At 40.3% G+C, this 566,149-nt stretch overlaps 4 protein-coding genes, 1 non-coding gene and 1 pseudogene across 9 annotated transcripts in view; 2 read left to right on the forward strand and 4 right to left on the reverse strand.

Moving 5' to 3' along the window:
- PDE4D (phosphodiesterase 4D) overlaps window positions 1-66,484 on the forward strand; it is an 801,730-nt gene extending 735,246 nt beyond the window's left edge. For 3 of the 4 annotated variants that reach the window (XM_061129751.1, XM_061129753.1, XM_061129752.1), the window contains exons 6-15: window positions 8,622-8,734; window positions 47,728-47,821; window positions 49,193-49,365; window positions 50,269-50,367; window positions 51,252-51,416; window positions 52,631-52,730; window positions 58,686-58,840; window positions 60,043-60,165; window positions 60,645-60,827; window positions 61,543-66,484. In XM_061129751.1, the coding sequence (XP_060985734.1) occupies window positions 8,622-8,734; window positions 47,728-47,821; window positions 49,193-49,365; window positions 50,269-50,367; window positions 51,252-51,416; window positions 52,631-52,730; window positions 58,686-58,840; window positions 60,043-60,165; window positions 60,645-60,827; window positions 61,543-61,959 (1,622 nt within the window). In that variant the 3' untranslated portion in view covers window positions 61,960-66,484. Of the gene's footprint in view, window positions 1-8,115; window positions 8,536-8,621; window positions 8,735-47,727; window positions 47,822-49,192; window positions 49,366-50,268; window positions 50,368-51,251; window positions 51,417-52,630; window positions 52,731-58,685; window positions 58,841-60,042; window positions 60,166-60,644; window positions 60,828-61,542 lie in introns of those variants that run through there. The other variant, XM_061129754.1, reaches the window with a different exon arrangement.
- A 106,923-nt stretch (window positions 66,485-173,407) lies between these two features.
- On the reverse strand, window positions 173,408-464,247 carry RAB3C (RAB3C, member RAS oncogene family). Of its 2 annotated transcripts, none has more exons than XM_061129756.1 (5): window positions 463,985-464,247; window positions 439,067-439,294; window positions 324,258-324,376; window positions 211,008-211,132; window positions 173,408-181,406 (listed from the first exon to the last, which is right to left on the reverse strand). In XM_061129756.1, the coding sequence occupies exons 1-5, from the start codon at window positions 464,000-464,002 to the stop codon at window positions 181,219-181,221; spliced, it is 678 nt and encodes a 225-aa protein (XP_060985739.1). In that variant the 5' UTR covers window positions 464,003-464,247; the 3' UTR covers window positions 173,408-181,218. The 2 variants fall into 2 exon arrangements, with proteins under 2 accessions (XP_060985739.1, XP_060985738.1); XM_061129755.1 differs by lacking the exon at window positions 463,985-464,247 and adding an exon at window positions 463,146-463,282.
- TRNAS-GGA (transfer RNA serine (anticodon GGA)) lies at window positions 269,010-269,081 on the forward strand. The gene has a single exon. It is a non-coding gene; the product is annotated as a tRNA-Ser (tRNA).
- On the reverse strand, window positions 273,387-273,875 carry LOC133046572 (MICOS complex subunit MIC10-like). Its single transcript, XM_061129449.1, has one exon. It carries the CDS (start codon window positions 273,840-273,842, stop codon window positions 273,606-273,608), a length of 237 nt encoding a protein of 78 aa, XP_060985432.1. The 5' UTR covers window positions 273,843-273,875; the 3' UTR covers window positions 273,387-273,605.
- A 24,550-nt stretch (window positions 464,248-488,797) lies between the features above and the next one.
- On the reverse strand, window positions 488,798-490,011 carry LOC133046573 (dnaJ homolog subfamily A member 2-like; annotated as a pseudogene).
- Window positions 490,012-529,368: 39,357 nt separating this feature from the next.
- On the reverse strand, window positions 529,369-534,391 carry GAPT (GRB2 binding adaptor protein, transmembrane). The gene is made up of 2 exons (XM_061129757.1): window positions 534,277-534,391; window positions 529,369-531,081 (listed from the first exon to the last, which is right to left on the reverse strand). Exon 2 carries the CDS (start codon window positions 530,793-530,795, stop codon window positions 530,313-530,315), a length of 483 nt encoding a protein of 160 aa, XP_060985740.1. The 5' UTR covers window positions 530,796-531,081; window positions 534,277-534,391; the 3' UTR covers window positions 529,369-530,312.
- Between the last annotated feature and the right edge of the window lie 31,758 nt (window positions 534,392-566,149).

Here is a 566,149-nt window from a genome sequence, read left to right on the forward strand (position 1 = left end):
AAGATTTTCTATTTATCAATAGCTTTATTTCTCAAAATATCTTAGTATCAAACAGAAAACATCCATACCTGGTGTTCATTGAATCTAAACTCATAGAGTTCCAGAATCATGGTATTGGATATGACCTTTGAAGACATCTGGTGAATTCTGAAATGCCCTCTAAAGTATAATACCTGACCCACCCAGGTTAATCAGTCATGAACAACCTAAAAACTGACACCCCACCCAAATAAAATAGTGTCAGAAGTTATAAAGTAAATAAATATTAGAGCTGGGTAGGCAGAAGAGATCACCTAAACAAATCCCTACTTGCTGTAAGGAATGCTTTGTGTAGGAACTGACAGAGATAAAGATTCAAAGACTGTGTTATCCCTGAAGATTGACTGTAGGTTAGGGAAACACAGATATCTCCTATAGGCCCTCTCCCCAAGAGAATCAAAATGATTCCTAAGGTTGTAACAGGAATGCTCTCTCATCATTGGACTGTGAGCTTCTTGAAACCCAGAGTTATTTCTTTCCATTTGGTGTACTCAGCACCACCAGGTATTCTCAGCACAGCCAGGCATACTCAGCATAGCAGGTATTCAATATATGTTTATTCAAATGCAAATAAAATACGTAGTTCTAATAGTTTTTTTTTTTTCAGCCTTTTGGCAAAATACTTATTATTATTTTTTTTTAATTATTTTTTTTTTCCAGTGGGTTTTGTCATACATTGATATGAATCAGCCATGGATTTACATGTATTCCCAATCCCGATCCCCCCTCCCACCTCCCTCTCCACCCGATTCCTCTGGGTCTTCCCAGTGCACCAGGCCGGAGCACTTGTCTCATGCATCCCACCTGGGCTGGTGATCTGTTTCACCACAGATAGTATACATGCTGTTCTTTTGAAATATCCCACCCTCACATTCTCCCACAAAGTTCAAAAGTCTGTTCTGTATTTCTGTGTCTCTTTTTCTGTTTTGCATATAGGGTTATCGTTATCACCTTTCTAAATTCCATATATATGTGTTAGTATGCTGTAATGTTCTTTATTACTTATTGTTATTTTATTGAAACAAATCCAAAGACAAAAGCTTCCTCACTAGCATTTCTAGTCTTTGTTGTTGAAATGTGAATTAAGAATGAAAATCATCTTACCCCAAACCTATGGATGTGTTTGGTCTGTTTTGAATGTCAATGGTCATGCCTTGATGCTCTCCTTGGAAATTCTACTTTTGCTTTGCTCTCGAGAGTTTCTCTCCCTACCTTCCCCGCAGTTCCCATCCCATCCTGGGCCTCCTAACTGGTCTTGTCTTTGTCCAGCCCTCCTTTCATGCTATCCCCAGAGTAATCTTTCTGAGAAACAGATCTGACCCCGGCACATCCTCACTTAGATTTTTAATGGCTCCTTCAGAAAAAAAAAAAAACTAAAAATTCTCAGAATAGTACACGAAATCCCCCATGAATACTTGTCCACCTATACCTTTGCCTGTTGCTGGACCCAAACTTTGCATCCGTATCTGCCTCTACCAACTCGAATGGCCTGTATTCGCCAGTTGGCAATGGCACAGGGTTATCTCAGATGTCACCTCCCATTCTTCACTTGGTTAGTTCTTCAATTCATCCCTGAAGACTCAGGGCTGAATGCCCTCTTTCAGAAAACCCTCCCAGAACTTTCCTAGGCAGTGGTAGGTGGCACCTGCCCTGACCCCTTCTGTGCCCCATGCTGACACTGCACCTGTGCATACTGCCTGGTTTGGTGGAAACTTATATCATCGCCTTCGTCATCGGACTATGAGCTTCTTGAAACCCAAAATTACTTCTTTCCACTTGGTGTACCCAGCACCTGGCACATAGCAGCTATTCAATATATGTTTATTCAAATGAAAAGAAAATTACTATATTAGTACCATGTAGACTCTCTGAGAGTACACAGGAACTTTGAGCTGCCTTGTCCATTGCTGCATCCCCATCGTTCAGCACAGTGCCTGGAAAAGAATCTAGTAGGTCAGCAACACAAGGGTATTTAACTCACGGTCTCTCACTTAAACTAAAATAATCTACAGGCTTCTGGTTATTATCTCCAATCCTCAGGTGAGGAAATTAAGGTCCAAGAAAGATTAGGTGATATGCCAGGGGTTATGGCTTGTGTGTAGTGGAATGGAGATGAGAACCACCTCCTACTTTTCAGTTTCCATCAAGGAGTGATATTACTTACAGTGGTACATGTAGCACATAAAGTCCCTAATCCAGATTCTGATTAAACTTGGTTTTAACTCTAGTTTCTTGGACAAAATTTCTTCCTGCTCTTACACAGAATCCCAAAAGCTTCCTCTTCTTTTTCTGTCTCTTCTCTCCGGTGTCAGCTCAGGCTGACATTTCAGTTTGAGCAAATCTGGCTTCTAAGCTCAGATTAAACAAAACAAAACAAAACAAGAAGACTCTTTATCTCAGCATTTTGTAACTTCAGTAACTTTATTAAAGTTTCAGGGGAGTGGAAGATTTATAGTGTGAAATTATCCTGTAGACCAAGCTGACTCCTTTCAGTTACACACACACACACACACACACACACACACACACACACACTCACTCACTCACTCACTCCCAAGGGAGCATATTCTCCCCCTTTCCTATGTGGAAGAGACCACATAGGAAATATATCTATGGAAGAGACCACAGATTAGTTCCACCCAAACCAGTGCATCTTAAAGTCTCATCTTCTATAATATCTTCTGCAACCTTGTCAAACATTATTTTGCACTCTCCTTGAAAGAAATTCTGGATACAGTTATGATGAATACAGTATGATGATGATTCCAGAAGACTAGTTTTTAAGAGCGAAAAGTCTACTCCCTCACAAGTCCCATTAGGCAATTCTTCCATTCATGCCCGCCATATCATGAGAGCACATGCTTCTGTCAAATTTTAATACTGAGATTGTCTTAGATAAGAACAACCATCAGAGAAGCAAATAGTCTGTAAGTTATTAATTTTATTTCTACTAGTAACATGGCTGAAGATCATGGTCTGATTGACTTCAGCCTAGCCTCTCTGAATCCCATTTATTGCAGAGTCCTAGAATTTTCCATCTCAATAAAATCAGATCCCCTATCACACAGTACTCTGAATCACTCAGTGGCTCCTCCTTTTGAAAATTCCACCCAAAGCCCCTACCTACACATGCCTGACAAGACTTGCACGACCCGTATCTGTGGATTTCTGCAAGGCCCTACTTATGGGAGCTTCTTTTGCTACATACACATACTCACACATCTTTTGAACTCAGGCCCATAATGTTTTCCCTTAAAAATTCTTCCCACCCCCTTCACTTACCGCCTGTTTCATTCTTTAGGACCCAGCCTTCTCCCACTCCACTCTGATTTAAACTGCCTTCTGTTATTCTCCCATCGCCTACATGCTTCCCTCTTTCAGAATGCTTTTTACAATATAGTATGCCAAAACATCTCTACCCCTGGACTTTAAGCTTTCCTGGAATAAGGGGCACATTCTTTTATTCATCGCACTTTTGCAGACTCTAATAAAGTGTGTGACACATATTTGGTGCTAAATAAATGTTTGTTGAATTACTGATGCTACTGTGATGGTACTCAGTCATGTCCGACTCTTTGCAGCCCCATGGACTGGAGCCTGCCAGGCTCTTCGGTCCATGGGATTTTCCAGTGGAGCGGGTTGCCATTTCCTACTCCAGGGGATCTTCCTGACTCAGGGATCGAACTCACGTCTCTTGGTCTCCTGCATTGGCAGGTGGATTCTTGACCATCAGCGCCATTGTACTAGAAGTCAACAAAACCCAATCTTATATTTATTTCATTAAAAAAAATTCTACTGCAGCCTTAGGCAGACCAAGGAAAAAAAATCACAGATAGTGGGAAGATAGGGAAAAGAACTCACAAAATTATGTATACCTTTTCCTTAGAGGTTTTTTTTGAAGTACTAAGTGAAATTTTATATTTTTCATAAGATTTCAAAAGCAAGAACTTGATGCCAGAAATACACTTGGAAATGAGAACAGCTTGCCACTGGCAAGCTCTGCTTAAACCTGTTACATGTACACATTGAAAGTGAATCCAACTCCTTCATGTATTTCCCATCAGATAAAATGTATAGACAGAAAAAAGAAATCAGCAAAAGTTAGCGCTAAACTGAACCAGTCTTTTACTGTATCAAATTCAGGGAGTGACTAGCTTGGAGTAATACGTGGTGAAATGGAAATCATATTTCTCTAGTTCTACCTACTTTAGACCCTATCAACTCCATCCTTAGGAACAAAGAGGGAATTTGGGTGGGAATTAAGAAAGAGGAAGCTGGAATTGTTTTAAAAGTTATGTATTTAATTATTAATATTTGTTCTTCAGAGCTGTTTAGTGAAGGGCTTTTTTTTTTAAACTTTAAGAAAAATATGAATCAGCTGTTACAGTTTATATTTATTTTTTTAATTAAGGGTAAGCAAATGGTGTCCAAAGTAACTGACTTTTTTTTTTTTTTTGACTTGTTCTCTTCATTTACACCAATAAGCCTGTCTAGGAGTTATGACAAATTTATACAGACCTTTAATCAGTCAAGAGTTGGCAAAGAAACTGACATCCGCAGAGTCACACATTACGTAGAATGGATCCTTTTACCTCAGTGGTCAATATCCCTGTAACTTGTGGGTAAAAGTAAGCGACTGAACATTTCACAAGAAAACGACCTCAACCTCCAGCTCACCGCTGTGGCTCTGAGGCGATTACTTTTTTTTTTTTTTACCCTTTTCAAAAGGAAGCTGCTGCTTCAGCATCTTCTCCTGGAGCTCCTGGCACTGGTTCAGGCTGTGTGTCAGGGGAACCCTTGATCGCATCACAGTGACGGAAGCCAAGTGCTGGCCTGCAAGAATTGAGGACGGTTTGTTCACAGAAGATCCCGAACAGAAACACGGGTGTCACATAGTTCAAGGGGGCCTTGAAGGAAACCGATGCTGCTGTAGGAGGGGACTTCCAAAGGCTCAAGTTATTTCTCAGTTGCTGTTCCAGAGCCCTCGCCCGGCTGTTATGGAATCTGGCCAAGAGTTGTTGCTTAGGCAGTTTCTCCCTGTAGTTCCTTCACTTAGTTAGACTTTAGACAGGGAAATAAAAGAGTTTTCATATATTTTCAAGTAGTGCCACGGTGATGGCTACTCTCTGGGGAGAAAAGTATTTTATTAATGAATGCAGTGTGTGTTCTTGGTAAAACCCCAAATTAAACTAGCTCACATTGTTTTCATCCTGCGAGCTGTTGGTGACATTTAGGTGTGTTGTTTGGTGACTCAGTTTCCTGGAGGATAGCAGGAAACTCCACATTGAGGCTTTTTTAGTGGGGATGAGAAGGTCAGTTACTCAATGTCTTAAAAACATTTGGGGTTAAAATTCCTAAAAGTTCAGCTCTAACACTGATCCTGAACAACTGTGGCTAGCCATATTGCCTATCAACCTAGGAATTTGGGAAAAGTAGTATTCTCAGCTCTATGCTAATATCAGCAGTAATTCTTCTTGTTTTAACAGTAATTTTTTATTTGAGCAACAATTTTATTTAACTGTTTTTTGTTGTTAGTAATTATTTTCTTAATTGGTATGTAGATGTGCTCTGGTCATTTGTTTTCTTTTTTCATTCTCCAATTTATACAGTGCATGCAAAGGTAGTTAGAACCTAAAATACGTACACAGACCACATTTTTATTGTGCTCAAATGCTGATTGTCAGAGGGGCTAATCTATGATTGGGACATAAAATAGATCTTCTGAAACAAGCTGTCCCTCTTATCACTGTACTGCCTTCTTAAGAGCAGGTCTGGTATTTGAGGGCATATTGTCTTGACACATTGAAACTTTGCTGAATTACTTTTCTACTCTTAGGATTAAAAATTAAACACTAAAGTGTAACAGGTGGAGCCACATCCTGCTAGGTCCAAGGCCTATATTTCTGAAAAGCTTTGAGAAGTTGGGGATGATGGGAAGGGAGATGGGGAGGTCCCCTGGGGCTCAGACTTTGGAAAAATTGGAAAACAGGGGAGAGAAACACAACATGAAGTCTTTGAGGTGGGGAGAGGGGATTCCTGGCTTCCGGATATAATCAGTGACTGGAAAGATGGCAGTGAACAAATCCTAGACACAATGGTTATGCATCTTTAACCCACTTGGATGTGCTAACTGTGGACGGCCCAAATCAACTGAAATAAGTTAATTTCCTCTTAAAATTCCTACATCCTTATTTTATAACTTACAGGAAAGAAAAGTCCAAAATAAAACCACATAGTGCATGTACTACCATCACAACTAGGTTATGCTATAGTTACATGTGGAAGATATTAAGTAAAATGAAAATGTGTTATGGTCATAGGTTTAATGATTACTTGTGATCTTTAGGGTATGGGATTACAAGGAACTTTCTGCATTCCATCTTTGTTTCAGATTTTATAACAAACATGTTACATTTTTATATACTTAATCAGGGAAAGGCTGTACAGATAAACTATACTTGTGATTTAAGATTATCTGTAAGGTTTTTCCTTTTGGCGGGGGGGGGGAAGCTCCAATCTTACACTTTAATTCACCTGGCAAGGTTAGGTAGGTGTTGGTTCACCTAAAGAAATATTTACAGAGATTGGTGCAGAAAAAAAAAAAAGTGGAATAAAAGAGGCAGTTTTTAACCTAGAGTTCTCAAAGTGAATAGCAAACAGTTCAAGAATCCTTGATAACAGCCACATGGCCCATGTAACAAATACTTTGAAAGTTATTTTAACTTTTATAAATTTTATATAAAAACCCATCTGGAAAACCTAAGAGCCTGAGATTCAGTCCATGAAATTTTTTGTTGTGCCACTGACCAAATTTCAAGGCAAATGGAGTCCAAATTTCAAGGGCAGAATTTCTTCTCCTCCGATACCTGTAGATTTGAAGACCAAGAAAAATGATCACACCAACTTCATGTAAGCTTTTCAGATTATGCTTTCTAACTGACAATAACAGAAGTTTCATAAGATGGACTCTTCTTGGGAGTTTGGACGTTTTCCTGCTCTGAAAGGTTTGCTTATCTGCAGGCTAATAGAGTGAAGTTCTCTGCAATTGATCCCTTACGGTAGAGCTCCCCCAGGGTCAGTTTTTGTGAACAGAACCTGCCAAACGATGTCTTTGAATGTAGTCTTTTCTCAAGTTTGTACTTTATTCTGTGCATGGTAGGTAGAAACACTCTTTCAGACTCTTTCCCTTAGCATCGCAATACCACCCTCCTCCCTGATTTGCAGTTCCTCTGACGAAGGAAGCAACATAGGCATAAATTGCAAATTGCCCATAAGGCGTGGTGCATTCACACTGCCGTTGAAGATAACTCAGACAATTCTGAATGTGAAAATATAGCATATTGTCAAATCTGTGAATTCTAAGGAGTGCTGGCTCACAACATTATATGTTTTTGTTTATGTCCACCCCAAAATTTAGACGTCGGGGCTGGGTTGGGTACTCAGCCTGGTCTTAATACAAATACTTTTAATTCCCACAACCACCCGGTCCTCTTCAAGTAGGTAAATCCTAAACCCTCAGAAACCCTAAAATCCAAACCCACGGAAACTGATTGCGCTAAATAACCCAGTTTGTGCGACCTGTCGGGCTCTCCAGGGAAAGCTCGCAGGGTGATGGAGACGCGGAGGTTCGGGGCGACCGGGACTGGCTGGGCGTGCGGGGTCCCCGCGGGCCAGGTGCGCGGCCGCGCGCGCGCGCGCGCGCGTGCGTGTGGGGTCCCGCCTGAGCCCCGCGGCGGGCGCGACCCAGGACGGCGGGCGAGCTGGCGGCGGGTTCTCCACGCCGGGTTTTCCGCCGCTCCCCTCGCACGGGTCCCTGGCAGCCCCACGGAAACACACGCTCGCGCCCGCTCCTCGGAGCGAGCAGCGCGGGACCGCGCGGGGTGATGCGGCGGCGAAGTGGCGGGGCGACAAGGGGGCCGGGCGGGCCGTGGCCCCGGGCTATCTAGGCGTGAAGGAGTCGTGCAGGGGCCGGGCGGCGCCGAGGGCCGTGCGGGGCGCGAGGGGGGAGTGTTCCCGGAAAGCCGCGGCGATGGAGCCGCGCTGCGCCCGCCGCCGGGGGAGTTGAGAAAGAAAACAGGAAACGTGGTGGCCGCGCAGCCGGCTGCGGCTGATTCATTCGCTTTGAGTGAGGGCTCGGCAGGAGGGGCGGGCGTGGGGCCGCGGCTCGGGCCGGTCGCCGCGCAGATCGCGCCGAGGACCAGACGCTCCCTCCGCGGGGCGGGCTCCTGGGCGCGCGCGCCACCCCCCTTCGCCATCCTCCGGCACCAGGACTTCTTCAAAGTCGCATCGTGGGGGTTCTGGTCCGTGGCAAAGTTGGCTTGGCGCACTTGGCGCGCCCTCCCTGGACGCCGAACGGAGACGCCAAGCTGGAGACGGCGTGCGTTCCCGAGGCCGGCCGCCCCGCTAGCAGAGCCCCGGCCCCCCTCGCGGTGCCCGGCTCGGCAATATGAAGAAGCAGCCCTCATGTGCGGGCGCCGGGCATCCGAGCATGGCGGGGTACGGCAGGATGGCTCCCTTTGAACTCGCCGGCGGCCCCGTGAAGCGCTTGAGAACTGAGTCCCCCTTTCCCTATCTCTTCGCAGAGGAGGCCTACCAGAAACTGGCCAGCGAGACCCTGGAGGAGCTGGACTGGTGTCTGGACCAGCTAGAGACCCTGCAGACCAGGCACTCCGTCAGTGAGATGGCCTCCAATAAGGTAAGCCCCGGCTCGGTTCTCACCGAGGCCCCTAGGCTGCTGATTCCCACGCTGGTGAAGCCACCAGTCCCCGTGGACCCGGGGAATAGAGGTTTGTCACACACACTGCATTTTGGCTCCCTTGGAAGATGATTTCTGGTGCTGTCTGTGCCCTCCCTCTCTCATCCATTCACTCTGGAGAAATTAAACATTTTACAAAAGCAACTTTGACATAGTTTTGATTGCAATACCCGCAAGACAGTGTGCGTGCGTGCGTGCGTGTGTGTGTGTGTGTGTGTGTGTGTGTGTGTGTATGTTTGGAGGGGTACTTCTAGGTGACACTTTGCCCTTGCAGCAGAAACGAAATCCTGTCTACTGGCAATCCATGTTTTAGGGTATTCTTCGGATTCTCAGTGGGAAGTAAGAGTTGCTAGAGGTCAATGCACTACCTTGAGTGTCACCACCTACTGCACTCACACTCAGAAGAGTTCAGTGAACTTGGAACCTTAACCCACATTTATCTTAGTGTCAGGGTCAGGGTACCCTCTAAGAACTGAGCCTTTGTAGTTTCGCTTGGCCATATGTGTCCACAGAGGACGTCAAAGTTAAGGTTATGGTCACTGCCTTTGTTACTGTAGATCTTGGAGGGAGAGTCCAGTTTTCTGAGGTTATTTACAGTGATGATTCAATGGGGGCATTTGTGCCATATATGCCAAGATGCTGGTCTTGGTGGATAGTGGAGTTCAGTGGCTGAGAAGCAACCTTCCACCTGGCACATTAAAGCAAGGTACAGTGTTGTCCGTTTTGGTGTATTTTTTTTTGGAGTTCCTATTATTTTTTTTAATCTTTAGTTATGTAAGGAAATAATTGGGATTATCTATGTTTTTAATGATTGTTTGATTCAGGGGCTGGGAGGCATGGGCATGTTGGATGCAGATGCCTGAAGTATTTAGCCTGTAAGGACTACTAACTTCATGTGGCAATTAATAACAGTTGCTCCTTAAAAATATTTAAATATTTTGGCCCACCTATTTACAAGGTCAGGAAGGTTATGCTATTTTACTGCTTATCTGCATGCACATATTTTTCAAAGAGCTATGCTTTTTTTTTTTTTTTTTTTTTAGTTTACTATAGTTCTCATCCCACCTGTTTTTCTCTCATGCAGTTTTAAAAACTAAAGCGTATCAGCTACTTGATTGTCTTATCTCTTGACAGCGCTTACATAGACAGCAGGATTTTTAACTGAAAATTTAGCTTCAGATAAACAAAAAGGACTTCCCAGTCACTGTGTGCAGCACTAACCTACCCATAAGCACACTGACCTACCCGTATGCTCACCAATGATCAAATCTGTATCTTTTTTTTTTTTTTTTTTGTCATTTAAGCCTCATTTCTAAATTTGGTGTGATTGCTCATCAAAATGACAGGTTATTACTCTTACTCTCTGCCTTGGCATCAGGTGCCATTGTTCTCATCTAGCTAATAAATTCTTAGTTCATTGATTCATTTTATAATACATAGGTTGTTCTTTCATAATTTGGTTCATAATGGCAGTTGACATATGCTAAGGATCTCCAGTGTCCTGAAGGCTGAACGGGACCATTCTGTAATGGGCCTGAGTTCTTGTTCTCTTGCCTGGTTAATTCTGTGTAGTGAAAGGAGAAACCAGAAGACACCAAAAGATGCGCAAGCCTTTGCTTATATTTTCAAGATGATTTGACAGTACTTTTTCAGCACAATGAACCTCAGCAGCTGTAATTACTTTTCCCCCAAATCTATACTCTTAATGATGAGACCTGTTTGAATTTAAAAATGAACGTGAAATCTAATCATGTAAGTGACTTCAGTTGTCAAGCAGTTAATTTATCTGTACTTTAAAATGAAAAAGTAAAATTTGAGGTCACAATGATTAGTCAAAATGATTTTTTTTTTCTTTTAAAGGCACCAAGTAAGGCAAGGATTTTTTTCTTTTCCTTTTTTCTTTTTTATTGTGATGGCCCCTCAAGTAGACTTTGAGTTAATTTACAGATTTAATGTAGGAGGTGAGCTTATTTCAAAATGCAGTCATTCTAGCTCTGTTTAAGTCTTGTATTGACATGATCCTTATTTTTAACATTAAAAAAATTCAACTCAGCTGAGGCTGTTGATTAAACTTCTCTTGTCTAAGCCATTCATTTCTTTTTTTTTTTTTTTTCCTTAACTCATTCATTTCTAAATAAGTGCTAAGCTCCTGTGACTTTTTATAGATGAAAACGGATTAGCATAGAAAGAAAAAGCTCTTGGTAAAGGTTGTAAAGTTACCCTTCAGCCTGGTAACAAGGGCACGAATAAGTCACATCCACATGAGCTGTAAACTGAGTTGGAGCAGCTGATCTAAAGGTCCCCAGGAGTGATACCAAGTCTAAGTCTGAACTGGAAATGTGACAACTTGCGTCACACGTCCACTAGGTTGTCGAGTATCTCGAGTGTGAATGAAGAAGTCTGAAACATTGCTTTTGGTTACTAGTCTTATTACCATCCTTTCTTTCTACATGTACTTATTTGAACCAACCAGTGTTGGTTGTTTTCTTTGTTTTGAAGTTTTTGTTTTAATATTTTTCTTTGTTTTCTTCTCTTTTTGAGGCTTCAAAAAAAGTCCCCTAATTGATTAAAATAACACAATAAAATACTAGTAAGAAATCACGATTTTTAAGTGATTATTTGGAGAAAATATTTGCTATGAAAGTGGATTTGGGTGTGAGGAAGGAGGAAATTGATTCATCAGACTCATTTAACAAATTGGGTTAATGGATTCTTCATATTTTAAAAAATCTGAACAGAAGGAATCTTAACTATTAGCAGTTTTTAAGGGATGCTTTAGAAGCAACTAGATACATTTCCTGATTGGGATTGTAATGTGTGTAATGCTTATCAATAGTATTGAGACAGGAAAATTGTGGAGTTCTTGGCCAATGCCAGTGTTGGCTATAATACGTGTAGGATGCTTGTACCAAGTAGGGGTGAGATACTCCAGGTGGCATTTAATTTGAGTGGTTAAATCGACAGCGTTTACTCTCATAAGCACATTAATCTGCCTGAGATTTGTACAGATTTCCTTGAGTTAAGAGAGGTTTTGGTGATGTCTCAAAGCGTTGGTGGCAGACAGATCTGGAAGTTGAATCACAGTTTTATTTCTTACTAGCTGAGTTACATTAGAGAAATGACAAATTTTTTTAGCTGGTTTCCTTAGCATAAGATGAGCACAATGATACTTGTTTTGAAAGGTCAGAGTTTGAAAGAATATGTATAAAATAGCTAGCTAATAATGTCTGACGTGCATTATGTGTATCATTAGTATTATTGGAGGTTTAGGTTCAACTTGATTTATTGCTTACTTGGCTAAATTTTTTTTTTTTAACCATTCAGTTGTAATCTATGCTTGGTATTTTAAGTTTCACAGATTTTTATAATCCAGTTCTTAATTTTTATAATACAGTTCTGTCTATAGGACACATTTCTATATTACAAAAAGTGTTTATACTTTCTTAAGCATAATATAGGCATAAACATTTTGAAGTTCTAATTAAAAGCTTAATCTTTTCTTAAATTTCAGCTACAGAATTCCAAACAGAAGAGCTAAATATTTTTCCTGTTTTATTTTAAAAATGAAAATACAGCACTTATTAATTTTTAGAAAATACTAAACATAATGTGGGATTGGTAGGTATATTTCCATCCTTTGTAAAAATTTTGCAAAGCTAAAGTAACTTTTAAGACTATTTTAAAGGCCAAATAGTTTCACAGTATTTTTGGTTACCTTTTTCTCATGAAAAGTAAATTGAGGCTGTGAGGAGAGTAGGCCAGGAATCTAAGCATCAAAGTTTATGCTACAGAACTGTATCCTCTTGTGACCTAACAATGCACATTTCACCAGACCTTCAATGCAAGTGTGGCGATATTTGAAGGGGAAAATAAAATCATCTTAACCAACTCCCCACCACCACCAAATATATCACTATAAAAATGAGTTGGTCTTCTTTAAATTGGGGGCAGTTCTGAGGCTTGGCATTACTGGAACCTACTTGAAGCCCTTATACTTCAAGCGGCTTCCCTGGTGGCTCAGTGGTAGAGAATCCACCTGCTAAATGCAGGAGATGTGGATTCCATCCCTGGGTGGAGAACATCCCCTGGAGTAAGAAGTGGCAACCCACTCCAGTATTTGTGCCTGGAAAATTCCATAGACAGAGGAGCCTGGCAGATTATAGTCCATGGGGTCGCAAAGAGTCAGAAAGAGAAACACACACACACACACACACACAATGCTTCAAACTGAAAGTCTGTCTGGAAGTTAAGATTCAGGTGTCCTTCTAAAAGACTTAAGGTTTTTTGGTTGTTGTTTTCATTTCAGGCATATGTAGGCCAGCTTTGCAAATGTGGATATGACTTCTTTATGGAATTTATTTTGTCTGGTTTTAACAAAGATCTCTATCATGTTTCTGTTGCCTGCAAATTAAATTGCTTTTCTGGGATGCTTTTTCCTAGTATTTTTGCTGTCTACTCCCCCTGCTGATTTTTAATAGTCAATGCATATGTAACATCTACTATAGCTTTCTGTGATTGCTGATGTATTTTCTTCTGGCAAAAGTGGTGCTGGAATGAATACTACAGAATGTGCATAAGAAATGGCTTACTCTTAACATTTTTCAGCATTACATGAGTATAAGATGGCTCAGTAAAGATATAAATGCTTAGTTTTGCTGAGAAGAAAGCAAAAAGTTGGAAAAGGCATTTTAATTTTGTGAAGAGCAAATAACAGTAATTTTCTTTAAAATATTAAAACTTATTGACATAGTCATGTAAGAGTTGTTAAGAGTTAATCAACATACTTAAAGGAAAACTCTAAATTTTTAGAAAAGAAAATACTTTCATAAATATAGAAACTCAACATACTGATGCTTTAAGTTTGCTCTCTGCTTTTTCATCTACTTTATAAAAGTAGATTTGGCCAAGATTTATGTAGTGTACCTATAGAGCCTTAAAGTTAACATGAAGAATTGGAAGTGGTTGTTTTATGATCACTGTTTAAAAAAATACTTTATTTGCTTTTAAGTAATAATAGAAAGAAGGGAAGCACTTTTTAACAGATATGTTTATGTTTAATTAAATAGTAAAGCCTTTAATTTTAACCCCTTAACTTTAACTTTAAAGCAGTAAGGATTACAGTATATCTTAATTTATCTCTTTTGTCATCAACTTGGTTCCTATATTGGTATTTAATGGCAGTAAGCTTAATATCCTTAAGATAGTTAATTATCAAAAACTTTTAATTTTGTGACTCAGTAAAGTAGTTGTTCCTTGAGAATTGCTTTCAGTTATTATATTTTGATTTAATTATAGGATAGTGGTAACTTCTGTCTCAGTGTTATGAACGATGTCTTTTTTTTTTTTTTAATTTCAAAATGTAAGGCTTGGCCAAAATAAAATAGTGCTTTTCCCAATATATGAATAGATTAAGCACATTGAAGAAGGTTGCATGCTCAGTTGTGTCCAACTCTTTGCAACCCCACGCCCGCCAGTCTCCCCCGTCCATGGGATTTCCCAGGGAAGAATACTGAAGTGGGTTGCCGTTTCCTCCTCCAAGGGATCTTCCCAACACAGGGATCAAACCCACATCTCTCGTGCCACCAGATTAAGCACATTTCCCCCTAAATAGCAAGGATAATAATGATTTTACTCAATTTTGAAAGATTCCTCTGATATTGACAGGAATAGCTGTCTCTGTGACTGTGTGATAGTCACAGATTGTAGCTGTTCCTTCAGATACACATCATTATGGCAGATATGAAACACTGGTAATGATTTCCACTAAATCCATAAAATATTATGTAAAATATGATTTCCTCTTTTTCCAGAAAGAGATCAATCCTTTGAAACTGCAAATAGCTAGGCTTTATTTTGTGACAGCATAGCTTTCCCTACCCGGGTGTAATGTTGTGCCTGACTAGCGGTGCCAGTTGAGTTGACACTTTAGCCTGAGATCTTTCTGGGAAGTAGAGAGAGGGGTAGCCTTGCTTGCATTTTGATACTCACATTAGTTTTAAAAGACATTTTAAAAAGGCATTTTCTTTTGTTTACTCTAACAAGGGTTGAGATGAGGAGTAGTGAGCCTTCGTATTTGCTTAAACAACAAACATTTCTGCTTTGTTCATTGTGAAATTAGTTAAGTTGGATTACCAACTGCAACGGTGTTAACTTTATTATCCTTTACACTTAAGAAAATACTTTATCTTTAGTGAAGGTTTTGTTGTTGTTGTTGTTAATGTCCTGGGCTTTTTGTTCTTGTTTTGCTGTACTTTGTGTGTGATGAGGATAAAGGGCATTTACATTTCTCCTGAGAAATGCTTATGGCATCTTTATGGAATAGAAAGGACAGGCAGGCTTGGTTTCAGATTCCAGCTCTGCTGCTTCCTAACTAGTATTTTGAGCAAACATGCCTCACTTCTCTGAATTTCAGTTTCTTCATTTCTAAATGGAGATAATAAAAGGGGAAAATAAAATTGAAAGTTTGTTAAGACCATTACATATATAGAAAGTTCAATTTGGTGAATAGTGTATGTTGGGTGCTCAATAAATTGCGTGTAATTTATTCTATCCCTCAACTGTATTGGAAAGGAGAGATTAAGAAAAACTATATGTCAGATACTCCTTCTAATATAAGAGCATAATATTTCTTAGAAGAAAAATGTGACTTTTGTTCTGTAATAGACTTGGAGTTAGGGTTGTCAAACTTCCTGTGTACATTCATAACTGCTGTAATGTTATTTTTATTTAAAGCATTTATTTTTAAAAGGTAAGTGTCCACAAGAGTGCGTCATCTTAAGCAAAGAATTACATACAATCATGGATTTTATGTTCTAGTTATAATTGTTTTTAATTACGTTGAAATTAATTTGTAACAAAATGAGAAAGTTTTCATCCACACTGCATTACAGACAACAGGCATACTTTTGGTTATAGTAGTCTAAATTGGAAGTAAGAACCATTTGGGGACTCCTTGTTGGTTAGAAAGATATGTCTGTTTTAAACAACCTTGGTTTTTCTTCTCTGCCATTAATGAGATCTCCCCACTAGAGGAGAAAATGCCAGATTTCAGACAGAATGGTCTATGGATTTAGAGCACTGTCCCGTAGTCAGATTGCCATGGTTGGATTCAGTCTCTGTCTTTCACTAAATTTAAATGGGACAATTTACCTTTTATGATTCAGTTTCCTCATCTGTTAAATAGTTGCTGTGATGATTCCATGAATTAAAAGATGAGAGTCATCTAGACAAGAGTCAGGAACATAGTGGGTGCTCAGTGATGCTGAGTCCTTTATGTCCTTCTATAAAGGAATGTCGTCTTTCTTTTGCGGGGTAAGGGTTAGAGAAGGCGTTTATTTGCCATCCTGATACTTATGCTTCCAGTGAGCTTTTGAGAGAGAATGGTGGGCTAATGATGTTGTGAACCACATAGGACTATTGGAATGTTTCATTTGCTCTTCTATCAATGACTTTTCAGCGGAGTTTACCTTTTGTTTCTTTGTGTAATTTTATAGTATAGCCCATCAAAACGGCCTGAGGTTTTATCAAAATATCTAAAACTCTCTAAGCTATTTTCTAGCAGAAATACCTAAAACAGTGGATAATAGTCCAGTGATTTTTTTTTTTTCGTAAATGGATGTACCCTGTCATTCCTCTGAATGAGACTGAAAGTAACCCGGTCATAGAATCTCTTATTTTAATATTTAATGTCAAGAATAATATATTCAGGACATAGCTTTCTAGGGTCCTCTTAGCAACTTAACTGTCTAGTGTATGCAAACATTTCCTTGCTCTGTCAGCTGAGAAAGCCTAAAGCAGTGGCACCCCAGGGGCAGTGAACACATCTAGCACCCTCGTCTTGGTTTCTGATACCCGTCTCCAACAAAAGGTAGCAGGACTCTGCGGAGAAGTAACTGATTCTAGAACTGGCGCAGGAAGTGGGGCTGGAGCATGTGTAGAGCCGGAAGAGAAGGAGGTCCCCAAAGAAGAGTTGATGGGAACACAGCGAAGGGACAGAGGAGCAAGCTGAAAAAGCTCCCAGTTCCCAGCTGGAATTACTTGATTGAGAAAATAAACTAGGACTATAACCCAGGGTGTAAAACAAATACCCATGAGTTCCCACTGATACAATTTATTGAATAAATAATTAAATGAGGGAGAAGAGACAAATCCCCCGTGCTGACGAATTCCAAATAATTTATGTGGATACTCTGCTCTCAAGGAGAAAAAGCATAACTCCTCACTGCTTAAGTGTGGGCTGGGCATACTGACCTCCTTCCAAAAAAGCACAATGTGGAAAAAGGGAACAGTACCTCTACTGTAGAAAAACCTGATAAACACACACCTCACCCAGTGATCAAAGCTGACAGCAGTTCTGATAAGTCCGGTTGTAGTCGATGCCCTTGATATGATTTGATGAAAATGCTACTAACACTGATGTTTCCTACAAAAAACATATAACCCCACTCTAAACATGAGAAGAACATCAGCCAGTTCTTAGTTGAGGGACGTTCTACAAAATACCTGACCAGTAACTTCTCAAGACTATGAAGGTCATCAAAGACAAGGAAAATCTGAGAAACTGTCACAGCCAAAAGGAGCTGAAGGAGACATAATGACTAAATGTAATGTATCCTGTATGGAACCCTGGAACAGAAAGGAATATTCAGTGAAAATGATGGAAATCTGTGTGCCCTTTTGTTAATAATAATGTATCAGTATTGGTTTAGTAATTAGTACAAATGTGCCCTATACTCAGATATTAGTAATTGGAGAAACTGGGTGTGGGGCATATGGGAACTCTCTATTTATCTTCACAGTGTTTCTGTAAAAAAAAAAACCTTTGCTAAAAATAAAAGGGTTATCAATCAAACCATCATGTAGGGTCTATCTGGAATGTTAACCTCCTCTATGAAGTCCTTTCTGTCCTGTCTTTCCCCATATCTCCCATCCTGGGGGAAAAAAAAAAAAAGTGTTAGTTGATTAGTTTTGTCCTCCTCTTTGCAACCCCATGGACTGTATGTAGCCCGTCAGACTCCTGTCCATGGGATTCTCTAGGCAAGAATACTAGGGTGGGTTGCCATTCCCTTCTCCAGGGGATCTTCACAACCCAAGGGTTGAGCCTGGGTTTTCTGTATTGCAGGAAGATTCTTTACCATCTGAACCACCAAGGAAGCCTGTCTCCCATCCTAGCCACTCCTAATTGGGTAAAATGTCTTTTCCCTTTGATCTTCTGTGGGACTTTATTTGTAGTTCTGTTAACTCTCTATACAATATTTTTTCTTTGTTTTATTCCCATCACATGGTACATTAGGTTGTTACTCTTACTCATTTTCCAGCCCCCATTACATGGGACACAAAGCTGTGCTAGACAGAAGCTCAGTAAACATTGGGTGAATTGTATGAATGGTATTGTGATGGTGATTCTTGAAAACCACCATTTTGGTTTTGGTTCTCAGTGCTGTAGGAATCATCACTGATCAATCTCAAGGACTAAGTTTATTTTTACTCATCTACGCCCTAAGACTTTAGAAGATAAAAATTCTTCCTTTATTTAGCTTCAGTTTTACTGGTTGTCACAGTCTTTGCAAGAGAGTTACTGAACACTTACTCAGATAATTGAAGAAATTTATCATTTTTCTAATTATCATTTGAATGGAATTAATAGAAATTAATAAAATGAAAAAATACTTTGTTTCTGCCTTCCACTTAGTTTTTCGGTAGTTTTGGTAGTATTTAGCATGGTCAGTATTTCAAAGCATCATAGTTAGTATTATTCATCTCAGACTCAAGCCTTATGTGTTAGAACTAAAAGAGGCAGAAGTAGGGACTTCCCTGGTGGTCCAGTGTCTAGGACTCTGCTCTCCTGGTGCGAGGGGCTGGGGTTTGATTCCTGGTCTGGAAACTGGATCCTGCATGCTGCAACTGAGACCCAGCACAACCAAATAAATATAAAAAATAAATAAGGAGGTGAAAGTGATCATTTTTCTGACTTATTTAATATCAGTTGGAAAATGAGACCCAAAACTCATCCACATCTACCTGGGTAGTTAGAATTTCTTGACTTCTTATGTAGTTCACTGTTATTTGCAGTTTTGTATGCAGTCTTTATCTCAGTTTGTTTTCATAAATTGTAGGAGGGAGGTACACTTTTTCTTTTCCTATGAGTGTGTTAGTAGAATACAAGCCATGTTTCTGATAAGCATATGGATTCAGTAACTCTTCAAGTATATAACCAATGAGTTTTCTACCCAGCCACTAGGAGTACTGATGAGTTCTGTATGGCTTTTAGCCCAAACCTAGCGAATGTCAATGTATTATTTTGTAGTTGGTCATATAAATTCGTTCTGTATGTGCGGCATTGGCTGATGTAAGTGGCCATTCTCCACTTTGGATTACAGCCTTAGAGTCTGTACATGATAGTTGATGCCTTTGTAGGAAAGTGGTTTTTCTGTTATTGACAGAGTCCTGATCATTGCCCATATAAAAATCTCAGTCCATCATGCTCATCAGAAATTATAGCATAGTTTATAGTGAGTTTAGTCTCATCTCATTTAAATTAAAAGTTTGTATTAATACTATATAGGTAAAAGCCATACGAGTCATAGTGATGGCCTTAAGCTATTCTCTCTTCTCTGTACCTGTTGTAGCAATAACATTCTTATTATAGGTTTGTTCCCAGTAAAAATGACATATCTGGCTTTGAATATTAGGCTTCCCAGATGGTACTAGTGGTAAAGAACCTGCCTGCCAATGCAGGAGATGTGAGAGATGTGGGTTCAGTCCCTAGGTGGGGAAGATCCCCTGGAGGAGAAAATGGCAACCCACTCCAGTATCCTTGCCTGGAGAATCCCATGCACAGAGAAGTCTGATGAGCTACAGTCCATGGGATTGCAAAGAGTCAGACACGACTGAAGTGACTTAGCATGCACGCACATCTGAATACTCTCCCTGCTAGCCTGGGAAGAAAGGGTGTGCTTGTTGGGTTTTTGCCTGGTGGGGAGTATGCTGTGCAGATTTACCCAGGCAGCTGGGAGCCCAGGCTGTTGGGTTCCCGGCAGCATCTCTGGTCTGCTGCACTGTAATCCCCATGGTGGCAGCCTCTGGTGTTTATTGCTGGCAAGCAGTGTGCTTGCAGACATAGGCACCATAATAGGAAACTTCTCAGCCTGTCATAAACAGGCCTGGAGAGTAGCAGGCACAGGCCTGACAGGGATGTGTCCATAGCAACCAGGCAGAAATGAGGCTGATGTCGTGGAGTAAGTCCAGGCTGATGTCTGTCTTCTTCATTTCAAAAAATAACTGGCTGATTTTTAAAGCTGCTTTCCATTGTTGGCATAGCAGTGTTTTGGTCTCTTTGTCTTTGTTTTAGAGCAAAATATGAATAAACACGTCTTAAATAATGCTCTCCAAAATATTTTGAGAGGATATATCAAAGTATTTTCCTTTTGCTAAGTGTGCTAATTCTACCTGATCATTCCAGTCCATACCCATTAGGAAGAAAGAACAGCTATTTCATTACAGTGGAAAATTATTTTTTTATAAAGAATCATATACAAATAAAATTATCATGTGTATATCTAAAAAATTATAAATTATACTGAATTACACAGAATTACAAAGAAAAGAGCATTTCTTAGTAAGGCGACTTTTCGTTGTTTATGCCTTTACATCAGGTTCAAGTTTTAGAAAAAGAGTACATTCTTTGACCAAAAAAGATTCTATTCTATATTTGCTAGGTTTCTTTTTCAAGCTTCAGAAAAATAATGAACTGCAACTTTAACTACGATGACTTTGTCACAAGAATTTAGGAATGGGCTTTAGTAGTTTTTAATAAGGAGGTGGAAATGCTTTCATGGGTGCTTTAAATATTTATGTGTCATTTCCCTTTTTGTAAGGAACCCTTGTTTAATAAAAGAGGTTCAAGATCGCAAAGGGTGAAAAAAGCTGTAAACTTGTTGAGTATATAAGAATTTAGATAGACTTAGGAGAAAGTCTTTATTTATTTATTTAAGATTAGGTATTGGATAGAAATATGCCAGCTTGTCCCTTCCCTTTATTTTTTTTTCCAGTTATCACTGGTCGTCTTACACTTTGTTTTGAATATTTAAAATCAGTTTCAATAATACACTCTGATAAGAGCGAAACTAATGAAAATTATCTTTGATATACATGTTGAATTTCTGCTCTTTGTTTTCTTAATCTTACATTCTCACTATGGTTTCTTAGATCTCCATAAGGGTAAGTGATAGTTGGGCTTCATGAAATTTTTTTAACTAGAGGTATTTTTAATACACATCAGGAAGGATTAGTGTACTTTCTCCTGGAAGATACTGTTCAGGCTTGTGTCTTAATTTTCACATGCTAGCAAGGTAGGTAATGCTGAAAATCCTTCAAGCTAGGCTTCAACAGTATGTGAACCAAGAACTTCCAGATGTACAAGCTGGATTTAGCAAAGGCAGAGGAACCAGAGATCAAATTGGAATGTCTGTTGAGTCAGAAAAAGCATGGGAATTCCAGAAAAACATCTACTTGCGTCATTGACTACGCTAAAGCCTTTGACTGTGTGGATCACAGCAAACTGTGGAAAAGTCTTAAAGAGATGGAAATACCAGACTACCTTATCTGCCTCCTGCGAAACCTGTATGCAGGACAAGAAGCAACAGTTAGAGCCAGACATGGAACAACAGACCTGTTCAAAATTGGGAAAGGAGTACATCAAGGCTATGTACAGTCACCCTGATTATTTAACTTAAATGCAGAGTACATCATGTGAAATGTTGGGCTGGATGAAGCACAAGCTGGAATCAAGATTGCCGGGAGAAATATCAATAACCTCAGATATGCAGATGACACTACCCTTATGGCAGAAAGTGAAGAGGAACTAAACAGCCTCTTGATGAAGGTGAAAGAGGAAAGTGAAAAAACTGGCTTAAAACTTAACATTCAGAAAACTAAAATCATGGCATCCGGTCCCATCACTTCATAGCAAATAGATGGGGAAAAAGTGGAAACAGTGACAGATTTTATTATCTTGGGCTCCAAGGTTACTGAGGACAGTGATTGCAGCCACAAAATTAAGATACTTGCTCCTTGAAAGAAAAGCTATAACAAACCTAGACAGCATATTAAAAAACAGAAACATCACTTTTGCTGACAAAGGTCCATTTAATCAAGTCTGTGGTTTTTCCAGTCGCCATGTACAGATGTGACAGTTGGATCATAAAGAAGGCTGAGTGCCGAAGAATTGTTGCTTTTGACCTGCGGTGTTGGAGAAGACTCGTGAGAGTCCCTTAGACTGCAGGGAGATCAAACTAGTCAATCCTAAAGAAGTCAACCCTGAAGAGTTATTGGAAGGACTGATGCTGAAGCTGAAGCTCCAGTACTTTGGCCACCAGATGCAAAGAGCCGACTCATTGGAAAAAATGCTGATGCTGGGAAAGATTAAGGGCAGGAAGAGAAGGGGACGACAGGATGAGATGGTTGGATGGCTTCACCGACTCAACAGACATGAATTTGAGCAAACTCAAGGAGATAGTGAAGGACAGGGAAGCCTGGCGTGCTGCAGTCCAGGGGGTCTCGAAGAGTCAGACGTGACTTAGCTACTGAAGAACAGCAACAATTTAATTTTTCTCGATGTGTTGAAGAGCAGTAAAGTGATAAAGGGTACATAGTTGAAGAGCCAAAAAGGAAGCATCATTACATCATTACAGACTGAATATTCAGTCCCTAAAGGAGAGGAATTTGTTCTCTCCAAAGAAGAATTCATGGAAAAATTACTTTAGCTTTATTTTCAAACATTTTGATATTATCCATTTGATATGTTTGGTACATGTAAATAGTCTTTGATTACACTGATCAGAAAACATCAGTATGTGCCTTATTACCTGATGTAAGATATGATCCTGATGTTGACTTGTCCCTTAAACCTTACAGTCCTAACTTAGTCGCAGAAATAGTACCCTATATGTCAAAATAATTTGTCCCATTTTTAAAGATGAAAATCTGATGCTCAGTTAAACTTGTCCAAAATCCATATGCTTCTTAATAGATGTAAAGATATTCTTTTCTCAGAATATAACATCTAGGGAAAAGGCTGGGAGATAGGAAAACAATGTTTGTTCTCAGGCTGCCTTTTCAAATTATGTACTAATAACTTCACTTATTTAGTGAGCACTCGATTCCAAAACAGCAAGAGCCATTTTTGCAAAATACCGTCCCCAGAGGGGAATGCTGATTCCCGTTTCCTTTTTCTCTGAGTCCTGTTGGGGCAGGTGTGGAGAGGACCTTCCTAGCTCCTGTCCTAAGAAGAGTATGATGGTGGGATGGCTGGTTTTTAGGCTAGGAGTCAGCTGCAGGCAGATGTAAGCTGAAGGATACGAGGGTCCGTGGATGAGGAGACTAAGAGACCGAAGCAGATCTGACATTCTGAGTTGGCAGGTGATTTGGGGGAGATAGAATTGGATGGGACGGTTATAGTAAGGAGCGTGGCAGCCGATAGAGAAGGTAAAGAATGAATTCTGGGAAGGAGTGAGCAGGTGTCAGGACTTTTTTTTTTTTTTTTAATAACCTGTGTCTATGGCATTGCCTCGGAGGTTTGTTTTCTTATTGGAGCAAAATGAGAAGGGAAGCTGGGCTCTTGGATAGAGTGAAGATTGGAGGAAAGAAAAGTGGAAAGACATGTTAGACAATGAGAGGTGAAAGGGGATGGGTGGTAGGAGTGCTCTGACTGGGCTGACCTAGGAGCAGGGCTGTCCTTGGCTTCATGTTCGTGCCCCCTTCCCACCTCAGGGCTCATATGCTGAAATCTGGTTGGAATAAACCATTGGGACAGCCTTGGAGGGAAAAAGACATCCCAGGGGATGACCAGCATGCAGTGTGAGTGTTTTAAGAGAGGACAGTCAGCTGTGGGGACGGGGGAGGAGGGGAGGGCTGGCTGGAGAGGGGAGATTTATAGACGTAGTGTATTTCAGGAGGCGCAAGTCTCTTTTAGCACCAGTAGCTGGCGTCATCTTCACCTGTTGCCTCCTCGAGTCTTGGCCCAGTAGCAGCATGGGTGGGTTGTCACATCCAAGCGCTGGGCCATCCCCTGAGGAGCCTGGGAGTGAGGGGGGGGGAAGCCAAAGGACAAGCTGGGACTGGGTGAGGAGAGAGTGGGGTTGATGCACTGCTATAGTGCTGATGACAAATGTGAACCTTTATGTTGATTTGGCTTTAAAGCTCCCACATTCCAGTGAGCTTAGCAATCGCTCTTCAGGATATGAATGCACCCCACACTAGAGTGGTGACCTCAGATGCTTAAACTGCTTCTACTTCTCTGAGCCTCTGCTTTCTCTGTAAATTGGGATTCACAAAAAATCTTATCTCCCAGGATGGTGATGGGAATTTAAATGCCAACTTATGTCAAGTGCAGAATATAGGGCACACCCATAATAGGTACTGTGACCTATCTTTAGTTGGAATGGGAACTATTTTTAAACTTAAAAGGTGAACTTTATATGCTGCCATATAGGTAACCCAATGCAGCTGGAGCTGGAATCAACAGGCCTGGGCAGAGGAGCTCCGAGTGTGCCTTTGAAATCTTGATCCCCATCCTGGTGATTTATGGGCCTCACCAGCTTGCATATGGGATGGCCCACTGCAGTTGTTTACTTTAGTTTTAGCTCGTTACCTAGCATTTGTGGGTAGCATACTTTTATTTATGCTCTCGCTGACCACTTAACCACCATGACTTTAAAATCATAGGTATGAAGGCAGCCACAAAAGAAACATTTATTAGTGTGGTGAGGGTCTCACATGGCTCTTGTACCCACTTTGTCTACAAATTGTCTAAGAATTAGACTTTGCTTTTTCCCGAACCCTGGATGACCTCAAAGACCCCTCTCAGGTGCTTTTTCTGGAAATACTGTATTGTGGAAATACTGAGATTTTGACTATTAATGAAAGTGTCAAATATCAATCAATATCAGGTGACTAGATGTCTCTTCTTGGGGAACCAGAAGAAACATAATCCCAAAATAGAACCCTGTAATCATTGCACAGATTTAAATCTACAGTCAAGCTGAGAAACACAGGAATGGATGAAATGACCTTGAATGTAGTTCCAGCCCAGATGGGCTAGTTCCAGTCTGAGTCATGGGTCTGACACTAGCTGTCGCCAGAGGGAGAAGAAATTCCCCAGCTGGGTAGTTGTAAGAGTTGAAAATGAGTCACTGACTAGGTGATTGATCCCTTTCCATTTTCCACTTGTCGTTAGCCACTTTGCAGAGAAACTTTGATATATTTAATCAAAAAAGTTTCTTTTCTTTTTTAATTCCAACAATCCTTAGAGAGGAAAGAGCTTTGTCAGATCAACCTGTTCACTTCCTTCATTACAGACAAGTTATAAAGGCACAGGAAAGTTAAAGTGACATGGAACAAGATGATCCAGTCTTACTTTGGGGAAGACTTCTGTCTTGTGGCAAGTAAAAATTTTTTATTGCTAGACAAGACCCGGATTTCAGTCTTTATTGATATTATCACTTTCGAATGAAATTTTTAGTTTGATATATTTTTTTGTATTTGGTCCTTGACTTTTCTCTAGGCCAGATATGCTTTTCGTGTGAGAATAAATCAGTCTTTTATTGTCATTGTTTTGTACCTTTTGACTTCAGGTAACTTCAACCCAGTAAGTAGACTTTCACTAAGGAAATTTTGTATTTGCCTGGTTACTGTAGGCCACCGACCTGCTCCGAAGGCTTTGATAGGTGAAATGAGACTTTTATATATGTGCGTTTGTATTCAAATACATAATATAGAAAACATGCATGCATACATACATACATACATACAAAGCATTGGACGTACATATTGAAAATATAGCTAGCCATGTAAATGAGCATATTGTATGTTAATGAATGATAGAGTAATTCATGGTGTTCTGGTCCTGTAGAGGAGTTCAGAATGTGTTCAGTACTAAGGACCAGAATGATTGGGAAGCATCCCAGAGAAAGTGCTACTTAGGCTGGATCTTGAACCCTAAAGAGTTCCTATAGATTGCCAGTGAGAGGAGAGATGACACTCCAGGGCCTGGTTAAGGCAGGGTAGGGTGGGACACTTGTGCATTTACCTTATTGTCGGTGGGGGTAGGAGTGAATGTTTTGGATGAGTGAGCCTTTCTCAAAGAGAAAATCTGATTAGAGGAACAGAGGCAGGTGTGAGAAATGTAGATTGGGGTCCTGCAATGTAAAGCGCCTTAAGTGTCAGAGTTTGCACATTGCCCTGTAAGCCCTGAAGAGCCCTTGCATTTTATTATCAGGAAGGTATTACAAGGAAAATAACAAAATGATTTTAGAAAGATAAATCTAATGGTGGTATGCAGGATGGATCATATTGAGGAGAAATAGTTAAAGCAAAAAGAATCCATTAGGAAATTAGGCATATAAGTGATGAAAGACTGAAATGGGATGGGAAGGGAAAGAAAGAAATGGTTAGGAGGAAGATTATAGGAGAGGTGACAGGATATATCAGACTTTAGGGGAGGCACTGCGGCCAGAGGAAAGGATGAAATTCTCAACCCAGGTAATAACAGAAAGAATAATAGTTGGAAAACCAGGAAGAGAAGATGATTTGAAGAGAGTGGGGTAAAAGGTACAGCAGCTAAATTTTTAGACTTGAAATTGGAGTGAAATTACATATCTCAGTGGAAATGTCCTATAGGCCTTCAGTTGCCAGGACTGGATTTCTGGTGAAAAGACAGGCAACCTGGGAGTTTTCTGTACAGACTTCATGGTTAAGACCTTAAGGCTCATCTGTAAAATGGGAATAATAAAAGTACTCATTGGATTGGTATTAGAAGTAAATGAGATAATACCAGGTAAGTATTCAACAATATTCTAGCACAAGCATGTGTGTTCAGGTACTCATAGACAATAAATAAATATTCATCAATATCAATTGCTAAATATTAGCTGTTATTATTGTTTACTATGAATTTTAGGGAAAGACAGTTTTTTGAATTATTAGAACTGTTATTATGGAAGTCACCTGTTATTATTAACGTCACCTGTTTGGTATGTTTTCTTAATACCCCAAATGTTCTGATTCACATGCTTGCTCTCCTACCTGTTAAGGGAAAGTGACAGTTGAAACTATAATTGCTCAAGTTTAACTGTTGATCACTGTTTGTAAGACCTGGAGTGTTCTTGTTATTTATGTGAATAGTTAAGGAGGTGAACTACTCTTCTGTTTATTGCAACTTCTGTAATAAAATGCCTGCGCCATATTTTGTCTTCGCTTGCTGTGTCCAGAGTTAAATCAGTTTTGATGGCTTTATAAAGAGCTTGAGAAGCATGGTATTCATTCAGTGGAAGTAAATGATCATTAGCTCAGTGTTTTAAAACTGCATTCACTCATAGTAGAAGGGACTTACACAAGAGTGGAAGAAATCCAGAGAGGTGGACCCTGAATTATGGTGAACTATAGAACTCCTGTCTGGGTGGAAGGTTGGACTTGCTATCTTCAAGGGAGGTTTCCAGCATGGATGACTCCTGCAGAATCCAGGCACTGTCATGGGTTTGGTGAGCCCACTGCGTCTCTTGTGTGATGGACTTCTTGTCTCATAGGGCAGTAGACTTGCATTTGGAAGATCAAGAAAAACAGGCTTTGTTGTCTGTTTCTAGTTGTAGTAGTTTATTTTGCTTTCCCCTATTATATTTATTCCTATAGGCAAAAATATTTTACGTTCTTCCCTCTTAAGGCTATAAATATAGAAAGGTATTTTAGACAAATAATGGTCAAGGTGGTTAATGCCAATTTTTATTGATGTGTGAATAAAAATGAGTTAAATTATTTTTTAAACTACTTCTGCAGGTCTTAGTTCTTTCTTAGAAGGAGCATACAGGTTCATCTTACTTTATCAGCAATTAGAAAATCCTAATTTGTTTTTCGTATATTTTAGTGTGAGTAATTTAGTCTTAAGATATAAGAATAATCATACTTAATTAAAAATGATTAAAGCAATTAAAAGTGTTTAAAGCAATATCTTGAATAAAAAATGATAGCTGTAGTATTAGTGACATTTATCTAGCTTTATGCTATATTTTATAGTAAAATACAGTGCACTTAAAATATGGTAAGACTTCCCAGCAAAATGGCAACACATTCCTAATTTGAATTCCGGAGGAGAATAGAGAGAATGGGGAAGAGGACATATTCTAGAAGTCCAGTGAATTCCAAGCAGGAAATGTTTGTAGAAGAAACCCACATCCAGATATTTCCCAGAGAAATCACAGAAACAAATAGATCTCAAGACAGCCAGAGAGAAGGGGCAGATTATCTACAAAGAAATAGCAGTCAGATTGACAGCTAATTTGTGGGAAGAAGCACAAGGGTTCTTCTGATTAGAAGAAGTAAATCCATATCTGACCCTCTAGCTATAAGGGCATCTAGGATGTGAATTTTTCCTGTATCCAGCCTCTGGAAGACATATAAAAGGAAGGTGGGATCAGGACTGTGCACGCTTGTTTGACTTCTGTCTCTCACACACTAATAGGTAAGCTCTTCAGAGCAGACCTGTTTGCTGCCTGACCTTTGCTGACTGTTCCTGGAATGGGTAACTAACGCATAGCTGGTGCTAATTAAATATTTGCTGATTTAAAGGATTAGCTTCTTATCCTCATTGGTACTGGGCTTGATCTCCCTGTTCGCATGGCACCTATATAGTTGTACCTATATTTTCCTTTGGAGACTGGAATTTGGTCCTGAAGCCCAAAGGATTATCTTTACATTGGTCAAGTCAGTGCATTCTGAGAAAATTATCCCCTTTTGTTTGGTATCTCCAAAGCATTTTCTGCTCGTGTCAATGGTTTTAGTAGTTTGCAGGCAGACTATTGATTGCATAAACAATTGGGTAGATATTATTGTAGGAATATTCATGTAGCTTTTTCAACCAGATTTTTCCTTATGTTTCTGGTCCAGTATAAACTTATTGAGCTCTTGACATCTGCTTAATACACTGTGCTAGATTACCTTCATTAACTCCAACTCTCCACACAGCCCAGAGACCTTAAATATCTTGCTGTACATTATTGTGCTAATAAGAGGTAGGGTCAAGATTTGAACGCAGGTGAAGCCAGCTGGAGAAAGCAATGCCCTGTACTACCATACATTTCATCATTTTCATGGTCTACTCTTCTGTCACTGTTGCCAATGGAAAAAAAAAAATCCCATTATTGCACCATTTTAAATTGTGTTTGTGATTGCCTGTAGTAAAGCCTTCCTAAAACACCTAAATAAGACATATTACTGTAATAAACGTATTGCCAGCTGTGACCGCTAGATTCTATTTTGGTTTTGTTGTTTTACCTTTCTTAGGCTTTCACATTAATAATTTGCTATGAAGAGGGAATTTTCATCTATTGATGCCCTTTGTATTGAGCTATTCTAAAAACATGTTAAAAGAGTTAGATGAAAGTGGTCTATCCTAACGTAATACCTTTAGAGACTGTGAAAGTAACTAGACATTCAGTACTCTTCCATCTGGCAGCCTTCCTTATCCAACCTGTGAAGAACTGGAAGGAAGAGGTTGGGGGTTACTGTCCCTCAACAGTAAAGAAAAAAGTTCATTTCATGGACTTAAATTTTCTTGCACTTAATTCATAGGACTGTCTTTCTCCTTATTTATCCTTCTCCAAATCTGCCCCTCACCTGTACTTTACCATCTCCACAAATGGCACAAATATCCTTTCAAAGCAGGGAGTCTAGAAGCTGATTCTTATTTCTTCACTTCCAACAGTTCAAGTCTTACAACTCTTCCTCAAGTGCTTCTTCCTCTTCTATCTGCTTTTGCTTCTCTATGTACCCTCCTCTACAGAGACAGTTTTTAAAAATGTCAATCACTTCGTGTCACTCCCTGTGCCGAACCTTCTGGCGGTACCCCACACCCTCCGGGAGGCTTGCAGGGACCCGCGTGATCTTGCCCTGACCCACCTCCCATTTCATCCCACATACCTATCCTGTCATGCTGGCTGTTTGCTTCCAGCCCTTGCTCAGAATACTTTGCTTCAAATGTTTTGTTTTTTTCTAGTCATGAGTTTCTCATCTCAGATATTTCCTTCCTGACTATTTAATGGTCTACCAGCATGGCATCATATTACTCCCTTTTCTTTCATCCAGCAAGTTCGTCACTCTTTTTTTTTTTTGTCTGCTTGTTTTTTGTCTTTTGGCCGCAAGAGTCCAAGACTTCCATGAACAGAGAACTCTCTGTCTCATTCATTACTATATCCCTCAGGTGGCTCAGCAGGTAAGGAATCTGCCTGTCAGCATAGGAGACACTGGAGGCATGGGTTTGATCCCTGGGTCGGGAAGATCCCCTGGAGGAGGGCACGGCAACCCACTCCAGTATTCTTGCCTGGAGAATCCCATGGACAGAGGAGCCTGGTGGGTTACAGTCTGTGGGGTCACAAAGAATCAGCCACAACTGAGCATGTACGCAGCAGCTCCTGAATATGTTTTGACAGATTACACAATATGGAAAACTACCATCATAATCTAGATATAAAATGTTTCCATTGCCCAAAAGTTTTCTCTTCTTTGTGGTCATCCCCCTCCCACTGCTCTCAGTAGCTGTCAACCAGTGACCTGACTGTCCCTGCCTATAGTTTTGCCTTGCCAGAATGTCATGAATGAAATCACACAGTGTATGTATGTATATAACCTTCTGTTAACGGCTTCTTTCACTTTACATAATGCTTTTGAGATTCAACCATTAACTTGTTGCAGATTTTTTTTATTGCTTTCCATTTTATGATGTTCCGCAGTTGGTTTATTCACTCACCAGTTGATTGATATCTGGGCTCTTTGTAGGTTTCCACTATTATCAATAGAATTTCTAGAAACATTCATATATAGATCTTTGTGTGGACATATGTTTTTTATTTCTCTTGGGTAAATAAATAGAAATGGGATTGTTGGATTATATAGTCAGTGTTCTTATTGACTTTATAAAGACGTGCCAAACTGTTTTCCAAAAAGTTGCTATACTGTTTGCATTCCCACCACTGATGTGTAAGAGTTTTTCCATTTTCCCTGCATCCTGGCCAGCATTTTGTGTTATTTGTATTTTTTTCATTTTAGTCATTCTAGTATGTGTGTAGTGGCACCACAGTTTGGTTTTAATTTTTATTTTCTTAATGACTAATGATGTTACACATCTTCATGTGCTGATTGACCCTCTTGAGTTCTAAGAGTTTCTTATAAATTCCATGTACAAGTCTTTATCAAATGTGTTTTGAACATATTTTCTTCCCTGTCTGTGGCTTGTCCTTACATATTCTCTTCAGCTTCTTTTAAAGATAATTTTACTGAAGTCTAGTTTATCATTTTCTTCTTTTATGCTTCATTTTTTTTGTGTTCTGAGAAATGTTTGACTAGTCCAAGATCACAAATACTTTCCTCTAGAAGTTTTATAGTTTTATATTTTACACTTGGTTCTGTGATTCATTTTGAGTAGATGTTAGCATATCGCGCGAGGCAAAGGTGAAGTTCAATGCTTTGTGAATGAATGTCCAGTTGTTTAAGTCCTATTTGTTAAAAGAAATACCTTTTCTCCTTTGACGTATAACCCAGATTTTATGAATTAAATTACTTTAAGATTCAAGCATACAAGTATAAAATATGTAAAAGATTGACTATGTATTTACAGAATTATGCTTATTTGCATTTTTATTATTGCTTTAGAAGACTGATGTTTTCTGTTTATGTTGTTTCACAAAGCATGCCACAACGTAGAGAGGGGATATCATTAAGTATTTTGTGGTGATTATAATAGTCACCGTAAACCCAGAAGATTGGTATTGTGACCATTTAATATAAGTGAATTTTCTCCGTAAGTAGGAAGTTCTCTTTCATACAAGATTATTTTTGTAGAAGCTTCATTTATATGAGGTTTGTGCACACATTGATTGCCTTAATTGTTCTTCAGTGAAACAAAAGTCCTTGGTTAGTATGATGATAATGGTGGTGGCGGTGGTGGCTTCAGCTGGATTTACTACTTAGTTGTGAACATAGAAAACTCTGTGTCTACTCTATATAATTCAAGCTGTATTGACAATGATAGGATACTATGCTAACATTTTAATGAGATAATGTGTAAGAGAAATTTAAATAAAGATATCATCATATCAGTGTCCTGTTATTTCATCTTCAAAGAAGCTTTCAACAAAAATTAAGTTTCTTACATTAGAATTTCTTTCTCAATAAACGTTAGGTTTTTCCTGTTTTAAATAAAACTAGTGTTTGGTGAAAACTTTCAAACCAGGTTAAAGAGTGATTCTTAGCTTTTCAGATAATTTTTGGTTTTAAAAAAATCAACCTGAAAAAAACTAAACCCCAGATCAACCAGGAGTTCCTGTTAATCTCAAGTCTCCAAAATATCCATAAGGTATGTTTTTGTGTTCTGAAATGTGATGGCTCTTCAAGAGCAGAGCTGTTCTTTAAATCACATTTGGCTCCACTATCACTAGAGGGCAGTAAATACAAACAAATTTGGTATATTTACTTGTGTCATGGTTGTTTTTGCACTATTAAGCAAAGAAAATGTAGTTTTAATAATATAAAAAATAGATAATAAAATTCTGTTATTTGAAATACAGGTTGTCAATTAATTCCAGATCATTGTTTGCCTCCAGAACTATTTTTAAGACATACGAAAGCAAAAGACCACTTAGTGATTTTACTGACAGTGGTATGCAGTTGTCATTGTATTCAGTACCTGAAGTTTAATCTTGCCTCAGAATTCTTTCTTTATAGCAATTAGATTTGCACATCTTAAGCCGAGCATTACTGAGTGGGTGAGCCTACTCTATATAGATTTGTGTCTTGATTAAAACTCCCAGAACTTCAATCCTAAGTAGAAAGGTGTAAAATAAATATAACTGATTATAGGATAAACTATTTTAAGATGTACATCTTAGCAAAAACAGTGCTGTTGCCAGGAATGTCCCTTGGTTAGGAGAAATCTAGGAGTCAATAACACTAATTTAAATAATTTGTAAATATTTCAAGTGTAATAATAGTTGCGATCCCATGGACTATAGCCCAGCAGGCTCCTCTGTCCATGGGATTCTCCAGGCAAGAATACTAGAGTGGGTAGCCATTCTTTTCTCCAGAGATCTTCTCGACCCAGGGTTTGAACTCAAGTCTCCTGCATTTACCATTTGAGCCATCAGGGAAGCCCCTTAGAATTAATCTTAGAATTAATTATGTTAATAGATATTGCTTATATACTCCAGGGTAAATATGGATTAATGCCTGAAATACTTTTTCTTTTTTTTTTTGGCAATTTGGAGTACTCTGAAGCCAGACAGCCTGGGTTCAAATTCCATCCCTGCTCTTTGGCTTTGTGACCTTGGCTAAGACACTGGAACTTCTGAGCCTCAGTTTCCTCACAGTTTGGTTTGTTTTTCTTTTTCCCTGTTCAAAAATGTCTTACCTTTGTTGACCTCTATTGCAAAGGCAGTGGTACCAGCATGTGTTAGTATATCGAAGACTTCAACTCCATGAGCAGAGTTTTAAATATCCTGAAATAGTCCACAAATGTTGATTGCTTGGGGTATCGCTTGAGGACCAAGAAAGTATGGAATAAAATAGAAGTGGCCATTAGAGATTCTGAGGATTATTATTAGAAAAAGAAAACTGAATGCTGAAGGAAATTATGTTTTTTTTTTCTACTCTGGTACACACACACACACACACACACACACACACACACATACAGACACGCACTTGTTCATATATAAAATGATTTGGATGTTTGAGAGGAGCAAATTACTAATCAGGAAACCTGAAGTCTCCCTATGTATGCAAGCATCTGTGTCTTGTTCACATAGCACTTGCACATATAAGTAGGTCTCACCATCAGATGAGGCTGCCAGTCTCTCTTTGGGCACCAGCTTCCTCACTAGTTAGTAGGTGGAGTCAGCACAAGAATTAAGACTAAATGAGTCCACTCCTAAATTCATACCATTTATCATAGTTTGGATCAGCCTAATTATATGGCAAGATATTCATCCACCATGAAGAGCAAAGACTAAAGAGACCTAGACTTGTGTCTCAGCCCCTCCACGTCCAGGGCAAGTTACTGATGATTTAAGAGTGTCTGTCTTTTCACCTTAAAATGAGAATAATATCTATCTTCTCAGGATGTTGCAAAGATTAGAGATAAGAGATAAATAAAGCTCTTGGTACATAGTAGGTGCCTAGTAAATACTGTAACATACTGGTTACAATTTCCTCATTAGAATGATCAGAAACCAAGCTTCAGCTATAAACCTGTATCTCTCTGGTTTCATCCATATTTCCCTCTGGGTTGTTTAGATTTCTTTTTGCAGGCTTTACTACTGTGGCAATCGGAAGGAGCATTTAGTCTGTTTTTCATAATGGGAAAAATGAAATGAATTTTAATTTAGCTCGGAGATTAAAAGATTTCTTATTCCCTAGAAATATGGAAACCTTCCTAAGTACTTTTTACTTGACATTATTATTGTTACTGCTACTACTACGTACTATTACCATTATGTCCCCTACTACAGCAGGTCAGAGATCTACAGTTGAATCTTTTTATGCCTGTGGTTCATTAACTACTTTGGAAATATAAAGAAAAAATAACATATCTTTTTTGCTTTAAGTGTCCTCCACCCTGGTTGAGGAGCCAAAGTTCAAAGCAGTTGACACAATTAGAAAAGTCATTCTTAACACTAGGAACATTGAAGAAATTTCAGGTACACTGATGGCAGAATACTCCTGGCATTTCATGGACAGGAGCTGGGGAGTAACTAGCCCCTGGGATAGTCCTTCATCAGGGACTGTTTCTCTATGTCCCAGAAACTATTCACAAAGGTAAAAAATTCACTTATGACTGTCTGAGCCTAGAACACAACTACTTTTTACATATAAATGCAAAATGTTTTTTGCATAGTGCTAATCCACAGTACATTTTTGAGTAATGCAATTGCAGTGTAATTTGAGGGGAAAATGCACTTTGTTACATTTGAAAACCTTTCCAAGAGCCACTCACCATTTTGGAAAAAGATCATCCCTCCAATATTCATTAAAGAATAAAATAGATTGATTGCTGTTGTTGCTCAGTCACTAAGTCAGGTCCAGTGCTTTTCAACCCCATGGACTGCAGCCTGCCGGGCTTCCCTGTCTGCCAGTATCTCCTGGTTTTTGCTCAGATTTGTGTCCATTGAGTTGGTGATGCTATCTAACCATCTCATCCTTTCCCGCCCCCTTCTCCTTTTGCCTTCAATCTTTCCCAGCAACAAATAGGTTAATAGATGGAAACAAAAAACGGGCAGTAAGTCCAATAAAGCCAAGAACCGCCCCCCGCCCCCCGCCCCCTGCCTCAAGGCCTTTGCTCTCGCAAATCCATCGCTTGACTCCCTCTAACCCCAGAAATCCACGTGACTTGCTCCCTCTCCTTCAGGTCTCTGAGCATGTGTCATCTCATCAGAGGCTTTCTTTGATCATCATAGAAGAGAGGAACCTTTATCCCTGATACCTCTTACACTCCTTATCATTTCTTTTTCTCTATTACACCTACCATTGCTGACATATGTATTTACGGACTTAATTGTCAAATGTAAGCTCCGGGTGAAAAACCTTTGTTCACAGTGCTATGCCCCCATATCTAGGAGAGTGTCTGGAATATAGAGTAATAAGTAATCTTTAAAGAGTGGGTATAGAATAGTTAGAATTTGGTGAAGGGCTGAAATATTTGGTTTTGAGGTGCATTTTGAATGATTTAAATTTGACTTCGAAAAACCAGCTTGAAGTAGATAGAATAAAAGACGGGAGGGTACTGATAGTTTCCTGACAGCCTAGTGGTTAGGATTCCAGGCTTTCACCACCATGGCCTGGATTCAGTCCCTGGTTGAGGGAACTACTGAGATTCCACAAGCCACAGGATGTGGCCAAAAAAAAAAAAAAAGGAGGGCTTCATCATAGGGATGGGTGGAAAAGTAGCCTGTTGGGAAGAGAGGAATGGTGGAAAGAGCTTAAAGTCAGGGATTAAGGCCAGTGTCAGGCCGGAGCTTCCAGAGGAGTCCAGATATGTTGAAGCAGGTGACATTGTCAGCCACTGGCTTTGGAGTGGCAGACTGAGTCTGAATTTGAGGAACATTGGCCTGGCAGTTGAGATCAGTGTGTAAGGGGGTGGAAGGAGAAACACCAAAGGACATGAGTAAGGAAGCAAGTACAGTGTTTTGAGTCTAACGCATGAAATGAAATGATGCAGTTGGAAGGAAACGTATGTATACATGTTATCCTTTAAAAAGGATAAGCCAGGAGTTTACAAATATAGGCATCTTCTACTGTATAGCACATGAAACTCTGATCAATGTTATGTGGCAGCCTGGATGGGAGGGGGATTTAGGGAGAATGGATACATGTATATGTATGGCTGTGGCCACATATGGAAAAGGACAATTTTCAGGACTGGAAAAGGTCAGGTCAGCCACAGGACTGCAAAAGGTCAGTTTTTGTTCGAGTCCCAAAGAAAGGCAATGCCAAAGAATGTACAAACTACCACACAATTGCACTCATCTCATACACTAGCAAAATAATGCTCAAAATTCTCCAAGCAAGGCTTCAGCAGTACATGAACCAAGAACTTCCAGATGTTCAAGCTGGATTTAGAAAAGGCAGAGGAACCAGAGATCAAACTGCCAACATGTGTTGGATCGTTGAAAAAGCAAGAGAGTTCCAGAAAAACATAGGCTTTATTGACTACACCAAAGCCTTTGACTGTGTGGATCACAACAAACTGTGGAATATTCTTCAAGAGATGGGAATACCAGACCACCTTACCTGCCCCCTGAGAAATCTGTAAGCAGGTCAAGAAGCAGCAGTCAGAACTAGACATGGAAAAACAGACTGGTTCCAAATAGGAAAAGGAGTATGTCAAGGCTGTATATTGTCACCCTGCTTATTTAACTTATATGCAGAGTACATCATAAGAAATGCTGGGCTGGATGAAGCAAAAGTTGGAATCAAGATTGCCAGGAGAAATATCAATACCCTCAGATAGGCAGATGATACCACCTTTATGCAGAAAGCAAGGAGAAATTAAAGAGCCTCTTGAAAGTGAAAGAGGAGAGTGAAAAAGCTGGCCTAAAACTCAACATTCAAAAAATAAAGATCATGGCATTGGGTTCCATCACTTCATGGCAAATAGATGGGGAAACAATGGAAACAGTGACAGACTTTCTTTTCTTGGGCTCCAAAATCACTGCAGATGGTGACTGCAGCCATGAAGTTAAAAGACGCTTGCTCCTTGGAAGAAAAGCTGGGATTAACCTAGACAGCATATTAAGAAAGCAGAGATGTTACTTTGCCAACAAAGGTCCATCTAGTCCAAGCTATGGTGTTTCTAGTAGTCATGTCTGGATGTGAGAGTTGGACTATAAAGAAAGCTGAGCACTGAAGAATTGATGCTTTTGAAGTGTGGTGTTGGATAAGATTCTTGAGAGTCCCTTGGACTGCAAGGAGATCAAAGTAGTCAATCCTAAAGGAAATCAGTTCTGAATATTCACTGAAGGACTGATGCTGAAGCTGAAACTCCAGTATTTTGGCCACCTGATGCAAAGAACTGGCTCATTGGAAAAGACCCTGATGCTGGGAAAGATTGAAGGCGAGAGGAGAAGGGGACAACAGAGGATGAGATGGTTGGATGCCATCACCAATTCGATGGACATGAGTTTGAGCAAGCTCCAGAAGTTGGGACAGGGAAGCCTGGCGTGCTGCAGTCCACGGGGTCGCAAAGAGTCGGACATGCCTGTGTGACTGAACTGAACTGATGTGTATGCCTGAGTCCCTTTGCTGTCCACTTGAAACTATCACAACATTGTTAATCAGCTATACCCCCGATACAAAATAAAAAGTTAAAAAAAAATAGGCACAGTAATGGAATATTTATCATGATCATCAGTGTTATCATCATCGCCTAATATCTATTTATCACTATGTATCAGATGTTTTCAGTGCTTTGCATATAAAGTGAAAGTGAGGTCACTCAGTCATGTCCAATTCTGTGGCAATCCCATGGACTGTAGCTGGCAAGGCACCTCTGTCCATGGGATTTTCCAGGCAAGAACACTGGAGTGGGTTGCCATTTCCTTCTCCAGGGGATCTTCCCGACCCAGGGATCGAACCCAGGTTTCCCACACTGCAGGCAGTCTCTTTACTATCTGAGTCACCCAGGAAGCCTAAGCTTTGCATATAACATTTCATTTAATCCTCATAATAATTGTCCTGGCTATTTATTGCTATAACATATCACTTCAAACTTTGTGGTTTAGAATATCTATTTTTAAATTATTTTTCATTGTTTTATGGGTTAGTTGGGCTTGGCTCGACATTCTCACGTAAGAATCCATCATGTGCTTGCAGTCAGATATTGATGAGGGGTGGAGTCATCTGCAGGGGCAATTGCCTGGATGGCTAAGATAGATTCTTCACTTTCAGGTCTGGCTTGGGGCTGGCACCGCTGATAGGGCTGGAGATAGCTGGGTATGCCTATGTGCTTGCTCATTTTCTTTTTTCTCCCATCTTCTCTCCGCCCCCTCCCCCCCACCACCATTTCTTTCTCTGGGTCCCTATCCCAGAAACCTCTCCATAAAGTTAGCATGGGCTTCCTCCTAACATGGCAGTCTCAGAATATTCACACTTTCTTACAAGGTGGCTCAGAGATCCCAAGAGCACATTCATGGAGACCAAGGTAAGAGCTGCCAGGCTTCCTGTGACAGGCTCCACAGATAGGCATAATCCTTCATTGGTTACCCAAGCCAGCTCAGATTCAGTGTCGGGTCACGCGGCTCGTCAGGAGGCATCTTTGGAGACCAGTTAGCACAGTAACCAATTTTACAAATGAGGAAACTGACACACTCAGAAGTGAGAGCCTTCCTTGTGGGTTATACACTAAAGGATTTCAGCTCAGAGTCTGTTCTTAGTACTTGAATGAACTTGGGAAAAGCACTGTCTCTTTAGGTATTACTTTATGTGAATATTAGAAGTTTGGAGGAGATGATATTGAAAGTCCTCTCCACTTCTTTCACCCTTTAAAGCCTTTGGATTTAGATGATGGGAGTGGGAACGGAAAGGAACACAAGAGTAAGTGAAAAAGCCTTCTGTAGAAGACAGAACTTTGTAACAGCATGGAGGGAAGGTACGTGGTAGACTGGGAATATACCAGGGTCACTCAAGGATTCAGTTGGATTATTACATTAAACATCTAACAGTGGTCAACTCACGTGGAATACCTATTGAATAGCAGGAAGGAGTCATAGATTTCAGTTTGAGACACTGGAATATGGGCCCACTGAGTGAAATGGGAGTAGTCATAGTAAGAGCTGCTTTAAATAGAAAAAGGACCTACCAATTTTGAAAAAGCCTGAGGTGCTTGGTAGAGTCAGGAATAGTATCCTTTAGTCATTTGTAAATAAGGTACTAAAATTCACATTAGGGCATTAGAGAGTGTTTGCCCCAGGAGAGAGTCTTTGTGTGTATCCTAGATTAGAGGATGAATTGAAGGCAACAAAGGTCAGAGAAGTGGGAGGAAAAACTTCATCAGGAAGCTGCAGGTCCTGGGAGTGAGAGAGAGATCAGACTGTTGAACACTTCAGAGAAGTTGAGGAGAATGAGAGAATAGTGGAAGGGGAGGACCTTTGCATTCTTCTGGGAGCAGTTTTAGTGAAGTATGGGAGTTTCACATTGTTTTTTGTGGAAGATTTTGGGACTTTGGGAATGAACACATTGGGTGGGAACTGCAGCTGAAGATTTTGGCAGCAAAGGACCAATAGAAGCTCAAAGAGGCGGGGGTTACCTGTTTCTGATGAGGGTGTGCTGTCTGAGACTGATAAACCTGATGTACGAAGACTGAGCAGTCACCACTCCGACAAGTCATTGAAACACAGAGAAGTGGGTACAAATTGAGATGGAGGACAGGTAGGCTGGACAGAACGTCATGCTAAAATAGAGCAAAACTGCTTTCCCCTTATTATTCAACCACTATTCAGGAGAGTGGTTGCATTCTGTTGCATTCTGAAGTTTTACAAATGGCATGTATTCAATGGGAAACCGACTTATCTGTAAGACCTCTTTAGTATAAAAGTTACTGAATAATGCTATCCCAAACCAAATAGAAAAATTTTTTCCCCGAAGGAATTTAGATTTCTTATTTACTTCTTGTAAAAGACCTGATTACTTTTGAGCTCAAGTCTGTATTCTTAAGAGTCACTCTTATACCTATACACAATCATAAAAATGCTCTCTTCTGATCAAAATACAGATCCTGAAATCGGTCTACAGAGATCTGCATTCTTTAACCATATACAGTGCATTGGCTTTCAGGTTTCTGCCCCTCCTCCCAATCAGATTTCTAATAAATCATCCCCACCCTTAGATTTTTTTAAGGCTGTGGAGCTCAACCCCATATAACAATAGAAACAAAAGGCGCTAAGAATAGCAATGCCACACAGGTGAGGAAGTGTATCACTTCCATTTATGAATTCTGGACATTATTTGTATTTTATAATTACACTATACTATTATGTTGGACTGAGGAAGAACTTCAGTTGTATCTGTGTCACCGGGGAAACCACTTGTTTTAGTTTGACAAAGGGAGACAATTAAAATGTCTGATTGCCATTTTTAGAGCAGCTTTTATTTATTTAAATTTTTTAGAGCAACTTTTATTTTGAAGACAAGTTAGAGAATATTAAAATTCATAGAAATGACTCTGAAAGGATTGGCAATTCTTATTTAAGAATGAACTATGAATTTTGCAGTTTTATGGTGGTTATTCATCACTATGAGAGGGAAAGCCCATTCATCTTTTCGTGCGGCAGCCTCAGCTGTAGGGATACCATTATTAAACGGCGTTTACCAGAGGTGAGGAGAAAAACCTCCTCCCCAGAGGTTCGCCCTTGCCAACCAATCACAGAGCAGCTTGGGCGTAGTCCACGCCCCCTGCCTTGATAGACCCAGGAACGCAATGTGATTGGTGCATAGTTGGGGTTTTATGGGAGGGGTTTCTTGTCACTCTTTCTGGCTTCCCTGCAGTTCCTTATTTGGTAGCTTTTGACAGAACTAGTCTTTCTTGCAGCTAAGCATCTTGACATACATTATTCATTAAGCCCTAGAGCTCAGGGAGAGAAAGATGCAGACCCTTAGATCTTTAGATGTTTCTTTATCACATGAATTGTCTTTATTCAGAATAGTGGTTGAATTCTGTTGCATTCTGGAGTTTTACAAATGGCATGTATTCAATGGGAAACCGACTGGATGGGATCTAATGCGAGGCTTTCTTATGTGTACTTAATTACCAAAAATCTTTAAAAATCTACATACTCCGTGCTTGTGGAGATTGCTAAGTATCAAGGTTTTGAAGATATACTTATTTTAGAACTTACTGTCTATATAATCAATCAAAAATGCCTGAAGCAAACTATTTACTGTCAGTATCTTGGGGCTACATAAAGGTAAGATTTATTTAGCCTTTGTAAACTCCTGATTACTCTGATTACATAACTAATAATTTTAATAAATTACAATGGAGTAAAGCTTTCTAAGCAATCTTTTACTTTTCTTTAGACATGAGCTACAGAAAACTTGTGTTTTTAGTGGTCAAGATAAGAAGAAATTGTATAACTTTAATTAGTTGTAATTTGCATGTTAAAATAACTTTAATTTCCAGCATTTCTTCTGTTTTATCTTGTATAGATTTGAGTTTTTTTTTAAGTGTCAAGGTAATTAAATCCATTGGAGATAAATAATTGGGCTAAATTATAATTGGTACATGGGCTCTAGTTAGTATGTAGCATTTAAAGTTTATAAAAATTAATTTATGGCTCTTTCTAAAAAGCTGTACTACTTTTACCTGATGAGGAGGGGGTTTTTTGGTTTTTTTCCAACCTTTGGATATAGCTGACATTAAAATTGACATTATTTAATTTTTAGGTGATATGTAAATTTAGATTTTATACAAATGAACACTTGATCTCTTTATAAAACTGAAAGATGTAAATATATATGATACTGCTATATTTGTTAATCTCAAAAAATGAATTAGTACACTGCATTTCATAAGGTTATGTTCCTGCTTGGCAAGCTTCTTGCATGCCCTGTGGTAATGCTAACCTGGCAATCCTAACTGTTTAATATAGACATGAGGTAGAAAAACCTTTTTCAGTCCTAAATGAGGCATCACTTCAGAAATTGGTGTTTATTCTTGAATGCTTGAGCAAATCACAATACACATTTTTAGAGAGTCCTTTTCCATTACTTTAAGCACTCTCAGATTGAAATATTTTTCATTTTCTTTGTTTCTTTTTAAAGCAAAATTTCCTCTTTCTTGTGAGATTTACTTGCATTCTAAGAAAACTTATTTCAGTTTTAGTTGTCCAAATAGTCATGATTTTCCACCTTCCTTAAAATCTAGATTCCAGATTTTTGTAATTTTCATTATTTGAATTTTGCTAGCCATTTCTTGGTTTATTATTTTTTTTAAATAGAGAAAAGTGTACAGAGTAATAAAGAAGCATACCCCCCTAGTCTCTCTGGAATTCATTTCTTAGCTTCTGGACAGCTCATATTTGATACTTTTTGAAGGGCTTCACATTCATGTTATAATTATGGATAATACCTTCGAGAATCTACAGAATTTTAATGCTTTTTGCAAAAATTTTTGCAGCTTTATGTTTTTAATATTATATTGCTAAAAACACTTAGGAAGGACAGATATACATGTATTTAGTCTTATGTATTTTGAAAGATTTGTTTTTATATGGCTAATACAGTGTTTATTTTAGCTTTTAATGCTGGCATCCACCAAGCTTGTAGTGTATCACAGTGCAGCATATTCAAATGATTTTTAGCAGAATGTTGTGGGGAAAAATAAGCATTTACTTAATGTTTGACCTTTACCACTGTCTTAATTATATCCTAGAAGATATATAATGCACTAAGTAGCGCATTGGCATGAGGGGAAGTACAGGGATTAAATTTGGGAATACTTTAATTTTGTTTTATTATTTAATTTTGCTTCCTTGACAGTCTTAAATAAACATAAATTGGATAGCTGGAGTTTAAAAAGCAATATTCAGTATTCAGTTCAACTGCATTTTCACTTTCCTTTATGCTTTATATTTGCTGCATACAGACATTCTGATGCATAATGAGAACAAAGGATTTGAAAGCATTCACTTAGAGATCTTCCTCTTTATTCTTTGTCGCAACAATAACTACATATCATTTCAGACTGCTTAGACCAGAAATAATCAGAATAATTCATCAGTCTGAAATATTTAGAGGTTCCCTTTTAAAGATATCTAAATGCTCAATTAAATTGTTCTACATTTTGCAACCAGTTCTTTTTGAAAAGCAGTTCTATTATTTTGTCTTTTCTAAATCTATGAATTGAGAACCTAGAAAGCATTCTAGGAAAAATAGATTTTATTACCTTTTCTAATCATTTCCCCCCTCATGACAATTTTACAGTTACATTAATAAGTGGTATGTAGTTATCTTAAAATGAGAGAAATTCCACTTGGATTTAAAAATGATTGTTGAGTGATTTAGTTTATTGTATGTTAGCACATCCAGCTATACACTCCAAAACCAAATTGTAAGAAGAACTACCAGTTAAGGAAGCACTGATGGTAATTTTGGGGTTTATTAATTTAGCTTCCCTTGGACTATATGTCTTATATCAGTATCAAAAACAAAAAATGAAACAATTTTGATTCCTTTTAGGAAAGCTCTTTGTGCTGTAATTTAATTGACTCTCTGAAAATTGTTTTTAGGAAATCTCCTATACTTTTGGGAAGAAAGAGGTCTCCTTAAAATATTGTGTTATCTAATTAGGTTAAAAGGAAATGTTGACTTCCGTGGAGCACCTCCCACATCTTGGCAGGGAGATAGATGTGCGATGAAGGGTTTTTCTTCACCCATGCTTTGGGGTTTTGAACAAAGGGAGAAGGATAGTCTGGGAATATATGTACATGATGCAAGAATAATCAGTAGAATATAATGTGTCATTATAATGTGTCATTTATCAGTCTGTACAACAGAATTCTTTCACTGGCATTTTTTGCTTTAGTTATCTGTACCAACTGGCTATTTTGATGAGTTGTATAATCAAACTGCCAAGAAAATTACACTTCATTTTTCACGCTCTTCCAGTCAAATACAGTAATTTGTGTGGCATATCTGCAGATACCATGCAGTTTTTCTTCTTGGGCATATGGCAATATGTTCCTTATACCAAATTGCTTACACATTAGAAGGAAGTTCTGTAGAAAAACTGAGTTCCTATCTGACTGAGTTGCACCAACTGCCCCACACCAAGGCTGCAACATTTTTTTAGTTACATTGAAAGAAATGCATGGAAGGCAGGTGGATAGTGGTTCCTGTATAACAGACTATAGAAAGGCTGGGCTAGTGGCTGAAAACCTTACTTGTTCCCCTAAGTTTTAAGAAAGGATTTTGTCATGACCAGGCAGTTCTTACTGGCCACTTCTATCTCATAGCATGGACCATTTCGGGTCAAAGAGATATTTCATCAAATATATGTTTTAGAGGTTTAGCAGACTCTCTTGAATATATTTTGCCTAAGTAGTGGATTTTTTTCCAGGAGAAAATTTCATTCATTGAACAGATATTTACTTACCTTTGGGCCGTATGCATGGTACAAGTTCTAAGTCACTTCAGTTGTATCCAACTCTTTGTGACCCTGTGGACTGTAACCCACCAGGCTCTTCTGTCCATTGGATTCTCCAGGCAAGAATGCTGGAGTGGGTTGTCATGCCCTCCTCCAGGATCTTCCTGACCCAGGGATCTTCTGCATTGGCAGGCGGGTTCTTTACCACTAGCACCACCTGGGAAGTCCCTTATGCATGGTTTTTTGTTTTTGTTCAGCCGCTCAGTTGTGTCTGCCTCTTTGCAACCCCATGGACTACAGCACACCAAGGTTCCCTGTCCTTCACCATCTCCTAGAGCTTGCCCAAACTCATGTCTGTTGAGTCGGTGATGGCATCCAACCACTTGTCCTCTGTTGTCCCCTTCTCCTCCTGCCTTCAATCTTTCCCAGCATCAGAGTCTTTTCTAATGAATCAGCCCTTTGCATCAGGTGGCCCCAAAGTATTGGAGTTTCAACTTCAGCATCAGTCCTTCAATGAATATTCAGGACTGATTTCCTTTAGGATTGACTGGTTTGATCTCCTTGCTGCCCAAGGAACTCTCGAGAGTCTTCTCCAACATCACAGTTCAATAGCATCAATTCTTTGGTGCTCACCTTTCTTTATGGTCCAACTCTCACATTCATACGTGACTACTGGAAAAACCATAGCTTTGACTAATCTGACCTTTGTCGGCAAAGTAGTGTCTCTGATTTTTAATAGAGTGACCATTTTCTATATGAATAATACCCTAAATTATTTTTTGGTATTGGTAGGGGAGCTAGATATTTAGGTATATATTTTATGTGGGTTTAAATACAGTTAGATCTTCCATCCATTCCTGCAATGATGAAAATAAACTATCACTATAAAAGGCCTAGGAAACCAGGAAATAGAATTCAAATAATATTGAGCATCTACTATATGCCAGTGTGTGTTAAATGATCTAACACATTCATAAATGATAGCCTGTGAATTGCTTAAGAAAGTATAACTGTATAAAAAAGGGACAGAAAATGTTTTGAACACTTAGTAATATCTTTATGAACTTTCTTGAAAGGTTCCAAATTTTATTTTTTCCCCAGTAGATCATAAAATATAAAGCTCAGTGACAATAAGCAAAATGTATGTATATTTTAAAATTGGTATTGTGCAGTCTACAAAGCAATGACCATGCCAATTTTAAAATATAAAATATACATATATTTGGTGACTTATTTATCTTATAACTGGTTGTTTGCGCCTCTTAATCCCCTTCTATTTTACCCATCCATTATTCCCCAAGTCTGGCAGCCACTGGTTTTTCTGTATCTGTGAGCCTGTTTCTGTTCTATTCATTCATTTTTTGATTCCACATATAAGTGGTAACATATGGTATTTGTCTTTAGCTTGTTTCACTAGCACACTGCCCTCCAGGTCCATCCATGTTGTCACAAATGGCAAGATTCCATTCTCCTTTTTTATGGCTGAGTAATATTCCACTGTGTGTGTGTGTACATGCATGTGCTTGCACGCATGTGTGTATGTACACACATCATGAAATATACAGCACAGAGAATACAATCAATAATATTATGATAACTTTGTTTGGTACAGAATCTATTAATGTTAAAATACCAAATCACTATGTTGTATACCAGAAACTCATGATATTGTCAACTGTATTTCAACAAATATACGCAAAGGAAAAAGGCATAGCTAATTATATACTGTTATTAGCAGTGAGACAGTGAGGATATACATGAGTTCTACATGCATTTTTTAATCAGAGCAAGATAAATAAAAATATACAGCAGAAGTGAACTTTGTGTTTCTGAGTTTGAGAATGAGCATCATCAGTCTGTAAATTAACAACCAGAGGTATCTCTGTTGGTTATAGCCAGTTCTTCAGTTTTGCCTACAGAAAATGCTAATATGCATTTCTTATATCCAACAGTATACTGGAATTTTTTATTGATCTCAGTACTTTACAGTGATCAATTCTGATACCTAATTTAGATGATCAATAAGATTAACTCTGGAAGCGATTTGCCAAATTATCTTGAATTATATATAACACCTTGGTATGAATTGTGCAGAGTCAAAATTTTTTAAAAATTTTAATAAACTAATTAAATACTGAGTTAAAAATACATTTCAGACATTACTAAATGATGAACTCACTACTCTCTTTACGCCAGACTTAATTGAGGATTTATGATGAAATTCACAATTTTAAAGGTTTTTGGGGGATGAAGTATTTAGTTGTTGCTCTATGTAGATAAAATATATTGTTTAGTACATTAAAAGAAATATTAAGGTATATTAAAAGGTGTATTTGAGTTATTTGGGAAGTCAAAGGAAGATACATTGAGAAGCAACAATGGCTAGGAAAGCGTAACATCATTGAGAATTCTGGTTTTGATAATGCCATGTGCTGGTGATAGATAAATTCCAGATGGTAGATAAGTTTCTTTGGATAAAATGGGCACCAGGAAACCAGTAAAATAAACTGTGAAGCAATGAAGTTTCAGCTGAACAGGTCCATTTTCAATTGTATTTATGGGACTTATGGCAATAAATTGGTAAATTCTGTGGATGCTGAAAACCAGTAAATCCCTACTTAAAAAACTTTAAAAAGGAAACTTTATGTATTACCTATTCAAATATTTTCTCTATAGTATGGGAGAGTACTCAAATCTATTCAGTTCTGCTTTGGGGGAAAAGACTACATTTTAATCTCTGATCAGTATACGTATTCATTTCTGCTAATGATAAATTAATCGATAAAAAAATACCATGTTTCATTGTGTGGCAGCCCTTTTGTGTGTTTATAAATTAGTTTTTTTTCCTCTCTAAATGCTAATAATTCATGCTATTTTTATGCATTCTCCCCCCAATGTCCTCCTGGAATATCTAAATGTGTGCTGTCCATTTATGGTAGCCCCTAGCTTCACGTGACTTTGCAGTTTAAATTCATTAAAATTAAATAAAATCCAGAATTCAGCTCCTCCTTTATACTAGCCATATTTAAAGGGCTTGATAGCCACATGTAGCTATTGGTTCCTAGCCACTAATCTCTGGAGAGTGGAGAGTATAGAATTTTTTCATCATTGTAGAAAGTTCTATTGGATGACACTGACCTAAAGAGTCAGGATGTGTTAAAGATTCTTTGGCATATTTTCTGTATCTTAGCATATGCTCATGTTATTTCACTTAAACTTTCCTCTTCTGTTATTTCATTTTATCTTTCTGTTTTTTCAGTTTAAAAGGATGCTTAATCGAGAGCTCACCCATCTCTCTGAAATGAGTCGGTCTGGAAATCAAGTGTCAGAGTATATATCAAATACATTTTTAGGTGAGAATAACAATTTAAAATTTCTCTTTTTTATTGTTTGGTTGTCTTTAGAGGTGGATTGGGGTGCAAACTTGTTTTGGAACTCACTAAGAGTTAGGAATTCCATTTGTTTTCAGTCATCATATCAGTGGGCCTCTAAGCTTTAGAACCTAAGGTGACAAAGTACATTTTTTTTTATCTTTTAGTTTCATTCAAGAGTTTAGGGATTCTCTGATTTAAAGTTGTATATTTCCCATTTTCCAAAGTAATCAACTGTAAAATGTATTTTTTAGAAAAATCTATTCATGCATTCAACAAATTCTTGTTAAATGCCAGCCATTGCTGGACAGTAGGTATTTAATAATCAGTTAAAAATAGTCCCTAAAGTCAATGAGTTGATAGTCCAATGGAAATCGTGCCTGGTAGGCTGGAGAGGCAGAGAGATGTAACACAATTGCTGAGGAAAAGCTTGTTGAGAGTAGCTGAGAGTGTGGTGCACTGGGACACCACCACGCCATCCTCCATCCACAGAAAGAAAACGCAGGAAGGACAAGTCAGTAACTGGAACATACCCTTGATCCATCAAAACAAAACTGCTGTAATAGCTAACTAGCACATTCACTAAACAGACATTTCTTGGACACACGCTCTGTGTAAGGAAAAGTTGAAGGAGTCATTGCCTTGAAATAGTGAATGAGTGTATTGGTAACACCTGATGTCCTAGTTGAAAACAACAGTTAGTTCTTGTGAATATGATATTTACTTATCAGATAATATTGGAGATTCTCTGTGCTCCCTATATAACCTTGTTATACTATATATCCCCCACATCACTACCCTACAGAAAATGTAAGGTAGCAGAAGCAGTCTGACTCCTTCAGATAGACGGTGTCTGCGCCCACAGAATAGCCCATTAGGTTCATACACTGCTGTTTGCAGTTTGTGCACGAAGTTTCTGCCATTTCAAAGTAGGTGGTTGAAACTGGAGTTCTTACTTGGCAAAAGCAGCTTTCCTACCAGTAAGTGAATTTTAGACAGGAATGGAATTGATGAGCAGTGGAAATAACCAATATATTTTGCCTTTTCCAACTCGGCGATTGTAAGATTTTTTTTTTTTTTTTTTAAGTATTAGAACCTTCAAAGATGTGATCACTGAATATATTTGATGTTAATTATTATGCAGTGGAATTTATTTGCTTAATTTTGTGTTTCAGAGTATCAAATTAAGTCCACATCAAACTGTAAATATTCAACTTCCTTAAGAGGAGTTTTACTTGGAAATATTTCCTAGAATGTATAATGATCAATTAAAATCTGTCTAGTTATGCATGTTATGAAAAAAAAACTAGTCAGAATTAATAGTAAGTGTAGAATATTTTTAAAATTTTTAAGATAAGCAACATGAAGTGGAAATTCCTTCTCCGACTCAGAAGGAAAAGGAGAAAAAGAAAAGGCCAATGTCTCAGATCAGTGGGGTCAAGAAATTGATGCACAGCTCCAGTTTGACCAATTCAAGCATCCCAAGGTTTGGGGTCAAAACTGAACAAGAAGACGTCCTTGCCAAGGTAAGATGATTTCAAGTACCATGATCAGAAATATGCAGTGAACTTTGATTCCTTCTGTTTTAAATAAATGAAAGAGCTTATTATTAATAATTTATGGGGGTTTTTCTGGTAGATGGGAAAGCACTTTATAAAGCTCTTGCTAAATCGCTTGAATAGCATTGAAACATATACATTACCATATGTAAAATTAGATAGCCAGTGGGCAGCTCTCTTGACAACCTAAGGGGTGGGATGGGGTGGAGTTGGGAGGGAGGGTCAGGAGGGAGGGGACATATGTATACCTATGGCCGATTCATGCTAATGTATGGCAGAAACCAACACAATATTGTAAAGTAAGTATCCTCCAATTAAAAGTAAATAAATTTTAAGAAAGAATAAGGTAGATGAACATGAGCTTTTAGAGAAAGATCTCCAAAATAAACCATCAAGAGAAAAAATAAATCACTTGTGTTTAGTTAATATATAGAGACAGGAGGCTTGATGGTATTTATTTTTGCATCTACATTTGATTGTTTGAATAGTTAAAGTTAAGGTTTGTGAGACTATGTTTTAACTAGTTAAACTTAAGGTTAACTAGTTTAACTAGTTACCTTTAGTTAACTAGCTAAGGTTTTGAGAATATGTTGTAGCTCCTGGAGGAATACTTTGAGATCAGTATTTCAAGTGTGTAACTATGTTGTTTTCTCAGAGACATGAGACCATTCAGTCTCTAGCTTGTGTTTTAAGCAGATTCACCTAAAGTCTGCTGCTTCGTACATGGTGCATCCATTACATTCAAAATGAATTTTTTTTAAAAAGTCTAACAATCTCTTCATTAAAGTCAGTAATTTTTAAATGACTGTGTTCATTGTTTCATGTTCTACTTCTGCATCCAAACTTGTTCTTATCTTTCCTTAACCCCAGGAACTAGAAGATGTGAACAAATGGGGTCTTCATGTTTTCAGAATAGCAGAGTTGTCTGGGAACCGACCTTTGACTGTTATCATGCACACCATTTTTCAGGTAACGTGGTTAAGTTCTATCACCTCTTTTATTTGGTGACATGATGTCCAGTCTGTGAATTGTGCATGGATTTATCTTCTTCACTGCTTACCCTCTTTTACTTATTTTGATACTTTTTTATTTGCCAAAATATATATAAGGGATATATATTTGCCCCTTATATACCAAGGGGCAAGTAAGGATACAAGAAGATTGGAGTGTGGGTAAAACAGAAATCAATTATATTATTTTTCCCATTGAAGAAAAAGATAAGATGTGGGCAGATTGAAGCAATTCATTAAACTAATAGTTTTAAAATCATCCACGTGACCCTCCCTTCCCTAGAGAATGGAGTGGAGTGTCAACTTTACAAATTGAATAAGCCCTTTGCTGACTAACCTTAGTATGTAATTTCTTCCATCACTGTCTTGTGGACTGCTCTCTTCTTCAGATCAGTTTCTCATTCCTGTCAAGTTTTTGCCCCAGTTCAGGGTTAGGATTTACATGAGAATTTGGGGCTGGAGGTCTCAAGCCCTCAAGAGAATGCTGTGTCTCACTTGCTTTGATCCAGTGGCCGAGTCAGTGGTCGTGGACGGAAGCTACCTTCAGGATCCCAGGACACAGACATTTGATAGTGGGCAGCTCATTCCTGACACCACATATTTTGGGCAGAGCTTTGCTGGGCTCCAGAAGGACAGCTGGACTCTGGTTTTGTCCCTGAAGTTCCTGGATCCCCCCATGGGTTTTCATTGTCCTCACTAGACATTGAGAGAGTGCTTCTCTCTCTCATGTCTGGGTTATCCATAGGCAACACAGGGGGTGATTTCTGTTGCCGCTGTTAACACACTGTATGGAAAATCTTTTCTATAAAATACAAAATGCTAAGAGGATTTCTTTTCTTACAGGAACGGGATTTATTAAAAACATTTAAAATTCCAGTAGACACTTTAATTACATACCTAATGACCCTGGAAGATCATTACCACGCTGATGTGGCCTACCACAATAATATTCACGCTGCAGATGTCGTCCAGTCAACGCATGTGCTGTTGTCCACACCTGCTTTAGAGGTACACTTGGTTTCTAAACCTTCAAGGACATTAACTTGCCACTCAAAATGGTTCTTCAACTTTCATACTAAAGGGCATGCAGGGCCAACAATAATTGGCTTCCTGGAAATATTATTAAGTTGGGAGGGGGATGTCATTGTGGTAATTAAACAGCTGAGTCTTTGATGAGTTTTGTCTTTGATAATAATCAAAGACTTAGGGATTCATCTGTTTATGATATTGTCTCTTTGAAATGATCTAGTGAACATTCCATAAAGCACACCTGGATTACTCAGTTTTGATTAGTTTGGGGCTTCTTGGGAATTTAGTCTGATGACTTTTTTGTTTATAGTCCAAAGATGATTATTTTTATAAAATAGAAGCTATGCATTGATACTTTTCATAGAACTTATTAGAAAGAAACATATCTTTAATGTCACTAAATCCTATGAAGTTGTTCCATTAAATGTTTATTAAAACAATTTGATTTCCTTAATCGTTTGGGAGAGTGACTATCTTTTGCTAATGTACTTTATAGTTCAGATTGTTTTGTTATAAACTGGGTTAATACCTTATTGATTGAGTGAGAGGCTCTCAACTGGGGGTGATTTTCCCGTTACTCCTACTCCTCACCCTCCCAGGGACATCCGGCAATACTGGAGAAATTTTTAGCTGTCACAGTTTGGGGGTACATTCTACTGGCATCTCATTGGTAGAGGCCAGGGGCCCTGCTAAACATCTCGTAACACACAGCATAGCCTCCCAGAGCAAAGACTTATCTGCACAGCAAAGACTTATCTGACTGCAGATGTTGGTGTCTCTGAGATTGAGAGTCCCTGTTTTGAATGGAAGAAAATAATTGCTCATGTCATTAATTTTATGTACGTTTTCAGAATATCCTTGAACATCTTAAATACTTTTAAAATAAGTTATTATTTTCTATAAAACATTGGCAGATATCCTTTTTAAATATTTTTTAAATATAACCATGGAAAAGGTGTGATCTTGAATTATAATAAAATCAGATAAAATATTTCCTCCAAGAATACATTTAAAAAACCCATGAGGAGCTCATTCTCTGAAAGTCTCCCATCCTGAAACATGATAATAATGTATTTTGAAGCTTCATTTTGTTTTCCATCAGAGTCTGGGAAGGAATTTCCCATGCCTGTGTACCTTCCATTTACATTACTATAGAATAGTAATGTTATCTAATATTGTTTGGATTCTTTCAGGCTGTGTTTACAGATTTGGAGATTCTTGCAGCAATTTTTGCCAGTGCAATCCATGATGTTGATCATCCTGGTGTGTCCAATCAGTTTCTGATCAATACGAGTAAGTGAAGTAAAATGTCTTCATTTTTGCAAAATAAAATTTTCCTTTTGACATTTTAGAGTGACTGAGGGTTTTTTATAAGTTTGGGGTATTTCCAGAGTCATGTTCTTTTGAGATGTGTATATATGCATTTCAGTGACTGCACATTAATGTTATATAGCTCTAAAAATTATTGTTCTATCCCATGAGGCATATGACGTTTGCAAAACATGCATTCCAGTACTCCTTTTGAAATACTGTATTACTATTAATATATTGCTATTACTATATTACTATCGTTACTACTATATTAGTAGACAGAGCAATCGAAAGTGAAAGTTTGCAGAAAGATTTAGGTATATTGCTCCTAAAGTTTTGTTTTTTTTTTTTTTCGTTGCTGGGTCTTTGTTGCAGCTCACAAGCTTTCTCTAGTTGTGGCATGTGGTCTCTCTAGTTGTGGTATGCAAGTTTAGTTGCCCTGTGGCATGTGTGATCTTAGTTCGCTGGCCAGGGATTGAACCCATGTCCCTTGCATTGGTAGGTGGATTTTTAACCACTGGACCACCAGGGAAATGCTACCCTCAGAGTTTTAAATAAAAGAAGTTATCAGAATAAATGTTAAATTCCTCATTTTTTGTAGGTTGTCATGTAATCCTCTTCAGAGGCTGTAACTCGTCTCCCCCTCCACCATGTTCTTTCCCCTTCTTCCCTTTTTAAATCTCATGCTGAGGGCAGTATGAGGTTCTGTTTTGACATACTGTTTCTTTTCTTTTAATATTTTTTTAACCATTAATTTTCTTCTCACTGGTGACGTTTTGTAAACTAAGTCATCAATGGATTTGGAAAGAACGCACAGAAGTGACTGTTTGCAACTAACACAGTTGCACTGCAAGCCTCTGTAGGGAGTATTAGTAGCGTTTGAGTGAGGCTTTTGGCAGAGAGATTGTTTTACAGAAATTCTGTTCTTTCTGTGCTCTTAGTCACTCAGTCGTGTCTGACTCTTTGTGACCCCAAGGACTGAGACCTGCCAGGCTCCTCTATCCATGGGGATTCTCCAGCCTAACCCAGGAATCGAACCAGGGTCTCCTGTACTGCAGGTGGTTTCTTTACCAGCTGAACTACCAGGGAAGCCCATTCTTTCTGTACTTGAAGTTAATTGGTAAATAATTTAAATGTACCATTATATAATTCCCTCCCAGCATGGTAGATTCATGTTATAAAAGTCACTTTTGTATGTGAAAAAAATAAAAAAGCTCTTATTTTTTCCTATCTGTTAAGAATCTATCTTTGCCTTTTACTGTGAGTTGTGGATAACAGCCTTCTCCTGCCCCATAGCAGTCTAGCTCCTGTAGCGTCTGTTCTTCCACCATTTATTCCCAACACTTTGCTGCAGATTTAAAGGGTAAGCTTAAATATAGCCTTACTTTGAGAGATTCAGATCTTTTGAGTTATTTATGATATTTGTATATTTTTAATAGCCTCTGGACTCCCCTATAACAAAATGCACTTTGGTGACTCACTCATTTGTAGGAGAATTGGGGAAGTCTTAGGTTTTCAAAAATGGGTGGATAGTCAGTGCATTTCATGTCTTAGCTACCTTTTGAGAACCTATAATAGGGTGCTTTCAGGGGTCAACAAAACATTACTATATATCGACACATGAGTTTACATTGTCTCCTAGGTTAGGGTTGATTGTGTCCTTTCTGTTAGAACAGGGAAGGTCTTATAGTAAAATGTACACTGGCAATTTTTTATTATCCTGGATTGACTCATTATTTTGCTTCTTAGGTATATCTTGATATTTTTAACAAATACATAAAAATTTTGTCTTAACTCTTGCCATTAAGAAAGGTAGGCTTTTTTCTTTAAATAATAACACCAATATTCAGACTTGTGTTTTATTTGCATCCTATTATACTTAATATAATATCTTCCCATATTATAATATTCAGTTCAGTTCAGTCGCTCAGGCATGTCTGACTCTTTGTGATCCCATGAATCGCAGCACAGCAGGCCTCCCTGTCCATCCCCCGGAGTCTGCCCAAACCCATGTCCATCGAGTCGGTGATGCCATCCAGCCATCTCATCCTCTGTCATCCCCTTCTCCTCCTGTCCCCAGTCCTTCCCAGCATTAGGGTCTTTTCCAATGAGTCAACTCTTCGCATGAGGTGGCCAAAGTATTGGAGTTTCAGCTTCAGCGTCAGTCCCTCCAATGAACACCCAGGACTGATCTCCTTAAGGATGGACTGGTTGGATCTCCTTGAAGTCCAAGGGACTCTCAAGAGTCTTCTCCAACACCACAGTTCAAAAGCATCAGTTCTTCGGTGCTCAGCTTTCTTCACCATCCAATTCTCACATCCATACATGACTACTGGAAAAACCATAGCCTTGACTCGATGGACCTTTGTTGGCAAAGTAATGTCTCTGCTTTTAAATATGCTATCTAGGTTAGTCATCACTTTCCTTCCAAGGAGTAAGCGTCTTTTAATTTCATGGCTGCAGTCACCATCTGCAGTGATTTTGGAGCCCAAAATAATAAAGTCTGACACTGTTTCCACTGTTTCCCCATCTATTTCCCATGAAGTGATGGGACCAGATGCGATGATCTTAGTTTTCTGAATGTTGAGCTTTAAGCCAACTTTTTCACTCTCCTCTTTCACTTTCATCAAGAGGCTTTTTAGTTCCTCTTTATTTTCTGCCATAAGGGTGGTGTCATCTGCATATCTGAGGTTATTGATATTTCTCCCGGCAACCTTGATTCCAGCTTGTGCTTCTTCCAGCCCAGCGTTTCTCATGATGTACTCTGCATATAAGTTAAATAAGCAGGGTGACAATATACAGCCTTGACGTATTCCTTTTCCTATTTGGAACCAGTCTGTTGTTCCATGTCCAGTTCTTACTGTTGCTTCCTGACCTGCATACAGGTTTCTCAAGAGGCAGGTCAGGTGGTCTAGTATTCCCATCTCTTTCAGAATTTTCCACAGTTTATTGTGATCCACACAAAGGCTTCGGCATAGTCAATAAAGCAGAAATAGATGTTTTTCTGGAACTCTCTTGCCTTTTCGATGATCCAGCAGATGTTGGCAATTTGATCTCTGGTTCCTCTGCCCTTTTTCTAAAACCAGTTTGAACATATGGAAGTTCACAGTTCACGTATTATAGAATTAAGTATTGAGAACAAATTAAAACAACTGATGATAAAGTCACTGTCTTCCAAGTATTCTATTAAATTTTTCAGGAAAAATGAGGACCAACTCTGTTATTCTTTATTATGGACCCTCTAAGGGCAGATGGGCCTAGGCTGGCAGCAGGGTACCTGTGGAGTCTGCAGTTTAAGCTAGCAAAGCCTCAGTCCACAGATGAATCTCATGCCCTTTAAAGTTTGAGACAACTGAGAATAAATAATGGAGACATGTAGGGGGTAATTATACACACAGGACGGTGGCCAGGAGTGTCTGTTTAGTGTTGTTTTACTGATGAGCTGCCTGAGGTAAAACGATTATAGACTGCGCTTCTGGAGGCACTTTGTCAGTCAGTGATGTTGTGCACATCTCCTTTCTGTGGGGTCTCAGCCACACAGGGCAGTCAGCAGTTCCCAGGCTAGCTTTGGATTGCTGATATTTTCTAGGGTGGGGTGAGATAGGGCTGTGTTATGCCTGAGAGATGAATCAGCATCATCACCTGGTAGATGAAAGTTATCCCAGGGTTGATCAGAGCCCCATGGCATTATGAGAATTATTGCCTTAGTTAGCTTTTAATTGGGCTTCCCTGGTGGCTCAGACGTTGAAGAATCTGCCAGCGATACAGGAGACCCAGGTTCTTTTCGATCCCTGGGTCAGGAAGATCAAGCCAGAAAGCATTTTATTTCAGAACTCAGAAGAGGCTTAGTAACCTCTAACACAAGTTTAGTTTTCGCTTTCACAACATGCTTTAGAGGAGTCCCACTAATAACTGCAAACTTGTAATAAACAGTTGTATGACATACTCTATCAGAATTATGTGACTATTTTTAGTTTGGAGTAAACTCTTTTTATAGACATTAAATTTGTGTTTTCTCTTTCTTTTGTGGGTGGATTGAGTGGCTCAAACTAGCACACTCTCAGCTCCTAGCCTGGAGCTGGGGCTGCCATCTTGCACAAAGCTAAAGGTTGAACCATTGTTTCTTATAATAATGACTTCCAATCATCAGATCAGACCTCCCATAGATGGGAGGTCACCTGTCCAATTTTAAGGAGACTGCATGACTCGCCATGGTGGAAGGGCACTTGGACTCACCTGGCTGACTCCCAGGCCAGATACCCCTCTGCTTCTCAGTTGTGATAGTTTTCATTAACCATTTCAGTTGTGTTAGTTTTAGGTGCCAAGTGATTTGATATTAATGATACATACACTCCATGTAAACATGCTGAAGGTTGTGAAAACAGAGCAATCATTTCTACCTGGCAGAGGTGTTAAGCTTTTATAAATGATTTAGGGGAGTGGGGGATTCTGAATAGGATGTAAGGAAGTTGAAATTCCAGGTGAGAAGCTGCATAAATCTTTTTTAAGGACAATACTATGTAAATAAATCCATAAAATGTAAATAGCATCATAAGGTGTTGAATAGAGCACATTAGAGGATATTTATCTTTAAAAAGATACATATTTTTAAAGCATTATTTTCGGAAACAATAAAGCAGTGTCAGAATATATATAGCATTAAATTTTACTTGGAAAACAAGTAAAATTTCTGTTTCTAGCAAAGACGCCTAGGTGGGGGGAGAAAGGTCTCCTCACACATTTGAACACATTAGTCATCTACTCAAAGCATATGACTTTTGAGGTTCAAGAGCAGAGGCATTTAACTGTATGAAGGTAGAGCTGGACCTGGTGATAGTACACACTCTTTATTTCACTGATCTCACAGATAATATAAGCTTTCCATCACTACATTTGTAGCTTACATATAGAGTATTATTTTTCTGTATAAATGTAAAATCAGAGGATCTCAGTCAAAGTGTGTCTTGAGTCTCACTTCTTCCTGGCTTCTTTAAAATAGTCATTGAGCAGTATTGAGTATTTCTTTCTTAGAAAATAATATACATTTTCCACGTAAGTCAGAAGAAAGAGCTAATACATGTTTTCGTTTTTACAGTGACTTAAGTGGAAATAAGATAAAGCACCATTTTTTTTTTTAATGACTACCTTAATAGATCTGAGTCTGCTATTTACAGGAACTAGGAAAGAGGTAGGATTTCTCATTGCCTAAAAAACAGAGGTCCAGGACAGTCATGGGGCAGCAGCCAAGTCTTCACCTTGGAGTTACGTAGACAGCTTAAAACCCGGCTCCGTGTGGAAACTCTCAGTGTGCAGCTGGGATGTGCAACATACATGTCTATAGTGACTGCTGAGACACTTGCACAAGGAAATGGGAGAATGAACAAAGCTATCCTGTGAACAAAACAAGTACAAGCATGAACAGACCCTGATGTTGTTCGTATGTTCCAAGCTGGTCTTGTACCCTCTTGGAGTACAAATTACCCTAAGGCACATGATCTTTACATTACATAAAAGATTGGGTAGATGGTCCACCTTTATCAGGAATACAACATCTTCTGTTCTGGAGGTGTTACAGATGTTAGGAATGATGTTTTCTACTGCTGAGCTTATGGAGCTGCCTCTAGCAGATCTGGAGAGGAGGTTCAGGATAATCTCACCTAACTCTTCTTTCCCTTTAGAACAGCAGAAGCTGAAGCCTCTGCGGTAACTGACTTATCATGTGCCAAAAGCGTTGAGTCCATTCTCAAGATTCTAGGGCTCTTCCGTGGTTATGCTAACTCATAGACTCTCTTCTAGGTATTGTCATGTCATGGGAATGCAAGCAGAAACATTTAGGAGAAGTTGCTTCCTAAAACCCAAGATATCTCAGAATATGAAAAATAAGATAAACGTAGCATAAATGGCTCTGCTGACCTTCTACCTCGTCTTTCTTTCAAGACTCTGAACTTGCCTTGATGTACAACGATTCCTCTGTCCTGGAGAACCATCATTTGGCCGTGGGCTTTAAGTTGCTTCAGGAAGAAAACTGTGACATTTTCCAGAATTTGACCAAAAAGCAAAGACAGTCATTAAGGAAGATGGTCATTGACATTGTGAGTAACTGATAAAAAGCAAAAAAGAGAACTGTGATCTGTGATTTTTTTTTTCCATTTATTTTTATTAGTTGGAGGCTAATTACTTTACAGTATTGTAGTGGTTTTTGTCATACATTGACATGAATCAGCCATGGATTTACATGTATTCCCCATCCTGATCCCCCCTCCCACCTCCCTCTCCACCCGATCCCTCTGGGTCTTCTCAGTGCACCAGGCCCGAGCACTTGTCTCATGCATCCAACCTGGGGTGGTGATCTGTTTCACCCTAGATAATATTCATGTTTTGATGCTGTTCTCTCTAAACATCCCACCCTTGCCTTCTCCCACAAAGTCCAAAAGTCTGTTCTGTACATCTGTGTCTCTTTTTCTGTTTTGCATATAGGGTTATCGTTACCATCTTTCTAAATTCCATATATATGTGTTAGTATACTGTATTGGTCTTTATCTTTCTGGCTTACTTCACTCTGTATAATGGGCTCCAGTTTCATCCATCTCATTAGAACTGAAGAAAGAGATGACGATCAAATAAAAGTTTCTTGTACATTTCAAGATATTGCTGGCCTTTCTGTGCCAGAGGCTGGCCTTGCTGCTGGCAATCATGCTGTGCTGCTGACAGTCTGGAGTGAAGAATAATGAAAAAACCTCTCTCAGCAGAAGTGCCGTGCAGAAACATCCGTGACATTCGTCTTTTCTGTATGCGTTTGTCATGAGACTCAGGGAAGTCTCTGGTTATCAGAAACTTAATCTGTTCAGCTTTGTACATACAAAGACATGGAGACATTTTATGACTTAGATAAGCAGAAAATTAACCAGAATATTGTTCCTAAAGTATTCTGTGAGCAATCTGTGAATCACTCCATTGTAGTCCAGTAACCACTTTCTAGTCCAAGGAATAAAAAAACTTCACAATGTGATGGTGTCTTATCCAGAGAAATAGCCCTTTTTATCAGCATGAAAATGACTGCTAGTGATTAATGTTTCTGTATATTGTACACATTTATCTGAGCTTCCAGGAAACTTGACAGCAAAGAGGAGTAGATTCTGGCCCAAGAAGCAGTAAAAGATTCCTGCACAGGGCTATTAGGTGACAGAATTGTTCTCCATTTCTTCTCATGTTCTCCATGATATTTTCATGTGCAACTTATGACTTTTTTCCTCTGGGCATTTTTTACTTATTAAAACACTCTTTGTCTTTTAAGGTACTTGCCACAGACATGTCAAAGCACATGAATCTACTGGCCGATTTGAAAACTATGGTTGAAACTAAGAAAGTGACGAGTTCTGGAGTTCTTCTTCTTGATAATTATTCTGATAGGATCCAGGTAAAGCATTTGACTTTGTTCTGTGTCTGCGGGTGTGTGTACACATTCGTGTCTGTGTGTCTAGCTTAGATAAGATTTATGTCTCCTTTCTCCCAGCTTATAATTTTGGTAGTTATAAGCAGGGTTTTTATCCAGATTCTTCATCTTGAGAATTAACCAGACAAAATCCTATTGGCCTTTGTAAGTGGAAGTGCACTAAAAAAAAATAATATCCCACAAAACCAAGCACTTAAGCAGATCTGAATTTAATGAACTGAGCACGTAAACAGTTTCTCTCATGATAGTTAGATGTGGTAGAAGTGGCATACTTTGGGACTATTAATACAAGTGTGAACCACACACAGACACATCATGGTCGAGCTGTCTGGAACGACTCTTACACAGCATGTATTTTTAAGTGTCACAGTCACCTGATGTGAATTTCTAGTTAAAAAAAAAAGGAGCGGGTGCTAAACAGAGCATGCACTGGTTTGTTCTAGGTCCTTCAGAACATGGTGCACTGTGCTGACCTGAGCAACCCGACCAAGCCTCTCCAGCTGTACCGCCAGTGGACGGACCGCATCATGGAGGAGTTCTTCCGCCAAGGGGACCGAGAGAGGGAGCGGGGCATGGAGATAAGCCCCATGTGTGACAAGCACAACGCATCTGTGGAAAAATCACAGGTGATGCCTTACGCTTTCAGAGAGAGAACACAGCTACATAGAACATTTGGTTACTTCGTTTGCACCTCGTTCAGTCTTTTATTGGGTGATCTTAATTACTTTCCTTTTGATAAGCTCAATTCCCACTTCATGTTTGCAAGCCTCAAAATTCTTTGATTCTTAGGATGTATATCCGTATGGTCATATATCTATTCATAGGACAGTATATTTATTCATCGTCACTTGATTCATATAGTATATTCATATGTGTAGAATTATTTCAGCTATCTCTTCTCATTAGTGAATAAAGTTCTTTGAATCCACATGGAGTACAGGCATTATTTCAGTTTATCTGGATCCACCGGTAAATGGGCTGTTCTAAAATCAGGTCCAAGCCTCAAGCCAAGCAAGGTAAACAAGCAGAGATTTTTTTACATCACAAACCTGCTCTTGGACTCAGAATTCTAAAAGCTATTAAATAGTTTTCTGCAGCTCGTAACAACATTTTCATACAGTCTGCTACCTAAAATAGTGACTATTTTACCAGAGTAAGGTTAATAGTCTTTGGTTCAGTGTTATATTTGCAAAGCATATTACATTTACATATTTTATGTAAATTCCATATATCATGTATGTAAATCTAATTCAGTATATAAATTGAATACATTTGGGTCTCTTTAACCTTTTCCATTGTTTCTTAATCCTGTACTCACATTGGATATATTTTTTTAACCAGGTGGGCTTCATAGACTATATCGTTCATCCTCTCTGGGAGACGTGGGCAGACCTGGTCCATCCTGATGCCCAGGACATTTTGGACACTTTGGAGGACAATCGTGAGTGGTACCAGAGCACAATTCCTCAGAGCCCTTCCCCGGCACCCGATGACCAGGAGGAGGGCAGGCAGGGTCAGACGGAGAAGTTCCAGTTTGAACTGACTTTAGAGGAAGATGGCGAGTCAGACACGGAGAAGGACAGCGGGAGTCAAGTCGAAGAAGACACTAGCTGCAGCGACTCCAAGACGCTGTGCACTCAAGACTCGGAGTCCACCGAAATCCCCCTGGATGAGCAGGTCGAAGAGGAGGCAGTGGCGGAGGAGGAGGAGAGCCAGCCCGAGGCCTGTGTCATCGGGGACCCCTCCCCAGATACGTAACAGGGCCCAGACTTCCATGCCTTTCATTTGTGTTTTGTGTTTTTTTTTTTTAAGTAGAAACGTTGTTTCCAAAGTGCATGTCACATGCCACAACCACGGTCACACCTCACTGTCATCTGCCAGGATGTTTGTGGAACAAAACTGACCTTGACGACTCAGTCTGGCGCTCAGGAATATTGTCACCAGTTTTTTCACCTCCATGTCATCAGAACGAGAGGGACATCTTCATGGACAGCATTGTCACAGGACTGCGGCTCCGTTGAACTGAAGAAGCCGAGAAAATCAACTAGTGTTTTCTAGGGAGTGTGGCTCATTGGGCAGCCCCAAAGTTAAGATGATTTGGGGTTTTTTTTTCTTTTTGTTTGCAATATTTTCAGCAGAAAGAAGGCATTATTACATGGATGCAGTGAACAGATGGGTGAAGCAACGAATGGGTCAGGAACAGGACAAAGTGTGAAGCTGTTACCAGGATAAAGATGAGCCACAGAAATTGCATAATTTTCTAATTTCAAGTCTTCCTGATACCTGACTGAATAGTGTGGTTCGGTGAGCTGCACTGACCTCTACATTTTGTATGATATGTAAAACAGATTTTTTGTAGAGCTTACTTTTATTATTAAATGTATTGAGGTATTATATTTAAAAAACTACGTTCAGAACTTCATCTGCCACTGGTTATTTTTTTCTAAGGAGTAACTTGCAAGTTTTCAGTACAAATCTGTGCTACACTGGATAAACCTAATTTACAAATTTTACTTGCACCTTAGACTTCATAGCAATTAACTGATTTGTAGTGACCCATTGTTTTATATACCAATGACTTCCATATTTTAAAAACAAAAATTGACTTTATGTTGCAGGAAACCCTTTTTGTAGGTCTTCATTTACTGGCTTTTCATTTTGGTCTATTCAGACACGCAGAGTTGCTCCCCACTGACATTTTTCTTCACCGTGTGCAAAGTGAACACGTGTTCCATAATACTCTGATGTGTGTTCTGTCTAATGTATCTCAAGCCTCATGGACACTCAGTCATCAGTTGGTATTATCTGAAGCAAGTGAAAGATATATAAATACCCAGTAGCTAAAATGGTCAGTCTTTTTTAGATATTTTCCTACTTCGTGTCTTCTGATAATCTTTTGCTGTGGTGGTAGACCCTCATTTCACAAATGCATGTCTGTAATAACCCACACATTTCATGCTCATTTTTATTGTTTTCACAGTCAGTTATAGTACGAAAACCTTTTTCCCCTCGTGCTGCTTCATTATTCAGTGTGTGTTTGAACCTCTGTCCACATTTACTACGTGGGGTCTTATCAAATATATCACCACCATTCTGATGGATGCAAAGAACAGGTCAAGTTAGACTTAGCATTCTTTTCTGCCATGAGGTCGTATATAATGACTAGCTTTTACTTTTGATTTACAAAGAAAAGTTAATGGCTAGCTAGGTAATTTTTAACAATATTAGTAGAATATATTAATGAACACCAGTACAATGAATGCTCTTTTGTTTCTATGATTTCACCATGGGATTAAGAACTGTATGAGGAATATTCCTGAGAAGTGATTTTAAGTGTAGCAATGACTCTTCCTTAAAGGACAGCCACATAACACATCGTAGCATTTCTTGCTTTATCAGTTATCACTGATCCAGAAGTATGTCTAGTGGAGGAGAACTTTAAATACGCTGATAGAAAGCAGTTGGTGGTGCCCCTAGCACCAGAGGTTTGGTGATATGATGTCGTTTTAAATTACTCAGTTGGGTAAGAAGATATTGACTAAATCAAACATTAGAGATCACTTTTGGCAGAATTTAGCATCAAGAATTGTATTGGAATTTTAGAAGTTGATTCCCAGCATTTACCTTTAATTGGCATCGTGGAGCATTTATTTAGTCTGGACTTTCTTCCCATTTCAGCTCTTAAAAAATGGTTACCTTCTCTGTGAAGAGTTTGGAGCCCAAATAATCATTTTTCACAGTGATATCCAAGAAGTCAAGTAGAGGCTAAAGGAATATCTGACCAAACAGAACATAGAACAGTAAATGAAATTGTAATCCTGAAAAATGTTTATACTGGGGATGTCTCAAGGAGCCTTCTGGGGACTAATCACTAAATCATCAGCCAGGGAAATGACCCAGCTGAAGATACTATTTTAGTCCCCTGAGAGCCACTGATGCTTAGAAACATTGATAGAAAAATTAGGTAGCTGTGAACTTCGACATGGAGCACAGGATAGGAATTGACCAATTAATTATCAGATTTCTACCTCCCTTCCCCTGTAAAATTCAGACAGTAATCTTTCAAATAAAGTCTTATGTTTGGCAAGTGGTTTCACAAGAATAATTGGAAACTTGTTTCCGTTTTAATTTTGTCCCTGATGGAGGTCTAGAAGAAAAGGCAAAGAATCTAAGGTTTATTCCTTTCTCCCAAATACTCTCCACCCCTCCCTTCCCTCAGGCTTGGTATTTCCCCCACAGAGTGCCTAGAACTTAAGAATGAAAAAAAAATTAAAACAGCAATATGTCACATATCCGGACCTGAAAAGGTATATATCAGCACTAAAAAAGGGAGACTTTTTATTTCATCAGTTTGTTGGTTTTAATGGTCACATGTGTGAAGATACCCACTGATGGACAATCAAATTGTAGGAAAAAAGTGATATCTAAAAGACAGGGACTAGTGCTGTACAATCTGCTTCTCCTCTCCCTTCTTTCTCCTCTGCTCTCGCCAAAGTGTGCTTCAGAGTTATACACTGCTTTAAAAAGAATACCCTTTTATAAGTGGCTTTACATTTCCTAAAATATTGTAAGAAAATACAGTATCTGGGTACTGTATGGGGAAGAAAATGTCCAAGTTTGCATAAAACCAGTATATTTCAGCTTGCAAGTTACTAAACACAATAATGCTGTTTTAATTTTCTTTTCTTTTACATCACTTAAAATTCACAAGAAAATAATGTAGATAGAACAAATTGTAGACAAGGAAAAAAAAAAAACTTGAATGAAGTGGATTTTACCGAAAGCTTTATGATACTTTTTGAATGCATTATTTATTTTTTTGTGCCATGCATTTTTTTCTCACCAAATGACCTTACCTGTAATACAGTCTTGTTTGTCTGTTTACAACCATGTATTTATTGTAATGTACATACTGTAATGTTAATTGTAAATTATCAGTTCTTATTAAAACATCATCCCGAATTGGGATGGTGTTGATATATTTGGAAACTCTTGGTGAGAGAATGAATGGTGTGTATACATACTCCTTGTACATTTTCTTTTCTTCTATAAAATAGTCTTGTCACCTTAGAGCTTGTTTATGGAAGATTCAAGAAAACTATAAAATACATAAAGGTATATAAAATATAAAAAACATAGCTGCAGGTCTTTGGTCCCAGGGCTGTGCCTTAACTTTAACCAATATTTTCTTCTGTTTTGCTGCATTTGAAAGTAAGGTAATGGTGGGGTTAGGGCTGGGCATTTTACATCTGAGCTTTGAATCAATTGGATTTCTGGCAACAGCTGGATTGTACAGAACCACGGTTAACCTCTGGAGCATTCTGAGACTCTTTTGAGAGACAACCCCTTAAATGCTTTTTGCCACGAAGCACCATAGCATATATGATGGTGGCTTTTCCTATAAGATACTAACTGAGCTGCTTCAGTTAGTTACATTTGATTTTTTTTTAAATTTTCAAACACTACTGGGAAAAGATATTCTTGTCCAATAATTATAAAAAGTCTTTTTGACTTCTTGAGCACATGGACAAATGAACTTGATTTGAAACTAGAGCCATAGGTCATGCATGTTAGTACTTTATTATTTGGCTTCCTGCCATGTTATAACAGAAAATATAAAATATGAAAAAGGTCATTTTTGTTAAACAGAGTTTTTCTTCAACTAAGATGAATCAAATTTCCTTATGTATGTAAATTCATATATTAAACACAAAGTTTTATATGACACCAATTCACATAACATAATGGAGTCACCATTCTCTAGAATGTGTGTTTCTGTGAAACTTAACTTGCTTTAGAATTTTTAAATTTAACCTTGCACAGAGGCCAGCTCCTGAAAGCTATGAAAAATTCCCAGTGGCTGATGTGGGAACTTCTTTCCACTGCTGCCCAGCCCTCAGAATGTGCAACTTAGTGAAGGGAGAGAATCTTTTTCTAGGAAAAATGAGCCTCCTTTTATTTTATTTCATTTTCTTTTTTGACACAAACTGTAGATTTTAGCAGCCCTGGCCCAAAGGAATTTGATTACTTTTGTTTTAAACAGTACAATGGGGACACTATAATTACAAAAAGAAAAAAATCCTTACTTATTTTAGTTGTTTTAAATTTGATTTCTTTGGATATGTTTTCAGAGTGGTCAATTGTGTGTGAGCATTACAAATGATGATTCTTTTAGTGGTTTCTTAGCCTCTCTTACAGCCCATGGGGATAGTACTGTACATCAATACCTTCATATGAAATTTTTATATGCAATGGAAATAAAAGCATGGGTTGATTCTGCCTATTTATGACTCGATCATTTACAAATAAGAGTATTCATTTTAACTTGTAGTTCAGTCAGCACTTGTTTCCAAGAGCCATGAGGATTGTTAAGGTGAAATAAAGGATAGTGACATCATACATTACTACATATTTGTAGTCCAATAAAGCCAAATTATGTAGATTAATCTTGCTATAGAGTAAAAAGGCAAAATTATGTAGATGGCCTATAAGACTAAGCACAGTAGAAGACTTGGGAAGGGAACTTCTCTGACTGAGTGTTCTGGCATACTGAAAGTTATTCAGATACTCAACAGTTATTTGCTGGGTCCCTCTGCAAACTCCAAGACTGTAAGGATTCATCGGTGAACAGACATAATTCAGCTTTTGTGAGTTTAAGGTCTACAGGGGACAAAGGCACTGAACAGTTCCCTACGCAGCATCGTGAGTGTCCTCAGTACAGCAAAGAAGCTGAGGTGCTGTGACTGAGCAGGAACCTGACCTTGGTCTCTTCCAGAGGGCCAGGGCCAGAGAAGCCTTCTCTGGCAGTGATGTGGGGCTGAGCTCTGAAGGAACTCAAAAGGTAACTTGGCAAAAAGGAAGAGCAGGGTCCAGACAGAAAACTTCATTTGCAGAAGTCCTGAGGTACACATGAGCTCCAAACCTCGGGAGAAATGGAAGAAAAGCACTCCTGCTCCCTTGATCTTTACCCTCTGACCCTGCTTTCTTCCCTTTATAACCCCACAAATTGACATGTGACCTCCCTGGTAGCTCAGACAGGAAAGCATCTGCCTACAATGCGGGAGACCCAGGTTCGATCCCTGGGTCGGGACCATCCCCTGGAGAAGGAAATGGCACCCCACTCCAGTACTCTTGCCCGGAAAATCCCATGGAGGGAGGAGCCTGGTGGGCTACAGTCCATGGGGTCGCAAGGAGTCGGACACGACTGAGCGATTTCACTTTCTATTTGTTGTTTATTGTCTCTTTCCCACCAGAACAGAACTTCAGAAGAGTCGAGTCTTTGCTCACCAGTGTATTCCTCACAACTCAAATGGATCCCTGGTACACAGTAGGTGTTTAATACTAGTTGAATATCACTTACCAAATTGATATTGGATATAATTCAATCTGGTGATCAAGACATTTAGGATTGATACCATAAAATTAGCCTGGTTGTTTAGATAGAGAGTTCACAGTTTTCTATCCGGTTGCTAACCAAAGACTCTGCCTCTTCCTCACAAATTCTTTTTTCTTTTTTCCTGAATGGCAGAAAATCAGTTTTCGTGATCAGTCAGCACAAGTGTAAGCCCTGAATCTTAACTAGTAGAATAAGGTTAAATAGAATAAGCTGTGCTCCGCCTCCTCATCATTTCCTCCCACCACCACAGGCAACCACGGCAACTATAGCCCCCAAAAGGCCCAAATCATCCCTTCCAGGAATGCTTGACCTAAACGCAGGTTCCTTCCTCAGTCTACCACCCCTAAGTGAGATTATGCAACAAAAGAAAAGCTGCCCTTCTTTTCCCTGTATTCCCCCAGGCTGACTGAGGCCAATTTGGGTGTGCTGAGTCTACCTGGGTTTAGGTCTTTGATCTGGAAACGTCTCACACACAGCTTTGAGCCTACAAGAGCAAAACATTCCGTGTTACCAGACAGCACCACCCCTAACAGGGATGAACCCACACACACAGCCTTATTTTATTGGAATTCCACCTGTGCTTCCCGTTTGCAGATTTGGAGGCTGTTTCTGTCGCAGTTATTCTTGTATTTCCAAATGCTCAATGTCAAACTCGGTGCAATGGGTGTAAAGCTTAGCCCACAAACTCAAGCCTGTAAGATACACTGCTTGCTTTATTTATATCATTTAACATGGGCTCTGTGTCCTCATCTACTAATCTTAAGAATTGCTATATCTGTCCTTTACTACTACATCCCCTCTCCCTTACAATATAAAAGTTCTCTCCTCTCCAGCCCAGTATAAGCACACCTTGGTGTTGTCCAGGCAGTGGTGGTTCCTTACAGTTTCTGGACTCTTTGCTTCCTTGTCAGGCATGTTGTATCCGCCGAGGCCAGGAATCCCGGTTTGGGGGGGGGGGGGGGGGTCCTACATCCTTCCGCCACCATGGATGAAAAGGATACCACCCTCCCAAGATCCACAGCCACTCCCAAAGACAATTCAAAGAAAGACCTAGACAGTTCCTCCAAGCTGGCCATACTCAGTAAAACTCTAGCCACAAACGAAGTGCAACCCTTTTCCTGTCCCGCTCTATCTGAGCGGCAAACAGAGTGAGCCTACGTTTCTGTCCGGCCGTATTTTTGGACCTCCCACCCCCGACCCCAGCCGGATGATTAAGCTGCATGCACACGTAAGAACTGACGACCTGCGTGCCTCGGGCAAGCAGAAAGCCGCGCCATGTTGACACGACACAAATGAAACAAACAAGGAGGCCCCGGCTGTTCCTGGGCGAGAAAGGGCCCCCAGTCAAGGACCGAGGCTTTGGAAAGGAAGGGAAAACTTGAAATGTTACCTTTTTCAACGGGTCACTGCAGAGATTGGGGAGAACAGACACTGGTAAGAATTTTCACCCTTTCTTGGTTCTGCTGTTCATCCTCGGAGCCCATGTGCAGCCTCCAGATGAATGTCGTCTTGTGTCTGCAAGAATTTGACAAGATTTTTCATTAATTTTAATGTAAGCTTCCCCTGGGCTGTTGAGGAAATAACCAGTTCGAGTTGCTATGGAATGATTTGACAAAACTTTTTACCCCGTATCCTGAGTGAATGCAAATGAGAGAACGTCTGGGCCTGTGTTTCCATGGGGCCTTTCCCAGTGACTCAGTGATAAAGCATTCGCCTGCAGTGCAGGAGACCAGGGTTCAATCCCTGGACTGGGAAGATCCCCTGGAGAAGGGAATGGCTACCCACTCCAGTATGTTTGTATGGAGAAGTCCATGGACAGAGGAGCCTGGCCGGCTGCCTTCCATCCAGTCACAAGTAGTCAGACTCTACTGTCTGAGGGAGCATGGAGCATTTTGACCATGGACCCCAGGAAGGTGCAACAAGGGGGAGCGTTCTAGGTTTCTGGTTTTAAAACTATTTAGTGGACTTTATTTATGGTCTTCTGGTCTCTTCAGAGTGGAAAAGCAATTCATTGGAAGCTTAGTGAGTACTCACATAACAGAGGATAGAGGCAGGTGGTAGGTATCACCTTAGTCTTTCAATGATTTGTTTTAGACAGGTCTTTAATTTTTCATTCGCCTTTTATAATGAAGCGTTCAATGAAGCTTTGGGGCAGCCTTGTTGTTTGGAGGCTTTGGCATGTCAATTAAAATAGATATCCCATTCTCTGTTGATTTGGGAAAAACTCTCCGGTGCACTTCTTAAATGAACGATAATTGTCTCTTTGGAAAGTTCCCCATGGTGGTCATGGTAATTCTAGTTTGTCTTAGTAGGATTTTGCTTATTTTTGTAGATATTTACACCTCCTGGGCCACAGTTCTTAGATATAAAATAAGCAGGTATACTGGAAGATAGCACTCAGTTCTTTGAAACTAGAAGATCTTGTTACTTTAGCTGAGCAGATTAATGCCTAAGGTGGATGTGCTGCTGGGTTGTGGCTTTTGGGGTGTTTTACAAAAACTTTTACAAAACAGTTTTGTTACCAAAAAACTGTTTAAAAATGATGAAAGAAGTCAATTCGGGTGGTACTAACAAACTTCAATGAAATGGAAAATCTCCTTTTGGAGAACTGCCAAAGAGGGCAGAAAGCAAGAAGCTTTTATGGGATAAAGAATAAAGAGCAAGGAAGAGACAAATAGAAAATATCTGCTTGACTGGGGACAAATAGTCAACCTTGTTTGGGGTGAGAAGCCAGAGTTGGGTTGGTTTGGGGGGATTGGCTGACGGGATATGCTGCATATCTGCTCAGGAGGAGCATTTATAGGAACATGAAAGTTGCAGTATTTCAGTTTGTTGATGCAGCATCTCAGGCAGAAGCCACTCCATCTTGGGCCTAGAAATATATTTCATCAGTATTTTGTACATATCCCTTGGTTAGATATGTACATGGCCACCCTAGGTGGTATCTTTTGAAGAAAACATACTTCTTTTGGCCCGGCTAGTAGGCGTGCTTCAATCCATGGGGTTACAAAGAGTTGGACGTGACTGAACAAAAACAGTAAAGATTTAAGTCAAGATGTTAATATTTGCCTATTCTATCTTGGTTAACACTGGCACTCCTCAAAATGTGGTCCTTTAACTGATCAGAACCAACTGGGTTCTTGTTAGAAATGCCGGTTATCAAGTCCCAACTGAGATTTCTAGAGTAAGAATCTCTAGGGGTGGGCCCCAGAATCTGTCTTTTAACAAGTCATGCTGTTATTCTTCTGCACCATAAAGTTTGAGAAACACTGTTCAAGACCTCTTGGAGTTGTTTTTTCCTCTTTTGACTTTGCAAAAAAGGAGAAGTAATAATCTTAACCCCCTTTCTAATTCATTGCGTTTACTCAAAGGGATGCATGTTACTACAGGAGTTTCAGCAGTTGACATGGTATAGCTAATGGCAGTTGGAGAAACAGTAGAAACATGTGTTTAACAAGCCAGTTTCCATCCACAAGACTCAGTATTATTAATGAGACACCCACCTTCACCCCTCCGTCCCTGCCTCCTCCATTTTGGAGGCCTGTGGCAAGCTCAGGTTGTCACCTGCACTTCTGACCTACAAGTTATAGATTGGAGTTCCAGAGACATCCCTGTCTTGAAGTCCATTAATTTGCTTGAGTGGCTCAGAGAAGCATTTTACTTACGAGGTCACTGGTTTATGAGAAGGAGACATCACTCAGGAAAGCCAGATGGAAGAGATACATTCAGCAAGGTATGGGGAAAAGGCAGAAGTTTCCATGCCCTCTCAAAGCACACCACTCTCCTCAAATCTACAGTGTTCACCAACCTGGAATCTCTTCAAACCCCATTTTTTTCCCCTTTAATGGAGGTTTCATTGCATAAGTATGAGGTAGTAAATCATTGACCATAGGAGATTAAGTCAATATCGAGCTCCTCTCCCTGGAAGTCATGGGTGGGATTGAAATTGGTCCCTCTGACCCCATCCTTAAGTGTTTTCCAAGCCACTATTAATATAGTAAAAGACAATTTAATCACTCTTTAACACTTAGGAAATTCCAAGGGTGCTAGGAGTTTTATACCCAAAACTGGGAAGAAGCCCAAATATATGTTTTTATGGTAAGTTACAGTATTATGTGTCACAAGTTGGCATGGGCTAAAGGATATACGATTAAAACGACATTCAAAGGAGAGAAGATACCGTCCACACTCACCCTGCAGGACCATTAGTGTAACAGGTGAGGACTGAGCACCCGTACCCGGGCTTCAGTTGCCCCACCCCAGCTCTCAGTCATGCAGTGAGTGCCCCTCTGCTTTTGTAGTTGGCCGAAACTGCACAACACAAGGCTTGGAATCAGGCATCACATGGGACCACCAAAGGGGCCAAATGACACACTCAGAAAGTCAGGGGGTTAACTCTGACCATTGGGAATCCAGAGATGGAAGGGAACCAGGCCGGTTAACTTCTTCTCTGTCCATGGGCTGCTCTGAGGCACGGCTTCCCCTTGAAGCCTTTGAGACAACCCCTGTATTCTTATCAGTGAGAGCACCTCCCAGGCTGTCTACAGTGTCTTTTGGCGGCGTCTTGTGAGGCAGTAGCCAGTGCCAAAACATCACAACACACTGCTTCCCATCTTTCCTGCTTCCCTTTCTTTCCCTTTTCTTCCTTCCTTGCTTGTTTTAGCCTGAATCCTTTTTTTCTCACTCCACTGCCCAAGGGTTTGCACCTCCCAAGTGAACTCCCATCACTCTGATCTCTGCCTCCAGCTCTGTTGCCTAGAGACTTTGAGCTCCATGCCATCCTTTGCATTCAGATGCCAAATTTGAGTTTGTATATTTGTATATACTGAAGAAGGAAATGGCAACCCACTGCAGTATTCTTGCCTGGAGAATTCCATGGACAGAGGAGCCTGGCAGGCTACAGTCCATGGGGTCCCAAAGAATCAGACACAACTGAGTGACTAACACTGTTACTACTATGTGTGTATATGTGTATGTGCCACTGTGTTTAAATAAGGCCCCTGGATATTATAGGCAGAGACTGCCCCTTCATCTTTGTTTTCCTATAGCTTAGTTCAGCGTCCGTCTGTCATATAGCAGGTATTCATTAAACAGGAAAAGAATGACAGGTGGATAATTGCCTGAAAGAAAGAGGTTAATGATGAAGAACAGACAGGGAGAATATGAACTGGCCTAGAGTGGATTAGAGATTGGGTAAACAGGGGTTAGGGGCAGGAGGAGAAGGGGACGACAGAAGATGAGATGGCTGGATGGCATCACCAACTCGATAGGCATGAGTTTGAGTAAACTCCGGGAGTTTATGATGGACAGGGAGGCCTGGCGTGCTGCGATTCATGGGGTCGCAAAGAGTTGGACACAACTGAGTGACTGAACTGAACTGAAACAGGAGTGACACAGTTAAGGGGCCAGAGGTAGCTAGAGGAAACACCCCAAGTAGACGTTGAAGGGATTGGTTCATCAAACCGGGAAGAGTAAGAGAGATGCTGTGGCACCCATCACCTAGAAAGTTTTATCTGTACCCACTGTGAAAGGACACTGTCGCTTGCCTACTCTGTCATTACCAGCCTCCATTCCATGTGCGACCTGGGGAATGGAAGTTGGAATGCGTTTGACTCTTGTGAAGCCAAGGAATTCTGGGGGGATTTGGTCTCTTCTTGGTCCTGCAGGCTGATTCTGAGCCTTTTAAGGAATTCCTCCATCCTTTCCAGTGTTTAGATTAGGACTGGCTTGCAGGGCTGCCTTTCTAGACAGTGAAACATAGACAACTCCTGGGAAAGTCTTCCTCACTCTTAAAGAAGGAGAAAAGGAAGGAGTTGAGCTTTGGAAACGGTTCCTTAGGCTGCCATGGTTGGACTGTTATCTTAAGACCATGAGAGGAATTATCTGAAAACAGAGAGAACATACTGAGGATGACAGAGCTGAAGACAGCTTGAGTCTTTGAAGATGTTTTTCAAGCTGCTAATCAACTTGACTTCTAAGCTAATTATTTAAGATAAGGACCAGTTTTTATAATGGATGCCATTCCAATCGGACCTTCTGTTACTTGCCCCTGAAAGAATCCTGACTAACACCTCCAGGATCTGTTCCAACAATGTGCCAGGGAGTCTGGGTGGGGGGTGGCGTGCCTGGCATGGTGAAAAGATTGGGACTTTGGCCCCCATTAGCTGAGTGACTACAGGCATGTTAATTAATCTCTGAATCGTACTTTTTCTCATTTTAAATATGGGAATTGTGATATTAGAAGCTACTGTAATTTTTCACAGTGTTGTGAAAGTAAATGAATTAATAAATGCTAATCTCACTGTAGACATTAGACAGTACTTTTCACCTGCAGCCATTAATGGATTGTGAAATCAAAAGATAGTTGCATTGAGGACTAAAAATTAAAAGCACTAAAATGGAACAGAAAATACTGCTGTTACCACACACAGTAAGTTTAGTCTTCTAAAATTATTGTTTCATTCACATGTGTAGTTGTACATGCATGCTTGTGTATATGTGCATAGCTGTCAGGTTAAATATATTTCTTGCTTTAGGTCATACACAAAAATGTTTGAAAAGCATGGATTTAGAGTAAAATGAATACCTGAGGCCAGTCAAATAAGAGTGAACAGAAAATGATCTTCAGGTGAATTGTGGTGATGTGCATTGTCTCCTGGGAAAAGATGGAAAACAATGGAATATACCCAGATCCCAGAGGATGCCCAACACCTTATTGGAAAGTTGGCTGCTTTGGAGGACAGGTTGCTTTGATGTGTTTCGTAAACACAGAGTACCTGCTTAATTTTATACTCCCTTTTCACCAACATACATCCTAGAGAGCCATGGCTAGAGAAAAGAGAAGAGTGAATTTAGCAATTCTTCTTATAGCCTAAACACAAACAGGAGACACCTGCACAGAGGTGTGGCTTGCCTACCATCACCTTTAATCACCATGGAGTTCAAGTATGTGCACAAGGCAAGAAAAGCAAGAATTACTCCAGTACAAAGGAAAGAATAGCATCGAATCCTTTCAAAATGCAGGTTTTGCCCTGGATTGTTTTTCTTCTTTTAATGAGCAAGGGGAGAAGATTAGAAAAAATTATTTAGATCATTCACACATATCTGGGAGAGGTCTAGTGCCTTCAGCCATGCAGAGAGAAAGGCAAATTCAAAATCAACTGAGTGATAATTGCTCCTCTCTATGGACCACTGTCTTAGTTGCTTTAAAGGACTGGTGCTTGACTTTTGCTTTTGAGGAGCTTTCTGTTTGGTCGGAAAAGGATGGAGTAAAAGGTAGGAATCAGAGAGAAGTATAGTGAGCCTTGGGGCTGCCCGGGTGGCACTAGTGGCAAAGATCCTGTCTGCCATTGTAGGAGACATAAGAAACACGGATTCGATCCCTGGGTCGGAAAGATCCCCTGGAGGAGGGGATGGCAACCCACTCCAGTATTCTTGTCTGGAGAATCCCATGAGCAGAGGAGCCTGGCGGGCCACAGTCCATAGGGCCACAGAGTCAGACACAACTGAAGCGACTTAGCACACACACATGCAAAGTGAGCACTGAGACTTCGTCACACTTGGAGCTTTCTCATTTCAAGTTGACACAAACCCAATATTCCCTCTGTTTTACAGAGAAGTCAAAGGAGGCTGAAAAAGATGAGGTCACTCATTCAAAATGTCAGAGCTGATATTTAAACATAAGCCCGTTTGTCTCTTAAGTCATCTGTATTCCCTGGAGAGGAGAATCTTTACCCTGATTGTTGCTTAAGTTTTTTTTACTTCTTTTGCTTAAGTTCCTTACCTTATCAGCTGTAAGTATTCAAGTTATTATTTAGGGGATGTATTTTTTATCTCAAATCTCCATTTTCTTCAATAGTTACTATTGTTAAAGTAGTTAACATGTTGGGAATGTGGATATTTTGCTCTGCAGTGAGCGGATACTTAACATACATTATTACCAGATCTCACTGCAAAAGTTGGTGGTCACCTCCTTCCCCTCTCTCTTCCTCTTCTCATTTTAGAAATGAGAAATACAGAAAAGTAAAAAACAAACTGACAACCGTGTGTCCTCAGTATATGGCTGCTGCTGCTGCTGCTAAGTCACTTCAGTCGTGTCCAACTCTGTGCAACCCCGTAGACGGCAGCCCATCAGGCTCTCCCATCTCTGGGATTCTCCAGGCAAGAACACTGGAGTGGGTTGCCATTTCCTTCTCCACAGTATATGGCAGAGCAGGGTTTCTAACCTGTGCTCACTGACTTTTCACTAAACCTCTAACATGTACGTGGGGCTTCCTTTGTGGCTCAGCTGGTGAAGAATCCACCTGTGATGTGGGGGACCTGGGTTCAATCCCTGAGTTGGTAAGATCTCCTGGAGAAGGGAAAGACTACCCACTCCAGTATTCTGGCCTGGAGAATTCCATGGACTGTATAGACCATGGGGTCACAAAGAGTTGAACACAATCGAGCGACTTTCACTTCACTTACATGTGCACATATATGTATGTGTTTGTGCTTAAAACATTTTTATTCTCATGTTTGAAGCCAGTCAGATAAGTGTGAACACAGAAAATCCTAGCAATTCATTCTCTATATTCCCAGCCCTTCCCAATGCTCTACAGATGCCTCTTTGTAGCAGCCAATCTTATCCATTTTCTTTAAGTTGATGAAGATCTCTGTGTTCAGTGCTCATGCAACAATTCTGACAATGATGAGTATTTTTTTTTTTTTTTTTAAACAAGAGTTGAATTGTGGCGTGGTGGAATATACTGCCATGTTTGCCAACTCTGGAACCTAGAAAGAGGAAGAAGATCATAAGTTTTGGTTCCTGCCATCATCCTCCATTTTTCTCTGATTTACACATATGCTAACAAGCAGCTGGGCTCAAAACACAGACTCACCTTGCCAGGAAGGTTGTCTGAGACTCAGCCCTGCTTCTGGGACCTCCTATTCACCCTGCATAGCCTTGGGGAGAGAGGGGAAGTTCTCCAAGAGTGTTTTGTAATTTCATCCCTTCTCTTGTTTTGACACAGATTCATAGCATTGTGACCTATGTGAACTCTTCTTTAATTAAAGAAATAAAAGTATTTCTTCCTTTAATGCAGACCTTAAGAAAACTTCTGGGTTCAGGTCCCCTGGTAAAAGGACCACGTCCTTCTGCCAGAATTACTCCCAGGCATGCTGATGAGTTGGGCAATGGTATTCAAAAGGATGCTGATGAGAAGATTTGAAGAGCTGACATTCTTTACTGTCCATCACCAACCTGCAGAGCTTTGTAACCAAGAAGATAGCCACATGGTGATAGTAGCCTAAGAAAAAAGGATGCAAAGGGTGTTTTCCTCCTGGGCAGTCCAGGATATTGCTGTGAGCAGTCAGGGTCCAGTGCTGCCAACTCAAGGGGGCTGAGGCCTCTGTGGGCCTCTGGGACCCTGGAATATACATGGAACTCTCAGGACCCAGGGTGAGACACACCTGGTTTTAGATGCATCACCCTGTACACATTTTCAACTAATCTGACCTCTAACTTTCATTCTTATGGGAGCTATTTCAACATAGGTATTATGTTAATTATTTTTCATAATTTTATAGAAGTAATATTGGTACATTATTTAAAAAGTCCAATATTTACATGACTCATTACCATATATTAGTCTCCTTGGGCTGCCATAACACAGTGTCACAGACTGGGTGGCTTAAAAAGCAGAAATTTAATTTTTTCAGTTCTGGAGGCCATAAGCCCTAGATCAGTGTGTAGCAGATCTGATGTCTCCTGAGGGCCTCTCTCCTTGGCTTGCAGACAGCTGCCGTTTCCCTGTGTCCTCACATGGTCTTCCCTCTCTGGGCACATCCCTGGTGTCTCTGGGGTCCAAGTTTCTTCCCATGAGGACACCAGTCAGATAGGAATAGGTCCAGCCATATGACCTCCTTTGATCGTAATCACTTCTTTAAATGCCTTGCCTCCAAATACAGTCACATTCTGAGGTGTTGGAGGCTTAGGGCTTTAACCCGTAGAGTTGAGAGGGACACTCTTCAGCCCATAACAACCAACAGAGAGAAATCCTGTACCTAGCCCTGCATGCCCTAGTTCCACTTCCTGAGAGCCTACCCTCCTTTTCCTTACTATATTTACTGCCATATTTATAAATGACTTATTTGTACTGCAGTTTCTTGTTCCTCTGATTTTAGCTATAATCTCTGACTTTTGTTTTCAGAAATGAGGATATATATACCCTCAGTTCCCATCCCCACATGCTTATTTGAAGTCTTCTAGAATTGTATTTTTTGGTTAGATTATTATTAAAAGTTTGCATTGTTATATTTATGTAAAAAATATTTACTGCCAGTCCATGAAGTTTGTTATAATTACATTTGTATTTTCTGGTAGGGTCTTTCCAGGAGATGATAAGTATTTCCATTTTTATTAGTTTTCAATATCCTTATCACTGTCCATCCTATATTCTCCACTGAAGGGAATCTCCTTTCATTATTGTGAACACATCCAGGAGTCCTGGCTTTCATTGGTTCACCTGCTTCATCTGAAATAGTCATTTTCCCAGGTTGTGGCTTTGAGATCTTGTCTTTACTACTGTTCTTGGATTTTCGTTCAGCATCCTCCTAGAGAGTCCCTTCCCTTCTTGCCATACTGGATCTTCTGTTTCTTGGATCTTAGTATTTTTAGTTGTCTTAGCTTATCTCGAATTTTGCTTACCTCAGTGTAGCTCATGCACTAGTAGCTTCCTGAGAAAGAATGTCTAGAAGGTAAATGTGAAAAGATTTTGAATATGAGAATCCTTTATTTCACTCTGTTATTTGCATGATAGTCAAACGGAGAATTTGGTTGGATTGGAAGTACATGTCCTCCCAGATCTTTGCTGACGTTAATATCCTGAGTTGGCATTGAGGAATCTACTGACTTTCTGATCCTTAACTTTTGTACATCATTAGTTTTTCCTTTGCTGTTGTTATTCTTTATTTTGTTGATGCTTTTAAGATCTTTTCTTTGTCCCATTTCCAATCAGTGTTCCTGTTTTCAGAACCCACCTGCACTCCCGTTTCCACAGATCCCTGGATTCTTCAGTTTCTGAGCCTTTCTGGGATTCTGAGAGCAGATTGCTCACTGATGGTCTTCCCTTGCTCTGTACTGAGGGTTTTGCTAATTCTGCTCCTGTTCCCTTTCCATCTGCTTCCAGCTTCTACAGTGTGGTTGTATAGGTATAGGTAAATATTCAAAATACAGTCACGTTCTGAGTCACATTTCCATTCTGTTAGTCTTTTGTGTGTTTTTGCTTTTAAGGAAAATCCTTTTACTGCCATCTTTGTGGAAAAAAATACAAATATGAGGGCTTCCCTGATAGCACACTTGGTAAAGAATCCTCCTGCAATGCAGAGACCCTGGTTTGATTCCTGGGTCAGGAAGTTCCCCTAGAGAAGGGATAGGCTGCCTTCTCCAGTATTCTTGGGCTTCCCTGGTGGTTCAGATGGCAAAGAATCCACCTGCAATGTGAGAGACTTGAGTTTGATCCCTGGGTTGGGAAGATCCCCTGAAGGAGGGCATGGAAACCCACTCTAGAGTTCTTGCCTGGAGAATCCCATGGACAGAGGAGCCTGGTGGGCTACAGTTCATAGGGTTGCAAAGAGTTGGGCACAACTGAGCAACTAAGCGCAGCACAGCACATACAAATAATATGAATATTCAATGCCCCCCCCATTTAAGTGGAAGTTCCTCATAGAATTATCATAGAATTTGAAATTTTGTGTGTGTGTGTGTGTGTGTGTGTATATATATATATATATATATATATATATATATATATATATATTTAAAACCACTTATCTATAGAACCTGTTACATAGCAGGCACTGAAAATATCATATTTATGTGTATATGTGTGTAGCATGGGGCTAACACTCTGAGGGTCATATGATGGCCTGGAAGCAATCTTTTGCATGAAGACTTTGTTGTTGTTTAGTTGCAAAGTTGTGTCCCACTCTTTGTGACCCCATGGACTGTAGCTCTCCAGGCTCCTCTGTCCATGGTATATCCCAGACAAGAATACTGGAGTGGGTTACCATTTTTTTTCTCCAGAGGATCTTCCCATCCCAGGAATCAAACCCATGACTTCTGCACTGGCAGGCAGATTCTTTACCACTGAGCCACCAGGGATGCCCTTGTGAAGACTTAACAAACATCTTAAAAAAAAAAAAAAGACTTCTGACATGTCTGAGTAAACCTATAGTCAAGGAGAGAAGTACTTCTGAACACAGGATGGTATTTTTTGTTGCTAGACTCTGCCTTTCTCAGCCTCATGGATTCATGCCTATGCCCTTAATAGAGAAAAAGGGTCTAAAAAGAAATGCAGGAGGCTTTAGTTTTAGTTCAGTATTTGGCCATAACCTACTCTTCTGCTTTCAGCCTTCAGAAAGTGCGCTTCATTATTTCTGGCATCCATGCATCAGTGATGATGTAGTTACAAATGTTATCAGTGTAACAGCATCAGAGACATGAAGGAGGCATGTAATTAAAGGTGTTATTAATATGTCTATACTGTCTTTAAAATCCAGCTTTAGAGATGAAATATACAGTATGTGAGAGGGGAGTTACCCTCAGTGAAGGCTATAGAAAGAGTTTGAATATTTACCTATAACTTGCTGAAAGGACACTCAGAGAAGGCCCTGCAGGAGTTTGAAGGCACTGGGTTAGAGCTAGACAAATCAGTTTGCCACTCACATTCATCAGAGTTGATAATTAAAACTATGAAAGTTCTGTGATATCAGGAGCTGCTGCACTGAAAGTAAAGAATTAAGGGGGAAAATACCAACAGATAAAGAGAAAAGAATCAGCAAAGGGATTTTCAATTAATCAACCTAGAACATTTCTTGAGCATACTTTCTTGTCAGGATTTTAAAGAAGTGGTCAGAGAGACTAGGAGGAAAGACAAAAAGATCCTACATCACTTGGTTAATGAGGTAGTATTTTATACATTACACATCTGGGCAGAAACCAAGAAGAACAACAGTGAGGATATGGGATGTGAATTTGGTCATGGTCGGAGATGTGGGTAAATTCAGTGATTTTGAAATGTAATCAGGTGGGAAAGATGCCCCCCAAATCTAGCTGTTGGAAAATGTACAAACACATGATTAACAACAAGCATGCTTAAAAGCCAATGGCAGAAATTGACAGTGCTGGTACCTGAGGGTCACAGATGAACTGGGTTTCCTGGATAGCTGGGCAAGCAGGCTGTGCTGGGGCAAAGCACCAGACAGTTGTAAGAGGAGGGATGCTCCTTTTTCATTCTCCCAAGAGACTGCACCCTGGAAAATGATGGAATCATTGATGCCGTTTTGGAAGGCAAAGCCAAAAGATCCTTTTCGGTTGTAATGACCTTGAACTTGTATCCAGATGTGGCCAGCCTATTGCAGAGAGCTTATTTACCTGATCATTTCCCCTCAGATTTTGAGCCCGACCCCCACCCCCCACCCCCCACCAACCAGCTCCAGCTCCTTTCAAATGCCAGCTGAAAGCATTTATTTTTCTCTGTTACCCCTACCCCTTAATTTGCAGCGTCACTGGCTTTTGCTTAGTATTAGTAATCCTTGATGATTGTTTCCTTGTTGGCAATTGTCTGAAGTGTTTGGTGATATTGCTGTTTGGGGGAAACTGGGGGAGTGGGGGAAATGCTATCGTCAGAACTGCATGGCCTTTAAATCCAGTTTGGTGCCAGTACACTGGGGGATTCTCTGGCCCTCGTGGGAGTATTTCATTCTTACACACTAAGGATGTCCCAAGGGATCCACCCCAGTGCACCATTCATGATAGGGTTTGACTTTTAAATAGCTTTTCATTTGGTTGAAAAGAACAGATTCCCACACAGTTTTTGGAATGCATGGAAAACCCCTGTCATTTTCCGGTCTCAACACCCTCTTCACATGCAGCCCACACAGTTCTTTGCTTTACAAGAGAGAGAGGGATAGAGGGAGGGAGAAGGAGAGAGGTCACCCATGACGCTCAGGGCTCAGCGATGACCTTTCCTTCTTAGCTGTTCTGGGTAAGGTATATTCCTTCACTAGGCAGCATGCAGAAATAATGAGTGGGCAGGGGCTTTATTCTACGCTGGTGTCGCCACCCCCACCACCCACATGGCCTCATGACTACATTACACAGTTGCTTCCTTTTGTTCCCATGAAACACTTCTGACTATGAAAAGACTTATAAAAGGAGTATGTGCTCATTGTTGAAAACTTGGATGGAGCCAAAAAGCATACAAGGGCAGAATAACAAAGAAATGACAAGAAAGAAGCCTCAGAATACCACTCCCAGAGCGAGCTACTCAAAACTTTGTGGTATTACAGATCAAGAATTTGTTTAATAATTTATTAAATATTTATTGAGTGCTTATTGTCTACAAGGCATTATGCTAGTTACATACAGAGGCAAATACAGAGGCAAATGATGAGATCCTTACTCTTGTGAAAATGTGCCTGTGTTAATGCAGGTCCTGTCTGAGATGTTTTGTGACCTTTTGTCTCCTGCATGATGTGTTTCTGCAGTCATAAAAGGCTCACTTCCTAGGGTGTCTGTAGTCTGGGTTAGCTGATCCCTCTCCTGTCTTCATACAAGAATGATGCTGCTGTTAAGTCGCTTCAGTCGTGTCCGACTCTGTGCAGCCCCATAGATGGCAGCCCACCAGGCGCCCCTGTCCCTGGGATTCTCCAGGCAAGAACACCGGAGTGGGTTGCCATTTCCTTCTCCAATGCATGAAGGTGAAAAGTGAAAGTGAAGTCGCTCAGTTGTGTCTGACACTTCACGACCCCATGGAGGGCAGCCCACCAGGCTCCTCTGTCCGTGGGACTTTCCAGGCAAGAGTACTGAAGTGGGTTGCCATTGCCTTCTCAAGAATGATATCCTGCCCATTTTCACAGCCATCGCCAGGCACACAGCCGCTGTCTGTGAACTCACGAAGTTAGAGTGTCCCAGTGGCAATGATCTCTACCATATGACCCAGCAGTCCCTCTGCTGGGCATATACCCTGAGGAAACCAGAACTGAAAAAGACACATGTGCCCCAGTGCTCATTGCAGCACTATTTACAATGGCTAGGACATGGGAGCAAATTAGCTGTCCATCAACAGATGAATGGGTAAAGAAGCTGTGGTACGTATATACAATGGAATATTATTCAGCATAAAGAGGAACACATTTGAGTTAATTCTAATGAGGTGGATGAACCTAGAGCCTATTATATGGAGTGAAGTAAGTCAGAGAAAAATATGGTATATCAACACATATATGTAGAATCTAGAAAGATGATCTAGAAATACTGATGAGCATATTTGCAGGGCAGCAGTGGAGACAAGACATAGAGAACAGACCTGTGGACTCCGTGGGTGAAGCCGAGGGGTGGGACAGATTTAGAAACTAACATGGAAACATACGCATTACCATATGTAAAACAAATAGTCAGTGGAAATTTGCTGAATGACGTAGGGAGCTCAAGCCCCATGGTCTGTGACAACCTAGAGGGGTGAGATGGGGTGGGAGACAGGTTCATGGGGAAAGGAACATATGTATATCTGTGGCTGATTCATATTGATATATGGCAGAAACTAACAATATTGTAAAGCAACTATCCTCTAATTAAAAATGAATTTTAAAAGAATGGTTTCCTTGATAGAAACGACAGTGGGTTAGGGAGGGTATGGAGGTGAGGGGAAAGGAATAGCCCTGGCAGGTTGCTGTGCTGTTGATCTGGGAGATGGGGAGGGGGAGAGGCAGTACACAGGCCAGAGGAGAACTTAGTGTTGGGTGGGGCTGACTTTATTATGACACAGGATTGAGGAAAAATCAAGTAGAGAAGGAAAGGTTGAAGATTGAAAATAAAGGACTAACTGATGAAAAGACTGACTGAAGAGAGATCCAGAATACAGACTGGTCCATCCATACCAGGTGGTGGCGCTGCCAGGAGGCACCTTGGAACCGTGTGGGTTATCAGGGTGATTTGGGGCTGTTAAGGCATCGAACGGGCAGAGTCCAGAGATTGGCGTGTCCTGCACTGGGTGATATGGTGAAGAAAGCGTCCACATTCCAAGCAGCTTTCAAATGAGCTGCTAGTCAGGAAGATGAAAACTCTATTTAGAATTATCTGAGCCTGGAACCTAGCACTGTTTTTCAGTGACAGAAAGTAATTTTTACATAGTTTTAATGTAGATTAAATTTCCCAAAGATTCAACCACAGTGTAAATCAAGGGAAGATTTCACTGGGAAATCTTTATATATATAAAATGCTTTATAAAGCATTACTTATCATTTTGAAATGTCATTTTTACTGCTACTGAAAGTCAAAGTGTTAGTCACTCAGTCTCATCTGCTCTTTGTGACCCCATGGACTGTAGCCCGCCAGGTTCCTCTGTCTATGAAATTCTCCAGGCAAAAGTACTGGAGTGGGTGGCCATTTCTTTCTCCAGGGGATCTTCCCAACCCAGGGATCAAACCCGAGTCTCGGGCATTGCAGGAAGATTATTTACCATCTGAGCCCCAGGGAAGCCCATGAGTTCTAAGATTAAGAACCTGAATCTGTCTACACATTCATAATTACCACACAGTAATTCTACATTGAGGTATAAGGATTACTCTACCTTATTGTGTGTTCAGTATAATAGTACCTGAGCCTTTACATATTGAAAAGCGTATTACTTTCCTTTTATTTTGTAATTTTGTCATTAAATCAATTAAAATGTAATTATGTATTTAGGTATGTTATATTCATTTCTCAATATTAAAGGGGAAGAGAGTTACAAAATAATTTTTAATAAAAAGAGGGCATTGGATCTGATTCAGCTAAGAATCACCAGCAAAAATAGAAACACTTAGCAGGAGAAGCTTTTAAACACTGTGCTAGAGAAGGCAGTAAGGATGGATGAGGCACACAGAAGTCGAAGGAAGGGGGGCATGGGGTTGAGGAAATCATCCTGTCTTCTATCCTCTGTCAAGTAAGAGTTTAAGATGTGTTTAGAGTGAAGGAGGGAGTGAAGTTGAAGGTGACGTAAAAGAGAGAAAGAGGAAAGCCAGTTGTGGATGAGTGTTGTCTGAGACTATGGGAAGATTGCTTCTGCTGCTGCTAAGTCACTTCAGTCGTGTCTGACTCTGTGCGACCCCATAGACGGCAGCCCACCAGGCGCCCCTGTCCCTGGGATTCTCCAGGCAAGAACACTGGAGTGGGTTGCCATTTCCTTCTCCAATTCATGAAAGTGAAAAGTGAAAGTAAAGTTGCTCAGTTGTGTCCAACTCTTAGCGACCCCATGGACTGCAGCCCACCAGGCTCCTCCGCCCATGGGATTTGCCAGGCAAGAGTACTGGAGTGGGGTGCCATTGTTAAAAGCCCAGTTGAGGTTGGAGAACTTAAATTTGTCAAGAGCCTCATTTAGCACAGGTGTGGTCTTTGCCAGAAGAGCCCCATAGGAGTGCTTCTCCCAGGGAGCAGGGAGGGCTGGCTGGATTCATCCAGGGTTGGCATTTCCCTAAGCAGGAGTAGCAGAAGAGTGAAAAGTCAGGTCCTGAAGAACACTGACTACCAGCGTCAGCAGCTTAGCAGTGAACTATAATTAGGGCCAGAAGTGACACCTAGGAGACTGTTACATTATAAAGGCCCCTGGTCAACCCCAGGGGCCCCCAATGATAGCACGTTCTTCCTCTTTCTATTTCAAGAATGCAGCCAGCTTTATTCCCTACCTGGTATATTAGGTGGTGAAGTTCCATTAAGAGATCTTCCTCTATTTTGCTGCACTGACTTACACGGACTGCCATTCTCCCAGGACTCTGTAAGAAAAGTGCAGCTTCCTGGCCTCTTGATGTAAATGGAGGCAAATTTTGCTAAGGTGAAGGGGAGTGTTCCCAAATCCCGAGGGAGGCAGGGCTTTTAAAGGAGAAAGTCAGTACACACTAAGCTGTAAATAAGAGGTTTAGCCAGTGGAAGCCTCTTGGCTTAAAAGAAAAGGAAAGCTCTGTAAATTCCCACATTTCTCCTGAGGAGTCAGACATTTTAGAATCAGGCCCGACCTTACAAATTTCTCATCTAAACTTCTGTACAAGGTTCCATTTTGATTGTTGGAATCTTGAGTGGTAGCTTCTGACTGTGCAATCCAGACCTCATCCTGCTGCCCTCTTCTTAACTGAAGTGGACGCAAGGAGGCATCAGGAAAAGAAGAGAGTCACTGTCTGATGGCGCATTCAGATTTGGGGACTAAAGTATAGAGAGAAAGGAAGGGAGGGGTGAGCTGGTTCACCAGTGGAGTTGCTGGGGGCTGAGCACACTCGGCAGCTCCAAGACACTGGGAATCTCAAGGGCATGCCTGGGCTTGGAGCAGGTGTGCACACTCATATGGGAATTGGATATGGATTACAGACCTAATAGAGAAAGGGATATAAAATGCTATGAGGTCTTAACGAATAAGGTGCTGAGAATATCTTCCTTGAAAGATCATGAATAGAAATGACTAAAACCAACACAAATTCATATCAAGAATATGTAGAAAGAAAGAAAAGGGTATGATGAAGGGCAAATCCAAATGGCTAACAAGTATATGAACAATTGTATAAACACTAATAATCATAGAACTGCAAGTCAAAATGGGGCACTTCACTGTGTATAATAATCTGAAGGTTCATCCACATCACTATAAATGACCCAGTTTCACTTCTTTTTATGGCTGAGTTATATTCCATTGAATATATATATCATATCCGGTCATACAGAGTGAAGTAAGTCAGAAAGAGAAAAGCAAATAAAGTATATTAAGGCATATGTATGGAATCTAGGAAATGGTAATGATGAACCTATTTGCAGGGCAGGAGTAGAGACATGGATGTAGAGAAGGCACATGTGGACATGATGGGGAAGGAGAGGGTGGGAAGAATTGAGAGAGCAGCCCTGACACATATACACTGTCACGTGTAAAATAGATAGCCAGAGGGAAGCTGCTGCGTAGCACAGGGAGTTCAGCTCAGTGCTCTGGAATGACTTTGAGGGGTAGCATGGGGGGAGGGGAGGAGGGAGGCTCAAGATGGAAGGGACATATGTACACTTACAGCTGATTCATGTTGTGGTACAGCAGAAACTAACACAATGTTGTAAATCAATTATATTCCGATTTTTAAAAACGGGGCACTTGAGATTGGAAAAAAAAAAAATGGAAACTTGAATAATGAAGTATTGGCAAAGTTGTAGAGAAAAGGAGTCCTCAAGCATTGTTGATGGAGATGCAGACTGTTAGAGCCATTCTGGAAAGCGATTTGGCAGCACTGAATGGAATTAAACATGAGAATACTCTGTGACCAGCCATCTTTCTTGTCTACTTATACCCAACAGAAATTCTTTCAAAGGTTCCTAAGGAACGCCACAGGGCTATCATGGTGGTTTTGTGGGGGTGAGAAGTTGGAAGTAATCTTTACCAGTAGGGGAGTACACAGGAGAAGTACAGGAGAGGGACACCGTGGTCCTCTCTGCAGCACCTAGAAGCAAGAACTAGATGTACTCCTTACTCCTCTGTCCATGGAATTCTCCAGGCAAGAATACTGGAGTGGGTAGCCATTCCCTTGTCCAGGTAGCAAGGATAGATTTTTTAAAATAGTGCCAAGTGAAAAACCTAAGAAGCAGAATAATACCATTTAAAATGGGAACCACATGCAGACATATTAAATGCCCTACACACTTTGCAAAGATGCAGTATTTTTTCAGGAAATTGGATAAATGGCTGTAACAGAAGCCCTCAAAATAATAATGGATTAAGTCCAATAGATTTTTTTTCTCCTGTTAAAATTCAGGTAGGCAATCCGGAGGGGGTTTGACATCATCAGGGACCTGTTTCTGTCATTTTATTTTGACACCTTCAGTTCATGACTCTTATCTCAGAGTCCTGTGTGGCTACTTGATCTCCTAGCACACAGTCAGACTCTACCCAGTATGAAGAGGGAGAGGAAAAGGGAAAGAAAAGATACATTTCTGCTTACAGGGCAACCCAGAAGTTCACACATCACTTTTGCTCTTATCCCATTGGCTAACATTAAATGGTGTAGTCATGCCTAGCAACCAGCTATGACTTCGTTAGGATGTTAGGAGGATGAGGAGCAGTGTACATGTGCAAATGACACAAATTAACACATTAGGATGGGAGCCTGAGGAGGAAGGAATGGGGATCAGAATGAAAAGGGAAAAATGACATTTATACAAAATAAGAAAGAGTCCTTGTGTGGATTCATGATAAGAGTGTATCATAAACTGAGACCTGTGATCATGGCACTCTTCTGTACCTGAGGTTCATGAAAGGAAGGAAAGAAGGAAGGAAATGAACAGAACAGTAATTACCTAGCAGAGTCACTCAGGATGCTATAGGAAACATAAAGTGTCTGCAGTGCCTGTTACAGAGGTGTCCAGCAAATGTTAGCCAGATCCACTAAATATCAGAATAGATCTTTTCCCCATATTATTTTTAGTTGGTTCTTTGGCTAATGCAGAAGTTCACAATATTTCTAGCTCGTAAGTGCATGTGAAGAGAAAGTGAGAGCATTAACATTGCCTAACATATTTACATGTAAAATTCTCATCTTTTGATTTGGGCTTCCCCGTGGCTCAGTGATAAAGAATCTGCCTTCGATGCAAGAGCTGCAGGAAATTTGGGTTCAGTCCCTGGGTTGGGAAGATCCCCTGGAGAAGGGCATGGCAACCCACTCTAATATTCTTGCCTGGAGAATTCCATGGACAGAGGAGCCTGGCGGGCTCCAGTCCATGGGGTCGTAAAGAGTCGGACACGACTGAAGCGACTTAGCACACGGTTGATTTACAGTGTGCTAATTTCTACTGTACAGCAAAGTGGCTCAGTTATACATATATGTACATTCCTTTTCATATTCTTTTCTATTATGATTTATCACAAGACATTGAATATAATTCCCTTTGTTATACAGAGGAGGGCTTCCCTGGTGGCTCAGCAGTAAAAAATCTGCCTACCATGCAGTAGACTGCCTGCAGTGCAGGAGATGCGGGTTCGATCCTTGGGTTGGGAAGATCCCCTGGAGAAGGAAACTGCAACCCACTCCAGTATTCTTGCCTGGGAAAGCCCGTGGACGGAGAAGTCTGGCAGGCCACAGTCCAGGGGTCTCAAGAGTTGGACACGACTTAGTGATAAACCAGCACCACTATACAGAGGAGTTGTTGTCTGTCTATTCTGCATATAATAGCTTTGCATCTCCTAACCTCAAGCTCCCAGTCCTTCCCGACCCCGCCCCCCCTCACTTCCTTGGCAACCAAAAGTCTCTTCTCTCTGTGAGTCTGTTTGTGTTTTGTAGATAAGTTCTGTGCTCTGCTATGCTTAGTTGTTCAGTTGTGTCTGACTCTTTGTGACCCCATGGACTGCAGCCCACCAGGTTCCTCTCTCTGTCCATGGGATTCTCAAGGCAAGAATACTGGAGTGGGTTGCCATGCCCTCCTCTAGGGGATCTTCCCAACCCAGGGATCAAACCCAGGTTTCCCACATTGCCAGCAGATTCTTTATCATCTGGGCCACCATGGTTTGTGTCATAGTTTAGATAACACATGTAAGTGATATCATGTGCTATTTGTCTTTCTCCTTCCGACTTATCTCTTGGTATAATAATCTCGGGGTTCATCCATTTGCTGCAAATAGCAGCAAATTACTTCATTCTTTTCTTTATAACTGAGCAGTATTCCATTGTATAAATGTACCACATCTTTATCTAATCGTTTCTCGATGGACGTTTAGGTTGTCTCCATGTCTTGGGTATTGTAAATAGTGCTGCTATAAAATAGGGGTGCATATATTTTAAAAATTATAGTTTAGTCTAGATATACACCCAGAAGTGGGATTGCTGGATCATATGGCAACTCTCTTTTTAGTGTTTTGATGAACTTGCATACTGTTCTCCATAGTGGCTGTACCAACTTAAATTGCTACCAACAGTATAGGAAGTTTCCCTTTGCTCCACACCTTCTCCAGCATTTGTTATTTGTAGACTTTTTAATGATGGCCATTCTGACCCGTGTGAGGTGTTACCTCTTTGTAGTTTTTATTTGCATAAATTATCATCTTTAATGTTGTTAATCCTTTTGGATCTACAGATCAGAGATTTTCCCTCCTGAAACACTTGATTCTGAGACAGGTATTCCACAGAAACCATGGTGGGGACACATGAGACCGAGTGACATGATAAGAGGGCTTTCTTTTGACCAGGAATGGGGCAATATTCACATCTTCGGTTATGACATTAAAAAAAGAAATGCCACGAAGAACTTTTGAAACTGCTGAAGGAAAAACAGTCAGTGGAACAAAGTCTTGAACTTAGAGAAACCTTAGCTGTCCAAGAGAACAGTCCTGCTGTTTTCTGGGAAAACACACAAAAGTAGAATCAAGGGCTGCATGCCAATTCCTTCAGCATCCAGCTTTGCACTAAGGGAGAGCCAGAATTGAGCCTCACCTGCTTAAGGACCAAATTAATCACCACAGAGCTTGGCTTTCAAACACACTGATGGAGAAATGAGTAATTTTCAGTGAATGCCTTTCAGCATATACTTATATCCTAAACTAAAGAAATCTAATAATAGCAAGGAGACTCCTCCACAAACTGGGGTTTTCATGAGATAATTACACCCCTGGAGGACTAAAGTTATCATCTTTGTTTCTTGCGGTATAAAGACAATGATATGATTGTCTTTTAGTTACCACCCACTGCTGTGTCTCTTGCTCCAAGACTTGACAGTAGGTAAGGGAGAATATATCTGTGTGTAAAATCATGGCTTGCCATCACATACTTTGTATTTCTTAAGGGTAGCCTGATAATTGTAGAAATCAGAAAATCCATTTGCAGACTTTAAACTGAACCTCATTTGAGCCCAACAAGTTGGAAGAAATTATACATGGCCCCTACCACACATGTACACATATACATACAAACACACATGCAGTCACACACTTGCACCCCTAAAGGAGGATATATATAGTCATCATATATGTCCATCATATTCCTCAAGAAGAATCTTTGTAGATTAATGGGATAAAAACTTCTTTCTAGCTCACTTTCAGAAAATAGTATATCTTTAGACTAGTTTGTATGTGTATGCAATGAAATTATACTAGATTATTTCTCTTTTCACCTTAGCTTTTTTTTTTTTTCCCCTGGGATGCAGACAATATCTCTGGTTGCATGTGTGGCCCAGTTCTTCGTGTACCTTGCTCTGGGGACCACAGAGTTTGCACTGTTGGGAGTGATGGCTGTGGACCGGTACATGGCTATCTGTAACCCTTTGAGATGCAATACCATTATGAAAAGCCACACCTGTATCTCACTGTTCACCTTAGCTTTTAATTGCAGCAGTTCCTTTTTGCAGGTGCCTTGGAGCATCTAGTCCTTTATCTCTTTTCTAGAATCTCTGTTTGGTTCTTAATCCTTAATTGTCCTATTTTACATAATGTTTAATTTTATGAGATGCCTGGAATATGAGATTTTTTTTAATGAGATTTCTGGAAACCTAGATGTTTTTAAAATCAGTTGCATAAACCCTCCTTTCCCTGAATGGAAGGAGCTAAATTCCCTTAAATATTCCCTTGCCAGATTCAGAATTCTGCCACAGTCTTCAGAAGCGCTCTTGTTCTCCTTGTGTTCAAGTTTCTTCTTTCTCTGTAAACTATTCTGTCCCCTTAACCTTCACCATCCTGTCCTGGCTTAAAAGCAGGTTTATCATGCCTAGATTACACAGTCTCCACCCTACCACCCTCTCCAGCCAGTTTTCCCCTCCATTTAATCCCCAAAGTGATGCCAAGTCAGCCTGGTTTATAGACAGCTCAGGGTCTCCTAGGCCACTCACTGCTGTGGCTAAAAGCTAAGGTTATGTTCATCCAGCCCCAAACCTTGTCAGTGAGTGTCTAAGGCCCAAGGAGAGTGATCAGCTTCCTAGACCCTTATGTTTGACCAGGCAACTAGATTGTTTTCTTCTGGAATGATTAGGATTTCCCCTCTTGAGATCAGATAGAGATAATGGATTTTTTACTCCTAAGGATTATTTTCTTGTCCCACAAGTCTGAATCCCAGGGCAAAGGCTCGAGGAGTTAGCATGTTTATTATTGGACAGGGTGCCAACTTTGGATGATTCTGGTCTGTTTGGCATGAAACAAGGATCACAGACTCCCCCAAGGACCAATGAAGGAGAAGCGTCTTCAGCTAGAAAACAACAGAAGCATTTCTCTGTAGTACAGGCTCTTCACCTGGTGCTCCTGGTGGGAGGTTCCCCGGGGTCTGTGCTGGCTCACCTCTTCTCACTGGCATGATCGTCACGCCCGTTCTGTTTGGTGTGCTCATTTTACAGGGCTGCTGTAACTAAGTACCCAGAACTAGGCGGCTTCAAAGGACACACATGTATTCTCACAGAGTTCCAGAGTCTAGAAATCTGAAATTAAAGTATTGGCAGGGCTCTCTGGGGCTTCAGAGAGTTCTTCCTAGCCTCTTTCTAGCTTCTGGCGATTCTCAGCCATCTGTGGCATTCCTTGGTTTCCAGACGCATCCCTCCAGTCTCTGCTGTTGTCCATCACGCAGCCATCTTCTCCCTGTGTGCCTCTGTCTCCACATTGTAGTCTTCTAAGGACACCAGTCAGACTAGATTAAGGGTCCACTCTACTCTAATACAACTTTATCTTAACTGCAGTAATTCCCTACTGTAAAACAACTGTATCTTAACTACAATAATTTCACCTGCAATGACATATTTCTGAATAAAAGGTCACATTCTGTAGAACTTTGGTTAGAACTTTGGTTAGGACTTTGGTATATCTTTTGAGGAGACATGATTTAACATGTAACATTTGGGATCAGTTTGACTTAATGCAGAAAATCACTTATCCTTCAGATGGAGGCTGCACAGTTAGGGTGAGTGTCGGAGAAAGCACACATCCTCACCCCTCCAGTGCTCAGAAAGAAGAAACAACCCTTTGCCCTTCTTCTGAGTCCCTCCATGTCTGTCTGCCAGTTGACACACACTGTCACCAGTGACAAAGGTTCCGTCTGCCTTTGTAGAGTGAGCAGTCAGAGCTACATCTGTGCTATGAGAATGCTCACAGATCTGCCAGGAACATGAATAACAGGCATTTTCCACAACAGCTCCTCGTCCTCAGTAAAGCCAGAAACTCTTTTCTGATAGCACTGCAGAAGCAGTGAGTGTCCTAGTTGTATATATCATTGTAGGGAGCTGGATCAAGTGCCAACTTCCCCTGTCCAAGTTTCCTCTGTCCTAGCCTGTTGCGGGCCTTAAGGGAGAAGCTGGGAATGTGCCTCTGCCTGGGGACCACAGGCAAGGTCATCCTTGGGACACTGACGGGGGATGGGGAGGAAGTGAAGGACACCATGGAGGCCTCAGGCTTCCTAATGAGCAGCTAGTGGGCTGAGAGGGTGGGCGGGCGAGAAGGTTGGCAGCCGCTGGAGCAGTTGGACTCCCGCCCAGACCCCCAGCTGCCGCAGCTCCACTCCCTGGTGGCAGCTGCCTGGGTACTTCTTTGACGCAGCAAGGGCACATGGAAGGCCAGAAACATGGGACTCCGTGGAGCTAGCCTAGGGCAGAGCTGTGAGAGGCAAAGCCTATCAGGGGTGTCTTGCCACTTGCACTCCTTCCAGCACCTCAGCCCATTCCATGCCTCTGCCCATCTCAGCAAAGCTTGGGCCTCACTTGACTGGCCCAAGCCCTTAATGCTAAGATGCAGACAGGCCCAAAATCAATCTAGACCTTTTTGCTCCATCTTTAACAACTATCTCAAAAGAAATAAACACCTAGCAAGGAAGCCTTGAAAAACACTGTCTCTTCAACACTGAAATCATGAGTAAGGTAGCAAAACGGGTAGCAGGAAATATTTTGGCATAAAACAACAAAATACTGAAAATCTGATCATAAAGATTCTCCTCCCACATGATTGCCCCATGCTCTTTCTTCTCTCTCTCCGCCTCCAGCTTTCTAGTCCAGTGTTTCCTCACATGTAAAGTAATCTTTTTGGCTCTGCCTTTTATAATTCTGCTTCTGCACCTTTTGCCTTTTTTTTTTTTTTAATCATCTAAGCAAAGACAACAAAGCACTGTGATCAAAAGATCTCCCCTTAGAAGGTGAGTGGGAGAAATACTGAACCAGTAAGGATTTCAATCCATGTTACACTCTTCCCAAAACTTGAAAATCTTTTATTCCTTAATACACTGAAAAGTGAATCTTTAGTTGGCATACTAGGTACTAAGTAGGGTGGAGGGAGATGGTGGGAGGAGGAGGGGGGCAAGTGGAGGGATTGGTGGAGAAAAGTGTGCCCGTCTCCTCCTAGGATAGCTGTGGTACCTCATGATGGCTCCACTCTCTGAAAGTTTCTGGTCAAAGCCCTAACTCCCTACTTCTCTACATATTGGGCACAGGGCTGATTCAAAGCAGCCAGTTTCAGGCTGGCTTATATGCCTCAAAAGATCCAAATTGGTGTTGCCTGTAGCTGCAGGCATGGTGCTACCTGACTGGGCTGTAACCGTGGATCATCATCTCCCCCAAAATAGCCCATTTTAATTGTATTTAGTTTCGTCTTCAGGCAATGCAAATGAATCATTGAAAAATTATGCTTCTCGCTCTTTCTTACAGCCCCAAAGAGGTAAATCCCCTAAAGTGAATTTTTTTTCTTCCATACTTAAGCCAAATTTACCTCAGAGTTCAAGACCGTCTCACTCCTACACATCCTGCCACGAGTTTGTAAAATCCTCAAATTATTTAAAAGATAATGGAATGGTCCGGGGGAGTGGTGAGGGGGAAGTGGGAGAGATGGGGCAGGGCTTGAGTGGGTGGAGATGATGGGAGAAGATTGTAGTCATGAGCACACCCTGTCACCAGCCCTCAAACTCACCTCAACACTGTGAAGTCTCAACACAAAACTGAAAGTGCTCACACCTACAATACTGAGACTGTTCTCTGAGACAGTCTTATGAATTCATACTTGACTAGCAAGTTTGAGAAGGGAAGTTAGGCCTTCCAGTGAGAGTATGGGGTAGGGGGAAGGGGTTGTAAATTGGGGCAAAGCATGCAGTTTGCTGGTGTTTTTTCCCATTTGCCGCAGTTATTTCTGTTTTGGGCCATTTTCCTTTTATCATAACTCTGTAGATCTTGTTTTTCCTGTCTCAGTCATGAGACACCTCAGGAGGATCTTATCCTAAGTTATTGATAATTGATATATATTAGCACCCATAACCTCTAGCCTCCTTCATTTATCTAAGAAAGATTTAATTGAAAGAAGATGTTGATATTGAGGTGAGCTAGCTAGTAGCTTGTTAAAAGACTTTTTATACCCACAAGGGCTGGTAAGCAAGGGAAGAACTGGACAAGCAGTTCCTGGAGTTCAGAAGCAGCTATAGGTACAGATCTCTCCAGGTTGCTGGAACCACAGATGACATCTCCTGGGCAGTCCTCCAGACACACAGCAAAGCTACCCCGGCTATACTGCCTGGCTTCCCGGAGACTCATGCCATGTGTCCACCCACATCATGGCTTTGTAAGAGCGCTGTGGTGGGTCTACTAGCTGTGGTGGGTCTACTATTCTTAAGACCAGTCAGTGCAGATCTAACCCTCATTGGATATACTCATGACCCACACTTGGAATACCAGTAACTTTGAAGACAGAGAACAGAGTATGATTGAAAACAAAAACCTTCTGCTCCAAATGTACCTTTCTTAAATTGTGTTTTTTTGTTTTTTTTGTAACTGGTAAGACTGCCCATATGGTTCCTTTTGCAGCATGTCTAAAATATTCTTTTTCTAAAAAGATTGAAGGGAATGCAGACAACACGATCCCATAAAATTGCGCTACCTTCGTTCAAAATAATCTAGCTGGTCAATTTCATATCAAATAAGAGAAACTGAAGCATGACGTTTGCAAGGTCAGCTCTAAAAGTAAGGACGAGATGGCCAAATAGGAGAAAATCTCTGCATCAGTTAGATCACTGTCTAATTATGCCAGGCTTGCAAACAAAATCTCCTCTAGACTTCCCAGCTTCACTCTATTCTGTAGCTAGATTGTACCCCAGTATAAGCAAGTTATCCCACTAACTGCTGGTCAGAAAGGGAGCAAACAACAAAATGTGGGGAGTTCAGCCAGCACATCCTCATGACTGTTTAGACAGGATCAACTGAGGAAGGACTAGGGGAGTCATCTCTGAATGGCAGTGGCATGTCTGGAACAGTGCACTTGTGCATATAAAATATGTGTCTATGTTTCACACACATAGTTAGGTCAGTTTCAGCTTTAACTAGTACATTATGAGCCTGTGGTGGAGTCATCACCCAATTTTCTCTCATGGGCATGGCACTTCACACACTATTCATTTAATATAAGACACTTAAAGAAGAAAAAAAAAACTTTGCTGATGTCTGACTCAGAGAAAAAGAATGGAAAGTTAAAAACAAGACATGATTCCAACTGAAATAAATTTGAATACTCACCATGTTCTTCATTCTCAATCCTCATGTCTTAAAACAGGCTGAAAACTCTCAATTTTCAGTGAACCGAGTAATACCAATGACTGCAATTGCTGTCCAGATGACATGAGTTCACAGGATAAAGATAAAAACATTTAATTTAATGTTCCAGGAAAATAAAAGTGCTCATTTGGTTGAGAGGGGAGGACACAATTACATTCTAGAAAATTCTATGGCTGTTAACATCTGTCTGTGATTTTTTAAAAAACTTGTTTAACCTGGTGAAGGATTTTTTAAAATTTTATAGTATTCTACAGTTTTCAAAGGTTTCATGCAGATGATTTCATATAATACCATAATAACCCTCCTTTTCCCTAGTACTCTTATATTGTGCCTCCCTCCTTCCCTCTCCCTACTGATAACTGCTAATTTGTTTCCTATATCTATGAGTTTGTTCTATGTTTTATTTACTAGTTTGTTGTATTTTTTCGATTTCACATATATGTAATACCATACAGTGTTTTTCTTTCTCCGTTCAATTTATTTAACTTAGCATAATGCCCCCAAGTTCGTCTGTGTTGCTTCAGATGGCAGAATTTCATTCCTTTTTATGGCTGAGTATTATCTGTATACATTTAGGTGTGTGTGTATGTGTGTGTGCATGTATGACATCTTTTTAATCCATTCACCTGTTGATGTACATTTGGATTGCTTCCATACATTGACAATTATAAATAAAGTAATTCTGAACATTGGGGAGCATGTATCTTTGGGTTTTTTGGATACATACCCAGGAGTGGAATTGCTGGGTTATATGATAATCCTATTTTTAGTTTTTTGAGAAACCTCCATATTGCTCCTCTGGTGGCCCAGATGGTAAAGAATCCGCCTGCAATGTGGGAGACCTGGATTCGATCCCTGGGTTGGGAAGATCCCCTGGAGGAGAGTAGGCAACCCACTCCAGTATTCTTGCCTGGAGAATCCCTGTGGATGGAGGAGCCTGGTGAGCTGCAGTCCATGTGGTCGCAAAAAATCAAACATGACTGAGTGACTAAGACTAGCACAGCACATACTGTTTTCCATAGTGGCTGCACAAATTTACATTTCCACCAACAGTACAGGTGGATTCCCTTTACTCCACATCCTTGCCTACTGTTATTTGTGTTCTTTTTGATGATAGCCATTCTGACTAGTGTGAGGTGATACCTGGAGATGAAAAAGAAGCTACAAAGAAAAAAAAGAAGCTACAACTGACACCACAGAAATACAAAGGATTATAAGGGACTACTATGAACAACTATACACCAATAAATAACAACCTAGAAGAAATGGACAAATTCTTCAGAAGATACAATCTACCTAGACTGAACCAGGAAGAAATAGAAAATATGAACAGACTAATTACTAACAATGAAATTTAATCAGTAATTTAAGAAATCCCAATGAACAAAAGCTGAGGACAAGATGGCTTCCCAGGTGAAATCTTCCAAACATTTAGAGAAGAGTCAGTAACTCTTCCAACAACACAAGAGAAGTCTCTACACATGGACATCACCAGATGGTCAATACTGAAATCAGATTGATTATATTCTTTGCAGCCAAAGATGGAGAAGCTCTATACAGTCAGCAAAAAGAAGACCAAGAGTCCTGGCTCATGATCTGAGCCAGGAGTCTGACTGTGGCTCAGATCATGAACTCCTTATTGCCAAATTCAGACTTCAATTGAAGAAAGTAGGAAAACCACTAGACAATTCAGGTATGACCTAAGTCAAATCCCTTACAATTATACAGTGGAAGTGACAAATAGATTCAAGGGTTTAGATCTGATAGACTGCCTAAAGAACTATGGATGGAGGTTCATGACATTGTGCAGGAGACAGGGATCATGACCATACCCAAGAAAAAGAAATGCAAAAAACAAAATGGCTGGCTGAGGAGGCCTTACAAATAGCTGAGAAAAGAAGAGAAGTGAAAAGCAAAGGAGAAAAGGAAAGATAAACCATTTGAATGAAGAGTTCCAAAGAAGAGCTAGGAGAAATAAGAAAGCCTTTCTCTGTGATCAGTGCAAAGAAATAGAGAACAACAGAATGGGAAAGACTAGACATCTCTTCAAGAAAATTAGAGATACCAAGGGAATATTTCAGGAAAAGATGGACATTAAAGGACAGAAATGGTATGGACCTAACAGAAGCAGAAGATATTAAGGAGAGGTGGCAAGAATACACAGAAGAACTATACAAAAGAGATCTTCATGACCCAGATAATCACAGTGGTATGATCACTCACTTAGAGCCAGACATCCTGGAATGCGAAGTCAAGTGGGCCTTAGGAAGCATCACTACAAACAAAGCTAGTGGAGGTGATGGAATTCCTAAATTTGAAATTTTAGGATTTCAAATCCTAAAAGATGATGCTGGGAAAGTGCTGCACTCAATATGCCAGCAAATTCAGAAAACTCAGCAGTGGCCACAGGAATGGAAAAGGTCAGTTTTCACTCCCAAAGAAGGGTAATGCCAAAGATTGTTCAAACTACCACACAATTGCACTCATCTCACACACTAGCCAGGCTTCAACAATATGTTAACCTTGAACTTCCAGATGTTCAAGCTGAATTTAGAAAAGGCAGAGGAACCAGAGATCAAATTGCCAACATCTGGAGGGTCATTGAAAAAGTGAGAAAGTTCCAGAAAAATATCTACTTCTGCTTTATGACTATGTCAAAGCCTTTGACTGTGTAGATCACAACCAACTGTGAAAATTCTTCAAGAGATGGGAATACCAGATCACCTTACCTGCCTCTTAAAAAATCTGTATGCAAGTCAGGAAGCAACAGTTAGAACTGGACATGGAACAACAGACTGGTTCCAAATTGGGAAAGGAGTACATCAAGGCTATATATTGTCACCCTGCTTATTTAACTTATATGGAGAGTACGTCATGAGATGAAGCACAAGCTGGAATCAAGATTGCCGGGAGAAATAGCAATAACCTCAGATATACAGATGACACCACTCTTGTGGCAGAAAGTGGAGAACTAAAGAGCCTCTTGATGAAAGTGAAAGAGAAGAGTGAAAAAGTTGACTTAAAACTCAACATTCAGAAAACTAAGATCATGGCATTTGGTCCCATCACTTCATGGCAAATAGATAGGGAAACAATGGAAGCAGTGGCAGACTTTGTTTTTTGGGGCTCCAAAATCAGATGGTGACTACAGCCATGAAATTCAAAGACTCTTACTCTTTGGAAGAAAAGTTATGACCAACCTAGGCAGCTTTTTAAAAAGCAGAGATGTTATTTTGCCAACAAAGGTCCGTCTAGTCAAAGCTGTCGTGTTTCCAGTGGTCATGTATGGATGTGAGAATTGGACTATAAAGAAAACTGAGTGCTGAAGAATTGATGCTTTTGAACTGTGGTGTTGGAGAAGACTCTTGACAGTCCCTTGGACTACAAGGAGATCCAACCAGTCCATCCTAAAGGAAATCAGTCCTGAATATTCATTGGAAGGACTGATATTGAAGTTGAAACTCCAGTACTTTGCCACCTGATGTGAAGAACTAACTCATTTGAAAAGACCCTGAGGCTGGGAAAGATTGAAGGTGGGAGGAGAAGAGGACAACAGAGGATGAGATGGTTGGATGGCATCAGCGACTCAATGGACATGAGTTTGAGTAGACTCTTGGAGTTGGTGATGGACAGGGAGGCCTGGCATGCTGCAGTCCATGGGGTTGTAAAGAGTCATACACAACTGAGTGATTGAACTGAACTAGCTTCTTTTAGCATCTAGCCTTCTAAAACTATTCAAAAAAATTGAGGAAGAAGAAACACTCCCAAACTCATTCAGCGAGATCAGAATCACCCTGTTACTGAAACCAAACAGGCGTATCACACAAAAAAAGAAAATGACAGGCTGTTACCACTGATAAACATAGATGAAAAATCAACAAAATATTAGCAATCTAAATCCAAAAATACATTAAAAGGATCATAAACAATGATCAAGTGAAATTTATTCCAGGGATACAAGGATTTTTCAATATCTTCAAATCAATCAGTATAATATTCCACATTAACAAGTTGAAGAATAAAACTGTATGGTCATCTCAGTAGATGCAAAAAAGAAGCTTTTGATGAAGTTGAACATTTATTTATGATCAAAACTATCCAGAAAGTGGGCATAGAGGAACTTGCCTCAACATAATAAAGACCATATATAACAAACCCACAGCTAACAACATACTCAAAGGTGAAAAGCTGAAAGCATTTCCTCTAAGACCAGAAACAAGACAATGATGTCCATTCTCACCACTTTTTATTCAACATAGTTTGGAACCCCCAGCTATAACAATCAGAGAAGAAAAAGAAATTAAAAGAATCTAAATTGAAAAGGAAGAAGTAAAGCTGTCATTATTTGTAGATGACATGATACTGTAAATAAAAAATCCTAAGATGCCACCAGAAAACTACTAGAGCTCATCAGTTAATTTGGAAAAGTTGCTGGATACAAAATTAACATACATAAACCAGTTGCATTTCTGTATATTAACAAGGAACTGTCAGTAAGAGAAACCCAGGAAACAATCTCACTTACCATCACATCAAAAAGAATAAAATACTTAGGAATAAACCTACCTGAGTAGGAACAACCTGTACTTGGAAAGCTATAAGATGCTGATGAAAAACTTGAAAATGACACAAACACATGGAAAAGATAAACCAGAATCAATGCTGTTAAAATGGCCATGCTGCCCAAGGCAACCTACAGGCTACAGAAAAATGCTAATGGCATTTTTCACAGCAGTAGAACAAATAAGTTTAAAATTTGTATGTAGAACACAAGACTCAGAATAGCCAAAGCTATTTTGAGAAAGAAGAACAGGAGGAATCACGCTCTCTGACCTCACGCTATACTACAAAGCTACAGTAATCAGAAGAGTATGTACTGGCACAAAAACAGATACAAAGATCAATGGAACAGAATAGAGACCCCAGAAACAAATTCACACTTTTGGTCGATTAATCTATGACAGAGGAGGCAAGAATATACAGTAGAGAAAAGAGAGTTCTGTCAGTAAGTTGTGCTGGGAAAAACTGGACAGCTCCATGTACAAGAATGAAATTGGAACATTTTCTAATATCATTACAAAAATAAGCTCAAAATGGATTAAAGACTTAAACCTAAGACCAGATATTGTAGCACTCCAAAGGAAAACATAGGCAGAACCCTCTTTGACATAAATTCCAGGAATATTTTATGGGATCCGTCTCTTAAAGCAAAGGGAAAAAGACAAAAATAAATAAACGGGACCTAATTAAACTTATAATTTTTTGCATAGCAAAGGAAACCATCAATAGAATGAAAAGACAACCTACTGAATGGGAGAAGTTATTTGCAAATAACATGACTGATAAGGCATTAATATTCACCATATATAAACAACTCACACAACTCAGCATCAAGCTACCATGTGATCCTGCAATCCCACTCTTGGGCGTATACCTGGAAAGAAACATTGCCTGAAAGATTACATGCACCCCAGTGTTCACAGAAGCACTGTGTGCAATAGCCAAGACATGGAAACAGCATAAATGTCCATCGACAGAAGAATGGGTAAAGAAGATACGGTACATGTACAATGGAATATTACTCAACTGTTAAAAGGAACAAACACCATGGGTGAAACTAGAGATTGTCATATTGAGTGAAGTATAACAGAGAACGAGAAATATCATGTGATCTCCCTTATTTGTGGAATCTAAAAAAAGTGATACTAATGAACTTATTTACGAAACAGAAACTCACAGACTTAGAGAACAAACTTATGGTTACCAGACAAGAAAGACTGTGGCAGTGGGGAGGGATAGTTAGGGAGTTTAGGATGACATGTACACACTGCTACATTTATCTCTGTATTTATTTATAATATTTATCTGTCTCCACCGGGTCTTAATTGCGACAAATGGATAACTGACAAGGACCTACTGTATAACACAGGAAACTCTACTCAGTATTCTGTAACAATCTAACTGGGAAAAGAATTTGAAAAAGAATAGGTACATGTATATGTATAACTGAATCACTTTGCTGTACCCTTGAAAGTAATACAGCATTGTTAATCAGCTGTACTTCACTACCAAATAAAAAGTTTAAAAAAATGGGCAGAAGGACTGAGGAGACATTTTTTTTTTCCCAAAGAAGACATACAGATGGCCAGTAGTCATATGAAAAGATGGTCAACATTGCTAATCTTCAGGAAAATGTCCATGATTTGTCACTGAACTCTGCCTAAGAAAATGTGCCAGGGAGTTGCCATCCATCTTCATCAGGCCTGGCCCAGGGCCTCTGCCTGAACCCACAGCCAGCCTGCATCTGGATCGTGGGCCAGTTGTTCACTGGCAGAGTTGCCTGCATGGAAGGTGTCAACCCGAGCCCAATAGGCAAAAACATGGTTTCCAGCATTTACTCTCGGTGCTTCCTGGATCAGAACTTCAGACTCTCTTTCAGCCTTATTAATAAAGAAGAGGAAAAGAGGCTCTTCTGTCATGAAGGCGGTTGATGCTGATGAGTTTTATTTTTACACTTCAGGATTTCTCTTTCCTTCGTCATTCAGGAAATCTGTTAGATAACTAAATGATGTCAGTGCAGACCTCCTCCCTATCTCCTGACACTAGATATGGGCAGTTTGAAGTAGGCTTCAAGGGATCAGCTCAGAGCAGGGAGCCAAGTTTCCATCCATAACCGTGTGGTGACCGGGTGACGCACAGAGGGGAGGAAGAGGGCTGTGTGCCCGCTGCAGGGGAGCGGGCGTTGGGAGCTGCAGCTCCAACCCCCACTGGAGCTGTGGCTGAGGAGCTCCTCGGCTCACAGGTCTGTGACACAAAACACCGAAAAAAAAAAAAGAAAAGAAACCCATCTCTCCCTAAGGCAGACCCCTTACCACATCAGTTCAACTAGTCTAGATTCTGGGGTTCAAAACCTTGTGATTTTGTAGAGCAAATGTCGCTTAAAGTCAGTGTAGGAAACTGCACATTGGGAAGTCGGTGAAAACCAGAGGGTAAAAGCCTCTGGCATTTAAAAATTCTTTGATAAGATTGGCTGAAATATCCCAGTGACCAAAACAGGCTATTTTTAACACCCGGCACCTTGTCAGCATACACAGGACACTCACCTTAATCGGAGATGGGGGGATTTTAACATTTTCTTTCTGAAGAAGGTCAGAGTGTCCAGAGGGTGTGTGGGTGATGTCTGTATCAGGACTGTTATATGAGGTTTTGTTACTGGCCCATGTTTAGCATAGCCAGAACCACAACTGTTTCTTAATGACATTTAGCTGCTGTATAAAGACATATAACAAGGAAACTCTCTTATACTGTAGTTTTTATTTTCCTATCCAGGACCACTGAAGGTACCCTCTCTTAGGTCACACCCTGGTGACGGGATCTGAACTCCAGAGCACTGGGCTTCACCTCAAACCAGTGACCTATGTAGTGCGCCCTCAGGGGTCCAGGTTCCTATAGGTGGCAGGTCCTGTTTCAGCATCTCTCAGTGGGACCACTGTTGGCGTTGTTGGGGAGCAGGAGCTCTGGGGTTGGGCGTGGGCACTTTATAGTATAGGGCTGCCTCTTGCAATGAGGAATGAGTAGCATGTCTGCTCCCCTCCCCTACAATCAGTGCCAGAAAATCTGTTTCCTAATGCACATTTTCAAATGTCCCCATGAGAAAGAGAAACATGGTTAAGAAACTCCGTAGGCAGAAGTGAATAATAAAACTTCAAGCCTCTTGCCCAGCTGAGTATGAAGAGTTTGGACATCATGTGGCCAGTCTGAATGGAGGCATCTTCTAAGGAAGCATTATTCTGAGCCTAAGAGACTTGTACTGCATAGTTTCCCATGGGTGATCTTATCTGTAGCCTCAGAGAAAGAAGAAACTCAAGTAGATGAGCAGACAGAGGTGGAGATGAGAAAACGTTCGGACCAGAGACTGATGCGTGTCCTTGTTTCTGAACTCTGTGCCAGTCCCTGGCTCCCCAAGCATCTCATAAGACCTGCTGGACTTTCCACTCTTAGATTCCATGGGATCATCCACAGCCTTAAAATCAATCTCCTCCCCCCTTTAAAATAAATCTCCCTCTCCCTTTGTTTTTGGCTTAAGCTAGTTTAAGGTGTTTCAGTTAGTTTTAACTAGAAAAACGTGACTCAGAACTTATACTTGAAAGGATAATTTTTTAATGCCTGATACTCATAAAACAAGCCATAAACATAGCAAGATCATGGAGTAAGTGTAGTACATGTGGTGACTAGGTTTTCCTGGAATTTATGGTTTACACAATTGCCCACTTTCAGTCCAGTGTTCGAGTTTCACAGTAAATTACATGGTCACCCTTTCCAGAGGATCCAAAGTGGACAACCTAGTCTTTATGAAGAAAGTTTATCTGAACAAAGGAAGGATTTCAGATAAAAGGAAGAGGAAATTTTTTGCCTCAGAGTCTCTTTTAGCTGTAGATGTACCTGGGCATGGTTTAGGATGAAATATAGGTGGCTCCCAAGCAGTCAGGCTATGTTGTTGTTACTGTTCAGTCGAGAAGTTGTGTCCAGCTCTCTGCAACCCCATGGACTGCATGCAGCACACCAGGCTTCCCTGTCCTTCACTACCTCCCAGAGTTTGCTCTCAAATTCACGTCCATTGAGTAAGTGATGCCATCCAACAATCTCATCCTCTGTCGCCCCCTTCTCCTCCTGCCCTCAATCCTTCCCAGCATCAGGGTGTTTTCCAGTGAGTCGGCTCTTCGAATCAGGTGGCCAAAGAATTGGGAGTTTCAACTTCAGCATCAGTCCTTCCAATGACTATTCAGGGTTGATTTCTTTTAGGATTGACTCATTTGATCTCCTTGCAGTCCAAGCAATCAGGCTATGTTGTGGTGGTTCATTTGTTAAGTTGTGTCTGACTCTTTGTGACCCCATGGACTGTAGTCCACTAGGCTCTTCTGTCCATGGGATTCTCCAGGCAAGAATACTGGAGTAGGTTGTCATGCCCTCCTCCAGGGCATCTTCCTGACTCAGGGGTTGAACCCTCGTCTTTAACATCCTGCTTTGGCAGGCAGGTTATTTACCACTTGCACCACCTGGGATCAGGCTATGAATAAATAAGAGGAGAGAGTAAGAGTACCCTATTCTGTTTATTTTCACTGAGAAACTCCTATTTTAAAATCTGTTACTGTGACCCATGGAAGTAACTAATTCTGGTTGGGTAGAGAGAAGTGTTTCAGGTTTACAATCTATTAAGAGGAATATTATCTAAAGTTCTTAGATGACCCTGTCTAATTGGAGTCCTTTCTTACAGGAAGAGGAGCAAAGCAACAAAGGGATTCTCTCCTTTATGAGAGCAATGGGGATTTCCAAGGTTAAGGGACACATGAAGAGCAGAATTCGGTGAAATTCTAGAGGTCACACTGAAGCAGCACTTAGCAAAAGCCACTGAACCTCTGGCCCCAGTCCATGGGTTGTTTCACATTTGGGGTTCCTATGCTGGGTTAATGGCACTCTGATATAGAGTCCAAAGTCAGAAACTGTTCTTCTTTTCTTTATTTGCTTTTGCTTTTTGATCTTATTTCATTAATTTTGAATATGTGGATAGTATTTGGCACACAGTGTCTGATCCTTTTTCTTATAGCAATTCATTTATCGGACTTTTATCTAGTTAGTCATGTGGCTGTACTCATCACTGGGGCCAAGTTGCTCTGATCATAGAGGTTCAATCCTATAAGCCCCAGAGAGCTGACATTAGTAACAGGCAAACATAGTTGTTCCATAAGGACTACTTAATTTAAATCTTCAACCATCACATTATGTGTCACAGGATAACAATTTTCACTCCCACAAAGAGATACATTATTTTGAATTTTCAGACTACAGGGTTTTGTTTTGTTGCTTTATTTAGCACCTTCTCTGTTGCCTTTATCCATTTTATTCCCTTTCTCCCATCCAATCCCATTTACCCTTTAGGCTCTGCTATATTCACAGATCCAATGTATTGTAATGTATTTTATAGAAGGCTCTGAAGTAGATCAGTACATTCATTAAATCCAAGGTCACTCTCCACCCAGGCTGGAATTCACATGCTCTCCTATCTCCCACTCTGTTGAATCTGTCTTCTTTCTCCATCACGGCCTCAAATGACCCACTAAGAAAGTAAATGGAAACATTGATATCAAAAGCATAAAACAAGTCTGACACTAAGGCCCTGACAATGTGGACATAGCCCAAATTTGAATACACATTTCCCTTTAATGAGTTGAAAATTTTAAGTCCAAAATTTTTAAGTCAGTGTCCAGAAACCAACGTCAAAGTTTCTTATCCTTTTCAATTTTGTCAGAACTCCAGTGATTTCCAAGTGATGGAGAAAAAACAGAGGAAGATATTTTGATTTGTCTCATTAGGCTGTTGGTCAGTCACCGCTAGTCATCCAGAACTCATGACCTCTAAATTTAAATGCACACAGGAGATATATGTTTAGCATTAGACATTGCTCTGTGTTAGAAAATTTGTCTGTGTATACAGACACTCTCTGAAAGTGGCTTTTGAGATGTTGCTGTCTTCTTTCAGAGTTTAGAAATATGCAGTGGCAGCAGCTGTAGTCACCACTTCTCATTTGACTTGCCCTTCTTCCCTATCCTGCAGAATCTCTTCACTTTCATTTCTTCTTTGAGCTCCATGTTCTGTCTCCACTCTGATCCTCCAACTCCCATGCTGTGGTGAATGAAGGTGAGGCTGCTGCTAGTTTTCTGACCTTTACTATCTCTTCTAGAAAAGGCATTTTCTATTCTTTGCTCAAGGCAGTTGGTGTTTCCTATCCATGGGTTCTGCATCTGCAGATTCAACCATCCACAGGTCAGATTTGCAGTTGGCTGAATCTGCAGGGTTTGAACTCACAGATACAGGATCCACTAAATGACTTGAACATGCACGAATTTTGGTATCCATATAAGTTTCTGAAACCAATCTCCTGTAGATATCAAGGGAAGACTCTATCTTGAGTCCATGCCTTCTTGCTGGGAAATCACTTAGGTCTAAAAACCTACCTTCTGGCAGAGGTACTCCCTTCTCCTCATATTTTTGTCTTTGGAGAATCATGTCAAACAGATTCATGAACAAAGCTGCTGTTGATGCTTCTGAAGCGTATGTCCCTGGGGCTTAGAGACCGGCAGTGCCTCTGCTGAGGGCACCTTCAGATGAAGTCCTTCTCTGCTCTTAGATATTCAAACCTTAAGCAGCATTTTCTCCTGTGAGTTCTTTTGCTGAAGCTCTGGCTTTGCCTCTAGTATATTAGCTTCCCCTTCCCTGACACTCCTCTTTTTGGGGGAAGGTTCCACTGACTTCTAACAGATCATTATGTTTCTCAAGCTGGTCTCCTGCTTTCCCAAGTTGTTTGCTGGAATTAAAAGCCTGTCTTCCTTTCACATTTTCTTTGACTTCTGGTGCAAACATTTGTTCTCAATTGCCCTCCTCCGGTGTTGTGGGATGTCCCATAATGAAAAATATCAAATGAACAGATGAATGGATAAACATTCATTTAACTGCTCAGCAAAAACAAGTAAGGAACTGTTCAGTTCAGTTGCTCACTCATGTATCACTCTTTGCAACCCCACGGACTGCACCACTCCAGGCCTCCCTGTCCATCACCAACTTCGGGAGCTTACTCAAAGTCATGTCCATTGAGTCAGTGATGCTATCCAGCCATCTCATCCTGTTGTCCCCTGCTCCTCCCATCTTCAATCTTTCCCAGAATCACGGTTTTTTCAAAGGAGTCAGTTCTTTGCATCAGGTGGCAAAGTATTGGAGTTTCAGCTTCAGCATCAGTCCTTCTAATGAATATTCAGGACTGATTTCCTTTAGGATGGACTGATTGGATCTCCTTGCAGTCCAAGGGACTCTCAAGAGTCTTCTCCAACACCACAGCTCAAAAGCACCAAATCTTTGGTGCTCAGTTTTCTTTATAGTCCAACTCTCACTTTCATACATGACTACTGGAAAAACCACAGCTTTGACTAGATGGAACTTTGGTGGCAAAGTAATGTCTCTGCTTTTTAATATGTTGTCTAGGTTGGTCATAACTTTCCTTCCAAGGAGCAAGCTTAATTTCATGGCTGTAGTCACCATCTGTAGTGATCTTGGAGTCCCCAAAATTAAGTCTGTCACTGTTTCCATTGTTTCCCTATCTATTTGCCGTGAAGTGATGAGACCAGATGCCATGATCTTAGTTTTTTGAATGTTGAGTTTTAAGTCAACTTTTTCACTCTTCTCTTTCACTTTCATCAAGAGGCTCTTTAGTTCTTCACTTTCTGCCATAAGGATGGTGTCGTCTGCATATCTGAGGTTATTGATATTTCTCCCGGCAATCTTGATTCCAGCTTGTGCTTCATCTCATGATGTACTCTGCATATAAGTTAAATAAGCAGGGTGACAGTATACAGCCTTGATGTACTCCTTTCCCAATTTGGAACCAGTCTGTTGTTCCATGTCCAGTTCTAACTGTTGCTTCCTGACTTGCATATAGATTTCTCAAGAGGCAGGTAAGGTGATCTGGTATTCCCACTTCTTGAAGAATTTTCCACAGTCTCTTGTGATCCACACAGTCAAAGGCTTTGACATAGTCAATAAAGCAGAAGTAGATGTTTTTCTGGAACTCTCATTTTTTTGATGAACCAATGGATGTTGGCGATTTGATCTCTGGTTCCTCTTCCTTTTCTAAATCCAGCTTGAACATCTGGAAGTTCAAGGTTAACGTACTGTTGAAGCCTTAGAAAGGCTTAGAAGGCTTAGAAGGCTTAGAAAATTTTGAGCATTATTTTGCTAGTGTCCAAGATGAGTGCAATTGTGTAGTAGTCTGAACATTCTTTGGCATTGCCTTTGTTTGGGATTGGAATGAAAAGCGATCTTTTCCATTCCTGTGGCCACTGCTGAGTTTTCCAAATTTGCTGGCATATTGAGTGCAGCACTTTCCCAGCATCATCTTTTAGGATTTGAAATCCTAAAATTTCAAATTTAGGAATTCCATCACCTCCACTAGCTTTGTTCGTAGTGATGCTTCCTAAGGCCCACTTGACTTCGCATTCCAGGATGTCTGGCTCTAGGTGAGGGATCACAACATCATGATTATCTTGGTCATGAAGATCTTTTTTGTATAGTTCTTTGTATTTTTGCCACTTCTTCTTAATATCTTCTGCTTCTCTTAGGCCCATACCCTTTCTATCCTTTATTGTGGGCATCTTTTCCTGAAATATTCCCTTGGTATCTCTAATTTTCTTGAAGAGATCTCTAGTCTTTTTCATTCTGTTGTTTTCCTCTTTTTCTTTACATTGCTCACTGAGGAAGGCTTTCTTATCTCTCCTAGCTCTTCTTTTGAACTCTGCATTCATATGGGTATATCTTTCCTTTTCTCCTTTGCATTTTGCTTCTCTTCTTTTCACAGCTACTTGTAGCTCCTCAGACAACCATTTTCCCTTTTTGCATTTCTTTTTCTTGGGCATGGTCTTGATTACTGCCTCCTGTACAATGTCATGAACATCTGTCCATAGTTCTTCAGACACTTTGTCTATCACATCTAATCCCTTGAATCTATTTGTCACTTCCACTGTATAATCATAAGGGATTTGATTTAGGTCATATCTGAATGGTCTAGTGGTTTTCCCTACTTTCTTCAATTTAAGTCTGAGTTTGGCAATAAGGAGTTCATGGTCTGAGCCACATCAGCTTCCCATCAGCTTCCCATCTTGTTTTTGCTGTCTGTATAGAGCTTCTCCATCTTTGGCTGCAAAGAATATAAATCAATTTGATTTCGGTATTGACCATCTCGTAGTGTCCATGGGTAGAGTCTTCTCTTGTGTTTTTGGAAGAGGGTGTTTGCTATGACCAGTGTGTTCTCTTGGCAAAACTTTATTAGCCTTGCCCCACTTAATTCTGTACTCCAAGGTCAAATTTACCTGTTACTCCAGGTATTTCTTGACTTCCTACTTTTGCATTCCAGTCCCCTATAATGAAAAGGACATCTTTTTTGGGTGTTAGTTCTAAAAGGTCTCGTAGGTCTTTATAGAATTGTTCAACTTCAACTTCCTCAGCATTACTCGTCAGGGCATTGAGTTGGATTACTGTGATAGTGAATGGTTTGCCTTGGAAACAAAGATGATTCTGTTGTTTTTGAGGCTGCATCCAAGTACTGTATTTCGGATTCTTTTGTTGACTCTGATGGCTACTCCATTTCTTCTAAGTATCCTTGCCCACAGTAGTAGATATAATGGTCATCTGAGTTAAATTCACCCATCCCAGTCCATTTTAGTTTGCTGATTCCTAAAATGTCAATGTTCACTCTTGTCATCTGCTGTTTGATCACTTCTAATTTGCCTTGATTCGTGGACCTAACATTCTAGGTTCCTATGCAATATTACTCTTTATAGCATCAGACTTTACTTCCATCATCAGTCACATCCACAGTTGGGTGTTGTTTTTGCTTTGGCTTCATCTTGTCATTCTTTCTGGAGTTATTTCTCCACTGATCTCCAATAGCATATTGGGCACCTACCAACCTGGGGAGTTCATCTTTCAGTGTCTTATCCTTTTGCCCTTCATACTACTAATGGGGTTCTCAAATACTGAAGTGGTTTGCTATTCCCTTCTCCAGTGGAACCACGTTTTGTCAGAACTCTCCACCTTGACCTGCCCATCTTGGGTGGCCCTACACAGCATGGCTTATAGTTTCATTGAATTAGGCACTGGAACAGTGGCTGTGTGGTGCTGGGGAGACTATGAGGAGATACCCCATGTCCAATGGCAGAGAAGCCCCAGCAAGACAGTAGAAGGGGAGAAATTGCGTGTAGAATCAAACCCCATGCCCACCAGAGATGCTCAGAGGGCTCAAACAAACCTTGTGTGCCCAAGGAACTGTTGACTCATCCTAACCAGACTCAGAAGGCCATTCTCTGTGCTAAACCAGACTCTGAAGGTGACATACTATATGATTCCATTTATATGGAAATCTAGAGAATCATTGTATGGGCATTCTGAAACTGTCAGAAACATCCCTTATTTTTGAAAAAATCTTGTCCAGTTTCTCCTGCGGGAGAGAGGTAATCCCTCCTGGGAGATAGTCTCCCATCAGAACAGAATGTAGCTCAGTCCTGGTCTCAGTGTGTACTTACCCTTCCTGGTTCTCCCTTCATCTTTGAAATGCTTTCTTTTAGAATTTTAATTCTACAGATTTCTTGATCATGCTCTCTTGACCTGTAGGCGGTGCTCCAAGGACTGTAACGTTTTAATCAATTAAGTTATGCTTTGAGTGTTTTATGTGACTTTTTTCAGCTTTCCCTCTAAAATCTGTCCAGAAACTATTGAATAGAGTTTTCAAATCTTTAAGGAGCTGTCTTACCATGAATTTTCATCTTAAAGCAGCCTCATAGGAACACTCTGAACAATATTTGAATCTTTGAGTATCCATGGACCAGTCAAGTTGGCACATAAAATTAGTCATCATCATTGTCTGATACTGTGGAATCAGACAGTGGTGATGGTTGCATACAATTTGAATATACTAAAAACCACTGAATTGTACACGTTAAAATTTGGTTAAAATTGTGAATTTTTATTATGTAATTTTAATCTCAATTTTAAAAAGTTAAAACCACAGGAAATACCACTACATACACACACACACGCACACACCTTAAGACTCAGGTATTCCACTCCTAGGTAATTACCCAGGAGAAATGCAGACATTCACATTAAAACTGTATGTGAATGTTGACATCTGCCTTATTTTACCCTCTCTGCCTCCTAAATGGAAACAATGCACCGTACTTAGTGGGTGAATGGATAAACAGTCTGGGTCGTGCTGGGCAGTAGCAAGGCAGGAACATTTTTTTTTTTTACTGTTCTTTTTATTTTTTGTTTTTATTTTTTTTTAATTTTATTTTTTTCCATTTATTTTGATTAGTTGGAGGCTAATTACTTTACAATATTGTAGTGGTTTTTGTCATACATTGACATGAATCAGCCATGGATTTACATGTGTTCCCCATCCCGATCCCACTATTGACACACCCCAAACAGAAGGATGTCAGATGCACTGTGACAAATGCAAGAAGCCAGGTTCAAAAGGCAACATACTGTATGGTTCCACTTATACGGAAATCTCGAGGATTATCATGTGGACATTCTGGAAAAGGCGAAACTGTAGAGACAGAAAATAGATCAGTGGTTTCCCAGTTCTGAGGGTAAGGATAGGGGATGCCTAAACAAGAGGTGACAAGGGATTTGAGGGCTGATGAAACTGTTCTGTATCTTCACTGGGGTAATAGTTACACAACATACATATTTGTCAAAACTCCTAGAACTACATGGTTAAAAAAAGTCTAAATTTTATTATACAAAATTATCTTAATTTATAAAAATGGGGGAAATACATGTACGTGTCCATGGCCTATGCATGCATGCTCAATCACTTAGTCGTGTCTGACCCTTTGCAACCCCAGGGGCTGTAGCCCACCAGGCTCCTCTGTCTATGGGTTCTCCAGGCAAGAATACTGGAGTGGGTTGCCATTTCCTCCTGCAGGGGATCTTCCCAACCCAGGGATCGAACCGTATCTCTTGTGGCTCCTTTGGCAGGCAAATTCTTTACCACTGAGTCACACACCATCTGACATAATCAGGTAGTCAGTAAATGTTGAACATAACCTTTTTTAAAAAAAGGTTAAATGATACAGATACCTAAACTTTATTTTGTTGTAAGTTATTGAAACTTTTTCTGTCAGCCCTATCAAGATAATAAGAAATCCCTGAGGGTATTAGAAAAATTAAGTTGTGAATAGTTGAATTAAAGTTTCCATGACCTTTGTGGAGAAGGCAACGGCAGCCCACTCTACTCTTGCCTGGAAAATCCCATGAACAGAGGAGGCTGGTGGGCTGCAGTCCATGGGGTCGCACAGAGTCAGACACAACTGAAGCGACTTAGCAGCAGCAGCATGACCTTTGTACGTTGTTAATTTGGGGCAGCTATTTCATTTGCCCTAGATTTATGAAGTGCCAGAGAGAGCCCAGCTCTCTTCAATTTGAATGGAAAGAAGGATGCTTAAAGAGGCTCGAGTCTCAAATTGTGGCTGACAGAACACTTAAGAGTCCCGATGTGAGGTAAAATGAAAAAGGTGAGCAGAAAGTAATGCGTGGTCCTTAAAACTAAGTCTATTCAACTTATAAGACTGCCCTTTATTCTGACATCATGTACTTTCTTCTTTTTGGGGGGACTCAGATAGCTCTATTTTATTCTATTTATAAAATGGCTTTTATTTATGAAGAATCTGTCTGGTAATACCAGTTAACATCCAAGCTGAGGGTGTTGTGTGCAGGGTCATGAACCTGGCTATGCCAGCTAGCCCACCCATGGTTGTAGTTTCCACTCTTCATCATTTCATCTCTGTCCAGGATTTTGCACTCAGCTGACCTCAGCAAAGGCAGCAGCCTAATGCATCTCAGAAATGTTTTGAAAATTCAGGAGGCATTTTCTAAGTTCCAAGGACTTACTCAGAAGTTTTGGATTGAAATGATCAAAATCTAGGCTTTGAAGGTCACATGTTCCACCCACCCCAAAGGGTGGAATTCATACCTCTTCAGATGCTTTGCTGTTTCACCCTGTGTGCCTGGGGAACAAACAGAATAGCCCTGGTTCCATCTTGGCTCTGTTTGGATCATGCCTTTCACCCTGTACTCAAACAGGATGCCACCATGGCCACAAAGTCACACAGGTACTGCATCTGTAGCCTCACCTGGCAGGGAAAGGTCCTTCCATAGGCCTGTAAGCACATGCCTTCTAAAGACATTCTCTGAGCTGAGTATGAAGTCACTACTACTCTGCTGACAGCCATGTTTATTTTTGCAGCCACACAAAAACTAGGCTGCTATGATGTGCAACAGGCTCTGGGAGCTCAGAGCCCAAACTGCCTGCTGTTGGCCAGCACTTTAGGATTAATCTAAATTTGTCTTGACAAATTATCAGTTTCATTCAGTCGCTCAGTCATGTCTGACTGTTTGTGACCCCATGGACTATAGCACTCCGGGCTTCCCTGTCCTTCACTATCTCCCAGAGTTTGTTCAGACTCATCTTCATTGAAGCAGTGATGTCATCCAACCATCTCATCCTCTGTCGCTCCCTTCTCCTCTTGCCATCAATCTTTCCCAGCATCAGGGTCTTTTTTAATGAGCCGGCTCTTCACATCAGGTGGCCAAAGTATTGGAGCTTCAACTTCAGCAGCAGTCCTTCCAGTGAATATTCAGGGTTGATTTCCTTCAGGATTGACTGGTTTGATCTCCTTGCAGTCCAAGGGACTCTCAAGAGTCTTCTCTAGCACAGCAATTCAAAAGCATCAAGCGATCAGCCTTCTATATAGTCCAACTCACATCCATACCTGACTACTGAAAAAAACATAGCTTTGACAGTATAGGCTTTTGTCTGCAAAGTGATGTTTCTGTTTTGTAATATGCTCTCTAGATTTGCCATAACTTTTATTCCAAGAAGCAAGCGTCTTTTAATTTCATGGCTGCAGTCACCATCTGCAGTGATTTTGGAGCCCCCCAAAATAAAGTCTGTCACTGTTTCCATTGTTTCCCCTTTCTGTTTGCTATGAAGTGATGGTACCGGATGCCATGATCTTCATTTTTTGAATGTTGAGTTTTAAGCCAACTGTTTCATTCTCCTCTTTCAGAAATGTTCATCAAGCAGCTCTTTAGTTACTCTTTGCTTTCTGCCATTAGGGTGGTATCATCTGCCTATCTGAGGTTGTTGATATTTCTACTGGCAATCTTGAATCCAGCTTGAGATTCATCCAGCCCCACCTTTTGCATGATGTACTCTGTATACAAGTTAAATAAGCAGGGTGATAATTAATATACAGCCTGGTGTACTCCTTTCCCAATTTGGAACCAGTCCATTGTTCCAGGTAAGGTGGTCTGGTATTCCCATCTCTTTAAGAATTTTCCAGTTTGTTGTGATCCACACAGTCAAAGGCTTTAGCGTAGTCAGTGAATTAAAAGTATATGTTTTTTCTGAAATTCCCTTGCTTTTTCTATGACCCAATGACATGGTCAAGCAAGAGATGGCAAGAGTCAGCATCGACATCTTAGGAATCAGTGAACTAAAATGGATGGGAATGGGTGAATTTAATTCAGATGAATTTAATTCAGTAGTATCTACTACCATGGGCAAGAATCCCTTAGAAGAAATGGGGTAGCCCTTATAGTTAACAAAAGAGTCTGAAATACAGTCCTTGGACGCAATCTCAAAAACAACAGAATGATCTTGGTTCATTTCCAAGGCAAATCATTCAATATCACAGTAATCCAAGTCTGTGTCCCATCCACTGATGCTAAAGAAGTGATTCTATGAAGACCTACAAGACCTTCTAGAACTAACACCAAAAAAGAGGTCTTTTACAACATAGGGGATTGGAATATAAAAGTAGGAAGTCAAGAAATAGCTGAAATAAGATGCAAGTTTGGCCTTGGAGTACAAAATGAAGCAGGGCAAAGGCTAACAGAGTTTTGCCAAGAGAACATACTTGTCATAGCAAACACCCTCTTCCAACACAAGAGAAGACTACACGTGGGCATCACCATATGGTTAATACCACAATAAGATTGATTGTGTTCTTTGCTACTAAAAATGGAGAAGCTCTAAACAGTCAGCAAAAACAAGACCCAGAGCTGACTGTGGCTCAGATCATCAGCTCCTTTTTGCAAAATTAAGACTTAAAGAAAATAGGGAAAACTACTAGGCTATTCAGGTATGACCTAAATCAAATCCCTTATAATTATACAGTGGAAGTGACAGATAGATTCAAGGGATTAGATCTGATACACGAAGCCTGAAGAACTATGGATGGAGGTTTATAACACTGTACATGAGGCAGTAACCAAAACCATCTCAAAGAAAAAGAAAAGCAAGAAGGCAAAATTGTTGTCTCAGGAGGCCTTGCAAATAGCAGAGAAAAGAAGAGAAGTGAAAGGCAAAGGAGAAAGGGAAAGATACCTAACTGAATGCAGAGTTACAGAGAATAGCAAGGAGAGACAAGAAGGCTTTCTTAAGTGAACAGTGCAAAAAAAAAAAAAAAAATTAGAGAAAAACAATAGAATGAAAAGACTAGAGATCTCTCTGAGAAAATTGGAGATACCCGGGGAACATTTCATGCAAAGGTGGGCACAATAAAGGACAGAAATGGCAAAGACCTAACAGAAGCAAAAAAGATTAAGAAGAGGTGACAAAAATACACAGAAGAACTGTACAAGAAAAGTCTTTATGACCCAGATAACCAGGATGGTGTGACATCCTGGAGTGTGAAGTCAAGTGGGCCTTTGGAAACGTTACTATGAACAAAGCTAGTGGAGGTGATGGACTTCCAGCTGAGCTATTTTAAATCCTTAAAGATGATGCTATTAAAGTGCTGCACTCAATATGCTAGCAAATCTGGAAAACTCAGCAGTGGCCACAGGAATGGAAACGATCAGTTTCCATTCCAATCCCAAACAAGGGCACTGCAAAGAATGTTCAGACCTTCTATACAATTGTGCTCATTTCACATGCTAGAAAGGTAAAGCTCAAAACCCTTCAAGCTAGGCTTCAGTAGTATGTAAGCTGAGAACTTCCAAATGTACAGGCTGGATTTAGAAAAGCAAAGGAACCGGAGATCAAATTGCCAACATCAATTGGATCTTAGGAAAAGCAAGGGAATTCCAGAAAATACTGTATAATAGTTACACTCATTAATTGTTTATACGATTCTGTGTATATGCAGTTTTCCTTACAGATATTTTTGTCAATCATTCCTTTTAACAAGCCCAGAACCAAACCTACAATATCAATTGTTCTTTGCCTTGCAGACTGTAATTTCTCTCCCTTCTCCCATCTTCTTGTCTCTCAATCTTGGAGTGATGGTGTAAGATAAAAGACTGACCCACTTGCCTTAAGGTGGGATTAACTTTATATTGCAAAGTCTGTATGGGGTCAGACTGAAGTCAGTCTCTGGCTGAAACCATATTTGACTCTTATTTTTTTGCCCCTGACTATTCTACCTTTTGGGCTTCTCAGGTGGCTTAGTGGGTTAAGAACCCTCCTGCCAATGCATGAGATTCAGGAGACTTGGGTTTGATCTCTGGTTCAGGAAGATTCCCTGAAGGAGGATGTGGCAACTCACTCCAGTATTCTTGCCTGGAGAATCCCATGGACAGAGGAGCCTACAGTCAGTCCATAGGGTCGCAAAGAGTTGGACACGACTAAAGGAACTGAGCATTCACACGCGTTCTGTTTCTTTCTGTCACCTCCCCCTGTTATCCTCACAGCATCCCCCAAACAGTTATTTGAACAAGAATCTCTGTCTCAGGCTCTGCTTCTAGGGAACTCAGTCAAGACTGGCATGACCTCATAGTTGCCACAAATGGTACAAATATGGAACAGTCCAGCTGCCTTTGAGAAAATTTGTCAAGAGCACTTCTCACTAGGGATAGTCCGGAATATGTGGCAATAAACCAACCCAGCCTCATCTTTTCATGGGGGAGAAAGTGAGCTTCTGCATTTCAGGTTATTTTCCTGAAAAACAGGAGGAGCATTGTTAGTATTCAGTTAAGCATATGATACATCATAATGGTGGAGAGTCTGGGACACAAAGGTACAAAATGTACTGAGGGGTGTATAAATGTCTTGTGGCTACTGGAACAAACTCCCACAAACTTAATAGCATAAAATAAATTTATTCGCTCATAGTTTTGAAGTCCAGGTGTCCAAAACCAGTATCAGTAGGTTGAAATCAAGCCTATCAGCAGTAGGGCCACGCTCCGTCTGGAGACTCCAGGGAAAATTTGTTCCTTAGTTCTCCCAGCTTCTGGTTACAGCCAGCACGCCTTGGTCTCTGGCTGCATGACTCTTATCTCTGCCTCTGTGGGCACAGTGCCTACTCTTCCATCTGTTCTGTATCTCCTTCTGCCTCCTGTTTATAAGAATACACCGCGTTTAGGGCCCACCCTGTAGACCAGGATTCTTTCCTCATTTCAGGACCCTAACCTTCATCTCATTTAGAATGATCTTATTTCCATATGAAGTACCATTCACAGGTTCCAAGAATTAGAATATGGTAAATGTCCATTAACAGAGGAATGAATAAAGAAGATGTGGTCCACACATACAATGAAATATTACTCTGCTCTAAAAGAGAACAAAATAATGCATGCAGCAACACGGATTGTCCTAGGGATTGTCATACTGAGTGAAGTAAGTCAGACCCACAGGAAGACAAATATCATATGGTGTCCCTTATACATGGAATCTTAAAAAGAAGGGTAAAGGGACTTCTGTGGTGACCCAGTGGTTAAGAATCCACCTCGCAATGCAGGAAACTTGGGTTCAGTCCCTGATTGGGGAACTAAGATCCCACACGCCGTGGAGCACCTAGAGCACGTACCACAGACTGCCGAGCCCACGCCAGAGCCACAGCTGGAGTCCGTGCACTGCGAGGAAAGATGCCACGTGATGCAGCCACACTGCCTGCTACACCCGAGAGCCAGAGCAGCTGAAGAAATAATTTTTGCTAAAAGATTGGCAAAGTGAATTTTTTAAGAAAAAGGGTACAAATGAACTTAATTACAAAACAGAAGTAGAATCACAAAAGTGGAAAACAGTCTTATAGCTAACAGGGGGTTGGGGGAGTGATAAATTGGGAGATCGGGACTGACACATACACATGACTGGATAAAATAGATGCCTGGTAAGAACCCGCTGTAAAGGACAGGTTATACTCAGTGCTTTACAATGGCCTGTATATATGGGAATCGGATCCTAAAAAGAGTGGATATATGTGTGTGATTCACTTTGCTGTACCCCTGAGACTAACACAGCACTGTAAATTGACTGTACTCCGATAAATTAAAAAAATGTATCTGGTATCTTCTAGGAGTTAGAATATGGTATCTTTGGGGGGACCACTTTTCTGCCTGATGCACAGAGATAGTTGCAGGGCTGCTCTGCATTCCTGTGTTCCTTCATGATTAACTTCTATCAACAAAGGGGAACCAAAAGCGTTTGCTTTACTTGTTTTATGTGTTGTCCTTCAGTTGCCAAGTTGTGTCCAACTCTTTGTGACATCATGGATTGTAGCATGCTAGGCTCCTCTGTCCTCCGCTATCTCCCGAAGTTGGCTCATATTCACGTCCATTGAGTTGGTGATTCTCTCTAACCATCTCATCCTCTACTGCCTCCTTCTCCTTTTGCCTTCAATTTTTCCCAGCATCCGAGTCTTTTCCAGTGAGTTGACTCTTTGCTTCAGGAGGCCAGAGTAGTGGAGCTTCAGGAACAGACCTTCCAAGAATATTTAGGTTTGATTTACTTAAGGATTGATTGATGTCATCTCATTGCAGTCTCAAGAGTCTTCTCCAGCACCCCAATTCGAAAACATTAATTCTTTAGCACTCAGCCTTCTTTATGGTCCAAGTCTCACATCTGTACACCACTACTGGAAAAACCATAGCTTTGACTATACAGCCCTTTGTTGGCAAAATGATGTCTCTGCTTTTTAATATGCTGCGTAAGTTTGTCATAGCTTTCCTTCCAAGGAGCAAACACCTTTTAATTTCATGGCTGTGGTCACCATATGCAGTGATTTTGGAGCCCAAGAAAATAAAGTCTGTTTGGATGGCATCACCAATTCAATGGACATGAATTTGAACAAGCTCTGGGAGTTGGTGATGGACAGGGAAGCCTAGTGTGCTACAGTCCATGGGGTAGCAAAGAGTGGGACACAACTTAGCAACTGAACTGATATATACTATGGAGGATACAGAGAAGTGAAGTCACAGCCTTGGTGTCAAATATCTTGCCATCTATTTCAGGAGAAGTACCCCATAATAAGGGGCTTCCCAGCTGGCTCAGTGGTAAAGAATCCACTTGCCAATGCAGGAGATGCAGGAGTTGTGGTTTTGATCCCTGAGTCGAAAAGATGCCCTGGTGGAGAGTATCACAACCCACTCTAGTATTCTTGCCTGGGAAATCCCGTGGCCAGAGGAGTGTGGTGGGCTACAGTCCATGAAGTTGCAAAAGAGTGGGACACGACTTAACGACTGGACACACACACATGCATCCCATGCTCAAAATAATGTAATTTACTACAACTAACACTGAATTTTATAGGCCTAACATACCAAGAAGAGAAAAAGCCAGTAAACTGGAGTGGTGAAGGGAAACTTTAGAGAGAGGTAAGACTTGAACCAGTCCTTGACATTTTGTCGAATTTGGCCAAGCAGAGAAGAGAGTTGTCTTCATTCTTTAGGGCTGTATGACAAAATACCACAGACTGGGTGGCTTATAAGCACAAAAATTTCCTTCTCACTGTTCTGGAGGCTTGGAAGTGCAGGCTCGTGGCACCAGCGTGGTTGGGTGGAGATTATCTTTCAGACTTCTCATTATATCTTCACATGATAGAGGGATGTGAAGGGCTCCCTTCACTAGGGAGCCCTGTGAAGTCTCTTTGTTAAAGCTGGGATCCCATTCATGAGGCCTCCACCCTCATGAACATCTCACCACTACATTAGGACTCTAACATGTGAATTTCGGGAAGACACAAACATTCAGACCATAACAAGAGTTCAGTTTATTTCCTCATTTGATTTTTACAATCACTCTTTAGGGTTATGTCTTTTAAACATTTTTGGCCCAACTCATATTAAGAAATATATTTGATATCATGACAGTTTATTTAATGAACTTATGAATAAAAGTTTTGTAGGACAATATTTATTTTTAACACACATCCAGTTTTGATTTTTTTAAAAATTCTATTCTGTTCTATTTCATTCCATACTATTTCATTAAAAAAATGCTGGTTGAGGCTCTCTAGCTCACTAAATTAAATCATAACCACTAGCATGGATTAAGATACAGTTATTTGAAAAATACCACTTCAGTACAAATACTCTCTATCACGATTTCTGACCATACTGGTCATTAGAATCTATTGCTGCACATAACAAATTATTCCCAAACTTATTGGGTTAAAACAGTACCCATTTATATCTCTGAGTTTCTGAGGGTTGGGGATCTAGGCATTGTTTAGCCCGGTGCTCTTGCCTCTAGGTTCTCTCACAAGGCTGCAATCAAAGTGTTGGTCAGAGCTGTAGTCTCATCTGAAGACTTGACTGGAGAGCAAAAAGATTTACTTCCATGTTTGTTCATCTGCTTGTTAGGATGTCTTAATTTGGCATTCGATGAAAATGAGGTGTGAGGATTGACTGGCTCATGTGGACTTTCAGGGTCTCGATTATTTGTTAGCTGGAGGCTTCGCTCAGTTCAATTCCATGTGGACCTCTCCACAGAGTACATAGCAACATGATAGCTGGCTTTATCAGAATAACAGCGGGAACAAGAAGGAATGAGCAAGGCCTAGTAACAATCTTTTCATAACACAGTCTCAGGAGTGATTAGTGAGTCAGGCCCTCAGTCATGTCTGACCCTTTGTGACCCCATGGACTGTAGCCTGCCAGGCTCCTCTGTCCATGGAATTCCCCAGGCAAGAATACTGGAGTGGGTGGCCATCCCCTTCTCCAGGGGATCTTCCCAACCCAGGGATCGAACCCAGGTCTCCCACTCCGCAGACAGATTCTTTACTGTCTGGGCCACCAGGGACCACTTTTGCTTTATTCTCTTTGTCAGAAAAGAGTCACTGGGGCCCAACCCACACCTAAAGGGAGAGTTATGTAATGGATGGGAAATCACTGGGGATCATCTTATTGGCTGCCTGCCACACTGGAAAATCTGGTATCAGCAAGGGAAGGCATTAGTGGCACCTGGGGGAGTTGACAATAACATGATGTCTAACTTGCTTAATCTGTAGTGAGCCATCTTGATCCATGATACTATACCTAGGGTTTGACTGCTGTCTACAGGTAGGACATTGAGGAACAAAATTCAAGGAGCAGTTTAAAGGCAAATAAGGAAGCAAGAGTATCGTCTTAATTTGACATTTGGTGAAAACGAAATGTGAGGATTGACTGGCTCATGCTCATATTGTGAATTATTGATAATTCTAATTACCAGCCAGTTCACCTGGCTAGAAAGATTAGTAACTTGACCAGGGTTGCCCAGTGCTTCTGACTTGGTAAGTTATTAACTTGTCCATGACTACACAGTTAGATGTTAACACAATACTATACTTTCTTATACCAGGCTAGCAGGTTGAATAAGAGGAACTGATGCTCTCTTTTGTGTTAAATTAGCCAGTTTAGGGGTGTTTTACTTTCTCTGTGGCAGAGGAGAGTATAACTCTTATGGAGGAAGCAAACCCTTTTAATTTTTTCAGATTGTTATCTGAGGAAGTAGGCATTCTTTTCTTTCACCTAACCACAGTCTGTTCGTTACTGAGAACCAGAAATTCTAGCAGTCTTAAGAAATTTGGTAATGATTAAAGAAAAATATTGAGGAATCTTAAGATGTTTTATCATGCAAAATTAAGGACATGCTACTTAATTAAGGCATGAAAATTAAGGCATGAAACTAAATGAGTATTTCTTTCTTTTCTTGTGTTTCTCAAAACCAGAGAGGATAAGAAAGGAAAGATGAAGGTAGTGTTGTTTATTTATCTGAGGAATTAAAATATTGACATTGGGAGATATATTTCAAGTTCTTAGAGTCTTCTTTCCCCTAGGGCTCCAATTTAGGCCTATATAATGTTTTAGGAGTAGCCAATGAGTCACTAATAGTTGGTCCTCTGTATCCATGAATTCTGCATTCACAGATTCAACCAACCAGAGGCTGAACTCTTTACATAGAATTTACATTGTATTTACAACTATTTACACAGCATTTGTATTGTATTAAGCCAGAGATGACTTAAACTATATAGGAGGATAAGCATAGGTCATATGCAAATACTATGCCATTTATATAAGTGATTGGAGCATCTGTGGATTTTGGTATCTACAGGGGTCCTGGTACCATTCCCCTACAGACTAAGGGATGACTGTATCTGTTTTATATGTAGAATTTTCTGGTTTGTTGAATGCAGTCTAAACACTAGCAGGGAGAGGGTGATTTCCAATAGCAAGAGGGGGTGAGAGGTCCAGCAGGATGTAGAAGAGGATCAGTTTGAGAGCTCAAGGTCCTTTCTGTAGCATCATCCCAGGCGGGAACAATAACCCTGTTCTTCTTTACATTGTTCTTGTTGCTATGGTGATCTGTCCACTCACAGCAGCCTGAGACAATTGTGTTGAGACTCATCTCCTCCAAGATCCTCTCCTTGTGATAAACCACTAGAGAGATTTCACTGACAATCGTCACTCATGATGTAGGCTGCATTCAGATGATGGCATTAAAGGCTTTGAATGACAGGAGGAGCTGTTATGGAGTGACCCCCACAAAAAAGGAATTTTATAAAGAACTTTTTTTTTCTAAACTAGCAATAAGCCTGGGGCTTGAGAGAGCTTTCTATCCTTTCTTTCTGTCTTCACTGTAGTCGTATCTCTGAGGTTTTGAAAAAAGTCTGCCTCTTTGGGGATGGTTTGAGTAGAGAAGAGGGTTGAGGCATGAAACTAAATGAGTATTTCTTTCTTTTTCTGTTTCTCAAAACCAGAGAGGATAAAAAAGGAAAGATGAAGGTGGTGTTTTTTATCTGAGAGATTCTTCCTTCTTTCTGAATATTAAAACATAGCAAAATGAGTAAAATTGATCTGTGAGTTTAAAGAAGGGAAACTGAGAAGGCTAAAGAATGATTTTGGATACCTTGAAACTAATGATGAAAATTATATAAAATATGATAAAAATATTTTGGAATGATTTAAAAAGCTAATAATATGCCCATATCTTTTTACTCTTGGTTTTCAGTAGCTACTGTTCATTTTTAGTGAGAGGTCTCTGGAATGAAAGGGTCTTGCCTGACAGAGATGTTGGTAGGACTTCTACTCGTGAACAAATTACAGAAACTACTCAAATTTTCCTTTCAAGGCCTACATTCCTGTCTGTTTTCTATCTTCTCTCTCTCCAGTTTCCTGTCTTTCTAAGTACTAATTGGTTAAGCATTTGGTCTCTTTGGTTACCATGGATTGGGGTGGTGACTCATGTGCTGCCAATGGGAACCTCAGCTGATAGCTGGGTCTTACGGAAACTCAGTAAGAATCGACTCATCAGTGTCCACAGAGAGAGCAAGGGGCTGGAAAGCCTGGCCTCACAAAGCCCAGGAGAGGTCGGGATGGCTGTAACCCTCTCACACACACCTCCAAGCACCCCAGCGGTGGGACCCGAGGTCTCTTCTCCCAGCGCTCTGCCTTTCTGCGGCTCTGCTGGTCTTAGCTTCTGCTTGTCTTCGTGTCTTCTCAATATTTCCTCACTGCTGATTCACTCCACATTTTCCACTCCCAATTCCGAGGAAAGGTCTGGCTGGCCACCCAATTATCATCTCTCTATTCATAGAGCTCTTTGTGCAAAGTCACATCACAGGTCCCAGGCCCGCTTGCGAATTGGTAGCTTTCATGCTGTAACAGGTTATGTGACTTGGACATTGCTAACCCTACTGGAATTACTGCTTTGAGGGCCCCTTTTCCTCAGTAGGGCAGTTTTTCTCCCACATTGTGTGGGACTGGAAGGTCTCACACAATGACAGCTGTGAACACTCTTTTCCACTGAAACACCCGTGTCTTGTCCCACATGTTTTAATCTGACATAAGAATGATTGTTCATTTACTTTGTGATAGTCCTTTGAAGGGAGTATTCAGGTGGGCTAGGTAAGATCTTTTCTTTATTCACAAAGGAATGCCATTACAGGAGGAGAATGCCAATGGCATTTTAGAAAGTGTAGGTGAAACCTCGTCTACTCTTTCTTTTGATTTCTGGTTGCATTTTGCTCCTTGGTGTGTGAGTGGATATTGAACGGGAGACTGGCTGGAGCTTATGCCTGGGCACTGCCACCGTCTGTCCATTCCATCAGATCAGCCAAGCCATCCATCTAAAATGGATTAAAAGATAATGACCTCAAGCTGTGAATGAATTTGTTTCCTTACTGGTATTTCTCATCTCAGGTCAAGTGGACCCCACTTTCCTCACACCTCAGTGTTAACTCGGGAGAGACAGGCACGGGAGGCGGGGCAGTGCAGAGGTGAGGCGTGCGAGGCTGACTTGGCCTTTGTTTCTCTCTCTCTCCATACCTGTCTGCTTACATATCTTGTTTTGGTCTGGAAAGGATACCACTTGGGAATACATACTTTCCTTTTGAAAATGACTGATATGAGGAATTGTAACGTTTGAAAAGTCAGCCCTTTCAGGGGGTTTACCAGAGTTTCCTCCTTGACCTAGTTTCCGGGTTCTCTGCCCTGTTTCCTATTTCAGCCGTTGAGGTTTAGGTTGCTATGAAATGCCTTCAGTTTGCTCCAGAGGCCAGCGCCCCAGCATCTGGTCCACAGCAAGTGACCGAAACTGCTAAAGTTGCTCACTAAATTGCTCAAGTTGCTCTCATTGTAACAGTAATCCAACTCCTACTAACGCGACCAGCTTGCAGCCCTTGTTCTAAATCTGAGCTCATCCTTACACAGTGAGAGAATGAATTTCTGTGAACTTGTGTTCTACACCTCTATTTATACATCCACATGTTTTCTGCTTCCCTTTAAGATAACAAAAATGCGCAGCTGAAACCACACATTGCGTAAATGACCTCGTTTAATCTGCTTTCTTCTTCCTCTTCTTCAAGGTTGTATTTAAAGAGTTAAAAAAAATGGGACAGGATGATATGCAGGTGGAAATTTCAGGTTTGCGGTTGAAAATGCAAAACAGTGAAAAAGTATCTGGGCAGAGAGTCGACTGGGAATAACAAATGATGGCAAAATGCCTGAGGATGTCTTATGAATCATTTTATATCGACTCATGGTTTTGAGTTCTGGTTTAAAAGTCACTGTCATCGTCCTACGTGGGAGCTTCTTACAGTGCAGAATCTCAGGGGTTTCAGCCCAAATCTGCATTTTCACAAGTTCCCCAGGTGATTTTTAGGCACTTTAAAGTTGGAGAAGCACTGGCCTAAATACTTTGTTGGTTGTTGTCATGACAACCCGGTCACTTCCATTCCAGTTGAATTGTTTTATTTTTAATCCAGTCCAGCTGCTCCTTGCTCAGTAGTCTGCAAGTCTTTCTGTCACCTGGCAAACTGAACCCAAATTTTGGAGGGGTGGGCCATAAAGACTGGGCGCAGTACCTTCAACCTGTGTTTCCAGCCTCACTTCTATTTATCCCCGCCCCACCCCCTCATCAAACTAAGATGCCTCACTCATGTGAAGATGTGTGACTTGCCTGTTCTTCGGTTGTTCTTCCTTTCTGACGCGCCCTCTTTTCCTTTCCTCCCTGCATACTGACATCCTGTCAAATCCATAAGGACCGTATCAAATGGCCTATCCTTTGTGAAGCCTTTCCACAGATGGACAGGACTCCTCTGTCTTTGAATTCCTGTGGCACTTGCTGTATAGCTCTCTCATGGTTTTCTTCTGTGAACCATTTGCTTTACCCCAGAGTGCTCATCTGAGCTTTTCCTACCTCTCCAGACCCTGCACCATATTGTAAGCTCTTTGAAACAGTGGCCACATCTTAACTCATAATTGTCCTTCCTGACAATGGCCTCAGTACTTTCTACATAGTGGACAGTCAATAAATTAAATGGTCAGGTAATATAATTGGGTTAATATAAAATAATCATATGCTAGGATTCACATATAAGATAATACTCTGTATGTCATGAGCAGGATTTTTAGTGGATGAAGAACATACACTTGCTCAGTTCTCTTTTTGAGCACTCACAAAGGATAAGCATGAACTCTTTGGCTTAGAACATTGTGACGCTAAGTGGTCCCAAGATGCGTTGAATTTGTGATTTGCCAGCTTTGCTCTGGGGTGCCTACCAGGGCAGGCCCAATGTGGGAATCTTTGTCCTTTGACTTCCTAGATTTATCCTCTTGAGGAAGCAATTTAAGCTCTCTCAGCTTCAATTTTTCACATAATTAAATGGGACACACAATGTTTATCATGGTGTCTGGCACTCAGAAGGCACTTAATACAGAAACTGTTTTGATAGTTTCAAAGATAATGAGAATTGTGATTAAATTAATATGACCATTTATTTTATTATTCTAAGAAAATATACAAACCACTAGATCCTAAGATGATATCTAACCTAGAGTGTTCAATGTTGTCTTCTATGGCAAACAGCAGTGGACACATCAGAGTCTATAGGAGACACTTCTCATTTGTCATTGGGTAGTATTTTCCTTTCACACCATTTAAAAATTTCTCTGCATAATTTATCATTTTAAATCAAATCCTACACAGATTAGCACCTGTTCAGTTCAGTTCAGTCTCTCAGTCATGTCCAACTCTTTGCGACCCCGTGAATTGCAGCACGCCAGGCCTCCCTTTCCATCTCCAACTCCCGGAGTCCACCCAAACCCAGGTCCATATTGAGTCGATGATGCCATCCAACCATCTCATCCTCTGTCATCCCCTTCTCTTCCTGCCCTCAAGTTTCTAGCTAAATTAAACTAAAAATAATCCATGTGGAATAAAGTAAATGAAGAAAATTTGTTATCATCCTGAACATTGACAAATAATGAAGGTAGAGAGGGAAAAACAGTTAGACTGCAACATCATCAACATCCCCATTTTCCACTTGTGATATTGTCACAGTGATGGAGGAACAAGTTAGCAGAGAAAAATCTTTTCCTTCCTTGTTTGGATTATTTTGTCATCTGTCATGTTGGGGAAAGTAACATATTGATAGTTCAGCAGTTTTAACATAGAAATCTTGATTAAGTTGATGGATTTCTGCTTTCCTGAAGCATCCATCATGGACTAGCTCTTCCTTCTCTGACATTGCAATTTTCACAATAATTTTCCTTTCCTTTCTATCCTCCGACCTTGCTTATTCTCTTTGGCCTAAGGTTTTTATTAAATGAAATCATCTTCTCATCTTCCATGCTTGTTACTTTCTTATTAAATTTCCAACTATTTCAGTGCATTATTTAATAGTTCCCATGACATCAGTGATTCCACTGCCCTTTGGACTTTTTTCAGTTTGTTTCTTATGTTAAAGTACGCGGCACTGAAAAGAGGATTTCAGACATTTTGCTGGCAGTTCTCATTAAGAAGGCTCTCAGATTATCACTGTCATTGGAGGGGCCTAGAAATTTGTAGGAAAAAATGAAACCAGTGTGATCTTAGTCAAGTAGAAAGGGTTAGAAAATTCTGTGGGCTCTAGAAACCTGTTTTTTCCCCTGCCATCCCATTCTTCCTTTTGTAGCAGCATCTTATTTTCCTTTAGTGGGTATTCTTTTCCGACTCTTAGACCATGTGATGAGGTGGGGCTGACCTCATCCCCTCTCTAGAGACTAGCCAATGAGGTCCCTGGCCAGAAAGTTCTCTGGATCCAAGGTGAAGGGCATTTTTCCTGCTAAGGTGGTGAAGGAGGTAAGCTGTAAGCTGGAGGTGTTATTGTCTGTCCTTGTCACCACAGCAGAGCTTACCTTTGGGTGAAGCCATAGAGAGAGAAGCAAAGCTGAGACGGAGTGAGAGTAACTAAGGCCTTATGACCCACTAGTCTCAAAATAAGTGCTTTTTGTTACGTGAGCTATTGAACTTCCTAGCTGGGTTGTGTTTCTATTGCAGTGAGCTGAATCAGTCTGATACAGGTAGCCTTGATTCATTCTTAGCTCTCCATGGCATGAAATGCTAAGGAGAAAATAGGGTCTTTCTGAATTTCCCATGTGGGTTTTATCATGTTAGAACCCAGGAGAGTCTGACTGTACCCTGCTTCTATAGACTTGGAGGCGGTTGCGCACAGTGCTAAGAGCACAAGCTTTTGGAACAAAAAGTACCTGGTGTCAAATTCAACGTTTGCAGCTGTGTATCCTTGGGCACATTACTTAACATCTTTGACCCCCAGTAGAATAGCATGTGGACAAGCCTGGGTGCTCAGGTAACATTGGGAGACTGTGGGAGGAAACTCAGAGTTTCCTGGTGGGACGCATATGCAGTCTCCCAGGACAGGCGCAGCCGTGGTGGCAACCTCACCACGGAGTCCTGTGTGCAACCCCAGGGCTCATCAGCAGAACGCTCCATAAAAACCCGTGACTCCCACAGCCAAACACCTGAATCCAGCCATGTCATTCCCCTTTAAAAAACTCCTCAGTAGCTACTCATTGTTCAGACTTCTAAACTTATAAATAAAGCTCTTCCCAGTCTGACCCACAAAGCCCACTGATGGCTCCTGAAAGCCACATGGCACTTGGTGCAAATTGTATGAAGGTCCTTGGGGGAGAGGTTGAGTTACAAAAAGGCCCTTTCCTGGGGGGATGCAGGAACTTTACACAGTGTGCAAACAACACCACCTTCTACTGGAGGGACTACCTCACCTCCACCCGGCACTCCTGCCTCTTCTCTTAGGAAGGGTCCCAGCATTCTCCCTTCTGGCCATAGTGGATTTCTCCCACGTCTTCAAAGGCCTAGCCACTTTCCTTCCTCTGACCCTGTGATGAAAATCTGTTTTCTCATACTGGAAGTTCTCTTGCTTCCTTGATAACCTGGAGAACATCTACCTGTGAGGCAGGTGTGAACAGTACTAGACCACATCTAGGCTAAGAGCATTCTTAGCATCCCATACTTAGCTCTTCCATGACACTTGTCAGACATTATTTTTATTATGATTGCTTATTGAATTGTCTGACTTCATCTCCAGGCCACTAGGTCTTAGTACTTGTAGGGATTACAGTCCCTTAGTGATCCCATTGAAGTGTAAAATATAGGGGATCCAGTCCCAGAGATTCTCCTCCAGTTACTCTTTTAAAGGTAGGTTTAGGGTATGAGTTTACTGGAGAAGGGAATGGCAAACCACAGCAATATTCTTGTCTTGAGAACCCCATGAATAGTATGAAAAGGCAAAGAAATATGACACTGAAAGATGAACTTCCAGGTGAGTAGGTGCCCAATATGCTACTGGATAAAAGTGGAGAAATAACACCAGAAAGAATGAAGAGATGGAGCCAAAGTGAAAACAATGCCCAGTTGTGGATGTGACTGGTGACGGAAGTAAAATCCAATGCCGTAAAGAGCAATATTGCATAGGAACCTGGAATGTTAGGTCCATGAATCAAGGTAAATTAGAAGTGGTCAAAAAGGAGCTGGCAAGAGTGAACATCGACATTTTAGGAATCAGTGAACTAAAATGGACCGGAATGGGTGAATTTAACGCAGATGACCATTGTATCTACTACCGTAGGCAAAAATTCCTTAGAAGTAATGGAGTAGCCCTCATAATCAACAAAAGAATCCAAAATGCAGTACCTGGGTGCAGTATCAAAAATGACAATGATCTCTGTTTTCCAAGGCAAACCATTCAATGTCACAGTAATCCAAGTCTGTGCCCCAACCAGCAATGCTGAAGAAGCTGAAATTGAACAGTTCTGTGAAGACCTACAAGACCTTCTAGGACTAACACCCAAAAAAGTTGTCCTTTTCATCATAGGGGACTTGAATACAAAAGTAGGGATTCAAGAGATACCTGGAGTAACATGCAAATTTGGCCTTGGAGTACAAAATGAAGCAGGGCAAAGGCTAACAGAGATTTGCCAAGAGAATGCACTGGCCATAGCAAACACCCTCTTCCAACAACACAAGAGAAGACTCTACACATGGACATCACCAGATGGTCAATACCAAAATCAGATTGATTATATTCTTTGCAGCCATGCTATACAGTCTATACAGCATGCTATACATAGAAATGCTATACAGTCACAAAAAACAAGACCAGGAGCTGACTGTGGCTCAGCTCATGAACTCCTTATTGCCAAATTCAGATTTAAATTGAAGAAAGTAGAGCAAACCACTAGGCCATTCAAGTATGACCTAAATCAAATCCCTTGTGATTATACAGTTGAAGTGACAAATAGATTCAAGGGATTAGATAGACAGAGTGCCTGAAAAACTATAGATGGGAGTTTTGAGACATTGTACAGGAGGCAGTGATCAAGACCATGCCCAAGAAAAAGAAGTGCAAAAAGTCAAAATGGTTGTCTGAGGAGGGCTTTTTATAGCTGAGTAAAGAGGAAAAGCAAAAGGCAAAGGAGAAAAGGAAAGATACCCATTTGAACACAAAGTTCCAAAGAAGTACGAGGAGAGATAAGAAAGCTTTCGTCAGTGGTCAATGCAAAGAAATAGAGGAAAACAATAGAATGGGAAAGACTAGAGATCTCTTCAAGAAAATTAGAGATACCAAGGGAACATTTCATGCAAAGATGGGCTCAATAAAGGACAGAAATGGTATGGACCTAACAGAAGCAGAAGATATTAAGAAGAAGTGGCAAAAATACAAAGAACTATACAAAAACTATCTTCATGACCAAGATAATCATGATGGCATGATCCCTCACCTAGAGCCAGACATCCTGGAATGTGAAGTCAAATGGGCCTTAGGAAGCATCACTATGAGCAAAGCTAGTGGAGGTGATGGAATTCTAGCTGAGCTATTTCAAATCCTAAAAGATGATGCTGTGAATGTGCTGCACTCAATATGCCAGCAAATTTGGAAAACTTAGCAGTGACCACAGGAATGGAAAAGGTCAGTTTTCATTCCAATCCCAAAGAAAGGCAATCCCAAAGAATGCTCAAACTACCGCACAATTGCACTCATCTCACACACTAGCAAAGTAATGCTCAAAATTCTCCCAGCCAGGCTTCAATAGTATGTTAACCTTGAACTTTCAGATGTTCAAGCTGCATTTAGAGAAGGCAGAGGAACCAGAGATCAAATTGCCAACATTCACTGGATCATAGAAAAAGCAAGAGAATTCCAAAAAAAATATCTACTTCTGCTTTACTGACTACGCCAAAGCCACTGACTGTGCAGATCACAGCAACCTGTGGAAAATTCTTCAAGAGATGGGAATACCAGACCACCTGACCTGCCTCCTGAGAAATCTGTATGCAGGTCAAGAAGCAATGGTTAGAACTGGACATGGAACAACAGACAGCTCCCAAATTGGGAAAGGAATACGTCAAGGTTGTATATTGTCACTCTGCTTATTTAGCTTATATGCAGAGTACATCATGCAAAATGCTGGGCTGGATGATGCACAAGCTGGAATCAAGATTGCTGGGAGAAATATCAATAACCTCAGATATGCAGATGACACCATCCTTATGGCAGAAAGTGACGAGGAACTAAAGAGGCTCTTGATGAAAGTGAAAGAGGTGAGTGAAAAAGCTGGTTTAAAACTCAAGATTCATAAAACTAAGATCATGGCATCTGGTCCCATCACTTCATGGGAAATAGATGGAGAAACAGTGGAAACAGTGACAGACATTTTTTTCTTGGGCTCCACAATCACTGCAGATGGTGACTGCAGCCATGAAATTAAAAGACTCTTGCTTCTGGGAAGAAAAGCTGTGACTAACCTAGATAGCATATTAAAAAGCAGAGACATTACTTTGTCAACAAAGGTCCGTCTAGTCAAGGCTATGGTTTTTCCAGTGGTCATGTATGGATGTGAGAGTTGGACTATAAAGAAAGCTGAGTGCTGAAGAATTGATGCTTTTGAACTGTGGTGTTGGAGAAGACTCTTTGAGAGTCCCTTGGACTGCAAGGAGATCCAACCAGTCCATCCTAAAGGTCAGTCCTGGGTGTTCATTGGTAGGACTGATGTTGAAGCTGAAACTCCAATACTTTGGCCATCTGATGCAAAGAGCTGACTCATTTGAAAAGACCCTGATGCTGGGAAAGATTGAGGGCAGGAGGAGAAGGGGAGGACAGAGGATGAGATGGTTGGATGGCATCACTGACTCAATGGACATGGATTTGGGTGGACAGTCAGAGTTGGTGATGGACAGGGAGCCCTGGCGTGCTGCAGTTCATGGGGTTGCAAAGAGTCGGACACGACTGAGCGACTGAACTGAACTGATGCAAAGAACTGACTTGTTGGAAAAGACTCTGATGCTGGGAAAGATTGAAGGCAGGAGGAGAAGGGGATGACAGAGGATGAGATAGTTGGATGGCATCACCGTCTCAATGGACATGAGTTTGAGCAAGTTCCGGGAATTGGTGATGGACAGGGAAGCCTGGCGTGCTGCAGTCCATGGGCTTCCAAGGAGTTGGAGACAACTAAGCGACTTACACTTTCTTTCACTTTAGCATGTGAGTACTGAGCCCAGACTTCAAGATTTAAATCATGGCCCTGTTTTCCCTAATGATGTGACCTTGGACAAGGCAGTTCAGTTTTTTTGGTCTTAGTTTTCTAATCTGCAAAATGGGGACAATAATAATAGGTCAAATATAGTGTTGGTATGAGAATGAAATCGCAGCCCATGTGAAGCACTTATTTTAGTGACTGGCATGTACCATATCCTTAATATATGGTAGCTGTTGTTACTAGTGATGATTCTGATGCAAATGGTCGTCAGACCACACTTTGAGAGGCACGGAATTAGATGATAAGCATTCCAAGGTCAGCAATCAGGTCTGTCTTGCTCACTTGAGTCCCCAGAACCAAGCCCTGTGTCTGACACATAGTAGTCACTCAAACAACCATCAGTCTGCCTTTTTGGCATAGTTAGTATCTACACGACTCATTTGGTCCCTTTCCTTATATTAGTGTGTGTTATATATCACTCACTGTTTTGTGGTCTAGCCTCATCTAACATCCAAGTCAGAAGTATCACCAGGGCAGAGAATGTGACAAGCCTTGTATCTCCACCCAGCAGGACTTTCCAGCTGCTTCTTCGTGGAAACACAGCTGAGCTCATCACTCTGCCTGAAGTCACCAAACATCTGACTCTTCTGGAGAACAGAAGCTTGTAGCACCCAGCATGGTTCCCCCAAATACTGCAGAACACTGAATTCTCTATTTTTTTCCACTCCCACATGTCAGGAGGCAGATATAATATGTCATCCTTAGGAACATGAACAGTTACTGTAGTGATCTTCCAAGGTGGGTGGAGGCAGGGGTGCACTGATAAATATTTTAAAACAACCTCTCTGGAGTCAGAGATGAGGAGAGCCCTGATTAATGGTGGGTATCAATTTCCATGCTATAAATATTTCCACCATGTCTGATCTCAAGCTCCCAGTGAGATGCTGCTGCGTGTAGATTCAGCAAGAGGTGTGTGCAAACCTGCTCCATCGAGCCAGTCAGATGTGTGATGACTCCAATCACATCATTAGTCACTGGGTAAGTAGGTATTTCTGGTGTGTGTGTGGGAACCTATATAGTATACAATCGAAAGGCTCTCCACAAGATTCTGAAAAGTTCCTTTAAGGGGAACACTACCCTCCTTTTCTGCCAGCCAGAGTTACATTTATAGGCAATCAATAAATGCAGGAAGCTGCTGGGATTTGGAGGAGGGGCATAAGGAACATGAATGCTGATTTTTCAAGTTTTGTCCAGGTACTTTGGGTCAGGGGATGGCAATATAAGCTAGGTTATTAAGAGGGGCTCAAGTGTTAGAATATAGATTTATTTTAACGCTCCTAATGATGTTAATTGCAACCATTGTAGCAAGTGTTCCAACTCCCATTGCTGGTGCAGAGAATTTCTTTCCCAGATGAGTTTTCAGAAATTAGAGAGTTTCATTGTTAGATGGTTTTTCACATTTTAATCTATGTTTATTGATGAATGCATGAATCAGACTCCACATTTATTTTCTACTGTCTCCTAAGGTGAACGCTTCATTGTACTTAGTCTGGGATTTTCATTATTTTCCAAAGCCCATGCTCACTGTTGTTTCTGTACCTTCATGCTTTTCTGTTAAGTCATGGCTCTTGGTGGCATGACTCTCCCACAGTGGAGCCTAGGACATGAAAGGTGAGGAAAAGAACTGGACTCCCTTCTCGGCTGGATTAGAGTTAGGAAGAACTCTGTATATGCATGAGGTAGGGGAGCAGGTGAGTTTGTGGTGTTTATAGTCTGTTATGTAATAATGGCCAAGGATCCTTGAGTCTTTACTACATACCAGGTACAATGAAAATGCATTAGTTCATTTACTTCTTAGAACAGCCATGTAAGGTAGGTACTGCTATTAGCCCTTTTATAGAGGAGGAAATGGAGGCATAGGAAGGAAGAGCAAATGGCTAAAATCACAGTTGGATGCAGATTGGCTGAAGGGAGAGCTGGGATTGAACCCTGACCCCTGCTAGATGCACTGGGCTGTGAAGGGCTCCACTCAGCTGTCACCCCAGGCTGTGGATCGGGTGGCGGTTGGGTGGGTGCAGTGTGGTGGTGTAAGATTACCTTGCATTCTTCCATCTACCTTTACCTAATCCCACAGGATGGGTCCATGAACCCCAGTAACTATGATGTCTTCTAAGACAGCATTGGCTGTGACTTGACCCACACTCCAGAGAAAACCCCCTTGGTCAGCCTCATCCAGTGAGGCAGCAGCAGTCTTGCCCTGAGAACTTCCCCCGCAGCCTAATCACAGAGGGGCACCCTGTGTGTGGCACAGATGGCTGGCTCCCCTCCGGTATTCTTTCCTTCTTACATGGAGACAGAGGTTCTAGCTGGGCCAATGGCCAGTGAAGGCCATACTTCCCAGCTTCCCTTATGGCTTTTTCTTTTAAAAATATTTATTTGGCTGTGCTGAGTTCTAGTTGTGGCATGTGGGACCTTCAATCTTCATTGCAGCATGCAGGATCTTTAGTTGTGGTCTGTGAACTCTTAGCTGTGGCATGTGGGATCTAGTTCCCGACCAGGGATCAATCCTGGGCCCCCTGCATTGGGAGCATGGAGTCTTAGCCACTGAACCACCAGGGAAGTCCCTCCCATGCAGCTTGATGTGGCCAGGTAACTACTTTCTCGCCCACTGGATATGAGAGAAAGTGAAGCATGCAACGCTTCGGCTACCCTCCTAAAGGCAGGAGTGCACTCTACCTTCTCATTGCCTTCTTCTCAGACAAGACGGTGATGGCTGTGAATGGAAGCCATGCATGGATGCCTGGACTCCTGACACTTTGAGGAACAGAGCTTTACCATCAGCTTGGATTTTTATGGGAAAGACAGAAACCGTGAAACATTTAAACCACTTTTGTTTTGGTTCTCTTGTTATATCACCTCATCTACAGCATCCGAATATATTCAGCTTCTGTAAATCACAGCAGTTACCTCCCCTTACTTATGAAACTCTTGTTTTCTGCTTACATGGGCTCTTTCATGCTCCTGTCACCAGGGAGCACTCAGGGCCTACGTCCCCATGTGAATGTCTTCTTCCAGTTCTCCATCTCGTCCGCTTCGCAGAGTACCACTCCTCAGAGCACCACTGTCATGCTGAGACTGAACGCACATGTATGAAGGAGATGAAGAGTGAGCTGGGATTCAGGCAAAGTCTGGGGATCATGCTGAGAGCAAGACAAGGAATAGGATAAAAGCCAACTGTCAAGTGAGGCAACGAATCTAGTATCTGCTTGTGGGGAGGAGCCAGAGATTAGGAAGGAATGGAGGCTAATACGAAATGAGTTCAGAAGGTAGGCAGGTGAGTAAGACCAGAGGACAAAGAAGAATCCAGAGTGACTGAAGGATGCAGCCATGCATGAAAGTTTTATGTGCATTTGGGAGAAGAAAAATAGACACATCTTTAAAAAAAAAAAAAATGCAAGGGCTTTGGAAGTTAGGTGAACTTGCCTCAGATAAAAAGGCTCTTAGAACTCACCTGCTGTAACAGACACTCAGGGCTGACTCAGGCTGAGGTCCGCTGGGATCCTGGGGTAGCAGCCCACAGGTCCTGATGGGCATCCCGGCCTTGTTCACATGAGCACAAGGCGTGGGGGAGCCTTTCTCATCCCAGGGATGCTGTGGTGGCCTGGCGCACCCTGCGGGCTGGCTCAGTCAACAGCCCTTCCAACCTCTTATCCTTTCTCCACATTAGAGTTAGGAGAGTTGAGGTGTCCTTGAAACCTGACTAGGGGTGCAGTCTTGGTTCTGCTGAGCAGAAGCAGCCCCATGCTGCTGGGAAGGAGGGTGTGATCCTGTGGCCGAGGTGGGCTCCCCGGGCCTCTCTGGGAGGGTCTGTGCTCTCTGGGCCCTCGTGTCGTTGGCGCTGAGGAGCAGACGGGTATACCATGGATTTCCACCAGAACAGTCCTGGGGTGGTTGATTATTTTCTCTGGTTGCTGTTTCACCTTTAATCCTGTCTTACTTACTGGTCCTAAAAGAGACTCTATAAGCCACCTAATAAATTCATTTTTGTTTAAAATAATATGAGTGAGTTGTTTACAAACCAGATGTGTTGGCGGCTACATGCATACTGTTTTACATGGTCTTTAGTTCTTTTATATCTATTGCTATATCTTGCCTCCACAGCTATAGCGTAAGCCACTTCTAGATAGAGAACATGTTTTATTCCCCACCCCCACCCCCACTTTTTTTTTTGTAATTTCAGTTTTGGTTGTGCTGGGTTCTTTGTTGCCGCATGCAGGCTTTCTCTAGTTGGGGCGATCAGGGAGGGGGGCTACTCTCTAGTTTTGGGGCCTGAGTTTCTCATTGTGATGGCTTCTCTTGTTGTGGAGTACAGGCTCTAGGGCGCCCAGGCTTCACTAGTTGCAGCCCGCAGCCTCTAGAGCACAGGTTCAGTAGCTGTGCACGGGCTTAGTTGTTCTGAGGCATGTGGAATCTTCCTGGACCAGGGATCAAACCTGTCTTGCCTGCATCGACAGGCAGATTCTTTACCACTGGACCTCCAGGGACATCCTCATTCCTTTTTTGAATCATTCTTTGTTCCTTCTGTAATGCTGAGTACATAGTAGAAGCTCAAAAAGTACTTTTTAAATTGAAATGTGGTTCTTTTGGAGGAAAGAAATATAAACTACATCAGTGATCCCTCTGGGAAGTGCATAAAATGATCCATTGTTGTGCAAGAAGAAAGTACTAGAATAGAAACTAAATTTTATCTGAACACAATTTTTATTGTTTTACTGGTATTTAACTTAGATAGTAGTACATTTATACCGACAGACAAATGTTGGTGTGAACTATTGAGAAGTTATTACATATATGGGTGAGAAATTTTTAAAAATGTTGGAAGGCCATTGGGCTGAGTGACCTCTCAAGATGCTTTCCAGTGATTTTTTTTTAACCAATCAGATTTCTCATCAAAGCCAAGAAATAGGCAGAGAGCTTAGTAGAGTGCCATCTGGTGGTGAGTCCTTCAACATGCAGTGTCGATTCCATTGTTCCTCCGGCAAGTCATCTGTTAGCACCACTGCAGGCCTTCCCTGCTGGCAGAGGGGACAGTTCCAAGGAAGGGAGAGTGAAACTCATCTGGCACAAAGGAAATGGAAGGGCAGGTGGGTACAGAGAGAGGCGAAAATAAAAATCTGTACTTAAAAGACACAGTGTGATTAGGACAGAAACACACTGCAGAGAGGGTCCTGCTGTCTGGGTTCAGCTTATCCACGTTCATCATAAAAAATCAGAAGGCCAGAATGGAGGGTGCTTGAGCCCTCCTCTCTCCCAGGGGCCAGGTGTCAGCACAGAACAAAGACTTTTTGGGCTAAACTTTACCTCCCTGAGAAAGAATTTATCTTTCAGAAACAAACACTTGCAATCTCACCACAGACAGCAGAGCCTGAAATTCTCTTCTCTACCAGATGAATGACTCGATGTTTCTGCTCTGGATCCTCCTTCTCCTTGACTGACCGCCCCCCTGGGGGAGTTCTGGTCATAAGAACGTTAGAACAGACACTGCGTTTTCCTTGGGCATCGCAAGGTCATGGCTGTAACGTCAGAGGAGGCTGCTTCTTGGGAAAATAGAACCAAACAATGACAATTATGCTTCCCAACAGATGCCCGTGTCCTTAATCTGCCCGCTGTGGCGAGAAACAGCAGAGGCGACATTTGAATCGTCCCTTGATGATGTGTCAGGACGGTCCAGTTTTGACAAGGAGGCACTGGGGAACAGGGAGCTGATGACTTCTCTGTACAAGTGTCCCCTCCCTTTTATGCACAGAGAGGTAAATTAAGAGGAGCAGGCAAAGGACTGCAAGCAGAGGAAAGAGGGAAGTGATGCCTGAGAGGGGGAGAACGGTGGGAGGGGAGGGAGGGAAGCACACAGCAGGAATTCCCTGTTCTCCCTGGCAGAGAATTTAATCAGAATAGCAAGTAGGGGTGGGGGTGGGAGGAGAGGGCAGGGAGGAGGGCCTAGCAGCAACAGTCACCTTCAGAAAAAAGAACAAAGATCTTAGGAACTCAGGCTTCTGCGACAGCGACAGCACTGTGGGAATTTGCAGGAGAGCAGAGGCGGTGGGTTGGCAGTTTGGTCTAAAAAAGAAGGAGCTGGTCAAGAGCAAATGGTGGGGGTTTCCTACCAGGAGTGTCACAGGGAGGATTCTTCAGTGACTCACCTCATGGGAGTCACTGATGGAGTTGGGTTAAAGCTGGGTCAGATTTGCGGAAGAGCCTCCAATGTGCCACATGGCGGGGTAAGGGTCACTGACTCGGCTGAGTGAGGACGGGAGGCAGGACAGGGTCAAGGTGACCTCAGGGGGCCGCTTGCTAAGGTTTACTGTGGTCATTGTCAATGGGAGACAGTGGTGTGGAGGCAGGTGGCCAGGATCTGGGTTTGGGGGACCACTTCACTTCTCATTAGGCTCGTAACCCTGTGCTTGTCTAATGTCTTCTTTGGTCTTATTTCTTTATCTGCAAAATGGGTATACTCCTCCTTATTTAATCATTCATTCATTTCTAATAGATGTATTGCTGCTGCTGCTGCTAAGTCACTTCAGTTGTGTCCAACTCTGTGCGACCCCGTAGACGGCAGCCTACCAGGCTCCCCCATCCCTGGGATTCTCCAGGCAAGAACACTGGAGTGGGTTGCCATTTCCTTCTCCAATGCATGAAAGTGAAAAGTGAAAGTGAAGTCGCTCAGTCATGTCTGACTCCTAGTGACCCCATGGACTGCAGCCCACCAGGCTTCTCCGCCCATGGGATTTGCCAGGCAAGAGTACTGGAGTGGGGTGCCGCTGCCTTCTCCGGATAGATATATTGAGCAGCAACCAAATGCCTATCACTCTGCTCCATTCTAGGACTGAAAAGTTAATCAGCCTTTCCTGTATCCAGTGCTCATCCAGCATCAGGCACTTTATTTATTTTTACATGAAGCTTTTATCTTTATTTATTTTTTGTTGTTGTTGAAGTTTAGTTGATTTATAATGTTGTGTTATTTTCAGGTATACAGAAAAGTGATTCAGTTATGTATGTGTGTGTGTATACAGACACACGCATGAGGTTCCCCAGCTGGTGCTAGTGGTGAAGACCCCACCTGGCAGTGCAGGAGACATAAGAGACATGAGTTCAATCTCTGAGTCAGGAAGATTCCCTGGAGGATGGTGCGGCAGACCACTCCAGTATTCTTACCTGGAGAATCCCATGGGCAGAGGAGCCTGGTGGGTCGCAAAGAGTCAGACATGACTGAAGTGACTTAGCACACATGCTTATACACACACACACACACACACACATTCCTTTTTAGATCCTTTTCCTTATAGGTTATTACAAAGTATTGAGTACAGTTTCCTGTGCTATACAGTAGATCCTCGTTGGGTATCTATTTTAAATATAGCAGTGTGTGATTGTTAAATCCAAACTCCTAATGTATCCCTTCCCCACTTTCCCCTTTTGTAGTCAGAAATGTGTTTTCTATATTTGTGAGTCTATTTCTGTTTTGTATATAAGTTCATTTGTATCATTGTTTTTAGAGTCTACATAAAAGCAATATCATATAACATTTGTCTCTGTCTGGCTTACTTCACTTAGTGTGAGAATCTCTGCATCCATCCATGTTGCTGCAGATGGCATTATTTCAGGCTTTTTTATGACTGAGTCATATTCCATTGTGTATATGTACCACATCTTTATCCATTTCTCTGTAGATGGATACTTAAGTTGCTTCTGTATCTTGACTATTGTAAATAGTGCTGCAATGAGCATTGGGGTGCATGCATCTCTTTGAATTGTGGTTTTCTCCAGATATGTGCCCAGTAGTGAGATTGCTGGATCATTTGGTAGCTCTGTTTTTAGCTGCATAAGTAACAACTCATTACCTTAACTGTATCAACTTACTGCCACAGTCCTCAGAGGGCAATGCTATCATTAAGTCCTTGTATCAGTGAAGAAGCTGAGCACAGATTAAGTACTGTGCCAAGGGTGTGCAGCAGCCAGGAATTGGAACTGCTGAATTTGAACCCAGGCAGCCAGCACCAGAGGCCAAGTCCCTGCCCTCTGCTTGTCGATTTCATCTGGAAGGTGGAGGAGGTCGACCATATACTCTCCGAGGTTGCTTTCAGGCCAGGGTTTAAGGAGTCCCGTCATGCAGTATCTCAGGGTTCGGATGAACTGCCTGCATCTGGGCTTACCCCATGCACCCCTAATCCCACATGGAATGTGGGAGCAGACACCCTTCCCAGTTCCTCATGACTCCCCAGGCTCTTGGCCCTTCCACGATGTCATGGCCAGAAGTGGACCATGCCACACAAATGGCATCTATTTGAGCATAGACTTGAGTCACCGTAACTTTTCTGAGAAGAAAAGAGGGAACACTGGGTGTTAGGGCTGCTTAGGAGAATAGCTCATGCTTTTTTTTTCTTTTTAACAGGCTTGATTTTATCTCTTTTACTAAAATTGTGGTCAACAGGCTGACAAAATTATATATTCTGGATGCCCTGAAATTCATGACAATGATCTACTATCTGAGGCAAAAATGATAAGAGTCTCACTTTTCTCAGTGTTTATATTTTTCTGTTTTTCGGAGCTAGTTAAACCAGTGTAAAACCCAGTGTGTACATCCCAGCAGAGCCAGGAATGAGGTCAGATTTGAGGGTGGGTAACAGAGAGGTTTTCAGATAAATGAAATAAAAGCCAGGGCTGGCTGATCTCTGCGGTGGGGGCATACCCAAGACGGCAGGGCCTGCTGATATTCTGAGGCGGGTAAAGTGACGTGTGGTTGAAAGCAACCAACCAACGGCATCCTCACCTCAAGTAGCAATTGTAGGTTCCGTAGTTTTGAAACGTTAAGGACAGATGATCAGGACCTCTGAGGGCAAGAGAATGGTTCCCTCCTCCACCTGTTTCTCCTCCACACTCTTCCACACGTTTCTACTATAAATCCCCACAGAGGGGTGTGAGGAGGGGGCTTTGTGACTGGGAAATGGGCACCCTAATCAGGACTTGGGGGAAATTCCTGTCAGGACGTTATTGGGCTGTTTAAAAACTGATTTTTCTGAGGCAAAAACTGATTTTTCTGAGGCAAGACTGATTTTTCTACCCACTGATAGGCCTGTGGGTCCAGCAAGAGGAGCTAGGGGTCACTCAGCGTCTGAGGCCAGGGTAAACGGGAAGGAGACAGAAGGCGCACAGGGAGGGTCAGCCCAAAGGACCTGGGCCAAGTTGAGGAGGCTGGTGGCCATCCAGGCAGTGTTTGAACCCAAAAGTCAAAGAACTTGAACGTGAGTCCAGCAGGGAAATGATTCAACCGCTTCACAAAATGGAAGTCTCCCCTGGGATAAGAGGACAGAAACCCCATTCAGCCGGAGGGTAATGCTTCACCCCCTCCAACCCCAGCAAGGACTGGGCAGAGGAAGATGGCAGCAGGTGGGCTCTGTCAGAGGTTGCTGAGTGCTCGGAGCCTGACTGGGAACCTGTGAGCTCTCACGGCCCCCACCCTTGATTCAGAAGGGCCTGCTACCAGGATTAAACCAGCTGAGGACAGGAAGGCAGCGACTGGATGTGCGGAGAACAGGATATCAGAGGGATGGTCTTCAGTGAAGAAACACCCCAATAGTTTTGCCCTTGGAAGCCCACAGAAGCAATGAACAGGAGCCTTGCCTGGGAGGAACCTTTCATCTGATGGAGAGGGCCGTTCCGGATTTGGGCAGCACTAGAGACTACCTTAAGATGCTGGGAGTCGGGACAGAAGGAAGATAGGAGAAGAAGGTGTTTTAGGTCAAAAATTACAGCTGAGTTAAAACACAGATGCTTCTGAAGGAGCTAATGATGTCCTGAAATCAAGCTGAGGAGTAGAAGAATCTTCCCCAGCACTGAGGGGATTGGGGAAGGGGAGGAGACAGACTACAAAACCAGAGGCTGTGCCTGAGAGGGGTTTTGGGGACGGACCGTGGCAGAGGGGGGCGGAGGACACAGGCCAGGACCACAGGGAACACCGCCTCCAGTCTTGACCCGGGGTGTCTAGCTCACCTCACCCTCGAGACCACACACATTCTTCCTAAATTGACCCTGCGCAGGCTGCAGACCTGGCTTTTCTGAGGTGCTGTGCCATTTGGAAATGGGCACCGCTCTCACGGCCCCAGCCCTGGGCCCTGAACTTCCAGAGCACCACAGGGGAAGTTCCTGTGAGCCTACGTGCTTCCAGAGATGCCCTCCTTTTCTGCGGCGCTTAGAGAGCAGAGTTGTGCTGACACTAAAAAGTGGTAACTATGCCTGGAGTGTGCTCTCTGAGAGCAGACACACACATGCACAATGTCCTTCATATTCAGCTGTCTCAGGATATCACTACTGTGTGTAACACTTCACCACTGTGTCCTCAACAGTAAAGAACTACAACTTCCGGCGACTTGTAAAGGAGAGACAGTTCAGTGATCAGCCCAGCCGCCCTCCCACAGAAGCCTCAGCTCAACAAGGCTGTCTGATTTATAAGTCCCATGGGCCTCAGCCTTAGGGTTTGGTCATCTCTGAGCCACATATTTTGGTGGTCCCAAGTGAGAACGTTACAGGCCATCAGTCTCCAATATTCCAGTCTGACCGGAGAGCTCCCTCTTGTGGCTATCCAATTTAAAGCAGGTTCTTTAAATTTCCAATCCCACCAGTTTTCGTTGTTTTCAGTAAGTAGCTAAGCGGTGCCTGACTCTGCCATCCCATAGACTGTAGCATGCCAAGCTCTTCTGTCCTCCATGATCTCCCAGAATTTGCTCAAATTCATGTCCATTGAGTCAGTGATGTTATTAATCATCTCGTCCTCTGCCACCCACTTCTCCTTTTGCCCTCAATCTTTCCCAGCATTAGGGTCTTTTCCAATGAGTTGACTCTTTGCATCAAGTGGCCAAAGTATTGGAGGTTCAGCACCAGTCCTTCCAATAAATATTCAGGACTGATTTCCTTTAGGAGTGACTGATTTGATCTCCTTGCAGTCCAAGAGATGCTCAAGAGTCTTCTCCAGCACCACAATTTGAAAGCATAAATTCTTCAGCACTCTGCCTTCTATATTGTCCAACTGTCACATCTGTACATGACTACTGGGAAAACCATAGCTTTGACTGTACAGACCTTTATCAGCAAAGTGATGTCTCTGTTTTTAAATATGCTGTATAGATTTGTCATAGCTTTCCTTCCAAGGAGCAAGCATCTTTTAATTTCATGGCTGCAGTCACCATCTGCAGTGACTTTGGAGCCCAAGAAAATGAAATCTGTCACTGCTTCCACTTTTTCCCTTCTATTTGCCGTGAAGTGATGGGATTGGATGCCGTGAAGTGATGGGACTGGATGTCATGATCTTAGTTTTTTTCATGTTCAGTTTCAAACCAGTCTTTTCACTGTCTTCTTTCACCCTCATCAGGAGGTTTTTCAGTTCCTCTTCACTTTCTGCCTTTAGAGTGGTATCATCTGCATATCTGAGGTTGTTGATATTTTTCCCAGCAACCTTGATTCCAGCCTGTGGTTCATCCAGCCCAGCATTTCACATGTACTCTGCATATGAGTTAAATAAATAGGCAGGATGCTGGGTTGCTATGCTCCCCTCCAGGGGATCTTTCCAACCCAGGGATTGAACCCTCGTCTCTTATGTCTCCTTCACTGGCAGGAGGGTTCTTTACCACTACTGCCAAGTTTTCCTCTGTTTATTGGCATTGTTCATTTAAGAAGGCCTTCTTTTCTCTCCTGGCTCTTCTCTGGAACTCTGCATTCAGTTCAGAGTCTCTTTCCCTCCGGCTCTTGTTTTTCGCTTCTCTTCTTTCCTTAGCTATTTGTGAAGCCTGCTCAGACAACTTCTTTGCCTTCTTGCATTTTTTCATGGGGATAGTTTGAGTCATTGCCTCCTGTACAAAGTTTTGTACCTCTGTCTATAGTTCTTCAGGCAATCTGTCTACTAGATCTATTAGTAATACCTTGAATCTATGTGTCACCTCCACCATTTAATCATGAGGGATTTGATTTAGGTCATACCTGAATGGCCTAGTGGTTTTCCCTCCTCTCTTCAATTTAACTCTGAATTTAAGCTAATGATCTGAGTCACTTCAGCTCCAAGTCTTGCTTTTGATGACTGCATAGAGCTTCTCCATGTTCGGCTGCAAAAAACATAATCAGTATGATTTTGGTATTGACAATCTTGTGATGTCTGTGTGTAGAGTCTTCTCTTGTGTTGTTGGAAGAGGGCGTTTGCTATGACCAGTGTGTTTTCTTGACAAAACTCTGTTAGTCTTTGCTCTGCTTCATTTTATACTCCAAGACCAAACTTGCCTCTTATTTCAGTATCTCTTAACTTCCTATTTTTGCATCCCAATCCCCTCTGATGAAAAGGACATCTTTTTTTGGTATAAGTTCTAGAAGGTCTTGTTCTTCATAAAACTGGTCAACTGCAGCTTCTTTGGCCTCAGTTGAGGTGTGTGTGTGTGTGTGTGTGTGCGTGCGCTCAGCTGGGTCCAACTCCTTGCAGCTCCATGGACTGTAGCCCACCAGGCTCCTCTGTCCATAGAATTTTCCAGGCAAGAACACTGGAGCGGGTACTCATTTCCTCCTCTAGGGGATCTTCCCCCTGGCATCGAACCTGCATATCCTGCTTCTTCTGTATTGGCAAGTGGATTCTTTACCGCTAGCGTCACCTGGTGGATGGGGTATAGACTTGTATCACTGTGATGTTGAATGGCTTGCTTTGGAAACAAACTAAGATCATTCTGTTGTTTTTGAGACTGCACCCAAGTACTGCATTTCAGACTCTTTTGCTAACTGTGAGGGCTAGTCCATTTCTTCTAAGGGATTGTTGCCCATAGTAGTAGATATAATGGTCATCTGAATTAAATTCACCCATTCCTGTCCATTTTAATTTACTGATTCCTAAGATGTCAATGTTAGCTCCTGCCATCTCCTTCTTGACCACATCCAAAATATCTTGATTCATAGGCCTAACATTCCAGGCTCCTATGCAATATTGTTCTTTGCAGCACTGGACTTCACTTTCACCACCAGACACATCCACAACTGAGTGTTGTTTCTACTTTGGTCCAGCTGCTTCTTTCTTTCTGGAATTATTAGTAATTGCCCTCTGCTCTTCCCCAGTAGCACACTGGACACCTTCTAACAAGAGGGGCTCATCTTCTGGTGTCATATCTTCTTTCCTTTTGATACTGTTCTTGGGATTCTTGCGGCAAGAGTGCTGGAGTGTGTTGCCATTTCCTCCTCCAGTGGACCATGTTTTGTCAGCACTCTTCACTATGACCCATCTGTCTTGGGTGGCCCTGCATGGCATGGCTTATAGCTTCATTGACTATTCATATTGTCATGTCATACTGAAAATATGGCCCCAGAAATTAGGATGATAAGTGCCATATGAGTGGTACCCAGGAAGGTGCTATGGGAATCTAGAAGAGATTGAAGCTGGGAGAGACAAGGAGAGCTGCAGGTTGAATTCCAAACCGAGAAGGTGGAATCAACCTGGACCAAGAATGGGCAGGATGTTGACAGATACGTTATTTTAAAGATGATATAGGAGAGGCAGCTGGTTATATGTAGTAAAATTGAAAATTAAATGTAGTCAACAATCGTTAATTCCACCTACAATTGTACACCTTAAAGGAAATGTGACTTGTACATATAAGGGTACACACACAAGAAAATGTAATGAGTAAAACTGAAATCTCTAAATGTCCATCTACAAGAGAATTGATAAAACACAGTGTTTCATGCAGTAGAACTCTATATACCTGTTAAATGAATTAGTGCTATCTGGTATATCATAAAGATATTAATAGTAAGAGAAAAGAGTATATTTGCCAGAATGCCTTTAGAAAATATGTTATTCTGATGTTTGATGGACTTTAACTGAAGATAATTCAACGAAGGGACTCTATTCAGAGGTGTAGATGGGTAAATGGAATCAGAGGGTTGGTATAATACTTGGGAACTAGTAACAAAGGGAAGTTTTCACCACTTCTAGTCTTGAAGTCCTAAGGGGAGGGATTGGGTTTACTGGAGCCTGGTTAGAGATGAAGCCATAGAAGAGAAGCTGCTGGAAGGGAGTTATTGTCAAAAATGAAGCCACTAACAGGTATGCGGCTAGACAGAGAGATAGCAGAGAGGATAACCATCACTGTCTTACATGGAGGAGATTTCTATATCTGCTGTAACAAAGTACCAGAAACTTAATGGCTTAAAACTTAAAGTTTATATGTTAATGATTCTGGAGTTCAGAAGTCCAAATTGGATTTTACCTGGCTAACCTCAAGACATCAGCAGGGCTGCATGCTTTCTAGAGGACACTGTTCTCTTGCCTTTTCTCAGCTTCTGTAAGCTGCCTGCATTTCTTGACTTGTGATCCTTGCATTTTCAAAGCCAGAAGTGTTGCTGTCTTCCAGTCTCTCTCTAAAACACCTGCCTTCCTCATATAAGGACCCTTGTAGTTACATTACCCTCATCTGGAGAATCCAAGATAACCTTCCCTTATCAAGATCCTTAACTAATCAATCTGTCCTTCTTGCTATATATAAGTAGTGTATTCTCAGGGCCTGAGGAAGAGCACATGGATGCCTTTGGGGATCACTATTCTCCCCATCATTTCATACTTTCTCTTCTGGCACCCTACAGTTTCCTGTTGTTGCTTTGCAATAGACAAATTCAACCAGCAGCAGAGAGCAAGGAAGCCTGAAGGTGCTATCCTTGGAGGTCACTTTTGGGGGCACAGTTCAGAGAAGGAGAGAGACTGGAATTGGGGTGGTGCATTGGTGACTAACCACTTTAAAAAGTCAGTCATGTAGTGAAACACATAGTACGGTATCATTTATACAAAGGGAAAACCTATAGAATATTCAGACAATGCTGCATGTTGTCATTGCTTATGCCTTGTTGTTTAGTCCCTCAGTCATGTCTGACTTTTTGCAACCCCATGGACTGTAGCCCACCAGGCTCCTCTGTCCCTGGGATTTCCCAGGCAAGAGTACTGGAACAGGTTGCCATTTTCTCCTCCAGGGGATCTTCCCCACCCAGGGATCACACCCATGCCTTCTGCTTTGGCAGCCAGATTCTCTACTGCTGGCCACCAGGGAAGCTCGTCAGTAGTCATACATGAGTGGCAATAATATATTTTGAGATGATCTTTTTATGGTAGAATAAATTTAGATTTATAAAAAAAATTATGAGAACAATACAGCTAGTTCCCATATACCTATACCCAGTTTCCTCTATAATTAATGGCTGAATAATGAATGGCTGAAGTGAAAGTCAGCTTAGTCATGTCCAGCTCTTTGCAACCACATGGACTGTAGCCCACCAGGTTCCTCTGTCCGTGGGATTTCCCAGGCAAGAATACTGGAGTAGGTTGCTATTCCCTTCTCCAGGAGATCTTCCAGACCCGGAGACTGAACCCAGTCTCATGCATTGCAGGCGACTTTACTGTCTGAGCCACCAGAGAAGTCTCTAATGAATGTCTGTGTACGCTTTATTATTAACTAAAGTCCATGGTCTGCTGAGATTTCTTTGTTACTCCCTAATGTACTTTTTCTGCTTCAGAATTATCTCAGATATCACATTACATTTAGTCATGTCTCCTTAGGCTCTTCTTTGTTGTGACAGTATCTCAGACTTTTCTTATTCTTGATCAATAATAGTGTTTTAAAAGTGCAAGAAAATCACAAGTACCAGATCCAGGATATGATATCTGTTACTTCTGGGAAGATTGTGAGGGCCATAGGGTCAGGACCGGGTACATGGGCCTTCAGATACATCCATAATGTTTGATCTCTTTAAAGAGATGTGGAGTGGCTGTGACAAAATATTTATAATTGATAGCATTGGGTGGAGGATAAGTGTATTATTCTATTTTCCATTTGTTTGAAATATATCAGAGTTGAAGGATTTGAGCAGTTGAGAAGAAAAGTACCAGGTGGAGGGAGAAGTGTGAGGAGAGAAGGGGCCCGAAGTCTACAGAGGAATAGGCTGTGGTTAGAGGGTCTGCAAATGCTGTTTCAAGGTCGTGTGGCTGGAAGTGCAGGCTCTGGGCCTATTGTGGATGCTGCTGATGGAGGATGAATCAAACGTCATCATCTGAGGGCCACTGACAACTGCGGAGCAGTGAGGTGGGATGAGCAGGGCTCCTCTTTGAAATGTGTGGACGGGGCATTGGAGAAGGGAGGCAAGTCAGCTGGGAGGACCGTACGGAGGTACAGGCGTGCAGTGACGAGGCCTGCATTTAAAAGGCAGCAGATGCTTATCGTTGACTCTTCTAGTGCTCTATGTGTTACCGGATTTCACTCTCACAACCACCCGTTGAGGTGAGTAGTAGTGTTACTGACTATCTTTTTGCAGATGAGGAAACTGAGCCACAGAGAAGTTAAAAAACTTCCCTGAGGTCAGAAACCTGGGGACGCGGGGCACTGGCGGGGCACTGCTGCGGCCAGGCTGGCTCCAGCACACATGTGCCCCATGTCCCTGCTCTGTCTCCACCCGAAACTGGTGGCACTGGGAGAAGTAAGGGGACCCAGGCGTTGGGGATGAGGACGTGAGCATAGGGGGATTAATGGCTTCAAGCCTGGGTAACCAGAAGCTGTCGTTACCCCAGAGAGAAGCTTTAAACATCAGGAGGAGGAGCTGGACTGAGGATTTGGCTAAAGAAACGTTGTGTTTGCGGAGCAGAAAGAAGGTGGAGCTGGCAGCTGTAGAAAGGGGAGCCAGTTGTTCTGGGGAATGAGAGAGAAGCTGTGGGAGGGAGCCAGAGCACTTTCTTTAAAGGCGGAGAGGAAGCGAGAAAAGTGAAAGGCAGGAAGCAATCAAAACTGTAAAGATAGAAACGGTTTTATAAACTTGGTTCATTAAATATTTAGTAGACTTTTTACTTAAGTATGCTATTTCCTTCCACCTCAGTTTTGGGCAAGCATGAGTGAGAGGTAGTTTGTCCTTCCTTTCTTTTTTACAACTTCTTCCGCTCATGGAATGGGTTCTTGGCTTGGTGTGGTTTCTAGAAGGGTGAATTAGCATCCCTTTGCCCCAGTTTACTTTCATATTATTTATATTATTCTTTCCAGTTTGGCCTAGCACTTTTCACTTTCATTTAAAGAGAATAATGTTCCTTTTTCTTCCAACATTCTTAGTTTATGCACACTATAGCTCAAGGAAAGATAACAAATAGGAGTTGAAGTAAACAACTTAAAAAATGTGTTGTGGGAAGAACATGGTTGACTTTTTAAAAATCCATCTTTGATGTCACAATGAAATTAAGATTTTGTGTGCTTTTTTCCTTCTGTCGCCACAAGGAGGTAGAGGGGAAGGGACTTGGCAGCACTTTCCCTGTCCTGCAGTGCTTCAGAGTTGAGTGCTGCTGAGACACAATCTAAAACACACCAGAGGGCTTCCCAGGGGGCACAGTGGTGAGGAATCCAGGTGAGGAATCCTGCCAGTGCAGGAGACATCGGTTTGATCCCTGAGTCAGGAAGATCCCCTGGAGTAGGAAATGGCAACCCACTCCAGTATTCTTGCCTAGAAAATTCCATAGACAGAGGAGCCTGGCAGGGTACAATCCATGGGGTCACAAAGAGTCAGACATGACTGAGTGACTGAGCATGCACACACACACAAAGGAATGAATACCTTTCAAAATGTTTGACTGCAAATTGGTAAATCTATGCATTCATAAAAACATCACATTATTGTAAGACACGAGCTACCTGCTGAAGCATGTTGTTAAAATATGCATTTATTGCAAAGCTGCTTTAGGCAGCTGTAAAATATTAATACAAGTCAGAATCAGGTAGGAGTCTTTTCCCTTCAGGCATTTCTAAAGAAATCTAAAAAGAGTTGGGGGAGGAAAGTGTTTATATAAATTTGACCTTTGTTGTTCTCATAGGAAGATTTGTAGAATGCTCTTTAGTAGTCAGATCTCTTATATATACTATATAGAACTGCATGGAATAAACAAGAGTGAAAGCCAGGAGTGGGACAAATGTTAAAGCAAGAGTCAGGAGACTTGGTACCATGCCTAGGTTACTGTCGTCCTAGACAAACCAGAATCATCTGCTCCCATGCTCAGAGATCCCATTGTCATTGGTCTGGGGTGAAGTCTAAGCTTGGTGTGGTTATAAAAGTATTAATACTTCCCAGGTAACTCCACTGTGCACCCAAAGTTGAGAACCATTGCCTATAGCAGTAGTTTGGTGCTGTCCACTGCTCTTTGGAGAGGAGAGGTGGGACAGTCAGAGCTTATTTTAGGAGAAATTAAAGCAGAGTTGGAGGGAAACATAGCAGACATTTGACTGACTCTCAGTATCCATCTCACTGAGATGCTTAGCCTAAGCCACCTAGGGGACCTCATTCTCTTGGCCTGTGATGGATTCAAGGTGGAAAACATGACCCAGTCTGGTTGATGAGACATAAGAAGTCTGCTGCTGCTGGTTGCGGGTCAGGGGTGCCATTCTGGGAAAGGTCTCTCACCTGAGAGAAAGTCCCAGAAGGAGATATTCTCTCTTCTTCCTCATGACATTTTGTCTGGATGTTATGCTTGGTTCCATTAGAGCTATCTGGTTACCCGCTTATGGAGGGAGTAAACATCAAAGCTCAGAACACCCTAGGTCTTTTTTTTTTTTAAATAATTAATTACTTAATTTTTGGCTGCGCTGGGTCTTCAGGGTTGTACGTGGACTTCCTCTAGTTGCAGTGAGCAGGGCTTCTCTTGTTGCAGAGCATGGCCTTAGTTGTCTTGCAGCATGTGGGGTCTTCCCTGACGAGGGATTGAACCTGTGTCCCCTGCATTGGCAGGTGGATTCTTAACTACTGGACCACCAGGGAAGTCCCAACCTTGGGTCTTCATGACATGTAAGCCACTTTATCAACTTGCCCAGAACCCACCCTACCTTTGAGATGCTATAAAATAGATATTGAAAGCCACTTTGATTAAGATTTTATTGTGTAGGCAAACATACTCTAAATGATATAGTGAAAGATAGTTCATTCCTGACATAAAAACAAAGGAGAGTTTTCTGATGTGGCCCTCTCTGGAATTGTGCCAGTCTTTGTTGAGGCTTTGGTTAAGGTCAAGTCTGGGTCCTGGAATCTCATAGAGTGATAGATATAGACAGTTATATTATTTGAACTCTTTATTTTTGCTGAGTAGACAAGAACCAGAAAAGTAATATGACCTTTCTAAGGTCATATAGCAAATTTGTTATGTGGTTATGTCTAGAAACCCAGAACATATTGTCTTATTAGACTCAGTTGGAAAGGCCATCCTTCTAATATACAACTAGCTCTTTTATATTAATACCTCCCATGTTTACGGTGATGCCAAGAATGTTTCTCACCAAACTTAGAAAGTGTAAAACATGGTATTCGGGCTTTCAAATTAGTATGGGGGTCTTGCTTCATCAAAAAGGTTTCATTCTGAACAGTACAGATTTGCCAATCAAGAGAAATTAGGTAACTGACCAGATTCCTTTAGTTCTGTATCATAAGCCACCAGACCTGGTTGAACCTGTGCTTTACCCTGGAGCAAAGTGGATGTCAGCTTCCTTCACATGGCTTGTCAGAAATGTGAACAATTCACTTTCCCTTCCTTGCCTTCCTGGCACAGACATTACACTCTGAACTTAGAGATTCCCTCCGTCTGCCTACAGTGCTATATGAAATTAAAATGAAAATAGTGCTGGGAGGGGTAATAATCAAATCCATGCTTCTTATATGAGAGTAAGGGGATCCCTGTGCAGGCTCCCCGAGGGAATAATGCATACCTTCCTGGAAAACAGACCTAACCTGATGGTAAAAAAGAAAAGGGTACAGGAGAAATCCAGTTTCAGGGGATATCTATTCACTTATTTCCTCCTGGGGATCTTTGGGTGGAACAGTTTATAAGTACTGATAAGTTGCTTTGTCTCAAAGCAGTGAATGAAGTTTTGGGTGATTTTTTTTTTTTTCTCTAGAACATTCACTGAATGTAACTGAGCCTAAAAAGGGAGTGGGCTATGGTCAGAGTTCCACTTACCATGATTGTGTATAGCTCATCGTATCAGAACCTAGTGGTGCCGAACAACGAACTGTTAGAATGAAACTGTGGGACAGGAATTCAGACAGGGTACAGCAAGTCTAGGGTCTTATCTAGAAAGCTCTCTTATCTTGAAGACTGGAAGCTTTGTTCCCTTACATTTCTGGAGGTGAAAGCTGGCTGCTGGCTGTAGCATCAGCCCTCTCTACATGGACTAACTTGGGCTTCCTCACCGTGTCCACACAAGTGTCCTAAAAGACAGAGCCAGGCAGAAGCTGTATCCTTTTTTTTTTTTTTTTTTCAGTACTTATTTATTTTAGGCTGTACTGGGTCTTTGTTGCTACACATGGGCTTTCTCTAGTTGCGGCAAGCAGGGGCTACTCTTTCTTGTGGTTCATGGACTTCTCATTGCAGTGGTTTCTCTTGTTGGGGAGCACAGACTCTGGGCATGTGGGCTTCAGTAGTTGCAGCAATAGGGCTCAGTAATTGTGGCTCTTGAACCCTAAAGCAGACAGGGTTCAACACCCGTGGCACGTGGGCTGGGTAGTTATAGCACACAGGCTTGTGGGATCTCCTGGACTAGGGATCGAACCCATGTTCCCTGCATTGGCAGGTAGATTTCTATCTACTGTGCCACCAGGCAAGTCCAGAAGCTGTATCCTTTTTTGTTGACCCAATCTTGGAAGCCACTTAGCATCACTTATGCCATATTCTATTGATCAAAATCTTGCCCAGGAAAAGGGGAAATCTTGCCCACCCAAGGGAGATCTTTTGGATGAGTAACAAGATCCTGGGAAAGCAAGTGGGACTGGAAACACTTCTGGGGCTTTTCGAGAAAATAAAAAGTTAGAACCAGACATGGAACAATGGACTGGTTCCAAATTGGGGAAGGAGTACGTCAAGGCTGTATATTGTCACCCTGATTATTTAACTTATATGCAGAGTATATCAGGAGTAATGCCAGGTTGGGTGCAGCACAAACTGGAATCAAGATTGCCAGGAGAAATATCAGTAATCTCAGATTTGCAGATGATACCACCCTTATGGCTGAGAGCAAAGAGGAACTGAAGAGTCTCTTGATGAAGGTGAAAGAGGAGAGTGAAAATGCTGGCTTAAAGCTCAACATTCAAAAAACTAAGATCATGGTATCCAGTCCCATCACTTCATGGCAATTAGATGGGGAAACAATGGAAACAGCGACAGACTTTATTTTCTTGGGCTCCAAAATCACTGCAGGTAGTGACTGCAGCCATGAAATTAAAAGATGCTTGCTCCTTGTAAGTAAAGATATGATAAACTTAGTGTATTAAAAAGCAGAGACATCACTTTGCTGACAAAGGTCCATATAGTCAAAACTATGGTTTTTCCCCCAAGGAGATCCAACCAGTCCATCCTCAAGGAGATCAGTCCTGGGTGTTCATTGGAAGGACTGATGCTGAAGCTGAAACTCCAGTACTTTGGCCACCTCATGCGACGAGTTGACTCATTGGAAAAGACCCTGATGCTGGGACGGATTGGGGGCAGGAGGAGAAGGGGACGACAGAGGATGAGATGGTTGAATGGCATCACTGACTTGATGGACATGGGTTTGAGTAAACTCCGGGAGTTGGTGATGGACAGGGAGGCCTGGCGTGCTACGATTCATGGGGTCGCAAAGAGTCGGACACGACTGAGTGACTGAACTGACTGACTGATGGTTTTTCCAGTAGTCATGTATGGATGTGAGAGGTGGACCATAAAGAAGGCTGAGTGCTGAAGAATTGATACTTTTGAACTGTGGTGTTAGAGAAGACTCTTGAGAATCCCTTGGACTGCAAAGGATTGGGACTGCAGTCAATCCCAAAGGAAATCTTCAGCCCTGAATATTCATTGGAAGGACTGATGCTGAAGCTCCAATACTTTGGCCACCTGCTTCGAAGAGCCGACTCATTTGAAAAGACACCGATGCTGGGAAAGATCTAAGGCAGGAGGAGAAGGGGACGACAGAGGATGAGATGGTCGGATGGCATCACCGACTCAATGGATGTGAGTTTGAGCAAATTTCAAGAGATGGTGAAGGACAGGGAAGCCTGGCGTGTGGCAGTCCATGGGGGTCACAAAGAGTTGAATACGACTGAGCAACTGTATGCCAACAGCAGTCACTCACCAAGTCACTCACGGGGACTTCATTTTCTTTTGTATCTGCCTTCCATGGCTATAGAGAAACCTCTCACTTTGTCCATATCTCATTCAGCTGAAAAGTTGTTCTAATAAAAATCTGTGAAGAGTATGAGTGGATCAGTCTAAACCTGTCTACAGTACTTGAAAAGTAATTCCAGGTGTAGGTATGTCCTTCAGAAACATCTCTACAGACAGGGAAAAGTACATTAAATCTGCCTCTAAAGAATATTGTTGTCAAGGTAATTAAGCAGCAGGTACTCAGAAATGAGCTGGATCTCGATGTTGTCTTAGACCTTCTGTTTTTAAATTTCCCCCCTCTGAAAGGTAAGGTCTGGCTCTGTCCACCTTAGAAATCTGTAAGACAGTGCTGTGTGATGGAAGGATTGGGACTAAGAGGGTTTGGAGTCAAAGCTTCAATCACTGCCCAGATCTGGTCGTGAACAGCTAATCTTTCTTTCTTTCTTTTTTTTTTTTAATGTTTGGCTGTGCTGGGTCTTCACTGCTTCAAGGGCTTTTCTTTAGTTGTGGTGAGCGGGGGCTCCTCTTCGTTACAGGGCAGGTGCACGGACTTCTTACTGTGGTGGCTTCTTGTTGCGGAGCACAGGTTCTAGAGCACACGGGCCCGGTAGCTGCAGCTCTAGAGCTGTAGGCTCTAACGCGCAGGTCAGTGGTTGTGGCGTGTAGACTCAGTAGTTGTGGCGCACACGCTTAGTTTCTCTTAGGTATGTGGGGTCTTCTCAGACCAGGGATGAACCCGTGTCCCCTGCATTGGCAGGCGGATTCTTATCCACTCAGCCACCAGAGAAGTCCAGCCAATTATTTCTTTAAGCCTTTGTACCCCATCTAGAGTCTAGAATAAGGACACTAATAGAATCTACCTCCTGGAGGATACAAGAGAATGCTTATAATACAAGTAGGCTCCTAATGTTATAGTTACCTTGTGGGGCCAGCTGTGATGAGGTTCAATGGCAAAATGAAGGTTAAGTCATTTTACATACTGTAAAACCCTGTGGCTAATTTGGTATTATTGTTATTATACTCAACTTTCTAACTCTCCCCTAGCTGAGAAGTTCTGAAATCTGGTGCTGATGAGATTTATCCAATAAAATAATTTAAAATATGGATTTTTGATAACGAGTTTGGGAGATTTTACTCAGTGAGTCTGAAGTTGAATTGGGGAAACTTATAGTTTAACCTGCCCCTGGCTCAGTGGTAAAGGATCTGCCCGCCATTGCAGAAGACGCAGGTTTGACCCCTGGGTCGGGAAGATCCCCCCGAGAAGGGAATGGCAACCCACTCCAGTATTCTTGCCTGGGAAATCCGTGGACAGAGGAGTCTGGTGGGCTGCAGCCCATGGGGTCACAAAGGAGTCGTGTCTGATACCCCACCCCAGGTGACACTGATGCATCAGATGCATTCAAGGTAGCCCTTTGGGATCTGCTAAGAAGATCCCTAGGAAACCTGAGCCCTTGGACAGTAAAGTCCAGAGACTAGAGTTCTGCCTCACAGCAGGCTGTTCAGGGGGCTCCCACTGCAACGTCTGCAGACATCAGAGGGTGTCAGAATGTTTACACACCTAAGAGGGGAACTGGGAGGGGAGAGCTGAGACCACCCAAGGGAAGGTCTGTCTCCATGGGAGTCCATTAGCCTCATCATTGTCTTGGGTTTTGTGGCTGTGAGGGTTTGTCTATCGACTAGGGAAAGAGGTTTTTAGCTAATAAAGTAGGAAAATTACCCAGGATTTAATTTTTGTTTGAAAGATCAAATGATTAAGGAGCAAAACACACATTGCAGAAGACCAATTTACATGTCAAGAATCATTAAAATAAGCTGCTGGACTTCCCTGGTGGTCCAGTGATTAATAAGAATCCACCTGCCAGTGCAGGGGATGTGGATTTGATCCCTGGTCTGGGAAGATTTCACATATGAGGGGCAGGAAGGTGTGTAACTAAGCGCATGCGCCACAGCTACTGAGCCTCTCATTCTAGAGCCTGTGAGCCTAGAATCTGTGCTCTGCAACAAGAAGCCACCTCAATGAGAAGCCCAGATACCACAAGAAAGAATAGTCCCCTTTTGCCAAAACTAGAGCAAGCCCATGTGCATCATCGAAGATCCAGCAAAGCCAAAAGAGAAGACAGCTAATGGTATGACTCGACACAAACCAGGGCTCTGTAACAACCTAGATGTCAGGAAGCATTTAACAAGAGGCTTCCTGTGTGCTGTTTTGGATCTGTCAGGAACCCTCTGACCCTTATTGATTCCTGAATACTCAGGAATTAAGAGGAGAGGCACGCCTTTGCCGGGGCTGAGGAATCCAGGCATTTCTCATTACAGTGATAAGTACCCTCTTCCTTTTTATGAGCCATAGGGTAAAAGGTGATCGTTTGCAACTCTCTCTTTGATAGGGATCATCTTATGTTTTGTAAGTCTGGAATTTTAATCTTTGTCTTTGCTGAGAATAACCACCTTGTAAGACAGTATATATACCCACGCCATGTTGATTAAAACACCTTTGCTCCATCAGAGCTTTGGTCCCCGTGTCTTTCTTTCTTTCTTTCCTTCTTTCTTTCTATTCCTTCTCTCTTTCTCTCTCTATATTTCTGGCTAATTCCTTGGAGCGCGGAGGCCCGCTGAGCTCACTTTCTTGCCCGGGCTTCTAAGACCCTCTCGAGAAGGCGCACTGTGCCTTCACCCACCCGAGAGGGCGCCTGGTGCCCACATGCAGCAGCGCGAACCCTAAGAACAGGGCTCTATTGGCTTTCCGCGTAAACCAGGGGACACCAGCCTCTCTCTCTCTTCCTCTCGGAACCACCAGGTTCCGGTCCATTAAAGTACCAACAAGCGCTATCAGCCTCTTTCTCTCTCTTACTTTCTTATCGTCGACTCCGGACCGCCAGGTTCCGGTCCATTAAAGGACCGACACCTAGAGGGGTGAGAAAGGGTGGGAGGTGGCAGGGAGGTTCAAGAGGGAGGGGACATGCGCACACCTGTGGTTAATTCATGTTGATGTATGGCAGAAATCAAACCAATATTGTAAAGCAATTATCCTTCAATTAAAAATGAATAATTTTTTTAAAAAAGCTGCTGAGTCCTTTACAATTGGCTGCTATTTCTTCTGCTCAACAATGGATGTGATATTTCTGAAGGAGACCTGCAACTGTCAGGACCTCTGACCCATAGTCCACTCTGCCTTTCTAGAGGAAGTGGAGGCATCAAAGTCGAGGAGTTGCCGCTGAGTGTGACACTGATGAGAAGTTAGAAGTGATTTATCTTACTTTCTTTAGGAAGCATATTCCAAGGCAGTCTTGAAGAACTCAGGAATGGCTGTACTGAAGGAATCATTTTCAATCTGTAACACAGTTTTGCCTGCCTCCATCCCTCCGGCATACTCTTACTTCTGTGATTTTTAAAATGTTAACATTTTTTGGTAAAACATTTGCCCCTTCTCTGTTTAACAGAAGAAACTGCATCTATTATATAACTTTTCAAATCCCCATTTCTTCCTTTTACCCATACATCATAGTCTAGAATAATTTTAAGGAAGTTGCTGATGACATTTCCAACTTCAAAAAAATCCTCATAATTACTTTATATTTGTCCTCGCTACCAAAATTTTTTGCTTCAATAGTATTCATGTAATTGAATACATATGAAATGTATTGAATATGAATGCATACTGAACTTATGGAATGTAAAAGAATATTCAGTTTATTATTCTTCATGTAATTTTAAATATTTGTGTTTCTTTTTAAGTCTATTATGGCCTCCTGTCAGGATTTGAGGATTAGTAAATGATATTTAAATTATGCACTCTAGTTTCCCTTACCAGAATCAACATAGAAAATGACACAATACAGTTCTTACTCTGCCCTCTGGTGGAGGCAACTGAGTATGCATTTTCTTTCTAGCCTTGTCTACTCTAGCATATAAATAATCATACCTAACACATATTAGGGGCTTCCCAGGTGGCTCAGAGGTAAAGAACCTGTCTGTTGACACAAGAGACACAGGTTTGATCTCTGTATCTAGAAGATCCCGTGGAATAGGAAATGGCAACCCACTCTAGTATTCTTGCCTGGAAAATTCCATGGACAGAGCCTGGTGGGCTACAGTCCATGGGGGTCACAGTCTGACATGACTTTGCGTACACACACACAACACATATTAAGCATTACATTGAACATTGTGGCAGGCATTGCATGCATCATTTACATCTCACAACAGTTTAAGGAATAAGGAAGTTGATGATCACAGAAGTCAGAAACTAGCATATGGAGGAAAGATTTGAATCCAAGAATGTCCAAATCCAAAGCCTATACTCATATTATTATGGCATGCTGCCTCCCATCCAGTATCTTCAGAGAAGAAGATAGCCTAACAAAACTATGCTTTGGGTCTCTGAGAGCTTCATGCAGGTTAGACCTGTCTTTAAGATCCATCCCTACTAATTTCTGTCTGTTTTACCTTGGTCATATTATGTAACATAGTTAAACCTCTGTATTCTCATCTTTGATTCTCAATGAGAATCTTTGTGGCCACATTTCAGAGGTCTTTGGTGAGAATTAAACAAAATAACCCATAAACACACAAAGTAAGTACCAATGCATTGTTGGTCTGATGACCATAATCTTGTTGAAAAATATTGTTTGCCCCAAACTCAAGTTTGTTGGACACATTTACTCTTGGTTCTTTTTTTTTTTTTAAATTATTTATTTACTTTTGGCTGCACTGGGTTTTTGTTGCTGTGTGTGGGCTTTCTTTAGTTGTGGTGAGAGGCTACCTCCTAGTTGTGGTGGGCAGGCTTCTTATTGTGATGGCTTCTTTTGCTGCAAAGTACAGGCTCTAGGGTGCACAGGTGTAGTTGCTACATGTGGGCTCAGTAGTTGCATTGTGTGGGCTCTAGAAAGCGGACTCAGTAGATGTGGTATACAGGCCTCAGCCACCCCACCACATATGCAGTCTTCCCAGACCAGAGATTGAACCGGTTGGTGTCCCCAGTATTGGCAGGCAGATCCTTAACCACTGGATCACCAGGGAAGCCCCTCAGTTCTTGTCTTTTACATGGCTTCCCCATAAATTTTAAATGCAATTTTCCTGGTAAAAAGAGACCTTCAGTTTTTTGTCATTGCAACTGAATGTTTCCCCTCTGTGAGTTTAGTGTATGATAGAGTTGCCTTTGTTGTCCTGTGTGTGCTTATGTGTTTAGTCGCTCAGTCGTGTCCGACTCTGTGCCACCCCGTGGACTGCAGCCCGCCAGACTCCTCTGTCCATGGGGATTCTCCAGGCAAGAGTACTGGAGTGGGTTGCGATGCCCTCCTCCAGGGGTTCTTCCCAACCCAGGGATTGAACCCAGGTCTCCCACATTGCAGGCAGATTCTCAACCATCTGAGCCACCAGGGAAGCCCTGTTTTCCTAGGAAGCAGCAAATGAGAATATGATATGGTCCCTGGACCTTTGTTCCTTGTCTATCATTCTATTCAAAGCCATTTGGGAATTCATCTCTTAATAAGAAAGCTGTATGAATTTATTAATGATTTATGTATGGTTTGGTTACAAATTTAAGATTTTTTTAAAAAATTTTAAATTTTCTCATTTATTTTTGGCTGCTCTGGATCTTTGTTGCTGTGCATGGGCTTTCTCTAGCTGTGGCAAGCGGGTCTACTCTCTAGTTGCAGTATGCGGGCTTCTCATTACAGTGACTTGTCTTAACTGTGGAGCACGGGCTCTAGGGCACACAGGCTTCAGGAGCTGTGGTGGGAGGACTCTAGTGCATGCGAACTTCAGCAGTCGTGGCACGCAGCCTCAGTAGTTGTGGCACACGGGCTTAGCCGCCCTACAGCATGTGAAATCTTCCCGGGCCAGGAGTCAAAGCCCCTAGCCCCTGCATTGGCAGGTGTATAACTACTGGACCACCAGGGTGGTCCCACTAGTTTCTTTCTGGGTCCAAATCTTGCTGACCAAAGGGCCTCACCAAGCTCGAAAAAGAAGTCATCATCCAATGAAAATTTTTTCAGTGAAGGAAACAGATGGTGTGATGGTGTACGGATCATAAAGTTCTTTTTAAATGCCTCAGAAACTCATGAAAAATAAATGGTGCACTTTTAAAAAAAATCCACACTTCTTGCAAGATTGTGGTGAGCAGGAATTTTTACATTATGTTAGTGAGTATGTAAATTGGCATGGTGGTTTTGAACAATAATTTGGTATTTTGTAGTAATAGCTTTAAAGATGTTCATTTCACTTTCAGAAATCTGCCCTTAAGAAAAAACAAGCAAAGCTTTAGCTAAACAGATGCTCATTATAGCATTATTGATGACCAGAAAGTTAGAAATGACCAATGTGTGAATAGTAGAGGATTGTTTATATAAATGCTTGTACTTATAGTAAGATTAACTACAGTATATTCATTAAAACTATTGGTTTAAGAGATGATTTGGGAAAATATAATACAATGATAGGTAGAAAAAGAAAACCAAAATACCGAACTATCCATACTATAATCTGTCTGTCTATCTGCAAATTATATATATATATATAAAAATACGCTATTTTCTTCCTATTTCATATTCTGTCTTCATATTCTAACAGAATTTTCTGCAACACTCCTGAGCTATTTCTTGCCTCCAGTAGGTCATATAATCAAGAATGGTTTGCACTTAACCAAAGCATTTCCACTACTGTTAGAATTTGTCATGTTCACATTTTCATTTTAGCCTATCATGGGGTATCAGTCTGAATATGGAAAAAAACCTAGACAACAAACAGGGTATGGATTCAGAAATTATGGTTGGCTATTTATTTCTAATATGTAGAAATAACATCATTATTTTCTAGATTCTTTTTCAGCCTGTTTTACCAAAAAGGGAGTTCTATACCTGACCTTAATCTACACATTGATCATTTTAAAAAGAGCCACATATTCCTTCAATAATAAAATTTTAATTCTGTTATTTATCTTTCGTATTTTCAGCTTCAGTGAGTTGTAACTGACAAGTAATAAACTGCATATTCTTAAGTATATAATTTGATAAACTTTGACGTATGTGTGCATGCCTGTGGCATTAGTTATCTATTGTTATGTTACAGATTACCTCCCAAATTAAGGACTTAAAACAATAGGCATTTGTTATCCTACAGATATTTCTGTGGGTCAGGAATTTGGGAGTGGTGTAGCTGGGTGGCTCAGGCTCAGGATATCTCATGTAGCTCCAGTCAAGATGTTTGAAGGGCTGCAGATGGTAAAGAACCTGCCTGCCAATGCAGGAGACACGAGATGTGGGTTCGATCCCTGGGTCGGGAAGATCCCCTGGAAAAGGAAATGGCAACCCACTCCAGTATTCTTGCCTAGAGAATTCTATGGACAGAGGATCCTGGTGGGCTACAGTCCGCAGGGTCGCAAAGAGTCAGACACGACTAAGTGACTAACACACACACACATACACACACACACACAGACATCTGAAGATTTGACTGAGGCCAGATAATCTGCTTCCAAGATGGCGCACACTCGTGGCTGTTGGCAGGAATCCTCAGGTTTTTGCTTGCTCTTGACAGGATGCCTTAGATTACACCTGGGGGAAATCTCTCCACGGTGGCCGGTTACTCTTCATAGAGTGAGTGAGCCAGAGGTGAGCAAACAAGAGAGAACTGCAGTGTTTCCTGACCAGGCTCCGAGACTGTCATCACCCCTCTTTATTCTACTTGTTAGATGTAAGTCACTAAGTGCAGCCCACACTCGAGGCAGGAAGATTAGGCTCTGCTCCTGGAAGGGAGGAGTATCGGAGAATCTGTGAGTGTATTTGAAAACCCACACATGCATGAAGTTAGCAACACAATCAAGATAATGAACATACACCATGTTAATTCAGATTCTAAGCCAAATGAAATGTTAATGTGCTTAATAGTATTTCAACTTTGATGGTAAAGTTTTTAAATTACACAAAGTATTTTCCCAAATACCACTGTTACCTTGTGTTCACAGAGGACCTTTCAGATTGAATTATTTTCAGAATGTTTTCAAAATTGTTCTTAGAGCAGTCAGCACATCTTTTATGCATGAGGCTGGTAAACATCCAGCAATTTTGGGCCAGAAATACAAAAATTCCTTATTTGGGAGATAAAGGGGAAAGGATGCAGCAGAGGATAAATAAGAATATGTCCATAAATTATGTTTCTTTATGTCAGGCCTCTGACTCCCTCATGACCTTATCAGAAAACATTATTTGGAACATCTAAAGAAAGATGTTTTTCTGACAAATACTGAAAATGTGATCTTACTTCTAGTATGCCAGCACCTCTACAGCAAGCACCCAGAGAGCACATTTTCTATCTCCTGAGTTTTTCTGAGAGCAAAGGGTTTCCTCTGTCATTGCTGCTCTCACAGCACCTGTGTGATGACCACAGCATCACAAACAACATCGCCGCCCTCCATGTAGTATGCACTTTGTATATATATCAGGCACTAAGCTGTCTCTTGAAAACATATTAGCTCATCTCTTTCTTATAAATCCCTGTAAGAGAGGAGTACTACCCTCATTTTAATTTTTTTTTTTTCTGTTAAGAATGTTGGTGAAATTAAGACAACCCATGGTCATTCATTCAATCATTTGTGCACCCTTCATTCAACAACTGAGTACTAGCTCCGTGCCTGGTACTGTTTAGGTGCTGGGGGTTTTGAAGGAACAAAACCGCTGAAATTCTCTACCTTCAGAATTACATGAAGGAAGTGACATTTAAATACAGACTGTTCAAAGTCTGGATTCCTAACCACCATATCAGTGGTTCTCAAACTTTTATGGGAGTAAACATTACCTGAGAAGCTTCGTAATAAAATATCGGGTGGCTGAAGTATTGGAGCTTCACCTTAAGCATCACTCCTTCCAATGAATATTCAGGGTTGATTTCCTTTAGGAGTGACTGGTTTGATCTCCTTGCTGTCCAAGGGATTCTCAAGAGTCTTCTCCAACACCACAGTTCAAAAGCATCAATTCTTTGGAATATTCAGGGTTGATTTCCTTTAGGAGTGACTGGTTTGATCTCCTTGCCGTCCAAGGGATTCTCAAGAGTCTTTTCCAACACCACAGTTCAAAAGCATCAATTCTTTGATGCTCAGCCTTCTTTGGCCACTTTATGCAAAGAGCCAACTCAGTGGAAAAAAACCCTGATGCTGGGAAAGGCAGGAGGAGAAGGGTATGACAGAGGATGAGATGGTTGGATGGCATCAGCAATTCAATGGACATGAGTTTGAGCAAACTCCAGGAGATAGTGAAACACAGGGAAACCTGGTGTGCTGCAGTTCATGGGGTCAAAAAGAGTTGGACATGACTGAGTGACTGAATAAGAACAACAACCTTCTTTATGGTCCAAATCTCACATCCATACATGACTACTGGAAAACCATGACTTTGACTATAGGGACCTTTGTTGGCAAGGTAATGTCTCTGCTTTTTAATATGCTGTCTAGCTTTGTCATAGCTTTTCTTCTAAGGAGCAAGCGTCTTAATTTCATGGCTGCAGTCACCATCCACAGTGATTTTGGAGCCCAAGAAAATAAAATAAGTCATTGTTTCCACTTTTCCCCCTTCTACTTGCCTTGAAGTGATGGGATTGGATGCCATGATCTTAGTTTTTTGAATGTTGAGTTTTAAGCCAGCTTTTTCACTCACCTCTTTCACCCTCATCAAAAGGCTCTTTAGTTCCTCTTTGCTTTTGGCCATTAGATTGGTTTTCATTGGCATTTCTGAGGCTGTTGATATTTCTCCCGGCAGTCTTGATGCCAGCTTGTGATTCATCCAGCCCGGCGTTCTGCATGCTGCACTCTGCATGTGAGCTAAGTAAGCTGGGTGACAATGTACAGCCTGATCATACTCCTTTCTCAGTTTGGAACCAGTCCGTTGTTCCATCACCAGTTCTAACTGTTCCTCTTGGCCTACATGCTTTTGAATAGCTGGATAACCCATGATGGCAAAGAAAGCGCTATTTTGCTCTATATTGGGGGTAGCTGTCCAAATTGGATAAAGCTGTATGAAACTGTGTTATCTGTTGAGTTGTGATAACTCAACAGTTATATATGTGATATCTGATAACTGTGTTATCTGTTGTTATCTGTTAAACTGTTGACTTGTTTGTTTGTTTTTGTGCTTCACAAAACTGGACCACATGAAAATCACCTGAGAACCTTTAAAAAATACTTGACCTTGGGTCTCAGCATCAGACAAATCTGATTAAATTAGTCAATATGGAGCTAATGAACCAAGTTGAAAAGCCCTTCTCTGGGCTCTTTCCTTCAGAATTGGTTCTGGTTGTACCATTCTTGTCACAACAGGGACCAAGCTGTCTACCAGCCAACTTGCTGTTCCCGTGCTAAAAAATCTCAGGATAATAAGAAATTCAACTCACGTGCCTGATGCATAAAGACTTAAAAAAAAAAAAAATAACACTTGTTGCAAGCAGGCATAGATGAATAAAATAATACACCCTGCCTCATAATATTGACCATAAAGATTGAAAATGATGTCAGTTTTAATGATCAGATCATGAAGTGACTTGAGGGTGGTCTTAATATTAAATAATTAAACTCCAAGTGTTCTTTCAGATTAAATCATTGTATTTATGAGGATGGCCTGGAGGTCAAATGGAAATGATTTAAAAAAAAATTCCAAAAGGCTATTATGCTCTTCAATATCATAATGCCTTTGGAAGAATTTTTTTTCTTTTCTACTGAGAACTCAAGGAAAATCTTCTAGGTCTTTACCATTTAAGAGCAGACAGATAGTAAGAGATATATTGAAATGTCTTTTATAGAGAGTCACAGTAACCTCAGGGGATTGTTAAGGAGAGCACCAGCAATTGTGTAGTATGTGTTAATAGTAACTGTATTTTAAGTTACAGAAAGGGAAAAAGATTTTTCTGCATGTCATCTTAAGGTCTCATTGAGTTTTTGATAATATATAAAAATCTTGAGTATTTTTGTGAAAGCTCTGTTTTCATCTGTAGGACTATGGCACCCGGGAATCTAATATATTTTTCAAGACCCTTTTTTCTTTAACCAGCTTTTGATTTCTTGCTCCTACTATCAAATCTCCGTAAGAAATTTTCCCTTCCCTTCTGCTTCCCACTGCAAAACCTGACTGCACTTCAGCTCAAGTATTAACAAATGGTCTTTTGTGAATGCCATCTTTTTCCTTGCTAAGCCCATGTTAATGTGTCAGTTTCTAGAATTTCCATAACCAACACCACTCCTTCCAGAGTTCTATTTTTAAACGTCCTTTCACTTTTGACTTGTTCTCCATTAGCCTACCCTGGTCTTTTGCCTTTTCTAGTCTATGAATAGAGGCAAGGGCAAAAAGATGCCGATGGATATGTTCATTTATACTTGACCTGAAGTGTTGTCAACCACAGGGAGTGCATCACACCTGGTGTATCCCAGTGAGAAAGTACAAAGGAGCAGCTGCCAACTTTTCAGAAATACAATTGCCTGCCCTTCTCTTGCAAATGGCTTCGTGATTTGGTGGAAGCACAGCAATTGAAAACCTTAGCTCAGTTGGGCTTGTCACCCACTTAAACAAAAGACTGCTGGCCGCTTTGACATGAACAATGTAGTCATCACTGCTAAGATGAGGTTGTGCTTTTCTTGGTTAATTTGAAAATTATTAAAAAAGAAAACTTCAAGCGTCTGTTTCAGTATGGAACTTAAAAAGATAGCTTTTGTTCATTTCATCATAAGTAGTTGTTGGATGCTCTGTGCCCTACAGGTTAGTAAAAATATTAGCAAAGGACAAGAGCAACTCATTTGAGATTGTTGTGCAGAAAGTAAAGCACATAGAGATGGAGCAGAAGAGATAGAAACAGGAGTACAAATGGGAGAATGAGACTTGGATGGAAAGAGTATCAATTTTTTTGCTTATATTTTCTAATTCAGTTCTCTTTAACACAGAATGATATGTAAGCCTCTTGAAATAAGGCAAAATAAAACCCTTTTTAGACTGTCCTTAATAGCCTTTTCTTGTATTTACAAAGTACCTGAAAGAATAGTATCTTCACCATTACTGTTTGGTTCTCTGCCCAGTGCAAACTTTCTCCTCCATTGCTATTCTAAACCTGTCCCTGCCAAGGTGACTGGTAATCCTGAGTTTTCTCCACGTTATCTGAAAATGTGGACCACTTCTATGTCAAAACTCGCTCCTCTCATAGTTTCTTGTCTCCCACCCTTGTCCCGTTCTCCATTTATCTCTTTTTTTTTTTTTTTTTAAATTGAAGAATAGTTGATTTACAATGCTGTTAATTACTGCTGTACAGAAAAATGACAGTTATTCATGCACATTCTTTTTCATATTTTTTCCAGTGTGACTTATCACAGGACGCTGAATATACTGTGCTATACTGTAGGACCTTGTTGTTTATTCATTCTATATATACCAGTTTGCATGTGCTCATCTTGAACTCTGGATCCAACTATCTCTCACTTGCCACCCATATGGCAACCACCAATCTATTCTCTATGTCCCTGATATGTTTCTGTTTCATAGATAGGTTCATTTGGGTCATATTTTAGACTTCACTTATAAGTGCTATCATATGGCGTTTGTCTTTCTGACTTCATTTAATATGATAATCTCTAGTTGCAACCATGTTACTGCAAATGGCATTTTGTTCTTTTCAATGGCTGAGTAGTATTCCATTGTATATATGTATCACATCTTCTTTATCCATTCTCTGTTGATAGATATTTAGGCTTTTCCATGTCTTGGCTATTGTGAACAGTGCTGCTATGAACATAAGGATGCATGTATCTCTTTGAATTATAGTTTTGTCTGGATGTATGTCCAGGAGTAGAATTGCTGGATCATATGTTGATTCTATTTTTAATTTTTTGAGGAACCTCCATACTGTTTTCCACAGCGGCTGTACCAATTTACATCCCCACCAACAATGCAGAAGGGTTCCTTTTTCTCTACATCCTCTCAGGCATTTGTTGTTTGTAGACTTTTAAATGTCCATCCATCTCTTTAGCAGCTCATTTTTTAAGTTGTCTTTGTGAGTTTGTCTTCCTTGGTTGCCTATAGATGTACTGTACCTTACTTCCCCATCTACTCTTCTGATTTGATACATTCTCCTGAACTTTGTTTTATCTACTCCCTAGAGTTTTAATCATTACCTCTGTTTTTTAATTGAGTATATTTGACATGCAGCCTTGCGTATAGCATGTTACTTCAGTACTTAACATGCATGCCTTGCTCAGTCGCTCATTGCATATTTGCACCCTTAAACAGCATCAGTCATATCCCCTACCCTATTCCCTGGTAACCATCATTTTACTGTCTTTTATGAGTTTGACTTTTTTATATTTCACACAGGTGTTATTATATGGTACTTGACTTTCTCCATCTGTCTTATCTCACTTAGCATAATGTACTCAAGGTGTATCCATGTTGTTGCAAATGGCAGGATGTCCTTTCTCATGGGTGAATAATATTCTACATATTTTTTATCCATTCATGAGTATTTAGGTAGTTTCTATGTCTTGGCTTTGAGAACAATACTGCAGTAAGCATGGGAGTGCATATGGCTCTTCAAAGTCCTTTTTTTATTTCCTTTGGCAATGTTATAGAATAACTCAGTTTTCCTCCTTCCACTGTAGGAAAAATCTCAGTTCTTCCCTACTATGAGTTCTTCCCTGTGAATCTCCTATTACTTCTCATAAAAGATACTTCACTCTGGTCACCAGATGTGTGGAAGTTTTTCCCCACACCAAGTACTTTTCTGACAGAAGCTAGATGTCTTATGTGCTTAGTCACTCAGTTGTGTCCAACTCTTTGTGACCTCATGGACTGTAGCCCGCCAGATTCTCCAGGTCAGAATACTAGAGTGGGTTGTCATGCTCTTCTCCAGGGGATCTTCCCAACCCAGGGATCGAACCCAGTCTTCCACATTGCAGGTGGATTCTTTACCAGCTGAGCTACCAGGGAAGCCCAGATTTGCAACTAGTGTCTAGATAACTACCTGGATAGTATCAAGTCCCGTAGGTTAAGGGCTCAGTCCCACAAGACCCCTCTCCCCCCTACTTTAGACACTAGTTGCAAACTCAGGTTGTCACCTGGGCTCTTGGCAAAATGGCTGTCGATTGGAAGTTGCAATGACCCCTTTCTCTTGTTTAATTAATTTGCTGGAGAGGCTTGGAAATGTTTTACTTTTTTACCAGGATATGTTGAAGGATGTGGTTGAACATCCAGATGGAAGACATGAGCAGGGCAATGTCTGTGGGAAGGAATACAGAGCTTCATGCCCTCTCTGGGCATGCCACTCTCCTAGCACCTCCACGTGTTCACCAGTCTGGAAGATTTCCAAACTCTGTACTTGTGGGGTTTTATGAAAGCTTCCCCACATATGCCTGAGTAATTGTTAACTACATTTCTATCACCCCTCCCCTCTCTGGAGGATGAGGAGTGGGGCTGAAAATGCCAAACTTCTAATCCTGGCTTGGTCTTTCTGGTGACCAACATCCATCCAGAAGCCCACTCAGGCTCATCTCAGTATAACAAATAAGAGCACTAAGGGTATTATCACTTAAGAAATTACAAGAGTTGGGGAGACTGTGCAAGATAATGGAGTAGAAAGACCCTGAGATCACCTCCACTCATAGGCACCCCCAAATCACAACTATTTGCAGAACAACCATTGATGAAGAATACCAGAGCCTATAACAAAAGATCTTCTACAAATAAGATGAGGAGGGACAGAATTGTGGTATAGTCAAATCCCATATCCCCAGGGTAGAAGGTTTCACAAACAGGAGAATAATTACAATTGCAGAGGTTCTCCCAAATGAGTCAGAGGTCTGAACCCCACATCAGGCTCTCCACTCTGGAGGTCCTGCATTAGGAAGAGAGCCCTTAGAGCATTTGGCTTTGAAGGCCAGAGGGGTTTACTTATGGACACGGGCTTCCCTGACAGCTCAGTTGGTAAAGAATCTGCCTGCAATGAAGGAGACCCCGGCTTGATTCCTGGGTCGGGAAGATTCCCTGGAGAAGGGAATGGCCACCCACTCCAGTTTTCTGGCCTGGATAATTTCATGGACTGTATAGTCCATGAGGTCTCAAAGAGTTGGACATGACTGAGTGACTTTCACTTTCACTTTAGGGCTTCCCAGGTGGTACTAGTGGTAAAGAACCCACCTGCCAATGCTTGAGACCTAAGAGATGCTGGTTCGATCCCTGGGTTGGGAAGATCCCCTGGAGGAGGGCATGGCAACCTATTTCAGTATTCCTGCCTGGAGAATCCCCATGGACAGAGGAGCCTAGCGGGTTGCAAAGAGTCGGACATGAGTGAGTGACTAAGTACAGCACAGCAAGTTTTTAACAACTTAAGTTCAAATGTATCTAAAGCTCTACATTTTAATCTATCCCACTTCATTTTATGTTCTTGATGTCATATTTTACATTTTATTTTGTATCATTGTTGTTGTTCACTCGCTAAGTTGTGTCCAACTCTTTGAGACCCCATGAAGCATGCCAGAAGCATGCCAGGCTTCCCTGTCCTTCACTATCTCCTGGAATTTGCTCAAACTCATGTCCATTGAGTCAGTGATGCTGTCCAACCTCAGTTGCCCTCTTCTCCTGCCCTTTATCTTTCCCAGCATCAGGATCTTTTTCCCAGTGAATTGGCTCTTTGCATCAGGTGGCCAAGGTATTGGAGATTCAACATCAGTCCTTCTAATGAATATTCAGGGTTGATCTCCTTTAGGATTGACTGGTTTGATTTCCTTGCAGTCCAAGGGACTCTCAAGAGTCTTCTCCAGCACCACATTTTGAAAGCATTAGTTCTTCAGCACTCCGCCGCCTTCATGGTCCAAATCTCACATCCATACATGACTACTGGAAAAACCAAGCTTTGACTGTACAGAAGCCTGTTGGAAGTCAGATCCTTAGGCAGCAACTTTTAAAATACACAAATGGATTGTCTTATGTGACTGTACATATAACTCACTGGCCACAGAGCTATGCAATAAAGGCATCTTGTGGGTAGCAATTGCAGAGATTGGGACTCCAGAGATGGAGTCCAGTGGCTTCTGTCCTTGGAAAGCCCCTCCGTCAGGCCTTAGACATGCAACCAACTAGAAGCCTGTTCCCCAGGCTGAAGCTCCAGAAGAAGCAAAAAGACCTCTGTGACATAAAGACTGGAGGGGTGTTTCAGTCTGCTGTCTGCACAGTGCCTCGGGGAGTGGAAGCTTGCCAAGAACGGTTGCTCTGTTTATCACCAGCCCATGGAACTCAGGGAAGCAAGTCCTGCTGGTTTGATTGCTAGGCAATCAAGGGGCTTTCCCTGGTGGCAACCACAAAAACCAAGGCCCTAGACATAAAACCTGGGCATCAGACACATGAAAGAGCCCTCCTCTTGGGGTGTGGCAGAGGGAGAGCACAAAGATGGTGCCTGTCTTCTGAGGTTCCTGGAGATTTCATGGAGCTCTCAGCTGTTGGTTTAGTTAGAAACCTGCCCCGCAGGCTGCAGCCCTGAAGATAAGCTAGTTGACGGCTTTCACAGAAATGCCGGGTTCCTTGGTCTGTTGCCTCTTGCTGTGCTCTGGGAGCGGCAGCCATGTAAGAACTCTTTCTCCATTATGTTTCAGGACCCTCAAACTCGAGCTCCAGTGGCCACCAGGGCCAGGTGCTTTGGAGGTGTTACCTGGGCAGCAGTGATGCAAAGCAGGGTGCCAGAGAAGGGTAGAAGTTCCTTTCTAAGAGATAAAGGTGAGCTGGAGAACGGGAGAGAGCGAGCACAGAGATGGTGCCTGCCAGCCTGTCCCCAGGGAGTACCCTGTCAGGCCCCCTGATGTGTGTTAAACTAGATGCCTGCCCCTCAGGCTAACACTTCATGTGAAGAGGCTTATCTGCTTGTCTTAAAGCGGGGGTTCCTCTCAGTTGATTGCCTCCCTGCTGGTCTCTGAGGCAAGTGAGTCAGAGCCCAGAAAGTCTTTATGAGTTGTTTCCCGATTGCTATGCACTTTGGGTCTCATGGATGTGATCCCCGTTGACTTTAAAAGCTAGGTGTTTGGGGATTTATCTCAGATGCATATTTCATGAGTTGGGGTGCCTGATGTGCTCCACAGGGAGAAGCCCTGGGTTTTGAGTTCCCTCCTGATTGTGGACATCACATCCATGATGGAGTTTATGGTGAGATTGTGTCTCAGCTTCTCTTACCTGCTTTGCTTTTTTGTTTTTTAATTTGCTCAATGTGTAAGGGTTGCTCAGGTAGTTTTTATGCTTTTTCCAGAGGAAGTTTTTCGATATGTAGCTGCAGATTCAGTATGTTCATGGGATGAAGTAAGTTCAGGATCTGCTATGCCACCATCTTGAACCAGAACCTATACTTTGTCTTTTAGTTAATGGAACTAATATGTACTTAATCAGCTGATGAATATGCACTTAGTCAACTAATATGTACTTACTCAGCTGAGCCAGGAAGGTCAGCGTCAGTCAGGTTCTAGGCCTCACTCTTCAAACGTTACTGGTCACCATTACCCACCTTCTAAATTGTGTGTCCTGTACTCATCACCACCACTGAGCCACTTTTATGTAAGCTGTGCTGGTCTTTGTTGGGCTTTATGCTGTGGTGCACGGGCTTCTCTAGTTGTAGAGCATGGGCTCCAGAGCGTGTGGGCTTCATTGTCCCTCGGCAAGTGGGACCTTAGTTTCCCGACCAGGGATTGAACTCACAACCTGATAAAGATACATTCACTTTGTCTCTAGTTCAAGCTCAGTACTGTACTTAGGACTGCAGAAGAGGAGGGGACCAAACTGGAAATAAGCATCCTAGGACCAAAAATAATACAAACTGAAGGGAGATGAAAAAAGTTCTCAGACCAAGACTGAGAAATTCAGGAATATAGTCTCTTAGATATTTATTGTAATCTCCAAAAAATAAAACAAGATTAACCCAAAGAACAAAAACCACTTTCTATACAGAATTCACATACAAACTTAATACCTAATAGAGCACATACAGTTCTTACACAATTAATTTCAATAAAGAGAATTAAAACTTCACAATGTGAATACACTTTATAGCTTTAAACCCAGACAAAAGCTCCTGTGGACACATGAAGAGTCACAATAATTGCTGTGCAGCGGTAGTTTTCAGATAAAATCACAATCACTATATGAAAGCATTAAGCTGTTACTCAATTTTTTCTCAAGAAGAGCTCCACAGTGCAGTCACTGAGGAGGAGCCAAAAGTGCCTGGTTACAAAGGAAGGTCTTCATCTATGTACTTCCCCAACGCTCTTTACGGGAAACATGGAACCACAGAAAAATCTCTGGGCACACATCTGCCTGGTTGATGTTGGCCTCGACAGTGTCTTGTGGTTTGGTGCATGGGCAAAATGTCTAAATCAGTGGTTCTAATGAGCTTCAAATCAGTCTGTGTTTTGGAACGAGTCTGGGGCTGCTCAGCAGCACTGAGGAATATGATGATGCTACAGTTCATCTTCCTCAGGGGGACAAAAACACAGCCAAACTGGGGCAGTTGGTGGGGTTTCTGAGGGCCAGTCTGGTTCTCTGGAGAAAAACAAAGATCTCTAGCTGCCAGCTCTTCACCCTTCCAATAAGGGAGCAAACTGTGACCTTCCCCATTCGTTTGCCTGGCACAGTCTCCTCTAATTCTTTCTCTTGTCATGTCTCACCTCTTCGGTGGAGTCATTCTTGATTCCTCCTGTTTTTATAGGTCTCCCATTCTTTGTGTCCCTATATCCTGACATAATGTAGCATTTAGATTATATTCTGGCATTTTGTTCCTTGTGCTTCAGTCAGTAAACTTATTAGGGGCCAGAGCCATACCTCTTCCATGTTTGATTCCCCCAGCACTGAGCACGTGCTATTTGGTAACTGTTGATAACTAAACATTTAAATACACCCTTAAATTATCATTCTCATGTTGGCTACCTGCTTACATTTTCTTTTTTTTAATTTGGCACAAAGTCATCTCTAATCTCCCTGTTCCACTCACCTCTATTTTGTCAGTGGGTGTGAAAGATGAGTACAAAATTTTATCTATCACATGTAAAACAGGGCCACATACCACTGGTGGCGGCCCAAAGCCATTTTTTGTGATTGGCACATCTTCACATGTCAATTTCAGGCAACTGTCATAGAGAGAACTGAAGGCTTTCTATGATGTACTGAGGGTCATGGTCATCTAAAACCAACTGCCCTTCGTCATTTTTAGTGAAAAACATAACTTTTCTTCCCAAGGGTATTATGATTGACTCTAACTAAATGAAAAAGCAAACCACAATATTAAAATGAGTGCTTTGCCTTAAAAATTGAAATGGCAAATAGGAGTTTAAGATAGTTGTCCTACTTGAAACTTCATATTTATAAACACAGTTTTTGGTAATCCACAACCAGGCCTAACTTCTTGATTTTCCATCTCAGTGAAGTTGTAGACCACAAATTATGAGACTAATCAAGGGGGTTTGACGATGAATATATGAGTTTATGATGATATACCAAAATGATTTAAGGGTTTGACTTGTTTCTCTTATATTATCAGTGTGGACAATTGAGAATTGAAAGCGAATATAACAACAACATAAAAAGAAATCAATATCTTAGAGTTCCCAGGACTGACAGGGATTTTGCAAACAAAATACAGGGTTAACAAAATATACGCACAAATATGAGTGAAAATTCTTAGTAGACAGAACATGGGATCAACATTTCAGAGAAAAATAAAAATGACTTATGTGCATATTTTTTCTTAGGTTTCTAAATTAAGCTTGTATAAAAGGCTTCGGGAGAAAAAAAGCTTCAGGAGAATTTGTAACTAAAGAAGGGAACACTTATTTAAAATAAACTAACAGCCACTCTGTCTTGAAAATAAAACTCACAATTCTAAAAGGCAAAATTGACATATATTTGCAGATACTAAATGTTTGGTCTTAATTAGGAATAAAACATACTTTGAAGTAGGCACAGAAGAGTTTCACATGACACCAATAAGGTATTTACTGTATAAATTGCACCACTAGACAAATACAGCTACAAGAAATAATTTGAGCAAGTCAAACAGCCATCAAAGCATCTCACACATTCATTATAATTCACTCTTTCATACTAGTTTATATACACTGAGTAAGTCATTAAATATTGCACTTATTGGCCCATGAACCCTCAATTCTGAGGTGTTGAAAAATAGAAAACAAATCTATTTTTTACAACATATTTCATGCAACATTTAAGACATTTCAGTTCCACGAACACCATTAAATAGTTGTACATTTGGACAGGTCAACGGTAGCACATCACGTCTGACATTAACAATATATTAACAGGAATTAACAGGAAGTTTTCATTCAGCACATATCCTAGGGATGGTGAGAAAATGCATGGAAAACCATCATACCAAGACAGCAAACAACCCCCAGACTTCACTTGTATGAGGAGTATGGAACCACTAGAAAGATGAAAGCTCGCTCGTGTCCCTGAAAGGCCAGGTGTCTGCGGCTCACGTACCGTCTGCGTCTTTAAGAACAGCGTTCATGAACCTAAGCAACCTTTAGTGCCAAACAACATAAACATGGAAATATTTCCATTAAGAAAGAAAGCCACAGCCAACTCTCAGTTGTCCACAATGAAGGAAAGTATGAACACAGGTGAACAAAACACACAGGTAACCCCCTCCCATGCCCCAACCTCATTTCAGCAAGTGATGACTGGTTACAGTTACAGTAAATATATCAATGGGAGGTAAATGGTGAAACTTAAGTTTCATTTCCCGTTCTTGGTCCTGTCATTCTGTGGGGGTAGTGCTTGAAAAAATTAAAATGATAAAAAAATCAGGAACTAGTAAAGAGAACTGTAAATAGAAAGCTCAATTTGCCCACTGTCTTGATGGTCTGATTTTAATACTCAAACTCTGACAGAGACTTTGCAATAATTTCTTTTCCCTAGAACGTTTGCAAACTATATCCTCTCTATTCTCTCCTTTTAATGGAAATTAGGTCTATGCACAGACATACGAATCTAGTCAGTGTGAAGAATCTATTTTGTAGACCTTTTTAAGGAAAACGCCAGTTCCAGCTGGAGCATAGTAAAGCTTCCTTTTCCCTGGCACTGAGAAAGCACCACAGGTGGAACCTCTCCTTCATAGAAAAGTGTGTTTGAGTGTGTATGTTCTGGGAGGGGCAACACTCTTGAGGCCCAAATGTAAATAGCTTAATCCATTTAAGGGAAATATTTGATTAGCATGTCAAGAATTCCTGTAAAGGTTTTTAAGAAACCAAAAATATTTATTTATGAAGTAACAATAGGTGGATATATTTAAAATAAATTCTCCAGACGTGTTTTTGCCCCCCTAGGGGATACTGTGTTTTTGGAAAATCTGGAACCCTGTAGGTGCACTGTAGAGATAATCAATACTTTTTTTTTTCCTGGTTATAAGCTTCATTTTTTATCCATGTTTTCCCAGTTTGTTTCAGAATATAAAACAGGTTTATATCTTTGATTGGCTTTGACCAAAAACTACCTAAAATATAAAGGACTCTAAAAAGCTGACCCTAATGGTTCAACTCATCAGAAAGATTTCACCACTTTACTGGCAGACCCCTAAAGCACAGGTAGTTTACTCAAACAGGCAAAGCCAAGCAGAGCTGGAGAGGCTGCACTTCCAAGGGGTGATCAGAAAGGCCACACAGGTCTGGTTGCTCATGCGGCACCCTGACACAGCACGCTGAGTAAGTACACACTTAAAGGATCAAAGAATTCTAGCTTCCAGTCATGCACATTATCATTTATAAAGGCAGGTTTCTTCAGGTAGAAAGACAGACCACCTCCTAAGTATACCCCACCAAAACTTCCTGATGGAGCATTCCAATAGCATATGAAAATGATTAAACACTTTTTGGCTTGGAAGGGTTTTAGTTATGACTTTAAGACTTAGATTAGTTTTCCATATGCAGCTGCTACCTCTGCCTTGGTCTAGCTTGGGAGAGTCTGGCTACATTTTCAATATAGTCCCACCAATGCCACATGGTTGACTGAAGAATGGCATAGCGCATCCTTGCCAAGCACGAAGATGCACATCAGATAAAACACATCACAGTGAGGCCTGATTACCAACTACCGTGCTCTGAAATTAATGTTTCATGGAAGTTCAGTTAACAGCAGACTGTGTTTTACTTAAAAAAACAAAAAAACATTTCATCCCTGAAAGTATTGTCAGCATAAACATAGTTAAAATTGGAAATTTAAGTTGGTTCCTGAAAGATAACCACTGTGCTGAACTAAAGACCTATAATTAATCTGGGTAAGAGTTAAATAGCTGAAATAGATATTTGTTTGTGGCAAATATAGATGGCTTGTATAATTGGGGTTGTACTTTAATAGAATTTATAGTTCGCATTTAATGTAACACTGCTGCAGCTTTCTCTGTAGCCAAAGGCATCATCATGGTTCCCTTTCCAAATAAAAATCTTAGCCCTTATTTATTAGGCAGCAGGGGATAATGATTTTAAGTGAACCTAAGGAGGAGATTAGAAGTTCAAGGCAGTGGAAGCTGTTCCGGGAGGGCAGTGACAATGAATGAATTCACTGACTTAAAGCAGTTCTTCTTAGGAGCCCGGACACACAATGCTAACTCGTAAACTGTCGTCTCAGGACTCAAGTTCCATGTACCTTCTATGTCTACTCACATCCCCAAAAGCTGAAATGCAGATCCACTCCATGAATGACCATGTAGAGGAAATAATTTACAGTCCAATTTTTCATTTCCATTTAGAAAAGAAAGGAAATCCCCAAACCAAAGCTCTTGGGAATATCTGCTCAAAACAATCAAGGTTTGCTTATAAAAAGTAATCAGAGAGATGGGGTGATGAGATGAGTGGCAGAGGAAGACAAATACTTCCGTACTTGAAACACTAATTGAACTGCATTGAGGCTAAAAGATGGTTGTCTACAATTTACACCCTAACATTTTGTAAGGTGTCTTTGTGCTTTTGAATACAGATTTAGTTAGGCAATTTGTAAAAAATGATCTGTGGTTATTCAGGCTGTTGGCAGATGGAGAGAATATGGGAGGTACTGTATGCAGGTGTATGTTTATATACATTCATGTGCATGATGGCCAGAAGGCTGAAAAACCTTGGAACTATAGTGTTATAAGTAATATAGCTTGATGCCAAGAAGTTTACTTAGTTAATCCTGGACTGGTTCTTTTTTTTTTGCCAAATTTGATTTTAAAGCCAAGATCTCTTGATGAGATTAGGAATAGAGGATTTTTCTCCCTTTCCATGTGGTTTATATAGCAGGAGCATTGGTGCTCAATTCATTGAGCTCTGTGACAATCCTTTCTGGAAGCTTCTGGCTTGGTGAAATTCAAACAGGGTGAGTGCTTCAGACTGACTCTCAAATCAATTAGGAAGGCCCTGCTTCCACTGAGGTCTGGAAAATAGAAATTGCTGAATGTTCCTTGGCATTGACACCTAGCCCAGTTGTTGTGTTAAGCTCCCCTGACTGGCCTCAAGTAGCACAACTTTGGTAGGTTTGACATTGTGTATGTGGGTACTTGGGTTAGGTCTTCTGGTTCTAGGGCCAATTAATTCCAGTAGAAATTAGCTTTTTGGGAAAAGTGTTTGCAAGAGGGTAAAACTCAACTTTCTTTCCAATTTTCTACCCTCTGATTTTGCTTTCCATTTTACAGTATTACACATATCAAGGGCCTTCTGAAGAAGCCATCTGAAACATCCTGTTTAGTATATTTAGGTCGTTGACATCTGTATGTATGTATGTGAGGTCAGGGCTAAGAGGGGATGGGAAGGTGTTCCTGGTTCTATTGCTTCATGTTAAACTGGAAAAGTCAGCTTAACAACTGTATTATTTAACATGGCCATTTCCTAATCTAGGTTATAGAAATATTACAATATCATGCAAACAGGCTTCTGTTACAAACAAATCTGCTTTGATGGCCCCCACTTTCACTTGCTTCCCTTCAGTTTAATTTCTCTGATTTTTGAAGCTGGTTTGCCCTATTAAAATCTAATAAAGCATTAATGTCCTGTCTTCACTAAGGCCTACCCTGCAGAGTGCCAAAGTGAAAACTTACTGCCAATTAGCAGATTTTAAGCTAAGAAGATGAGACATAATAAAAATGTGGATATGCTTAAGAGATCCCAAATGCTTTCTCCTGTAATTTTCATCTTCTAACTTACTAGTAATATATGTGATCTACTTCCCTGACTTGCAGTTATTTATTCTCCAGAGACCTCTTTATCTTTCTCTATCAATATCTTGGCTTAAAAATCTTGCACTCAGCATTTTATGGGAAGTTTCTCTACTTTTAAAAAGAGAAAACAATGTTTAACATGATCACCAAAAGAGAGGAACGTTCACCTAATGGAACTGTCCTTACAAATATGCCATTGTGTGCCTTCTTAAAGTCCTAGCTGTGAACAATGCTGGATAGTGATACAGATGCTATATCTCTTTTTTGCTCATTTAGACTCACCGGTGGGATTGGTTTGCTGTTCACTGTATAAGGTCCTTGAGAAATTTAGGAGAAAGAATCTGGGTATTCAAATGATTTCCTTTCTCTTCTCAATTTGCTTATGGCATCCTAAGATATTTCTGTAATCCTCAGCTCCAAATAGTGGTCTCTGATTCCCTTAAGCGTGGATAAAGGCTTACAGAATGGGGATATACCTTAAAAGTATAAATACTTGGATTTAAAAAGATTAGAGATGATAGTTGCTTGTCTTCAACCTGAGAACCATGGAGATACTACTTAAATGACTTCTAACCAGGTTAAAAAACCTGGGGAGGTGTGAGCAGAAGGCAGTGGTTTGGGAAGCAAGTCTACATCCTGTGAGAAGAGAGACTCTAACAAGCTTCAACTTAACCTCTGTTTCAGGGGTTGATGATGGTTCCAGAAAGTTGTGGTGATATATGCCATGGGGGAAACTCAGGCCCTGGAATCCTACATTTGTCATTCTGGATTAAGATGCTTGATATATAACACATTCAGCAGATACTTCAGTCTGTCAGTGCCCTCAAATATTTAGAATGTTGGGTGGAGCAGTCCTGGGTTAGGAATTCCTTTTTTAAACATCCAAACTAAGACTACTGTTGATATCTAGTTCCAGTCAGGTCAATATTCATCTCTTAGGAAATTTTCAAGGGCCTTAAACAATATTTTTGTTTCTTTATAGTCAGTGATCTTCTCAATTATTAATAACATTGAAAGATAGATACTTGAACCATAAACCAACCAGACTCACAACAGTCTTCCTAATCATGAGTAATATTTCCACTGGATTTTTCAATTGAGAGTAAAGCAAATAAGGTCTCCTAAGATCACCCCCAGCCCATACCACGCACACAACCAAATTCTCGGTTATCATACCTACAAGTGAATCTCATAATTTGAACCCATGGCACAAAAGTCAGTTGTATGAAATTATAATCAGAAGTCCCAGCAGTAGCTTAATCTAAGAAATCTGAAACAAAAAGAGCCTAGAAGACAAATAACAAATCACATGCAAATACCAGATGTTTATAGATGGATAGTCCTTACAAAGTTAAGATCACATATTTGCCACATATTAACACAGGGAATCTCCCCAGAATTGAATGCATGTTCGAGCCACTGACATCAAAGATTTCCCTCAAATAGTTATTAGGCAGTATAAGTGAAGGCTAATCAATCATTTATAAATGCTGTTTTTAGCAACCAACCCCTCTGGAGCTGCCTGTATGGGGGACACTAACAGCCGCAGTTGGGCTGTGGTGGAGGAGGGGTCTCCTTGAGTCTTGTGTTCTGCTTTGCGGCAGTGATGGCTGGATCTGTCTCCAGGCTCTCGGACATCTTGTCACAGATGATATCCACAAGGCGCTCAAATGTCTGCTTGACGTTAATGTTATCCTTGGCACTTGTTTCAAAAAATTCAAATCCTGGAAGAAACACACAGAAACACAGTTTGATCATTTCCTATGTGTGCTGAAATTAAATGGGACATGCATGGGAGGCGGGCAGTGACGGGTGGATGTGGTTTAGGTGAGAGATAGGTGAGCAATATATTCATGTGAACATATTGCTATCCGTGAACCAGGAACAACAGGACAAAGTGGAATTAGTGATAGTTGCATGTTATTCTTCTCTAGACAAAAAAAATACCTTGGCAAGAGCTGGTAATAGTAACATGAAGACTCCTCAGCGTTGAGTCCGTGTTATCTCTTCCCCCCAACCCCTAGATCACCATGTAGCTGCTTCTAATCTTTTCTAAGACTGGGGTTATTTGGCTTTTTTTCTTTCCTCACTTCGGATTCTACCAAAGTTATTTTCATTTTTTCATTAACTTGAGGCTTAGACGTCTTCATGTTCATATTCTGCTGTGAAAGGGACTCCCAAACTCCAACACAGTGCAGCCCTAACTTTTTCCATGTCTGTCCTAGTGAAGCACCTGAGGGTAAGCTTTTGGTAAATTTCCAGTATTTCACTGGACACAAGATGGCACTAAAGAATCACTGGATTTACCTTAAGTGTACTTCAACCTCCTTTAGGAAATTTGAGTGGTGTTAACCTAACAGCACTCCAGGGCTTTGTATACCACTGCATCTAGCTACTGATGCTGATTTTCCAGAGCTTCTGTTATCTGTCAGCAGCAGTGTTTTTATCAACAGCTGGGAAAGGACACGATAAATTCAAATGAGCTGCCAGAAGTGCGAGATGGCACAAAAATGCAGTGAGAGTTTTACGCTTCTACTGATGCATCACTACCTGGGCAGAAGCAGCCTCAGTCCTCGGCTCTGTGCGCAATCTTATCGCTCCATTGTTTGCAGTCACATTCCACTGGCTGAGCTTGCCAGTCAGTTGCCATGACAACCTCCCTACTAGGTCAGCCAGAGATTGCTCTGGTCCATTCAGGGGATGTTGATTTAGGATATATTGGGCTGAACACAGAAATGCTTTCCTAATCCATTCTGAATTTTACACCCTATAAATCCTTCTGGTTACATCTGGCCCTATCTCCGAGGAGCCACATGGATTCAGAATGATTAAATCATGTGATTTCATCCCAGCTCCTGAGGCCAAATGAGAAAAGGCAGATTAATATTTTGCATCTGTGTCAAAACTGCTCTTATAACCTAGAAATAATTATTTTCTTAAGCACTATTGAAGATACACAACAACAAGCAATTTTTGTGAAAATTTCTGATTTGGTTAAGATCGATGACTATGTCTGAACGAATTTCTTTAGTTACTGTGTAGTCTATTGTTAAAATGTGAGTGAGTAACCACAGGATTTGAGCTGAAGGAACAGCATGAGTTAAAACAGGTTTTATAAAATAGCAGTGAATATTTCAAGCCTTCTTTGGCTTTTATTTCCCTTTCATTTGTCTCTCCAGATAGTGTTTATGTAGCTCTCTTAAATTCTGCATTTCTTTACAGAAAATGCTATCTGGCTTAACAAGAATTCTCTTCTCTAACATTTGCAGTCTATTGGGCTAGCTCATTCACCTTTCAACAATGTGATCCAGATTTTGGAAAAAAGCAATTGCTTAGGTCCTCAACTTGCCTAGATGTCAGAACTATTTGCATCTTTGTGGGGATTCTCTCAGTTTTAACAGGAGGATAATTTGTACCAAAGTACAGAATTTCTTTTCTCCAAAGGTTTTAATTTTCTCTTCTCTCTTCCATGACATGTCTTTTATTTATTAGCACGATTGGGAGAAGGCACTGAAATTGAAGGGTATCATAAAAGATGTTGCCATTGTAAAAACAAACAGTCATCCACGCAAACCTCTGACAACTGTGATTCTTTCAATCTGGGTTTTGAGACACACACCGCTGCTGCTGTGCAGCTTGAGGTGAGTAACGTGATCCTCGATCCCAGCAGCCAGAGTGCTCTCAGTGTCGTGACTGTTGCCTGGAGCCCCACGAACAGACCGCCACATTATAACAGTCCTCCATTTACACAGCATGGCTGGAGAAGGAGGTACCGTCCTATGGTGAGAGGGATGATTTGGCCACAGGAGCAATATTTACTGGCTTTATGATAATGAGAAAGTCATGTTTTTATTCTTATGATCCTTATTTATGATATTTGTCTCTCATTAAGCTCAAATGAGAAAATATATGTAAAAGTGCCAAGAAAACCAGAAAATGCTATAATTATATAATAATTACGTAATTAAAGAATACTCTCATTAAAACAACAGTAAGAGTAACAAACTAACATTTGGATAGTTACTGTAGAACAGGTAGTATTTAAAGCACTTTATACATTTTATCTATGAGGTAGGTGCCAGTATTTTCTCCAAATTATCAGTAAGGAAATAGCCCAACTTTGCTCAGACACTTACTTGACCAGCCAGTCATGGCACAGCTGACATTTAAACTAAACATGCACATTCGCCAGCGCCTTCAGATACTCTGCAGAGGCTACCACTTGGTTCCAGTAGAACTGGAAGTTCTATGCTGAGATAACAGACTTTCATCAGTTTAGAGAGTTAGATTTAACACTCCCAGTGAACCAAGTGAAACATCTTTTCTTAATGATCCCAAAGATACTCTAGTATTTTATGCTGTCTGAGGTCCATCAGGGTAGCCATCAGGACCAGCTGTATGTCTACAGAGAAATATGTGAAAGGTTCTCGAAATTAGGCCCCCTCTCACTGACCACATGAGCTGTTTGTCGTAAAATGAGATATTCAGGATAAAAATAAACATCATTAATTCAACATATAGTTATGTGGATTCAGGGCAAAGCAGTTTTGTTGTTTAGTTGCTAGGTCATGTCTGACTCTTGCGCCTCCATGGATGTAACCTGCCAGGATCCTCTATCGGAGTTTTTTGGCAAGAATATTGGAGTGGGCTGCCATTTCCTTCTCCAGGGGATCTTCCTGATGCAGGGATTGAGCCCACATTTCTTGTATCTTCTGCATTGGCAGGCAGATTCTTTACCACTGTGCCACCTGGGAACAAAGCAAGTTTACTGTGCAATAAATAATTTTCCCTCCAGGGGAATCAGTATCTTCATCCAGGCAACTTTGTGTTAGACTACACCCCACACCTATGTATGTCCATGGTGTTGAAACCTCGTGGACTAAATCCTTAACATTTCAGCCTTTATTTTTCCATTGAATCCTTGTTAGATTTTTCTGGCCATTACCTCTCAATGTATCATACTAACTTCAACTATGGTGGTTCTCGGTAAGGAATCTGCCTGCAATGCAGGACACTCGTTTGATCCCTGGGTCAGGAAGATCCCCTGGAGAAGGGAATGGCTACTCATTCCAGTAATCTTGCCTGTAGAATTCCAGGGACAGAGGAGCCTAGCAGCTACAGTCCATGGAGTTGCAAAGAATCAGACACGACTGAGCAACTAACACTTCCACTTTTCAACTTCAGCAATAGCAACATGCCCTTGTCCTTAGAAATAGTTAACCTCCCATCCACACATTGGAGAGCCAGCACTTCAGCCAGTGATCCTTAGGAAATAGTCTTTTTCATAAAACTTTGGAGATCATTTCCAGTTTATTAAGTAGGACAGTGGTTCAGCAGATCAAATAAGTAGCCCAAGGTCACACTGCAAGCTGATTATGAAGGGTGACAGAGATCTCCCAATAAATAAGTTACTGGTTAAACCTACAGCTTTGGACATCTGTCCCTCAGACTACATCATTCAGTATTAATAATTGCAGCACATATGTTTTCATCAGCAAATCAGTGAACACTTTCAGTTAACCACAGATACTAGTCATCCATTCTGATTCCTCTCTGACACAGACAGCACTGTTCTCAAGTTGGATGAGCCTTGCACTGTGGTTCAGTATATATATTTTTAATTTTATTAGAGTGTAGTTGATTTACATTGTATTAGTTTCAGGTGCATAGCAAAGTGATTCAGTTATATATACACAAATATTTATTCTTTTTCAAATTCTTTTCCCGTATAGGTTAGTACAGGATATTGAGCTGTATAAAATCAGCAGATAACCTTACAGCAATTTCCTTGTGTGTCATTTGTTGCTTTTTCCATGTTGCTTGTATATTTTCTCTTTGTATTTAATTTTTGTCAATTTGATTAATATGTGTCTCACTGTGTTCCTCCTTGGGTTTATCTTGTATGGGACTCTTTGTACTTCCTGGACTTGAGTGACTTTCCTTTTCCTTGTTTCCTTTCCCTTATTAGGGAAGTTTTCAGCCATAATCTTTTTGAATATTTTCTCAGGCCCTTTCTCTCTCTGCTTCTTCTGGGACCTCTATAATGCAAGTGTTGGGTGCATTTAATGTTGTCCCCAGGCAAGGAAGCAGAGAGAGGTGATACAAACCAGCTTTCACTCTACTGTCCAAAAGATGTTATCCTGATTTCATACCACTAGAGGTCTACCTACAATAGAATCACCTGAGGTACTTAAAAACTTTTAAACTTCACCTCAGACATACTAAACTGGAGTTGTAAGGAGAAGGACCTTAAACACGCATTTTAAAAGGCTTCTTAGGTGGTTTCTTATGCACATGAAAGGTTAAGATTCACTAGCCTCTCTACACCTATGTTCATTATAGCATCATTTACAGTAGCCAAAAGGTGGTAGCTAACCCAGGTATTTATCAGCTGATGAATGAGTAAACAAAATGTGGTATATATATACTCTGGACTAATGTATAAGTCTTAAATTCTGACACATGCTACAACATGTATGAATCTTGAAATTATGCTATGTATAATAAACTAGTCACAAAAAAATACAAAGTACAGATTCAGAGGGCCTGAAAGTGAAGGACCAGGGGCTGGAGGAGGGAAAAACAGATGTCACATAACAGGTATAGAGTTTCACTTTTGCAAAATGAACTAAACTCTGGCAATTTGTGGCACAAGAAAGTGGATACATGCTAAACTGTACACTTTAACATAAAGCTCACCATGTTTTACCAAAATTAAAAAAAGTCTTAGCAATAAGTGTCTAAGAATCTAAGAATACAAGAAGAATCATATTCTTAATAGCTCAGGAAACTAAAAAAAGAAAGAACGAACAAATCCCAAAGTTAGCAGAAGGAAAGACTTGACAAAGATCAGAGTGGAAATAAATCAAATAGAAACAAAAAAGTAAGAGCTGATTCTTGGAAAAGATAAGCAAAAATGACAAACCTGTAGCTAGACTCTCCAAGAAAAAAAGAGAGGACTCAAGGCAGAAATGAAAGAGAAGACATTAGCAGAGAAACACAAAGGATCATAAGAGACTGCCATGAACAATTATAGGCCAACAAATTGGACAACCTAGAGGAAATGAATAAATTCCTAGAAACATACAATCTCCCAGGACTCAATCATGAATAAACAGTCTGAACAGAACAAATACTAGTAAGGAAATTGAATAAGTCATCAAAAACCTCTCAACAAACAAAAGCTCAGATGGCTTCACTGGTGAGTTCTATCAAATGCTTAAAGAAGAATTAATACTGACATTTCTAATGCTTCATTTTATGAGGTCAGTATTACCCAGATACCAAAATCAGACAAGGATACAACAAGAAAATTATAGGCCAGTATCTCTAAAGAACATAGATGTAAAACATCCTCAACAAAATATTAGCAAACCAAATTCAATACATTGCAAGAATTATATACCATGATCAAGTGGGATATATTCCAGGGATGCAAGGATGATTCAGCGTCTGTTATCAGTCAACAGGATATACATATGAACAAAATGAAGGATAAAAATCATCATCATCTTAATAAGTACAGAAAAAGCATTTAACATAATTCAACATCCATTTATGATAAAACTCACAAAGTGGATATAGAAGGACTGTACTTCAACATAATAAAGGCCATATATGCCCACCCCACAGCTAACATCATACTCAGTGGTAAAAAGCTGAAAGTTTTCCCTCAAGATCAGGAACAAGACAGAAATACCATCTCTTGCCACTTTGATTCAGCATGGTAGTGGAAGTTTTAGTCAGAGAAATCAGGAAGGAAAAGGAAATAAAAGACATCCAAATTGGGAAAGGAAGGAGTAAAACTGTAACTACTTGCAGATGACACACTAAATACGGAAAACCTTAAAGACTCTATCACAAAACTGGAGAATAAACAAATGCAGTAAAGTTGTAGGATACAAAATCAGTATATAAAAATCTGTTTTGTTTTCTATTCATTAATAACATTATCAGAAAAAAAATAAAATCCCAGTTACAGTTACATTAAAAAAGAATAAAATACCTAGGAATAAATTCAACCAAGATGGTGAAAGATAAGTATACTTATCTGCAAAACACCAACTGTAAGACACCAATGGGAAAAAGCTGAAGATACAAATAAATGGAAAGATCTTCATAGATTGAAAGAATATTGTTACAATGTCCATACTACCCAAAGGAATCTACAGATCTGGTGAAAATCCCTATCAAAATTCCAATGGCACTTTTCACAGAAATAGAAAAAGCAATCCTAAATTTTATATAAAATTACAAAACATTCCTCGAAATAGTCAAAACAGTCTTAAGCAAGAACAAAGCAAGGCAACATACTACCTGATTTCAAACTAGTAATATATTACAAAGCTATAGTAATCAAAGGGGGCTTTCCTGACAGCTTAGTGGTAAAGAATCTGCCTGCAATGCAGGAGACCCGGGTTCAGTCCCTAGGTTGGGAAGATCACCTGGAGAAGGAAATGGCAACCCATTCAAGTATTCTTGCCTGAAAAATTCCATGGGCAGAGGAGCTACAGCCCTTTAGGGTCACAAAGAGTTAGACATGACTGAGCAACTAAGCATGTATAGTAATCAAAACACTATTTTGTGAGATAAAAATAGATACACAGATCAGTGGAAAAGAAAGTTCAGGAATAAAGCCATGTATATGTGGTTGACTAATTTACAAGAAAGAAGCCAAAAATATATAATGAGGAAAAGAAAGTCTGTTTAATAAGTGGTACTGAAAAAACTGGACAATCACATGAAAGACACAATTAACTCAAATGGGATAAAAGATTTGAATGTAAGACCTAAAAATATAAAACCCCTAGAAGAAAATATGAGCTGTAAACTCCTTGATATTAATCTTTGTGGTGATATTTTACATATGACTCTAAAAGCAGAGGCAGCAAAAGCAAAAATAAACAAGTGGGACTGCATCAAACTAAAAAGCTTCTAGGAAACCAACAAGATGAAAAGGCAACCTATACATTATTGATAGCAAAAAAAAAAAAAAAGCTCAGCATCACTAAATATCAGGGAAGTGAGAATCAAAACCACAATGAGACATCACCTCACACCTGTCAGGATGGTTGTTATCAAAAACACAAGAAATAATACATGTTGGCGAGAACGTGGAAAAAAGGGAATGCTAGTACACTGTTGATGGGAGTAAGTTGCTGTAGCCACTGTGGAAAACAGAATGGAGCTCCTCAAACAATTGAAAATAGAAGTTCTGTATGATCCAGCAATTCCACTTTAGGTTATTTACCTGAAGAAAACAAACAATAACTGGAAAATACATGTGCACCCTCATGTTTATCACAGCATTATTTATAATAGCTAAGACATGGAAGATTGCCAGGAGAAATATCAATAACCTCAGATATGAAGATGACACCACCCTTATGGCAGAAAGAGAAGAAGAACTAAAGAGCCTCTTGATGAAAGTGAAAGAGGACAGTGAAAAAGTTGGCTGAAAGCTCAACATTCAGAAACCTAAGATCCTGGCATCTGGTCTCATCACTTCATGGCAAATAGATGGGGAAACAGTGGCAGACTTTATTTTTGGGGGCTCCAAAATCACTGCAGATGGTGATTGCAGCCATGAAATTAAAAGATGCTTACTCCTTGGAAGAAAAGTTATGACCAACCTAGACAGCATATTAAAAAGCAAAGACATTACTTTGCTGACAAAGGTCTGTCTAGTCAAAGCTATGGTTTTTCCAGTAGTCATGTATGGATGTGAGAGTTGGACTATAAAGAAAGCTGAGTGCTGAAGAATTGATGCTTTTGAACTGTGGTGTTGAAGAAGACTCTTGAGAGTCCCTTGGACTGCAAGGAGATCCAAGCAGTCCATCCTAAAGGAAATTAGTCCTGAATATTCATTGGAAGGACTGATGTTGAAGCTGAAACTCCAGTACTTTGGCCAAGTGATGCAAAGAACTGACTCATTGGAAAAGACCCTGATGCTGGGAAAGATTGAGGGCGGGAGGAGATGGGGAAGACAGAGGATGAGATGGTTGGATGGCATTACTGGCTTGATGGACATGAGTTTGGGTAAACTCCAGGAGTTGGTGATGGACAGGGAGGCCTGGCGTGCTGCAGTCCATGGGGTCGTGAAGAGTTGGACACGACTGAGCAACTGAACTGAAGACATGGAAATAGCCTAAGAGTACACAGACTGGGTGAATTTTTAAAATGTGTATGTGTGTATATGTATATGCAAATACATAGAATATTATTCAGTTCTATAAAAATGAAATCTTGCAATTTGTAACAACATGGATAGACTTTGAAGGCATTATGCTAAGTGAGATAAGTCAAACAGGGAAAGACAAATACTGTAGGACCTAATTTATATGTAGAATAAGAAAAGGTTAAGCTCAAAGATACAGAGAACAGATTAGTGGTTGCCAGAGGCAGAGTTGGGGAATAGTCAAAATGGGGGTCATAGAGTACGAATTTGTTATAAATTTTTTTATAATTTATATATATTTATATATATTTATGTATATATAAATATATGTATATATTTATATAATGTCACTATCTTTATACACCATTGATGAGAGTATAAAATGATGCAGCCTCTTTGGAAAACATTCTGGCAGTTTCTCAAATGGTTCAACATACTTACTGTATAACCTACAATTCCACTACTAGGTACATTAGCATGAGAAGTGAAAACATGTCCACAGAAATTTTGCACAGAAGTATTTAGAATAGCAATAGTTATAATAAAAAAGTGGAAACAGCCTGAGTGTCCATCAACTGATGAGTGGATAAATAAAATGTGGAAAATGCATATAATGGAATACCTTTCAGCCATAAAATGTACTGATACAGGCTAAAATGTAGATAAACCTTGAAAACATGATGCTAAGTGAAATAAGTCAGACAAAAGCACTACATATTATATGATTCCATTTATATGAAATGTCCAAAAGAGGCAAAACTATAGAGTCAACTATATGGTTGACTCTTTGCAACCATATGGACTGTAGCCCACCAGGCTCCTCTGTCCATGGGATTCTCCAGGCAAGAATACTGGAGTGGGTAGCCATTCTCTTCTACAAGGGATCTTCCCGACCCAGGATCAAACCCAGGTCTCCTGCACTATAGGCAGTTTCTTTTACTGTCTGAGCCACTAGGGAAGTGGTGACCTAAATGGGGAGGAAATCCAAAAAAGAGAGTATATATGTATACATATGGTGAAGAATCACTGTTTTAAATGAATGAGAATGTTTTCCATGAGAGATTGCTCCAGAAGGAATCTCCAGGCCCTACTGGGGAAACCATCCCACTCATAGAGAAGGATTCTGTCAGAAAATATCACCTCATACTCAACACAAACCTTTCAAACAGGTATTTGTCATTGCTTTTGCCCTAGCCTCAGTGGAGATGACAGAGCTTATGGTAGAGGACGTCTGAATACATTCTGGTGAACATGAGGTACATGAAGCACGCTCAGCTTGGCTGCTGGCACTGCTCTGCCTGGCTCCCTTAAGGTCACGTGAGTGCCAGGTTCCAGGGAAGGTCTGGTACTGATAACCCACACAAGGCAGATTTAGGCTGAAAGCCCACAGCTCATCAAAGTAGTGGGTTCCAGGCAGGCTCCCCGTTGGCACCTAGAGTACTGAAATGTCCCAGCACCTCCAAGAGACTTGTTCCCCTTGTAATTATTAGTGGTAATAATCACAATTCAAATATTCAAATATTGAGAACTTAACTACCATCTTCTCAGCCTTCAGTATTTAAAATACTCTTATAGGCAATGACTTATTCCCATGCATCAACGGCTATGCCATGTTGTGAAATACCATTTGTTTCCATAAGATATTCTGGGGAATTGTTTTCTTTTTTCACCTCTAGGAAAATCCTCAACACCATTTGGGGCACTATGACTATTTCCAACTTCAGTTTGAGAGAAAAAAAAATTGCAACTGTTCTTTTATTCCATAAAAGTCATAGGGTGGTAAATCCTTTTCATCTCTGTTAAAAATCTGTGATCTGTCCTTAGGTTTCTATTTCCAAACTCCTAAATGAGAAGACTTTCTGCTTCCAGATTCTGGTTGCAGTTTCAGTGTCTTCCCCTTCCTGTGGAATTGAATGAGCCAGAGCAGCAGGGGGAGGTCATTCTGTCGCCAGGTGGGTGACGTTTGGGCCAGAACTTGAGCCTGCTGAGCAGCAGGCCAAGCTACGATATCAGCTCATTCCCTGCTGGGCCCCAGCCTGGAGACAGACTTTAGAGGAACTGATAAGGATTTTGACCCACTTACCTGAAGAAGGCGCCACAGAAAGCAGACCAAAGCTGGAGAATTTCAGTCAAAGGTTTGTTTTGCGAAAATAAAATGTCAAGTATGCTAGTCTTTGACTCCTTGCCCTTAGCCAGGCCTAACTGGATGTTAGCTTTTCTCCTGTTTTATTAGTATGCTGAAACTATGCAAGGATCATTCTGTGCCTTTGACAAATCCTGCTCAATGCAGAGGTTCCCTCCTGGTCCTTCTCTCTCCAGACATAAGCTTAACACACTTCATATGTGGGAGAGGCTCAGCACAACAGCAGAGAGGGAAAGAAGTATCTGAGTTTGCTGATGTAGCAGCTTCCCATGCTGTGGTTCATCATTCTCGGCCAAAACACCCCCAGCACCCTGCACTCAGCCCAGCTTGCTGGAAGAGACCCCATCTGCTGAAGAGACTCAACATAAGCCCTTTGCAGTTTTGACCGTGTGAGTTATCTCCTTGAGTCACTGTCCCTCATCCTTTCCCTCTTTCCAATCCAACCTACTCTTCAAGACAGAGACTTCTGTATGTGGTATCTGGTGTGTAGACTTTTAACATTTTATTTTGAGCTGACCTTCAAAAATCTAGATTTCTGGATCACCAAGATGATGACATAGGTCATTCCTGACTTCATTCCTTCACAAGGAGAGCAACTGACAACTAGCCATATGACAAACCACCACGGAGGCAATCCTAGGACATGTGGGAGGCTGAAGCACCCCGCACCCCAGAGAGCCAGCACAGGCTGCATTAGCAGGGTAAGAAGAGCTCTCCACGCCAACTGTGCGGCTCCCCTCCAGGCTGATGCAGCACCACACCCACAGCCTGCTCTTCCTCCAGGGGGAACAGAGAGCCTGGGGTAAATGTACAGCTTCCCCCATATGTGGACTGCTTCTCAGGGGCCTCCATTCCAGACTCATCCCACAAGGGACGGTGAGGACGTCTGTGAGGCTTGACCTCCGGGAATCTGATGGTGATGGAGAAGCAGGGGGAGGCTCACAGCAACAAGCACTTGGATCTTGACAGACCGAGTTCCTACCTGAAGCACCCAAGTAGCAGTCCCAGCCAGTGGCTTTGCTCATCTGTGGAGCCAAGACGGTGGTGCAGTCTGACCGAGGAATGGTTCTGCCTGATGCAGGTCTTCAAAGAGCCTTCTTACCCTGTAACCTGGCCTTTCCCCACCCAGGCACGAGAGCTGGGTCACAGCCTGGCTCACTCCTGATTGTAGCTCCCAGTACTGCCAAGTCAAAAAGGCTGGCCGGAATACCCAGAAGCTGTATAGCCCAACAACACCTGAGTAGAGAGTATGCAGCAGAATTGATTTCCCCAGAGCAAAGCCAGTCACAGTCCTGTATAGCTTGGGAAATTGGGATGTGGGTTGGCTTGAGATAAGACCAGACTTGGATCCAATTCTCCTTTTTTATCAGGGGAGGGAAACTAATTCACAGCCCCATCCATTGCTGAATATTGCCTTCAGCCCACCTGACCAGGGTACCTAACCAGAGCATAGGGAAGCTGTGTAGCCTATCTAAAAGTCCTGCTTACAGTGGCACTTAAACAGAGCACATAGCCCGTAGACAGGCTTTTCCTGTCTTCAGAGAGTAAAATCAAGTGGCCCCATTAGGCCAGGGAATTCAGTGTACAGTCTGGACAGACTCAGGTTTCTAAACAATAAGCTGTACCACCCCTGGGGTATGTCCTGCTGCCCTACCGTGCCAGGGAAGTTAATTCATAGCACCATCCACTGCTGAGCATAGTACCCAAGACAACTGTGTAATAAGCATGGTCAGAGAACCCAGGGAAATACAGAGTGCATGCTACAGTCCTGCTTGGGCAGGGAAGCAAGCCAGCAGTCCAGTCTGACTATCCTCAGCCTGCGGCACACACCCAGCCCCCAACCTCGGAGCGTGGGCAGAGGCTTCACACCAACGGTGCTGCCAACAGACGTCCAGAAACCCAAACTGAGCTGACTGGTGAACTCTTCTGCCAAAGTGAACCTATAAATTTTGCATGAGGAAACTGTTCACTCAAATGTGCAGATAGTGACATAAAGAATTAAGAATCATGAAAAATCAGGTACATACAATACCACCAAAGGAAATTTGGTAAGCCCCAAATAACTGACACTAAAGAAATGTAAATCTATGAACTGTCAGACAGAACAGTCTTCTTAAAGAAGTTTGGTGAACTACAGGAACAAACAGCTAAACAAAATTCAGAAAACAATGCATGAACGAAATGTGAAGTTCAACAAAAATTATAAACCTCAAAAAACATATCCTAGAAAAGATCAATATCATGAACTAAAGAATTCAATAAAGACTCAAAAGCAAACTTAATCACACAAAAGGAAGAGTCAATAGTGTAGAATTCAGAACATTTACAATTATCCAGATAGAGGAGCAAAAGGGAAAAATAATGAAAAAGAGCAAAGGAAGGCTGTGGGACTTAACAGGATACAAAAGAAACAATATCCACATTATGGAAAGAGAAAGGAGGAGAAAATATATTTAAAGCAATAATGACAGAAAACTTCCCAAATCTGGGGAGAGAAATGGACATCCAGATTCATGAATCCTATTGTACCCTTAGTAGATAAGCCCCAAAAGGGCTATATCAGACACATTTTAATTAAATTGTCAAATGTCACAGATAAAGAATTCTGAAAGCAGAAAGGGAAAAGGAGGAAGTGACAAAGGAATACCCGTAAAACCATTGGTGGATTCTCAACAGAAACTTGTCAGTCCAGGAGTCAATTTGATGATATATTCAAAATACAACAAGAAAAAAAAAACTGTCCACCAAGAATTCCACACTCACAAAATGTTTATGGCATATAATATTATAGTCATACTCATGATACAGTACTGGAAATATTGTTACTCTTTTAAAATCCTACTTAGCTTCTCCACTTATGAGAGAGAGTGGCATACTGTGTGGTTATGTAATACTTTAAAGCAAAGTTATAAACAGGAAGAAAACAAAGACATTATTAATCTTATATTAAATATCATCCTATGCCTATGTTGGTTTTCCCTAGTGGCTCAGACAGTAAAGAATCTGCCTGGAATTCAGGAGACCAGGGTTTGATCCCTGGGTTGGGCAGATCCCTTGGAGAAGGAAATGACAACCCACTCCATATTCATGCCTAGAGAATCCCATGGACAGAGGAGCCTGGTGGGCTACAGTCCATGGGGTCACAAAGAGTCAGACACAACTGAGCAACTAACACACACACATGTGCTTATGTAATGATAGACTAGTATTTACATATATTTTATGCATTTATGACATAACTGACTTAAAAAGATATTTTTTCAATATTTCTAGGCTATGTGGTTTGTCCATGAGTTTTTTCACATTACTGAAATTCTCCAAAAAAATTTTCAACATATTTATTTAAACAATTCACATATAAACGGACTGATGCAGTTTATGTCATTCATGGGTCAACTGTATACTTTCTTTTCAAGTGTACATGGAATATGTTATAGGATCAACCATATGATGGGCCACAAAATAAATCTTAGAAAATTCAAGATTAAAATTATACTAAGTATGTCCTTGGACCACAATGGTATAGGAAACTAGAAATCAACAAGAGGAAAGATGGAAAATTCATGCATGCATGGAAATTAAATACTACTTCAACAATAAATGAATCAAAGAAGAAAATTAAAGGGGAAATAAAACATCTTGAGACAAATTTAAAGGGAAACACTACTTACCAAAACTTATGGGATGCAGCAAAAATAGTTCTAAAGAAGGAAGTTCATAGAAATAAATACTTACTTACATGAAAGGAACATTAAGAAACAAAAAACCATATCTCTATACCTTAAAAAACTAGAAAATGAAGAACAAATCAGTTAAAGTTAGCAGAAGGAAAGAAGTAACAGATTAGAGAAGAAATGAAATTAGAGAACAGGAAAACAACAGAAAAAATTAACTTAGTTTTAATGAGACAACAGATAATCCAGCAATAAACCTATGTATATTTGGTTAGTTAGTTTACAATAAAGGAGCCAAGAATATATTGTGAGCAAAGAACAGTCCTTTCAATAAATCACACTGGAAGCCACATGCAAAAGAATAAAACTGGAAACTTCTTTCACACTTTACATAAAAATTAACTCACAATGGATTAAAGACCTGAAACCATAAAACTTCTAGAAGAAAACAGGCAGTAAGCTCCTTGACATTGGTCTTGGTGATGATTTTTTGGATCTAACTCCAAAAGCTCAGGCAATGAAAGCAAAATGAAACAAATGAGACTACATCAAACAAAAGCTTCTGTACAACAAAGGAAACCATTAACAAAATGAAAAGGCAACAGTTTTACTTCTGAATATACAGTTTTCCAAAGAAGACATACAGATGGCCAACATGTGCATGAAACAAAGCCCAGCATTACTAACCAGGGAAATGCAAATCAAAACCATAATGAGACACTGTCTCACACCTGTTAGAATGGCTATTGTTAAAAAAAAAAAATCATGAAATAACAAGTGACGGCAAAAATGTAGCGCAAAGGGAACCCTTGCACATTATCAGTAGGAATGCAAATTTTGCAGCCACTATAAAAAAGTTTGGAGGTTCCTCAAAAAATTAAAAATAGAACTGCCACATGATCCAACAACTCCACTTCTGGGTATTTATAAGAAGAAAATGAAAAAAAAAATGGAAACACTAATTTTAAAACATTAATGAATGTCTGTGTTAATAGTATCATTATTATTTACAACAACCAAGATATGGAAACATAAATACACAACATTGGATGAATGTACAAAGAAGATGTGGTACATATTTATACAACGGACTACTATTCAACCATAATAAAGAATGAAACCTTGCCATTTGCAACAACGTGGATGAACTTGGAAGGCATTATGCTAAGTGAAGTAAGTCAAACAAAGATAAATAGCATATGATCTCACATGTAGAATTTCAAACAAAAAAATAGCAACCACCCACCCCTCCTCTGCAAAAAACCCCCAAAATAAAACTTGGCTCATAGATACAGAGAACAGATTGGTGGTGATCAGAGGTGGGGGCTTGGAGGGGGCAGGCAAAATGGATGAAAGGGGTCAAAGGGTACTAACGTCCAGTTACAGAATAAATCATGGAGATGTAATGTATAGCATGGTGGTTGTTCAGTTGCCCAGTCATGTCTGGTTCTTCACAACCCCATGAACTGTTGCTCTGTAGTTAATAATATTCTATTGTATATTTGAAAGTTGCTAAGAAATAAATCTTTAAGTTCTCATCACAAGAAAAAATTGTCATTATATGTGGTGATGGGTATTAGACATATTGTGGTGAACATTTTTCAATAGGCAAATACTGACTCATTATATTATATACTTGGAGTAACATTATATGTCAGTTTACTTCAATAAAAATTTTTAAACCATACTGTTGACTGGGTCCCATCAGAGAGATCCCAATTTAATTGGCCTGATGTGTGGCTTGCACACTGGTGTTTTTGAGAAGCCCTTCTCTAGATTCAATCTTCCCTCTAGTTTTTTCTCCTCTCCTTGCCTTGGTCCTGCCTGATTTGAATTTTCTGAGAAAGAAGTGAGACCCCTTCAATGTTTCGAAGCCTGCCTGCGACTTGAGTTAATTCATCTGTTATTCCTAGTCTCAGAGCAGGCTAATGTGGCTCTCTCAGTGCAACAAAGAAGACAGCATGCTCTATAATACCTTAGTCTTCCATTATTTAGAAGGGAAATACCTTAAGTAGTCCTTCTTACAGATTCCCTAAAATGATCCTCTAAAAATACTAAGAAGTTGATGTGTGGCTTAGTGGTAATTGTCTCAGTGTAATTTTTAAGACCCATACAATGAGTCATCAAGAATTTCCAGAGGTTTCTTATAAAGTACAGAACGAGTAGTTAAGGAGGTTTCAGTTTATTGGTTGGAGGACGTTCCATAAAGCTGGAAAAGAGACATTATGTATCAATACTTGGGTAAGACTGTATTTGAAAGAATTTCTCCTTTAACAACAATCTAGTCATTTTCTGGCATCTTTCACTGTATTGCTGGAAGACTATGGGGTTCATGAACAGTGTTTAAATAGGATTACCAGTTAAATAGACCCAGATTTCCTCCTGGATTGTAAAATAGAAAAATAAATTCAGTTAAGACCTTATCTGTATCTTCATATTGTTCCAAGAATACGACTCAGGTGGAGCTTAGCGGTCAGGAAGGTGTGATGCTGCTATTATAATTCTCTTCAATGGAAAATGCATAAAGAGAATCTGGCTGCTTAGGGTCAGACTGCATGGGTTCAAAGTTCAGTGAAGTTACTGCCTTGTTCTCTCTTACCTGGGCTGGCAATGAAAGCCAAGAGTGCATGCGTATGTGCTAAGTTGCTTCAATCATGTCCAACTCTTTGTGACCCCATGGACTATACAGCTCTCCAAGGTCCTTTCTCCATGGGATTTTCCAAGCAAGAATACTGGAATGGGTTTCTGTGCCCTTCTCCAGGGGATCTTCCCGACCCAGGGATTGAACCTGAATCTCCCATGTCCTCTGCAATGGCAGGCGGCGTCTTTACCACTAGCTCCACCTAGGAAGTCCAAAAGACTCTAAACAGGAACCAATTGGAGAATCCTAAAATCAGAGTTCCTAAATTAGGTAATGCTGAAGTCATTCAGTCTCAGCAGAAATCAGCATCATGGGCATTAAAATCTCAGGAGGTGGATTTTCTTGGCTTGGTTACAGTGATGTTCCATCCACCTTAGTTTTTTTTGTTTTTTTTTTTTTAATTGGAGGCTAATTACTTTACAATATTGTAGTGGTTTTTGCCATACATTGACAGATGAATCAGTCATGGGTGTACATGACTGTACATGTCTACAGTCCCCCATCAAAAACATGTGTACATGTGTCCCCCATGAAAAACCCTCCTCCCCCCTCCCTTCCCCATCTCCTCCCTCCCCATCCCCTCCTTCAGGGTTGTCCCCGTGCTCTGGCTTTGAGTGCCCTGTTTTATGCATTGAACTTGCACTGGTGATCTGTTTCACATATGGTAATATACATGTTTCACTGCTATTCTCCCAAATCATCCCACCCTCGCCTTCTCCCACAGAGTCCAAAAGTCTGTTCTTTATATCCTTGTCTCTTTTGCTGTCTCTCATATAGGGTCATCATTACCATCTTTCTAAATTCCACATATATGTGTTAATATACTATATTGGTGTCTTTCTTTCTGACTTACTTTATTCTGTATAATAGACTCTAGTTTCATCCACCTCATTAGAACTGATTCAAATGCATTCTTTTTAATAGCTGAGTAATATTCCATTGTGTATGTGTACCACAGCTTTCTTATCTATTCGTCTGCCAGTGGACATCTAGGTTGCTTCCTTCCACGTCCTAGCTATCGTAAACAGTGCTGTGATGAACATCGGGGTACATGTGTCTCTTTCAATTCTAGTTTCCTTGGTGTGTATGCCCAGCAGTGGGATTGTTGGGTCACATGGCAGTTCTATTTCCAGTTTTTTAAGGAATCTCCACACTGCTCTCCATAATAGCTATACTAGTTTGCATTCCCACCAACAGTGTAAGAGGATTCCCTTTTCTCCACACCCTCTCCAGCATTTATTGTTTGTACTTTTTGATAGCAGCCATTCTGACCGGCATGAGATGGTACCTCATTGTGGTTTTGATTTGCATTTCTCTGATGAGTGATGTTGAGCATCTTTTCATGTGTTTGTTAATCATTTGTATGTCTTCTTTGGAGAAATGTCTGTTTAGTTCTTTGGCCAGTTTTTTGATTGGGTTGTTTATTTTTCTGGTATTGAGCTGCATGAACTGCTTATATATTTTTGAGATTAATTATTTGTCAGTGGCTTTGTTTGCTATTATTTTCTCCCATTCTGAAGGCTGTTTTTTCACTTTGCTTATAGTTTCCTTCATTGTGCAAAAGCTTTTAAATTTAATTAGGCCTCATTTGTTTATTTTTGCTTTTATTTCCATTACGCTGGGAGGTGGGTCATAGAGGATCCTGCTGTGGTTTATGTCGGAGAGTGTTTTGCCTATGTTTTCCTCTAGGAGTTTTATAGTTTCTAGTCTTACATTTAGATCTTTAATCCATTTTGAGTTTATTCTTGTGTATGGTGTTAGAAAGTGTTCTAGTTTCATTCTTTTGCAAGGTGGTTGACCAGGTTTCCCAGCACCTCTTGTTAAAGAGATCGTCTTTTCTCCATTGTATATTCTTGCCTCCTTTGTCAAAGATAAGGTGTCCATAGGTGCGTGTATTTATCTCTGGGCTTTCTATTTTGTTCCATTGATCTATATTTCTGTCTTTGTGCAAGCACCATACTGACTTGATGAATGTACCTTTGTAGTATAGTCTAAAGTCAGACAGGTTGAGTCTTCCAGTTCTGTTCTTCTTTCTCAAGATTGTTTTGGCTATTCAAGGTTTTTTTTGTTTGTTTGTTTGTTTTGTTTTGTTTTTTTTATTTCCATACAAACTGTGAAATTATTTGTTCTAATTCTGTGAAAAATACCATTGGTAGCTTGACAGGGATTGCATTGAATCTATAGATCGCTTTGGGTAGTATACTCATTTTCATTATATTGATTCTTCCGATACATGAACAAGGTATATTCCTCCATCTATTTGTGTCCTCTTTGATTTCTTTCATCAGTTCTATAGTTTTCTATATATAGGTCTTTTGTTTCTTTAGGTAGATTTATTCCCAAGTATTTTAGTTTTTTCATTACAGTGGTGAATGGAATTGTTTCCTTAATATCTCTTTCTGTTTTCTCATTGTTAGTGTATAGGAATGCAAGGCATATTAGTGTGTTAATTTTATATCTTGCAACTTTACTATATTCATTGATTAGCTCTAGTAATTTTCTGGTGGTGTCTTTAGGGTTTTCTATGTAGAGGATCATGTCATCTGCAAAAAGTGCAAGTTTTACTTTTTTCCAACCTGGATTCCCTTATTTCTTTTTCTTCTCTGATTGCTGTGGCTAAAACTTCCAAAACGATGTTGAATAGTAGTGGTGAGAGTGGGCACCCTTGTCCTGTTCCTGACTTTAGGAGGAATATTTTCAATTTTTCTCCATTGAGGATAATGTTTGCTGTGGGTTTATCATATATGGCTTTTATTATGTTGAGGTATGGTCCTTCTGTGCCTGCTTTCTGGAAGGTTTTATCATAAATGGATGTTGAATTTTGTCAGATGCTTTCTCTGCATCTATTGAGATAATCATATGGTTTTTATCTTTCAATTTGTTACTGAGGTGTATCACATTGATTGATTTGCAAATATTGAAGAATCCTTGCATCCCTGGGATAAAGCCCACTTGGTCATGATGTATGACCTTTTTAATATGTTTTTGATTCAGTCTGCTATAATTCTGTTGAGGATTTTTGCATCTATGTTCATCAGTGATATTGGCCTATAGTTTTCTTTTGTTGTGGTATCTTTGTCAGGTTTTGGTATTAGGGTGATGGTGGCCTCATAGAATGCGTTTGGAAGTTTACCTTCCTCTGCAATTTTCTGGAAGAGTTTGAGTAGGATAGGTGTTAGCTTTTCTTTAAATTTTTGGCAGAATTTACCTGTGAAGCCATCTGGTCCTGGGCTTTTGTTTGTCAGAAGATTTTTGACTATGGTTTCGATTTCCATGCTTGTGATGGGTCTGTTAAGATTTTCTATTTCTTCCTGGTTCAGTTTGGGAAAGTTATACTTTTCTAGGAATTTGTCCATTTCTTCCAAGCTGTCCATTTTATTGGCATACAGTTGCTAATATGATCCTTTGTATTTCTGTGTTGTCTGTTGTGATTTCTCCACTTTTATTTCTAATTTTGTTGATTTGATTCTTCTCCCTTTTTTTCTTGATGAATTTGGCTAATGGCTTGTCTATTTTATTTATTTTCTGAGAACCAGCTTTTAGTTTTGTTGACATTTGCTATAGTCTCCTTTGTTTCTTTTTCATTTATTTCTGCCCTAATTTGTATGATTTCTTTCTTTCTACAAACCTGTGGTTCTTCATTTCTTCTTTTTTTAGTTGCTTTTGGTATAAAGTTAGGTTATCTATTTGATTTTTCTCTTGTTTCTTGAGGTAAGTTTGTATTGCTATGAACCTTCCCCTTAGCACTCCTTTTACTGAATCCCATAGGTTTTGGGTTGTCATGTTTTCATTTTCATTTGTTTCTATGCATATTTTGATTTCTTTTTTGATTTCTTCTGTGATTTGTCAGTTATTCAGACACGTGTTGTTTAGCCTCCATATACTTGTATTTTTAATAGTCTTTTTCCTGTAGTTGACATTTAATCTTACCACATTGTGATCGGAAAAGTTGTTTGAAATTATTACAATTTTTTTGAATCAACCAAGGCTAGATTTGTGGCCGAGGATGTGATCTATCCTGGAGATGGTTCTGTGTGCACTTGAGAAAAAGGTGGAATTCATTGTTTTTGGGAGAAATGCCCAATAGATATCAATTAGGTCTAACTGGTATATTGTATCATTTAAAGTTTGTGTTTCCTTGCTAATTTTCTGTTTAGTTGATCTATCCATAGGTGTGAATGGGGTATTAAAGTCTCCCACTATTACTGTGTTACTGTTAATTTCCCCTTTCATACTTGTTAGCATTTGCCTTACATATTGCGGTGCTCCTATGTCGGGTGCATATATATTTATAATTGTTATTTCTTCTTCTTGGATTGATCTTGGATCATTATGTAATGTCCTTCTTTGTCTCTCTTCACGGCCTTTATTTCAAAGTCTATTTTATATGATATGAGTATTGCTACTCCTGCTTTCTTTTGGTCTCCATTTGCATGAAATATCTTTTTCCAGCCCTTCAGTTTCAGTCTGTATGTGTCCCTTGGTTTGAGTTGGGTCTCTTGTAGACAGCATATATAGGGGTCTTGTTTTTGTATCCATTCAGCTAGTCTTTGTCTTTTGGTTGGGGCATTCAACCCATTTACATTTAAGGTAATTATTGATAAGTATGATCCCACTGCAATTTACTTTGTTGTTTTGGTTTCAAGTTGATAAACCTTTTCTGTATTTTCTGTCTAGAGAAGATCCTTTAGCATTTGTTGAAGATCTGGTTTGCATCCACCCTAGTTTTAACATGTCTCTTAAAGTGATATCAAGTCATATGGAGCCTCATAGCCAACATGTCCAAGCTCTTATTCTTGACAGGACAGAAATGTCCCCAAAAGAATTCAAACTCTATTAGCTGTGGTACATCTGCCTTACTTGATTTATCTAGACTTTTGGGAAAGCAACTCTATATCCTGTCTGTACCACCTCCCTCCTCCAGATACAATCAGTTCTTTTAATATATTCCTTGTTAAGTGAAGGAATCCTTTCCAATTTGTCTTTAATTTACCTTTTTCTACTTCAAGAGATTATTCCCTTGGAGAATTGCTTAACTAAGCCAGTCTTTATTGAATCAATGTTTCAGAGTTTATAGACATAAGAATGTGCCTTTTTGGGAGTCTTCATATTCCTAAAACAGAAGGAACTATTTACTTGTATTATAGATCTGCATGTCCCTTCTTCATCCTTCAAGTTATGCTCATTTTAATGTTTTCCAGCCCTGTTTAATTTGCATATTCATGATACTTTATTATATTTTTGATATGCTGACCACACATTAAGCTCCACAAGGAGGAAGATATATCATGACTCTTTGATATCATTATAGGTGTTTAATAAACATTTGAAGATGAATAATCAAAATAAAAACTAATTAGAGGTGAAAAGAAGGGGAAGCACATTTTACAGGCTGGAAAGATGGCAAAGTATGAGAATATTTTATAGTTGTTAGAGATCCTCACAGGGTCCCTGTGCTGAACAAGGGGGAAGGATGGAGAAGATGGGGGTTGGAATTTAGTAATATAGGCACATGATATCATGACAATTATTTGAATGGAGAGTAATAGGATATATATATATATATATATATATATATTATTTCCTTTAGGAAGAAGTATGAATGTAAATTAAAAACACAAAATTGTATCCTTACAAATTAGTTATTTAAAAAATCACTTCTCTCCAAAAGCAATTAGTTTGTTTGCAGTTTTTGTTTCTCTGACTACATTTTTTAGAAGACCTCAGAGTTTCTGCACTTTCTGCCCATTCAGAACTTGTAAAAATGTGTCAAGTATTCTTCTAAAATTTCAAGGCAATAAAAATCCATTCTCCTCCCAAAATTTCTTTGTTCTCACTCCCAGTTATATCTGGTCCCATCACTTCATGGCAAATAGATGGGGAAACAATGGAAATAGTGAGCAACTTTATTTTGGGGGGCTCCAAAATCACTGCAGGTAGTTACTGAAGCCATGAAATTAAAAGATGCTTGGTCCTTGGAAGAAAAACTATGACCAACCTAGATCACATATTAAAAAGCAGAGACATTACTTTACCAACAAGGTCAATGCCTTTGAACTGTGGTGTTGGAGAAGACTCTTGAGAGTCCCTTGGGGCTGCAAGGAGATCCAACCAGTCCATCCTAAAGGAAATCTGTCCTGAGTATTCATTGGAAGAACTAATGCTGAAGCTGACACTCCAATACTTTCACCACCTGATGTGAAGAACTGACTCCTTGGAAAAGATCCTGATGCTGGGAAAGATTGAAGGTGGGAGGAGAAGGGAACAGCAGAGGATGAGATGGTTGGATGGCAACACCAAACTGATGGACATGAGTTTGAGTAAACTCCAGGAGATGGTGATAGACAGGGAAGCCTGGCATCCTGCAGTCCATGGGGTCACAAAGAGTCAGACACGACTGAGTGACTGAACTGATACAGATATCCTTAATTATTTCTCCTATCCTTTCTAATTCAACATTTTTACACTTAAATTATGAGATTGTATATGTTAATATATAGAGATTATTGCTTTACTGTAAATTTGTATTTGGATAAAAATAAAAATCTAAAACATTCCTATATACTGTTATAGATACATGCACCTATAGGAGATGTCAAAAACACATATGGGAAGAATGATACTAGCTATAGGATAATATTCAGCTCTGGGGCAATTCCGTGCATTCTTCAGACATTCCCAGCCATTTAAGCCAGTGTTCTAAAAATTTAGGGTCATAGAAAAGTCAGAAGGGTGTGTTTTAAACATGAAGATTCCTAGGCTTCAGAAACTTTGATGCAGCATACCTGGGTTACAGTTGACAAATATGCACTTGAAAAAGAATCCCACAGGATGCAGTTGCAAGTGATACAGAGGACCATCCTAAACTGGAAGTACTGAACATGTGAAGCTGGCAGGTAGGTAGAGGAGATGGAAGCTCAGGTGAAAGGGTCAGGGCTAAGGCAGGATTGGCTGTCGTTAGTTTATAGACAGAGTTCACGCCTCGGAAGTGGTTGGGAGTATCTAAGGGAGGGTGCAGAGAGAAGAGTGGTGGTCCAAGGATAGAAAGACAAAGTGCAAGAGAGAGAAAGAGAAGAAATCTCCCAAGGAACAGCCAAGATACGGCCGGAGAGAGAGCACCATGATATTGAAGTGAAGATGGCAGAGTTCAACAAGGAGGGCATGCCCAGCAGGCCAAATGAAACAAAACCGGGAAAGGGAAGACCTAAAAAATGTTCATTGTCTGTATAGTCTAACTGAGGCACTACAATGGTTGTTCTTGAAAGGTAGTGTTATCAGTGTATTTCTAGGCATCTGATGTATTGTAAATATTTGGTAAACTGAACTGAATAATCAAGGGAGGCTGCCATATGAGTATTTTAAAGACCTCAACTATAGCTCAGTTCCATTAAGTAACTTCATTAGGAGAAACAAATGTTATATGGATGTAACCATCCACAATGGAGAGTTAATTGTAACTAGGTCAATAAAACTCTTGTTTTTGTTTTGTTTTGAGCCATCTGCTAAGATGTGGTAATGACATTTAAAAAACAGTACCCAACCTTTGTTTGTGTGTGATGCTATTATGGACAAGGTAATTTTACTAGTAATTTTACAAAATAAAGCTAAGACCTTTAAAATCTTTAAGCTGAGGTTTTTTCCCTTATAAATGATCTTTCAAGCTCATTTATAGAAGTGTATGTAGTCATGAGAAGGAAAAAACCACATTAAAGAAGGTAAATGACTCTAGAAATGCCCAAGTGCTGGTTGCTAAGACAACTGCTGGGGTTTATTGAATACAGAGCAAAAAAATCAATCAGAAATCACTGGAAGGCCTTGCACGGGTACGTAAAACATTTCTGCCTCATAATTGCAGGAAACTTCCTACATCTGTGTACCACATGAAAAGGGTTTCTGTTTGTGTCAGTCGGTGGAATTCCAAGGAAAGTCACCTTCTTGATGTGTTCTCACCATTTTAATTCCCTTCCATAACATGACCTTCTCAACACTCAAGTAATTTATTATTATTACAGTGGTTAAAAAAAAAAAATATAGCCCGTTACCTGCCTCTTTTGTACCCATGTCACTTAATTCTTGGCTCCCAAGAATGGCTCCCATTCTTGGTTTCTTTGAATTAAACAGTTTTCAGGTTTATATATAGAAATCATTTACATCTGTGTAGCAGTTTCTTCCCCCGATGTGGTATATGCTTGACTCATCAAGAAAACACAAGGAGGGAGAGATGGTCTTAGGGAGCTACCCTGCCAACCTCTCCCAGATTTCCTTTCTCTCTCTCTTGGGGAATCTATTATTCTCTATTCCTAGCTTCCTGAGGTACTAAGACGACTAAGAAAAGATTGCCAAGTTTTTCAGACTTTTAGTGGAAAACATTGTTAAGTTGATGGAATAGAGCAAAGCCCTATGGATGAAATAAAAGATCAAGCGTAGCCACGTGCAGCCAGACATCAGCTGTTATGACCTTCTCATGGCAGCTTCAAGAACTGAGTAGGAGGGTTCTTATGGTCATTGGGTGATAGCCTTTAGTCTAATGAGCTCACTAATCACATAAGGAAATGGTCAGCCTCTCAGACTGGACTGTGCATAGTTCATTTATGAGATGACCAAGTAACAGTAACCAAGTAACAGATGACATATTGAGATCTCTGCTTCTCTAATCTGTGCTACACACGCCCCACAGATTAATCCCAAAGTGCCTCCTTCAGAACAGGGTTTTTCAAATTTTAGTGGGTTGAGGCACATTAGTGGATCTTAGCATATATTTAGTGAGTTGAAAACTTGAAAAGAAAAATGATGAAAAATAATAGAAAAGAGGATAGCATCAGAACAAATCTCATCTAATAAGGGTAAATGTATATTGTGAAACTTCCATTTCATTCTCTTTCTATGTAGGTATGCACTGGCTTGCTAGACTGGATACATTTCATACATTTCTGGTCCTGACCAGAAAGATTAGAAAGCCAGACTCATCCCTGCTAAGAATTCCTCAGTGATCTCTCTTGTATACAAAAGAAAAGAAAAGAAACAATTCCAACTCCTTTACTCAAAGGCTGGAATTGTCCCCCAAATCCACTCTACTTCCATAACATTATGCTGGGTTCCAACTTTTTCACTCATTGTCCTCCCAGTGTTCTTCTCAGGATCCTTATTCCACTGTGCCCTTTATTCATAATGTTTCTTCTCAATGTTTCTTCTTAAAGGTTTTCATATTCTACTCTCCTTTTTGGGACCATTCAAAACTTACCTTGTCATTTAACCATACAATTGCTAGTTCCTCTCATCACTCACCTCTTCCTAGCTGTTCTGCTCATTTCCATATATTCTCTCTCTGTTCCCTCTGCATTGCTCTTTATCCATCTCCCATTCCACTTCATTCCCAAACCTCCTGGCGACAACCTGTGTCTGCCTCATTCCCTCTGTTGCTTTCCTCTTAGCATGCACCTCCAGCTTACCATATCCTCATTATCCTATTTTCTTGTTGTTTTATAATTCCTGCTCTCTTGTGTATATCTCTGGTATCCCCACTTGACTGAAAGCAACTTTAGCCTAGGAACTGTGGATCATAGTTTTTTGGTATCCCTTATAATGTCTGGCACAGTGCAGGATATATAGCACATGCTCAGTAAAAAAAGAAAAAACAAAAAACCTCGAATCAATAAATCAGTCATGGCCATTGCAGCCTCTCCTCTTACGCAGTGGCCCCTGCCATGCATAAGTCACCCCCATGACCTCCTCCACATCCCCTCCCCACCCCATGAGGTGGGCTTGTATGCTGTGGGCCAGACTCAGGAGCAGATGCCTATATGTGGTTCCCATACACACAGCTGCGCCCCAAGAGCCATGCAACTAAGAAAGAAGAGATGAAATCTTTGCTCATACCTACACAAACAATGGATTTACAGCCCAGCAACTGGCTTTGTACACTCAGCACCTGCAGAATGTCTGAATGGACAATGAATGTTCCTGCAGCTGAGACAGGTCTAGCTTCAGCAGCTGTGGACTTTGTAGGCACGTACATATTGGATGTTGGACCAGGCCAAAGTCTGAGCTGCCCCGTTAGCACCCATAGTGGGTCCAGATCTATGATTACTGCAGTCCTGGGACTGACCTCAGGGGATCTGTGCTGGTGGCTTGGTGAAAACAATGCTCAGGAAATATCCAGGTGGTTCAGTGGGTAAAGAATCCGCTTGCAGTGCAAGAGACACAGGTTTGATCCCTGGATTGGGAAGATCCCCTGGAGAAGGACGTTGCAACCCACTACAGTTATTCTTGCCTGGAGAATCCCATGGACAGAGGAGACTGGTGGGCTACAGTCAAGGGGTTGCAAAGAGTTGGACATGACTGAAGTGACTTAGCACGCACGCAAGAAACACCAGGGCAAACTGCCAGCATACAGATAGTTACGGTGGGAATGAGAGCACTGTCAGTAACAGTATAATCTGAGATCCTGCACAACAGATCAAAGGTGACACAGCAGAGCACACCTACATGTGAGTAGCTCAAGAGAAGGAGTACTCCATGGCTTCTGCCCCAGGAGGAGTGCTCCAATCTCACCTAACTCACATCACAGATCAGAAACACAGCTAAGAAACAGATCTGGGAGCTGCTACTCCAAGAACTAGGGAGTGGACCCTGCCCCTGACAGGGCAGTGACAACCACAGAACAAAAGGAAGGCCCTGCTCAATATCCAGTGCAGACTCTGGTCACCACAACATCCATCATACCTCCCATCAAGGGGATAACGGACCAGCATACACTGAAGGAAGAGGTGGCAGACATCTATACTAAAAGCTGCAAAAAAAAAAAAAAAACAACCCACACAGGCTACACAGAAATGTCCCTACATAAAAACAGCCCCCCAAGACACAATCTGAGGGTCTGCCATTTGAAAGAAGAACCCCCAGAGCATTTAACCTTGAAGACGAGCAGAGGTTGAGTGCGGGAGCTCCACAGGGCTGAGGAAAACAGAGTCCACTCTTAGAGGGTACACACAAGGTCTCATATGCACTGGGACCAGAAAAAGAAGTACATACATAGGAACCTGGGTTAGACCTACTTAGGGGTCTTGGAGGATCTCCTGGGAGGTGAGGGTCGGTTGTAGCTCACTGTGGGGGCAAGGAGACTGGTACTAGAGACCCCAGGGAATGCTGGCCAGTGTGAGCTCTCTAGGAGGTCCCAGTTTTGGCACCAAGACCCAGTCCAACCCAGCAACCTACAGCCTCCAGTGCTGGAAAGCCTCAAGCCAAACAACAAAGTAGATAGGAATATAGTGTCACCCATTAGGAGACAGGCTGCCTAAAATTGCACTGAGCTCACAGCCACCTCAAATCACACCCCCTGACACTCCCTTGCCCACCAGAGGAACAAGACCCAGCTCCACTCACCAGGGGGCAGATGCCAGTCCCTCCCACCAGGACACCTACCTCACCCCAGGACCAGCCCCTCATCCACCAGAGGCCAGACACCAGAAGCAAGAGGAATTGTGATCCTGCAGTCTGTGGAAAGGAGACCACAAACACAGAAAGACAAAATGAGAAAACAAGAGAAATGTGTGCAGATGAAGCAACAAAATTAAAACCCAAAATAACAACCAAAGGAAAAGAAGAAGATAGGCAATCTACCAGAAAAATAATTCAGAGTAATAATGGTAAATATGATTCAAAATCTCAGAAAAAGAATGGAGGCATAGACCAAGAAGACACCAGAAATGTTTTAAAAAGAGAAGATTTAAAGAACAAACAGAGGTGAACAACATAATACCTTAAAAAATACACTAGAAAGAATCAATAGAATAACTGAGGCAGAAGAACGGATAAGTGAGGTGGAAGATAGAATGTGGAAATCACTGCCACAGAACAGAATGGAGACAAAAGAATGAAAAGAAATGAGGACAGTTACAGAGACCTCTAGGGAGGGTGAGTGTGATGTGCGTGTAACTGACTCACTTTGCTATACACCTGAAACTAACACATTGTAAATCAACTATACTGCAATAAAAATTATTATTGTAAAGATCAGTCCTGATCCCCTCCTTTGTACCAAAATTCTACCCTATTGACGCCAACATTTTTTCCCTAGATAGAATCTTTTACATTTGAATTGGCTTTTCCACTTCTCAAGTTTTTTCATATCTCTCATCTCAGTTGCTTTTATCTACAAAGACTTAATAAAGTAGGCATGAGTCATGATACTCATTCTTAAAAGATGAGGAGATTGAGTCTCAAAGAGGTTTGTAACTGTAACACACATTGCCACCAGTCTACTTAGAACCAAAATCTAATGCAACCTATTCTGTGCCTATTATCCACCCTCTTCCAATGAAAACTTGAAAGCAGTAAGCACATAGAATAATAATGTGCTCTCAGTGTAAAGTGTTGTATACAGAAGAAAAGCCCCCAAGAAATAGCAAACGAGGCATATCCTGTCTGTTTTATGCAATGAGAATCGGAACACCGTGTTCTAGGTCCAAATGCTGGCTGTCTATTTTGCTTCTGTAATTGTGCTTGTATTCTAAGGATGCCACAGAAACGGCGAGAAAATCCATGTACTGCTAGTGGGTAATGTGTTGGCTTCCACTGTCGGGTTGACAATCTTTTCATTTAATTCATCTTAGCAATTAGCTGGGACTCTGTTCTGTGTTACAAGTAATTAACATGTTCTTTTTCTTGTTAATTTGATAATTTGTTTCTTACCAAGCTGTTCTCCTAAATGTTGGCCCCTCTCGGTTGAGATGACTCGCTCATCTTCCATGTCACATTTGTTCCCAACCAGGATAACCTGGGCATTATCCCATGAGTATGTTTTGATTTGAGTTGACCTAAAAAGAAAAAAGGAAAAAAAAAGGCAAAAAACTGATCAGAGGAAAGTACAACAGCATAAAATGAAGGAGAAGAAATATATCCCACAGAGAGATGATGGTAACAGCAAAAAATGAAGCCCAGATGCCTGACATTTAGAATTAATTAGTTCAGTGCAAGTCTACCCTTCAGATACTCATTTGGGATCACATGAGTCAAAAATCAGGGGAACTGTGGTGTTGTATTTAGAATTCCTCTGTATTTGATGAGATTAATATTACTGCTGCTTCTTTCTTCTCTTCTACTCCACATTCCACAGTACTTTTATAACTGGAATGAGTGGCCAGTCATCCCAGTTTGCCCAAGATGTTCCCAGTTTTAGCAGTAAAAGTCCTTTGTCTCAAGAAACCCCTTAGTTCCAAGAAACCTGAGGTGGCTGGTCACTATTTACAGTCCATCACAGGAAAACCTCATTTTACCATGTTACAATCACAACTTAAAGAGCTAAGACAATTGGGTTAGGAAACATGGGGGCAATTATAATGTTAAAAAAACAGATTATAATAATATTCTCATGCTTACATTATTCAGAGAAAAATGCCAGGTTTGTTAATATCACAATTACAATGCAATGAGCTGGTGTTTTAAGTTTCAGAATAAGCTTCCAGTACAGATCATAAGGCTCATAACCAACTTTTGATTTCAATACTTAGATGGTAATTATAATAGTTAATATTTACAGGTACTGTTTTAAACTCTTTATGTATGTATGTTAACTTAATCCTTAGAGTAACTCAAAGGAGATACCATTATGATCTCCATTTTATAGTCAAGGAAAATGAGGCATAGAGAGGTTAAAAAATTTGCTCAAGACAACTCAGCTAGTAAAGCAGTAAATCTGGAAATCAAACCAAGGCAGCATAGTTCTTAAACACATGTCAGTACTACTCATTAAAAGTTTGAGAAGTTAAGTTCTAGTGTATTTGCTGTCATTTCAGAAAAGAAGCTGAAAGGAAGCCATGTTCTTTAATCCTCCCTTTTTATTGGCCACGTTCTTACTTGATAACAATTCAAGATAGGTGGGAAAGACACATCACCCAGTGGGTGGTCAAGAGAGAAATTGAAAACCTAAAAAAATGTTGAAAGTTTAATGAAGGGATTTGTAAAGTGTCAAAAAGAGAAGCTTGGTATGTTCTTACTAGCAACTGTCAAATCCTTCAGGATTTTTAAATAGAAAATGGTGGTGAACTGTTCTCAACTTGAAGAGAGAATGAAAGCCAATAGCTTTAAACTGCAGCAGGAGAGCTTTCAATGAGATGTCATCACTATTTCTCCCTTCCAAGAAGAAAGGAGAGAGCTAAGAGGCAGACATGGTCTGATTTCAGAGTACTTCCCCAAACCAAGTACAAGTTTTCAAATAAGATTAAAATATCTGGTGAAAGATACCTCTGGTTCCATGTGAGCATCTCAAGGTGCAACATATTTTATCAGAAAAAGCCAGGGATAGGACCTTTCTAATTCTGACACCTAAGTTAGTAATATATTCCTCTAGCAACAGTGACATTCACTGGGAAAATAAAGGCAGACATTCAAAACCTAAACTTTTTCACTTACCTCATCTTAAAGTGTGGAGTATACAAAAAATGAAGAATTAAGAGTAAATTAAGGTGTAAAAAATATTTTATACCTGGACACATCTTAAACCTCAAGTGGTAACATAACTCTACAAAGAAATTTCAAAGGTTCTTTGAAAGGAACTCTAATCACATTTCCTTAGGTAATTAAAAAAGAAAAATTATCCCTTTGCTCGTATCATTCTTATTGGCCAAGGCTTGGCCTATGCCTAGAAAGGGCCTAGGTTGAGAGCCCCTCTGTTAATGGGAAAAGTTCTTATCTTGGCACACAGCTAGAAATAAAATATGCAGAATGAGGTTAAGGAAAGCAGTCTCAGGAGAATGTCCTACTTGCATAAGGGGTTGGGGCTGGTGTGTAAATGGCATGGCTTGCTGAATTTACCAAGGACAAATGCTTGCCTGAAAAAATTCAGCCCAGGATAGGGGTGCACTTTTGTGAAGGTTAAAAAAACAAAACAAAAAACACAAGCTGATTTTTACTGTTTAATCAGGTTAAAAAAACAAAACAAAAATCTTCCCTGGTGGCTCAGATGGTAAAAGTGTCCCCCTCCAATGCGGGAGACCCGGGTTTGATCCCTGGGTCGGGAAGATCCCCTGGAGAAGGAAATGGCAACCCACTCCAGTATTCTTGCCTGAAAAATCCCATGGACAGAGGAGCCTGTTGGGCTACAGTCCATGGGGTTGCAAAGAGTCGCACCTGACTGAGCAACTTCACTTTCTTTCACTTAACCAAGTTAATGGAACGCTTGCTTTTCCCATTAAATATGTCTCTCAGTTCTGCTAACATAATAACTCATGGAGGTCTTAGGATGCCATAGTGATAGATTATGCATCTATTCATACACAATATTCCCTGTTTATACTATATATATAGTATATATATGTGTGTATAATTTGGGGAGGCTATGATTACATCAAACATACCCCTTCCTGTTTGTTCTTATATAAGAAATACTTTACTGTAACCTCTGCAATGTCTTAAATTGCCAAGGAAATAATTTAAAATGAACATTTTCTATAATTACCAAGGAGTTCTACAGAACCATTATCTTAAAAGCTTAAAGAGCCATTGGAGATCATTTCTTTTTTTAATCAAGTGATAATTATGGTCTGGGCACTCTGTGCTGAGGTAAACAAAACATTAATTTGCCATCAGAGCTGGTTAATCGAGTAAGATTTGTTTTTGACTAGCTTGGACTTCCTGACAATGTGCACCATCAACAGGGTTCAGTTCAGTTCAGTTGCTCAGTGTCCGACTCTTTGCGACCGCGTGGACTGCAGCACACCAGGCCTGCCTGTCCATCACCAACTCCCGGAGCCCACCCAAATTCATGTCCATCCAGTTGGTGATGCCATCCAGCCATCTCATCCTCTGTTGTCCCCTTCTCCTCCTGCCTTCAATCTTGCCCAGCATCAGGGTCTTTTCAAATGAATCAGTTCGCCGAATGAGGTGGCCAAAGTATTGGAGTTTCAGCTTCAACATCAATTCTTCCAACGAACACCCAGGACTGATCTCCTTTAGGATGGACTGGCTGGATCTCCTTGCAGTCCAAGGGACTCTCAAGAGTCTTCTCCAACACCACAGTTCAAAAGCATCAATTCTTCAGCACTCAGCTTTCTTTAGAGTCCAACTCTCACATGCATACATGACTACTGGAAAAACCATAGCCTTGACTAGATGGACCTTTGTTGGCAAAGTAATGTCTCTGCTTTTAAATATGTTGTCTAGGTTGGTCATAACTTTCCTTCCAAGGAGTAAGCATCTTTTAATTTCATGGCTGCAGTCACCATCTGCAGTGATTTTGGAGCCCAGAAAAATAAAGTCAGCCACTGTTTCCACTGTTTCCCCATCTATTTCCCATGAAGTGATGAGACCAGATGCCATGATCTTAGTTTTCTGAATGTTGAGTTTTAAGCCAACTTTTTCACTCTCCTCTTTCACTTTCATCAAGAGGCTTTTTAGTTCTTCTTTGTTTTCTGCCATAAGGGTGCTGTCAATCTGCATATCTGAGGTTACTGATATTTCTCCCAGCAATCTTGATTCCAGCTTGTGCTTCATCCAGCCCACAGGGTTGCTTTAGGCAAAGTCCAGTCACCAGCTACAGGGGATCAGAACCATATTGACTGATTCATAAACTACCACATATCATAGAATCTAAGCAACATGGATTGTAAGATAAAAATTAATGAATGGCCCAGAACAAAAAGAAGCAGCCAATGAAATTATGATACAATGCTTTAATAATAGCCCTGCTAGACAAACTTGTCACTCACATTAGCTTCTTGTTACTTTGAAAGTTTTTCATGTATTCTGAGAGATTTAGTAAATTTTTCTATCTTTAGTTGCTTTGTTCATGATACTTTGAATATGAGAGATGACCATTCCATGACTGTCTCAATAAGAAAGGTCAACATACCCTTCTGCTCGTGGGTATCTTCCCTTAAGACCTGTAGAGCACTAGGTTGTTGCCTTACAGGAAAATATGAAATGATAGTCATTACTCCAAAATGAGTATTCACATCCCTATTATAAAACTGATACCCCTTCTTGCATACACAATAACTTTATACCCATGCCTTAATAATTCCACCACTCAGTTGACAATATACACAACCATGACCAAGTTAGCACATGTGTAGGCAGTGGAATCTATTTTTCATAAAGCATCAGCAATTATAATAAGCCATTATTTACAAGACACATCCCAATTTCAGATATGTTACAATATGAATAATTCTGCATCTTAGATTTTGTAAAACACTATTGTTTTCTTGGTATTTCTTTTATACATGAAGACCTAGGTTGAAATAAGAGCTTGTATCATTCCTTTAGCTCAGGAAAACTTGGAGATGAGAAAATATAAACCCCATGAGCTGAGAAAGCCCCAGAGCTGTATTTCATCTAGAGTATAATATTAATTAAAGTCAGAAGAATGTGGGGATGATAATCCAGTCCCCATGCTTTCCAACTCAGAATCCTAACAGTTTATTCAGTTCATTTAAAAGAAAGCACTAATACTAAGTGGGTATAGGAAAGTCACACTGCATTCTTTAGCTTCAGCATCTTCATCTATAAAACGAGGCTGCCACATTTTGCATTTAATCTCTGGGGCTGTTATAAGACAAATGTGGTTTGAGGTAGGATCATGCTCTACTTTCTAAGTCACAGACATCTTTTTACAAATATTAAACACTGTTAGTCCCAGCTTGGGCAGCCAGCTGTTTCTCTTTCTAAATCCAGCTCAACTCATCCCTTGTAATTTCTATCATCTAAATAATACTTTGTCTTTTCTTAATTGAAGAAAAGTTGTCTTGTCTTTCCTTGTCTCAAATCTCGTCTCCATTTCGTTTCTTGAGGCTGAGGTCCTAGACAAATACATTTCTAACTGGGAGTAAACGGTCTTTTTTGGTACGTTTATTAGGAGCATGACACATGTCTATTTAGTAAATTCTTCTTTCATGTGACATTTCTGTGTATCTACTTTTTCAGTCATTTACTGTATTTTGCAAAATTTCTTATTTGGGAATGGGTTTCTATCACCTCACTAGGGACTCTCTTATTTCCTTGTCTGTTAGATATTTTTAAAGAAAGTAGCTGTCACCAAATAGCATACATGTGAAAAGATGATTTATTTCTGAATCGCTGCAAAAGATCCTTTGGGGTTTACTGTTAATCTCAGCAAGATTAATGGACTCAAAAGCAATATGCTGGTCACCATGGTTACCTGACAAGTGGCAATTAACTCAGACCTTACCAGTAACCAGATGATGGTTACTAAAAAAAAAAAAAAACAATCTGTTATTTGTCTTTTAGTTAAAAACAAAAATAAAACAATAACCCCTCTCTATATATATTCTTCTTTTTATATGTTTTCTCTATAAATATATATGTAGAGAAAGGAGTTTTTTTTCATTTTGTTTTATATTATCAGGCAGAGGGAGATGAGATTTTCATATTTTACACATAAATGACTGAACACTGCACAGAATAAAATAATTTAGGAGAGCTATAAACAGAAAAACCAAATTCCTGTAATCTGTCTATTTCTTCTTCTTTGTTCTGGGTATATAAATAATTTCCTATGAGTTCAGTCTGTTTTCATAAAGAATAGACTCTTATTAGTCATAATGTTCTGAGAAACCGTCCACAGAATGTGCCTCAGTAATCCAAAAAGCAGTTATCGCGTAGGGTCTGATCTGGGATATACATGGGGAAAATGCGGTATCAGAGAGAACATGTTCAGCTCTTTCCTCACAGTGAATCTCAGCCAGATCTTAACAGCAGCCCTGTCCTTCATTCTGGAAGCTCAAAGTTCCCCTCAGCATTCATTTCCCTTATTCTCCTCAACGTTCGGGAGCCTCTGCCTTTCACATCTCAGCAGACTTCAAATTGTTATGGAATTTCCCAATCTCCTACTGCTCATCACATAGAATTGTCCCTTCTGTCACATTCCCACTAACTTAATCACTTATTTATCCAATTATTCTCAACCTTGGAGAGCTGTTAAAAATTACTTCAACCTAGAACAAAATAAATCAGAACCTTTAGGGACATTGTCATAGGCATTTAAAAAATAATCTCTCCAGGTGATTTCTGTGTATGAATGTATGGCTCTCTCTCCCATACCTGCTTTAGTTTTTAAAATAATCTGTTTCTTTACTTCCCATCTAATACCCAAAGTGTTTGCAGGTGTTTTATAGAGGTACATATAGCAATACAAGGTATACACAAAATAAATTTTAAAATGAATGAGTGGCAGTAAGGAAACAGAAACAGGAACATAATAAAACTTAATGATTTATATATGCTGTAAAAGTTAAGAGGTAGTTTAAGAAGTTAAGACATGTTTTGCATATGTACATTAACTCCTTTAATTAATGAGTTATAAAAGTAAATGCTAAAAAAGCACCTTCAAATAAATTTTCTCCAATGTTAATATTTTTATTAAAGAAATGGGTTTATAGTTTTTGATAAGATTGCTATATTCTCATTAAATATTCTAATAAGAGAAAAAGCTAAAGCAAAAAAAAAAAATTATCAGAAATCTCACTACCCCCAGATAACCACCACTAACATCTTGGTGAAATCCTAGAGTAGACTGTAGTACTGAACTCACCGAGTCATACCTCCTTCCTTGGAGGTGGGTTCTATTTCCCTGCACCTTCCTGGCTTTGGACTGGGCCAAGCACATTGCTTTGGTCAGTGAAATATGAGATTTTATGTGAGCCACTGGTGAGCAAGAGGCACAGAGGCCTTTGAGTTTCATCAGTCCTTTTGTATTCTTGCTCTTCATTGTGGCAGGAACCCTTCCCAGGAAGGGGGCTGCTCTGCCAGCCTGTCACAGGAGGGAGAAGCCTGGAGCGGCCCAGCTGAGTTCCACAGAGATCAGTGTATTTCAGCCAAACCTAGAAGAGCCCATCAATCCTTTCCAACTCCATCTTTTGCTCCCCACCTTCCTCCCAACTTTGATACAGCATTATTAATTTCTTTGGATCTTTCAAACATGCTGTAGTTTCCAACAAGTAGGAGCTATCACTATTGATGGCTCTAGGTTTTGTAAGGCCTAAAACTAATAAAAATGTGAGGGTCCAATTTAAGGGGGAAAATGCAAATGAGAAATACAGATGGTCAGAATGACCATCTTTAAAAAGTCTGTAAATAGCAAATGCTAGAGAGAGTGTGGAGAAAAGGAAAACTGTTCACATTGTTGGTGGGAATGTAAATTGACACAGCCACTATGGAGAATAGTATGGATATTCCTCAAAAAACTAAAAATAGACTTGCCATATGATCCAGCAATACCCAGATAAAACTGTTAACTCGAAAAAATACATGCATCATTATGTTCACAGCAGCACTGTTTACAATAGCCAAAACATGGAAATACCTAAATGTCCATTGTCAGATGAATGGCCATGGTACATATATACAATGGAATACTACTCAGCCATAAAAGGGACAAAACAACGCCATCTGTGGCCACATGGATGGACCTAGAGATTATCATACTAAGAGAAGCCAGAAAGAGAAAGACAGTACCTTATGATATCGTTTATATGTAGAATCTAAAATGTTACACAAATGAAATTATTTATGAAACAGAAACAGACTCACAGATATAAAGAACAGACTTAAGGTTGCCATGAGGGACTGAGTGGGGGGAAGGGAAGGACTGGGAGTTTGGGATTAGCAGATACAAACTATTGCATGTAGAATGGACAGACAACAGGTCCTACTGTGGAGCACATGGAACTATATTCAATATTCTGTGAATATGTGTAAGCCATAATGGAAAAGAAAAAGCAGGAATTACAGATTTAGGTACAGGGCAATCTGTAGCAGATGCTATTGGTGCTCTGCCCATTGTCTCTCAGGTCTTGCCACTTCTTTGCTGGCTAGCTCACTTTCAACTGCCAGTGTCTGCAGTTCTTTGCTTTAAAATCTTCTCTGAAGCAAGGGAAGACCACTCTGCCCATCAAGGAAAGTTAAATGTAAGAGAAAGTGTATAGCCCAGGATCAGACCTCAGCCAGTGACAGACAGGAACTGGTGTCTACCTACAGCCCGTCCCTTGCTCCTCATGCTGCCGCCACACCAATCCCTAGATTTTCAAGCATAATGGTATAAACACCCTTTGCTGTTGGCCTTCCCATCCCCAGCTCAATCTCCCACTAAGGAAGTACTGTTTCTTGCACTTTCTGAGTAAAAAAACTACTTGTATACAAATTCCCCTCTCCAAGCCTACTTAGGAGGAGCCTCAACTAAGACACTTGGAAGAGGCTTGTCCAGGTAAGGGGCCAAAGCTTCTGGCAAAGTTCTGGAGTTGGCAGTACTGGCTTGAAAGTGCTGATTATCAAATATCAAGAACTTTGGTGGGTTGGTTTTTAAACCTTACCTGTGACAATGACTATGATGGGTGCATTTATATCATGGAAATTGGTGAATTAAATCAGAAGTTTTTCTTATTTTTTGCTTTTATTTTTTTCAAAGAATCTGTTTACTGGCACACCATAGAGTTTAAGCTTCCTTATTTTTGCAAGAAATCCACCGGTTGCTATCACGTGCCGCTGTCTAAAACACATTTACAGCCTCTGTGTCAGGCTTTGTCATCCTCTTCCATCTTGTCTCAGCACACAGCCTCCCCTGGATTAGCCTCCCCATCACATGGGGACCCCACACCCTGTTTCTCACTCACTAGGACCTTCTCCTTGTCTGTATCCATCCTAGACTACAACGGGCAAGGCCCCTGACTGTTCTGTTCACCACTGAGCATTCAGGAGAATGTGTGGCACGTAGAAAGGTCTCAGACAGTAACTGTAAATTCGTGGTCAGATGAATGAGTGAATGATAGACCGAATGTGGCACAAATGCCTAAGAAATCCAGTGAGTTCAGAATATCAGCATAGAATAAAAACAGCGCAGGAGGAGAGTCACCACTCTGTGATGCCAGTGCCCCCGCCCCCATCCCTTCCAGGACTCAGAGCTGGCAGAGTACTTCCTGGTCTGTGCCGTCCTGACTATGGAAGGGAAAGTACGTGTTGGCCCCTCCACGGTCATCTGTGTGATCGCTGTTCATTCCAGCCTGCAGAAATCATGGTTTCTGCTCCAGCACCAGGAGTCAGGACGAGGATGCCCAGGGAGGAACTTGGCACTTCAGCACCATGGACTGGTTGCCTTGGAGGGCCCTCGTCCAGCTCCTTCAGTGGATATATGACAAGGCTGAGACTTGAGATGTGGAGTGACATCCTAGTGGATATGAAGCAGTGACGAGGGGGCTGATGAGAGCCTGCATCCCAGGACTCTCCCTGCCGCCTCTTCTACCACATGCTGTCCACTTCCACAGGGAAAAGCAGTGACTGCGTTCTACTGATTAGGAAGAGGCTCATGGGCTAAACACTTGGCTGCTTCTAAAAAGAAGAAATAATGTGTCTCCCAAGGAACCAAAATACTTCAAAGGAGTATATCATATGTTACCATTCGTATGTGGACTGTAATTTAAAAAAATGATACAAATGAACTTATTTCAAAACAGAAATAGACACACAGATATAGAAGGAAAACTATGGGTGCCAAAGGCAAATTGTGGGGGTGAGGGATGAATCAGGAATTTGGGATTAACATACACATGCTACTATATATAAAATAGATAACCAACGAGGACCTACTGCATAGCACAGCAAACTCAACTCAATATTCTGTAATAACCTATATGAGGAAAAAAGTCTGAAAAGGAATGAATATATGTATAACTGAATCACTTTCCTGTACACTCGAAACTAAGAACATTGTACATCAACTATACTATAACTAAAAAAATAAGTTTCAGACACAACAAACACACAAGTGCATTCCAACCTTTTTCCTGGTACATATAAAAACAATAACATTTGTATGAAACAGTAGGGGAATATGGAGAAGTATAAGACTTGGCAAAACATCCCTTACAGGTTCTCTATGCTTAATAATTATGAGATAAATGAAATCACAGGATAGAGGAATATATTAAACAAATAAAAGGTTAACCACGACAACTTATCAACTGATGGAAGGAAGGCGTGTGTTTGGAATGATTAGCAACCTCTACTTGAGAACAGGAATCACCATGGTGACTGCAGTAGACACTCAAGCATCCTGATGGGTTATTAGGTTTAGGGACCGCAGGAATCAGCAGGGGACCCAAGGGAGGGCCATCAGCAGTGAGAAACATTCCCAGTTTGTAAGTCAGACCAAATGCCTTAAATGTTGCCTTAAGTTAGCAAGTAACACCCTCTGGGATGGGGAAGACCCTGGCCCTTGCTATCCCACAAGTGAAGTACTGGTCACTCTGCTGGTATAATAAAAAAATAATACAAATAATATGTAAACATAAAACAATTCATTAATATAACCATATCAGGCAGTGTGCTAAATGTTTCACATTTATTATTTAATACTTATAACACTGCAAGGCAGATAGTATTTTTTTTCTCATTTTGCAGATGAAGAAATTGTAAAATGAACACCTGTTAAGGCTAAGTTACCAAAACCCTCAGCTAATATTAACACAATTGAACCGCAAACCTTTTCCACTGGAGTAGGAGCTCAAAGTCCTGGGCTCTCTTTTTGTATTTAATTCAGAGAACCAAGAACTAATCTGTCAGCTTTCTGCTGAGAGGGCAGAACAAAGCCTACTAATGCTTTCTCTAAATTTTCAAGAAGATCAGTGAGAAAATGTCCTGAAGGAGTCTTGAAAACCACAGAGTGCTATATCAATGGAAGGTATTATTATCACCAGCAAAAAAGTATTTACTATCTACATGGCATCGATGTGTTATCTCAAACTCATTCTCTAAACAAGCCTCACTGTAATTTTCTTTGCTGTTTTGTAACCTTTTAAAAGGTTAAAATGGGAGACACTGTCAGGCATTCCTTGAGATGCTGAGGACACAGCAATACAGACAGACCTGGGCTCTGCTCTCAGGAAGCTGTGGTGTGACCCCACACTGTGATCTTGCAAATATTCCCCAGTTACAGGTGTTTACTCGACAAATACCATACACAAGATACTAGTGTCTACAACACAGGGTGTCGCCTTTTGAACCTGAGCAGGCATCAGAATCACCTGGAAGCCTTGCGATCACCTTCTGAGTTCTACCCCGATATTCTAATTTAGAAGGGCTGAGGCCGGACCTGAGACTCTGCGTTTCTGACACGCACTCAGGGCGCGCTGATCCTGTGGGTTTTCTGACCACACCTTGAGCAGCACTGCAGTGAGGGAGAGAAAGAAGCAGGACTTGGTCCCTGGCCTCAGGCTGCTCCGTTCACGAGAGAGAAAAGTCTGGTTTGAAAAGTTAATGATCAAACGGGCAGGGTAAGTGGGGGCCCTTCCAGATCTCCCAAATCTCTGGTGATTATTCCAGCAGCATGCCGGATGATGGAATGGGGAGGCAGTGGGGAGCAGAGGCTGGGGCTCTGGGAAGTAGAGGGCATGTGGCAGGTGCAGGATAAGAGTGAGCACACAGGCCCTTTCAAGAATTATCATGGATCGCTAAGTATTCCTCAGATTTAATCTCTACGTCAGAGAAATTCCTGGACTGAAGCAGAGAATCACGGTACTAGAATGGGGTTGGGGTCTCTGGGATGAAGAGCGGGAGGAGGCTTTCAGAGGGGCCCGAGGAGCTAAGGCTGGGTGGGTGGGTGGGTGGGGGGGGTGTTCCCATGTGGGCAGTGGTGGTGAGGAGGCACGGGGCAGTGAGGGGAGGGTGATCTGGGGAGTGGCCCTTGGACCTGACATCAGCAGTTCACTCATATGAGTTCAGTTCAGACTACCTTACTGTCCATGAGAGACTGCAGGGGGTGTGGGGAAGGGCCATCCCAGAGAGCTTCCTGTCCTGGGGAGAGGGAAAGGCAGTGAGGAGGAAAAGAAAATGATAGAACTGAACAAAGAAAGATCATCCACAAGGCCAAGGAATGGACTTAACTGGGGGTTTTGTTGCCCTCCCGAGGCCTTGCCTGCTCCTGCTCAATTGCGTCTGACTCTTTGTGACCCCATGGACTGTAGCCTGTGAGGCTCCTCTGTCGTGGGATTCTTTAGGCAAGAACACTGGAGTGGGTTGCCTTTTTTCCTCCTCCAGGGGATCTTCCCAACCCAAGGACTGAACCCATATCTCCTGTGTCTCCTGCACTGCAGGAAAATTCTTTACCCACTGAGCCATTCGGGAAGCCCTCCCTAGGCCTTGGGTTCTCGTAAAACAGAAAGCCAGGAACTGTCTACACTTGAACCCATCTGCCTTTTACTCTCTCCCATTCAACATTTCTGAAGCATTGTTCTATTGTTTGCCATAAAAATCACGATAAAATCACCTCTTTTTCTTTCTTACCTTTGAAATGACAGTGTTTTTCAGATGAACCAGAGCAAAGAGGTTTTACCATTGGTGAGTACTCTGGCCTCAGGAAACCAGAAAATATGAAAAGGCCAAGCCCCGCAGTCATCATCTGCCCTGGGCTACAGGGAGTAATTGCTGTTCAGTCTTTCAGATGCCACTTCAAACAAGGCAGAGTCCAGCTGCAGGCTGTGCCTACAAATCACAGCCCTTCTCTAGCAGAAGGCATTCTGGCATAAAGAACAGTCCAGTGGTATAGTTCACAGAACCTGTGCTCAGCTCAGATGCAGTCCCTGGTCTCATTGTGCCTTTGTAGGATCAGAATAATCCATGACCACACCACGGCCCATGGAGGCATTAGTTTCATGGGGGCAAATTCTAGAAGTAAACCATCCAGGCAAGTGAGAAGGACAAGCTCAACTGATGTAAGAGCAATACATCAACTAAAAGAAGATGCAGCATGTGCATAGTAGCCTGTGTTCCTGAACTAGACAGCTGCCCTCTACGCTTGCTCTAGAGGAAATTGCCCAGTGTCACCAGACTTCTGGAGAAGAACTTATTAGGCAGTAATCATCATATCTCAAATGCAAACCAAACAACAAATTAATACACACAGAGAGGAAGAACAACAAAGAGGACTTTTGTACCAACAGAAGCACTTTATTTTTCTCGTCCAGTACGTTCTATGGACAGAGGAGCCTGGTGGGCTACAGTCCACAGGGTCACAAAGAGTCAGATACAACTTAGCGACTAAACAGCAACAAATGCATCTGCCATTTTCCAGATGCATCAGTCCTTTGCCTGTTTGTTCTCTACTCTGTCTCCCGCCCTTCCCACGCTGTGTTCTGCGTGTGGCCCCCATGAAACCCTGGAGTCTCCCATGGGTGACGTGGACAGGAGCCTGGAGAGGGAGGAGAGCAGAGCTCAGGCTCCGAATCTTCTCTCTGAGCAGCCTTATTAAAAGAGGCGGCGGCTCTAGCTCTTGGAGAGTTCTAGCTCTTGGTAGGTGGTGCCCCCAGTTCGTGGGCTTTAGAAACACCCCCTCAAAACCCAGTGGTTGACAATCTCTGCATAGCCTCATTGCCCCGAGTTACCTGGGATGAGATTTTCCCTATTGACTGACCTGGCCAACATCTGTTTTCTGGGCTGGATCCTCACCGACACACTATGTTAATATTTAACAGTTTTTCATTCAGGAAACAAAACAGGAAACTATTTTGTAGCTCAAAAGTCGAGGCTACTTTATTTCTCCAACTATTGTGGAGGCTTCCTTCCACACACACTTCGGAAAGGAAGAACAGCAAATAATAAAGTATAAATGAGGTTCTCCCATCGTAATTGATCAACTCCTGAAAGGTCAAATTGGGTTTAATGGATATATGCTGTCTGTTGTGAGAATCCTGAAGGCTCCATGCTAGGCTGTAGTTAGTACGCAGTGGCCTTGATTCAGTAAAATGAAAAAGAAGAGAAAAATAAAATTATCTATAAGAAGAAATAATAGTAAATGTAGGAAAATACAGGCTACATATATGTTAAAAAAAAAAACATTCTGTCAAAATTCTAAAACCCTAGTGTTCACTGAGCTATTTGGAATAAATTTGGCTGGCTTCTGGGGAAAAAAATTGTAAAATAAAAAAACATGATATGGTATATCTTGAGAATTTGACATCCCAGTGCACAGAGGAAAGCTGCTGAAAGAAAAAATATTCTTGCCTGACTCCATATGAGGAAAGAAAAAAAGAAAAAAGCTGAAAGGTGAAATTAAAGACAAGAAAATTGGATCTTTGTCTCAGGAAATAAAGCTAACACTTTCAATCAGTTGACTGAAGTACTCCTCTCCTCTCTCCTCATTATTTTAGGTTGATCTAATAAGTAAACCCATGAGGCAAATTTTATGCTGATAGGTGGCAGAGTAAGTGGCCAGAAAGTTCTTTTTGAGTTTTAATTTGACTTGTAATGCAATTAAGCAATTTACAGTGAAATGAATAATGAAATTACTTTGAAGAGTTTCTGTTCATATTTAATTTGTATTTGATTCAGACTTAAACCTAATGTTTTAAAAAGCATGTTGCTCACTGAATTATTTTTTGCTTTATGATGGACTCTCTATTTGTTCATGCTTGTGGTCTGCTTTTATTTGGACTATGAAGATGTTTTAAAATATCATAGCCATATGCTAGCCATAACCATAGAGGGTAATAGAGTTTCCTTTAGTATTGGCAATATCATTAATTCTTCTGCTTTCTGGACTCAGCATCCCAGCAGTCAGGTTCATAAAAATTCTATCTGCAAGAGCAAATATCTGCAATTCCAGGTACCATATTTAGTGGTCATGACTTCCCTCTATCCTTCATGCACTTGCTTTTCTATGAGAAAATAATGTTGCCAAGTTCTCTGGCAAAAGGCATTCTGGCGTAAAGAATAGTAAGGGCAGAAGTCCAGCAAAATGAAAGTATGTGGTGACTTATGTGCTAAGTCACTTTAGCCCTGTCTGACTCTTTGCGACCCCATGGACTGTAGCCCGCCAGATTCCTCTGTCCATGGGATTCTCCAGACAAGAATCTGGAGTGGGTTGCCATGCCCTCCTCCAGGGGATCTTCCCAACCCAGGGATCAAACCCTCATCTCTTAAGTCTCTGCATTGGCAGGTGGGTTCTTTACCACTAGCGCCACATGGAAGCCCCATGTGATGTACCTAGGGAACATTCATAACTCAGAGTCACTGGAACATGGTGTATGAATGGAAGGGAATATTAAATTCCACTGGGTGGAATGATTTTGGTTGCGTTTGAAACTATTTAACTTGAACCCCAAATTGTTTTTTTTCAGATAAGAAAAGAACGATATCCCTTGAGAACTATGTCTCTCCCTGAAAAAGGAACTTCTGACTTTAAAATATCACTGAAGAATTTGTGCTTGAACTGTCCTTAGAGACAGAATCTTGATAAAAGGAAGAGAAGTTTCTAGTTTTTGAAGATCTTTTTATCAGAAAAAAAGAGCTTAGGAGACACACAAATTTAAATGTTAGAAATACTGACTTGGCCAAAAAGTTCATTCGAGTTTCTGAGTAACAGTTTATAGAAAAACCAGAACAAACTTTTTGGCCTACCCAATATATGACCCTTGAATCTTAGCATTTTTCAAAATTAGTGATAGAGATGAACAATATAAGAATCCCAGATGCTATAGAAAACTCCCCCAATTCATATTTGCCCCAAACTGAATTGAAATTTGAAAGTGAGTGCCAAGTATGTGGCTGTGAGCTCTCTAGAAGGAGACAGGTCACTAGCAGAAGCCTTGCTTCTCAACTGCAGGACCATCCAGACAAACCTTCTGGCCTGACATGCTGCCTTCCAAAGCCTATCATGCCAGAGAAAGCGAGAAGCAGAACACATCTGGTAGATTCATGGTCCTGTTACCCAGGAAAATTTGAGATAAAAATCAAAGTAATCCTTCTAAAAGTGTCTAACAGCTAGTACTTTATTTTCCCATTCGGCATGAAGAAGGTGATAACATCACTACTAGGCCCTTCTGCTTAGTTGGCAGATGCTATTAATACTATTTGGATCTTGTACTTTGGCCACCTCATGTGAAGAGTTGACTCGTTGGAAAAGACCCTGATGCTGGGAGGGGTTGGGGGCAGGAGGAGAGGTGGGTGACAGAGGATGAGATGGCTGGATGGCATCACTGATTCGATGGGCATGAGTTTGAGTAAACTCCAGGAGTTGGTGATGGACAGGGAGGCCTGGCATGCTGCGATTCATGGGGTCGCAAAGAGTCAGACACGACTGAGAGACTGAACTGAACTGAACTGAAGCCATCTATGTATCTGTAATTCCTTTGTCTCTGTTGCTGCCTCTTCAACCCACCACCCACCAGCCACTGAAGTGGTTAATTTCTTCCCAGTGAATCCACTGAGATGAAAGCCTTGGTTTGAATGGACACGAGCCAAAGGTATTCTGGCCACTCTCTCCTGTTTGCGAAACACAAGCAATGGGTTTCCATACAATGAGTCTAACAGTGCTTCTCGACTAGGGGTGATTTTGTCCCCTCAGTGATGTTCAGCACCGCCTGGGCACATTCTTTTATTGTCATGACTGGAGGAAGGAAGTGCTACTGGTATCTAGTGAACAGAGGCCAGAGACATTGCTGAATATCCTGTGGTGCACAGAACATCAGCCCCCTTCTCTAACAGAATTACCCAGCACAAACTGTCAACAGCGTCATGGTGGAGAAACCCTGCTTTAATAGTCCACGTGATTTACTTTCTTAAATAATCACTTATCTCGGGAACTTGTGTTTTATGAAGTCAGAAGAGTCAAGTGGATTCAAGCTATTAATACTTAGGTTGCTCTGAAGAAGCACAAGCAAGCAACACCTGGATGCTTATAGCTCTTGCTTTATTGGAAAAGTGGAAAAAAAAAAAAAAAAACAACAACCAGAGAGAGTAGTCTTTCTAAGTAGAATGAGTCTTTTCAGGGGCAGGTGGCCTTTTTCATGTTCAACAACATATGCTAGCCCTCTGTTTTCATGGGACCACAAGATTCTATGACTAGTTAGAATAGGTTTAAGCATTCAGTCTCCTCCTGTGGTTGACCAGAGTTTTCAGTATCCTTTCATCACTAAACATATCCAAGACAATCGGATTCACACTCAAATCTTTTCATCCTCTTCCTCCTCTAAAACCAAGGCAATGGTTTCCTGTGTTTTCTTTCTACAATCACAGTAGCTAGCATTTATTGAGTACTTACAATGTGCTGGGAGTTTTTAAGAGGATTTTACATATTCCATCCCATTTAATACCTAAAACAACCCCATGAGATGGGACTGGTGTTATCGCCATTTTACAGATGAGTAAAATGACGCAGGAGGGTTTGCAGGTTGTTGCCTAGAACTGCGTAGCTAGTAAATGGAGGTGTGGGGAAACAAGCCTAGGGGGTTAGGCTCCAGACTTGGCATCCTTCACTTCTAGACTGACATTTAGAGCAGAAGATTAGATATTTCCTCTCTCCCCCCAGATACATTTTCCTTCTTCCCATTATACTATGTTAGTTATGGATTCATAACTAACCTCCACCTCCACCATAACTCACCTCCACCTCCACCCTCACCATACCCTCTTCTACATTCTCGCATGGTAGAATCGTTCTAGGGGGTGATGGGCTTTGCAGCACTCCAGGTCTGCCCTCCACACCTTTGCCTATCCAGGCTGAACACTCACAAATCTTTCTAGGAATATTTCTTGCTACTTCTCTGTTCTCATGAGTTACCCATACTTCTTCAAACAAACCCAACTCATCATCTAAGCACATTTTTCTACATTCTCTGCCTAGAATCACCTGCCTGCCTTGCAGGAGACCCTGATTTGATTCCTGGGTTGGGAAGATCTGCTGGAGAAAGGACACGCTACCCTCTCCAGTATTCTTGGGCTTCCCTGGTGGCTCAAGCGGGTAAAGAATCTGCCTGCAATGTGGGAGACCTGGGTTCAATCCCTGGGTTGGTAAGATCCCCTGGAGAAGGGAAAGGCTACCCACTCCGCTATTCTGGCCTGGAGAATTCCATGGACAGAGGAGCCTGGTGGGCTACAGTCTATGGGGTCTCAAAGAGTTGAACATGACTGAGCAACTTTCACTGCCTAAAATACCACCTCTTTCCTTTCAATATACTCAAAGTCTGTCCATGTTTCAACTCCAGGACAAATTCTACCTTCAAGCTATTTTTCCTATTTTCTTGGTCATTATAGTACTTGCTATTTATACTGCTCATTTGGCTCTTAATTCCATATGATATTATTTTATGTTGCTGTGAAAGCATTATACATGGGTATTTATCTTCTGAGTTATGAGGCGGGATTCTTGAAAATAGAACTACAGACTGCTTTGTATTCTCCAATGTATAGAACAGTGCCCAATATAAACTTAGTAAATGATTAAATCAATGATTGCAGTTTGGAGAAAATGGACCACTCTAGTTCTGAAACTGAATCTCAGTATCTAGATAAATCGTAAACAAATTAAAGCATACCTTTGTCCCTCCTCAATGTTGGCTTTTATTATTACAGTCTCTGGGATATAAAAATCATATAAAATATCCAGTGCAGTCCATGGATGTTCTCAATGAAAATAGAGAAATGACAAAACCACTATCTTTAGGACTTTATGAGCACCAAGATAGGTTTTTATCTTAATGGAAAATCTTTTAGTAGGGAAGTCATAGCTTACATATGGTAGGCAGGTGTTCTTTTTAGTATCTTCTGCAAGAAAGGGATGCTGGTTTAACTGAGTGTTTTTGTGTGAACACTGCTCTGAAGAATCAGTGCTAGCACTTTTCTGGTATATGCAACATATGCACACACACACGCACACCACTGTGTACAGTGGTTTTATTTTTTTCCTCCTGTGGCATTTGGGCCAAACCAGCTTTAGAATAATGTTCTATCCTAAATTTGTCTTTATTGCAAATCAAGTGCTAAAGATGTGCTAGCAATGGTGCTAAATAAGACAGATGCCTCTTTGGGGAGAAGAGAGCAACTGCGAAGCCACATGATTTGCATGCAGCCCTGAATCCCTTGCTCATACCCTTTCCCTAGTTGGGAGTTTGCCTGAGGAGGAAGAAATCTGGATGGAAAAGAAGCAATTCCTGAGGGCTCTGTGAGATCAGAGGCCTGGGGGAGGAACGGAGTATAAAAAGCACACAAGAAAGGAAAAATTCTGATTAAAAACTCCAGTTAAAATCCATGGAGCTCTTAGTACTTTAGTGCAGAGGAAAACAAGAAAATGGCAGGTCAATTGCTTTTTCCCCAGCCTTCTGAAAAATGGAAGGAAAAAAATGTTGGTTGTGTTAAGACTTGTCACAAATAATTTCTATTGAAGAAATTCACTGTCAGATAACTGGATTTAGAGAAAGAACAATTAACTAAAGATCCCCAAAGTTTATACAAATCTCATGTCTTTACAAAGCCCAGAGAACAGACTGAGTTTCTTTAAAGCTTATTATTATGAACACCTTTTTTATCTTCTTGGTCTGTCTTCTCCAGAGGATTTATGTCTTTAATCTGCATAATACATCACCCCAGCTGAGACTGTGCTGCAGAGAGTTCTGGATCATTTGCAGAAGGCCAGCTGGCCATGAGAAAATGGGCTGACATAGATGATCAGAATCTGTCCTTATTTTGGGGGGCTTCCCAGGTGGCACTAGTGGTAAAGAACCCACACCTGTCAGTGCAGGAGACATAAGAGATGCAAGTTCAATTCTTGGGTCAGGAAGATCCCCTGGAGGAGGGCATGGTAACCCACTCTGGTATTCTTGCCTGGAGAATCCCATGGACAGAGGAGCCTGGCAGGCTATAGTCCATAGGGTCGCAAAGAATTGGACATGACTGAAGCAACTTAGCACACATGTACAAAGTTGCTTTTGTAAGACAATGAATTTGCTTCTGCCGGTGAACTGCAAAGGTTTATCTAGTAAGTCTTGTGCACCTCAGTGGCAGGACACTGATTCTAGGAGACCAAAAGTCACCTTTGACTTGTGACAGCCTTTGAAATAGAAAGGCATACATGACCTCAGAGAAACCAAAGACCTAAACCTTCAGCCTAGTCAGGGAACCTGTCTTTCATTTACAACTTTTCCCAGAAATGGAGCTCTCCTGCTTAATGCTTCTGATACTAGAGGCCCAACCCAATTCTAAGAGGTGGAGGGCAACAAAGGCGCCAACTTGGTGACTGGTCTGAGCAGGCAGCTAATCCCAGGAAACTGTATATGAAAGAGTTGACACTTCAACATGGTAATAAGACTTTATTGTCACAGCACTCTATTAAGTTGACAAAAATCTATTTGATTTTTTTCCTCAGATATCTCACTTATGTATTAACACCATCCTCTCAGAAACAAGGCTTGGTTATGGAGGATAACAACCTTAACAGTGAGAAGTGCTAGTCAGGCAGTAAATTGCTATTTGTCACTTCTGAATCAGTTTCCTTTTGGGAATAGGGATATCTGCTGGAGACATTATCTGCCAGCCTCCTTATAGTTAGCTATGGCTATACAACTGTGATGGTCAATTTTATGAGGCAACTTGACTGGACCAAAGGATGCCCAACAGCTGGTTAGACATTATTTTTGGGTGTTTCTAGGAGAGATTTGCATTTGAGTCAGTGGACTGAGTAAAGCACAGGGCCTTCGCCAACGCTGGTGGGCATCAGCCAATACAGTGAGGGCATGATCAGAACAAAAGGGCAGAGGAAGGTTGGATTTATTGTCTGCTTGACTGCAAGCTGCGACATTGAGCTTCTCTTGCCCTCAGCACTTCTGGTTTCCAACCTTCAAACCCAAGCTGAACTCTTCACCATCCACTCCATGTCTTTCGGGCTTCTAAACTACACCACTGACTTTCCCGTCTCCAGCTTGCAGGGTGCATCACTGGACTTCATCTCCACGTTTGTATAAGCTGGTTCCCTTTAATGTGTCTATGTGCTGTGCGTGCTAAGTCACTTCAGTCGTGTCCCACTCTTTGTGACCCTGTGGACTGTAGCCCACCAGGCCCCTCTGTCCATGGGATTCTCCAGACAAGAATACTGGAGTGGGGTGCCATTCCCTCCTTCAGGGGATCTTCCTGACCCAAGGATTCAACCTGTGTCTCTGAAGTCTCCTGCATTGTCAGGCAGGCTCTTTACCACTGGCGCCATCTTGGAAGCCTATTTTTCAGTTGCTCAGGCATGTTCGACTCTTTGCAACCCCATGGACTGCAGCACACCAGGCTTCCCTGTCCTTCACCATCTCCTGGAGTTTGCTCAAACTTATGTCCATTGAGTCAGTGATGCCATCCAACCATCTTGTCCTTGGTGATTTGATGTAAGCTAATTTATACATTTACTTCATTGAAGTGACAATTAAAAATTGTATATATTTAGGGCATACAACTTGGTAATTTGATATATGTATCAAAGCTAATTAATATATCCATCACCTCACATAGTTACTATTTTCAGTTTTTCTTTTTTGATATGAGAATTTAAGATTAATCCTCTTATCAAATTTCTAGTAAGCAATATTGTTAACTATAGTTACATTGTTGTACAGTGGATCTCTAGAAATCATTCACGTTGTATAACTGAAACTTTGTATACCTTGACCAACATCTCTCCCATCCCTCCTGCCCCCAGGAACAATCTGTCCTTTATTTCTATCAGTTGGACTATTAAGATTCTAGACGTAGATAAGTTCATACCAGATTTGGCTTTCTGTATATGGCTTATTCGACTTACATAATGTCCTCCAAGTTCATCCATGTCACAAATGGCAGAATTGCCTTCTTTTATGAATAATATTCTATGGTATATGTGCATAAGATACATGTAGATATATCACATTTTATTTATCCTTTCATCCATCAATGGACTTTTACATTGTTTCCATAACTTGACTATTGTGAATAATGCTATAATAAACATGGGCTTGTAGATCTCTCCTTAAGAGAGTGTTTTCATTTCCTTTGCATATATGACCAGGAGAGAGACAGCTGGATCATATAGTAGTTCTATTTTTCATTTTTTGTAGAACCTCCATAATATTTTTCATAATGGCCATATCAACTTTTATGCCCACCAACAGTATCTGAGGGTTCCCTTTCCTCCTCATTCTTGCCAACATTTGTTATCTTTCACCTTTCTGATAACTGACTCTCTAACAAGTCTGAGGCAAGATCTCATTATTTTTATTTTTTTTTTTTTTGACTATTAGTATTTTTATTGGCATTATAACATTAAATTTTAAATTTACATAGGAAGAATTTATATCTTTATGGTATTGAGTCTTCTTGATCTAGAACATTAATACATCTTTCTTTTTGGTATCCTTTGACCAAGTTTTACAGCTATTTTTATTTTTATTTTTTTTGTCATACATTGATATGAATCAGCCATAGATTTACACGTATTCCCCATCCCGATCCCCCCTCCCACCTCCCTCTCCACCCGATTCCTCTGGGTCTTCCCAGTGCACCAGGCCCGAGCACTTGTCTCATGCATCCCACCTGGGCTGGTGATCTGTTTCACCATAGATAGTATACATGCTGTTCTTTTGAAACATCCCACCCTCACCTTCTCCCACAGAGTTCAAAAGTCTGTTCTGTATTTCTGTGTCTCTTTTTCTGTTTTGCATATAGGGTTATCGTTACCATCTTTCTAAATTCCATATATATGTGTTAGTATGCTGTAATGTTCTTTATCTTTCTGGCTTACTTCACTCTGTATAATGGGCTCCAGTTTCATCCATCTCATTAGGACTGATTCAAATGAATTCTTTTTAATGGCTGAGTAATATTCCATGGTGTATATGTACCACAGCTTCCTTATCCATTCATCTGCTAATGGGCATCTAGGTTGCTTCCATGTCCTGGCTATTATAAACAGTGCTGCGATGAACATTGGGGTGCACATGTCTCTTTCAGATCTGGTTTCCTCAGTGTGTATGCCCAGAAGTGGGATTGCTGGGTCATATGGCAGTTCTATTTCCAGTTTTTTAAGAAATCTCCACACTGTTTTCCATAGTGGCTGTACTAGTTTGCATTCCCACCAACAGTGTAAGAGGGTTCCCTTTTCTCCACACCCTCTCCAGCATTTATTGCTTGTAAACTTTTGGATAGCAGCCATCCTGACTGGTGTGTAATGGTACCTCATTGTGGTTTTGATTTGCATTTCTCTAATAATGAGTGATGTTGAGCATCTTTTCATGTGTTTGTTAGCCATCTGTAAGTGTTCTTTGGAGAAATGTCTGTTTAGTTCTTTGGCCCATTTTTTGATTGGGTCATTTATTTTTCTGGAATTGAGCTGCAGGAGTTGCTTGTATATTTTTGAGATTAATCCTTTGTCTGTTTCTTCATTTGCTATTATTTTCTCCCAATCTGAGGGCTGTCTTTTCACCTTATTTATAGTGTCCTTTGTAGTGCAAAAGCTTTTAAGTTTCATTAGGTCCCATTTGTTTAGTTTTGCTTTTATGTCCAATATTCTGGGAGGTGGGTCATAGAGGATCTTGCTGTGATTTATGTCGGAGAGTGTTTTGCCTATGTTCTCCTCTAGGAGTTTTATAGTTTCTGGTCTTACATTTAGATCTTTAATCCATTTTGAGTTTATTTTTGTGTATGGTGTTAGAAAGTGTTCTAGTTTCATTCTTTTACAAGTGGTTGGCCAGTTTTCCCAGCACCACTTGTTAAAGAGGTTGTCTTTTTTCCATTGTATATCCTTGCCTCCTTTGTCAAAGATAAGGTGTCCATAGGTTCGTGGATTTATCTCTGGGCTTTCTATTCTGTTCCATTGATCTATATTTCTGTCTTTGTGCCAGTACCATACTGTCTTGATGACTGTGGCTTTGTAGTAGAGTCTGAAGTCAGGCAGGTTGATTCCTCCAGTTCCATTCTTCTTTCTCAAGATTACTTTGGCTATTCGAGGTTTTTTGTATTTCCATACAAATTGTGAAATTCTTTGGTCTAGTTCTGTGAAAAATACCGTTGGTAGCTTGATAGGGATTGCATTGAATCTATAGATTGCTTTGGGTAGAATAGCCATTTTGACAATATTGATTCTTCCAATCCATGAACACGGTATGTTTCTCCATCTGTTTGTGTCCTCTTTGATTTCTTTCATCAGTGTTTTATAGTTTTCCATGTACAGGTCTTTTGTTTCTTTAGGTAGATATACTCCTAAGTATTTTATTCTTTTTGTTGCAATGGTGAATGGTATTGTTTCATTAATTTCTCTTTCTGTTTTTTCATTGTTAGTATATAGGAATGCAAGGGATTTCTGTGTGTTAATTTTATATCCTGCAACTTTACTATATTCATTGATTAGCTCTAGTAATAGGTAGAGTCTGGTAGCGTCTTTAGGGTTTTCTATGTAGAGGATCATGTCATCTGCAAACAGTGAGAGTTTCACTTCTTCTTTTCCTATCTGGATTCCTTTTACTTCTTTTTCTGCTCTGATTGCTGTGGCCAAAACTTCCAACACTATGTTGAATAGTAGTGGTGAGAGTGGGCAGCCTTGTCTTGTTCCTGATTTCACGGGAAATGCTTTCAATTTTTCACCATTGAGGGTGATGCTTGCTGTGGGTTTGTCATATATAGCTTTTATTATGTTGAGGTATGTTCCTTCTATTCCTGCTTTCTGGAGAGTTTTAACCATAAATGAGTGTTGAATTTTGTCAAAGGCTTTCTCTGTATCTATTGAGATAATCATATGGTTTTTATCTTTCAATTTGTTAATGTGGTGTATTACATTGATTGATTTGCAGATATTAAAGAATCCTTGCATTCCTGGGATAAAGCCCACTTGGTCATGGTGTATGATTTTTTTTAATATGTTGTTGGATTCTGTTTGCTAGAATTTTGTTAAGGATTTTTGCATCTATGTTCATCAGTGATATTGGCCTGTAGTTTTCTTTTTTTGTGGCATCTTTGTCTGGTTTTGGAATTAGGGTGATGGTGGCCTCATAGAATGAGTTTGGAAGCTTACCTTCCTCTGCAATTTTCTGGAAGAGTTTGAGTAAGATAGGTGTTAGCTCTTCTCTAAATTTTTGGTAGAATTCAGCTGTGAAGCCATCTGGTCCTGGGCTTTTGTTTGCTGGAAGATTTTTGATGACAGTTTCGATTTCCTTGCTTGTGATGGGTCTGTTAAGATCTTCTATTTCTTCCTGGTTCAGTTTTGGAAAGTTATACTTTTCTAAGAATTTGTCCATTTCATCCAAGTTGTCCATTTTATTGGCATAGAGCTGCTGGTAGTAGTCTCATGATCCTTTGTATTTCAGTGTTGTCTGTTGTGATCTCTCCATTTTCATTTCTAATTTTGTTAATTTGGTTCTTCTCTCTGTTTCTTAATGAGTCTTGCTAATGGTTTGTCAATTTTGTTTATTTTTTCAAAAAACCAGCTTTTAGCTTTGTTGATTTTTGCTATGGTCTCTTTAGTTTCTATTGCATTTATTTCTGCCCTGATTTTTAAGATTTCTTTCCTTCTGCTAACCCTGGGGTTCTTCATTTCTTCCTTCTCTAATTGCTTTAGGTGTAGAGTTAGGTTATTTATTTGGCTTTTTTCTTGTTTCTTGATGTAAGCCTGTAATGCTATGAACCTTCCCCTTAGCACTGTTTTTACAGTGTCCCATAGGTTTTGGGTTGTTGTGTTTTCATTTTCATTCATTTCTATACATATTTTGATTTCTTTTTTGATTTCTTCTATGATTTGTTGGTTATTCAGAAGCGTGTTATTTAGCCTCCATATGTTTGAAGTTTTAACAATTTTTTCCCTGTAATTGAGATCTAATCTTACTGCACTGTGGTCAGAAAAGATGACTGGAATGATTTCAATTTTTTTGAATTTTCCAAGACCAGATTTATGGCCCAAGATGTGATCTATTCTGGAGAAGGTTCCATGTGCACTTGAGAAAAAGGTGAAGTTGATTGTTTTGGGGTGAAATGTCCTATAGATATCAATTAGGTCTAGCTGGTCCATTGTGTCGTTTAAGGTTTGTGTTTCCTTGTTAATTTTCTGTTTAGTTGATCTATCCATAGTTGTGAGTGGGGTATTAAAGTCTCCCACTATTACTGTGTTACTATTAATTTCCTCTTTCATACTCGTTAGCGTTTGCCGTACATATTGCGGTGCTCCTATGTTGGGTGCATATATATTTATAATTTTTATATCTTCTTCTTGGATTGATCCTTTGATCATTATGTAGTGTCCTTCTTTGTCTCTTTTCACATCCTTTATTTGAAAGTCTACTTTATCTGATATGAGTATTGCGACTCCTGCTTTCTTTTGGTCTCCGTTTGCGTGAAATATTTTTTTCCAGCCCTTCACTTTTAGTCTGTATGTGTTTCTTGTTTTGAGGTGGGTCTCTTGTAGATAGCATATATAGGGGTCTTGTTTTTGTATCCATTCAGCCAATCTTTGTCTTTTGGTTGGGGCATTCAACCCATTTACATTTAAGGTAATTATTGATAGGTGTGGTCCCGTTGCCATTTACTTTGTTGTTTTGGGTTCACGTTTATACAACCTTTCTGCATTTCCTGTCTAGAGAATATCCTTTAGCATTTGTTGAAGAGCTGGTTTGGTGGTGCTGAATTCTCTCAGCTTTTGCTTATCTGTAAAGCTTTTGAATTCTCCTTCATATCTGAATGAGAAGATCTCATTGTTTTTATTTGCATTTCTCTTATAATTAGTGAAGTTGAGCACCTTTTCATATACCTGTTGGCTAATTACATGTCTTCTTTTCAGAAGTGTCCATATATTTTTCCCATTTTTAAAAATTGGGTCATGTTATGAGTGAAAGGAGGTTTTGAGTGTGGATAAGTCAGATTGATTTATTGTAACTAAATGCAATTTTTACTTTCAAAACCAAGTTTTTTTCATACCTCAGATTTTAAAAAAATCTTTCAAATTTATATTTCTCCTAGTTTCTAATGATTTATAGAGAAACACTGTGTCTAATGCTTCACTCAAAAGGTAAATTTCCAAACATCCCTTATTAATGCATGGTTTTATAGAGGACAGAAAAGAATGCAGCTCCATATTTTCTTTGTTGTTGCAAGACTCCGATAATCATCACTAACGATGTGACAGCTAGAGAGCTAAGAGAGCACAAAGGCCATTCAACTTTTCAGGTTTCGGTAAGGAGCGGATTAAGGAGCGGATTTTCTACGGTGTGTGCGAAGTTGCTTCAGTGTCCAGCTCTTTGCGATGTTATGGACTGCAGCCCACCAGGCTCCTCTGTCCATGGGATTCTCCAGGCAAGAATACTGGAGTAGGTTGCCATTTCCTTCTTCAGGACATCTTCCTGACCCAGGGATCAAACCTGCATCTCTTACGTCTCCTGCATTGGTAGGGGGGTTCTTTACCACTAGTGCCACCTGAGGTTTAATCCCTAGCCAGTTTTTGCAGACTCCCATGAAGTGGTCCACATATTACAACAAGTTGTCATATCATACCATTTAAAAAGTCAACTTTGTGCAAAGCACTGGAAATCCCAGGATCTGCTGGTCTCATTACATATCCAGAGGGTTGCCCTCTGTCCAGAAAGAGAGATGATCCCAGAAAGGTTCTTGGACTGAGATATTAATTTAAAATTTTTTAACTTGCATAATTATCTCTGCTAAGAGATGATGCTATGCTGTAGCCCAATGAGAAAGAACGTCAGGAGTTTTGTATGCCAAACTTGGAGAAATTCAGTCTTTAATGCTTGCCTGTATCTGAAGGATCTGAATTTTAACCTAGCTTCTGACACTCACATGTTCTTGGCTCCCATTGGCTGTTGTGTCAGATGGGAACCACATAGGCTACTCTCTCATGCAGCATCACCAGTTTCCTAGATTCCATCATGATCGAATTCTTCATGTTGCTCTGATTTTTTACCCTTTTCACCATTTCATGCAATCTCGACCTTGCCCAGATCTGTAGAACTGATCCTTGCAACTCTAATTGAGACATGTGGTCTTACTCCTGCTGCTTATTTCAAACATGGGCTTGTATATTTCTTTGCTAGAAACCCTTTAGAGTCCAAGAGAGGAAAAGTATCCCAGTGTGAGTAGGGAATCCTGTGGCCAAGAGACATACAACCACATTCCTAAAGGGGCTGCCATAGTCCCAAGCCTCTGCAGGGGCTTCTGCAGCCCGGTTGATATTCCTTTATCTACCTGGACCCTCAGGTATGTACCCACCTCAAGTGTGTGTGTGAGAGTCACTCAATCGTGTCCAACTCTTTGTGACCCCATGGACTGTAGTCTGCTAGTCTCTTCTGTCCATGGAATTCTCCAGGCAGGAATACTGGAGTGGGTTGCCATTTCCTTCTCCAGGGGATCTTAGAAACCCAAGGATCAAACCTGGGTCTCTGGCAATGCAGGCAGATTCTTTACCGTCTGAGCCACCAGGGACCCTCAGGAATGTACCCACGGTGGATGTATTTAGGCTGTTAAATACATTGACTGTGACAAAAATGGCCGTTATTCCAGGTGGGAGGGAAGTAACTCTGAATTCATGTGGTAAAGCCATATTTTCACTAGAAATGACTAGAGACAGCCTGAAAAATTATTTAGTGGCATTGAGTTACACAGGAGTATGAAAGGCTTGATCAAAAGTCTCTCAGAGCTACTAAGCTAGTACTTAAGGATCCAGTCTCCCACATTCTCTTTATTGTTTTTTCCCTCAAACTTACTAAAAAATTCCATTCAAAAACTGTGAAAGGTCCCCTACAAAATGTGATTTCCCCTGCTCTTCCCCTCCATGTGTGGCAGCTGAAACACACTGCACGCTGTACTCTGACTCATTCCCCACAGGAGGCAGCGAAGCACAGCTCTTTCATTTCACAAAGACACTGCAGGGATTTATTTAAACATTAAAAAACACCCATTTTTAGGAGCAGAGAAAATAAGCATTTCCTAGTGAGAGGGAAGTGCCAGCCTATATAGAATAGCTTCAAACCCTTGGATTATATTTTCCTGCTCTTAAAGAACAAAATTGCTAATGATACCACTAACCTACTGTGAGCTTTTCCCTCCTCTCTGCACAGCACACTCTCCAAAAAAAGATCTGGCTCCTGTCAGCAATTCATAACATCCAAAAGCTAGATGTAGGATAAAACCCACATAAGGGAGAAGTGGGGCTACTGCCCACAAGCCACCGAAGAATGAGCTTCCTTTGTACCTAGTTATATTAACTGAAGACATTTAATCAGGACTTATTTACCTACTATAAAAATACATTATCAAAGAGCAACATAAGGTATTAAAAGAAAATTTTAACTTCCAAACACCATCCACCACAGAGCCTGAGCCGGTTTATCTAAATTCATGAACATGAAGCAGACATTACCAGAGAAGGATATTTTCAAATTCAGTTGAATACATTATTGCGTGATTAATCACCTCACACACACCAGATAGAGCAGGTCATAGTTTTCATAAATAGTTGATAAATTCTTTGAAGAAGGAGGCCAATGGATTTGAAGAAATGCCCTCTCCTGCACCGTTCCTTTGTTCAGATGTCATCAGTGGAAAATAAGTCCACAAGACCCGGGTATTATGTTGACCTCTTTAGAGCTGTCTTCTGCTGTCGACTAGGTTTTGTGTTCCGAGATGATGAAAAGTCAGAGTTAATTTAGTCTCAGCATTCCACAAGGGTTTGCACTGGGCCTTAATAACTGATGTCAAGTGAATCCAAAAGCACTGTGTGTAAAATTTGTAGGAAAAGGAAAAGCCTGCCTCTTTCATAAGGGGCTGGGGAAGGAGGGCAGCAGCAAACTTGTACACCAAACCAGGTCCTCAGCTCTCAGGAGAGACCCCTATCTCTTCTGGTCTGATAAACTGAGGGAAATACATGACATTCTTTTTCAAAACCATCTCACACTGACTGTGGTCACACTGACTATCCCAGAGCCAAAATATCCTCCTGAAGAGCCTGTAGAGTCAGAAAGACCTGGGTTTGAATATAAGCTCTAGCACGTACTAGCTGGGTGACCTCAACCTAAGTTTCCATTCTTGAGAAAGTAGGATCAATAGTATTGTGTGTTCTCCCAATTCTGTTTTAAAAAGTTCAAGCTTACAGACTGTTTGAAGCTATCATATGTCTCACTTTCACAAAAGTTCATGAATTCTTGACATTCTGCCACATTCGCTTTCGCTCCGTGTAACACTTTAGTTGTTTTTGAACTGTTCAAAGGTAAATTGCAAACTTGATGGTACTTAAATACTTCACAGATTTCTAAGACTAGAAAACAGTTTCCTCCCTAACCACAGCTCCATCAAGTCAACCAAGGAATCTGACCCAATGTTATCGTTGTTATCTAAAATGCAGACTACCTTCAAATTTCCCCAGTTATTCCAGCAATAACTTTGTACCTGATTTTTATCCATCCAGGATACCCAAAGACCACACATTACATTTAGCTGCCATCTCTGTAGTCTGTTTTAGTTTAGATCACTTTCCTTTGTTTTTTCATGGCATTGATAGTTTTGAAGAATTCAGGCCGTTTGTGGCCACTTGTAAAATGTCCTTAAATCTGAATTTGTCTGTTTCCTCATGACTATATTCAGGTTAAATGTTTCAGTGAGAACACGTCCCATTGCAAACCAACACAAGGCACATAATATCAGTTTGTCCCATTACTGGTGATGTTAACTTTGTTCATGTGGTTCATGCATCACTAGGTTTTACTATTGTAAGGGTATCTTTTAGCTTCCTGTAATTAATAACTAATGGGGGCATGATGCTTTGAGACTGTGCATATTCTATCCACTTTATCTTTTAGCATTCATTGATGACTTGCTTCAATCAGTTATTCCATTCATGGTTAAAAAATAGTGATTTTCCAATCCTGTTTTTTGTTGTGTTTAACTGACATTGTTCTATTAAGAGCTCCCCCCTCCAGCTTTTTGAGTATCATTAGAGATTATTTTATTTGTTTAGTTTTTGGTCATGCCAGAGGGCTTGTGGGATCTGAGTTCCCCAATAAGGAATCGAACTCAGATCCCCAGTCATAAAAGTGCCAAGTCCTAGCTACTGGATGACCAGGGAATTCCCCATAGGGATTTTTTTTTTCAATTTAACATGTTCAGTTCAGTTCAGTCACTCAGTCGTGTCCAACTCTGTGACCCCATGGACTGCAGGATGCCAGGCTTTCCTGTCAATCACCAACTCCCAGAGTTTACCCAAACTCATGTCCATTGAGTCGGTGATGCCATCCAACCATCTCATCCTCTGTCATCCCCTTTTCTCTCACCTTCAATCTTTCCCAGCATCAGGGTCTTTTCCAGTGAGTCAGTTCTTCCCATCAAGTGGCCAAAGCATTTGGAGTTTCAACTTCAGCATCAGTCCTCCCAATGAATATTCAGAACTGATTTCCTTTAGGATTGACTGGTTGGATCTCCTTGCAGTCCAAGGGACTCTCAAGAGTCTTCTCCAACACCACAGTTCAAGAGCATCAATTCTTTGGTGCTTAGCTTTCTTTATAGTCCAGCTCTCACATCCATACATGACTACTGGAAAAACCACAGCTTTGACTAGACAGACCTTTGTTGACAAAGTAATGTCTTTGCTTTTTAATATGCTGTCTAGGTTGGTCATATCTTTCCTTCCAAGGAGCAAGTGTCTTTTAATTTCATGGCTGCAGTCACCATCTGCAGTGATTTTAGAGCCCAAGAAAATAAAGTCTCTCACTGTTTCCCCATTGTTTCCCCATTGTTTTCCCATCTATTTGCCATGAAGTGATGGGACCGGATGCCATGATCTTTGTTTTCTGAATGTTGAATTTTAAGCCAACTTTTTCAGTCTCCTCTTTCACTTTCATCAAGAGGCTCTTCAGTTCTTCACTTTCTGCCATAAGGGTGGTGTCATCGCATATCTGAGGTTATTGATATTTCTCCTGGCAATCTTGATTCCAGTTTGTGCTTCATCCAGTTCAGTGTTTCTCATGATGTACTCTGCATATAAGTTAAATAAGCAGGGTGACAATATATAGCATTGACGTACTCCTTTCCCTATTTGGAACCAGTCTGTTGTTCCATGTCCAGTTCTAACTGTTGCTTCCTGACCTCCATACAGATTTCTCAAGAGGCAGGTGAGGTGGTCTAGTATTCCCACCTCTTTAAGACTTTTCCACAGTTTGTTGTGGAATGACTTAACATGACTTAGAGTTGCCTTTGTCTGATTTGTGCTTGTGATCCATAGAATTTTCCAGTTTCTTGTGATCTACACAGTCAAAGGCTTTGGCCTAATCAATAAACCAGAAGTAGGTATTTTTCTGGTATTCTCTTGCTTTTTTGATGATCCAGCAGGTGTTCGCAATTTGATCTCTGGTTCCTCTGCTTTTTCTAAATCCAGCTTGAACATCTGGAAGTTCATGGTTCATGTACTTTGAAGCATGGCTTGGAGAATTTTGAGCATTACTTTGCTAGCATGTGAGATGAGTATAGTTGTGTGGTAGTTTGAACATTCTTTGGCATTGGCTTTCTTTGGGATTGGAATGAAAACTGACCTTTTCCAGTTCTGTGGCCACTGCTGAGTTTTCCAAATTTGCTGGCATATTGAGTGCAGCACTTTCACACTATCATCTTTTAGGATTTGAAATAGCTCAACTGGAATTCCATCTCCACTAGCTTTGTTCGTGGTGATGCTTCCTAAGGTCTACTTGACTTCACATTTCAGGATGTCTGGCTCTAGGTGAGTGATCACACTATCCTGATTATCTGGGTTGTGAAGATCTTTTTTGTATAGTTCTTCTGTGTATTCTTGCCACCTCTTAAAATCTTCTGCTTCTGTTAGGTCCATACCATTTCTGTTTTTTATTGAACCCATCTTCGCATGAAATGTATCCTTGGTATCTCTAATTTTCTTGAAGAGATCTCTAGTCTTTCCCATTCTATTTTTTCCCTGTATTTCTTTGCATTGATCACTGAAGAAGGCATTCTTTTCTCTCCTTGGTAGTCTCTGGAACTCTGCATTCAAATGCGTATATCCTTCCTTTTGTCCTTTGCCTTTAGCTTCTCATCTTTTCTCAGGTATTTGTAAGGTCTCCTCAGACAACCATTTTGCCTTTTTAACATTTAACATGTTACAATCTAATAAAGAGTTGTGATGGTTAGAACAAAAGTATCAAACTTTTGTTTGGTCTGGACCACAGTGGGCCTCTGACAAGAGGTGAGACAGACCTGAGACCTGGCACCCTTTGCTGCACGGCTGTGTTGCTTACACCTGGACACCCAGAAAGTTTTTAATTACATAGATGAGGAGTTGCCTTAAGGTATTTATGCTACTTGGAGCGAACACTAAGAACTAACAGGGAAGGCTCTGGGGTTCCTGGATTTTGTTGAACTTACATTTCTTTCCTTGTAATCATCTCAGATTCACAGGAAGGGCCGTCTGCTGGGCAAACACATTACATAAGTGAACCTTACCAGTGGAGATACAGATCTGAGGGGCATGATTTTACTGGAGCTAGTCATCTGCAGTTGTCCTAGGAATTGTAAAGAGAAGGCAGTCAAACACTCGGAGGAGTGAACTGATGTACTGATATGCTTAACTGTGGTTTGTTATGTTATAAGATCCTCCCGTCTTCATAGTCTTCCTCTTTTTTTTTTTTTTTTTCTCTCCTTGCTTTTTTCTTCCCTTACATCTTATACCCTCATTTCGAGTCTACCTTCTTGCTTGCTTTTTCTTGTAGTCCCAAGGCTGCCTCAGTCCCTGATGAGGGTGCGGTTCTCTGATGACAACCCCCAGCAGCAGGGAATGGAAGCTTCACGAGCTGGAAAAGACAGCACCCATCTTCTCTCCTCTGAATCTTTTCCTCTTAACTCTCACTTTCCTCAATCATTTGACAAGGTTTTCTGTTCATTTACCTTAAATAATGTTGAACATATATTTTTCAGGCTTCCCAGGTAGCTCAGCAGTAAAGAATCTGCCTGCCAGTGTAGGAGATGCAAGTTCAATCCCTGGGTCAGGAAGATCTCCAGGAGAAGGAAATGGCAACCCACTCCAGTATTCTTGCCTGGGAAATCCCACGGACAGAGGAGCCTAGTAGGCTGCAGTCCATGGGGTTGCAAAGAGTTGAACACCCCTAAGCAGCCTAACATGATGTGGTTTTTAAGATGTCATAGTTAAAAAAAATTTCTGGTTGACCAATAGCCAGCAGACCAGTGTGGATAGGTTGGGGTGTTGCCAGAGCTCTGAAGGGAGAAAGTCCAGGGGATGCACAGAGCAAGGATTAGGGAGCTCTGTCATTCAGCTCTGATATTCGGCTCTGTCAGATATGTCAGATATTCAGCTCTGTCTGACAGATATTCAGCTCTGTCATTTACTAGATAAACAATTTGAGAAAATGACTAAACTTCTCTGAGCCTCGCCCCCCTCATCTGGGGAGAATATCCCTTTCACAGGAGATTTATAAAAATTGATGCATTATTTAGTTCGGTCTGGAATACTTTATCAATGCTTGTTTATATCAACTAATTAAAACTGATGATTCACTTATAAAAAACTGAATTGATCAGTTAATATTCACATTGATGGGCATTCAACATAAAGTCACAGGCAAAAGAATTTTTAAAAGCATAAACAATAAGACAGCCTGAGCAATAAGTTATTTCATGCTCTTCAGTTGAGAAACCATTGGAAGTCACTGCTTCTAATGTTGGTTTTTTTCCGTTTCATATAATACTATAAGTATAAAAACCCAGGAATAAGTTACCATGCTTCTCAGAAGCTTCTGTGTTTTGTTGTATTTGCCAATTTTTTTTTCTTCCTTTGGCAATTGTGAATTTTATCTGAAGGACCAAAAAAGAAAAAACCTCGGTATTAAGTAGAAAAAATAATTTTATACATTTTTGAGGAGACTCGAGTAATATATTACCTGTGGGGGTATGAAAAGCATTGTGCTTTTCACTGTGTTTCATGGGATGAAGTTCTTTACTGATCTACTCTTAAGAACAAAGGTCATACATTTTAATATACGTCCTGCTGAGAAACTTGAAGCTGATTTATGACCCTTCAAACCTGCACCTTTGCATTCTGCATGCATAATTGTAAGAGCTCATGGTTTCAGTGAAGGAGAAAAAGCAAAGATTTCTTCCATTTTTTAATAATTAAATTCCTTTTCTATATTGAGATGATCTCTAAGATGAAATAAGGAGATAGACAATAAAATGGCAAAACAGAAATGGAAAATCAGGACCATAGGGAACTGTAGAATATTATGAACACATAAAAATACAAATCCAGTCACCGGTAAGGGATTCCCTCACAGAGTGACCACCAAAAACACATGGGATGCTTTGAAGATCTGTAGTTCCGGGGCCTCACCCCAGACATACTGATTCAGCCTCTCCAGAGGTAAGGCCTGGAAACTGGACTTTTAAAATCTCCTCACATTTGGGAATAACTGATGTATACTTCTGGAGAAGGAAATGGCAACCCACTCCAGTGTTCTTGCCTAGAGAATCCCAGGGACAGAGGAGCCTGGTGGGCTGCCGTCTATGGGGTCGCACAGAGTCGGACATGACCGAAGCGACTTAGCAGCAGCAGCAGATGTATACTTTCGTGTTACACATGTGTGTATATGTGAGAGAAAGAGGGGACGGTGTTAGGGAGAAGGGGCGGGGAGGACAGAGAGGCCAAGGGCAGAGAGGCTGGGCCGGTAGTAGAGCAGTAAAGGCACATTAGTACAGTTATTCTGAATTCTGTCTGCCCAAGCAAAACATGACAAAGATGAAGTCAGTAATTCTCATAAGTATTTATAGTAGAAAACACAAGAGAAAACTTTCCTATAACTGAACTCTAAAAGCAGTCTCTTTTGGTGCTGTACCAGCAGGGTTCTGAGGGTTTAAGACAATGCATTGACTGTGGGTCTGAGAACAGGGTAATGGATCTGCTCTGGTGTCAAATATACTAGGTATGTTGCTGCTTCCCTCCACATCCTTTCTTACCAAAATAAAAAATGTACACCACTACTATCTTACAGGTAGTATCATTTACAGGTAGTAAATTTACAGGTAGTATCATTTACAGCAATTTTACTTGCTGTTTACAAAGCAATTTCATTTACTTATTCCATCTGATGTTTAAAACAATCTTATGACCAGCTATTATTACGACCAGCCAATATCATTTCCGTTTCAGAAATAAGTCACTTGAATGGCTCACCTCAAGTTTACACAGAAGGCCCTTGGCAGAAAGGAAAAGTTTCTTCTGACATCATACTGCTTCTATGTATCACTGCCAATCTTTTCATTATATGGAGATTAAAGCAGTCAATCATAAAGGAAATCAACACTGAATATTCATTGGAAGGATGGATGCTGAAGCTGAAACTCTAATACTTTGGCCACCTAATGCAAAGAGCCGACTTACTAGAAAAGACCCTGATGCTGGGAAGGATTGAAGGCAGAAGGAGGAGGGGATGACAGAGGATGAGATGGTTGAATGGCATCACTGACTTGATGGACGTGAATTTGAGCAAACTCTGGGAGATGGTGAAGGACAGGAAGCCTGGTGTGCTGCAGTCCATGGGGTCACAGAGAGGCAGACATGACTGAGCGACTGAACTACAACAACAAAATAGCACCATAGGTCTAGCTCTTTGGTAAACAGAATGTAGTGAATATTTATTTTCACTCTGATTTTATAATTAGAGAAAGATACAAAAGAATTCACAGGACCAGGATGGTCTCTGTGCTGGAAAAGTAGCTCACCCATTTTATATAGTTTAAGCCTAGTGAGTCCTCACTCTTTATAGTTTCATAAAAGTATTTGTCTCCTGTAAAGAAAGGCCTTCAAATTTAGGAGGTTCTCACTTTAAAAGACTACATAGTAACTTCTGAGTACCTGAATGACATGGTCTTTTTTCTTATAAACAAAATCTTTAAGGAGTCTAAACATTTGATTTAAACAGATGATTAAGTGACTTCTTAGACTCACAATACTGGAGGGGGATATTGAGGAACATGAATTGTCTCAATAAAACTATTATCATTGACAGTACTTCAGATTTCTTTTATATCTCTATATCTCTTCCTACTCTGCCCTTCTTCCCAGATTTATCCCCTATTATACCTTCTCTTTCAACTTCCTTCTTTCTCCCATATAAATAAAATGTCTTTTTGCTCCTGCAGAGTCTGTGTTGGGGATTTCTATGTCCAGCCCAACTTCTGAAGCCTCTTCTTTTAACAGGACCCACTTTTTCCCCTGGGGATCCACCCCTCTTCCACTGTGCGGCCCAAGTGGTTTGAGTGGACCAAGTCTCCCTTGATTCCAGGGTGAAAGAAAAGAAAGTGAAGTCACTCAGTCGTGTCTGACTCTTTGCGACCCCATGGACTGTAGCCCACCAGGCTTCTCCATCCATGGAATTTTCTAGGCAAGAGTACTGAAGTGGGTTGCCATTTCCTTCTCCAGGGGATCTTCCCGACCCAGGGATCAAACCCGGGTCTCCTGCATTGCGGGCAGACGCAATGCGTCAGAGCCACCAGGGAATTCCAACCTTTGATTCCAGGGTGAGCCCATGGTAAAAGCCTAGCTGACCAAATCCCCCTGGCCACTTGAAATTTGAGAGGTGACTCTTTCTTACAGACAATAAAACCCTTGGGTTTGTTGCAGTTAACTTTGATGTAAAACATTTAGTGCATTACTCTTCAGCATTCAGGAGGGAACTATGACAACTCCAGCAGTCAGGGCTTGAATTTGCTGACTTTTAAATTCCATGGAAGCACTATAAATTTATGTAGCAGCCAATCACTGGTCTGCCATGTCTATTATCTCAGGATTATTTTTACCTAAAGATAGGAGTCACTCTCTCTAATCAGAATCTCTAGGAGTGGGAACCAGGCATCAGTATTTATAAAGCTCTCCAGGTTAGTACAGTGTATAACCAACAATGGGAAACAATGCCTCTGTGTGTCTGGCTAATATTTCAATCCATTTGAGCCACTGGAAAATTCAGGCAACAAATACAAAAACACTTGTAGATTTAATTATATAGACTTAAGGTGTAGTTCTAATTTTCCCAAGAAAATGGTTTTATTTGTAGATCCCTCTTCCCACTTACTATTTTCTGTACCATTTGGAAATTAAATGGAGAGGCTGCATCAAACAGCAAAGAACATGAACTCTCCCTGGTTAGTTGATTTGATCCAAATTCTACTTTCTCCACTTGTTAGTCTGCTGGCCCTGACTGAGACACTTCACTGCCTTGAGCCTTAATTTTTCTTACTTGTAATTAGTAACTTTCAGAATCCCGTAGGTAACCAATGGGAATTCAAAAATGAGACCAAACAAAAGGCCAGCTGTTTGATAGACTGATAACAGCTGAAGGAAGGTGCAGAGTTCATTTGCACAATGACAGGAGCGGATTTCTGTTGTTCTGCAGGTCACAGTCTTAAGCGCATCTGGTTTGAGGTCTGCAGCCATCCTTCCTGTCTACTCACCGTTATCTCAAGCCCTTGTCATTCACTGTCAGGGCTATGTAATAGGTTCACCTTGGTTAATGTTGTGAGAACAGATCCTAAATGAGGCAGCTGGTGCTCAGAGCAGAGCTGTGGTGATAAGGCCTGACCAAGTAATACAGTGGTTCCTTGCTTGTCTCCCTCTACCGAGGCCTGGCTCGTCACTAAATTTCATTTTCCCTCCACCCCAGTTTTGTATTTATACTGCACATTTTCTCTCATGCCTTTTTTTTACTATTTGTTCCCTCAGACCACACTTATATACCCCACCCCACCCTCCGTGCCTGCACTCCTGGTCCTCAGCAAAGGTTCCTAAAGCGAGCCTTGATTTTTTTTTTTAATCTCCCAACTCTCCCCCTCACACTGGTGGCATCATCTGGTTTTGCAGATATTTCACAAATCTGACAGTCATTAAACCATGGAAACCACTCAGGGAAATGGGAATAGGACACATTTACATGCCATTATCCCCAAATGTGAGACTTCTATAGCAAATATTACTTATTTGGGATAATACCAAAATGCAACCATCTATTTACTCTCTTGGCACATTTCAATACAATTCTAACGACACACAGATTTTCATAATATTTAGAGGAGAACATTAAGTAGGAAAAAATATCCCTCCTTTGCCTACTACGCACTGTCCAACCCCAGGTACCTTATTAATACATTTAGAATGCACATTTCACTGAAAAGATGCTTAAAACTTTGATCAAATCTGTCGTAAGACACTAAAGCCAAGTCCAGCAACATTTTCACAACCAGGCAATTATAGACACACACATGCATTTGTTCCTGATACAATCTGATCAGCAAGCAAAATTAAAACATTTCCTTTCCATTCATTCACCTCAAAAAGACCGAAACGCTAGAATTCAGCATTTGCACGAGAAACAGAAGTGGACCGCAGAGGACCTACCTGGCAGGCGAGACGGTGGCAGTGCACGAGCTTGTCGGCCCGCGGCACATGCATCAAGCACAAAGCCATCTTTGGCTGCCATTCAAGACAGAGGCAGGGGTGCTGCAGAAAGCGCCCGGGAATGCCTTATATGGCGAGGAGCCAGCCCGGAGCAGCACAGAGAGTGGCTGAATTAAATGTGCAGATTAAATGAACAGCTTGCTTTATGTACATCAGTGAAGTTCAAAGCTTTCCGGCCGACTGCTAAAGGCAGGCCGGATGAAGAAGTAAACAGTGACCTGGGTGGCGTGCGGCCTGGCAGAAGGCAGGTGAGAGGGGCTCTCGCCCTCTGGCTCTCTCCTCCCTGACCTGCATTGCCCTTGCCTTCTTCTCTTTACCTGGAGATTTATCTACACCACCTTTTCTTGTTCAGAAAGAAAAAGGCTTGATCCCTATATGGCCTGGAGTCCCTGACTGACCACCGCCAAGGGGAGCGTTTAGCATCCTAGCAAAGGGTTTGCACAATGAGAACTTGCTCCCACAGGCTCTGATCGTCCTCATCACAGCAAGGGCGCCACCTCCACCCGGCCACCAACAGAACCCTTGGCCATCTTCAGATGCAAGTGGGGTCATCATATCGATCATAATCTGAAACACATTAGATTATAATGTGTATATCACATTATAGGCACTGAGGGCAGTCTCTGAGGGCAGTGCTAGTCCCAGCCCAGTGAGAGTGGCAGATGCCCCCTGGGAGTCCTAGATTCGGGGAAATAGTTTTTCCTGAACTGTCATCCCTGCAGTCTATCACACTCTCCTCCTTAGGAGGGTAGGTCTGCCCCTGGGGAATCAAGATTTACCGAAAGGCACCAGCTTATTCAGCATCAGAGTGGTGGCAGGTCCCACCCACTCGGCCTGGGTCACGTCTGTCCTTGTGAAAGGCTTTACTGTTTCCATAGGCGCAGGTGGAAAATCAGGGAGCTGCCTCTAGGGAGGAAGGGGGAGATGCAGGGCTTGAGGCTCTTAACGGTGTGGCTGGGGGTAAGGCCCCTAGAAAACCCTCTCTAGGCTTTTCACCACCTACCCTCACAGGCCCTTCCAGAGTGCGACCACCTACGTGGCCTCTTTCTCTATCCGGCACCCTGCCTCCCCAGTCCTCTGGGGACTGTGGGCAATGGGGGGAGGAGCTCGAGGGATCGTCAGCAACCCCATTCCTGTCCACCCCACCTGCTGTGAACTGTTCTTCCCCACCACAGAGGCTTCCCCATCCCCCTACCAAGGGCCTCTACTCTCCAGAGCCACCCTAACTTTTTCCTTGCTTAGTCAAATCTAATTAGTTCAGTTTTTTTTTCCCCCCCATATGGATACAGAGAAGGCAATGGCAACCCACTCCAGTACTCTTGCCTGGAAAATCCCATGGACAGAGGAGCCTGGTGGGCTGCAGTCCATGGGGTTGCTAGGAGTTGGACATGACTGAGCGACTTCACTTTCGCTTTTCATTTTCATGCATTGGAGAAGGAAATGGCAACCCACTCCAGTATTCTTGCCTGGAGAATCCCAGGGATGGGGGAGCCTGGTGGGCTGCCGTCTATGGCGTCGCACAGAGTCGGACACAACTGAAGCGACTTAGCAGCAGCATATGGATACAAGTGAAAGTCACTCAGTTGTGTCCGACTCTTTGCGACCCCAAGGACAGTATAGTCCATGGAATTCTCCAGGCCAGAATACTGCAGTGGGTAGCTGTTCCCTTCCCCAGGGGATCTTCCCAACTCAGGGATCGAACCCAGGTCTCCCACATTGCAGGCGGATTCTTTACCAGCTGAGTCACAAGGGAAGCCCTATGGATACAAAGGGACACGTATCAACTGGTCAACACCCTTGGCTTTGCATTCAGGTCTCTGTTTGCAATTTACATCAACAGAAAGCTAGTGACTTCCAGACAGGGGCAAGTCCAAGGTCAGAGCCACAATGGAGGGTATCAAGACACCATTGTCTCATTCTTCAGGAGGTTCACAGACAGTAGGATGTGAGAGGGCCACACTCTTCCAGGGCTCACTCAGGAGCCCCCAGCCCTACCACACACCCCACCTGCCTCATAGTGGTCCTGGCCCCACCACTGGAGCATGAGCAGGTCACCCATGCAGCCTTTGCTGCTTCTCAACACTTCCCTCCACCAGCCAAGGAGTTTGAACTCTCCAGAATGCTGCTTAATTAAAAAAAAAAAAGCACACACACAAAACCCAAAAAGTTTATTTTAATAAGTTATACTAAACATTCCTCCAGGAAATACAGATAAACATAGAAGAAAAAAAACCAAATTACTCTAAATTGTACTCCCAAATTAATCACCATTATCATTTTTTTTCCGTCCTTTTTTCTCAAGGGATTTTGAGGCAATCCCCAGGTCTCAGTCTCCTGATAAAACTGGATTTTATTATAACCTTCTTGTTTATCATCTACAGAGGCACTGTAATAACTTAAATCTGTACAGAAAACACTGGCAATTTAAATAGAGGCTTTTTCTTTGCCGTGGAAACTGTAAAGAACTCAAGTTGTAAAGTTCAGAAATGATACCCACCAGCCTGACTGCTATGCACGGGGGAAGGTTTTTAACTCTGAGTCCCAAGGCTTTCCTGTAGGGCAGGGGTGGGGACACCCATGGGCCTAGAGAGCTCAGGTCCACTCCAGACGCATGCTGGGGGTGAGTGGGCTGCCAGTAGTGGCGATTCATGTCACCCCTGAGAGCTTGGAACCCTGGATCTTGAAAGGATGCATGGACCTTTCTGGTGCTTGTTGCTTTATCTCCAAGCTGACCTCCTGCCCCTTGGGTTTCTTAACTTCCTCTCAGCTGGCCTCTAACACCCTCAGAACGCCCCCATTCTTTCCCACCTCTGTCCGTGTTTGGCAGATGTCACAAGTTTACAGCTGTGAGGGTCTTTCCTCTGCTGGGGAGAGGGGAAGGGAACCAGACAATACTCCTCACTCTGTTTTTGTCTCACACACAAGTAGATGGTTAATATTTTCACACATGAACTCATGTTCTTTTCTTCCTGGCTGGGCTCAGTCCCCTGTGCCCTGAGCCAGCTGGGCCGCAGAGCCCCAGGGGAGACCCCATGTGGTCTTGCAGAAACTAGAAATAACCTGCTCAGTTTTTTTCTGAACTCTTATTTTACCAAAGCCCAAACCTCTGGGAAAATGAGGGACTTCACAGAGATACATAGGGGGCTTCCCTGGTGGCTCAGGAGTAAAGAATCAACCCGCCAAGCAGGAGACACAGGTTCGATTCCTGGGTCGGGAAGACCCCCTGGAGAAGGAAATGGCAACCCACGCCAGTATTCTTGCCTGGGAAATCCTATGGACGGAGGAGCCTGGCGGGCTACAGTCCGTGAGGCCGCAAAGGGTCGGACATGACTTAGCAACTAAACTACAACAAGAGATACAGAGAGTACCTTGAAGAAGCGTGGAGGGAGAAAAGCTGAGATTCTCCAGGGCTGCAGGTGAGGCACCTCTGGGGGATGCCCGACCCAGAGAACCTGTGCTCAAGTGCTGCTCCTGGATGGGCCGCCACAGGCCGTCCTGCCAAGACTCCACCTGCCAATGGGCCGTTGGGGAAAAGAAGGACCGGCCAGCTTGCTTCTCCCAACACAGCTCTAAACTCTGGACTCCAGAACTTTGGTCAAACCCGAGGGCGGGGGTGGCGAGACTGAAAACCCCAGGGAGAGCTGAGGCTCAGGGCTGGGAGAAAAGGGCCGCAGAGTCAGAAACTGTCTTAATAAAAAATATAACTGATTATTTCCCTGGTTGCAGGTTAATGTCACACTTGCCATGCTTTCAATGGCTGCCGAAACAAATTACAAGAGGCTTAAAAGAAACGAGCTCATTATCTTACAGTTCTGGGGTCAGAAGTTGGCCTCAAGCCTCAGTGGGCTGAAATGAGCACGTCATCCTCAGGGGCGAGCTCTTTTCTGGAGGCTCCCAGGCTCTCTGTCTCTCTGCCCTTTTCCCAGCACCTGGAAGCTCCCTCTTGACTTGGCGCAGAGCCTCCTTTCAACATTCAAAGCCAGCAGTGGCCGATCCAGCCTTTCTCCCATCACAGCTCCTCAACACTGACCCTTCTCCTACAGTCTTCTCCCCCTTTCAACAATGCTTGTGATTAATTGGGTCCACCTGGATAATCACGGGTAACTCTCCCTATCTTGAAGTCAGTTGATTATTCATCTTAATACCATCTGCAGCCTTCTCCATACAGTATAACATGCTCACAGGTCCCAGGGGTTAGGCTGTGGACATCTCAGAGGTGGGGGCATTATTCCAGCCACCACATACCCAAATGTATATACCTGAGTTTCGACTCATGGTAGCCACCTTTTGGATATATCCATCCCTTCCTGCTTCCCTTAGTAACAAGCACCTTAATGACTTCCATTAATCTTCACAGGCAAGAAAGTTATTTGGAGTAATTCTTCCCCCCGTTGATGTTCCGTATCCTGCCTATGAAAAGCGTGACTGGCGGACCAGCAGCGTCAGCACCACCTGGGAGCTCGTTAGAAATGCACTCTCCAGCCTCTTGTCCTACCTACTGAATCAGAATCTGCCCTTCGTCAGGATCCCCAGTGATTCCTATGCACTGGCTCAGAACATTCCAAATTGTGGAAGTTTGAGTATTACTGTAAAAGTAATGATGCAAAAAAGTAGGGCAAGTTTTTACCGCAAGAAAAACTGAAGCTCAGAGAGGTCGAATGATTTGGCAAAATCATTTAGTGCAGGAGCTTCCAAACTGACCTAATGTGTTAGAATCACTGGAGCTTTAGGAAAACCCAGAGGTCAGGCTGCATCCCAGACCAAAGAAAACCTATTCTCTGGGGGCAGGATACCAACGCCAGTGGCTTTGACATCTCAGATGTTTCCAGTATGCAGCCAGCTTCGAGCATCTGGGCCTTAGAAAACTCTCAAGAGAGAAAGTCTAAATTGACTTAGACTATTTAAAGTCTAAGTCTCTAGAAGAGAGTCTAAATTGTGGTTTTTCAGGATGAACTATGTCCCAGTTTGCCCAGCACTGTTGTGGTTTTTAAACAGAAAGTCTTGTGTCCCAAGAGACCAGGACTTATGGGAATTCCTGGGACACGAGACTTTCGTTTAAAAACCAAAAGAGTCCTGGGCAAACTGGACATCGGCCATCCTTGTCTACAGATATAAAATCCAGCCCAACTCAGGCCGCTGCAGAAAGAATTGGGTCTAGTTTTTCACCTTGACTTTTTCCCCTGATTTCCACAGGGAGGCACTCCTTGAATGTGTGGGTGAGACCAATAAACTGCTCTCCTTGAGAACTGAGATACATTCTTAATATGTTCCTCCGCATCCCATGCAGCCTCTGGAAGCTTCCTAATGGTCCTTAAAGGCCCATTGACTCTTCTCCATCATGCTAATGAGGTTGGGGGAAGAAGGGCAAAGGCAGGTGGTCTCTTCTTTACACTCAGCCTTTATTCTTTTTGACTCCCTCACTGCCAGCGTTCTCTACTTAAGGAACATATTTACAATATCTGGTAATAATATTAAGGTCATTTATTAGTTGGTTTTGTAACAAATGTTTTTTCTTTACTGAAAAGCAGCCATACATGTAAAGCCAGTCTCTCTAAAGTAAAAATACAATTATATATCGTATTCCTCATATATGAGTTGGGAGAGGCCTTCTCACCCATTAATTTTGCAAATGGTTTTTCAAACAAGAGAGGGAAAGGCAGACCTTTACCCAATCAAGAACGGCCTGCCTGTCCTTCTGGACCCTGCACATCCCTCAACTTGTGATGAGAACCAGGCTCATCCCAGGGGTGCTGATAAAGTGATAAAGTGCTTAAAGTGATGAAGTGCTGCCTCACATGTTCGCCCACAGACTGTTCACTCACAGCAGAATCAAGTTCCCATTTCCAGTCTCTCAGGTGACACACAGGTGCTCTACTTACTGTGAAAGGATTGAACTCAGCCAGAATTTAAGTCCAAAACAATAACTTCTCCAGGTTCCTGTTCTGTTGTGGCAGCTTGCAGGAAATTATTGTTAGAGGGAAGAGGGAGGAGAGAAGAAAGGGACATTTTGCAACATCGACTCCCCCAGGTCACTTCCAGGGTGTGTCTGGCCTCTTGCCCAAACAGAGCCACAGGACAGTACCTTCAAGTGAACAAGCCGACTCACTAAAGCACTTTAAAAGTGTTTCATCCAATGCAAGTGTCTTGTGGGAAACACTTTATCTCTGCTTTCCCAGTACTTGTGGGAGAACTACTTAAAATACAAACAATGGTTTCCTATAAGTTTCAGTAAAAACAAAAAATTACTTTTCTGAAATATCCTAATACAAAGATTATGCGTCTGGTAGGAAATACAAAAGTTCATTTTGGAGAAATGGGCACTGGAAGAAGTAATTTTCTTCTAAATGATTTACACATGTTGTCTTTACTCCTGCATTTCAGATATTCTTTATTCTGAAAGAGTGAAGTGTCAATTTGAATTTTTTCACCATACAAACTAATTTATTTTTTACACTGCCAGGTTGGAGGCAAAGATACTTTATAACTTTTAATCAGAGAAAAGGTCTCCTGATGAGCATGTCATATGGCAATTTCTTAAAAAATCTTATTTCTATTGCAGGTACACTTTGGGGGATATTTGTGTTTACATATCTGCATGTGCATTGGGCTCTTAAAAAATTAGTTTCCAGGGATTTCTCTGGTGGTCCAGTGGCTGAGAATCTGACTTCCAATGCAAGGGATGCGGGTTCGATCCCTGGTTAGGGAACTAAGATCCCACCTGCCATGGGGCACTAAGTACCACAACTAAGATCCACCACAGCCAAAAATAAAAATCAATACATTATGAAAACTAAAAGAAGAGGCTGCCTGTGCAGGGATGCACCAGGAGCCCAGGCCAAAAGAAAAAAAAAAAATATTCGTTTCCGTAAAAGAGAGGATGGATTAACTGTCAGAACTTAAACTCTGACAATGCCAGCCCTATACTGATGACAAAGCAACTTCCTGAAGCAAGAAAGAATAGCTATAGATATGTAGCATTATGGAAATCAAGAGGAATTGCCTGGTAGTCTCCTACCAGGAAGCAAGTTAAACAACTGAAGCAAGTAACAATATAGGGTATGATACATCAAAGACTGCTGTAAAACAAAACAAAAACAAAAAAATCCCTTCACACTGTAAACTTGAAAGGCGAAAAGGCAAGTGTGGTCTTAGCCTGGCCTCTGGAGAAATAATTCTTATCCTTCTACATTCTGTGAAGGTGCTGAAGGCCATGAACGCCTTCTAGGTATAACACAGATAGAGCTAGTAAAGTTCTGACACATACATACCATGACATGACTTACGTTCCAACAGTACATTAGAATTCTCAGATAGAACATTCTTCAGAAATGCAAATTTTAAAAGTTTTTATTATTGTTGAGATGATTTCTGAGCAAGAAAAAAAGCTTAGTTTTCATATTTGGGGCTGATTTCAGATAAAGTAATAGGTAGCAGTCACTACAAAGGAACAGATTATGTTTAAAGTGTTAGTTGCGTCTGACTCTTAGTGACCCCATGGAGTGTAGCCCTCCAGGCTCCTCTGTCCATGGAATTCTCCAGGCAAGAATACTGAAGTGAGTAACCATTCTCTTCTCTAGGGGATCTTCCTGACCTAGGGACTGAACCTGTGTCTACCCATATCTCCTGCATCACAGACAGATTCTATACTATATGAGCAAAGTACTCCCAGCAAAGTACTTCCATTCCCATTCATTCACTCATATTTTACTGAAGCTTTATGGACATTATACCTCTTAGTCATGAGCATAAGGGGTGAAAAGAGGATGCAGTGTTCCTCCCTTGGGAAGCGTTCAGGCCAAAGGGGTTGACAGGAGAGGCGCTCAAAGAAAAGATGGACAGTAGTGAGTGCCACAAAATAAAAAAGTAAAATCTGGTAGAGATCATCCAAAAGTGACAGGAAAGGTTTCACGTAGAAGGTAACATCTGAGCTTGGCCTTGAAAAGTAAATGGGGACATACAAAGAGGGAAGGCAGAGACTGAGTAGGCATGGAGGGAAACACTGGAAGAGAACTTCCTGGCGTGGCCCAGCATGGGTTGAAAAACTGGAGCGATGATAGTGGTCAGGCTAAAGCCTTACTGTAGGCTGGGTCCTGATTATAGGAGGCTCTACTTGCTAAAGGATTCAAACCTCATTTTGTAGTTCTAGAGAGTCACTGAAAGATTCTGAGAAGGGTGATGACATGAACAGAAGAGTGATTTTTAAGATTAACCTATTGAGAGTTTCCACTCCCCTCTTTGGCAATTGAACTGAGCTGTGATGTCTTAAAAGTACGTATGTGTGTGTGTATGTGTGTTAGTTGCTCAGTAGTGTCTGACTCCTTGCAACCCCTGGACTGTAGCCCACCAGGCTCCTCTATAGTATGTAACAAATTAAGTTCTTCCCTGTGTATTTAGAATGGTACTAGTTAAGAGCCATGGTTGGGAGAACTGAGAAAATAGTTTCTCAAATCATACTCCAATTAAGAACCCTGGTTAAGAAAGGAAGTGACTAGAAATACAGAGATCAAATTAGGCAACTCTTAACAACTTCAGGAGAAAGAAATAAACTAAGATACTTAAGTATTCATTTTAAGCAAATCATTTTAGCTACCCAGTAGAGGACCATTCTCCTGTCCAATAGGATATATGTTAACAGTAAATACTAGAAGGTCACACTTTTGTGGGTTTGAGTGTGAATTTGATGAGTAACTATGAGTACTCTTGCCTGGAGATTTTAGAAATATTCCTATGACTGATTGATTTTTAGAGAGGTTTCTCTTTGACTGGAGAAAGGATAGTTTTAGTTACTGTTCAAAGTAAGGCTAGAGTGTAATTCAGAAAAAAAAATACATCTGAATTCTAGGGGTAAATGAATATCTGAATTAAATTATAGTCAGCAAATAGTTGAAAGCTATAAGATAGATAATTAATAATAAAACATTAAATATATCACATCAGTCACATGTCCTTGGATTAAGTACCTATTTTCAGCCCTTTTATTAAACAACAGATAATTCTACCTTTCAAAGAAGTGTTTTAAAAGCTCGACCTAAGACCCCCAGGAGATTCCAGAACACTGATTACACCAGCTCCAACTGGCCACCAGAGACACCTGAAACAGACACAGCCTGGATCTGTCTCAGGAGGCAGAGAGCTGCAGCATCACACAGACACTGTCTGCATTCTGCTGATTACATTGGAAGGATGCAAAGATTTCACTGAAAATCAACTGACAATTACAGTTCATAAAGGAAATGCTCTGAGCAAGCATATAGGCAAAGAGCAAAAGCTAGTTACTAACTACCCTGGAGTAAGAAACAAGATATCCAGATTTAAGATAATTTGAAGACACAGACTATCTGTAAGTTCCAAGAAGGATGCAGACCAGACCAACATTATTTTCCTAGAGAAAAGGACTTGGAGACAAACTGGTACCCCAGGTGCATTCACAATAATTTGCCCTACTTCAATACATAGACCCAGGTCTCTCAGTTCAGTGAGAATAAATATATCACCTTTCCTAATATCAGTGCTTTGAGTCTCTGGAAACCAAGTTTGGAAGCTCCCTCCAAGTTATTCAGTCTCCCTCTAGGAGAGGTGGGCTGTCTCATTTGATCAGAGCTGCCACCTCCAGATCCACATTCCCATCTGTTTGGAATCCACAGGCCTTCCCGTCACTTCACTGTCTGACCAGCATTGCCCCACTGCCCCCAGTTTACTGCCAGGAGTATGTCCGTGACACTGCAGACCTCCTCTGTTCCCACCCTTCAGAGCTCTCCTGCCTTAGACCAGTAAGAAATACCTTTCCAAGGTTCACGACCACCTCTTTGAGAGGAGGTTCCCACACCAGCGCTTCTGGGTCCCTGGAGTTGTCCTCCTTTCCCCACAGGTTCTCACTTCCTCTGTGCAAATGTCACCAGTGAGGCATCTCTCTAGATCTGATCCTGACGGTGGGCCAGGCTCAAGTCATTTTCCGCATGGCCTGTTGGTACTATGCACTTTTAAGAAATGTGGATAAGCAACTATTTGAAATTTCCTAAATATTCCACACCATTCAACTCTACAAAATTCATTGTAATGATTAGGAAGCTGGATGGCCCAGCACACATAATCTACCAGTGATTCATTTCCAGCTCCTTGAAAATACCCTTTTAAATTTGTATAACTATCCTTCTAACAATCTGTCATGGGTCCATTTCTGACAAATCAACAAGTTCATTTTTTGTAGTTGTTGACGTCACAAAATTCTGAGTAAAACAGCACCCTCCTGGTTTTGTCATATAAAATACTTGGGCCTGATATTCCAGACGTTCAGAGATTAAGCGCCAGAGCGAGGACCTGGATGTGGTCAGTCTGCCTTTGTGACTCTGCTGTTAGCAGTGGCTTGTTCTCTTCCTTTTGAGAATGACATTATGAGTGCTCAGCTCTGGGCTGCCTATATTCAAAAATAGAAGAACAGAATGACATTTTATCATAATGGTTGAGCAGAGACAGAATGAATGTGGTTTAAGAAACGACTGTTGATGAAATGCATGAGTCCTCAAAAATGACCTTGTGTTCTCAATCCTGTCTGCCTGGGAGAATGACAATATTGTTAATTGAGCAAGAGATGATAGGACCTGCAGTAGGTCTATGGGGTGGGTGGGTGATTAATTCAGTTTTTGACGTGTTGAATTAAAGTCTCCTGGGTCATCTGAGTAGAAATGCCCAGAGTCAGTCAGATCCAGGGAATTTGGAGGAGACATCTAAACTCAAGATATACATTTGGGAGTCATTCACGTAGATGTGATAGATGAGGCCAAGGGTGTGAATAATTTTGATACACTACCTTGACATTCAGCTTGGGTATGAGAGGCAGAGATGTGGGCAAGCAAGTTAGTGTTCTCTGCATGTCTCATTTAATAATGAGGCTCTCTCCTTATCACTCACTCCTACTTATTCATGATAAATAGGATAAAAAAGGCAAGGCAATCTGAAATTACTAGGTAGTATCAAAGCCCATTGTATTCTTTATCCAAGCTTTAAAGTCAGGTAGCACTGGATTAATTGAGATTTCCACCTTTGCCCTGCCTGTACTCACTTTCTTATTGGAAATGACTCTAAGTAAGTAGAAGTGGAAGAAATAACCAGCTCTCAGAAAGCCATCAAATGTCTGTTCTCCTTTACCTACTCTTTAATGAGTCTAGGATTTGCAATTTGTAAAACTAGTTAGATGAAGAGGGTAAAATCCAGAAGGTCCTACCTCTTGCTGAGATGTAACCAAAATTTTTTCTGTCCTCAGAGGAAAATGTGCTAACTTAGCTGGTGAAGGATGCTACTTTTTCTAAATTTTCATCCACAATCCTATGAGATTTAGATAGCTAATAACTCCTAGAGCGTTGTCTTGCTGTTCACACAGTTCATACTGTCGCACTGTCCCCTGAACCCAGAGTAGGCGAGCTAAGAGGCTGGACAGAGACTCAAGGAGCCCTAGGAACTGCAGACACGTTTATTCTCCCTGGCTGGCACAGCGGCCATAACACAGCCTTGCTCCTGGCTGACGTGGCAGCCGAAGCAGCAGGCACAACATAACCATAACGTCGCCGTTACAGAACCTCATACAACATACCCATGATGCTGCTTCCGTGTAGCCCCAACACAGCAACAGCCAGGGCTTAAGTGGCAAAGGTCATATAGGTATACCACACACCACCACCAGGGCTTTCCAGGTGAAGTTTATATAACAAAAGTAGCCCATGTCCAGATGAATACCTCGAGACATGCACGCACAGCACTATAAGTGATCTCAGCTGTTACATGGCCATTATTTACAAAACATGGGGCAAGGGCAAGACACTGTGGGGCGAGAGAGCCTGACCACACCATCTTGGCTAATTTTCCCTTTCCCTACAAGAATACATAGCAAAACTCTGAAATGAAGGAAAATACTAGATTGGATTAGTCTAAAAATGTAGAGTTCTAATTTGCATTATGGTATAATTACCAAAAAATTCATTTATTCACCAAGCATCAGCTGAGCATTTGCGTGTACCAGTTTTAAATAATATTTAGGGCTGACAAATAGAGCCAAAGGAATTATACATAAAACACAGTCCTCCTCAAGAAATCCCCAATCTTATGGGAGCAGAGACACACAAAAACATTTATAAGTAAATGTGCTAAAATGCTATACTGTAATAGGAATTGTTTTGGATGCACAGACAAATTATTTCTGACTGTGGGGTTTGGGAAGGTTTCTAAGAAAAAGTGATGTTTGAGATGGGTTTTGAGGCTCAAAGAAGATTTTTGAGGTGGTGAAGGCAGGGCTAGATATTCTAGAACAAAGGAATACCCCTGGCACACACACGCACACCAACTCTGGGCAGCTATTTGAAGAAAAAAGTAAGGAATTCTGGTGCAGGGCATTGAGGGAGTTGCAGAAAGGACTGAAGGAGGAAACTAAGAAGGTAGATTGAAGTCAGCTAGAGCAGGATTGGTTTTTCTCCTGGGGGCAGCAATGGTACGCCAGTGAAGGACAAGGGCCGTGTCAAAGGCTCCAGTGAGAAGTGATGAGGTTGAGGATTAAAAAGAGCAGAAGGGGTGAGAATTTTCTGAGGTAGAACCACTAAGATTCAACCCACAAAATGGAGGTTTATTCTCCCATTTCTCTCTTGGAGGCCTGTGTAGCCTGACTGAGAACCCCAGCAATGCGCCATGTTCTTCCGTCTCCTCTTCTTCCAGGGCACACAGCTAAGTTCGCTGTCTAGGCCTTCTGCAATTAGTCAGGAGTAAATATCTGCACAGTGCAGTGTGGGCAGATGTGATGCACATCCCATTTCCGGATCTGTGCATTCTCTCTCTTCTCCATCTGCAGTAACCTTCCAGGCAAGGTATTGAAGATGCCACATCACAGGACGAAAGGAGGCTGGCCCTGAACAGTGCTTGGAGCAGGACTTCCTCACCACCCCACCCCTGCAGGGCTGCAGCGGACAGTGACCCCCACTGGGCTGCTGCTGCTAAGTCACTTCAGTCGTGTCCGACTCTGTGCGACCCCATAGACGGCAGCCCACCAGGCGCCCCCGTCCCTGGGATTCCCCAGGCAAGAACACTGGAGTGGGTTGCCATTTCCTTCTCCAATGAATGAAAGTGAAAGGTGAAAGCGAAGCCACTCAGTCGTGTCCAACTCTTCGTGACCCCAGGGACTGCAGCCCACCAGGCTCCTCCATCCATGGGATTTTCCAGGCAAGAGTACTGGAGGGGGGTGCCATTGCCTTCTCTGACACTGGGCTGAGGAGCAAGCAATCCAATCTTACTGTGGCAAGGTGTTAAGATTTGTGGTTTATCTCTTTCAGCGGTTAGTGTTACTACATTGAGGAACACAAAGGAAAGAAAGGAGGAATGGTGTGAGTAAGCTAGAATATTGAGAGGAACACAGTGGCCTTAAGTTTCACCTTAGTTGAATTTGAGAAGTTCAGGGGCACCCAAGTGTTCAAGTGTTCAAGATCAGGAGAAGAATGGTTTTAAAGCTTAAGAAAGAGGCTCAGGTTAGCCTTGTTAAATTTGGAAACCACTGGCATACAGATATTCTTAGAAATCAAAGAAGTATAAAGAAGCAGTCTTGATGCATATAGTTTGAGATGCAGAAAGAAGACTCTGGGGGCAACATGAGTGTGGAAAGGAGCAGAGCGCTCATCAGAAGAGTCTGGGAAAAGAGTGGTGGGGTGGAGAGAGGAAGGAAGAGGCATTTTTTGTTTGTTTGTTTCCTGAACTATAGCTTATTAGGTTTCTAAAAAAAAAAAAATCCTCTAAGAGGCAAACTGGTGCCTGACTGGTTGCATATGACTTATAGATACATTTTGTTTGGTTCATAAAATGTTTTTCAAAATTTAAGTTCATTACCAACATTTAAAAATGCTGACAATTGACACAAAACTTCAGATGTGGGGATTCTTAGGAAAACTGAGAAGGTGTGTGGCAGCCCTGAACCACCTGCCTATGTGACACCCATTCTGGGGAGGTGAGAAGTCTGCCGTCTTGTGGGGGGGTGGGGGTGGGGGTCCTTTCTGTTCCCATTACCTGTCAGCCTTCACAGGATTCTGGTCTGCAAACAATGCTCTAAGTTAGATGGGGAAGACAGAGTCAGGCCTCAAGGGCGGTCGTGATTCCCCTGCCCTGCACAGGAGGGGTCTTCTGCCTGGGCAGGACTTGTGACAGGTAAGGGCACAGGTGGGCTTCTTCTGGCCCTGAGGCTTCATAAAGGAGCACAGACATGCAGCAGAAGCTCCAGGGCCTGGCATCTGTCACTTATCTGTGACCTTAGCCAAGGGCATTTTCAGAAGGGCAATGGAAACCTAAAGCAGAGAGGAGTGAATGAAGATGGGACAGGATGGTGGGTCTGGGTGAACCTCATCACGCTTCCTGTTTCTACTTCTGCCCCTTTAATTTGCAACACCGCAGCCAGAGGGATCCTTTAAATATGTCAACTCCTGTCATCCCTCTATTTGAAACCTTCCCATGAGCTTCCCAGTTTACCCAGGGTAAAAGGCAGAGTCCAGGCCCTCAGTGCCCCCGCAAGGCCCTGCGGACCTGGTCCCCCTGACCTCCCATCCTGTTCCTGTCCCCTCCCCACGCTGCTGCAGCCACCATCTTCTCAGTCACTCCTGATTTACATTAAGGACACACCCGCCCTGCCGCTGGTCCTTCGCTGGGCATGCCCTCTGTTTCGAATGCAGATTTTCCACATGGCTTACTCCTTCACCGCCTTCAGATCTTAGCTCGGTGTCCCCCGTTACTGATGGCTCCATTTAAAGGAACATCTCCATTCCTGCCCTAGTACTCTCTGCCCATTCCTGCATATTTTTCCCCTAAGGCGTTTGTACACATCTATTTATAACTTGTTTCCTCCATTAGGATGTGATCTGCCTTCCCTGCATTAAAGGGCAGGAGATTTTTTTTGTTTTCTTGCCCACCAATCTCTCCCTAGTGCTAAGGGCAGTGCCTTACATGCGATAGGCACTCAGCACGTAGCTGCTGGATGACACTGAGCCAGAGCCTTCAGTACATGTATGGGGGCTGAAGTGTAGAGGATGGAAAGAGATACAGACAGTGGGGGACATCAGCAATGCGGCTGAATCCTGGGAGGGATGGGGGCAGACAGAACTGGGAGCCTCACTGGAGGGATTGGCCTTAAAAAAAGCAGACAGAGAATTTTCTCTAAGAAGGCATGAAGGAAGCAAGAATAGGTCCTGATACACAGCTAGGAAGGAAGAGAAACTGACATGTACCAATTATCATTCATCATAAATTCATTCATTCATTTATTACACCCCTACTATGTTTGGGGGCTTTCCTGGTGGCTTAGATGGTAAAGAACCAGCCTGCAATGCAGGAGAATCTGGTTTTGATCCCTGGGTCGGGAAGATCCCCTGGAGGAGGGCATGGCACCCCACTCCAGTACTCTTGCTTGGAGAATCCCCATGGACAGAAGAGCCTGGTAGGTTACAGTCCATGGGGTCACAAAGAGTCAGACACAACTGAGTGACTCACTCACACACACACACACACACACACTGTGTTTGGGGTACTATGTTACAGACTAGGGAAGTGGAGATGATGCCCTCTATTTTCTTTGTGAGGTAGAAGCAGGGTCAGTAGCTGAGAATGAGGAAAGGGAAGAGAAATAGGGATTTTGAGGAAAATAAAAGGCTTTGGAACAGCTGCTTCAGGCACTGTAAATAGTAAGTATTTAGGACACGTGAAAGGATTGCTGAGTAGTATGGAGGGCCCAGCTGAGGTTGTCCTGGTGCCAACTGGCACAGGTATCTGATTTCTCCGGCATCATTTGCAGCCTGGGAGCAGAAGCGGAGAAAAGCAGATGGTTGGAAGAAATTGGTCCTGGGGATTGCTAGGAGGGGGTGTCGTGGGAGGACCCAGTCAGTCTGTAACCCTGATGTCCCACTGCCTCTTCTGTCACCCCGGGGCTGCTCACCTGATTTGGAAGAAAGGCACTCATTGACACCTGGCCTTCTTCCCCCCAGGAATCAGCACTGGTCTCAGTCAAGTTACCCAGCATGGGTTACTCCACACTCTGTGAGTGACAAAACCGCTGATGAATATTCCTGGGGGCTCTTTTCTCCTCACTCCCCATGACCTATCCAAAAGGGATATCTGGCTTCCGTACTATGATGCTCTGACAGACACTTCTGGCCCACTCTGGTTAGTCCTCACTTATTCAGCTTCTGAAATAGGCAGCTTCAGTCTTTTGAGGCAGATGACTCTCATCTGATTCCAAGTCCACGTAGGAAAGTCTCCTATGTGAGTTCCCAAGGTTATGCTTCTATTGGGTTGGCCAAAATTGCATTTGGATTTTTCCATAAGATCTTACAGGAAAACCTGAACTAATTTTTTCGGCCAACCCAATACTCCAACATCTTCCTGAAGACAAGCCTCCGTGTGCTGTAATTGTGGCCACTAATTAGGACCAGTATGTACCCTGTTCTAGGCCACACCTATAGCTAGTCAGTCTCCTGGTTCCAGGTACACCTTGCCTTCACCTCTCCACTTTGACTGTTTACAAAATTCTGTTCACCTTGAGGAGGATGGCTCATCCCACTGTTGGCCTGTCCCTCTTAGGACTTTATCTGAAATCTTTATGATGACGCACTTTCCCAGATACACAGTATGAATCTGCTGCTCTCCTGGGAGGACCTCTTTATGGAAGTCAGGTGGTGCATACAAAGCATCCAATACTTTCTTCTGCTGGCTGCTCCTCCTTCCTACCTGGATCTTGACACACTCACTCTTGGCTTCAATGGTCATGTGAATGCATCATCATTTTACTGTCATTTAAAAATATTTTACTTCTTTACTGTGTTCTTATGGCTTTCTATACACTATTAACTATGACTTCCTTACCTTATTTGTAAAGTTTGAGCAATTTAGGATTTTTGAGCTGTGAATTCTGAAAATCATGAGAATGCAAATTTAGATCATTATGTTGGAAGTGAGCCATCCAGATTAGTTAGAAATTTCTGGAGTCCTTGGAATGAGTTGGAGTGTTCTTTCATGGGATGTTAGGAAAGGAGATAAAACCAAAAGATAAATACCATGAGCTTGCCTTGTTGCTGTCTTTTGTTCTCATGAGGATGAATGGATCCTGGAGAACATTCTGGAGGGACTTGGCTAGAGCTGTCCACCTCTGCCCCTAGTGGTTAGAGAAAGCTACTGCATCACCATGGTGCCTTAGTCCCTTCTTGCGTCCTTTATTAAGAAATAGAAATCTCAGCATTGATTGTCTGCTCTTCTATTCTAATGCAGAGGCCAACTTAGAGAATGATAATCTTTCAAGTGTTCTCTCTACCCTGATCACCAACCAAGCTTCTCCCTGTGACTCTAGTTTACACACCACAATGAAATCAGATTCTTGAAGCACTGCTTTGAATCTGTCAACCCTTTTGTTTAAAAACCTTCACTAATTCCCTTTTGTTAAATAAAAACTGTGAGTTTTCCTGATCCTGCCATTCAAAGCTGCACTTACCAAACCTCAGCTCACATCATGCTTACTAATGTTCTGTTACCCAGCATGGTCAACATGGCCAAATGTAGAATCAGTGTGAGGGAACCATATAAGGGTGTGAATATCAGGGTGTGAATTCCAGGAGGTGCTGTTTATTAGGTGTTACCAAAGTCCATCACATATCTCTGCTATTTACATAGTATTCCATGATTGCTAGTTCCTTATTATAAATTTGAGTTTCTTAAAGCTTCCCTTTTCTCTTAATGCTAACAAATAAGATTTCAGTGCTTAGCCTTGAGAGACCAATTCCTCCATTAACATCTTCTAGTGAAAAAAATGTCAGGAAACAGAGATGCTTCCATTCCCCTTGCCAACACAGATATTTAGACACTATCTTGCTTAATAAAAAAGAATTTGTTCAAAAATAAACTTTCAGTTTTCAAAGGGGAAAGTTGGGGAGGAGGGATAAATTAGGAGTTGGGATTAACATACACACAATACTACATATAGAATAGATAATCAACAAGGACCTAATGTATAATGCAGGGAACTCTATTCAGTATTTTCTAACAATTTTATGGGAAAAGAATCTGCAAAAGAATGGGTATATGCGTATGAATAACTGGGTCACTCTGTTGTACACCTGAAACTAATACAGTATTATAAATCAATTATACTCCAATATATAATAAAAATTAAAGTAAAAAAAAAAAAGAATTCTGAACTTGAGAACACCCACAAGAGTATCAGTCTTAAACTCTGGCTCACTGTGGAGACTTACGTAACTACACCATTCTTTTCTGATTTCTGCTACTTGAAAACCTGTCCTTGAAAATGTTATTTATAAAAATAGTTACTGAGGACACCTCAACTCCAAAGATGGTCACTAGGTCTTGACAGTTTTAACTGTTAACTTCTGAAACGCTGAATGTCTAATTGTTTCCTTGTCTATAAAGTTGTTGCTAAATAAATGTTTTTTAAAGGGGCTTCCCTGGTGTCTCAGATGGTACAGAATCTGCCTGGAATGCAGGAGGCCCAGGTTCGATCCCTGGGTTGGGAAGATCCCCCAGAGGAGGGAATGGCAACCTACTCTAGTATTTTTGCCTGGAGAATTTCATGGACAGAGGAGCCTGGTGAGCTACAGTCCATGGGATCACCAAGAGTCAGATACAACTGAGCAACTAACACACACACACACACACAATGTTTTTAAAAGATATAAATATTTGTACATTTTTTAGCAACCAAAAGAAGGAGCTTTTTGTACTTTTCACTTCTCCTTACATTTATTAAAGAATAATAAGCCTATGATTCTGACAGATTATGTAATAAAACCAAGAGTTTTGAGAGATTTATCTCATTTAAATCACTAGTATGTAGTTAAATATTTATTTCTCCCTTGACAAATTGGAATCTCTTTTAAAGCAGGACCAATTACATATGTATATTTACATTTATATAAATTATTAAATATATATTCATACTTCAGCATAATTACTTAGCCAGTACCTAACATTATGCTTTTTTCCAACAAGCAAGTGCTGAGTGATTTTTTTTTAGTAGCTTACCCATGATCTTGGTCCTTATGAAGACATGTGCACGTTGCCTAATTATTCCTGTTGCAGCAGGAGTTGTTCATACCAAACTTGGGAGTTTGGCCCCTATATGGTCAGATCCTATAATAGCGAAACATTTTCATTGCTATAGAGGCCAGATTACATATGCAGCAAAACATTTTTAGTGTTTTATAAAGCACTTGGAGTATTTATTAAATATTTGGGATCATTCTTTAATTAAAAATGTGGATGTGTTAATTATCCTGAGACACGTATGCTTTTGTGTGTTTGAGCACACGTGAGTGTGTGTCTTTCAGAATCGAATCTATTCCCAAACTTTAACCATCTCATATTAATTTTACATAAATCACAGAAAGGTAAAAAAACTATTATGATTAATCATAACAAATATTAGTTATAAACCTACGTTTGGGGTAGGCTGTGGAGTAGGATAAAATTTGTCGTAGCTTTTCTAATTTTACTTCTTCCTGCTAAAGGTTTGAAAAGATCCATGGTCTTTAAAGAAGGAAAACTGTAATACTGGTAAAATGCTTTTTACTAAAGACTTCTTATGATAGGTTTGGGGAACTTTATCTTTTAGAAACATTCAAAAATATGAAACATCTGAGGCAAAGAAGTAGGCCACTTTCAAGAAAATGTGAACTGGATTCAGCCTTGCATCAAGCCCTAAAGATTTTTTTTCCTCTTTGTATTTTGTCAGTCGTCCAGAACGAACACTATTCCAAGCTGTTCTGCTGATTATTCAGCTTCTTTGCCAATATAATTTCTGGGTTACAGACAGTGACTTTTTTTTCCACTCTGGTTGAGAAAATGATTTGAATAATCCATTAGCAGGGGAGAACACCTAACCGCCTGCTATATTGCACACATCTTATCAATGAGTCATCCATAAGGTAACAGAGAGGGTGGTTCATTAATTAAACATCCTACTCTCACCCCAGGGCAGAACGTATTAATAATTACCATCTTTATTCTTTAATAATATTATTCTGTGTTGGAGTGAATAATTAAATTACATAGAAACAACCTAGCAGAGATAATTACAATTATCATTACATAATGAATAGCAGCATTGTTGTCCATACATTATACTTTTCTAAAAGCTAGATGTGCCTATTCTTGTTTTCACAGAATGTGATTTTAAGGTATAAGCACATTTTATGTGTGATTTAGCTACTGTTTTTCATTAACACCCTTCAGAGTTTCTTATTTTATAAGAAATAATCTGACCAAAATGCTTTATATTACTAGTATTCCTTGGTGGAGAACATTAACTGTAAATTCATATCTTGAAGAATCATGCAGATGATTAAGTTTCTTTCAAAGAAACATGCATAAACTATTTCACCTCTTGGCAGAAGTTATATAGGGGGATCCTCAGCTACATCCTCATATGACTGAAGAGTAAGTTCATAAAAGCAGAAAGAAATAAAAGGTCCACATCTAATAAAATTATGCACTGGAAGATTAGGTCAGAATTTCAGAAGCTTTCTCAAATCAAATCGAACTCTGACAATGCCTCTTTTTTGTTGTTGTTGAAGATGTGGCTGTCTGGATTCTCTTTATTCATTTATTATTATTTTTTAAATTTGCTAATATTTTATTTTTAATTAATTAATTAAACTTTACAATATTGTATTGGTTTTGCCATACACTGACATGAATCCACCATGGGTGTACATGTGTTCCCCATCCTGAACCCCCTCCCCCCACCACCTCCCTCCCCATCCCAGCCCTCTAGGTTTTTAACATTTTTAAAATGTGAACCATTTTTAAAGTCTTCATTGAATTTCTTACAATGTTGCATCTGTTGTTTATGTTCTGGTTTTTTGGCCCGTGAGGCATGTCGGATCTTGGCTTCCCCACCAGGGATTGAACCTGCACTCCCTGTGTTGAAAGGCACAGTCCTAACCCCTGGACCACCAAGAAGTCCCTTGGATTCTCTTTATCTTTTAAAGCAGATATAGTTTCCCAATGTCATTTACTCTCCCAGAGACGAGCATGAGGAAGAGAGCAGCATGTGTTCAGCATCCTCTCTGAGTCTGTGCTAGGAAGGACCCGTGTGCACACGCTTCAAGGTTTTAATGCTGGTGACCCCTTGCATGCATCTCTAACCCTGACCTCTCTCCTAAGCCCCACATCAAATATCTAACTGCCAATTCAACACTGCTTGCTTGGATGTCTGGTGGAAATTGCAAATATGAGCAATCGAAAATATATCCCATACACTGCTACCTCAACCCTCTTCTGATTCCCAGTGCTGCCCAAAGCCGACCTCTCGCAGTCTTCCCCCAACTTACTGCCACCATCATCTGCCCTGGAGCTCAGGATGCAAACTCAGGAGCCACTCATGGTTCCTCCTGCTCTGTTCTGTCACCGTGATGTCCTGCCTGGCTTCCTTTCAGAATCTGTTCTGAATCTGCCCACTGTCCCTTCCCCCAGGACCACTGCTTGGCCCATGTGGACATCACATCTTACACAGACTGTGGTCCCAGCCTCTTCATGGGTCTCTGGGTTTCCTTTCTTGGATTCCCACACTCTAAGCTCTACATAGCAGTGGGAGGGATCTTTTCAAAATGCAAGCATTAGGACACTACCTTGGCCTCAAGTAACACAGAAGAGCCATGGCCTGAGGAGCCCTCTGAACCAGATGCTGTACCTCTAACACTCTTGCCCTTGCCCTCTGGGCCCCAGCCACCCAGGCCCTCTAGTCCCTTCTGGACTCAGCAAGCTCCTGGCTGCAGTTCTCCCACTTGCTGTTCCCTCCTTTGCCTGGAATGCTCCTCCAGCCCTAGACAGTCTTCACATGGTCAGCCTCTTCTTGTCATTCACATCTCCCCTCGACTGCTACTTCTCCACCTAGCAGGCTCTTATCAATTTTATGTGAAATGAATGACTAGATCCTAATGTATGAAAATGCAGCAAATGCATCCCTAAAATCAGGTTCTGACAAAATGGAATTTAAACCCTCCTCAGTGGTGCCATCAATGTAACAGGGTAAGAAGTACCCAGATCAAGAATCTTCCTACTTTTTTTTTCTTTTTTGAGCACCTAGGTAACTGGACGTGCTGCCTGCTCAGTCCATAGCTCCACCCCAAATGTCCTACAGGCTTCAAAGTCATGTGCATGACCGGCCCCTGCCTCCACAATGACCTCTCACCCTGCACCCTGCCCCTTGACCCCTCTACGCCAGTCACAGCCTCTTCTTGCTGTTCCTACAGGCTTACTGCACACATTTCAGGCTTGGAGCTTTTGCACTAATGGGTCTGGAATTCTCTGTCTCAGGGGATGGCTCCTTCTTTCCATTCAGAGTTCAGCTTCAAAATCAGTTCCTCAAAGAGGCATGCATGACCACTGAGGCTAAAGCAGCCTCTCACATTATTATAATTTAATTCTCTGCATAGCCCTTATCACTGGTATTTTTCTTGTTTATTTTCTTCCCTCACCACCAGGCCATAAATTCTAGTGTCTCTCTTCTTTCTACTGTATCCCCAGGGCCTGGAATAATGCCTGGCAAATAGTAGGTGATTAATAACTATTTGGTGAGTATGGATATGACCCTAACTAATTTGGTGCCTTGAAGCCACTGAGTTCATAAGAAGCACTATTTGAAATATTAGCCAAATGCTTCTCTCTCCCACCCAAATCTCCAACTGATTAGTAAAGTGATAATAGTCTTTTTTTTTTTTTTGCATAAAAATATTCCTCTTTCAACCCAAACTTCTCTATAGACTCTCTCTCACAGTTGTAGTATATTTTCTCTTTTTCTTTTTTTTTTTTTTGCCGATTTTAGTTTAATTTATTTAAGACCACCTCCTTGCAATTTCCAGAGAGAAAATACAAAACAAGAAACAGACTTGGTTTCAAAGACGTACACAGTGTGCTGAGCTGAAAGCATTACTGGTGACGGGTTACGGAGAGTGCCGGCTCACTCCGGGGCACTTCAGTATTCCTGAGGGATGAACGTGGTTTCTCCTGCCCTCCCAGGGGGTGCTCTCAGGCGTAAGTCACTGCTCCTGCTCTTTGACATATTTTCCATGTAGAAGGTACAGAGCCTGGAAATCATGCTGACAATTGGAGTAGGCCATTCCCAATCCCATTCCAGAGCCAAAGGCTAATGGCCACATTCTTCTTTTAAATAGGGTAAGTGAGAAAACAAGTCCTAATCCAAAGCCAGTACCTATCTTCACGACGGCGTCCGCCAAACACCGGTCCCACTTCCGGCTGAGCTCTGACTCCGACATGTTCCCCCGCCAGCAGCAGCCGCTCCAGCTTTCCGGACCCCTCTTTTTCTTTGAAATGAGCAATGGCTATGTTTTATTTATCTGTTTGCAGCACAGAGCAGAGTGTCTGACACACAGCAGGTGCTCAATAAATATTTATTGAAAGAATGAATGAATGAAAAAAAAAAAAGCATCTAGAATAAAGCTAAGGATCTGCTGGCTGGGTGCCCACTGGAACTGTAGAATGAGATAAAGCTAGATGGCTTGGCAAAGGCTCAGCCCACCTTTCTTTCTAGCTGAGAATTATCAAGTGAGTTACTTTGGCCTGATTTCTGAGATCTGGCTGCCTGCATCCCTTCAATTCACTAGAAAACTGCATACCTTTTTTTACAAACTGTTGGTCTGTTGTGAAGATGTCACAGATAATGTGGCTTTCTCTTCAACTAGCAGCATCAGCAGAATTTAGCTTTCTCTGAAATCCAGAGCACTTGTTGGATTTCCAGGCCAAGGTTCTGAAATTTCCTGTCCTGTGTCTCCTCCCAGGTTTTGTGGTCCTAAGTTCATGCATCAGATTCAGAGATGCTGTCCTCAGTCCCCTGAAGTCCACTCCCTACCTCTTCCTCACACCCTGTGGAAGCTGGGCCCCTCACCTGGATGTTGGGAATCAGCTCCTGCCTGTGTCTCCTGGCTGGATATCAGCTTGTACATCACAGCCTGTACTAGCGTGTACGGCCTAACAGGTATGTCTTATTGCCTTTGTACCTTGGCACTAAGCCATTACCTAGTCTGGTTCATAGAGGAGCTCTGGCATCATGTTCATAATAATAACAACCCCTTCTTCTAACAGTGCCAGAACATCTGGATATCCATCTCCTCAGTTGATCATTTGCTGCCTTGGATTTGGCATTAATCTTCTCATAGTTCCATCTGGCACTATTGGATAGCTTTGTCTCTGGATTCTCGCCTTGGACCTACAGTCTTATTTATGCACTTTTTTTCAGTTTTATCTTTTGCTATCATGTTCATCTGTAAGTGGCTGATTAGATCAATGCCAGATGATGTATCACAGAGTGAAATATTGTATGACCATGAAAAGGATGACATCAATTATGAAAAAGACTGGCGTGGAAAGATCGCCACAGTCCATTTTTGAATAATAATAATATCAGGTTGCAAAATAATATGTTCAGTATCATTCCATTCACATTAAATTATACAGCTCTCTAAAGAGAAGCATGGAATTTTTTTCAAGAAATATCAATGGAGGTAAGATTACAAGCATCTGTGCTTTCTTCTTTATCCATGATGATGCATTATTTACATTTTCTAAAATGAGTACGTGCTCTCTTTCTAAATAGACAATCCAACTAAAAAGAGAAAAGAAAGATAAACCTTATGGCAGGGACCTTTTACACAACCATTTCTTCTCTGATCTGCAGTAGAGCAAGTAGAAGGAAAATGTTAGCTGAGGGAGGTGGAGATGGAAAAGCCAGGGCTAGTCTAATAGTCCAGGCCTCCAAAGGCAGGCTGGATCTCTGCACCTGATCCCACTGTAGGAGCAGAAGGTGCTGTCTGTGAATGCATTTACTGTGCCTAGAAAGTTAGGGGTCTGTTCACTATTAACTTTACTTCCCCCAAACAGTACATAATCTGTCATTTTTAAAAACAGAGTATCTTTTTTTTCACTTTTAAAAGTTGGTTTTCTTGACAGTTTTGAAGAAGGTCAATTGAATTTTGGAATACAGTATTTTAAAAGTATATTTTATCAAAAAAGTTAGTGCTTGAAAATAGTAACTATGATATGCATTGCAAAAAGAAACTCTTAAGGCCAGTTGTTAAGTGTTAACTCCTCAACACTTCCTTCTATTAGGATAAAGGTCATAACAGATACTAGGAAGTGTTGAAAAGAGAAATAGTTGATAAAACCACTCCATGGAAATATTCACCCTGAAAGCCCCCAACATAAGTACACAGCGGCTGCTTTCTAAATGTCAAGGCCCGGCTGCACATACCACCCTGCATTCTGACCTACAGACCTTGACCATGGCCACAAGGGATGGAGGTTAGATCCAGAGACATCTTCAGAAAGCTAGGCCTTTGTTAATTTACACAGAGGGGAGATTCCTGGTCCTCAGGCTGAAGGAGAAACTGAAGGAGACTTTCCTCTTTTCTGAAGTTTGACACTCCTTTTCTATATCCATACAGTACACATTTAGGGCTTTCCTAGTGGCTCAGATGATAAAAAGAAATCTGCCTGCAATGCAGGAGAAGCTGGTTCAATCCCTGGGTTGGGAAGATCCCCTGGAGAAGGAAACGGCAACCCATTCCAGTATCCATGCTTGGAGAATCCCATGGACAGAGGAGCCTGGCAGGCTGCAGTCCACGGGATCGCAGAGTCAGACACGACTGAACAACTGAGGATGTACGTACTATGTTACACATTTATGAGTTGGGTTCTACCAAGGGATCTAAAAGTTTGATGCATGCCAAAAAAAAAAAAATGCTGGTTTATTTTAATATTGTCCAATGCTACTTTTTCTTACTTTTAAAATAATTAATTAAAAATAAAAGCTTATCCAATTAGAGGAACATGACCACACCTGGGGTAAGCTTGGCGAGGCTCCCTGAGGATGAGTAAAATTAGCAGAGCTGGATGCAGCCCCTGCGGCTCCTGACTTCCCCTCCCGTGTTCTTCTGCTCTGTCATCCTGTCCCACAAGGAATTTCCCGACACTCGCATATGTCCAGTTAGGATGCCACCAGGCATTTCTCTCTGCATTGGCATATTCGTTCTGCTGTATTTCTTTTTCTGCTTGCAAGGCAAAAGAAAATGGCTTTCTTCTCTAAATCATTGGGCTTCCATTTCTAAATCATAGGAACGCAAATTTTTATTCAAGGTCTATCTTATGAACTTGAGAGGTGGGAAGTTCTTCAGTGAAAGCTGAAATGGAGTGATAAGCCCGCAGAATGTGCAAAGAGCTTGGTCATCTGTTCCTTTGCGACAACAGTGTGCAAACTCTCATCACACGGGTTGGATGACACCACCAGGAGGGCCGGGGGCTGCTTGGAAAGACCCAAACCTACTTATCTAGTGCTGGAAGGCTGGTTTCAGCCTGGGGCCAGATCCTGTTTCCCATTGTTTTAATACCTATGGGGGAGGTGCTTTGGTGGAAATGCACTTTTGGAGATCTTCCTTTCAAAGAATCATACTGCTGGAGGTGGTTAACAAGCATCTAATATCACTCCGTGATTCATCGAAGAGAAAAATGAAGCATAATCTTTCAGACTTTGCCTAAGTTTACAATAAAGCAGAACTGGGGCTTGATGCCAAGGTAGCCTTAAATGGATTATCAGATTCAAAGGCATAAGTACAGATACATTTTAGTCATAATATTTATAATGTGGGTTCTCTGGGCCTACAATTTTATCTGTTTTTCCCTTGTTATTCCCCATCCCACCCCCACCTCCCACCAACTCTAGTTTCTTAACACAAGTTGTTCCAAATATGGAGGAAGCCAACCTCAGCTTGGTTAAAATATCAACCTTTTATCCATTATGATAAAAAGTTTTATAGAAGCAGATGGTAAACCTAGAGACAAGAGGAGGTAATGAGCCAATTTAATTTTTAAAAAGTATCCTAGTTTCCATAACTAGTTGCAAAGAGTCTGACATGACTTAGCCACTGAACAACAAATAGCAAATTAGATGTAGATATACAAACTTTTAATGTGCTTCAAACTTTAAGTAAGAATGATTGAATAAATATAATTTAATGAGAACAGACATAAAATGTAGTTAATGCTGATAGACTGTTGTCACTGGAGATATATTCTGTATATTCATGATATGTTATAACCACATTTTAGCAACATATAGTCAACAGAAGTACTGGGTTGGCCAAAATGTTCATTTCTGTAACATGTTACAGAAAAACCCGGATGAATTTTTTGGCCAACCCAATAATATATCAAGATTTACTAATTTGATTTGTAAAAACCATTTTGTGTTTTAATGGATAACTCTGCATTATCTACAGTATACCCTTTTGGGTTATCAGATTCTAGTTCTACTCAATGTCTTTGAGCTAATTTGCAACTCTTTGTAAATGATAAGTATCTAACTGAGTGAGCTCAGTCCTACCTGGTAGTGACTTAACTGACTTCTTCCCTCTTGTGGGACAAACAGCTATGTTCCCTTTTGCGACTCATCTCACGATTGTTTACCTCCATATAAATTCATGCTTTTCTGACTTTTCCTTTGAAACAGTTATAACACCTGCTTACTTCGCTCATATGCATAAAGTAACTTTTTCAGAATGCATTCACTTTACATCTGTCTAAAAGTCAAGACTATACCTTTTGCTGAAAATCATTTAGCAGATACTAAATAAGAAGTATTTATATTGTAGTTTCCTTAGAAGGCTAGTTATTGGGGGGGAAAATCCATCACAAGGATAAATGAATAGTGATGAAAAGTAAAAATAAAATATTTTCCATTAAGGAAGACAATTTGACATATTTATGAGCTAAATTTTAGGAAGGAAAGAAACCTTACAAAATATCTTGTATCTTTAAATCTTCCAAGAATAAAATGATAACAGCATGTTTAAGAAAGTAACAACCACTGCCTCGATCTCAGCTGTTTGATATGGCAGCCTTCAGCCACAAAGGCGACTGCGGTTTGTTGTTGCCAAACTGAGATGTGCTGTACATGTAAAATGAACACTGGATTTTGAAGATATCATACAAAAAAGTGTAAAATATCTCAATCATAATCTTGATATTGTTTACATGTTGAAATGATAATATCTTAGATAACTTGCATTAAATAAAATACTTTAAAAATTAATTTTACATATTTCTTTTTGCTATTAAAATGGGACTGATAGGGAATTAAAAATTAGTTATATGGCTACTGGATAGTTCTGGTAAAGTGAATTAAACCATAAATTCAATATTTTACTAGATATTATTGCCATATTCTTGGGTTACAATATCTATGCAGGAGAAAAGGAAGAAAGGTCATAAATTTAAGAACAGTTACCTGGGAATTCATACAAAATTAATACGCTTCTTCTGTGAACAATCACATAACATTTGGCTGTCATTGTTTATGATATATAAAGACAGAAAAGATCATGAAACAGCTGCCTGCTGTAAACAGTTCAAAGACCAATAAGCATATATTTAGTTTTGTTGTACCTTTTGTAATTGATGGAAAGCAAGTAAAATGTGAAGTTGTGTGTGTGTCTATGTGTGTGTGTGGGTAGTGGGTCAAAGTTTCAGGTTTCCATGAGGAAATGAAAAGAGCTGAGCATTCAAAATGAAGAAGGAGGTACAAACTTGACTAATCTTTCTAGAGATATGATTGGTTATCTTGGAAAGAGTTTAAATTCTTTATCAAACAAGATACTGAATTTTTTTTTTAGCACAAGTAGTAGATGGATTTAAGCTGTTTATCATTCTAAAATGACAAATAATGTTTGTGAGTATTGCAAATACATACATTAATGAACTGCATAATTTTCATTTGTAATGGAAGAACAAGTTGTATGACTATCAAGTTAAAATCATGACTGTGAGAGATAAACTTTTTCAGGGACTTAACTTTGATATATTTTTACTAAAAGAAAATATTACACTGGTTTTTCCAATTACAAATAATAAACATATATTATAAAAAGTATTCAATCAACATATAAGAAATAAAAAAAGCAGAATGTAATCTCTGCTCTCAGACCCACTCCCTTTGTCAGAGATGTTCACAGTTAGCAGTTTGGTATGTATCCTTCTAAATGTGTTCGTGCTCTGTGTGTGTGTGCATATGTGTGAAAGAGAGAGAGGAGAGGGGGAGAATGGGATCATATAACTCATATTGTTATATAAACTGCTTTGTAAATGCATATATAATGTCTTTCTTTGCAAAATTAAGATATATAAGTAATACTCATATTTCTCAAGACTTTTCACTGACAGTCTCCACTGCCTATAGTACTAAGTACTGGGCCTGTTGTACTGGCGGTGTTAGACATGTGTCCTTGCCATGTCTCTGGTAACTAAATTGCAAGCTCCTTGAGGGCAGAATCAAGCTGTATTTAGATGAACCATGGCCTCTAGCATAGAGCTAGGTCCACGATGAGCTCTCAAGTATATTTTCTCAATAACAGATTATTTCCCGTGAATATTAACCAATTATACAATATCCTGAACACAATTCAAGAAGGGGAAACAGGCAAATTTCTTAGTTAATAATTGCTCACATCCCAGCAGGAGTGTTAAGTCTAGGCTTCTGGCATCCCATTCTTGACACTCAAAATTTCTGAAAGGAGCCTTAGACAGCATCAGTGGATCACTGCACTGAGGTGCTTTACATATAGTAACCATTTCATCCTTACAATAACCTTGTAATGTAGGTACTTTTGAAATTCCCATTTTACAATGAGGAATCTGATGCAAAGCATTAAGTAGTGGCAATGGGAACTAAATCCAAGCTTCTAACTTCAGAACTCGCACTTTCAACCCCTATTGTTAAACTGAGGCGGTTATATTCCAAAAGTTTCATGACTTTTCCATACAGTCATGGTGGATGACAAGCTAAATTTTTCATACAAACACACACCAAAATCTTATTGACACACAAGTCCACTGCTCATTTATCTTGATAATGATGCCCTTTATCTTACTCATAAAGATGCACACTCCCCACAGCAGAGAGAAAGGCAAGGAGGCTGAATCGGCATGTCCAAAGTAAAGGGTGAGGGGCTGGGAGTCAGGATGGGATAGGTCTCTTGTCTAGGTCAGAAACCCTTGCCTTGGGTTCCCTGTGTAGCTTCTATTAGTTCCATTTTAGCAGTGATATTTTTAATAACAAAGAGCAGCACTTGAATGCATTGCTCCTCTGTGGCCTAATTTTCATCTTCTAAATTTGCCATCATGTACTTTATGCTCTTTTAAGCTAAATGACTTATCACTAATTAATCAGGACTGTGATGCTAAATTTTGACCACAAAGAGCAGACCAAAGCCAAGTCACCTGGCTTTCAGTTAATTGGAAAAATTAAATGGATGAGTGAAGTCAGTTCTTCCAGGTATAAATAATGTGCTTTACAATCCATCTATTTACAGGCATCAGCAGACATAGTTTAATAGCGGCAGGCTCTAAAACTCGTCTATCCTCTTCTTCAATATGTGGCTACAGCTACAGTGTCAAGTTGATAGTACAGAAAGTAGAATAAAATACGCTAAATATTATAAGGAATTTTATGTTGAATTTTATCAAGGTTATCTTTACTTCTGAGGACAAACTCTCTCTCATGCATGTACCCACTCACTCTTAGCAAAATAGTTACTGGTATCTACCATGTGCCAGGCACTGGGCGTGTGGTGGGGAACTAGGGAATCAGGGTGTATGTGCCACTTCCGATGTGTCATGGCAATGCTACTCCTGCCGCCTGGATGCAGGAAACAGCTGGTGCTCTGGCTAACCTGTACCATTAAATATGGGCTTCACTTCCTGCCTCCTTGCCCTGTCCCCATGGCATCTGGGCTGGAATTCTCTTGTATAGCCTCCCCCCGGGCCCTATGCTTAGCACTGTCGTTGCACCTGTCATAGCACCTTGCCTACTTAACTTGTTTGTGTCCTTCACTGGAATCTCCATTCCACTGAGAACAGGTGCTGTTTTGTCCATCACTGTTTTCTATGGCCTGGCACATAACGCATTCGTACTAAATGTCTATTGAGTGTTTGCTGTAGGTGGTATTATTTTGTGTTAACTACCTTGGTTTGGCTATTTGTTCATTTTCTTTTTATTGGAGTATAACTGCTTATAAAGTTGTGCTAGTTTCTGCTGCACAACAAAGCGAATCAGCTATGTGTGTATATTTACATATATTCCCTTCTTCTTGAACCTCCCTTACACCTTCCCCTGCCCCATCCCACCCCTCTAGGTCTTCACAGAGCACGGAGCTGAGCTCCCTGCCCTACCCAGCAGCCTCCCACTAGCTAGCTATTGCACATATTTTAGTGTATATATGTCAACACTACTTTCCCAACTGGTCCCACCTCCCCCTTCCCCCACGGTGTTCACATGTCCTTTCTCTACATCTGCATCATAATTCCCGCCTTGCGAGTAGATTCTTCTGTACCACTTTTCTGGATTCCATATATATGTGTTAATAGATGATATCTGTTTTTCTCTTTTGGACTTACTTCACTCTGTATGACAGACTCTAGGTCCATGTGCATCACTACAAATGACCCAGGTTCATTATTTTTTATGGCTGAGTAATATTCCATTGTATATATGGACCACACTATTTGGTTGTTTTTTTGTGTTGTGGTGTAAAAGTTACTGATATGCACCCACAGTTGGGAAATTTCTAATCTCAAGGCTGTACCTCCAAAGGGTGCTACAGTAGGGGTATGCTCTGGTCCTCCTTGGAAGGCTGCTGCAACTAAGCTGGAAGAAGATCATGAAAAAGCAAAAGAAGAGAAAAATGCACTGAACATCTGCCCAGAGAAACACCACTCAAACATTCATGACAGACCATTATGAAGCTGTCCTCCTACCATTCTATTTAATCATGGCTAGCCTCTGTGTTATCTTGGGAATCATCCTCTATCCTAGCTCCTGTTTTCTTTTTTCTCTCACAGCCTTTTTCAGAACCAGTAACTCTTTTGATAGCTTACTTATTATGTACTTATTTGTTGATATCTCCCCCATTTGACTCCCTGAGGGTAGGGACTCAGTACCCTCAGGTCCTAGGACAGTTCTCAACATGTTGGTGTTTGATAGACAAGTCATTCTAGACTATCAGTTCAGTTCAGTCACTCAGTCATGCTGTCTTCAAACTTCTGGATATACTTACACACAATATATCCGTAAAAAAATGGAGAAGTATGGTTGCATCTATGTTTTGCTCCCAGTTGCATCCCCACAATGTATCAGAGTGCCTTGCTTACTCTAGACACTCAATAAATAACCACTGAATAAATGAGTAAATAAACCATTCAATTAAAATTCTATTTCAAGTTTATAAACCATTGGGAAAAACTGGAATTCATAGGTCCACACTGATGATAAACAGATACGTAAATAAATAAATGGGAGAATTTCGCTTCAAGTAGAATATTGAGAGCTGGTGGCAGATGGGGAAGGAGTGCTGAAATTGGAAAATCTTAATTTTGTACATATTTTATTAAAGATTGGATCAGGCAAGAGGCATCAATGGATGCTAAACCTAGAGGGAAATCTTGATGAGGAATTAGCTATTAGCATGGCTTTAAAGTGCCTCCCAACAGACAGCTTATTAGTTATGGGGGAGAAAATTAAACAGTAATTATCTAGTGGAGAAATAAAAAAACACTCGACTGGCTGATTAGAGTCAACATCACCATAGAGGGACAGATGCACGCGGTGTCCCTCCAGATGTGATAGCCTGAGAGGGATGCAACATCACCTGTGCAGTGTTCCAGATAAGAACATATAACCTGAGTGTGATCATGAGGGGCTATGAGGCGAGTGAGGAATATTCTATTTCAAAATGGGGAGAGGTGGCGCTACTCTGGTATCTCCAAAACATCAATATTAGAAAAGACAAAGAAAGGCTGGAGAACTTTTCCATGTTGAAACAGGTTAAAGACACATGGCAAACAAATGTGATCCCTGCCCTTAGACTGGATCTTCTGCTGGAGGGGAGAATGTTATAAAGCAGCAGACCCCAACCTTTTGGGCACCAAGGACTGCCTTCATGGAAGACAATTTTTCCACAGACCAGGAGTACCGAGGAGGTTTGGGGGTGATTCAAGTGCATTGCATTTATTGTGTACTTTATTTCTGTTATTATTACAGCAGCTCCACCTCAGATCATCAGGCATTAGATCCCAGAGCTTGGGGACCCCTGGTTGGGTCAACTGATAAAACTAAAATATAAAAGATAGACTAGATGAGAGAATTCTACAAATGTTAAATGTGTTTACGGTTTTAGGAAGTATGTGCATTGATGTTTGGGATAAAGGGCCATGAAATATGTAACATACCTCCAATTCCTCTAGAATAAAATTATACGTATAATAAAATGTACATAATGCATATGGAGAGGAAGAGCCAGAGAGAGAAAGGGTGCATACAAATCACAGAGCCAACCATGTAAAATGTTAACAAGTGATTCTAGGTTAAGGGTATATGAGTGTATGGGTGTTCTTTGTACTATTTTTATATTTACAAATTATCCATAATTGAAATTATTTCCAAATAAAAAGCCAAAAAATAAAAGAAGGTAAAAATATATCAAAATGTATAAATAATTACAAAAAATAAAGGTTACTTCATTAAATACTTGTATAGGTTTTAATATTTCATGGGTTGATGAATACCACATTAATCTGAATGATAAATTCATAAACCTTATTTTGCAGGCTAAAATGGTTTAACTTCAAAAAGGAAAGTATAATAAAATCAGCAATAATGGGAAAGTTTGCATACTAATGCACACTACTCAGAAGTCCCCATACTCAGCAGTTCTTGGGGTTCCAAAATGCTGCCCATTGGGAATTTTCAGTATGGAAGCCTCCCCTGCCTGACAGAAGCATCACCGAGGAGAAACACGAGCCCTGGCAGTAGGCATTCCCCTCCCCAAACACCGCATTATCCAGATGCCCCCAGCTCCTCCCGCCCATCCTGCCTGCTCTCAATCCTGACATCCAGTCCCGTCCAGCCTGGCAGCAGCCCAGGAGATACAGCCACTTCGGTGGTCAGACATGCAATTACTAGGAGTGACTTACAGTTGGTAACCGTACCCTAAACACAAACATCATTTCACAACGCGCAACGCACAAAGTGTGTCCTGCCCCGAGGAACAGCAATCTATGTTAGATGAAAACAAATAGCCAGATTAAAGGGAAATGTTAATTGGAAGTAGCCAATTAAGTTTTTATTATGTCAGATTAGTTCAGGCTTACAACCACATTAAATCAGGACATCAAAAGGCATGGCCCTAGAATAATAAGTTAGAAACCAGCGCTGTCACGCAGTTTCTCTGGAAGTCGTTCGCCCGCGCCCTTCTGTTATCCTCGGGAATACAGCCCTCTTTGTCACAGGCTTATGTGGCTGCCATTTGGGGGTGGGGGTGGTTGTATAAGTGATCAGAGAATGACTTCCAGTCAATAACACGTCAGCTGTCTCAGCTCCAATTGTATGTCTTATATTCAGGGTGTTGAAGCCAATCCGATTTTTTTTATCACTTTTTTTTCCCCTTTTTTGGTTTCCCTGCCCATGTTGCTTGGAATTTAACTTGGGCTGACAAAAAAGGTTTTATTGATTTATGCAGGAGCGAGAGAGAGAGTGGGGCGGGGGGAGAGAGCAACAGAGAGAAATGCCAACAAAAGACACAAGCAGATTTAGATTTAGCATGCTGGATGATGCTGGGTGACCCAAGATGGAGGTGGTCACAGGCAGTGCTCAGTGTAACAAACATTACATAGAATGTATGTCATTTCTTATTCTGGATTTTGTGCTTTAGTTGCTTGTCTTTCAAGAAGGAACACTGTGTTAATGCATTCAACATCATATAAGCAATAATATTTCTGGTTCCTCTTTGTTGCTGTCTCTCCTTGAGGCTGGCACAGTTATATGAACATTTGTCCTGTTTATCCTTGGCCTGGGGTAATTACCACCATCAGTGTATTGGGGAGGGGGTGGGGTATGTTGCCTCACCTCACCCCAGACAAAGATTATCTCTGCTTTGTATCTCCTGACTAGATTGGCTCTGGGCTGTACACCTATTCGTGTTGAGTGTGACACTGACTCTGACCTCTTTTCACTTCGGCAAGCATTTTTCTAACATCTGCCATGTGGAAGGTACCTGAGTTGGGACAGGCTGAACTAGAAATCATAATAAGACATAAGACTTAGTCCTATAATAAAAAGCTTGCCTCTCTGACAGTGTTATCTAGATCACAATTGTTAAATTGCTTTGGTTACATAGATTATTTAGCATGTTTCTACAGGATCTTTGTTAATAACATGGACAGTATAATAATTGTGTTGTAAAGTCCAAGTCCCAACTAGAGAGATATAGAGTATATATATTGTACATTTCACTCGGCATAGCAGAGATGAGAATTAACCCTGTAAATGCCAGGTTTTAATCTTTCATGATGGACGGCTTCTCCAAATAGCTAGCACTTGATTTCCTCTCTCAGATGGAAGAATCCACTTGTTCCAGTTCTACATACCCCCTCCCCCAATCTCTAGCCCTCCCCCCTCACTCCCCAGACAGCTGGAATCCAGCATCTGACACATTTTGGCCCACTGGTGTTAGCTAGCAATTATTCTTCCCCTTTCTTGAACAAAGAAAATAAAACCTTTCAATACTGAAACATGTAAAGGGCTACAGTCTGGGGAGGAGGGAAGCTGAGGGGCCCGCTAGTGAAGAGAGATGTCTGTGCTCCCTTCCCAGGCATCCATCTGTCCATCAGCCCCATGATGACCAGTGCATCCACGACACGTCCGACACCACTCCTCTTCTTCATTCCGTTTCTTCAGTCTTTCTCTCCTGTCACTCCCCACCCTGCTTCTGGTCTTGAGGCCTTCTCTGTACAGGGTCAGTCAGTGGCCTCTGCCTTTTGCTTCTCTGCCCGGGTACACCAGACACTGAACTAACCTTATAGCATCTCTCTGCTCAGCCTCAGTTCTCCCAACCCCTTCCAGATGCTCAGAAGTCCCCTTCCTGCCTTAGAAGCAACTGTAGGTGCAGGGGAGAGTTGGAGGCATAGGATTATTTCTGGATCTGAATAATTTCAGGAAAGCTAGAGGTTCTGGAAAACTAGATAATGGGTAGTAGAGGGTTTACTCTATTTATAAATGGATAAGAACACTATTTTTAAGAAATGGCTGCTTAAAATCCATGATTCAGGAATCGGGAAAAGCATGTGAGATCTCTTTCCTTAAAAAAAAAAAAATCTTGCTTCTTTTGGGTCAGAAAAAGTTAATTCTATAGCTCAGTTAAAAGATGCCTCTACAGAGATCAAAATGATAGTCCCCACTAGTTTCCTTCACACATTTTAAAATAAATTCAGGCTCCAGACAGGACACCCACCTTAGCAGATAATTATTCTCCTTCAGCAGCAAAACATCAAGCTTCAAATAACTAATTGATTCAATGAATATTTATGAATCTTGGAGGAAGTTTAAGCAGGCTCAAAACATCCTATTAACCACTTTTCTAATAGGAATGTCGTATTTTTTAATGATTCCTTTTCAGTCTTTAAGGTTCAAGTTAAACCTGACCCTGCCTGGGATCCTAAAGTAATCGCTCTCTCATCTCAACTGACATGAGGCATTTAGCCTCATTCCTTACATGGAGTTAAGTCATCAACAACTATTTTCAGATTGGGAGTGAATTTCCATAATTTAATCTTTTGAGAAGCTGGTATATGATTACATTATTCAAGTAACATACTATATGTTAAATTGATGAATAAATCTGCATTTTAGGTAGTTAGGAATAAATAAAGTTGAGAAAAATAGAGTAAGGGGAATTTCAGTACTTATACTTTTCCCCAAAGCTGTATTATCGCTTTCTTTTTTGATACTTCACTAAATAGCTGGAGAAAGTCCATCAGCAATCAGTTCCCATTTGGAATCAACCAAAAGAGATAACTATTGAGAATTCTCATTGATTGAAATCACTGCTGGTACCTCAGAAAACCTTGAGGATTAAGGGTTTAAGATGAACATATGCAAATATTCAGCATAGACTACATGTCTCTTCCTTTGCAAACATCATTTTTTTACTGCAGTTGATTCAATGAGTTTCCTGCACTGTGATTCTGAACCCTTTTTATCCAAGACAATCCCAGATCTTTTCTTAGATTCCTTATGGATCACTGGGGGCTGATACCTTGGTCTTTTCTCAGAACTGAATTGCAGTTCTACTGTCAAGTTATAGCAGTAGTATTCTGTGAACGGGGTCATTATTTCTTCTGCTAGGGATACTGCTAAGTTGACAGATTTGTTGCTAAATATTTATAGAATAAGGGAAATACAAAGTTATTAAGTAGGCTCAAGAGGTGATTTCAGTATGGAGTTATCTTGAATTTCACTTTCAAGCCCTAGTCTGAGTTAAAGTGGGTTTTTTTTTTTCAAACTTTGAAATAATTTTATTACCAATTTAGGAAAGTCTAGAGTTCTAAATACACTTAACATTTCCCTGAGTCAGAAATCAAAGTAATGATACTGAGCCTGCAAACTGATTTCCACATTCACTTTCACAATTTATTATGCTTACCTCTGCTACTTTGTTTTGAAGTATAGCTAAAAAGGCAATGTTCAAGAGGCTTTGAATTAAGGAAAATCAATAATTACACCTCTGACCTACATTTAAATCATTAGTACACAGTTCTATTTAAAAATATGTAAATAGCATGTTTAATTCAGCATTCTGAGAAACAATTAAATATTTCACAAATACAAGGTCAAGTTAGTCAAATAAGCTCTTCATTCACATACTATATGTAATGCCAGAAGGTCTCTCTCCTCTTCCTCATAAACCCCCATTTATGGCTCCTGTTCAAACCTTTTGCCTTACTCTATCTTGTGTTCTGTCCCCTGACCTCCTCTCAGCCTCCCTGACTTAGTTCTATAACTACTCCTTCCGTGAGCTATTTTGCTGGTTGTAACTCATGTTTGCTTTGCCAAGAAAGGTCCATTTAGTCAAAGCTATGGTTTTTCCAGTAGTCATGTATGGATGTGAGAGTTGGACGGTAAAGAAAGCTGAGTGCCAAAGAATTAATGCTTTTGAACTGTGGTGTTGGAGAAGACTCTTGAGAGTTACTTGGCCTGCAAGGAGATCCAACCAGTCCATCCTAAAGGAGATCAGTCCTGGGTGTTCATTGGAAGGACTGATGTTGAAGCTGAAACTCCAGTACTTTGGCCACCTGATGGGAAGAACTGACTCATTGGAAAAGACACTGATGATGGGAAAGATTGAAGGCAGGAGAAGGGGACGACATTGTTGGATGGCATCACTGACTCAATGGACATGAGTTTGAGTAAACTCTGGGAGTTGGTGATGGACAGGGAGGCCTGTCGTGCTGCAGTCCATGGGGTCGCAAAGAGTCAGACACGACTGAGCGACTGAACTGAACTCATGTTTGATACCAAGAGCCATTCAAAAAATGTTTATTGAGTGCCTACTATGTGTCTTCAGGAACTGTCTGGCAACTGGAGATATGGTGGTGAACAAAATAGACACTCCTCAATTATATCTTAGGTTTCCTGTCTTAACTATGACCTTTCAGTGGACCTGCAAACATGATGCTGGTCAAAATCTATATGTGATGCACCAGTTTTTATTTTTATAAGCAAAGCACTGTTTCCAAATATGACCTAGTTTTAAATTTTGGTTTTAAAAATGAAACCATGAGTTATAATGAGCCACATAAGGTAAAAAGTGAAAGTTTTGCAATCTGATTATGAAGACATTATTGACTGAGGAAATAATTTCCATATATATTAAAAGAACCCAGAATGAAATCTGATATCCAGTTAACTGTTTTCAAGAGTCAGAGACCTAATTTCTCTTTTCTTTTTCAAAGTCTTTATAACCTAAAAGTTTCAATGTTTTCTAAAAAACATTTCTTGAGTTTTTGTATCCACTACAAATAATTGCTGAATGCAACTTTTCACCAGCTCATCCTTGAACTGAGTTGCTGACATTTAAAGAAAGGACTCAAGGCCAAGCAATGATTCAACGTATGTATAATGCATCTATTTTCCCATATCTTAAATAGAGTTACCAATTGTAAGGTGATGTCTTTCTTTGAAGCATTCACAGTAGCAAGAAGTAAGAAGCACCAACTGTATAGCTTACTGTTTCCTTTTTTTCCTAAACCTTTCCATTTCTTCTTGTTCATTCTATCAGTTTCCAATCTTCTGGCCTTTAGAAATCAGGCCCTTGCCAGAGTGAAAACTGTATAAAACTGAGAAGAAAAACAGAAGGCTGACACTGAGGAGCTTGCTCTATTATACATAAAAATGTTTATAAAGCACCAGGGGATAAAACTGTGTTATGCAAGTTAAAAATAGAAGACTAGAAGTGATGGAACAGAATACAGATGCTTGGAATGCAGCTGAGCCTATAAGTTTAATAAATTACAATATTGGGGCTTCTTTAGTGATCCAGTCGCTAAAACTGTACACTCCCAATGTAAGGGGCTGGGGTCGATCCCTTCTCAGGGAACTAGATCCCAAACGCCATGACTATAGATCCCGCATGCCACAAAGAAAATAAAAAATCCTGTGTGCCACAACTAAGGCCCAAATAAATAAATAAATACTTAAAAAATAAATTACAATACCCTGGGAGAAAAAATATGGACAGATGATAATTAATAAAACTAGGTTAATAATGAAAAATAAATTGTTATAAATGAGTTGTTATAAATCCCAGAAGGACTAAGGCATTTGACTTTTAAAAACCCTCAAGCTTAAAAATTTGTGATTGAGATGGTAGTGATTGACACAAAATGATAAATCACTAATGGTAAAGTTAATAATGAAAAACTGTTCAGTAAAAGCCTAAAAGTAAGAAAAAGGGATAGTTAGTCCTGATGAATATGACCAACTTTGATATGATAAACCAATACAGTTTTATAAAAAGCAATATCCTCTTTTCATTGTACAGATGTTTAAAAGATGTAAAGAGTGACTCATATCTTTTGATAGAAATCATATTCAACCTCCAACACCTAATTCAATGTCACCTTCTCTGTGAAGCCTCTTTTACTCCAAGTAGCTCCACTGGCTCCCAGAGACTACTTATAATGCTGTACATTGTTCTTTAAATTTCATTCCCTCGTAATTTATCTTTTATATGTCTTTTTCTTTAGCTAATTTATCAGTTAATTATTGTCTTTTTACTCCCAAGGCTGAGCAGGATGTATGTTCTATATAATGAGTGCTAGATTAATGTTTGTTAAGTGAAAAGAAAATTTACATAACACAAGTCACTTTGGAATTCTTTAAGAATCCTAATTCTTCAATACTGGGATTTTCTAAGCACTAGGAAGGAATGATGGGGAAGGGCAAACTACAAGAATATATAGTCTCAACAACTGCCTCTGGAGAGGGCAGAATACAATAAAAAGCATCTGAATAAGTGTTAAGTAAAATCCTACTGTGCCAAGTCACTCCAGTCGTGTCCAACTCTTTGTGACCCTATGGACTATAGCCCACCAGGCTCCTCGGTCCATGGGACTTTCCAGACAAGAATACTGGAATGGGGTGCCATTTCCTTCTCCAGGGGATCTTCTGACCCAGGGAACTGAATGTGTGTCTCTTGGGTCTCCTGCATTGACAGGTGGGTTCTTTACTACTAGTGCCACCTGGGAAGCCCTAATAAATTATGTTGGTTAGTTATGAGGCTATTTTCTGGAGCAAACACACCTATAACTCAAAAGTGAAGGAAGTTTATTCCTTGTGTACATACATATACATGTTCCCGATTCAGGAGGTAGAGGGGAGCTCTCTTTCCACTGAAAAGAAGTTTCTAGAAACCCACTCACCTTCCATCTTCTGGCTCTACTATCTTCACCCCATGAATTCTAAGATTCTGCATGGAGCCCATTAAAAGAGGATAACAGGGATGAAGAAAGTAAATTCATATCACTGTGGTCTGGTAGTGGCAGACATTACCTTGACTGGTATTCTGTTGGTGACAACTAACCACATGGCTCACCCAGGAGCAAGGAAAGCTGGGAAATGTAGTCTCTGACTGCAGTTTCTTCACAGTAAGTAGTGCTACAGAATATCATGTATAAACCTGATGGAAAGTTAGCCATCTCTGCCTTATACAGACTTCCAACACCTTCTTAAAATACTTTGTAAATAGATATCTACATATACAATTACACACATGTATATATATATCAGTTCAGTTCAGTTCAGTTCAGTGCTCACTCATGTTTGACTCTTTGCCACCCCATGGACTGCAGCAGGCCAGGCTTCCCTGTCCATCATCATCTCCCAGAGCTTCCTCAAACTCATGTCCATCGAGTCAGTGATGCCATCCAACCATGTCATCCTCTGTTGTCCCCTTCTCCTCCTGCCTTCCAACTTTCCCATCATCAGTGCCTTTTCCAATGAGTCAGTTATTCCCATCAGGTGGCCAAAGTATTGGAGTTTCAGCTTCAGCATCAGTCCTTCCAATGAATATTCAGGACTGATTTCATTTAGGATGGACTGGTTGGATCTCCTTGCTATCCAAGGGACTCTCAAGAGTCTTCTCCAACACCACAGTTCAAAAGCATCAATTCTTCGGCGCTCAGCTTTCTTTATCATCCAACTCTCACATCCATATACGACTACTGGAAAAACCATAGTTTTGACTAGATGGACCTTTGCTAGCAAAGTAATATCTCTGCTTTTTAATATGCTCTCCAGGTTGGTCATAGCTTTTATTCCAAGGAGTAAGTGTCTTTTAATTTTATGGCTGCAGTCACCATCTTCAGTGATTTTGGAGCCCCTCAAAATAAAGTCTCTCACTGTTTCCATTGTTTCTCCATCTATTTGTTGTGAAGTGATGGGACCAGATGCCATGATCTTAGTTTTCTGAATGTTGAGGTTTTAAGCCAGCTTTTTCACTCTCCTCTTTCACTTTCATCAAGAGGCTCTCTAGTTCTTCTTAACTTTCTGCAATAAGGGTAGTGTCATCTGCATATCTGAGGTTATTGATATTTCTCCCGGCAATCTTGATTCCAGCTTGTGCTTCTTCCAGCTCATCAATTCACATGATGTACTCTGCCTATAAGTTAAATAAGCAGGGTGACAATATACAGCCATGATGTTCTCCTTTCCCAATTTGGAAGCGGTCTGTTGTTTCATGTCCAGTTCCATGTTGCTTTTTGACCTGCATACAGGTTTTTCAGGAGGCAGGTAAGGTGGTCTGGTATTCCCATCTGTTTAAGATTTTCCACAGTTTATTGTGATCTACACAGTCAAAGGTTTTGGCATAATCAATAAAGCAGAAGTAGATGTTTTTCTGGTATTCTCTTGCTTTTTCTATGATCCAACGGATGTTGGCAATTTGATCTCTGGTTCCTCTGCCTTTTCTAAATCTAGCTTGAACATCTGGAAGTTCATGGTTCATGTACTGTTGAAGCCTGGCTTAGAGAATTTTGAGCATTACTTTGCTAGCGTGTGACTTGAGTGCAATTGTGTGACAGTTTTAACATTCTTTGGGATTGCCTTTCTTAGGGATTGGAATGAAAACTGACCTTTTCCAGTCCTTTGGCCACTGCTGAGTCTTCCAAATTTGCTGGCATATTGAGTGCAGCACTTTCACAGCATCATCTTTCAGGATTTGAAATAGCTCCACTGGAATTCCATCACCTCCACTAGCTTTGTTCGTAGTCATGCTTCCTAAGGTCCACTTGACTTTGCATTCCAGGATGTCTGGCTCTAGGTGAATGAGCACACCATCGTGATTATCTGGGTCGTGAAGATCTTTTTTGTATAGTTCTTCTGTGTATTCTTGCCACCTCTTCTTAATATCTTCTGCTTCTGTTAGGTCCATACCATTTCTGTCCTTCATTGTGGCCATCTTTGCATGATGGTCTCTCTAGTTTTCTTGATGAGATCTGTAGTCTTTCCCATTCTACTGTTTTCCTCTGTGTCTTTGCATTGATCCCTGATGAAGGCTTTCTTATCTCTCCTTTCTGTTCTTTGGAACTCTGCATTCAAATGGGTATATCTTTCCTTTTCTCCTTTGCCTTTAGCTTCTCTTCTTTTCTCAGCTCTTTGTGTGGTGTTATATATATTACACACACATATATATCTTTATCTATCTACATTTAACTTCTGAAAGAAACACACACTCACACGCACACCCACACAGAGGACTTGTAAATCTTTGAGAAATACAAGGTTTGGGCTACAAGAAAGTCAACAGAGTTAGAGGTAGGATTCTTCCCCAAGTCAGAATGTTGAGGAGTTTTACTTAACTCTCTCACTGCAAATACATCCTACTTTATAGCGGTGATTCTCAGACTTTTTGAAATAACCACTGGACTTACCAAGAACCAGGCACTATGCTAGGTAATTTCAGCTTAAAAAGGAGGGAAGGTTGTTATCACCTCACAGGAATGATTAGCCTAGGGAAAGAAAGACTTAAAGCAGGTAATTATAATGTCAAGGATAGACAATGACAAAATCTGGGCAGATTTTAATGCTTAAAAGGGTCAATTATCTTTCGTATTCTTAGTGCTTTCCCAGCATTCTGTCTGAATGCTGAATGAATACTAAGTGGTTTCAATCATGTCCAACTCTTTGTGACCCTATGGACTATAGCCCGCCAGACTAGATCATTTTCCCATGCAATTCTTTCTAAATATTGTCAAATAGCCTATGTGCCTGTTAAAGAATTTCCTCATCTCCACTATAGTAAGGGGAGTGAGGGCAGAGGTAGCAAAGGTAGGGGAAAGTTCTCTACCTTTTTAATATATGTTTTGTTATTGTTGTTCTGTCATTCATTCATAAGGTCGTTATCCTTATGACCACATAGTAACAGTACAAGCTCTTTTTTTGTTGTTCACAAATATGATTCTAAGTGTATTATTTAAATACATTGAAAGAATGAAAGGGTTTATTTAATAAGGAGGAGAGTTGGTCAAAGGCACTGACAAATCTTATTTGGAGCCATTTAAGCTCTAGAACTTTTTTCTTAAGATCTTCATTGTAATACTTGGGGCTTCCCAGGTGGCTCAGTGGTAAATAATCTGCCTGCCAATGCAAGAGATGCAAGAGATGTGGGTTCAGTCCCTAGGTTGGGAAAATCCCCTGGAGAAGGACATGGCAACGCACTCCAGTATTCTTACCTGGAAAATTCCATGAACAGAGGAGCCTGGTGGGCTGCAGTCCATGGGGTCACAGAGTTGGACAAGACTGAGTGACTGAGCATGCACACACACACTGCAATATTTGCTGTGATCTAAAATATTTCCTGAGTATCACAAAGTAAATGACTTGGTGTTGAATACTATTAGACTGAAAGAATTTGACTTTATGTTGTCCCAAGCTAAAGGATTTTATAATTCTAGTGATGAACAATAAGAATATTTAAACAATGAGATGATACCAATATATATACAAAATAACATGGAAATACAGTTGGTTGGGTGCCATGGAATGGGTACCAATCAACACACATTATGCTGTTTTCTCTGTGAACATTTCTCACCTCAGCCTTTGGAAGCTCAGACATAATAAATATTTTGACTAAATAATAACATGCTTTTGGTTACCAGCTGTGACCTCCAGAAAAATGGGAGAGGCAGATGGCAGGAAGCAGTGAAAGGGAAGTGTAATAGAGAAATGGTAGAATGTGTTTTAAAATTTTTTCTGCTCCACTCGGGTTGTCTATAAATCCCTAAGAAAAGGGTTACCTGATGAAATAGAGTATTTCCAGTTAGGTGTAAATTTCAAATAAATAATAAACATTTTCTTAGTATATCTCAAATAAGTATGGGAATACTTACATTAAAATTTGTTCATCATTTTTCTGAAATTCAAATTTAAGTAGGCAGCTTATACTTTTATTGCTATACCTGGCAACCCTATTAAAAGTTCTAGTAAGGATCCTTCAAATATTATCATAATATTGACACATGCCTATAGCTGCCTAAAAATATCACTAAAAATAGATTTGATCAGAAATAATGTTAGAAAAAATGTACAGGGTTTCATTGTACATTCTGGATCAACAAAAGCTGTATCGACTCATTGTATGTCCTAATTTCTTAGGAAAATGAGAGAACTTGACACTTCTGTCAGAATAACTGAGAATGTTAAAGCCCGCTGCTTCAGTTTTAGCTTCCATTGTCCTTCTGCTAGCTTTTGTACACGTGTCCAGATGGACAAATTAAGAATCAAGCTCAAAGAACAAATGAAACCATTTCCTGATCTAGAAACAGAAATCAATGACATAAATACCAACAGCAATTATTAAATAACAAATATCTTTATATTTGCAGAGTACTACAGTTTTAGAATCTTTTCAGAATTTGTAAACACACTTGATCTGCAAAACAACTTTGTGAAATATCTTTTTTTGGGGCAAGAAGATCTACATGAGACTCTTGATTTCAGAGAAATTGCGTACATTCCCTCCGCAGCTGTGGAAGGAGCATGAAGCAAATATGGCTTTTCATTCCAGCTGTCAAATGTACACTTTATGGATGAGTTCATTATTATGCAAGATGGAGCTGAATCACATTGGTGTGTAGGGGCTGCTAATGAGAAGTCATAAATCAAAGTCCTTAATGTTAAGCTCAAGCTCCAACATGCTGTTCCTCTTGAAATATCTCAGGCATGGTGACGTGTGTGTGCATATATGTGTAATGACTCTGCTGCTCAAGAAGTTAGCTGCTTCCTGATGCCCACTTTAAATATTCAGCATATAACCCATCCTCTCTCCCCTTTATGATGTCTTTGTTTCCTTTAAGTCCCACAGATCCAGGAGCTTTTTGAAATGGTGGATAGAAGGGGTGGACAGTGCACTGCCTGAGAATACCAGAGAATGATGCTGACTCCTTGTGTTGATTCCCTGACAAACTAGTTACAGGGAGAATGGTGACTGCTTAGAACGAGAGGCTGTTTTTTGTTTATTTGTTTTTCTGTTTTTCCCTAACCTCAGCAAGGAACAAAAACGCCCGCCTATTTATATATATATGCAAACCCTTTACAAATTGGGGATCAGTTTAGGGACATAAAACTCTCCTTTTAAAGGGCAAATGTTCCTATCTACACTAGCAAATCAATGATCAATTTATACACATTCTGTAAGCTGCTTTAATCATTTTTGTTCCTGGAAAGCATAAAAGCAATCAGCAAATAGGAGTTGTTTAGACAGGGAAAAACCCTGTGGACGGGGAATTATGTAGGCGAAGGGTGGGCCTGGGCATTTGTTTTCTCATTCATTCACTCATCAATTGCATATTAATTGAGTCCTGCTAAGTATAAGGTTTTTGAGAGATGCTTGGGTAATGTAATTCATATTCAAATGCCAAGAACTTCATAGCATAGTGGAGCAAACAGGTAAGTGATGAACATACAAGGCAGCATGAACTAAGTGCTAATGAGATCTGTGCAGGGGGAGCCCCTGAGAAACAACTGATCCTAATTAGGAGGAAGGGAAGAGAACTAACACCTAATGAATTCCTGCCCCATGGCTGGTGTCAGGTAGGCCCCAGGACAGTACAATATTATTAGGTTGGTGCAAAAGTAATTGCGGTTTTTGCACTGTTGAACTTTGCCATTTGATATTAGAATATGTTCTTAAATAAGTGTGGTTATGTTATACATCATTTTAATGTACATTTCTCACTTTATGTTTTTTGCTAATGACTTATTACTTGCTGTGTATTTTTATATGTATTTTAGACTATGGAAATGATGCTGTGCATGTGTGCTCAATTGTGTCTGACTCTTTGTGACATCATGGACTGTAGCCTACCAGGCTCCTTTGTCCATAGAATTCTCCAGGCAAGAACACTGTGAAAGTGAAAGTCACTTAGTCATGTAAGACTCTTTGCAGCCCCATGGACTTAGTCCATGGAATTCTCCAGGCCAGAATACTGGAGTGGGTAACCTTTCCCTTCTCCAGGGGATCTTCCCAACCCAGGGATCGAACCCAGGTCTCTCACATTGCAGGTGGATTCTTTACCAGCTGAGCCACAAGGGAAGCCCAAGAATATCGGAGTGGGTAGCTGATCCCTTCTCCGGGGGATCTTCCCGACCCAGGAATTGAACCAGGGGCTCTTGCACTGCAGGCGGATTCTTATCAACTGAGCTAGTTGCTATTTCCTTCTGCAGAGGATCTTCTTGGCCCAGGGATTGAGCACAGGTGTCCCGCATTGCAGCCAAACTCTTTACTGTCAAATTCAAGTGATTTTCTTATTTGAGTTAAAAAGGGGTTTTAAAGCAGCAGAAACAACTCTCAATACCAACAATGCATTTGGCCCAGGAACTGCTAACAAATGTATAGTACAGTGGTGGTTCAAGTAGTTTTGCAAAGGAGATGAGAGCTTTGAAGACGAGGAGTGTAGTGTCTCGTTGTTGGAAGTTGACAATGATCAAACGAGAGCAATCACCACAGCTAATCCTCTTACAACTATATGCTGCTGCTGCTGCTGCTGCTAAGTCGCTTCAGTCATGTCTGACTCTGTAAAACCCCATAGATGGTAGCCCACCAGGCTCCCCCGTCCCTGGAATTCTCCAGGCAAGAACATTGGAGTGGGTTGCCATTTCCTTCTCCAATGCATGAAAGTGAAAAGTGAAAGTGAAGTCATTCAGTCGTGTCCGACCCTTAGCAACCCCATGGACTGCAGCCTACCAGGCTCCTCCGTCCATGGGCTTTTCCAGGCAAGAGTACTGGAGTGGGTTGCCATTGCCTTCATGTACAACTACATGAGACATTGCCAAAGAACTCAGCGTCGACCATTCTATAGTCATTGGCATTGAAGCAAATTGGAAAGGTAAAAAAACTCGATAACTGAGCACCTCATGAGCTGACTGCAAATAAAAAAACCTGCTGTTATCTTCTCTTATTCTACCCAACAACAATGAACCATTTCTCCATCGAATTGTTATGTGTGACAAAAAGTGGATTTTATATGACAACTGGCGATGACCAGCTCAGTGGCTGGACTGAGAAGAACCCTCAAAGCACTTCCCAAAGCCAAATTTGCACCAAAAAAAGGTCATGGTCACTGGTGGTCTGCTGCTCATCTTAACCACGACAGCTTTCTGAATCCCAGCAAAACCATTACATCTGAGAAGTGTGCTCAGCAAATCAATGAGATGCACTGAAAAATGCAGTGCCTGCAGTAGGCATTGGTCAACATAAAGGGCCCAATTTTCCTCCACAATGCCTGACTGCATGTAGCACAACCAATACTTCAAAAGTTGAGCAAATTGGGCTACGAAGTTTGCCTCATCAACCATATTCACCTGACCTCTTACGAACCGATTACCACTTCTTCAAGCACCTTGACAACGTTTTACAGGGAAAATACTTCCACAACCAGCAGGAGGCAGAAAACACTTTTCAAGAATTTGTCAAATCCCGAAGCACAGATTTTTATACCATAGGAATAAACTAACTTATTCTCATTGGCAAAAATGTGTTGATTGTAATGGTTCTTATTTTGATTAATAAAGATGTGTTTGAACCTAGTTACAATGATTTAAAACTCACAGTCCAAAACCACAATTATGTTTGCAGCAGCCCAATAACAAGGAGGGGGATAGTCAAGGTGGACTTTAGAAGAGGAAGAGTCCAGAGGTCTGCAGTCAGGACAGGAGCCCCTTGTTCTGTTCTATGGAACAACAGAGGGAGCAGGTGTACCCCACATGTGAGTGTGGCCCACGGTCTGGTGTGCTCAGCGTAGGAAAGTTCATGCGGTTATGACACCTCATGCATCAGAGAACCGGGGCTTTGGAAATCAGAGGGTGGCTGCATAAAAGTCCTGGCCACATGGAAGGGAAAAGGGGAGGCCAGAGCAGAGAGACCGACCAAAAAGGCTACCTTAGAGACAAAAGTGGATTCTGCAATCATGGCCTGGTGGATTCGTGGCAACTGCCATGCAAAAACCTCTCAATTGTACAAACAAAAAAACCAAACCAAATAACCCTTCCCCTCAAAAATACACAGGTTGGTCTGTGTGGCCAACATGGGGTCTGTGTGGCCCCATACTGTGGACTTCATGTATGTGTGGGCAAAGTCGCTTCTTTGCGATCCTATGGACTGTAGCCCACTAGGCTCCTCTGTGCATGGGATTCTCTAGGCATGAATACTGGAGTGGATTGCCATGCCCTCCTCCAGGGGATCTTCCTGACCCAGGAATGGAACCCGTGTCTGTTACATCTCCTGCATTGGCAAATGGTTTCTTTACCACTAGCACCACCTGGGAAGTCCACTGTGGTCTTCATATCTAGGTTTTTAAATATATGTGTGTGTGTGTGTGTGTGTGTGTGTGTGTGTGTGTATGTATGTAAATACATGTAAATACACACATATGTAATGTCTGGAAATCCACTAGTGTGGTCATCTTCCTATCCTGCCAGTTCAGGAGCCTCTGCAGTTCAAAGACCCAGCCTCACCACTTCTCTATGCAGTCATCTCATCAGAAAGAACAATGAAACCACGAGAAGGCACAACTTGCATTAGTTACTTCATTTCAAATCAGCTCCCAGGGTTTGCTGCTGCTCCTGATGCTGAAAGCCCTGTCCCAGCCTGAGCCAGATGGACATGCCATCCAAGGTTCACAAACCACGGGATGCTGCCTGCTTGATGATCTACGAACCCTGGGATTACAGAGGCCTTTTCCATATCAATCCATCATTAGCCACTTCCATAAATAACATAGTCAATGGTGTCTTGGGAACTTTAGCAGAGGCAGCACTGATGGTAAGTCACTGATGGGAATCACTGCTCATTACTGCATCTGTGATGCCAGGGTAAACCACTCGATTCAACCCATGGGTTCAATCTTATGTTTCTCACCTTGGGAAGAAGTCTAGAAGGAGCACCTGAATTGGAGAACAGCTGACTTGGCTGCAGTTTCTGCTCTTGCTGATTGGACCCAGGCTTGTGATATGAATCCTATCTTGATGGTCCAAACACTTAGATGTGAATTCCTTATCTCTGCTTAAACTCCCTGCTGTGGAGTCTCTATATGAACCACAGAATTTCAGGAAAAGAAAAAAGCCACTTGGCAAACAATGTGGCATTACGTTCCAGTCCCCATGGAAATACATGAGATTGAGTTGTCAATATTAATGAGGTGGGTTGTAGATGTAGAGGCATTAAAAATCATTCTGCAAAATCTATATATACAAAAGGCTAAGAAGCTTATATATATATGTATATATACACACATATATAAGATTATGTATTTCCCCAGAATGTTATTAATACATGAACCTAGTTTCAATAATATGTGATTTAGAATTTCCTTAGGGAAAGCACTCATCTTTCAGTGTAACTTTACAATGGGGTGACTTAAAAAATTCTGATGCTGGGGTCACCATGGCAGAGATTCTGATTGAATTAGTACAGAGCACAATACAGATTGCCAGGAGAAATATCAATAACCTCAGATATGCAGATGACACCACCCTTATGGCAGAAAGTGAAGAGGAACTAAAAAGCCTCTTGATGAAAGTGCAAGAGGACAGTGAAAAAGTTGGCTTAAAGCTCAACATTCAGAAAACTAAGATCATGGCATCCAGTCCCATCACTTCATGGGAAATAGATGGGGGAACAGTGGAAACAGTGTCAGACTTTATTTTTGGGGGCTCCAAAATCACTGCAGATGGTGATTGCAGCCATGAAATTAAAAGACGCTTACTCCTTAGAAGGAAAGTTATGACCAACCTAGATAGCATATTTAAAAGCAGAGACATTACTTTGCCAACAAAGGTCTGTGTGGTCAAGGCTATGGTTTTTCCAGTAGTCATGTATGGATGTGAGAGTTGGACAGTGAAGAAAGCTGAGCGCCGAAGAATTGATCCTTTTGAACTGTGGTGTTAGAGAAGACTCTTGAGAGTCCCTTGGACTGCAAGGAGATCCAACCAGTCCATCCTAAAGGAGATCAGTCCTGGGTGTTCATTGGAAGGACTGATGTTGAAGCTGAAACTCCAATACTTTGGCCACCTCATGCAAAGAATTGACTCATTGGAAAAGACCCTAATGCTTGGAAGGATTGGGGGCAGGAGAAGAAGGGGACAAGAGAGAATGAGATGGCTGGATGGCATCACCCACTCAATGGACATGGGTTTGGGTAGACTTAGGGAGTTGGTGATGGACAGGGAGGCCTGGTGTGCTGTGATTCATGGGGTCGCAAAGAGTTGGACACGACTGAGTGACTGAACTGAACTGAACAATACAGTTGGCCCTCTGTACAGGTGGGTTCTGCATTCTTTGATTCAACCAACCATGGTTTGAGAATATTGGAAAAAGAATTTCCAGAACGTTCAAAAAAGCAAAACTTGAATTTTCCACATGGTAACTAGTATTTACATTGTATTAGGCATTGTAAGTAATCTAGAGATGGTTTAAAGTAAATGGGAGGATCTGCATAGCTTATAGGCAAATACTATGCCATTTTATATCTTTTTGCCTTTTCATAGTGTTCATAGGGTTCTCAAGAGCAAGAATATTGGAGTGGTTCACCAATTCCCTTGCTGCAGAAGAATCTTGAGAGTCCCTTGGACTACAAGGAGATGAAACCAGTCACTCCTAAAGGAAATCAACCCTGAATATTCATTGAAAGGACTGAAGCTGAAGCTAAAGTTCCAGTACTTTGGCCACCTAATGAGAAGAGCCAATTCATTGGAAAAGACCCTGCTGCTGAGAAAGACAGGGCAGGAGGAGAAGGGGGCAGCAGAGGATGACATGGTTAGATAGCATCACTGACTCAATGGACATGAGTCTGAGCAAACTCTGGGAGACAGTGAAGGACGAAGAAACCTTGTGTGCTACAGTCCATGGGGTTGCAGGGAATTGGACAGGACATAGCAACCGAACAACAACAAGCCATTTTATATAAGGGACTTGAGCATCCATGGATTTTGTTCTGGAATCAGTTTCCCCCAGATGCTGAAGGACAATTGTGTCTTGGAAAGATGTCCAAGAGATTCTAATAAAAAAAATCTGGATTGAGACCTACTGTCTGATATAGATCCAGGGCAAGATACAGTCATTTCCTGTCTACAACATGCCAAGTACACTGGGTTTTCTCCTCTGTTCTTCATAATTCCCTTGTAAGTTAGGAATTCTTTCTCTTTTTTAAAGATAGTAATGAAGGCTGAAAAAGGTTAAGTACTGTCACGTTTCCAAGGTTATACAGACTCTGGTTTGTTGGACTTGTCTAACTTGGATGCAAGGGACTTCAATTAATGGTCTGCAAAGCCTTCACAAGTCCCCTTACCAGCCTCAGAATTCTCAGCTTGGTGCCTCTTGCCCTTTTCAAAATGAAACTTTAACCAGTAATTCTGCTCCTTTCTTTCTTTCTGCCTTTCTCATTTCCTCCCAGCTCCCTATTTCTGTTGGTTTTAAACTGAGGGAAATTTTTTTTAAAGGAAACTTCTTGCAGTTTAAGGAAATTTCTCCTAAAATAAGCTGTTCTATCTAGTGATATAAATTAAGTCATCCTTGGTATTATTCAATACGTATCATAGGTCATAGGATATAAAATTTTGTGCTCAAGCAATTCAGAAAAGACTAATTTCCAGAATATAAACTATGAAAGAAAGATTTACATAAATTACCATGTTAATATTAATATTTAAAGTTCACAGCTTATTAAAAACAAAGATAAGAAAATAATTTCAACTGTAGCAGAGCAGCCTTTTCTCCCCATGTTGTTTAAATATCTGATATGCATTCAGGAAGTGCTGGGTCAGTGGGGCCCCAGCTAGATTTTACTATACTTAACTCTTTGCATGTCAGGTAACAAAGCTTTCAAAAATGTCATGATCAGGATCAAGCCCACTGGGGTTTAGAAAAGGCACAAACTGAAGAAAGGGGTTTGATCAAAAACGGGGTGAGGAATGAAATGGGAGGTAAAAATATTTGTTGTTCTACTCTTTGCTCATAAGAGGAAGAATGTTTTGACGCTTTGACACGGGCATTTTGATGAGCGCTCTATAAACATGACCCTGTCATACTGGCCTTATCACGACGTTTTGCTTCAGCGACAACGAAACTGATGTGAATAATAAAATCTGGGAAGCCAACAAGGGCAAGAGGGGGAAGAAATGACAAGGGGGAAGTGTGATATGTCCTTGAGGACAGCAGACGCTTTGCATTTGGAACCCTCCCAGATCTTCCTCTAGTATCTCTCTCTTTGGCTGGTTCCGATTTGCATCCTTTTATTATAATAAAACTAAAATTGTAAATATAGCACTTCCCTGAATTCTGTGTCATTCCAGTGAATTATCAAACCTAAAAGTAGTGATGGGAAACCCTGAATCTGCAGCCTGTTGGTCAGAAGTGAGGATGGAGTTGTATCAGTTTAGACTGAGGAGATTTGGTCTTTCTACTCACTTCACAGGGCAATGGCTGAGTGCATACCTTTGCTAATTGGACAATCAGAAAAGGAAGACCAACAGTATGTATCATGAAATACAAAATATTCTAAATATTCATTGAGACTGGAAAGCAGATCTCATGGAGATTACATTCATGACAGACCTGAAAATACTAGTAAAGTTCAAGTAAACAACTAGAGTTACCATTCATTTCTAAGTAGGATCATCAACAATCCCACAATTTTCATTAACAATATTACCAGGAACCAAACTAAACATCTAGAACTAGGAAATGAGCTCTTATCACAGTCTCCTCTCTGAGCAGTTATATGACAGGTCCTTCTAGATAAATCCACTCCCAAAGACAGGCAGCTAACTTCAGAGCAAAGGAGGTAAAATAAATAGCTAGAAACCAAGGAAATCCTATGAGGAAATAATGGCATTTGCAATAAATAGTGTGACACAACAACCGAACATAAGGAGCTGCCAAGGAGTCTATTTTCAGAGTGTAAGTGAAGCAGAACAAATTGCAATCATATTTATATAATACCTTTTATCTAAGAGACCAAGTCTTTTATTTAATCTTTATATTCTCTATATAGGTTGCCTGAGGTAAGGCTGCAGGGACAAGAATTCAGCTTCTAGCCTTGACTTTAGTGTCAATATTTATGGAATTGTAATTACTACCTCCGAGGACAGGTGAGGTTAGGCGACAAGACGCAAAGTCAGATAGGACCAGCATCTCAATTCCCCTAGCTCCTTCTCTGTACATAATCAGCACGTTAACCATTAATATGAGCCTCATGCTTCAATCTTCAAGCCTTCTGCTATTTCCTGAATCATACACACACACACACACACACACACACACACACAAGATTCTCGGTAACTAAAATATAAGCCCAGGTTTGCCCTCGTAGGTCTGGCCAGATATTGAGTGACCTTAAGTACTTAATTAAGACATCTTTAATTCAAGGCTTCACATTTTTTAACATGTCTGAATTCTTCATGCAGCTAATTTTGGGCCAGAACCAAGTCCAGCAAATGAAAAAATAAATGGAAAAAAAACAAAGAAATTAAAAAAAAATCCAGAGACAGAAAGTTGGTTGATGGAACTTTGAGGCCATAAGAGATGAGCAAGTATTTCTCATTGGGTTAGATAATATTTCTGGTCCTCTTAAGATGCCCCGAATATGTGTTGTGCATTCACTGCACTAACATATTCCTCACATATATGGTCCCCTCCAAAAATAAAAATAAAAGACCAGGGGTGGAATATGCTATAGGAACCAACCAGTAACTTCAAGTCATTTTGCCTAATATGAAAGATGGGATACATTTTTATTTATTTTCATCAGTTCCACCTACAGCCAACTTCATCATACTAAGAGGTTGGAAGGTCTTACTATATATATATATAGTCAAAATTTTGGTGAGATCGGCAGTTCAGTTCAGTTCAGTTCAGTCGTGTCCAACTCTTTGCGACCCCATGAATCACAGCACACCAGGCCTCCCTGTCCATCACCAACTCCCTAAGTCTACCCAAACCCATGTCCATTGAGTGGGTGATGCCATCCAGCCATCTCATTCTCTCTTGTCCCCTTCTTCTCCTGCCCCCAATCCTTCCAAGCATTAAGGTCTTTTCCAATGAGTCAACTCTTCGCATGAGGTGGCCAAAGTATTGGAGTTTCAGCTTCAACATCAGTCCTTCCAGTGAACACCCAGGACTGATCTCCTTTAGGATGGACTGGTTGGATCTCCTTGCAGTCCAAGGGACTCTCAAGAGTCTTCTCCAACACCACAGTTCAAAAGGATCAATTCTTCGGCGCTCAGCTTTGTTCATCGTCCAACTCTCACATCCATACATGACTACTGGAAAAACCATAGCCTTGACCACACAGACCTTTGTTGGCAAAGTAATGTCTCTGCTTTTAAATATGCTATCTAGGTTGGTCATAACTTTCCTTCTAAGGAGTAAGCGTCTTTTAATTTCATGGCTGCAATCACCATCTGCAGTGATTTTGGAGCCCCCAAAAATAAAGTCTGACACTGTTTCCACTGTTCCCCCATCTATTTCCCATGAAGTGATGGGACTGGATGCCATGATCTTAGTTTTCTGAATGTTGAGCTTTAAGCCAACTTTTTCACTGTCCTCTTGCACTTTCATCAAGAGGCTTTTTAGTTCCTCTTCACTTTCTGCCATAAGGGTGGTGTCATCTGCATATCTGAGGTTATTGATATTTCTCCTGGCAATCTTGATTCCAGCTTGTGCTTCTTCCACCCAGTGTTTCTCATGATGTACTCGGCATATAAGTTAAATAAGCAGGGTGACAATATACAGCCTTGACATACTCCTTTTCCTATTTGGAACCAGTCTGTTGTTCCATGTCCAGTTCTAACTGTTGCTTCCTGACCTGCATACAGGTTTCTCAAGAGACAGGTCAGAGGGTCTGGTATTCGCATCTCTTTCAGAATTTTCCACAGTTTATTGTGATCCACACAGTCAAAGGCTTTGGCATAGTCAATAAAGCATAAGTAGATATTTTTCTGTAACTCTCTCACTTTTTCAATGATCCATTGGATGTTGGCAATTTGATCTCTGGTTCCTCTGTCTTTTCTAAAACCAGCTAGAACATCTGGAAGTTCATAGTTCACATATTGCTGAAGCCTGCTGGCTTGGAGAATTTTGAGCATTACATTACTAGTGTGTGAGATGAGTGCAATTGTGCGGTAGTTCGAGCATTCTTTTGGATTGCCTTTCTTTGGGTTTGGAATGAAAACTGACCTTTTCCAGTCTTGCGGCCACTGCCGAGTTTTCCAAATTTACTAGCATATTGAGTGCAGCACTTTCAGAGCATCATCTTTCAAAATTTGAAATAGCTCAACTGGAATTCCAACACTTCCACTAGCTTTGTAGTCATGCGTTATAAGGCCCACTTGACTTCACATTCCAGGATATCTGGCTCTAGGTCAGTGATCACACCATCGTGATTATCTGGGTCATGAAGATCTTTTTTGGATAGTTCTTCTGTGTATTCTTGCCACCTCTTCTTAATATCTTCTGCTTCTGTTAGGTCCATACCATTTCTGTCCTTTATTGAGCCCATCTTTGCATGAAATGTTCCCTTGGTATCTCTAATTTTCTTGAAGAGATCTCTATTCTTTTCCATACTGTTGTTTTCCTCTATTTCTTTGCATTGATCGCTGAGGAAGGCTTTCTTATCTCTCCTTGCTATTCTTTGGAACTCTGCATTCAGATGAGAATATCTTTCCTTTTCTCCTTTGCTTTTCACTTCTCTTCTTTTCACAGCTATTTGTAAGGCCTCCTCAGACAACCATTTTGCTTTTTTTGCATTTCTTTTCCATGGGGATATTCTTAATCCCTGTCTCCTGTACAATGTCACGAACCTCCATCCATAGTTCATCAGGCACTCTGTCTATCAGATCTAGTCCCTTAAATCTATTTCTCACTTCCACTGTATAATCATAATGGATTTGATTTAGGTCATACCTGAATGGTTTAGTGGTTTTCCCTACTTTTTTCAATTTAAGTCTGAATTTGGCAATAAGGAGTTCATGATCTGAGCCACAGTCAGCTCCTGGTCTTGTTTTTGCTGACTGTATAGAGCTTCTCCATCTTTGGCTGCAAAGAAACTCTACACATGATGTCCATGTGTAGAGTTTTCTCTTGTGTTGTTGGAAGAAGGTGTTTGCTATGACCAGTGCGTCCTCTTGGCAAAACTCTATTAGCCTTTGCCCTGATTCATTTTGTACTCCAAGGCCAAATTTGCCTGTTACTCCAGGTGTTTCCTGACTTCCTACTTGTGCGGGCGCAGGAGGGCCAAGAGGAGCTACTCCATGTTCAAGGTCAGTGTGGGCGGCCTTACCCTCGTCCAAGGTAAGGAGCAGTGGCTGCACTTTGCTGGAGCAGCCGTGAAGATATACCCCACGTCCGAGGTAAGAGAAACCCAAGTAAGACGGTAGGTGTTGCGAGAGGGCATCAGATGGCAGACACACTGAAACCATAATCACAGGAAACGAGTCAACCTGATCACAGGACCACAGCCTTGTCTAACTCAATGAAACTATGAGCCATGCCGTGTGGGGCCACCCAAGATGGATGAGTCATGGTGGAGAGGTCTGACAGAATGTGGTCCACTGGAGAAGGGACTGGCAAACCACTTCAGTATTCTTGCCTTGAGAACCCCATGAATAGCATGAAAAGGCAAAAAGATAGGACACTGAAAGATGAATTCCTCAGGTTGGTAGGTGCCCAATATGCTACTGGAGATCAGTGGAGAAATAACTCCAGAAAGAATGAAGGGATGTAGCCATAGCAAAAACAATACCCAGTTGTGGATGTGACTGGTGATAGAAGCAAGGTCTGATGCTGTAAAGAGCAATATTGCATAGGAACCTGGAATGTTAGGTCCATGAATCAAGGCAAATTGGAAGTGGTCAAACAGGAGATGGCAAGAGTAAGCATCGCCATTCTAGGAATCAGCAAACTAAGAAGGATTGGAGTGGGTGAAGTTAACTCAGATGACCATTATATCTACTACTGTGGGCAGGAATCCCTTAGAAGAAATGGAGTAGCCATCATGGTCAACAAAAGAGTCCAAAATGCAGTACTTGGATGCAATCTCAAAAATGACAGAATGATCTCTGTTCGTTTCCAAGGCAAACCATTCAATATCATGGTAATCCAAGCCTATGCCCCAACCAGTAATGCTGAAGAAGCTGAAATTGAATGGTTGTATGAAGACCTACAAGAGCTTTTAGAACTAACACTCAAAAAAGATGTCCTTTTCATTATAGAGGTAGGTGGTACCTCCCTACAAAAATTGAACTGACAGCATTGAGTTATTTTCTTCAAAATGTTCTGATACTATTCTAGCCCTTGATTATCAACTTGTAGGACACATAACTGATATATGCCTGAGACTGCTAGACTACGAAGACACCTGAGTAAGGTCTAGTCTTATATGCCTGTCTTTCTGTTGTTCATACATTCATTCATTCAACAAATATTTGTTGAACATTTAGTATGTGCCAGGGACTATTCTAGGCACTTAGATATAATACTGCATAAAAGGGATTAGCTATTCTGTGAGGCATGCTTGTTGGGGAGACAGACATGGTGCATAAGTCAATTAGAAAATACATAAGAGGGTGGTAGATGCTATGGAAACAATATGAAGCCAAAAAAGGGGATAGGAAGTGCTAAAGAGAGTTACAATATAAAATAGGGTGGGGGTGGCAGGCCTTGCTGATCAGGTGACATTATGGTGAAGAATGGAAGGTGGTGAGGGGAGAACCACAAGGATATCTGGGGAAGAGACTTCCAGGCAGTGGGAATAACAGGAGCAAATGCCCTGAGGTAGAAGCAGGTCTGGTATGTTCTAGGAATGGCAAAGAGGCTGGTGTGGCCAGACTGGGCTGTGAGAGAGGGCGAGCAGGAGAAGGTTTGGTCGGAGTGAGGCAGCGGGTATGTTGGGAGGGTCTGGTAGGCTCTTGAAAGGGCTCTGGCTTTAATCCAAGGGAGGTGGGATGCTATGAATATTTGGAGCAGAGGACTGATAAGATCTCACCTGAAAATAAGGTTTTGCAGATGATCAGATTAAGCTGAGGTTGTTAGGGTAGGCCCTGATCCAATAAGACAGAGTCCTTATAAGAAGGAGAAATTTGCACACATAGGGACACTCATACAAAGGGGAGATGATATGAAAACACAGGGAGAATGCCGTCTACAGGCCAAAGAATGTCCAAGGCTACCAGAAAGGAGAGAAGCATGGAAGAGGTTCTCAGAGGCCTCAGAAAGAGCCAACGCAGCTGACACTTCAATCTGGGACTTCTAGTCCCAGAACTGAGATAATACATTCCTCTGTGTTTTAAGCACCCACTCTGTAGTACTTTGTGTCAGCAGCCCTAGCAAACTAATGCAGAGAAGGCAATGGCACCCCACTCCCGTACTCTTGCCTGGAAAATCCCATGGACGGAGGAGCCTGGTAGGCTGCAGTCCATGGGGTCACTAGGAGTCGAACACGACTGAATGACTTCACTTTCACTTTTCACTTTCATGCATTGGAGAAGGAAATGGCAACCCACTCCAGTGTCCTTGCCTGGAGAATCCCAGACCTGGTGGTCTGCTGTCTATGGGGTCGCACAGAGTCGGACACGACTGACGCGACTTAGCAGCAGTAGCAAACTAATGCACAGTGGAAACAACAGTAGGGGGAGGGAAGTGGTAGGATTTTGAATATGTGATTATTATTCATGGATTCCATATTTTTGAATTTAATAGTTTATTTTTAATCTGAAAATAAACACAACACTTGCACAGACATTTGCAAGCATGAGCAAGGTGGTGAAAAACCTGAGTGGCCTGAAACCATACTCCCAGCTGAGCTGAAGAAGGCAAGGCCATAAGAAGGTCTGCCTTCTTATTTCAGCTCTCACTCTCAAAATACATTTAAAGCCATACTCTCCGCATTTTTTTTAATTGATGATTTTGCTGTTCAAGATGACTTCCAAGCATAATGGTGAGGTGCTGTCTTTAGTGCAAGAGGGCAGTGACGTGCCTTATGGAGGAAATAGCTGTGTTGGATGTTTCATATGTGCATGAGTTATATTGCTGTTCGCCATAAGTTCAATGTCAGGAATCAACAGTATATATTAAATATGGCATCCTGAAGCAGAAACACAGCTAACATAAGATATATATGATTGGCCAGCAAAAATATGGTGGATAGAAGCTCGCAGGAAAGTAACCCCGTACCTCATCAATGGGGCAATGATTCTGTACTCATTAACTCAATACTTTTGATAACCTTACAGAGAATAACTACCTCAAAGAATAAGAGGACATTGTATTTTGAAATTAGAGCCAAGATATAACAGTATTTTTTTAAAGGACTGGATGTGGGGTCTGAGAAAATGAGACATTAGGATTAACCCCAATGTGTTTGGTCTGATAAACTGGAAAGATGGAGACAGAAAAAATAATGGGGTTTTTTTGAAAGCCCCTGTGGATTAGGAGCCACACACTTTCTAAATACTAACTTGAACTTAAGTTGGTGATGTGTATAAGAATACTGTTTCATGATTGGATCAGAGCTGATGTAAGAAATGTAGTCATTAAGATCCACAGAGAGGGGAGACTCTTTGGTGCCCAGCATGAGATGGTGGTAAAACTCAGGGGTCAAATGTCTGAGCTCTAGTGCCACCACTGTCCCCTTCAAGCTATCTCAGAATCAATCTTACAATTGAGATGACCCTTGAACAAGATTCAGTTCAGTTCAGTCGCTCAGTCGTGTCTGACTCTTTGTGACCCCATGAATTGCAGCACGCCAGGCCTCCCTGTCCATCACAAACTCCCGGAGCTTACTCAGACTCATGCCCATCGAGTTGGTGATGCCATCCAGCCATCTCATCCTCTGTCGTCCCCTTCTCCTCCTGCCCCCAATCCCTCCCAGCATCAGGGTCTTTTCCAATGAGTCAACTCTTCGCCTGAGGTGAACAAGATTAAGAAGCTCTAAAAAAGGCTTGGCAATTGCTCCTCATATCTTATTAATTGTTATTATCTGGCTAAAATTATTTGAGATTTAACCTGAAGTCACCTTAATTTAAGACCTTTTTATTTTTCTGGAGAAGAAGATAGAGAAGGAAAATTGCAGAGGAAGAGAACATGTGAAGGTGAAATTTCACTCATTCTAGCACATCTGCAGTAGGACCCTGAATGTCATGGAAATGAATTATTTAAAACTGGTGGGATGGTGGTGTCAGACTTTTATCTTTAGTCTGGTGGTTTTTAAAAATTATCAATCTGCTCACCAGATTTCCTGCCTTAAAAAATGTATATTTATAGTTTCTTATTGTGTCATAAAAAGCAGAATGTAAATAAGTAAGGTGGAGGGAGATAAGCCAAATGACAATCTCCTGCAGGAAATACAGCAGCCTGTGGCCATGCCATACTTAGAACAGAAGTGCATTTAAAGTCGGGAATGGGAAGGATTTTAAATCAAGCTAAAATGCCCTGCAGTGTGTACAGACATTTGAGTCTTAGTGCTAGATACTCAGGAAAAGCCTGGACAACAGATTCAAATTCCATATACCCAGGATCACGTTCCAACTGAGATCCAGGAAATTCTCTTGTCTACAATCCCTCTGAGAAACATTTCAAAGGCAGTGAAATTTTCAACGCGGATCTTCTGTTCCTAGAACTATCTAAATCTATTTGGGGCTTGTTTCTCTAATAAATCATTCATTTATTTCTTAAATCAAAGCCCACTGAACGATTCAAAGCACAGAATACTCTTTTTCCCAAAAAGGGGTAACCTCTATTTTCTCAAAATTATGGAGCTAAATTGCTGCTCTTGACTAAACTCCACACAGCTGTCTCCTTAACAAACAGCAGTTTGGAACAAATAGAGATTTGGCAAATTAGTCTAGTTACTGACCGTGATGACACACTCTTTCTCTACCTGGACAAAGCTGAAGAACACTGTAAGCACTGTTTCAGCATCCAGTCTGATTGTTTACAGCCACCTCACTTTCCTGTGTCTTTTTACAAAATATGCCAATCAGGTCAGATAACCTTACTGGATGTAACTTTCTATGCAGGTTGCACTCACCTTAAATAATTCTTGAACAGCCACTTGCGCCAAGCATTCGGGTAGGCACTGGGATATAAAGGTAAAAAAGAGAAGGCACAGACCTTGTCTTCAATGAACTTGGAATCCAGCAGGAAAACATAAAACTAAACAGGGGTTTACAATGTGTTATGAGATATAGCAGTGCTGAGATGGTTGGATGGCATTATCAACTCAATGGACATGAATCTAAGAAAACTCCAGGAGATGGTGAAGAACAGGGAAGCCTGGGGTGCTGCAGTCCATGGGGTCACAGAGAATCAAGACACGGCTTAGTGACTGAACAACAACTTAGCAGGGGTGGTGTTTCAAGAGCCTACTACAGGAGCAAGCAAACAAATCCCACACTAGAAAAAAAATTATGAAAAAATATGGTCAAGCTGAGATCTAAAGGATGAAAGGAAATTAGCATGATCTGTGTGGAGGCTGGAGGGATGTGGTTTCATGTAGAAGGCAGGGTATATACAAAGGCTCAGAGGAAGAGAAACCCAGAAGTACAAGAAGATCAAGGAACTGAAAGAAGTTCAAAAATCAGAAAGACTTTAACAAGCCTTGTAATAATACAAGGTCAGCATCTGGTTTTCTAAGTATTAGCACATAAGCTCAAACTGCCTTCTATCTGAGATATAGTGCAGAAAAAAGGAATTGACGGAGGAGAGTCTAGGGAGCACAGAATCTATGCACTCCGTTGAGGAGTTACCATTCGATTATTGGATCCTTTAAGACCACAAGAAATCTGTATGTGTTTGGATCACATTTCCCAGCCTCCCATGGGGCCTTCACCAAACATGCTCTAATGTTCATCTCGTATGTTTTGAAGGCACTATAAAAACAGGAGTCTCATGAGGTCTTTTTAGTATTAGTTGTGAAAGTCAGTATTGAAATAAAGTCAATGTGCCCCCAAATTAAAGACATTTCTAGCAGAATTCAGTGAAAAATTTTCTTTGCCCTCATGGATTCCTGTAGTAATTTTTACCCTTTCCTATAATGAGAGCTGTATATTATATCATGTTTAATTTTTTTTGCAGCCATGGTTTTCACTTTGGTTTAAAAGACTCTCAGAACCAAATTTTCAACACGAGAGCCATTTTACCCTTTGACTTTCCATAGGCTTTTAAATTCTCTGTCAGATGACCTCAACCTTATCTGCCCCCTCAAATTCTCCGGGACTTATGTGACTGAAGGGCTACTGGCCAGCCACTCATTCCATTCCTGCAAAGGCTCTGCTCAGCTATCATCTCTGTTATCAACATGACTCAGGCATGACCCAAAGCCGCTACCTCAGGCTAATGCCACACAGTTCTGCCTCCCACACTGAAGTTGCCCCGTTGGCACTGAAATGAGTCATCCTTGGATGTGGAGGCGTTAAAGTCCCAGAAACAACCTCTGACCAATACGAGACAAGGGCTCATGCAGAAACTCTTCTTTCATCTACCTGACAGTCTCTGTAGAAGTGCCTCTGAGGTCAAGGGTCAGTTGCACTTGATACCAAGGGTGACGGGTTCTTGCCAGGTGCCCCCTAGTGTGGGCTCCCCCTTTCCCATGCCACACTTCCCTCTCTTGCTTCCCTAAGATTCTAGTTCCCAATAAAGTATTAGCATTTATTGCTTCCCCACCCTGTTTCTAGGAAACTAGGCCTAAAGCAAACATTCCCCCCGGCCCCGATTCTTAGGAGTCATTCTCTACTATTTTATTAACCATATTGTATGCATCTTTTGTGTTTACTTCATCACATTCTTTTTGAAAATTTGTAGACTCAAGATAAACTTATAAATAAGATCACAGTGAGCTTCATTTTGTATTAAATTTACAGAAATGGGAATATGACTAAATTAAGGAAAGTATTTTTATTTCAGTTCAGCTCAGTTCAGTCACTCAGTCGTGTCCAACTCTTTGCAACCTTATGAACCGCACCACGCCAGGCCTCCTTGTCCATCACCAACTCCCGGAGTTTACCCAAACTCATGTCCATTCAGTCAGTAATACCATCCAACCATCTCATCCTCTGTCATCCCCTTCTCCTCCTGCCCTCAATCTTTAGCATCAGGTCTTTTCAAATGTGTCAGCTCTTTGCATCAGGTGGCCAAAGTATTGGAGTTTCAGCTTCAACATCAGTCCTTCCAAATTCCTTTAATAACAGTCCATTTGAAAATTCAAAGTACAGTCTAATGTGTTTTCAAAAAATGGATAGCTTCTATTTTCCCAAAATGATTTGTTAGTTTGCTGCCAGTCTCTCTAAATGTTATACTTATCTTCTTAACTGACTAGAATTTATGTGTAGTTAAATTTTAAGAAATTTTTCACTTAATCTAAATATTCCTACAGATAGATTGTTTAAGGATTTTACAGATATCACAGCCAACAAGCATTTTCTTTTTTCTTTTTCTATATAATGAAAGTGCATTTTGTTAGGAAGAGTATTTGAAGCTTTAGTTGCAAATAAAGTACAATTAATTTTTCATTTAGCCATATATTCTTTTTTCTGTATTTTTTCTAGCCTTAAGATTAGCAGTTGGAGAATAGTAATTTAAATAATCTGTTTATTTGTACTTGTTTTTCAGGAATACCTTATTTTACATTGTAGAAAACCATTGTGGAATATCAGCAAGTGTCTCCTTCCCCACTCCTGCTGGATAATACTGTATATGTAAGCAAGTTTGTATTGCTGAGCTGGATTTTTTTTCCCAAACAGGTTTTTTCCCTGAAGTATGAATAGAGTACTCATATTCATAGACATAGAAAGTAAAATAATGGCTCAGGGGTTGGGGATAAAGGAGAACAGGAGGTTATTATTAAATTGTCACAGTTTCAGTTTTACAAGATGAGCTGTGGAGATGGACTGTAGTGATGATTGCACATCAACAACAGTGTATTTAATACCACTGAACTGTGTACTTAAAAATGATTAAGGTTGTAAATTTTAAGTTCTGTATATTTTACCACAATCAAAATAAAAATTTAGAAAAGTTTTAATAAAATTGTACAGTAGTCAGTACTAGAGAAAAAAGATGAATGAACTTACACTGAAATACAGAAGACAAAACATAATATAAAGGGTAAGCTAGGTTTTTTATGTGTTCTGCAGAGAGTACTAGGGTAGCATGGATGCAGAGTTATGGGAGTGAAGATCATTGTTCGTTGCGAATGGAAATTGGGGTGGGTGGGAACCAGGGCAGCAATATCTTCAAAAGCTTCATAGATGAGTTGATGTTTGAGATGGCCTTGAAAAGAGAATAAGAATTTAGAAAGATAGCAGAGAAGACATTCCAAGCAGAGGAATAGAGTTATTGAAAAACTGAAACATTTGTAAATGAGAACAGTTCTCTCCGGTTGAACTCTAGGAACAATGGAAGAGAGTGGTAGGGAATGATGTGAATGGAATAGAAATGGTGGCTACACTGTCTACCATGTTAGAGGCTGTGGATTTCATTTTAAATCAATGCTCTTAATGAGAAATGGGCATCAGTATCACTGAAAGAGCTGTCACACATACATATGCCAGTATTTATCACTGCAAATTTGGTTTAGTCTATATACAGTGGAGCCTGGGCTTCTGCATGCTGTCAAGTCTCGACCATGATTCCCAGAATCTCCACTATGAGAAATAAGACATTATTGAAGGTTTTATTTTTCAGATGAGAGATATGTTACTTAGCTCTGATAACAATATAATGGATGAACTGGAGAGGGTGGGGCTTGCTGGTAAGCACACAAAGCAGAAAACTGCTAAAGTGCTGAGAGCTAAGGTTCCTAAATAACTCATGACAGTCTGAATTTAGACAGTGGCTGGAGGGACAAAGGCATTAAAAAAATCAAAACTACTGAATCTGGTAGTCAGTAGGATATAACAGGTTCAGTTCAGCTCATTCATGTCTGACTTTTTGCGACCCCATGCAGCACACCAGACTTTCCTGCCCATCACTAGCTCTCAGAGCTTGCTCAAACTCATGTCCATTGAGTCAGATATGCCAGCCAACATTCTCATCCTCTGTCATCCCCTTCTCTTCCTGCCTTCAATCTTTCCCAACATGAGGATCTTTTCCAGTGAGTTGGCTCTTTGCATCAGGTGGCCAAAGTACTGGAGTTTCAGCTTCAGCGTCAGTCCTTCCAATGAACATTCAGGACTGATTCCCTTTAGGATTGACTGGCTGTATTTCCTTGCAGTTCAAGGAACTCTTAAGAGTCTTCTCCAACATCACAGTTTGAAAGCATCAATTCTTCGGCGCTCAGCATTCTTTACAGTCCAACTCTCACATCCATACATGACTACTGGAAAAACCATAGCTTTGACTAGATGGACCTTTGCTGCAAAGTAATGTCTCTGCTTTTTAATATGCTGTCTAGGTCGGTCAGAGCTTTTCTTCCAAGGAGCAAGTGTCTTTTAATTTCATGGCTGCACTCACCATCTGCAGTGATTTTGGGGCCAAAGAAAATGAAGTCTCTCACTATTTCCATTGTTTTCCCATCTATTTGTCATGAAGTGATGGGACCAGATGCCATGATCTTAGTTTTCTGAATGTTGAGTTTTAAGCCAACTTTTTCACTCTCCTCTTTCATTTTCATCAAGAAGTTCTTTATTTCTTCTTCACTTTCTGCCATAAGGGTGGTTTCATCTGTGTATCTGAGGTAATTGATATTTCTCCCGGAAATATTGATTCCCGCTTGTGCTTCATCCAGCCTGGATTTCACATGATGTACTCTGCATTTAAGTTTAATAAGCAGATGACAATATACAACTTTGATGCACTCCTTTCCCAATTTAGAACCAGTCTGTTGTTCCATGTCCAGTTTTAACTGTTGCTTCTTGACCTGAATACAAATTTTTCAGGAGGCACATTAGGTGGTCTGGTATTCCCATCTCTTGAAGAATTTTCCAGTTTGTTGTGATCCACACAGTCAAAGGCTTTGGCATAGTCAATAATGCAGAAGTAGATGTCTTTCTGGTATTCTCTTGCTTTTTTGATGATACAACAGATGTTGGCCATTTGATCTCTGGTTCCTCTGTCTTTTCTAAATCCAGCTTGTACATCTGGAAGTTCACAGTTCATGTACTGTGGCAGCATGGCTTGGAGAATTTTGAGCATTACTTTGCTAGCATGTGAGATGAGTGTAATTGTGAGGTAGCCTGAACATTCTTTGGCATTGCCTTTCTTTGGGATTGGGACGAAAACTAACCTTTTCCAGTCCTGTGGCCACTGCTGAGTTTTCCAAATTTGCCAACATATTTAGTACAGCACTTTCAGAGCATCATCTTTCAAGATTTGAAATAGCTCAACTGGAATTCCATCACATCCACTAGCTTTGTTCGTGGTGATGCTTCCTAAGGCCCACTTGACTTCACATTCCAGGATGTCTGGCTGTAGGTGAGTGATCACACCATCTGGTTATCTGGGTCATGAAGATCTTTTTTGTATAGTTCTGTGTATTCTTGCCACCTCTTCTTAATATTTTCTGCTTCTGTTGGGTCCAAGCTATTTCTCTCCTTTATTGTGCCCATCTTTGTGTGAAATGTTCCCTTGGCATCTCTAATTTTCTTGATGAGATCTCTAGTCTTCTCTATTCTATTGTTTTCCTCTATTTCTTTGCATTGCTCATTGAGGAAGGCTTTGTTATCTCTCCTTGCTGTTCTTTGGAACACTGCATTCAAATGGGTATATCTTTTCTTTTCTCCTTTGCCTTAGCTTCTCTTCTTTTCAGCTACTTGTAAGGCTTCCTCAGACAACCATTTTGCCTTTTTGCATTTCTTTTTCTTGGGGATGGTCTTGATCCCTACCTCCTGTACAATGTGACGAACCTCCGTCCATAGTTCTTCAGACACTGTCTATCAGGTCTAATCCCTTGAATCTATTTGTCACTTCCATTGTATAGTCGTAAGAGATTTGATTTAGGTATACCTGAATGGTTTAGTCATTTTCCCTACTTTCTTCAACTGAAGTCTGAATTTGGCAATAAGGAGTTCATGATCTGAGCCACAGTCAGCTCCCGGTCTTATTTTTGCTGACTGCGTAGAGCTTCTCCATCTTTGGCTGTAACGAATATAATCAATCTGATTTCGGTATTGACCATCTGGTGATGTCTGTGTGTAGAGTCGTCTTGTGTTGTTGGAAAAGGGTGTTTGCTGTGACCAGTGTGTTCTCTTGGCAAAACTCTGTTAGGCTTTGCCCTGCTTCATTTTGTACTCTAAGGCCAAATTTGCCTGTTATTCCAGGTATTTCTTGACTTCCTACATTTGCATTCCAGTCCCCTATAATGAAAAGGATATCTTTTTTGAGTTCTAGAAGGTCTTGTCGGTCTTCATAGAACTGTTCAACTTCAGCTGCTTCAGCATTACTGGTTGGGGCATAGACTTGGATTACTGTGATATTGAATGGTTTGCCTTCAAAACAAACAGAGATCATTCTGTAATTTTGAGGTTGTACCCAAGAGCTGCATTTTGGACTCTTTTGTTGACTATAATGGCTACTCCATTTCTTCTAAGGGATTCATGCCCATAGTAGTAGATACAATGGTCATCTGAGTTAAATTTGCCCATTCCAGTCCATTTCACTGATTCCTAAAATGTCGATGTTCACTCTTGCCATCTCCTGTTTGACCATTTCCTATTTACCTCGGTTCAGGGACCTAACAATCCAGGTTCCTATGCAATATTGTTTTTTACAGCATGCGACTTTACTTCCATCACCAGTCACATCCACAACTGGATGTGTTGTGTATGTGAACCTGGGGAGTTCGTCTTTCAGTGTCATATCTTTTTGCCTTTTCATACTGCTCATGGGGTTTTCAAGGGAACAATACTGAAATGGTTTGCCATTCCCGTCTCCAGTGGACCACGTTTTGTCAGAACTCTCTACCATGACCTGTCCATCTTGGGTGGCCCTAAATGGCATGGCTCATAGTTTCATTGAGTTAGACAAGGCTGTGGTACATTGTAACAGGTAAAGAGAGAAAAATCAAACTTAGAGCTCAGATTTCAACAGCAGGCAACTGGGTGCTGGTGGATTCATTAACTGGGATAGTAAATACTGGCATAGGTACTAACTACAGTCCTAAAAGACGATGCTGTGAAAGTGCTGCACTCAATATGCCAGCAAATTTGGAAAACTCAACAGTGGCCACAGGACTGGAAAAGGTCAGTTTTTGTTGCAGTCCCAAAGAAAGGCAATGCCAAAGAATGTTTAAACTAGTGCACAATTGCACTTACCTCATACTCTAGCCAAGTAACACTCAAAATTCTCCAAGCAAGTCTTCAAAAGTACGTGAACCGAGAACTTCCAGATGTACAAGCTGGATTTAGAAAAGGTAAAAGAACCAGAAATGAAATTGCCAACATCCGTTGGATCACGGGAAAAGCAAGAGAATTCAGAAAAGCATCTAATTCTGCTTCACTGTGTACCCTAAAGCCCTTGTATGGAACACAACAAACTGGAAAATTCTTCAAGAGATGGGACTACCAGACCACCTTACCTGCCTCCTGAAAAATCTTTTTGCAGGTCAAGAAGCAACAGTTAGAACCAGACATGGAACAATGAACTGGTTCCAAATTGGGAAAGGAGTATGTCAAGCCTGTATATTGTCACCCTGTTTCTTTAATGTAAATGAAGAGTATATCATTCAAAATGCCATGCTGGATGAAGCAGAAGCTGGAATCAAGATTGCTGGGAGTAATATCAATAATCTCAGATATGCAAATTACACACCCTTATGGCAGAAAGTGAAGAGGAACTAAAGAGCCTCTTGATGAAGATGAAAGAAGAGAGTGAAAAAGCTGGGTTAAAATTTAACATTTAAAAAACAAAAATCATGGCATCCAGTCCTATCACTTCATGGCAAATAGATGAGAAAACAACAGAAACAGTGAGAGACTTTATTTTCTTTGGGCTCCAAAATTACTGAAGATGGTGACTGCAGGCATGAAATTAAAAGATGCTTGCTCTTTGGAAGAAACATTATGACAAACATAGCATAATAGAAAGCAGAGACATTTCTTTGCTGGTAAAGGTCTGTCTAGTCAAAGCTATGGTTTTTTTAGTAGTCATGTATGGATGTGAGAACTGAACCATAAAGAAGGCTGAGCACCAAAGAATTGATGGTTTTGAACTGTGGTATTGGAGAAGACTCTTCAGAGTCCCTTGGATAGCAAGGAGATCACACCAGTCAATCCTAAAGGAAATCAACCCTGAATATTCATTGGAAGGACTGATGCTGAAGCTCCAAAACTTTGACCACCTGATGCAAAGAGCCGTTAGAAAAGACCCTGATGCTGGGAAAGATTGAAGGCAGGAGGAGAAGGGGACGACAGAGGATGAGATTCTTGTATGGCGTCGCTGACTCGATGGACATGAACAAGCAAGTTCTGATAGATAGTGAAGGACAGGGAAGCCTGGCGAACTGCAGTCCATGGGCTCACAAAGAGTCAGACACAACCGAGTGGCTGAACAACAACAACACTAACTACAACATCTGGCAGTCTGACTGTCAAAGAGGAGGTGTTCAATACCCGTTGAATGAATGAAAGATACCTAATAAACCAATGATCATACAAGTGTGGATGACAACATGAGTAAGTAGGGCTGATTTATGGATAAACTTTGTTGAGTTTTGACAGATATGTGTATCTAGGGAGGTAGAGTAGGAGCTTGTGAAAAAGAAATGCATAACAGAGGGTACCAGCAAACAAAAACCCCACAAAGGTTAGAAAGTTTACACTCAGTTCCAAAAACAGTAAAAGGTTCAGTTTAGCTTTAGAACAGTGAGAGATGAGACTGTAAAAAATGTGGGCTCCATGATGTTCTGTGTCTGAAAGTCAGTCTGAGGAAGTTTTAATTAATTAAGAAGGTGATAGTAAGTCAAGGCTATTGAGCAGGGGTCTTCCATGATCTTTAGGATCACTTTCTTTTGGGAAACTTTTATAGCAGCACTGGGATAGGATGGATTGGAATGGGAAGAAATCTAAGGGGAGGAAGATCAGTTAGAAGGATATTATGAAGGAAGAAACAAAGATCAGAAGACGTCCTGATGGTCACATGGTTTGTCAGGCAGGAACAGATTCAAGGGATATTCATGAAAGAGTCAATATGCAAGCTCAGGCCCCAGACTGGGATGGACAGAAGATAGAGTTGGATTCGAGGTGGAATCTGGGTGGCAAAGCATTGTCGCCTCAATGAACAGCAAAAACTGAAGCCAGGAAGGTGAGCAGTTTCAGGGGAAGACAAGTGCTTCTGAGATGCCAGAAGGAGACAGCAGGACATGGAACACTGCACTTCAGAAGAGAGACTGGGGCCTGACCGTTAAAGTTGGGAATCACCTGATATAAGTGATGATGATGTATGTCAATGGATAAGATGGCCAAGGAAACAGAATAAGCCCAGGAAAAAAAAGCCAGGAGTGGATGCTTACCCTTGGCTGGGTGAGGCGGGAAGTGAAAGTTAGGAAGTAGAAAGAGGAGCAGTCAGAGAGAGACAAGATTAATCTGGGAAATGTGCTTCTAAGAGGACAGGAGACAGAGCTTCAAAGGAAAGAGTGGGTCAATAGAGCCAAATAGAGAACTGGAGAAGAAGAAGAATTGACAGGGGAGATAGCTGGTCAGGGCTGCAGAGGGAAGGCACAGAGGAGGGCATGGGGAAGATGTCCTTTTCCATAGTGTTTCTAATGCAAGAGTCAGGGGTATTACTGGGATGGCTCCTACACTGTTATCAATGTGGTTTCATAGAACCCATAGATCCATCTCTTCTCAGCAGTCATTGGAAAAATGGGTCACAAGTATGGGTACAAATCAATTTAAGAACCCTGAGATCTGAAATCTAATTCATGAACATTCCTGGGTCTTATCCTGTCCTGAGAGGAAACAGTCAAAGTTCAAATGACCGTTTAGTACAGCAGCGTGTGTGCCAGAGCTATGGGTGGTGCTGGGTAGCACCACGGTATAACTGAACCAACCATTCTCTTACTAATTTGAAATGCTACTTTTATCGTAGAGTAAATCCCAAATGACTTTGTGTCTATACCTGGACTCTCTGTTTCATTTCATTTTGTACCAAACCTCCTGGTATTTGATTGGGATTGCCTTGAGTTCATGAATTTATTTGTGAAGAACTGGCATGTTTTACAATATTCAGTCTACTAAAAAGAGGGGGGTACTTAAGCCTTCTTCTATGCCATTTAGTGAAGATAAGTACTTTTCATAGAGGTCCTAAGCTTGTCTTTTGAATTACTATTGTTAGTGGTATTAGTATTATTTTTTGTATTTTAAGTGTGTGTGTGTGTGTGTGTGTAAATAAGAAGGATGCAGGTGCTTTCTCAGATAAGCAATATGAATTTTAAAAAGCAATCTAAAGCAAATGTAAATCTTTAATAGCATTTGGCCTTCACTGAGGGCTTCCCAAGTGGCTCAGTGGTAAAGAATAGACCTGCCGGTGTAGAGATGCAGAAGACATGAGTTCGATCCCTGGGTCGGGAAGATCCCCTGGAGGAGGAAATGGCAACCCACTCCAGTATTCTTGCTGCGCAAATTCCATAGACAGAGGAACCTGGTGGGCTACAGACCATGAGGTTGCAAAGAGTGGGACATAGCTGAGCAACTGAGCATGACCTTCACTGAGCTGATACACAGATAAATAAATCATTTTGGATAATACTGTTATTAAAATAGAAAAAAAATGTCATTTATTTTACCTGTATATTGCTAGTTTTTCCTTCAATAATACAAGCTGTGGCTATGTATGTTAAAATGTGGAGTCTGTTGAGCCCTCCCCATCCCCCACCCTGCAAATCACGTTTATCACAGGTATTGTCACATGGTTTGATGTAACTGGGAGTAAAGAAAGATTTCAGTTTTATCTTTTCCTTCATCCCAGTCCTTTGGAAATTTTCAGTCTGAAGAAAAATGTAAAACTATCTAACAAATCCAGATAAGGAGTCAGGAAACTTTTACTGTAAACCGCCAGAGAGAAAATGTTTTAGGCTTGTGGGCTATACGGTCGCTGTTGCAGCTACCTAACTCTGTTGTTGTACGTGAAAGCGGCCATAGACAATAAGTAACTGAGCCTGGTTGTGTTTTAAGAAAACATTTTAAAAATATTTATTTATTTATTTGGCCGCACCGGGCCCTACCTGTGGCATGAGATCTTCTGTCTTCATCATGGAGTCTTTAGTTGTGGCATGCAGACCCTTAGGTGCCCCACATGGGATCTAGTTCCCTGACCAGGGACAGAACCTGGGGCCCCTGCCGTGGGAGTGTAGAGTCCTAGCCACTGCACCGCCAGGGAAGCCCTTCTAACAAAACTTTATTCATGAAACAAGTGGTGAGCCGGCTGTGGTGCATAGGCCAGATCTGGCCTATGGCTCATGGTTTCTAGATCCCTAGTTTAGACCAGTATACTTCCAAATTTTTCATTATCTGTGCTTCGAAAAATTGAAAGCAATGTACTTGTCCCCATGGAACTAAAGATGACAGGATGCAAAGTGCTGGAGTGAACAAAACAGAGCGAAATCACCAAAAGGATTTTTTATCAATACTCCCATAATGAGTCTGAGCATAGATAGCCCCTATCGGCTTTCTGAAACACAACTGGGATCATAGTACATAAAAAATATACATATTATATTGTGGTGTGGTCACTGCTTTGAGGAGAGAGAAAGAGTTGAATGAAAACAGAAAATCATCATTATTAGTAACGGAAACATATGCTGTTACTTACCAGTCCTGTACTGCATTGAAGGATTCTTCATTTGTGATGTCATACATTAAAATAAAGCCCATGGCACCGCGATAATAGGCTGTGGTGATAGTCCTGTATCTTTCCTGGCCTGCTGTGTCCTACAAAATAAAAATAACAACCTCTCAAAACTGAAGCAATATGTCTTTTGGGGAGTGATTAATTATTCCCCAAATAGTCATACAGAGAGTTTACATTATACTTGCAATGTCTAGCTGTATATGTTTTTCAGTCTTATTTTTCCTAATCATTTTCATAGGGCAGCTCTGCAATATTATGAGAAAATCTTTCTGGGGGGTAAAGGGCTAGCTCAGAGTACCTCCTACATTTGTTCATTCCCATTAAGCAGCACCTAGCTATAGAGAAAAGGATAGTTCATACATATCAAAATCTGTGGCTTTTTGTATAGTTTAAAACCAGGGGAGTACATTAACTCCATCATTACGTATTTACTGTCTATCTGCCATGTACAAGCCTCTGTGGAGGGAAAAAAGAAACTTATGAAAAAGTGTCTGCATTTAAAAACTTGCAGTGTAGTTTCAGTTTATTCAACAGTAAAAAATGAGAATAAAAATACCTGCTTTGTATGAGTGTTTGAGTTGAACATAGGAGGAGTTCCCAGTCGCCCATTAGAGAACCAGGGAGACATGCACAAACCACTGAACCTCTATGAACTTGAGCCCCTTAAAGTCTAGCATGCTTATTAGGGTGGCATGATATAATGTATTAGAAGTGCTTCATAGAGCCTGACACTCAAAAGTGGCCAATACACAGCAAGAACTGGCTGTTACTCCTGAAATTTGGGGAGGTTAAATCTAACACAGAATGGCACATGGCAGCTTACAAATGCAGGTGTTCAGAACCAGCAAAAGAGCCACATGCAGCAGGGAAAACTGAGAGTTAGAGGCATCCCTGAAATGACCTGTATATGCCATGGACACTGCACAGTGTAGCTGAAGAAATTATTATTCAGCCAAGTCTTGCCCTTTGTCTTCTTAGGATCTGGGGTTTCACTTACAACCCAGTGCTCCTTGGTTTCCCTCTTCACCACTTTCCCAGGAGATTGGGCTCTGATTTCTCCATCCTAGTATTCTCGGTGCTTAGCATTTTGGACAGAGATGTTACCTTCTTTCTGACTTCAGTCTGGGTCCTCTTTCCTCCCTTCTCTCAGAGATGCCTCCTTTGTAAACAAAATGGATCCCATTTCCAAGCCCCGAAGGGAAAGCTAATGTGTTAGATGATATAAGAAGAGGTTCCTTTCACATCAAAATGAAATGTACATCTCCTGGGTCTCAAACAGATTCTCACTGGACATGCCGTTCCTTGCGGGTAGCCCCCTCCCACTCAGATGCATACACGACACCTCAAACTAACAGCAGGAAATTCAAGACTGCTCACAATTTTCTCCTACTTTGAGTGATTTATTCTATTTGGCCCTTGAAAACTCAGAGAAGGGTGACTAAAGAGGCCAAGGAAACCAGCAAATTATTTCAGGAGAATGTGGGGGTGTGAAAAAAAGCTTGAAAATTAGCAAAGGGTGTGACTGTGCATGAAGTCAGAAACAATTATACTCTAACTTGTGGAGTATGGATAAGACTGGCCTGATTAGAGGTATTTATTAGGTAATGTTATTGAAATAAGTTTCCAAAGGTAAGATGAAAAAGATTATGGTACTCAAAATAGTGAAAATGAAGCAAAACAAGCAAGGAAGGTCTTTCAGAACATACCACTAATTGGCAGAAAACAAAAAGAAAGTCTAGATCTCACCACATGAAAATCTGACCATTTTTTGAATATAGGAAAAAACTCTTAAAAATAAAATTGAAATGATGTGAATCAGATAATATTTGATTATTTTACTGTACTTTGCTTAGCATTTTATAAATATGAATGTGTAGATGTTAGCAATAACCTTAGATATCAAAAACTGCATGTAATTGGGACAAATATACAAATTTATCAGACAGGAAGAATTCAATCTTCAGCTTATTTGGATATTCTTGGATATTCATTGGATCTAATTCCATTAACAGTATATCCAGTTGTTAAATAAAGAGGAAAGTTAGAGAATGAAATGAAATGGTGTTTAAAAAGCAAGATTCATGTCAATGTATGACAAAACCCACTACAATATTGTAAATTAATTAGCCTCCAACTAATAAAAATAAAATAAAAAAAAGCAAGGTATAATCAGAGATTGTGTAATATATTTTAGCTCTCTGGGGCACACAACCCTTTACAACTAGTCATCCTATTTTAAAACTTGGGCACTTTTTCTTGGGTTCATAATTTTTCAGAATACATTATCTATAAAATTACCTTTTTTTCCCCTACTGTGAAGTAACTTTAAAAAGCTTTCTTTATTTCTTGGTAAAATTGACTGAGTAGCCTTCTTATAGGTTGGGGACCCCTGTCTGCTGCTTTTTCTAGACAATAGACAGCTTTCCCCTAATTTCTCATAGGAGAAAACAGCCAATATGCCCGAGCCACTGTTAAAAGGTGACCCAGACCCTTCCTGTCAAGCATGTCTTCAACACAGACACTGAACAATGTTGTGTTGAAAAACTGTGACATTATCTCTTTCTTCTTGACCTCCTTCAGTGATGGCTTCCCTTTTCATAAGATGTTAATTTTATTTTGACAGTAAAGAAACTAGGTCTAGTGTTATGAAACACATCAACTTCACACTGTGAGTGTATTTCATCTTCAAGGGAGCAGAAATCAAGGTTGTGTTATATTATGATTGAGATGTTACAGGAAACCACAGGGTCACACAGCCATTATGTATCAAAATTTAAAAATAGAGAGAGGGGGACAAAAACAGCTTTCAAGAAACAAAACAAAAAAAACACAAAAAACCAGAAGCTTTCAGACAGCAGTTAAGTCACAGCAAGGGACAGGATCTTCCACAGGATTCTGACTTGAACCCAGAAACACAATCTAATTTGAGGTAGTTGTCACCTAAAAGCTCTCAAGGAGAATAAGAAATTGCCCAAGTAAAGGACATGTAGTAAGAAACACAAAGAGGAAATTTTCTTTCCAGATGCAAAGAAAATAAAGAGTAAAACTAAGCTAATAAACAGACACTAAATTGGCTCTGCATTGATTTTTGAGCATTGAAAACAATTTTAGAATTCCAAACTCATTAGCACTTTCTGTCCCACTATATTAGGAAGAAAAAGGAGTCAGAAAAAAAACACCTCATTACATCTGACATTTACTAATAATGATAGAAGGTTATACTAGAAAGAAAATAACATTTATAATGTCAAGTGCCACTAATGTAATTAAATGTGAGAATCTTGAAAGGTAGCTAAAATGGTACCTCTTCTCAATCTGCTCAGGAAAATGGCTCTAAACCCTGATTTTGCCTTGTTCCTCTTCCCAGTTGATTCTAATAACTGGAGGCACCTGCTGGTTTTCTACAACTGTAGGCTTCTGGTGATTGAAAAATCACAATTGGAAATCTTTTGCACAAAAAAATGAGGGATAAAAATATGATTGGAAAATCAAAACTTTCTTCCAAGAGAGTTAGCTTTCATTTTTCTCTCTTATAAGGAAAAATAAAATCATTTTAGCCGGCTTAAATATTTTGATTTCTCAATCATGCTCTTAGGAATTTTTGGCTTTAATGACAAGTTTGAGTAGCAAATACTTGAATACCTGTCAAGAAAAGAGCTCTAAAATGGAAAACATTAGCAGTTTGATCAGTAGTAGCTAGGAACATTTTCAGTTCTGAATTTTGGCATTTTTGTCTGTTTTTGCCTTATGTTTTCTTTCCCTGATGAAACATTTTATTTTTTTAACTGCACATAGTGTATTCTCAATCACTTTAGAAGTCACACAGAGATAATGTGCAGTTTTAGACTGAGGAAATAGCTTTCATTTGTAAGATCTGGATTATATTGTAATTCGCTTTCTTGTTTTGGTGGTTATTTCTCTCTGTATTGAATTAAACAGAAAATGGAACTAACCATTAGTAAAGAAACATAACTAAAATAATATCGCTACCATCAAATACAGTTTATTGAGTGTCTAGACAAAGAAAAATGGATTGAAGGACAGATTCATGGTAAAGTAGGTCATTTTATAAGTGGAGAAATCAAATCAGAACACATTGGTGTTAACCAAAGGAAATAATATGTAATAATCCAAAGAGGAAATCAATAGCAATGTACAGTAGGATGAGAACATTGAAACATAAGACATAAAACACATTTTATCTAGTGAACTTCCAAATAGATACAAATATGTGAAATAGAATAAACAGTCATTTAGCATTCAAGCAAGTAGTGATACTTTAACTTGGACCTTGCTACCTTTTTACCTGCAGGAATTATTTTGAATTATCAAAGGAAGGTTAAATTATGCTCAATATAATTTAATATTAATGATTATTGGTTGATTGATTGATTGAATAAACAATAAGGGAATACCTATTCCAGTTACAAACTATGGTAATACTTATTAAATGTATCTATTCTACACATATTTTTATATATTTAACAATTCTACACTTTAAAAGCACTTCATTAATCAGGACATCCTATACCTTACATGTCTATAAAATATTAGACATATATAATTTCTAAAATCCCAGACAGCATGGCAGTTTAAAATTGTAATTGAGACCATCGCCAATTCACAGTCTCAGTTATGCGTTGTATTGTGTTCCTCCCAGAAGATATGTGACTTCCTACCCCTACAACCTGTGAATGGGATCTTGTTTAGAAGTAGGGTCTTGGCAGATGTAATCCAGTTAGGATGAGTTCATAGTGGATTATGGTGGATTCTTATCCTGTGACTGGTGAAAGGAAAACAGAGACAGAGAAGGCCATTTGAAGCCAGTAGCAGGGATGGGCATGATGTAACAACAACCCAAGAAACATCAAAGATTGCTGGGAAGCAACAGAAGCTAGGAGACAGGCATGAAATGAATTCTCCCTCTGGAGCCTGAGAGCGTGCACAGCTCTGAGACACCTTAATTTAGGACTTCTAGCCTCCAGAACTGTGAGACAATAAATTCCTGTTGTTTTAAGCCACCCAGTTTGTGGTACTTCATTATGGCAGCCGTAGGAAACTAATGCAGTCACTGACCCCAGTTTGCAATCTGCATGATCAGGGCAAAAGCAATATAAATTTCACAGCTATCCACATACCCCTTTACTACTTTACAGGAGAGAAAATACAGAAGGTTAACAGTGGTCTATTGGAGAAACCTAAAGTAGTCTCATGAAGATGTCATGCCAAAATGCGTAATTATATTCCACTTATGAAAATTAATTCTACTCAAAAAAGCTGAGTTGATATGTCTAATTGCTTTAAAAAAGTAGATCTTACTATATGTGAATACATACATATATTGTTAGGAGAAGGACAGAGCACACAATTCCTTGAAGTGATACATATTATATACTGCTTCCTGCTGGAATTTCATCCCCACATGATTGAAGTGCTGCCACAGAAAAACCTAAAGTCATGACATACTGAGACACGACCTTCCAAAACAACAAAAGCAACAAAATGTTGATTATCATATATTACTTCTTTTATGTGCTATTACTTCCCTCCCAGTTGTATTTATTTTTTTCATTTCCATAAATAGGCAGGCATAAAGCAGCACAGAACACACTCTGATGAAAATAGTAAGCAAAACAGAGAGCTTAAATATTTTATGCTCTCTTGCTGCACGTTTATTTTTGGAATAAGAACTTTCTTCCTTACCGCAGGTAATCTTCCATTAAGATGAAATTTACAAACCATTTTTCCCTACTGATCTTTTATAAACAGTCACTGTGAATTCATTTTCACACACTTAGTTATACAAGCATCTGTAAATCAAGCCCACATTTTAGAAGAGGGTTCTAATAAACTGGCTTCTAAATAATTCTTTGATCAATTTAGAGGTTCTTCCTACCTATTGTCCTTTATCCATCCTCGTCACACCAGCCAATTTTATTGATCCGATTTTCTTGGCATGATGTTTAACTTTGAAACACTCAATCCTTCATTTTACAATGGCATCCACTTTCAAGTAAAACCTAATAAAACAAGCCTGAGGCACAGGGATAAAACTTGACCTATTATTTCTTGGCAGTGTTGCCATGGCAATCCATCTTTTCTGGAAGAGAGGAACAGTTGTATATAGCTCTTTTATAGGGGGACTTAGACTCTATTGTCAGTGAGACCAAAACACATCTACCAATTGTGTGTTTCTGCTCACAAAAAGTTTGAGACACTTTTCAGAAAACACCATTTCAATGCTCAGATGAACTCTTTTCAAGACCTTTATAAAATTTATAATCAAAACCATGTAAAGACATCTTCATTCATTTTAAGAGCTTGTTATCTAAGGGTGAGTAACACAAAGGCAGAGAAAGGTGCCATTTTTGCTTTCTTTCTAATTAATCTTTCTGACAGTCTTCTTCCCAGTAGGATTTTGATTATGTTCAACTTTGTCAAAACCTAGGGCATAAACATTTAAATGCAGGCAGCTCAGAGCTTGTCATCAAAATCAGTGATTGTCTTTTTTCACAGAATGCAATTCAAATGCCTGCCATCAGATCAAGTACTCTATATTTTAAAGGATAATAGGCTTTTGAGTGGGATTCTTAGTGTTGCCCTAAAATTGGGAACTAAAGGGGTGTGTGTATGTGTGTGTGTATACACTTATGTGTGTGTGTGTATGTGTGTGTGTGTGTGTATATATATATATATATAAAATTATGACTGATTTGAGTTGTTATATGGCAGAAACTAATGCAACATTGTAAAGCAATTTTCCTCCAATTAAAAAATAAATTAAAAAACTAAAATTAATTAAATTAAGGGAAAAAAAAACCTCCAACCATATTCTTTAGAAAGGGATGGAGGTTTCACTCGCACATGTGCCGGTTGGATAGATGGATGGATGTCTGCTCAGACAATGGAATTGCTGACCTTAGGTATCTGAGACCTGAAGAGAGAGGCAGGGTGGAGGAGGGGAGGCAGTAGAGAAGCCTGACATCCGGCAGGTTAGCATGGCTAGGTTATGTGAGTTCCCCATGGATCAGTAAACACCACAGCAGGCAGCTGCTCTTGAGACATCTTGCCATGAACCCACCTCTGAGAAGGCTGTCTCCTGGATGAGGCGCGGGAGGCGACGAGGATTACTACCAGAGGCAGGAGGGGCTGAATGAAGGTTAAAAGGGAAAGAAGGTGTGAACCAACCTTCCTTGTCAGAGCACTGAGCAAGGAGAGCCCTGCAAGGCTCCCTGAATCTCCCACATGAGGGAACCAGCGTTCAGGTTTGTGCCATGCAGAAGGTTACATGGGCTTAGCCGGAGAAGCCAAGAGGGGACTATAGCTCACAACTAGTTCTGGCAGATCATCTGCCTTCGCTGGTCTCTGAAGAGTAAGAACTAGAAAAAAGGGAGAACAGAAGAGGTGAAAGAGTGACTCAAATCTCTCTTCCTATTACACTACCAATCTCTGGGAATATAGCCAGATTTGAGGGAAGAATATGAGTGTTAAATTGGATATGACAAGAGGATTTTAAACTAGGATCAGAAATGCCGAGGTTTTAAAATAGACTAGTGTTTTTCAGAATAGATTTAGGGTCACAGCAAAATTGAACAGAAGACACAGATTTCCCATGCACCCTCTGGCCACACCTGCATAGCCTGCTCTCCCATTATCCACACCCCCATCCTCACCAGAGCAGCACATGTGCTATAGCTGATGATGTTACACCTACACTGACACATCGTCACCACTTACAGTCCACAGTTTACACTGGGGTTCACTCTCGGTGGTGTACATTCCATGGTTTGGACCATTTTATGATGACATTTATCCACCATTATAGAAACACACGGAGTAATTCCACTGCCCTAAAAATCTTGTCTGTGCCCTGCCTGGGCTTTTTTTTTTTTTTTAAAGGAGAAAGACTAGAAATGGGATCTGTTCAAATTGTGGTTTGGGGATAGGCACAGGACATTGGACAGAGTATCACTGAAAACAGGATTAGATAAAAATAATACCAGTGCATGGTATTTAACACCAGTAGGTTCAGACTCTTCACCAAACTACCTACCAATGAAATATAACAATAACAACAACATGAAGAATACGGACTTAAGAAAAGTTTTACACATTTCAAAGCACATTCCCAAATATCATTCCAATTAATTATTTTCTCAGAGGAGACTATTTTATAGATGATGGAACTGAGAAATAAAGAGGTTAGGCATAGGTTCTATGTTTTTTCTATCAATCATACAAAAATGCTGCTTTCACATTGTTTTATTGCCCACCAAATTGTAAATGTTTGTTCAAGAATCTTGATCAGATAATTATCAGATAATTTTAAGTTATAAAACATGTAGGAGGTCATTATGGTTCATAATTTTACTTATCAATAAGTAATTATCAATACTTACAATAAGTAATACCAATTTTACTTATCTGAACTTTCAGGGAGAGCTAGTTTTTTGAATAAAACTCAGTCTTATGTTGAATTGTTTAGGAATGAAGTATAATGATGTCTGCACCTAACTATGAAATACATTAATGAAAATAAGATGGATAAATGAATGGATAGAGGGAGATGGATCGACATGTGATAAAGTAAAATGGTAGAATCTAGGTTAATTGTACAATGTAAGTGATGAACATGTGTTTACCATAAAATTCTTTCAACTCCTCCCCTGCCAAAAGAGGTCAGGCACTGGTTCCAAGTCAAAGCAGTAGAAAATGACATGTTACACAAAAGTCCAGCTCTTTTCACACAAATTTAGTCCTCTTTCTGGATATCAGGCTGAAGACTGAAGAATGCACATTACATTTTTTCACTCTAGGTCTATGTTTGATATTATCACTTGGCTATTTAACACTTGTTCCATGTGTGTGCTTTCAATCTTTGTCAGCTTCATGTTTTCAAACTCCATTCATTCTTCAAGCAACTGTGCTGTGTCTGGTCCCAATCCACTCTTTCAGGGCATATTTTTCTCCTTTTTCTTTAGTCTGTGAATTTTCTTCTTAAGTTTATCTTTGCAAGCTCCTTTTTCTGCCCACCTCTTGAAGGTTTTGCACAGGCTTCTGATCTTCCTTCTCTCATCATCCTGTACCATACTATCTTCACAGTTTCAAAGGCAGCCTATAAATAGCTCTGCCTCCCCTAGAAACCTTGACCACACTCTTGCTCCCCAGAATGACATTTCCATCATTGTAACAGAGATAGCTCAAATTTATCTTGCTCAAATAAGTCAGTGCAATTCTCTTAAATTTACTATGTCACTAGCATTTTAAATCTTTTAATCACAACATCAAACTCACAGATTTTCTCCTCAGAATTTGGTCTATGAATACTAAATATATTTTTGTTGAAAAAAAAATAACAACTATAGTTTAGCAGAGTATCCTATTGGGAGTCAGGTTCTAGCTGAATATTTGGCACTTATGTGAACTTGATTATCTCACTTGCCTCTCTGGGCTCTGGTGTCCTCATCTGTAAATGAGAAAGTAAAATTTCTAAGTCTTGTTTCAGCTCTCAAGTCACAGAATGTCTTTAAATACATTTTCCCCTCTCACAGGATTTTTGGTCTAGTGCATCAGTATCGTTTTACTGGTGAAATGTGTCCATTAATATTTACACTAGTTACCAACATCTTTGCATGGTGGTGGTGGTTTAGTTGCTATGTCATGTTCGACTCTTGTGACCCCATGGACTGTAGCCTGCCGGGCTCCTCTGTCCCTGGGATTCTCCAGGCAAGAATACTAGAGTGGGTTGCCATTTCCTTCTCCAGGATATCTTCCCAACCTAGGAATTGAACCCGGTCTCCTGCATCACAGGCAGATTCTCTACTGACTGAGCTATGAGGGAAGCCCAAAATCTTTGCATAGATGTTTCCTATCTTATTTTATGATATTTGTGTTGATTTTCCTATATTTCTTTCTGTTCATTTCCTGCTTTCTCTTTGGTTGAATGCTTTTCATTTTTTCCCTAATTTTATTCTTCTCTTTATTAGTTTGGAGGTTGTACCTGTTATATGAAGTGATTTTGTCAAATTTCAAAATATATGTTCAAAAAATTTAATTACATATTTATTTCCCCAAACTCAAGTATTTAGAATAATGTCATTCATTCTTTCCCATTGTACATAATAACATGTATGGAGGTCCATATTCTAATTATATCTTGACTTTTTACCCCCTATATTAGACATTATTATGTTTAACATAGACATTATTCACTTATATTTATCCTTATTTTCCAGTTCCTTGCTCACAATTTTTTTCTTACTGAAACTATTCTTTCATATTTCTGAAATGCACTCTTCAGAAATCTCACTAAAGGTCTTTTGGTAGTAAACATTCTCTTCCTGCATGTCTGAATATGTATTTATTGAAATTATTCATGAATAATGCTCAAAAAATATATATTACTGGGTATAAATTCCAGTTATACTTTATTTGTTCTTTATAGCATTATGCTAAGGTTTATAGACTTAAGTTGACATTTAAAAATATGCTATCACTCTAATCATTGTTCTATTTTAGGTAAACTCTTTTCTCTGAAGCTGTAGGTTTCCTTCATCTTTGGAGGTTTTCAGTTTCCATGATGTGGCTACACTTACAATTCTTTTATCTATGTTGCTTCAGGTTCACTGTGATCCCTATATTGAGAATTCTTGTCTTTCAAAATTTTAGAAAAAAATCCAGTCACTATCTATTCAAACTACTTTGTCCCATTCTTTTTTCCCCCCTTTACTTTGGACTTACAATTAGATAAGCAATTAGATATCAGATAGATAGGGTGACCCCACAGCCTGGACTGCCCAGGAATACCCCAGGGTATGCCCTGTGGTAGATCAGTGAACACTTAAATAATGAAATTATTGACCCAAAAGTCTTCTAGAACTTTTTCAATTTAATTCATATTTGAAACCATGCCTGGATCAATAAAACAAGTTCATAGTTTCTGACATGGTTGCTGTCAATTCTTAGGAGTTTGAAGAAAGGTCTGAAACAGTTCTAAAGGTCAGCTGAGTCATATGCTGTAAAACTTGTTAGTTTTAAAATGCAAGCAGAACTGGGTAGAAAATATACAGCTGTTGCCTGAGTCTGCCTCCGGAAGAGGAGTTTCTGTGCCTCCTGAGGCCTCTGTTCTCTTAAATCTTCACATTAGCATTCAGCTCATTTTTCTCTCTAATCAGCTTTCATTTGTTACCTGTGCTGAGAAGGGATGTGTCACACATTGCAGGTGAAGATCATAGGCTGGTATCTGACTCACGGAAGTGTTTCATTTGATGAACACAGTCATTAAAAACTTTCAAGCCAACATTTACAAACCTGGAGACTTTTACACAAAAGCCGAGACTTCCAATTTCTTTTGAAAAATGCAAAAAGCTGGTAGCAAATTGCTGTGTGGCCACGGAGGCTGAAGCTGGCAGCAGCTGCCTCTCTTCACACTCACCTGCCCTCCTCTCCTTCCTGATGCTGCCCATTCCCTAAGGAACTCACGTTTGAGCTCACTCCCCACCTACTGCCTTAAGTACTTCTGTTAATTCTCTGTAGTAAACCATCCTATGTCTTCCTTTAAGCCTAAGGATGAAGTCCAAATTCCTTAGGCTCTTTTTCATTTGACCCCATCATCCCTTTCCAATTCTATCTTTACACTATCGTATGTGTTGATTCTTCTTTTTGTTCCCTTTGTGTCAGAATTTGACCAAGCTTCTCAACTTCTCCCTATGGTTTTCTGACTTCTGTGCCTTCTTATGTGTTCATGCCTCCACATGCTTGTCCTCTTGATCTTGTGTTTATCTTCAGGAGAATTCAAGTATGTCTTTTTTAAAAAGTCTTATCAAATAGCTATTCTTCTTATTCTTCTAGACTGTCTTAACCAAAGACTAAAACTCGTTCTTAACTTAGCCTAGGCAATTTAGTGCCTAGGTGAAATTTACATTTGGGGGGGGGTCAAGATTTATACAAGGAAAAAGTCAGGTTGTCTTAACAAATCAATATTCTGTCTGGGTTAACTTCTTACTAAAAACTATTCAAACTGTGTAAATCTATATTCCTAACACTGCACTGGGTACTGAGAAAAATATAAAATATGCACCCATGTGATATAATCTCTAAATCAAAAAAATTACATTTCCCACAAACTGGCAAAATAAAGCACATAAAGTGATTGGAGCCCTGGCAGTATTAGCAGCGTTTATTGTATGATGTGTACAGTATGTGCTAGAGGAATCAAAGAAGGGATCGACTGAAAGGTGCTGGAAATGACTCCAGGAAAAGGTAAGGCAGGTCCTCAGGGATGGGTAGGTTTTGAAGGGCAGAGGAAAGGTGGTTAGCAGACTCAACCACAGTGGGGATCATGGAAAGACCCCAGAAGTGACAGGGAGGAAAGAGACTGGCATTGCTGTTTATTCTTTATATGTACTTACCTCAATCTCCCAGAAGGGACTGAAACAATGTCTATTGTTACCTATTGCAACAAGGTTTTTGTTTGGCATCTGAAAATTCACCAGGCATTGCAAATGGAGAGTATGATTCCCTAACTCCCCTTTAAACTATAGTATCTGGTTTGGGAGACTGAGAACAGATCTATTTCTTCTAGAGCATGGAAGAAAGAAAATGTAATCTATGACAGTAACAGGTGGACTAAGTAATTTAACCTCTCTGAATTTTCACTTTCTAGCAAAAATGTGGATAATATTATCTACCTATATACCTTTTCATGGTTGTTGTAAGGATTAAATAAATAAACACATTGTAAAGTTTCTTGCACAAACTGGGTGCTCAATAAATGGGAACTTTTTTTTTCTTTTCTTTTTTGCAAGAAGCAGCAATATGTAGAGGAAAGAATAAGGTCTTGGGTTCCTACCCTGGCTCTGAGACTCACCTGCTGAGAGACTTGAGAAATATCACTTAATCATGGATGTCCCTAGAGAATATCATACTGAGTAAAGTCAGTTAGACAGAGAAGGGGATATACTGTAAAACATCCCTTATATGTGGAATCTAAAAAGAAATGATACAAATGAATTTACTCACAAAATAGAAACAGACTTAGAGGATGAACTTAGAGTTGCCATAAACTGCTGAGATGGGGAAGGATGGAGGACAGGGATAGTTAGGGAGTTTGTACATACTGCTATATTTAAAATGGATAACCAACAAGGGTCTGCTACAGCACTCGGAACTCTGCTCAATGTTACATGACAGCCTGGATGGGAGGGGCGTTTGGGGGGCAAATGGATACATGTACATGTATGGCTGAGTTCCTTTGCTGTTCACCTAAAACTGTCACAATGCTGTTAATCGGGTATATTCCAATACAAAATAAAAAAGTTTTTTTAAAAAAGAAAGAAATATCACCAAATGAAATCAGTAACTCATATTGAGTTGAGTTGCAAGCTGCAAATGACAAACCTTTTCTGTAAGCCGTATAGTGCTATAGGTAACATCATTATTATTGAACCTGTTAAGGATAGTAAAGAGTTGAAGCATGTTAAATTCCATTAGAAAGTGTTTGTTTAAATGCAACTGGATTCCTCAGTAGAACATTGTTCCTTATCTCTCCCATCTCCCAGAGCAGAGAGAAAATAAAGGTAGTTGTCCTTCAGAATCACTCAGAATGTACATACCCTCATTTTCTCTCTTTACACTTCTTTACATAAAAAAGGAATGGAATTCAAAGGTGAAATACACAATTAAATTATCATGATGATTACTTGATTATGCTTACTGATCTCTTTAATATCCTCTGCACAGCCTTACTTTTTATGATTGTTTTGACCTGCTTTGAGACAAAAGGTCTAATGAATAACAATGGTGGTTCAAGGTGAGAAGAGTGACTCCCACATTTCAAACTACTGCTCGCTGTAGTTGATAAGACTCATTGAACGACAAGTACTACATCCAACAAATAAGTCTCAAAAAATACATAGGAGAGAAGGGGAAATGAAAATGCAGAAACCAGACGCTAGAGAAATGGGAGTCGCTGTAGCATCTTACTATGTGCTCTGAGTCCAGAGAGAGAAAGCTCAGAGCAGGCGCCTGGCTGTAGCAGGCCTGGGCAACCAGAGGATAAAGTGGCTGTCTGGCTGTGGAGGGAGCACTGGAAGGCCAGGGAGATGCATACTTTGCAAAGGCTTCTTGACTTGACCAGAAGCAGTTCTACTATCAATAATAGCAAGTATTTCTCCTTTTGAAGTGGGTCTAATATATTTATTCTTTATATACAACCTTTGTCTTAAATAATTTAAAATATATAATGAGATGATATTATATCCAAATGAAACATCTAAACATCAAGGCAATTTTGAGTGGCTGGGTATTATTTTACAAGTTGTTAAGTCAGTAGAAAATATTAAGCTCATTGCCTGGCATGGGGCATTTTCATGTGTGGCCTTGTGACCTCACCTTTCTGTATGAGATTATATAGTATCAAATTTTATAAGGCATTAAGCCATCTGATTTTATAAGGGTCTCCTAAGATGAATGGTAACTGCAAATAAGCCTTGTAGACCACGTAGCTAAGTAGATGACAAACCCTGGCTTTTTGCCTACATTTTTGGTTATGATGAAACCATCAAAAAAGTAGCTTCATTGCTATTTAAGCAATTTTCTCTTTTCTGTTCAGTTCTGAACAGACAACCACGTACAGCTGAGTCTGGGGCTTGGCTTCATAATTGTAGGAAATAAAATCAGAGGCAGAGGTCAGAGGCCACTACAAAGACGATTACAGGGTTAAAGAGAGATGTGCCCGTGGGGAGCAACTGAAGGAGCTTTATTAAGCCTCAGGAGTCTGACGTGTGACTTCCTATGAACTTTGAGTGTTTAAAAGTCTTTGTGATAGAGCATGGGAAGTGGTTCTTCTTTTATAAATCTTCATTCAAGGCAGAACTGGACTTATTGGGGGCGGGGGGTGGAAATGGGGTCTGGACACTTGACTACAGGGATTGGGGAAGCTGGAAAGGGAGACATCCTGTCTTAAGGGCTGGGCTGTGAGTTGCACAGTGTCCAATGGGGATTTAAAGGGACCAGTCAGGAGAGGAGAGAGTTCCGGGGGCACTCCAAGCCCCTTTCACACTGTTATTAAGGATGCTGCTTTTGAAAGGGATAAAACCTGACCACAGAGCTAAAAGGAAAATCTAAAAGAGAGGCCAAATTTGTATCAAAACATGATACAATCTAAACCTAGAATAAGATCTATAGAGTTTATTTAACCTGAGTGCTATTTAGGGGTGAAATCTTCTACTAAGTCAGAAAAAGCACATTTCTAGGAGTCTGTACAAATAAATCAACCACATTATTTTCAGAGCAAATAAAATAGGACCTGTATTGAACTGTATGAATGAGGACACAGATAGGCAGATTTATACTGCATAGTACAGAAAACACTCAAACGTTAGCACTTTATATTTAAGAAGCAAAATTAGCCAGGATAAAGAAAATCATTATTGACAAGAAATAAAACCCATGCATAAAGCAACATTTAGTTTTTTCTTAGTAAAAAGTTACCAAAATCACTGTGTTACAAATAGATCAAATAGACCTAAATCATTTGCCAAACAATCTGGCAGCCCATAACAGCATTTTCCTCAGATTTAAATTTCACTAACAACATGGCTGCTGGCATGAGAAGCCTGAAAAAGCATTCGTATTCCAACTATAATTCAAATTTCTACTTTCGATGCAAAAAGTTCTTTTACGACTTGTGTGCCTGACAAATATATTTTTTCTTCCGATGTCAACAGACTCTACTGCTCGAATAACTTGAGAGCAGAGTCAGAGAGCAGATGCACCGGCATCCACTGATCCTTCTCCTACAGGAAAGACAGAAACTTCTCCAGCTGGGTACCACCCAACTGGAGGATGCCAGGCCTGAGGATCATGCTGTGCTAATAAGGTCAAGGTCTGATCTCTGTGTGTCTTCATTCTGCCCGATTACATGCTCAACCTGGCGCGTTATTTCACAAAGATGAGAGGCAGGAGGATGGGCAAGGATGTAAGGCTGAATTTGCACAGGTCCATCATCCTTCATAAAAAAACAAATGAATGATTCTTAGTACCCAGAGACAACTCTAAGCTACTGCTAAGGAACGTGGCCATGTGGGTCTGAGTATGTCCCCTTTTGGAACAGACAGCAATCCATTCTGATGCTGAGAGTTGGCTTGAGGGACAAATACGAGAGGCTTGAGTTACCTCTCACCTTCAGGGAAATTTTAGAAGACCTATTCCTTCTCACTGGCCTGTTTATTTAAAAACTGGCATTTGGTCATTTAGCACAGTGCCACACTCCAGTTCTCCTTTGGCCAATTTGGTGGTGGAGTTGGGGCAGGGACACTGCCCCAAGGTACCCTTGGTCATTCTGACGCTGGTGCTGTGACTAATACTGAATCCCGTGACTCTGGGGTTAGGTGGCCAGGGCTGACATTGTGGCTCCATCTCATACTCACTGCGTGACTTTAGAAAAATCAGCTCATCTCTTTATGCCTCAGTTTCCTCACCTGTAAAATGGGATCATGGTAGATTACCCCTCAAGTCTGTTATGAAGATTAAATGAGCTAACTCAGCCAATATGTTTAGTGTAGGAGATCAGACTAGGAAGTGAACAATACGTGGTAGTTATTGTAACTTCCAAATACTCTTTCATTTTAAAGATTTTCTTTCTTATGTGCAATGTTTTATATATCAATGTTTCATGCTTACAGTTTCAGTTTTTTAAGTCATTGTAGAATATATAAATAATGCATATGCTATATACTACATGTATAAAATATTACATATATGTGATTACTGGTATGATAGATCCAATTTTGGATGTCAGTATTTTTCAGAGATGTGACTACAAACCACTGTTAATCCTTCTTATTTAAATAAGTGGTGAGTGACCAAGAAGTAAAGATGTCTAACACATTGTCATTCTTTGCTAAAATATTATCTTTTTTTTCCTCCAATGGAAACAAAATAACTGCTATGGTCTTCCAATTTGTTTGAGGTGGACAAGGCAAAAATCTCTGAGCTTTAAAATTTCTTTCTGTTGAAATACCTACTTCAATATAAAGTGTCCAAGGCAATTAAAAAAAAGATAGAGATAAGCAAATAAAAATTGGAAACTGCCACGGAAAGAAAAGTAAGCAAATAATGACTGAAATGCTGCTTGGGCCTTTATCCAAGCTGGTTTTTTAAAAAATATGAATACTTTTTGCCTCAGTGTTCCAAATGATTGGAGATGTACAGATTTTGGTCAAAATAGATAAACTTACTAACAAAGAAAGCGGTTGCCTCATGAATTGGTAAGCATTTCATCACTGGACATGTGTGAGCATAGGCTGGGTGAGTAATGCTAAGGATGCTGTAGAAGAGAGTCATGCATTCTATCAGGCATTAGACTACAGAACAAGATTCTAAAAGGAGAATGACAGATGGTATCCAAATTGTGGGAACTGGGTATTGGAAGGTTCATGATTTTGATAACAACAAATAAGTAAAGAAGTTACTAAACATCTGTGGAAAGACAGCTCAGATTTTGGATGTATTTTATTTTAGCCCTAGGTGGAAATTCCTTAGCAGAGAAGTTCTAAAACCCAATAAATAGTTATGTCCTCATTATTTTACAAATCTATTTTTTCACCTAATAAATCTTTTTGTTTACTGATTTTCTGCTTTTCCTATCATACAAATTTCAATGACTCAATATGGAAGATTAGTCATTTATCTGTAAATAAAGATATAAATTTAGGATTGTAAAAGCATCCTAAAGGTGAAAACTATGTTTATCTGGAAGGTACCCAAACTCTCTCCTTCCAAGATCATTGTCACACAACTTGTAGCTGAAACGGACTGATTTCTCCTCTTAATTAGTGACAGAGTAAAGCTTATCATCCAATGTGGCCATAATAAGCTACTCCTTAAGCAAAAAAAAAAAAAAAAGAGTTTCCAGTTTTGGTATTTCCTTTATACTTATTACTAGATCACTCAGTGGCTACTGGCACTAGATTACTTTCACATGTATTTTGTAAAAATTGACCTCAACTATCCCCTGAATCATCACAGAAACATCATGGGTTCTAAAATCACAATTTTACGTTGGAGGCACCAACAATGTAATTATCCAGTATCTCCAATGATTAAATGAACTACAAAGCTACTAGGCAACGTGAAAATAAGAGGAGTTGGGCTGGTCAACACAAAATCAAATGCAGCCCTAATCTCCCAATCATATGAAGATGGATACTTCAGGCATAAGCACATTAACATGTAAAATTTAATTTGCTCCACTTCCAGAAACAAGTTAAATTAGGTTAGGAACCAGAGGGCTTCTTTTCAGCGAGGAAGAGAGGGAGGATAGATAGAGGGAATCAGAGCAAGTGGAGAGAGGGGGACAGAGATGCTTGAGAACAAGTCATTTTATTCAGAGTCCTTTTATTTTTTATTTATTTTTTTTTCAGAGTCCTTTTTAATAGCAAGCTTCGGTGTCATCATAAACCCAGTTCCAGGAGACTTACACTCCCTCCAAAAGGTTTCTCTTTAACTATATAATATTCATTGAAACACACATTGGTTTTATCTTGGTTTTGAATTTGAGTGCCTCTTACTTCCTTTCCTAATAAATAAAAAATCCAAATGCCACAAGATCAAGCACATCATCAAAAACTTTACGAGTTTATAAAAGAAAGCAAATTCCTTGTAGATTACCAGTAATTCCCTCTACCAGTGATATTGCAAGACTTCTGACCATTAGACAGAAGACTAGTTCACATTTGGACCAATCACTTATCTCTATCTTTTTGTTGTTGTTTAGTCACTAAGTCGTGTCCGACTCCTTTGCAACCCAATGGACTGTAGCCCACCAGGTTCCTCTGTCCATGGGATTTTCCAGGCAAGGATGCTGGAGTGGGTTGCCATTTCCTTCTCCACGGGATCTTCCCAAACCGGGGATGGAACTCGCATCTCCTATACTGACAGGCTGATTCTTTACCACTGAGTCACTGAGGAATACGGGCCCCTTATCTCTATCTGCTGAAATAAAATTCACTTGTGAGAAGCTCTTTTATTCCTAAAGGCCAAGCTTGCTTTGCTTATTTACAAAATGAGAACTTAAAAATACTCTATGTGATGTACAATTACTTCATTAGTCTGTTGTTTATTTAAACTTACTTTAAGAGCAGAGATTTCCTTAAGAAATATCTAACATATAATATGATGTCATAAATAACCAGATGTTTCGAAAATCATTATTGAAGGTTGAGGGGGAAAGCAAAGGATTATAGCGATGGTCAGAAATAATAAATTATGTTCTCATTTGCTTTGATGAACTTGATTCTGAATATAACAGTGTATTGTCACTCACTTTGAACCTACCATCCATGAAATGAAGCAAAGGGAAATGCATACAGTTAGCTACTTGCTTGAAATCCTCTCTGATTTGGTAACGCAGGTTTCTTATGGTGTTGATGAATGGTGAGTGGAACACTGTCCAACAAATCAGTCATCCCAGTGTTGAGCAAGGGGACCACCTCTCCTAATTCCAACTGGAGCTAAATATCCAGTTGGAGAGTGACTGAAAGTATAGCAGTGAAAAAGACAAACAGCGAGCTCCATTTTTGACTTCTGAAAAGATGGCAACCAAAATAATTCTGACAAAATAAAAGTCATTTTATCTGTTCATCACACTTCCCGTGTTTGCAGTTCTGAAATGGAAGAGAATTTCAGCACCAGAAACAAACAGCACAGATCATTTGTGTGGCATTTTTGTTTTTGGTTTTTGGTTTTTCATCTAGTCTCTTGGCAAGTTTAATGTTTACCACAAATACTGTTGTCTATCATCGTGATACTGTGTCTTAGATCTCCGGGACCTATTTATCCACCAGCTGCCAGTTTTCACCCTTAGATAACATCTGTCCTATTCTCCCACCTCCCAGTCCCTGGTAGCTACCATTTAATTCCCTGTTTCTATGAATTTGGCTTTTTTAGACTCCACATATAAGTGATACCATACAATATCTATATAGCATTGTTTCTATGTATCTTATAAGGTTCTCAGTGCTTTCAAGAATTCTGTGCTCGAGCTTATTTTCAGCTATTTAGATTACTTTTCACCCCACTAAACAAGGAACATTTTTTCCTGTTCTGGAAATAGAGATATCTATACAGTTTATTTTATCAGAATTCTTTAATTTAGAGTCTTTCTGCTTCCTCTTATCTGAGTACACCAGCAGGCAAACTTAAGAATTATGGACCACAGATTACATGCAGTATGCAGTTAACAAAGGGGATTTCATGGCTCTGCAGTTTTCATAATTACATTAAAGCCAGGCATGTTTCTCTTTAAACACCAAAATGTGTCTTTATAAAGAAATTGGGTTTCAGGATTTGTCATTAGAAAAGTAAATAAGCAAGGATTAAAATGGCATTTACCATGAGGAAAGAGTGGCCCAGCAGCTACAGTAAAGTACACTCCAGTCTGCAGAAGGAAAGAGCTTCAGAGCTGGAGTCAGAGGTTCTTTCTGGGTAACAGGCTCAGCTCCTGCAAACCAGCTCTGAGACTTCAGGAAGGTCACTTCATCTTTTAAGCTTCCTCATTTGTATAGTAATGTGATTGAATTATTGAACACATACTTTTTAAGGTCTCTCAATTCCAAAGACTCCTAAGGTTAAATCCTTTTAAAGGAATTTATTTCTTCACTTGTGGCTCAGTTGGTAAAGAATCTGCCTGCAATGCAGGAGACCTGGGTTTGATTCCTGGGTTGGGAAGATCCCCTGGAGAAGGGAAAGGCTACCCACTCCAGTATTCTGGCCTGGAAAATTCCATGGACTGTATAATCCATGGAGTCACAAAGAGTCAGACACGACTGAGCGACTTTCGCTTTACACACTTGCATTTCATAGGAGAATGAAATGTAGGGCCCCTAAAAAGCTGCTTAGGACATGGATTTTTTTTTTTTTAAGAGTTTTATGAATTTCAGTATAGTGATTCTCAAACTTTGGTATATGACAAAACTTGTTGAAGTAGCAATTCCTGGGCCCTATCACTAAAGACTGATTCGGGAGGGCAGGTGTGTATGTGGACATCTGTACTAAGAATGACTCTCCAGGAAATTCTGATGCAGATGCTCTGTGGACCCCACTTTGAGATTAAACTAGTAATAAAGAAATTTCTTCAAATCCTGGCTTAACGCCTGGAAAAAACTGCTTCAACAGGATACTAAGACACAATCATTCCAAATAAAACCTTCTTTTGCCCTCAGAAGTAGGATTATAAAAAATAAATTTGATGTTATTCATCAGGATAATTCAGATTGGGCTGGCACATGCAATTTCTGAATTATCCCTTTCTTCTTTTATTAGAAGTTCTTTGCAATTGTCCTCCTCATGGAAGTCACCTTTAATTACCATATATGCTGAGTATTAGCTAACCCAGCACAGAGTTGTCCTGGATTTTTCTGTCAAAAAGTTCTGGTTCTAAGCATACTTACTATCCAGGTCAAAGTCAAATCTATTCTTAGCAGGTTACAAAATTCTATAGTAGAAGTTCAGTTTTGCTTAATAAGACATATAGGTCTAGGTATCAAAAAAGATTAAAAATGTGTAAGTATTAGCAGTTGTCTATTTTCTGTTATATTCCTCTGTATTTTAAATTTTTCTACAAAAGCTATTTCGTCTTTTAAAATCTTTACTTTAGAAAGAAAAAGAGAAAGAAGGAAGGAGGAAGACAGATGAAGGGAGAAGAAAGAGGAGCAAGAGGAAAGGAGATGGAATGTGTCTGCTATTCATTTCCCAGGATGAGATCAGACTAGTCTTTATCCCTGCATATTATTTTCTTATGAGCAAACATATATTTGTATTTCTGGTAAATGGTACATAATTCATTCTTTGTGAGAAAGGTATTATCTAAAATATTTAAGGACACATTGAATATTCTACTCACTAAACTTTGAGTTTATAAAACACTGCAATAAAAAGGCAAATGTCTATATTTGGGGCTATATCTAAATTATATACACAATATTACTCTCTCACTTCTTTCTGTATACACACACTTTGAGTTTCAAAGCACCTAACAATTGGGAACTATTTTTATGTCAGCTATAATACATGAGTCTAAATAAATGATAATTGTGTAGCAGGTCTACTTGTCCTTGAGCGTTCTGACCTTGAAGAAAAAGCATCACTTTATTGCTTTAGCTGAAGTCTAGACTGTGATTCCCCCAGTCCAAAATGTGCCTGGATCCATCAATCTTCAGAACACAATCACATTTTGTGAAAAGAAGGGTAGAATGATTCATTTATGATTAAAGAACAAGAAGACCAGTTTCACACACTAATCAAATCATGGTATAAATGGAATTTATCTGATGTATTTTTTCAGTGACATGATAGGTGAGCAGAAAACAGATAAAATCTAGTCCAAAACTATATTATGGAATATATATGATATACATACATATACATACATACACTTTGAGATCAAACATGATTAGTTTACTGAGCGTGTTCTAGGCACAATGCGCAATGAATGAAGCATAAGTCATAATCCCTGCACATTAGAAGCCTTCTGTTCCCTGAGAAGACATTTTGTACCAAGACAGCTCCTCCAGAATGCCAGTCAAAGCTTCTCAGTCCATTATGTGTGGTAATTATCCACATTTTCCCTTTCCAGCTAGACCTTTTAATCAGTGTATTTAAGGACTATGAAAGTGTTTTGGCTAGTTTCCCCCTGACATCTACATTAATACTGAGCTTCTGGAGACAGCAAACACAGATACACATCTCTTTCTTTCTTCATTTTTTTTTCCTTGGCTTTTTATTTCCTGTGCTTTACCAATATTCACCAAGCAGATGCCCCATCTATGTGCCTCTAATAGTCTTTGGTTGTTAAAACTCTTCTCTGGAGGAAGAAACCTTAGTCCATTTATTAAAAAAAAAAACAGTAGAACCGATCACATTTAAACATTCACCCACAGCAGACAATCTTCTAAAATGCAAAGCCCTTCACTGCCTTCCCATTAAACTTGAAATACAATCCAAACTCTTTAGATGATCAATAAGAACCTATGTAATCTGTTTCTTAACCACCCATTCCATCTTCTTTCCTTCTCCTCTCTCCTTCATTCCTTCCCCATAAACCAGAATCCTTCACAAGAAAGCTTAAGTAAGGAGTATTTAATAATATTCATATTATTCAATAATAATATTATTCAATCATATTATTCAATAATAATATTCATAATATGAATATTCTATACAGGAGCTACTTCATCACATAGATGGATCAGTCTAGGAACCACAAGAGATGTCTCACTACACAGAAATGTCTCACTACACAGACCTGTAATTCTAGTATAAAGATAGTTTAGGAAAAGAATCAAAACAAATATAAAAATAATATTAGAAAATATAAATTCATTTTTGCTCCTTCAGCTCTTGTTCTATTTTCTTAATTTTTAAATTGTATTGTAAAATATATGTACATATATATGACATATATACAAAATACTAAAGAAGAATAGCCATGTATTGAAAGATTTATGAATCAAAAACATACTAAATCTACTCAGAAAATAGAAAATATACTATAATTTGACTTATGGAGCAGACATATACATGCCATTTATGAAAAGACTTCACTTAGTCTCATGCTTATATTAACCACCACCACAAGTTGCCAAGAGCAAGGACTGGGTTTTTCAAATCTAAAAATCCAGTGTTTAGTATATAACAGATTCTCAACATATATACCATTTGTATGGAAGAAATCAGTTGATTGCACAAGGTCAAGAATTATTAGATCTTTATCTCAAGAGAACTTATAAAATATTAAAACTTGATAATCTCTTAAAAATAGAATGGCCAAGCATCACAGAGATGCTTTAGATGTCTGAGGTATGTTCCTGCCTGGGACACAGCTGATTTCCTAAGTGCTGGATCAATCACTCCATGCTAGCCTTCCATCATGACTCCCTTATATTAACTCCACTGATGGGGATCAACATAGTGAAGGAGGGAAATGCAGATGCCTGAGACCATAACTTTATTAAAGTTTTTCCTATTTCTGAAAGTACATAGGGTCTTTATGGAATCTGGAAGAGGAAGAACAAAATAGTTTAGTAGGTTGAGAACTGCAACATCCTGGATGTGACTTTGCAATCAACAGCATTCCTCTAGAATTTTGTCCATGCTCCAAAGTTCAGTGTGAATGCTGCTGCTTCTTGATAAGTCTCTGACGCTGTCCATCCTTACAATCCCAGCAATGGGGAATTCACAACCTTGCTCTTTTATCTATGTTTCCACAGCTATTTTGTCTTCATATCAACCAAGTGGGCTTCCCTGGTGTCTCAGATGATACTCTCCTTGCAATGCAGGAAATCCAGGTTTGATCCCTGGGTTGGGGAAGATCCCTTGGAGAAGGCAATGGCTACTCACTCGAGTATTCTTGCCTGGAGAATTCCAGGGATAGAGGAGCCTGGCAGGCTACAGTCCACAGGGTCGCAAAGAGCTGGACATTTCTGAGCGACTAACAGTTTCACTTTTTCACTTTCATCAATAGAGTAGTATAGGTTTACTTTTGCTTGCTGAGTAGACTCACACTATTTCTTCCAAAATGTCCCTAGAAATGACAAAGTAAGTAGACATCTATGTCTGTCAAAGAATTGTGGCCACTTGTATGAAGTAAATTATGCTGGATAACTAATACTCAAAAGTGGGAATTACATGTAAAATTACTTTACCTCCAATGATTCCTCTGGTTTCATTGTCTATATCTGGACCATACATAGGATTTTTCCAAGTTCATACTTCCTTGATGCCATGAAAAGTTTTTCATTAGGTTCATAACTACTTCATACACTATGAGTTCTCTCTTTTCTCTAATATTCTTTAAAATAATAATACTAATGATAAACTTTATTATCTGCCAGAGTGGTTTTCAGTCTCTACCTTAATCCTACAAGATAGCATGCCTATAACCAGAGACTCTGGTTTTAAAATCCCACACAAAATGACATTCAACAAAACTTACTATACAAGTTAAGCATGCCATAGCACAAAGCATTTTGTCTCTTTATTTCCTCCCTAACTAACTTATGAAATTAGAAAACGTTTGTTTCTTGGCAGGAAATCTATGACAAACCTAAACAATATGCTGAAAAGCAGAGACATTACTCTGCTGACAAAGGTCAGTCTAGTCAAAGCTATGATGTTCCCAGTGGTCATGCACAGTTGTGAAAGCTGGACAATAAAGATGGTGGATTGCTGAAGAATTGATGCCTTCAAATTATGGTGCTGGAGAACACTCCTGAGAGTCCCTTGGACAGCAAGGAGATGAAACCAGTCAATCTTAAGGAAAATCAACCCTGAATACTCTTTGGAAGGACTGATGCTGGAGCTGAAACTCCAGTATTTTGGTCATCTGATGCGAATAGGCTGACTCACTGGAAAAGTCCCTAATGCTGGGAAAGACTGAGGGCAGGAGGAGAAGAGGGCGTCAGAGGATGAGACGGCTGGATGGCATCACTGATGCAATGAACATGAACTTAGGCAAACTTCAGGAGATTGTGAGGGACAGAGAGGCCTGGCGTGCTGCAATCCATGCGGTTGCAAAGAGTCAGACATGACTGGGCGACTGAACGACGACAACAACTAACTTATAGATCTTCCAAGAGAATATCCAGGCAGCTTTCAAAAGATTTTCAGGTTAAGTTTTTTCAGTGGAAATTATATGAACCATCATAATTTGTGAGTGCTTCATGGATAGATCTATTATTAATACATAGATCTATTATTAATAAGCTAGATACAAAAATGGCTTAATAACAACTTGTTTCACATGGATATCTACTTCTGCAAATTATCTTTAATAATGGCCTCTTATCTCATGATCAGTTGCTACAATTCTTAAATGTAACTGAGTTTATTAGTTATTGCAAATCTTATCCATCCCATCCCATCACTGTTTTATAACCTAGGAATTGTAGTAGTCAGTAATATGTGTGTGCCTGTTAACTCGCCTCAGTCATGGCTGACTCTTTGAGACTGTATGGACTGCAACCCAACAGGCTCCTCTGTTCATGGGATTCTCCAGGAAAGAATACTGGGGTGTGTTGCCATGACCTCCTCCAGGGATCCTTCCAACCCAGGGATCTTATGTCTCCTGCATTGGCAGGTGGATTCTTTACCACTAGCGCCACATGGAAAGCCCCGTCAGTAACATTGGTATTCATGCCTTTCTATATAGTACATTACACATGCCTGGGCCTATGATTTGCTTTAACTAGAAATGCAGCAAAATAGCCTTGTGCCATTTCTGAGCCTAAGCAGTAAGCAGGTCTGGTGGTTTCAACTTTGATGCATTGGGTAGCCCTAAGCTGCCATGTATGATGTGAGGCTGTCCTGTCAGAGAGACCACGTGGAAAGAACTCAGAGAGAAGAAAAGACCCAAAGGCTACATGGAGAAAACCTAAGGAACCAGCCAGCAGAGAAAATTGCAACTCCAAGCTAGGGGCCCCAGGGGAGTCACCCCTGCCAACCCCAGGAGTCCTTACCCACTTAGCTGAGGAATCAGGGATGTGAGCACAGAAGTCATTTTGGACATTCCAGTTCAGCAGACATCATGTGGAGAAATGAGCCAACCATCCTGTGTACTGCCCGGATGTCTGACCCATGAAATCATGAGAAATAATAAGATATTTTAACTAGTTAGTTTTAGTCTTCTTCGCTACATAGCAACAGAGAACTGAGGGCTTCCCTGGTGGCTCAGACAATAAAGAATCTGCCTGCAAATGTGAGAGACCTGGGTTCAATCCCTGGGTTGGGAAGATCCCCTGGAGAAGGGAATAGCAATCCACTCCACTACTGTTGCCTGGAGAATTCCATGGACAGAGGAGCTGGTGAGCTACAAAGAACCGGACACAACTAAGCAACTAACACACACATCCAACAGAGAACTGAAACAGGAGTGTATTCAGTTGCTACTGTTTCAGCCTTTAAGAAGTAATTCTTTAAAAAAAAAAGTTCAGACCAACCCAAATGAGTATAGAATTACTTAACTAGAGGTATATATTTTCATGCAGAGGAGTGGGTCATACATGGAGCTATAGTGTTCTCTGTTGCTTCCAAGTAATCTTTCTTCCTCTTCTCGAAAAATATGTAAATTTAGGAAAGTCATTCAAAGAAGAAGAGGCAGTTTGGATGAATGCACAAACATCCTTTTTTCTAGTATGCATAACGCAAGGAATAGATTGCAAACCATTATCCAGAACAGGTAGACTAAATAATCTTTACCATATCCTCCCTAAATGTTGCTCTATACAACTGAGCTTTCAATTTATACTCAGTGACAGAGAATTAGATAAGAATCTGGAGTGCAGCTAGTCTACAACATCATTTAAACACTAAGCAATGTACTTTAATAGTCATGTGAAAGAAATATAAGAAATGCATCCTGAAGCTGAAGAGGCTGCTAAGAGTAACAGTTTTAATAGAAGCCATTTCTATTCCACTTAGGGTGTGCCAAGGGAAGAATACGATTTTTCTTAAGAAATAATTTTGCATCTGCTGCATCACACAGATAAGTGGGTGATCAAAGCCTTATCTTCATCATGAGGTTTCATGGCTATATTGATTTTAACTGCTCACTCAACACAAATTGTAGAACAGATATAACCACATAACCAGAAATCCACGTGGGCCATTTTTTTTCCTTTAACAAAACATCTCTAAAAATATCTTGAGCAGCACTACTTCATGGAGCGCTCTCTAAATTAACAGATTATAAAATAGATATCTATATAATTGAAAGATTTAAATTGCTACTCAATCTCAACCCAAAACTGGTTAAATTATAGGAACTGACTGCCAAAATTATGTTTAGTTTTAGATGTCTGTTATGAAACGTTATATTGGCACTAGAGAGCAGGGTAAGTTGTTCACAGCAAATTTGTGTTAAGAAAATAATATTATCTTCATATGAGAGGCAGTATATAGTAATGGCTGGGGATTCATGTTTTGGAGTCAGACCTGCTAAACTTGAATTCCATTCTAATCGTATAGTAGCCATGTTACCTTGGATACATTACTTCAATTTTTCTGGGCTTCTGTTTTCTCATTTGTAAAAATGAGAATAAAAACAGCATCAGTGTCATAGAGCTTCTGTGGGGATTAAATGAGAATAAACTACACAGAATACTTAGCAGAACGCCTGGCACAGAGAAAAAGGTCACCAAATGTCAGCTGTTCTATTCCCTATTGTAGAGGGTATATATCCAACTCCACAAGGAGTACTAGCAAATTATTAATGTAAAAATTACAAAGGAGGTTAAAGTCAAATCAAATCCATGTTTGACTTCACTGAAATCATTATTGGATCCATCAAGAGACCATTTCTACTGATTTTCTGAATAGTATTATCATCGTTAATAGCCAAAGATGCACATTTTGTTTAGAGAGCTTAAGCTATAACAAATTCGTATGTACAGAATCAAAGGCCATAAATATATCAATAAAACATCCAAAGAAATTTAAATGGACTGCAAAATGCTAGAGTACCTAAAGGTTTCTTGATTTCTTTATTGAATCTGTGGCTTGGGAAGACTAGCACCGACATGTTCTTATGAAAGTTGCAGAGCTAAAACCTTTTGTAAAGAGCAGTACGTTAGTTAAGGGCTTTGTAATCTAGTGGCATAAAAGGTTGCCTCTAAAAATGGAATAGAGTCCATTCTGAATATAATCAAATAAGACCATTCCTATAGACCGGAGAGAGACAAATACATTGCCAAATACTGAAGGCTGCAATTTAAAGTTGTTCTTGACTTATTCTAGGTCTTGGAAATACTTCTATGTGCCTTAAAGAGAAAGGCAGTAGAAATAGGGTTGTTTCATGGTACCCACGGCTGCCAGAAAGAATATGCTGTTGGGTAAAAACCCTTCAGCCAGCCAGTCTCAGAGCTATGTGTGTGTGTTAGTCGCTGAGTCATGTCTGCTCCTTGAGACCCCACGGACCATAGTCCGCCAGGCTCCTCTGTCTATGGGATTCTCCGGGCAAGAATGCTGGAGTGGGTTGCCATTTCCTTCTGCAGGGGATCTTCCCAACCCAGGAATTGAACCCAGGTCTCCTGCCTTGTAGGCAGATTCTTTACCATCTGAGCTACCAGGGAAGCCCCTCAGAGCTATGAGGGACATCTTATGTTTAAAAGTGGGAAAAGTAAATGAGAAAAAGTCAACAAAATTGATAACATTTTTTATGAGCTTCCTTTCTTATGAGAACCCTGCAGAAACTATGAGAATGCTTGGCAAGTCACAGTTAGAAATTCTAGTTTCTACCAGATAGCAAACAGGTTATTAAAAAATCTATAGCTCTTGGCACCAAAAAAAAGGACTTGAGGCATTTCTATAGAAACAAGCATTCTGGCCTTTACAAAACATTTGCGAGAATTAATTAAATCAGTTGATGTGTTGGGAATATTGTATTCAATCAAAGTGTCAAAGATGGTTAATCAGTGAGGAAAGGTGAAATAAATATAGATTATCATCCAAACAGAACCTTAGCAATTATATTCAGGGACTTAGATCAGAAATGGTTTCAATAGTAAAAGCCTAAGACTTCATAAACTGAAGAAAGCAAAACAATACAGTAGTGATTAGAAAGGATACTGGTACATCTAAATGCCCAGCCAATGTTGTTTCTTAAGCATATTTTGAATTTACCTTATATGAAGAATCAGTTGCATTAATATTTGAATTAGGCTCATTATACTAAATGTAATATGTGCCTTATTGTCTCTAGCTAGATTGAGATTTCTTATTTTTTGCTCCATATCTCAATTTATGGCACATTTATATAAACCACAATTTATTAGGGAGCGCTTCCTAACATTCATACAATTAATATTTCCTAAAGGCAGGAAAAAATGTTAACTGCTGCCTCAAGCATATTATTACTGAAATGTTTACTGAATTTTATTTATTTGCAATTATTATTGGTGTTGTTTTAGTACAGAATTAGTTAAGTTCATTTTAGCATGGTTCTAGCTAGTTCATATCTGAAAAGAAAGAGTGTCAAGGAAGAAACCAACTTAAATGAAACCACCCTCCAGCTGTCTACCATGCACCAGCACTAGAAATAGAAAACAGAACTTGATTTTAAAATGAATTCTGGCATGGTTCCCTCTCTTCTAAAACTTGGCCTAAGATATGATTTGGGGAGTGACTACACATTTTGCAAAGACAGCAGGTTATTCTGGTATCTAGTGGGTGGATAAAAAACCGCAATCATTTCCAGAGGGGCTTCAACTCAAGAAGGCTGACAGAATGATCCTATTCTCAATAAACTATGAAAGAAAACAAAGATGACTATATTGGCATTATTATTCACCAGGGAGTGGGGTGGTTGAAGTTGTTAGCAAAGGAAAGGAGTTGTAGAGCTGTAGGTCCCTAGTTAAATCACCTGGAGATTTAAAACTAAATTTTTTTAAATTCTATTTTTAGAGTTACTGGGCTTAAGTTAAAATCAGTAGTGTTGAGGAGGTAGTGTTAAATAAGTTAAAGCTTCTCCTACAGTTGACTGTTTAAGGAGTCACTGGACTGGATAACTGGATGGGTCAAGAGTTGCCTCTATTATGCATAAATTTATTTCAAAATTAAAAGCACTGATAACAGTCTTTCCTCTCCTCCATATCTGATAAGAGAGCTGGTCCTAAGAATTAAACTTACATTTGTGTGCATGCTTACGTGTGTGTGTGTGTGTGTGTGTGTGTGTGAAAGAGAAAGGATGTGAACAAGAATCAGAGAGATGCAGAACAAAGGAAAGATGGATACAGATTATGATGGAAATCCCAGGTCATAACAGGAATAACTGTTGATATTCTTGTTAATCGGATCTAGAAAGGAAGACAGGTAGGAGCAACTGTAGGTGATTATTACACTGTTTGAATGTTTGTCTTTGACACTGCACACAATTACATCTGCCTGCAATGCAGGATACCCAGGTTCAATCCCTGGGTTGGGAAGATCCTCTGAGGAAGGAAATGGCAACCCACTCCAGTTCCCCCTGGAGAATCCCATGGGCAGAGGAACCTGGCAGGCTACAGTCCAAGGGATTACAAGAGTCGGACACGACCTTGCAACTAAACCGCCACAGTCCAAGGGATTGCAAGAGTCGGACACGACCTTGCAACTAAACCGCCACACAATTACATGGGCTTCCCTGGTGGTTCAGCTGGTAAAGAATCTGCCTGAAATGTGAGAGACCTGGGTTCAAACCCTGGGTTGGGAAGAGCCCCTGGAGAAGGGAACGGCTACCCACTCCAGTATTCTGGCCTGGAGAATTCCATTGACTGTATAGTCCATGGGGTCACAAAGAGTTGGACAAAACTGAGCAACTTTCACTTTCACACAATTACATATGTAATTTACATAAACTAGATAAACAACTTTAGAGGATCTGGGCACCATCATTTTTTTCAGTTCAATTATACAAAAAATTGGTTCAGTTTCCCCTGCATCTATCATGTTCAGATAAAAATCCTAGTGAATAAGGGGTTAGGAATAATTACTTAAGCAGAAATAACTGAATGCAGTATTTAGAAGGGTAAAAAAGAAAATTTTTTTTACCCACCTTTAGAAGGGTAAAAAAGAAAATTTGAAAGAAGAAATAACATTTAATTCTGCTCATGATATTTAGTTCAAGCAACATTCATGGATAATGTACAATTTGCCAAGCATCTCATTAAGCCCTGAGGATAGAGAGATGCATAAAATATATCACGCCCTTTATGGAATTCACAGATGAGGGGCCACAGGGAAAGTTGAACCAATTTCCTGAATGAGATAAGAAATAAAATTATCTGATACTGAGCTGGTACATGCTGATTCCTTTTTCTTCCCTTTCTTTGTTCTCATAAGAATATCTTAAACATTTAAAAAAATTTTTTTACTTTGCTCAGTCTTTCTTCTCGTTAACAAGTTTTCCACCTTCCTCTTTCTCATGTGCCTGAAGAATATTTAACTTTAGTGTCAAAAAACAAGCACACCCACTGGATATAAGCAATTTCTATTACGATGTTGTGCATGGTTTTATGAGCAAATTGATTCATTGATTATATCAATACAATTTAACAAAGATGCCAATCAAGCCATTTCCTACCACTCTCTCTTTTCACTGACTCTCCTTCTTGCTCCACTGTTTATATAACTCCTTAGGGCTCTGTTCTTGACATTGCTTTCCACAACATGCTACTTTCCAGCGGCTGTCCCTTCTTCCCCATGGTAGTGATGACTCCCTTAGCCCAGAGATGCACTGTGATACGTCAGCGTGAAACTGAAAATTAGAAAATCTAACTTAGAGCCTCAACACTATCAGGAAGTTTTATAAGGTCCTGGGCCAGCCTCCAGCTCCCTCTTCAAACTGTACTCTCTAGTCTCTCTCTGGGATAGACTGGGGGTCCTAAAGAGTGTTCTGCTCCCAAAGTTATGATTCAATTCCTCCCCAGTAATAGGCTGGTTACATAGTTGGCCTAATGGATAAGATGGTAAATAACCAAAATAAATTTATTCAGTTTGCTATTACTGAAAGGAAGCTTGTGATGGGCAGTTAATAACTGTTTCAAGAGATCTTAATAGTGAGTCTACAGTTTCATATGCATTAGCAAATAAAATGTAACCTATTTTAGATACCTGTACTTCCCTGCTCTGTGCTTCTTTTCCCAACCCTCTCAAACCTCTTTGTTTTTAATCTTGGTAAATGTTAATTTTAATCATAGTTACACGAACACCTAATCTAAAAAGCATATTTTGAAAACAGCACTCCAGGGCCTCAACACTCCACACAACCTGAATCTTGATGCCCATTTTATCAATACTATATTTTTCTTGTTATTTCTAATTGGTCAATTTTAGACATTATCTGTTGGCTTCCTTTTATAATTGAGGAAGTTTTTCAATGATACCCTTATCCCAATTTCCTTTCCCTCTAATCTCTCAATGAAGTTACAGCAAAAGAACACAAGATTTCAATTCATCAAATGATCTGTTTTATAACCATTTGACTATTTTTCATTGTTGAGAGAAGTAGCATCTCTTTTTTGTCCATCTTTTAGATTTTCTTGAAGTCAGTAAGGACCTCATGTTTTATTTGCTTCATAGTCTGTGCACTCATGATTAATTATTTTCAATAGCTCCGTCAGCCTCTGAATACATTATCATTTGGTCAAACACTTCAGATAATCTATCAAATTGTCTCCTTCATTTCCATCTTTTCTGGTACTTGATGTTCTCAGGCTCTGAGATTTTATGAGGTTTAGCAGGATGGCTCTATCTTTTCTTTGCACCTGAAATTCAGCTCTTACCACTTGGTAAGTCAATTCCCCTTTCCAGTGGCTTATCTTATTCCAAAATGGTGAGCAATATTTATGGTCTCCTTTCCTGCTCTTTTATTTTTTTCAATTTTTACAATGTTGTGTTAGCTTCCGCCATACAACAACACAAATCAGACATAATCTCCTGCTCTCTATCTCTGTCATTTTATTGGGGGTTTAGAGAGCAGAGAGAAATAATTGTGTTCAAACTTTTCTGTTTAACCAGAAGTCTCCTCTCCTATACTTCTCTGTATTCTCTACTATTTAACAAATTATCCTAAAATCCCAGCTTCTTTATTAAATATACAGTGGAACTCCTGTGTGAGAAGACTGGGTGAATAAGTGGTTTTAGTCAGAGAGGAAGGTCAGACTTCAAGAATTCAAAATAGATGCCCAGGAGGTGGATCCTAAGAGTAGTCAAATGACCTAATGACCTAGAATGAAAGGTGAAGGTGATACAGAGGTCAAGGAAATTAGAGGCTAGCAAGTTAGATAAACCATCTCTCCAGGCAAGGGGAAGCATAACACTGTGGAAGTTTGTTAGAGCAGAAATACGAAACTAATACAGGGAATAATTCTGATTTTGTTTCCTAATTAGTTGCTTGGCAATGCGTGTGTGTGTTGGAGTTGGGGGGGGGGGGTTGTACAATATACATGTCAATTTTTTTTCACAATTTACTTCAATAATGCTTCATTTAATAAGTGTGATCTTTCTGAATCATTACTGATCTGGTTTCTGGGCATTGTAAGTTTTTCTCTTTGGTTAGACAGTCTGGAAAAATTACCGATTTTTTAGGTTCTATGACATTGAGGGAAGTTTCAGTGGCTCACTTAACATGGAGCTAAATTGCTAGTTTGTTCTGAGGTGCTTAATTTTCTCTAAATGGGCAATTTCTGAACCCCTCATTCATAAACTATAGAACTCCTTTGCTTTTTGATTCATTTGCTATAGATTAGTGCCACATTTCCCTATGCCTTGTAAAGAAAGTTAATTCTCCTGTTTATTTCAGTATATAAGATTATGGCCATCAGGCATTTAAAATATTCAGATGAAGGAATTTTAAATTTCAAAAAAAAAAGCAAAAATGGCACAAAATATGCTGACAAACTCAACCTCTAAAAGCCTGAGCTCAGCACACATTTCTTACTGGAAATCAAACACTCCATTTTCTAAAGGATATGTTTACTATCCATGGCCTCAGAAGAAAACATTACCTCTGCTTATTTCACTGAGCAAAGAAAAGGCTGTGTGAGTTTGCTGACTAATTCACATTTGGACTTGCTGGTTCTGATTCTGCTTTTTAAACCAAGGAACAGCAGTACAGAGCTTAATTTGAAGTTAAAAGCTTTCAAATACAGTAAAGATTCCTGAAGGCATTCTTTTTAAGAAGGCAGATAGTGAAAATTTTAACTGGAAAAGCTGCCCTTGATCAAAGGAAAGAAGGCTATGAGATTATCAGGAATAGCATGTGTCTTTCCATGTGGAAACACTATTAGGTGAAAGGCCTTGACAGGATAACTAGTGTGGTCTACATGAGAACACAGGTTGAACATGTAGCAGAGAGGTCTGCCCTAAATATTGAGATGTCAATGCTCCAAATATCGTGTACTCAATCAAGACAAAGATTCTCCTTTCACAGGGGATCCTGTTAAGAGTAAGAGACATCTAGCATCTGAGAGATAAAGGGGGCTACATGGAGTATCTATTTCAAACTGTTGAGATGAGACTCACAGCAACCAATGAACGGATGAAAGCCACACAGAAAGCCAGCCACAGCCCACCACCACATTCACAGCACCCCTACTGTTGGTGGGGTGCATCCCTTGGTTGTAACACCTACCCTACACTGTTTTCTCTCCTTCATTCATCCCACACCATCCCTCCTTACTCACAGCAGCCAACATGCCTCCTTGTTCTGGCTTGGATGACTGCGGACTGGGATGGAAGAGTATGGCAGTCACCACACATAACCAGCATGGAGTCCATCAGGCCGGGAAGCACATATTTGCCAGAATATAAAATGATAACTTTCTCTAGGCAGACAAAAAAGTCTTCTTTGAATACAATATAGCCTTATAATACCTCTCTCTGGTTATACAGGGTTTTCTCTATGTATACCCACATCTAGCACAGATAGCAAAAGGAGATTTTTTTGTTTTTATCAGAATAATCCTTTTAAGACAATGATAAAGGGGCTTAGCATTATTCTTATTGTTCTAAGCTTTTTTTTTGAAAAATCATGATTCTATTGGAATTGGAATGACTTCAGTTTCTATTGTTAAAATAGAGAATTGCTGCATTTAGATTTTTACTCAGTTTAAAATAAATCTCTTAGGCAAAGTTAGGGAAAATTTTTTGCTAGTAATATGATAAGTATTTTTTTTTCCCTAAAAGTTAATACATTAATGCTCTTTTCTGAGACATTCAGGGAAGACTTAAAATACAAAAAAAGCAAAAAAAAAAATATTGTTTTACTGAGAGATGATCTACTGACAATAATTTTTCCCCCCTAATCATTTCCTAAAAGTCCATGACTTCTCACCTCATATCAGGAAGCATCTTTACTTAAAGAAGCTAATCAATAGTCTGGTTGACTCCATATACTTCTTCAAATTAGTAACTGTCCCAAGTGATGCTAAAGGTAAAGAAACCACTTGCCATTGCAGGAGACCTAAGAGATGAGGGTTCCTAGGTCGGGAAGATCACCTGGAGGAGGGAATGGCAACCTACTCAGTATTCTCACCTGGAAAATCCCATGGACAGAGGAGCCTGGTGGGCTACAGTCTACAGAGTTGCAAAGAGTTGGACACAACTGAGGCAACTTAGCACGCACACATGCACAATCACTTTGAACATGAATACACACAACACTGTATGAAGTTCAGCTATTTGCAGTATAACGTTCCACGTCTTTTTGTTACCAAATATCAAATATGACCCATGTAAGTTTCATTACTAGCTATCCAAACTTAGTTATCAATAGTTTCTATAACTTTCATGTCTAATATGAAAAATACTTATGAATTTAGCACCATATATTAGGATTAGCTGACAAAGGTCTGTCTAGTAAAAGCAATGGTTTTTCCAGTAGTCATGAATGGATGTGAGAGTTGGACTATAAAGAAAGTTGAACGTCAAAGAATTGATGCTTTTGAACTGTGGTGTTGGAGAAGACTCTTGAGAGTCCCTTGGACTGCAAGGAGATCCAACCAGTCCATTCTAAAGGAGATCAGTCCTGAGTGTTCATTGGAAGGACTGATGCTGAAGTTGAAACTCCAATACTTTGGCCATCTGATGTGAAGAACTGACTCATTGGAAAAGACCCTGATGCTGGGAAAGACTGAAGGCAGGAGGAGACGGGGACGACAGAGGATGAGATGATTGGATGGCATCACTGACTCGCTGGACATGAGTTTGAACAAGCTCTGGGAGTTGGTGATGGACAGAGGCCTGGCATGCTGCAGTCCACGGGGCCGCAAAGAGTCAGACACAACTGAGCGACTGAACTGATTAGGATTATCTAAGCTTTAAAATTTAGAATTTGGCAACCCACTCCAGTATTCTTGCCTGGAGAATCCCAGGGATGGAGGAGCCTGGTGGGCTGCCATCTATGGGGTCGCACAGAGTTGGACACGACTGACGCAACTTAGCAGTAGCAACAATCATTTTTATCATTGCTCTAAAATGTTGTTTATAAGTATTTTCAAGAGCTTACATGGCTGCTTCTTAGTCTATTTTCTTACTGCCCCCCCCAAATACGTACATTGAATATACACACACACACATACACACACACCTCGAATCATCTATCTGCCACCTTCATGTAAACCACTAAAAGCAGAGGACATCTATTTTATAGATCAGTCTTCAATTCTAGCTCATCACCCTGTCCTCTAGTTTATTGAAAAGATATGTCATAGAAACATTGTTTATTTCCTCAAATTAGTTGAAAATGTTAGTGCTTCCTTTAACCCAATATCATTTGGATCAGCACTCTAAGCCTTGTCTAGAGGCCTTGTCATTTCTCTAGGAGTTCTTCACAATCTGAAATCAAACAGTTAGATAAGTTATCATCTAGTCAGGAAGTTAACAATTCAGTTCTCTGGTCGGTGATTTGATTTAATCTAAAAGACATTTATTGAGTATCTGGTTATGATTCAAACACTCTCCCAGGTTATAAAGAGGATAATATAATGGATAAGACATTTTAATTTGCACTAACTCTTCAGTAAAATACCAAGACATATCTTTACCCCTATCTTATTCTTTATACCAAAATAAATTCAAGGTAGACCACAGATGGGAAAACAAAAACAAAACAAACAACAGACAAACAAAACTATCAGTCTGGTTTGCTGGTCATCTGAAAGCTCTACAGGAAAGTTAGGATAGCTTTAATAAATATTAGAGCGTATTATGGGTAGAATTATGCCCCCCTTCAAATTCATATGCTGAAGTTCTAACCCCCAGTATGTCACAACGTGACCTGATTTGGAAATAAAGTCTTCACACATATAATCAGTTAAGCTAGGATGAGGTCATACTAGAGTAGGATTGGCCCCTAATCCAGTATGACTGGTATCCTTACAAGAGAATTTTGGAAATAGAAGGCACACAGGGAGAACACCACGTGAAGACTGGAGGTGTGTGCTGCCATAATCCAATGAACTCCCAGAAGCTAAGACAGAGGCATGGAAGAGATTCTTCCCTAGCACCTTCAGAGAGGGCACAACCCTGCTGACACCTGGATTTCGGACTTCTGGGCTCCAGAACTGTGAGACAATATGTTTCTGCTGCTCACACCACTCAGTTTGTGGACACTTGTTATGCCACTCCTAGTAAACTACTGCAACTGAGCAAAACCCTGCAGCTCCTCCTCACCCAGTACAAAGGCCCTTCCACATCTCCTGCCTCTTGTTTATAGGAAAGCTGAAGTCTCCCAGGCCTTCCTGAGTCACAAAAGAGCTGACGCAAGCAATTAATGATTAGGACAATAGAGTCACAGACTTACTGTCTGACGCACATTCTGAGTCATTTTACCGATACCATAACTGCCACCAGGGGAAAAGACTCTCTGCATAATGACCAGACAGCAGACATAACATGAACTGCTTCATCTTGAGCAATACTGAATCTACGGCTAACACGATTCCAAGAACTGGCCTTAAGAGAAGGGGGTTAACACTACTGCTTATAACATACAATATCTTTGTGGATATCAAAATAATTGCAGCTTACTCTGCCTGTATATGTAAACAGACAACTATAACTGTCAACAAAGAGATGCTACAGACCCATGTTGACAACTTCCACTCGAAGAATATAGTGCCCCATGTCAGCAAAAAGAAGCTACAGAAGATGAACTTTCATCAAAATGGAATGATATCCAGACACGAAGGGATTTGTAAGCCGCTTTCGGCAGGAAGGAGCTCCCTGAAGGAGGCCCCTTCTGTCTTGTCACTAACTTAAAACCTAGCACCCTATGCTCTACTCATATTCGTCCCAGCACACCTTTCAAATCTTGTGATCACATGACATCTGCATAATCTGTTGGTTTATCCCATAAATCAAATAAGTAAAAATGAATATGTGATTAACAGATGACCGGCTCTCTTTCCTCGCTTCCCCTTCAGTAATCTTTCAAACAAAACAGTGTGAACAAGATAGCATCTAAAGAAAAGTCACAAGAAGTCAACAAGCCTGCACGCAAGCCCACACACAGCGGGGGCTGGAGATGACTCTTCCCCCAACCTCCATCTCGATGATTAACTGAGATTACTTTCCTTTTTCCCTTTAAAAACTTTATTGGCAAAACTTTTGGAGGTGGTTTTTAGAGGACACTGAGTCTACCATCTCCTCAGATGGCCAACATTTTGATTAAATCTGACTTTCTTTTCTACCAACATTGCCTCTCTTGAATACTGATTTTTATTTTTTTAGTGTCTTTTCTTTCTTTCTTTCTTTCTTTTTTTTTATTAGTTGGAGGCTAATTACTTCACAACATTTCAGTGGGTTTTGTCATACATTGATATGAATCAACCATGGATTTACACGTATTCCCCATCCCAATCCCCGCTCCCACCTCCCTCTCCACCCTATTCCTCTGGGTCTTCCCAGTGCACCAGGCCGGAGCACTTGTCTCATGCATCCCACCTGGGCTGGTGATCTGTTTCACCATAGACAGTATACATGCTGTTCTTTTGAAATGTCCCACTCTCACATTCTCGCACAGAGTTCAAAAGTCTGTTCTGTATTTCTGTGTCTCTTTTTCTGTTTTGCATATAGGGTTATCGTTATCACCTTTCTAAATTCCATATATATGTGTCAATATGCTGTAATGTTCTTTATCTTTCTGGCTTACTTCACTCTGTATAAGGGGCTCCAGCTTCATCCATCTCATTAGGACTGGTTCAAATGAATTCTTTTTAATGGCTGAGTAATATTCCATGGTGTATATGTACCACAGCTTCCTTATCCATTCATCTGCTGATGGGCATCTAGGTTGCTTCCATGTCCTGGCTATTATAAACAGTGCTGTGATGAACATTGGGGTGCATGTGTCTCTTTCAGATCTGGTTTCCTCAGTGTGTATGCCCAGAAGTGGGATTGCTGGGTCATATGGCAGTTCTATTTCCAGTTTTTTAAGAAATCTCCACACTGTTCTCCATAGTGGCTGTACTAGTTTGCATTCCCACCAACAGTGTAAGAGGGTTCCCTTTTCTCCACACCCTCTCCAGCATTTATTGCTTGTAGACTTTTGGATAGCAGCCATCCAGACTGGCGTGTAATGGTACCTCATTGTGGTTTTGATTTGCATTTCTCTAATAATGAGTGATGTTAAGCATCTTTTCATGTGTTTGTTAGCCATCTGTATGTCTTCTTTGGAGAAATGTCTGTTTAGTTCTTTGGCCCATTTTTTGATTGGGTCATTTATTTTTCTGGAATTGAGCTGCAGGAGTTGCTTGTATATTTTTGAGATTAATCCTTTGTCTGTTTCTTCATTTGCTATTATTTTCTCCCAATCTGAGGGCTGTCTTTTCACCTTACTTATAGTTTCCTTTGTAGTGCAAAAGCTTTTAAGTTTCATTAGGTCCCATTTGTTTAGTTTTGCTTTTATTTCCAATATTCTGGGAGGTGGGTCATAGAGGATCTTGCTGTGATTTATGTCGGAGAGTGTTTTGCCTATGTTCTCCTGTAGGAGTTTTATAGTTTCTGGTCTTACATTTAGATCTTTAATCCATTTTGAGTTTATTTTTGTGTATGGTGTTAGAAAGTGTTCTAGTTTCATTCTTTTACAAGTGGTTGACCAGTTTTCCCAGCACCACTTGTTAAAGAGGTTGTCTTTTTTCCATTGTATATCCTTGCCTCCTTTGTCAAAGATAAGGTGTCCATACGTTCGTGGATTTATCTCTGGGCTTTCTATTCTGTTCCATTGATCTATATTTCTGTCTTTGTGCCAGTACCATACTGTCTTGATGACTGTGGCTTTGTAGTAGAGTCTGAAGTCAGGCAGGTTGATTCCTCCAGTTCCATTCTTCTTTCTCAAGATTACTTTGGCTATTCGAGGTTTTTTTGTATTTCCATACAAATTGTGAAATTCTTTGGTCTAGTTCTGTGAAAAATACCATTGGTAGCTTGATAGGGATTGCATTGAATCTATAGATTGCTTTGGGTAGAATAGCCATTTTGACAATATTGATTCTTCCAATCCATGAACACGGTGTGTTTCTCCATCTGTTTGTGTCCTCTTTGATTTCTTTCATCAGTGTTTTATAGTTTTCCATGTATAGGTCTTTTGTTTCTTTAGGTAGATATACTCCTAAGTATTTTATTCTTTTTGTTGCAATGGTGAATGGTATTGTTTCATTAATTTCTCTTTCTGTTTTTTCACTGTTAGTATATAGGAATGCAAGGGATTTCTGTGTGTTAATTTTATATCCTGCAACTTTACTATATTCATTGATTAGCTCTAGTAATTTTCTGGTAGAGTCTTTAGGGTTTTCTATGTAGAGGATCATGTCATCTGCAAACAGTGAGAGTTTCACTTCTTCTTTTCCTATCTGGATTCCTTTTACTTCTTTTTCTGCTCTGATTGCTGTGGCCAAAACTTCCAACACTATGTTGAATAGTAGTGGTGAGAGTGGGCACCCTTGTCTTGTTGCTGATTTCAGGGGAAATGCTTTCAATTTTTCACCATTGAGGGTGATGCTTGCTGTGGGTTTGTCATAGAAGAGCTAACACCTATCTTACTCAAACTCTTCCAGAAAATTACAGATGAAGGTAAGCTTCCAAACTCATTCTATGAGGCCACCATCACCCTAATTCCAAAACCAGACAAAGATGCCACAAAAAAAGAAAACTACAGGCCAATATCACTGATGAACATAGATGCAAAAATCCTTAACAAAATTCTAGCAAACAGAATCCAACAACATATTAAAAAAATCATACACCATGACCAAGTGGGCTTTATCCCAGGAATGCAAGGATTCTTTAATATCCACAAATCAATCAATGTAATACACCACATTAACAAATTGAAAGATAAAAACCATATGATTATCTCAATAGATGCAGAGAAAGCCTTTGACAAAATTCAACACTCATTTATGATTAAAACTCTCCAAAAAGCAGGAATAGAAGGAACATACCTCAACAGAATACTGATTTTTAAATGGCAAGCAGCCGGACCTGATTCAATAACACTAATACAGAATGGGAAAAGTCACTCTAAGGAAATATAAAAACAAAGAACCATAAAAATCATTGATAATATTAAGTGGATAATTTTTTAAAAATTGTATGGCAAAGAAAAACAAAACAAACCAGTGTTAAGTGTTAATCACACAGTCATGTCCGACTCTTCGCAACCCCATGGACTATAGCCCTCCAGGCTCCTCTGTCCATGGACTTCTCCAGGCAAGAATACCGGAATGGGTTGCCATTTCTTCTCCAGGGATCTTCAAAACCCAGGGATTGAACCCGGGTCTCCTGCATTGCAGGCAAATTCTTCATCATTTAGGCCACTAGGGAGGCCACCAAAAACCAAATCAGAATATAAAGGAAAAAACTTCCCATTCTGGAACTTCAACTGAGGGCCCAAAGCTGAGGAAAATAATCAGTCAATGCAGGACCTAAAAAGGGGCTGGCAAGATTAGTCCATCCTCCCCAACAGTCTATATAAGCAAGGGCTGAGAGAGAATACAGGGCGACAATGGGTTCTTTAGAGGTCAAAGAGAAGGCTGTCAGAATGCTATGAAATTTCCTTGGTCCCTGACATAGATGGAATGAGAGAGGCTTCGGAAAATACCTAACGAAGAGCAACCTGGGTCTCCTAGGGCTTGGGGAACACAGGGAATTTTTCTTTGAAATGACCCCATGGGCAAGTGACTGATGGAACCAAGATGCCTGGCAGAGCAAAGAGCCAAGCTATGCCAGGAAAAGGTGTGGACATAGGGCCAATCCCTTGGGGAAAATGGGAACTGGTAAAAGGGCAATTTTTAAGCTGAATGAAAAGAAATCTAGTCTAAGAAAAACCACCTGGAGGAGAAAGTGAATGCCAGCAGAGGGGCCACCAAAGTAGGAAACTAGAAGGCTAAATAAGGATGACTGAGAGCTTAGAAGATACCTTCATCTCAGATCGCCATGAGGAATTTTTTTTACCGGAAATCCTAAACTTTACATGAGCAAATTCAGTGATCTGTATCACACTGGTGGTAAGTGCTACTGATTTGGGTTTTGATATTTTCTTTTGGTAGTCATTTGCTTAAAAGGCTGAGAAAAAATAGGCAGACAATGGCCTCTGGGAGAAGATGCTGATGGGTGCTGGAAAGCACATTTCCTTTCCATTTCAGGGTAACTGTGACTCCTATTTGCTGAGCTTGAATGCCTGCCATGTGTGGAAATGCAGAACTTGCAAGGCTTTCTGCAGGAAAGAAAATTTAAACAGCAGATGGGAGAAAGAAACAGAAAACTTAAATTGTGGGATATGGAAAGTTTAAAATGTATCTGACAAAAGGAATCTTAAAAAGTGTTTAATGAAAATTGTGATTACAGAGATGGTAGTTAAGCAAGGGTATAGCCAAGGTGGTATTGGCAAAGTTGAAGAAAATTAGATTTTGAGGAAAAAGATGTTTCTCTTTTTAAGAGATATTTAATTTCATCTGAACTTTAGTCTCAAAAAGCCTAAATGAATGGGATATGTTTAGTTACTAGTCATTAGAGTCTTTGAGAATGGGGTATAAGATGTACACAAAGTCATTGTCATGGAGAAGTCTGTAGAAAAAACATACTGAGTGTAAGATGGCTTTGGGTTGAAGGAAACCTTGGTTGGGGTGAACACAGAAAGCTACTCCAAATGATAGACACACATAAGAAATGGTTGCTAGAGTCTGGGCTTGTTGTTGTTTAGTCACTAAGTTGTGTCACTCTTTGGGAGTCCATGGACTGTAGCCCACCAGGCTCCTCTGTCCATGGGATCTACCAAGCAAGAATACTGGAGTAGGCTGCTGTTTCCTTCTCCAGTGTATCTTCCCAACCCAGGGATCGAACCTACATTTCCTGTTTGGCAGGTGGATTCTTTACCACTGAGCCACCCGGGAGGCCTGAGGTCTGGGAACTCAACTTGAAAACCTCAATACCATCCCAAAGGTGCTAGATTTACCATTAGGTCTGAGGAATGCACTCAGAGGAATCTTCTGAGCCCCTGCAAAATAAAGGGAAGTTCATAAAGTCACGATGCCTTGGTTGTTTACAATGTGATCCAAGAGCATTAGACTTCAGGTTGGGAAAGGTTTATATTTATATTCAGATATTTCATCTCAGTACTTACCCTAATTTTAAAGAGAGTTCAAATTTCCAAAGACGAACCAAAAAAGTCATAACAACTTTAACATCTTACGGAAAACCAGAATGAGTTTTGGGTCAAATCAATACTTCATATCTTTACCTTCTTTGGTGTCTTAGGTTTTTAACATACTTTCACATTTTCTAACACATTGTAACCTATAGAAAAGATTTCTATGCATTTAAAATACAATACATTATTCAGTGTAAAGCATCATAACATGAGTGTTGAACTTCACACTATGGGACACTGAATTACAGTATTAAATATTGCATAACTGTATTACATTGACCATACAAGCTCCTGTACCATCTCCATTTATAGTCTGGTAGATCTTTTTGATTGCCATCCATACATTTTTCACATAGATTGAGCATAAAACATGATTTCTTGGCATTAGGCACCATTTCCCACTGCTTTCTCTTGTGTAAGAAAAAGACTCTCTAACCAGCAGATAGATTCCTTATAGAACAGTCAATCAAAAATCTAGGACTCACCATATTTACTGAAAAACACATTAATATACGTTTTAAAGAGACAAAGCAACAGACCAAGTTTGAAAGTTGTTTCCTGGAGAATGAGAAAAATAATGTCCTGAGGTCTAAACTTAATATTCACAGGAGTGATTCACACAGAATAAACGTACTCATTGTTCTCTCTGATAATAACATCACATCCATGGAATAAACTCAATTCTGATCCTACGATACTGTTTCAAAATTCTCTGTCTAGATTCTTTCAAATATTTATTATGAGTGAGACTTTATTCTGGAAAAATACCAACACTCTGCATCTTTTCAAAATTACTAATTTATTACCTATTCTGCAATTTGCCCATACTGTCACTGACCTGTTCTTTAATCCACTAAATACACTTTAATAATTCATTGATCTATGTCATTTATGTCTAGATAATAATTTCTATATATTATATTTATATGATTATATATTTATTTGATTTATTTATTTATTTATTTATATTTGATTATATATATTATGTACATAATCAATTATTATGTGTATTTGCCAGTGCTGGAGAGAGTATCTAGGTTTTATGGTAGGAGTTATGACCTCTTGTTGCATTAACTGTGAATGCCTCTGAGTCATTATAGACACAATCAGCTTGTATATCACTTTGGATATCACCAAAACAAATAAACTAAAAGAATCTGAACATAATTAAAAATCACTGATCATCTTGGTTTGGAAATATAAGGATCAAATTTCAGTCCAAAGTCCTCTTCCCACCACACACTCCAACCATGTATGTAACTGAAATTTCAAGAGGCAACATAGGACAGTGAAAAGAATCTGCTTTAAAATAAGATATCCCTGGGCCAATTCCTATGAAGCGTGTATTTTTTTTTAGTTTTAATCTATATAAAATGAAAATAGAACTACTTTATGGGATTAATACACACATATTAATGGGAGATAATACACACATAACCAGTTTGTTGAGAAGAAAGGAACCAAATGCACTTCCCTGGTACCAACTTCCAAACTGGACGAGGCTGGATGGAGGGAGAAACTCTAACCTGGATGAATGTTTTGTTCAAGATCAGGTTGAACTTTCCAATCCCTGAAAGTGATACTACCCTAATACCTAATACTAATGAGAGAATTTATGGAATATTCCATAAATAGTTCCATACAAAATATTCTACAGGACAGGGAAAGGCTCAGAACATTTTTTTTCCCGTTTATTTTTATTAGTTGGAGGCTAATTACTTTACAATATTGTAGTGGTTTTTGTCATACATTGACATAAATCAGCCACGGATTTACATGTATTCCCAGTCCCGATCCGCCCCCCCCCCCCCACCTTCCTCTCCACCCGATTCCTCTGGGTCTTCCCAGTAACCAGGCCCGAGCACTTGTCTCATGCATCCAGCCTGGGCTGGTGATCTGTTTCACCCTAGATAATGTACATGTTTCGATGCTGTCAGAACATGTTTTAAGGGGATTGTAGGTTCTATCAAGTCCCATCTATTCACTAAATAGTTTTCTCAGTGTAAAGCACCTTGTTGTTTAGTGGCTCAGTTATGTCTGACTCTGCGACCCCATGGACTACAGCACGCCAGGCTTCCCTGTCCTTCACCAGCTCCTGGAGTTTGCTCAAACTCATGTCCATTGAGTCAGTGATGACATCCAACCATCTCATCCTCTGTCATCCCCTTCTCCTCTTGCCCTCAATCTTTCCCAGTATAAGAGTCTTTTTCAATGAGTCAGCTCTTTGCATCAGGTGGCCAGAGCTTCAGTTTCATCACCAGTCCTTCCAATGAATATTCAGGGTTGATTTTCTTTAGGATTTACTGGATTGATCTCCTTGCTGTCCAAGGGACTCTCAAGTGTCTTCTCCAATGCCACAGTTCAAAAGCATCAATTCTTTGGCGCTCAGCCTTCTTTATGGTTCAACTCTCACATCCACACATGACTACTGGAAAAACCATAGCTTTGACTATATGGACCTTTGTCGTCAGAGTAATGTCTCTGCTTTTTAATACACTGTCTAGGCTTGTTTACTCAAGAAAATACTCTTAAAAGTTTTCTATTATAATATACAGTAATCTTGCTGACTCCAAACTTCTCCTCACCTCAAATAACCCAACTCTAAGAACCTAATATGTTTACTAACATTAAGGGAGGAGAAATGGGGGAGGATGTGGCAACCCACTCCTGTATTCTTGCCTGGAGAATCCCATGAATAGAAAAGCCTGGCAGGCTACAGTCCATAGAGTCACACAGAGTCAGACATGACTGAAGCAACTTATCACACACACACTAACACATTATACATTCTTGAAAAATTCTTAGTGATACTATTTAGAATAAAAAAGTTTGGAACTGAATAACTGAATGGGAGTAGAGTCTAACATAAAACAATCATTATATATATAGTTTCATCTTTTACTAGCATATAAATGTGTCCAGCGAGGGATAAGAGAACAATAGGGCTTTACCAGAAACTAAGTGAGTTGTATATTCCCAGAGCATACATCAACTAATAAGAAAGCTACAGGATAAAACAGAAGTTCTACAAGAAACAAGAATGATATACAATAGGGTCATGTTTCCCAGAGTTTGATTCCTTACACGTTTTCAGTCTCAAGACCATGGAATATTGGAGATGGGCATGACCTTTGAGAACCATCCATTCCAATATCCTGTTTGACAGGTGAAGAAACTGAGGCTCAAGGGGTAACTTGGCAAATTAAAGGTGCAACTTAGAGAACATAGGACTCCTGACTCCTCATCCAAATGCTGTTTTCACTCTGTCCCATTATCCTGAAAACAATGGCACGTTGTACTTTTAACACATTTTATTTTAATTTGCAGCCTCATCTGAAAGCTCTATAGCAACACATATTAAAAGTATCTTCACTGTGGAGTTCTGGTATTATGGCACCTAATCATCTACCAAGCTGAAAAGATGAGTAATGAGCCACTGGTAAGTATGTAAACAATTCCTAGTTAACAGAAACATTATTTCTACAACCTTTATTTGTATCATGCCATGCTTTAATGTATTATAATTTCACTTAATTTCTTAGCCTTCTCCTGGTGAAAATAGTATGTGCTCAGTATTTCTGAAAATAGCTGTATTTCACTAAGAAGCCCACTTTCCGGGCGGCACTAGTGGTAAAGAATCCATATACCAATGAAGGAGACACAAGATGCAGGTTCAGTCCCTGGGTTGGAAAGATCCTCTGGAGTAGGAAATGGCAACCTGCTCCAGTATTCTTGCCTGGAAAATTCTATGAACAGAGAAGCCTGGCGGGCTCCAGTCCACGGGGCCGCAGAGAGTTGGACACGACTGAACTACTAAGCAGCAGCTGTGGCCTATTTCTTATGGAAATAAACTTACAAAGATTTTGGATATCAGCACACATAATAGCAGATGAAAAGTGAAACCTCAATTAAATTTGAATCACACAAACTACAAACAAAACTCTTTAGGGTAAATCACATTTTATTTTGAAACTATATCCAGTTAGTGATCTCATGTTCACAGTCAAAGTGCTGACATGAAGAAAAGGTGAAGAGGTTCATGAAAAGCGAATGTGCTTGAGAAGAGAATAAATTATGTCAACTGTTTTAGGGGTGCAATACCAAAGTATGCAAATTCTGGTTAAAGGTCAAAAGTCCAGGAAAATATGCTGGGAAATAAGCAAGTTACTCTAGAAAGTCTAACTAGAAACACTTCATTGTTTTACTCCAAAAGTAAGGTCATCACACAGGCTTCCCTGGCAAAGAATCTGCCTGCAATGCAGGAGACTCTGGTTCAGTTACAGGGGCTTTCCTGGTGGCTCAGACAGTAAAGAATCTGCCTGCAATATGGGAGACCTGGATTTGATCCTTGTGTTGGGAAGATCCCCTAGAGGAGGGCAAGGCAACCCACTCCAGTATTCTTCCCTGGAGAATCCCCATGGACAGGGGAACCTGGTGGGCTACAGTCCATGGGGTTGCAAAGAGTCAGACATGACTGAGTGACCAAGCACACACACGCACAAGGGCATCAGGCACGCTGGTTCATGCTGCCACTTGTTGACTGTGACCTTGACCAAGTTATTTAACTGTCCTGATATATAGTATATTCATCTTTCAATGGGGGATGATAAAAGTACCTAAAATATAAGGCTGTTGTAAGAGTTAAATTTTTAAGCATTAAGAATAGTGCCTGGCATGAGTCAGTGTCAGGCTTTTGGTGATTATTATTATTATCTTCAGCAAAGGAAACAGCAGACAGTCAGCCAGCAGCAGCCCACTGTCGATCAGTCAGGAGGAAGAGAAGAAGGTGCACTGCAAAGGACCTGAGAGATAAGTGATTCAGTCACTTGGAGGAAACAGCCAGGGAGGTTGCGACTTGCTGAAACAGAAGCAAGAGTCACGCTCTCCTCCATTCAGAAGTCCTCCTGCAAAATGTATGGTGGCCAAAGTGTAAGCATGAGTGTGTTAGATGTCATTCCATGTTGACTATGTAGATATGGCAGCCAGAATGCACTCTGTGAATCATTTAGGGTGAAGTTGGACTGAGTCAGTAGTGGAAATGAGACGAGATCTGGTTTTGACCATGATGTTGGCTAGGTTGTACATGTAACCAACAAAATTAAAATGCCCCAGCTGTCACACAAAGCAGGCATAAGGCTTCTGCTTAACTTACTTTCGCATAGTTACACATCAGGCATAGAGTTTAAACAAATAACTGCAATTCTACAGTATATAGATTTTTAAGGTGACAAATACATAATGTGTCTTTGATAACATTTCCAGATTTTTAGGCATATTTTTATGGGCTCCTTAACTTTTCTGATGTTGGAAATGAATAATTACATAACTCTGCTTTGAAATTTGGCAGATCTTTAAGAGCTATTTGGCTAACTTAGAACATTATCACATTCAGCACAGCCCAGGAAATCCAAAATCACCAAAAAGGGAAAGACAGTGGAATAGAAATGTGTCTTTTCCATAGATGCTGAGAACAAATCACTTCTGTTGTTTAGCAATTTTTTTTCCCTCAAATTATATCTGAGCCAAGGCTTTAGAAAATGTTTTTAATCCATCCTTTGGGAACATTTTTATTTTAAAGATTGTATGTAGGCTTAGAATAGGGGGCATTATCACAGGCCTTCCCAAAGGGTCACGAGTAGGTACCAGGGGGTGTCCTGGCCTCTGAAATTGTACATTGTTTGGATATGTCTGTGATAGTAAAGCTGCTGGGAGAGGAGAAGATCGTAACTGCCATCAGATTCTCAAAAGATTTTTATAATTCCCTCATTATCCTCCTCAAAATAAATAAACAAACCAGTCTGGAGAATACTGAGAGAGGTATAAAATGATTAGTGGTTGTGTGCATTAATGAGGAACATTCATGCAGATGGTATAAATGGCTGCATGTCATCACTTCTCCAAATTCTCAAACAGAGAAGGTGGAGGCCAAAAGAGATAATACTCTTCAGAAATCTCCAAATCGTCACATGGAAAAAGCACTGGTAAGTGGAAAAATGTGAAGAGTTGATATTTACGAGAACTGAAGGATGAGGTTCTGGTTGACTTGACCTTGGTCTTGCCCATATGACCACTATTTAGGATCACGGCATCCTCTAGAGTAGGGTCAAACAGGGATCATGCTTACACAATTCATTCATTTGATCTTTTTAACACTGTGGAGTTAATTTTGTTAGGTCTATTTTGTAAATGAGCAAACCAAATCACAGCAAGGACAAGTGACTTGCCTGAGATCAATGTAAGGACCAGTTATCAATTGAACTGGCATGTGACCCAGACATTCTGATTCCTGACCCAGTGCACCTAACACAGAGGTCCTCCTGCCTCCAAGGAGGCCAGACCTGACCAGGAACCTGAATTTATTACCATCACTGTTACTTGTGCCACAAATTTTGGGCTGAGGGAGCTTATTAGGAAGCAGACTAGATGTGAGCTGAGCCTACCCCCCATGCAGATTTCACCCCCACCCACCTTTTAGCAGCCTCTAGGCGTGGCGTGCTGTGACCTGGGGAGCAGGCTCTTGGAACACAGTATCGTGTCTCAGGAGTGGGATTTTCTCTAATTCTGTCAAGGGGAATTGATACCATATGTCACCATGCTGGGGATGGAGATTTGATTTCAACAATAAAGGACACATTTGAAAGTCATCAGTTGTTTAAGCCTATAGCTAAAAACAGACACACATGTACTGGGACTCAGAATGTGAAAAACTATTGGGGAATCTTTCACAGGAGGCCATGGGAGACCAGAAAGAACCTCAAACTAAGAATTAGGAGCCTCTAATTCTAGTTCTGGTTTAGATACTAGCAGGAATGGTTTCTGTTTCTCAGTTACAGTGTTTTCACTTATGAAAGGGTATATTAAACTAGATACCCTGAGGTCTTTATTGGAAGGACTAATGCTGAAGCTGAAACTCCAATACTTTGGCCACCTGATGCAAAGAACTGACTCATTTGAAAAGACCCTGATGTTTGGAAAGATTGAAGGCAGGGGAGAAAGGGACGACAGAGGATGAGATGGTTGGATGTCATCACCGACTCAATGGACATGAGTTTGAGTAAGCTCTGGGAGTTGGTGGTGTTCAGGGAAGCCTGGTATGCTGCAGTCCGTGGGGTCACAAAGAGTCGGACACGACTGAGCGACGGAACTGAACTGAACTGATGATTTGACCCTGCTGTGTGTCATGACTGTGTTCTTCATGTGGATTTAGAAGGTATGATTTTTAAATTTGTGTCATCCTCTCCATATAGGAGACAAAGTTGTGGGATTCATTAGAACCAATAGCTGAGTTAAATAATGATTTTGTGGAATACTCAAGTGCCAAAGAAATTTCAGTCATTTTCAGGTTAAGTAGAGTTCCAGATTGATATCAAAAGTTAATTTAAAACTAGATTCTCAATTTGTCTCCCAGGCTCCTAACCTCCCACCCCTATATCCAAGCTTCAAAATAAATTCTAGACAGTGTGAACCATTTCTTTACAAGCTAATTTTTCCCTTTATCTCTGAGGTTCAGGTCAATTTGTTCCATTTAGGTTTCTAATCACTTTTCTCTGAAGAGGAAAGGAAGAAACACAACTTAGCATGACAGGCTTTTAAGGTAGGCAACTGGAATAAAAAAAAACTAATGAAATGTCTGTGCCACTGGGATATAATATGCATGGATAATTTATATTATATACTGGCAGTATCTACAATGGGGCCATTTCTACTCAAGCCAAAGACTCTCCATAGTCTTCTGTCCATGGTACGAGAGTCAAAACTGTTTCACTTAAGAAAAGAGAAGTTCACCTGGTTTGAGCCCAGTGGGAGGTAGAGATTGATTATCACAAGTCACAAATATGTCATATTTGTGATTATCACATGTCACAAATATAATATACATAGGATAATAACACAATAAAGCAGGGGTCAGGAGACTATCACAGGACTTAAGCCAGGTTAAAATAAATAAGATTCACATTTACCCAAGTAGATTACACTGGCGTAATTGAGTGTGCATTTTTTTTTCTTAATGCTATTGATTCTCCTTAAAAACTTTTGGTAAAATGCATCAATATACCTCATGGGGCTGCTATGAAGATTAAATTATATAATACATACACAATTCTTAGAAAGTATCTGGCATACACATGTAGTAAATTCTCAAAAAATGATTCTCATTTCATCTCTTAGGAGTGTTGTCTCTATATAACAGATATGCCAAAGCAGCTGCTTAAGGAAATCCTCTCCTTACACAGTAGAAATCAGGGGTAGATAGCCCAGGACTCCATCAAGGTCCCAGATCCTTCCATCTTTCCATTTGGCTTCTGTTCTAATGCTTACAAAGATGGGTCCTACACCTCCAAGCCTCACCACCACATCCTAGGAAAGGAGAAAGAAGAAAGGAAAAAGAGTGCAATCGCAGCTCTATCTGTCCTTATGTGTGTTAGTTGCTCAATCATGTTTGACCTTGCAGCCCCATGGACTGTTGTCTGCCAGGCTCCTGTGTCTATGGAATTTTCCAGGCAAGAACACTGGAGTGGGTTGCCATTACCTTCTCCAGGAGATCTTCTCGACCCAGGGACTAAACCTGGGTCTTCTGCATTGCAGGCAGATTCTTTACTTTCTAAGCCACAAGGGAAGCCCTTTTAAAGATGCTGTGTGTCGATTAGTATCTATCCTTTCATTTCGTTAAACCAGGGAAACAACAGGATCCCTGGAAGCTTGCCTAGAAGACTTCTGCTCATATCCCTCTCTCTCTAGAACTCAGCCAGGTGGATCCACCTGGCTGTAAAGGAAGTTGAGAAACCAAATCTTATATTTGGACACTTGCTACACTCAATAAAGCCTGTCCTCCATGGCAAGGGCCAAAAACTAATTCCATTTGTCCCCAGTTGATATTATATTGTGTTGGTATGGAGATGGGTGAAGAGATACTGGGAAAGCAAACAGGAGGGTATTAACCCCACCATAGAGCTGCCAGAACTTACATAGGACTGGGAAACAGACTCTTGGAGGGCACAAACAGAACCTTGTGCACCAGGACCCAGGAGAAAGGAGCAGTGACCCCACAGGAGACCGACTCAGACTTGAGTGAGTGGACACTCCTGTGAGTGTCCAGGAGTCTCCAGTGGAGGCGTGGGTCGGTGGTGGCCTGCTGCAGGGTTGGGGGCACTGAGTGTAGCAGGACATTCATGGGGCCTTTTGAAGGAGGGCACCATTATCTTCATTACCTCCACCATAGTTTGGCCCCAGGTAAATAGCAGGGAGGGAACACAGTTCCACCCATCAACAGGAAATCAGATTAAAGATTTAGGAGCATGGCCCCTCTCATCAGAACAAGACCCAGTTTCCCCCTCAGTCAGTCTCTCCCATCAGGAAGCTTCCATAAGCCTCTTATCCTTCTCCATCAGAGGGCAGACAGACTGAAAACCACAATCACAGGAAACTAACCAATCTAATCTCATGGACCACAGCCGTGTCTAATTCAGTGAAACTATGACCCATGCCCTGTAGGGCCACCCAAGACAGATGGGTTATGGTGGAGAGTTCTGACAAAATATGGTCCATTGGAGAAGGGAATGACAAACCACTTCAGTATTCTTGCCTTGACCCCACAGACAGTATGAAAAGGCAAAAAGATAGGACACTGAAAGATAAATTCCCTAGGTCAGTAGGTGCCCAATATGCTACTAGAGATCAGTGGAGAAATAACTCAAGAAAGAATGGAGAGACAGCACCAAAGCAAAAACAACACCCAGTTGTGGATATGACTGGTGATGGAAGCAAGGTCCGATGCTGTAAAGAGCAATATTGCATAGGAACCTGGAATGTTAGGTCCATGAATCAAGGCAAATTGGAAGTGGTCAAACAGGAGATGGTAAGAGTGAATGTCAACATTTTAGGAATCAGTGAACTAAAATGGACTGGAATGGGTGAATTTAACTCAGATGACCATTATATCTACTACTGTGGGCAAGAATCGTTAGAAGAAATGGAGTAGTCATCATAGCCAACAAAAGAGTCTGAAGTGCAGTACTTGGATGCAATCTCAAAAAGGACAGAATGATCTCTGTTCGTTTCCAAGGCAAACCATTCAATATCACGGTAATGGAACTCTATGCCCTGATCAGTAATGCTGAAGAAGCTGAAGTTAAACGGTTCTAGGAAGACCTACAAGACCTTCTAGAACTAACATCCAAAAAAGATGTCCTTTTTCATTATAGGGGACTGGAATGCAAAAGTAAGAAGTCAAGAAACACCTGGAGTAACAGGCAAATTTGGCGTTGGAGTACAGAATGAAGCAAGGCAAAGTCTAATAGAGTTTTGCCAAGAGAATGCACCGGTCATAGAAAATACCCTCTTCCAACAATTCAAGAGAAGACACTACACATGGACATCACCAGACAGTCAACACCGAAATCAGACTGATTATATTATTTGCAGCCAAAGATGGAGAGGCTCTATACAGACAGCAAAAACAAGACCGGGAACTGACTGTGGCTCAGATCATGAACTCCTTATTGCCAAATTCAGACTTAAATTGAAAACAGTAGGGAAAACCACAAGACCATTCAGGTATGACCTAAATCAAATCCCTTACGATTATACAGTGGAAGTGAGAAATAGATTTAAGGGACTAGATCTGATACACAGAGTGCCTGATGAACTATGGACAGAGGTTCGTGACATTGTACAGGAGGCAGGGATCAAAACCATCCCCAAGAAAAAGAAATACAAAAAAGCAAAATGGCTGTCTGAGGAGGCCTTACAAATAACTATGAAAAGAAGAGAAGCAAAAAGCAAAGGAAGGAGAAAAGGAAAGATATACCCATTTGAATGCAGAGTTCCAAAGAATAGCCAGGAGAGATAAGAAAGCCCTCTTCAGTGATCAGTGTAATGAAATAGAGCAAAACAGCAGAATCGAAAGATTAGAGATCTCTTCAGGAAAAATAGGGATTCCAAGGGAACATTTCATGCAAAGATGGGCACAATAAAGGATAGAAACAGTATGGACCTAAGGGAAGCAGAAGATATTAAGAAGAGGTGGCAAGAGTACACAGACGAACTGTACAAAAAAGATCTTCATGATGCAGATAATCACGATGGTGTGATCACTCACCTAGAGCCAGACATCCTGGAATGTGAAGTCAAGTGGGCCTTAGGAAGCATCACTATGAACAAAGCTAGTGGAGGTGATGGAATTCCAGTTGAGCTATTTCAAATCCTGAAAGATGATGCTGTGAAAGTGCTACACTCAATATGCTAGCAGATTTGGAAGACTCAGCAGTGGCCACAGGACTGGAAAAGGTCAGTTTTCATTCCAATCCCAAAGAAAGGCAATGCCAAAGAATGCTCAAACTATTGCACAATTGTACTCATCTACATGCTAGTAAAGTAATGCTCAAAACTCTCCAAGGCAGACTTCAACAAAATGTGAACTGTGAACTTCCAGATGTTCAAGCTAGATTTAGAAAAGGCAGAGGAACCAGAGATCAAATTGCCAATATCTGCTGGATCATCAAAAAAGCAAGAGAGTTCCAGAAAAATATCTACTTCTGCTTTATTGACTATGCCAAAGCCTTTGACTGTGTGGATCACAATAAACTGTGGAAAATTCTTCAAGAGATGGGAATACCAGACCACCTGACCTGCCTCTTGAGAAACCTGTATGCAGGTCAGGAAGCAACAGTTAGAACTGGACATGGAACAACAGACTGGTTCCAAATCGGGAAAGTAGTACGTCAAGGCTGTATATTGTCACCCTGCTTATTTAACTTATATGCAGAGTACATCATGTGCAATGCAAGGCTGGATGAAGCACAAGCTGGAATCAAGATCGCTGGGAGAAATATCTGTAACATCAGAGATGCAGATGACACCACCCTATTGCAGAAAGCGAAGAAGAACTAAAAAGCCTCTTGATGAAAGTGAAAGAGGAGAGTGAAAAAGCTGGCTTAAACCTCAACATTCAGAAAACTAAGATCATGGCATGCAGTCCCACCAATTCATGCCAAATAGATGAGGAAACAGTGGAAACAGTGGCAGACTTTATTTTGGGGGGCTCCAAAATAACTGCAGATAGTGACTGCAGCCATGAAATTACAAGACGCTTTCTCCTTGGAAGGAAAGTTATGACCAACCTAGACAAAATATTGAAAAGCAAATACATTACTTTGCAAACAAAGGTTCATCTAGTCAAGGCTATGGTTTTCCCAGTGGTCATGTATGGATATGAGAGTTGGACTATAAAGAAAGCTAAACGCTGAAGAATTGATGCTTTTGAACTGTGGTGTTGGAGAAGACTCTTGAGAGTCCCTTGGACTGCAAGGAGATCCAACCAGTTCATCTTAAAGAAAATAAGTCCTGAATGTTCATTGGAAGGAAACTCCAATACTTTGGCCACCTGATGCAAAGAACTGACTCATTTGAAAACACCCTGATGCTGTGGAAGATTGATGGGGGAGGAGAAGGGGACAACAAAGGATGAGATGATTGGATGGCATCACCGACTCAATGGACATGAGTTTGTGTAAACTCCTGGAGTTGGTGATGGATAGGAAGGCCTGACGTGCTGCAGTCCATGGGGACGCAGAGAGTCAGACACGATTGAGGGACTGAACTGAGCTGAACTGACACAGCTATTACCACAAAGCACTGACATACCATAGAGCGTACCTAAAGGCATCATACTCTTTTGTTTTCCAGTTCTATGGCAATGGGTTGTCTCCTTAGGACAAAATACCCAAAGTTTCAAAAGCAACAGAAGAAATCTTTGGCTTTGGTCACCCACACGTCACCACTTGTTTTCATGTCTCTGTTCATTTTTGCAGCAGCACTTTCCATGAATCACTTCCATTATCCTGTTAGTCAGTTCCTACATAATTAGCTTCCCATTCATCATTTGTCTTCAGAGATGCTGCAGTTTCTTCCTGAGGAAGGTGCAGGCTTTCCTGCTCCTACCTCGGCTGAGGCCTCCAGCTGATTTGCACCTAACTTGCCGCCCGGTGGATCGCCAACAGCTCCCACCCCTAGTTCTAGTTGCACACCCAACTCTGGCTGGCTTGGCGGGGTGCCCCAAAGTGTGTGGTGTGCAGACCGTATCACCTGGGAGCTTGTTAGCATTGCAATTTCTGGCATCAGAATCTCTGGGCGTAGGGCCTAAGAATCTTTCTTTTTTTCCCCCAGCTTTATTGCAGTATAATTGGCCCAGGAACCTCGTGCTTTTAACAAACTCTCCATATAATTCTTATTCATGCTCAAGTTTGAGAAAAATTGTCTTTGTCCTCTCAGTGGTTTTCAGCATATCTCTAACCTAAACACTTAGCAGAAATAAAGATGTTCACACTTCAGGTTATCCACTCAGACAGAAGAATAGCTTATTTGCCTTCTCTGTCAACTACCATTTACAAGCAGAAAATGCTTTGAATATTTTTGGTTTAATTATAGTTGGCTACAGCAGAGCTGGCTGGGGGAAACATGAACATTCCAAACAATAAAATGCAGTCAATTATATCGGGCTGTGCTGATTTCCTGAGGGACAGTGAATGTTGCCCTATGCAGTCCCTACCCACATAAACATAGCTGCCTAGTTAGTGATTTACTCTCTCACACCTGTGTGTTGGAACCTGCCAGAAGCACTGAAATAAAATAGAGTACAGCCATCATCTCTTCATAAAAATCTACTGCAGCAAACCCAAAGGAGTTTGCAGTGCAGGCAATAAAAAGGGTTTTTTTTGTGTCACTCAAGAATTTAGTGAAGGGCATTGGCCTCCATGGTCCTCAGTGGACATGTGGATTTCTCATTAACTCCTTCACTTAAGAATTTCCAGGAGGGAAACATTCCATGGCTTCTCAGGTGGCTCAGTGGTCAAGAATTCACCTGGCAGTGTAGAAGACCCAGGAGATGCAAGTTCGATCCCTGGGTTGGGAAGATCATCTGGAGAAGGAAATGGCAGCCACTTCAGTATTCTTACCTAGAAAATTCCATGGACAGAGGAGCCTGCAGGCTACAGTCCATGGGGTCGTGAACATGGGGGCGTAAGACATGGCTTAGCAACTAGAGCACAAGCGCAGCATGCCATGACCTCATGGAGTATCACAGGAAACAGACTTATGAGACATTCCTATTTCTAAACACTTGCAATAGAATCAAATGCTCTTTGTTTATTCATTTCTCTATTCTAAAATACATTTCTGGAAAGTCTATATGATGCAAGGCACTTTGACGATACCAGGAAGATATAAAATGAAGAATAAAGAGTTTGAATAACCTCAAGGAGAGGCAGTCTCAGGACTTGCATACAGAAGATGATTTTTCCACAATGATGGTCCATTAAGGAAATAATCAAATGCCAACAATGAAATGAGTGCTCCTAGATTGAAGAGCATTGAATTGACCAATTATTATACTGCTTCAACATGATATCACTGGTATTATACTTCAGCAATCAGAAAGAGGATCTTATTTCCTAGCAAGGCCCAAGCTTTGGTGTGTTCTAACAAAGAAAGGCCCATCCTTTCTAATCCTAGCTAATCCCTCAAGAGGACACAGTAAGAGAAAGAAGTAGAAAGATGACTGCAATGGAAAAACTTCTTCTTAGATCATATGCCAATATCTTCTGTAGAATAGGAGTGCTCTCGGGTATTATTTATCTCTTCTTCTCACTCGTGATGTAGTCCTTCCTCCCATAACAGCAATACCCATCACCAGCTTAGCAGGACTAAACAACATATTATAATTTTGTGTGAAGTTTTACCTACAGATGCTCTCATAGAGATATGGATGCTTTCCCAACTGGGTTGTGTACACTCAGTCACTAATTTAATAACTATTTACTTAACAAATAATTATTCTAGGTCCAGGGGATTTCATCTCTCTTCCCAGAAGAAGAGAAGATGTGGGCTCCCATCCAAGTACTAACCAGGCCTGACCCTGCTTAGCTTCTGAGGTCAGACGAGATCAGGCATGTTCAGGGTGGTATGGCTGTAGACAAGATGTGGGCTCTACCCTAATGGAACTTAATTATTATTTATTGTGGTAATACTGTAATGGTAAAGTTTATGATATGTATATGTTACACCAAAAAAAGTGAAAAAAAATGACACTTTAGTATCAGGTAAGAATAAATACTAGAAAGGGAAATTAAGCAGCATCAGAGAATAGAGATGATATGGGAATGGGTTGTGTGTCCTTTTAGACAGAGTGGTCAGAGAAGTCCTCTTGCAGGAGATGATATCTGACCAAATGGCATTAAGTGAACAAGCGAGATTAAGCACATGACTTATGAGCAACTGTACTGGGGGAGGTCATACCTACATCCAGGAGAAGAGCATTCCAGGACTGGAGTGCAAAGGGCCTGAAGTGGGAAGAGTCATGGAGTATTTGAGAAATGGAAAGACGTCAAGTGTGGGGTACAAGATCAGCTACAGGAATAATAGTAAGAAATGAACTGAGAGGGGCTGCCGGGTCCAGATCCTACAAATCATATGAGGGGAATTTTGAGGCATTTGGGGGTTTTCAGGGTGATGGGAAGCTAATGAATGTTTTGAAAAAGGTATGGGATTTAATGCACTTCTTAAAAATTAAAATTTTATTTGGAAATAATCATAGATTTGCATGCACCTGTAAGAAACAATATAAAGAGATCCTCTATACTCTTTACTCAGTATTCCTCCATGGTAACATCTCACAAAAACTATAGGACAACATCACAACCAAGATTCTGACATTGATACAGTCAAGCCCAGAACATTTCCAGCACCACAAGGATGCCTCCTATTGCCCTTTTTTAGTCACTTCCACTACCCACACCTTCCCATGTCCCTGCCTCTAGTGTTATTAGTCGCTCTGTTGTGTCCAACTCTTTACAACACATGGACTTCAACCCGCCAGGGTCCTCTGTCCATGGAATTCTCCAGGCAAGAAGCAACCATTAATCTGTTCTCCATTTCTATAATTTTGTCATTTCAAGAAAGTTGAATAAATGGAACCACACAGTATATGACCTTTGAGGATTGACTTTTTAACTTAGCATAAATCCTTGGAGATTCATCCACATTAATGTGTGTATCAATACTTCACTCCTTTTTATTGCCGAGTATTACCAAGTATTCATACTTGGTATGAATTAACTGCAATTTGTTTAGCCATTACCTGGTAAAGGGCATCTGGGTTGTTTACAGTTTGAGGTTATTAAGAATAATGCTGTTTTGAACATGCACATACAGTTTCCCGTGTGAATATAAGTCTTTGCTCCTTTGAGATAAATGCTCAGGAATGCTACTACTGGGCCATATGTTTAGTTTTATAAGAGATTGCCAAACTGTTTCCCAGAGGAGTAGTACCATTCACATCCCACCATCACGACATGAAAGGTTCAGTTGCTCAGCAACCTTGCCAGCACCTGGCATTGTCAGCTTCTTCTCATTGTGTTTATTTATTATTGTTTACTTTAGCTTTCTAATAAAAATTCTAATATGTCATGGTAAGACATTGTGGTTTTAGTTTGAACTGCCTTAGTAATTAATTATGCTAAATATTTTTTCATATTCCTATTAGCTATTTAAACATATTCCTGATGAAATGTCTATTCAGATCTTTTGCCCAAGTAACATTTATTTTTAGTTTATAATTATATCTGGGTTAATCTTTCCCTTTCTATTTCACCTAGGTAAATTGAGCTACATTTTAATATTTTAAACTTAAGTTCTTAGGAGAAAGGTGACTAATTTCTTTGAAAAATTAAGTGTTACTTGCTGAGTCGTGTCCGACTCTTTGAGACCCCATGAACTGTAGCCTGCCAGGCTACTCTGTCCATGGAATTCTCCAGGCGAGAATACTGGAGTAGGTTGCCATTTTCTTCTCCAGGGGATCTTCTCAACCCAAGGACTAAACTCAGGTCTCCCATATTGCAAGCAGATTCTTTACTGTCTGAGCCACCAGGGAAACCCAAAATTAATTTTCCAACAAATAAGAATGAGATTTTGTTCAAACTTCTTAGTTTTGTGAAATGTGTTTACAAAACAGAATATCTGTGCCAAGGGTAAGTCTACTAATATTATCCTTTTGATTGGAACCAATCTTAATTTTGTAACCCATATTTCCTATTGAGTTCAAGCTAGGTATTAGTAAACAATGCCTCATCTTTACATGACAATGTCTACAGATATAAGGACAAATGAAAGCAATCATCTAAATATCTTCATTTCCCCAAATATGTTTCATTTTAACTTGAAGAAGAAAAATAATTAAGTAAAAGAATGGATGCTTCAGACATACTTTTGGTAAGTGTCATTAAATACAGTGAAACACTCTAGTTATTAACTAGAAAAATGCAGAAGTACTATTTGAAGTAATAAAGAAACATAAACAGCTGTTTCTTTAAGAGCCAGGGATTCTACTGTTAGATTCTCTTTCCCATCCTCCCTTCTGTGAAAAGTGAAAGTCGCTTAATCCTGACTCTGGGACTGAATAGTCCATGGAATTCTCTAGGCCAGAATACTGGAATGGGTAGCCTTTCCCTTCTCCAGGGGATCTTCCCAACCCAGGGACCGAACCCAGGTCTCCCACATTCCAGGAGGATTCTTTACCAGCTGAGCCACCTTCTGTAGACACATAAAATTCTTTCTTTGTGGCAGTGTCTCCTTGAGGAAAGAGTGTGCTATGCTGATAGGATCATTCTCCCCTCCTTTTTTTAAAGTCAATTTTATTAGGTTAGAATTTATATACAGTAAAACACACCCTTTTTGAGTAGAGTTCAGTAATTTTTTGGGGTCATGTTTAGTTCCCAGACCAGGGATCAAACCCACAGCCCCTTCCTTAACCACTGGACCACCAGAGAAGTCTCTAGTTTAACAAGTTTTGACAAACATATTATTGTTTAACTATGGCCATGGTCAAGAAATAGAGCACCTTCAAAAAGGAGGAAGGAAGGAAGAAATAGAGGTTCTTCATCATCCCAAGAAAATTACCTAACACCACTTTGAAGTAGGGCACTCCACCCCTCACCCAGGCAAACCCTCATCTGATTTCTACCACTGTAGCTTAGGGTTTGTCTGTTCTGGGATTTCATACAAATGGATCTATACAGTATGTTCCCTTTTGTATTGGCTTTGTGACCTCTGCACAATGTTTTTGAGATTCATCTAGTTTATTGGATTTGAATCCCAACTTGTTTATGAGGTGTATGGCAACTGGACCAATTACTTAACTTGTGCTTTCTCAGCTGAGAAATGGTCTTTTTCATACCTTTCTGGTGGGTTTGTTATGAGAATTACAATCAAGGAGTCTGGCTTGGTGCTCTATAATCAGTATGGATATAAACTATATATATATTTGTGACTGTATATTTTCCCTTCACCCCGTCAACCAAAGGAAGAAAAGGATAATTCTGAAGCTGCCACAAGTCTAATTCAAGTTCAACATGTTCTGTGAGAGGAATCAGCACAAAGAGAACTCTGCATTCATTAACTTTATTACTGAATAAAGACACTCTCCTAAATTTCTTGCTCCTTCCCTGTCTCCTTTGGCCTTGGGCAAATTGTCAGCAGACAGCACTGCCTTCCCTGCCCTAGGTTTTATTCAGCCTTGTCCAGACTCAAATGACTTCCAAGAAAAGGGCAAAATGTTCTTTTCCCTCCCTGCCCAGAAAAAGAGAATGAGAGTGCATTCTCTATAAGGACTCTATATAGAGTCTCTATAAGGACTCCAGAGGCCTTCTTATAAAGTGCCAATGTAAAAGACTAAGCACTAGAGGCCTTCCCTGCTCCTAACAAAGATTTCATCACCCCGAGGCAATTTCATCAAATACAGACTTTGGACATAGGAGAGGAAGAGCAGCAGAGATTCAGTATTTCCTCCTTGATGGCTCATTCCCACCAAATCTCTTCTTGCTCACACTAGAAAATGACCGATATTGTGGCTTCGTGTTGCTTTTACCACTGTTATCCCATTTTCTTCTTTTACTCTTTTGTCCATCTCTTCCTCTGTGGTGAATCCATGCTATTATAATATGAACATCCATTCAGAGGAAGCTGGGGTCACAAGAGGTATGATACAAGACCCATAGTTTTGGCAATTAGTAGCTTAAAAGAGTAGGGTTAATGGATTTAACTAGCCTTCCTTTAACCTTCTAAAAGACTTCTCTTTGTCACCGCCCCTGGGTGTTCAAACATTGCCACCCACTGGGTACAATCAGGTCACCAACTCAAAGACAGCTCTTACATGCTTGATTAAAGTTAGATCTGTCTCCACACACTACTATATATTAAATAGAGAAACAGTAAAGACCTACTATATAACATAATATCTTGCAATAACCTATAATAGAAAAGAATCTGAAAAAGAAAAAAAAAATATATATATATATATTCACTCAACATTTGCTGAGAGCTTACTATGAGACATAGTAATACATATACATATATGTAATAGTATATACATATGGGACAGTCAAACCTCACTCAACACTTGACATTAAGTTTAACCTCCTCCGAGGGAAATAAGTTTTTAAAATGTTTTAAAATCTTCTGAATCATCACTTCTCACACATCTTTTTATAGGAACCATAGCCTAAGAGGTTTCACTGGGTACATTTACAGTTGGAAAATATCTATTATTTTTTCACTGCTCAGCTGGGGTTTTTGGAACGTAACTCCTTCTCGTAAACATACTAAGATACTTGCAATTTTAAGACTTTTCTTCTCTTGGTCAAACAGTTAGAACTGGACCTAGAACAACAGACTAGTTAGAAATTGGGAAAGGAGTATGTCAAGGCTGTATATTGTCACCCTGCTTATTTAACTTATATGCAGAGTATATCATGCGAGATGCCAGGCTGGGTGAAGCACAAGCTGGAATCAACACTGCTGGGAGAAATATCAATAACCTCAGAAAGGCAGATGACACAAGGCAGAAAGCGAAGAGGAATTAAAGAGCCTCTTGATGAAGGTGAAAGAGGAGTGAAAAATTCAGCTTAAAACTCAACATTCAGAGAACTAAGATCATGGCAACTGATCCCATCAATTCATGGCAAACAGATGGGGAAGCAATGGAAATAGTGAGAGACTTTATTTTCTTTGGCTCCAAAATCACTGCAGATGGTGACTGCGGCCATGAAATTAAAAGATGCTTGTTCCTTGGAAGGAAAGCTATGGCAAACCTAGACAGCATATTAAAAAGCAGAGACATTACTTTGCTGACAAAGGTCCATATAGTCAAAGCTACTGGTTTTTCCAGTAGTCATGTATGGATGTGAGAGTTGAACCATAAAGAAGGCTGAGTGCCAAAGAATTGATGCTTTTGAACTGTGGTGTTGGAGAAGACTTGAGAGTCCCTTGGACTGCAAGGAGATCCAACCAGTCCATCCTGAAGGAGATTAGTCCTGAATATTCATTGGAAGACTGATGCTGAAGCTCGAATATTTTGGCCACCTGATGCAAAGAGCCAACTCATTGGAAAAGACCCTGATGCTGGGAAAGATCGAAGGCAGGAGAAGAGGATGACAGAGGATGAGATGGTTGGATGGCATCACTGAATCAATGGACATGAGTTTGAGCAAACTCCGGGAGATGGTGAAGGACAGGGAGGCCTGGTGTACTGCAGTCCATGGGGTTGCAAAGAGTCAGACATCACTGAACAACAACAACAAAATGTATGTATATGTGTGTAAGTATAACTGAATTACTCTCCCATAAACTGACAATATTATAAATCAACTATACCTCAATAAAAAACATATACTAAACATATCCAAATGAAACTTCTCTAAAAAAAACTTAAATCTGTCTCATCTAGAGCTTCTCCAGTTACAGCCCTATTTGCTCAGATGGTTCTCTAACACTTGAATTATTGCAGTGGCTTAGACAAGCATACAATGGTAAATATTAAAAATAAAAAAAGTCAAAAAATAAAAAAATACACAAAGATAGTTTTAAGCAGCCATGTTTGGCTCAAACAAATTAATAATTCCTCAGAATTGTTACAAACTGTTTTTGCTGTGGATGGAAAGTACAGGCTTAATCAACATGGGTATGTGTATTAGAAATAACATGGCAAGGAAAAAAAAGATGGACACAGGATTCCAAATGAAATTCACATGCATTCATTTACAGTCATTTAATTTCCTTGTTTCTCTGAATATAATGATATTTGCTGTAGGTAGCAAAATTCTAATGAAAAACCCACGAGACACGACTGTCTTTTAAAGTACGTTTTAGCTTCTGTTCTTTCACATGCTAACAAATATCCTATTGCTTATTTCAAGAGAGAAATAAAATACTCACAATTAAGACTTTAATGGGACCTTGAAATAAAAGCTGGATTTTAGGGGGGCATGAGCATTATCATATTTTAATGTTGCTAGTGCATGTTAATCAAGTTTCTCTGAGAACCTCTCTGCATCAGAGGTTGTTGGTATTCCTCTACACTCCCCAACTCCAAGCATCCATTCTGGATGATTCTGTCTTATCAGTGGAATGTGAGGGAAGTGAGCCCTATCCATGACAGGTAAGAGTGTATGGCCTTCCAGCCAGCTCTGTAACCACCATCACTGTCAGCTTCCAACCTACACCATCAGCCTGCTCCCCCACCTGAAATGTACTTTCCTTGTCCTGCCTTTGGGTTTGTGTCTTTTGTAATTGTATCTTTTTTTCCCACATTTTTCGTAGCATACTCTATGTTTTAAGTGTAAAGTAATAAAATTTAAATATTTCCTATTTTCAAAAAAAAAAAAAAAAGGTATATGCCTTCTCTTTTTTCCCTGTTGTTCAGTCACTCAGTTGTGTCCGACTCTTTGCAACCCCATGGACTATAGCATGCCAAGCTTCCCTGTCCTTCACCATCTCCCAGAGTTTGCTCAAATTCATGTCCATTGTGTTGATGATGTGATCCAACCATCTCTTCCTCTGTTTCTCCTTTCTTCTCCTGCTTTCAATCTTTCCAAGCATCAGGGTCTTTTTCAATGAGTTGGCTCTTTGCATCAGGTGGCCAGAGTATTGGAGCGTCAGCTTCAGCGTCAGTCCTTCCAATGAATATTTAGGATTGAGTTCCTTTAGGATTGACTGGTTGGATCTCCTTGCAGTCCAAGGGACTCTCAAGAGTCTTCTCCAACACTTCTTTCCTTAAAGTTAAACAAAAAAAACTCCCAAGATGTCAGACTTAAAAGATGGAAGAAGCGAAGCTTTGTGTTTCACGGACAGCCACAGATTAGACCTACCCAACCTGTTTCAGATCAAGATGTAGGAAATAAAAAAACACAAGGAAAAAAAAACAAACTATATTACATCATCATTATGCTATTAGGATTGGTCTATAATGGTTAACGTAGTTTCCATCCTATCTATATCTGATTGGTGTGATATAATGAGGTTTGAGTTCACAGATCCATCTCCAGGAAAACACAGGCAGGTATCTTTGTACACTCATCTACATCCTTATTTTATTGTTGTTTCTGTATAGGATGGGGTGGGGTGGGAAGTGAGTGGGAGGAGGGATAAATGTACCCTTAGTAACAGTCAGGCTCAGGGGCTATATCATCTCTTACTTTTCAAATCCCAGGCAAAGCAGGCAAGGCAAAACAATTAGAATTTTCATAATGGACTACTAAAATCTTATGGGTTTAAGGCAACCTTATAATATGTTTCACACTTGTCTACCTGGCAGACATAGGAACAGAATGTTATATTTTTGTTTCACTTTTATTTTTTGTATCCCACAGCCTTGGGATACATTACAAATTTAAGGAAAGAGATGATCATCATGAAATCAGTGACCAGTGAATTAGAACCAATTTTCAGCTCCTTGAGAAAGTATTAATTCTATTATTTCTTTGAAAGTCTATTATAGGCAAGTTTTAAAAGTCTTTTTTTTTTTTCCTATAAAAAAGCCAGCTGGGGAAACGAGGCTTGATTCTGCCATCTTAAATAGTAGACTAACTGTTCTCCACTATGAGCACCCATGGTTCAACTAAATGTTCTAGCTCACCATAGACTCTGAAGGCGTAAACTAGCAGCTATCCTGTCATCTCCCTCCCTGGCAAACCTGAGTGATATAAGAATAGATGATTGCTTCCTTCTCTCTGAGACTAAAGGAAGAAGAAGTTTACATAAAGTCTGAAGAAGATTATTTACCCAATATTTGTTGAAAGTCTACCATGGGACAGGCATAAATTCATAAAAGGGACCAAAGAAAATACATGCTGACATTATCCCTTTCGAAAGAAGACACATAATTTCAATTCAGTATACTTACTCATTTGAAATAAAAAGTACATTATTGGGAAATACATGCCCATGTATATGAATACATTCATATAAATACATACAGGTATATGGACTTCAAAAGACAATATTGAGAATTATTCTCCAATGGGATTAACTCACATTTTTGTCTAATGTGGTAGATTGCAAAGTAGCCACAATTCTTTAAACCTACCTGTCTGAATGCTCTCTTGATGATGTAACTTTGCAGCCTCTCCCAACAAAATATGTCAGCTGTTTTCCCTCTCCACTGAATTTGGGCTGTTCTTTTATTTTTAAGAGAAAGCATCTTTTTAAAAACTTTTTGATGTGGACCATTTTGAAGTCTTTATTGAATTTTGTTACAATATTCCTTCTGTTTCATGTTTTTGGTATTTTGGCCACCAGGCATGTGGGATCTTAGTTCCCCAACCAGGGATCAAATCCACAAACCCTGTATTAAAAGATGAAGTCTTAACCACTGGACCACCAGGGAAGGCCCCTGGGCTGTTCTGACTTGCTTTGGCCAACAGATATGACTGAAGAAATGACATTCCAGTTCTGAGTCTAGAGTCAAGAGGTCTTGCATACTTCTTCCCTCTCTTGAAACTGGCAAGATAACATGTAAACAAATCCAAGCTAGCCTACACGATGAGGAGATACAAGTGGCCCAACAGCCCCATTGCCCCACTGACCAGCAAATAGCCAGTCAGTTCTCAGAAGCAGAGTCACTCTGTAGCTGATCACATATGCTGGTTGAGACTCAACCCGCAGAACAGCCACCTAGCTGAGTCAAACTGTTGACCCAGAGAACAGTAGGCTAAATACACTGCTGTTGTTTTAAGTCACTAAGCTTTAGCATGGCTTGTTAGGCAGCAAGAGATAAGTGATACCACCAATATGGAAGATTTTAATCTATGCATTAACCATGGAAGAATTTTTAGTAGGCTGCTAAATAATCTACTTATCTTTAAAATAAGGTTCTCATTCCTAAACTACAATCCTTTTTTCCTCCAGCGCTCACTGTGGTGAATACAGAAGCAAATGGAGTTTAAATCTCAAATTCACACTTATTTACTACTTACTTGGTAGGCCTTGGGGAAGGCCTCTCAGGGTTTAGTTTGTCCTTCATTAAGATGGAGATTGTACTATTTCATAGAGTTTTGTTGGGAGGATTAAATAAACTGACACAGGTATATTGTCCATTACTATACCTGCAACATAATAGACACACACAAAGCAGATCTTATTCTTCCCAAACTTTCTTTTTCTTTCTCTCCACTTTGAAGTGTTCAGTGATACCCCAGTGACCCGCTCTGTCACCAGTTAGTTCTGGAACTATCACTCTGGAAAAGAGTTAACTAACTTTCATTCTAGTGGCCCCTCCCTTTGCTTAAAAAGTTTTTTCCCATGGGTCTTTTCACAAACTAACTTTATTATACATATAACATCTACCTTTAAAGAAATTATAAATATGTTTACATTGTATATGGTTATAAACTATGTTACATATACTGTATGTACATATATATATGTAATTTGCTTATCACTACCTGAAATTATATATGTATATTGCTATAAATACATATTTGATTACTTATTATTTATCTCACCCACAAGAACATCAGTTCTCTGAGGTCTTTGTGTTTCACATCCCTATCCCCAGGGGTAGCATGTGGGACATAGCAGACGCTCAAAGAGTATTTGTGGAATGAGAGTACAAGTGAACAAATGCATCTCAATCATTACCATGAAAAAAATTTACACATTCTTGGAAAGACACTTAATGCAAAGATGATTTTCAAATGTAATTTTGAAAGACACTAGAAGAGATAGAAGTAACATGACATGAAGAGATTCCACTGTTGCTTCCTTTATGCATTTGCCTTTTAATGGTTTTTTATTACAATGAGAATTTCCTAAAATATTCTCTCATCTAAGGTTGAAGATTTCATTTCAAATTTGGAATGTATGTGAAAGTTGCTCAGTCGTGTCTGCCTCTTTGCGACCACATGGACTGTAGCCTGCCAGGCTCCTCTGTCCATGGGATTTTCCAGGCAAGAATACTGGAGTGGGTTGCCATTTCCTTTTCCAGGGATCTTCCTGACCCAGGGATCAAACCCAGGTCTCCAGCATTGCAGGCAAACTCTTTACTGTCTGAGCCACCAGAGAACCCTGAAATTTGGAATACTAATTAATTAAATAAGTATTCTCTGTAGTAGAAACTGTTCCAATGACTGAAAACAGTTAAATTATAACTATGAACAGCATAATCAGATATATAAAACTGTCATAAAACTGATTTGAAAAGTTGGATTTGAATCTCATCACATAAAATTAAACTCTCTGGGAAACTCTTATTTCTCAGTTTAAAATAGATTCCAACTTGCCGTGTTACCCGGAAAGAATCCATAAATCTTTGACCATGAAAAGTCCTTTTATTACCTGTTGTTAAAAACTATTTCCTTCGGGTAAATTGCACTCTCCAAGCAATCCTTCATTACCTACATGATATATTATGGTCCAGCAATGGATCTAAGAATGCTTTGGAAACCTTAAATTGCTCCAAGATTTAAAATCAAACACTTTGAGTAAGCCAGCTCATCTAACAAAAACAGCAAGTAGAAAATCAGGGCAAAAAAGAGAAAGAAGCAAATGCAGAAAACATTATAGAAAGTCAGAAAAGATGAATTTTTATACTTTGGTGTTTCATTTCCAAGTCATTTCATCTAAAATGCTTTGTCTGCTCTTCAGGTTGCTGGCATGGCATGAATAATGGGCATCCTAAAAAGATTACACGTAAATTGAAGACTATGAGACTTAGTATGCACAAAATTCTATCATAATTTTTCTTTCCATTAGGATACAGTTTGTCTTTCCGTGACTTCAATTACCACTTAAAGGCAAATGATGTCCAAATCTCTGTCACCAGTTCCCATCTCTGTCAAGTGTATCAACAGTCCTCACCAAGTAAATGTCGAATCACCACATCATCACCAACCACCACATTAACATGACCCATGCCAAACTCAGTTATCTCCTGTATTATTTATTTATCTCATCCCATGACATGGTCACCTACCAGGCTCCCCAAGCAAAGTTTTAACAGTTTTTCTTTCTCACTCCCATTCTCTCTTTATTCAGTCAGCAGGACCTATTGTTTCTACCTTCAGACACCAAACTGACCATCTTTCACAGTCTGGTCTCATGCCAGCTCCCCAAATCATTGTCCTTCATTTTCCCTTCATTCCTTCAGGTTGCTGAAGATTATGCTTCATGGGAGGTGTTGATTTGTTAACAAGAAAAATTTCCCAAATTCAGTATTCCTCCATATACCAGTAAAACTGTAAATGCATATACTACTACTCTTTCATTTTGGTGTTTCATAGTTAATTTACTTTTTAAAGAAACTGGTCTTTTCATACACTTGTTACTTAAGTACACTTATTTTAAAAATATATTAAAAACAGCTAATGATTGCAATTTTTCTTTTTTTGCAATTTTTCTTCCTGATTTACATAAAAGCTCACCCATATCAATTTTAAGTAACAGTAGCAAAAAAAAAAGAAGAACCTTAGAAGAGATTATGATACTAAGTGAAATAAACCAGAGAAAGACAAATATCATATAATACCACTTAACTGTGGAATCTAGAAAGTGATACACATGATATTTACAAAGCAGAAACAGACTGACAGACATAAAACCCCCATTATGATCATCAAAGGGGAAAAGGAGGAAGAGGGATAAATTAGGAGTTTGGGGTTAACAGATACACATTATTATATATAAAACAAAGAACAAGGACCTACTATATGGAACAGAGAACTATATTTAATAACTTGTATAATGTATAACGTAAAGAAATCTGGAAAATAACATATATGTATATATGCACATGTGCTTAGTTGCTCAGTCGTGTCTGACTCTTTGCAGCCCAATGGACTGTAGCCTGCCAGGCTCCTGAGCCCGTGGAATTTGCCAGGCAAGAACACTGGAGTGGGATGCCATTTCCTACTCCTGGGGATCTTCTCAACTGGAATTGAACCTGTGTCTCTTGCGTCTCCTGCATGGGCAGGCAGATTCTTTACTACTAGTGCCATATATACATATCTGACTGAATCACTTTGCTGTACACTTTAACATAACATTGTAAATCAACTGTACTTCAATGAAAAGTTGTTTTGAAACAATAAAAGATCCTTAGATAAACCAATAAAAATCAATGCCTTTTCTAAAGAAACAGAAATTTAAAAAATAAAAAGTAAAGTTCCAACTCACTGTAACAATAAAAATCTTGAAATATCCAGGAATAAATTTGAAGAGACGTAGGAAGATATTATATAGGGAACATCATATAACACTACTGAAGAGTGCAATGTGAAAACTGGATAAATGAAGAATCAACACTTCTTCTTTGCTGTAAGAATGCAATAATATGAAACTATCAATTCCCCTGAAATCAGTCCATAATTTAATATGACCAAAATAAGAGCCAATAGTATTTTATTCTATAAGTTATCAGAATTTTTCCAAAGTGCATCTGGAAGAAAAATAAAGGAAAATTTCTAACAAGAGTACAGAGCAAGAAAGTGTGCTTTCAGATATTAAAATGTATTATAAAGCCAGAGTAATTAAAAACCAATGTATTGGCATAGGATTAAACAGAACAACAGAAGCTTTGTGTAGAAACCTCATCAAATAAGATTATGGAAAAGCAAAGATGGCATTCTAAAACAATTGGGGAGAAATGATTATTCACTCATTGGACTTGGACAAGCTAGTATCTTTGAAAAAAAGTAAACCTGTATCCCTATATCCTTTCCCAGAATAGTTTTTATATGGATCAAAGATTTAAATGTAAAAAAGCAAAAATAAAATTACCAAAAGGAAACACAGAAGTTTAGTACTTTCTAAACATATTAATTATTTATGGAAAACTAAATGATAAAGGAGATATTGGGAAAAATAGCAAAGCATGACAAACAATTAAAATTCTTTTATATATGAATTGGTTTATGCACATGAAATATTAATAAGTATGATGGCAGACTAAAGAGTAATGTATAACATGATGCCATTTATAGAAGATTGTTTACCTATCTCTACAAATCTATAAATGTACAGAGAGAGGTTTAAAAGAATATTCTATAAAATAGTAATAATTAAGTTCTCATAGGCAAGGGATATGACTATTTGTATTTTTTTTGACTATTTGTATTGATTCAACTGTTTCTAATAAATGTTTATAATAATTATAAAATAATATACCTATTTAAAGCAAAATTAAGCTTGTATAGAATAATAAACACAGGAAATAGTAAAGAAAGTACTGCAAAAGAAAAACAGAAATTATTATTCCAATTTTTTTAAAAGAGGATATAATTTACATGTATACAAGAGGGAATGTGTGTGAACTGGTGTTCAGAAAACAGTTGAAGATTTATTTATCATTTATTATATTTCATTCTCAACTCATCCTCTGGCTAGCCATACAAATGAAATAACTCATTTAAGATAATTATGACTCAATTTATCTGTTTGTGACTGATACAAAGAAATATAAGGAACCATATTTTAGGCACAAGGTAATGTTTAGTAACTCTTTTATTAGAGTAGTTTTAAACTAAAAGGTTACCTGATTTTTGAAGGACCTGTGTTTTATTAAAAGTTGCTTTCATTTAAAATTTTAGTTTTTTATCTGACTTAGATCTTAATATTTCAAGTTTAAATAAATTTTAGCAAATTTGTCTCACATTTTCTCTTTGTTTTTCTTCTTTATCAAGGAAAAAAAAAAACCCTCACTCTTTCATATATAGCTCTGTGTGTGTGTGTATGTGTCTGCGTGCACAGGCCAGTACCAGAGGTTTGGAAATGCAAGTCATTGACTGCATCTCTCCTGTTATTTCCCAATGGAATATGTACTTCTGGGCCATGCTTAACCTTAGATATGATACTGCTTCCAACTCAGCAGCTCAACAATAGTGATTCTACCTGTATAGTAGACAATGTAGAAAAAAATATATATATATATATATGTATATATAATTAAGTTTTATTAGAAAAAAATCACTTTCCCTTGTTTTAGGGAATGTAAAGTGATTGTGGAAACTATACTTTATGGGGCAATTCATTAGAGGATATTATAAAATATATTTCAATTTCCAAGGAAAACTATAAAAGAATAAATCAGAAGGCTTTCTTGATAACACCCACCCGTAGACTAAGCCAAGTTCCTCTGTTATAAGCTTATATTCATCACCCTGAGAATTACTATTCCAAGTAAACTGTAAACTTTGAATGGAGGATTTGTGTTTACTTTGTTTACAATTGTATCCTCAGTGCTGAGGGTAGTGCAGAGCACAAAATAAACGCTAAAAATTGTTTATAGAATGCATAAATAATTTTAAAAATGCCCTGGGATTAAAATTAAAACTCTATAGTTGTTGTTGTTTATGTATAGTATGTATAGTATGTGTTGTTTTACACACATACAAAACATATAGTAACATGTATAACATAGTATATAACATGTACTATTATACCAATGTAATATTAAATATATGGAAACACAAACATAAATTAAATTTTAAAGGCAAAAATACATTTTCTAATATTTACTGATAATGTAGAATCTTGTACATCTCCTGGCATGAATACCATCTCTACCATCTCCCACAGCCCTGTCACTTTGAAGATAACTGATCTAAAGAATTATTGATTTATTGATCTAAGAATTACCAATCTAAGAATTACTCATCTATTGATTCATTTAATGGTGACAGAAAACATGCAAAATAAACAGGAATCTAGAAAAACACAGTCAGTGTTAGTGATAATTAAGAAAGTGGTCAATGGTACAAGATCAGATCTAGTAAAGGCCAACATTTGAAATTCAAAACTCAATGATGTGACATAGTCTATGTCAGAGTTTTGAAGTTGCTGCTACTATGGCTAATCCTAAAGATTACACAGTGACAGGAAATAATCTGGTTTTAAGTAAGGTCTGATTCGCCTAAATTTAACATCCCCATGTCAGTGACATATTATAGACTGAATTTTGATGCAAGCTACAAAGCAAAGACATTACCCATTTCCTGTGGAACCAAATGCCCAATTTAATTTAGGCTCAGAAAAAGTGATCCCTCCAGATCATGGGTAATCCTGCTTAATCCAAGCATTCAAAGCTGTTCTCTATTGCAGTTCTGAGTTTTCCCTTTTTCTCTGTCTTGGATATTAGTTTTTCCCAGACCAGAAGATAAAAGAAGGCTGTGGAAGTGATATTCAAAATGGGTCTCAGGGATCTCCTAGCCATTCTCAGTAATTCACAAGGGAATCATGGTCTTAAACGCCTGTCCTGAAAAACACCGAGAGAAAGTGAAAGTGAAAGCATTAGTTACCCAGTCATGTCTGACTCTTTGCAACCCCCATAGACTGTAGCCCACCAGGCTCTTCTGTCCATGGAATTCTCCAGGCAAGAATACTGGAGCCGGTAGCCATTCCCTTCTCTAGGGTATCTTCCCAACCCAGGGATTGAAGCTGGGTCTCCTTCATTGCAGGCAGATTCTTTACCATCTGAGCCACCAGGGAAGCCCTGCCTGTAGAAACACGGCTACACGAAATTCAGAGATGACAATACAGGGAGGCTGAACAAATGTGACCATATTTCTTTTTCCATGAGTAGTATCCCTAGTTACAATTTACAATCATAATTATGAAAGCTGATAATAAGGCTTCCCAGGTGGCGCAGTGATAAAGAATTCGCCTGCCAATGCAGGAGATGGCAAGAGACGTGGATTTGATCCCTCAGTTTGGAAGATACGCTGGAGAATGAAATGGCAACCCATTCCAGTATACTTGCCTGGAAAATGTCATGGACAGAGGAGCCTGGTAGGCTACAGTCCATAGGGTTGGACATGATTGCGCTCGCACGTAGTTATGTGAATGCAGATCATGTTTAGCACACATACGCCGATTATCACATGTATCAGAAACTCCCAGGGTTCCTCCTAACTCAACTAGAGTTGCTATACTATATTACTTGCTAAATCCATCCTTCAGTATTCCTCCATTCTTCATTCAAAACCCAGAGCTTACAATCTGGTTCTCTTACCTTTTACTGACTGCTCTTCTGCTGTCTAGCTGTACCAGTCTTTTCTCCCCATTCACTCTCTCTTGTTCTCCAGCCAAGTTTCCCTGTTTTTCTTCCTCTCTCATTCTTCCCAGACTCCGCTCTCTGCTCTCTTAGCTTATATTACTAAGAATTTAGCAAGAATCATCCTTTTTAAATCACTAGCACAAGATGGATCTTGCATCTTAAATTTGAAACAGAGATCAGAGTTATAAATCTTCATGTCACATTTAAGAAGATGTGAACTGGTGCAAAGCCAGTACTTTATATTTGTTCATTTAAAATGTTGCTGGCTACATGCGTTGAAGTTTTAAATGCATGTAATTAGGGTTCCACGAAGGAGATGATGCAATTTTTTTCAGTTTATAATGGTCAGATACTGAAAATTATTTGCATATAAATTGTCAGTTATGAACAGAAAGGCAGGGAACTGGGAATGCAGGAAAGAAATCAGGGGCTGTCAGAGACAGGGGAGGAAGAGTGTAGTTTGGTGCCACTGTAGTGTCTGGAAGAAGCAGAGTGTGCTGCTTTTTGAACTAAGGTTTTATCTTCAGCTGTCCCCAGCTGTCAGGGAAATGCACTGTCTGGGATGGGCAGACCATTAAAACATTTCAGCAGAGATGTTCATTACTTTGACTAATGGAGTTCAGAGTTCCCTGAAAAAAGAAATACTGGCCAGGCAGATTTTGATGAGGAGGGTTTGGAAATACCTCTTCACTGAAGGGAGGCTAAGGGAGAGACATTGAGGAAGGAGAGGCCAGGAGCCTATATCAGGCGTGGTGGAGAGTGACAGTGACAGGTCCAGAAAGCCCAGAAGATTATAAAGACTCTGAGTGCCTTGGAATGTCAGGCGCCCCACTTGGGTGGTTAGGACACCCAGGAGGGGAATGGCATGAATAAGGTGGGTCTGGATTATGGCTGTGAAGTCAGGATAGAAGGGAAGATGGGGAATTCAAGGATGGTACCAATCATCAAACCCAAAGACGCTCCCAAAGAGAGGATGAAATCTGAAATTGGAGGTCAGTGACCACAACAAGCAAGTTAGAGGCAGTGAGTTTGGAAAACAGGGCTTGGAAAGATATTTCAATTGCGGGTATGACCTGAAAATTAATTAACAGCCAATATGGAATGGGTACCATCAATCAGAGCTGGGTTTCCCTGGTGGCTCAGATAGTAAAGAATCTGACTGTAGTGTGGAAGATCCGGGTTTGATCCCAGGGTATGGAAGATCCCCTAGAGAAGAGAATGGCAACCCACTCCAGTACTCCTGCTTGGAGAATCCCATAGACAGATGAGCCTGGTGGGCTACGGTCCATGGGATTGCAGAGTTGGACACAACTGTGCGACTTTCACTTTCACCACCAATCAGAAGAGATGCCAGAGAGAGCAATGGAACAGTGTCCTGGAGCCCACCTCCTCTGGGGTTCCTAGTTAACCAGCTAGTGGTGGGGCACTTGGGAACTTCAGACAGGAGCAATGTATTTACTGGAGAAATATGACTGAACAACTAAGATGTATGCTATAATGTGGCTGCCTAGACAGCCCATTTCTGGACTCCCTTTTCTGCAAGGAGGGAACATATGAGCAGTCCTTGCCAGAGGATATAAACAAAAGTGATGTTTGACTCACAGCGAAGGTAACTAAGCATTGGGAATAAGATTATTTTCCCGACGACGACAGGGAAATCTTGAACCTACAGGATGACAGAGACATAAGATGGAAGCCTTCTGGATTCTTGGTTTCTACTTAAAGGAGACCTTCTCAGGAGAACTGCCCAACAGGAAAACCAGAATTGGACTCTGCATGACTGAGAAATTAAGTTTTATTGCATAAACCTACTCAGGTTTTAGGACTTTTACAGTAATTAGCCAACCTTGAACAAAACACAGCATAAAAATATTTTAGTACTTTTATGCATTAGTTTCACACTGATAAATATGAGCAAATTTCTTAGTTTACTTATTTTCTTTGAGAGGCTGTACAGCATTCTACAAAGACTTTGGGGTAATAACTTAAAAAGATAAGTTTCACTGGTTGCCAAAGGGGAAGGAGGGAGGGATAAATTAGGAGTAACATATACACACTACAATATATAAAATAGATAAGCAACAAGGGCCTACTGCATAGCACAGTGAACTATACTCATTATTTATAATAATCTATAGGAAAACATCTATTTCTGCTTTATTGACTATGCCAAAGCCTTTGACTGTGTGGATCATAATAAACTGGAAAATTGTTCATGAGATGGGAATACCAGACCACCTGACCTGCCTCTTGAGAAACCTGTATGCAGGTCAGGAAGCAACAGTTAGAACTGGACATGGAACAACAGACTGGTTCCAAATTGGGAAAGGAGTACGTCAAGGCTATATACTGTCACCCTGCTTATTTAACTTATATGCAGAGTACATCATGAGAAACGCTGGGCTGGAGGAAGCACAAGCTGGAATCAAGATTGCCAGGAGAAATATCAATAACCTCAGATATGCAGATAACACCACCCTTATGGCAGAAAGTGAAGAGGGACTAAAGAGCCCCTTGAAAGTGAAAGAGGAGAGTGAAAAAGCTGGCTTAAAACTCAACATTCAGAAAACTAAGATGTCATCCAGTCCCATCACTTCATGGCAAATAGATGGGGAAACAGTGGAAACAGTGGCTGATTTTATTTTTCTGGGCTCGAAAATCACTGCAGATGGTGATTGCAGCCATGAAATTAAAAGACACTTACTCCTTGGAAGGAAAGTTATGACTGACCTAGACAGCATATTAAAAAGCAGAGACATTACTTTGCCAACAAAGGTCCATCTAGTCAAGGCTATGATTTTTCCAGTGGTCATGTATGCATGTGAGAGTTGGACTATAAAGAAAGCTGAGTGCCAAAGAATTGATGCTTTTGAACTATGGTACTGGAAAGGACTATTGAGAGTCCCTTGGACTGAAAGGAGATCCAACAAGTCCATCCTAAAGGAGATCAGTCCTGGGTGTTCATTGGAAGGACTGATGTTGAAGCTGAAACTCCAGTACTTTGGCCACCTGATGCGAAGAGGTGACTCATTGGAAAAGACCCTGATGCTGGGAAAGATTGAGGGCAGGGGGAGAAGGGGACGACAGAGGATGAGATGTTTGGATGGCATCACCGACTCAATGGACGTGGGTTTGGGTGGACTCCGTGAGTTGGTGACGGATGGGGAGGCCTGGCGTGCTGCGGTTCATGGGGTCACAAAGAGTCAGACACGACTGAGTGACTGAACTGAACTGAACTGATATAGGAAAAGAATATGAAAAAAAAATTTCTTTTCTATATATATATATATACACACACATATACACATATATATTAATCTATACATATACACACATATATTAATATTTATATACACATATATATAACTTCTGCTATACACCTGAAGCTAACATTACACTGTAATCAACTATACTTCAATAACAATAAATAATTTGTCTTATGATAATATCTTTCCAAGAAATAAAAAAGGTTTTTATTTTGTTTTCTGTTTTTCTTACATTTTGAAGCATGAATTTTTATGTTTCTTTTACATAAAAAAACCTATAAAAAAGATGACGATGGATGTCAAAGTGAAGGTCACTCAGTTGTGTCCAACTCCTTGCAACCCCACGACTGTAGCTTGCCAGGCTCCTCTGTCCATGGAATTCTCCAGGCAAGAATACTGGAGTGAGTAGCCATTCCCTCCTCTTAGGGATTTTCCCAACCAGGGATCGAACCCAAGTCTCCCGCATTACAGATGGATTTTTCACCATTTGAGCCACCAGGGAAGCACCCCCCCCCCACCCCCCAAAAAACCTATAGAGATTCCCATTTTACATTGAAAAGCCCATTATGTAAACCCCAAACCTACACAATCATACTGTAAACTGATCTTTCTAAGGGGAGATGTTCAGAGGAGAGGCTCATTCAACTCTGGACCCACAGGAAGGGCCAAGAGGATTCATCCAATGAGTGCTTTTTGAATAAATGTATCAAATCATTGCTACTAGAAAAGCTACGAGGAAAAGCAAATGAAAAGGCAATTATGGAGACCAACCTGGGGTCTTCTGCTAATTAACTTTATGATGTAGAATTCTCCATGAACCTTTAGTCCTTATTTATTTGAAGGACTTTGGTGACTTTTCAGTTTTGGCTTCTCATTTTCCAGTGAGAGAGCTGGGAGGCCCTGGGAAGAAGAGATCAGCTCATATCCAGAGAACTGTTTTATATCCAAACATAAATGAGAACTCTGACTTTCATAATTGAAGATGTGTGGGGTTCTCCCTTACTGTGGCACCTATTAATTTTGACTGTCCAGTTGCTTTTCACCTGCAAAACTTAGACAACATTTATTCAGCCTCATACAGTGACCATAAGGACAGCATGAGGCAGGATCGACATGCTGAACTGCACTCAGTATCAAAGGAATGTGACCTTTTTAGTCAACTCAGGGACCTGTGAGGCTGTGAGCATCATTAAACCTAAGGGTTAGAATTATCTTTAATTTTAGTGTGCCATTAAAAAATCCTATAGTACTTGCTTCTCTTGGACGCAACACACTACCATCCACTCTCAGATACTCTTGTGAGTCATAAATTGTCAGCTAAAGCAACAACTCAAAGTTTTGGATAAGGAAGTTATTGTTATGTTGATCAGAAAATAACTGAAGTATCATACCCACTAAAAAGCTGGTTTTAGAGGTTTTTCTCATCCGAGTCCTGACTTCTCTTTTAATTGGCTTCAGTGCCTTATCCAATAGCTCTTTCAAATAGAGGATCTGGATTTGACTTGAGACCCAGCATCTAATGTGGCACCAGTGATAAAGAACTCACTTGCCAATACACAAGACATAAGAGACGTGGGTTCAGTCCCTGAGTCAGGAAGATCCCCTGGAGTAGGAAATGGCAACCCACTCCAATACTCTTGCCTGGAGAATTCCATGGACAGAGGAGCCTGGAGGGCTACAGTCCATGGGTTCACAAAGAGTTGAACACAACTGAAGCGACTTAGCATTCATTCATTCCAGCATCTAAAGAGGACCACTAAATCAAGTATAGCATGCTCCTCCTTTATATCTCGATAGTTCTGGGTGGATCTAGAGAGACAATAATCACAGCCTGCAATAGGAGGTGTGGTCATCCTTTTCCGAAGTTGACTCCCTGACACTTTGAAATGATACAGCAGAGGGTGCCAAGGGGCAGCTTGAGGAAAATTATTTGTGTGACTCCTAATTGAGTGTGTCACCCATGAGTGATCACTGGGCTCACCATTTAATGAACCCACTAAAATCAGGCTGGTGATGCATGGAGCCGACCTTCCCTGTCCCCACGAGTGCTGGGGGGACAACCTCTGAGGGCTGGAGGCAAAACTGAGAAGCAGGCAAAATTGATTGTGCTGCCTTCTCTTTTCATGACCTGCTCTGTGCTCCACTTACAGAGCTCCCCACCCAGTGCAACAGGCTGGCGTCCACCAGTGAAAGGTCTGCTCTTGCCTCTCCCTTTCAGCTCGCGGCAGACCTGGAAATCTGCCAGTCACCCTGAAGAGAACATCACCTCTGCTTTGCGAGCTGGGTGACTTGTGTGAAGCTTGCCCCATTGACAGGGTTTTCCCAAGGAAACCTCACATCTAACAGCTTTCCTTAAAACTCCTCAGAAGAGTCAACACATATAGTCATAAATTCATTCTTTTAAAGAGCCTTTATGGAGAGCTAACGTGTCAGGCTCAGCCAGGTGTTAAGGATGAAAAGGTATCTAACAAATTGCTCACTGACCTTAAGAAATGGAGGCAGAAGCTGTTTCTAAGCGTCAGTGACAACCTAACATGATAGATACAATGAGAGAAGGTGCTAGAGCAGAGGAAGTCCCAACCCCGCCCTGGGATGAGCATGAGCGGTACCCACAGAGGCTACCCATAACTCAAAGCAAACAGCCCCAAAGAATCAAGCCGATCACCAAGAGAAAAATATCAGGCCTCATCTTTCTCATAAAGCCAATAGTAAAGGGTCCTTCATGAGATTCTGTGCTGGTAGAATGTCCCTTAGGCTCCAGACACCAGCTCCTGACCTGCCCACATCACAACAGGCAAAGCGAAGATACATGAAGTTCCCTTCTGGAATCACCCTCCTCTCCTTGAGTAGAGGAGACTGAGATCCTTGCCTCAGGCCCCGCCTGACCAGGGGTGTCCACAGTATTTGCTCCCTGAGGCCCCAGGCCCACTTTGGCCTCATTCTGTTCCTTCTGCCCCAAACGTCCTCCCCAACCCCTCTACTCCCAGATTAACTCCTCCCTGACTTCAGGACTCAGAGAAATGGCCAATTCTTATTCCGGAAAACATTCCTGAGATTCTCATTTTCTCTGCTCCCACCACACTTGCTGTTTAATACTTGTCACAAATCACACTAATAACCCCGACCTGTATTTTCACTCTCGGCTGCTTGAAGAAGACAGATCTATGTCTTCCTCTCCGCACACAGCACCTGGCAAACAGTGGGTGCTCGTAACGTGTTTATAGACTAGATAGATGGGTGGGTGGGTGAATGAATGGAAGAATGGTGTGTCTTTATTTCTCTGTCACCTTTAAAGGATTCAGTTATCCCACTCAAAGAGAAACAGGTGTTATGCTTCTTCCTCCTTATTTCCAGTTAGCTGTATTTCATGCATCTGGAAATCTGAAGCATATTTTCTCTATTAGATGTGAGACATGATTGGTCATGAGATTATATGCTCTGCATATTCATTTAGGAGAGATAAAAGCAAAAATTAGAATCCAGTGATCTCTCAATTTGTATTCCACGGCATTATAGTCAGCCTGTGGCACTTGCTGACATGCTGCAGGTTAATGAACTTTGCAGAGGGAGACCTGCTACGACTCACTCAGGCCCAAGTGGTTCTGTGTGTCTGCTGACAGCCTTGCAGCCAGATGCAAGAGGCTTCCTCCGAGTCATGTGTCTTTTCCCTTCCCTAATGCCTCTCCTGCCTTTAATACTGTCTTGGAAATAATGTTCCCAAAATGACAACGGCTTTTGATCACACATCACTTTCTTATTACTATTAATTGATTCTCGAACCACTCAGTTTGATTGTTAACTAACAAAGAGCCAAATCAGCCGTTCATTTGTGCTCTGTAAATGCCATGTTTAAGGATCAGACTTTCATCACTGTGCCCTCCTGGGCAGCCTTTCCCATCTTCCCCAGGCCCATCTGCAAATGTGACCAGGCTCAGAGAACAGAAGCCTGCAACGACGGCAGCCCAGATAGTGCTGATTATGACAATTTCTTTCCATTCTGATCAAACAATTAACAATTTTAACACCAGAAATAGCATGAAAACGAGGAACTAAATCATAAACAAAGAACCAGGAGAAATGGTTGGGACAGAAACATTTCTTCTCCCTCTCTCATTCTTCCTTTCAGCTGCGGGAAGGTCAGTGAGTGGAACACCCTTGGCCTCTCTCTTTCCTTCACTCAACTCTGCTCAGGGCAACTCATCCAATTAGTGGGTCTGGGGAAAACAATAGCCAACGAGTGAAAAACCTTCCCACGGAAGACTGAGCACTCTCTGCTCGTTCCTCAGGGAGAGGTCAAGGTGGACCATTACCTTCTGTGAATGTCTAACTCTGGGGTTGTCAAATCTAAGCCACTTTCTCCAATATCTGCCTTATAGTTAATAAAGGTGATTTTTAAAAATTTCTTCCATCTGTTAACTATTTTGTCTTTTTTCCTCCTTTTTTCCAAAACTCAGACAGGAAAGAGTGTTTATGTTATTTATGTTGCAGAATTTCTGGCATGTACCTCACCAATGGTTTATTTGCAGGAAAAGTGCTAATTAAAAGTACAGGCTTCCTAGGTTCATATTCTGGCTTTGCCACTTATCAGCTGGGAGCTGTCCATCCCTGTGCCCATAATATATAACTCTGCTGTACCTTAGCTTCCTCTTTACAAAATGGGGGCAAAAATATGCCTGCTCATAGGGTTCCTGGGAGTACTCTGTGCCTGGTCTAGCCTAACACATGCTTCCATGAGCTATTTCTGTTATCATTAAACCATGCCATATGCTCGATGGGGTGCCTTGGATGTCAACCTAATGTTGATTCCAAATACAGTGAACTGCTTGGCTTGTGCCATTACTAAACCACCGAATGTGTGTGTTTGTGTGTGTGTGTGCATGCACTTAGTTGTGTCTGACTGTGATTCTATGGACTGTATCTGCCAGGCTCCTCTGTCCATGGAATTCTAGAGGCAAGAATACTGGCGTGGTTGTCATTTCCTTCTCCAAGGAATATCCCTAATCCAGGGATTGAGCCTGGGTCTCCTGCATCTCCTGCATTGGCAGGGGGGTTCTTTACCACTAGTACCACCTAGGAAGCCCACAGAATACTAGAACCAAATGGACCGGAGAAATCTTAGCTTCAGGTCCTAGTTCAATGAAAGATGAGACAAAAGCCCAGAGAACTGAAGTAACTCACCCAAGGTTGCACTTGGCAGGTCCAAGGCTGGGCAGCCCATCTGTCTGGACACCTGGCCCACTGACTGTCTCTCTACGTTAGCTGCTGCTCTCACAGCCGTGATTTCTGTCAACTGCACTTCTCACACTCGGTCTACTTGCCCATTTAATGCAGCTATTAAGTCTAATCACCAACCACATTGTACCTCCCAGGGTACAATACCAGGCCTCAATAAAATTCGGAGCATTACAACAACAATAAGAACAGATATTTCTCCGAGCCTCTCAGTATATTTTTCCGATTAAAGAAAGCGAAAATCTGACTTGCCCAAGATAATTCATGTAAGAAAAAGCCCATTAGAAAAGCAGTGCTGTTGATTTACTAGCATCCTTGTATTGCTTTGTTCTTTACAACGCAGACGATTTTTAAAGCCAGATATTTACTTCTTGATTGTTCTTCTAATCCTGCTGCTTTCCCCCCAGGGAGCTCACTCTTCTGTTTGCAACATCCCAGGGAAATCAAACTAAATATAGTATTGAAGTAAAATCCCTGAGAAGCTAATGAACTATTTTATGGAGATTGAGGCAGGAACCCTTTTCAGGAGTGGTATTGCAATTAATTGGAGGTGGCCACACAAAAGGCAGTTTCAGAAACAGGCAATTTACGATAGGGAATTTAGAAGGTCACTAATGATGGCTTGAAAGGTTGAAAATGATTACTTTCAATCATGTATCAACCTGGATGCCAAATCAGACATCTTAATGTATGTTTTCAACAGAGGGCAATTTGCTTAAATTTCCAAAATGAAAATGTAGCACATTTGCCAATCATCGGTCTGAATAACTAATTACCAATTACGTACCACTGAGAATCTGCTACCTGTCAGGCAGACCTTAGATTTCTCAAGTATGGGAGAGGTGGTCAAGTATATCAGCAGATAATTAAAGTTGCAACAGCTCAAAGAGCATTGTCCTTTAAGACCCTCAATATTAGTTCAGCATGGAAATAATTCTTTTCAGTGAATTTTGGGTAAGTGACACAATGGATCAATAACAGCCAGATTATTTTTAGGCATGTCCAGCTATTCTGCTACTGGTGACACTTAACAGCTATTTTTTGGAACCCAAGTAAAGAATAACTTTTTTTCTCTTTCTACTTATCTTCAAGAATTGTTATTGTGTTTAATTATTTATAAAAACTGGAATCCAAAAAAAAAAAAAACCCAAAAAACTGGAATCCAAGTGAAGTTGACCACAATGTTACCAAGTTATAGAACTAACTGGATTCAGATTACAAACTGAGACAGTTAGCATCAATTTTCATCTCTATCAAAAGTGTTTAAATTGGCAAGGCACACTGTTTTTCTTTTCCACAAATTACTGACCTTTGTGAAGTAATATATAGATAAAAAGATCTTATTAACCATTTTATGAGAAATTGAGTCAGATAGTAGTCTAACAGATAACAGTGTGAGATCTATGAATTAGATTCAAATCCTAGCTTCACCACTACCTTGTTGGATGACTGTAAGGGGATTACCTGACTTCTCTGAGCTTCAGCTGTCCCTTATGGGAACAGTGACATTGACTTTACAGTGTACTCGGAGAACTGCATCATGTAATGTGTGTCAGATGCCTCACCCAGGGCTGGTATGATAGATTTAAAATAGTCACTCCACATTAGTCATCATTATGACATCTGAGGATCCCAAGAAGCAGGGAGAAGCCATTTTTTAAGGAACCTGAGTTCTGTCTGAGAACTGGAATTGTCTAGTGAGTCTCATGCATGGTGTAGAGGTCAAGAGCAGATATTTGGAGATATGTGAAAGTGAAAGTATTAGTCAGTCATGTCCAAATCTTGGACTGCAGCCTGCCAGGCTCCTCTGTTCATGGGATTTCCCAGGCAAGAATACTGGAGTGGGGTTGCCATCCTTCTCCAGGGGATCTTCCTGACCCAGAGATTGAATCTGGGTCTCCTGCATTGCAGGCAGACTCTTAACCGTTTGAACCACCAGAGAAGCCCTGTAAACAGGTTAAATGGATCATCTAGGGTGACTGAGCAGAGCTGAAAAAAATCAAAGAAAAATTCTAGGCATAAGTGGAGTTGAAAAAAAATGAAAAAAAAAAAAATCTAGGAAGTGTCAACATTTATGCGAAGAGCAAAGAGGAACAACAAATAAAGAAAACTAGAATAAATGGTCACAGAAATGAAAGGAGAACCGAGCAGGGCTGATACCATAGACTCCAAGGAAGATCCAGGGAAAGAGTGGCTGAGTATTGACAGGATGAGGCCTAGAAAGAGGTCTTTGTGTTTGATAATTAGGATATAATTTCCACCCTTACTGTGAACAACTGCACCTGCCTGTGGGGATAGAAGCCAAGCTGAATGGACGTGAAGAGTGACTGGAACCAAGAAAGAGGGGGCTTTCAAGAGGGCTGGCTGGGGAGGGGAGAAGGGAGCAAGGGCAGTGAGTTCAGGAGGAAAATGAGTGGAGAGGGTGAAGCATGGTTGTGGTTGGTCTATCAGCAGTTCACTAAAATCTCTGTTGTTTCCTTCTAAATGTACAGCTAGTCTCTATCCCCTAGCCTTGTGCAGTTACATGTGGTCACTTAGCTAACTCCTGTCAAGGAAATGTAGGTTGAAAATATCGGGTTGGACAAAAAGTTCATTTGGATTTTTGGCAATATCTTACTGAAAAGCCTGAACAAACTTTTTGGCCAACCCAATCTATACCAATTTGAAGGCAGTATTTGTAATAAGTAGGTGTGTCTCCTGCCAAGTCTCTGGAAGTAACCTCTTCCTCACTGTTCCCTTTGGGTCCTGACTCCACACCCTGGGACCTCTGTCCTTGCTCCTCCACAGTCTCATCTGATGTTGGCAGTGGACATGATGCCTTCCTTGGGAAACGGGTAGTTTTTGCAACACACTTTCTATTAGTATCAAGCGCTGTTAAAAAGAAAAGTCACAGGCCTATTTCTGCCAGGGCCCTGGTTTCTATGGCAATATAATTTCCTCAAAAGCTAAATAGGCTTCTAATCTTCTCAGACCCAAGTCTAAAGTTCTTCCTTTGACACAGTTCTGAAGGCCACTTAATTACAACTATTTTTTTTTTTTTTTTGCTACCTTAGGAATTATATACACGTTGTACCTCTACCAGGAAACTAACCATTTCTGTAACGTCTTTAAATAGGACAGTGGATCCTAAATTCCAAATGATGACGTAAAAATTAACACCCGGAAGTATGAACAACACATTTTAAAGACAGAGATTGTATAGAAGGTAAATGTATGGGACTAGTTTTGTAATTGTTGAGATAAAATATGATAAGGTTATTGGTGTTTTTAGTCTACCTGGGGTTCTCAGAATAACAGATGCTCACTTTGAGGTGGAGAACAGTTAGGACACAATCCCACAACCTCTTCTTTTTTAATATCCAGATGAGTTTCTGTCTCTCTTAATGACATTTTCTTTCCTTGGGCTTGCTTGCAGTATGATTGGCAGGGCTCATTCATCTATAATCTCAGATAAGAGAGGGCACGCGAAGGTTTGAGAGGTACGACAGCGCGAAAGTCGCGCTCCAGTTCTCTGTCCCATTGACCACTGAGCCCAGTTGTTCCAGCAGCATTCACTGCCTCCATTAGCTCAAGGGTCAGCTCATGTCCTGCTCACCCAATTAACCTTGCTCTGATAAAAATCTGACAAAGCACGCTTCATTCCCTTATATGAAGTTGATTTCTGGTATCGACAGCCAGCCTGCAGGGGAGATCAAAAGCAGCAAAAGTAATTTATTCACTCACATAACTCTAGGATGCTTGATCTGATGGGATCAACCACAATCCAAGGAAAGATTTGATGAAGAGATTTATTTCCTTAGTCTTAAAACCTTAATGCAGAAGATGAACGATGTAACTCAACTAAACTTATTTTTTGGAAGCTTCCCTGGTACACAGTTGGAAAGTTAGTAAATTACAATATCACACCTGATTCCTAGTTTTATAGCTGAAAAATTGCTGTTCTCATTTTATAATGATAAGTGTAGCTAGCATTCTACAGAAGAGCGCACCTGCTCTGACAACTGGCTTCCCTCATAGCTAAATCGGTAAAGAATCTGCCTGCAATGCAGGAGACCGGGGTTCAATCCCTGGGTTGGGAAGATCCCCTGGAGGAAGGCATGACAACCCACTCCAGTATTCTTGCCTGGAGGATCCCATGGACAGAGGAGCCTGGCGGGCTACAGTCCATGGGGTCGCAAGAGTCAGACACGATTTAGCATCTAAACTACCACTCTGACCACACCATCCCTGAAAGCCATATGGTATTTTATTCTGTTCTTCCATTTCAGGAATTCTTAGACCATGCTAATGAGGGTATTTTTAGAGTCATATATTTCAGCTGCATCTTCTATCCCACCTGAAGCAGGGTAGCTCCAAATAACAGCACTGAGCATCACAGTAATTATTACTTATAATTACTTCCTCGCGGTAGGTTGGCTCATAAATTTTAATGGAGCTCTTTCCACAGTGTTGATTGCCAACCTTCCTGGCATTTGTGGGATAAATGTTTATCCAAATAGAAATAATGTGGTCGAGTAATTTCATAGTCAGCCTGAATCTTCCCTTCTTCATCCTCCCTAGAGGTTATTTTAAATGCATAGCATTGGAGGGGAGGGGCGGTGAAGATTATCCTACTTTGGAAGTTCTAATGTCTGCACATTGACTCCTGATATTCATCTTCCTGGCAGAGATGTACATTGGTACAAAATAGCTCCTGGGCAGGCAGACAAATTTACTGCCAGCAGCTAGAAGCTCAATTCTTTCTAAGAGACAGGAAAGAGCTTGACTCCAGGAAAGAAATCAGAAGCTTCTCTCCTTTCCCTCCTCTGGATTCATTGTTAGCTAGAAAGGGGGTGAGAGAAATCAACCACACTTCACAAAGACACTAGAAATAGAAGGTGTCCTTGCAGAAAGAATGCACAACATGAGGGGAGTTTTACACTCCACCGATATGTACAGTAGATTCCATTTATGCAATGACTTCTCTAATACCCTTAAAGATCACTGATTGTTTGACCTAACCTGGGGACACAGAGATAGGAATCCCTGATGGCAAACACTGGTGGGGAAAGGAAGAGAAATGCCTTTACAATTACAAAGTAGATCCTTGAGGACTGAAAGGATCTTTGAGAATTCTTTTTCATCCAAGTGCAATTAACACATATGTGTTAATAAGACATTGTTGAAGCTTGAATCCTTCCAAAGGCAGAGCCTGAGAGACTGTGGAGCTGATGGTTTATTGGGAGGTGATGCTAGGAGACAGGAGTGAACAGGGAGAATGAGACAAGAAAGGAGAAAAAGACGATGTAAGAATATCATTATCAGGGTCATCGGGATGAGTACGGGGCTGTCAATACTGTTATAAACTTCTGAAAAACATACAGAAAGCTTTTTAGAATTGTCAAGCTAGAAAACAACAGGCTGGAAGATTCACTTCCCTAGCTCTGGTCTCTATCAACTGAGGGCTGTTGTGGGGTTGGAGGGCGATTACAGCCTTGCTCTTCCTGGCTTTGCTTGCAAGTTTGGACCTAGTGAGTTGTGCTGTAAGAGGAAGCCCTGGGGCAGAAAGCAGAGAGGCAAGCACTACAGGCTTGAAGTGAAGCCCCAAGAACACACAGATCTGCCGGCTGCAGCTGGAAGTCAGTCAGGCCTAGGAGAGGGTGGTGGGGGCGGTCTAAGAGCATCTGCTATTCACAGCCTCTGAACAAGGAAGGGTCATTTTAGGATGATGATGTCGACTGCATGCGAACTTCTAACAGCGTTCCCTTATTCTTCCTTTTAAAGGTGTATTCAAATCTCATGCCCCAGGTGACATACATCACCTGTTTCCTGCTATATTCAATTCTGAACATTGTGTCTATTCTGACATTATTACTCTATAGGTTCTTAGGCTTTGTTGAAGTTTCCATTATACTTAAAGCCTTTAACACTTCTGCTTGAGTTGTAAAATGGATTTTAATATCCCAAGAAGGGTATATTTAAGATTTCATAATGATTTTGACATTAGCATGGCTTGTCTTTTGAAACACTCATTTTAAGGGAACTAATTAATAGATGTGGCACCACAAAAATGAGAGGAAAAAAAAAAAAATACAAGTCACGTATGCCTCAAACATGCCATCAACAAAACTAAAGGCAAACAATTATGGAAAAAAAAACTTATTTGCAAGAAAAACAAGTCCATGTTCAGACCAAAAGAGTCATAAGAATAAAGATAAATAGCTGAAAAGTTAGTAACTTATGTAAGAAAAATACAAATGGCAAAGAAGCATTTGAAAACAACATTCCAAGAGATGAAAGTGAAAACATAATAAATGTAAAATTGGCAATCAAAAGAATGACCGTGCTATTTATTAGTGGGTTCTATAAAATGGGCATCTTGTGTCCTGTTATCCAGAGTGTAGAATCAGAGAATTTCTGTTACATCAATTTGGTAATACAGATTTAAAAATGAAAAATTCAATTTCCTATGATTTACCAACCCATGTAAAGAGGTAAACTCAGTAAAGAGTTATCAATGCAAATGCCCATCATTTACAATGGCTAAAAAGAAAATCAAGGAAAAAAGAACACTAGAAATAAGGGATTGGATAAATAAAATTTTCTTATGTTACTACTTAAAATCAGGCATTCAAAGTATATTTAAAAATTTTAGAAAAGGTTCATAACATAGAAGTGAAAACACAGTTGATGACATAGCATGTATTTTGCTTTTTAAATATGGACTATAAATATACAAAAAAATTGGCATTATACACCAAACTAATAATAGCTACCTTTGGGTAGTAACATTCCTCATGACTTCCTTTCTACTTTTCTATATTTGCATATTTTCTAAAATGCCCATATGTACTTTTAAAAATTAATCAAAACTAATTTTCAAAAATCTAATTTCAGTGTTAAAATTAATTATGACTAAGCCTTGAGTGGGTGACTCCAACTACTTTTTCTGTCTTCCTTCCTTTTCTTTTAGAAATTTTTATCTTCTAAAGAAATATATTAATAGTATATCCAAAATTTAAAGTTACTCTAAATCTATTTTTCTTCAGTTAAATACTTTTATAGGAAAATTCCAGAAAGAATTTGGAGGCATCAGGAAGAGAGAGCCTAGATTTTTTTTATAATTCTAGCACCAGAATATAAAAAGATAATGAGCTGTCTAGTCATTTAGAGAGAGAGTGACTGCAAGAGGAAAAAAAAAGAGGAAGAGAGAAGTACAAATGAAGAGACAGAAAAGCAGATACAGAATTACAGAATGTAGCTTGGATATTTTAAATTGGTTTTGTTTTGCTTTCCTTGTTGAGTCATAAAAATCAGAAAGACTTTTAAAAGATCATTAAATGTTTTGGTTTTCCAAATATGATACTTCTATATACAAGAAAACATTGATTCATGTTGAGGTTTGACAAAAAACAGCAAAATTCTGTAAAGCAATTATCCTTCAATAAAAAATAAATTAATTAAAAAAAGAGAGTGGGGAACTGGAAGCAAAAATTTTAAATCCACTCAAGCTAGAAAGTAAAAATGGGAAAAAAATATTCCTTGGAATAAGAAAAATTAAATGATAATGCTTTCTCTACCTGTCCAAGTCTCTTCCATGGGTACTACCCAATAATTGTAAATTTGACAAAGAAAAGTAAACTGATGTAACCTAACCCTAACCCAAAGTTTCTTTCTTAATTAGATTTCTGATTTCCATATGCCAATTTTTCAAACATTTTAAGGTTGTGTATTAAATAACAAAAGTTACACAAAGGCATAAAATTAAGGAAAGCATGTATAATATGTTGACATATTGAAAATGTTGTTTGGTCACTAAGTCACATTCAACTCTTTGTGACCCCCTGGACTGCAGCACACCAGACTTCCCTGTCCTTCAGTATCTTCTGGCCAAGGCTGAAATTCTCATATGCCTTTTTTTTTATTCTAATGGCAACACTGTTCCCCTGGGACTTGCAAAGGAGAGGACACTGAAGATTCGATTCACCACTAGTGGGTGAATAATTTCTCATCCTGGTCTGGCACATTTTTTTCCCCTCTTTATTTGATCTTGCCTCAGTAGAAGTGACTGACAAAACAATCTTAATTGAAAATAGGCTGGAGGAAGCATTTTCTGAATGGGGAGTCCAAACTGTGGACGGGAACACGGGGAGTCAAGTCATAAAACTGAAGAGCACGAGTGCAGACAGATCAATAAGGTGAGGCGCAAGACAAGGAAGGAGCAAGACAGCAAGAGCAAAGTGATGGTTAAAAGGTCACCTGTGCAGAAATCAAGCTATACACAGGCAGGAGTGCAGTTTCTAAAAGGATTATGATATTAAGAAAGAGATCTAGGTAGGAACCATCTGTAAGAGAACTGAAATGGAGGATAAAAGAATCCAGAAATTTTCAGTTTCGAGGAAATCAGGACGCCAGGATGACCAGGTAGATGATCTATTTGAAACTGAGCGGGTAAATGAGTATGTTCGGATTTTATATATTCCCTTCATCCAAGAAGGACTGGTCTCAAAGTAGGGGTAGAGCCAAAATAATAAGGAGTTGTTTCAGCTGTCCCAAGTCTGCAGGTGTGAGAGTTACAGGAGCAATAAGTCTAACAGATAATATAATGCTATATTCTCCACTTTTTTTTTTTCACATTTTCTTTTCCATATACTCAGAGACTCCCAAGGTCTTCTTTTAATCCATTCCTCAAGTGAGCTACAAAGTAGATAACCTGCTATTTCCATTACCAAACCCCATGAGCTGTCCACCATCTAGTGACATGCATGCTCCTGAGTCCCCTGATAGCTGAGCTGTTGTGGCCATGCAGCTTCTAAACTGTAACAGAAGAGTTCTTTCATTTGCCTTTCTGTGTTAGGAAAGAAGAGTTACAGTATGTTCTAGAGTGCAGCCTCAGGGGCTCGAGGAGGAAGTCAGGAAGAATCTGAGGATGTACAAATCCTGGTCCCGACAGTACCAGTCAAGATAGGGAGGATGCCAGGTTCAGATGCAATTAGTCTGATTTTGATTCCTAGGATGACAATTCAGTGCCTGGCTAAGAAAATAGCCAGTTCTCTAGAAACCATTCCCATCAAACACAGAGACCTATTTTGCATGCTAGATGATATAGCTTTTTTTTAAAGAAGTATTTTCTTGGAGGCAGGAGCAGCCTTTAAAAGGCTTTCCTTGAACTGTTGCACCTAGATTAAGATGTATTCATTTGGAAAGCTTCTGTTAAGGGTGGATTGCAAGCACCCCATGTAACTGATCCCATGTTTGACAAAACAAGATATTCTTTCTTATGTATTTGACCATAAGCTGGCCATCTGGCCATTTTCTTACCACACTTCCTCCTCTGTCCTTAGGAAAACTAGAGAAAAATTGATCACCTTCACACTCATACCAGTATTTCAGGGTTATGTCTCCAGGAGAGATGGCTCAGATGGCTCATCCCTTAAACTCATAAACATAGAGACAACCCCCTGGGGGTGAGATGGCCTATGCCAATGCTCTCCCTTCCACTTTCCTTCCCATCACCTAGTTTTCAGAGCCCCTGGACTCTTTTCGTAAGAGCTGCCACATCCCAGGGGGTATGCCTCATGGACAGAGTCAGTGAGGGATGTATCTGTGTCTTCCCCAGACCTCCATTCTAAAAGATTCATGGAGCAGTGGTTTTCCAGGTTTCATTCTCCCTGCCTTCATCTCAGCAAGGGGTTAGGAAGTTGAAGAAATGGACTCTGGGTGCCCCACTTGCTTAAAACAGGTCAGTTTCCTCCAGTCTCTAGGATTCTACACACTCCAGCCTTTAACAAGTGACTCTATATCCTAAAAAATATTTAACAATCACTGTGGCAAATGATAGAGTTTGAGGGAAAAAACCTCTCTTTTGTTTGAGAACAGGAGAATGGGATCTCAATGGGAACCTTCCCATTTTAATTCACAGTATATTCAGAAACAGAGAATAAAACAAACAAAAAAAAAAAATGAGCTAATGGAGAATAGAGAGAGAGTATGTGTAACCCTCAGTCTCTAAGGATGCATCAAAGAGCAGGGAAAGAAAGGAATCAGGAGCAAAGGTAGCAACCAGTGGGGAGTGGGACTATATTTAACCCTGAACTGAAGAAAGGATGACAGGCAGATAGGGAAAGAAAAGAGGATGAAGACACAGGTAAACCCGTTGTCGGGTAGAGTATATTGGAGACACTGAAGCTTTGACGATATTCTTTTGGGCATCAGCATCCCCTGTCTCCAGCCACTCCAAAGGCTAGGCCTCCAGCAGAAAGCCACATCTGAGTCAACCTAAGGCTGTTCTGCTCCAGAAATCAGAAGATCAGACCTGAGTATCTAAGTCTACCCCTCCCTGGATCTATCTTACTCTCAGCAGACTAACATAGACCTACCTCCCATTCTGCATGAGCAGACATAATGTGACAGGAGTATGTCAGTCCACTTGAGTGGGATCTGTTCCTTAGAGAAGCAGTTATCAAACTTTATTGCATCAGACTCATCTGAGAAGCTTGTTAGAAATCCAGATTCCCCAGCTCATTCACAGAGTGATTCTGATTCAGTGGACTCAGAACCTACATTTTCAACAAATTCTCTAAAGAATTCTGACAAGGGCCTGCCTTCTGGGATCACACATTGAGGACTATTGTCTCTGGAGAGACCATGGTTTCTGGGCTAAAATCATTGACTAGACTCTCCTCTGGGTAATAATGGTGCTCAAAAACACCAGGCCCCTGCTTTATACAGCCTTCTGTACTTACTTTCATATGTGTTTTTCTATAATATTCTGAGATTAGCCCATCTGCAAATTCGAGAACCTCTCAACTATAGAAGCCTTTATGCTGTCTGAGTAGGTACTATCAACAATGCTAGGCAAAAATGTATAAGAAGGTCTTGATTTTCACCAGTCCCTGAGTAAGAGACCTCTGTTCTTCCATCCAGTTTCAGCCCTTGACATCTATTAATATGTTACTACAAAACTTAATTTAAAATTTTACTCTCAGAACCAGACCTACAGACTTCGCCACAGCATTCACAGAAGCATGCCACAGAGCAAAATAGAAAAACACTTTCAATTTTCACTTTCTTGTTTCCAACTGACTATAAATTTGTGGAGAATTAAAGAGTAGAGATGAAATCTGAGCTAATTTTGACCCAGAGGTTAATAGCTTTGCAAAATCTGAAGAGAAAAATAAGTCACTTCTTAAAAGAGGAGGATGGATCTACTGGCTAAAATAAAATGAAATGATTTATATCTGCACATTATTTTCCTCAGGTACCATAAAAGGGCAATGATGTACCTTAAGAGTTTGGGTCAGCCTCTCACACAGGTGGTACAAGTTGAGCAGGCCAGGGAAGGTGGCCCTACTGTGACACCCACTGCTCTAAGTTCCTTTGTTTCTTTGGTTAATAAGTTAATACCCTTAGGATATTTCAGATATGAGTCTATCAGTTATGCATAATTTAGTGTAAATTAATATTTAGCATCTGATAACTTTGAAAATATTAGGATTCCAAAATCCAGGAGGCTTCTTTCACCAGCAATGCTCCCTCTGAGAATTATGCCAGGAAATCAAATAGCCTCTCTATTTAGTAGTTCAGTTATTAAATTAAGTAGGAGTTGGGAGAGAATTTGCCACACTTGTCACCTGCCTCCCTTCCCAGAATGGGGGGAAGTTCTTGCTCCAGTGAGTTTGATTTGAGCGGGACTTACTTTCCAGTATTTTGCACTTGATATTGCCACAATAGCTAGGTATGAAAGACGTAGGTTTGTGCTTTCATTTACTCCTTCTTTCATTCAGATATTACTGAAAAATAACTTCCTTCTAGTTCAGCCTCTGTCTGCAAAGGCTTGCACTCTTTGCTTTGAGCTTCAGACTTGCCTTTTGCAAAAGAGGATCTCTTTATTTTATTTAACAGCAAATGGGAGTAGAAGGCCTCTAATCATACACAGTACCGTGTGCTGTGTGCCATGTGCTAAGTTGCATCAGTTGTGTCCAATTTCTTTGCGACCCTAAGGACTATAGCCCACCAGGCTCCTCTGTCCGTGGCGATTCTCCAGATAAGAATACTGGAGTGGGCTGCTGTGCCTTCCTCCAGGAGATATTCCTGACCCAGGGTTCAAACCCTCGTCTTTTACGTCTCCTGCATTGGCAGGTGGGTTCTTTATTACTAGCGCCACCTGGGAAGCCCAGTACCTCTCTATAAAGGTGTGCCCTTTAAAATATGTGTCAACAATGCCATAGTTTTTGAATGATATTAATAATTTATTTGAGAACTAAAGCAGCTGTATTCAAATTATGGCCTGGGGATCCCCAAGTCCCTTCAGAAGATCTCTGAGTTAAAAATTACTTTAAAATAATACTAAACTATTTTATGTCTTTTTCATTCTCATTCTTTCATAAGTGTTCAGTGGAGGTTTCCAGAGGTAACAGGTTACATGACATGTGACACAGCAAAAGACTGAATGAGAAGGCAGATATTGGAATCTAGCTGTCCTCTATGAAATCAGACATTAAAGGGATTTGCAAAAATACAAAACAATATTACTCTTCTATTTTTTTTCAAAATGTAGTTCTTTTCATCAAAAGTATGTAATTTATTTTTGCATGCAATGTGTTTATTATTATTTTAAATAAATTGGTTAATTTTTTCAGTTTTCACTTCTAGTACAGTAAATATCAATAGATAAAACCCACATATACACAAGTTCTTTGGGGTCTTCAATACAAATACAAATGGGCCCTCAAAATAAGAGAACACTATATAAGACACATTATACATACCACATTATTCTTCAAAACTACCCTATGAGGCAAATATTTTTATCCTTATTTTATAGAAAATGAAACCAAGACACAAGAGAGTAAATAATTTGCCCAGAATCTAATCAAAGCTCACTATTTCTCCCCATGCTCTCTTGCTCCTGTTATTAAAGCTGGCCTTATGATTGGCCTACTTGTGAGACTGAGTATAGAAATGGACAATGGGCAGACCATACATAAAAATAAAACTTTGAGCCACAACCTGTAGCAACCTGCCAGGAAACCACCCCACTTACCTCCAATAAACAACCCAGGATGCCAGCCTGCAATTAGACTCACAGGAAACTAGATTGCTATCTCTAGTGATGATCCAAGAAGCTATTAATAAATAAAAAGTTTTGTAAACAACTCATTCAAAAGAGTCAGGATTTATTAATAACTGAAAGCTTCTTCTAAATTTTGTCCCCACTTTCAACTTAGGGCCAATCAGAGAAAGCCAACTATGCCCGCCTAACCAACCAGAAAGAAGCTGTTCCCCTTCTAGTTATCCCCCCTACAACTTCCCCTGCCAAGAACTTTCACTCAGGACATCACCTGATGCCTTCCTTTTTCTCTCCTAGAAGGCTCTTCCACTCCTCTTTTAGTCTTTCAGTCTCTGCCAGAATACAAGTGATAGTGGCTGGCTCCTTAGCTATATCAAGTTCAGCATAAAGAGCCTTTGCTTTTCTCATTTCGTTGTTCTTCATTTACTTCCACACTTGTTTCTGTGCCATTATCCTGTAAGTCATCAGAAGACAGGAAGCGTTAAAACTCTTGGCTCCCTCACCTCCAGAGTTTAGCACTTCATACAGTACAGAGTGATCATTCATAAACATCTGGTCATTTAAGACAAAGCCATGCTGGGGCCTTTTTGACTAAAACAGGGTGACTACCTAGTTATCTGGCTGTTCACTCCATACCATCCAGCCTACTGGGGTTATACCACACAAATCCCCATATCACTGATTTCCAGACATCTGGGCTTCCGAGATCTAGATAATATTAATAATTGTGAAAAATGAAAATTCTCAATCTAAAATGAAACCAAGAGATATAAAATGAAAATTTTATGCATGTGTCCTCAGGAAAACAAAACTTAAGGACCGAGAGGCTGATTTCTGGTAAATGATAATACTGAAATTTTCTTAAATGATAATGAATCGGTTAAGGGCTGCCAAATATCAACCCTGGAAAGTTTTGTTCATAGTTTCCAGACACACGAACAAGATATGGGGTTGGTCTCACAAAATAAGCTGAATTGAGTTTTGACTGGATTGATTTTGACTGCTAGGGGAATTTTCAGATTTGACCTTCATTTGTTTTTTATCTCAACAGGCTCTAACTGAACCCCTTCATCTTGACCATCTTGACCTTCCCTACCCGTAATGAAACCCACCCCGTGCCTCAAAAGAGCCTGTGATGTGCTAGAGTTTACATGTTCCAAAGTGTAATTCCTCTACTATTCCTTAATAAACTCACTTTTGAACAACAGAGTTTGCATCAGTTTACCTCTTCATTTAGGTCAACATAATAAATAAATATAAATGGACAACTGACAGAGAACTGCCATATTTTCCCCTCATCTTTTCAGAGATTAGGTAAAAGGTTCACTGGTATTTTTATTTTCTATGCAGATATTCAATCAGATTTGAGTGAAAATTAATTTATCTTTTAAAGAAGCAGACCTCAATGGCCATATATGTACTCATAGTGCTAACTCATTAGCAGTATCTTGAGTGTTTGATAGAATTATTCAGAAAATGCCCATTGATACCATGAGGGAGGACCATGTGGTCAGTCAAAGCAAAACAAAAGTTTTGAAATATTCCATATTATTCAAATTATCATGGGTATGAATATAAGAAAAGTGAAAGTGAAGTCACTCAGTCGTGTCCGACTCTTTGCAACCCCGTGAACTGTAGCCTACCAGGCTCCTCTGTCCATGGCATTCTCCAGGCAAGAATACTGGAGTGGGTTGCCATTTCCTTCTCCAGGGGATCATCCCAACCCAGGGATCGAACCCGGGTCTCCGCATTGAAGGCAGATGCTTTAACCTCTGAGCCACCAGGGAAGTCCATGAATATAAGAAGCCCATGCCATATAGTATCTATGATTCAAGTTCTCTAAAATGTGTATTTGGGCTGTCTGCCTTTTTATTTGATAACTGAAAGGTTTTATATAGAAAATATAAAACACTACCTTCTTCATTGTGCAGGATATATGCTTTCACATTTCCAGATCCCCTCTTTACCCAATTCCATCCTGCTCTGTGGTCCAGGGAGCTAACTTCTGTGAATTGCTAAATCAAAGTTCCCCTGATGGTAGGCTCAGCCAATAAGAGGTACAGGCAAAAGGTCAGGGGTCAATAGGAATGAGACATCTGGACATTTCTCCCTTTGGCCCCTTCTCTGCAGAGTCACTGACAGGCAGAAGCCTTGGTCCTTTAGAAGAACACAGCCCCTCCTCCACCCACTCCTGTAGCTACAGTACAGCTCTCTCCTGGTCCCCACTCCCTTCACTCCAAGGGGCAACAGCTCTGAGTCTGCACCTCTCCTTCTTGCTTCCCCAAACTCTGTACACAAGTTTGTAAAAATCAGTAAAATCTCCTAAATCATCCAGTGCATTTCTCTCTCAAACCCTGTTGATACTTTCACTCCTTCAATTTTAAAAAATTTTATGTCTCCCTTTTTACTTTTAGTATACTCCATAGTTTTGCACCTGATACTTTACAGACATTCTAGGATTGATTTAGTTGTTTTCAAAGACTGGAAACTTCTTGAATGTGGAAACTTTGCCTTTCACTTCTCTGTATCCATCAATGAGTTGAGTAAAGTGATTTCTGTCAACTGATGCCCACACTTGTATTTCTTTTATCTTGCTGGTTGAGTTGTCATAGTGGCTATGCTCAGGACTAGCAAATTCATGTTTTTTGAGCAAAAGCAGGAGGAAAAAAAAATCATAACACTGAAAATAAGAACTATCTAGCCGGGGAAATGCTGCACTTTTCTCTTAAATCTTACTTGAGAAAAAGTACAAAGCAATTAAATGCTTCATTTGTACTCAGATTTAAGATGTGTTTATATAATACCAGAAAAACTGGTCAGTTCAGTATCAGTTCAAACAAATCAACAGGAAAAATGAGTGACTTGGTGACACAGACAGTCCACATCTTAGATCAGAGGCTGCCGGTATCACCAGTATAATTTCCTAAGGAAATTAAATCCCAGTATTTTAATAACAGCTCTCCATGGATCTAATGATTTATAATTGTTTTGTTACAGGGCAGGACATCAATTTTATGAGCATTTAATAAACAGGCTTGTGGGTTTGCCTTTCCTGTGCAGTTGATGGCTCAGTCTAAACGCACAGATGGCTTCAAAGCACCAAGAAACATCTCAACAACACAACTGACTACACTTGGGCAGATTAACATTTACCAGTGGCTACAGACAGGAACCCAGGTGTCCAGAAGACATTTCATCTTGTCAGTGTGCCCATATATTTCACTACCATGTCAGGACACCAAAATAAAGCTGTTCATATAAATATCTGCCTACATTAGAAATGGCGATTTATGGCCTCCCAAAAATATATGCACAGTTCTAGAAAGTGTGGAGTTAGGTAGGTAGGTAAGGTCAACATTGGTAAAATACAGGAGACAGAGAAAGAAAAATGACATGCTATGTGTCGGCACTATGCTAAGAACTTCATAAATATTTTATTAAATCTTTACAAAGAGATTGTAAGCAACACACTCAGATCTGCTAACCACTCGTTAGCTATGTGACCTTGGGCAAGTTATTCACTCTCATGTCTCAGTTTCCCTATCTGTGAACTGAAGCTAAGAATAGCAAATATTCCATCCTTCTGATACTGTTTTACATTTATCAGATTGTCCTGATTATTCCTCCACAGCATTATCATAGTTTACTATTCTTTTACTCTTTTACTTTCAACCTCAAATTCCTTCACTGCATCTGGCACATAGTAAAAACTCCATAAATGTCAATCAAGTGAATTAATGAATAAACAATTGCTTTTCATTTGTCAGTTCTTAGCTTAGATATATAGATATTCTCAGGAAGCCTTCCCAGAGTCCTCAAGACCAAGTTAGGCATCTTCCCTGGCAGTCCTGTGCCCCTGCCTCCTGAGAATTTATCACAGCAGATGAATCCTATCTTCTTCCATCTACCATCTCATCAGATGGTTGCCTCCTAATGGCCAACTCTGTGCATCCTTCACTATTGAACCCCCACCAATGAGCACAGTGCTTGGAACACAGTGGGCACCCAACAAATATTTGGTTTGATTAAATTACTAGACTGGGTGGTTGGTACACTACTTACAAAAGAAAACTAACATTTATTTGTCAGTTTTATACCTAGTATTGAGCTGGGTGTAAGTATTTATTATAGCAAATATTAGCAACTAAGAGGTAGGGGTTATTTTCTCTCATTTCACAAACAAGTAAATGTTGGCACAGGGAAGTTTGTGCTTGAGGCCACACAGCTAGTGAGAGCAGGGTCAGTATTTGAACCACAAACTCCCGGCCCCTTGGGGGCACACACTTAGTGATCCATGGGGTGAGCCTTTCTTCCATATTTGTTTTCCTGTCTTCCTACATGGGTGGTAAGCTCTGCTAGGCCAGGAACAAGGTCTGTACCATCCTTTGTATTTTGTCAGTGCTGAGAAGTGAAGGGAAGTCGCTCAGTCGTGTCTGACTCTTCGGGACCCCATGGACTGTAGCCTACCAGGATCCTCAGTCCAAGGGATTTTCCAGGCAAGAATACTGGAGTGGGTTGCCATTTCCTTCTCCAGGGGATCTTTCCGACCCAGGGATCGAACCCAGGTCTCCTGCATTGCGGGCAGATGCTTTACCGTCTGAGCTACCAGGGAAGCCCCTTCTCGATGCTGAGAAGAGAGGTTTAAACACAGCAGGATGGGGGAGTCACTGCTTCTGGATGTCTGAAAGAGTGAATGTTTTTATGTATCTTGACATTTCACACACGTTATCAGCTTCTTCTCAGGAGTGAAACTAAATCTTGCCTTTCTCAATATCCCAGGAAAAGCAGATGCTAAGTTAGAAGAAATGTGACAAGGGGAAAAGAGCATACAAATGACGGCAGCAGGAATGGTCTTGGCAGCTGTCACTGGCTTCTGCGGTTCTCTTAAAAAAGTATTGGTGCCTTAGCCACAGATTAGAGGGTTGAACACCACCCTGAAATCAATGGTCAGGGTGACTAGGCTAGGTGAGCATCAAATGCAAAGACTGCAGTCAGAATTACTTTCCTGCAGGTATTTGTTCCATTAACTCAGATGCTTACTTCCAAATACTCTTCTTTATATGCACACTCCCCAACAGTGGAAATAGGCATTCCAGAAATGGGCGAGAAGTGAATGGAATATGTTCCAGTCCCTCCTACTATGCAGATCTATGTGTTTTAAGCACAAAACAGATAAAGCACAACCTACTCATGCTGGAACATAGTAAGTTTCAAACAAATAACTGATTCCTTTCTCTAACTATAAATACTTTCTTGGAACAGGTAAGAAGGGAATATAGAAAGATATAGAGCAATTATTTATCATGGAAAAGGTACCTGGTAGAGATTAATATATGTAGGATTCGAGGCAGTTGGAGAGAAGATGGTGAAGTAGAAGGACTTGAGCTCACCTCCTCTCACAAAAACACCAAGATCACGACTAACTGCTTGCTGAACTGTGTCAACAAAAAAGACCGGAACCTACCAGAAAAAATATTCTCCACCCAAAAGCAAAGAAGAAGCCACACAACAGGATGAGAAAAGGAACACAAAAAAATCAAATCCCATACCCACTAGGTGCGTGACCTACAAACTGGAAAATAGGGAATCATAGAGTTTCTCCCACAGAAGTGAGAGTTCAGAGCCCCACACATGGCTCTTCAGCCTGGGAGGGGCGTGGCATCGCAAGGAATAGCCCCCAGAGAATCTGGCTGTGAAGGCCAATCAGGATTGATCGCATGAAGCCCAGAGGACTGGGTGAAGCGGAAACGTCACGCCTGGAGGGTGCACACAAAGCATCGTGTGCACTGGAACCCAGAAAAAGAGCAGTGACTTCCTAGGATCCTGGGCCAGACTGACTGTAGGTCTTGGAAGGTTTGCTGGGGAGGCAGGTGAGGTGTGACTCACCATGGAGACAAGAACACTGGTGGCAGAGGTACCCGGGGGTACTCACCGGCAGACTGGAGGCTGCCATTCTGACACAAGGACCTGGCACCACCCAGCAGCCTGTAAGCACCAGTGCCAGGACCCTGCAGGGCAAACAACCAACAAGGAAGGAGCGAAGCCCCCCTCATAAGCAGACAAGCTGCCCAAAACCTTCCTGAGCCCCCAGTCACAACTAAACACACTTCTTGACATGGCTCTGCCCCCCAGAGAGACGAGACCCAGCTCCACACACCAGTGGGCGGGCACCAGGACCTCCTACCAGGAAGCCTGCACAAGCCTCAGGACCAGCTTCACCCGCCAGGGTCAAGAGTCAGACACAAGAAGCAAGAGGAGCTACGATTCTGCCGTCTGTGGAAGGAGACCACAAGCGCAGAAAGTTAGATGAAATGAGACAGCAGAGAAATGTGTTCCAGATGAAGAACAAGATAAAAACCCCAAGTAACAGCTAAGTGAAGTGGAGACAGGCAATATACCCAGTAAAGTATTTAGTATAATGATAGAAAAGATGATCCATGATCCTGGAAAAAGAGGGGAGACAGAGACCAAGAAGATACAAGAAATATTTAACAAAGAGCTAGATGAGGGGTTTTCCTGGTGGCTCAGTGGTAAAGAATCCGCCTGACAGCACAGAACGCAAGTTCGATCTCTGGTCTCACATGCCGCAGAGCTACTAAGCCCATGTGCCACAACTATTGAGCCTGTGCTCTAGAGCTGGGAGCTGCAACTACTGAGCCCATGTGAGGCAATTACTGAAGCCCACACACCTTTGAGCCCATGCTCCACAAGAAGAGAAGCCACTGCACTAAGATGCCTGTGCACTGCAATGAAGAGTAGCCCTGGTTTCCGCAACCAGGGAAAGGCCCACACAAGAACAAAGACCCAGCACAGCCGACAAATAAATAAATAAACAAAATTATATTAAAGAAAAGCTAGATGATATAAAGAATAAACAGACAAACGATGACTGAAATGAAAAGTATACTAGAAGGAATTAACAGAGTAAATGAAGCAAAAGGAGGAATAAGTAAGCTGGAAGACAGAAAGGTAGAACTCAATGACACAGAACAGAATAAAGGAAAAAGAATGTAAAGAAATAAGGACAGTTTAAGAGACCTCTGGGACAACATTAAACTGCAAACATTCTCAATAGGGGTCACAAAAGAAGAAAAAAGATGGACTTGATAAAATATTTGGAGAGATAATAGTGCAAAAACTTCCCTGACATGGGAAAGGAAACATTCACTCAAGTCTAGGATGTTCAGAGTCCCACATAGGATAAACCCAAGGAGGAACATGCTGAGACATGTGCTAATCAAATTGTGAAAAGATAAAAACAAAGAGAAAATATTAAAAGCAACAAGGGAACAACAACAAATCCCCATAAGGCTATCAGTTAATTTTTCAGCAAAATCTCTACAGGTCAGAAGGAAGTGGCATGATACATATAAAGTGATGAAAGGGAAAAACCTACAATGAAGAATACTCTACCTAGCAATGCTCTCATTCAGATCTGATGGAGAAATCAAAAGCTTTACAGACAAACAAAAGCTAAGGGATTTCAGCACTACCAAAACAGCTTTACAAAAAAATGCTAAAGGAACTTCTCTAAGCAGAAAAGACAAAGACACAACTAGAAACAAAAAAATTACAAATGGGAAGGTTGGCCAGTTCAGGCAAGTATACAGTAAAGGCAGGAAATCATCCACACAGAAATATGATGCCAAAACCAACGATCATAAGAAGAGTACAAACGCAGACTGTAGTAAATGCTTCAGAAAGTCAAAGACTAGTAATTTAAAACCATCTTATACAGATACAGTCTGCTATATCAAATCCTCATGGTTACCACCAACGGGAAGTCTATAATAGACACACAAAAAGCAAAGCAATCCAAACACAGCACTAAAGTTAGTCATCTAATCACAAGAGAACAAAAGACGAAGGGAAGAAAAAGACCTACAAAACAAATCCAAAACAGCAATAAGCATATACATATCATTAATTACCTTAAATGTAAATGGATTAAATGCCCCAACCAAAAGACACAGACTGGCTAAAATGAACACAAAAATAAGACCCATACACTAACACATGCTATCTATAAGAGACCCACTTCAGATCTAGGGATGCATACAGATTGAATGTGTGAGGATGAAAAGGTATTCCATGCAAATGGAAATCAAAAGAAAGCTGAAGAAGTGACACTCATATCAGACAAAATAGGCTTTAAAATAAAGGTTGTTAAAAGAGACAAGAAGGACACTACATAATGATCAAGGGAGCAATCAAGGAAGATACAACAATTGTAAACATATATGCACCCAATATAAGAGCAGCTAAATATATATGGCAAATACTAACAGTCATAAAAAGAAAAATCGACAGTAACAAAATAATTGTGGGGGATTCTAACACTCCACTTACATCAATGGACAAGCCATCAAGACAGAAAATCATTAAAGAATTAGATGGACCTATCTGTTATTTATAGAGCATTATAGAGTCAGATGGACTTAATTGATATTTATAGAGCATTCAAGTCAAAAGCAGCAGAATACACATTCTCAGATGCATTTGGAACATTCTCTAGGATCAGTTCAGTTCAGTGGCTAAGTCATGTCCAACTCTTTGCAACCCCATGGACTGCAGCACACCAGGCTTCCCTGTCCTTCACCAACTCCCAGAGTTTCCTCAAACTCATGTCCATTGAGTCAGTGATGTCATCCAACCTTCTCAACCTCTATCATCTCCTTCTTCTCAATCTTTCCCAGCATCAGAATCTTTTCCAATGAGTCTGCTCGTCGCATCAGGTGGCCAAAATATTATAGCTTTGGCTTCAGCATTAGTCCTTTATATTCAGGGTTGATTTCCTTTAGGATGGACTGGTTTTATCTCTTTGCTGTCCAAGGGACTCTCAAGAGTCTTCTAAAGCATCAATTCTTTGGCACTCAGCCTTCGTTATGGTCCAACTCTCACATCCATACATAACTACTGGAAAAACCATAGCTTTAACTATACAGACCTTTATCAACAAAGTAATGTCTCTGCTTTTTAATATGTTGTCTAGATTTGTCATAGCTTTTCTTCCAAGTGGGGAGTATCTTTTAATTTCATGGCTGTAGTCACTGTCTGCAATGATTTTGGAGCCCAAGAAAATAAAATCTGTCATTGTTTCCACTTTTCCCCCTCTATTTTCTTCATCTGTAAAACAGGGCTAATAGGAATAACCACATTCCTTCATGGGGTTTGGCAAAAAAGACATTCTAAAATGCACACAAAGTGCTTACTTTGTGGGTCAACACTGGGTTCATTACAGTGAGGCTCTTATCAGTTGTATCATCAAATTTTCAGGACAATCATAAAGATCTTTTCCTGACCCCAACACTTGAAGTCTCTAAACACTGAGACCCAGAAATGCACCGAGTCTGTAGTGAGAATGGTTGAAATCATAAGCATTTGTAAGAGCAGAATTAATGACATAAGCCACCCCTGGGGCTCCAAGAACCTGCCTGCTATATTAAGCATGTCTTTTACTTCCCTTCTGGCTCAGCTGGTAAAGAATCCACCTGCAACGTCGAACCCTGGATTCAATCCCTGAGTTGGGACGATCCCCTGGAGAAGGGAAAGGCTACCCATTCCAGTATTCTGGCCTAGAGAATTCCTTGGACTGTACAGTCCATGGGGTTGCAAAGAGTCAGACATGACTGAGCAGCTTTCACTTTCACTTTTCTTTCTGTATTCAGATGCTTTGACAGCTGGGACTTGTGGATCATGGAGGGACTGCCCTGATCAATTAGTTAACTCTCAGAGATAGTAAACAACTCACTGGAACTCACTTTTCAATGCAAACCATCAATACAGAGTTCACAGGGCAACCACCCCAGTCTTGGGTTCTCACACTGGGCACTATGCCCCTGGCCTAATCACTCCAGAGCCAGGCATCTGATGACTTAGGAAAGCCACTAAGCCCCAGGGCCTGCTGCAGGAATTCAGACTAGCCAGTCCTCAGCCTGCTTACATGTCTTATACAGAAACCACAATTGAGGCTGTCATCACATTCCCCTTTCTGCCTCCTGACCCACTCAGGGACTCCCCCTCGCTCCCAAGGCCCTCCTCCCCAAGCCCATGTGTCCTCTTAAAATCTTGGAGCATAACAAACTAGTCTTTCAATGGCAGTTGTTTCCTGATCTGTGGCCTCAACATCTAAATAACAATAAAACCTGTCTTTTAAAATACCATCTTCCTCCAGAACTGAGCTGGGGAAGCAGGGTTAATATCTTCTCAGTTTGCTCACCCATCTCCTGCATTAGATTTTGATGGACACCACCTACATATATGGCTGCTGGATGGAAATCAGAATTCCCTTTCGTTGCGTGTGGACTAGCAGCACATGCTTGATGAGCAGATGACATTTTTGTGAAAAGGAAAAGGCACCCCTTCCTGGGGCTGAGCACAGCTCAGCATGTGGCTCTCTGGCTGGAGCGCAGTCACACTTGAACCCTGGTTGGTGCCCTTGTTCAGTGCACAACGTGTACATCTGCTGTGGCAGGCCTCTGATCACCATGAGGATGACGTCCTTCCTAACTCAGGCTGGCCAGAGCTCAGAAATGAAGGAGGGAAGAAGATGGGGAAAGGGGAAAGAGGGACAGAAAGGATAAGGAGTGGTGAGGTTGAGGGTGGGAAAAAGAGAATGCAAAAATGATAAAATGCCAGTTCTAACTAATAAGGAAACAGCAATCCCCTCTGTCTACCTGCCCCCTGCCCACTTTAAACCTATATCCTCTAATTAAGCTGTGAATTTTTCAAGTCAAGTCTTTTATTAGTTAGAATTAACCTTGATTTCTGGACTTGAACAATGTAGACCTAACTTAAAAAGGAGAAGTGCTTTCTTTAAGTAAAGGAACTTGCCTTTTATTCAGGAGAACCACAAATTCAAACCCAGTTCTCTACATAGTCTAGTTTCAAGAATTACCAGTATTCTTTATTTTGTAGATGGCTATAGGCCTCAAAGTTCATACAGTAGTAATATAGACACTGAAAATAAATACAATACTAAGATATTCTTAGTAATGGGTGTTGCATTATTTTTCAGTCTTCTCACTGGGAGGAAATCCACTCTACAAAGTCTTTCATGAAGCTAAACTACTTTAAAATTAAAAGCAAAATATTATAGACTCCAGCTGTGAAATATTTTACTGTAGTTAAAGAAAAAAGCCTATACACAATTGTCCTCCAATATATTCTTCATAGCATTAAATAGACACACAAAATAAAAGAACCAGCTCTAATACTTGAAGTCTCAAAAATTCTGAAAAATTTTTACTTGATAATAAATAAAAATGCAACAAGAAATGTTAATGTAGTGAAGGACCGAGGGATTCATAAAGATACTAAAGGAATGTAACCTAGTACAAATGAACCATGGTATGTCTCTAAACAAGTTTATTCCAAGGCAGTAATCAACTTCCACAGACAGGAGGTGTAATACATCCAGAAAGAAATGTCAATGTTTCTAGTAGCTGTTAAAATGCTTTCTTTAAATGTGGATCATTAAAAATCCAATAATCCAGTCTGTGGTTTCAGAATCCTGTGCCACCCCTCACCCCACAGCACATGCAAAACACCTACTCATGAAATTAAAAGACGCTTGCTTCTTGCAAGAAAAGCTATGACTAACCTAGACAACATAGTAAAAAGCAGAGACTTCACTTTGCCAATAAAGTCTGTACAGTCAGTGCTACGGTTATTCCAGTAGTCATATATGGATGGATGTGAGAGTTGGACCATAAAGATGGCTGAGCATCAAAGAATTGATGCTTTCGAGCTGTGGTGCTGGAGAAGACTCTTGAGAGTCCCTTGAATAGCAAGGAGATCAAACCAGTCAATCCTAAAGGAAATCAACCCTGAATATTCATTGGAAGGACTGATGTTGAAGCTGAAGCTCCAATACTTTGCCACCTGATGCGAAGAGCCAACTCATTGGAAAAGACCCTGATGCTGGGAAAGACTGAAGGCAGGAGGAGAAGAGGCAAGAGAGGATGAAATGGTTGGAATACATGGCTGACTCTATGGACATGAGTCTGAGCAAACTCCGGGAGATAATGGAGGACAGGGAAGCCTGGCATGCTGCAGTCCACGGGGTCACAAAGAGTAGGGCACAATTTAGTGACTGAACAGCAACAAATAAAAAACTGGGCAGTCTTACCACTCAGGTTCTCTCTTGCTGACACTGTGGAAGTACTCTTGCCTCAAATTTGACATTCCTTTGCCTAATGGCAACACTGGAAACCAGATATGAGATGTATCACAACTGTCATAACACAGCACTTCCTTTGAGTGTGAAGTGGCAACCAGACTGGCTTAGCTAGAAGAAGACCTGGATTTTAGACTCTGCTCTGGCACTAACTGTGAGGTGAAGTCAAATCACTTCACCTCTTCATATACCTTCATTTCCTAATCTGGAAACAGTTCTATTTGTGGGCAGTTTAAAACAGAGTGATCAAGTCTACAAGCAATAAATGAAGTCTGCAAGCAATAAATGCTGGAGAGGGTGCGGAGAAAAGGGAACCCTCTTACACTGTTGGTGGGAATGCAAACTAGTACAGTCACTATAGAGAAGAGTGTGGAGATTCCTTAAAAAACTGGAAATAGAACTGCCATATGACCCAACAATCCCACTCCTGGGCATACACACTGAGGAAACCAGATCTGAAAGAGACACATGCACCCCAATGTTCATCGCAGCACTGTTTATAATTGCCAGGACATGGAAGCAACCTAGATGCCTATCAGCAGATGAATGGATAAGGAAGCTGTGGTACATATACACCATGGAATATTACTCAGCCATTAAAAAGAATTCATTTGAATCAGTCCTAATGAGATGGATGAAGCTGGAGCCCATTATACAGAGTGAAGTAAGCCAGAAAGATAAACACCAATACAGTAGACTAATGCATATATATGGAATTTAAAAAGATGGTAACTATAACCCTATATGCAAAACAGAAAAAGAGACATGGATGTACAGAACAGACTTTCAGACTCTGTGGGAGAACGCAAGGGTGGGATGTTCTGAGAGAATAGCATTGAAACAAGTAGACTATCAAGGGTGAAACAGATCACCAGCCCAGAGGTTGGATGCATGAGACAAGTGCTCAGGGCTGGTATACTGGGAAGACCCAGAGGGATGGGATGGAGAGGGAGGCGGGAGGGGAGGAGGTGGGGCTCAGGGTGGGGAACACATGTAAATCCATGGTTGATTCATGTCAATGTATGGCAAAAATCACTACGATATTGTAAAGTAATTAGCCTCCAACTAATAAAAATAAATGGGAAAAAAATAAAAAATAAAACAGAGTGATCAGAATTACATGAATATCTATAGCTTTTCTTGGTAAAGATGATAACGAACTGGATTAATCCATGATGATTTTTATCACTATGAAACAATTTTGCTTCTCTTGCTTTGAAATATATAATAGGCTCTGATAGTGTGATAGAACAAGAAACACATATTTGGTCTTCCTCCTGGTTCCTGACACAGAGCTTCCATAATCCTTGGAATTTTCTAAGTGATAGGAGTGAAAGGAGCATGTTTTATTATTTATAATAAGCCCCATCCAGCCACCCAAGAGTTCATGCTAATGAGGCGACTCCTGGTTTACACCTACATAGTTTCAAAATGAGGGGTTATTACAACATTGTAAATCAACTATATTCCAATATAAAATAAAATTAAAAATAAAAAGAATAGGGGCTGATTGTCAGAAGAACAACTTATGTGATCAAAAAGTTGAAACTTTCAGTCCCAACCCTGACCTCTGGGAGGGGAGACAGGCTGAAGACTGAATTAATCACCAATGACCAAGGATTGCATCTGTCATGCCTATATAAAGGGAGCTCCATAAAAATTCAAAAGGATGAGGTTTAGAGAGCTTTGGTGTCGGTGAATGTATCAAGGTGCTGGGAGGGTAACACCCCAGAGACTGCAGGATGCTGAACCCTCCCTCCCCCACAAAAACTTGCCCTATGCTTCTCTTCTATCTGGTTGTTCCTGAGTTGTGTCCTTTATAACAAATTGGTAACAGTAAGTAAAGTTTTCCTGAATTCTGTGAGCTGTTCTAGCAATGTATCAACCCTGAGGTGTGGGGTTGTGGACCTGTCAATTTATAGCCTGTAGGTCAAAAGGACAGGGGCCCAGGTTTGTGATGGGTGTCTGAAGTGGGGATGGGAGGAGAAGGGGTAGGTTTGTGGAACTGATTCCTTTACTTGTGGGATCTGTGCTAACTCTGGGTAACTAGTGTCAACATCGTATTAAATTATAGGACATCTAGTTAGTATCTGCATAGAAATGAAGAATTTCTTGGTTTGGAAAACTCCCACCTTTGGTTTCAGAAATGTTGCAAGTAGAAACAGATCATACACAGTTCAGGCTAAGACAGTTGTAGACACCTTAATGAATTTGTTACACATTAATACAAGTGCATAAAAATACTATTAGTTGGGGAAAACAGTTCATGTTTGACTACTAGCATATAAAACGGCAAACCATCAATGCCAGATACAGTCCCAAATAAATAAAGTTAAAAAAACTGTACACAAGTAATTATTTCCCACTATAGTTATAACAAAGCAAGAAACCCTAGAATTACTGTAGGAATGTTTAGATTTAAGCAAGCTAGCCTGTTACTCTTTATCCTTTCTCCCTCTGCATGACTGAAGTCATTGAGATGGTCAAACTCTTTCAAAAACATGTTCTTCAGCATCCCAGGATACATTGTCTAAGATTCTACCACCTGATCAAGAGAACGCATCTTAATTAGGGCAACATGGTGAAGGGGAACAAACCAAAGCATTAGAATTTGATAGACCTAGCCTGGAATCAACCCCTTGACATCTATGATCTTGGACAAGCCATTTAATTTGTCAGACAGGACTTAGCAAGTGAACAATAACAAAAACCTTCAGGTTTCTTGTACAAAATAGGAGTAATAATAGACAGTTTGGTTGTTGTGGGAATTAGATGTAAGGCATAGGTATATGCTCAATAAATGCTAGCTACATATAATATTTACACAACTTGATATTTGCTTATAGACATATAGTTACTCCATGAGCATTCATTTCTTTTCCCAACTATATTATAGGCTCGATGAGCCAAAATCTTTGCTTTTGAGTGGTTCACAATCTAGTAGACCAGTTAGAATAAGGTAGTGTCAAATCTACTTTCACACCCCTAGAATCATGGGTTCGTTAAGAGTTCCCAATGTCCCTAAGAGGAAGAAATAAGATTGTTTTGATCACAAAGAAAATAGTGGCCATCAGACTACCATTGTGACTGAGGAGAGAGCTGGGTGAAGGGTTTCTGGGTGGCTTGTCCCTGAAGGGAGTGTGGGTGTCCACAGAATGGAGGATGAGGTCCCAGGCTGAACTGGGCTATGAAGAGAATTAGAGGTTTTGGGGAAATGGTGGATTATGGATGCACGTGTGCATGGAAGTCACTTCAATCATGTCTGACTCTTTGTAACCCCATGAACTATAGCCCACCAGGCCTCTCTGTCCACGGGGATTCTCCAGGCAAGAATACTGGAGTAGGTTGCCATACCCTTCTCCAGGGGATCTTCCTGACCCAGGGATCGAACCCGCATTTCCTGTGGCTCCTGCATTGCAGGCAGATTCTTTACCACTGAGCCACTGGGGAAGCCTGGATTATGGACGCTGCTGCTGCTGCTAACGCACTTCAGCTGTGTCTGACTCTGTGCAACCCCATAGACGGCAGCCCACCAGGCTCCCCCGTAAAAAACAGATGCAACTGAAATTCAGTGTACAGGAGTGAGCTCTGGCCTGGTACTATCCCTGAGGGTTTTGAAATATTTTTGTAAGTATGCAATTATAATTCTCAAAAATGTATATTATTTGAAGTATATCTGTTTTATATTAAGGACAGATGACTTTACATCTCTACCAAGCAATTCTTTCAAGAACCTAAATTGAGAAACTGCTAGAGATTATAGGATTGCACTTATACACCATGTTGGTGTTTTACTGAAACTATCACAACAACCACCTTTAAATATTCCTAAGATTAATGGCAGGAGCTGTCAGCCAGAGAAATGACAGTTCTTCTGTGTTAGCAGAAAGAACATGGTTACAAAGGTGAGAGATGTGTAGTTACCAAATTAATTTTTAATACACCAAAGCCCATGAAAACAAAGAGACCTTTCTTAGGCCTGGATCTGAAAGTTATCTCCATATAATAATCAGTTGCTTAAAGTTCAAAAGGAAGAGAATATGAAGCAATAAACACAGCTCTTTCTGTCTCTGTATACAGGGCCGCATGCTTCTAAAGACGGATCCACCCAACAAAATTATCTTTGGGAACCAGTAGAGCAGCAATGGGAACTGGGTCTATTTTTTCAAGTTCTTTTCTGAGTTCTAATTAGACTTTGAAAACTCCATAATGAGAATAAGTAAAAAACTGACAATCTACTGTAAGCTGCCTAAGAGGATATCTACCTGTATGTATACCTGCACCTTTGAATTTTATTCCTAAGAGCTTTAAAATATGAAAGGACATCTGCTATATTTATTATATACATATATCTTAAGGGATCTTTCCTCTAAAAAATATTTAAATGCTTTACTCCAAGATTTGTCTTTCTTACAGCTTTTCATATTTGAGGAGGCAAGCTTATCATCAGTCCTACAAATCAGCCCTGGCACCAGCAACAAATGTTAGTAGGTGTTGGAATTGTCTCAGAAGAAGACAGAAAGCTAAACTCTTGGAAACATCCATTTATAGCTCAAATCCATTTGAGCGGCAGATGCACAAAAGAACAGAGAAAGGGGACCAAAACTCACTTTAAAAGCATTCTACCATGGCGCTCATACATTACATGATGTACAAAAAATACTATATAACTCTCTATTGGTATAGTCAATTTTTTTGTTATTTCATCTCTTATTTCTTTCAAACCTGCTACCCATACATACTTTTTCTTCTGTTTCTCGCTTGCTATTCTCCTCAGTTATCACAACCATTTAGTTAAGGAATCTCTGATCTTCTACGGGGGAGAGAAGAGGCAGAAAACCAGACACATGGTCTCAAAACTTATTGAAGAACCTTCTCCTTAGAAAAAAAAACCCTGTTTAAAATAAATTCTTTATTTCATGTGTCTTGCTGTGTTGGACCGTGTGGTAAACATAACTCTTGGCACTGAAAACACAAGGTCTGAGGAGATGAAATAGACAATTTTCAAAATTTAGCTGGGGCATCATGAAGGGACTAAACCTAAACTTTCTCTACATTATGCTTTAAAATGACCAGGGTAGGCTGCTTCCTGTGACCTAAAAGGGCTAGGTTCAGTTTGCCTATTTTGTGGATTAGAAAAGTGGCAGAGAAGGACCCAGAGACTTGCTCCAGGTCACACAGACCCGTACAAGACAGAGCCAGACTTTCTGTTGAGTGTTCCTTACCACAACAGACAGACATTTGGATTTCCTTTCTTCTAGAGAGTCTTAAGAAGCATCAAATGACAACAAGGTCTAATTCAGTCTCCACAGCTTAGAGAGGCATCACTCTCTTGGCCTTTGAACTAGAATGTGCTGTGGCCAAGAACCTGGCAATGAAGGCTGATGGACCCCTGTGGGGTCAGAACAAGGCAGAAAGCGTTTGCCTCACACACACGTACATGGTCCATGCCCTAGACTGAAGGATGCTGTCGGTTCAAAGTCACTTACCCAAATCTGAAGCTTAATTCTCTTTTCATTTTTGAATACGGTTTTGACTTTGAAATCTATCCCAACTGTGCTGACGAATGCAGATGTAAAGGAGTCATCCGCGTAACGGAAGAGAAAAGATGTCTTCCCCACGCTGCTATTGCCAATGATGAGCAGTTTGAACATGTAGTCAAAGTTCTGATCAGAGGAGTCTTTCTGGCCATACCTGGCATCTTGGGCAGAGGCCATCTGTGGGGAAAAAACAAAAGAGGTGTGGATGAGTCTGCCGTTTGCTATGAAGCTAGCAGCACATTCATTATTGGCCTTGCCAGAAACAGATGTCAGACCACTTAGGAGACAAGTTGAGAGAGCTCCCCAGCCTTCCTCTGATGCTGGTATCCATGGCAATAATTCCCTGCTGGAAGACAGCAAAGCAAATCTTATGGCTCTTTCCAGCTGTGTCAGTGTTTGTCACTGCTCAGCATTCAGAACGAATCAAAGACACCAAAGGAGATGTAACATGAAAAGCGAAGATATGAGGGCACGCAGACTCTGGAACTTTGTAATTCCAGTAACGGCGACACCAAAGTGGCTCAACAGCAGGGTGCTTTTTCCTGAGTTATCTGAATTATTAAGGTCTCTCTTATTTTCTAGGGACGCATACCCAAAGCCTATCTCTATTTCAACTATTAATATCACTTTAAGTCAACATCCTTACATACATGATCAATCTCTTTCAAATAAAAAATAATGATAATGACAAATATGTATGGTTCAAACAACGTGCCAGGAATTGTTAATCCTCATCACAACCCTATAAGCGGGTGTCTTTATTATTTACGTATTAAAAGGAGACAGTTGAAGCTCAGAGATACTAAGTAATTTGCTCAATTTCACACACTTTGTAAGTAGTAGAGGCAGGATTCAAATCAACCAGTGTGGTGCCAGGGCTCATGTTCTTAACACCTCCCAGCCCAGTTTCCAAAGAGAACTAAGGAAATATGCACATATGCTCTAAAGACAATGTGGGAAAGATTCATTGCAGATGCATTCATGAAGAACTCTACCTGGGTTCAAACCTTGGTTCCACCACTTACTGGCTCTAGAACATTAAGGTTTTTTTAATTTTAAATCAGTGTACCTCAGTTTCCTCTCTTCTATGAAATGGAAAAAAAAAGTACTACCCAACCTGAAACACTTGTGAAAATAACCGATGGTAAATCTGTATGACAGATGTAAAAAGAGACCAGCATAGAATAAAGAATAATCTCTATAGTAATTAAAAATCCTCTGGGTGGATCTTTCCTCACGTTTTTTCGATGACCATTTTAACATCTATCAAAAATCCTGCTGCATTCTCTAAGTGACATCTGGCTCCATATAGAAATGAGGCAGTTAAAAGGGTGAATCTCACTGATCAGTGCATTTTCCTGATTATCTTTGCTGATGCTATGAATTCTTTCTTTGCTGTGCTCTTCAATACAGTAGCTACTATTCACATATGCCTGTTTATATTTAAACTAAATACAATTAAACATTCAGTTCCTCACTCACACTAGCCACATTTCAAATGCACAAGAGCTACCTGAGGTCAGTGGCTGCAACACTGGATAGGGCAGGTCCAGGGCACTGTCATAACTGCAGAAAGTTCTATTGTCTGCCTAAAGTCTTTGGCTAGACAGTCTTTTTTCATTCCTTATAAATTCTGATTAATAAGTACATCCTTCTATTAGTGGTGGTTTAGTTGCTAAGTCATGTCCGACTCTTGTGACACCATGGACTGAAGCCCACCAGGCTCCTGGGTCCATAGAATTTTCCAGGCAAGAATACTGGAGTGAGTTGCCATTTGCTTCTCCAGGGGATCTTCCTAACCTGGGGATCGAACCTGGGTCTCCTGCACCGCAGGCAGATTCTTTACCAACTGAGCCAGCAGGGAAATCCCATCTTTCTATTAGGGGGACAGCAAAGAGGTGGCAAAAGTACACAGAAGAACTGTACAAAAAAGATCTTCACGACCCAGATAACCATGTTGGTGTGATCACTACCGAGAACCAGACATCCTGGAATGCGAAGTCAAGTGAGCCTTAGGAAGCCTCACTATGAACAAAAGCTAGGGGAGGTGATGGAATTCCAGTTGAGCTATTTCAAATTGTAAAAGATGATGCTATGAAAGTGCTGCACTCAATATGCCAGCAAATTTGGAAAACTCAGTGTCCACAGGACTCAAAAAGGTCAGTTTTCATTCCAATCCCAAAGAAAGGCAATGCCAAAGAATGCACAAACTACTGCACAATTGCACTCATCTCACACGCTAGTAAAGTAATGCTCAAAACTCTCCAAGGCAGACTTCAACAAAATGTGAACTGTGAACTTCCAGATGTTCAAGCTAGATTTAGAAAAGGCAGAGGAACCAGAGATCAAATTGCCAATATCTGCTGGATCATCAAAAAAGCAAAAGAGTTCCAGAAAAATATCTACTTCTGCTTTATTGACTATGGAAAAGCCTTTGACTGTGTGGTTCACAACAAACTATGGAAAATTCTTTAAGAGATGGGAATACCAGACCACCTGACCTGCCTCTTGAGAAATTTGTATGCAGGTCAGGAAGCAACAGTTAGAACTGGACATGGAACAACAGCCTGGTTCCAAATCGGGAAAGGAGTATGTCAAGGCTGTACATTGTCACCCTGCTTATTTAACTTATATGCAGAGCACATCATGAGAAATGCTGGGCTGAATGAAGCACAAGCTGGAATCAAGATTACCAGGAGAAATATCAATAACCTCAGACATGCAGATGACACCACCCTTATGGCAGAAAGCGAAGAAGAACTAAAGAGCCTCCTAATGAAAGTGAAAGAGGAGACTGAAAAAGTTGGCTTAAAACTCAACATTCAGAAAACTAAGATCATGGCATCTGGTGTCATCACTTCATGGCAAATAGATGGGGAAGCAATGGAAACAGTGACAGACTTTATTTTGTGGGGCTTCAAAAATCATTGCATATGGTGACTGCAGCCATGAAATTAAAAGACACTTGCTCCTTGGAAGAAAAGATATGACCAATTTAGACAGCATATTAAAAAGTGGAGACATTACTTTGCCAACAAAGGTCCGTCTAGTCAAAGCTATGGTTTTTCCAGTAGTCATGTTTGGATGTGAGAGTTGGACTATAAAGAAAGCTGAGCACCAAAGAAATCTTTTTGAACTGTGGTGTTGCAGAAGACTTTTGAGAGCCCCTTGGACTGCAAGGAGATCCAACCAATCCATCCTAAAGGAAATCAGTCCTGAATATTCATAGAAAGGACTGATAGTGAAGCTGAAACTCCAATACTTTGGCCTCCTGATGTGAAGAACTGACTCATTTGAAAAGACCCTGATGCTGGGAAAGATTGAAGGTGGAAGGGGACAACAGAAGATGAAATGGTTGGATGGCATCACCGACTCAATGGACATGAGTCTGAGTAAGCTCTGGGATTTGGTGATGGACAGGGAAGCCTGGCGTGCTGCAGCCCACGGGGTCGCAAAGAGTTGGACATGACTGAGTGACTGAACTGAACTGAACTGAAAGAGAAAATCCCCAGAAGACAGCTGAACCCTAGAAACAATATATGTGCTCAGTCTCATCTAAGACCACACTGGTTGCTGAAATCAGAGCTGTGTATGTGCAAAACAAATGAAGGAAAAAGGAGAGATGGTGCAGTAATGTATTTCCTTTTTATAAATGCTGCCAGCAGGAGAACACAACCATATGAATAAGAATAAAGGCAAAAAGAAAATCTGTATATATTATGAAATTTAAGGACAGTAAACATTCTGATTGCATTTCACACTTTCTTAATAAATATAAGCTTAAACATTTCTCTATCTTACGTCCACATAACCACACAGATGTCTCAGTAAATATGACTGGAATGATTGTTTACAGTGGGAAAAACTGGGCCAGTAAAACAGGCAGGTATCATCACTCTCCTTTCTGACCCAGGAATGCACATGCTAAGGTAAACTTCCCCCAACACAAGCAGTCTGCCAAGAACAAAAATAGGATTATAGTTCTTGACTATTGGTTTGAACAATGATGTCTTGCTCTGATAAATTTTGATACCCCAGAAAGCCAGGTAACTGTTTCGTTTGACACTCCTATTCCTGCAGACATAAGCCTTTCACCAATTAAGATTCCCCCCTTACAGAGGTGCTAAATTTCACCATGCCTGCAAATGGTCTTTGTTCAGATCTTTTTACCATCTTTTATATGAAGCAGCCCAGATACTAGGTTCTGAATTAAGCATGTTCAGTTAAGCCATAGTCGGAAAACAACTCTACGGGTATCCTAGACCTGCTCATTTTCTCAGCCTGATTACCTACCTACCATTACCCTGAGGTGGGATTCTAACTGAGTCCTGTGGATTTCTAGGCTGCCCTGAAAGAAAATGTGATAAAGAAAGCTGATCAATCCCAAGTCCTAGTCCAAAATTAGACCAACTCCAAACCTGCAGGAATATAGGCATCATCATTATATACACTTTTAAAATGTAACTGTACAGATTTACACAGAGAAAACCATACTGGAATTTTCTCCAGCATAATAAATAGAAGATGTTCAATTTTAAAGGCTGATTATACCAGTTGCAGTGGCAGCAAATACGGTGGCCGGAGTACAGAGGATGAGCAAGGATGAGGCTGGTGGATATGTGGATCGAGATCCTCCAAAGGATTAATTAGAAGAGTCTGTCAACCTGCTAACCTTGAAGATGGTATGTGGTTTCTTCAAACTATTTCCTGATTTATATCCCCAATAGCATTCATCCAACTCTTTGTGACCCCATGGACAGTACCTCACCAGGCTACTCTGTCCATAGAATTCTCCAGGCAAGAATACTGGAAGGGGTTGCCATTCCCTTTTCCAGGGAATCTTCTCTTCTCCAGGGATCAGACCCAGGTCTCCCGCATGGCAGGCAGATTCTTTATCATCTGAGTCACCAGGGAAGCCCCATAAGATCCACAGTGAGTCCCAAAGATGTGCATTCAGAATGCATATGTGTTTCATTAAACTTTAGAATAATGAAATATATCCTAGCTTAGAGAATGGAGCAGACTGCCCTAATCTTGCTGAGGATAGAAATGAAGCAACCTTTATTTACAAAACAGAAACAGTCACAAATGTAGAAAACGATCTTACAGTTACCAGGAAGGAAAGGGGGAGAGGGATAAATTGGATGATTGGGATTGACATATACACACTAGTATAAAACAGGTAACTAATAAAGACCTACTGTATAGCACAGGGAACTCAACTCAATACTCTGTGATGACCTGTATGGGGAAAAAAGCCTAAGAGAGGAGATACATGTAGATGCATAACTGACTCACTCATTCTGTTGTACACCTGAAAGTAAATAACATTGTAAACTGACTCTACCCCCAGTAAAAAGTGAAGCAATCTGACAGCATATGAATGTCGAAGGGACATACAGACAGTCACTATACAAGTTGGCCTACACTTTTAAATATCCTCATGTGAACGTTTCCAAAATGCCCATGGGAAAATATGAAAACATGAGTGGGCATGAAGGAAGTCCCAGAGAGCAAACTGGATTTTATAAAAGATATGAGAAAACCCTTTTAATGTATTAATCTTAAATTAATTAAAAGAATCATAGAGTGGGAAACACTCTTGAGGGTTGTCCTTCTTCCACTTACAACAGTGTCCCTCTTGCTGGCATGACACTGGTATTCTAGCCTAGCCCTCCCCATCAAGTGAGAGAAAGTTTGCTAGGCTGTGAAAAGCCTACTTCACTGATGAACAACTACAAGTGTTAAAATTTTCTTCCATAAATTTGAGTTAAAATCTACTTCCCTATAGCTTCCCTATAGCTATATACTTCCCTATAGTTCATGTGTTCTTCCTTATGAATCAAGAGAGATGATTAATTTACCCTCTGAAAAAACTTCAGGTGTCAGAATCACAGCTCCATAAGCATCCTCTCCTCCTGACTGGATAATCTCAGCTTCTTTAGCCCCTCTGTTCCACATGGGACGTGCTCAAAACAGTCCACACATCTAGGTTAAAGCTGACATCTCTGCAGATGTCAAAATCCCATGCATGGCTCCTACAATTGGTCACAATATTCCAGATATTTATCTGGTCAGTGCAGAGTATAATAATATTCTTATGTCCTATCACACTTCACTTAACAATAAAGTAATTCTCAAATGTTCAGCACCTTTTTTCACATTCACTGTTAAAAACATGGGTCTCCCCATCCCGATCCTATGCCTTGGCAATATACTTTTTAATGAAAGTATCAACCTTTATATGTTTTCTATTACCCTTCCTTTTGCTTGTTTTGATTTCCTATTCTGTTCTGTTCTGATAACTTTATGTCCTTTCATCAAGAACATTAGTTATCCCTTCCAGATCTATGTCATTTCTAAGTTTAATCAGTATGCATTTTATATATACTCACTTTAGATGCTAATCAAAATGCTAATAAGTTGGTAGACAAATAACAATGAATTTTTTTACCCTGCTGAATATATAAATCTATGAATGAGACTTCTACAATATGTCCTTAAGGACCCTGGCAAGTTTGAAGCAAATTTTTAACCTCTGGGAGTTAGCGCCTAGCAAAGTCACTGTGCTGGCCCTCTGGGTGTGCCTTGGTTCAATAGAAAGGGAACAGATCATAGATTTAATTGACGTGTCATTTTTAATTTCAATTAATAGTTTCCCCAGAAGTCCTACTGACCAGGGACCAAGCAGATTACCTTTGACTAACAAAGGCAACCACAGTCTACTTCAGAATTTTTGAACATTAGCTTTTCCAAATAAATAAGAAAGCCAAATTATCTGCAGGAATTCCCTCGGGTGCTTAAAAAACTAAACTACACTAAGCCATTTTGTGCATCTGATGAGAAAAACAGAAAGAAGTCATTTAAAATGTACTATGTTCCATCTACTACTACTGGTAACAGCCTGAAGGTCAATGGGAAGAAGAAAGAGGGTAAATTATCCAGAAAATGAAATGCAATTCTTTGAAACTGGAAGAGTGAACGTACGGATGGACCTTATATATGAGAAGTATGGAAATAGATAAATTAGTTTCAAATCTCAGTTGTTACCTGAGGGAAAAGAAAAGGGTAATAAAAGGAATTGTTCCTGAGAGTTACAAAGGAAAGACTAAATTTTAAAAACCAAGAAGGAAAATATTAAAACACAGGATTTTCAAACACCTGTCACCTGGCCCCTGGTGGTTTCTCCTGGTGAAGGACTCCTCTGTGCTTGGCTTGCCTGCCTCTGTGTTTGTCTCTTTAGAATGGATTGTAACTGTGATGTTCTTTGCAGTCTCCAGCCAACAATTTCTCTATGTGTCTGCTACTGTTTGCTCTGGCGAGAGCCAGCTGAAAAAAAACAAACACTACCCGTGTCACTGCAGACCCATCACCACTGAGCTGAAAAGATGCTGTCCAAGGAACTGGAAGTTGCCAGGACACTAGAGGGTAAATAGTGGCTTTTCTAACCCTGGTTTCTGAAGTAAAGGACCTAGAAAGTAGAGCAGCATTTGGAAATTGTCTCTTTTCTTTATGTTGGAAAGGAATGAATTACTATTTCATGGGACTCCTGGGGAATGTATATGATGGTATACCAAATTATGCTTACACTTGCAAGATGCAAGTTGCTCTGAGTTTTAAGGATATTCCTCCAGCTCAGTTTCACAGAAACTCTCACAGACTGCATCTGATCTCTATTCCATGCATAGCTTCTTTAGTACAGGTGGATGATAACACACAGGATGCACAGGAAAATGGTAAAATAACTGTAACAACAGCTCTTACAGACACTGTACTATGTGCTTTACACATATTATCACATCTCATCCTTTCACTGCCCCCCCAGATATCAATATCTAACTGTTAGCACCCCCATGTTAGAGGAACTGAACGTTCTGAGTGTATTTCAGAATGGCTACCTTTCCTCAGCCCCCGATAGAAGCATAAGGGCGTTTTTTTCCGCAACCTTAACTATGAGAGTTTAGCAGAGCTCTTGGAGGTAAAATTCAAAACTGTGTGAGGCCCCCTGGAGTTTTTATCTCTTCGACTTGTCCACATGGCACCTCTAGCAATTCATCAACTACAGGCTACATTTTCTTTACCAATTACATTTAGGTTTTCCTCCCATAGTACTGATCTCCATGGAGGTTTCTATTCCAGTAAATTATGATTCTCTATATCTGCCTATTTGTATCTCCAGTCTGGTGGCAGCATTTTCCCCTGTGACCTCAATTCTCTAATGTATCTGTGAAGAGTTCTTAATTTTCAATTTGTTCAGTTTTTCTCTTATGTGAGGATAGGACTGACAACTTTCAAGTTCCCTCCATACTGAACAGGAAACTTGAAGCCATTATCTCCATTTTAAAGACAAAACTAGAGCATCAGAAAAGAGCTGCAGTAGAAGGGGGTCCCTGTTTTTCAATAGGATATCCTGATTTCTCCATTTCCTGACTGAATCTTCATGACCTGGAGCAAATGGGCTATAATGTACTGTACAGCACAGAGAACTCTACTGAAGATTCTGCAAAACCTAAATGGGAAAAGAATCTGAAAAAGAATGAATATACATTTAACTGAATCAGAATCACTATGCTGTATATCTGAAACTAGCGTAACACTGTAAATCAACTATACTGCAACAAAAATTTTTTTTTAAAAAAGAATTACAGACATGCAGTCTCAGCTATTTCACTCTTCTCTTCATCAAACCAACAAGTTTCAACCTTCAATCACAGAGAATATTGAAAGAGGTAAGGGTCCTTCTTTTTTCCACTTCTAGAAAAAAAAATCTATTCCTCGGTTGAAGAGAGGCAAGAGCTAAACTTGACATATTTTAAAATTCATTGTAACACTTTTCACATCTCCTTTGAAATCTATAGATGTTTGTTACCACAGTGTCAAGAAAAAAGAAATGAAGTTTATCAAAACCTGTAAAAATGGTTCCTATTAGTATCAAACACAGAGAACCCGTGTTCTCAGCCCAAGCTGTAGCTCACTCCTGATTCCTGGTGTGTTACAGAGGGTTCCTGGTGGGGAGAGACTGCTCAGGGCTGTGAAGCAGAGGGAGAAGGGGACGCTCAGATCACAGACAGCAGGCTGTGAGCATGATCTCCTATGAAGGGAACCATGGTGGCGGGGAGAGCTCTCCCCACTCCAGTGATCCAGTGCTGACAGCTGCAATGAAGCAGAGCCCAGCCCAGTAACTCCTGCACATCCTCACGGATGCTGAAGCCAGAGGGTCATTAGTGCAGTCTTGGGGAGTTGCAGAGCACCTAGCTACTAGTAACCCAGGCTTTATAATCAAAGCATGAAAAGAGGTAGAGAAACACCATTCCACTTCTTTACTACCAGCTCTGAAATTACGTGCAGCTGACACATCTGTGAAAAGAGCATTCCACATTCTTAGTGTGATGTGGATATAGGCAAAGAGCACATGCTCTTGGGTCAAGTTGCCTGAGAAGGAATCCTAGGTCTGCTACTTGTAGAAACTTGGGCAAGGTTTTTGTTTTAATAATCATAAGCTGCAATTTCCTCATCTAGAAAACAGGAATGATAGTGAAATCATCAAAGTAAAATTGTTGGCATGTGTAAAGTCCTTGAATAGAACATCCATCATCATCTTTCTTATTCCTCTTGTTATGGTGAAATGATATAGAAACCACTCACCTCCTCCCAATTCTTACTCTTGCTGCTCTCTGAAATGGAAATGATTGATTTTATAGGACATGATCCCTCTCATTTCCTAACTTTAGAGTGCAAGAGACTTTGATACCCAACACCCCAACTCTGTACAGTTTAATAATTAGCAAAATAAACACCTTATGTTTACTCTCTCATTTTAATATTATGGCATGGAACAAAGAGCAGTCATCAAAACACTTTTCATGATAGAAGCTGACACTCTGCATACCTGTGTGCAGACAGAAGTGTCCTGTAGTCTGGAGAGACTGTGGGGAGGGGAATGTGGCCAGTGATCATATGCCCTGTGATGTGACCTGTCCTATGACACTGCCTGCCACCCAATAATTTTGGAGAGTTTTTTTTTAACTAAATTCATGAAACCCTTGGGTGTGGCCAGACTTTTGAGGAAATTGAAAGTGGCCTAATAAGTGGGCAGAATCCAAATAAAGTGAAAATGACAATTGCCCAGTCGTGTCCAACTCTTTGTGACCCCAGGGATTATGTAGCCCTCTGGGCTCCTCTGTCCATAAAATTCTCCAGGCAAAAATACTGGAGTGGGTAGCTATTCCCTTCTTCAGGGGATCTTCCTGACCCAGGGATCAAATCTGGGTCTCCTGCACTGCAGGCAGATTCTTTACCATCTGAGCCACCAAGGAAGCCCAGAATCCAAGTGGCAAAAAAAAAAAAAAAAGCATGCGAAAGGGAGCTCAAGCATATAGGTGGCCATCAAACATGTGAAAAGGTGCCCAACATCACTAATTATTAGAGAAATGAAAATCAACACTTACAATGAGGAGAGGGTGTGGGAAAAAAGGGAACACTTTTACTGGTGGGAATGTAAATTGACGTAGTATGGAGGTTTCTCAGAAAACTAAAAATAGAGTTGCCATATGATCCAGTAATCCCACTCCCAAGTATATATACGACAAAGCTATAATTCAGAAAGATACTTGTACCCCTATGTTCATAGCAGTATGCTCAAAATAACCAAGACATGGAAATGACTTAAATGTCCATCAATAGATGATAAAGATGTGATATATATGCACAATGGAATATTACTCAGCTATAAAAAAAAGAATGAAATGCCATTTGCAGCAATATGGATGGACATAGAGATTATCAATCTAAATGAAGTAAATCAGAAAGATAAATACCATATGATATTACTTACATGTAGAATCTAAAATATGACACAAATAAATTTATCTATGAAACAGACTCACAGAAATAGAGAATAGACTGTGGACACCAAGGAGAGTGGGTAGAGAGGGATGGGTTGGGTGTTTGGGATTAGCAGATGCAAACTATTACATATAGAATGTATTAACAACAAGGTCCTATGTATAGCACCAGGAACCATGCTCAATATCCTATGATAAGCCAAAATGGAAAAGAATGTGTGCATCATATATACATATATATATAATTGAATCACTTTGCTGTTCAACAGAAATTAACATAATATTATAAATCAACTATGGTTTAATAAAATAGATTTTAAAAAGAAAGGGGGCTCTAGGTACTAACTCCTAGTAGTTAGGGGGAAGCTCTCTTCTTTTGGGGCCTTGGAGTAGGTTTTAGGTAAAGTTTCACCTAATTTCTGATGTGCAATTTGATAAACCATCAAAGTCCACAATAACATTATAGACAACAATACTGCATTATAAACTTCAAAGTCTCTAAGAGACTAGACCTTAATTGTTCCCACCATGGACAAGAAATGATAATTATATGATATGTAGAGGTGTTAGCTAACATGATCGTGGTGACTGTACTGTAACACACAAGCATATCAAGTCAGATTGTTGTACACCTGAAAGCTGCACAATGTTATCAATATATTTCAATTCTATCTCAACAGAAAAAAAAATTTTAAAGCCCACAATAAATAAATAGTGTCTTGCCTACAGGATGGTTATTGCCATCATTTGCTAACAATGCAAATGATATCTCTAAAATAACACAAAGGGTATCCACAAAAGTAAAACTCCAGATAGACAAAGAGAAGTGGCACAGAAAGGTCAACGAAAGTTTGGGATCTGGAAGTGCATGACTGGAGAAAGGGGAATCCTAGGCCTGCTAGGGAAGTCCACCAGAGCCCAGGAGAGTCTGGAATGGCCTTAGGATTGGAGACAGCACGTGTCTTGCTCCTAGGGTGTGGCTAGAATCACCAACTTTCTTGTTTGCCCAAAACTGAGGTGTTTCATGGTACCCAACAGAACTTTCAGTGTTAAAATCTGCAAGCTGGGATGGTAGATCACACTAGATGTTTCTAGGTGGTGCAATCAGGAGGACTGGTTGAAAATCCAAGACCCTGCAAGGCCAAGCACCATTCTCTCCATATACAGCTCTTTTAAAACAAAATTAAGTCTAAAACATAAAGACGTCATCAAACATTCTTGACATTCACACTTCCTAAATGCAGATGTCAATTTATAAAAATGAAAGAGCCTTTCTCTTAGCAACAAAATGTAAAAAAATCCTTTAAAACTTTCTCATAGACATGGATAAAATATATATGCTTTCTCATCATTTCTTGGTAGCAAGAAATACCAGACATTGTGTTCTCACATACCGGCTCTCTGGCTTCCCTGATAGCTCAGGCAGTAAAGAACCCACCTGCCAATGCAGGAGGCAAAAGGTTGGGAAGATGTCCTAGAGTAAGAAATGGCAACCCACTCCAGTATTCTTGCCTGGAGAATCCCATGAACAGAGAAACCTGGGGGGCTACAGTCCATGGGGCTGGAAAGAGTCAGACACGACAGAGTAACTAACATACACACACACACACCTGCTCTCTAAAGCTGGATATGTTTTTACTTAGGAATACAAAACTGAATCTTCACTACATCCAAGATTTCCAAACCTGGGAAACTCCTCCTGAATTTTGCAAAATTAGAATATTTAAGTTGGGGCCGGGATCTAAATTGTTAAAGCTCCCCATGTGATTCTCTGGATCAGTCAGGTTTAGAATTTATTGGATTAACAAGTATTGGCAGAGAAGCCAGGGCAGGCGCCCGCTGTCAAGACCTCAGGATGTATGTACGAGGAGACTGAGCAATCTGACCCTGAGTCCCGGATCCATGGGGACCCTAGGGCTCTGCATCAGCTGCCGTCTTCACCAGCCATCTCTTTCACTGATGGGGACAGCAGATCTCACCAGAATGTTGACTCGGCACAGAGAGTCTATATCCTCGAATGCCCAGCCTGCCCAGAAAAGCTGAATTCTGAGAAACGTTGTTACAATTAACTCTGTCCTGGTAGGAGTCAGAACCTTCTGAGGATCAGTGATACAACTCACCGAGAGCTCTCTGTCAGACTCAGAGGAGGCACCACCTAGGAAGAGGTAGCAATCCTGTTCTCAGCGCACACACAGCTCTGTGGGACGTGGCCTGGACTTCCCTTATCAGTCATTTTAAAAAATAACCCACAATTAGATTTTACTTCCCTCCATTCCATAAAAAGGGAACCAATAGCTATAGGAGGCCAGTGTCTAAATTGAAATCACAAAATAAAGAATACTTCTTCCTGAGAAGAAGAAAAAGGCTAAACAGTAGACATATGTAAAATAGTAGACATATGTAAACAGTAGACATTTCTTTTTACCACATATGTACTATGTGGTAAAAAGGAAAAAAAAAAAAACTCTCAAAAAAACACCTAGTAAAATACTCTAAAAATCACCAAAGGGGAAAATAAAAACTAAGTTTTAATATTAACATGTGCTTCCCCCCCAAAATTTCATCATTAAACATTTCACTTCATTTAATGTTTTTTTTAAACGTTTTACAGATGTTTCATATTAGTTTTAAAGACTTAAGCCCTTGAAAAATGCCTCCAGGGATTTGCTATAGGTTCCTTCAAAATCTGGACATTTCTCTTCCAGTCATGTATAGGGGGACATACCCCCTGACCCACACATCTGTGAGACAATGGGACTATCTGGACCATTCTCAAGGAAACTGGGTTAGCAGTGTACATTGTTGTGTTTCCAGAGTGTGCAATGGGAATGATGGACAGAGCCACTTTTCTACTTATAATCTTCTGGGCTTTTCATTCTAAAGCCATTGCTAAAGAACGCTCACATGCACAGGTGTGATGTTTCCATTGTCGCCTTTCATCAGCCTTACGACTGACAGGTGTTCAGTGAATCAAACATTCAAAGGAAAAACTGCCTTTAACTGCAAACACCATAGATAAGGGTCACTGGGGGTCATATTTTGCTAATCAGTACTTAATATGGTCTTTCCACAAGCTCTCCAGTGGTCCTCAAGCTGTGGCTATTTTAGCAGGAAGCATTCATCCTGTTGGCTACCAAGAGTTGATGAGATTCAGATGTGCATATGAATTGCTCCCAACAAATAACAAGTAATTAAACTAAAAGCAGGTAGACTATGAGGAGGATCACCTCTTCAAGTTACGTGATGATTTTGGTTCCCAGATCATGAAAAGCTGAGAGTATAGGAGCAAAGTGACTATGGTTTCAGGGTTTTCTCAGGTGGCCAAGTGGGCACAAAATAAGGCTCTTCTAGGTTTGCCAGAGCTAAATTCCTAATGCTGCACTCAATCCAATCAGCTTACTGAAGAGTTCATCAGGGAACTACTGACCATGTCTTTTTACAGCTCACTAGGCAACGGAAAGTGAGAAGAAATAACAACCTTAGATATGCAGATAATACCTTTCTAATGGCAGAAAGTAAAGAGGAACTACAGAGCCTCCTGATGAAGGTAAAAGAGGAGAGTGAAAAAGCCGGCTTGAAACTCAACATTCAAAAAACTAAGACCATGACATCTGGTTCCATCTCTTCATGGCAAATAGAAAGGGAAAAAGTGGAAACAGTGACAGATTTCCTTTTCTTGGGCTTTAAAATCACTGCAAACAGTGACTGCAGCCATGAAGTTAAAAGACACTTGTTCCTTGGAAGGAAAGCTATGACAAACCTAGACAGCATGTTAAAAAGCAAAGACATCACTATGGATGTGAGAGTTGGACCATAAAGAAGGCTGAGCACCAAAGAATTGATGCTTTGGAACTGTGGTGCTAGAGAAGACTTTTGAGAGTCCCTTGGACTGCAAGGAGATCAAACCAGTCAATTCTAAAGGAAATCAACCCTGAACATTCACTGGAAGGACTGATGCTGAAGCTCCAATACTTTGGTCACCTGATGCAGAGAGGCAACACTTTCTGGAAAAGACCCTGATGCTGGGAAAGACTGAAGGCAAAAGGAGAAGGGGGCAGCAGAGGATGAGATGGTTAGATAGCATCACCAACTCAATGGACATGAATTTGAGCAAACTCTGGGAGATAGTGGAGGACAGAGGAGCCTGGCGTGCCACAGTCTGTGGGGGTCATGGAGAGTTGGGCACAACTTAAGAACTGAACAACAAGGCAACTGAAGACCTAGGACATTGACTCTTACGGTTTCACTGTTTAGTGGACAGAAGAATATTTCATGACCCCAGTAAGACTAACATAACGCTTCAAACCAATCTGAAACATGTTAGTCTTGATGTTTCTTCAGAGTTAAAGCTGTTAAGAAATATATTAGTTGACAAAGGGAAGCAATTATTGAAATGATTTTATTTTTATAACTTTGCACTTTGTTCAAATTTTTGAAAGTGTCTTAAAGCCCACACTTCTATTTGAAAAACACAAAGAAAAAACATAGTATCACAAAAACAACAATCATAGAACTATTAAGTGATAAAAATTAAAATGTGAACATAAATATTTCCCCCAGAAATCTATAAGAAAGAATCAAAGCACTAATATTATTTATATTTATCACTTTTTCTATAAAAGGCTCTCTGCACTTTCTTGGTTCTACACAATACTGTAAATGAATCCAACTATAGGCTCTTCCAGTACTCAAATATCTCTTCCCAAGAAAGTGTTATCTATCTTCACTTGGCAATATAACATATTTCTAATGTAAAAGAAATCAACATGGAGCCCGAGAGGAAAAACACAGTAAGTGAAATGAACAGTTCCTCAATGGGTTTAACAAAAGGCTGCAGATGACAGCAAAAAGAGTCAATGACTTGAAGATAAATCAACAGAATTGTACAACTGACAAAGACCAAGAAAAAAAGAAAAACATAAAGCAAAGCCTAGGGATTTGTGGAACAATATCTGAAGTTTAACATACATGTAATTGGAGCCTCAGAAGAAAAAAGAAGGGGATAATGAGATGTAAAAACATTTGAAAACATATGGCTAAATATCTCTTAAATTTGGTTAAAAGTATAAATTTACATATCTCAGAAGCTAATTCAAACCCCTAAGCTGACCCCAAAACAAAGAGCAAAATGCTGGTTTTAAATCCAATCATATTGATAACTGCAACATATGAGAATGGGTAAAATTCCAACTAAAGGATATTTTCTAGACTGGATAAACTGCAAGGCCCAATTATACTCGGACCATAAGATTCACACTTTAAATATAAAGTCACATATAAGTTGAAAGTAAAAATAGGACTACATACATATTAAATATATATATATACACACAAAGGCATAAATATATATGTGTGTGAGTATATGCATGAGATACTATTAAGAAAGAGTGTATTAATATATACTTTAAGACAAGGAGCATTGTTAAAAATATAAAGGAAGATTTCATAACAAAAGCCAGGAAATTTTTTCAGGAAGACACAATTACATACGTGTGTGCGCTTAATAAAAGAAGTTCAAAATATATAAAGCTAAACTGAAAGGACTGAAAAAACTGAAAGACTGACTACCATAACTGAAGATTTGAAAATCTTCTCAGTAATTGATAGAATAACTAGACCAAAAATCAGTAAGGTTAGAGATGATCTCAGCAACACCATACAAGACCATGACATACCAACACAACACAATACCACTATACTTCACAACTGTTGCATGGAGCATTCACAGAGCACATGGAATGCTCATGAAGTTAGACCACACACTAGCCTAAAAACAAGCCTAAATTTTTTTCCAAAGACTGAAATCTTAAAGAATATGTTCTCTGGTAGCAAGAGGATTTTATTAGACATCAATATCGATAAGCTATCTGGAAAAGATGCAGGTATTTGGAAAGTTAAACAACATATCTCTAAACCCATTGATTAAGAAGAACATCACAAGAAGCAAATAGTTTGAAATAAAATATGATGCAAATACTACACTCAGAAATTTGTGAGAGTCAACTACTAAAGTTCTTGTTAGAGATTTTATTGTAAATACCAGGCTTATTCTTAAAAAGAAACATTTAAACTCAGTGATCTAAATTTCTACTTTAAGAAGCCTAATAAACAAAATGGTTCTATTAAAGTTAGTGTAAAGAACATAGTTGTTTTTTTAAATCCCAAGTCAATAAAATAAAAAGTAAATAAAAAAAAGGTAACAAAGGCAAAAGTTGGTCACTTGAAGCCATTAATAATATTGATAAATATCTAGTAAGACTGGTAAAAGGGAGGTAGGGAGAAAGAAAGAGAATTTACATTATCAAAGAGGAGATATCATTACAGATCTAGAGAAAATAAAAGATAGTAAAATATTTTGAACAATTTTATGTCAATAAATTTGAAAAATGAGGTGAAAAACACAATTTACCAAAACCAACCCAAGATGAAATAGAAAATGTTATATAGGCATAAATACTTTTCTCCTGCGGTGATACTGAATGTTTAAAACAACACTCAATCATTACTTAACAAGTCAGAAATCTGGACACAGGGCAACTTAGCTGGGTCTTCTGCTCATACCGCTAAGGCCTTACAAGATGAAAATCAATGTGTCAGCTGGGCTGGGTTCCTACCTGGCTGTTCTGGGGAAGATTCCACTTCCAAGTTTTTACAAGCTGTTGGCAGAATCCAGTTGCTTGTGGTTACAGGACTGAGATCCCCATTTCCTTGATCTATAGCCTTCTTTATCTTTAAGCCAACAATCCTCATGCTTCAAACTTGTGACTTCCCCTTCTGCCACATCTCTCTGACTCCAGCAAGAGAACATTCTCTGCTTTTATTGGCTCAGGTAATTAGATTGGGCCTACCTGAGAATCAGGTCAATCTTATTTTAAAATACATAGCATGACTTATATTTGCAAAGGCTCTTTTGTTATGTAACATAATTTACTGGTATGTTCCAGAGATTAGGCCACAGACATCTCAGCATGGGGTATGGAGGCTATTCTGCTAGAGAGAGAGAGAGAGAGAGATGAAAGTGTAGGTAGTTGGATGATAGAGATATTTGTATATCAAAAAAGTGTCATTTGTTTAAAAAAAAAAAAAAGTCCATAAAGAAAACTCCAGGCTCCAATAGCTTCAGTGATAAACTCTACCAAACACTTTAAGGAATAAAATATATAGATCTTACACAACAAAATCATTCAAACAGCAAATTCTCAAAACACTTCTCACTTGTTTTATAAGGTCTGCATAACATACTATAACCTCATAAAGGCATTAAAAGAAAACATATATTAATATCCATAATGAATTTAAAGGCAAAAAACTACAACAAATTACATAATTGCATCCAGAGAATATATAATAACTAACTGGCTTTATCTAAAGAACATCAGATTAACTAAAAATCTATCAGTATAATCCAACAGAATAAAGGAGATAAACCATGTGATTGTGACAATAGATGCAGAAGAAGGATTTGACAAAATTCAGCACCCACTTGTATTGAAAACAAATACTCTCAGCAAGCTAGGACTCAAAGAAACTTCTGTATGATAAGATATCTATACCACCACCAACAACAAAACAATTACAGCTAACTTCATACTTAATGGTGAAAGATGGCTTCCCCCCAAAACTGGGAATAAGATAAGAATGCCTGCTTATCACATCTCAACACTGCACTAGCTATCCTATCCTGTGGAATAAAAAATAGTGGAAAAAAAAAAAAAAGGAGGTCTTTGGAAAGAAAGAACTGCCTCTATTTGCAAATCATACAATCACTTATGGAGAAATTTTTAAGGGATTTAAGGATTTCAATTGATGGTGCTAAAGAATCTGCCTGTCAGTGCAGGAGATACAAGAGACTTGGGTTAGATCCCTGGGTTGGGAACATCCCCAGGAGCAGGAAGTGGCAACCACTCCAGTATTCTTGCCCAGAAAATTTAATGGATAGAGGAGCCTGGCGGGCTAGTCCATGGGGCCTCAAAGAGTCAGACATAACTGAGCAACTGACTGAGCACTAGAAATAACAAATAAATGTAGTAAGGTCTCAGGACACAGTTAAGAGAAATAAATCAAAGAAAGTACAGAATCCAGATATAGACACTGCCTAAAATTAATAACATAAATTTCATTAAAATAAAAATTCTCATCAAAAGACACTCATAAGACATGAGTATTCAAGGCACAGATTGGCAGAAAATATTTTAATACATTTGAAGAACTAGTTTCAAAGCTATATAAATAAATACATAAACAAACGGATTTTTTTAAAAAACCAAACAAAGATCTCCTACAACTAAATAATAAAAAGACAACCCCAATAATGGATAAAAGGCTAAGCAGACACTACATAAAGGAAGATAGGCAAATAGTCAGTAAACATATAAATATGCTAAGCATCACAGTCATCAGAAAATGCAAATATAAACAATGAGACACCATAATCACCAATTAAAGTGGCCTTAATTTAAAAGGCCACTGACACCAGACACTGTTGAGGATGTGAAGCCACTAGAATGTTCGTACATGGTTGGTGAGAATATGAAATGGTACTACCATTCTAGCTAGAGACTTGACTGTTTCCTATAAAGTTAAACAAAGACTTATCCTTTACCTCAGCAATTCTACTTTTAGGTATCTACCCAAGAGAAATAAAAACATATTACTATAAAAAAAACCAATATGATAACATTTATAGCCTTCATTATAGTAGCCCCTAATGAAATTACCTCAAAATCCATCAACAGAAGAATAGATTTTAAAAGCAAGGCAGATTGATACACCACTATAATGTGTCAATAAAACAAAATGAATTATTGACACTTGCAACAATATGAATGAATTCCATATACATTATAATGAGCAAAATAAGCTAGACTTAAGAGTACATTCTATATATTCTGCAATGCGTTCATTTTGTACGTTTTACAGAACTATCTAGAGTTCTAGAATAAATAGGACTAATTTATGGTGACCTTACTATATCCGCAGATTAACCGGAAAAAGAAAGTAATAAAGGAACTTGTTGGATTGAATGGAAATGTTTTATATCTTTATAGTGGTATGTATTACATAGATGTATCTACTTATTAGGATTCATCAAATTATTCACTTAATATTTGTGCATTTCAATGTATAAGAAGTATCTCAAAAACTATAAATAAACAAATGAAAAATGCTAAAAATTTACATAATTCCAAATAAATCTAAAATACTTCATCTTCACAGGTCATAATATGCATGGTAGAAATCTATGATCTATTAAGAGGTTCCCCTAGAACCTCTGGAACTCATTAATGAATGATAAATGGAGAAAACTGTTGGCTGACCTTTAACCAATACAACATTTTTTTCAGGCGGCACAACTGCTCATAAGTTCCTAGGAAAACTCAATTTTTAGCATAGAATTATATTTCCTTCTTGGAATATGATGGTCAAGAAAGGAATTTGCAGTTCCAATATAAGCTCAGAATGGCAGGGGGAAATTGTGGTTATGCCATGTAATGATTCCACAACTCTTTAAACTGAAAATGAAAGTCATTCTTACACCATAGAAATTTGCCTTTACGGCAATTTCCCTCTCTACCCTCCATTTTCCCTTACAGAAGAAAGGTGGATACTTCAGGAATTTGCTCAAATCAAGTAAGAAAGAAGTTCTTGTTTCTCCAATGTTAACTAGAGCTTTTTTCCATCTCTGTAGGGATAAGGACTAACCTTCCATTTCTTATGTAAAGATAAACTGATCATAATTGAAGTTGGATGTGGGTAGAAATTCAACAATAATAAAATACAAGATTGCCATGGACTTTTCACAGACAAATGAAACAATGTTACTTATGTCTTGTTTCTTTGTAATATTTTGTTGTTGTTGTTAGACAGCATGGCTGTATTTAATATCTATTGTGTTTTTCACCTCAACTTTCATTTTCAGCCTACACTCATACTCTTTCTTCAATCCTCCTCCTTTTTAGCCAAGCAACCTTTTTTGGCACACCACTCCATGCTTTGAGTAGTTGTTTTTCTTTGAAGTTTCCTAAGTAGTTAGAGGGCTCTCTGTACTTACGTGAAGAAAGCTTGTGGATGACAAAATTGAAGATGAAGCATTTAAACACAGACAAAGAATTCCACTTTGGTCCTTGGAGAGTATAAATAAAGCTATAAGAAATTCAAACCAGGAAGACAAAGAGCTAGCCATTTTTAAAACACTGACCCTTCTCAAATATTTGATTTAGTTTATATAAGATAATTTTATAAACAGAAGAGACAATTTTCCTTTTTCTGATCCAAATGAAAATCAACATGGCACTCATTCTTTACATCACCTTTTTGTGTCTTCTTAAGGAACCCAAAATAATAGAGGAAACAACAGGGGCTTCCTAGAGATTTAGCAGAATTTTGAATTTACCATGTTGGTCAAGTTGTTTAATTATATAAAGCTCTAGTTATCTGCCTGTAATTAAGGTAATAGTGACCTCTAGGACTGTTTTATATTTTACATACACACAGATCTGAATGCAAAGCACAGTGCTTGGCACAGACAAAGCACTAGATAAACTGGAATTTGTTCAATCTGGCTCCTGAATCAAATGATAATTTGTTCCTGAAAGTGTTGCCCTTAAGTCATGAGCACTGCTATTCTCCATTTCATTTGGTCCTCAGGATTTATGGAGGCACTAAAGGAAGAAACACAAAATGACCATCTCCTGCATTAAAATTGTAATCCATCATTTGGAACACTTACCAAATGCTATTCCTGGTTATTTAGTTGCAGAGGAAATACAGACAGCAAAGACTATTACTGCTATTGTCCTGCATTTTTCATCAACTCAAAGAGAAATATTATTCAGAAAATTTTGCATATATCAAAGACAACTACACTGAACAGAGCACCAAGCTATGTACAAAGGCACAATAAATACTTTAAAAAATATACTGAACAATTTTAAAGAGTTCTTTGATTTAAGAAAATATAAAAAGTAAATTAGCATTTTAAATGATATGGTTCAGTCTTTAAATGGAAAAAATGTCAATTATTCATCTGATTACATTTTCATATATCAAAGTCATCTGGAATGTGATTATGATTCACAAGTACAAGTGCTAAGACAATATCTGCCATATATATATATGTGTGTATATATATAAAGCATGTTTATAGTTTTTATTCTTCCTATCATTATATATGTTTGAAAACCTGATAGTAATTGAGAGTTGGCCACCATAACAATTTACTTGGTAAAGTGAATCAGTAAATGTGCTTTAACTAAATGTACTAAAGAAAAAAGCTTTTTATTTTTTTAAATGTACATGTTATTCAAGACAGCATTCGGGCATTAAAATTTTTAAATGTAAAAAATCAAGTCTAGTGAGTAAAATACATCCCAAATATGAAAATAACTGCAGAAGCAAATCTATTTTGTTACTTGTTCTTATATTAATTATTCATTAAAGTTCTGACTAAACTTTGGAATTGCAGTGCCTACTACAAAATTGATATGAATTGACCTAAAATATTTCTTAGGGCACTAACTTCATATAGTTCTGTAATATTTTGATGACCCTTCTGAACAGTCTAAACAATTACTGTAAGAAAATAAAAATCAAAATGCACTGTGATTAATTTGTTAGTAATTTATTTTAACATAAAAACTTCAGTGCATATATGGGGTTAATGTTAAATACTAACAATCTACTTTTAAAGTCTACTGTCAATGTTTACTTGTAATCAAATATGATTAAGGTAGCCAGTTGGCTCCTGGCAGTAACTCCAGTAATGGGAAATTATCATAAGCCAATACATCTTGATTACAACAGCCTGTACCTTTATTGTCTGTCCAGATTCTTTTCACATCAGGTCTATAATGAAAAACTAAGTCACAAACACAGGTATTAGAAGATACACAGCTGGATCACTGTTCTCTGGAACAAATCAAATTTTCAGTAACTCATAAGGTAATTTGAGAGCTTTCATTAATATAATGCTTCAACAAACAGTTAAATTCTACAGATTTTTCTCACTGAACAGTCAACACATCTCTAAATATGCATAACCCATGAAAGAATATTGCAGTGGATTGCCATGCCCTTCTCTTCCCGACTCAGGGATCGAACCCACGTCTCTTATATCTCCTGCATTGACAGACTCGTTCTTTACCACTAGAGCCACCTGCGAAGCCCATATATAACCCACACCGCAAATGAAAAGTAAATTGACGCATACGCTTAAAACCCCTGATTTTTTGAGGAAAAACAGTTGGAAAACCTTTAAGTTCAAATTAAAGTCAAACATTTATATTGCTGGATTTGGCAGCAGGGGTGGGTTCTCAAGAGAGACAACACGTTCCAAACGGTGCGTTCCATTCCTTCTCAATCCATTCATAAAGTGCCTTTCTGTTACGCAATGGGATCACTCTCCTTGTTAATGAACTCAGGCTGATGTTTAGTATTAATTGATTGCACATACAAACGAGAAAGCATCACTCATCTTTACTTAAAACCAGAACTTAAGCAAGATGCTTAGGCAGAGGCACCTTCGCCGGGAGTCAAAGAAAGCAAACCTAAGACCGTGACTTAAACAGGAATCGGAACGACAAACAAATGGTCACAGTACTCAGGAAAGCTTGGACGAGAGTCTCTGAAACGCAGGAGTAAACCAGCGTGGACAGAGATAAAGCGCTAGCATACTTCTGGGAAGAGTGAAGCCCTGAAGTGTTTGCTGATATTACTAGGACCTTAACTGAAGAAAGGGGACTTTGGGGACCCTAACGTTGGCTTCTCCTTTCTTAGAGAGCTCTTAATTAAGCTGAATTTGCTCTATATCGACTCCAGTAGACAGCTCGCAACACCAAACCTGATGTGTCTGCACCGCGATCACGAACCAGGCAAGACAGGAGGAACAATCAATGCCAATAAGAGATGGCATGTTCCTCTGACTTTTGTTTGCCCGGGCTGACGTTCTAGACACTCTCATCCTTGTGGAGCCCGGGAAGATAATGTATATTCCCATCCCTCCTCAAAACAACCCCAATCACCGCCCCCACGGAGCGGGGTTCTGTCCCCAGGACCAAGTCTGAACCGCGTCCCGGCGGATGGCTGCATAAGACCTTCCCTTAGATCGGGCGCAGTTTGCACTTGGAGCGAGGGAGAAAGCGTCTCTCTCAATTCCTCCCGAGGCCACACTTTCTATACAGACCCACCTGCATGGGAGCTTCGTGTCTCATTGTTCGCAAAGTGTCCTTTCTCCCTGGCTAACACAGTGCTGGCTCGGGCGCCCGGTCAAGCGTGCGCAGCCCGCGCGCTTCACGCTCCACTCTGCACTCGGGGCTCGCTAACCGGCTCCAACATCAGCACCGGAGCTGTCCCTTCCTGGCGCCGCACACGCGTACTGGCCCGGAGCCCCGCGTGCTCCTGGGAGTTGTAGTCTAGCCTAGCCGAACTTCCCCGCAAACCGGTGGGCAGTAAACTACATTTCCCGGCAGGCCAGCATTTAAACGGGCTGCTTCTCCAGTAGGACTCGGCCGCGGAGCCTCCCTTCTCTCTTGGACTCGCTCCTGGCTAGTGCTCTCAGCCTCCCGGGCTGTTTGCTCGCAAGGTGCAGGCGAAAGGGACCCCAGTTCATTCATCTCAGCTGGAGATTTTTCTTTGCTACCTATCGGCTTCCGAAGCTAGATTGTGATTTTCCTGGGTAGGAAACGCACTACCTTGGGCTAATTTCCAATCGAAACGACACCTGCACCGCGTTCTGGAACTCTCCGCCCTACACATCCCCATTCCCAATCGGGAAAGTTTGTACATTTCCATAGGCAGAGTAGGGTGGTTTTACAATCTCATTCAGCAAACGCGGGGGAGAACGACAATGAATGGTACACAAATAAAGAAAGCGGTTTACTCACACAGTTGCGCTGAGAAGTCGCCCACGCGCGCGAGTATACACACACACACACACACACACACACACACACACACACACACACACACGAAGTCCATGAAAGCGAGATTTCACGCGGAGCAGGCGGAGGAGCTCCCTTCTGCTTACCTTTCCGTACAGCTCCATGGCAACTCAAGGTTCCGAAATTCTCAGTAATCCCTCCTGCTCCAAGTGAGGTTAAGGTCTCACGCAGGAAGCCGAGCTAGACGCACTACACAATGGAAGGGGTGGGGGTGGTGCCTGGCGGAGGGAGAAACGAGGGAAGACCGTAGAGTACGCTGATTTAGATATTCGGGTTTTTTTCCTCCGAGGGGAAAGCTTGGAGTCTTCAAGTACCGGCTGCAGAGAAAGAACTGGGAATCTTAGGAAGTGCCAGGGGAACGATCGTACTGGGCAGCCCCTCCCCGGGCCCTCCCCCAGGCACCTCCACCGTCATTAGTGCGCACACACAACCGCCGCTGGCCCGAGGCTGGAGAGCTGATACCGGACTGCGTTATTTACCCAAAGCAAGTCACAGAAAATGAACACATTCATCACCAGAGCCCAGAAGCACCGTCACAGAGCAAGATAGGAGACCTCTATTAAGCTATCCTGTCCTTTCAACAGAGTCATTCCTTACATTACAATCATACTCCTCCCTGGCTGGTTCAAAAATGGTTTTGAAATCTGGGAACTGTACTTGTATTACACTTATCTTCCCCTCAATTGACAAATATGTGTGACTATCCATATTCTCTGTACCCATCTAAAAACTCCCTTTTCCCCAAGAGTAAATGTTAAGCAGTGCAGTAATGATTCTTGCCTTTCACTTTGTGATCAAAATAATTATTGGAGGCAGAATGGAAAAGGAATGAACTTGATACTGACAGAAATATGGAAGTAACAGCAACGGCAGCAAAAACAGTTTGAAACTTCATTGCACCAGACAAAACAGTAGAACAGTGGTTCAGAAATGTGCTTGAAAATCTCTTGAGGGTGCTAAAATTCGTATTCTCAAGACTCTTGAGGGTGCTAAAATTCGTATTCTCAAGGCATGCGTAGAGATTCTGATTCACTAGATGTGACGGAGGAGTCTGAGGATTAGCATTTTCAACAAACACCCTAGCGATTCTGATGCAGTGCTCCTTTGCCATTATTTGAGAAATACTGCCTTAAAATCTTTTATATGTAAGAATTTTTCAAAAATAATAAATATCAAAACTTCATAGACTGACTCAATATTGCAACAACAATGTACTGGGAAACTACCATGTTTAAAATGTTCCATTAATTTTAGATTGTGTTTTTGGTTTTGCCTTTTTTTTTTTTTTTAAAGAAATCTAAGATCTGTTTTCTAATCTTGCAATCAATGAAAATGTAATGTGATATCACCTAGGTAAATAGTTTTAATAACTACTCAGAAAACACAGTGGAAGCACAACTCCCCTCACAGTTTATGTTATGTGAGGGTTAGAGCAACTTCATTTAAATTAGCTAATAACAAATAAAATTAAAAGGTAAAAACCAATATCAATATATTTCTCAGTTGCTTATTAGACATAAGGCTTCTGCAAATAGTTATTGACATTTAATGATAACAATTTGCACAGCCACTTAGAGCTTGTCTTTCTTCAAAAGAATTTCCTATATTTTTTGTACTATCATGATCACCTTCTGAAACTCTCAGAATTCAGGGTCTGATACTACAGAACATGGAGAAGGCAATGGCAACCCTCTCCAGTACTTTTGCCTGGAAAATCCCATGGACAGAGGAGCCTGGTAGGCTGCAGTCCATGGGGTCGCTAAGAGTTGGACACCATTGAGCAACTTCACTTTCACTTTTCACTTTCATGCATTGGAGAAGGAAATGGCAACCCACTCCAGTGTTCTTGCCTGGAGAATCCCAGGGATGGCGGAGTTTGGTGGGCTGCCATCTATGGGGTCTCACAGAGTCAGACACGACTGAAGCGACTTGGCAGCAGCAGCACTACAGAACATGCTGGAATATTACAATGTTGAAACCGTATGGGTTTGAGTAAATCAAGAACCCCTGAAAATTGAGTTGCCAAAATAAGAGAGTTGTGAAAGTTTAGGGGGATCTTAGTTCTATCTTGTTTCTCCTGCCTTGGTTGGTTATTTACGTGGGTTAAGGGAGTGAAAAAAAGCTAGCCAGTGATAAACTAAACAAACAAAAATGGACAGGACCTCAGTTGTCTCCCTAAAGTTGAAAGAACACTTTATCTTTTCTTGAAATGAGGTCACCATCTATGAGTTTCATTCCCAAGATGACTGCTGGAGCTCGAGCTCTTCCATTCTCAGACTAGTTGGCAAGAAGGAAAAACTGATGACGAAAATGTAGCCCTTTAAATACACCACTGCTCTTATATTATAATGCCTAGAACTTCATCTTGTGATCACACATACTTGCAAGGGAGACTGGGAAATGTAGTCACTATGCTGGGTGAACCTGTGCCCAGCTGAAAATCAGGAGTTGTTATAAAATGGCTAATGGGGAAGAACTGGAGTGGGTAGCTTATCCCTTTTCCAGGGGATCTTCCCAACCCAGGAATCGAACCGGGGTCTCCTGCATTGCAGGCAGATTCTTTACCAGCTGAAAGGGAAGCCGACTGGGAAAGAATAGGGACTGACCAACAGCTGGTGATCTCTATTACAGAGCATGCATGCTGCGCGAAGTTGCTTCACTTGTATCTGACTCTCTGCGACCCTATGGACTGTTGCCCACCAGGCTCTTCTGTCCATGGGATTCTCCAGGCAAGAATACTGGAGTGAGGTGCCATGCCCTCCTCCAGGGGATCTTCCTAACCCAGGGGTCCAACCACATCTCTTTTGGCAGGCGGTTCTTTACCACTAGCACCACCTGGGAAGACTATAAGATAAATCTTGCTGCTTTTTTCTCTTCGCAATTTTACTGAAATGTAAATGTCTAATAATTTTAAAATTCATCCACTCCCAGGGATCTCTGTAATTTAACAGCAATCAAAAAGACTTAGAATCAAGGAATTACCCAAAAGTTAGAAGAGTCTGACTCCTGTTGAGGAAATAAGGAATGAAGGAAGCCTTCTACAATTCCATATGAATCTGGGGTTTAAAAGATTTTAAAGGCAAAGTAGAGTTAAGTAAAGGCAAAATAGAGTTAAGTGTGGGAGGTGGGAGGGAGGTTCAGCATGGGGGACACATGTACACCCATGGCTGATTCATGTCAATGTATGGCAAAAACCACTACAATATTGTAAAGTAATTAGCCTCCAATTAAAATAAATAAAATTTTAAAACTAGAGCTAAGTGAAGGCAGAGGGGCCACCAGTGAATGTCAGAGAGAATGTAGAATAAGCATGGCCCCCTTTAGAAAGTAGAGAAGGCTCAAAGGTCCCAAGGTCCAGAAAGTGTGACTTACCCAGAATCTCAGAGATGAGAGGTGGCTGAAATGAGAACTCTTCGGTTTTTGTCTTGGATTTAGTTTTCTTTTCATTGTCTGACATCACGATTCATTACAGATTGGCTTTTAGCAATCCCATGTTTATCTGTTATTTACAAGCATTCTTTTTTTTTTTTTTCATTTATCTGGTTTATCTATTATTCACTTTGTTGTTATCAGTTCCTGTCTATATCAGCTCCAGTAAAGTCCTGTCAAGTAGAGTTAAATGTGTGCGTACTAAGTTGCTAAGTCACATCTGACTCATTGCGACCCCATGAACTGTAGCCTGCCTGGTTCCTCTATCCATGGGGTTTTCCAGGCAAGAAAATTGGAATGGGTTGCCATTTCCCCTTCCAGGGGAATCTTCCTAACCCAGGGAGCAAACCTATGTTTCCTGCATTGGCAAATGGACTCTTTACAACTGAGCCACCTGGAAAGCTCTGAATGAGTTAAATAGGTATAATTTATTTGGCTAAAACAGAGCCAAGAACAAGGATACTTAATTATTAATTAGTAATGATAATGTTGGTTAAATGAAAAATAGCATTAGATACTTTGTTTCTACCATTGTTACCATCTCTCTGTTAGGACTGGCACTGAAAAATAAAATGACTGAGGTTTGATATAAGAGATAAGCATGACCTTGGGGATTTACTTACACCCCCCATGCAGGCCTTACTCAAATCCACAGTGCATGGATGTTGCTGGATGTCTAATCCTAGATGTTTTGGGGATCATTTCCAAACAAGCAGGAGGCATTCTGGACTGAGCCCTGTTACCTTTGTCTGACTATCTGTGTTAAATCAGGCTTTGATTTCAACTTTGTGCAGCGTCTGTATCAAGAATTGTTATTGATTGTCTCATGTTCCCTTTGGAAGAAATTGAGTATCCCTGAGATGTTATTGATTTCTTTTTAATTAAAAAGAAAAAGAATTTTAACTCATTATTGCTCACTATGTCTCCACCCACACCTAATCAAAACAAGTCAAGTGCTTTGTAAAAAATAAATTCACTCCAACTAAATGAAAAAAAAAAATGATACTTTCTTTCTATAGCATACATATGATATTATTAATGATAGATCATTTTCTTCAACACTCCTCTGTGGTAAGCACTCTGTCTATATTATTCTATCTAATCCTCAATAATATTGCAAAGTAGCATTATTACCTTATTATACAAAGAAGAAAAAGAATAGAAAGTTTAAGTATTTTGCTTAGGGACACCTATCTAGCAAGATGTGGGGCCAGGATTTGAAGCTTAGAGTTATCTGATTCTAAAGCCCAGATTCTTGCCCATAGTTTTACTCACAAAAGGTAATATTGCTTCAAGATGATATGTTTAAAATGGATTACAAAGAAGTTTTACTGGACTTTGTTGCTGTTATTGACCTTGGAAAAAAGGATACTACGTATAGTCCTGTCATGGAATTACTGGGTTACTTATATCTTTTCATACAACATTTTTAAATTTGAAAACTGCCAACATTTTCAGATACTGATTTATTTGGTGCACTAGAAATATTATGAAGGAGCTTCTTATAAATTTCAGATCATTGGTGAAGTGTATATGTTCTATTTCCAACTCACAGAAGATAATTTTAGAATAAACAGATCATAATTATGCAAATTATGAGAAAAACAGAAGAATTCTAAACAACAATCCCCACATTTTACACAAGGTTCTTATTCAGCTACAAGTTTCAAATTGGTAATCTTGCTCAAAGACTGTGACCTACAGTTTTAATAGCCCATGGCTTACTTCCAAAAAGATAGATATCATTATCTTTTTAAAACAATTATCTTGTAAGTCACTACAAAATTTGAAAACAGTTTTTTTTTTTTTAAACAGTTTTATAATCAAGACCCAGCTTAACTACCTGGAGTTTAGATATGAAGTTTGCTACCTCTAAGCTCTTAACTGGTCAAAAAGGAGTCAATCTACCATACTAACTCTGAGAACAGAGGGTGGCCCTAAGCTAAGCAGCATCTCTTAGATTTGCAACAGTGTGGAGTATGCATGTGTGTGTTTTGGTGTGGTGGGGGGAGGTTGGGAATGACGATGGAAGAGTATGCTGTGGGCACCGAGCCAGAGCACCTGTGACAGCCAGCCTGCATTCCTCCAGTAGCTGAGTGCCCATCCAAGGCTCTAAGCCAAGCATATATCTCAGAACCAAGTCTAGCTAAGAAGAATGAGCCTCATGACAAATATCTATGTCCTGAATATAGCCCTTAAAAAAATGACAGACTAGCACACAAAGAACGACTCTTACAGATGATCTAACTGAATCTTCCCATCTCATTCATTATAAATTAGATCTCAAAAATGTGAAATGACCTGCCTAAAGTACCATATGTCATCTGATGCCCTTAAAGGGGTGTTAGCTAATATTGGGGAAAAAAGGATATTTTGAAAGTATGTCACAATTTCTTAGTATAATCAATTTTATGTGTAGCAATAATTTTATAGGGCTATTTTTAGGTTTACGTACTATAATTTAAAATGGAGAGTCAAAAAAAGTATGAGACACCATCCTCATCCTTAAGGGGGCTTCAAACTAGTTCAGAAGATCAAACAAACAGGTAACAGATAACAAGACATCAGGGGCAGAGATAACACAAAGTAGGACCTGACTAGCTGCCTGCCCCACTCTTATCATTAGTAACTGCTTTAAAGATTTATAGGAAACAGTAATCAGTTCAAGGATATTCTTTGGAGAAGTAAATTAAGCCTCTGAATAAGGAGGTATCCAATCGTAAACGCAGAAGGAAAGACAAAGACTAGTAGAAGTTCAAACGAACTTAAAGCTTATTTAGGTCTTTTGTTTGTTTGTTTGTTTGTAGTTAAAGGCTCAAATATGAGGAATGACTCATGTAGTATTACACTAATTAATAACAGAGCCAGGAAAAGTGTTAGTCACTCAGTCGTGTCTGACTCTTTGTGACCCCATAGACTGTAGCCCACCAGGCTTCTCTGTCCATGGACTTCTCCAGGCAAGAATACTGGAGTGAGTTGCCATTTCCTCCTCCAGGGGATCTTCCAAACCCCAGAAATTGAACCTGGGTCTCCCACATTGCAGGCAGACTCTTTACCACCTGAGCCACCAGGGAAGCTAGCCAGGACTCGAACCCACGTCTCCCACATTGCGGGTGCATTCTTTATCATCTGAGACACCAGGAAAGCCCAAGAAAACTGGAGTGGGTAGCCTATCCACTCTCCAGGGGATCTTCCCAACCCAGGAATTAAACCAGGGTCTCCTCCATTGCAGGTGGATTCTTTACCAGCTGAGCTACCAGGGAAGCCCCATTAAGACCAGAGTTCTTTGCAAATATACATTTCAACAGTCACAGCTATGGACTTGAACACTGATTTGCTATCTCATAATTTGACCAAAAGAAAGAATGAAGTCGCTCAGTCGTGTCCAACTCTTTGTGACTCCATGGACTGTAGCCTACCAGGCTCCTCCATCCATGGGATTCTCCAGGCAAGAATACTGGAGTGGGTTGCCATTGCCTTCTCCCAGGGATCTTCCTGACCCAGGGATCAAACCTGGGTCTCCCACATTGCAGGCAGATGCTTTACCCTCTGAGCCACCAGGGAAGCCCAACTTGACCAAACTTCTGCTCAAAAACCATGTGTGATTTAAATTTACCACACATTAAATCATGATTCAAAAACCTCCTCCATAAAGTTATGTGATCAATGGTTCTCTCTCCTATACTGATAGAGAAGCAGGATATAAAATCTATGGAGAGCTGAAGCACAACACTTTTCAAGTAAGGGATTGTTAAATATTTAAAATTTTCTTATTTTAAAAATGTGGCCTAAGCTATGGAACCAAGGTGTATTATTTTTCTAATTAAAATTAAGTTTGACCTGAGTCCCCACATATTAAGATGGTTATAAAGTTCAGTATCAACTGATCTGACAAAAATAGGGGCAAGGGTTTCCCCTTCCTCCTTCCTTTGATTATATAAGAACCCTGAAGGACAGAAAAGATATCAAAATGGTCGGTGCTAGACATCTTCATTGGTCACTGATGCTGCATTTTTTAAGGTCAATATGGCCCTTTTGTAGGCAGGTAGCACCATTCTCCCCATGCCAAGCTAGGCCATAGAGATCCTGATCAAAACCCCAAGGTCAAAGGTGCATAGTGAACCAGTTAGCTTTGCTGTGTAATAAACAACCTAAAAAGTTAGTGATTTAAACATGATGAGTTCATGGTTCTGTGGGTTGACAGTTGGGACTGAGCTTTATTGAGCAGTCTTTGTTTCACTTGGATTCACACATACATCTGTGGTGAGCTACGAGTCAGCAAAGTGACTTCTTGGGATGTTTGGCTCTCAGATGGGGGATGGGAAAGGGACCAGGCCGTGTGTCTCTCATAGAGTAGGCTGTTTCAAATCTGCATACATGACAGATTTTCCAGGTTCTAAGAGAAAGAGCAGAAACATGCAAAGCCTCTTGAGACCTAGATTGGAACTGGCATACCATCCCTCCTACTGCTTAATATTGACCAGGAGACATCACAATTCAGCTCAGATTGAAGAGGTGGAGAAATAAACTCCACTTCTTGGTGAGAAGGGCTGCACAGTCACATTTCAAGAGGACTCAGATACAGGAAGGTGTGGAGAATGTGGCCACTGTTACAACCTGCCACCCACAGCCCAGCATTGCATCAGGGCTCTACCACTACAATGGCTCTGAGTTCCCGTGAACGCCAGCCTCCACTGCTCTTGACCAGAACACCTACCACCTCCCTGGCTTCAGGAATCTATCAGTTTCACAGGGCTTCTGCTGATTAATTTTCTCTTTGTGTGCGAGCGTGCTTTGTCACTAAGTCGTGTCTGACTCTTTAGGACTACATGAACTGTAGCCAGCCAGGCTCCTCAGTCCACAGATCTCCCAGGCAAGAATACTAGAGTGGGTTGCTGTGTCCTCCTCCAGGGGATCTTCCTCACCCAGGGATTGAACCCGCATCTCTTGTGTCTCCTGTGTTAGCAGGCAGATTGTTTTCAACTGCACCACCCGGGAAGCCCCTGTTTAATTATTTACATGGAACCAAACCTAGGGGCTTCCCTGGTGGCTCAGATAGTAAAGAGTCTGCCTGTGATTCAGGAGACCCAGGTTTCATCCCTGGGTCGGGAAGATTCCACTGGAGAAGAGAATGGCAACTCACTCCAGTATTCTTGCCTGGAGAATTCCTTGGACCGAGGAGCCTGTTGGGCCATATATAGTCCATGGGGTAGCAAAGAGTTGGGCATGGCTGAGGAACTAACACTTTTACTTTCAAGCCTTTAATAACAGAGATGTGTTCAGAAATTCCTCCCAGTATACCTACAACAGCTGATTATACCTCCGACTGTTAACAACCCCCAGGAGGTAAGGAAGGGAAAGATTCCTGGATAGAAGAACTCATAGGTCCAGTCACCCCTACTGCAAGGAAAGAAGACCTTTTCTTCTGTCAACATCCTTGGAGGAAAGGAAGACTTGATCATTTCCTAACAGTTATTCTGTCATTTGATTAAATTTTATTTAATTCTCAGTTACTCTTCCGGCCACAGAATCTATAGGAAACTTGAGCTGGAAATATTATTGATCATCTCTAAAACAAATTTTTGTAAGCAAAATTTTGTCCATGAAAGTATTATCTATGCCAAATAAAATCTTTTTCTTCTATCTGATCGTTGTGTTCTTTTATAGTCTGAGGACGTATGTGTTCTTGAAAGCACCTATTTAACTCTGGTTGAGGCACTTACAGTTGAAGTACACTGTTCTTTAGGTTGCCATGACTCATTGAAAGATGCATTTTCTTGATTTTATTTGCTAATGGCCCTCATGTGAACAGTAGTTTTTTTCTTTATAGCAACAAAGACTTCTTTGAGGAGAAGCTTATCAAACTATTAAAAACCAGATTAAGCACAGATTCCATACCAGCACAAACTAGTACCTTGTCTTTAAAAAGGACAAAGAGTATAGGAAGGAGAAGGAGGGTCAGATTGTCACATTTGCTAAGACTTACTTTATACTAGGAACTGTGCTAGACACTTGACATGGTTTAACTTAATGTTTACATTAGCAAAGGGCAAATATGATTGTTGTCTGTATAAACAGGAAAAGATTGCACAGTCAAACTGGGTAATTGGTAGAAAATTTAATAAAGGGGCTATTTACAGAGCCATGGGCAGTAATAGTGGAAACCAACAAGAGAGAGTAGTGTATCCTGCAATGAGAAGCAACAGAGAGCCAAGGAGAAGTTACAGCTGGATAGCCAACGTCCAGGAAGAGAGGAGGGACTGCTGTGGGAGATGGAGGCTGCCTTGGAAGGAAATAACCTGCCTCCCTCTGTTTCTCGCCAGCTCCCCATTGGGTAACCCCAATCAGAATCATGAGCATAGAGTCTGTTGATGCAGTCCCTGTATTCAGTCTCCTAAGACACAGAACAAGGTAACGAATGGTAGAGTGGAAAAGGAGGGTAAATTGGGGTATCAGCCATATTGTCCCATTTTAAAGATGAGCAAATTGAGAGTCAAAGGAAATAATAACTTTTGCAGGTCACAGAGGCAAAGCAAAATTTAAACTCAGATCTCTCAAAGTTCTCTTTGCAATCATTGTATGTACTAACTATGGTATTGACCTTGGTAAAGAGAAAAATAATTTGTAATTTCATCGTAGGGAGTTTTCCCAAGATTCCAACTCCATTTTTCTCATTTAACCTTCACAGCTTTAACATCCTCAGGCCTATACTCAAGTGTGTACTTGCATCATCACATTTCAACTGGATCCTTGGGTACTTTCTTCGTGCCATCTCTCTTTCATCTGCTCTGATTATTTCCTAATATGAACAATTCCATTGAGGATTTTTTACTCAAGTCAACAAATATTTATAAATTGCCCAGTATGCACCCTAAGCATTTTTGACACTGCAGAAGATATGACTGACAGATGTGAATAATAAAAAATGTAAAATACTGGAAGTCAAATATAATGAAGCTTATAAGTGTATGGCACATGCAGTAAAGGATTAGAGGCCCAGGAGGATGAAGCTCGGAGGGAATCAGCAAAGACTGAGAAAGCCCTGATGCAAAGGGACATGTTCAGAGGAACCTGAAAAGATGAACAAGGTTTAATAGATATATATGGGAAGGACATTTGGGGTCTTTAGAGTGGAACCTTGGGTACTAAGAGAGGGGAAATTGTTCGGGGACTAGGCTTTTCCTACATGAAATGAAAGCAAACGTGATAGAAGAAGTTAGCTCTGGAGGAACACACTCTGCTCCTCTGTGGCCTTCCCCCATCTTCTCCATCCTCATTCCCCCTCCTCCCAGTTTGGAGCATCTCCTTTTCCCAGCAATGTCAGCTGTTTTCAGTTGCATGGTATTCAGGAAAACCTGTCTGTCCTTTCTCAACATAAGACTTTGTTTATTGACTTTTAGCACTAAATTAAACATGTGTTTAAGGGCTCAGCTTATGGCACAAAACATGTAAATCCATGGCTGATTCATATCAATGTATGACAAAACCCACTGGAAAAAAAAAAAAAAAAAAGTGAAAAAAAAAAAATAGACATAATAGATCAATGGAAGAGAATAGAAAGCCCAGAAATAAACCCACATTCTTATGGTCAATTAATCTATGATAAAGGAGGCAAGAATATACAATGGAGAAAAGATAGTCTCTTCAACAATTGATGATGGGAAAACTGGACAGCTACACATAAAAGAATGAGATTAGAATATTCTCTAACACCATATACAAAAATAAATTAAAAAAAAATAAATTCAAAATGGATTAAAGACCTAAATGGATCAAAGACCAAATACTATAAAACTAGAGGAAAATATAGGCAGAACACTCTTTGACATAAATCACAGTAATGTTTTGGGGTATCCCTCTCCTAAAGTAAAGGAAGTAAAAGCAAAAATGAAAAAATGGGACCTAATTAAACTTAAAAGCTTTTGCACAGCAAAGAAAACCATCCACAAAACAAAAAGACAACCTACCAAATGGGAGAAAATATTTGCAAATGATATGACCAATAAGTGATTAATATGAAATATATGTAAACAACTCATACAACCCAGCATCAAAAAAAAATCAACCCAATTAAAAAATGAGCAGAAGAACTGCATATACGTTTTTCCAAAGAGGAAATGCAGATGGTCAACAGGCATATGAAAAGATGTTCAACACTGCTAATCATCAGGGAAATACAAATCAAAACTACAATGAGATATCGCCTCACACCTGTGAATAGGCACAAACTAGTGGGTGTAAGGGGGAATATAGCCAATATTTTGTAATAAATATAAAGTAAACCTTAAAATTGTATTAAAAATTTTTTTTAAATTAAAAGATCTCCGCTCTCACTATCTAGGAAGCTCCTCTTGATTTTTCCAAGCTCCAGGTATATTTGTTCTATGCTCTTAAACTGTTCAGAGACATCATAGCACTTTTTGAGGTGCACTGAGATGGATTATCTTATGATCTCTCTCCATAGTAAACGGCAAGAGTTTTGGGACTGTCTCTTTATCTCTATACAATGTATGAGTGACTGTGTGTTACAATAAGCCATAGGGAGGATCTTAAGCTATTTTAGAAATATATTGTACTTTGTTATTGTTCTTTAGTTGCTAAGTCATATCTGACTCCTTGCGACACCATGGACTGTAGCCCACCAGGCTCCTCTGCCATGGGCTTTCCCGGGCAATACTAGAGTGGGTTGCATTTTCCTTCTCCAGGGGATCTTCCAGACCGAGGGATCAAACCCACAAACCTATATCTCCTGCATTGGCAGACAGATTCTTTACTGTTGAGCAACCAGGGAAGCCCTATGATTCTACTTTATCTTTTCTCAAATGCTGCATTTCAAGCTGATGAAGATGGTTTTTGCTGTTGTTGTTGAAGGCCTTTTCTGGAGCCTGGAAAATTACCCTGTAGATGTGACTAACTGTAGGATTAATTTGTTTGGGGATATAGGGTGACCAACCATTTCAGTTTGTCCAGGACTGAGGGCTTTGTTGGGATATAGGATTTTCAGTGCTAAATCCTCAAAAGTCCTAGCAAACTGAGGTGAGTTGGTCCCATGCTAGTGGGAAATGAAAAACCAATAAGAAGAAGTTTCTTTTATGTACTGTGCTATGCCTATAAATCCTAGCTAAGGTTATGTTAGTGCTGAAAAATGTAATTTCTGATCTTGCTTTTTCATCTTTTCACTAATGGAACATTATGTCTTAGTAGAAAAGCTCTCACCCTGTGAAGAGTAGCCAGTTAAGAGACTGAAAATTCTCCGGCTCTTCCATTATGTTGCTTGTAGCATACCACAGTAATTATATGCATGCGTGCATGCTAAGTCGCTTTAGTTGTATCCAACTCTTTGTGACCCCAAGGACTGTAGCCTGCCTGGCTCCTCTGTCCATGGGATTCCCCAGGCAAGAATACTGGAATGGGTTGCCACACCTTCTGCCAGGGGATCTTCCCAGCCCAGGGATCGAACCTGTGTCTCTTATGTCTTCTGCATGGGCAGGCAGGTTCTTTACCACTAGCACCACCTGGAAAGCCTGCCACAGTAATTGGTTGTCTCCAAGTCTGCAGTTAGGCCTTGTGATACAACTGACTGCAAGAACTTCCAAGGAGGTATTTTTCCTTTAGATATTTCAATACGGATGGATTTATAGGAAATGTTTTTGTGGATGTTGATTTGTTGTTTTTAGCTCTCAGAAGCTACTTGAGGGAGAAATTACTTTCATCCCTCAGAGGAGACATGGTTGGAACATTCACCCAATCACCTTAGCACTGTTTGAACTGAGTCCTAGTGAATCAAACTGTGGTTCAATTCACTCCATTATTTCGTGATTGGGTTCCTCGTTTTTGCCTGTAGAGAAAGAAAGAGGTTGGTGGGTGATAGAACAAGGTTAAAAATGATACAAGGTTTTGAGAAATTGATTTTCTTATTGAGGAAATGAAGTGGATGGAATATACTATAAAGTTGGAAGTACTCTCGAGTCTAAGACTGGAAGCCAGGAGACTATCAGCATCTCAGCTCTTTCATTAGCTTGGAATCCAAGAAATGATTTTAAGTTTAACTCCTGCAGCTCAAGTGGTTTCTTGGAACAGCAAGTCTCTGAATACACGAGAAAAAGTTTCGTCTCCTAGGAGTTTTATGTGCATATGAATGATTGTGGCTTACATCACTGGCCTATTTGTTGTTTCATTCTTATGGATCACAAGCACAAATCAGACAAAGGCAACTCTAAGTCATTCTAAGTCATTCCACAACAAACTGTGGAAAATTCTTAAAGAGACAGAAATACCAAACCACCTGACTTGCCTCTTGAGAAATCTGTATGCAGGTCAGGAAGCAACAGTCAGAACTGGACATGGAACAAAAGACTGGTCCCAAATTGGGAAAGGAGTACATCAAGGCTGTATATTGTCACCTTGCTTATTTAACTTATATGCAGAGTACATCATGAGAAATGCTGAACTGGATGAAGCACAAGCTGGAATCAAGATTGCCGGGAGAAATATCAATAACCTCAGATATGCAGATGACACCACCCTTATGGCAGAAAGCGAAGAAGAACTAAAGGGCCTCTTGGTGAAAGTGAAAGAGGAGAGTGAAAAAGTTGACTTAAAACTCAACATTCAGAAAACTAAGATCATGGCATCCAGTCCCATCACTTCATGGAAAATAGATGGGAAAACAGTGGAAACAGTGACAAACTTTATTTTGGGGGGCTCAAAAATCACTGCAGATGGTGACTGCAACCATGAAATTAAAAGATGCTTGCTTGCTCCTTGGAAGAAAAGTTATGACCAACCAGGGACGGGGGAGCCTGGTGGGCTGCCATCTATGGGGTCACACAGATTTGGACACGACTGAAGCAACTTAGCAGCAGCAGCAGCAGACAGCATATTAAAAAGCAGAGACATTACTTTGCCAACAAAGGTCCGTCTAGTCAAGGCTATGGTTTTCCCAGTAGTCATGTATGGATGTGAGAGTTGGACTATAAAGAAAGCTGAGCACCAAAGAAGTGATGCTTTTGAACTGTGGTGTTGGAAAAGACTCTCAAGAGTCCCTTGGACTGCAAGGAGATCCAACCAGTCCATCCTAAAGGAAATCAGTCCTGAATATTCACTGGAAGGACTGATGCTGAAGCTGAAACTCCAATACTTTGGCCACCTGATGTGAAGAACTGACTCATTGGAAAAGAGCCTGATGCTGGGAAAGATTGAAGGTGGGAGGAGAAGGGGATGACAGAGGATGAGATGGTTGTATGGCATTACCAACTCAATGGACATGAGTTTGAGCAAGCTCTGGGAGTTGGTGATGGACAGGGAGGCCTGGCATGCTGCAGTCCATGGGTTCACAAAGAGTCGGACACAACTGAGCAACTGAACTGAACTGAACTGAAGTCATTCTTTCGAGGCAAACGTCCAGTAGTGCATTTCATAGCTGGCTTCCATGAGAGTTTACTAAGCTTTTTACACATGCTATTTTATCATTTTTTCCTCACATAAAACCCACAAAATAGGTATGATGATTCTTGTTTATAGATGAGAAAATTAACTGAAGATTGGGAAGTTTAAGAAGTTTGCTTTTTGGAGTAAAAATGTAAGCATCCCCATTCAAGAGGTATGACCCTACAGCTTCATGCTTATCCACTATGTCACAGATATTTAACATGAGTGAACAGAGAGCCCCATCCCTTTATAATGAGAAATTGTCTGCAGGATCATTTTTTAAGTTCTTGAGTAATTTTCTATAACATCAAAGAGGTAGCTTTGGTGTATGGCTCTGTAACTACAGAATTTGAGCTTCTTTAATTAAAAAAAAAAAATCACTCCTAAACTAGCATACAAATTGTCAATTGTCCCTTTTGGTGCATATTCAGAATCAAGTCTTGCGGAATTTTCCTGTCCAAGAATCTTCATCCTAATTTCTACAGAAAAAATTTTGAATTAAGAAAATTATCAGTGAAAAGATAATGATAATAGAAGCACAATGTTGGATATAAATTTTAAAGGAGGAAAGCATGCATTTAGTTTTTACAAAATTAGTATTTTCTGAGATTCTTTAGAGTCATGAGATTATATGCAGAATAAATGTGTTCCTTTTTCACATTATGTTTCTTAAGTCCAAATAAAATACTTTCCTTTTTAAATTCTGTAGCACCAGTTCTGGTCCTTTTAAAGTGAGAGTTATGATATCATAAAACTTTTGAAGAAAAAATAAATTAGCAAAGTAATAATGTCTTATATCTTTGTACCAAATGTGATATAAGCATTATCATTATGATTCTTGCTTTATAGGTGAAGAAACAAAACCAGAGATAAAGTGAATTACCTAGAGTACATGTCAAGCAAATGGAAGACCCTAGACTGGAAGACAGTTTTGCAAAAGAAGCAATGATTTATCTGGGCTTAATAGCTATCCCAGGAAGTACAAGGTCATTCCCTGAGTCATCACTCTAGCACTTGAGTTACTATGGGAACCAAGCAGCTAAAACCTCATAGAAATAAATGTACCATTAAAAAGGTACATGAACATTCCATGAACATTCACCAAGACTCTGAGGTTTTTTCCCTACTAACATCAGCCTTCTACATCCAATCCTAAATCTGCATATTGTTTTGTTGATGCTGAAATCTTCTAAAGGTTTGAATTCATCTAGTTGAAAAATAAAATATTGCTCATGACCCTACCCAACTGAAATAGATTGTCATTACTATCATTAATAAAATAATAAGAATACCCCCATTTTTCACAGAGAATCTGCCATTTACAAATCACCATCATATTAATTAACTCCTTAATTCTCAAGACATTCATTTAGGTGGAAGATATGCTGTTTTTAATTATGTTATATATTTCTATGGCTGAGAGTAGATTAAGGAAGTATTTACAGGTGAATTCTTCCAATAATGGTTTATAAATTTATACAGAAGAAATTGCATCTTTCAGTATTGTTGTGTTGACCACTGACATATACTGTTATTTCCCATTAATTCCCTTGTAACGATGGCTATAATCCTGAGGACAAAATTTAGTATTTGTAGAAACTTAAAGGTTGCAAAATAACATGCCCTATTTCAATTTTACTTTATGGCTCTAGGAGAACATGAAACTAAAACAGAGGAGTAATCACTATGGTGCACATTTATTTCTTTGTTTTTAGAAAGAACTATATAACTTCTAGCAAAACTTTAGCAAGTTCCTAGAAAAATCATGAAGCTCATTGTGGATAATCAGAGGCCCAATTATATACTCAGACAAACCAATATAAAGAAACAAACATTTCACTAGTTTATGGGCCATAAAGATTTTCTAAGTTATTATCATTTTATGAATCAACAGGTATTGAAAACTGGTTTTATGGCATCAAAATATCTCAATGCAAGTTCATTACTCCCTTCCCCAGAGAAAGAAACATTGATTAGCCTCTTGGCTTCTGTAAGCCTTTATTTTCCTATCTGTAGTATAAGAGATGCAGGGCTGTTTTTGAACATTATGTCCACTGTAAAGTGCTATACTGATGGGATTGATGGTCAGAGGCACTAGTATGGACTTGAGTGAGCTTGAACAAATGATTGAACTGAGCCTATATGTTCTTGTCAGTAAAATAAGAATAATGTTAATAGGTACCTCAGAGGAATTTTTTTCATGATTAAACAAGAGGATGTGTGTCTGTGAAAAAGCTTTTCAAACAACAAGGCATGTGCTAGCCAGACCACATTAGTATAGGCAGGAAGCACATCTACAACTGAAAAATGTCTTGATATCTTTGGATCCCAACTGCTTTTCACAACCACATATGAGCTGTGTTAAGAAAAAACATGAAATGTCGTGATATGTCATGTTTTAACCTGATATAAACATGGGTGTCTGCTGTTGTGAAGAGCCTCCTCTTTCCCCATTGGATATGTTAGTGTTATTCCGGGTTATAACTTGGTCTCTCTCCTGCCTTGTATCCACTACCTTCCTAGGTAAGCTTATCCACACCCATGGCTTCAATTTGCATCCATTTAATGGTGTTCCTAGATCCGTATTTAGAGCCCAGATTTCTCCTGCCCTGTGGACTGCCTACTAGGTCTCTCCACCTGAATGTCCGAAAATATCTCAGTCACAGCAGGTCCAAAAGCATCCTTTGCTGCTTCACACTGGCACCTTTCTCAGTGTCCCTGTCTTTGCAAGTGGTTCCACTGTCCACTTAACAGCTCAGGTCAGAAATCTTGGCTTAATACTAACTTTTCAATCTTCATCACTCTTTACATTGACTCAATCAGCAAGTATTGTCCTTTCTATTATATAAATATCACTCTGATTAAATCCTTCTCTCCATTTCCACTGCTTCTGTCCCCATTAGGTCACCTTTATCAGACATTTGAATTTTTTATTCTAGTCCCTGACCTCCATTTTCGCCCAATCTAATTCTCCTCATCATATCCTGAAAAATCTTTCTGAAATCCAACATTGATCATGATTAAAACACTCTAATGTTTTTCCTGTGCCCAGAAACTTAACACGACTCACAGGCTTGCATGATCTAGCTTCTGCTTATTCCCTCAACCTTCCTCTCTCACCTCCATACTCTACACACCAGGCTTACTGAGTTTCTTTCACTCTTCCACTGTGCCATGTTCCATCTTGCCTCTAGTCTTTAGCACAGGCTAGGTCTTCTGCTTAGAATGCTTTATCATCATCCTCCCTATAAAAAACACACACATACCCTAAATTCCTAGTCAATTTTTTAACCCTCAAATTAAACTTTTCATCATCTACAAAATGTTCCTTGCCCATTCCACTCTGAAGTCTAGGCTAGGTATCACCCAATATATTTCCTGTACTTGTACCATCAAAAATTTTCATTGTAATCACCAGGTTACTCCCATGTCATCTCCATGAAACCACATAACTGGTTAGGACCATATTTGTGTCTATCTCTTCAATTCCTCTCTCCTTGAGCATGTTAAGATTCAACCAGAATCATAGACTCAATAGGAAAGATAAATCAAGAGGTTTTTTTTTTTTTTTTTTTTTTTTTGCAAGGAATTGACCTATGTGATTGTGGAAGCTGGCTGGACACATCTGAAATGTGTACGACTTGTTAGAACTCTTTCTAATGAGCTGAACCTGCTGTCCACAGGCAGAATCGTTTCTTCAGGAGTTTCTCAGCTCTGCTCATAAGGTCTGTCAGCTGTTTGAATCACACCCAGCTCATTCAGATTATCTAAGATAATCTCCCTTACTTAAAGTCAACTAATTATATCTTTAATCATATCTACAAAATACCTTCACAGCAACACTGAGATCAGTGTTCAATTAAACTACTAGGGACTATAACCTAGTCAAGTTGACAAACAAAACTAGCCACTACATCGCAATACCTAAATAAATATTTGTAAAATGAACAGATGCATGAACAATTTTGTTCAGTAAGGGCACCTATGGGGTATATCTGAAACATTCCACTTTGTATTGAGTACATTAGCACTATTACAAGTTTATATTTCATACTCATTAAAATCTTTTGGGGTTTTTTGGTACCTTTGGAAGGAAAAAACGGCACACTTTGTGCTGTATTTATGGTCCTTCAGATTTCTTTGGAGAGAATCAATTCACATGATCAAATGTAACAGGCTTTGAACTTCCTGCAGCCAGGACTGTGTATTATTGTTTGATGCCCTCTTAACCCTATCAACCGTATGTGCACGGCAGCTGCTCAGTGAAGATGTGTCATTAAAAAGTACAAAATTAACCAACTAGGATTTTTTGAAGACAGATTTTGAAGTTGTTCTGAGTCCTATATTCTTTTTAAAATTAAGGTATAGTTCAGATACAGCAAAATTCACCTTTTTAAGGGTACGCTTATGAGAGTTCTGATAAATGCATGCAGTGGTTCACTACTTAAAACTCTTGTCCATATACTTTTATAGTCAGCCCTCCCCCATTTCAAATCCTGGAAACCAGTGTGATCTGCTTCCCATGCCTAAGTCTCAGCCTTTTCCAAAATGTCATGTAAATGGAATCATGCAGAACGTCATACAAACTGAAGATTTCAGACTCTTTTGTGTCTGATTCTATCACTTGGTATAATGCTCTTGAGATTCACCCATGTTGCTCCCTTTTTCTTGCTGAGTAATATACTACGCTTCCTCCTTGGAAGAAAAGTTATGACCAACATAGACAGCATATTAAAAAACAGAGACATTACTTTGCCAACAAAGATCAGTCTAGTCAAAGCTATGGTTTTTCCAGCAGTCATGTATGAATGTCAGAGTTGGACTTTAAAGAAAGCTGAGCACTGAAGAACTGATGCTTTTGAACTGTGGTGTTGGAGAAGACTCTTGAGAGTCCCTTGGACTGCAAGGAGATCCAACCAGTCCATCCTAAAGGAAATCAGTCCTGAGTGTTCATTGGAAGGACAGATGCTGAAGCTGAAGCTCCAATACTTTCGCCACCTGATGCAAAGAACTGACTCCTTAGAAAAGACCCTGATGCTGGGAAAGATTGAAGGTGGGAGGAGAAGGGGACAACAGAGGATGAGATGGTTGGATGGCATCACCAACTTTGATGGACGAGTTTGAGCAAGTTCTGGGAGTTGGTGTGCCGAGTTCATGGGGTCACAAAGAGTTGGAGATGACAGAGACTGAACTGAACTGAATATACTACAGCAATATTCTTGCTGAAACTGAAGCTCCAATACTTTGGCCACCTGATGCAGAGTTGACTCCTCATAAAAGACCCCGATGCCAGCAAAGATTGAGGGCAAGAGAAGAAGGGGGCAACAGAGGATGAGATGGTTGGATAGCATCACCGACCCAATGGATATGAGTTTGAGCAAACTCCAGGAGATAGTGAAGGACAGGGGAGCCTGGCGTGCCATAGGCTATGGGGTGGCAAAGAGTCAGACACGACTTAGTGACTGAACAACAACAATATTCTACAGTATGGATGTATCACAGTTTGTTTATCCACTGTGGGCCTTGCTTTTGATTGCTCAAGATTGCTCTGTCTTCATTCTTGCTCAATTCTTTTTTGCTTTCTCTTCCTATTCATCTCTATCTCTACCCTAAGGGAGGCAAAGGACTGTTCTATTTGGTCAGATTTTAAGATACTTAATTGATCCTATTTTGTGTTGGAGCCTTGTGAGTAGCAATAAACTCAAGCTAAGACAATGCTTTCTCCCACAACACATTGTGGTGGTTAAAAGAGAAGGTTTTCTCCACAAAAATATTGACAAGAATGTGGAGAAAAGGGGATACACTGTTAGTGGGAGTGTAAATTGCTGCAGCCACCATGGAAAACAGTATGGAGGTTCCTCAGAAAACCAAAAATAGAGCTACCCTATGATCCAGCAATTCCACTTCTGGGTATATATCTGAAAAAAAAAGCAAGAAAAACTAACTTGAAAATATACATGCACCCTAATGTTCATACCAGCATTATTTATACTTGCCAAGATATGGAAGCAAGATATGGGATCCAAGATATGGATTCTAAGGTCCATCAACAGACGAATGGATGAAGAAGATACACACACACACACACACACACACATGCACACACACATATATACACAATGGAATACTACTTGGCAATAAAAAAGAGTAAAATTCTGCCATTTACAGCAACATGGATGAACTTGGAGGGCATTAGGCTATGTGAAAGTGAAATAAGTCAAACAGAGAAAGACAAATATTATATGATATCACTTATATGTGGTATCTAAAAAATATAACCAACTAGTGAATAAAACAAAAAGGAAGCAAATTAAGAGATATAGAGAACAAATTGGTGGCTACCAGTTGGCAAAGGGAAGTGGGGAGGGGCAATATGAGGGTAGGGAATTAAGAGGTAAAAATTATGAGGTATAAAATAAGCTACAATAAAGACATTGTAAAACATGTGGAATATAGCCAATATGTTGTAATAATTATAAACGGAGTATAAAATTTTTAAATTGCAAATAATATCATATACCTGTAACTTGCATGATATCATAGAGCAAATATACCACAACAAAAATATTCTTTTAAGAGAAGGTTTTGTTTGTATCCCTCCTCTACTATTGGCTAACTGTGATCTTGATCAAGTAACCTAATATTTCTGTGCCTGTGTTTCTTTATATGTGAAATGGAGATGATAGCATTACCTATCTTAGGTTATGAGCATTAAATAAAGTAATAATTACAAATGATGTAGAACAGTGCCTGGCATATTGTGAACTCTTAATAAGTGTTGCCTGGAGCCATTTCAAGTCACGAAAGGGTCTTTGAGTACAGATGTAACAGGTACAAAACTTACTGAAAAGGTTACTTTTGCTCCAAGAGGAAAGTGGTCCCTGGTCCTGGGAAGATGAGTCTGGGCCTGCAGGACAAGAGCTTGAAGCTGTGTCGAGCTGTAAGTTACAAAGGCACCCTGTGGTTGGTGTAGAGTTCTTGTATCTCTTTATCTCTTTTACCAGTGGAAAGTGCCTAATATGTCCTCATACACTCTTCCCATTGTCCCTGCTCTGAGATAATTGGATTGACCTAGCTGGTGTAAAAGCCGTGTCTGGGTGAATTACGAGTTTGGCATTTATCTGATTTACACAGTTCCCTGAGCAATAGAAGCAGAGGCTTGCTGGGAAATATTGCTGCCTCAGCCCCTGTGTGGGCTCCAGGTCACGTCACTCCTGTCGATACCTGACCACCACCCTCAGTGTCATTCTGTGCACATTTTCATTCTTTCCTGGCTTGTCCCTGGAAAAGGGCAAAGAGAGACCGACAGACAAAAAAAAAAATAATTTTATTTTCCCTTTATTCTTACTTCTTTAGACTTGACATATTGATAAAATGAGTCCTCCCAACCTAGTTTATAGTTCCCATGCCGCAATAAAAGGTTCGTAACTTTCACCTACTGTATTTACTCAGCTGGAAGATAATTTCTTTGTTCATATTAATCTATAAATCTAGTATTTACTTTGTTTGTATAATCTTCCACCGAAACTTTAGGAAACTGTTTTTTTTTTTTTCAGATGTTGCTCTATATTCCTTGGGCTGCTATTTTTATAAGCAATCAAAGCTCCTGCAAACCCTGCTGTAATTATAAGATGGTATCAGAATAAATTATCACTGAGTTATAAGCTTCTGATATAAAAAGAAAGCCTTTTTGGTTTTAGCCTTTTTAAAATGATAAACCATTTTTACACAGTTATATAACTTAGAATTTTAAAAATTCACAAAAATAAAAGGAGAAAATAAAAAAAAAACCCACAAAGTACTACCTTGGGAAAAACTTGTTTTTTGATTGAGCTTTTCCAGAATTATCAATCTACCTTGTTTTGTATAAAACAAGAGTCTCATGTTTTCTTTCTGTGCCAATGAGTACATCACATTATTGTATTTAATGTACACTATTTATTGTTTGGGGCTTCCCAGCTAGCTCAGTGGCAAATAATCTGCCTGCCAATGCAGGAGGTATGGGTTCCATCCTTGGGTCAGGCAGTTCCCCTAGAAAAGGAAATGACAACCCACTTCAGAATTCTTGCCTGGGAAATCCCAGGGACAGAGGAACCTGGCTGGCTACAGTCCATGGGGTTGCAAAAGAGTTGGACACAACTTAGGGACTAAACAACAACAATTTTATTGTTTGATGGTTTCATGAATTTACACCATCTCTACTGTGTACTAAGTAATGTATATGTGTACATATATACATAGATGTGTCTGTTTACTGAATTTTTCTTCATTCTTTTATCTTTCTGTATATTCTTTTTTTTTTTCTTTCTGTATATTCTCATGTTACAATATCTCATGATGGTTTAGCTTTTGTAACTTTAGAGTACTTCTTAATATTTAATTGAGCAAGTTGTCCCTCACTGCTCTTTTTTGTAAATTTGAAGTAAAGGCTTGCTGCTATTTTAGTGACCCTGTTTAACCTCTGAAGCCAGTTATGATTAAAATGATATTTTCCCACTTTATTGTGCATATCTCACAAGTGCACATGGGCGTGCGTGTGCACACACACATACCCATACACACACCCCTTACAGCAGAACTATTGCAGGAAAATGGCAAAGTAAAGAGAGTTAATTTCCAGCATTCTCATTCCATCCCTTACAGTAGGCTTCTCACTCTTGGAAACTCTGAAGATGCCTGGTGTTCTCAGGGTGTCTTTACCAAAACCCCACCAAATTTTCCTTCGAGTTAGAGGTCCAATCAGAAAGGAAAGGCAAGCCCACGTCAGACCTCCTTCTTACAGATATGCATTTAAAAATGATCCACTTCCCTAACCCACAAAAATGAAGCCCCGATGCTGGAGTATCAGTTCTCTAGACAAGGTCCACCAAGCAAAATATTTTTAATCTCAATGAGTAACTATATATTTTCTAAGCTAGGTACCAGACTCATGTATCATGTTCTGTGTCAGTCTTTTAATCTTTAAAATAATTGCCCAGCATTAAAATTAATACTGAGCATTGACTGCTTTGCACAATGGAATCTTTCCCATTTAGAGAAGTTACCATTTAAAGAGTTGGAAATGGCTCAGTATTGGGGAGCAAGTGAGGAACTGGAACAGAGGCATGGAGTAGTGAAGCAGTGTTTCAGGCGCTGATACCACATCAGTGTGCAGGACAGCCCCCAGGGATAGGGGCTGGCAGAGAAAGGAATCATCTGGGTCAGAGACTGGTAATCTTGGAGGCAAATCAGAACCATCTGTGTGGGACTTAGTAAATACGGATGCCTTACAAACAGAAATAATTAAAGCCCAACATTTGGGGTGGGGCTGGGGTTTTGTTTATCTTCTCTATTATTTGTTTTAATGCACCCCAGGTGATTTTTTTTTTAATTTACACCAATTGCTTTTTATTATTCAGTTCCAGAAACCTTTCACAAGATGGTAAAAAAAAGGGGGGGGGGAAAGAAAGAAAAAGAAACACCCCCCCCTCGCCCCCCGCCCAAAACTTTACAACCACAGCTCAGCTAATGATATTTTTTTCCATTGTTCCCAGTGAGTTCCAAACTCATTGTGTGCAAAGCCCATTTTCCCATGCGTATAAATGATAGATACAGGCTATGAAATTCCTTATTCTATTTGTAGCAGCTTATGCAGGTGCAGCCAAACACAAAGCTTCAGGACAAATTGTACACAAACTTTACAATGTGGGATTTGAATTTAAAATATGAAACATAAAATCTACACACACTGATAAAAATCAAGCATAGATATCAGGACTGAAACTTATAACCCATGTGTGAAAAGGAGTCTTGTTTCCTTTCAAGTGCTTTATTCTGCTATAGAACAGTTGAAATGAAGATGTAAAGCTTTGTGGTTAATTTAAATTATACACTCTGTAGATACTATACCAAAATTTTAAAAGTTACACATAGACCAACAGATGTCCATCAGTTCATCTGGGTTGACCAGACGCTCCAGCTGGATTGCAGAAAACAAACCAGGCCAGTGTGGAAAGAAAATCCACCTGTGCAATTTGTTTGCAGTTTGCTGATGGGCACATGGCACTCCTGGTCCATGATGGCTACTGCTTTCTTCATCAGAGCTATCATTATAGGCGTCACGCCTCTGCCCACCTCCTGAGCCCTGAGTGCTATCAAATTCTTGAAGCGCTACCTCCTCTGTGACTCCAATAATATTTGGAACTTCTGGTCTGGATGGCAGAAGATCTTCTAATTCAGAAAGTTTATCTGGGTTGATCCAGTTGTTTTCAGGAAACTGCGCATCAAACTTTATGTAAAGATCACCTTTTTCAAAGGGATTACTATATTGTGGCATTCCTTCACCTCGAACTAACACGAACATATCCTGGTTCAATTACTTTGCCAGGGGGGTATTTCACCACAATCCGACATCCATCAAGGTGCTTAAATGTGAACTGGAATCCACAAAGAGCTTCAACAAGTCCTATCTTATATGTCATGTGCAAATCATTCCCATCTCTCTGGAACACCTCATGCTCTTTTCCTTGTAGCAAAAGAACAATGTCTCCTGGTTCCACTCCTGGGGCCTGGTCTGCTTCCCCAGTAAACGTATTTCTCTGTCCATGTTTCATGCCTTTGTCTACGTGGACTTCAAGAATCTTGACTTCTTTAATCACTGTCTTCCCTTCACATTTTCTACAGCGGCCCTTTCCATTAATTACCTCTCCTCCTCCATTACAAGTCAGAACACACAGACTCCATCTGCTCTACCATCCCTGGAGCCAGCTGTCTGATCATGATGCGTACACCTCGACCCCGACCAGCACTACACTTCTGAACAGCTCCAGACTTCCCACTTTGGCCACTGCATGCACCACAGAGTACATTCTTGCTAAGTTGTAGTTTGGTTGTCTTGCCATTATACAGGTCTTCTAAAGATACTTTGAATGGATGCATTATGTCTCCTCTTCTTCTGCCATTTCGACTTCTGCTCTGATTACCCATGAAGCTAAATAATCCTCCACCAAAAATGTGAGAGAAAATATCCAGGGCCACCACCTCCACCGCTACCTTCGGGAAGACCTTGTTCTCCGTATCTGTCATACAGTTCGCGCTTCTCAGGATTTGATAGTACTTCATATGCAAAAGTTATTTCTTTGAATTTGTCACCAGCATTTGGATTCTTATCAGGATGGTATTCTTTGGCTAACTTTCTGTATGCCTTCTTCAGCTGGTTCTCACTGGCGCCAGGCGGGACGCCCAGGAGGTCCTACACTTCGGCCACGTTGGCCATGGCGCCGGCCGGGCAGCGCTCCGGAAAGAAGGCGGAGAAGCAGGAGGAGCCGAGCCGGGCCCTAAGCGGCGGCAGAGGCGGCGGCGCAGGCGGGGACTCACCCCAGGTGATCTTAAATACTCAAGTACACTGTCAAGGGTGAAACAGATCGCCAGCCCAGGTTGGATGCATGAGACAAGTGCTCAGGGCTGGTGCACTGGGAAGACCCAGAGGGATGGGATGGGGAGGGAGGTGGGAGGGGGGATCGGGATGGGGAACACATGTGGATCCATGGCTGATTCATGTCAATGTATGGCAAAAACCACTACAATTAAAAAAAAAAAAAGACTGAAGTACTATTTTACTGAAATATATGTAACAGAAAATTATAATTTTAACCACTTTTAAGTGAACAATTTCCAGGTGATTTTAATTTAGCCTCTAGTATTCTAGATAGAGATTGGGAAAGATATATGTGTTGGGCAGGTAGAATGCTTCTGAAACAAAGCAGCTTGCAATTAAATATAATCTATGACACCTGTGATTTTTAGCTAATCACCTGATAAATTCACGGTGAACTTCACTAAATAATAAAGCATTTGAGTTATCAAGACTAAAGAAATAGTGAAATAGGGCAATCATTTATGTAGGCAAAACCAAAAGTTTTACATAAATTACTTGTCTACCTCAGGGATTCTTTGGATTTATAAATGTATATCAGATTTAGTAATGAGGCCTTTTCATTTTGCGTAGCCAGTGTTTGAAGCTCACATTTTACTAAGAGTCCTGCTTTCTGGCAAATGTTACATATTTTAGATCTCATACTCTGTGTGAGTGTGTGTGTGTGTGTGAGTGTTTGTGCATGTGTGCATGTGCTTTTTCTGAGGCTAGATCTCTAATTTCTCAGACAGTAAGCTTCAAGTATAAACCATCACCAAAGTGTCACTAAATGTTGATATGATTATTAAAAGTGAGTATCCAGATACCTTATCTCACAACCAGCGCAAATTAAATCAAGCTCAAAAGAATCAAATCCTTGAAACAAATCTTACCTCCAAATATGCTAAATCTGCAAATGTAAAAGCTTTGGTTTTCTCTGGTTTCTTTCCATTTAGTTTCCCAGCAACAACATCAACCACTTCACAAAAGCAGCAGCTAGTGTTAATCATTATAAATTTTATTTATTGGGTTTCTTTCAGTGGTTATTAAATGTTGGAGAGGAGGAAAAAGAAATTTCCCTCTACCCTTCTGAGTTGTTGGCTGAAACTCCCTGCAATAAAAGATTAATAAGAGAACAACAAACAGAAGTTTAATAACATGTATACCTTACGTACTCATGAGATACCCAGGAAAAATGAGTAACTCCCTGTTTTGTCCCAAGCCACCATCTTAGAGACCTTCTTCAGGTAAAGACAAAAGGAAGATGTAGGAGAATTGGAGGAGAGCAATTTACAGGGAAGCAGAGAGGAGAAAATATTTGATAAACAAAGGTTGCCTTGGCATATGGATAAATCTCTTAGGTAAAAAATTATCTCTGTTAATAGCTCTCTCCTTGGTACAGACCTCCTTTCTAATATAAATTTTCATTATAATTAAAGATTTCCCTGAGAAAAAGGATAATCTCTACTCTGCTTTCAGAGCTTCTCCTGTGTGTGCAGTTTCTCAAAATAATCCGTATGCCAAAGGGGCACATTTTGGGATGGCATATTCTGCTCCCTTCAATTTGCAGCATCAAGAGTTGTGAAAATACAAACTACTATACCCTGTTAAGATCACCATGTCAGAATATGGTATAGAATAGCTCATTTTAATCCTTGACTTTTAGAATAAAAATGAAGATTCTTAGAAACCAAGTAGTCAATGTTCTACTGTACCAAGGCACAAGGAATCAGTTACACGCACATTTATCTAAGTTAATGTGAAAGACCCTTTCTTTAAGATTGAGGAAGTCAAAACATCTAGATTGATTCTATGCAAATCAAGGTTGAAATCCTGAAAACAACTGCTACCCTTTGAACTTAGAAAGCGTCATTCCGAAAGAAGATTTAAGAAAAGAGGTTAAACCAGGTACTTCATATTATTTTACTAAGATGAAATAAAAAGATCATTTGGTTGAGATCAGAATTTTGATATTATGATATTTTTATGAACCAGACTAAAATGATGAAAAAAATCTAAAACCTTTTCCCCTGAACTCTGAACTAATTATCCTTTTAAGTGACTTAGCTAGTTGGGCAAACCTGAAACACAGCATGAATAATATGTTTAGTCATAGACTCAGTATCTCTAACTAATGGCAAAGGGATGTTGTCTACCATGTTCTTTCTTAAGATACTTAAAATTATATGCTCTTTTAGGAATGCTAAAATAAGTTGTTGATAATGGAATATTTCAACTTTAAAATTTGCATGCTATACTCTTCAGTTCCACTATGATAGGCCAGATGAAATGTTTCCAGACTCATGGAAACTCTAGGGTATCCTCAAAGGATGAATAACCTTACCTAAATATGGCAACCCATTTCCTAGAAGGCAAGTTCATTTTCCATGTCTGGAGTTTTTAGAGCCTCATTAGGGAAGCAGGTTAAGAATGGAACCACCTCAGTGTCCCTTTTTGGCTCAGGCTTATTTTCACTCACAGGGCTTGGTTAGTACTGAACTTCTTATAACTGACTTGAGTGTTCATTTCAGAATTGCCTTCTGTTAGAGAATTTCAAGAGACATTTGCAAAAATGAGCTTTCGTATAAGAAGATAATGAAAAGAAGTGGAAAATATCCTGGAAGAGAAAATAATGGGGAATCTTGAATAAGATGGTAAAGATTGGACTTATCCAAATGGCAATACAAGAGTCATCCAAGTCCTAGTAGGGGAGGATGCAGAGTAGTGATGTGATAATATGCTGATTCAAGAAGGATAATATGGTGTCATGATGAAGAAGGCTTAAAAGGGAAGTTGACTACCTGCTGAGAGATCTGTCTGCTCTGAGCCATCCTGGAGATGGGATGGATTTTAGTGACGAGTGAATTGTCATTACAAATACTCAATGTTGAAGTGGTAGATAGTAGGGAGGTCTTTATCCCTTCTTTATCCCGGCCTGGAAGATCCAGGTTAAAGGTATTTCTCTGGCTCATTTACACAACACTGGCATACTCATTTGATTGTCTGATTCCCCACCGTGGAAAGGATCAAGCATATGAAGTCCTGCCTCCCTCTATTATTGGAACCCATGTGGAGGATAAGACAGAACACTGAATTCTGTCCTGGACTATCCCATAAATACAGGCTCTGAGAATTTCTTTTGAAGCATAAGAATATTGAGAAAAACATTTGGGGAAAGGAATAAAAAGCAAAACCCAGAAATGATTGTTGGTTTTAGATAGTACTCCTAGAAAAGAAACCCACCTAGGCTGTGTAATAGATTGTAGGTGTTTAATGTGCCCGTTGTGGACAGGATGGGCAGATAAGTGCTTTTAGAATGATTAATCACCCCCACAGTTACTTGTGGGCTGACAGAGCTGCTGATAGCTCTTCAGCATTCCAGTTCATTGTTGAGTTCTAGACTTGGAGGGCCTCTAGTGGCTGTCAGGCTCATCAGGGGAAAAAAAGGAGCAACTGTTATGTCATCTACAGTGCTTTATGCCCAGAATGTAAAATACAACAGTGCTGAGGCTGCCCTCTCTTTGTGACAGGGAATTTTAAAGTGACGAAAAGATGAGTGGAGCCTATAATAGAAAAAGAGAGACATTGGTCATTCTTGATTTTATTTGTATGTTATTGAGTTAGTACCACAGGCAGTTCCCTGATATAAACAAGAGATGGTCAGTGTACATTATACCAAGAAATGTAATTCTACCATACTCTCATGACCAACTTAAAATGTTGAGTAGCTACATAAAGAAGCTTTTTAATACATTTGGTTACACACTCTTCTTACTTCTCCCCAACCCATTCCCCCATGCTCAGAGAGCCCCTAAGAAAACAGGCAGAAATGAACACAGCCTTTGGTGGGAGCAGTAAAGTACATCCAAGCTTTCTGTTGTGTGACACTCACCGACTCCTTTTCCCCCTCAGAACAGTAAGTGGGACTGTAAGTGCATTCTGCTGATAGGTGCTCAGGCGAGAAAAGCTAAGAGCTCAGTGGGCCTGGACTAACAAGAATTCTATAGAACGAACAATACAATGAGAGGAAACATGACATTTCATCCTCCATGCTATCTCCCATGTAGCACACACAGAAAATCTCCAAAATACTTTTTTCAATAAGAAAATAAAATTTAAAATATCAAGTGAATGTCTGAGGGCTAGCTCTGTACCAGACTGTCTGAAACGCTCCCAGAAAATTCTTTGTAATCCACAGCAAGAGTTTACATAGGGCTTTGGGGAGGGAAGAGAAAGAGAAAGAATGCTGGTTGACAATTAAAATGTTCATATTACCAAAATCCACCAAATTATACATTCTTGGAGATACTACAGTAATCAAAAGGAGACTGAGCAAGGTGTGAAGTCAATAAGGAAGAGCTTCCTGAGACCCAGAAGGTATATACTACAGCTATTAACAGGCAGTGGGGGGGCGGTGGGGGGGGAGCGCAGCGCTCTGTAATCCTTAGTATTTACAAACTCAGGACAAATGCCTTTATAGTTTAACATTCCTCTTTTATGCACCATACTTTGTACTTGAGAATGATGTAAGGTTAATTTTTAAATGTGTGTCAAAATGAGCTAAGGTAAACCACAGGATCCTTTTAAAACACTTCTCCAGCAGTGGTCATTAAAGAGGACTGACTGGATATCTGTATTTATCTCCTCTCCCTCCCAAGTCCCCATTAAATCAGTTAAAAAGGAATTTAAAAATGTACTCATGCATCACAGCAGATAGAAGGGGAGAGGGACTATCAGTTGAAAAGAGATTTCAATAAGTCTCTGGAAAGCAGTAAGATAAAGATGATGTTGACCATACAGGTCAAGTGGGAGGAAACTGGAACCTGGAACTCGTGCCTTCTGTGCTGCACCAGAAGAACAAACAGCCTGCCCAGTGGAACCTCAGCAACTTTCAGAGTCAAGGCCTCATGCCGGGAATGAAGACAGGGGGTTAACGAAAGGTCTGAAAACAGAATAGCTGATTTTCGGGGCCATTCAACGTAAAGACTAGCTTCTTGCCTACTCCTTCTGAAGTCACAGTGTACACCAAAATGTACCACTCCAGTTCACAGGGACCAAGGAGAGCCTTTATATGATCATGTTCTGAAATACAAAATGGCCTATTGACAATGCTCACCAAGACTTTTAGGAAAGACCTCTAAATGAAAACAAAAGAAAATAAACACATTTTAATAATCACTCAGAAAGAAATTAAGATTGTTCTGGAAAAAGAATGTCAATAGCATCAGAGAAATTCGAGAAGATATTATTATACCTAAAACCATGAACAGTATCCCATGAAAAAGGAACGATGAGAAAACATGAAAGAGGTTTTGGAAATTTAAAATATAATTGACAAACTATAAAAATCATTATCAGGTTTAAAACACAAAGCCAAAGAATTATTCCCTATATGTAATATTTTCCAAATAGCCAGTAACTGTTATAAGCAATTTAATAAACACAACAAGCCCATTATGTATATAATAATATGATGCTCTTTTTTAGCTGAGGTATAGAAGAATTAAGCAACTTGGTCAAGGTCACTTAACTAATGAGCTAGGATTAAAGCCTAGTTAGTCAAGCTGTAGAGTCAGTGAACTTCACTGTGATGGTGTACTATCTCCAAAAAACAATAGCTGGAATTTTTTAAGTGATTACTCTGTGACAAACACCGTGCTAAATGAATCAACTCGTTTAGTCTTCAGAACAACCCTATTGTAGACACTAACTGCTATCAGTCCATTCTAGAGACGAGGAAATGTAAGCAAGAAAGGTCTTAACCTATGGGTCACACAGATGATAAAGAGGAGAAATTTAAATCCATGCAGCCTTGTTCCATAACCTATTATACTATTTAAAACACAGGGGTCTAAAATATGACAGTAAGGATAAAAGAAGATCTACAAACAAGCAAGTTAATATCTGACAAGAGTAGTTTCAGGAAGAAAGAGCAGAGAAAACGGAGGTGAAGTTATCAAGTACATTTTAAAAGGGAAGTACCCTACACTAGCCTCCAGTAAACCTGCCTTATCTGCATGCAAGATGGACACGATCTGTGTTCCAATGGTATGACTATGTTGCTGCCTTGTTTATACCCCCTGTAGGGACAACGGATATCATGGTTAAGGTAGAGGCCTTAACTAATTTCATTAAACAGGCCCTCTTAGACAGTACTAAAGCCATTCAAGCTTTGAACGAAGAACAGATTCAGATGAGGAAGGCAGTAATTCAAATTAGGATGGCATTAGACATACTCATAGCAGCCCAAGGAGGGACTTTGGCAAATGGTGTGCACATCCCTGACCTGTCTGAAGATGTATCTGCTGCCTTGGAGGATATGCAAAATCAAGTGAAAGCCATGTCTAATGAACTGTTGTTATAGTAATCTTGATCATTCTGCTTTGTGGGCCCTGCTTCCTACAATGCCTCGTGAATTTTGTAACCCAGAGGTTGATAGCATTCTCTCACGTGGGTGGCAGGAGGGCTAAGGTACAATATATCTCAATAAATGATGCTCGTTATGGAAACTAAGAGCATCAAGAGGGGGGAATGAAGAAGGAATTCATAGGGCCTGGACTCCATCTCAGGCCTGTCTGTGCTGATCGTGTGCGGCCACCTCTCCAGTGGACTCTGAACTCTGTGCTTAGCGCCTGTGGGAATGACAGTGGAAGGATAAGACCCCCCCTCTGGGCAGGGGAATCTTGAAGAAGAGAAAACAGACACTAATCACCCCTGCCTCCGGACACTATCAATCAGAATGTAAGCACAGGCTTATCGGTTATTAACTATTTGGAATGTAACTGCGGGCTTATTGATTATTGACTGTTTGAACACATAACACGTGAATGATGGGGTTACTGTAGTTGTATTTACCCTTCCTTTGTTTATGTAAGTCTCAAGGGAATTGGGGTAGTGGGTTTGGACGCGTACACATGGGGTATAAAAGATTTTCGCAAATGCTGGTCGGGGTCCTTGGCTAAGAGGAGACTCTGCCTTGGGCCCGCCGGCATAATAAACTGCACTCCACTAAAAAAAAAATAAAATAAAATTTAAAAAAATAAATAAATAAAAGGGAAGTACCCAAGCTGAAAGGAGACACACGATTTCATACCAAAAAAGGTTATTAGAATAATATAGAAGTTGATTTCCAAAAGTAACATCTAAACAATCCCTGTGAAACTTTGGAGCAACAAAGAAAAGGAGTACACTAAACATTTCTATTGGCAGTAGAGGTATGCTGATGGAACAAGGCAGGAAAAGAAAAACAGATAAAACACAGTAAAACTGAGAATAGACATCTCATCTGCCAAACTGGATGCTAGAAGACAATGGAGCCATGACTTAAAATTGTAAGAGGAACGGTGTTCAAACTAAAATTTTGTTCTAAGCCAAATTAACCAGTGAAAAGTTTGAGGGCAAAAAGAAAATAATTTAGATATGGAAAAAATGTGAAACTTTGTCCCTCTGGTAGGTAGTTACTTGAGGCTCTGTTCCAGCCTGGCAAAACAAGGCAGTAAATTTTTTAAAAAGACATGGGTTCCAGGAAAATAATGGCTAAAACCCAAGAAAACAATTAGAAAAACACTTGTACATGGCAGGTGCCAAGATCCAATAGTCTAGCTTAAAGTAAGGGATGGAGGGTTCCAAATAAGGAGGAGGGCGAGAGAGAGAATATAAAAAAGGAAAATGGCAATTTGAGAAAAACAAAGAAGTATGCCAAAGAAAGGGAATGTAACCATACTTTTGTCTATAATGAATAATATATTGGTATAGTAATGTAAATGTTTTATATTAATAGTCAATCTATATACTGAGTACATGTAATTATGGTCACAAAATAGAATGTAAAGATTGAAAAGTACATTTGATAATAGTGAGGATTGGAAAGAGAGAGGAGGAAAAGAGGGGAATTTAGGGGTCAGTGGATGGATGTACAGTTTGTGCACTGTGCAAAGAAAGATACACGGATGATGCTGCAGCGGGACCTGGAAGGAAGGGCATGTATTTTTTAACCATTAAACCTATTTCTCTCATTATACCAAAAGGGGTTGGTTTGTGTGATTTTTTTTAGTGGATGATATGAACTTAAAAGATGAGTAAAAGAAATGTGAATTCGAACAGGCACCTGGGAGAAGGCTGGGAAGAGAAAAGGCACCTGGGAGAATAACAAAAAATACATTATTTTGTTCTAGTGGAACCCTGTAGTCAGTGCAGAATAGGGAGTAACCAGAAGCAGGTGTAGAGAGTGAAATGAGTTTTAATTTCTTTTGAGAAGTGAAACGAATGTAAAAGAAACTGTTCAGAATAACAGCATGGTCCCATCTTGCAACTTTTTCAAAGGATTTTTTTTTTTAACAATGTGTATATGTTCAATTGTGGGATTTGACATTAGATATTTACATGGTGCATTCTAACCACATTTTCATTATAATGGTAACTTCAATTCATTCTTAATTATTCTGGCAAGGTTTAAGTTCAGCCTAATGCATCCATGTAGTTAATAATCTACACATTGATTGGGGCAAGAAAACCAAAAATCTTTTTGCCTTTTCTGCCCCTTTACTACCTGCCCCAATTAGCTCCCTAACTTGATGCTGCTGCTGCTAAGTCGCTTCAGTTGTGTCCGATTCTGTGCGACCCCATAGACAGCAGCCCATGAGGCTCCCCCGTCCCTGGGATTCTCCAGGCAAGAATACTGGAGTGGGTTGCCATTGCCTTCTCCAATGCATGAAAGTGAAAAGTGAAAGTGAAGTCGCTCAGTCGTGTCCGACTCTTCGTGACCCCATGGACTGTAGCCCAACAGGCTCCTCCGTCCATGGGATTTTCCAGGCAAGAGTACTGGAGTGGGGTGCCATTGCCGACTCCTCCCTAACTTGCTAGAGAGGCTCAAATTCCACAATCTGTTATGTCAGTTCCTCTCAAATGCAAATTCTCTCTCTTGGGTTATTAATCTATATAGAAGAAGTTGACACATGGGGGTCTAGGAGTTAGAGGAGGAAAAGATATGGGAAAGGGCACCAGGTCAGGGAGAGAAGGAGTGAAGAGGTGAGCTGTGCTGAATATAAATTTTGTTTTGCTTAAGATATTTGACTACAGTGATAAAATAGCACACTTTCTGTTTTCAACCTTTAAAGCTACTCTGGGTAACTTCTAAGTATAAAATAAGAAGTGTTAATAGGCTAAAGTTATCAGGGAGAACACATAGAAGAAGGAAGATGTGGCAAACACTGGGTTGTAAAATTAGTAAGATGTATTGTGGGCAAGTTAAGAAAAACAGACAACTTTCAAAATGACATATGCCACTATCTCACTTAAAAGAAGTGTGGAGAATTTTAAGAATCTGTCTCAAAGGAATTGTGAAAACATTTCTGGTTCTAGCAGAGGACACAGAAAGCAGAAAATCTAAGTGCTTAGTATATGATTTAACAATTCCATTCTGAGAAGATTCTAATGGAGCATCTCTACTATGTAAACATTTTGAAAAGTCCTTTTAGAAAACTGTCTCCTGAGGGTTTTGCACTATCATAAGGCTCTTGGTATCTGAAGTGTAAGAGAAAACATTCTGAGTTGTGGTAGGTAAAAATCCATTATCACTTAACATGTCAGTTCAGTTTGTGATAGCCATGTAAATGTGGTAATATAAAACAAGTGACAGAATTTTTAAATATGAATTTTATACTACTATAGATAATGCTCAAAATTCTCCAAGTCAGGCTTCAACAGTACGTGAACTGTGACCTTCCAGATGTTCAAGCTGGGTTTAGAAAAGGCAGAGGAACCAGAGATCAAATGGCCAACATCCGTTGGATTATCAAAAAAGCAAAAGAGTTCCAGGAAAACGTCTATTTCTGCTTTATTGACTATGCCAAAGCCTTTGGCTGTGTGGATCACCACAAATTGCAGAAAATTCTTAAAGAGATGGGGATACCAGGCCACCTGACCTGCCTCCTGAGAAATCTGTATGCAGGTCAGGAAGTAACAGTTAGAACAGGACATGGAACACAGACTGGTTCCAAATATGGAAAGCAGTACGTCAAGGCTGTATATTGTCACCCTGCTTATTTAACTTATATGCAGACTACATCATGAGAAATGCTGGGCTGGATGAAGTACAAGCTGGAATCAAGATTGCCAGGAGAAATATCAATAACCTCAGACATGCAGATGACACCACCCTTATGGCAGAAAGCAAAGAACTAAAAATCCTCTTGATGAAAGTGGAAGAGGAGAGTGGAAAAGTTGACTTAAAATTCAACATTCAGAAAACTAAGATCATGGCATCTGGTCCCATCACTTCATGGCAAATAGATGGGGAAACAGTGACAGACTTTATTTTGGGGGGCTCCAAAATCACTACAGATGGAGACTGCAGCCTCGAAATTAAAAGATGCTTGCTCCTTGGGAGAAAAGTTATGACCAACCTAGACAGCATATTAAAAAGCAGAGACATTACTTTGCCAACAAAGGACTGTTCAGTCAAAGCTAAGGTTTTTTCCAGTAGTCATGTATGGATGTTAGAGTTGGACTATAAAGAAAGCTGAGCACCGAAAAATGGATGCTTTTGAACTATGGTGTCGGAGAAGACTCTTGAAAGTCCCTTGGACATCAAGGAGATCCAACCAGTCCATTCTAAAGGAAATCAGTCTTGAATATTCACTGGAAGGACTGATGCTGAAGCTGAAACTTCAATACTTCGGCCACCTGATGTGAAGAACTGACTCATATGAAAAGACCCTGATACTGGGAAAGATTGAAGGCGGGAGAAGACAGGGACGACAGAGAATGAAATGGTTGGATGGCATCACCGACTCAATGGACATGAGTTTGAGTAAACTCTGGGAGTTGGTGATGGACAGGGAGGCCTGGTGTGCTGCAGTCCATGGGGATGCAAAGAGTCACACAAGCCTTAGCAACTGAACAACAACAGCAAATGTTTTATGTTATCTTATGCAAACACCTAGGAAGGGGGGTGCTGTGTCTTATAGTAATAGATGGTTTTCTTTTTAGGAAATCAAACTATTTTCAACAGCAGCTGTCCCATTTTGCAGCCTTGCAATGTATGAGAGTTCGGTTCCTCTGCAACCTCCCAGTCCTTCTGTGTGTGCTACGTCACTTCAGTAGTGTCTGACTCTTTGTGATCACATGGACTGTAGCCTGCCAGGCGCCTCTGTCCATGGGATTCTCCAAGCAAGAATATTGAAGTGGGTTGCCATGCCCTCCTCCAGAGGATCTACCTCACTCAGGGATCAAATGTGCATCTCCATCATCGCAGGCAGATTCTTTACCACTGAGCCACCAGGGAAGCCCCCAGCCTAGCTGAGTCCTATAATTGTATCCATTCTAGTAGGCATGTAGTGGTAATTTGTTGCTTTACTTTGTATTTCCCCAGTGATTAATAATACTAAGAAACTTTTCATATGCTTATTAGCCATTCATATATTTTATCTAGTAAAGTGTTCCTTCTCACTTTTTGTCATTTTTATTAATGACACAAATAAGATTTTATTAGTGATACAAATAAGATTTGTATCTTATTATTTAGTTGTAAGAGTCCTTTATATATTCTGGATACATGCCCTATATAAGACAGTTATACTCCAATTATTTTCTCTAACTCTATGGTCTGCCTTCAAAGACTCAGCTTTTTCCAATGTATAAGAAAATTGCAAAGTGTGTTCCATAGATAATCAGAATTCTGCAGAATTGGCTAGGGCTGCTAGATGGGCTAAGAGGGGCTGCTAGAGGGGCTAAGTAGTCTTGGTATCTATTTATCTGCCTGTCTTTATTTACATATTTTTAATATTGGGGTGCTGCAAAAGATTTTGCTTTAGCAAAACACTTGAAATTTACCACTATAATGCAGCAGGCTTCTCTTGCAGCTGAGTCGGTAAAGAATCTGCCTGCAATACAGAAGACTGGTGTTCAATTCCTGGGTCACAAAGATCCTCTGGAGAAGGAAATGGCAACCCACTCCAGTATTCTTGTGTGGAGAATCTCACTGACAGAGGAGCCTGGTGGGCTACAGTCCATGGGGTCGGAAGAGTCAGACACGACTTGGTGTCTAAACCACCACCACCACTATAACATAGCAGGTTGTGGTAACAGCTTCTAGGTCAACTATGATCTGAATTTCCAAACTATTATTACAGAATGGATATAAACCTAATGGCAGATTAATGGGGATGTCTTAAGACCTCAAAGGACTTTTGGCATCCTTCAGTTTGATGGTGTCCTTTGTCGTTGTTGCTGTTAAGTCACTAAGTTCTGTCCAACTCTTTGCAACCCCATGGACTGCAGCACACCAGGCTTCCCTGTCTTTCACCATCTCCTGGAGCTTGCTCAAACCCATGTCCATTAGTCGGTGATACCACCCAACTATCTCATCCTCTGTTATCCCCTTCTCCTCCTGCCTTCAATCTTTCCAAGCCTCAGGGTCTCTTCCAATCAGGTGCTAAAGTATTGGAGCTTCATCTTCAGCATCAGTCCTTCCAATGAATATTCAGGGTTGATTTCCTTGAGGATTGGCTGGTTTGATCTCCTTGCAGTCCAAGGAACTCTCAAGCGTCTTCTCCAACACCACAGTTCAAAAGCATCAATTCTTCAGTGCTCTTCAGCCTTCTTTATAGTCCAACACTCACATCCATACATGACTACTGGAAAAAACATCGTTTTGACTAGATGAACCTTTGTTGGAAAGTGATGTCTCTGCTTTTTTAATACACTGTCTAGGTCTGTCATAGCTTTTCTTCCAAGGAGCAAGTGTCTTTTAATTTCATGGCTGCAGTCACTGTCCATGGTGATTTTGGAGCCGAAGAAAACAAAGTCTTTCACTGTTTCTATTGTTTCCCTACCTATTTGCCATGTAGTGATGTGACCACTTACCATGATCTTAGTTTATTTAATGTTAAGACCTCAGAGAACTTTTGACATCCTTAAGTTTGATACTGTCCCTATAATATTCTAAACATTTAAAAATTACACACACTCCACATTAAATATATTTTAATTTCTTAATTCAATTACTTATGTCAGTATGAATTCACAGATGTTTATTTTATACTTTAGGTTATAACTGAATACTATTTATTGCTCAAGTTATTTCAGTTCTGGCTACTTAGAGCTCACTAAGTTGGTTCCTATGTTCCTAAACAATTTTTTTTCCCCTCAAAAAATGGTAATAAACTTTCAAACTTTGTTTTTGAAATTATTTGGCTATGAATAATGCAGCTCATTAATCATTGGCTATAATTCTCAGCAACTATCATGTATACTGAGGAATTCTTGCAAAGCAAGAAAGAACTAACCTATGCATTATTTTCAAATATAATGAGTTTTTGTGATTATTAATGGTAACAACTAAGTATGTAATAGACATTTAGTTATCAATGACTAATTTTGATCTTATAGTTTTATTGGTGCACTTTAGAGTCAAAATTCTACAAGCTAGGCTTCACTAGTATGTGAATAGAGAACTCTTAGATGTTCAAGCTGGATTTAGAAAAGGTAGAGGAACAAGAGATCCAATTGTCAACATACATTGGATGATAGAAAAGTAAGAGAATTCCAGAGAAATGTTTACTTCTGCTTCATTGACTACACTAAAGTCTTTGGCTGTATGGATCACAAGAAACTGTGGAAAATTCTTAAAGAGATGGGAATACAAGACCACCTAACCTGCTTCCTGTGAAACCTGTAAGCAGGTCAAGAAGCAACAGTTAGAAAGTGGGCATGGAATAATGAACTGATTCAAAATTGGAAAACGAGTACGTCAAGGCTATATATTGTCACCCTGCTTATTTAACATATATGCAGTGTACATCATGTGAAATGCCGGGCTGGATAAAGCACAAGCTGGAATTAAGATTGCCGAGAGAAATATCAATAACCTCAGACATGCAGATGACACCACCATTACAGCAGAAAGTGAAAAGGAATTAAAGAACCTCTTGATGAAGGTAAAAGAGGAGAGTTAAAAAGTTGGCTTAACACTTAACATTGAAAAAAAGATCATGGCAACTGGTCCCATCACTTCATGGCAAGTAGATGGGGAAAAAATGGAAACAGTGACAGACTTTATTTTCTTGGGCTCCAAAATCACTGCAGATAGTGACTGCAGCCACGAAATTAAAAGATTCTTGCTCTTTGGAAGAAAAGCTATGACAAACCTAGACAGTGTATTAAAAAGCAGAGACATTACTTTGCTGATAAAGGTCCATCTAGTCAAAACTATGATTTTTCCAGTGGTCATGTAGGGATGTAAGAGTTGGACCATAAAGAAGGCTAAGTGCCAAAGAATTGATGCTTTTGAACTGTGGTGTTGGAGAAGACTTGTGAGAGTCCCTTGGACTGCAAGGAGATCAAACCAGTCAATTCTGAAGGAAATCAGTCCTGAGTATTCATTGGAAGGAATGATGCTGAAGCTGAAACTCCAATACTGTGGCTACCTGACACAGACAGCTGACTCATTAGAAAAGACCCTGATGCTGGGGGAAGAGTGAAGGCAGAAGGAGAAGGGGATGACAGAGGATGAGATGGTAGGATGGCATCACTTACTCAATGAACATGAGTTTGAGCAAGCTCCAGGAGATGGTGAAGGCCAGGGAAGCCTGGCGTGCTGCAGTCTGTGGGGTCACAAAGAGCTGGACACAACTGAACAGCTACAAGGAGTCAATACTTCCTTTCTGGTCATCTGTCTCAGGTCCTGATTCCTTGAAGAACTCACAAGCTCTACATTGTGTACCTTAAGAAAAGTGTGCAAGGGGAAAGAATCCACCCCTTGTGTGATGATTATGCAGAACAAATACTAAGATAGCCCCATAACTCCCCTCAGGTGTCTATAAGTTTAGATGGTACTTTTGCTTCTGCTTTGCTCCCATCTTCTTTTCTCTCTTTTCCACAAAGGGGCAAGGCTGAGCAGAAGAAAATAACAGCTGTTATTAAGATCAGACTCAGGAAAGAGAAAGGGGAGTGAGTTATAACAAAACGAACATGCATAGTTACCACAGGAAATAGACAAGTGGGGAGAGAGGTAAAAGTTAGAAATTAGCAAGAACTGAAAAAGAATGTTTGTATATACATAAAACTGAACCACTTTTTTGTGTAGCAGAAATTAACACAACACTGTAAATCAACTATACTTCAATAAATTACATTTTAAAAAAAGAAAAAAGAAAGGACTCATCCTGCCAATGTTTTCTTGAAAGTGTTAGCCAACATGATAAGAGCTAAGAGATCTCACATCCATAGCAGTTGTAAGTAGTAGCCATTAGTTCCCTCCTGGTGGGTACCCTGCTGGTGAACTGGAAAGAGGCAGAAACCATATGCGATTAATACCCAGCAGGAAGCAAGTAACAGAAGCCTCTCACATTGTGCATTTCAGCAGCCTAATGTAATGAATCCTCTTGCTTCCATACTCATTGGCAACTGGTTAAAAATTCTAGAGATTTATAAAAATGCAGATTTCTCTATTGCTTTCTATAAAGATTTGGATTCAGTTTGCAGAGCTTCCCAGAAATTTGTAGTTTTAAGTCTCATGGGGGACATGGTGAGTCTCTTGGATTTAATATAATTTGCTATTCATTGGAAGGGCACATGTTAAAAATCTGTCCCTTACTTCAGATGAATAAAAAGGCAAAGGAATCAAGAACTTAAATTCGAATCTAATAGCTCAGAGAGTATGATCAGGATTGGGGATGTAATTCCATGAGTCGGGAAAAGCCCTTGGAGCAGGAAATGGCAACCCTGTGCAGTACTCTTGCCTGGAAAATCCCCTGGACAGAGAAGTCTAGCGGGCTACTGTCATGGGGTTGCAAAGAGTCAAGACAGTATGACTCTCTTCTACACACACTCAAAGAGAAAATTAATCAACAGAAGTACTAAGATTGAGGACTGAAGAAGGGCCCTGTGAAGTTCATAGATCCCCTGAAGCCAGGGAGGTGGTAGGCATTCTGGCCAAGAGCAGTGGAGGCAGGTGCTCAAGGGAACTCGGAGCCTTTGTAGTGGTAGAGCATCGAGCAATGCTGGACTGTGGGTGGCAGGTTGTAACAGTGGCCACATTCTCCACACCTTCCTGTATCTGAGTGCTTTTGAAATGTGACTGTGCAGTCCTTCTCAGCAAGAAGTGGACTTTATTTCTCCACCTCTTCAATCTGAATCATGATGTCTTCTGTCACTATAAAGCAGTGGGAAGGATGGTATGCCAGTTCCAATCTAGGTCTCAAGAGGCTTTGCATGTTTCTGCTCTTTCTCTTAGAACCAGGAAAAGCTGTCATGTATACAAATAGATTCAAGGGATTAGATCTGATAGGCAGAGTGCCTGAAGAACTACGAATGGAGGTTCATGACATTGTACAGGAGGCAGTGATCAAAACCATCCCCAAGAAAAAGAAATGCAAAAAGGCAAAACGGCTGTCTGAGGAGGCCTTACAAATAGCTGAGAAAAGAACAGAAGTGAAAGGCAAAGGAGAAATGGAAAGATAGACTCATTTGAATGTAGAGTTCCAAAGAATAGCAAGAAGAGATAAGAAAGCCTTCCTCAGTGATCAATGCAAAGAAAAATAGAGAAAAACCATAGAAGGGGAGAGATTAGAAATCTCTTCAAGAAAATTAGAGATACCAAGGGAACATTTCATGCAAAGATGGGTACAATAAAGGATAGAAATGGCATGGGCCTAACAGAAGCAGGAGATATTAAGAAGAGGTGGCAAGAATACACAGAAGAACTGTACAAAAAGATCTTCATGACCCAGATAACCACAATGGTGTGATCACTCACCTCGAGCCAGACATCCTGGAATGTGAAGTCAAGTAGGCCTTAGGAAGCATCACTATGAACAAAGCTAGTGGAGGTGATGGAATTCCAGTTGACCTATTTCAAATCCTAAAAGCTGATGCTGTGAAGGTGCTGCATTCAATATGCCAGCAATCTGGAAAACTCAGCAGTGGCCACAGGAGTGGAAAAGGTCAGTTTTCATTCCAATCCCAAAGAAAGGCAATGCCAAAGAATGTTCAAAATACTGCACAGTTGTACTCATCTCACATGCTAGGAAAGTAATGCTCAAAATTCTCCAAGCCAGGCTTCAGCAATACGTGAACTGTGAACTTCCAGATGTTCAACCTGGATTTAGAAAAGGCAGAGGAACTAGAGATCATATTGCTAACATCTACTGGATCATCAAAAAAGTAAGAGAATTCCAGAAAAACATCTATTTCTGCCTTATTGACTATGCCAAAGTCTTTGTGTGGATCACAACAAACTGTGGAAAATTCTTCAAGAATGGGAATATCAGACCACCTGACCTGTTTCTTGAGAAATCTGTATGCAGGTTAAGAAGCAACAGTCAGAACTGGACATGGAACAACAGACTGGTTCCAAATCAGGAAAGGAGTACATCAAGGCTGTATATTGTCACCCTGCCTATTTAACTTATATGCAGAGTACATCATGTGAAATGCTGGGCTGGATGAATCACAAGCTGGAATCAAGATTGCCAGTAGAAATATCAATAACCTCAGTTACTCAGATGACACCACCCTTATGGCAGAAAGAGAAGAAGAACTAAAGAGCGTCTTGATGAAAGTGAAAGAGGAGAGTGAAAAAGTTGACATAAAACTCAACATTCAGAAAACTAAGATCATGGCATCCAGTCCCAGCACTTCATAGCAGATAGATAGGGAAACAATGGAAACAGTGACAGACTTTATTTTGGGGGGCTCCAAATCACTGTAGATGGTGACTGCAGCCTTGAAATTAAAAGATGCTTGCTCCTTGGAAGAAAAGTTATAACCAATTTAGACAACATATTAAAAAGCAGAGACATTATTTTGCCAACAAAGGTCTGTTTAGTCAATGTTATGGTTTTTTCCAGTAGTCATGTATGGATGTGAGAGTTGAACTTCAAAGAAAGCTGAGCACTGAAGAATTGACACTTTTGAATTGTGGTATTGGAGAAGACTCTTGAAAGTCGCTTGGACTGCAAGGAGATCCAACCAGTCCATCCTGAAGGAGATCAGCCCTGAATATTCACTGGAAGGACTGATGCTGAAGCTGAAACTCCAATACTTTGGCCACCTCATGCAAAGAAAAGACTCATTAGAAAAGACCCTGATGCTGGGCAAGATTGAAGGCAGGAGGAGAGGGGGCGAGATGAGATGGCTGAGATGAGATGGTTGGATGGCATCACCAACTCGATGGACATGAGTTTGAGTAAACTCTGGGAGTTGGTGATGGACAGGGACACCTGGCATGCTGCAGTCCATGGGGTCACAAAAGAGTCAGACATGACTGAGTGACTGAACTGAACTGAACTGATCTGGATTTGAAATAGCCGTCTCTATGAGAGACACATGGCCTGGTCCCCTTCCCATCCCCCATCCGACAGTCAAACAACCCAAGAAGCCACTTTGCTGACTTGTATAACTAAGTGACTGAGCACATATGCACACACAGAGCAAAATGAAAATGCAAAGACTCTTGTTCAAAAATGGTTGAGATCTTTAAGTATTTTATTTTTTTTGTCAAGTGCCTCGTGGGGATCTTAGTTCCCTGGGCAGGGGATTGAACCCGTGCCATCAGGAGTCCTAACCACTGTACCACAATGGAGTTCCCAATGATTGAGAATCCTAAGCAACAGCACAGCATTAAACCAAGTGTGGGGCCATTCTAAGCATGAGGCCCTGCATAACTGCCTGGATGGTTCACACATGGAGCACCTGATGTTGGAATTAATACTCCAGTAAAACTCATTCTGTAAATGCAGTCTTCAGATTCAAAAACTGAATTGCTGACAGGATTAAGGTTAGACAGTCATTTGCAGATATTGTAAAATACTCAGTATCATCATTAGTTAAGCATTTTCCTCTCTAGTAATGAAATGAAATACATTTCATTTCATGTATTTCAAATGAAATACCTATCAGAGTGGGAACATGACAATGTCCTCTCTGTTCATGTAGAAGAAAGACTTAGTTGTTGATGAAACTTCATGTATTTCAGTTAGAAAAATCAGTGTAAACTTATGCTTTAAAAAGAAATATATATATATATTCAATAACATAGAAAGAACTTTGTATGGGGAAAGTTAGTCACTAAATTAATCATGGTGATCATTTCATAATATATACAAATGTTAAATCACTATGTTGTAGTATACCTGAAACATAATATTGTATGTCAACTGTATTTCAATATAAAAAGAAATACATATATGTATATATATATGAATGTATACATACATACACACACAAATATATATACATATATATTTTATCTGTCACTAAAGAAAATGGATCAAAAGTTCATAGCAACCATCTTGTGCAGTCCAAGAACTCAGGTATTTTATTTTAATACTATTCTCAACTAAAAGGCGAGGAGTATTACAGTAAATAATAGATCCCATATCTTAAGGAAGAAGTAATATCAGAATATGTCTAATTCTTATAAAAAGGGGCAATGCCAAAAGGATAAAGAATCTGCACAAAAACATCTAAGTGATCATAATTTCAACTTTAAAGCACAACCACCACCACCACTGTAATAATAGTATAATAATAATATTGTTGGATAATTGCCAACATCCATTGGATCATTGAAAAAACAAGAGAATTCCAGAAGAACACCAGCAGAAGCCTTTGACTATGCTAAAGCCTTTGACTGTGTGGATCACAATAAACTGTGGAAAATTCTGAAAGTGATGGGAATACCAGACCACCTGACCTGCCTCTTGAGAAATCTGTATGCCGGTCGGGAAGCAACAGTTAGAACTGGACATGGAACAACAGCCTGGTTCCAAATCAGGAAAGGAGTACATCAAGGCTGTATATTGTCACCCTGCTTATTTAACTTATATGCAGAGTACATCATGAGAAATGCTGGGCTGAATGAAGCACAAGCTGGAATCAAGATTACCAGGAGAAATATCAATAACCTCAGACATGCAGAAGACACCACCCTTATGGCAGAAAGTAAAGAGGAACTAAAGTACCTCTTGATGAAGGTAAAAGAAGAGAGTGAAAAATTTGACTTAAAACTCAACATACAAAAAAAGAAGATCATGGCATGTGATTGCTTCATAGCAAATAGATGGGGAAACAAGGGAAACAATGACAGACTTTATTTTCTTGGGCTCCAAAATCACTACAGATTGTAACTGCAGCCATGAAATTAAAAGATGCTTGCTCCTTGGAAGAAAAGCTATGACAAACATAGACAGCATATTAAAAAGGAGAGACATAACTTTGCTGACAAAGGTTCAAGTGGTCAAAGCTATGGTTTTTCTAGTAGTGATGTATGGATGTGAGAGTTGGACCATAAAGAAGCCTGAGCGCCAAAGAATTGATACTTCTGAACTGTGGCGTTGGAGAAGACTCGTGAGAGTCCCTTGGGCTGCAAGGAGATCCAACCAGTCCATCCTAAAGGAAATCAGTCCTGAATATTCATTGGAAGGACTGATGTTGAAGCTGAAACTCCAATACTTTGGCCACCTGATGTGAAGAACTGACTCATTGGAAAACAGCCTGATGCTGGGAAAGAGTGAAGGCAGGAGGAGAAGGGGATGACAGAGAGGATGAGACAGTAGGATGGCATCACCGACTCAATGGACATGAGTTTGAAAAATCTCCAGGCGATGGTGAGATTTTAAGGTGGGATGAAGGGAGAAACTCTTAGTTCTGCCATCTAGTGGTACTTTCTGCAGCGATGGCTGATGAGCCTCACTTCCTATGCTAGGAAGGAATAAACATTAACAGATGATCAAAAATAAAAATCAAGTGAAAAGGGAGTTCAACAAGCGTTCAGTATCAACAGCCACAGACATAATTAAGTAGAGAAGGAGTGCACCATTGTTGCAGGAAAATAAATAATAAGCCAGTGTTCTCCATGAGGGGAGCTAACTGTGTGTGTATTAGTTGCTCAGTTATGTCTGACTCTTTGTAACCCCACAGACTGTAGTCTGCCAGGCTCCTCTGCTCCATGGAATTCTCCAGGCAAGAATACTGGAGTGGGTTGCCATTCCCTTCTCCAGGGCATCTTCCCGACCCAGGGATAGAACCTGCATTGCAGGGAGATTCTTTACCTTCTAAGCCACCAGGGAAGCCCTTAAAAAGATACTCTGTGTGTAACTGGGGGACTGAGGGAGAAATGAATGTTCCTAAGGGCAGCACAGGAGTAGGCCAGACCGTCAAGCCACAGGCGCTCCAGTCACTGAAGACTGTCTCCCACGGCCTGGCCCAGGAGAGATGCTGATCTACCCAGTCAGGCGGCCCCAGAACCCAGATCTGGAGCGTGGCGACAGTCATCCCCCTCAATCCCTTGTTGCCTAGAAGATGAAGGGAGCTTCTATATAGCACTACTGATAATAATAAAATTCTACCAAGGAATATATCAGCTTGTAATATTGCTAACAGACTAGGTCAGTATGTCATAATGACAAGACATTGGGTTATGAAATGCTAGCTAAGTGACTATTCAAAAGTATATTATGTCTGGGGTAAGACAACAGGAGACAAAATAATGACAGTAATAATATCCACACAAGAAGTGAGGATTTAGAGTCATTGAAATAACAAATAAAATAAATTCCTAAAAAGAAAGCTCATTTTGGGGAAAATAGAGAAATTATTTGTACCATCTGTTGATAACAAAAATCCTTGGCTGTTCTGAAAAGGTATTATTTTTCTATTGCATTTGTTAGTATGAAACAAAGGAATGAACTGCATTCATGTTATTGAAACTATAGAATAGTTTTAAGAGTTAGAATAATAAATTTGCTGAGTTTGTATGTATGCAAGTTTTGTCTTCTTAGGGTTTCAGAGTTTTCAAAATGGTCAAAATAATTCGATACTTCCCATTTAAATTGAAAGGATGTTTTATTTAATTCATGTGTTATTTACATTTAAATATTTATGGAAAATTATTTTCAAAGATTTATTAAATATGTTTAATAAATGTAATAACTTTGCCATTGTGATGGTTAATTTTATGTGTTAACTTGACTGAAACATAGAATGCCCATATGACTGGTTGAACATTATTCTGTATGTCTATAAGATGTTTCCAAATGTATTAGCATTTGAATTGGTAGGCTGAATAAAGCAGGTGGCCTTCCCCGGCATGTGTGGTGGGTATGGCCGAATCCTCGGAGGGCCTAAATGGAACAAAGTGCAGAAGGAGGTTGGATTCCAGTATTCTCGGCCTCACGACTTCAACTGAACATGGATCTACCCTTAGCACTCCAGTTCTCAAGTGTTTAGACCTAGACCAGAATCTACACCATCAGGTCCCTGGCTCTCAGGCTTTGAGATACACTACCTGCCTTTCTGGGTCAGTCTGCAGACAACAAAGCCTTACTAATATAGCCCTTAAACAAAATAGACATACAAATGGACGTTCTTCTCCATGAGGTGTTCTCAGACATTGAGGAATTGGTTACTGCTCTCCAAAGAACAATGCTCACTTCACATCACAATGTAATGTCTTGGTACTTCAGAGTTTCTTTAATTATTCACATGAGATAGAAAATGAAATATCTGAGCCCATTAACATATCTCAGGGACATGGGTCCTGCAAGAATGTAAACTCTCCATATCTGTAATAACAGAGAAAGAATCTGTGAGCTTCATCCTGTGGCAAGATGCACTACTTATGTATAGACTATATTCCTAGATCTCATTGCTTTTCTGGTGTCAAGAGATGAGAGTAGAGAGCATGAGATGGGGTTAGGAGGAAAATGTCACTACATCCTCTAGTATCTTTTGAATTTTGTGAACACTACATTTAAAATATTGTCTATTGAAATTGCCCTTTCTGGATAATTGATATCATACAACTCCTGCTGTTTGGAAAGCGTTTACTGCTATTAGAGACTGAATGAGGCAACTGGTCTTGAATAAAGTGAAAAAGCTGTCTAGATGGGTATCTAGGGGAAGAGCATTCCAGGAGGAAACAACTAGGAAAAGGGCCTGAGGGACCTTATTCTTTGGTGTGGAAATCACGTCAGAGAGGAGCTTTATGGTACAATATTTACTACTCCAAAAATATGTCTATTAAGAGCAGTGACATGCAAATTGCCCCCAAAGTTGTAGTTACAGGATGCTTTTATAACTTTACAAATTAATTGATCAGAATTTTGCTTTAAGTTTTGACATCTGATTTCTCAGTCTAACTTTTCAATCAGGTGGCACACAGTACCATTTAAGATATGTGCTGTGTTCACTCAGTTGTGTCTGACTCTTTGTGACCCCATGGACTGTAGCCCACCAGGTTCCTCTGTCCATGGGATTTTTCAGGCAATACCCTAAAGAACATTGACTATTGTGAGTCACTAGTGTGCACTGCCTTTAAAAATCAAATGTTACACAGAGGAAATAGAAAATAAAAGCATAAAGTATTTTTATTGTTTTTACTTCAACTTCTTTTACATTTCTATATTAATCTTTTAAAGATCAACAAATGCAATTGTTTTTATGAAAAACAGAACTCTTTCATAAATTAAATTGAAAATCCAATCTACTCTCATTGGCTATGTGTCTATTTTTTGTTCTTCAACTGAGTTTTTCAGTTGTCATTGTTCTCTAATCTTTAGCTATTTAATCTCCATTTGAAAGAGATATATCTTATATTCCTACCCCAGTATGAGCAATAGAGCACATTTGAACAACCTGAATAGCTGTTTAATAGAGTTAGCTTTGTCATATTTCATTATTAGAAACTGTTGGGTTGGAAAAATACAATTCATTTTCTTCTTAAATCTTTTGGTAGTGGGAGTGAGGCAGACATGGTGACCTAAGAAAATGAAAAGGAAAGCATAAATGTATAAAATAAGGGGATTAAAAAAAAATTGTGTTGGTAAAGAATAGGTTGGGAATAGGAGAATATTATTTTTCTAGACAATTACTACTCAGCTTGTTTTTAAAGGCTTTTTCCTAAACCCGTATCTCTCCTGTTGGTTCTGTTGGGGGAGTGTGTGATTTCCTCGGTTCAGTCTTGTCACAACAAAAATTTGAAGCGAGGGACCAGTGGTTACTGCCTTTAAATGCAGTGAATTCGCTCAGTCGTGTCCGACTCTTTGCGACCCCATGGACTGTAGCCCGCCAAGCTCCTCTGTCCATGGGATTCTCCAGGCAAGAATCCTGGAGTGGGTTGCCATTTCCTTCCTTACCGCCTTTGGACCACCAGTATTACAGCTTTCAGATGGACCAGTGTTACGGCTCCATGTTACAGCTCAGTTTTATTTAGAAAGTAAAGGAAAATACATCCTCAAGGCGTGAGGGCATGCTGACCCAAAAGACATGAAGAGAAGAGAGAGAGAGAAACCCCTGGCTCTTTGGCTCCTCTTTGTATATGTTTTTTTCTCCTCCTCCTGGACCTGCCCTATGTAAATTGGGCTAGCCCGAAGTGCTGTTTTTTCTACCTGAGGTCCTCACTCCAGTCCTCGGACCTTCCTTTGTTCTATTTTCGTGGGCTTTCCTCTTCCTTACCTTTGATCCACCACCATTCTAGACTCCTTTCTCCTATTCTGCCTACCTAACCGTTTAAACTTTATCTCATTTATTACCAGTATATGCTTAGAATAATTCCCTATTTCCCAGGAGTAGATATGACCATGTATGTAGCTAATGCTGAAGAAAATGAAAACAAGTACGTGAGTGTCCCCCATGTTCTTTGTTTATGGAATACTGGGGGTAGGGACCATGGAGGAAGATCATCAAAAAAGCAAGAGAGTTCCAGAAAAACATCTATTTCTGCTTTATTGACTATGCCAAAGCCTTTGACTGTGTGGATCACAATAAACTATGGAAAATTGTTCATGAGATGGGAATACCAGACCACCTGACCTGCCTCTTGAGAAACCTGTATACAGGTCAGGAAGCAACAGTTAGAACTGGACATGGAACAACAGACTGGTTCCAAACAGGAAAAGGAGTATGTCAAGGCTGTATATTGTCACCCTGCTTATTTTTAACTTATATGCAGAGTACATATGAGAAATGCTGGACTGGAAGAAGCACAAGCTGGAATCAAGATTGCCAGGAGAAATATCAATAACCTCAGACATGCAGATGACACCACCCTTATGGCAGAAAGTGAAGAAGAACTAAAGAACCTCTTGATGAAAGTGAAAGAGGAGAGTGAAAAAGTTGGCTTAAAGCTCAACATTCAGAAAACTAAGATCATGGCATCCTGTCCCATAACTTCATGGCAAATAGATGGGGAAACAGTGGAAACAGTGGCTGACTTTGTTTTTGGGGGGCTCCAAAATCACTGCAGATGGTGATTGCAGCCATGAAATTAAAAGACGCTTACTCCTTGGAAAGAAAGTTATGACCAACCTAGACAGCATATCAAAAAGCAGAGACATTACTTTGTCAACAAAGGTCCGTCCAGTCAAGGCTATGGTTTTTCCAGTAGTCATGTATGGATGTGAGTTGGACTAAAAAGAAAGCTGAGCACAGAAGAATTGATGGGGCTTTTGAACTGTGGTATTGGAGAAGACTATTGAGAGTCCCCTGGACTGCAAGGAGATCCAACTAGTCCATCCTAAAGTAAATCAGTCCTGAGTGTTCATTGGAAGGACTGATGTTGAAGCTGAAGCTCCAATACTTGGGTCACTTGATGTGAAGAGCTGACTCATTTGAAAAGACTCTGACACTGGGAAAGATTGAGGACAGAAGGAGAAGGGGATGACAGAGGATGAGATGGTTGGATGGCATCACCAACTCAATGGACATGAATTTGAGTAAACTCTGGGAGTTGGTGATGGACAGGGAGGCCAGGCGTGCTGCAGTCCATGGGGTCGCAAAGAGTTGGACACGACTGAGTGACTGAACTGATGTCAGGACATGCAGTGCTAGATAGTGTCTAGTCTCTCTCGACTCCATTGTTTCATAGTCTCCTCTATACCACTGGAGATGGGGACCCACACATCATATTTCTTAAATTCCCAAGCTCCCTTTTCAGTTGGCTCTTTGTTAGTTTGGAAGGTGGGATGAAGGGAGAAACTCTTAGCTCTGCCATCTGGTGGTACTTTCTGCAGCGATGGCTGATAAGCCTCACTTTCGGCGCTCCTGCTCACACCGCTTGATCCCTAAGAAGCAGTCTCAGGGGTGTGGAAACTGTAAGCTCTAATTTGTTGCATTTCGCTGCTGTAGGGGAGGAAATGATTCCTGCAGCTACTGATCTTTTGAATAGAGTTACTTACTCCTTTTTGTACTCATGGTCCTGTAACACCTTTGAAACCAATTCCTTTATTAAATTCCCTCTATTTGAAATACCTATATATTATCACATACACATTTTCTACAAAACAGAAAAATTGTGTACTTATGTTTTACAAGCTTCCCACCTCTCCTTTCGTTTCTCTCCTATTTTTAGTGTTTTCCAAACATTAAAACTCCCTCTGACCTCTGCATGCTCAGAAGTTATCATGATGCTTCTGGGTTTCTCATGATGCCCTACTGGGTCCTCATAGTGACCATGCTCAGATTATCTCTTGTATCAAGTCAAATGTATCTAATATTTCCTGGGACTTCTAAGGTAACTGAATCTTGCACTTTCCCCACCCACCCCCAACCCCCAATCTCAGCTCACCATTTCTTTCTGAAGACACACTTTACCCTCTCAAACAGAATTAGACTTCTTCATCTCTGCTCACATAGCTATGAACCTAGCTAAAGATAGAATTTATTACATTGTACTAAAACTGTTGGTTTATTTATGTGGCTTTCACAATAGTCTGTGAGTTATTTGACATCATCTCTACAGTCTAGAATGGTTCTGGCAAATGAATACATTTTAAAAAATTAAAGCAATGAATGGTTTATCTAGAATGACATGAATTCCAAACGTTTGCAGGCTAATAATGCAAATTAAAGACAGGCAATATTAGTCCATGTCTTGGGGTTGGGGGATGGTTATAAGGTTAAGCAGACTATAAACTATTCAAGGGTAGAGGCTTGCTTTTCACGTATCTGTATCCTCAGCTTAACATTATGCTGAGGTATTACATGGGCTAATACCTGCAGGGATGTAAAGATGCTTTTAATTAAGCAGTCATGGTGATAAAGGTCAAGAATTAAAAGGAACAATTGGGTATCAGAAGGTAGGAATATAGAAGCAATAGGGCTTATTTCTTCATAGCATCTTTTTACCAAAAGTCATCTGAAACTGCATTATACCCTCCCTCTGAACTAGCCCAGAATTCCAGAGCCTCTGCATTAAGTGATCACTTGTCTTAGAAGAAAGCAGTTAATTGGTTGCTCAGATGTGCACTGGCTCTTCTCTGAATCCCTGTCACTTATCTGAAACATTCATTCTTGAAATATTAAGTGGGTAACACTAAGTGGGTAATGGTTTAATAACACATCATGTAAGGATTTTGTAGATTTTTGTACATCTAAGCAAAGAATTTTAGAGATGAAAGAATAAAGAAACACTGTGTATTGGTGTGAGATTCAAACTCTGTGGCAGGCAGAAGGGATGTGTAAGCAGGACTTGGGACACGTTTAAATAACCTCCACCTGGGCAACAACTGCTTATATCATTCTGACTCTTAGGTAAGTGCATACACTCAGCCAGCAAGTCAGTGTGGTGGAAATAACTCTAGGGCATATCAACAATCTTGGTAATTGAAAAGACGGAAACTCATATCATCATGGCATGGCCCAAATGAGGGTAAATATAATTTTTATGGACACTGTCTCTCTAGGTAATACTTCTGCTTCCATCAGGAGAATTTCTCAAGGCACTCCATAGTGCTCCAAGGAGGGAAGCTTGTCAAGTGTGGCAGCTGAGCAGAAGCAGTAGGTGTACAAAAACCTGATGACCTTTGAACAGAAATGTAGACTGAATTGAACTTTTTTTTTTTGCACCATTTTGCTGTCTGTTTATGTCAAGTTTACAGAGAAGCTTAAACATTTGTGGAAAAACACTGAAGGCTTATTTTTCTCTGAAGTTCATGTACATTTCAGTGATAAATACACAGTATTTAACTTTGTACACCTGATAAAAGGAAAATGCATAGTAGAAAGGATCAGGAATAAAACAGAAACATTGGGCATGATATCAACCATAGAACAGAAAAGTCAGTCAGTCAGAAAAGTAGTCCCATGAAATTTGGCCTGTAAAGCTGGAGAGAAGAATGAAATCAATGACCTGAAACCTTCCCTAGCACCTTGGAAGTGAGTGGAGGTCTTGGTTCTTCCCCTTGGTGACGTGAAGCTCCCCTTTGGAAGATGGGTGAGAGTGACAGGTGGAGTCTATGTGTTTAAATTGCCCAGTTCTTCGCCTCGTCCTGAAAGCCTTGGAGGACGAGAGCCCTAGCTTACGAGAGAGGCCAGACCAGCGGGGAGATGCCCTCTCCGGCTCCAAGTGCCAGCAAGGGGCTAGATAAGGCTTTATGGCAGCCACTGGCCAGGCTGTGGAACAGATGGGGAAGTGGAACAGGGTAGGAGAAAGATGGGTAGAGAACATGTGTTTCTTCAAGGCCACAGGTGCAGGCCACCGCTTCCTTACAAATTGGTCCCACAGATGAGCCAGTAATGGAAGAGAAGGATACACATCCTTTTTGCTTACCTAGAAAAGCTGCTCATAACAGCTTCTGCCCTTTTCTGACAGTTGGCTTTGGGGAAGAAAATCAGTGTTTGTGCTCTAAGTGGGGAGACAAACCCCAAGAGTCTGTGCTCCAAGTAGCTCTAATGCTTTCTGTTACAGCCCTCTCTGCTTATCCTTTTCTCAGTGGGGTGGCTCTTTCCCACAGCTTTCTTTGATGTTTCTTAGTGTAAAAAAAAGAACAACAGTAATGAACATGGTCCTCCCCCAACCCACCCACCTAAACAGCTCGGTGCTGCCTGATCGCTGGCTTTCCACATGTGAAATCTCCCACGGAGAGTTCATGGTGGGACAAACGGCATCGCCCGAGGCAGCTGCGTAAACACAGGAGGCGTTCTGCAGAGGCCCTGCCCGCTGCCGGCCCCCACCCCCGCCAGGCGAGCCTCCCACTGCCAGGCCAGAGTCCATACGGACTAAGACGAAGAGCCAGCTGATCTGAACCACTGCAAGGTGCTTATTGCAAACCAGACCCATTTGTTCCCCAGCGGGGTGGAGCCTGTAGGTTTAAACAACCACAGGAGGAAGAAGTACTAGGTTACAGAAATAAGGAAAGCAGGCCAGAGGACCCTGCATCAGATCGGTGTCCTTGGCTCTTGGAAACCAGCCTTCTCTAACTCCGTACTGCTTGTAAGGTAGAGAGAAGAGTCTGGCTAAATGACAGTCAAGAGCTTACGAAGATCTGCGGAAGCTCTGTGAACGAACTGGGCAGCGGACATCAGACCTACTGCTCTGTCTCTGCCCGCATCAACACGGATCAGCCAGAGACTACAGGACAGCTCGTCCTTCTGAGCCCAATTACCAACACTGTTTTCCCCAAGGCAGATTCCACGAAGCACTGGGAATCCCCTAGGCCACGTCCTTCCAATTTTCCTCCCTCTTGAACTTCACAGTCACCCACACGGGGCTCTGGAAGAAGTCACACTTGAACTGCAACCAAACTTCCCAATGTTAGTTGGAAGTCAAAAACGTAAGCTTTTTCTTTCTGGATTGCTGGCTACAAAAGGGGACTTTCTGTGCCAAGCCCTGGTTGCCTTGGACCTGAGGACTGCTCTAGATTTCAAGAATCTTCTCTAAAAGGGTGCCCTACAGTTATCGTTTAGATCCTAACAGTGCTTTGCCAGTAAGGACAATCATTTATGTCTCAGCTGAATGAAAGTATTTCCTAACTAGCCCTCCAGAAACTGGATAACTGTTTCACTGATTACAACAATCAGCTAGTGCTGAAGAAGAAAACAGAATCTTAGCAGCCTCTGGAATACACAGGTTATAAGCAAGTTGAGCTGCTAATATACAGGATAGATGTTATTGGCGCTAACTCTGATCACACACCTTAAGCCATGGGGTAGCTCCTGGAAGCTTGAAATGATTTCTGAACTGCTCAAGAGTTCAGACTAGTTAGAGAATTGAAAGTATTTGTTGTTGTTTACTCTTAAGCCATGTAATGGACTCAGCAACTCTTAATACACTTTGAACTCATCAAAATAATTGTAACAACTTTCTAAAGATGAGAGCTCACTGTGACAATGAAATTATACCAAAGCATGTGAGTTAATGACTTCACAGTAGAATCAATACAATTTTTAATTGACACATACTGAAATTGGGAATTTAGTTATCGTTCTACTGCATCCACCCTTAGAGCTGGTGGGAGGAGCACAGATCTCATACATCTCCAGTCCAGCCTCCCTCAACCTTGCCCTTGGTTTAGCAATCTTGTCCTTATTTTCCTGGAAAGGAATTGGAACAGAGTTGCCTCACTGTTCACATAAGGGCAACTATTTTGAATTTAAAAAGTGGAAATAGCACAAGAAGTTTTTTTAAATATATGAATTCAACTGCAATCATGCTGATCAAAAATTCTGAGTGATAGTTACAAGTGCATGATTGCTGAACTTTTCAAAATGAATGACTATATAAGAAATGAAATTTATTTTATTGATCAAAATAAGTCAAAGCACAAAGTCTCTGAAGAAGAAAATCATCAAATGTACCCCTTAATGGTGAAAAGTCCAACAACAATATATAGGTCATATAACTGAGACAAGTAATACAGCAAATTAATGTTTTATATGCATCTCAGGAATTGAATAATCTTAACATCTGAGGCATTTTCACATATGATTGAGTTTTCACAATAATATCACAGGATTCTTATTAGTACCACTTGTTAGCTGTGGATGTTTTTTTGACTCAGAGTGGATAAATAACTTTTGCAAAGCTACATAGCTAATATTTACTAGAACTGTGGTGCTAATATAGGTTTAGTATATGTGTTAGTCAGAGAAGGCAATGGCACCCCACTCCAGTATTCTTCCCTGGAAAATCCCATAGACGGAGGAGCCTGGTAGGCTGCAGTCCATGGGGTCTCGAAGAGTCGGCCACAACTGAAGTGACTTAGCAGCAGCAGCAGCAGCATATGTGTTAGTGTTTATTTTTTCCACTCTGCCTAGAAATACTTTAGTTCATGCCAGACCTGTGTAGAAAGCTAATCTGTATGAAATTTTCTCAACTATTATTTTTGTGTTTCTTCCTAATTATTTTTAATAGCATTTTAACAACACGCCCTTCAGAGAAACTGGAGATTTTGCCCTTTCTTTTACACAAACAAGCCAATGCAATGATAATGTTCTACAATAATGGGCCTCTTTTGTAGAAAGGCAGTCATTTATTCCCTTTTTCTAGCTAGGTGAATTCTGCTTATATAATTAATACTTTAGTATTCCAGTGTAAGGTGCCTGCTCTGACTGCTTAAATAAATCAAATTTTTCTATTAAAAGCTTCAATATCACCATGTTTCTTTCCTTCATAGCATTTATATAAGTTATGTAATTACAATTATGCTCTTGTTTGTAAAGGATTTTTTTTTTTTTTTTTTTTTGGTATTTCATCTAGGCTGTTGGCACTGTTTTTATTCACCACTGAGTACTTATTACAATGCCTAACAGCTAATGATCTCAATAACTATTTGTTGGATGGGTAATGGATAGATGGGTGGATGGATGGATGGGTAGATAGAAGAAAGTCAGCACAGGTAGATAATTTTGGACTGCTGGAAGTAAAGAAGACTTTGTATGTGATCTGGAATTTAACCTGGGCTTTGGAAAAAGGGAAAAATGTTTAACATGTTCTCCACATGTTAAAAATATACACTCTTTACTACAGCTTTTTTTTTTTTCTAACTGCAATCAAGGAGATGCATGGTAAATTGAGTCTCACTGCTTTTTCAACACATGTGGATATATTAAGCAACACAGCTAATTAAAAGAGGAAATGAAAATCATTCTTAAATGACAAGGGTCCCACTTCCTCTCTGCTTTCCTTTACTACTATATCCTTGGACTACAAAATACTTCATTAGAAAGGACTTTTACAAAACAGCCAAATTAAATAATTTCTACAGATCTGCATGATGCATTAGAAATAATAGAAGCAAAGAACTACATCTTGACTTAGAGTTAAGGGACACATTTATTTGATTATTGTTTGTTCTGCAGAGGATCTGAAAAATTAAGACACGCAGGCAGCCCTTTCACTTGCTCCATGTATGAGTCTTGGCTGACACTGCCTTTAAGTGGCCTAATTCCTGACTATATGTCCCCGTCTAGCCCTTGTAGATGTCTAGTTTTCAACGTTAGACAGAACTTTCTCTTTTGATTACCATCAAGGATATTACATACATCTCTCAAGGATCCCTTTTTTGTGCACCTTTTCATTCCTCCTTTTTGTAAACGTCCCACCTCCCGTGTGCTTTTCTAGTCCTCTTCCAAACTTTTGCTTTAAGATTTAATTCGCTGATCTCACAAACTCAAAAGTAATTATGGCTTTGTTCTTGCTTTCCTATCTTTTGCTTTTAAGTGGAGGAGATTTTCCCTTAAATGTAACATCAAGTTTTTCCTTGCTCAGGAATTTCACAATATTCTCCTTGATCTTCTGGAACAAACAGACCGAAAATAGCTCCTAGGCCCTTGCCGCCAGCCCAGATAGGACATTTACTTTGTCATTAGCTGTTCCTTCAGACGTGCTCTTTCACCCTCTTCTAGCAATGCAGTTGTCACAGATGTCTCCCCACTTCCTCCCTCTTCCACTCACCCTGAATGCACCTCTTCTGTTGGTCATGTGTCTCTCTTATCAGATAATTGAGTTAAAACTGTATATAGTCTAGACAAATTCTGCCAGATGAGACAAGATGACAGAAGAGTACATTTTAAGAAATAATGACCAGAAGAGGACATGTCGTACACCACTCCTCTCCTGATTGATGGCCTTCATTACTTAGCTCTGGCCACACAAGAGCCACATGCATTAAGAAACCTGTATACTCTGCTCTCTTAGCACTATCTTTGCTTAACATTTAGAAAAATCAACATCATTTCTAGATGCAGAGAAGGCCCAGCTAAAACAGAATAGAGAAAAGAAAGGCCTCAGGAAATGAGACTCAAAAGGATGCTATGAAGAAGACTTGGATTAAGAAATGAAACCAGTGAAACCTTTCTAGTTTCAGTCAGTAAGAAAGGCAGCAAGATATGTTGAAAAGTCTTGAGTTCTGATCCTGGCTAATCATGAGTCAGTGTCAGTGTTACTCTAGGGAAGTCAAATAAACTTTCTGGGACTCATTGTTTTCATCTGCAAGATGAGGAAGTCACTCTAGATAATCTCCAAACTATTTTCTAGGTCTGAAATTCCACAATGTTAAGATGGAAGATATCATTAACTAATAATACAGTGACAAAATAACCTGAGCAAATCTCTCATCAGAATGACTAGGTTCAAATCCTGCTTCCATTTTTTTTTTTTTAATTGACTAAGATCTCTGGTCAGATTTAACTTCTTGAAGTCTCAATCTTATCGGTAAAATGGAGATAACAATAGTACTAATGCAATAGAATTGTTTTGAACTAAGAAAGAATTCACACACAGCCTTATCATGGTGTTTGGTGCTTAGAAGCCACTCCATTACTAGGAATATAACCCGGACTACAGTCTAGTCTAGTCAGAAACACCTAAAAAGGAAAATAAAATGTACATTTCTATGTATTTACTTGATGAGTCTCCAATCTCCTAATCTGATGTTTTTAAATATCACGTTAATAGATAAAGCCTAGTTAATTATATTCTTCCTCCTAAATTCTCAACATCACTGTTAATAGGTTAGTCTCGCATGGAGTGGAGCTGGGGAAGAGGGCCTGAGGCAACAGCTAAACTCTGCTTTTCATCAAGCCTCAACCTTACGCCTTCGATAGCATCTGGGCTTCTGGGGAGCTCACCTCAGACCCTGCTAGCTGTTGCCTCTGTGATCAACAAAAAATTAGGATACATGTGGCAGTGGGTGATTCAACTTCCATAATTTTCAGTCTTAACTCTTCACTAAAGCCAATCTGTCCTTCAAAAGGGAAAAGCACTCCAGGACCACAGAGCTCTTGTTTCCATGGCAACAGCAGAGGTCAGTAGCTGCAGTCACACCTTCATCAGCCCCGATTGCATCTGGCAATTTACCATCTTCTGTGCTTCCTTTTGTTTGGGCTTCTCTCATTTGCTTAATTCCCATCTCTGTTGGGAGAATCTCAAAATGCAAAGCTACAGGAGCTGAATTTAAATTAAAAGCTTTGGGAGCCTTAATAAAACACTGGCGAGCACAGGTTATTTTATAAAAGCACACGGACACATGCTTGTTAGAATCAGGTCCTATATCCTGAACCTCAGAATCTCACTTCCCATATTCTGTTGCAGATAGGAGATTATATATTTGTAATACTCTATGGTTTTTGGGGAAAAAAATCAATGTCATTTCTGCCTTCTAAGATCCTATTCTGATATCATGACCTAAGACCTATTCTGATATCAGTATTGTTAGGATAAAGTCCAAATTCCTCAGCTTGTCTTACAAAGCCTGGCATCAGCTGACCTTTGCTTATAGGTATCACCTTGCTCCCGCCTTTCTCCTCTAACAGACTACACTTCAGGGGTATTTATGTTCTTTTACTTCTTGAACACCTCCTGTACTCTGGGGCCTTACACATGCTATCTCCTGTTTTTGGAGCCTCATTCCCTCAACTTCCTTGCCTGGTTATGTCGTAATTGTCCTCCAGGTCTCAGTTTAGGAGTCACTTTCCATAGGAAAGCTTTCTTAACCCCCCAAGTCTGCTGAGTCTTCCATTACACTATGTGCTTCCCTATCATACTATATCTCAATACATTCTAATAACCTGTAGAAATATCAGAACTCCTTAAAACTGTGTGAGCTCACCAAATGCAGAGGCAGGGTCTATCTCTCTAACCTCCATCCACCAACCCCACTGCTGAATTTCCAGGGCTCTTTCAGTGTTTGCTACACCACAGGCACTTCACAAATACTTGTTACATGACTGAAATCACTTTATCCTACAAGGTCATGAAAGTATTTTGTTAGAAATGTCATGACTTTGGTGTTCTGCAACTTCCTGTCTATCCAACTGCAAGAATCTACCAGAAGGTGCTCTTATTCAAGATATATTTGCAGTTTTCCTATCCTTCACAGGGATATCAGTAGATAGCCATTCATTCAAAGCGGACAAATTTTAAAATCCCTGGCCTGTGTTATGTGTTTTTTTTTTTTTTTTTCATGATTTAGTCCCTTGACCACTGCTTTTTAGGTCCAGCTCAATGCAGTTATCCTAAAAACACTTAAAAGTAATAACCAAAAATGCTAAGGTAAATTAAGTAAGCAGCTCTTTCCCAAGGTGGCACTAGGGGTAAAGAACCTGCCTGCCAATGTAGGAGACTTAAAAGGGATGTGGGTTTGATCCCTGGGTTGGGAAGATCCCCTGGAGGAGGGCTTGGCAATCCACTCCAGTGTTCTTTCCTGAAGAATCCCATGGACAGAGGAGCCGGTGGGCTACCGTCCATGGGATCCCAAAGAATCGGACACAACTGAAGCACCTTAGCACCGAGCCATACACCTATAGCCATCAGACAATTCTACTAGCCTGATGCCTTGCAAGCCCTGGACCCTGTTTTGCTACTATAACACAGTGTTACATTTCGGAGCTCCTCACTCAGCAGTCAGGGGAAGAACAGGAAAGACATACTGTTTTCTAAACGTGACACCACCTGAGTTTAGTGATGGGGGAATCACAGGGACAAACTTTGTTTGTTTGAGCCAGGCACTGATATTCAAGAGGCAGCTGCTCAGTACATGGTATACTGACACCATGATATTTTGAGGCTGATGTTTTTGACACTGGGCATTCTGAACTGCCAACTTTTGAAATTATTAGCAAGCAACCTGTGCAATGGATACTGTACCTGTATCTCTGAGCCTTCTCTTATCCCATCATTAATTCCATTTATATTTCTGACACCCAAAGCTTGACCCCTCGCCATCAGCTTGACCCACGTTAAATTTCAGATATCTGAAATAAGCATTAGATGGTAAGCTATGTGAATCAAATGCTTCCAAAGGACATTGGGGCAGGAGAGTTCAGGCAAAAATGTCTAGGTCATCTGGGGAAGGAGTGTGAGAAGGAATGGGGAGGAAAGGAAAGCCTTGTGGGGAACCACTGTCCCGCATGGGCAGAAAGGAACTTGCAAAAGAACTTGGAAGGGGAGACAGGGAACATGCTGCAAGGGATAACACAATGGAAGCCCTAAAAGGGGGTGACTGACTTACCACTCCTCGAATTGTAAAACGCCAGCTGGTTACTGTGGCTGAGAACAGCAGTCAAAAATGTGGAAAGAGGGTCATCTGTCACTTCTTTTCCCTTTCCTCCACAGAGCCCAAAGTCCAGTCTCCCCACTGGCTCAAGGGCCCCTCTGCTCTACCCCTTCTACCTGGGTGGCACCACCTGGCCCAGATAGCTGCCATCACAGGGACCAAGCTCACCTGTACTGAAATGGGAAAGAAGTCTCATGGCACTGAATTTATATTAAAATCTGGCTTAGTATATCATTGACTATTCGTGATGTCCAAAATAATATTCATGTGTCCCCATTTTGTTATTTTCCAAAGTATTGCAGCAATGTCACTAAAAACGTTAGTCTTCAAGAAAACATCCTAATGATTTGGTTAGCAAGCATGATTGAGTACATCCTATAGGCAAGTACTAATGACCAAGCAGAGAGTAAGACAGAAAATGTTTCTGCCTTCACGAAGCTTCCATTCTAGGTAAAGAGAACAGATTATAAGCACACACATAAACACTTGACAGGCAGTGATAAGTGCTATAAGGCAACTAAAGTTAAAGGGTCTGAAATCCATGGTAGGGGGGCCATTTCAGATAGGGGGGTCAGCTCTGAGTAGGCATCTTTTGATCAGAGTTAAATGAAGTGGGGAGTTCACAGTGTGAATAGCTTAAGGTAGAGCATTCTGAGCTGAGAAAGTAATGTCCCTAAATTCAGTCCTCCCCTATGTTTGGAGGACTGGCAAGAAGGCCAGTGACCACATAAGCACACTTCCACACCAAGGGTGTGTGCAATCACCAGTGTGTCTGTTGTTCACTCAGTCACGTCTGACTCTGTCGACCCCATGGACTGTAGCCTGTCAGGCTCCTCTGTCCATGAGATTTCCACAACAAGAATACTGGAGTGGGCTACCATTTTCCTCTCCAGGTGATCTTCCTGACCCAGGGATCAAACCTGGCTCCCCTGCATTGGCTGGCAGATTCTTTACCATTGAGCTGCCAGGGAAGCCCACCAGGCTGTTTCCTAGTAGCCAACTGTTACCTACATTCAACGAGGTTAGAAAGGCAGTAAAGGCAGACTGCTGCTTCCTTTTTTTCACATCTACTTACCTTACTAGGAATTCTTGTGTGGGGTGTGGGGGTGAGGGCTTGGGGGAGGATGACAGAGGAAGTCAAGGAAATCATCATTCAACTTGTCTTTTTACCATATTCCCCATTCTCCGTCCCCTCTCCTGTTTCCTATTCCTGCTTCTCTCTCTCCTTCTCTCATCCCCTCCTGACTCACTTCTCCTCCTCTTCCTTCTTCCCCACCTCCCCTTTCAAATTTCTTTCTCTGATCTGCATTCTTTCTAACAATCTGTCTCTGCCTTCTTAAAATCTAAAAAGTGAAAATCGTCCTCAAGAGACAGAAAACAAAGTTAGTCTAAGTCAAATTGACAAGCAGCAGTTTTGCACCTGAGTTATATTATTAGCAAAAGTAACCACAAGTACCACAAGAGGGAAGGAGGAAGGATGTTGGGGGTGGGGGAAGAATGCACAATAGCATCAAATAAACTGAGGGTGACTTTGCTTGGGGGCAGAATACACAGCAGCATCAAACATAATGACTGCGGCTTTATTACGAAATGCGGCAAGTTCACTCCCTGGGACTGGTAGGCCATCTCTGTAGGACCTCACGGCCAGCATCTGCCAACCACGGCACCTGGCTCCCTGACCTTGCGCTCAGCCTGCAACTTGCAACACTTCACTTGGGCCTGACTTACACTTCATCATAACGGTAATAATAGAGCAGTGATATACTTCAACCCACTATTGATCTCCACAGAAAACAGGCCCTTGCTTAGCTGGCTGAAAAACCTTGCTTTATTACCTACTGTTTACTGTTCAGACCAAACTCTTAAAAACAGCTTCTCTGGTACCCATCTGTGGCTGGTCACTTTGATGGTAAGACTCGTCCCCTTCCGTAATACCATCGAGCTGTTCTGGATCAACACCCTTGCTCATTCCAGCCTGCTGCCCAGGATCCTAGCAGGACAGAGAGACTCCCTGTCACACCACATCTACAGCCCTTTTGCCCTCAGGTCTCAGCCTAAGTGTCCCTTTAGACAGGCCTCCTTAGGTAATCTGATTAAAATCCGAATCCTTTTCCCTACTGAATGCCATTGTTCTCAAACACAGAAAGCTTTTTTCCTTCAAAACACCAACTGTATCATTTTTAGTTGTATCACTCAGGGTCCACTTTGGGAACCAGAAACCATACCAGTTTGTTTTAAAATGGAGAACTGGATATATAGCATTAATTAAAATAAAAAAAGTATTGATAGGCTGAAAAGACAGAAAGAGGCCATTGAGGTACCAGAGAGATAGTAAATGCAGCAAATAGCCACCATACCTAAGACTGGGGATTATCAGAAACTTGAAGGAGGACTGGGACCCGGAGCTGTAGGTGCCGTTTGTTTCCTGCTGGTCCCTCGGGAGCTTGGAGGAGGGCTGGAGGAGCTGGTTCTCAGATACTAAGGAAAGGGTGCTACTTGGCTGGTGCTGGCCTCTCTGACAAGGTGCAAAGAAGTTGCTTCTAAGGAGTGCTGGAAGAAACTGGAAACTGCGAACCACCAGTGATGCTGGAGTAAATTAAACGAAAATAGTACCTCTCAGGACAACAGGGAGAACGAGAAGGGGCAGGCCCCCTTTGCTTCCTGTTTATTGCCTACCAGCCTTCCCCTGTTGAGAGATCCTAATGTGGATACACCTGGCAAAGAAAAAAGGTAGTTTGCAGAGTTCCAGCCTGAGCAATTTAGAGCAGCATATCCAACGGTGGGTTTAAGAAGTATCATAGCTTAATAAAGAGCATAGTAGTTGTAGATTGTCTTTTCTTTCAAGCTAGGCAGTGTGTGCTCAGGACCCATGTCTTTCTTTTCACTGTTCTAACCCGTCCCTGTGTACAGCACAGTAAGAAGTAAATAGAAGGTACTCAATAAATATTCCTTGGATGGATGGATTTATTAGATTGTTTTCAAAAGTACTTAGCAAAGAGTACAGTTCAATTCTTGCCAACTGAACAATATTGAATGCCTCATATGGCAGTCTATAGACATTGGGGCTAAAATATGAATATGAGGCAGTTCCTTACTATTTAGTATGGTTAGGACATTCTCATATGACACTAAATAATAAAATGCCATTGCAAACACTCATATGTTTAAATGCCCAAAGAACTGAACAGGCAGCAAAATCTAGAGGACACCAGGAAAAGAAAGACGGTATACGTGGGTTTGGAATGATTCAAAGACTCGGATGGAAGAAGTTATGGTCCAAGGCAGGCTTAAGAGGGGGCAGACAAGGAAAGCTGAGGAGGAGAGGTGGGTTTGGCAGGTTTTGAGAGGCTTCTGATGAACACAGAGAAGTGAGAGATTAATAGAAGTCACTGGAAAAGTAAATTTGAACTGTGTACAATTCTGGAGCTAGAATTTTGAGTAGTATGTCTTTTGCAAAGAGGAGACAGTAAGAGGTTTTATGCACAGGAGTGATGTGGCCACTGTGAATGTTTTCTGAAGATGAATCTGGCGGCGTCTCAAGGATTCTGCAGTTATGCGGCATCGCTGGGTACATAGGAACTCAAGCCAGAAAGACTAGTGAGCAGACAGTGGCAATCCTGAGCCAGATAAGTGGTCCAGATAGAAAAAGAAGAAAAAGATAGCAAGTAATGCTCAGAAGGAAGAATCAACGAAACATAATTCAGAATTAATCCAGGCCAAGAAGGGTGGCGAGGATATCTAGAATTAATCCACAGTGATATACACAGGATTCAGAAGGGTGGCAATAAAGGAGATCATCAAGTTTCAACAGAAGAACTTGATGGTATCAGTACAATAAAGTCTCAGCGAATATTTCCCCTCCAATAACTAAACACACATTTTGCAAAATTAATATGAATCTGGAAGAATATATATGTCTTCCTCTGGAGGGGCTTCAGAAGTACCAGGCGGCTTCTCAAAGTTATAATAGTCACACGGTGATATCTCGTTTCCGTAGATATGCTCCTCGGGATTGGTCTGCCAAGTATTTTCATACAGTTCCTTGTCCGTTTCTCCTTTAGCTTTGGGAGGACGCACTTTCACATTTTCATAGTTGTTATGGATGTTAGTGTCCTTCCCAGCAGAGTGGCGGTCTTGAGTTTGAACTGAGATTTTATGCTTTGGGCTGATAAACTGGGGACCCAAGGAGGATGTTTTAGTATAGTCTTTTCTCCTGCTTCTCCTCCTTTGCAAAAACTTTGGTAAGGTAAATTGCACAGTATTCTGGTGTTTCCAATGCCAAACACACCCGATTCCACAGATCACCAACAGTAAAAGAAGGGAAATTCCTATAGACACGGCCACTGAAGTATTTCCACAGATTTCCAGCATCTCTGCACAATGTTGTCTGTTACTACGGTGAAGCCTTTAATGAATTCACAGGTACAAGCCACTGTACTTTCTCGTAAAGTACGGTTTGAAAGTAATTTCGGAAGCTCGTTTTGGCATTTCTGTTTCAGATATGAAAGGACATTATATGGCAAATTCTTGGTGTCAGAGGAGAGACTGAGTAACCTTGATTTTGGAAGCTGGCTCTCGTTGTATCTGATGATTACACAGTTGTTATTGTATAATTGCACTGTGTCAGAAGGGATTTTATCCAACTCCGCTTCCTTTGCTATCAATGAATCACAAAATGAAGCACAAGTGAGTGGAAAATAATAACAGAGTAGAAAACTCAAGAAAGGGAAGGTTGAATGATCTGCCATCCAGGTGCCTGCTATAAATTTAAAACATTTTAATTGCATATTTAATACATAGCATAATAAAAAAAATCTGCCAATTTCTACCACTACATTAAGCATTAGCATTTAGTGAACTCTTCCTTCAAGATAGAATATAGTACTAGTTGCAGCACTGGGTTTTTGCTTTAATATAGAAGGCAGTACTAGCTGTTGGATTCAGTGAGCTTTTACTTTAACATAGAATACAGTCCTCACTGGTGTGAGGGGGTGGGAGAGTTAAAATAACATGTCTGCTGAAGTCTGAGTGGTTTTATCACTTAGATTTCAACGTGGTTTTTGACAACAAGGCTAATCGTCTTCAAGAGAAAGATAATGCTTCAAACACAACGGGAGGAAAGGGACGAGAGTACAGATGGACAATCATTTCTATCCCCTATCACCTCCTCTGTGAAGCCTCGCCCCTCTTTCTAGTGGTCGGGGACCATGTCTGCTTCTGAATCACACCTTTGTGTCCCCGTATTAAAGAGTCAGCTCTCTATTAATGGGGCTTCCCTTGTGGCTCAGCTGGTAAAGAATCTGCCTGCAATGTGGAAGACCTGGGTTCAATCCCTGGGTTGGGAAGATCCCCTGGAGAAGGGAAAGGTTACTCACTCCAGTATTCTGGTCTGGAGAATTCCATGGACTATACAGTCCATGGGGTCGCAAAGAGTCGGATGCGACTGAGCAACTTTCACTTTCACTTTCTCTATTATAGCATGACAACTTAAATTACACGAAATTGTGTCTTCCTATCTGGTTATATGGTGGAGAGGGATCAGGTCTTTCCCTCTGTATATTCCTAGAGAATATGTATAACACCTAGCACAGAAAAGACACTCAGTCAATATTTATTGAATAAATGATTAAATAAACATAGGACTCCAAATCTAAGCATCTGTTTAAGCTGATAGTTTAAAATGCAAGACATGTCTTATAAAGGGTACAGTGTGTTCTTAAAGAAGAAGAGAGTCCTTTGATGTAAAAACAAAATATTTAAAACAGAATTTGAGAGTGTTCCTATCACTAGTCTAATCACAACTTCCAGCAAATAACTTTCCTTTAATTAAGATAATTTTATAGTTTTACCTGTTGATGCTTTAAAATGGCAGAAGGGAGAGAAACTGGAAGTATTCAACCTCTCTGAATGTTCTACTATGATTTTATCAACAAAACATTACTGCTGTACGTTTTTAGACTAGACACAGATATACTTACATCCAACATTGTTTTCATCATTGTTGTTTTCTTCCAGTTTTATTGAGATATATAATTGATATACCACACAGTATCAGTTTAAGGTATACAACATGATGATATGATATTTGCATGTACTGTGAACTATGTACCACACTAAATTTAGTTAACATCCATCAGCTCAGTTAAACATTTTTTTTTCTTATGATGAGAACCTTAATGATCTACTCTTTTAGCAACTTTCAAATAGATACTATAGCATTGATAACTATAGTCATTCAATTTCACAGTGCTTATGAGATGATGATCATCATCTACTGAAAGTCCATCAGTAGTATTTAGTTACTTGGGGTCAGCTTTTAAACACTGTTACATGGATTATCTCATTTAACCCTACCATTCACAACTGTCATGGGAAGTAGATACTACTGTTATCCTTATTTTATACATGAGAAATAAGATGATTAAGTTAAGTAACTTCTTTAATGACTAAGAAGTGATTAAATCTGGATTCAAGTAAAATTTTCCCCTAAATATTATCCCTACCCAGGCTTCTATAAATGTCTGTCAAGCACATCCATCACTAAATTTTTATAGATGATTAGCTCTGAGGTTCTTGTGGTTTGGAATCGTATCTTATTTATCTTTATATTAGCAGCAGCAGTACTAGACACAGAATAGCTGGTTTGTTAAATACTTGCAAATGAATACAGCAACCTGCATTAGGATAAAAACAGTAGTGACAGATAAGAAAGAAAGAAACCCTGAAATTGTACCCTGCTCTCAGTGAGTACTCACGTACAACAGTGAACATTTCTAAACTTGTTCAAGGTTAGAATACATCAAATGTGCAAATTTTCAATCTGGCATTTCACATAAACTACTAAATTAAATATGAGATGCAGCTGATTTATAAAATTTCTTTGATAAAACTATAGGGACAGACATCCTGGACTGCAACATCTTTTAATCTCTTTGGAACTTTTGTAGGTTCCCTCCTTTCCAAGGCCAGACACACTGCTTCGTGTTCAAGGTTTGGCAAGGGACTTCAGTCATTAGAAGCCCACTTCCTTTCTGCAACAGCTGAGAACTGACCATATGTAATACATTTTATGGTATAAATAATAACTCATTTAAGTAAATGTTTGCCAGCATATTTGAACTAAATTTCAAATATTGATTGAAACTAATCAGCTTTTAAAAAAGTGCCATGATTGCAACAGAAGCAAGAAGGCTTACCTAAAGCCCTCTGAGGATAAGGTAATATATCAGTCTCTGGATTTCCAAGAGGAGAATTTACTTTTAACCATCTATGTCATTCTGTGGAGAGTAGACATTTAAGTACGTTCCCAAAATTAAAACTGTTTATCAAAGAAGTGTTTACTGAGATAAAGACAAGGAGACATCTTACAGGAAAATAAATGTATCTGTTCCCTTTTTTCAAAATAATAGGAAAAGCCCTGTAAGACGGAAACAAAGATCTACTAGAATGGGAGCCATATGATAAATAAGAGTCCTTCAAAGGTAACTTTTAAGTTTCACTTTGCCCAATTTGAAAGAGGGCTTTCAGTTTTGGAAAACAATTCCAACAGGTATACCCAATCATTATTCATTTGTCTTAAAATCACAAATTGTTGACAAACTTCTGAAATTTTAGTCAGATACTGCCCTTCTATTTGAAAAGAAGGCAACAACTAAGCATACCCTTGTACTTGTGAGGCTCTCCACCAGTGAGGAAGCACTAACCTCACAGGTTGTAAACTGGGTTTTCAACATCTGGCCACCTAATGCTACACACACTCTGTCTGATAAGATAAAACGCCATGATTATTTCAAATGAACTATTACTTTATAGTTTTCATTACCCAAATACCTTGAAGCAGGTTCTCACTTACCTTGAGATTTGTATGCCAAGCTTTCTTTTGTTCTTCTGGTTCTGTTTCAAACCCGCTTTGGTTTAGAACTTGTTCCTCTTTTCACTCTTCACGTAGGTTAGTTACTTCCTTCTTTACCGCTCCTTTCAGATGATTTCATACTTGCAAAGTTTCCTGGCTCAAGAGGAAGTTCTTATCATATACATAAGAACTGAGATAAATTGTATGAGTTTTTGAATAAGGAAGTCCAGCCCTTCATCTTTCAGTTCAGTTCAGTTCAGTTCAGTCGCTCAGTCGTGTCCAACTCTTTGTGACCCCATGAATCACAGCATGCCAGGCCTCCCTGTCCATCACCAACTCCCGGAGTAACACTCCAACTGTATCAGAAACTGATGCGTGAAGCCTAGGTGGTTTTTTATTTGGACAATATTCGCAGCCTTCATTTTATTTTTATTTATTTTTCTTTTTTAAGCATCAGAAATGTATTCTGTCCCATTGTGGAGGCCAGAAGTCCAAATTCAAGGGGTGGGCAGGGCGGTTCTTCCAGACGCTCCAGGGGAGAATCCATCCAGGCCTCTCTCCCGGCTTTGGGTGCTCCCTGGTGCTTTGTAGACACAGCACCGCCATCTCTGTTCTGCTGTCTCATCGCTTCCCCGCTTGTCTTTCCCACTGTGTACCTTTTATAAGGTCACTGTCCTTAGATGCAGGACCACCCAGATAATCCAGGATGATCTTTTCTCAGACCTTTCATTATATGTACACCTGCAAAGATCCTACTTCTAAATAAGGTCCTGTTCACAGCCTCCAGGAATTAGGATTTAGATGGTTTTTGTGGTGGAGGGCAGGGGCGGGGATGGGGCACAGTGGGAATCACTATTCAACCCACTAAAATACCTAAAAAATTGTGCATTTTACCTTTTACTATTTATAACTTTTTAAAAGTTTTATACTGTATGTAATCTTCAGGCAGTCCTCACTTGAGAATCAGCATTCTGATTGCTTTTTACTTATTTATTTTTGGCTGGTAACCCTTTATTATTATTTTTTCATTTATTTTTATTAGTTGGAGGCTAATTACTTTATAATATTGTAGTGGTTTTTGCCATACATTGACATGAATCAGCCATGGATTTACATGTGTTCCCCATCCTGATCACCCCTCCCACCTCCCTCCCCATCCCATCCCTCTGGGTCTTCCCAGTGCACCAGCCCTGAGCACTTGTCTCATGCATCCAACCTGGGCTGGTGATCTGTTTCACCCTTGATAGTATACTTGTTTCGATGCTGTTCTCTCAGAACATCCCACCCTCGCCTTCTCCCACAGATTCCCAAAGTCTGTTCTGTACATCCATGTCTCTTTTTCTGTTTAGCATATAGGGTTTCGTTACCATCTTTTTAAATTCCATATATATGCGTTAGTCTACTGTATTGGTGTTTATCTTTCTGGCTTACTTCACTCTGTATAATGGGCTCCAGTTTCATCCATCTCATTAGAACTGATTCAAATGAATTCTTTTTAATGGCTGAGTAATATTCCATGGTGTATATGTACCACAGCTTCCTTATCCATTTGTTTGCTGATGGGCATCTAGGTTGCTTCCATGTCCTGGTTGTTATAAACAGTGCTGTGATGAACATTGGGGTACACGTGTCTCTTTCAGTCTAGTTTCCTCAGTGTATATGCCCAGGAGTGGGATTGTTGGGTCATATGGCAGTTCTATTTCCAGTTTTTTAAGGAATCTCCACACTGTTCTCCATAGTGGCTGTACTAGTTTGCATTCCCACCAATAGTGTAAGAGGGTTCCCTTTTCTCCACACCCTCTCCAGCATTTATTGCTTGTAGACTTTTGGATAGCAGCCATCCTGACTGGCGTGTAATGGTACCTCGTTGTGGTTTTGATTTGCATTTCTCCGATAATGAGTGATGTTGAGCATCTTTTCATGTGTTTGTTAGCCATCTGTATGTCTTCTTTGGAGAAATGTCTGTTTAGTTCTTTGACCCATTTTTTTGATTTTAAAATTTTTACAAAGAAATATTTTAAAATATGGTAATGCACAGGTCTTGTTGATTAATCTGCTTGTATACTAGCACAGTCCTTGCTCCCAATACTAACTCCCAGTGCACCAGGTTACATCAATACTTGTCAAACCAGTCTCCCAATTTCAGTTCAGAATATGCTAATATTCTTTTAAACTGATAAGACAGGATTTCCTAAAGTATTTTCCCAAGTGCACTGCTTCTGGAATCTTCTAGGAGGTGTTTCACCAAGTAAATTTGGGAAAGACTGCTCACCTGGAGACTCACAGGCACCTCAGCATCCTGAAGGCTGTGAGCAGTCTTACAGTCAGCAAACAAAACCAACCAAATATGAGAGAAAAACTGCTTAACTCTCTTTAATTATAGTAGCCAACATTCTCTGAGCACTTACTATGTATTCTAAACCTTCATATGCTACTCAGTAAATCCTGAAAACAACTTGACGGGAGAGGACTCTATTTGTCCTCTCTCACAGAGGAGGGTATGGAGGCCGAGTGGTGAGGTAATCGCTCCCTCTGTGCGGGCGGCAGTCTACCTCCAGCACCTGTGTGCTAACGCCAGGATTCGAGCTGTCTCGCTAGGCTGAACGACAAGTTTTCCTCACAGAACACTTACTTAACAGCACCTCTCAGAGGACAACTCTTTGGAATACCAATATGGGAAACGCTGAGTTAGACAGACAAGATGACAAAGTAATGGAAATTTTTGCCTTTCAAGCTGTACTGGAAGTTTTTCAAGCACAGAGGATAAACTTTGTGTAGAGTGGTTTAAAAGAAGATTTAGTTACTGAAATACCAATTGGACGTTTGAAGAATAAGTCGGTCAGTATTGACTGGACATTGACATTGTGCCAGGCATTATGCTAAGCAATGTGGGTGCAATAGTGAACACACTCCCTTGCAGCACCTAAAGCCTAGTGAAAAGGCTTATCTGCAGATCTCTTCAGATCAAGACAATAGGAGCTAAGAGAAGACACTGCTACATACAGGCAGTGGGGACAAGGAAAGAGACATCCAGCTCAGAACTGCCAGGGAAAGGAGGACATGAGCAAGGCCTCCCAGGACATGAAGGACATAATCAAAGGCGGACAGCAGTGTTCTAGGCAATGACCCCAGAGTGCAGGAGGTATCTAGTTGTGAAGCTTTAAATGTCAATTCAGTCTTTAGGCCTACCAGTATCTTACCTTTAGCTGCCCTCCCACCTAATAATACAAACAGAAACACACACACACACACATGCACACAATCTGCAAGTAATGTAACAAAGATAATATTTATGTAAAATTATGCAGTCTACTCTAGAACTCAGGACAACTGGATATCCATCTAGATTTCGTCTTTTGAACTTATGGAAAGTTGCTTCACCATTTATCACTTTAGTTTTTTGGAAGATAAATAAAATGAAGGGATACTGCTTGGCTTTTTCTCCAGAGAGGATTTTTAATTTTAGGTAATAGATATAACCATTCTTTGAATTTATAAAAAAGATGCTATATACATATTTTGTCAAAACAGAATTATTGTAGAATCATTTGTATGAATCAGATATTATGTCTTCAGTTCTGTTTTCCTACTCTCCTATCTTACAGTCCCCTTTGTAGACGTGGTTGGGTGCACTCAGGGTGGTATGTCTGTAGACAACAGTTCCCTTTTTAATCATAGTGGTTATGGTTAGGTTTTCTTTTCCTGCTTTTCTTTCTATCATGTGGTTTGGGTAGCAGAGGGCCTGGTAAGTAATTTGTTCTCTAGTGTAACTTGGACTAAATAGTTTATCCAAATTTTCTTCTATTACTTGATGATTAACAACCAATAAACTGTGATTTAAATTCCTAGCCATTTCTTTTGTGTAGTTAATAGCTACGTATTTTAACCGTGTGCTTTTTCAGGTGTTTAATCTGAGTAGTATCAGTGACAATAGACATGGACAAATGTTTGTGTATGTGGATTTTATTTGAAGGCATGCTTGACTAAAAAACATTTTCCTGGACATTCTCTGTAAGGAGCCCTTGAACTCCATGCTACTAGTTAAAAGCATTATGGAAACATACATTTTAGCATAAGGCATTATGTTGCATGGGAAAGATAATGATACACTTAGTGCTAGCAAATTCATTAATACTGATTGGTTTATGGGATTAGCCACAAAGCAACTCGAACTTTAATGGAATGAGTCAACTCATAAAGTTTCACTGTGGGGACCAAGGAGTTAAGAAAACTTTAAAATGAGGAAATTGAGCAGTTGAAGGTAAGGAGAGAAGGCATGAATAAGAGGAAGTCAAAATAGAACCACTGTTGCTTTAGCTACTCTTAGTGTTGATCCTGTTAGCAGCAGGCAAACCTAAATTATTGAATACAGAATTTTCAGGGGGGTGGGAATGGACTTTCTGAAAGGGATCTGAGATATCATTTAGTTGAGGAATTAATTCCCAAACCTGAAAGTCTATCAAGATCACTCATAAAGCTTTTAAAAAATTACACATTCCTAGGACCCTAGGGATTCTGCCTCATTATGTCTGGGATGGGGCCCAGGGATCTTCATTCTAAAAGTTAAGAATAATATAAAGGAATAATATAAAGGCATTTATGAGTTAGAGAAATAAGGGAATGCACAGACTGTAGGGGGAAGAATTTTTACTTTTGATTTTACAGTCTTTTATACTACTTGATCTTATACCACTTTCATAACAAAAAGGAACACTAAGATGTCCTTAGATGGTTTTGATTTGTGGCCATGTTTGGGAATCACTGATACAATTGAACCCTCTGAGGGTAAGAGAAGTGATGTGGTTTACTCCAAACCCTTCAGCCAAGAAAGTAGAAATCTAGCCCAGATATAAAAAGTCTCTTGAATCTGACCCAGTAATTTTCTTCTATGCCACACTATTTTCGTGAGGACTAGGAAAAGGAAAGTCCCTAGATGTCACCTTCAAGAGTATCTTTTTTTTCCTCCTTATAGTGTCAGAATATATTTGACAGAAAAATAGAGATAACAAAATGAGACAACAAAATCCATCAGGGGTGCAAAAAGTAGCAAACCATGAAAGATGTTACTTTATTGGTGGACCATTTTTAGCTATGACATCTGCTTGTCAGACTAAAGAGACAGACATTGTTATGATTCCTTAAAAAATGTAGAAAGGTTAGATGATGGTCAAAGGCTAAAAAAGAAGACCCTGAAAGAAAAAGTAAAAAGACCTAGGAATTGTACCCCTACATAAATACTCAACAGAAATGAAGGCCATTTCTGATAATGACTGCTTTCTCCATAATACCCCAAATCTCTAGAAATATTCCAAATGTCCATCAACAGTACAGTGGGTAAATGGAGCATACTAAATCCACACAATGGAGTACTACACAACAATAAGAACAACCAAGTTACTGATATGCACAAAAACATGGATGAATCTCACAAACTTAATATAGAATTAAAGAAGCTATGCACAAAAGATGAATGCATGTTGAGTGATTCCACTCCCCAAATCATGGAAAGCTTTCCACAAACATTTAATGGTAAAAGTTGGAAGAGTAATGATTACTACAAATTGGGAGGTACATAAGCAAGCCCTCTTGGATGCTAGAAAATGTGCTCTATCTTAATCTTTGTGGTGGCCACAAAGACACACCTATATGTAACCATTTATCAAGCTAGCCATTTCAGATTTATGCACACTGTGTTATTGTGTCTTAATTACAAAAAGGAAACTAGAGACGAACAGTAAGTCAGTAAAAGTCATGAAAAATTGAGATAACTAGATATGATTTTTATTTGTTCAGATTTTTATTCATTCATCTTCTTTGCTAAACTGGTTTACTAACTTGATGGAGAAACTTTGCTACATTATAGGTAGACTTTGAGCTGGAATAATTATAAGTTTAGCTGGAGCTTCCCAAGCCTGGAGGTTGGTAAAAACTGGTGGTAAGCAGGATAGAAGTTATTAATGAACCTTGAGCTCCCATTTAGTCAGAGCAGGGAATTTCTACTTTCTGGGATTATGTATATGGTCTTTCATTGGCACACCTTGACGTACTTAAGGGATGTGTTACTGAGAAATTATATTCAATCTAAAACCACAGGTATACACTACAATATTGTAAAGTAATTAGCCTCCAATTAAAATAAATAAATTAATTTAAAATTTTAAAAAAAGATAAAAAAATAAAGTAAAATCACAGGTATAAAGCAATTTTACCTAAAAGGAATAATTCTGGGATCTTGGGCAAGTAATACAGCTTCTCCATCTTGCTTTCCTCATCCACAAGACAACAACGGATTCAGTAATCCCTAAGATTCCTTCAAATTCTACTAATTACAAATGAACAGCATAAAGATGGTCATCACATTCAGAAGAGGGTGTTTCAAAGTGGTTCTCATGTTTGCCATATACTTCCTTTTACTCCAACTCCCCTTTTTCATCATAAGTCTTTCCTAATTGCTAACACATATCAGATAACAAGACCTGAAGCTTGCTTCAACTTTACTTGAACAACACTTCTCCTTGCCCCACTGTTTGTCCTCTTTTAATTCCTTCAGATTAAAATAAATAGACATTGGGAAAGCTGAAAAAAATTGAAAACATTTTACTTCTTCATGAACAAAATTGAAAGCTGTATAATTTAACAGTCCGATAGTAGATACATCATCTTAGAATGTGTATATAATTTCACAAGTCAGATAATAGATAAACTATTTCAACAGATTTCTGTTGTTCATTTGAGGAGAAGAGCACTATAAACTAGGATTAATGATAGATGCCTAATCAGTCACTGGCTGATTCTGCCAACTTCTTCAGCAAATGTTGTAAGGCATAGCATAACACTTCATTACTTAAAAATAACTGGACATATTTTAAAACTTTACACTGTAGTTAGGCTGGGTGTGAGAACTACTGGATAGCAGACTCCTTTCTCCCATGAACAGTGTTAATCACTATTACCTTTTCAAACCTGGCATGCGAGGGGAGACTCACTCATCAGAGGAAAGCATATTCCTAGCCCTTTGCTTGAAGACCGAGTGATCTGAGTTATAACCTGATTCTGACCACAAAACTGGGGAGTAGGGCGAGAAGAGTAGCTGCTTTAGAGTCACTTTCCCCCCCAAACTGAGATGGTACTCAGAGTGGGTGACACTGAGATGGGGCACGAACCCGTCTGAAAGGGTCCTGATAATGAGGGCCTCTGCTCCCCTTGTGGCAAACATACTCTGGAAGCCAATTTATCTTCAGGTAGATACTGGTGAACATTCACCCAGAACAGGAGGTCATTTAGTATGTGAGGTATAAATCATTAATGGTCTCAGATAAGCCAGTGTTGTGCCCCAGTGAAATTGGAGTCTCTGAAACCCATTTTTTATGTTTCCTTATAGACCAGTGGCTTCTCCTTAGTACACCAGGCTAAAGTCATGCATGTTAATTCTTAAGAGACATATCTCACCGTGATATGTTCTTTTTATTGGTTTATCAGAATTTGAAGCGCTTCCCCTCTTGTCCTCAGAGTCTATCCTAACATTAACTAGCTTGAGCCAGTCATTCAATCACAGAGAACCTCATTTTATCTATAAAATGGATCTAAATGGGTTAATGGTTGTTAACTCTAGCTATTCATTGGAATCTCATTAAGGAGCTTTAAAAAATACTGATGCTTGCATTCCAGGGCACAAAAATTAGAGCAAATTTCCAAGTGTGTAACCTGAGGATTAGTAGTTTTCAAAAGATCCTCAGATATTTAAAGGGCCAGCAAGCCAAACTAAGAATCTATGGCTCTGTGCTGCATGATCTTGAGAACCACTGAACTCTACTTTTCTTCACTATAAAGAAAGAACTTGGAATACAATGTTGTAAAAAGAAATCTGCAAAGTGCTCCAAGTTTACCACAAAAATTTGTTATTAAAAACCACTCTGAATTTTCAAGCTAACATGGCACTAATAATACATACAAATTAATTGCCAGATGAACATGTATCAGACCATTCTCTCATCCCTTTATGTGGATTTTCTTCTTTAATTTCTACAAGAATAGGGATGGGTATTATTTACTAGTTAGAAGATGAAGAAGCTGAGGCCTATCCAAGGCCATATATCTCTTTCCAGAGCTTGAATTCAAACTCACACCATGGGACCTGAATGCAGACCAAGTGCTTTTAACCTCTATGGGATTTACGAAGTGCCCTCCTTCTCAGGGAAGCCTGGCATGCTGCAGTCCATGGGGTCGCAGAGTCAGACACGACTGACTGAACTGAAATGACCTCCTTCTCTTCCTATAACCAAATGCCTGTGATGTCCCAGATTAAAATCTTCTTTATTTCAGACGGTGTACAGTTGAATCTTTATCTATTCCTGAATATTTCATGACCATAGGGTAAATTTTGAATCCATTCTGGATCTGCTTCTGTGACTTTAATTCTTATTTTGTCACTTTTGGTATTATAGGCATACATGATGGCCTGCCTCAGAGAGCCCTGCCTGGCCCCCCTCCTACCGGACTTTTGGGCTAGGGTGCCTTTGCGCGGCTCACAGGGAGATAGCCTGACCCTGACCACCCGTGAAGGGCTGTAAGGAAGTGAAACTAACACAGCCCCCGCCTGACGTTTGCCAATCTAGGAGATACTTGTAAGAATTAAATGGCTCATATGGTAAAGAATCTGCCTACAGTGCAGGAGACCTGGGGTTCGATCCCTTGGAGAAGGAAGTGGCAACCCATTCCAGTATTCTTGCCTGGAAAATCCCATGGACAGAGGAGCCTGGAGGGCTGCAGTCCATGGGGTCACAAAAAGTGAGACATGATTGAGCGACTGACACATACAAATGACCTTTTTACTTTGTTTCCTCACCTCCCCCATCTCTGATCCATAAAAGAATCTGCATCCAGACCCCGACAACATGGTTATATTGAGGCACTGGCCTGCCATCTTCTCAGTGAGCTGGCTTTCATCTCTTCCTTACCTCAGCACCTTGCCTCTTGGGTTTATTGACCTATCGAGAGGTGAGCAGAGTGATCTTGGACTCGGCAACAATTTGGCTTGAGTTAAAGATGGTGACCCTGATTGCAGGGGAGTTTGGTAGGTTTGATTGGCTGGGGAAAAGCTCCTGTCTGGGTTTTAATGAAGTCTGAGGGGTTTTAGTAAGTGATAAGTGAAAGTGAAAGTCGCTCAGTCGTGTCCAACTCTCTGCGACCCCGTGGACTATACAGTCCATGGAATTCTCCAGGCCAGAATACTGGAGTGGGTAGCCTTTCCCTTCTCCAGGGGATCTTCCCAACCCAGGGATCGAACCCAGGTCTCCCGCTTTGCAGGTGGATTCTTTACCAGCTGAGCCACCAGGAATCTCATGTAAGTGATAAAGGAGCTTAGTAACTGATAAAGGAGGTATTCAAAACAACAGACTGACGTTTAAGATCAGGAAGCTCATGGTTTAGAATCTTTCTTCTGTACAATTCACAGTTGGGAAGTAACACACTCAACATGGGGCCTGAGACTGGTGACGCTGGTCACTATCATGGAGAGTGATAGAAATGACCTCACAATTAGCTCCAACCTCTGGGAACTAAACCCCAGCTCTTACTGACAAGGACTTTCATAAGCTGGCCCTTGCCTCTTCCCTCCTTCACTAAACTACACACATTTGCTGTCTCTTGAACCTTCCACTGTATTCAGTTTGTTTTGCCTTTAGACCCCACATTAGCTGTTCCCTTTGGCACAATGTCACATCAGTGTATCAATAATCAGGTGAAGAAGCTGAGAAATCACCACTGTCTTGGAAGCCCCCATTTTGCTCATCCCATGACATTGTATTCTCTCATCTCCAGAGTAACAGCAATCCAGGCTTTTTCTGTTAATCACGCCTTGCTTTGCTTTATAGTTTCACTACTTATGTATATATCCCTAAATAGTTTGGAAAACTGCAGAGCAAGCACAGACTCGGCTCATGTAGACATGGCAAGATCTCTACTGTTTGATGAGGCTCTCCACAGCAGAGAAGCTGTGTTGAGTCACAAGATCACTGGCCACCTTGGCCTCTCTGAGTTTGTACAAAGCGCCCTTCTGGTGGAGTATCTCTGGACAGGTCCAGAAAGTACCATGAATATGCAGCTTATCATCAGTCAGCTGGCGGGACTCTAGCATGGACTAGACATGGATGTCTAGTGGAGACAAGGTTGGAGACAAAGGGTGCTTTGTATATTCTGCTGTTGAGTCTGGGCTTTAGGGGTAGGTCAGAGAAAAGCATTTCTGTGGGGTAAAAAGGGGTTTCAAGTATCCTGGCAGCATACTGTCAAGACAAGCCAAGTGCAGGAAAGTATCAGGGCCAGGCTTACTGAGGCCTCTGTCCTTAGGTTTAAAAGGGAACAAGTCATGGCTATTTCTTACAAAGCTAAACATAATCTTACCATACAATCACACTCCTCAGCATCCACCCAAAGGAGTTAAAACTTATGCTCACACAAAAACCGACACAAGGATATTTACAGCAGCTTTATTCTGCTATAGTAATGTAAATTGGTATGCTGCTAAGTCGCTTCAGTGTCTGACTCTGTGCGACCCCATAGATGGCAGCCCACCAGGTTCCCCTGTCCCTGGGATTCTCCAGGCAAGAACACTGGAGTGGGTTGCCATTTCCTTATCCAATGCATCCAAGTGAAACGTGAAAGTCAAGTCACTTAGTCATGTCTGACTCTTAGCGACCCCATGGACCGCAGCCTACCAGGCTCCTCTGTCCATGGGGTTTTCCAGGCAAGAGTACTGGAGTGGGGTGCCATAGCCACCATGAAAAACAGTAGGGGATTTCTCAAAAAGCTATATATCCAAAGAAACAAAAACACTAATTCAAAAAGATACATGAACTCCAAAGTTCATAGCAGCATTATTTACCCTTGCTGAGACATGGAAACAACCTAGTGTCCATTAACAGATGAATAGATAAAGACGTGGTACATATATACAGTGGAATATTACTCAGCCATAAAAAGAACCAAAATTTTACCATTTGCAGCAAGGGCTTCCCAGGTGGCGCTAGAGGTAAAGAACCCACCTGCCGGGGCAGGAGATAAGACACTCGGGTTCAACCCTAGGTCGGGAAGATCCCCTGGGGAAGGGGATGGCAACCCACTCCAATATTCTTGCTTGGAGAATCCCATGGACAGAGGAGCCTGGTGGGCTACAGTCCATGGGGTTGCACAGAGTCAGCAATGACTGAAGTGACTGAGCACACATGCATAGATGGACTTGGAGGGCATCATGCTATGGAAGTCAGACAAAGATAAACATGTATGATATCACATATCTAGAACCTAAAAAATACAGGAAATTAGTGAATATAACAAACAAACAAAAAAAGACAGAGTTATAGACAGAAAGAACAAACTAGTGGTTACCAGAGGGAAGTAGGAAGAAGAAGGGGCAATATAAGGGTAGGTGGAAAAGGTTATCATGGGATTATATGAAATCATGTGTATGAAACTTTTGAAAATTGTGAAGCACTACAGAATTTAAAGAATCTTTCATTCAGTAAAAAAAATTTTAAAGAATATGCAAACATCTGTAAAAGAAAAACTTGGAAGTGACCAAGATGTTTTTTAGTAGCTGAATAGATAAACAAGTATCTAGCCAGTGGAATACTATTTAGTGCTAAAAAAGAAATGTGCTATCCATCCATGAAAAGACAGGATGGAAAACTAGTGCATCTCACTCAGTGAAAGAGGGTAATCTGAAAAGACTACATACTGTGTGATTCCAGCCAAATGACATTCTGGAAAAGGCAAAACTATGGAGACAGTAAAAAGACCCGGTGGTGGCTTGTGATGGGGGAAGGGGGCGGATGTGAAAGGCAGAGCCAGAGGATGTTTAGGGCAGTGGGAACACTCTTTATGATACCCTGATGATGGATAAGTGACCTTATACGTTTATCCAGCTCACACACTGCACAACACCAAGACTGAACCACGATATAAACTATGGACTTTGGGTGATTACAGTGTCAGTGTAGGTCCATCGTAACAAATGTACAGCTCTGGAAGGGGGTGTTGATCACCGGGGAGGACCTGCATGTGTTGGGGCAGGGAGTGTATGGAAAATCTCTATACCTGCCCCTCAATTTTGATATGAACCTTAAACTTTTATAAAAAACAAACTCTTCATTTTTCAAAAAGGTTAAAGATCAGCTTCAATAGGATTCATTACTTGCAGCTAAAACTGTGACTGATGCACGGTGCATTTATTTGTATTTTTGTGTTTGTTTATATACTCTGCTCTTAGACCCTCTTGGGACATACTTTATTGGATATGTGTTGGAACTCTCCTATTGTAAGGAAGATAGACTCAACTCAAACTGGCTTACACTATATATATATATATATATGTGTGTGTGTGTGTGTGTATAGTGTATATATAACTGAAAAGTCCTTGAGTTCCATTTCATTGGCAATCTTTTATTTCTCAAACTGCCTGATGAGTACATGGATGCTCATTATAATAACTTCCATACCTTCTGGAATATTTGAAATACTTCAAAATAAATTTAAACAAACAAAGATAAAATGATATGAAGTGGCTGGATCCAGCAGCTCAAGAAATGTCATCAGCCCTGCCCCTTCCTTCTCTTGGTTGCCCCCTCCCCTCACCCTTTCCTCTTAAGGTCCCCTCCAGATGGAATCTCCTGAAACCCCAAACTTGCCATATTTATAGCTGGCAGCTTAATGACAAGAGTGCCTGACTTCTCAATAGGTCCAGAAATCCCAGAATTGACCACTTGTCTCAGCCAGGTTTCAAGTCAGTTCTTGGAAGAACTGTTTGACTCAAGGCATATGATGCTCTGCTGGGTTAGGCCAAGCTTGCCTGACCCCCTGAGCTGATAAATGAGGTTAATCGCTTCTCTGACTGCATAGTTGGGCATTTTGACTAGAAGAGGAATGGCTACTGGGTGGGAGAAACACAAATGACCTTTCCTTTTCTTGAAGATTCTTTAAAGGAAAAAAGACAGTTCTTGAGAGTTCTCTCAGCACAGAGAAAACTGTTTCTCAAGTTGTCTCCCAAATTCTTTTGAAATCTTAAGGCACTCCAAAGCAGAATTATATTCAATAAATTGAGAAGTACCAACATAGTTCGACTGGTAGAAAGAGGCAGTGGAATTATATCTTTGTAAATAAAACTAATATTGATACCGTGACAAAGAGTGTCTCTTTGACCAAACTCTAGCCAGGCTCCTCTCAAGTTCTTTCTCAAGAAGGCCCATGAAGACACGAACAGACACCAACATAGCTTCTAGTATCTCAAGACTGAACCCCCAGGATGATCCTCAACCCCCCGTAAAGTACCTGCTTGAGAACACTCATTGCTGCCAAAAGTATTCTTTGTTCCAGCCAACACTTGAAGGCAGAGCCCATCTCCTAGTCTCTGTGGGAGGGTAGGAGCCTAATTTTGATAAGTGCCAGTTAGCACACCCAGAAGGGTTGCATGTGGACCTGCCCTCCACCCCTCCCTGCTGTGTGTAAGCTTTCACCTTTCTGACTCGGCTAAGCCTCTGCTTACAACACCTCCACTCTCCTTCTCCCTTTGAGACACCCAGTTGGTGGTGGAAGTGGTGGTTTAGTCGCTAAGTCGTGTCCGACTCTTGCGACCCCAGGGACTGTAGCCTGCGAGGCTCCTCTGTCCATGGGATTCTCCAGGCAAGAATACTGGAGTGGGTTGCCATTTCTTTCTCCAAAACACCCAGTTATCTCTGTAAAAATCAAAATTGAGTTCAGTTCATGCTTAACTCCTTTCCCTGCTGAAGTAGTAGATTACTGATTATAATCTGTCCTTACCTAGTGTCTCACCCGCAATATGGGAGACCTAGGTTCAACCCCTGGGTGGGGAAGATCCCCTGGAGGAGGGCATGGAAACCCACTCCAGTATTTTTGCCTGGAGACTCCCATGGACAGAGGAGCCTGGCAGACTACAGTCCATGGGGCCGCAAAGAGTCGGACATGACTGAGCGACTACTCACAGCACAGTGTCTGGTTTTATCTACCCTTGATACCTGTATCACCACTAGGAAAAGATATTAGAGGTTGAGACCGATATGCTCCAGAAACAAATGCTCTAGAACCAAAAACCTAGAGACGACTGCCCTCTACTGGCTAAAAATCTGGGTTTGGTAAGAAACTTTTTTTTCCCCCCTCACACCCAATTCCTGTATACATGCAGAGCTATGACTATCTTTGTTATAAACATGACTTCTAGGCAAACTGATCATCAGAAATCATCATACTCAAAGCCAGCAAAATTTGAGCAGGTAGTGTGGCTAACTGTTTCGGCTGGTCTGTTCAGCTGTGGGTAGATTACTCCAAAATGCTCATCTACTTCTCAGAAGGCATCTTTATAAGCCTCCTCAGAGGGACAAAACAAACATAAATGCAATGACTCTTCCTTTATGTTACTGTATTACTGTACCAAGGGAGTTTGCTGATGACATTGTTTAAATTTGTTTTTTTAGCTTTGTTGAGGTGCAACTGACATCTTATAATCCATTTAAAGCATATAATGTGATGCTTTGCTATATGTAGACAGTGTGAAAGGATTCTTCAATTGAGTTAACAAATTTATCACTCACATATTTACCTTTTATTCTTGGTGAGAACACAAGATTTACACTCTTATAAAATTTCAGTTATACAGTACTGTATCATCAACTATAGTCACCACACTATCATCAGATCTTCAGCCCCTATTGATCTTATGTATGAAAGTCAAACCCTTCTATCAATCTCTTTTCATTTCCCCCACCACCCTCATTCCCTGGCAATCACCATTTTACTCTGCTTCTATGAGTTTGATGTGTTTGTTAGATTTCATATGTAAGTGATATCACATAATATTTTTCTTTGTCTGACATTTCAATTAGCATAATGCCCTGCAGGTTCATCCATGTTGTTGAAAATAGGATTTTCTTTTTTATTTTAAGGCATTTGCATAATAGTCTATTGCCTACATACATCACATTTTCTTCCTTCATCATTGACAGACACTTGGCTTTTTCCCTTACCTGGGCTATCATGAATAATGCTGTAGTGAACATGGGAATACAGACATCTCTTCGAGATTATGATTTCATTTCCTTTGGATATATACCCAGAAGTGGAATTGCTCTATCACATGGTAGTTCGATTTTTAAAACCTCCATACTATTTTCCACAGTGACTGTACCAGTTTATATTTCCACCAAGAGTATACAAAGATTTCCTTTTCCCCCATATCTTGCCAGCTTTTGGTATTTGTTTTCTTTTTCATAACAGACACCCAACAGGTGTAAGGTGGTATCTCACTGTGGCTTTGACTTGCATTTCCCTGAGTTTTAATGACGTTTGGCACATTTGCACGTACCTGTTGGCTATTTCTATGTCTTTGGAAAAATGTCTATTCAAGTTTCTTGTGCAGTTTTAATTGGGTTATTATCATTAGTTAATGAGTTGTATGAGTTCCCTGTATATCTTGAATATTAATGCATTATCAGAAAAATGCTTGGTGAATATTATCTCCCATTCTGTATGTTGCCTTTTCATTTTGTTGATGATGTCCTTTGCTGTGCAGTAGCTTTGCTGATGACATTGTTTACCTGCAGCTTGTTTGATCTTTTATTTTTTAGCCCCTTATATTGAAAAAAAATTTTTTTTCTTTATTCCTAGTTCATTGTAGGAAATTTGAAAAATACAGAAACCTTAAAGGGACAGTACTGATAAAACTACACTTTAAAAACTAATAAGAAAATTACAAAGAGCCATCATCCTAAAGTGTCTCTCCTACTTCTCTCTCACAGGTTTATTGGCGCAACTTCTAAGCAGTCACTGGATTTCTCTGCTCTTGACTCCGACGGCTACTCAGCCCAGGATCCCACTCTCTGTGACTTCACTGAGACCACCGCCTGGACTTGGAGGCTCTGGCTACTTCCCTCCTCTCCAGGTGTCTCCCCAGCTCTCTGCGCACTCCTGCCAGTTTCAGGGGAAGAGTCACCTTCCTTCTCCTGAGGGCAAGCTCCTCTCCCTACCCCCCCCGCCCTCCACTGTATTCCTTCAGCCTTCACTGTCCAACATCTTGACTTACTCTTTCAGTTAAAAAAAAGCCATTTTAGCCCCAGTGACCTGGCAAATAGTATTAAAAATAGTATTCCATTTTCCTCGCTATCACTGCCCAACTTTTTGAATGATCTAAACAGACTATTACCTCTATCTTATCTGCAGAAACTGCATTCACAAAGATTTGTATCTAATTATTATTCTCCTTGACTCTTCTGCAATGTTTAGAATTTCTCATTACCCTTCTTTTTTGCCATCATACTTAGCCCCTGGACTGCAGTCTCTTCTGCCTTCTCTTCTGGTTCTCTTCCTTGCCCCTGACTTTTTCTGGTCCTTTTCTGTTTCTTTAGGCCTTCTAACTCACAGGACTTCAAGAGTTTTGGTCTCTGTACTCCCTAATAAAATAACAGTGAAAATTATGTACCATCTCACACATTTTAAAGTTGATATGCAAAGGTTTTCATAAGATTAAGGGTCAGAAGGAATATATAACACACTGAATATTGTATGTGTGCCTTTAATACACTTTTGAAAAAACTACAAAGTTGCACCTTCAGTTTATGGAAAACTTCCACTATATACTATAATCGGCAAACATAGCCTTCACTGCCAAACCGATCCATCAGAAAACTGACTTCATGTCCTAATCCAAATAAATGTGTTAAAATCTATCTCTGTGTCAACGATACTGTTTCTAAATTCTAAGTCTTTGGCAGGGGAAAGAAAGAAGTTAAAAAGGAAAAAGAAACGAAAAGAAGTGATGAGGCATGAGCCTTGCCACAGGTTTGCCACTTAAAGGAAGCTTCTTGAAGAAGCCCTGCAATCTCAAATGTTCCCTTTATTATCAGGGCTCCAAAGGTGTTTATGAAACTGATGTCAGTCATCAGTTAGATCCCTTAAACCATAACTTGCTTAATAAACAATACCCCATAACCTGTCCTCACTGACTAAGCTCCCTTTGATTGTTCCTGCAAATTGTATACTCTCCAAACTTCAGGTAGCCTAGACAATATATCCCAAGACTCCTTTATCTGACCTCCATAAACAACACTTCTGATACATGGGTCACTATGGTAATGCTTGCTTGTTCATTAGGAACTTGCAGTAATCCTTTGTATAGTTCAAGTTTGAGCTGGTTAAGCTGGTTGGGACCACTGACCTTCCAAGTGGGCTGGCATGAATGTCCCACAGATGACCTTTCAATATCAGAGGGCCAAAACTCCACCTGCAGATCATGCGAAAGCCACCATTTTCTGTTCATGCATTCCATACAGTAGCATGTAACTCAGAAACGTCTGCACAGAACACTGATTACCTCACCTTTCTCCTACGTCCAATCTCCTTTCCCCACACCTAAGACCACTCTGCCTCTCTATTCTATAAATATCCCAAGTCCCTTACCTTTGGGGAGGCAAATCTGAGATTTGTTCTCCTGTCTTCTCATTTAGCTGCCTCATGAATAAATCCATTGTTTTCGACAAATCTCAGGGTGTCAGCATCTGGCTTGCCATATGTCGAACAAATGAACCTGGTTCAATAACATTTACAGCTGGAGGAAATGCACAAGAGTAAAATTCTGGATAGATGAATGGATGGATGGAAGGATGGATGCACAGATGAGAGGCATGCTCTCCTGTTGTAACATGGAAGAAAGGCAACTGTGAGAGAGAAATTGGGAAAGGAGAATAAGCAGATGGGGTATTTGCAGACAAATGAGTTTTAGGAAAAAGTTCATGTAATAGCTCTGTTGACTAAAAAATATAGTCGCGATCTGAAAGCAGAGTTGTTTTATTTGGTGGGAATGTTTAGAACTCCAAGCCTGGGAGACAGCATTTCAGTACCTTTGAGAAAACTGCTCTAAGGAGGCGGGAGGGGAAGTCAGGCTATAAACAAGTTTGCAACAAAGGGAGCAGGCAGTCTGAACATCAAAGATCAGATACCAAGTTAAGGAAGTTGGCATTCTATGTATGGGAAATGTAAGCCTTTGGGCTCACTGAATTCATTCCTTTCATATGCATCTCAGCTATCTGGGGCCAAATCCTGTTTCCTTGTTCACCTGAAGGAGTGGCAGATGGCTGCTTCTTGCATTCCCTCCAGCAGAGCACCTCTGCAATCTCCGTGAGGGTGGAGGCATTTGGTGGATTGCAGTTTGGAGAGCTCTCATTCACATTTGGAGGCCAGACATCGCTGATGGCTGTGACATTTCTTGTTTATTGATATGGCAGGAGATATTTTCATTTCACAATCTGACCATATCTTAGAGACAGTTCTTGACCCTTTTCTTTTGTCCCAGGCACTGGAAGGTACATCCCAGATCAGGGGAAGGTCATTGATAAATCACTCTAGGTGTTAATTTCTGGATTAGGCCCATTGATAAATAAAAAAGTCTCTGGACCCTCTATCCTATCCTTAATAGGATCCAGGAAATATTTCCCTTCTTGTCTCTCCCCATACTTAGAATCACACTATTATAATTATTCTATGTAATAAATGTGACCTATTTCTTCAAGATGTTTAGCTATCAGTATTTTGGTTGGAGGCCTGGTTATACATCATGTAATACAAAAGACAACAATCTTATCAAATAAACAGATTACAAGTAATACTGCTAATATCGTGATTAAAATTACAAACAGAGAGTTAGGCCATGAGTTTTCAGAACCAAACCATTTTTCTAAAACATCACAAAGGCTAGGAAGTGGGTCATCTAAGGAAGGAATCTGATTTTTCATGTGAGTCATTAAATGTTTTACATTAGAGGATTCATCTGGTGTGTAAACACAACATTCAGTTTGAATTATAGCACAGATGCCTGTTTAGATGCTGTAAGACTATCAAAGGCCAAACAACTTTGCTTTTCTCATAGAGACCTCAGAATTTAGTAGGCCAACAGCCTAGTTGCTACCACTTAATGCCCTTTGAGTGAATTTTATTAGGGCTTCAACATGAGAAATAACACTTTCCAATCCTACCAAAGGTGCAAAAACAGCTGCTAAGTGACAATATCAGTGAAATACAGATCTCTTGGTCCACTGGGCTTGTATGAATGGTAAATTTGCTGGAAGCACATCTAAGTTTGTACGTAATTGGCCTTGAGCCCAAAGGAATCCTAAAGTACACCTTCCTAGCCATCCTGGTGGAAGCCAGGGCCATAGACTGGACCCACAATGTCATTGATTCCTGTTAGGTGGCAGCCAGTATATTTCTGGACATCTGACCAAATCTGTTTCATATCAATCACTGTCTTTAAGAGAAATGGTATATTGGTAGTTTTCACAAGGCACCCAGCCTAATTTTCCAGTGCTATTAGGCTAGTTACCTTTGGTATGATTTAATTGATCCCAGCATGGTGGGGGAGTCTTTTAGGCTTAGACAACCTATAGACTGGTGTTAGCCAGATAAATGCATCTCATATAACTGAGGAAGCATCCCTCCTAATAGTCTAGAGGTTATAATTTTTTAAACTGTAATTTTGCTTGTTGCTCTGATTGAATTTGAGTAAACTTACAGGAAAAATTCATATTTATGGCTAGGGTCGCAATAAGTATGTTTGATTGGCCAAATTAGTGGTTCCCACCTAGTGATATCAGTAGTAGCCCAGACAGAACTATAATTCCTTTCTTCTAAAATAAACTTTCCAAGAGCCATGCAATCAGAGCGTTGGAGAAGAGAAACCCACCAAGGTAAACGAGAAGTATTGGCTGCAGGTAACTAACTATAAACCCAACAATTTGACTGATTTCTAAAATTTGCATAAGATTGTGCTCATGATAGAAAAACATTTGATTCCTGTGTAAGAGTCCAAGAAACTAAGAAAATGTTATGACTAGTCACAAGGGTCAGGTCCAGCATCTTGGGACAGCTGTTTACTTCCGAAGTCATCTTCTTGTCCTGATGTTGCTCTTTCCTTATTATCAGAGCATTGCTTTAAGATGAGTTTGGGATCATTGGCTCAGATGGTAAAGAATCTGCCTGCAATGCAGGAGACCTGGGTCTGCTCCCTAGGTTGGGAAGATCTCCTAGAGAAGGGAATGCCAAACCACTCCAGGGTTCTTGCCTAGAGAATTCCATGACAGAGGAGCCTGGTGGGCTACAATCCATGGGGTCACAAAGAGTCAGACACAACTGAGCAACTAACAGTTTCACTTTCAGGAATCTGAGAGTCAATTCCCTTCAGTTCTGCTGTGCATGAACTAGCCAAAAGAATGTGATAAGGCCCCTTCCCTTTAGGTTGGAGGGAGTCCTTTAAATGATGTCTTTTCCAATATACATAATCTCCTGGTTGTAAGTCATGAGACTTTGAGGATAGATAATTGTGATAAGCTTCAGAAAAAATTTAGAATAACTCGTCAACAATCTGATTAAACCCTTACAATAATATATGTCCCTTAAGTAATATAAGATCATAGTCTTTCATCCAAACTCACTGGTCTCCCTGTAATAATCTCAAAGAGAGACAAATGATGTTTGCCAAAGGAGTGGATCTGAGGTTGAGGAGAACCCGTGGAAGGACCTTAGGCCAAGGTAAGGAATAAGCATCTGTAACTTTAACCAGCTGAGTTTCAATTGTTCCATTTGTCCTTTCCACTAACCCAGAAGACTGGGGGATGATAGGCACAATGGAAATGGTGCATAATTGGCCAAATTTTACAAACTTCCTTAACAATTTGTCTAGTAAAATGGGTCCCTCTGTCACTATGCAGTTCAGGAGTTACCTCAATACTGCCATAGTACTGAAGGTCAGTTATATTTCAAAAATAAAAAACTCATAGGAAAAAAGAGTTCAAATTTGTGGTTATCAGAGGTAGAGGATGGGGGGAAGGGAAACTGGATGAAGACAATCAAAAGTACAAACTTCCAGTCATAAGATAAGTAAGTACTAGGAATGAGATGTACCACTGTTACACGTTACATACAAAGTTGTTAAGAAGAGTAAGTTGGGGACTTTGGGAAGGTCATGTACACATTGCTGTATTTAAAATGGATAACCAACAAGGACCTACCTACCACATAGCACACGGAACTCTGCTCAATGTTACGTGTCAGCCTGGATGGGAGGGGCGTTTGGGGAGAATGGATACATGCATATGTGTGGCTGAGTTACTTAGCTGTTCACCGGAAACTACCACAAGATTGTTAATTGGCTATACTCTAATACAAAATCAGAGAAGGCAATGGCACCCCACTCCAGTACTCTTGCCTGGAAAATCCCATGGACGGAGGAGCCTTGTAGGCTGCAGTCCATGGGGTCTCGAAGAGTCAGACATGACTGAGCGAGCAACTTCACTTTCACTTTTCACTTTCATGCATTGGAGAAGGAAATGGCAACCCACTCCAGTGTTCTTGCCTGGAGAATCCCAGGGACGGCGGAGCCTGGTGGGCTGCCGTCTATGGGGTCGCACAGAGTTGGAAATGACTGAAGCGACTTGGCAGCAGCAGCCGCTGCGTCTGCCGCCAAGTCGCTTCAGTTGTGTCCGACTCTGTGCGACCCCATGGACTGTAGCCCACCAGGGTCCTCTCTCCGTGGGCTTCTCCAGGCAAGAGTACTGGAGTGGGTTGCCATGTCATTCTCCAGGGGAACTTCCCAACCCAGGGATCAAACTCAGGTTTGATTGCATGCAGATTCTTTATCATCTGAGTCACTCTGGAAGCTCCAAACCTAAACAGTGCTATATGTTGATTATTTCTCAGTAAAACTGGAAGAAGGAAAAAAGAAAAGGCTCCTAAATGAACAAGAAATTCAAAGTACACATGTAGAGGATAAGCAACGTGTAAGGATTCACGAAGAGAGAAAGACGTTCTTGAAAAAAAATTTTTTTTTAGATGTCAATGAGACAAAGGTTTTTATTTCTAAGAGTGAGGAAAAGTAGTAATAAAACATCTTTACCTTGTTTTTGTATGATATGCTCATAATAAGTTTTTATTTATAAAAATTTAGATAATTTAACTTTAGAAAATAACTTTAGAAAATAGCTCTGTCCTTTAAGATAGATTCAAAAGTGAGCTTACTTTCTATGCTAATGATGGAATGGTGAGTATGACTTAAGAACAGTAGCATTTTAAGCAACCTACAGCATTGATTGGCATTAATTTTTTGTACCAGTAGAGGGAGATCTAAGTCCACTGTAGAAATTAGTAATTTCAGTTTGTACAACAGTGAGTGAAGGGAAAGGAGAGTTTCTCTTAAACACTGTTATTATAAAGTCCAGGAAACAGATGGTTAGGTAGACAGGTAAACAGAAAGAAGAATGAATAAAAGTTTGGTCAACTATTTTGATAAATGTATAATATAAACTTTCATCAAAGATTACTGGCAGGATTTGCCACAGAGTTTTATTCACTTACAAAATGCCAGTCTGTCAAACTTAACATAAAAGATATTGTACATATTTATATTTAAATTTAAACCTTAAAATTAACCCTTTAATATTAAGTTCTTTTTCAAAGAGTTAGAACTTAAATTTAAATATCCAACCAAGTAGATCTATTGTGATGAATATAAAATGAGGTTTGGCTCTTTTCAAGTTCCTCAGGTGTTCAGGCTATTTCAGTGGAGATGTAACATGGCTAGCCTAGCCCCTGTAGCCTCCTAGCAATGCACACATATATAAAAATGTTCTTCTCATTGTTTCACTTCCCTCAAATCATTATACTGGTCAGAACTGTGTACTTTTTCTTTTTTTAAAACCTGGATTTAAGGTACTCAGGACTGGACTAACCATAGTCCTTGGCTCATGACATATCATTGGTCTCTCCAGGCACACGTCTTGCTTGAGTGTTCCCATAATCCAATCCAGGAACTGATCACTGACAATAAAGATTGGCGTGTTCTTTCCTTCTATTATATCCCTTGCCTCATTCATACAAGGTAAAATAACTATTGTTCTAAATGTACTGTTTATCATTTCCATGTTTTTTTTAAAGTGTTTTAAATCAATACAAATGTATGTATAAACAAAATAAAGAGATTTAGTTCTTGCATTTTATAAAAGAATAATCTTTAATTTGCCTTTTAAAAAAGTAAACATTAAGATTTATTTATACTGATGTAGATATGTGTTAATTCATTGATTTTCACATAATATCCCATTATGTATACATACCACCATTTATTTATCCCTTCTTCTATCTTATGGGCATTTGGTTTATGTGGGTTTTTTCTTCTTTCAATCACTGAAAGCACTGCCATGACATTGCTTGTATATGTGTCTCCTGATACATATGTGCAAGCATTTCTCTTGCTGGGTTGTAGGGTGTAAGAATGATCAACTCACATTCTCAGCAAAACTGTACATGCAAATTGCTGATCTACTTTTTCCCCAACACTTGACATGTTTAGGCTTCCTAACCTTTTGCTATTGAATGAGCTTAAATGGTCTTGATTTCTATTTCCCTAATTATTACTGACTTTGAGAAACTCGTCTTGTTTATTGGCTAGAAGTAGCTCCTTTTCTATTAAATGCTTTTTTATATCTTTTACTTATTTTTATGTTGATTTTTCTTGCCAATATGTAGGAGTCCTTTATATTTCTTTTAGTTATACATATACAAATCTTTCTACCAACATATAGCTTGTCTTTTTACTTTAAGGTGTCTTTTCATGAATCAAATTTCTTAATTTTAATTTAGCCAAATTTATCAATTTCTTGTTATATGGCTAATGGGATTTGCACATTGAAAAATCTTTGCCTTTATTGAACAGACTGTTCTTTTCCCATAATATATTTTTGGACATATATAAAGGATAGTTTCTTCAATAAATGGTGCTGGGAAATGTGGATAGTCACATCAAAAGAATGAAACTGGACCATTATCTTTATGCCACACACAAAAATCAACTCAAAACAGATTAACTATTTGAAACCACAAAATTCCTAGAAGAAAACATGGGGATAAACTCCTTAACATTAGTCTTGTCTATGATATTTTGGATTTGACAGCAAAAGGCAATAAAAGCGAGAAATAGACAAGTGGAACTACATCAAAGAAAGTTTTTGCACAACAAAGGAAATCATCCACAAAACGAAAAGACACCCTAAATAATGAGAGAAAATATTTTCAAATCAGATATCTAATAAGGAGTTAATAACTTACCTCTTTACCTCACCTGTAAAGAGGTAAGTAATCTGATTAAAAATGGGTAGAAGATATATGATCCAGCAATCCCATTCCTGGGCATATATCTGGAGAAATCTAATTTGAACAGATATATGCACCACAATGTTCACAGTGGTATTATTTACAATAGCCAAGACATGGAAGCAACCTAAAAGTCCATAGAGAGATGATAAATAAAAAGGATGTGGCACATATCCATGATGGAATCCTACCCAGCGATAAAAAAGAGTGAAATAATTCCATTTGTAGCAACACAGATGGACCTAGGGATTATCATGAAGTAAAATAAGTCAAGGACAAATATCATACGATACCACATATATATGGAATCTAAAATATGATACAAATAAAGTTACATAAAAAACAGAAACATACAGACATAGAAAACAAATTTATAGGGAAGCCTGACATGCTGCAGTCTATGGGGTCACAACCTAGACAGCATTAAAAAGCAGAGACATTATTTTGCCAACAAAGGTCCGTCTAGTCAAGGCTATGGTTTTTCCAGTGGTCATGTATGGATGTGAGAGCTGGACTATAAAGAAAGCTGAGTGCCGAAGAATTGATGCTTTTGAACTGTGGCGTTGGAGAAGACTCTTGAGAGTCCCTTGGACTGCATGGAGTCCAACCAGTCCACCCTAAAGGAGATTAGTCCTGGGTGTTCATTAGAAGGATTGATGTTGAAGCTGAAACTCCAATACTTTGGCCACCCGATGCGAAGAGCTGACTCATTTGAAAAGACCCTGATGCTGGGAAAGATTGAGGGCAGGAGGAGAAGGGGACGACAGAGGATGAGATGGTTGGATGGCATCACCAACTCGATGGACATGGGTTTGGGTGAACTCTGGGAGTTGGTGATGGACAGGGAGGCCTGGTGTGCTGCGGTTCATGGGGTCGCAGAGAGTCGGACACGCCTGAGCAACGGAACTGAACTGATGGGGTCACAAAGAGCTGGACATGACTTAGAAACTGAACAACAACAACAAAGGGGAAATGGGTGGGGGGAGGAATGAATCAGGAGTTTGGGATTAGGAGACACAAACTACTATATATAAAATAGATAAACAACAAGGTTCTACCATATAGCACAGGGAACTATATTCAGTATCCTCTAATAAAGCATAATGGAAAATAATATGAAAAAGAATATATATACACACACAACATTGTAAATCAAGTATGTTTCAATTTTTAAAAAATGGTCAGAAGACTTGAATGGATATTTCCAAAGAAGACCTACAAAAGGCCAGTGAGTAAATGAAAAGATGCTCAACATCATTAATCATCAAGGAAAGGCAAATCCAAACTACAGTGAGGTATCATCTCATACCACTTTAGAATGGTTATCATTAAAGAGATAAGAAAGAGCAAGTGTTGGTGTGGATGTGGAGAAAAGGAAACCTTTTTACAATGTTGGTGGGAATATAAATTAGTACAACCACCATGGAAAACAAAATTTTCCTCAAAAATCCTCAAAAAATTAAAAATAGAATTACCATATGACCCAGCAGGCCCATTTCTGGGTATATAATCAAAGGAAATGAAATCATAATCTTGAAGAGATATCAATATTCCCAAGTTCACTGCAGCATTTTTAAAGGCCATCAAGGTATAGAAACAAACTATCCATTAATGGATGAATGGATAAAGAAAATATTAGTTACACACACAAAATGATTTAGCCATACAACAGAAGGAAGTCCTGCCATTTACAATAAGATGGATGGATCTTGAGGTATTTATGTTAAATGAATAAGAGAAAGAAAGACAATAAATATTCTCATTTATATGTGAAATTTAAAAATAAAATTGAACTCATATTCAGAGTTCAAAGAGAATAGATCCATGGTTAACAGAAGGCAGGGAAGGTAGGCAAAATAGGTAAAGGAGGTCAAAAGGTACAAACATCCTATTATAAAATAAATAAGTCCTGGGGATGTAAAGCATGGTGACTCTAGTTAACAATCTGTTGTTGCTGTTTAGTTGCTAAGTTGTGTCTGTCTCTTTGCAACTTCGTGGACTCTAGTCCACCAGACTCCTCTGTCCATGGGATTCTCCAAGCAAGAATACTGGAGTGGGTTGCCATTTCCTTCTCCAGGGGATCTTCCCTACCCAAGGATTGAACCCATGTCTCCTGAATTGGCTGACAGATTCTTGACCACTGAGCCACCAGGGAAGACCCAAGTTAACTATACGGTATCATATACTCAGACTCTTTGTGACCCTTTGGACTGTAGCCCACTAGGCTTCTCTGGTCCATGAGATTTTCCCAGCAAGAATATAGGAGTGGGTTGCCACTTCCTCCTCCAGGGGATCTTCCTGACCCAGGGATTGAACCAGCATCTCTTGTGTCTCCTGCACTGCAGGTGAATTTTTTACTGCTGAGCCATCAGGGAAGCCCTGTTGAGAGAGTAGGTCTTAAAATTTACTATCAAACAGTTGCAGAGAAGAGCCAATTCTGACTCTGTGTTGGAAATGTTTCTTTGACTTGCTTTTCATTGATGTTGTTATTATAATCATACATAATGGCCTGCCTCAGAGGACCCTGCTCCTATGCCTGACTGTTAAACTAAAGAGCCTCTGTTCTGCTCAGGAGAGATAATCTGACTCTGCCCACCTGTGAATGGCTGCAAGAAAGAAGAGATTAACACATTCCTTCCTTGATGCTTCCTTGGTGACTCAGAGGATAAAGAATCTGCCCACAGTGCAGAAGACCTGGGTGTGATTCCTAGGTCAGGAAGATCCCTTGGAGAAGGAAATAGCTATGCACTCCAGTATTTTTGCCTGGAGAATTCCATGGACAGAGGATCCTGGAGGGGTAGAGTCTCTGGGGTCCATTGCCCAGGGGGTCACAAAGAGTTGGACATGACTGTGTGACTAACACTTCTTTCTTTTACCTGATGCTGGCCATTTCTGAAGATGTTTTCCAAGACTGACGGCCCTTTTAACTTTTTCATTCCCTCTCCCTCTTTGCCTTTTGACTTTAGTTCCTCACAGCTTCTCTCTCTGGTTCTATAACAGAACCCGGCATCCAGACCCCAACAAGATGGCTATTTCGAGACATTAGTCTGCCATCTTCTCAGTTAGCCAGCTTTCCGAATAAAGTTATATTCTTTGCCTGAACACCTCATCTCCTGGATTTGTTGGCTTGTGCTGCATTGAGCAGAGCTCACTGAATGACTGAGCACACATGTGGTGATCAGAGCCTCCGTATCTCAGACTCAGTAACAACACAAGGAAAAAATATTGTAACTATGTGTGGTGATACAAATTGTGTTAGCTGTTTCACCATATATATCTATGTGTGTGTGTGCTCAGTTGCTCAGTTGTGTCCAACTCTTTTGCGACCCCATGGACCGTAGCCCACCCGGTTCCTCTGCCCATGGAATTTTCCAGGCAAGAATACTGGAGTTGGTTGTCATTTCCTCCCCCAGGGCAGCTTCCTGACCCAGGGATCAAATCTGTGTCTCCTGCATTGGCAGGCGGATTCTTTACCACTGAGTCAACTGGGAAGCCTCTATTAATATCTACCTAAAATCACTGAGGATGGTGACTGCAGTCATGAAATTAAAAGACGCTTACTCCTTGGAAGGAAAGTTATGACCAACCTAGATAGCATATTAAAAAGCAGAGACATTACTTTGCCAACAAACATCCGTCTGGTCAAGGCTATGGTTTTTCCAGTGGTCATTGTATGGATGTGCGAGTTTGACTGTGAAGAAAGCTGAGCGCCAAAGAATTGATGCTTTTGAACTGTGGTGTTGGAGAAGACTCTTGAGAGTCCCTTGGACTGCAAGGAGATCCAACCAGTCCATCCTAAAGGAGATCAGTCCTGGATGTTCATTTGAAGGACTGATGTTGAAGCTGAAACTCCAGTACTTTGGCCACCTCATACGAAGAGTTGACTAATTGGAAAAGACCCTGATGCTGGGAGGGATTGAGGGCAGGAGGAGAAGGGGACAACAGAGGATAAGATGGCTGGATGGTATCACCGACTCTATGGGCATGAGTTTGAGTAAACTCTGGGAGTTGGTGATGGACCGGGAGGCCTGGCGTGCTGCGATCCATAGGGTCGCAAAGAGTCGGACACGACTGAGTGACTGAACTGAACTGATACCTATATATAGATATCAGATCATAACATTATACACGTAAAAGTAATAGTTTGTTGCTGTTTAATTGCTAAGTCATGTCTGACTCTTTTGAGACCCCATGGACTGTAGCCAGCCAGGGTCCTCTGTCTATGGAATTCTCCAGGCAAGAATATTGGAGTGGGTACCATTCCTTTCTCCAGGGGATCTTTCCGACCCAGGGACTGAACCCATGTCTCCTGCATTAGCAGGTGAATTTTTTACCACTGAGCCACCAGGGTATTACATGTCAACTCTGCAACTCTTTCTCAGTTGAAAAAAAGCTTTCCCCACCCTATGCTCTGAACATTGGTTGCCTATTGTTTCCTACTGATATTTTGTTTTGTTCTTAATCTTTAAGTCTTCATTCCATCTGAAGTAGATTTAAGTTGTCCCTTGTGTGTGTTATGGGCTAAAAATAGTTTCCCCTCAAAATTCATGTATCAAATCCCTAGCCCACCAGTACCTCAGAATGTGATTGTATTTAGAGATAGGGCCTTAAAGAGGTGATTAAGGTTAAATGATGCCATTTGGGTGGGCCCTAAATTCCCCTGGAGAAGGGATAGACTACTCACTCCAGTATTCCTGGGCTTCTCTGATGGTTCAGAAGGTAAAGAATTCACCTGCAAGGGAGACCTGGGTTCCATCCCTGAGTTGGGAAGATCCCCTGGAGAAGGGCATGGCAACCCACTCCTGTATTCTTGCCTGGAGAATCCCCATGGACAGAGGAGCCTGGAGGGCTACAGTCCATGGGGTCACAAAGAGTTAGACATGATGGAGCGAGTAAGCACAGCACAGCACAATCCGGTCTAACTGCTATCCTTGTAACAGGAAATTTGGACTTACAAGGGGACACCAGGGATGCTTGCTCATAAAGGAGTGATCACATGAAGACAAGACGATAAGGCAGCCAACTGCAAGTCAAAGAGAGAGGCCTCAGGAGGAATACCTTGATCCTGGACTTCTAGCCTCCAGAGAGAGAAAGTAAATTTCTGTAAATTGAGCATTCAGACTGTGGTATTCTGCCAAGGCAGCCCTAGAAAACTAATACAGTGTAAGATACAGACTTCATTTTTTTTTTTTTAATATGGAAAAGTCAATTTTCTACTTCCATTTATTGGATAGTCTCCTTTTCTCACTAACCTATCATGCTTCCTCTGCCATCTACCACAATTCTCCATACATGCGCGTCTATGTCTAGGCTCATATACCACAACTCTCCATACACGTGCATCTATTTCTAGGCTCATATACCACAATTCTATATACACGTGCATCTACTTCTAGGCTCATATACAATTCTATATACATGTGGCTTTATTTCTAGGCTCTTTTAACTATTTCACTGGTTAGTCTATCCCTATGAGAGGACCAAACTTTCTTCATTGCTCTAGCTTAATAGAGCAACTTAATAACTCACAGCCTTGATAATTGGTAGAGGAAAGACCTTCCTTCTCCTAATTTTTCTGTAAAGTTACTTTGCTCTTTTTGGTCACTTATAGTTTCATATAAAATTTGCAATCAATGTGTCAAGTTTCACTAAAAATAATATTAGGATACTGCTTTACATTAAATCTAGAGAACTACAGGGAAATATCTTTTAATTAAAGATTTATTTCCATTTGAAAGTACATTTATTTCCTTTTCTGCTCTACTAATAACAATTTTAGTTCTGTCCACATGATGGCACTAGAAACCAAAAAAAAAAAATCAGATTTTTTTTTCATAATTGGACAGAAGACTCAATAACACATATACATGTTAGTATTTTGTTAAGTGCTCAAATGTTTTGGAGGATAGACCTGGATTTCCTATGGCATGTTCAACAGTACATCAAATGCTTAAGTAAATTTGGTAAAGAGATATACAATAATATATGATAATCAAAGAATGGAAATAATAATAAAAATATCATGACTATTCTTCACAGTCCTTTTGTCACAGAAAGTCATAAACAAATTAGATTTAAAAGTTCATTAGCAGATAAAACAGACACAATGTGTAAAATTAGCTCTGGAAATTTGGGTAGTAATTTCTAAACCAGCATGCCTACTACAGGCTAGTAAACAACTCTGCCTAAATCGGGGGGGGGGGGGGGGGGGGGGGGCGGGGAAAGGTAACCCCTCGGTTTAACTTTAAAGAGGAAGATTACATAAGTCTTCCTGTCTATCTCTAGGCCCACCCCTTATTCCAGCCCCGACAATTGTGGGGTAAAGTTCACTTTTACTTTATAAGAAACATGCCTGGGCTTGCCCTGTTTACAGAATCAAAAAGGAAGAGTCATAGAAGACTTTCTCTTTCTACTTTGTAATGCCAATGACACTCCTTTCTACATTATGTGGGAAGTACTTGAGACAGAGTCTCTGAAACCATGCATACTTAAGTCACTGATAACACACATTGTTGCTGCTGTTGTAGTTGCTAAGTCCTGTCGGGCTCTCTTGCGGCCCTGTGAATTGCATAGCTCAGCAGGCTCCTCTATCCACAGGATTTCCCAGGCAAGAATACTCCTTGATGGTATCTGGATTTGAGCTAACCCTTTTCTAAATACTTTCCAGGGGGTTATTAACCTGATATTCTATATAGAACTGGAAATTAGTATCAAAATATTGTGAACTATATCTTAACTTAGATTTAAAAATTTGCCACCTGCTCATTAACATAACTTGGATGATCTACTAAATATTTATACAGAGAGACTATATAAGAAGTTACTTAAATGCTTTAAACCCCAGATTCCTCTTCTATAAAATGGAAATAACAGTATTTTCTACTTAGAACGGATGCAGAATTAATAAGGCATTTGAAAACACTAGATATGGTGTCCTGCACATAAAAATACTATCGTCATTAGAGCAAGAAACAGTGGTGTTCGTAGGTTAGCAAATCTGAACTGTAAAATCTGGAAACAGGAAACTAAGCCATGTTTTAACTCACTAGGCTATGTTCCTCCCTCATGCTCCAATTCCCTCCATTTGGAAGGCCTAGGACTGCCTCTCTCAGCACCAGAGCAGCCTCGTGGCTTAATGAGCCATTTAAACGACGCAGTCTGTATAACCTCTTCAGAAGAAGAGATAGATGATTTCCATTGTCAAACCATAATCAGCACCAGGAGCACGATTACACCACTTAAAGTCAAAGAAAGCCCATACCGCGGCCCACTCCAACCGCTAACTGCGCTTCTGGCACATTCCACGAGATGGCACACTTGCTCCTAGTCTTCGGACATCCTGAAGGCGAAGCCTTTCCCAGGCAACTGCCTCCCTCTCCAAGGTTGAGAGTCTGACTTCGGATAAAGGCTTGATCTAGGGTGATGGGCACTAAGTGGGGCTTGGCCATGGCCGGCCTACCGGCCTGAGCCGAAGTCTGTCCCGTTCAGAAGCAGCGGGGAGCTCGGAAGACCCTGCTCCGGGAATCCCTGCCTTTCAGGGGCACAGCCTCCCCGGAGGAACCCTCTAGACAGGAACTGGTAGGGTGAAAGCGCGGGGTCTGCGGCCGCCTGGACTCCCAGGTGGCCCGGGGGAAGCCTCACGTGCCTGTGCAGTGGACTCTGGCCACAGTCACCCCAT

The sequence above is a fragment of the Dama dama genome, chromosome 25 (assembly GCF_033118175.1).
Source record: "Dama dama isolate Ldn47 chromosome 25, ASM3311817v1, whole genome shotgun sequence".
Lineage (NCBI taxonomy): Eukaryota > Metazoa > Chordata > Mammalia > Artiodactyla > Cervidae > Dama > Dama dama.

Coding starts and splice junctions, on each gene's coding strand:
- GAPT (XM_061129757.1), bottom strand. CDS start 530,795: ATGCTGGAAATCTGTGGAAATACTTCAGTGGCCGTGTCTATAGGAATT.
- RAB3C (XM_061129755.1), bottom strand. CDS start 463,169: ATGAGACACGAAGCTCCCATGCAG. Junction 439,295..463,145: donor GACACGAAGCTCCCATGCAG/GTGGGTCTGTAT, acceptor TTTTCCCCACAG/ATGGCCTCTGCCCAAGATGC. Junction 211,133..324,257: donor TTCAATGCAGTACAGGACTG/GTAAGTAACAGC, acceptor TTTTCTTTTTAG/GTCAACTCAAATCAAAACAT.
- LOC133046572 (XM_061129449.1), bottom strand. CDS start 273,842: ATGTCGGAGTCAGAGCTCAGCCGGAAGTGGGACCGGTGTTTGGCGGAC.